Genomic DNA, 447,965 nt, shown 5'->3' with positions numbered 1-447,965 from the left:
ACAGATGTGCTTAACGTTTTATAATCATTAGACAAATGACTTATGGGTATTAGTGGCTAAATCCCAGCAAAGACGATTTGCTTGAAGGCGGCCATGTTTTTTAACCAATCTTGCTCAAATTTGACACGCATGTGCTGGTCAGCCCCTTAAAGGTGTGTACCAAATTCTGTGGTCACTCGGCTGAGCACCCTGAAGTTACAGTGGGTTCTTTTGTACACTTTTAGCACTTTAGGCCTTGTGAGAAATGTCAAGTCAATCAAAAGTGGTTGGTTAGAAAAATAATATCACAGGCAACACAGTCAGGGCGCATGTTTTGACAAATAATGCAGAGCGGTTCAGGCGCAGAAGAGTTCTTTTATACCTGGTAGCTATCGGTAGCTCGCCACCTGATTTTCAGTAGCTTACCAAACCGTCCAAAAATATGTGCATATTTGGTTTTAGAACTGTTCAATTCAGATGTTATGCATCTTTTTTAATGACAAATCACCACAAAATAGCTTAAAAAGACAATGACCATGAGTGGATAGCTGCTCTACAAATAAAGTACAATAAAATATTTCCATGTTGGCCACACAGTCAGGAGATCGGGAAGATCTGGGTTTGAATCTCTGTTGGTCATGTCTGTGTGGAGTTTGCATGTTCTTCCTGTGCGTGCTTGGGTTTTCTCGGGGTACTCCGGTTTCCTCCCACATTCCAAAAACATGCGTGTTAGGTTAAATTGTCCATCGGTATGAATGTGAGCATGAATGGTTATTTGTCTATATGTGCCCTGCGATTGGCTGGTGACCAGTCCACAACCCTAGTGAGGATAAGTGGCATAGAAAAAGGATGGATGGGTGTAAATAAAACCCAAGTATCTCAGCTCCCCTTCCATTTGGCCAAAGTAGCTCTAATAGAGTGGTTCAAAGCTGCTTAAGTGGTGTTCATGAATGTGGAGGCTCATTGTAGCGCAATTCGGCGTGGCAATCCGCGTCATTTAGATGGAAAGGCTGAAGACTAGTTGATGCACTGTTGCCGCACTTGGGACGCAATTCATGACTGAAAATGGTGCGCACTGACACAAAACGCCACCCTCCCACACCACTTATTTACACCTAAGTCAAGCACTGTTTGCATCTAGTGTATGACATGAGTGTATGAGTGTATGTGTATGTGTGACATCTCATTGTTCCTGCATGGGTATACGTTGTCACCACCACTTCCCGCATCCGTGAAACAGTCGTGGAATTATTTGGTCCAGCTTTGTCCAGCGTAATGCCATGCTACAGCAGGCGTTTTTGTGGTTATGACTTTGTAAATACGTTTTTTTACCATTGTTAGAACCCTGCAGACATGAAATAACACCCCTATATTCACCTCTATACACCTGTTATTCATTGTTTACAACACATTGCGCAACACTAATGCGCAAGCTACGGGATCACTGGAGAGACGGCCGCTGCCTTAGGCATTAGCATGCTACTGAGCTAACAAGTTAGCGGCCCATTTATTTATTGTAAACCTAAGAAAGGGTTTCAAACGGAGTGGGGAAGAAGAACAAAATAAGAAGCCAAAAACGTACCACCTTCACTTTGAATGGGAGGAGAACTTGCATTGACTATGTCATGTCGGACATGCCATGCTGACTCCATGCAGTGTTAAGGTAATGTAATGTAAGGTAATGTCTCATCAATGTAACATTACTGACCAGAATACTTCGTCTGACTTGTATTTAAAGATTTTTTGACTAATAATAGACCATAGTCCACCAAGAAGCAGTGATCATTTATTATTTAATTCAGGTTTGAAACCCGCAATAAAGCAAGGTAGTGATGTTTAAACCGCAAAGTCATGAGGGACGACAATTCGGGGAAAGTTGGAGACGCCTGACATACACAAACGTAGAAAAAAATAGGACATTTTATCTGAGCACAAATGCACACCTTTTTTTTTTTTTTTTGACAAGCATGTTTGCCAAATTGCCGCCAAATATTAGCATATGTCTCTTGAATAGAATTTGCTGTTGCTGCTTCTTTCTGCGTAAGTAGCATTACTATTGGAGACTTGACTAACAGATACCGACAAAACGCTTATATGGATTAAAGTGTAGATTTGGACCTACAGTGCAAGGACTCCACTTGTCCCTGCCTGTGCTGTGCATTTAGAGCAACTCCATGTGCCGAGCCGCAGCACAGACATCTTGGAGGAAGTTCTGCTCGGCTGCTCACACAGAGCCAAAGATCCAGGCTGTGAGATGAGCAGACAGACAGCAGCTGTAATGTAGAGCGAGGTCGACAGATGGGTGAAAAATACTCCAGTGTTGAAAATGGTAATTCTCCTATGAGAGTACTCATTAATCAAGTGCAATTTAGCACATGCTACTGGCTGAAGACAGTAAAAGACACAAGCCCAGACTCTACAGATGGGATTGTAAAATCAATATCAAACCCCAGTGCGCTGCAATTTGCACCGTGAGAGTAGGATCCAGCTCTGCACATGCTTCCCTTATCGACATCCTCTTTGGACATCAGCTTCAAGGCTATATTCAAAAATCAGCGTTAACTTCGGCATCCTTGGAAGAAAACCATCGAATCAGCCTCGATCTACACATGAAAGTATCCATGAAGTTCCTCTCTCTGAAATGGGCTTTACTGATGTTCCCCTTCAAATCTTTTCTCTGTTCTGGAGACGGGAATGATTTTAAGAGGAAACAGGTTGCTTGTATTACGTAGCCCACTAGGGGTCAGTGTTGCTTTTGGTCTCAGCCTGGAAGCCTTGCGTTTTCTCAAAAATGACGTGGGCTGACCTTCAATACAAGAACTGCATCATGAATTCTGTTTTAGCAAAATAGTAATTCTTGGTTTTGATTCAAACTTTCAGTGAGGTGCTCATTTAACATTTATTATTATTCAACATCATTTTTTTGCTGTTTGCGTTGGTGTAGAACTGCACCGTACCTCTTCATCACGGTGCCCTGTGTGGACACAAGTATTGGGACACATTTCTTAATTTCTGGATTGTGCATGAACCTTCAATCTTCACTTTTTTGTGCAAAGCAAAGTCCAGAAATGAAAGCATGGTTAGCTGCATTTTTTGTACAGAAGAACCTGATAGCAAACCCTGACATAACAGCTTTGGGACGAAACGGTCCTCCCTCAGGTCCAACATAAGTCACCTCTGACCTCACAAAAGTTCTTTTTGATTAATGGACACTCTGACATCTTGTAAAAAGGCTTTAGAAAAGAATGGAAGCTGTTATAGTTCCAAAGAGGAAATTAAGTCCATATTGTTTCACTTCCTGGAGGTGTAATGGCCCCATGTCCAGTGCTTTAGCTTGTTCCTAATTACCCCCCTCTTCATGAGTGTGTGTTCTTGGACAGTTAGATACATGCTGCTGTGTGACTTAAGCTGTCTTCCAAGGCACATGCGTTTGATGCTCTGAAGCAGCAATATGGGGAGGGCGGCAGGTGGAAGTGGTAATGACACCCCAAGAGGAGCCATTTGGGCAGGGAGATTTAGGCCGGGAGGGTAGATCGAGGAGTGTGGTATTATAGTATAGCACCTTCTCGCTCACACACAGACACCAATCACAGTGAGGCCCTAGCATGTGGCTAAAAGCAAAAGGGCACCTTGTAAAGATATACAGTACATGTTTCACAGTATTAGGTCTATAACTGCACAATTCTGCCTTTACAAAAATCAGCGTATCCACGGGGTCTTAAAGTTGTATAAATCTCAAATTCAATATTGTGAATTTAAGGCCTTAAACTATCTAAAATGCTCATGAAATCTCCAAAATGTCTTAAATACAATTTTGAAATGTTGTTAGAAATATATTAACGTTATTTGTATTTAAAACAAATGCATAAACTTCAGTCTCATTTTAAAATGTTTCATTTTTTGAGGATGCTATGACTAGTGCTGTCAAGAGATTGTAAAAATGGAGAGATTAATTGACCACCTGTCCTACTCCCCGCTTCTCACCTTGCCTTCCCAACTACAGTGGGAGCGTAACCGCTTATGCTAAACAAGCCCAAACAGACAGCCAATCAGTGTTCACTTCAGGGTGTGACTGACCATTGTTTTCCGCCCCCGACAACGCATAAAAACAGATTTTATAAAAAGGCATACTGAAACTGAAAAGTTAGACATTCAAAATTCGATTGATGCAATAAAAAAAACAAGAACTACTAAATATGACTGTAATTCATTAGAGCGAAGAAAAGGTAACACATCACTTGTAGAAGCTGTTTTGCATGATTTAGTGAGGTTACACGGCGTGTATTACAGTGTGAAAGAGCTGTGAATGAATTCATATACTTGCTAAGCAGTTCCGGGCTTTCGATTTTCCTTCATGTCTTTTGTACTTTTTTGCCAGTATGGATGAGAAGTGACTCTTGTAATTATATTTATTGTGCTCTCACAAGGTCTTTCAATTGAGAACATACAAACCCTTTATTTTTAAAATCACAGATATTAAAATTTGCAGATTTAGTACACTTTCAAACCACTAGAATAATGTATAAAGTTAATAATAACTCGTTACCCAAAAACCTAATAAAGTATTTCTCTATCAGAGAGGAGAAATATGATCTTAGAGGAAAATTAAACCTAAAACATTTATATGCGAGAACAACGGTGAAAATCCACAGCATTTCCATGTGTGGAATTAAATTATGGAACGGATTGAGTAAAGAACTCAAACAATGTACAGAGATGAGCAAATTCAAAAAACAATACAAGCAGTTGATGTTTGCTAAATACAAGGCAGAAGAGTCCTGATTGTTCTGTCAGGTTTGTTATTTTTTGTTTTTTTTTTTGTTTATAAAAAAAAGCTTTGTTCTTTATTTATTTATTTAGTATTGTCATTATTATTATTATTATTATTATTATTAATGTATGTGTGTATATATATATTTTTTGGGGGGGGGGGGGGGGGGCTATCTTACCGTTATCTATTATGTGTTATCCTGACTATCACTGAAAACATGACATGGAATGCAGGAAGTGAACTACATGTACTGTACTAGATGTAGAATGGATGGGGGGTAGGATTAAATAATCTTTGCTTCTTCCTACTCCTTTTGGACATGAGGAACTGTGAAATAATGATAATGATTCATGAGATGTATTCCATTGTAACCTTCATGTTCAAATAAACCAAACCAAACCAAACCAATTTTACTTGTCGAAACCCGCAGAGACCCCTCGAAAATAATAATTCTACAAAATACAACCACCATAGTAAACGTGCTGTATTGCTAGACTGTTAGCTCTCAGACAGCGTCAGTGAAATAATCATGAGGATTGTTGATACAGCTTTGGTATCACATCTGATTAGATTGATACCTAATATTGTGCTCGATTAGTGTATTTCATATGTGCAAATACCCTGTTGTGTTTTTTTCTTTGTTTTGAATAATCTAACACAGGTGTTCAAACAAATATGGACGTACAGTTTAATTCCACACACACATACACACCCTTATCAGGAATCAAATTTGGACAGTACTGGCTCTGCAGGGGATGTTCATGTCTCCATGTTCTGGACACTCATGTGAGACAGTACTTCACAGAGCAGAAAGCAGCTACAAATGGATCGAAGTTCTGCATATTTTGAGGCCAGACTAAAAGGAAACACCTTCAGGACCCTGGAAAAGCAAAATTATTATTGATAAAAAAATGCCCAAATGAAAGAGTCTAAATAAAAGTGAATGCATCAATAGCAATCATAGGGAGACTGCAAAGCAACAAAAGAAAGGGAATAAACTCCCGCATGCAGAAGAAGGGGACAATGGGAAACGGAGGGAATGGAAGACTGAAAGAGAACCACGGGAGGGATTCAGATGCAGAGCGAAGGGCGTTGGGAGCACTGCAGTTTATTCAGGCAAAATCGTGGGAGAGCTGCCAGGATGCAAAAACAAAGGAGGGGAAAATGGGGGGAGGAGAATGAGAGAAAGATGAGAGAAGGTCAAGCTGACTGTGCAGCAAACAAGACACATGGACACAGTCTGTGAAAGCATGTGATTTACTGCAAACTTTGAAAAATGTCCTTTTTTCCACTTGGGATTTTCATAATTGGTAATTATGGCGTGCGCTACTTCTCTGCAACCAGGAGGGGCGCTGTGATTCAGTCTCAACCAATTTGCAGTCCAAAGAAGAGCATTGACTATGACAAGTTGAGCTACATCCATTTTGACAACTCATCCTCCTCAATATTACCACTGGCGTCAAAACAGGAGTTCAGAACATTCACTTAGAGATTCCATCATTCCATTTGAGATCATTTTAATTTAGTCAAATACACATTCCTATTTTTAAGCGTGATGGTAGAGAAAGCTTTACGGTAATACAGCAATGAGGATGTTGGCCAGAATATGAAGGTAATGCGACAGGTGAGAGAGGGGGACATTGTGAAGAAACTCAAATAAAGGAAGCGTGACAGAAGGTCTAGCCTGACTGTGAGGGTGGCAGAGTTGGAGCGTGGTAGTGAGATGGGGATCCTGGTGAGTGAGAGAGAGAAAGAGGGGTTCAGTGGTGTCTGAGAGGGGGTGAGCAAGAGAGGACATTTTATGAGCTCTGAAGGGGTGTCGGTGCTCAGCGTCTGCCAGTCGGAATGCAGAGACAGAGGACAGGAGACACTCTTGTGACTAAGACACAATAGACCGTAAAAAAAAAAAAAATGACAAGGAAAATGCAACAAAAACATCCCTGTTTCTCATGCATTTTTCATGATTTTTCTATTAATATGCCAAGCCACGCTCACCAGCCAAACTTTAGGTACATTGCCACTCTCATGTGGCTGAATAACCAAAAGCATTAGAAACAGCTGCTAGTATGATGCAGTGCAGCTCGACTGTAGAACTTCTTCACCACTATAGTGCTATTTGGATAATCAAGTCAAGACAAAACTGACAATATATTGTGTTCCAGACTGTAGGATATACACACGCTGGTACCATTACGCCAAAGAAGGAAAAATACACAAGATAGATATCGCTTTATAATGGTATCGTTTTTTGGTATCGCGAGTGATGACGTGCTCCACATGGCAACAAGTTTGCTAGCTCAGTATGTCCGCGGTCCGGAATTATTTCCAAATTTTGCCTTCGGATTCTAAATACAGGATATATATATGAATTTGCGCAATATGTTAATAAATATTCAATGTTAATAAATGGAATAATTTCATTTTTAGAGCATAGAAAACCTGTTTGACTTTCTAAATAAGGCTTTAAGGTAAAAAGGTAATTTAACGAGAAAAAGCCGTAATTTTACAAGAATAGCGTAACATTATGTAAATAAAGTCATAATTATGAGAAGAAAGCTGAGAAAAAACAAACTGCTGTACTTTTATGAGAATAAAGTTAAAATATGAAGACAAAACAGTCCAAGTCTAATGAGAAAAAAGTCCCAATTTTATGAGAATAAACTTGATGTTATTTTAGCAGAATAGAGTTGAAGTATTCAATATTGTTTTTACATTTTTTTTTTAAGTTATAGCATTATGAGAAACAAACAAAAAATGTATTTGTCATTATTGGAATTGAATACTATTATGAGAGGAAAATTGAGAAGAAAATTTACAAATATTACTTTTGAAGAAAGTTAAAATATTTGGAAAATGTAAAAAAACAAAAAAGAAGAAAGAGCAAAGTACATAATAATAAAAATAATGTTGTTTTTCACCCACAAAGCTGAGATTCAGTATTTTCTTGCAATATATATGACTTCTTAGCACAGCTACATGTGTTGCTTTGCAAAACATCAATGTGGCCCTTGCTTCCTTTCATTTCTCACTATGTGGCCCTCACTGGAAAACGTTTGGACACCGTTGCCTTCATCTAATATTTTGTTGCACAACCTTTTGAAGCTATTACTGCTTCCCGTAGCTCTCGATGAGACTCCCGCACCTGTCGACAGGTATTTTGGCCCGCTCCTTGTGAGCAAACTGCAGCAGCTCTCTCAGGTTTGCTGGTTGTCTTGTCCGCACTCCTTGTTTCAGCTCTTTCCACAGATGTTCAGTTGCATTTAGAAGAGTACTCATCAAATGTCTTCAAGCTTGGCTGGTCTGAGCTACACATCAGCAGTGTAATTGTGTAGTAAAACATAAAAACAATAAAACAGTCTACATTTCAATGAAGAATGACTAAGGTGAACGTCACTCATTGACATTCTTAATTGTAACAGTTGTACAAAGCAGAGGGGTCATTACAGCAATGGTTTTGGCTTAGTTTTAATGCCTTCCTGATGCAACTCTGGCCAGGAGTAAAACCCCTCCCTCTGCCATGAAAGGCAGAAGTGTGTACCATTACACCACCAGGAATAGTAGTTTTAGATAAAAAGCAGTTCAACACATTTCACTGTCAAACATAAAAGCCACAAAAAGTATGCGAGTAGTTATTCATTGGCTGCTCTGTGAACTAAGGTCATTCCACTTCACAGATTCCGCTGCACCTAAATTTGTGCGTTTGCAGTCTTGATTATAGGTTGAATCTGATATGTTTAGTTCATTTTTCAATCCAGCACATTAGTTGCAAAGTATTTGTTCGACTAAGTGAGTGCCTGCCAAGTGTTGGGAATTTGTTGGATGTGTTTCAGATCAGATGTAGTCCCACCGTGGCCAGATGTGGCCCATGCCTTTTTAAATATCTTTCATTATATTTCGTTGAATTAAGATGCTCAAGTAGAAGTTGACCTTCGTAGACTTGGAAAAATGTCGCCATCAACTATGTTAACGCATCACTTGGAAACTAATTTGAGGCAACCCAGGCTCAGGTGGAAGTGTGGCCATCTAGTAATTGGAAGGGGCTTCATTCCTCGCTGGCGTGTCTTTCAGCAAAATAGTGAAGCTGCGTCATCATCATGTACATATTCATGTACAAGATGAAACTGGTTGCAGTTTTACGTAAAGCAAAAGGCTAAAATCAAACCAATACACTTGTTTAGTGGCTTATGAAATTACGAAACAAAACAAGGACATCAAGTTAGGAAGGGAGCCAGCAAATGTCTAAAACAATACTTTATGCATACACAAGTAAAAGCACAGTGTGCATGCCGCCCTGCTATCAGCAGAGTGAGTTGAACACCAGGAAAAGACAGTTTATTTCAAATGAATATTTAATATAGGTTCACCTATATTTGCCTAAGGAGAGAAGAAGAGATGGCAATCAAAAATACATTCAATATTATATATATTATATTATATTATATTTGCAAATGGCTAAAGGGTGGAAATTAAAGAGCAGCAAAGTCTTTGCACACTCTGAGCCATCTGAGAATGTAGATTATAAAAAAAGAGAAATATATATAAAGAAACAATTTTAATTCAAAGGAGAAGATGAAGGGGGTACAAGTAATGGCAGAAAGCTGCCGGGAAGCAAGATGTGGCTCGTACAAGGGGGCGAGGGGTGATTGGAAGAAAGATATAAAAGCTAAAGCAATGGGATTATAATGAAGAAACTGCTGGTCGAGCGAGCGTGCGTGCGTGCGTGCATGTGCGTGTGTGCGTGCATTTGTGAGAGCGAGAGAGGAGAGAAAAAGAGAAAAGACAATGGCAGAGTGTCAGATAAAGCAAAGATCAAGAGGTACAGAAAGCATGTGTCTGAGGGGACCAGGTTGATTTGGGCCTGTCTGTCATTAGGTTTGAACTGCTCCTGAGCTGAGATGACTCTCACACACACACACACACACACACACACACCTTTGCAGAACATTAGTACTCTAATATGTGCCACACACACACACATTGAACATGGGGTGTGTGCACGTGTATATTATGATGACATCATGGTAGAAGTATCAGTCAAGCAGCAGGGGCACTGGGCACACAGAGACAGAGATGGACGATGTGCTATTATCTCTTATTAAGAGTGGCAGCTCCCAACAGGCTACATAATGGGCCACACATACACAGTCAGACCTGTGTAACCATAACAACTAGATGTTTTGTAATCCTGCCCTTCTTTGTGTCATATTTTGGCCCCACACGAAGCACGTCGGACCCCACAAATTATGCTAAATGCGGTTAACACATTCAAACCACAATTGGAATGATAGTCAATGATTGTCAATCATGCTAAGCTTTGACTTTCCATTATTAAAAAAAAGCATATATATTGTATTGGTATATTGTCTGGCATGAGCAAAGACGAACTCTAGAGATAGTATATACTTTATACACGGAATGTCTCTGAGGTTGTACACTTCAGAGTTAAAACAAATGTTTGGGGAAGCAAATGGCTCTTAAAGTGGCACAAAAACCTGCCCCTCGTATGACTTCATGTAAGACATTCAGCTCAGTGAACATCCACGGCACGGTTTCCAGAACACTCATTTCTGTCCTGGCTGCTCAGTACAATGTGGTTAAGTCAACAACAATACAAGAAGAAAAACCTGATGTATGTCACAAAGTTAGCAAGGCTAGGTCTGATTGTGCAGTAGTGCTGTCATCGTGCTGTCATAGTGTCCCGATACAGGTTTTTCACTTCCGATCCAGTACCGATATTGCTTCATTGAATATCGGCTGGTACTGATATCAATCTCGTTTAGTATCAGCACAAATCCTGCATACTTTTCTTACTTATTTTCTAGTGTGGAATGAAAAGGCTTCATGAAGTGACATACTCCTGAATTTAAATTTTAACACCAACTGAAAAATTGCAAGAATTTACATTTTGCACTGTTTGATCTTAAGGAGGTTCTAAGTAGAGCTTCACAATGCAAGGTGTGAATACCTGACAGTAAAAGACTTTCAATCCACATTTTTGCCAAGATTTTAGCTTTTGAAGGCTGTGGTCTTAAACTTTTGATCAGCTGATGAACAGCCTATTTCACTTTAATAAATTGCTTGCTGAAAAAATGTTTCGTCTCACTCCCATTTCTTCTTTTTGCATTTTGAAGCTGTACTCAGAACCTCCTTAATATCCGACAGTGCAAAATGTACATTCTTGCATTTTTTCAACTGGTCTTAACATTTGGATCAGGAGGAGATTACTCAAAGAGAGAAATAGTCAGCAACACTAAGTATGTGGAAAACTCACTTTCTCACACTTTTTGATGGCATTGGTTGTGTGTGTGTGTGTGTGTGTGGTGGGGGGGGGCTGTTGTTTTTGGTCTTGCGAAGATCCTCATGCTGTCATGTTGTGCAGTGTGGTTGGTTGTGTTCAGTGCCACCGCAGGTTTTATGTTTGTCTGCGATGGCTTTTTTGGACTTTCACGTTACTCCTGCTCCTTTGTTAGCATGTTAGCACATGCTGTTGTGCATGTTGTGGCTCTATCCGGGTCCTGCTGGATAGAAGTGCTGGAGCGGAGTCTGGAATGGACTGTTTGTATCGGTTGATTGTAGATACAGGCCGATATAATCTGATTTAGAATCAGATTTTTTTTGCTGAAATTGACATTTCAGCGGTCAACCAGCGTCCTGTAGCGGGTTGTTTTCGACACATATTTTGTCAAAGACGACATGTTGCTAATTTCTCCTCATACCTGTATGTTGTGTAGCTACACATTAACTGTAGTTTCATCCACTTTTCTAGTGCAATGTGCAGGAAAAACTAGATGGGGCGATACATTGTGGCTGTCTACGACCATTGAACTACTTGATAATTATCTTGTATTGTGAATTTCTCTTGGAGATCAATAACGTGTCTATCTATTGGGTCAATAGAAGTGAATGTATTATGTTTGCTGCTGAGTGCATATTTCCTTAACACTTTCTATTTCGACTGGCATTGAATTCAAGGAGCAAAAAATAGGCCTCCTGTGGGTCAGCGGTATGTAAGAAAACTAAAAGCTGATGTGCACATACTCTATAGACTGTATATAAGAACTAACAGTCTGTGAAGGTGAACAAATGCACCACACTTGAACGGCCTTTGTGGGTTTTAGAATTGCCCATTTGTTCATTGGAGTGTTGGATTTTATGGCACATGGATATATCCTGGAACATAGCCCATCATCATTCTTTCTAGTCTTCCCTGCCCTGTGTTTATATGGCGGGAACATGAAATCCAAATGTGTTTCATGATGGTATGAAGAGTTGGAAGACATAATCATTTGATTAAAAAGATAATTGGGATAAAATACCATCAAGGCCCGGCAATTACCCTTTGTGTTTAATATGTCACATTTCAAAGTGAGAGAGAATTGAGTGTTGTAAGGAGAGGCTGCAGATAACAGATGAGACGTTATTTCAAAGGCGAAAAGGCTCAAAATAACAGGCTTTCAAGGCAAAGTCCATCAAAATCACCTTGCTCAGCTGTCCTCATGTGTGATGGGAATAGTGAGGGAGCTTTTTTGATATCTGGAAAGTATATCACAGCAGCACCGAGATAAAAACAAGACCACTGTTGTTGACTGGGAGTGCTTTTAATATACATTTGCCTTATGTCACTACAATATGTAGCACCTGCACCCAACCTGCCGCTTTGGTTCCAAAATAGACTTTTCACTGCCATGTTTGGAATGTGTCACTGTCGGGATTTGTGCCTGTGCATACAGATTCTGCAGGCGCCCATGTTGGACGTAGTCTAGTTTGAAGCTCATATATTGCTTTACTCTTTCTACAAAGCACATGTTGCATGATAATACAGCTGGACAACAGTTAGAGATCATGTATTGCAGGCGTGTCCAAAATCGGGCTCGGGGGCCATTTTCGCCCTGCAGCTTTTTTTATATTAGCATTATTTAATTCAATTTCGTTTATTTGTATAGCGCCAAATCAGACCAAGTTATCCCATGGCACTTTACACACTCATAAATTAAAAAAAAAAAAAGAGAGAACCAACTGAAACTAGCATTTGGTGATGGAAGCAAGGAAAAAACACCTCTGGGGAAGAAACCTTAAACAGAACCCTGGCTCTGTGGGACGGCTGTCTGTCTCAAGCGGTTGGATTGAGATAGAAAAATAGAGCAGAGGGATAGACGGTAGATCAAGTCTTTCTCAGTCCAAGGAACATTGAGGACTGTCTCTGATACACGTCAGCGTAGCAGGGGTCATTTCTAACCATATCTTTTATCAAAAAGGTCAGGTTTGAGTTTACTTTTAAACAGAGAGAGGCTGTCTGCCCCCCGGATTGAGTTAGGGAGATGGTTCCATTACGGAGGAGCCTGATAACTGAATGCTCTACCTGCCATTCTACTTCTAAAATTTCTAGGAGTGGCAAGTGTAAATTCTGGGAGTGCAGTGTTCTACTGGACTGAAAAGGCACTAGAAGCTCTCTAAGATATATTGGTGCCTGACTGTGTAGTGTTTTATATGTTAGAAGGAGAATTTTAAACTTGATTCAAAATTTTACAGGCAATCAGTGCAGTGAGGCTAGCACGGGTGAAATATGATCTCTTCTTCTGGTTCCGGTTAAGACTCGTGCTGCAGTGTTTTGGACCAACTGAAGGGTCTTTAAAGATTTCTTAGGGCAACCTATTAACAAGAGATTTACAATAATCCAACCTGGAGGTCACAAAGCATGAACAAGTTTTTCAGTGCCAGGAAATTTCAGATTTTTGAAAATGGAGAAATGCTTACACTTGTCGTGCTTGTGACACCAAGGTTTCTGACTGTGCTGTGGGGTGTGAGTGCAAGACCATCTAGGGCAGTAATATCAGATTGTTTATTACTACTGGATACAAACTGCCGGCTGACAAATAGGACTGAAACCATTTTAATTGTAGAGGCTAGTTCAGAATAGCTGATGGAACAAAAACTGTTTAAGTGTGTGTCTGTCATCACCATTTCCTCTGGTCACTGTGTTGGAGGGATGTGTAAGATCAGTAAATGGGGGGAGGTGGTTTATTCGGTGTTTAATAGTGGTCATTTTATGGTCAAAAATGACATGAAGTCATCACTTCTAAGAGTGGTAGGGATGGATGGGTTGATGTTCCTATGACATAGTTCCCCAGATGTTTACTGTACTGTCAGGAAGTAGTGAATTTCTGAAGTGGATGCTAATATCACGTTTTGAAGTCTAATGCGGCGATCATGTTTTGATCTGACAAATCTGAAGTTTGATCAAGTGTAGAATTATTACAGCTTCTACTTGGACTGCAAAAAAAGCATCTCACGTCTCATCACCGGAGCTAAAGAGTGATGCTGGGAACATCGAATGTGGGTAGGATTTCAAGGTCTTCCTGTGTAAATATCCCTTTTTACAACGTGGACACCTATGGAGTTAAAATCATGCCAAAATACTCACAAACACACAAAACACGTTTGACTAATACCTGACAAATGCAAAACATAATTCACAAAGTAATGCTTTGTGTTTTGCATTAAGAAATGCATTAAGAACCTATCAAACAAATACATCCTGCTTCCGAAACAAATAAGCATGTTTTACACATACAAAAGGAACATATTTCTTATAGAAAAAAATACCCTTCAAGTACAAAAAACAATTCTACTACACATCTATTCTAACTATGAAAACTTCCATGTGACTTTTGTCACATTCTTACCACTGTCATGTGACTTTTGGCTGTAATCTTCCACCTTGCAGTTCCACACATAAATACACTCTGATTTACAAACATATCCCAGTAAACTTTCGGAGAAATTGCCTGTGATTTGCACACCACGACAGCAGGTGGCACTGTTGATGTTTTCCACTCTAATTCTTATTCGGCAAGCCATGTGAACCTTCAGTTCTTCACAATAAATACTCCTAGATATAAACAGCATTCTGACAAAGCCACACAAGTTAATCTAGGAGGGAATATGGGACGTCCATGTCAACTAGTTCCTGGGAAGCTACTTAGCTTGATTGTATGGCATTATTTATCACCCAAATGAATGTTCATAGGCGACACTCTATGATACGTAGTGGAAGCGTATTCGGGGGCAAGAGTCACTAATGCGGGTAGAATGAGCAGAATTTACCAAATGAGTCCGGAATTTATGGTATAAGAAAGTCAAAGAGTGCGTGTGCCTTGCTCCCTTCCAACTTGAAGAGACTTTCCCTCCACATGTCTCCACCTTGTTCTCTGTGTGCCAGTAAAAGTGTCTCTTTGAACAGAGGCAATTTGGAAGATACCCACATTGCCTCCAGACCGTGCAGCCTTTACCTCTACAAGCCTCAGGCGATCCAACCTGACGCGGCCTCTTCCCCACTGAGCCTTCCTCAGTCATCTCCAAGCCATTCTTGCCCGACTATATAAAGACACACATCAATGTTAATGTTGTTTAGTACAGACTGACTTAGTCATTGTGTGCGCCAATACAACATGCAATGCAATGCAATGTGTTGCAATTTAACTCCATGAACAATTATATCCATCCAATATCTCTCGCCTTGTAACCTGGTCATCTAGTGTCTCTCTCTAAATCTAAATAGTTATGAAAAAAGTCCAACATCCCTTAAATTCAATGAGTATGAAAAAGCAGCACCTCATTTTTCACTCAAAAAGTTTAGAGATATAAAGGCTCGATTTTAGTCCCCTTCAGGAACTTTCACCTTGGATTGATAAAGGTGGAGCGACAGTAAAACACCTTTGGGAGAGTTTTGAATGCATTGATCCAATACTTAGAAAGTTTGAAGCAAGGTGATGGAGACCTTTTAAACTATAGCTGTCCAGGTCATGCATGGATAGATGAGGTTCAGTGTTGAATCCCATGCATCCTCAGTTTTTCCCGCAGCCCCGAAACAATAAATGAAGAAGGGGTAAGGGGAAATTGAAATGAATGAACTTTACCAACCACCCAACCATGATGTTGTTGAAAATTGTTGTATTTGGCAAGAAAAGGAAACTCATCAAAATGTAAAAACACTGTTAGCACAGTTAGAAAAGAACATTGGATAAGATTGTTCGTTCCACTTCAATTTGTCTCTCATTGCAGGGTGGAGGAAAGTTTTAAGACTCTCTTCTGGTCCATCTTTGGGCTGTCAGAAGTGATCTCAGTGGTGCTGAAGTATGATCACAAGTTCATCGAGAACATTGGCTACGTGCTGTATGGGGTCTACAACGTCACCATGGTGGTGGTCCTTCTCAACATGCTCATCGCCATGATCAACAGCTCGTACCAGGAAATTGAGGTGCAATTATATCATACATTAATTAGTTCCAGACCTCATAGTGATAAGTGAATTTGATTTATTATTTATGTTTTATTTATTTATGATTATTTATTTATCTTTTTAATGTTATCTATGGGCCACACAGTGGTGGAGTGGTTAGCATGTTGGCCACACAGTCAGGAGATCAGGAAGACCTGGGTTTGAATCTCTGCTTGGGCATCTCTGTGTGGAGTTTTCTTCGGTTACTCAGGTTTCCTCCCACATTCCAAAAACATGCATTTCAGGTTAATTGACTTCTTCATCACGCAGTAATCCAGCCTTTCAAAGCCCATTGGTGAAAGTGGATTTTTTGACACACTGTAAAGAAAAACACACTATGAACCTTGCCACCCTACCTCCACCCCATGTACCCAGCATCATTCGTTGGCGCCAATGATGACACCTGAGACACTTTTTTTTTTTACATCGAAATTCAACATCTGCCACAGTGCAAACAGAGGCTGTAGTAGTTCTACACTTGATCAGACTTACTTAAGATTTGTCAGATCAAAACACGATCACTGCATAAGACTTAACGTGATATTAGTGTCCACTTCACTCGTCCAATTCACTACTTCCTGAAGCTGCACTCTAAGCATCATGGGAACTGTAGCTCGTTTAGCCATGAATTAGCCGCATTACATTTTTGTCTCCAAAAAACAGGTCTTGAAAAAGAGTGAGTTGTCAGTTGTATTCGTGCTGATAGCAGTATTTGCTCTTTCCATTATGAAACTGACAAATAATGACCGCTTTTCTTGCCACTTGATCTGAAATCCTCTCAATTTAGGGGGACTTACATCTACAAGTTTGGTACGAACACGCTGATTAATGTTGGGTCAAGTAAAGAGCCAGTCTTCTTCGTGATCGCACTGCTCTTTGCTTAAATGCAAAAATGCTAACATTATCGTGAAAATTGTCAACAAGGAATATATTCTTATTTGAAGGTTGCTTCTTAGTTTGTCTTTGCAAATTGTGTACATATTTTTATGGTAAAGGACAGCATATATAGTCAACTAACCTCAGATTATCCAAATTTACGACTTAAATTCAATGTAACGATATCCAGTATTGTTTTGGAGTTTTTGGTGTTTTTTAAAATATGTTTTTTTAATTTTTCTGAGGCTCAGCAAGCACAGATTTAATGACGAGGAACATAGCATGGACACCGACAGATGTAGTTTGATGGCAACTCATTAGCATGGAGCCATTGCTCGTTTGCATGTCCTGGTTCAGGCATGTGATTAGGATTCCATCTGGTGATCATGCTTGGGAATGAGTTCTGCTCATGTCATACCACATTGGAAGGAGAGCAAGAGAGGGAGTGCTGCTGGGAGGAGGGTCACCTGAGTTATGGTACTCTGCTTCCTGTACGACCTGATTCCTGATCCGCAGCACAAATGGATAGCTGGGTGGAAGTGTTAAAATGGTCTTGAAAGCCCATTGCATTTTAAATACAGACAAGTTGGAAAAGCACCACATCTGCTTAACATGCTCTGGTTACCTTTTCTATCCTGAGCATGCTAGCATGTCATTGTGAGCGTATAGAACTTCTCTGTGCATTCACCTTGAAGCGCTTATGTCACACTTTGTGCCTGCAGGAGGACGCTGATGTGGAGTGGAAGTTTGCTCGGGCCAAGCTGTGGCTCTCCTACTTCGACGAGGGCCGTACGTTACCCGCCCCCTTCAACCTGGTCCCCAGCCCAAAGTCCTTCTACTACCTGGTCCTGCGTTTCAAGTCCTGCCTTATAGGAATGTGCAAGGTGGGCAGACATCAGCACAATAATGAGCTGGAGCTGGGGATGCTCAACTCTCAGGCCAAGGTAAGTGTCTCTGGACATATGCAATAAAATACGCAACAACACACACTGTCTCATGTAATTTAATCATTTGTAGCGCCCCCTTTGGGTTGTGCTAGCATACATATAATACAGTTAACCTCGAAGTTTTATAATCCTTAGACTGATGGTCAATGGATTATAAGCAAGTGCTCACCATTTTTGGCTTCCGTGCGGCTTTTTGGCTTCATGATCTGGACTGTTTTTTCCTTCAATGGAACAATGGAGCTATTGTCTTAATCTTTTGATCAGCTGATGAACAGCCTATTTCACTTGTTTGAAATGAATTGTTTACTCAATTTTTGTTTTTGTCTCACTCCCATTTCGTCTTTTTGCATTTTGAAGATCTAATTAGAACCTGCTTAAGATCCAACAGTGCAAAATGTAAATGCTGCTCTTGAAATTTTGATCAGGAGTGTACTTGTAACAATTTTGTGCACTTTTTTCCATATTTTTCCTGTGAGAGAATGTGTTTTACAACTTGGAAGCCATGGACCAGATTGTGTTCCACCCTAAATGGCTGCGGGTCTGCTGATCTTGAATGAATTATTGTTTGTTTATGTAGCTTACATTATCATCGTTATTGTTGGCCGTTAGGGCAGATGTTGTTTTGGAGGTTTATTTCAAGCGACAGTATGTCCTAGTGGGACTTGAGTTCAATTATGTTCAGTTGAAAATGCTCATGGCGGCTACGGGCTCATTAAATTAAACAATGGCTGTGACCTACTTTTTTGAGGTATTCTCGCACCCATTTCTGCATTCTGATCACGTGTAATACAAAAGTATTAGGCCACTATTTCATTCACTAACTGATGCAAATAGAATAATAAATGCCCTACAACACTCGTCTTGCTGTCAGGGGTCGCCCCTCGTAAAATAAAACCATAAAGAAGAAATATTACAGGCTGTTGAACAGCGAATCAATGCATGCGACGTTTCCTGGACAAGAATGTGTCTGAGCCCAGTGCCTCAGCTTAGCTATTGGCTCAGCTGTTAGACCTCCCTGTGTGTGCTCCTAAGGTATGCTCACCTATTGGATTGGGACAAGATGGGTTCCACCCTGCTGCCTCTCTGAGCTCTGTGCTCCTTCTCGGCAGCGCTGACCGTTTCAGTCTAAAGCCAAGCAGGTGCAGCAGGCAATCAATACATAAAATCGCAATCTTTTCCTCTCGTGCATTTGGAGTTCCTCAAATGGAACCTTATCAATCAGTTGAGAATGGATACACCAAGACTGAAGGTAATCATTCCAGATAGGCCACTACACTTCGAAACCACTGATTAAATGTCTAAAAAAAAGTGCTGTAAAATTGATTTATATAGCACCTTTAACTCAATACGAGCCACAAACATGAGAAGAACTGTACAGCAACCCCTGGTTTATCACGGTTCATTGCTTCCAGACCCGACCGTGATAAGTGAATATCCGCAAAGTAGGATTCCTTATTTAGAAATGGAATATTTTCGTAGTTAGAGCATAGAAAACCTGTTTAATAATGTAAGTAGACATGAAATAACACCCCTATAGTCACCTTTACACTCGTATTACACAATATAACACATAATAACAGGAAATAATACATATTAGACATCAATACGACATAACATAGACTCATATGTTGGCATTTGGAGAGTTCCTTGTTGTTTCTTTCTGGACAGCGTACTTACGTTATGTAGTGTAATATCTGCTATTTGTTGTGTGTGTCTTTTAAGCAGAAGGAGGAGAAATGGTGTGAGTGACGTTGGCTAGCTAGGGTTGACTGTGTTTATCTGAGTGTTAGCAGTATGGAGAGTGTGAGTGACTGGCATGAGTTGCGGCCGACAGCAGCTCCTGTGTGAATGTTCACTGCATATGTGTTTTCTGCTGGTTAATAAAGCCATTGAAGTCCATTGTTTGTCTCTCCTTAACCACTCGGTGTCCGTAACGTTACATTGATGAGACAATAGCCACCGCTGGAAGTATGCTGTCTATGCTAACGAGTTTATGTTATGTCTTATTTATGTCTAATGTCATATTTTATATTAATATGTCTACTACTGTATTTTGGGTGATACGGGTATTAAAGTGACTATGGGGTGTTATTTCATGTCTTGGGGGCTGTAATCATGCTAAAACTATTTAAAAGGTCGTAAACAGGTTTTCTATGCTCTAACTACAATAATATTTAATGTATAAATAAGGAATCCTACTTCGCGAAAATTCCCTTATCACCGTTGGGTCTGGAACCAATCAAATGTGATCAACGGGGGGTTGCTGCATTTTATTTTTTCTTCATTTAGGCATTTTTATGCTTGAAAATTTTTATTTTAGGCCAAGAATACATAAAATTTTACTAAATATGCGTATTTTTTTTCCCTAACAATAGGCCGTAGTCAACCACCAAACAGTGATCAATTATTGTACCATTTCAAGCTATTCCTTGGACTTGAACGACTTGAATTTCAATACACAACTGGAAAAATTGGGGCGTTTTAAAACTTTAATTCTTAACATAAAAGCTGTTTGACTGTTAAATAGAAGAGACTTTGCGCAGCTGTTCTACATCGAGTTTCTCCCGGATGACAGCGCTTCTCACCTTCTTTCTAACGGAGAGCCCAGGCACCCTACGGAGAAAACTAATTTTGAAGGCTTGTACCCGCAATTTTTATGTATTGACTTTAAAAAAATAATTTAAACAATAGTAATAATACATTTATTGCACTTACTCTTTTCATTTTATTATTATTTGTAGTATGTATTACCCTTGCAGAATCTGACAAGATCAAATAAAGACGGAGATTAAGATTTTCATTGCATTTTCATTGCAACTGCTGTTTTACCATGCACATGACAATAAAACTTTCTTGAATCTTCTTGAATCTTGAGATTTACTTTTGATTGACGCTGTCAGAGAGGCCTTAATGAGATGTCTTTTAATTTGAAATTCCCTCTCAAGGAAACTGGCATCATAGAAACAGCTCCCAGTATGATGCGGTGCTGTTCCACATGGCTGCACATTGCAATCATACTCGTAAACATATTGTTACATGAATGCCACTGTCAATGTCAATCAAAATTGAGCTTTATTATCTTTGTAAAGGCAGAATATGCAATACATTTTAGACTGTGGATGAAAGAATTGACATTTGCTCTTTGGTAATGTTGTGTGCTTCTTTATTGTTGAAATTTCCTTTGCTGTGTGTGAGGTGGTAGTTTATTGCATGAGACTACAGCTGGTTTTAGTGCTAAAATGCCACCTAAGTTCACGGTCATAGGAAGTGGTTAATGGAGCTTCATTTGGGGTCAAGAGGAGATGACATTTTCCTATTTCAAATGTCACAAATGTTAACATTGGACTATTTTCTGCATCAGGGTGAGCACTTCAGGTCTTATCCGCCTCCCAGGGAAGAGTTCCAGAACTTATCGAGAAATTCTAGAAAACATCCAACCAGATACCAAGTGAGTTGACCACCTCTGACAATTTTTGGTTGTTTTGGGTGTTTGGATCGACTATTTCATTTTGTTATATCGCATAGCTGATGGCTGCAGGAGTGAAATGAGGTTTGCTAGATGAACACAAGATGTGCAATATGCATCAAAACAAAATGACAGGGGTGCAGAAATGTGGGCACTGCACCCCTGTCATTTTGTTGATTTGAATACCTCTATCTACCGAGCACGGGTTAACTGGAACACTAGATGGGTTTGGTGAGCTCATTAAGCCTTGGGTTTCATAGAGAGGTGCATCCAATCATCTAATTAAAGCTATTTAAGGTGGTCAGTTGCAAGTTGTTTTTCTATTAGAATCTTCTGTGAAGACGGGCAACAAAGCTGTCAGCGAAGGATGGTCAAAAGAACGGTCAAAGATAGATAGATAGATAGATAGATAGATAGATAGATAGATACTTTATTGATCTCCAATGCTGTGCATTGGATGATGCTGGTTGTCCATGATGGAAAGGTGCCTCCTCAGTGTCCTTTGCTCTGCCACAGATGTCAGGCTGTCCAGCTCAGTCCCAAAGACAGAGAGCCTGCCTTCCTCACCAGTTTGTCCAGGCGTCCTTCTTCTTGAGGCTGCTCCCCCAGCACACTGCTGCATACAGCCACTGCACTGCACTAGCTACTACAGTCTGGTAGAACATCTGTAGCAGATTCTTGCATACGTTGAAGGACACAAGCCTTCTGAGAAAGTACAGACACTTTCCCTTTCCTGCACAGAGCATCTATGTTGCCAGTCCAGTCTAGTCCAGTCCAGTTTATCATCCAGATGCACTCCCAGGTATTGGTATGTGTGAACCACCTCCACACGGCCACCTTTAATGAGAACAGGTTGTGAGTAGAACACCCACAGACCACTTCAAAGAACAACAACAGCAACTTGCTGCAGATGTGTCACTGTGCATCCTTCAACCATCCAGCGCACTTTTCACAAGAAGAAGTTGTACGAGAGAGTGCACACACGCCACTAACAGAGTTATGCAAAAGAACATTTGGACAAGGCAGCTTCATTTTGGAATGAAGTGCTGTGGACTGATGGGACAAAGATCTAGTTATTTGGTCATAACAAGAGGCGGTATGCATGGCGGCGAACGATCACAGCATTCCAAGAACAACACCTGCTACCCACAGTCAAATTTGGTGGAGAGTCCGTCATGCTGTGGGGCCGTGTGGCCAGTGCTGATACTGGGATTCTTGTGAAAGTTGAGGGTTGCATGGCTTCTCATCGATATCAGTGGATTCCTACATCAGTCACAAAGTTGAAGTTACACCAGGGCTGGCTATTTCAACAAGAACATTGCTCAAAACCTACCCTGGCATTCATGCAGAGGAGCAAGTACAACGTTCCGGGACGGCCATCCCATTCCCCACACCTCACTATCAACGAAAATCTGTGAGGTAATCAAAAGCGGCTTGTCCATGCTCACCAACCATCAAACCCCACTGAAATGGAGATGTTTTGCTAGGAGGAATGGTCTGAAATACCTTATTAGAGGCTATAGGAAGCGTCTAGAGGCTGTTAGTTTTGCAAGAGGATGCACTACTAAATGTTAATATTCATTTTTCTGTTGGGGTGGCCACATTTTTGCACCTGTCTAAATTTGATTGGATGCATATTGCACATCTGTTCATCCAATAAACCTCATTTCACTCCCGGAATATTACTCTGTCCATCAGTTATTTGATACAGTGGAACCTTGGTTAGCATCATCAATATGTTCCAGAAGGTCCGACTCCAACCGAAATGGATGCTAATCCAATCACATTTTGTCATAAGAAATAATGTAAATCCAATTAAGCTGTTCCAGAAAGTCTAAAATGTTAACGCAGAACACGTTTTCTCAGTTACACAATTATGGTTTGACATGCAGAAAACTGTTCAAAACGCATCTAAATTAGGGGTGTCACGATACACGAGATCGGGTCTACAAGAACGAGACAAGACAAGATTTGAACATTACTTTTAAGAAAACTGCAATGAAAAAATATTTAAAAAAAACATGACAATATATTGCAGTCTACTAATTACATTTCTACGACGTGGCACTCTGCTGCACTCTTTGTGTACGCTAGCGCCTCCACCCAACCAGACAAAGAGACTGTAGGACTGACAACAGAGCTCACTTCCTTTATGCCGTTGTTCTATGGAACAAACACAGCAAGGTGCTGAAAGCAATGCAGAGTTAACATGAGTTAATCCTCTTCCTGCCTGTTTGGAGGAAAACAGACACGCATGCACATAGAAATACATGGAGGCTGGAAAACTTATCCAATTAATTTTCATTTATTGTGTGATTGATTCATTCATTATCGTCCCAGTCGTGACATTATCGTGCCAATGTGACACCCCTAATATAAATACATAGTAAAAATGATGAATGAAAGGGATAAATGAACATTTAAGTTCGCTTTCATTGAGGATGCGATTCTTGACGACGATGCGGCAGCGAGATCAACCACCACCGTCCTGTTTTGACATGAGTTGTTTCTTGAATTTTCCTTTGATAAAGGTGAGAAACGCGATTGATTTCAAGAAATAACTCATGACAAAACAGGAAGAAGGTGTCCATGTGGTGTCTGGCTGCCGCATTGTGTCTTTGGGAACTGTCACATCTTCAGTGAAGGTGCAAGTAACCTTAAATGTTCATTTAGCCCTTTCGTTCATCAGCCATCCATCTATGCCCCGGGTATGCTGGAGCCTATCCCAGCTGACTTTGGGCGAGAGGCGGGGTACACCCTGGACTGGTCACCAGCCAACGGCAGGGCACATATAGACAAACAACCATTCACTCTCACATTTATACCTATGGACAATTTAGAGTCGGCAATGAACCTAACATGCATGTTTTTGGAATGTGGGAGGAAACCGGACTACTTGGAGAAAACCCACAAAAGGCACGGGGAGAACATGCACACTCCACCCAGAAATGCCCAACGGAGATTCGAACCCAGATCTTCCAGATCTCCTGACTGTGTGGCCAACATGCTAACCACTAGGCCCCCTTTCATTCATCATCTATATGTATTTAGAATTAATTTATGCATGTAAAACTAGAAAGAGTGTTTTGTGTTAACATTGTTGCGAGTCAACGGCTGATGACATAATAGACGGGTGACGTAAGCTGATTGGTGTATAGAGGTGCAAAGGAGATAAGAATATAATTGGAAAGAAAGCACTTTAAGAGTCCTGTAATGAAAGGCAGTGACAGGAGTGAAGAGAGAGGTGAAGTGACACAGAAAAGAAGGGAAGACATAATGAGGATGAAACGCCCCTAATGAGCTCTGTGAGGTGGACACTAAATGCTTGCGTTTGGCAAACGAGCACTCAAGAGGCACAAGATCCTCTCCTCTTCTGTGCGCCCTTCACCTCCGTCCTGAGAGATCTTAGTCAGGAAAAATAGGTACCTCACCCGTCCACTACTGTTATTTTAAGTCGTCCAGTTTGCGAGCATAAAAGGAGACATGAGCGGTTAAATATTGACTTTGCTGTGCCGACATGAAGGCATTGACTGGTTGCAGGATCGGACATCAATCCTGCAATGGGAGCTTCTGTGTGTGTTAAAGTTTAATTAGACACGTGTTTACTGGCTAGATACATCACTCTTGTTGGATCACCTTACACCCCCTCGTTTTGTTGCTTTCTTCTCCCTTGTAGAAGATCATGAAGCGACTCATTAAGCGTTATGTCCTCAAGGCCCAGGTGGACAGAGAGAGTGATGAGGTCAATGAAGGTAATGTCCTCTTTTCCTTCACCTTTCTTTTATACCAGAAGTTGTTTTTTATAATTCCTTCAGTTGTGTGCTCATGTTTCGACATGTGCACAGTCATGCAACGCAATAGTGGATATTTGTGTTTAAACTGATGTACAATGAGGACCGTTTATCTGTATCATGTGCAAATGATGTTGTTTATGTTGTGTTGTTCCCCCAATACTCTGTTACTAATAGTAATTCTAGCAATTTCACTATATTATGCTATTATATAATATAAAACATTTAAGTTACAATTTTTTTTAAACAATTCATTATTTTGTATATTTTTTATTCAGGCTGTTTTTTTTTAACATTATAACAATATTATTATACTGTTATTATTATAAAATATAAAAAAATAGAACTTTCTCAATGTTGTCTTGTCTCCTTCTCGTCGACCCAATCTCAGGACTCGTGACACCCCTAATTTATATGCATTTGGAATAGTTTTACTTTAGTCTAGTTTTAGTTACCAAACTTTTTATGGAATTTAGAAAAATATACATTTTGAAAAACTACTGACTATAAAAGTGGATAACTGTATTTTCAAAATATGATTCTTTATTTGAGAAAACATCTTCTGTAGAAGCAGCGTGTATCGCAAACAAGCAAATATATTTAGGTGGACTTCCAGTATAAGCTAGTGCATGTGCGCTGTATGCCATGTACTGTGCGGCCGTCCCTCGCCACATTGCGCTTCGAATTTCACAGCTTCACTCTATCACAGTTTTCAAAATATACTCATTAATAAATCATCGTTGTCTTGTGATTGAATACGGCCTCTTGTTGGGAAGGAAAAAAAAGTATGTTCAAGCAAATTTTACGTATTTTAACTAAACTGGTCACTAGGTGTCAGTAATGTTACATTAAGCACCCCAAGAAGTCCCGGAAGTAAAAAAAGAAAAAAGAAACAACAACAACAAGCAACTCACCAAATGCACAATGTGTGAGTCTTATTTTCTCTTACTAGGTTTACTATATTGCAGAATAGGAGTGTAAAGGTGACTCTAGGGGTGTTATTTCATGTCCAGAGGGCTCTAATAATGTTAAAAGCCGTATTTAGAAGGTCATATACAGGTTTTTTTCTATGCTCTAACTACAAATATATTCCATTTATAAATAAGGAATCTTACTTCATGGAAATTCACTTATCACAGTCGGGTCTGGAACCAATTAACCGCGATAGATGTGGGAATACTGTGTGTGAGAATATGTGTATTTGTGCCGCCATTGCCCTGTGCTCACATGTACTTATTGCTGTTTACTCGCAGGCGAGCTGAAGGAGATCAAGCAGGACATTTCCAGCCTGCGCTATGAGCTCCTGGAGGAAAAGTCGCAGGCTGCTGGGGAGCTGGCTCTGCTTATTCAGCAACTTGGTGACAAATTTGGCAAGAACACCATGAGGCACTGACGCTACGGGAGAAAGACGGGTGACAAAACTGGGGCCTTGATTACGGAAAACGGTGGAGATGGGAAGCAGGATGTTTGAGGAACAAAACCTTATTTGGGTTATAGTAACATTTCCTGTCTTCAGGCAAAACCCTCAAGATAATGTTTGCATTGCTTATTAGTGTGAGGCCCAGAAAACCCAAGCTTGTGTTGACAGTTTTCATTAAAATAGAAGAGAGTAGCTTGTAGACTAGGGAAAAAAAAGGAGGAGGCAACTCTCTCCCCCCACCATGAGATGTGATGAAGATGCACATGCACTGCCAAAAGTTATCAGCACATCTCCATAAAGTGGAAGAAAAAGAGGAATTTGTTCAAGAAAGAAAAGGCTGGTTTTCTTTTTGTGTCATGACAAGCATGTCAAGACATCGCGCATCCCTTTACCCAACAGGCAGTCTAATTAATGCATTCCCGTCCCGATTGTACAACGTGTCTGTCAGGGAGAAAAAAGAGATTATCTGAGGGGAAATGTCTGATTGATGGACTCACTTGAGTGTCAAAACATTTGATAGTATGAAAGACCAGTACCTTCTCATGTTGGCACAACACCAGCTCAACATGCAGTGGGTTTAAAACCGTTCAGTTGTTTAAAAAATGAAATTATTCCCTGTAAAAGCTTTTTTTTTTATCTAAAGTGTCAGGAAGTGTAGTCTCATTTTGGACACCCTGGACTGATGAGCAGTCAGTGACACCTATGGGCAATTTAAAGTCTCCAATTAACCTAACAGGCTTGCTTTTGGACTGTGGGAGGAACATGAACATATAGAAAAACCCATAATTGAACACAAGACCTCCTAGCTGTACTCACCACTGTGCCACTGTGCTGCCCTCTCACACAGTACACTTACAGGTATACAGTACTCATATGCTGTACAGTACTTCACGCAGGTGAGCACGCCCCTCATGCTTGCTATTACACTACATCTTCTCAAGGGACAATACTACAGAAGTGAAAGTTGGATATAACACAGTGTGTCCAAATTGTGTCCTCGGTGTGAATATTTCGTGGAAGTACCATTGTTATCGGGCACTGCCTTAATCCTCTTGGGCATGGAATTCACTAGAGCTGCACAGATTGTTACCGGAATCCGCTTCCACTCTTCCATGACGACATCACTGGTGGAGCTGGTGGATGTGAGACACCTCGCTCTCGCTGGAGACATGCTCGGCCACTCCATCACCCTCCTCTCCAGCTTCATCAGCAAGGCACGAGTCATCTTGGAGGTGCGTTTGTGCTCCTTACTATGTTGGCAACCAGTCTCCCCGGGGGGGAATCGTGCTCTGCGCCACAGTGGCACAGAACATGTTGGAATACACTCCAGATCAACATTTTAAGACCGGTTAAAAATGACAACAATTTACATTTTGCATTATTGCATCTTGGGCTTCTAAGTAGTGCATCAAAATGCAAAAAGAGCAAATGGAAGTGGGACCATTTCTTTTGAGGAAGCAATTTATCGCAAACGAGCATTAAGGTGAAATCGGCCGATCAAACGCTGTAATCTTCTGTGTTGTTCAGGATTGGACTATTAGATAGTGGCCCGATACACGCTTTTCACTTCCGATCCAATACCGATATTGCTTCCTTGAATATTGGCTGATACTGATATCAATCCAGTTCAATATCAGCACAAATCCTGCATACTTTTATTACTTATTTATGACTTAAACCAGTTGAAAAACTGTAAGAATGTACAGTTTGTTCTGTTTGATCTTAAGGAGGTTCTAAGTAGAGCTCCACACTGCAAAAAGAAATGGGAGTGAAACGAAACATGTTTTGAGTTCGCAAATTTATTGCAAACAATCATTAAAGTGAAATAGGCTGTTCATCAGCTGATCAAAAGTTTAAGAACTCCCCAAAATAGAAATAAAATGTTCAAAAAAGGAATGAGTAGCTGCACCATTCTTGTTCATCACCTCAAAATGTGGTTTGATGCTTGATGCCAGTGTTTCCAGGAGGCTAGTGGGAATGTTGCTCCAACTGACTCTCTGGAATTTTTGTAAACTTCCCTTGCCATCTGTCCCCAAATGTTCTCAGTTGGATGTAGATCAGGGGAACACGCAGGATGTGAGAGAGCGTGAGCTTATTCCTCTGGAAGAAGTCCTTTGTCAGGCAGGCGTTGTGAAGTGCAGCGTTGTCCTGTTGAAAAAGCCAGTCATTACCACACAGACGAGGGCCTTCAGTCATGAGGGATACGCCCTGCAACAGCTTCATGTAGCCAGCTGCCGTTTGACACCCCTGCACAACCTGAAGCTCCATTGTTCCACTGAAGGAAAAAGCAACCAGTGCCATGCGATGAGGTTTTTTTGTTCTTAAAACGCTGCTCTTGCAGATGTGGTCTGATGGTAATTGGACTGCACTCGGCACCAGTAGCAACCTTCATTTGGGCCGAGGACCGTCCCATGCCTTGACTGACAGCCAATTGGATCCTCCGTTTCAGAGTTTGTGACATTTTTTTGTGTCTACCACTTGACTTTTTTGTTCCATAATCTTCAGGATTTGAAGAAGTTTCAAATGACTGTCTTACTGCGTCCAACATCAGCTGCGATGGTGCGCTGTGAGACGCCTTGCTTATGCAGCTCAGCAATCCCACCGCGTTCAAAGAGAGAAAGCTTTGTTGCCTTTGCCATCGAGAGATCATGACGGTGTGAATGCCTGACAGAACATGACTGAGTCCACATTTTTGCCAAGATTTTGGCTTTTAAAGCCTGTGGTCTTAAACTTTTGATCAGCTGATGAACAGCCTATTTCACTTTCATGCTTGTTTGCAATAAATCGCTTACTCTAAACATTTTTTGTCTCACTCCCATTTCTTCTTTTTGCATTTTTTTAAGTGCAAAATGTACATTCTTGCAATTTTTCAACTTGTCTTAAAATTTTGATTAGGCCTGTATACTGTATGTTTCCCTCAATGAACCGCGGCTCTCCAGTGCCAGCAGCACTCAAGCAAACCCCAGACCATGACGCTACATCATGCTTTGTGCTCTCTTGTGTTGATACTCATTTTCAGTGCAGAGCAGAAGTGCGAGCAAGTCAGTGTTTTGCAAGTCTCGAGTCAAGTCTGAGTGCTGACACAGCATTCAGGATTTAGTCAGCGCACAGAAATCCAAACGTGTTGTCTTAAACCTGATTGGACGTTAATAGATGCATTCAATGAGGCAGACTTTGAATGGGGGAACATTTTACTGAAAATGCTCAAGTATTTTCAAGTCATCAACCTGAAGTCGTGGATGTCAAAGTCCAAGTCGACTTGCAGCGCTTTGATGATATTGTCAAGTGGAGCCCGAAGTCATCAAAATTGTGACTTCAGTGCGACTCGAGTCCAAGTCGCGTGATTCGAGTCCACAGCTCTGGTGCATAGTAAGTCTATGCTGCCATACAAGCTGTACACTGGCTACTCTTGAGCATATCCAAGTTTTGTTACTGCAGTATTGTCCCTTGAGAAGATGTACTGTGATAAGAATGTGAGGGGTGTACTGACTTTGGTGAGATGCTGCATGTGCCACATCTAAACCATCTATACGGTAAACGTGTGTGCCAGGTTCAGGGCATCGTTCCTAACAGATCCCCTAAACAGAGGAGCTTAGAATCAGTACAGCCTCAGCTGCACACGTGACATTTATTACATTTTAGGGCCTAATTTTAAAATGCCAACTGCTCCTGGCTCCATTAAAATGTATGAAAATGTCCAATAATTTTGTGTTTCATTTAGTTTTTGCAGACGGAAGTGGCCATGTGCAACTTAATATGTCCTTCTGTTGTTTAATGTTGTTGTTTTTGAGAGCCCGCAGATGCTTGCGAGAATCATATGGAGGCAGCAAAACTTTTTGGTTTCTGATAGCGTCAGGGCAAACAGATGTTTGTTACGATCCAGGCGGGAGATATTAAAATATATTCATGAAGAGACTCATTAAACTGTGGCACACAAGCGGTGCAGTTTTATTTCCACAGTCGTGCACTTCTATCAGCTCCACTTGTATGCTGTAGCTATGTTTGCTTCACTGTTCATTTATCCTGACATGATTCTTACATTTGTAAACACAACATACTTGAATTTAGGTGCATTTGTTTTCGTTATTTATTTACGATATGTGCATTATTAGTAGTACAATAAAATAAAAAATAAATGAAATCATTACCTAATGATTTATTATCATTAATGTTATACAAATTACCTGTTAAAATAGAGTATAATATGGATCAGAAATCAAAAGATCACCCTTTGGATGTCCAACTTTTCATTTTTGTTGCACATTTCATGTTCACACTGCTTATTTCGCATACATGTGGTGTAATGCACTATGTTGTCATTAAAGCAGCGTTCCATGTTTCCTATTTGAATACCACTTCCAGGATGAGATGCGTGTGAACCGAAGCTGACAAGAAGATTCTGGAGACACGCGTTGTTTACATTCAGGTTTTCATTCAAAGTGTTAAAAAAGGCAACAGGACCATAGCCATCGATTGGCATAGTTTTAAGAGGAAATACTGTATTTTTCAATGCCCACAAAAAGCTTCTGGAACTTAAACCTTACTGTATATTGTCATATTTTTAGTCCTTGAAATAAATAGTAAGCTCTACACTGTCTCAGTCTAAAATTCATTGCAACGCTAGCATAGTGTAGCTCATTTTAAAACGCAGAAACAACAATGCATCCTGTCTGGCTTGCCTTGTCAAAACCAAAAAAAAACAGACGTGGCGCTGTCACAGTAATAGTCAAGTGTATTTTATTAAGCAAATGATGTGATGCCTTGTACCTGCAGTACGAACAGAATCATTAGTCCTACCTACTGATCGTAGTTGTCTGATGTATTATACATCTCATCTACATCTATTATTCATTTGATGATGCAGTTGTTCTGCATTTGTAAGGGTTTGAAGAAAAAGGGAGCTTAGAAATGACTGCATGCATCTTCGAATAGCAGCCTCTGCTCTGATAGACGCCATGCTTCAGTTACTCTCCTGGTTACGAGTGAGAGCTCTTCTTAAATACACGCATCTTGGTTAAAATATGTGGCGTTATATTATGTTTATTTATAAGGTACACATCAACATGGTGTTAACCATGGAACCAAGACATAAAAGGCATTTGTCCAAATAAACGCCTCCTGTCAAATGGGCGCCTTACTTCAAATAAACACCTTCGCTCGAGCAGGTAACTATTTCAGGAAATTTACAGTAGTGGAACCTCGGTTGGTGTCCGCCCCGAGTTTTTTGGTTAGCGACGAAAATTAATGCCAATTTGCCCTAATTTCTATGCATTTGGAATTGTTTTCGGCTTTCTGGAACAGATGAATCGGATTTACATTATCTCCTGTCGTAAAAATTGATCGGTTAACGTCTGTTTTGGTTAGAGTCGGACCTTCTGGAAGGAATTCATGGCGCTAAGCAAGGTTCCAGTGTAATTTCTATTTGTGCTTTACTAGTCAACTGATATTTGATTGAACACGAGAGTCAAAAAACCCCAAATGAGGTAACAGAGCCTCTTTATGCTGCACACAAAGTGCCTGAGCAGTAAGTGCACAAACAAAAGGCCTGACTGGACTATCACCATAGCAACCACCAAGTCATTCCAAGAGTGATGTTCTTCTGGAAGTTGATAGGAGAGGCTATTATCTGATTTCCTTCAGCGCTCTCTTGTCAGACTTTCTGATACGAGTCTCAGCCTTAAGGGCATTACTTAATAACACACTCTGTCAATGCTGATGTGTGTTTGTTTCTATCACATCAACATTTGACTTTATCAGCTCAAGCTTGCTTGCCTACAGTATGCATGTGTGCGTGTGTGTGTGTGTGTGTGAAAACTAACTGACATCCTCCTCACTGGTGTAATTTGTCCCAGAGGCCCAAGGCGAGCAGGTCTTTCCAACTCCCCTCACTCCCCCTTTCTCCTCCACCTCTTCATCCGCCGTCTTCCTTCTCCATCTGCCTCCTATCTCTGAGCAATGTGACCTCCTGCCTCCTGAGAGTCGAGGAGGATTCCAAGGATTTAGAAGCTTTCTTTGCAACGCTCCTCATCCCAGCAGCCTGGAAGCCCCCTCAGGAGGGAAGTGGAGTATGTAGGGTGTGTAGATATATACTTACATATCGTACATACATAAAGTGCATGCTGCATGTTTGCAGATATGTCCTTCTGCTAAGGGGGATGTTCACATATTCTACACATCACACATGCTGATAAGCTGGCATTGAGATGTCTTAACGTTAAATAGCTGGACACATGTCGTGGTATGCTTTGGATCGTGAGCTGTTCCTTTCCTTCTCCGCTCATTCTAATCCAAGCAGACGTGGGTTTATTCTGTCCATAGAATATACATTTAGATCCATCCCTTGATTGCAGAGTATTTTTCACATCTCTCCTGCTATTCCTACTATTGACTGTTTTATTATGTCGAAAGGTCTGCTGTTTAAAAAAAACAAAAAGGATCATTAAAACAACAAAGCCAGAAAAGCCATCAGTTTCTCATCTCGGCATCTCATTAGACCACAACAGCCTCCAGACCGAACCTCATCAGCCAAACTGATGCCATCGTAAAGCTTTTATTATGACACATGACACCTAATGTTATTATATATTATTTTTTAAAATATATATATATATATATATATACATATATATATTTTCATGACAGTCAAAGCTTGCTTCTGTGAAATGATTCGATTCTGAGACTGTTCCGTGAGTTCACATGATTGGTGAAATGTCAAAATCTCATTTGCGAAGCAGGCCCCCATCGCTGATAAAGTTGTTTAAGAAGGTGCTGCACCAGGCTGCCGTCAGGAGGAATCAAAGAGATGTCAAGTCATTTCACAAGTGTTTTACCAATTGTGCTGGAATGAGCGTGTACCTTCGGGATGGATGGAGGACAGGAGAGGATAGGTCCTCCAGGCCACTTGCTTGGTCCTTGAGGCGTGTGAGTGTATAGCAATGATATACAGTATATATGCAGCCACACACACACACACACACAAGATAAATATATAATATATTGTAGGTGCACTTTTCATATCACGTCATCATCCAGCCATCAAAAATATATGCAATGACTAGCTAGAACTCCCTGTATAACTTTTTTTTTCATGAATTATGTATTATAGAGCTGCTTTGCATTTGGGCACTAACAGTGTTTACTGTTGAAAGACCAAATAACAAACTGAACATTTTAAAAATATAATATATATATATCGTTTAAATATTTTCCAATATACACCACTATGTACTGAACATAGTGTGTACATTCATAGTCACAAATGTTTTCTAAGTTCCTGAAAGTGGATTAAAATCAACAGAAATACAAATAAAACGCCACACTGTCGGACCGCTTTCCTTGTTGCTTCCTGGATACCGCTGATTGGCCAATAATTGCCAGTGGTCATGCAATCAAAGATCCTATTGGATATTCGTTTGCTTTCTTGCTTCCGGGTAAGGTGGCGTTTTGAGTCACGTAAAACAGGTAAGGTGATCCGTCTCATAAAAGGCTACATTTTCACTGGTTGTTATTGATCATATTTTCACACAATATATAAAACACATATAAGAGAGATACGTCTATTTATTATTTTCATCTATAAATATTATTTGTCTCTTGTGGTCTCGTCATTCGGATTATGTGTGCTAATAGTTTGCATTATTTTGCCATATTCTCCATAAAGTCTCCACAGTCGTGAGTAATGCAAGGAAATGCTTTTTTAATGAGTGTAAACACAATGATTGGGTTTTTGTAGTAGTAAAGCTGTTGCTCATAATGTACAGCTCCAATGTGCTTTTAGTGTATTTATGTTGCAACAGCATAGCTTTCCTTTTATGGGCGAGACATAGCTGCCATTCATCTTCTGACTCACTTTGCCTTTCTGGCCGCTTTGTTCTGTTTTGTCTTGGTTCTGTGTATCCTTTGCTCTTGCATGTATACTCTATTGAGTCTGTGTCAGTGTTTATGTGGAAAAACAGTGGTGGGGCATCAAACACTTTGGTCTGCTACACACTAGGAAAACTAAAGGACTATGCATATGAATTCTCTCACAACCGGATCACTTTGAATTAAATATACAATGAAAAAAAAAAGCACCATCTGGTGTTCCGCCTGCGTTTAATACAGGGTTACCACTGGTCGCCATGCCTTTTATTTTTCTCCCATTTGGCTTGACTTTTCTTGTTAATCATTTATAATTTGGCCACATTGCCGAGCTGCGTACAGAGTGTAAAGGCAGCATGAGACCTGTTTTCGCGCTGCAGTGCTAAAATGACGCGCAAGTTCCAAAGTAACGTCTTGGCCATAGAAGGTGAATAATAGAGTTTCATTTGGTTAAAAGGGAAAAAGTACTTTTGCCGTATGGTCCTATAGTGGAAGATCAGACCGCAGTGGAACAGGGTCATTCAAGGTGTGTTATCATTTGTGGAGGCAGAATTTTTATATGGGATCAGCAGGTTTACCAAATGTTGTGTGTAGGTTCCATTAAATGACAGCGTTGATCTTGTCCATCAGTATACATGTTTTCCTTGACAAGATGGTTAAATGGCCTAGTCATGTTCACCCGTGGCCATTCTCTAGGGTTGTAGCAATACGTTCATTTTTGATACGGTAAGGGAGTAAAGTGCAAAACATGAAGCTGCTTTGCTTTTGTGTTTAATGATTTTTAAAATGAAACCTAATCCGCTGGCAGCTAAGACTCCAATAACTTCAATTCTCAAAAAAAATGTAGAAGCAGAACTTCAAAAAGCAAAAAGAAGAAATGGGAATGAAATGAAAAAATGGAGTGAATGATGTGCAAAATTACTTAAACTGACGCACACAGAGCAAAACCTGTTCCCAAGTTTTCAAAAGTCTAAACACTCTTTTTGCTTTATGCGCATTTTGCAATTCAAGATGGCACTTTGGAAATGTACTGAACACGGTTGTCTGCATAAAGACACAACAATCTGGCAAAGTCACACGTTTGCCATTTCAAAACACTCCCATTGAAAATGACACGACATGCGCTAAGTGGACAATTACCACTTCGGTCAGGAAGTAACACCTTTTGTTTGTTTTACAACAACAAAGGGTAGCGGTAAAGCCAAAGAAGACAACAACTTTCTAATCAGCCGTGGGCTGACTGCACGAGCTTGGCCAGAGACGACAACCCATCTTGAGCCCTTTTACTGCCGCCCGTGTCATCCGGACATTCAGACTGGAGGACAGACGCGTATGTAACTAACATTTCTTTCACGCTATTATGGACCCCCCGTCATAGTGCAGTTGTTCCCAAACTTTTCACAGTCCTGTCCCCCTTCAGACATTTGACCCGTGTACCCCATACTCCGACATAAACCACAATGAGCACACAATAAAACATCTTCCAGTACTCTGAATTATTTCTTACCTGTTTGACATATTGGATTCATCATTTTATAATTATATAATAGATTTTTTTAAAGGAAATATTTGCAGAAGAGCATCTCCTCTTTAAATGTCCCTTCATGAATGAATTCACACACAGTACATCAGGACATGTGCCAGGCTGGCTATATCTGCGTACAATTCACAGGCTCCTACGCGCTGTAGTGGGATTTTTCTTCCGCCATATCGTTAGTGTGGCGACAAACAGTGTTTGATGAAGGCATGATCTGTATTGTTTTTCTGGCCTTAGTCGTGGCTCAAAACAGTCCAGTTTCTTATTTTTCAACTGCACATATCCTAGTCAGTGCATCCCGTCAGGAAACAAATTACAGGCTCATGCAGCTCAGAAAATACACTAATTAGTCGCAGCACCACGTAGGAAGAGCAGCTCTCATTTAGCACGCAATATCAATTAGATCGTCATGATGAAATACTTTTCATGCACAACACAATCACAAACTTATTTGTTCATGTAGTACACACAACAATGAACTTCCTGCTCTGTCTACTTTCTTCTGCACTGTGCAGGCACTGTTGGCATGATGTGGCGTTCAAGTGCACTGTGCGCTGTTTTCATTTTTATTCACACCCTCTATGACAAGGGTGCCCAAACTTTTTCCAGCGACGGCCACGTTGTGAAAAATGAAAAGATGCAACTTTTCCACTTTGAGGGTTTGTAACGCAGCACATGTAGAGATGCTAAGAAGGTGTCTATCTATACTGTAGTTCAAGAAAAAAAGCTGCATCTCAGCTTTGTGAAACATATTATTAGTATCAACTTCAGTCTTTGCTCTCTCTTTTGCCATTTTTGCTGTTGGTTAATTAGTTGTCTAAATATATTGACTATCTTCTTAAATTACCTTTGGAAATGTACTTCTCGTATTAGCATGACTTTATCCCCATAATATTTTGACCTTATTCCCACAATATTCTAACTTTTCCCCCAACCTAATTTTTCAAAAATGACAACTTTATTTGTTTTGTATGTTTGTCATAATATTACCACATTTTTTTCTTTAATATTTCTTCTCTGTTATCAAAATATTATTTTTTCTAAGTTTATTCTCATAATATTGGGACTTTTTTTTCTTATTCAAATACAACTTTTTTGCTCTTCATATTTTGACTTTATTCTTGTAAAATGCAGCTGGTTTCCATTTCTACTGTTTTTTTTCCAACAATTTCAACTTTGTTTTTGTAAATGTTTCTCACGATATTACGACTTATACAAATAATGTCTTTTTTCTTTAATATTTCCACCTTATGCTGCTAAAATGATGTTATTTTTCCTCCTAATTGTAGAAAGTGTTTGTCTCGTAAAATTACAACCTTTTCTTGTTAGAATACAACTTTTTCTTTTAATATTTTGACTTTAGTCTTGTGAAAATTACTACCCAAAATGGCCCGCAGGGTGCACTTTGGACACCCCTGCCCTATGACAATGTGCATACCCCGCTTTTGGAGCCTAGTCACAGTATATCAGGTGGGTGACACCAGACACATGAACTATCTGCACACAGTTCATGTACAGTGTACTCTCCCATTAGGGAAATGTCTTTAGGCTGCGTTGTATACTTTATTTTTGTTTTTCTAAAGGACTGAAACACGCAACCATGGTGGAAGAAGTGGCCAAATGTTCACAGCTGCCATTGGTAGTAGTTTAGAAAAATATTGAAATCAAATGAGGAGAATTGCACAGCCTCATCATCGTATTCAGTTTCTCCGTGTACCGGGTAACACCATATTGACTCATTTTTGTTCTTTGTTTTCAGGGAGTACTGGAAATGGATGCTCATGCAATCCACCTAGCAAAGACCAGAAGAAGGGGAAGAGACGTCATTGGCCACACAGCCGTTGAAGATGTTCCTGGCCAACCTGGTGGGAATATCACCGTCTCCAATATGCAAGGCATCGCAGACTCCGCAACACTCTCCAACCGGCAGAGCGTATGAATGATGCAGGCCATCAAAGAAACCGGTAGGTTGTGGTATGGGACGACGTGCGCTTTCATCGTGCAGCTGCGGTCCCTAACTGTTGTGCTGACAACGCATCATTTCTCGTGCAATACCTCCTCACCATGCTCTCCATTTCTGAACCCCGTAGAAGAGTTTTTAGTTTATTTCTCGGCATGGCAGTGGACGGTATGCGACGGGCAGTCCTTTGTGTGCATTCCTCTTGTTCAGGCTGTGGAAGAGGCATGTGATGAGATTGATGTGGGTGCGATTCAGGGACGGATAAGGCACTCAAGGCGCTTCTTCCTTCCATGTCTGGCAAGGGAAGATACTGCCTGCGATCCGGACGAGGTGTTGTAATTCTTCAGAATGTAATTCAAAGTCAACTTGGCGAGAAAATTTGACTGGAACCGACCAAAGTAATCATGGAAAACTTACCTACCGCTTGCAGTTCACGCAAGACGCGTTTTTATTGACAGCTCCTCCACACGGAAAGTTGTGTGCTGCAGTGAATGAGCTAATGTTCTGCACCACAGAGCCACGTTTGTCAAAATTTGTCCCCCAGCCGTGCGGTGGCCACCGGGGTGGCCGGAGAGTGACCAAGGGTGGCCACTGCCACCCGGTAGCTCCGCCACTGTGGAAAAGCATGCTGAAGATGAGAGTGCGTTTCATCAGGCTCAACAGTTTGTACGAGGTCTGCTACTATGATTGTGTGTGCAATTTGGTGCAAAAGTTGGAGTTTGATTATTCTCTACTGTATGTAGTTTTGGTCGCAGTCCTTCGTTTTACTGGATATATGAGGTTTCCCAAAGACACGATGTAGCAGCGGAACTCCACACGAACACCACCTTCCAGTCTTGCCATGAGTTATTTCTTGAATTCAATAGTGTTTCTCACCTCAGTAACCCAAAATAGAGCTAAAAAAAAATCAAATGCTGGCATTTTGTTAAAGAAGGTGAAAAACACAATTGAATTGAATTGAATTGAATTGAATACAAGAAATAGCTCATAACAAAACAGGAAGATGGTGTTTGTGTTGTGTCTTGCTGATACATTGTGTTTTTGGGAACACTCACGTCAAGAATCACGTCTTCAATGAAGGTAAAAGTAACTTTAAATGTTTATTTATAGCTTTCATTCATCATTTATAAGCATTTAGATTTGCCTTCATGCATGTAAAACTATGAAAACATGACTTCTGGTTCCGGTGGCCATTTAGTTAGCAAGCTAGCATCTTTGTTAGAAGCTAAGGATGTTATGTGATAAAAGAAACCAAATCATACGAAAACTGAAGCAATTTTTCCCATAGGAAACAATGTAAACCCAGGCACCCAACAATGCTAACACAAAACACGTTTTAATGTGCAGAACAAGGATTAGTTTTACATGCAGAAAACATTCAAAGTGCATATAAATGACAAATTAAAGGGAAAAATACAAATTTGACATTTTCTGTCGTCAGTTCCGATCCTGATACCTGAATTTGAATATCTGCCGATACCACTAACATTCTGATACCGGAGCTAATATCATCAAATGTAGCTTGAAGAATATCAGCAAATGTAGCTGTCGCCACACATGCAGCGCCTCACACACACACACACACGCACACATATGTCACATACGTATATCCTCATTTAATGTCACTTTTTCCTTGATTGAATCTTCTTGTTGACAAAGAGGGCAATGAGGTAGGAGGGGAGGGGCGATGCACACGGATGACACCTTCCTACTTTCTTACGAGTTATTTGCCAAATTCAGTCGTGTTTCTTGCCTTCCTTATCAAAGTGCTGGCACTTGCAACTTTCTTTGGCCCCATGGTGGGTCATTGTGCAGCCCTGATCAGTAAAAATGTCAAAAATAATTGAAACACGGTAATAACATCAAAACACGCTGCTTTGTCAACAAGTCATGATGCTTGTTTGTTTAACGCAGGGGTGCTCTGTGGAGGTCCCAATCACATATCAGACGTGTGTCGGCCTACATGACACCTGCTACATTACCAATTAGCCACTTTCACAGTGCAGGAAACTTAAGCGGCGCTATTTTTAATGGCGTGCACAGCATTTGGTGTTGTGGTGAGATAATCAAGCGACTAACTGTAGAGCGTCTGAGGTGTGCCAGTGGGGGCGTTTGCTGCATGTGCAGGAAGAAAATAGTCTTTAAAGCTGGCTGATTTTTTCCGCGGAGGAGGAGATAGTTACAGGGAAGTGAACGCAATTAGGGGAAATGAGAGGAAGGCATTTAGATTTTGGTGCAATTAATGTTTAAGAAGTCAGACTAAATATTACAGTATGTTACATAGAAGATATACATGTACTCATGTACTTCAGTTGTACCTGTTTTTCTTGGAGAATAAATGGTTTATTTATCTGCTGATTGAGAAGTAGCGCCTTTTACCTTTGACTGCAATCTATCTGCGGTGTTGGGGAGCAGATAGTGGTATCAATCTAATTTGCATAATTGGCCACGTACACACAAATATGGATATTTTGAAAATTCATATTTTATATGCATTTTGTAGCTTGCTATGCTAGCAGCGGCCGTCTCTTATGTCCCTGCAGTGATCCCGTAGCCTGCACAATGTGATGTAAACAAAGAATAATAGGAGTGTAAAAGTGACTATTGGGTTGTACAACACATTGCTCACCTGTAATGGACAGATCACTGCAGGGACACGAGAGACAGCCACCACTTGAAACATAGCATGCTACCAAGCTAACTAGTTAGCCTTAAGAAAGGGTTTAAAATCATGTGGGGAAGGACAAAGTAAGAAGCCAAAAACTTACCACTTCTGCACGGAATGGGAGGATAACTTTTTTTCACTGTCATGTTGGACATGCCAGGGCTGGCTCCATGCAGTGTGAAGATAATCCAACCCAATGTAATGTCTCATCAGTGTAACACTACTGACACCTAGTGACCAGAAGACTACGTATAACTTGTCTTTCAAGATTTTTGACATACAGTATAATAGTCCACAGTCAACCACGGAACAGTGCTCTTTTATTCATTCATTTTCATAAAAACATGATAGAGTGAGGAAGTGGTGTTTGAACTGCGATTTAGCGAGGGACGACTGTAAAGGTAAAAAGTAGTTGTCGTCGTCGGCTCTCCCAAAGTCTGCCCTGATGAGTGGTAGCAAACACTCTTCCTGTGCCGCTGTTGTTGACGGAAGTAGCGTTCCTTTCTGTGTTGCCAGGTGAAATCAATGCGCCCGGGAAGGAAGGGCCGGTCATGCTTAAAACAACCAAAATACTGCAGTATTCCATGTTATCATGTTATCAGGACTGCGCCTGTTACTACATGGTCACAGCATGTGTATAAAACAATAAAGCATTGTTGGAGACTTTTTAGGACGCACAGAAAAGAAAAGACGTGTTCACGTCTCACATAAGGATTGTGGTTGATGGGCAAAAGCCCCCCCAAAATGTGCAATTTTCCCTCAGAAGCAGCCGAGGAAGGCAAGGATGCGATTAAAAGCTTTTTGTTTGTTCTTCACTCTCACTCAGCGCTTCGTAATTTGATTTTAGTGAGACAATGTCTTTGAGGGGTTCTATTAATATTGATCACTTTCCTCCTGGAAGTATTGTAAATAGAGCAAGGCCAAATTCTGAATATGCTAGAGTGTGCGGCGGGATGTGCATCACACTTTTCCCCCCAGTGTTTGTGTGTGTGTGTGTGTGTGTGTGTTGTGTGTGGGCAACACGCACATAATCCCTGTTGACTTTCAAGGGATACCATTTGGAACTAAGGAGATTCTGTTAACTACTTCCTCTCTCTTTCTTCTCCTTAAAGTCCGAGGAAGAATTGAAGCTGTCTTGTTTATCTCTATTTTGTTTATCTCCATTTTGAAGCTCTCGGTGCTTGCATGGATGAGTTGTCTTTTCCCCTCCCTTACCATTTTTTTGTCATGGATTAAGTGGATTAAGAATCAGTAAGAGAGGGAATGACAGGCTTGGAAGGAGGCAGAAGGAAACGAAGAGATAATGTAAGAAACATGGAGGACAGGAAATTGAAACATGTTGACGTGGACAAAAAATGCCCTATTCCATCTTTGTGTGCACGTGTGTGTGAGGGGAACACGTGCACACGCTCATTATAAATATGTTACCTCTGATGAGTTACAGCCCTTAATGGAGGCTGCACATCTGCAGAATTCCAATTGACCTTTTTTCTGGTGGCTTATTGCGCAGGCGCTAAACCTGGTAGCTGCTTCAGTTGAAGTCACACAGCACCGGCCACAGCATTAGGTACACCTGCACCGTGTCATCAAAACAAATGAATACAATGAGTCGGGGTGTCTTATAATAGTCGACGATTCGATTCGGAGGAGTTTGAGTCGACTATCAATCTCACCGTCGAATCATAAAAATGTCATGTGATCAAGATTGTACCATTCTGATTTACATGGGGGGTGGCCATGGCTCTACCTGCAATGCCTTTGCTTTGGTATAAATGAAGGGTGTCCCGATACAGCCTTTTCACTTCACTACTGATATTGCTGCCTTGAATGTCGGCTGACACCGATATTGATCCGATATCAACACAAATGATACTTTTAGGATTTATGTTGTGGTGTGAAATGTTGGAAAAGGACACATCATGCATACTTCTATGGCTTATTTTGTAGTGTGGAATGTTAGAAAAGGCTGGATCAAGTGTCAAGTGATTTTACTCAAACATTATCGCCTTAAAAAACTGCCTCCGTGATGTAAAAACCTGGCTGTTAATCAATTTGTCTCAATTTAAGTGAAAATAAAACTGAGGTTGTGATTCTTGGGGACACAGTCCTCACTCAGGACTCATGTCAGCAGTGCCGTAGGCCCCCTTTCGTCTTATTGCCGCCCCTGTGGTAAAAACCGTGGTGTTTTTATTGACAGCGTTTTTAATCTCGACAACCACATCAGCTCAGTGATCAAAGCAAGTATTTTTCAGCTCAGGATTCTTGCAAAGGTGAAGCCATACTTCCCATAAAGCAACTTGAAAGGGTCTTACCTATGCTCATTTCCTCACGTCTGGACTATTGTAACTCCCTTTACTTTGGCCTTGACCAGTCTAAGTCTTCCTTTTGCAGACTTCAACTGGTCCAAAATGCATCTGCTTGTCTGCTCACAGGGATAAAACATTATGAGCACATGACACCTGTGCTTGGTTCACTCCACTGCCTGCCTGTTCATTTTAAGATTTTACTGCTTTTTGTTAAATGCCTAAATGGTCTAGTCCCCTCTCATTTAAGTGATTTGCTGACTTTGCACACTCCTGCTAGAGCACTGAGGCCTTGCAGCCATGCAGTAGTCTCTTTCACACTGTCCCAGGACGAGACTAAAAACAAGAGGAGACAGAGCTTTTGCAGTCGCAGGCCCTAAGCTATGGAACTCAAAACTGCTCCTTCTGTGGAGTGTGTTGTCCAATTGAATTTTAATGTCTAATTTAGACATTTTAATCTGTTTATTTATTTATTTTATTGTGTGAAATGTTTTCATTGTTCTGCTTGTTCCTATTGCTTTTATTTTATTTTTAAACTTGTTACGTTTCCTACTTTAGCTTTTTTTTTTTAAAATTGTTATTTTCTTGGTCTGCACAGCACTTTGGGGCAGCGTGAACTGTTTGCTTTAAATGTGCTTTATAAATAAATCTTGACCTTGACCAGAGAACAATAGTCCGCAACAGAAGGTATGAGAAAAACTCACCCATTCACTTCTTTATGCATGTGGGTATAGTTGTATCCACAGTAATGTGGCAGCCAGGCATGATATGAGTGAGGTTTGAGTGCTCAATGAAGCGTTTCATATGTTCAATATGTCGGGATCGCCATTAGCTCTACTTTAAAAAAAATAATCAAGTGTTAGTTAACTATGAAGAAAATTGAATGAATTAGATTCAACTATGAAAATCCTTCGTTGAAGACAACCCTAAAATGCGATAATGTCTGCAACAACTCAAAACAATTTTCAAGTCATGTTTATTAAGAGGGATGTGCGATATTTTTTTATACCGAGGACTGATAACTTTTTATATCTCATTGGAGCTTTCGGTTATCGGGGCTATTTTCTAATGTTGCATTTATTGGTATGACGTCATAATTCAGATTATTACCTTGCACCCCTATTTATGAAGTCAATGCGCAACATTTCAACAAGACTGCTCACTCTGTGCGATCCTCACAACAGAGGAAAAAGTTCAAGTGATTTACAGGGATGTGCATTTTTTATAGACTCAACACGGCAACATTCAAAACTTGGACACTTAACAGTTTCATCAACTTATTTTTCAGAACGTTATATGACTTTCTACCATTTGTTTTTTGGGTGCCAAATTTGCAGCAATATTGCTTATATTATTAAAATAATTATTCAATCGTTTATATCCAATAGTCATACGCGACATGTTTTACTTCTGTACGTTTAGTTTTCAAAGTAAAGGTTCTGAAACTGGAGTCTTTCCCGAGAAAGCCGTTATGTGTCAGCTGAGCTAGCAAGTTGAGGCCAAATGTTAGCAGGAGCAGAATAACTCTAATAGTGGAAGTCCCCCCCTGCCCCTCGCGCCCCACTGACACCCCTGGGGATTGTTTGAGATGCACTGAAGTAACCCAAATATTTGGAACAACTCTCAATATGATGCATTACAGTTGTGCATCACTGCAAACTCCAAACACAAGATGCTGTTTGATCAATTCCTCAATCAAAAGTGAGCATTATTTTCCTCATTTTTAATGAAATAGTGTATTAAATTGTGTACCTAATACTGTGCTCTCAAAGTTGAGCTTCTTAATATTGAAAGCACTGGAGGCCATTTTCATTAATTTTTTTTCTTTTTTTTCCAGTCCCCCCCCCCCTTTTTGTATTTTGGGATTAGTGTTGTACTTACTTGATGTTGCTGATGATGTCGCAAGCCTGCAGCTATGCAGGGAATGTGTGCCCCCATTTTAGCAATAATAAACCACAATTACTGCTGCATCCTCCACATGTGTAAACAAGGCTTTGGGCTGTAATTAAATTTCCCCTGTGAGAACCTAACCCCCCCCAAAATTGTAATTCCTCTTTATATGTGCATGCAAAGTTCATGTGGGACACCAAAGAGGAGAGCTCTGTTGTCTGAAGCATAAGAGTTTCTAATTTGGGAACAATCAGCATTTTGTTTTGCTGCAATATGCATCTATCTGTGTGTGCATGTGCGTGTGTGTGTGTGTCCTTGCAGAGTGCCTGCTTGCCCTTCTGTTGTGACAGCACAGGTGCAAATGAATATGAAGCAGACCCACTGAGCTTTCAGGGTCGGGCCCCTTTGTGTTCATGCTCATGTCCGAAGCATCATAGAAGACGACTGCGCCTGGCTGCTTTATAGTGTCAAGTCCACACGAAATGCCAGACTGTCCCGGCTGCTCAGTACAATTTGGCTAAAATGACATCATTAACAATAGCATACAAACTAGGGTCAGCGTGTGTGGGTTTTCTCCAGGTACTCCGGTTTCCTCCAACATTCCAAAAATATGCATGTTAGCTTCATTGGCGACTCTAAATTGTCCGTGAATGTGAGAGTGAATGATTGCTTGTCTATATGTGCCCAGTGATTGACTGGAAACCCGTCCAGGGTGTACCCCAGCTCTCGGCCGAAGTCAGCTGGGATAGGCTCCAGCATACCCCTGCGACCCTAGTGACTATAAGCGGCATAGAAAATGTTGGATGGATATTTCAACTTCATGCTAATCTTTCTCTTAATATTCTGACTTTATTCTCATAGTATTTTGACTTTATTATCGTAATATTCTAGCTTTTCCCCATCCTAATTTTCCAAATATTGCAACTTTATTCATTGTAACTAGAAACTCCCACTGGGCGGCAGAAAGTCATTGGCTGGAAGAGAAAATAGCCAGGCCGTCTGTTTGAGGAATATGACTTGATCAAGCCTTTTCTAACAGTCCACATTACTAAACGAGTAAAAAAATGGACATATGATCTGTGCTGATATCTGTTCGGATCGGATCGATATTGGCGATAGTCCAGGCTGCAATATCGGAATCAGATCAGAAGTGAAAAGGTTGTATCGAGACACGCCGATTTATTTATGTCTTAAATGGCTTATTTTCTTATTTTCTTATTTCTTTTCTTATCGTACAATTCTTGGGGCAAATGTAAGTATTTGATAAACCAGTTGCTATTGCATGTATTCACCAGAAGAGTGAGTCATGTTAATGAACACAGCATAATCTGTCATCCGCTGTTTAGTTGTGTTCATTTAGAAAAGTTCTCAAAAGCCATTTTAATTAAGGTGCTTTTACTCACTTTTTGTCTCTCCCTTGAGGTTATGCTTTTTTCCCATTTTACAACATTTTCTGCAAAAGATATGCAAAGTAGGCCATGGCGCCATGTAGCGACTTCTAGGACAGCCAAATTGCTACTTTTCTTATGGAAACTTGGCAACAGTGCTTCCTGTACATGACGCCAACTGCCGTCAACAAGACTTCCTGAAATGTGACTTCTCTGTCAGCCGCCATCAACTGGTGAGTAGTTTTATTATACACTGCTTAACTTCTTTTTACACTTGCACGGCAGCTAAGAATGCTACCTGAACATTTGTCTGCAGTCAATAAAAGTTGGGTTCTAGCTTGGATAGGATTATTTCCGTTTCCAATGCAGCCTGTGGGGAAAAAATGGCTTCCAAATTGGAAGGTCAACAAGCGTTCCACAGTCCCAAACACAAAATGTGATTCTCTCAATTCCAATTTCTGTCTTGGATTGCCTGATGCCCCCTTCACCCCCCACCCCGTTCCATTTTTTTTTGGTAAGATGTAATAAGATCTCCATTATCACTCCCAGCCTTCCGATATGTCCTCCTCCTCATCACCACAGTGCGAGGCACTCCCCACAGTGACCCCCCACAAATAGCTCTGACTCAACACCTCTCATTACTTTAGAGGGAAAGGAAGATTTATGTCGACTTTGTGACTTTACTGTAGCACATCCCTGTCAGGTGACACGCCTCCTTCTCTCTCTCACACGCGCACACACACACACACACACACACACACACACACATGCACATGCACATTGGTCTGCCCTCTTTCTCTCTCTTGTGACATAGACATATGCAGCAAAGGGCGACGATGGGAGCAGCCGACCTGCTGCTCGCTGCATCATTTTGAGCTCCATTAAACTCATCTTTGGCCTCATTGTAACCTCACCGGAGCGTTAATCCCAGCCAAATTGTTGTGGTTCTACCACCGGCACCGGAGGAAGCGGCGGGCTCGGAGAGAGGCGAGATCCGGCGTGCCCTTCCTCTGCGCCCCGAATGCTGCATGAGCGCACAAGCGCACGCTGACTTGTTTTGATGCGCACTACGACGCACAAGAAGAAATGCGCGTGATCGAGATCGTGAGTACAGGTTTTTGGATTTGGACATAATATCACACCCGGTGGCGGGATTACTTAGAAATAGAGTGGTTGTTCCAGACCAACAACTGGCTTTTACTCCCAATTCGGTGCGCGTGTGCACGGTTTTTTAAAAGCCGGAACCAACCACATATGGACTGTGCGCAGAGTGGAAGAGAACGGCTCCTTTTCTACGCGGCGTCCTTAGAGGGGCTGGACCGGACCGAACCGTGCACTGACAGGAATATGGAGCCGGTATTTGTCTTACCCACTATCACCTGTGACACTCTCAGCAGTGCGCACTCATGTAAGTCATTCCTATACTACATTGTTATTGATATATACTGTGCATATATGGATATACTGTATACAAGCGAACGTATGTCATATTGATTGATTGTAATTAGATCACTTTCAGGCAAGACTGTGTACACTTTAATGAGTGACACGTACTGACCTTGAAATACACTGGTGCTTGGCACACACAGTTTATATAAAGTGATTTCCATAAGGTAATAATTACACGAACAATCAATAGTCATCTTCACATGACAACTGTTAACTCCTTGTTTTTCAATGAACTGTGGCACCCCCACATGGGGCAGTAGAGTCAAATTACTTCTTCTAGCCAATCAGCAAAGGCAAAGATAATTATTTTTGCTGTATCCAGTAAAATACATGTAGTAGAAGAAGCTTATTATGTACTACAATAGAATTAACAATTAAGTTATATGGATCATTTTTTATCTGTGCTTTAAAGATTAGCCAAGTTGTGGTATCAATCAAGTGCTTGATTCGTCACTAATTGATTCCTCTAGTTCACTAAATTGAATTTTGGACAAAAAATTATGTGGTGCAAAGAACAATATAGTGGTACCTCAAAGTTATGCACCCCTTAAGTCAGGATTCAGCCAAAAAGCATTTGCAGTGATCCCTCGTTTATTGCGGTTAATTGGTTCCGCAAAGTAGCATTCCTTCTTTGTAAATGGGATATTTTCGTACTTGCAGCGTAGAAAACTCTTTTTACGACCTTCTAAAAATGTTTAACATAATTAGAGCCTTCCAGACATGAAATAACACCCCTGTAGTCACCTTTACATTGGTACTACCCAATATAGTGGCTATAATATAAAATAAGCCATTTAAGACATAATTAAAACTCATACCCATGTGTGTTGCAGTAAATGTGTTTCAGACATGTGGACATTAAGTGATGGCGGGGGTTCCAAGTTGAGTTTTATCTTAATGTTATGATTGTTATGTTTTTATTATTGTGCCTGTTGTGAGATAACTCAAACCTGCAATAAATGCTTGTTGTTCTGGCGGTCAGGTCTGGCGATTGTATGTTTCGCCTCCTGACACCTAGTGACCAGTGCACAACACTGCATATCATAATCTGAACGCGCCTCCTTAATGTCTCATATTTGTATTTTATTTTATTTTGCCATTTTTATGCTTGAAAATGCAGCAAAATAGGCAAAATGTATGTACGTTTTTTAAAATGTGCATATTTTTGACTAATAGGCCGTATTCAACCACGAAGCAATGATTTCTTAATGTATTTTTGAAAAACCATGATAGAGTGAAGCTGTGAAATTTGAGCGGCGATGTGGTGAGGGACGGCTGTAGTTTGCACCATACGCATACGCATACGAATACGTATGATATAGCTTAACTTCTCATAGCTGTGCTTCTTTACACAGAAACAGTTGAGACTGCATCAACAGCACCTCTGCTGGCTGCAGCCAAGTAGTGCACTTTGCCTCATTTACTTCATGACAAGATTAATAAACAATTCATTCTTAGGGAAAACCTATAAAGAGGCTGTGACCATAATATACACTCCTGATCAAAATGTTAAGACCAGTTGAAAAATTGCAAGAATTTGCATGGACATTTTGCACTGCTGAATGAAAATGCAAAAAGAAGAAATGAAACAACGGCGGTCCTTTGAAACTTCTTCAAAGATCCTGAGGGTTATGGGACAAAAAGTCAAGTGGTAGACCCCCCAAAAAAATGTCACTGGCCCCGAGCCAGAGGATCCGATTTGCTGTCCGTCAAAACACGGGACCGTCCTCGGCCCAAATGAAGCTTGTTGCTGGTGCCGAGCGCAGTCCAATAACCATCAGACGGCATCTGCGAGAGAAGGCTTTTGAGAAGAAAGAACCTCTGCAAAAGCCTCATCTCATCTTTGCATGGGAGCACCGAACATGGGACATTGAAAGGTGGAAGAAAGTTTTATTCTCTGATGAGAAAAAATTAACCTTGACGGTCCTGATGGCTTTGGCAAGGAGATCCTACCTGAGATGATCTGGAGGGCTTTTTCCTTCAATGGAACAATGGAGATTCAGGTTTGCAGGGGCGCTAAATGGCAGCTGGCTATGTGGGGATGCTGCAAGGGGCATCCCCAAGCATGCCCACACCAATTTTTGAGGTGATGAACAAGAATGGCCCAGCTACTCATTACTGACTCCTTTTTTTAATATTGGATTACTATTTTAGGGGGTTTCAGTTTTGTTCAGCTATGATGTTAAACTTTTGATCAGCTGATGAAGAGCCTATTTCGCTTTAATGGTTTGATTTTATTTGAACATGCATGCAGGTTACAATGGAATACTTCTCATGAATCATTTCACAGTTCCACATGTCCAAAAGGAGTAAGAAGAAGCAATGTTTATTCAACCCTACCCCCCATCCGTTCCACATCGAGTGCAGCAAATATTATTCTGATTGTTGGCAATAAATTGCTTACTCAAAATATTTTTTGTCTCACTACCATTTCTTTTTTTTTTTTAGCATATTTAGAACCTCCTTATGATCCAACAGTGCAAAATGTAAATTCTTGCCATTTTTCAACTGGTCTTAACATTTTGAGCAGGGGTGTATGTCAACATAATTAATTAGGAACACTTAATTAAATAGGAACAACCTAACAATAAATTATTGTATCCATACCTACTTATTCATCTGCTGATTTGTCTTTGTCTGTTACTTCCAATGGGAAAAATGTTTTGAAACAAGCAAATCAGAAGTCAACTGTAGTGTTTAACCTGAAAGTTTCTACTGTGTTTATGTTGAGGTCTGTTGGAAATTGTCCTGCTAATTAAATGTCACCGTCTATAGCATCCATAATCAAGCATGCTGGATCACTGACAATTACATGTTTTCTTTCCAGTCTGAACCCACATAGGTCATGCTGAGACAAGTCCTCCTCAACTCCACCCATACGCCCCACCTGGACCTGGTGCTTATGGCCCAGTCCTCTACGAGCGCTCCCTCCTCCGTCAATGTCTCCCACGGCAGCTTGGTGAGTGTGGCTGCGCTGCTGAGGCCCACCGCAGGCCGAGGCGGCGCAGGAGGAGGAGGCGGTGGGCTCAGAGATGGCGAACTCCACAAACCAGACCTCCTCACCTACATTGTCATGTGCCTCCTGCTGTTCCTGCTGGTGCTGCTCATTGTGTTCTTCATTAACTGCCAGCTGAGGAACTCTTTCTTCGCGTCCATGCCATACGACAGGTCACTGAGAGAGGCCCGGACATCCTACAAGTAGGCTGCTGACGCGCTGGAACTTTACTTGGGGGGTTCAGTAACTTTACATGAAATTGATGCCTTTCTCGTTTCTTGTGGACACACTGGATTGTCTGGATAGGAATCCCAAATATGAAAACACACATGCTGGTCAGGATTACATCAACAAATGCAAACAGACTATGGAATGCAATGATAAAAGTGAGTATGGGCCTACTGCAGGTTAGGGGGACAGCAAACTTGTATATTGGACCATTCTTTGGAACAGACCTTGATTTTATTTTTTTTCCTTTTGACACATTAACTAGATAGTGTTCTATGCTGCATTCAAGACTCCTGAGAAGTTGGAAGTGTCCTACAAAAAGCATGGATGGTGACCTTGATACGCAAGTTTTGCTTTAGTTTTGTCTGTCTATTCATAAACAATATTTCTTTCGCAAGCCATGGCCAGTATTTTTAGCTTCTTAACTTAGATGGGCCCTATGGGCCCTGACGTTCACACTGATGTACAGTATATGTTTGGTTTGTGTTTTGAAGGTTTAATTTTTACGCCACTTACAAATCTCGTGAACAGTCAGGTACGAGAACTCCACGACATTCCCAGAAGATTGTGTCTTGATTTTATCACGTCAGACTTTCCATGCATGGCAACGTGCCAGGTGTCCAGAAACAATCGGTGACCGCTGTTCAGTACCGTTGTCAGAAAGTCTGTTTTCAGTTATAAGAATTGTGTATCTTAACCGGAGTAAAGCAGCAATATTTGTTTCCAGGGAGCCAAAGACCTAGCTCACGGTCACTGCTCCGCTGCTCTCATCACTTCACAGACAGCAGTTTTGTGAACAAAGCACAGTTGGTCATCAGATTCTCCAGTATTCTGCGAATTACATCCAATATTCACTTCTTTAGTTTTCTGGTAACCCTTAGCATGTAAACCAGACAGGGGCTGATGGGGGCGTGTCTCTGCAGCTCGGGGAGGAGGCTGCGGAATCTGAGCATGTCGGCCAAGAGGAGAAGAATGCAGCTTTACCCTGTACACAACTTGAGATTTATGGAATATTTGATTAAAATAAACTTACACTAATGTCCCACGGGGATCCAACATCATTTTAAAAGCTCCTGAAATGATCAGAATGGGGCCCTTTAATCTACATCTCAATGTCCAGGTAGACCCTGCTGGGTTCAATGCCAATAACTAACCAATTAACACGTGTAAATATCGTTCATATAGGGTTTTTTTCCCCAATGCCATTGCTGTGTGATTTTGCTACATCTTGCTGAAGTTGGGGTACATTTTTTTGCACCAAGTAAGAACTTTTGTCAACCTTTTCCCACTTGGCAGTTGTCTTGAAGGCAGCATTGATCATGGGTTTTGCCTTGAAACCTTTGCCATGGCAGCTCATATTTCCAGTATAAAGGATGTTATACTTAATGTTTGTCTTGTGCAAAGATACAACCAAAACACATTCCCCATCACTGTATAATAAAATGGTGATTACATGGCAGTCTGCAAGCTTTATCCATGACATAAAGATATTGAAAAACTTTCTAAGGTGAAGTATTTGTGTCATCTGATGAATAAATGCTGATGTTTCTGTTGCCGAGGTCATTGCTGTGATTTAATACACTCTCAAGGGGCATCTTTACAAAGGCCATCTGGCTGCCATAGCATATTTCACCTTTAATTAACCTTTTCCCCATAAATCATACAGTGTCATGATCCTGAAGAAGTAAGACTTGAAGCTGAAGGATACAACCACTTGTGTGCAATAAAGCAAACACACTTGTCAGCTTGATTGCCACCAGTGATGCACAAAATCCTCCCCAGCCGTGTTGTTGGAAACATCTCTCACATACCGCGACGGATAAATGAGCCTATCACTGTAATCCTCTGCCTGTTGATGTGTGTGTCTTTGTGTATGTTTGTGGAGGTACAGTAAATCACATGTTTATTGGACTCTGGGGATTACATCGAAACGGGGGTAATATGGTCACTGGAGTCACTTCATTCAGTCTGAGACGTACAAGTCCACTGAAATGAAGTAAACACAGTGTTGTTGTTTATAGTATCTAATTATAGCTTTTATTGGATTTCAGAAGGGTATAATTAGGCGAAGGAGCAGAACCACCAAATGTTGTTTAGGAAACAAACTTGTGCTAAAGGGGAGGGGGGGGGTCCGTATACTGCAAAGTGAGTTTAGTGGGTTAGCGAGGTGTGTTGAGTGTAAAGCCAGGCTTGCATGTTCAACGAAGTTAGCTCTCTTAAAGCAGCTTTATCACCATGGTAACTTGAGCTAAACTCATAACCTGTCCAGACTTTTCATCTTAAAATTGGCTATGAAAGCGCCACTGTTTCACTGTGTAACTCATTCAGAGATGGCATCACCATTTATTGAAAACCCAGTTAGACGTAGAAGCAAAAATAATTTGAGCAGCACTACGACACTGATCCGCTAGCATTCCCTGATGAAATTCTCTATAAGAGATAAAGATTTTCAGCCCATACACTACATTTGCTCACTTTTTGAGTTGTGCATCAGGAATAAAATACAATATGAAATATTGACTCAGCCAGTGCTAGCAGATGTATATGTCACAGCAGTCCTTGCATGAGTACTCAGCCTGTTAGTCTACTTACAATATTTGCTGGAGGAATAAGCACTCTGAGGCAACAAAACACTCTGTTCTCAACAAAAGGAAAAAATTGTCACAAAGGCAAAAAGATCGCGACACACACGTCAACACTGCTACCTCGTGGTCACAACGAGGTGCAGCATTTTATAATTTGGAGCAGTAAAATATGACAATACAGACATATAAACAAACATGTATTAAGTTTAACATTTTACTCATCCATTGCTATTTTCTAATATGGGAATAAGATATTAATATATCTATTTCTAGAAAACCACACTTGCACGACCATATAACCCTTAACCTTAAAATAGAGACGAGTGATGGAGCTGACTTCTGGTTTCCATGTATTAGCAAGATGCTAACAAGGGCGCTTTGTGATAAAAATCCATTAAGAACAGCGTTGCCCTCACACAGAGTATTAATATCATGACAAGATGTGGGCTATATTCTATGCAAACCAAGGCAAAATGTCGGTGTGAATTTTCAACGTTAACCGAAAAATCACTGAGGTTCCACTGTATGTTTACCTACTGTGCCTCCAGTTTATTATTGAAAGAAAAAACTAAAATCTTTTCCCTAACACATATTTCAATGTGCATTTATTTATGACAGCAACATTGATTTCCATGTGCTATTTTTTCTACAGTGTCAGATTTTTTAAAAAGTCAGCTTTCCAGAAACTGAAGTAAAAATGTATATCATTTCCCCCCTATTTTTTCATTTTATAAAAAATACTTCTGATATTTAAAAAAAATAATAAATTATTTTTACATATAGACAATTCCAAAGGTGCATAGACACACACGTGTATCATTTAGCAAGGTGGTAAGAGAAATGTTCCTGCATGCTTTGACTGGGGAAAAAGTACTGCCATCTGGTGGACAATTGTAAAACTTAAAAAAAATTAAAATCTTATCAAGGATTGTGTTTATGTTTACATAAATGCAGCTTCAAAAATTGCGTTTTCAGTGGTTTTCAAATTAAAATTTGTAGTCATTAAAAACAAATGTGTCTCTTTAGGCAAATTTAAGGAACGGATGTTGTAAAATGTTTTTAAAATGTCAATTTAAAAAATTTTACCTACTGTATATTCATTTAACAAAATAAGAATGACCTGAAAATCATTTTAAGAGGAATGACCCCAGGATCTCTTTAGGGTGAATAATTTTGTTATTTTTTTATTGTAACTGTATAAATGGCTTGTGCAGTGTACGAGCCATTTGGGTGCCAGGGTGAAGCTCGTCCACGATGCTCGTTCACGCCGCAGACGAGGAAGCAGATCTGAGTTCAGGTGTAGTTGTCTCGTGCTGACTCCGCCCCCCCTCCCCGCCGCTCTGGGCTTGACTGTCATCACAGGCGAAGGACAGGAAGACTGTCGGCTGCTAAGGCTGTGTCTTTATTGCTGTCATGTCGGAGTTTAAAAGTTGACTAACCCCGTAGCAGACATGGAAGCTCAAGTGGAAGCCTCAGTGGTGGCAGGGCAACTTTAAGGAAGCCCCTTCGTCGTGTGAAACAAAGTGTGGCGGTGCCCGAGAGGACATTTTACAAAGTAGACAAAGTAGCTTTAGCTAAAGCTAATGCTAGCTGTGTTTGTGGGTTAAAATTTATTTCGTAACTAAAGTTTGTTTTTCATGTGGAAACGCATTCAGCGAGTTTCTATTTTCTAAGTAGTTGAAAGAGCATTTTTCTGTTTGTTCCCTGACGTCGACCCAGTCCGCTTTGAATTTCCCTCCTTCTGGAAGACAGACAGGCGGCTTAGAGACGAGTCCACTCGGCGAGGTTGGCTCTCTACCAGATCATTAGCAACTCGGTGCTAATTGTGGCTAGTTAGCCTGGGTTACCAGCACAGGCCCCTCTGGGTCAATATTATTATTAATAGTTGACCTTTATTGAGTCCGTTACTTTCTTTGAGGATTTTTTTTTGTCTTCATCCACGCTAAGTCTGTTTTGACTCCCGGTTGAAGGAAACGGATTAACTTTGCAACTATGGATCCTCACCCGGGATATGCCGCCTCGGCTCCTGGTACCAAAAAGGACAAGAAGTCAAAGAAGGGTTATGAAGATGGAGACAGCAAAAAGAAATTTGTGAGTATCCACTTATTGTTTTGGGTTCCCGGTCTGCTCTCCAGCGTTGCTTATTGCTTTAAATTCTTGTCGCGTTTCAAGTTCTTGCTACAAAGCAACAAAGCGTTAAACCTACGATTACTTTCATGTGTAAAAGTTACCACCAGCTGTATGTGTACACTGTGTGTACACTGTGTTGTCACCATATTTCTTTCTAGTATCTCACTTGAGGAAGTGTCAAACTAAAGGGAAGTACCTGCCCCTCTTGCACCCAAAGTGCCTCAACGCATACAAAATTCATATATGGACAGTTTTCGACACTACAAGGGATGCTGTTGTCCCTCCACTTGAGAGATAAGATTGAAAACCTTTAATTACGGCATAATCAGTGGCCTGTATAAGCAAAAGTTTTGTTTGAGGCGGACCAAAGGACTTGAGTGGAGGCACAGCAGCTTGAGAAAAATCAAGAAAAGCATCCTTTCAGACTTGCAGAGCAAACTTTAGTTATTTCAGTAGCAAAATGAGTCTGTGTGCCACACTTTGAAAACCCCCACTTCTAAATGGTAAGGTGTGGCATTATCCCCATTGATTTTTTTTTTTTTTTTTTGCTCAGAATGAGCATTACGCCATGTGGAGTCAGCGTGTGATTCACTGGAGGAATTTATACTGTAGAAACATGGCAGCTCTGATGGCGATCAGCAGCCAAGGCTCACTTCTGTTGCATAACTCCTTAGTCATGACTAGCAACAGGTGAAAAGTGATAGCACGCACAAACACACACACACACACACACACACTGATAATCAGTAACCATGGAGGAGCCACAGAGGACACATGGTCACCAAGTAGTACACATGTTTCACTTAGGGAATAGTTTAATAATTTTAGCTATATATATGGAAGTCCTCAGGCATAAAACTCAAAACCATTCATTCATTCTGTAGCGACCGCTGACGGGGACGAGCCAAAAGAAAATGACAAATATTTTAAAAAATGCCAATACTTGCATGCTTTCGACAGAAGTATGAGTAAATATGAGTCACAGACAGGAAGCAGTTGTGCTGCGATAACATTGAGTACACTGGTCTGCATGGGTACAGCGCTCTCCATAGATTTGAGGTTTGTCTTTGACGCCAGTAGACTGCTAACTCCGACATTTGAACCTGTTTTGGTCATTCTTTTTGAAATATGCAACACGCAGACAAACATCAAAGTTCAGACAGCGATTAAGGGATGTAGACTAGGACTGGGAAGGTCAGGGTACCTCACGATACGATGCGATTTGCAATACGGTTACAATCTCAATCCGGTGATAGGGTGAAACAAAAACAAAAAGATACATTTCATAAGTTATAATTTGCAGCATAATTTAAGCAGAGTGCAAACAGCTGTTATGCAAAAGCAAAGGCACTGTTTCAGTGCAACATGAATGTAAACAGCATCAAATCCATTAAGTAGAAACAAAATTTAAACAGATATGCCTGAACATTTGTTAAAACATGTGAATAAAAATATCAGCTGCTCCTTTTTGTAACATTTATTTCCATAGCTTATTTCAACCAAATCAAACGTAATGATCTTGTTTTGCCAGAACATTCACACAGGGGGTATACAGCAAAGCGAGTTTACTGGGTTAGCCAGGTGTGTTGAGTGGAAAGCCAGGCTTGCCTGTTCCTCGAAGGTTGCTCTCTTTTAAACTCCAGCTTTCATCTTAAAGGGATAGTTTGGATTTTTGGACATGGAGTTATGTGACATCCCCATAAGCAGTGTAGTGCATCAACTGACTTACCGCCCACTTGGTCCTGTGAGCCCAGTTCTGGTCGGATTTCGGTGATAAACGTAGTTCCGGTTAGTTATTTGGGCTACTTAAGTAAAGAGTTCGGCTTTGTCAAAACAATATGCGCTTGAAAGAGTAATACATTTGCATGACTGAAATGCAAATGTAATAAAACATCAGACCTCACAAATCGGTCGGCTTTACTTTTTCTTCCGCTGATCATTGTTGTGTATGTGATTAAGATGGCTGTGACGCTCGCATCGGATGCATCTTCATACACAGCCACCTTCCACCAGTACGAGCATGGAGTTTGTTTTTCAGAGAGAAAATTGTGCGTCACTGTTTGTGTGTGCTAACATGAATTAACTTGAGGTTGTGGACTGAACCAATATACACATTAGCACTCAATAACATCATCAAATCTTACATTTATGCATGCCCACATTATCAGCATGTGGGACCAAATATGAGGAAAAAGGAAAGAAAAACAGTACAGTCTGTCTGTGCAGCGTGGCAGAAAGTTAGATGTTGCGTTCAAGGACCATCCCAAAAGTGGGACAGATCGCCGCTCGCAGCAAACAGCATAAACATGCAATAACTGTGGAATTTTCAACTATATTGTTTTTTGAATAAAAAAAAGGCCCATATTTACAAAATTGGTATCCTTTTACGTAAAATTTAACGTAGTTGTTTATAAATGATTATTTTAATAAAAAATATTGCTCCTGAAAGTTTCCCGCGGCCCGGTGCCAGGGGACCCCACTTTAAGAGCACGCTTGGGGATATGATGTGCTCTTTTATGCATTTGAAAATACTGTAAGAATGCCACTTTTATACAGTTGGCCTCTTCATTTTATAATGTAAGATTAATGTCTACATCCAAAAATGTACGTATTGAAATGTATCGTTTATACACTGTATCAAATTGTATCGAATCGTTCTGTTTTTAAAATATATCATTTTTGTAAGCCGTGTATTTAGATGCATTTGTTTGAATTTGAGTCATTCCGATTCTTCGATTCTGGTTCCTTACGATTCTTGATTCCGATTCTTTTCAGGGTTAGGGTCATAAAAGTTTGCATGGTTTAAGTGATTGTGGGAGAATCGGGATGTTTGTCCCGGTTCCCACTGATGCCCAGCCCTATTTACATCCCTAGTAGTTTTCTTAGAAGTAATGTTAAACTATCGCCCCGTCTTGTTCTTGTGAACCCAATATCTTGTGTCGTGATTGTAACACTCCTATTAAGAACACAGCTGCACTCACGTCGTGTAATAATATGAAAAGACGCATGTCAAATTGTACGCTAACTGGAAACTGAGGCGTACATTTTCAGCGTTAACAGAAAAACACGCTAGCCAGGGCGTATGCGAACTGAGGTTCCACTGTATTTTGTGTCGTGTAGTGTTGGTGACGTAATCGCTGGGAAGAGACCCGAGAGTGATCTCTTGATTGAACAACAAAAGCAATTGAATAGAAAAATGAACATTTCTCTTTCTATGCAGTTTTCATGTACGTGATAGAAGAGCTTCCTGGGAGTCATTCATTCATTAAATCCAAAGGTCCAAACTTGTGTTAATGTGCTGACATTTGAGGTAATTAACTTAATTAAATTAAATTAGCTAGAATCAAGCAGCAGGAGTATGTGCTATTAATGATTTATATTTTTCAGTTGCATTGGAGTCATTCATATAATCAAATCGTGAAAGTTGGTGAGTGAGTTAAGAGTTAACACAACCTGTAAACACGGGTGTGCAGCTGTGATGGTCTTTATGAGCTTACAGACACTTAGAAGTCAAACACGGTACATGTTGGTGTATTTGACTGGTCAAGTTACTTCCGAATATTGCCATTCTCTGCACCGATTTTCTCCGCCTATGTGTTCTCTGTCAATAAATGATCATTCCATGTGATTGATGACTGTACAAACCTAAAAAGCAGACTTTGCTTGAACCCAAACATGACCTCTTCTTCACATTATCAAGTGTCTTGTGTCCTCAGTGATAGACTTTACACTAAACAGTCAGCTGTGATTTGTTTTTTTTCCTTGCTTGAGAGACGCTGTCTTGACACAGTATGTTTACATTCTCAACAGTCCTGAATGCCACATGTCAGACTGACGGGGTTCCTTGCAGCAATCATTTGTACATAATATACTGCATATGTTACATATGTGTTTCTTGAATATTGAATATATATATGTATATATATATATATAGGTGTGGGCAATAAACGGAAAATTTACCGTTACCAAAATTTACCACAATAACCGACGTCATTTTGTCCATGTCGGTAAAAGTATTTTTTGTCTGTTTTGACTGTATGTGCTGGTATGCTATGTTCATTCCCTTTTAAGACGAGCGTGTGTAGTCACTCCACCCATCCAGCCTGAACAAGAAGGGGAACAGACGATGAGGGAATGGCTGATGGTTCAAATGAAGAAGCGGCTGTACGGTGCTAGCATTTCACTCGCATATGCGCCTAGAAATAGACTGTGCGAGTAGAAAAAACAAAAAGGGAGCACACGTGCGATTACGTTTTTCAGCCCTTTCATTCGCATTTTGCTCCTGAAATAAGTCCATACAAAGTGAATCAAAGTAGAGTAACATTTTGGCGCATCTGTATATATATCTCCAAGTCTCCTACAACTTTTCTTGGTTCACGTCGGCAACTTGCGTTGACACGTGATGACACCTCAGCCATACAAACTGCACTCATTGACGGAGCTAACTCGCTATGTTATCAGTTGGATACTGTAACACTGCAGGAAAGATGACTGCTCTCTGTGACGTGCTATACTGCTTTCCCACTCATGTGCTAAAACTTTATCAGTTTGTATACATTGTAACGCCGCTCCGAATGATACTAAAAGCTAATAACACAAATTGATTTTAAATGTATGGCTTTTTAAGCCGTTTAAAAAAACAAAAAACATGTACATCATGTGCAATTATGCAATCTTGACAATTCACAAAAAACACAAACGAAAATAAAAACATTATAAAAGCGTCTCTATAGGAAACCATGTTTAGTTTGCAGTTGGTAGCAGTTTTGAAGGATTCCAAGCTCTATAGATGGTCACATGGCTACAAGAACATGTGAAATTCTCTTTTCATTGTGTAAATGATCATTTTGATGATGGTTATCTATCCAGTTTCTAAAGCCAACATGACACACACATATAGGCAAATAACATGAGAATGGAATGTCTGGAATTGAAGAGAATTGTTAGACGAAAAGCAGTTAATTTGCACTTCCTGCAATTATTTTCAGATGGCAAACATATATATCGTGATGGGGGATTTATCGTGCATTTATCGTTGTCAAGGTAAAACCGCCCAAGTTATGGTGATATTGACTTGAGCTCATATTGCCCAGCCCTTTTTATGTATTTAATTGAAGGAACTTTACCATTTACAATGTTTCTATACCAAAGGTGCATTAGTATTAGAGAACAACCAAAAATGCTGTATATACTATGTGTACAAGTACCTGCTATGTTGTGTTGTGGTTAGTTTCAACAATAAGTGCACCCGCTATCAAGCATAAAATCGTGCCTTTTGTGCAACAGTGCATCCACTTCCTGGGGGAATCACCTCAGCAAAGGCCTAATTTAACATAATGACTCAACAAGTCTGAGTGAGGTAGAGTTGTACTTTCTACAAATACCACAGCGCACACACACCTTTCTTGTGTCTCAGTCAAGTGTACCCTGATATGAACAGTTATTTTACTGAGCCCAGAATTGAGAGGCTTGGGCAAGCTGAAAGTGCTCCTGTGTTAGCAGCTTAACAATACAAGCACCCCAAAACATACTTAGTGTCTAATTTCTACTCCCTCTTATGACTTTATTACCTGCAGAATAGGGTACATATCATGCATCATCATTAGTGTGAGTTATTAGCCTGTCAAGGATGCAGCATCATCTACAGTATGTGTACTCTTTATAGAACAGATACACGTTGAACAGCCTTTTATGTTTTAATTAGGCTTGGCTTGTTCCTGCATTTTTCTTCAACAAAGATGCTATGGAGTATGCATGTGTTGAGATGCAAAATGCTTGTGTCTACAAGAGCCTATGTCTTTCTGGTTGTCCTTGCTCTCTTGTTATGATTATTATACTTATGGCTTGCCATCAAAACACTAGATGTGTGACTAATAGGCGTGTAACAATACGTGTATCTGTATAGAACCGTTTAATACACTTGCGTACCGAACCGTGACCCCGTGTTGAAAAGTATGCATTTTTATATTTATTATATCAATTTCTGATGGTGCTCTGTGCTGAAAGCACATTTGGGCCGCAGGTCTTGAGTTTGACAAGTGCTGTAGTGTGTACCTGTTGGTGTTTTGTTTAAGGGGTATTGAGTTTGACACGTGATGTAGTGTGTACCTGTTGGTGTTTTGTTTAAGGAGTATTGAGTTTGACACGTGCTGTAGTGTGTACCTGTTGGTGTTTTGTTTAAGGAGTATTGAGTTTGACACGTGCTGTAGTGTGTACCTGTTGGTGTTTTGTTTAAGGGGTAAAAGTCACAACGTGGTAGATGTGATCTTAAGATTTGTACATCTTGCAACTAGCTGTAAACTCAACACACTTGTTGGGTCCCTATGGATGCATATGGAAATAAATGTTCAGTGCTTCTATTTTAATGTAGACTTTGGCTAACAACCATTTGGTTTGCTCCAGTGCCTGTTGTGACTGAGCTGAGTTGTGTAATGAATGTGCTGTGCTAGTGGCCAGTTTGTTGAGGCAGGTACACAGAGGAATGCAGAGTCACTACAAAAGTCAAATATCACGCACAGATTGGACTCGCCCCGTTTATCCTTTCAGTCACTTACATAATATCCTGTTTTATCTTCTTCTGTAAATGTAGATTAAAACCTCCTTTTGAATCCTGAGTTTAGCAAGTCCACATAAATGTGGAGGCTCTACCACCATACCTGTTGTAAAGAACCCTCCCCCACCTCTCAACAGCTTCCAGTTTTCATCCATTTAGTTCATTTTTTGTTGGTAGCATACGCAAATGAAATATTTGAGATGTGTTTTTATTTTTCTCTTCAGCTAAAGCTCCTTAGAAACTTGCAAATACACATTTTAAATTGTCGTTTTATCTCAGATTATTGATAATTGCGTTCTCATTTGTTTATACTCAAGGACTTACAACTCAGTTTTGAACAACATGAAATATGCACTGCTCAAAAAAATAAAGGGAACACTAAAATAACACATCCTAGATCTGAAATATTCTTATTAAATACTTTGTTCTTCACATAGTTGAATGTGCTGACAACAAAATCACACAACATGGAAATTATTATTATTATTATTATTATTATTATTATTGGGAGTGTCTTGCTGTCCACCTGTTGTCAATGTCATTTGCACAACAGCATGTGAAATTGATTGTCAGTCTGTGTTGCTTCCCAAGTGGACAGTTTGATTTCACAGCAGTGTGATTGACATTGTGATTGATGAAGTAATCCCTTTATTTTAGCAGCATATTAGGTTGCAATCTAGATTTGGAGCTTTGAGGGTGGATGGGGCACTTTTGCAGAACATCGACACAAACGTGCATGTGTGCAGCGTAGCCAAGTGAGAGAATGACTAATGCGATCTTTCCTTGCCTGTTATTTACAATAACACAAATCACAATGTATAACATAAATCAATAGACTCCAAAATAATCCAAAAAGTAATATTCATGGCACACTCATTAAAAAAAAAGCTATCACAGTCATATAATCAGACAAGAAGTCATATAATCAATACGGTTGCATGTCATGCATGACGCATAGAGCAGAGGAGAATTGTAAATGTAGATAGAATCGGGCTATTTAGCTTGTTTAATGAAAGCACAAGGTGTTCTCTACCCTGTTCTGCTGTTGTGCTCTGTAACTACAGTATATAGAAAATACAATTAACATGACCTGGCGCACCGCAGATATTATGGTAGGGAAACACTGTCATGTATAGCACACATTCGGCGTATGAAGCATTGTTAAAGTTTGACATTTGACAGTGCATGTTGGAGAGAGGCCAGTAGACTGTTAGCGCCGTGAACACTTGGCATGGATGAATGTTTTTGATACTCGTATGCACACCTTGAATCGAGAATTCCCCTAACTAGACGTTGAAGAGTTCCGTTGCTGATTTGTTTACTTTTGTTTGAGGAATAATCAAAGCACATACTATACATTCACATATTTTTTGTGAAGGCTTAAATATACTACTTGTTTATGCTCGTAGTGTTGGAGAATACTTAAGGGCATACTCTTATGTGGACAAGTCGACACACACACAAGCACACTCCCCCACACAGTATGTTTTTGAGCGCTGTGTCAGGAAGTTGAGCAAAAATAGCGAACAGGATACATTCATATTCTTCCTCATTATTGCATATGCTTATCTCCCCCTCCTGCCCATCCACTGTGCAAGGCGGCGCTGGCAGCTGGCTAGTAAATATGCTTACAGCCTCTCTCAAGACTTTGGAGGTCAAAATTCTTCTGGATGACGAGGTCTGGATAATGTTGAAAACGTAGTACAAAGTTTTATCACTTGACCCAGGACATTCCAGCGTGAAGAGGGATCACACTGCTTAACAGTATTACCTTGAGTCAGCAATTGCTGCTGTTTTGTTCCCTCCCACTGCGTGAGGTTATGTTTTCACACATAAACCTTGTCTCGTGTTATTTTTGTATGTTGGGACCTGGTTTCAGAAATTGTGGGCCGTCCTTGAGTTGTGTGGTAGTCAATTAGTTTGTAGTGGTGGCTTTGGCGGAGCGCTGCGTTCTTCTGAGTGCTCATAGCACAAAATCAATGTCAATGCTGACTATAAGGTATTCATCATTCAACAACTACACCAGCTTTGGGGGCGGGACAGACTCACACAAACACACACACGCAGATTCAAAATCAAGACATGACATTTAATCACTGTGATCGCTCGTTTGCACACAGATGGAAAATTGTAAACTCTTGTCAGGCAGAAATGACATGCTGTTGTGTAAATAGCACGAATAAGATAAGGCTAAAGCACATTGTAAATACCTGTTCTATGTGAAAGGTAGCCTTAAATTACTGTTACTCTGATCTGGCTCTAAAGTACATAGCAAAATAAATAATTTGACCTTCTTGAGGTATGGGGGGTGTTGATGGGGAGACGCCCAGGGTGTTATCCCTCCTTGACTCCAAATTACACTTTTCTTCACCTATAAAATACGACACCACCACCACCGGCTCACGTGTGGTACCAGTAGTGATTTCAGAGAACATATTGTATAAAAAATGCCTAGGTATTCTTTACAATTACGAGTTCAGTTGAATGAGATTTGATCGAAACAGGTACATGCACAGTCTGAGAATCTATTAACAATCAGCAGTCATAGCTGAGTAGGAAAAGGGCGGGATATACCGTAGTACGTTGGAACGCTAGCGCCCCTATTGCAATACCTAACCATGACAGCACCTTTTAATATAATGATTATACAGTATATATGATTATATATGATGATATAATGAATTAAAAAATGTACATTCTCTTACTAGGCAGACTTTTCCTGGGGAGGGTGGTGGCGAACGAGGTGGCTGTGCTTGTCTGTCCTGCCGCCCGTGTGTTCTGTTTTTGTGCCTGTTATATACTGCAAAGTCCTTATGCAGCCAAGGAGAGCCCACACTTTTAGTTGTAACCATGCTGGAGCATCTTTCCATTTAACTTGACTGCTGAAGTCCGCCATGGTGCTGTTGTTTGCGTTTTCTTCTTCTGTGACTTCCGCCCAATTTTCTGCCACTATTGCGACATAAAAAAATAGTAACTCGATTTACTGAGGATGAATATATTTTAATAATAATTTAAAAAAAACCCTTCCAGAGAGTATTGATAATCCAAGAAAAGGTTAAATATTGTGATATTTCGGTACATGAATATTTTGTCACACCCCTAATGCCTTACTATTCATGCACACATTCAACTGGATTGATTGATCCTACTCATATAAAACGCTCTTCACTGTCTGACACCCATGTCGTGTATGGGGAGAGATCTTATATCGGATTATAGCTCGGTCATTCTCTGTGATTGTCCTCAGTCGTCCCATGACAGATTACAGCTAATCTGTAGTATGTAGCAACACCAAGCCTTTCAGGCATTGTCCCACTTGCTATGAACGGATCACAACTTCAAAGAATCATTCAACCCCCTTTTCTCTGCTCACTCCCTGTTACTGTTTTGATGTCATTGATTCCCAGTGTGTAACAATAAGAAAAGTAAATGAACACTAAGAGAAAGTCTTTTAACTAGAGTTTTGGCAATAAAGATGTTTATACAATCATGTCGCTGAGACTGGTTGTGTGTTGCGACAGTGTGTCAAAGGCAGTCATCTAGGACTGTTGTCATCAGGCTTGCAAGCAAAGCCCCCCTTTTAATAGTTACAGAATCACCAGTGAGTATACTGAAATACACTTGGAGCCAGCAAAGCAGCTTTCAGAGGAAATACAAGCCATTACTTGATTTGTTGTACATCACTTTGCGTGCATCAACAGTCAGATTTCAGGATCTGAATCTAAATATATGGATATATAGGTGTAATCAAAGTGTTTCATCAAATTTTGAGGTAAAACATTCCCATGAAAATGGAATTAAAACAGCCTTTTAGATGTCATTTCCTGCTGTTGAGTTTAGCTTGGGTGTGCCTGCCCAAACACAGTTTCCCTCCATGTGATGCAATTCACCTCACTATGTAACCATGGCAACATTGTAAGCAAAAAAAGATCACAGTCGCCTATAGTTACACTCAAAATGATTCAACTGTCATCGTAGATTGTGTTTATTTTCAAAATGTACAAGCTTTCAATAGATAGCCAGTTTGTAATATTAGATGTGTTGAATGTTAATGTTTTGTTAGTTAATGGCAACTTTATAATCTTCTAAACTAGAATGCTTATAATAAAATAATTAGGAGTGTATTCCACGTCATAGTTTGTGGCATAGTTTGTGGTCAGCATCTCCTTTTAAGCAGTTCTTGAGACAGTTGGGTGGGTGGGGTGCGCGCTAATTTAACTTTAAACAAAGCCCTGCTCGGGAATAAATTCTTCAGTGTGAATAAAAGGTTTTCTTTCTGTCATAATAGTCATCCACTGCCTTACACAACTTTTCAAAAATTAGTGCGTCGTCTTTGTTTGACTTTTAGGGTCCTTTCCAATCATAGTCAAATTGTATTAAATATAAAATGCCTTTGGTCCACATAGTTTTTTTGTAAAGGTTTAACTGCCAAGTCCCTGTTTGTAGCACATTTGGAGGCCAGTTACTGACAACAAAAGCAAAAAATACGGGCATATTTGATATCTAAGCTGTTAAGGATCTAGTGAGATGTATTGTGCTTACAGTTTGAAGGCAGTGCTGACGTCAGTGGGTCTATTGGTGAACGCTTGTGCGTGTAGCCTGGCACCTCGTGGCCAAAATATGCAATTACACCAAGTGTAGCTGGCCCCGCCTTTACTTTATAGCACATTTCTAAGTCATACGCAATATTTTTAGGTTCCCAACACCGACGCGCGAGTCCCTCCTAAAACTGCTGTTTATTATTTTTTTATTATATAAATATTTCACAATTATTTTATATTCTATATATTTCACAACTTTCTTGAGTTTTTGAGGACTTTAACATGCATGACAGCTCACCAAAATTTGCAAGCACGTCAGGTTTGTGATATTTCAGGAGTCCCGAACACGAACTCCCAAAACTCACTCAGTAGTGTCCTCTTTAAAAATTAGATCCAACCATTAATTTCACAGAACGTCACAAAATCTGGTGGCGACGTTCTTACCATTTCTGTCCTTGTCATCACTGATTTCTGATCTAATTGAGACTTTGTCTTTTCCTTCTCTGCACACCTTTTTTGCCACCATGGCCACTTCCTGCCTAATTTTTCTTATTCTTAATGCCAATCTTGTCCCCCTTTTACCCATTTTTCCTCTGTAGACACTGAAACGTCTGATTCCAGATGAGGTAGGTTTTGTTACTGCTTGACAATGTAACCTGTGCTTGCCTCTTGTTGTCTGTGATTAAACAAACTCACATTTTTGTAGCACCCTGTGTGTACGTGTACGTGTTGTAGTACCCTAGCCACTGTTTGTTACAAATCTAATCCACCCTAACTACAGTTCTGCACTTGTTTTGCATGTTTTTGTAGATGTTTGCACCAAAGGAAAGACTCACGGTTCCCCCAGTGTGCTTCAGGGCTATACAACAATTTTATTTTTCCATTTGGTAATCAGCGATATAAACACTCACCGGAGCACCGGAGGGAAATTAGCTGCTCCGTTGTTAAATAATGATTTCTCTGCACTTGCATGTCTTATCAACACATGTTGCCTTTGTTTGGCCGTTTGTTGTGACAAATGTTTGAATCCCTAATCAGTCTTTTTAAAAAATGTTCTATTGTTGTAGAAAATTTGCTAAAAAAAGTATATTTCTATCTTATTTCTAAATATTAATTGATCAGTGACCTCATTATTGGTTGTCTGACTACAAGTTGATTAGGGATTGCCAGCTGCCTCTTTTGTGGTCTTATCCTTAGCATACATATTGGCATGTTTTCGTTCTAATGAACTTGCCATGTTGCCTGCACATCCAGCTGGAGCGATTAACCAGCATAAGGATAAAAAAGGACAAGGATAAGCAGAGCCATGTCCCAAGTCAGCGTCATTCGGCCGCCGCCAGTTATGAAGTCAACGCTGCTAGTGCCACTCTACACGACCATACGGACGAATACATCCTCGAACTCTTCGAACAGATGATGGTGAGCATGTCTTGAGATGATGTTGAAGTGTATGAAAGCAGTATTTTGGGTTGGACCAATTCAGATCATTAATGAAAGACCCTAGTGTGTTTCAGTGCCTTCCTTATTTCCAGTGTAAAATGACCCACCAGACTGTTGTGATGCAATTATAGAGGTTTTTTTTCATCACTAAACGTCTAAATGCTGTCAATCCTGTTTGCATTCAGGTGGACATGAACCTGAATGAGGAGAAGCAGCAGCCTCTCAGAGAAAAAGACATTGCAATTAAGCGTGAAATGGTCTCCCAGTACCTCCACACTTCAAAAGCGGTCAGTATCAAAATGAATTTTTATGGAATGAAGTGAAACAGGACTCTTTTAAGGTTTACACTTTGACAATGAACTTAGAGCCTATGTCTAACAATCACAAATGTGATACCACCTTTTACAGTTCAGCAACCATTTTTTCATTGCAGTACATCTACTAAATGGCACTACTACAGAGATGATTGTTTGATAGACTTTAGAGTAGTGAGTGTACAGCTTGTATAGCAGTACAGCTTTATTATCCACAGACAATGTTTCACCACACATCCATGAATGCATTTTCTTTCATTGTCCAAATAGCTGGCAACGCAAGTGAGCACTGGAGGTGTGCGGATACAACTTTTTCACTTCCGACCTGTTACCGATACCGATATTGCAGCCATGAATATTATCCGATACCAATATCAATCCAATATCATCATGAATCATACATACCTTTATTACTTATTTTGTTGTGTGGAATATTAGAAAAGGCTTGAAAAGTGATATTACTCAGAGAACAACAATCAGCAACAGTAGGTATGAGCATGTGTGGTATAGTTTTATCCACAATGTAGTGGTGGCTAGGCATAATATAGCAAGGTTTGAGGTGCTCAGTTAAGCTTGTACTTGGAAACTTGTGCATGGCAAGTGTTGCACTCAGCTGCAACGTCGTTTTCGGACTTTTAACTAACAATGCATACGGCCGACATAACTCCTACTCCATGCTTAACACGTTAGCACACGGTGTTGTTGGGATCACGTGGGCTCTATCCGGCCACTGCTTGATAGACGTGCTGGGGTGGAGTCTGGAATCGACTTCTTGTATTGACGTGCCAATGTCAGAGATTTTAGATGCAAGCCGATATAAACCGATTTTATAAACCGTTTTTTTTTTTTGTTGTTGATATCAGCCCGATATCTATATTGGATCGGGACACCCCTAGTGATTACCAAGATAACTGTGCCCTGGAAGATGATTCCAGTAACAACCTGTGCATGTCCAAGAGGATTAAGGCAGTGCCAGATAACAATGGTGCTCTGACTTTGGACACAGTTTGGGCATGTTCACTGTGAGGTGTACAGACTTGGATTGCCAGCTATTTAGACAATAACGGCTGTGTGTTAAGTTCCATGGATAGTAAATGTACACTGTCTACTTGAAGCTTTATCTAAGTTTCATTTCTCTAGTGTTGTCCTTGGAGTCAGGTCAGGTCACACCCGTAGCATTTCTGCCGTTGGGGCACTGAGATGTCCTTCTCCAGGTTTCCTTATCCTGCGCCATTCTCATGCATATTTCCACCGGCTTCTCCACCCATATAGATTTGAGTCTGTCCCCCCTCCCTCCCCTACCAACTCACCACTCTTCACCCCCACAACCCCATCCCAGCCATCCTCTACCCCCCTCTCCATAACTGATGATCAGGTGAGAAGTCAGCTGAAAAAGATCAAGGCAAGGAAGGCCCCGGGACCAGACGGCATCAGCCCTAGAATCCTCAAGGACTGTGCTGACCAGCTCTGTGGAGTTCTCAGGCACTTGTTCAATCTCAGCCTGAGCCTGGAGAAAGTCCCGGCCCTGTGGAAGACCTCCTGTGTTGTCCTGTGATACCAAAGACACCGCGTCCCAAGGAGCCTAACCACTTCAGGCCTGTTGCCTTGACCTCTCACCTGATGAAGACCATGGAGAGGATTATCCTGCAGCACCTGCGACCCCTGGTGGGAACTCAGCTGGACTCCCTGCAGTTTGCTTACCGGCCTTGGATCGGAGTGGACGACGCAGTGATCTACCTGCTGCACAGATCACTGCTACACCTGGAGGACAGCGGGAGCGCTGTGAGAGTCCTGTTTTTTGACTTCTCCAGTGCCTTAACACCATCCAGCTGTCACTACTCAGAGTGAAGATGGAGAGTGTGGGAGTGGACCAACAACTGACTGCATGGGTTATAGACTACCTCACCAATAGACCACAGTATGTGAGGCTCCGTCACTGTGTATCTGACATGGTACTCTGCAGCACAGGTGCCCCTCAGGGTACGGTGCTCTCCCCTTTCCTCTTCACCCTCTACACTCTGGACTTCACACACAACTCCACACAGTGTCACATCCAGAAGTTCTCCGATGACACAGCCATTGTGGGTTGTGTTTCAGAGGGGAATGATCTGGAATACAGGACGGTCATCAGGGACTTTGTCAGCTGGAGTGAGCTTAACCAGCTGCAACTCAACACCAGCAAGACAAAGGAGATGATCATTAACTTCCAGAGGAAAACATCCCATTTCACACCGGTGAACATCCAGGGAGCGGACATAGAGTTGGTTGACAGCTACAAATTCCTGGGTGTTCACCTTAACAACAAACTGGACTGGTCCGTCAACACCCACGCCCTCTACAAGAAGGGCCAGAGTCGCCTCCACCTGCTGAGGAGACTGAGGTCCTTTGGTGTGTGCAGGACTCTTTTACGGACCTTTTATGACTCTGTGGTGGCCTCAGCCATCTTCTATGCTGTGGGCTGCTGGAGAGGGGGCAGCACGGACAGGGACAGGAGCAGGATCAATAGGCTGATCAGGAGAGCGAGCTCTGTCCTGGACGGTCCTCTGGACTCCGTGGAGGAAGTGGGGGACAGAAGGATGTTGGCTAAGCTGACATCCATCATGGACAACACCAATCACCCGCTACATGATACTGTTGTTTCCCTGGGCAGCTCCTTCAGCAGCAGACTGTTACACCCACGGTGTAAGAAGGAGAGGTTCCGCAGGTCCTTCATACCGACCGCTGTCAGACTCTATAACACCTGCACCACCTGAACCATGTTATAGTCAATATGCATTTCTTTACACTGTACTCTTTACTTGCGTATCTTGCTTGCTGCTGTAACAAGTAAATTTCCCCGCTGTGGGATAAATAAAGTACATATACAATACAATACAAATACATATCCTCACATCATCCACCCAATTCCTCCTTGGTCTTCCTTGAGCTCACCGCCCATCCACTCGACCATGCATTACCGTGTGCGCTAGTGTGCCTGGCCGTCGAGTGACATGTCCCAACCACTGCAGCTTCCTTCTCTTCATTGTGTCCAGCATAATACAGATTATGAACCACTGCTGGTCCTTTGAGTAGATATTCTAAAATAGTTGCTGAAATGTGAGGGCTGAGCCCAAGTTTTGTGAAATACTCTCTGTGTTATTTACAAGGTGACAATCGATAGCAATAGCACAATGACTGTTACCTTGAAGCAGACGCTGCTCACCACCTGTGTTTGTTGTATTTATTCATCAGGGTCAAGACCAGAAGGAGAGCTCGAAGTCGGCCGTGATGTATATCCAGGAGTTGAGATCAGACTACCGGGACTCACAGCTTCTGAGCTGCCTGGAATCTCTACGGGTCTCACTCAGTAACAACCCAGTCAGGTGATGCATCTAGATGTCTTTTATACTGTAATGATAATAATTGGGTAAATACTGTACACACCAACAATAACACATAAAATAAAATCAGTTGGTCTTTTATTTTCTAGCTGGGTGCAGAATTTTGGGGACGAAGGCCTGGCCCTGTTGCTCAATCTGCTAAGAAGACTGCAAGAGGAGAAAGACGATTACTCGTAAGGCCCTCAAATCACTTATTATTCACAATTTCTTATTTAAGCAATGCATTTATTCTTAATATTGATCACCGTCCTTCTAGAATGATGGGAGTTAAATGTCAACATGAGATCATTCGCTGTCTAAAATCCTTCATGAACAACAAGGTAAGAAGACCATGTTATCAAAAGCATTTTTTTTTTATCCTAGTTGTTGTGTAGTAATTCGGCCGCTAGAGGGAGTGATTCATCTGTTCAACAAATGAACAAAAGGATATTGATTTTCCTCAGTAAATATTGACTATTAATCTGCTACCCTGTGACTGTGATCAGTGAGTATAACATTGTAAAGTTTTCCCTGCTTTTACATAACTTTGTCATTCCCTTTTTTCCTCCTTCTGCTGTCCCTTTAGTGTGGTTTAAAGTCCATGCTGGAGTCGGACGAGGGTATTCCTTTGCTGGTCAGAGCCATCAACCCGAGAGTGCCTCATATGATGGTGGATGCTGTCAAGATACTTTCTGCCATCTCCATATTGGAGCACCCAGAGAATCTGTAAGCAGTTTGCGTCAGTGGAGACTGATGGAATGAAGCCATCCTATTCCAACACATTCCCTTCAGATATTCAGTTTAGGGTCTTAGTATGCAAAGTGTATGAATGTAAGACAACACTTACGATGCATGTTTATTTTTCTGCAGTCATGAGCGTGTTCTAGAAGCCATCACAGAAGAGGCAGAGAAGCGGGACATTGAGAGGTTCCAACCTCTTCTGGCTGGCATGAAAAATCACAACATTGCCCTTAAGGTACACGCTAGATCAACGCGGTGTCCAAACTTTTTCCACCGATTGAGTCACATGCTGAAAAATAAAAGAATGCAAGGGCCACTTTGATATTTTGTCAACCAACACATAGAAGTTATATATATATTTCAAGAAAAAACTGCTCAGCTTTGAAAAACTCTAGGTCTATAGCATAACTTTCTCTGCAACTTTTTTTTCCCAAAATTACAACATTATTCAGAAATAACATCCTTTTTTCTTGAATAATTCAGCATTACAATACCAAAATGACGTTATTTCTCCTCAAATTACATTATTCGCGTAAAATCATAATTTGGCATTTTCTTAACACTTTATCTCACTGTATTATTTTTTTTAGGGTGGTTGCATGCAGCTAATCAATGCATTGATCAGTCGCGGAGAGGAGTTGGACTTCAGGATCCATATTCGCTCTGAGCTTCTAAGATTAGGACTCAGAGACTGCCTAAAGGTACAGAAAATACTCTATCACGGTGACTCATATTTTCCTGACCACACTCAACCTTGATGCATTTATTTGTTTTGTCGGCCAAAGTGTTTGTATGCGTTGAAAACAACATATATATAAAAACAGCACGTTTTGATTTGCACAGTTCTGCTAATCTGTGTCTTTGCAGGAGGTGCGGACAATCGAAAATGAGGAGCTGAGGGTGCAGCTCTTGGTTTTTGATGAGCAGACTGAGGATGACTCAGAGGACCTTAAAGCGCGCCTCGATGACATACGCATTGAGATGGAATATCCTTCAAGTGGACATGGTGTCCTTGTGTAGAAAATGCTCAGGCCTGCTGTTGACTTTCGTTACACTAGGAAGATCATTCATTAGCTGCATTCAAAGAGTTCTTTTTAAATCACCTTGACTGTTCTCTTCATGGACAGATGCTTGATTATAAGGCTCATACTTGCAGCTTTAGGGAATTGGTGGGCAGTTTTACATTCGAACATGAGTCACGGGCATTTGGCATCCCACAGCCATGTGTTAGTCATGTGGCAATGCAAGCATTGTCATTGCCTCATTATAAGTCTAAACTGTACTGCTCCACCTTGCTTTGACCTAAAAACTCACTGACATGTTCTAACTAGTACAATATGCTAATACTTAGAACTGTAGAGGTCATTACCTTGACCCATGAATCATTTCAAAAGGATTGTGTCCTTAAGACTGCAAATGATGTTGTATCACACATTTGCAACAAAAACATCATGCTTTATGGACATTTTTCTGGGACTGTGTTTGATAGAAGGGATTTTACGTTTTCTGAAAACATTTTACTAGCTCCTTTTTAAGTAACTTTTGATCCTGACTTGCAGTTACAAATTTCAACACCAGGTGTCTCAGTGGTGCAATATTGTATCTGACCGATGGGTCGCTAATATTATCAAAAGTACCGTATGAAGTTGTATTTCACTCTACACATTCAGTTGTGTTGTGTCCCTTAACTGTATTTGCTTTACTGATGTGAGGGAAGTGTTTGATATTTTAGTCAACATTGTGAAGGACTCCAAAGCTGAAAGCCACTTCCTGTCCCTGATGCAACACCTCCTGCTGATCCGCAATGATTATGTGGCCAGGTAGTGCACGCACTTATCTCACCCTTGTCTCACTCATCAGTCACAAGCACATTGGATGACATGTTTACATGTCACCGTACTACTGTGCATATTGTGTTCTATTTAGCAGGGTAGTTTTCACTTAAAGCCAGATGGGTGTCAGGTGGTCTGACACACAACTCGGGAGCAGTGTCTTGTGTGGTATTGACCTCGGTGATTGCTGTGAAATAAAAAAGGAACATCACAGCAGGACTGACAGTTCATATAACTGCAGCATCTCCTAGCCACCTGCGGCCACACATTTCTGTTTTTTTTTTTTTTTTTTTTTTTTTTTTTTTTTTTTTTACACTGCTATTCTGTCACTGTTTTGTTCAAATATTGTTCAAAATGCCAAACCCAGAAAGCTGTTCATTTATTATTACCAAGTCAAGTGACTTGGGGAAATTTGGGGAAATTCAAATATAAATATTTATTTCCTGACTTCTAATAATCCCTATAAGGAAATGTACTTCAAATGTACATCAAATTCAAGAATCAGGCAACAAGGAGGAGGCAGGGCGAGAACATATTTTATGCAACATTTTTAGACTTTTATAGTTGTCCCTCGTTACATCGCGGTTCAAAACATAATACATGATTGTTGTTTTGTGGTTGACTATGGCCTGTTATTAGTAAAAAAAAAACAAAAAAAAAACAATTTTTTCGACAAGTCACGTTTAATATTCTGGTCAAAAGGTGTCAGTAATGTTACATTACCTCACATTACATTACCTTAAGTTGCAGTCTGACAAGACAGAGTGAAAACAAGTTCTCCTCCCATTCTGTGTGGAAGTGGTACCTTTTTGGCTTCTTTCTTTGCCCTTCTCCCCCACTCAGTTTCAAACCCTTTTCTTAAGGTTAGAATAAATCAATTGGAGGCTAAGTAGTTAGCTCGGTAGATTGCTATGGTTAAAGCGGCACCCAGTGTCCAGTGTCACTTCAGAGATCCCGGAGCCTGCGCATAAGTGGTCCGCTAGGGGGGTGTAAACAAAGCTAGCCGTAGCGAGCATAGATGATATGCGATCAACCCGAGATACTACAACAACAATAATTAACTTTCCCAATGCTAACCTGAGTCTTATTGTTGCTTGTCATGACTGCTATATTAGGTAATACAAGTATAAAGGTGACTATAGGGCTGTTATTTCATGTATACAGTGCTTTAATAATGTAAAAAAATGTTTTTAGAAGGTCAAACAGTTTTTTATGCTGTAAGTACAAAAATATTCAATTTATTAATATTCACAGAAATTCACTTATCACGGTTGGCTCTAGAACTAATTACCTGTGATAAATGAGCCTCGCCACCTCGCACTTGGAATTTTGCGGCTTCAGTCTTATCATGCTTTTTCCAAGAAATATGAATTGGCTGAATACGGCCTATTATGACTATAAAAAAAAAAAAAACGCATAGTGAAGCAAACTTTTACAGAATTTTTTGCCTAAATTGACCATTTTCAATAATATAAATGGCCGAATGAAGTAAAGTACAAATATTAGAAGATGCACTTGAAGGTGCTGTGAATGATATGTAGTATTCTGCAATGATCACTAAGTGTCAGTGAAAGAGACACTCAAGCGCTAGATTTGATCGCTGGAGAAACAGGCTTTTATTGCAGGTTGGATTCATAACAAGCACAATAATTCCTATTAAAAACATGGGCTGCCAAAATCTATGCTAAAACTCAACTCTGAACCCCTCAGTCCCTGTCCGCCTGCTACTCTGCACTCCTAAAGCACCTGTAGCAACACACGAGCACAAGTATTGTTTGTGTCTTATTTTCTGTCATTACGTCTACGATATTGACTAATACGACTGTAAAGGTGACTATCAGGGTGTTTCGTGTATAGAGGGCTCTAATGTTCAAAACCATCTTTAGAAGGTCTTTAACAGGTTTTCACTGCTCTAACTACGAACATATTTCAGCTATAAATTAGTGAAATAAAGGCGGGATTACTGTCTACTCTACCTTCGGTCATCACAACCAATAAAATATATGAAAAGTAATAATATAATAAACACATAGCGCCAAAAATGTGTTGTATTATTCCTAATGGCTATTCATATGTTTGTATTGTAGTGCTTAACCACCTTTTAATGAGGACTTCACAGTCACTCAGTACATATTACACATGCAAATATTTACACAAGTGCATTGGGAAATAATGAATGCATAGCCACAGACTCAAATGAAAATACAGAGTGACAGTTTTGTTTTGCTAGTCAGTGATGACAATGCTTTTAAAAAAATTGAGAAAAAGAAATAACAAAACATTGCCCACACCTCTTAATATGCTTCTCTCTGTCTTTCCGCTCGTTCCTTCCATCAATTTGATGTTTGTTTTCTCAGGCCTCATTCCAAATGTATGAAATTACATGCCAGCTCCGTTTTAATAGGAATGAGTGCCATCAGCTCTTATCTGCCGCAAAATGCTAATGCCGCTCCACTGTTTCTTTCAAAGCATTTTCTGTGAAAACAGAAGGGAAGCGGGGGTGGATTGGCGGGAGCAAGAGATAATTATTGAATGACACGACAGGTGGAGAATTATATGGACTTGTCTTGCGCATCTGTGAACATATGTTGCCTTTTTAATCGTGGCTCCAAAAAAGTGTTTGTTTACACAAAAAAACATCATATTTTGCAGGCAGGCATGCTTTTGTTTTAACTTTGTTGTTGTGCTTGTTCTGGGGGTAGTAGAGGATTAGAGCTGTATGTGTTCATTCCCATCAATTACAGTGTCATGTAAATCTCTCTATCCTGGTAGAGTGCATCACTTGTGGACTTTGACATGCTTGTCAAAGATAGGGATTACATTTTAGAGAGGCTAATTTGCAGCTTTTTAATTACACTAGTGAAAAGAGAGCCTAGATGGAGAGCTAGGTAGACACGGAGGGAAGGATGTTGAAACAGATATCTCCAACTCCAAACTCCAACTGCAGTTTTTAAAAAATTACACCAGGTGTCTCTCTCGCTCCACGGATAAATCTTCAGCCGTGCAGAAAAAAACTCCCAAAGCTCTCACACATCACAGTGTAAGCAGTGTAGGGGTTGGAGTAGAGAATGTGTTGGGCAAAGGGAGGGTGACTAAGAGAGATGGCAAGGTAGGCAGACAGAATAAATAACATATGGCAGCTTGTAATGGGGTCAAGGGATAAGACCCCTCCAAAATGGAGTGTTTGTGAAACTGACTTGATGAGACACCTCAGTATGGCACTTATGTACCAATACACGCACTGCCAAACTGTAGACTCAACAAAGTGCAACTGTCATTGCGACGCACACGTCAGACAAAAACAAAATGTCAACGCTTGCTCCTTTTTTCACTATAGGCCATGGTTCCAAGCTGGGCTTGTGAAAACAATAAATTGTCGTAATTGTCACGAGAGATCCCAGAATCGTGTGCAAAACCTCCTCCATTGGCACCCTGTCTTTCTGCCTTTCCCCCTTCAGTCATCCCATGTTTTTCCTGATCCATTTCTTTGTCAATTTGTCTCCTTTTCCCTCAGGCCTCAGTACTACAAGTTAATAGATGAGTGTATCGCTCAGATCGTGCTTCATCGGAACGGAGCAGACCCTGACTTTAAGTGCCGCAACCTCAGGGTCAACATTGAAAGCTTAATAGGTGAGGAAAAAAACACAAATCACTTCAATTCCTCCACAGTACGTATATTTCGGTGTGATTTTGATTGTGAGTTGTAACCTGATGAGTTGATAGACATTTTGAGCATCTGTTGCTTGTGAGGTGTAAAAAAAAAAAAAAGAAAAGTGTAATGTCCAGACAACAAAAGTTGTGCATTTAAGGGTGATTTGCACCATCCTACATTTTCTTTCTGCAACTGAGTAAACTTGTGAAGCAGCTCAAATACACCACTGGGTGGTGCCAGAGTGTACTTGTGTGTACTCCGTTATATACCTTTTATAAAGGAAAATGTCAGTGGTTCATTTTATACAAAGCAAACAAAATGGCACATGGAACACTATATTATTATAATTGACACACGTTGATAGATTCACTCAGATCAGGGGTGTCCAAAACTTTTTCCACCGAGCACCGAGGGCTGCATACTGAAAAATCCAAGGATTACATTTGTTAATCCAGCCCATTTTAAAATATATTTAAAGAATACTCTGCATCTCGACTTTTGTGTTATTAGTGACAAATCATATTATAGGTATGAATGAACCTTTTCTCCTTATATTGCACTTATTTGCTGTTGTTTTGGTTTTTTTTTTTACAAATATGCTAACTTGGTTCTCATACATTTTTTCCCTTAATATTATGTCGCTTGTAATATTTTGACGTTATTATTGTAATATAGGTTTTTGCAAATGTATTCTTTTTCTCGTGTTATGTTTTTAGTCTTTAATATTTCAGCTCTATACTATTTTTCTCTTAATGTTATGACATTATTTTCTTAATATTTTACATTTATTCTCATAAAATTATTGCTCTTTTTTTTCAATTTTTGCTGTAGTGTTTTTAGTATTCCTGTTTAATTGTACAATTAGTCGGGGTCCAATAATAATAAAGGCGTGGGCCATGAATGGACCCCGGGCCGCACTTTGAACACCCCCGCATTAGAGCATTGATTCTCAAACTCCGAGATGAGTACCACTGGTGGTACGTAAGCTCCATTTAGTGTCATTTGTTTGCCACAAAACTGCGAGTACAAGTCACATATTCAAAGCAAAGTATAATGTAAAATTAGTGATGCTTTTTTTGGAAGAATTCCAGTAGAATTGTCTATTTGTATGTGTAGCTGATATTGTCTTCATAGTTTTCTGCTCCACCTCTTTGACATCGTCATGGTATCCCTGTTAAAAATAGTTAGGGGCACTGCCAAGCTTAATTAGTGTTTTGTCACTTTTCCTTCGCCCACGAATCCCAATCAAGAAGAAGGTGGGATATCCAAAATAGCCATTGCAACATGTAATTACCGTTATTAAATTGAAATGCAGATGGTGCGCCGTATTTCTAATTAGATTTAATTAACAATGAAGGAATGTGGGATTGGCATGTTTTTTTTTTTTTTAGAATTGTAATCTAGTAGCAATGAGCTTTTGAGCTATTCCTTCGAGGTTGTGAATGCTTCAGGTGGGAAAAATTGCACCTTTTGACCCAGGTCCTTGAAGTGTGGACAAGAAAAGACCTGTCATAGTCGAGGCAACGACTGCAGTGGAGGGGCAGGCAGTGTCTCCAGAGTTCAATAGTCCTTATGAGCAGGTCTCCGTTGTTCACTGGAGGAGGCTCTAATTGCACTGCTTCTAAATGCGTACACACACACACACACACACAGCCTGTCTGGCCTCCTTTAAGGCTGCCAGAGTTATTATCAGTGGAAAGCAGCCCAATTCTGCCCTGCATGCATTATTTAGTGTTTTTCTTTGAACTCTGAAACTCAGCACAGTCCCCCCTCCCCAAACGTTCTATCTCCCTTAGTGCTCTCTATTCGAAGTTTGTCCCATTTAGCCCTGCCACCGTGACAGAAGAATCCCTCCTCTATTATATATCCAATAACCGTGTAAGCGGAAACAAATACACACACTGTGTGTGGGTCGCATACTATATTTTGATATTTTGACAAAATACTGTAGGTTTCCCATTCTGCTCTGCCTTACTTGGTATGGATTAAAGTTGCTGTATGTCACTGGTTCAAGACTACATTTTGTTCAACCAAAAAGACCACCACTGGCGAGCATATCAGGCTGTATTACCAATACAGGTGGTCCTCTGTTTACGGTGTTCCGTTTTACCGTCATTTGGTGGTTATGTACACGCTCCAATAAATTAATTCAAAACTTAACTTTGGTCCGCAAACACGAGACTTGCTCGAGAACTAGTTACGGCGCGGTGCGCCACGGATGAGCACACCATGTGCAGCTCACGTGCAGCCACACTACTCGCAACACTGGACTGTTGTGACCATAACTAGGGATAAAGATGGTATTGTAACGTCTACCCAGAACAATGTCTTTATTGCAAAAACAAAACAGGCTATTGTCGGCCGAACCATGCCAAAACAACATCAGCAAATTCAACTGTCTTCTGACGGTCAGAAACGACATAACTCTTAACGAAACTGCCAGGTTACTGATCCTCTGAAAGTGACAGTAATAACAAAGCGGTGTTATTGGAGTGACCTAGGAGTTCATTTAGGTGGAAGATCCGGCTGACACCAAAACTTGACTTACATCACAGTCCAGGAACTCGTACGTAACCCGAGGACCACCTGTTGGGGTTTAAGAGAAGAGATTTAACAAACAAATGTCTATATATGTAACAAAGTAGAAGTTAAAGTGCTCATGACACCAAAAAAGTTTGGAAAAAAGCAATAACAAAATGAAAGTCCTCCCTTAATTAAATATTTTTTTTCATACTCCTGTCACAGATAAATAACTATGAAGTAGTGAAATTAAGTGGTGATTTTTACACCCTGCTTAGCCGTAAGGCTGCATACTATGGAGCATATTACTGTAGCAGGAGAAATTTGGATTGACCACCTTGGCATGCTTTTCCACAGTCTAATGTCTTATGAACGTCTTATGTCCATCTGCGGGGCAGTGTGGAAACACTTTTCCCCCGGAGTTTCACGAGGTGAATGGAGTCTTTTGGAAATTTGAACAAGCTTACTCTGTCTCCTGGACTGTTCCAGCAAAAAAAAACGTTTTCAAAACAACAAGCGGGTATAATATAAAAAGAAAATATATATATAATCAAACAACAGAAATTGACCGAGAACCGGAGCATAAGAGGGAATGCACTGTAGTGAACAGCAACTTCTGGGTGAGCCTGTCCGGTGCTCCGCGTCCTCCAGACCTGCAAAAAGTAACGAAAATTTGTAAAAAAAAATAAAATAAAATAAATAAATAATAATAAAAAAAAAAAGTCAACATTCGAGCACACTTCTAACACAGGAAATATGCATTTCAATGTTTTTCACAGCGGAAATAACAAAATTAGCATGTGTTTGGGTGTCATGAGCGCTTCAAATCTTGTAAATATTTTATGCAAAAACTGGGGGTTCTCTTAACTGTGTTATTTTTTGAATAACAGAATAGCCCTTATTGCCAAATTCATATGTAGCTGTTTCCAAAATTATTATTTTAAGTGGGGTTTTTTATCATTGCACCTGAAAGTTTTCTTCCTGGTTCAGCCCCACCCACAGAGTGGTACCAGTTGGGGACGCCTGCTCTAAGCGGCTGTTTCTTTTCACCCGGTAGCCATGCTGTCATTGTAAAGGGCTTTACTCCCCTCTGAAAGCATTGCTTTCATTGCATTTATATAATTTTCCTCTCTATTTGAAGTCTTTACAGCCCGCCTGTCATTACTATCTGTTTCATCCAGCTGTCTTTGATCCAGCTACTTTGGGGCATTCATCTTCATGTTAATTAGCTCTTTTACTGCACATGCTCAACAAGCCCTTGAGCACTGAACCACCTGTAGACCCTGCAATTATACTGTTAGAGCATCCTGCTGGTCAGCTCGTCCTTCTCACCTTGTTCTCAGTGATATTCACTTCATCAAGTATACCTGCTAATTCACATGTCTTGCATTAGGCATCAAATAAATGGTTGTGACCAACACTTTACTATATGAGAAGCTTCCACAATAAGTTTGCACATCTTCACTTTAGTCCTTCATAGACAGTGTTAAACATGTGGATGTATTTTGCCTGTTTCCCTACCATCTAACCTTGTTTGCCCTTCTGCCCATTCATTTGGTTTGTTTACAGACAACATGGTAGACCAAACTAAGGTGGAAACCAGTGAGGCCAAGGCTACTGAGCTTGAGAAGAAGGTGAACCACATACAAATGAATGAATTTATTTATTCACATTTTATACAAGCCTTTATAATCATAAAGGCTCAGAAGAAAATGGATTCTCCTCTAGTATTATGCAGCCGGATTTAATAACATTTTGTGAGGTTAGTGTCTGACTGACATGGTATGACAAATGAGAAAGGAAAAAAAGGAGGAATAGAGGGCGATGAAAAGAATGAGCGTGCACACACACACACACACACACACACACACGTTTGACAGCTATCGGACACAAAAATACTCCTAAAGACCAGCATCACATATACTCGCACTCGCATAAGGGCGTAAATGCCTTAATTACGGTGTGCTGCTACTCTAATGTTTCTGCCCTAGTGACGGGATAATTACAGAGAGCTGAAACTAGCCTTCATTCAGACACACACAGGATCATATCCATTGTACAAAGTCACACACACAAGCACACATTGTTTGTCATGGGCCTCCCACACATATTAGCGCTAGTCGTTTGTGATGGGGTGATTGTAGACTTTGTCTTTGGCAGGAATTAGGGATGAGGCTGTCAGGAAGCTGACAACCAGCGTAAAGGATCTGCTCCCTCCAAAGTGAACAACGATGTATTCATGTATTTCTCCATTCCTATTTGGCGAGTGTACAAGAAGAAGTGGAAAAAAAACAGAGCCTTCCATACTGAAAATTCAAACCATGGGCAATATATAATATGAAAATGAAATTAGGAGTAGTAATAGATGCTTCCAAGTCTAAGCTATCGAAACCAATGGCAGCCTCAGACGTTGATGTGCACACTGATTATCAAGTGTTGAATTGATGTTATCTTAATGCCTTCATGTTCCAACGGTGGGTTTTACTCCACCCCTATTTGCGCACCAAGGCATGTTAGACATCATTTGAAAGCTTATCTCGCGGAGATTCAACTGATATACACTTGTACCTCGGTTTTCATACGCCCCGGTTTTGTAGGATTTGGTTTTCAACTAAAAAGATTTTGTATACTATCTGAGTTGTCATATGGTCAAGCATTGCACCGAACAATCGAGTGCCCCAAGGAATCCTTTGCGTTGGTGACTCAGTGTTGTGTTATTAATACACTGTGTGAGTCCAACTGTGTTCATAAAGTGTCTTTATTACAAAACGTGCATATTAGCTAGACTCAACTTCCACCTGGAAGTCATTCTTCCCCAGCTCCGGCACCCCTCTCTGACAGCATCACTGGTTGATTTTGTAGTTGTCTACTTTTTGTATTGAGTATGGCTGCAAAAAAAACAAAACAAAAAACATTGTGGGGCCAAAGAAACTTGTGACAGAACTTTGATAAGGGAGGTGAGAAAAACTTTTGAATTCAAGAAAAAAGTCGTCGCAACACACGAATGTGGTGTCCATTTGGCTCTCTCTTCCCTCCCTTGCCGCTCATCACCGTCTATGCCAACAGGAGACTTTAATAAAAGTAAAATGGATGTTAAAAGTTGGCTTATCTATTCCATTCGTCATTTATATGTATGTTGCGTTGTTTTCTGCATGTAAAACAGGTACCACTGTGCATCATTCCGGGTGCAAATTCTAAATGCAGGCACGGCAAACACTACTGTTAGACCAATCTAAGTACCACTTACCATTGAAGCCTCACAGTATTCTAACTGCTAATAAATGGTCCTGCTACATGGCAAAGATCCAGTAAATTTACTTGAGCAAAACAGTTAGTCCACACTAAGCCTTATGTTTATAAAGATATACAGTCGTCCCTCGTTTATCACGGCAAATTGGTTCCAGACTCGATTGCGATAAGTGAATTTCCATGAAGAAGGATGCAATATAGAATATTTTCATAGTTAGAGCATAGAAAACCAGTTCATTCAAGATTCAAGAGTTTTATTGTCATATGCATAGTAAAACAGGCAGTTATACGCTGCAATGAAATTCTTATTCTGTTCATTCTCCCAAGAAGAGAAAGAACACACAAGAAAAAGAATAAGAACATAAGAAACATATGTACCAATAAATTAAGCAACAACAACATGACTTTCTAAATCCAATTTGACCATTATTAGAGCCCTATAGACATGAAATGACACCCCTATAGTCACCTCTACTCTCCTATTATTCTTTGTTTACAACACATTGCTCAGCTGTAACGCGCAGGCGACTGGATCACTGCAGGGACAGAAGAGATGGCCGCAAGCTACCAAGCTAACTAGTTAGCCTCTCCAATTCACTTCTTCTAAACTTAGTGTTTCAAACGGAGTGAGGAAGAAGGACAAAGTAAGAAGCCAAAACCTTGCCACTTCCACACAGAATGGGAGGAGAACTGGGAGAACTATGTCGGTCATGCCTTGGCTGACTACAAATGAAGGTAATCTAAACTATTTTTAAGATCAACCAATTTTTGTTTATTTTCCGGTGTAATCTCATCTTCCTCAATGTCATTACCACTCAAATAAAAAAAAAAATCACCTTATCTTCCAAAAGGGCCCCAAACCATACCTCCACTCCAAACTGTTTAAACTTCACATTTTGTTTGTGTGTGACTTCTTCGGCATTTTAACACAATAAAATCCCGAAATGCTAGGGGGTTAGCGTTCTCGTATTCTAGCATTCTTAACACTTGCTGCCTTATCTATATATTATTGTAAATAAACACACTGTGAAGCTACTGCAGTAATGAAAGTGCATTTCTTTATGCCAATGCATAATGACTCAAGTGTCCCTTTTCTTACATTAGTTGGACGCAGAGTTGACCGCGCGCCACGAGTTGCAGGTGGAGCTGAAGAAACTTGAGGGTGACTATGAGCAGAAGCTGCACGACCTGAGCCAAGAGAAGGAGCAACTGGCCTGCTCCAAGCAGGAACGAGAAAATGAGAACCAGGGTCTGCAGCAACAGCTCAGCACTCTGCAACAACAGGTACATGCAGTACATATACACCTGTCTTTTTTATTTTATTACACAGTGGCAAAGTCAGAATTTGCTATACCTACAAATGTACATGCTTGGAAATCACTTATAGTCTGTAACAAAGGATTTTCTGTGATATTATTATGCACAATGAAGTCCACAGACAGACTTAAAATAGTCTCTTTTTGGCCTTGAATATGCATAGAGCACCGACCATGGGTGTACAACTGCAAGAAGTGAAACTTCTTGGTGTTGTGTTTGCAGACGTGTAGCTGCCAAATATCTTTACACAACCACCTAAACAAAGTGAGACCCTGCGGTATGAAGTGATTTGCTCAAGTGTAACTAGAATGGCTTGAAAAGCGTGGATATAACTGAAAGGATATGGTGAAGCAAGCTAAATCCATCCGAGATTAAGAAGCTCATTGAAACACGGAAAAGTGGGAAATTGGGAGTGCAACGGATGACTGGAAGGACAAGAAAGGAACATGATGGATGTGGGACAAAAATACTCTTATATATCTGTCTGAAATCCCATTTAATTGTCCATCATGGTGAATTATGAGGAAGTATGAGGCTTTATGTCGCATTCTGTTGACAGTAATTTGCAGGCACCCGGGGTAGAGACAGAGGGCTATAGCTGTAAGACTGCAAGAAAATGTGTCACCTGCACAGGTTATGAAATGTAATAAGCACACCAGATATTCTTCTGTAGCTGTTATGACTCAGGAGTAGCTGTTTTTCTACAAAATGGCATCACACATTTTTCTAGATAATTCTTGGTGGCTCACATAAAAATGTGTCCTAGTGTGAACATTTTCTTTTCCTTTTTTGTGTCAGTCAGTGCCCTGCTGCTTCACCAGCTGGACTCTGCTGCACTGTGACACCCAAACTTGAACTTGCTAACATTCCAAGTGACCCAGAACAATCTGCTCCCATGCCCATTTGTGCGTGCGCCTGCGTGCATGTGACCACATGAAGATGTTCCCATGTGTCATCAATGTCTCCCACCTGTCGCCAATTCATTTAGACTACAGTTTCCAAAATGAGATTCATCCAAGTTTCGAGTGCCGGCAAAATTAATCTTCTTTCCATTCAAAAGCCTGAACACGCATACTCACAGAGTTGTCCAAAGCATCGACATCAAACAGGCTTCTCAAGCTAAGATGGCCTCCCCTTCTTTCTGTTTGAGACACTGCCCATCCAAGATTTCTTGTCATGCAGAGATCCCTCTGTTTGATGCGACGCCCAACACTTCATCTGCTGCTTCATTAAGGAAGCTTGCCTCAGAGGCCCTTAAAGTCTGTCACTGTCATTTTTCAAAGTCTGATGAAACAACACAGGGGTTTCAAGCTGCATATTAAACACATTCTGTTATGTGAATGTGGAAAAAACATATACACACCTTTGCACATGTGTTCTTAACTTGCGTAGAAGGCATCTGTGTTATCTTGCTCAAGATCATTTTCCAAATGTTTGTAAGACGTTGAGAATGCAACATCGGTGAACATAGCGTAATGTTTGTAGACAGAATATCTTTCTATTATTATACCATCAAATGGGTTTTTACCTCTTCTTCTTCCTTCATCTTTTTCATACTTTTAACTTTTTCTTTTTGAGTTCCTTTGAGGAATTAATCCCACGCTATGTTTGCTATATGCCTTGTCCTCCATTCTCCTCTCATCTCCCCCAACACTCAGTCCTGCCCAGACTTTAATCCCTCTCTATGTCACTCTGTCTCCTTCTTTGGTTCCGCCTAATCTAATCACTTTCTTGGCATGCCTATCACTTAGACATGGCGGAATTTGCCAAGAAGTAATGTGATTTAATGGAATATAAAGCAGACAATGGATCATTAAACAGTACAATATATGTCTTGACAATAATGTTAATTATGTCACTTATTTCCTTTGCTTCAGATTGACAAGCTTTCTAAAGATCTGGAAGAGGCCAAGACTAAAGTGGTCACAGTAACGGTTCCTGTGCCAACACCTGGTTTGCCACCTCCACCACCTGCCCCTCCTCTCCCCAGCCAAACTGGGGGTATGCCCCCACCACCGCCACCCCCACCCGTACCAGGATGTGCAACCCTGCAGCCACCACCACCACCTCCTTTGCCTGGTCAGGTCGGCATGCCTCCTCCACCACCACCGCCTCCCTTACCAGGCATGCCAGGTCCTCCACCACCCCCACCTTTGCCTGGCATGGCAGGACCACCAGGACCGCCACCTCCGCCACCCTTACCAGGGATGGGACCTCCTCCGCCTCCGCCACCACCTGGCGGTCCTGGTATTCCTCCTCCTCCGCCAGGTCCTGGCATGCCTCCACCGCCGCCGTTTGGCATGGGTGGCTGGGGTGCCCCTGTACCACCTCCATTGCCTTTTGGCCTCCAGCCTAAGAAGGAGTACAAGCCTGAGGTGCAGCTGAAGAGAGCCAACTGGAGCAAGGTCATATATTAGTTCCATATATTCAAACATTTTATCAGGCAAACTTGCTAACTTACTTACGAAAATCAATGTATGTAATCGTTTTTTAAGTACAGTAAGGTACTTCTATTGCTAATGTTGCCAAACAAATTCTTATGCCACAATAAGCATGTCCGGTTCTATGATTATCATAACACTTCCATGCACGGTCATGGTTTAAACCAGTGGTTCTCAACTGACTTGGCTGCGGGACCACCATGACCCTCCAATGACTAGCGGCAACCCAAATTGTGAACATTTTTGAATGCAAAGTTATTCAATATCATAATTACATTTATTGATTATTTAGAGGGATTGTTTGCAGCGGTTACGCAGCTGACGAGTGGGTGCTTATTTTTTAACGTGTTGCAAGCATTATATCCCGCCCTCTTCTGCTTCAAGCTGTAATCTACGCCCCATGTAACACACACGTGTAGGAACCTTTGCTAAGCGCTGTCGGTGTCATTTTGAGCCAGCTGCAAACAGTCCCTTTAATGAAAAGACATTAAAGTGCAGTTAGAATTTGAGGTACTGCAAAATAGCACAGTGTGCCAGCACAAAACAAGTTTCACGATCAGTTCAGTATTAACGTTTTTATCCACAAATCAAAAAACTATATGAACAAAAAGTGTGTAAAGGTTTTCAGTGCATGTTATATCCGGGGAGTTGAATCAGAGCATTTGCACATGGACCTGGATGAGAAGTGAAACAAGACGTGAAAAATCAAGCGAATCCAGTTGCTCTGGTTCAACACTCAGTAGCTAAGCGTCTGTGTAGGCTCTCAGTCGTACAGGAGTTGTCCATCGAGGAAAAGGCTTCTTGAGACGTCATCTGTATTTCTGTGTAGAAGGTGTCGGACGTTTCGCTCCTCATCCGAAGAGCTTCGTCAGCAAACTAATAAGTGCTGGTAGTTTAGGCCTTAAATACAGTAAGAGTGGGCGGAATTGGTGTGCCAACACCCTCCTCCTATTGGTTCGTTACACTAAGCCTGGGCGGAGCAGTGGTATAATCCTATCCTGTTATTCACACCTACGATAAAAGGGAAGTGTCGCTCCCTGAATTGGGTATGAACGACTCTGATACTGGCTTGTTAGCATCTATTGTTCTGGCTCGGCCCTGCCTTCACCTCATTTGCAAGACTAAGAGCTGTGGGTTTTGGTCTCAGTAACCTGCTGAACACAGGGTCCAAATTAAACCTCAAACCACCATTCCGATTCAATGATGGGTTCTGTTGTTTGACAAAAATAGCTTCCTTTACTCCTCTTTCAAACCATCTGTTTTCTTTGGCCAAAATCTTTACCTCGCTGTCCTGAAAAGAGTGATTGGTAGCTTTCAGGTGTAGATGTACTGCTGATTGAGGACCACTTTTATCGTAGGTGTGAATAACAGGATAGGATTATACCACTGCTCCGCCCAGGCTTAGTGTAACGAACCAATAGGAGGAGGGTGTTGGCACACCAATTCCGCCCACTCTTACTGTATTTAAGGCCTAAGCTACCAGCACTTATTAGTTTGCTGACGAAGCTCTTCGGATGAGGAGCGAAACGTCCGACACCTTCTACACAGAAGTACAGATGACGTCTCAAGAAGCCTTTTCCTCGATACTCAGTAGCTAAGTTTAATAGGATAATAATAGGACATTTCTTCCATAGACCAACCCTCTGCCTGGGTCAGTTGTTTGAATTGGGCATGAAAAGCCTCCCAATACAATCATACTGTACTTGGTAGTCTTCATTGTGGGTGGAATTTGCGCTCGTAACACAACGTGAGCTTTCACTTTATGCCGCACTGTTCTCCAGTCGATATGTAGCTATCTAGCTGTGTGTCGGACGGACGGCACGTTAAGTTAAGTCCTAGATGTCTTTCCCCTTATGCTCGAGGTTGACCAAGTAGCCCATAAACATGGCACGCTCCTCGTGCTGGTGTAGCAAGCCAATAGCATCGACACGAGGTGCATCCAGGGACATTGGGAAATAACTTTTTTGCAAAGCCCGGCGGCAACACAGCAGTTCACTCACACAATCACCGGTTTAAACCACAGGTTTTGTTTGACTTTTGAGACATATTTTCCAGAATATTTTGGTTAAACCCCAAATTGTGCCACTTTTGAAGCGTTTTTGAAGCTTTGGAGGTTATATTATCATTGTATTTCATATTTTCAGTGTTATTTCGAGGTGTTAATTTTGACGGTGGGGTTTTTAGATTGCCCAGCGTGTGGTGTGTGTAGATGCATGAGTGAGTCAGAGCTTTAACAGTGAGGTTGAAGAGCGAATTGCCTTGCATACTTGTATCTTATGACTATCCTTCATGCTGTGCTCCTCCCTCTCATCTGTGATGGTTAAAACATCAAAATGGCCCTCTGTCTTCCTTTAGCCCCGAGCTACTGTTTAATGGCTCCAGCAGACTTCATCAATGTTTAGCGCTCTCTCTCTGTCTCTGTCTCTCGTTTGCTCGGTCTGGCGAATGTTTGACGAGGATGTCACAGAAATTGCTTTTTAATAAGCCTTCTTCTTGTAACAGCACCACTGAAAGATAATTAAATTGCAGCTAGAAAGGACCGTATTCTTTTTGTAATTTAAATTAACTTTTTTTCCAACTTGGACTCAACCTCCTTTTTGTGAGCCCTCTCCCTTTTTTTTTTTTTTTTTGCAAGATCCTTAGCTCGTCCTTGTATCACTTTCTCTCCCCCCACGCTGTGTTCTCCATGCTACTACACCCCTGTCCCTGAGGCTTTGTCCAAAATGAAATGCCTGATATCTGTAAATGTACTACCAGTGATTTCACTCTTTCCTTTGCCTAATGAGAACACTCAGAAAGTGATGGAACCACATACAAAGTTAATTGTAACTTGTGACCAGAACAGAAAGGGGGGAGGTAATAGAGAACCCAAGAAGCCTAGGTCACTATCGGATGTACGATTTTTTTGACCTGTGCGACTTGTGGAGTTCCCCAAATTGATGCAATTTTTAAAATTTTGTTTGTGAAGATCATAGTTATGGTGACCATGGAGGAGTGAGATCACAGCGCACACAACATAGAACCTGTTAGACGAACGTGCGTACCACGCACAAAATCTGAGGCTGCTCAGATGTACGGCTGACGCTTCATTCGTACAGCCAACGCACGGAGGTTGGAAGACCAACGTCAGTCAAACTTGCAATAAACATACTGACTTTGCACTCCATGCGGGCTGTGGGCATTCCTGCAGTTTTATATACCCGAGTATTTTGTGCGATTGATGCAATCTTGCCATATGGGAAACACACAACCGACTTACGTGACACGCATGGAGGATGTATGAAATATCTGAACGTCCACTAATTACACTAACTATTTACGTTTATGGGGTGCACGTGTGGCGTGCAACACACATACGTCTGCAAGTGCGACGTATGAAAACAATGACATTTTGGCCAAAACTGACACCAGCAAAATGTATGAAAGACACACATTGTCCATAAGGGCGCATGAAGATGTACAAGTGCGTAAGTTTGTCTTTCAACCTGAAAAAAATGCAAGGGCCCGTAGAGTTGACATGACATAGAACCTCTGCGGCCAGTCTGCGACTAGTCTATAGCTCGAAAAATCAGCACGTTACACATGAGGGGGTGGAGAAAAGTACAAGAGTCTTTATTTCATTAGACTTCCGTGTGAAGGTCTGAAGCTAAAGCTGCTTTGTGGTGTGCAGATTAGTGAAAATGATTTCTTGTTTCCTCTCTTCTTCCTCCTTTCAGCCATCATTCCTCCCTTCCTCTTTATCCGCGTCCCCTCCCTGTACTACAATGCCCTTGCCTCTTTGTATTACAGCCTCACTGTTTCCAGCACAATTTGGCAGGTGCATACATAAACACTATTGTGGAGTGATGATTAGTTTCTGAAACGGAGGATGAATCTCTGTTCTCTATTACCCTATCGCTGTCTCACTGGTGTCACTTTCTCTTTTAGATTGGACCCGAAGACCTCTCTGAGAGTAGTTTCTGGACTTCGGCCAAAGAGGAGAAATTCGAAAACAATGAGCTCTTTGCCAAACTCACCTTGGCCTTCTCCTCGCAGACTAAGAGTGAGTGTGCAGCTGCTTTACATATACTTGCTATCATCATTTATGTGCAGTCATCTAAGGAAATGTTTTTCCCTGCTTTTCACTTGTCCCGCATTATGCCCTCCCTCTCTCTGTCTCTATCTCTCGCTCTCCTTCCCTGATCCATGTATCCATTTAAATCCTCCATCCCGCTCTGCCTCCATCAGCTACTAAAGGTAAGAATAGCCGGTATCAGACGTTCATTCCATTTTTTTTCCCCTCCTTCTCCTCTGCTTAGAGGACAAGCTGCACATTTACATTACTCCTGAACACCCTGTCAAAATAATATCCCCGTATTAGTTCATGTATGAGTCACCACACATTGCCTGTGTATGGGATCATCCTCTCAATGACTTGTGCAGAGTGCTGGATCAGATAAATTTGCACTTTGGGGGATGGATGGGGAACGATGGACTCCGGGCTGAAGGTGGAAGGAGAGATAAGGAGAAGGTCGCTGATGCCCTTCGACGTGCCACCTGCTGTCCTGGCACAAAGTGCTGACACAGGGCCCTCCGCTCGCACGAGCACACCTGTCCAATCCCATCACCTTGTCCCAGTGTCACCCAGCCTTCTGCTCTAACTCCTCCATATTCATATCATAATGAGAACAGGAACAATGCAGACACTCTGTGTGAGTGTGTGAGCGAGCGAGCAAGTGCGTGTGTGTCCATGTGACCTTCGTATACAGTCACGCACACACTTGCGAACGTGTCATGAATAAACAAATGGCACCTGTACTCATAGCCAATTCTGGCTGTTGATGTCAGTTAAAATGTCACCGTTGGCAGCTGTCCCATCTATACTCACCTGTATGGCAGTTGTAACGTTCCCCACTCACACCTTAATTTGACAACCTCCCCCTCCCCTTCCTTTCCCATGACCCATATACTGCCACTTTCATTTTTTTATAGGGAAAGACTGCTGCCTATTCCAGATGATGTCTAATAACCTTTTCTGAGAGCTGACTATAAAGACACTGTGGCCTTTTCATAGGCTCACACCTGTCTGTTTGCCTGCCTGTGAGGATGTAATTTATTAGTGTGTGTGTGTGTGTGTGTGTGTGTGTGTGTGTGTGTGTGTGTGTGTGTGTGTGTGTGTATGTACGTGTTTGGCATCTGAAGTCTGTATCTGTGGGGTCATAAATATTGAAGTCTTTATACATGGACGAATTAGACCTTGTTGGAACCACGCTTTCTAAATTGGTGAGGTTTCATTGAAGATCTTGTGTAAGCGTGCTTTATGTGCTTTCAGTGCTAGTGTGCTTCAGCACACACTTTCTCTCTTTGTATACATGTCCATGTGGCCGTGACTGTGCATGCATACACCTTGTAAGCAGAGAGCTGCTATATGCAGAGTGACCTATCACCCTTTGTCTATTCTATTCGTACTTAAACGTACCTCTCAAGGCCTAATGCATTCGTTCCGACATTCCTATCTTCCTCCTTATCCCTCACCTTTGGGAGGTTGTCTTCATTCTTCTAATCCTTGTGGTGCTCTTTCTCCTGCTTTCATGCTTCCCTTTCCTCATTACGCCACAAAGGAAGACAGGCACTGCACGGCATCACTCACCCCTCCTGACCCTTTGTTCTTTCCATCAACTGCCAAGCAGTGTGCACACCCACACAAACATGCATGCTGGGGGATACAGTGCTCAGTGCAGGGTCTGGCTTATGACCTTTTGCACTTCGAAGCAGGGCAGCGATGGTATCGTGGCAGTCACATCTACTGGCTGAAGGACATCCTACATTATGGCGCGTCTATTTGCTTGTTATCCACCTGACTCAATACTCAACACATCTGCAGTTAAGAAATATTACATTTTATCATCATGGAAAAAAGGAGAACATACTATACAGTATATTATAGATTTCTCTGCCAATTTATTAAAATTATTCATGGATAGTTTTCCCCAAAGAACAAGAGCAAGTCCTGTTGACAACCTCTTAGGTCTGGTTTGCACCACTTAAACAACTCGGCGGCACAGAGCATTCATTATTTGGTGTTTGTGTGTAATTATTCTCTTAGCGTCTAGAGAGAATCCATCATCACGCATTTCCTAAACGTTGGGCAAATTGTGTGCGGTATTATGTTGGTTTAATTCTTCATTTAAATTCTATTAATATGTCTGATCTCATTAAGCCGCCGCTGTTGACTTAACACGCATACACACTCACAGATCATCTCCCGGTGTGTTCCACTCATTCAAAGACGGAGCGCACGCATTATTAGCAATATGTGTTTTGTTCTGTCATTAAACCGAGTGAGGTTTGGGAAATTAAAAATGCATACAGCTATGCGTTTCATCGGGTGGTCTAGAACATTCTTAGGCTTAATTGCCGGCTTCCTGCAGGCTGCTTCTCTCTGCAACATTGTATAACTTTGTGTGACTTTGGTAAACAATATTTTCATGTGTGCTTTGTGGGTGTAAAGGCCTGTAATCAGTCGCCTGCTGTGACCATATGTAATAATAAACAGCCCAGTTCACATCAGCACATGTGGCTACAAGGCTTTGAGTGCTGTGCTTGATGTTGCAGACGCCAAGCTGATCCCTGCATTTTTCATTAAGTTCCTGGATCCTAATTCCTCTCTCTTTAGGGTTTTTGTCTGGTTTTGTATGTCGGTCTTCTCTGCATCATTCAGCGTAGCGATTATCACTTTTGATAGGAGAAGAAATATCTACCAGCATATGATTCTCCATTTGCTATTCTTGTGTGAGTGTTTCATTGTCTGAACCTCAGATAGCGCAGTTACCAAAAGGCCAAGTGAGAGAAAGAAGGAGGTGGGGAGGAAAATGGCAAACAAGGGAAGGCTGGGCTGGAGGAACTTTGGTGATTAATTTGACTCGGGAGAGAAAAGAAGAGAAAAGGGCCAGGAGCATATAAGATTATTAATCCTCATAATGGGAGGATCATTTTCATATCCCAATTCTCCAGCCTGTACGCTTTTTTTTCTTCCTCCTTGTCTCTGTCTTAATTACTACATTTCTATAGTCCAATGTAGTAAGGTGACCTAATTTTTCTTCACTGGTGGAATACCGCAACTACTGTATACTGTGTTGTTTTACATGCAATAACTCCATCTGGTAATGTAATATATTATGTATCCATGCAACCCGAAGTGGTTTATTAGACATGGCTGCAATGGTTAACATAGTAATATTGGTGTTCTTTCCTTGACAGGGTAGGCGGCTCAGCTTTGCTACATTTGCAAAACAATTCTAATAAGGCTTTTCTCCCCGTGTTCTCCCTACATGTACTTGTTTTTCCTTTTAGGTCTACTCCATTCATTTTTCACCTTAATGAGGCGGTAATTGATAAATAAGGGCCCTTGTGTGATTGCAGGTGCACATGCTTGCCTGAGGCTTCTCAAGGGGCTTGGACCAATCAGTTAAAGGAATGAGAGATGCAGAATATTAACGACCCAGGCGGCATAAAGAATTACGGGCCGTTGTTGTTGATTAGATCATTACAGGACCTACTTAAAATACTTAGTAACATTTGTTAACTCTTACAGTTAACGGGCTGAAGGGCATGGTCGGTCAAAGAAAATGTTCCCTGGCTAATGAAAAACATTAAGGCCGAGCGCCAATCCCTCTTGATATTCCTTCTTTTTTTTTTTTTTTTTTAAGTGCTACAAATTTAATGTGGGATTTATACTGAAATGTCACCCAAGAGATTATGTGAAATAATGTCATTGTATGTTTCTCATTTGGCCACTTTGAATGTCACATAATATTTTTTATTTCCTCTAATTTCTGTCTTCAGCTTCATTTCATATATTTTATATGCATAAGACTGCAGCCAGCTAGCCCAGCCATGACTGCGATGCTCTGTTTTTCCACCGTTGATTCTTCTTTAGGTCACAGCCAAAAAAAGACTGTGTGTGTTTGTGCATGGTGTTCTTACTTTTGTGTGTGTGTGTGTGTGTGTGTGTGTGTGTAGCTGTTATAATTAGGCAGAAAACAGTTTATGGAACATGTGGACACACTCCCAGAATGGGAAGTATCAGCTAATTTAGCATCGCAATGAGTAAATGGGGAATGGGCACACGTTATTAACCCCAAGTTGAGGGAGTGGAGATTTATTGCGAACATGTTTATATATTTACAAGCACAATAAAAATACAGAATACACTTCGTACATATCACAATTTTGCACCAACATAATTCAACATATCCGAAAAGGAGTTGGAAGAAGCAGAGCTTGTCTAATCCTACCCCTGTCCCATCAGTCACTGATATTGTGTATACAGTCGTCCCTTGTTATCGTGGTTAATTGGTTCCAGACCTGATTACCATAAGTGAATTTTTTAGTAGTATTCAATATTAATAAATGGAATATTTTTGTAGTTACAGCATAGAAAACCTGTTTATGACTTTGTAAATATAGGGTTTAACATTATTAGAGCACTGTAGACATGAAATAACACCACAATAGTCACTTTTGCACTTGTTCTTTGTTTACATCACATTGCGCAGGCTATGAGATCACTGCAGGGACATAACAGACAGCCGTCACTAACGTAGCAAGCTACTGAGCTAACCAGTTAGCTTCTCCAATTTACTTATTTTTATAACTTAAAGTGTTTCAAACAATGTGGGGAAGATGAACAGAGAACCCAAAAACTTACCACTTCCACACGGAAGGAGAGGAGAACCTTTTTTCATTCAATCTCAGCCATGGCACGTCAGCTCAGCTGTGCTGGCTCAGTAGCCAGTCTCCATGCAGTGTGAAAGGTGATGTATTCTAACGTCATGTCTCATAACATTGCTGATGCCTAGTGACCACAATACTACATATAACTTGTCTTTCAATATTTTTTGACTAATAATAGGCCGTAGTCAACCACGAAACAACGATCATTTAGTAATTAGGTCATTATTTTTTGAAAAAACGCGATGCAGTAAGGGAGCGATATTCGAACCACATATATAGCGAGGGACGATTGTATATGATTCACTTCCAGTGTTGAACATATACCAGGTTACCAATTTCCAATAGTAAGAGAAGGATAAAGATGTACAGTAAATTCATTGAGTTTGTAGATGGTTAATTTAGTAATAGAAATGTTTGGGTACAATAGATAATGATGCCGTCTGATACAGTAAGTGACTGATAATGATGATATCAGCCGTTCTTGGTTATACTTGCTTACTATGCTTAAACCGTTTCTTAAACTGTTTCATATTAGTACATTGTTTGATTTCTTTACTTAGTTCGTTTGATTCTAATTAATAATAATAATAATAATAATAATAATAATAATAATAATAATAATAATAATTTAATTCCACATACAATACTAAACAATTTTGGTTTTGTTTGTGTGTACAAATGCTTGTAGCCTCTTGTTGTTTTGGTGGTTTGGAAAAGTACCAGATTTGGCTAAAGGGATTAGTTTTTTGTTAGTTTTCTCTCTACAACCAGCATTATTGGTCCAGAATGTGATTGCCCTTATTCACTATTGAGGTATTTCTTGCCACGTTATGTTGTATATACGTAATATGTGATTTTACAAGTCATCTATTATGACTTGTAAAAATTGTTTTTCTTATACCATGTCAGTGTCTACACTGTCTATTTGTATTTGTGTTTGTGTTTATTTAACTTTTTCTTAATAGCATTGTTTTGGTGTTACTGAGATTCAAGGATGGTCTGTTTTTGTCAAACCATCTTCGTAATTAGTTTATTTCTACCGCAGTAAAGTTGTCTCCGTGTGTGATTGTGTAATTGTTCTTAATTAGTACAGTGGAACAACTCGCACACAAAACTGGCCGTCCACTCTGCTGGTGTGTGCCCCGACAATTAGAGAAAGCAGTTTGATATTTCATGTAAATTAGCCATGAACATATCTCTGTCCAACATGGCTAAGTTTACAATAATAACACGAGAAGAATGGAATGTACACACCAAAGTAAGCTCTCCCTCCACATTTGTCACTTGTGATCTAAGAGTACACAGTATTAGTACTGTAGTTAGTATTTTTAAGAGTTAATAGTTAACAAAGGTTTTATGTTGGCAAATCACAGATCTAATGGCAGGGGTGTCCAAACTTCTTCCACTGAGGGCCGCATATAGTAAAATGAAAGGATGAGGGGAGCCATTTTGATGTTTTTGATATATTTTTCATTTTATAAAAATGCTGAAAACAACCCCAAAACATTTAAAGTCATTCCTCGTTTGTTGTGGTTAATTGGTTCCAGACTCGACCGTGATAAGTGAATTCCCACAAAGTAGGATTAAATATTAATAAATAGAATATTTTCGTAGTTACAGCATCGAAAACCTATTTAGGACCTTCTAAATATATTTTTTAATATCATTAGAGCCCTGTAGACATGAAAAAACACCGCTATAGTTTCATTTACACTTATTAGTTAATATAGTAGACATGGTAAGTGACAATAACACATAACACACGTTAGCATTGGGGAAGTTCCTTCATGTTGTAGTATCTGGAACACAATGTAGGTCTTTGTTTACACCACATTGCTCAACTCTTATGTGCAGGCTACGGGATCACTGCAGGGAAATAAGAGACAGCTGCCGCGTTAAGTTTACTACTTTACTACTGTACAAGATGTGGAATGGATGGGGGGTAGGATTAAATAAGCTTTGCTTCTTCCTACTTTTGAACATGTGGAACTGTTGGATCTTAATAAAGTTCTAAGTAAAGCTTCAAAATGCAAAAAGAAGAAATGGGAGTGAGACAAAAAATGAGTAAGCAATTTATTGCAAACAAGCATTAAAGTGAAATAGGCTATTCATCAGCTGATCAAAAGTTTAAGACCACAGCCTTTTAAAAGACAAAATCTTGGCAAAAATGTGGATTCAATGTCATTTTCTGTCAGGCATTCACACTGTCATGATCTCTCCACGTGAAGGGGAGCCAAAGAGAGCAATGAAGGGTTGAGAAATGAGGTTGAGAAACACTGTAGCGATTGTGTCAAAAATTTTGTGCCAGACCAAAACATGTGCTTGTGACTGCTTGCACCTTTTGCAACTATCATTGGTGTTGGGGGCGTTTTTAGCCAGCCGAGAATTTGTAAGGTGCACTCAGAAGTGGACCTTACATTGTAAATATCTTTGACAAATGGAAGAGGAGTATGTTTAGCTTGAGAATTTCATCGAAGTGGTTGTCTGATATCGGCACACCCATCTCCTCCCATTTCCGTCTCAAACGGGTAAGCTGGTCAGGGTTAAGGCATCCGATGGTGTTGCAGATAATGGATATGGAGTGTCTTTGGGCCATCGTTTTTGAATTGCGTCCAAATTTTCAATGAGCCGACAACAACAAGGTTCTGCGATACATTGTGGATTTTGAGGGGGAGTCGTGCAGTCAAGAGGGATTGTAGAGAAAACGATGATGACCGTACAGTAGTTCTATTTGAGCCCAGGATGGGCACGTGCCACTTCTGTCGAGCCAGTGTTGCATGCCCAATAGTTACCGCTGCCAAGCGCAGCACAAAGTGCAAGTGCAGCTCGGAGGTTAAATTTGTGCCTGCGTTTATCTGTTAGTTTGTGTTCAAAATAACTTATAAAGTTCAGAATGTGTTTGGATGACATTTTCAGGAATTGTCGGAAATGGGATATGGAAGAACTGATTACACTTTGGGGTGATCCAGGTCACTGTCTGGATGCAGGAATTTTTTTAAAGGATTCTTTTAACATTGCGCGAGAGGACGATTTTCGGCTATTGTACATATAACGTAACACATATAACATATAACAAAAAATGGTCAGAGCACTTGGGGAAAAAAATACAGGACAAGTTTCCAACAGGTTCTACAAAATATCAAAGACTGAGCCAAGAAGTGCGTTGAGCTGCCGAAAAATAATTTCATAGAAATTGGAATATGTTGGAACAAGTGAAGGAAATTAGGGAAAACCACGATCTTTACCAAATTAGCCCTACAAGTCGACAGAATGTAGAATTGTAGGATTTGGTGGTAAAGCTCAGTCCTGTGCACCTCATTATTAAACATTAATTTAGCAAATCTATTTTGGTATTTCTTTTCTTTGAAATTAATTGGTATTTTCTACCACATTTCCTCTCACGCAAGATCTTTGATGATTGGTAGCACATACAATTCCATAATCATTATCTTTTTATTGTGTTCTAGACTGGATTTTCAATTGCAGGTTTGTTGTTTATAGGACGGCAAGCTGTGGGTTTGTGTGTCCATTCAGGTGTTTGTAGGCTGTAGCGCTTAAGTTGAAATCCCAAGTATACCTCTTAAGCCCAGGATCAGTAGTGGTGCATTAGATTGGCTTTGCTCAATCACTAAGCCTCGGTGTGTATTCTTGGTGTTGCAATCACGAGCTTTTCCTCATTCACCATCTCTTTATGGTTAAGGAATAACCACAAAGCGCCGCACATTCATCAGGCCTTATCAGGTTGAAACACATCTGCCCACATTGACACTCGCTCACGTACACGTGCATACACATGTAAACACACACAGGCACATGCATACCCACACATACAAACGTATGCGTTTGTCTCGCTGATTCTCTTCGATCCCTCATTACGTCTCTCGCTCTCTCGCTCTTCTCTGTTTTGCATGCAAATAAGCTAAGTTTACTCCTGCTGGAGCATCACCGCTCTGTGTGCCTAATCCCCTTGCTTCCTTTTCTTTTTCTTGGAGATTATCCCGTTTTTGAATTGGAATAAGCCCACTTCGCTTCACTCGGCCTCCTCTTCCAGACAGCCCGTTGGTCAGCCAACCAGTTTTCCAATCTGCCATCACAACTCCCATTAGCATTTAAATGTGTCCAATGATACAATGGCTTAGCAGCTTTTAAGAGCGTGTGTGTGTGTGTGTGTGTGTGTGTGTGTGTGTGTATGTGTGTGTATTTTGTAACCTGCGTGTATGCCTTAAATGCAGGAAATGTCTGATAAGCACAAAAGCTTGTTACAGATGCTAAATATATGCATTATTTGTCATTTTCCCAAGGGGAAAAATTCATGAAAAATGATGTGAGGGTATGGAGAGCTTGATATTGTATACATACATACCTTCCTTCCACCCACTGCTCTTTTACGTTGTTCTCCTTTTGGTCACAGTAACGTTCTTATTCCTCCCACTGAGTTGTTATTATGTGTGTTGTTGGTGCATATGTGTGCTTGGCGGCATCTGTGTTTGTCAAGGTAAAGGTGTTTTCATTTTGATATTGATGGGGTATCATAGGCAAGAAAGTCAAAGCGAATGATGTGTCTCACCGATCATTTTCTCAAAACACTAACAACCGTTACATCCTTCTTTCTGCACATTTTATAAAATTTCTGAGACCATAACAGCGCTTTGCTGCTGTGTTCCAATGTCACTGTGGCAATGTCCCTCCGCCTGGTATCGCAAACACCCGCCGCCCCCTGAGGAGGCAGAAAGTGCCGTACGCGTGCACACCCAAGATTATTGAGCATGACCTTGTACTCTATCCACATATGCCACACGTATCAGATGCAGGGCGCGGAGCAGCGGAACCCTCACGCTCCCTCTTCAAACCCCTCCCATGGGGAAGGAGATTCCAGAGTCTTAAGTGTAGGACACAGGAACCAAACATATCCCGAGGCTGTTTGATACTTGAACTCTTGACGCACCAGCACTCAAAGTAGCAGAGCAATCCCAAACTAGCGACCACGTTAAAAACATTTCTAGATTGCAGTTACATTGCAGCCAGAAGTCGTTGCATTATGTATGTTTATGCAAAATGTTCCCCTTGCAAAGATACTAATGCTTGGCTTTGACTATCACAGAGTATTAAGTTATCATTTTCTAGTAAGTATTGTGGTATTTAAGTTGAATGAAAGAAACATGAAGCAGTCAAAGTATGTACAGTTATGACTGTTCCATTTGCTGTATGTAGTGTTGCAAGGGTGTCTACCTTATTGTATTTCTGAGGGCTGTGATACACACACAAATATGCGTGTGACACTTTGAAGTTACTGATAAATACGTAAAAAAAGGAGCATTAAACAGCAACAACTTCAAAGATAAGGTTGACAAGATAGGAGCATTAACCTCCCATTTCCTTTACTCCTTTTCATACATCTCAAGATTTAGTCGTCCCTCTTATCTCAATGTTTTGTAGATTTTTATGGGGAATGCAGAGGAATAGATGGGGGGGGGCAAAGCAAGCTGTACTTTGAGAAAGGAAAGATGGAATCTGCAGAAGCATTTTATAGTGTCTTTTAAAGTCCAATCTTTTTATCTCAAATTGTTTAAGGGTAGCCCTCAGCTGCTCCTAATGTGATGTTAGCTGGCTAGCAAACTAGAGATTATCTTCTTCACTATGCAAAATTAGGACACCACATGTTAGCGCTGTTATTCAACAACATCCCACCACTCGTGGCTCCGACATCCACCTACACGCTCGTCGGAACAGACATTGCAGTCCTCCACGAGCTACCATAGCCAAAATTCTTGCCCTCTTTTTTGTTAATCTTTTACACTGAATCATTTGGCTAAGAAAATATGGACTCCCGTTGCACAAAATCCTTGAAATTGCCACAGACGCGGCAAGGAGAGCACACACTACAGCAATATTTACTTCCGTAAACACACAATGCGTGTGACGTTGTGCTTATGTGTATGCACGTCGCTTCCTGGATGCTTTGTGTTCACGTTGACGACGACCATATAAAAAAAAATTACTGTAACCGAAAAATCCGAATTGGGCATCATACACTGCAGTGTGAACATAGCCTAATTGCCCATAAGTCATTGAGCATATAGCTAATGATTGTAAAACTTCAATGATACAGTATGTGTATTTCATGTATGCTAGCATGTCTTCCAAAGCATTTTAAACACATGTGAAAAAGTAAAACATCATGGGGTGTCCTAATTTTGTTCCCCACAACTTTTCGCTCTTCCCATCTCCACATCTTTTTAATTCCATATTTGTGCTCTTGAGAAGCATTTGCTTTACCAGTGGAGACAGTGGAGATTGCCCTATAGTCTGTAGCTTTGTCGGCGCTGTGTTTATATGAGTAACCCAGTGGCATTTACACCAGGCCATGATCCACTTTCTGCCCTTAATCTGCTACATTTTACCTACAGGCATTTTACCCTCGGGTTTGCCTTCTTGTGTCATGCATCTAGGCACTTGATTTACTTGAATACACATTTTATGAGTGCAATTTTTGCTGTGTCTGTGAGAACATGTTTCGGCCTGTTGGGGATGTGTGTGTATTTGGATACAGAAGCCTTGTTCTATTATGCGGTATCTGCATATGTCGTGTTCTGCGAGATGAAGGTTTTGCTTTGCCCAGAAGGCACCTTAATTTTTCACCATGCTGTGTGCTCCACTGCACCGCTCTGTGTGGATGTGTACTTCGACACCCCCTCCCTATTCATCACCTTCCCCTGTCATCATCACACTCCCTCTCCGCAATCACCATCCACCCCTTGCCACACACGTACATGTCTAATCAAAGCAGGGTGCTCTGTGGATTAATACTTCAGAAAACTCCCTACAGACATTCCTGTATTTTGACCAGTTTCAGGTACCGTCTCTCTCTCTCTCTCTCTCTCTCTCTCTCTCTCTCTCTCTCTCTCTCTCTCTCTCTCTCTCTCTGCGTACGCCTCCACCTCCTCCTTCCCAGCTTTGAATTTTTAACCTCCCCTCTGAATAAGAGATGTGGCTGCCCTCATGGGGAAAGGAGGGGAGGGCACGTAATGAAGGAAGGCGGTAGGTGAGGAGGCTGAAGGGAAAAGGTTGTCCCTAAACACGCTTTCACATTTATCCCCCCTAAAACTTCACTCTGTATCTTCAATAATGCATGGCCACCTCTCACTCGCCCACCCAGAAACCCTCCCCCGTTTTACTCATTCTGCCGTTCCTTCGTCTTCATCTTCATCTCGTCAGTTCCCCAAGTGCTCATCACCCCACCTTGCAGATTAAATGTAGGGTGAAAGTGAGACTGGCAAGACAGGGTGATGGTTGCAGGGCATCAGGGACCACCAATGGAAGACAGAGAACGCTGATGACTAATTTGTCATCCCAGGAAAGAGTTATAAGTTTGGAAGTAAGGGAGTTGGCTTTGGAGTTGTAGCAGTTCAGGCGCGCGATAAAGCTTCACTGAGCTTGAAAATTACAGTGAACTTGAGCAAAGGATTTTTTTGCTGAAATGTTTTGAACTTTATGTTCGGTGGAGAATTGTTACATCCATGTTAGAATGAAAACTGTGTGACTGCCTGACATTGGCCAGTTACTTTTAGTTCATATTAATAATGCAGTGCAGTTGAGTGCATCACATATGATAGACATACCTGCCTCAACACTAATTTACATCTAATCATGTTTGTACTTGCGGCACAGCTGTAACACCATGCTGGCATGTGCTTGTCAGACTGTATGTTTTCCTCTTATGTTTTTTCAACCCGATTGTGTTGCATTCACTGGTGAGTTTGGGGCTGTCCGGCTCTTCTATTATCACGCTATTTACTGAGCTCATGCAGACAGCGATAGCAGGTTTTAGAGAACTGAACTTGTAGCTCTTGGTGGAAATGTGGCAATAGTAAAGTTAATTACTGCTACCTAGTGGCACCATCTGTTATTTTAACCCTGACTGGGGAAAATGAGTCGTTTATTTATTTGGAGTTGTAGAGCGGATGGTGCAAACGATGGATTGAGGCACAGTGAGTACATTTACATGCAGTCAAATAACCCTATCATAACCGGAATATTAGCAATAACCCGGTTGCGCACGGCCAACTAGGCAGTCATTTTAAAATGCTCTACACAGCGGTACACAGCGCAGCACAGTGCTTGTTTATGGTTTGTTATGGATGTGGCATTGTGTCAAATACTGAGTGTGCCGTCAACTTTAGAAGAAAAAGGAAGCTTTTCATGACTTGTTTTGCATGCGGATGGCATCAACACAGCCGCTGTCTGTCTGGGTGAATGGAGAGCTACACCTGACAGACTTCTAAAGATCTTTCCAATACTGTTTTTTATGTCTTTTGTGAAATGTTTTTGAGGAACTCAGAATTTATGCTTTTCGAGATTTGTGTTGAATTTTGAACATTTCCCATGTTTTGCTGCTGTTGTTTTTAGCGCTGCAACGTTGCAAGAATGACAATGGTGCTGGTAACACTAGCTTTAGCTAGTTTATTCAGGAGAAATGTATTACTTTTCTCTATCACACTAACTCAATTCTGCTCAGTGAAAATGTTTTATTGCATATGCGGGGGGAAAACAGTTCAGTACATTTGTGGACTTGTGCACAAGGCACAAGACAAGGATAGCATAAACTCAGACCAGGATTCTCTTCAACTAAATTTGAATAATGCACGTCTGCGTATTTGTTTGAGGTCTGTTGTGGCTCAGTTGGAATGAAAACATGCTGCTTTCACTCCACCTATTTGGTTAATTCTGCACATTTGTGAATTTATGAGAGAAAAGCATGTTGGCCCTTGGGGTAATTGGTTAAATCAACAACAGTGAAAGCTTGCTGCCATTGTAGGTAGCTGGCTGATTAAGGAATGAAAAAACAAAATTATTGGTATTCTAACTATATATTAGATGGGAAATGGACACAACACTATTGCTTTTATACTATATAGGGCACAGCAGTTGGGTGGACAAATGCATTTTCCTGCCATTACATCTTTCTCTCTTTTCCTTTATGGCTTTTTTTGTTCCCTGTGTGCTTTTATTGTCTAAGAGGTTGACGACGAAACAGAGAGCACCACCATTATTCTTGTTGCTCTGTTGTTTGGCACTCAACTCAGTCTCTTCGCCCCCCTCACCTCCTTCTCCGAATAGGTTATTTAGGTCTTGGTACTTAACTGTACAGAGTTAATGGTCAGTCTGCACACAAACACACACACAGTCTGCCAATGGGACTCCTCAGAGATTGGCTGCTTAATACTTCATGGCACTTAAAGGCATCAACCAGCCCTGTGGTGCTCCACCGAGGCGTGGCGTGCATGAAAGCATGTTAATTTTCCCAAAGTCATTCCATCTAGCCCTTTGTGGCACCCCCCTTGCACCAAAACATGCATCACATTGTGCTCTCTTTTTGCTACCCAATAGTATCAGGACTTCTATGCATGTATGAAAAAGTACTGTATGAAATTAGATTTTATAAGTTTCTAGGCCTGGAAAAGTATGAAAAATGGCAACTCAAGTATGGTAGGGCAGCTAAGACGTTTGTGTGAGAGCACACAGTGGGCGCATGCCAGGAAACATTTGGGAAGATTTACAAGTTGAATGGCCATGCCTCTGCTCTTATCCTCCTCAAAGCCTTTGTATGAGCTACATTGCCTAGCTATAATCCCCTGGAAATTATATGGTGACATAATGGCTTGCATATTCAGAATAATGAAAACAAATGATTAATTAGTTATCTCGTGGCACTTTACACATGGCGGTCACATTCAGAAATGAACAACAGAGAACCAACTGAAACCCCACACGAGCAAGCACTTGGCGACAGAGGCAAGGAAAAACTCCCTCTAGGGCTGCAACTAATGATTATTTTCTTCGTTGATTAATCTGAAGCTTGTTTTGATTAATCAAGTAATCTGTTTGGCCCAAACGGACCAAATCAATATGAACCAAACACAGTTTGCGGTTTGGTCCGCAACATATCAGAAAAGAAGCAAACATGTTGATCACTGTTTTTCAAAGTCAAAGCTGATGTATGAATATTTTGTTCTGCTTAAAACACAAAGATAATATGCCTGTGAATATTCTCATTCATCCAGTTCATTGTATTGTCAGGGCATTGAATCGATCGCAACTGGACTGCTCAGGTTGTCTTAGAAGATGTTTATCTCATGCGAGCAGGCTTCATCAGTTCATGCTCTATGACTGGGTGGGATATATACTAGTCTGACTAGGTAGGACAACCCCAATTTGACACTAGTACAGTATAATAGGTCTGCTTCCATTGATGACCAGGGAATTTTTAAAAAATCATATTTGATAGGCTGATATCAGAGGATATTTACATTTTTAAATCAAAAAACGATTACTCGAAAAATAGTAGTAAAATAGTTAATCGGATAAATTAGATTCAATGAATAATCTATTAATCATTGATTAATTTGTTTATTGTTGCAGCTCAAATGGTACACATTTGTTTACTGAGTCTGCAAAAAGTATGGAATTTTGAAATGTCAAATCTCTTGCGTGTTAACTACATTGAATACTAGTGTATTAACTTTTGGACTTTTCCTTTTCCCAAAACATCAACTATTACTACTATACTTCTTCTTACTACTGTACTCTTCCTACACCGACAACGACTCTACGCACTATTTACACCAGGTACAGTTGGTCCTTGCATATTCGCGATTCCGCATTTGCAACCACTCTAATTTACGGAAAACATTCGTTTGTTTTTTTTTGTGGGGAAAACCCGCCATGTTGTGCTAATAATCTCCATAATTGGACTGTTGATTGATTGAAAACACAGCTCATTTGGCCTACAATGGTAAAGCTTGAGTTGCATGGAAAGTAGTTAGAGGCAGTTTTCAACTTGCTTGTGAGGACGTTCTTTATGTGCAGTGAATCAGATTGATATTTACATCCTTACTCCAAACCGCGCCACAAACCAACAAGTGCTTAGCAACCCAAATACCCACCTCACTCACAGTGCAACAAAACACAACGTACACATGTGAAATACACAATGTACTGTAACTATACCACACGGATCATGTGGGTATCGAAATAGATGCTTGCACACTAATATACATGCAAAGCAATACTATTTTATACAAATCTATAACTGTCGAGGTGTACTGGAAAGCAAACGTGCACATTTCCCCAGCAGGATGTTACACAGGATGTTGCGTTTTGTTATTGGAACCCTGCCAGAGTTTGTTTTAACTGGAACAAAAATGAGAAGTGTTCTTTTTTTCGCCCACCTGGCATGAAATAGCTGCTAAATATGGTGTTTGGTTGTTACAAAAGGGTAAAATTAACTTCAGAGAATCATATTTATGTCTGTTTTGGATTTTATCTCAGGTGCCAAAAACTACCAGAATTTGCAAGTGTAAAAGTTGACTTTACCCACAGAGTGAACATCTGTCCATACAACCATAGTGGACAGAAATGGATAGTGATGGTTGCCTGATATGAATTCAGTTTTGTTGTTGTGTGTGAAGAAGAAAGAACACGGGGGGGGGGGTGTATCTGCGGATCCTATACGTATAGTGTGAGTAACCATATAGTCCCTCAGAATCTTCAAATTCATCATCTAATGTAAAGACAAAACCTATGAGGGACTAGCTGTGTGTGAGGGGAGGCAGAGGGTGTTGGTGAACAAGTGATTTTGTGTCATTAGAGCTCTCAGACTCTGTCAGCTTTAATTTTCCCAAATCATATTAGTGAGGACAGACGAGCCTTATGAGACCCAGAGCTAAAAAACAGACACGCACACGCAGAGTCATCAGGGTGAATCCTGGCCTTGTCATGCTGTGCACCATAATCCATTTTAGAAGGATTAATTAGGAATTAAGGAGTGTAATGTCATTGGTGCGTGATCTGTTCACGTGCGTGTGTGCTTGCGTGCATGTGTGTATATGGGAAAAACTTTATTCACTAAGAATGAAAAGTAATTTCCTGGATTTGTCTGACTTTTTTTTTTGCTTTGTAATTCAACTTCCCCCCTGTTCCTTTTATTGTACTTTAACCCGGGCCTGTGCAACTAATCGAAATAAGATCATATTATTGATTTGCCTCTGTGCAAGCGGACACTTCACTTTCTATTACATTTTGGGGAATTGGAGGAAGTTGCCGCAATCCAATTCCAGCGAGTGCAGTGGCAGATTGGGTGGTGATTGCATAGGTGGCTCCTAAACTTATATGCCTTAGTACAACATGCCATGCTATGTTGTTAACAAGAAGTTGTGATGACCAAACGTCTGTTTATTTGTTCAGATTGTAAAATAATTTTTCCTTAAACTGGAGATGGAATCAGTCTGTCTGCTATAACGTTACATTTAAACATTCTTAGCTGTCGTCCAAGTATAAACATAAGTAAACTGTAATGTTAGGACGTTAAACAATAGAATATTGTTTAAAGACTCTCTTCAATGTTGAAATGCTTTATGTTTCTTTAGTTCATTGATCCATTTTAATGCCTGGTACAACTAAAGGCACATTTGTTTGGACAAATATAATGATGATAACAAATATAGCTATCGCAAATATAGTTTAATTAATATCGAGTTTCATTTAAGAGCTGATACCTAGCAACTTCCATAGCTCTTATGTGCTATTTTTGTTGTTCAAACAAAGGTACCTTTAGTTGTATCAGGCATTTGTCCAAACAAAGGTACCTTTAGTTGTATCAGGCATTAAAATGAACAAGAAACTGAAGAAAAAACGGTGGTCTAATCATTTTTCCATGACTGTATATCACAAAGCTCTGAGATGCAGTTTTTTCTTGAAATACTGTATATATAACTTCTTACGCTTACCTTAGTTTAGAAAATATCAAAGGGGCCCTTGCATCCTTTCATTTTTCATTATGTGGCCCTCGGTGGAAAAGGTTTGGACACCCTTACTATATCCTTACTATATATAACATTATTTCTGAGCCTTTTACTCACTATTATTTATCCCTATTTTCCAAAATCAAGTGTGGGTTGTCCCTGCCAGCTGTTTTTTTTACAAAGGGAAAATGGGAGAGATTTCAAAAGCTCCTGCCTCTTTCAAGCAGAAGTTCTATGGTGCGCCTCTCTGCTTGTCCATTTTGTTTCAAAGTCAGTGCAAGCAGAACCGCTTGAAACAGGTTGAAAACCCTTTTGCTGTATGAAGCAGAACAAACAGAGTGCCTTCCCTTTTGTCCTTGAGACGATGCTTTCAAGTCTTGCTTTTTTCCACTCTTCATTTAGATGCTCATTTGTGCTCTTCTGTGCCCTTATTCCTGATACAGTCGTTCTGAATGGAATGGGGTTTGAGGGGGGAAAAAAGAGTTATATTTGCATGTGATTTCCTCGAGCTGAAATGTTTTTTGTGTACCAGTCTGCCAGACTCGGTGAGGGATGTTGATATTTGATACTGTTTTTATTCATGGCTGATTACATTTTCAGTATGTGGCTCATGGAGCACTCAGTGGTTTATAACACTGCGCCTCTTTTAGTCATCAGCCCTCTAAACACGCAAATATACAAGGCTGCCTCTCAACTCTCTCCTCCATTTTCTCCCGTAATGAGCTACGAACAACAAGCAATATATTGTGAGCTTCCTATTTTGGCTTTTGGCTCCACAACACGCACGCAAATATATTTGCAATCCATTCAACTCTAGTTCATTGTGTTTTCTGGACTTCTTTTTTTAGTCGTATTTTGGCCCCCGTTTTCCTCTTTTCTTATTCCTTCCCTTGCTGCCCTCACTCACTCTTTCTGTTCCCTCTGGCGCTATTGGCAGCACTCTCTGTCAGGTATGTGTGAGATAGCCTTCACACTGATTTTTCAGAGAGTATGTTCAGCCCTTATTTTTTTGCTTTCAACTCTTAAGATTATTGGTCGTCCTAACTTTAGATTGAAGACAGTGAGACATACGGGTATTTAAGTACAGTATTACTCCCGGGGCTGCATTCTAACTGGCGAGGGGAGGACAAAATGAAGTCATTGTCTAATTTGCATAATTTGTATGTATTCCAAATGCTATTTACAGGTGGTCCTCACGTTCCCAGACTGTAATGTACGTCGGGTTTTGGTGGAAGTCGGATCTTAACACATAATTCTACTTAAATTCCTAAGTCTTCCTCAGTCACTGACACTGTAAACAGGACACATGATGGACATACAATTACAGTAATAAAGGGTGTCACTTGATCTCACAACATTAAAATGTGGTGAGATTTGTCATTTGGAGGAAAGCTGTCTAGGGCAGCCAGAAGCCAGACTGAACTATGTCATGAATGATAATAAATGTAATATGGAAGTGGCAGTGTGCAAGGCATTATTGGAACCGCACATTAAGTGCTTTACACAGACTTAAAACCCTGCAATCCAACCTACCTTGGTGTTTATAGCGTCAGCGAGTGACGTGTGGATGTTTTTCCCTTCGTTTCATCGGAGTTGAACAGCTGCGGCGCGTGTTAATATAAGAAGCTGAGTAATTTTACATTTGACAAGTTACTTAAGATTATCAGATCAAAACACGTAGATGTTCAGACTTGTCTGCGCCCATAATCAGCTTTTGCCATTAATCAGCATCAACATTAGTAATGGCAGCACAGCGTCTGCTCGGAGCAGGTGTCCGACTACAGTGCACCATGGCAGCCACACCAGGTGGGCCCCTCCACTCTATACTCTGGTGCTCCTGACCTCCGAGGCGGCACCGGGCTGCTCGGAGCGTGTGTCTGACACGAGGGCATACTGTGACAAACAGAACTCCGCTTCCTATCTTACCTCATACGTACAGAAGAGCCAAATTGACAATTTAGACAGGAAGTGTTTCTTGTGTCATGCATCTATTCAGTAATTAAATACAAGCAGTCAACAAAAGTGACTGCCGTGCCGTGCAGGATCTTCACCTCTCTGCAGCAAAAGTGGACAAACAGAGCAAAAAAGCTTGATGTAACTAGAAAAAGCTAAAATGTTGATACTAAAAACTGATACAAACACAAAATGAAAATGTTTTTTGATTATGAATATCAAAGGAGAGCTGGATGGCCCTAATGTAAATAGACAAAAACAAGTAAATAAGAGAAAAACTGAGCTGGCATTGTTCAGCTACAAGCTGGAACTATCAATGCTGACACCTCTATTGAAAAGCCAGCAATTCAAGAAATGCTGCAAACGTTCGACACAGTACCAATTGCCTGTGAAAATATACATGTGACAAACGTCATTTCACAGCTTTACAGACTGAAAATTGACATATTAAAGGAAATATTGCAATATTAAGATAGATTATTGTTTATTATATATTATCGTAACAATGGTTTATTTGGTCTCAAAAATCCATCCATCCATTTTCTATACCGCTTCTTCCTCATTAGGGTCGCGGGGGCATGCTGGAGCCTATCCCAGCTGACTTCGGGCGACAGGCGGGGTACACCCTGGACTGCTCGCCAGCCAATCGCAGTGCACATATAGACAAACTGGTCTCAAAAATGTTGACAATAATATTGTTTAACGTCAATTTGTGGGACAATGAACATTTCAAAATGCACCTGCACGGTTAAATAACTGTTAAATAAAAAATCGGTCTGAATGCATATTGTTAGTATTTCCCAACACAACTTTGTTTTTTGTTTTTTGTTTTTTTTACTTCAGTATGCCATTATAATCTAAAGTTGAAAATGAGTATTTCACAAAGTTGTATGTGTTAAAATGTATGACAGTTTGTATGTTGTTTTGTATGTTGGGGGAAAGAGGAAAAAAAAGAATGAGTAACAAGGCCAATTCTTCCTTCAGGCTGTTTGGCCTTGAACACTCACCAGCCTGCTGGTGCTGAAACAGAGAACCTTCTGCCCCCCTTTGTAACACACACACACACACACACACACACACGCACACACACAGTGAAACACTAGAGGCACGTGCATGCTTTCATCAGACACACACACACACACACACACACAATCAAAGTTTCAGTAAATCATGCTCCCTATCTCTCAACACCATCCATACTTTTTATCACTGCATCCCATCTTCCTTTATCCATCTCCCCAATCTGTCTGCGCCTGCACCCGACACTTTCTATTCCCATATCTTGCCTCGGAGACAAGCTCCCCTTTTTCTTACGTCTCCTCTCCCTTCATCCTTATCTTGTTTCCTTGCACTCTCACACATCCAGCAGCTTTAGGTTACTTTGAGGATGTTCCCCCCCCCCCCATCTCTTTTACATTTCTCGCTCTGTGTCTTTATCCACGCACACCCTCATGTTTCTCCTCTGTGCTCTGTGGCTCCCTCTCTACCCAGCTTTGGTTTTAATGCATTATGAAAATGGACTGGGGCTATGAAAGCGAAACAGGACAAGTTGGCTGTTTAATGTGACTCCTTTCACTCCTCATCTTGCTCATTGGCAGCCTGCGTGTGTGTGTGTGTGTGTGTTCCCATGTTGTGCATTTTGCATGGTTGTTGCAGCACATGCACCAACACCCTTTGCTTTGGCTGGAGAGCACAGTGTGAGCGTGTGGCCGACAATGTGTTCGTCAGTGTGTCTTCACACGTGTTGTGACACATTGCCGCTCTTCAGCATGAAGCCAACCCACCCCCAAACACCCACATGCACACTCTGGCCAAGCATTAAACGGCATGAATAATACAATAGACAGGAACAGAGTGTGGAACACATGTTACTCCAAGATGCGTGTTAATGGAAAAGAATGTTAAGCCATGGGTGAAGGATAAAGGAAGGAGTGTTTATGCACGCAGAGTAAGTTGTACCCTACAGGGTGCTTTGACCTGCATCACAGTCTCTTCTGTTCTGTCGCTCTTTGCCATAATAGCTCAAGTCTCCTCTGGTGTCTTTTCACTCCCTGATGAATTCATTTGTGTGAAGTTATGTCTTAATCTCCGGAGAGAGGGAGCTCATACTGTGAAGAGACCACTAGCTACTCGTGTAGATGAGCTGATGAGATACATACAGTAGGTAGAAGGACACTATCAGACTCCCACCCATTCTAATTTCTATCGTTAATGAATTAATTGTACATATGCAGTATTTCCTACAGGAATGCACTCTTATTTGTGGCAGTGGTGATGATGCATTTGCAAAAAGTGAGTAAAAAAATGGAGGAAAAAAAAGCAAAACTATAGTAATGTGTTTAAAACGACAAATGAGCTTTCTTCTGTCGCTTTTTGGCAGTTTTTTTTTTCCCCGTGTCACAAACAAAACAGAGCCGCCTGTTGGTGCTTTTAGAAGAGCAGGGGCCCATGACAGTACTTGCTGTTCGTTGAGAAGAGCGATGCATGCTTTCTTATCAGAGTTTCCCAAAGTCTCTTCACAAAATTTGTCGCTAGTCGCTTTTTGAAGAAATAGTACCACTACGGGTCAAGGCATAGCAGGTTTATTTCGAGCACAATGCGTACACATGGTAAATCAAAGTGCTTCACAGAAAAGACGGGTAAAATCACTTCATAAAATCATTCCATAAAACATGAACTCATTCTAAAATCATTACAGAAAATTCCATAAATCATTCCATAAAACAAAAAAATTAAAATGAATTTAAATTGAAGAGTGCAAATGAAATACTTTCAGTTGTCATGTGCACAAATGGACAGAAGCGTGCTCGGTCTTATTCTCTGGTAGACCAGGTGCGTTATGTCTTAATGAGAGATGGCAAACATGTAGCACTAAATGTATTTTATGGCAGGCCACCACAAAACCACAAAATGAATGGATGGAAAACAATGGTATTGGTCGTTCTCGCCCTCCAGCTCAGTGGAAGCTCAAAGTTTGATTGACAGTCGATGTGAAAATAGAGTGCACTACTTGGCTACAACCAGCAGAGGTGTTTTTTCAGTCCCAACTAGTTTAGTTTAGTAGAACAACAACATGATGTCAGCTCCTCTGTACAGTATTATTGTCATTGCTGGGTTGCAATCACATGACCCAGAGGCATTCCACGTCACTTCATTACATCACATTACCGTCACACTGCATGAATTCAGCCATGGCAAGGTCGGTATGAAAAAGTTCTTTTCCCATTCTGTGTGGAAGTGGTACGTTTTTGGCTTCTTACTCTGTCCTTCTTCCGCCCTCCGTTTGAAACACTTTCTTAACTTTAGAGCAAATAAAATGTATTAACGAGTCAGCTCGTTAGCATGCTATGCTTAAAGGCGGGGCTGTCTCTTGTGTCCCTGCAGTGATCCCGTAGCCTGCGCCTTAGCAATGTGGTGTAAACAAAGAATAATAGGAGTGTAAAGGTGAATATAGGGGTGTTATTTCATGTATACAGGGCTCTAATAATGGTTTTTAAAAAAAGCTTATTTAGAAGGTTAGAAACGGGTTTTCTATGCTCTAGCTACGAAAATAGTCCGTTTATTAATATTGAATCCTACTTTGTGGAAATTACCTTATCGCGGTTGGGTCTGGACCCGATTAACCACGATGAACGAGGGATGACTGTATTTGTAACAGGTGAAGGTGTGGGTTCTTCTAGTCTCGTGTTAATGATGACCATTGTGGGTGTAACTTATTATTTTGCGTTACGGTTTAATTACGGCTGTTGCTGGTCCTCTTTTATACTTTTCCATCTTATGCAACAGAGCAGCCTTTGTAGTATCGTTGGTATATTTATGGTGTTTATTAAATAATTGAGCACTTATACAGTTGGAGCATTTAGATCAGGAGTCTCAAACACAATTGGGGGGGGGGGGGGGGGGGGGGGCTGGAGGTAAATTCTGAGTGAGGCTGGGCCGCATCAAGTATTTGGAGTAGGGACTTTTAACGGACTTTTAACGAAAAACACATAACTCCTACTCTTTGCTAAACACGCAGGCACACGCTGTTGTGATCACGTGGGTTCCACATGCTGAATAGAAGGGCTACCGCTGGATAAAGGTATGCGTTGGACTGCTTGTATCAGAGTTCCAGTATCGGACATTTTAGATGCAGGCTGATATAATCCTAATGCTGTTTTTTTTTTTGGCTGATATCAGACAGATATCAATATCCCTACTGCAAACTGGAGCCATGTTCATACTCTGCTCCACTTGATGAGAGTGACAGGTTCAGCAGCCACATTTCCCAGTGGTTTTTTTGGGTTGTTTATGGACCTTTATCCCTTTATGATGGACTATCTTAGTAATAACCTTTCCTGAAATCACTCTTTGAACGATTTCCTCGTGAGATCAGCCCATGTAAGCAGCATTTTTGCAATGACTTCATTTGACGTCTCGCTACGAGTACACTTGTTTGAGCCAGTGACAACTGCAACCAGATGTGACGTCACATGCAGCCCATCAATAGGTAACCATTACAGGGTACATTTAGATTGGTAATCCACTTCTTTGCTAAATGTCAACAGTGCTTCCCCCCCCCCAGTTTTTTTAATGCTGATTGTGAGCTACAGGTTTAGTGGTTTTGATAGAACAGAAATGGATTTATAATAGCTTCTGTTGTTATTCCCCCGTTTCATCTTTTTCCTTTCTGCCTCTGCCACCTCCACTCCATCTGACGTAGTACAGTAAGTTAGCTTCTGGCAGGTGGTGTATATGTGTGCGCGCACGCATCAGGGCGTAATTGCGGTGTGCATAGAAACAAGTGTAATTAGCCGAGACTCCCTTCCCCGCTGCCCGTCTAACAACCAGCATCCCTTCTGTGGCTGCTCTTTCTGTTTTTTTGCCTTTCTTCTTTGTACCCCACCACCACCGCCTACCCTCTCTCCCTCCCCACTCTCTCTTGCCTCGTGCCTGTTGCCACAACGACAAGCCCCACTCTGCCATTGTTCCCTGCTGTTCACCAAGAACAAAGGAGGAGGCTATTAGCTCCCTGTGAGAGCAGCGGTGGAAATGGAGAGGGGCAAACTAGTAGAAAGAAAGGATTGCTGTGAGGGTGGCCTGATGAGTACGAGAGAGAGAGGGAGCACATCATTGCAGATGTGAGGGATGGGAAGTGACAAAGATATGGAGGAAGTAAATGAGTTGAGGAGATTTAAAGCAGAAAGTCTTAGAAAGTAAATGCTATTCAGTGGAAGAGAAAGAAATAATTCTTAGTTTTGGCTTTTTAAAATAAAAGCTAGTTTACTTGTGCTTTTTACACAACGACATGTAGTGTGTCCTTTCTCTGATTACACATGTGTTTGCGCTGTGGTGTGTAAGGCTGGCCTTCTGAATGTTAACTGCTTGCAACGCAATACACAAAGTGAATTTGGTTTCCCGAGTAAAATGGAGCAAATTACACTTTTATAGCTCTCTGCCACTATCCTTTGCTCTCGCCATTTCTCACTGTGTGTGTGTATGTGTAGAGATGGAGAGGGAGGCAGAGAGACGAGCGAAGGGAGAGAACAAGTGATTGGTGAAGATGTCCTTAGCGAGGAACATGGTGGAGGTGTGGTGGTAAAACCTGTTTATGAGAAAATGCAGCTGCCGCTTTTTAAGTAGAAGGATAACCTCTGTCTTTCTTTGACCTTCTTAAAAAAAGATGATGCTCAGGATGAATGCCGTTATCATCCCTGAAGATGTTTGTCAAGATTTCCCTCTGTGTTTGCACTTACTGATGATTACATCTGCACATGCACTTCATTGTTATGAGATATAGGATTTCCAGGTGCTCCTTCTATTTACACTGCATGACTTCAAATGAAATGCATACACGGGAGGTGTGGGTCTTATAGATTTCTATAGATTTCAGATTTTAGTTCATATTGGATAATGCAATATGAATCATTCATTGTAGCGTGTATTGTAAATATCACTACAGTGCAGCATGGACATAGTTGGATGTGTACAGTATGTCACCTTTATGCATCACAATTTTTAACATTCTCAACTGGAACACAACTTAAAAAGAAGTTAACACCATAGTGTCCACCGGTCATCACATAGAGATGAAAAAAAGATCAATACTCAGTAAATTTGTTGATTGCACGCAATATCATTAATGAAATCTAACTATGTTAAAGGTTGAGTAAATGTGAATCAAGGGCTGCAACTTACGATTATTTTGTTAGTTGGTTAATCTGAAGGTTGTTTTTTAGCTCAGTCGAGGAATTAATTATGCCCTAAGCGGACCAAATCAATACGAACCGCAACATATCAGAAAAAAGGCGAAAATGTTGATCGCTGTTTCCAAAGTCAAAGCTGATGTGTGTGTGAATGTCTTGTTACACAACGATAATAGGGATGCTTTCATGGATGGCTCAGGAAATTAAATATTCACATTTGAGAGACTGAAATGGTATTTACATGTTTGAATTAAAAAAAAAAGATTAATTGAATACCAAAATAGTTGTAGATTAATTTGATAATGAATCAATAATCAATTGTCGATTGTTGAAAATCAGACCCTTAAGAATGACCTGTTTAAATTAGGTAGATTCAAATAAAGCACATAAATGAAATGTCTCAATGAGTAAAAGGTACTGATCTAAATAATGTAATTCAATAAATAAATTATATAGAATTGTGTATTAATAATCATTGTATTCTGTGCATTTTTCCCCCTAATAAAATTAATTAAAATATAAATATTGACCAACATTTTAGTGTAAAATGTACCTGTATATGACCTACATATTAGTGTGAGATTAGAATTTGGTCAACCAGAAAATACATAATAAATATTTCTAAAGTAACATACAATGACATTTGATGCTGAAAGTAACATTTTTAATCAGATTTCATTAAAGGTACAGCATTTCAACTTAGCAAGAGCTCATATTATTTTGCCTGCTTTCTTACCTTAGTAACACAAAGAATCTTATCAGTTTTAATCTTAAAGAACATTGAAGCATTTTGGACCTCAAACTGATCACAACAATTTGATTTTGGTCATTAGCAGTAACAAATGTGGCACATTCAAATGTGTTCCTAAGCTCTGTGGAGGCTGAATGTTGAGTCACACAGAAGTGTCAAGTTAAAAAAATAAAACTGTGTGACATGACATTGTGCCTGAGGTTTAGGAAACATCCTCTAGCAGTGCTAGTACCATAACATGAAACAAAAAAGTGCACTGGTTTGCTATTTCAATAATGTTTGTGGTTTAGAGTCCAGATCAGTACAAACCATTCTCAGGCTATGCAGGAGCTGACGTTGTGTGGCACAACAGCGTGCGCTGTGGACCCAGCCTTATTTCAAGACAGATGTTTACTCTTGGAGGACTGGACATTCTTTGTCAGCTTTGATGCATCCAGTTAATAAAAATGTTTTGAAATACCTCCAAGATGTGTAAGGTTAAGAGGAAGACAGCAAGCTATGGCAATGTCTCCAAGTCCTGTGATAACTTCCGTGCCTTCAATGACGACTCCAGTTTCCTTTGAGTTGTCACTTGTGGAATGTCCAGGCTTTGTGATCAGTGATTGCCACAACAAATTACTCCAGTTTGTCCAAGTCTTCTGTGTCCTGCAACATGAAATTGTAATCAGTGTTGTGGTCTTAAACTTACTATCAAACCATTGGAAGACAATTACAAAACTTTATCATAAAGATTATTGATACAGGTTTTAAATGCCAGCTATGTCATTGTTAAGGTAGATGTTCGTTAAACTATTAACAAAGCCCTTGTCACTGTCATCCAAGAACAGACCACCACGACATCAGGACTAAAATGTGTCATTGTAACCTTAGCTGCTGAATGAGGAAAAATAGCTTGCCATGTTGAACGTGAGCGATTCATCACAGCATTTTCACAATTTACAGTATTTGCAGCTTTAAAACTTGTTAAACTGTTTTTATATACGGACTCGATGTTTATGATCAGTTATCAACAAAGAGAATGGGTTACACAAGGGATAGGCAACCTGCGGTTGCGGAGCTTCGCATGTGCCTCTTCAGCCTCTTTGTTGTGGCTTCCTTGTCCTTTTTCCATAACAGAACAAAACAAAAACAGAAAAAGCAAACCACACTTGTGGAGATAACCCTTCATAGGGTTCCTACGCAAGTATGGAATTAGATTTTATAAATCTAAGTGTGTTGAAAAATGTTCATTGTTACCACTGATCTGTTTTCTAAATGATCAAATTATGAATGACAAAAAAATAAATAAATGGATGGTTTTGTTTTTCTAAGGTGCTTGCTTGGGCAGCTCAGATGCTTGTGTGAGAGCGCACAGTGGGCGACGCATCCCAGCAAACATTTGGGAAGATTGATAAATTGAGTGGCCAACCTCCAACCCTTTTTATGAGCTACATTACCTAGCTATAATCCCCTGGAAATTATATGGGGACATATGGCGTACATGTTCAGAATAATGAAAACAAACAACGAATTCCATCATTTATTTGCATGATACTAGGGCTCCAACTAACTATTTTCTTAGCCAGTGAAACTGAAGCTTGTTGTTTCGATTAATCGAGTAATCGGTTTAGGCCTTAGATGGACCAAATCAATATGAAACTGGTGGAAAATTCCTGTTAGCACCGGCAGAGAAAGAACTACTCAATTTGAAACAAGCAATGAGTGTTGGAACAAACCCATACCAATCTGCCGCAAGTGCAAGTTATGGGCACGCCACACAAGGGAGGTGACAAACGGCTGCGATTGGCGAAACTCATCACCAACGCGTAGCAAACCATGCACACGGGACACGACGAGCGGCTATGACAAGATAATTGTACGAGTCTCCCAACGGTTTTGATTGGCTGTCAGATGTGGACGGAATTTGTGGGTATCAAATTAGTTCAGATGAGGAAAAGCGGCCAGTGTTGACTGAGCACTCTTGACTCTAAATAGTTCCGAGAAATCTGACACGACAAGGATGGAGTACTGATGAGCATACTGTCCGCTCATTGGTTGATCAATGAAACTCCCGCTGATTGGTCCTCATCTGGGTGACAGCAATGAAAAGTTGAACATTTTTCGACTTTCTGGGATTGTGTCGCATGACACGCACAAGCACAAACTTTCACACGCACATATTTTGCGTGTCGCTTGGCTGGACGGTGACACGCGATATTCGCCGTCTCGCGCAGGTACCATTGAAAATGAATGGAGTAGAGACGATGTTGCCTCCTGTGTGTGTCGTCCATTAGACGTTATCAGGACTTTTTCAGGTGCAAGGACATACTCTGGTTTAATCAGAAGCTGTTGACGTGGAAATGCCATCGGAGAAACTTGTTTTTGGAGAGAGGAGGTCTCTAACCTCGAGCAAATAGTCATAACAAACCGTAGTTTGGTGTGTTTTGGATCATTGCCCTGCTGCAGAACCTAAGTTGGTTTCCACTCAAGGTCACCAACATATGGCTGGACATTCTCCTTCAGGGTTTTTTGGTAGTAGTAGAATTAGAGTAGAATCCATGGTTCCATTTATCACAAGTCTTCCATGTCCTGAAGCAGCAAAACAGCCCCAGACCATCATACTACCACAACCATATTTTACTGTTGGCATGATGTTCTTTTTCTGAAATGTGGTATTACTTTTACACCAGATGTAATGGGACACACACCGTCCAAAAGTTGAAATTTTTTCTCGTCAGACCACAGAGTATTTTCCTAAAGGTCTTGGGGATAATCAAGATGTTTTCTGGCAACATTGAGACGAGCGCTTAATGTTCTTTTTTTGTTCAGCAGTGGTTTTCATCTTGGAACTCTGCCACACAGGCTTTTGCCCAGTGTCTTTCTTATTGGTGGAGTCGTGAACACTGACCTTAAGTGAGGCCTGCAGTTCTTTGGATGTTGTTGTGGGGCCTTTTGTGACCTCTTAGATGAGTTGTCGCTGCGCTCTTGGGGTCATTTTGGTTGGTCAGCCACTTTTGGGAAGGTTCACCACTGTTCCATGTTTTTGCCATTTGTGGATAATTGCTCTCACTGTGGTTGGCCGGAGTCCCAAAGCTTTAGAAATGGCTTTTTAACCTTTTCCAGACTGATAGATCTCAATTAATCTCCGTTAAGTTATGTTTTTAAACGGGCGGCAATCACTTTTTCACACAGGGCCATGTAAGTTTGGATTTTTTTTTCTCCCTTAATAATAAAAAGTTTCATTTAAAAAATGGTACAACCGGAACAGGAGCCTGGTTCGCATGGCCAGCAGAAAGTGAAGCCTGTTTCCGGTGAATGTTGGCCTCCGCCAAGGCTGCCCTTTGTCCCATATTCTGTTCATGATTTTCATAGACAGAATTTCTAGGTGCAGCCAAGGCGTCGAGGGAGTCCAGTTTGGTGGCCTTAGGATCTCATCTCTGCTATTTGCAGACGATGTGGTCCTGATGGCCTCATCGGCCTGTGACCTTCAGTGGTTACTGAGGCGGTTTGCAGTTTGAAGTGTGAGTGAGAAGCTTCTGGGATGAGACTCGGCACCTCCAAATCCGAGGCCATGGTTCTCCATTGGAAAAGGGTGGATTGCTCCCTCCAGGTTGGGAATATGTTCTTGCATCTTGGGGTCTTGTTCACGACTGAGAGAAGGTTGGAGCGTGAGGGCGAAAGGCGGATCGACGCAGCGTCTGCAGTAATGCGGTCGGTGCACCGGACCGTCGTGGTGAAGAGAGAGCTGAGCCGGAAGGCAAAGCTCTCAATTTACCTGTGGCTCTATGTCCCCTCCCTCACCTATGGTCATGCTTTGAGTCGTGACCAAAACAACCAGATCACGGATACAAGCGGCTGAGAGAGGCTAAGAGATAGTGAGAGGAGCGCAGTCATCCAGGAGGAGCTCAGAGTAGAGCCACTGCTCCTTCACATCGAGAGGAGCCAGTTGAGGTGGCTCGGGCATCTAGTCCGGATGCCTCCTGGACGCCTCCCTGCTGCCCCCGCGACCTGGACCCGGATAAGCGGAGGAAAATGGTTGGATGGATGAAGGGCTGTACAAACTGCATTTTGTGTGAAGTTGTGTTGTCATTGACGAATATTTAAATTAGTTTGATCTGAAACATTTAAGTATGTCAAACAAAAATACGAAATCAGGAAGGGGGCAAACACTTTTTCACACCACTGTACTTAGGAAATCACAGTAGCTGAAACGTAAGTTCCAACGTTTTGTATTATTTCTTACACACTTTTGCATGTCACAAAACGGGCTGAAATTGATTGCGTTTTATACACAACAGACACAAAGTAATGTATTCTAAACTGTTTTCCCTGTTTGTTCAGTGTTTTCGCAATATAATTTAACATTGCTACAGCTTCAAATCACTGTTGTCTGTGCATTTTGACCCTCGAAGAGACAGCACCGTAGCTGGTACACCTTTCAGGAGAATCACCCATGTACATTAACTCTAAATGCTAAAAATTCCTTTTTTCATCTCACACCCAAAAGAGTTACGCGTTTCTGTATTGTTGATACAACTCTTTAAGAAGTCACATAATTCAAATGTTAGGTGAGGCTTCTGACCTTTCAGAATTTCCATTGAAGCATGATGGTCGCCAGTTCTATTTGCATTCAGATGTGATACACAGCCTTTCCATGGATTTCAAAGAGCTCCCAGTATTCTAAAGGTGACTATACTATATAGTCAAAAGCAAGAATATAGAGACTGCAGTCTCGGCTACATGTGCAGTACAAAAACAGTGCAAGATTTATTGTTACCTTTGCAAATGTCAGCCGGGGATGGAAAAACACTGGCTGACACTGGCTGTAATCATAACACTTTGAGAAACTCAGCAGGGCACCTCAATATAAAAACATGAAGAAAACACAATGACTGCTAGAATTTCAATGATTCAAGGATCCAAAAAACAGTGTCACTTTAAATTCATCACTGCCTGTTGCTGATGTGCTTCCAGCAATTGCAGTTTGCTAGTCACAAAAATAATATATGCTGGACAGGAAGGAGCATCTAAGCTGTGGCTGACACAACAAGCTATAGCCTTTGGTAATAAAGCAGGGGAGTCCACTGTATGGCTTGGGGGCCATTTGTGGACCGTGGCTGTTTTTTTGTTGTTTTTTTTAAATGGGTCCGTGGTACAAAATCCAAAAAATATAATTTATCAAGAACACTAAAAAAAAACAGAAACAGCAAAAATTTTATTCTAACGAGATTATTACAAGAATAAACTCAAACTCGAAACTAATGTCATTTTAGTAGTAGAGTTGAAGTATTAAAGAAAACTTAGTCGTAATACAGACCTGATCAAAATCTTAAGACCAGTTGAAAAATTGCTAGAATTTGCATTTTGCACAATTGGATCTTAATGAGGTTTTAAGTAGAGCTACAATATGCAAAAGTCATTCACACTGTCATACTCTGATGGCTAAAGCTAAGAAGCTTTCTCTATTTGAATGTGGTCGGATTGTGGAGCTGCATAAGCAAGGCCTCTTGCAGCGTGCCATTGCTGCTGAGGTTGGGCGCAGTAAGACAGTCATTCTACATTTTTTGAAAGCTCCTGAGCATTATGGAACAAAAAGTCAAGTGGTACACCCAAAAAAATAACACCTGTGCTGAGCCGAAGGATCTGATTGGCTGTCCATCAAGACACAGGGCGGTCTTGAACCGAAATTAAGGTACTTACTGGGGCTGACTGCAGCGCAATAACCATCAGACGGCATCTGCGGGAAAAGGGTTTAAAAAACAAAAAAGGAATTCAAAGACCTCGCCACAAAACTGCCCGTTTAGACTTTGCCAGGGAGCATCAACATGGGACTTTGAAAGGTGGAAAAAAGTTTTATTCTATGATGAGGAAAAATGTAACCCTGACGGCCCAGATGGCTTCCAACGTTACTGGCATGACAAGGAGATCCCACCTGAGAAGTTTTCTACCTGGCACAGTGGAGGGGGGTCCATCATGATCTGGGGTGCTTTTTCATTCAGTGGAACACTGGAGCTTCAGGTGGTGTGGGGTCGTCAAACGTGCAGATGTTGCAGCGGGCATCCCTCATGACTGAGGGCCCTCGTCTGTGTGGTAACAGCTGGGTTTTTCAACAGGACAACGCTGCAGGTCACAATGCTCGCTTGACGAAGGACTACCTCAGGGAGAAAAACATCAGTCTTTTGGACCATCCTGCATGTTACCCTCATTTAAATCCCATAGAGAACATTTGGGGATGGTTGGCAAGGGAAGTTTATGATAAATCAATTCCAGACAGTTGATGCCCTTCGTGAAGTCATCTTCACCACTTGCAGCAATGTTCCCACTAGCCTCCTGGAAACGCTTGCACCAAGCGTGCCCAAACCAATTTTTGAAGTGATTAACAAAAACGGTGGAGCTACTCATGACTGAGTCCTACTGAGATTTTTTGTTTTGGTTTGGAGAGTTTTTTGTTATTTTTTTGAGCGATGGTCTTAAACTTTTGATCAGGTGATAACCTATTTCACTTTTGTTTTGTTTTTGTTTAAATTACAAGTTCCAAATATTTTTGTCTCACTCCCCCTTCTTGCTTTTGCATATTGTAGCTCTACTTAAAACCTCATTAAGATCCAAATGCGCAAAATGCAAATTCTAGCAATTTGCAACTTTTTCACAAATATCGCAAAGCTGAGATGTATTTTTTTCTTGAAATATATATAACTTATAAGCATATCTCAAAGTCCTCGCATCCTTTCATTTGCAGTTTGTGGCCCTCGGTGGAAACATTTTGGACACCCCTGTAATAAAGGGAGAGAATTATGCTAATTAAATTTAGTCTAAAGGCATACTCACACTGTGCCTGGACCCACTTAACTAACGGCACCAACAGGAATTCTGAAAAAATACTACTTTGGGCCCCCCTCCCTGCAGCTGTTGTCACCACATCTCTATTTTTTGGAGCCCCTGCCAGTCAAAGGCTCTTTGAATTGTCCTAATTTCCCCCACTATACGGCACCCCCTGCACTTAACACCTAAAGCACGGCATGTATGACTACTGGGAGCGCACTGACTGGCGCCCAGGTGTGGGCCACTTCCCCTCTTTTGGAACCATTGGAATGAATAGGCTGGGACTGGCACGATTCCACGCACATGCTCACACATAACGTAGGCGAGTCATAAAATGACTGTAACATGATTGCGGCTCGTAGGTTATTGACAACAGACACAATTCCAATTAAAAATAAAATGCTCGCTCACTTATGACTACATTTACTGTAAATGCGTCATAAAGACATGTCATTTAATTCATGCGATATCTCCTCTTGCAAGTCATTAACGCCAGCTGCCTGTTTCCAAAGTATAATTAGAATGGCTTGAATTAAGACTAAATAATCCACTCTGTTAAAAAAACAGTGTTGAAGTGATGGGACAAGCACCCAGGTCGGGGCTTCAATGCGCAATGTGCGCACAGCCCAGCGGGAGCCAGGAGAGGGAGGAGTAATTGTACCCAAGTTTAGCATGGTACGAATGGACTAGCGTGGGTGTACGCCTTGTGTCTAATCAGTTAGGTCCGATTAGTTCTGTAACTTGTGCCTTTGAATAACAATGACCACCTCATTAACCTTAGCTTGACTTGAAAAATACTTTATTCATTAAAGTTTGATTTCCTAGTTAAGATTCATGCCCCCCATCCTCGCCTAACTTAATGCATATAACACCTAATTAATTAGTAGGTTTGGCTTGGCCTTTTCACACTGGGGAATGTTTAAAATGTTTAAAAGACAAAGGTCACAGGTCAGTCACCCAATAGAACTTTTCATGACATCTGGACATTTGAGGTTTCATTTCATCCTTTTTAGTTGTAAATTGTGAACTGTAAAAACATATTAAACTGGGCAATTTAATTTATATTTCCCCTTTTACAATGATAACAATAATCAAAGTGACTTTAATTTGGGATTAAACAAAACAGCATGCTGTTTAGAATGCCGTTGGCGTAATTAGTTGTGATGGGAAAGAAAGACTTCCTCCTCTGTTGTTGTTTTTTTCTGTTAAAACTCTAAAAGTGCACGTCACGTTCCAGGCACCTTATAAGCGGAGACCTCTGACACCCCCATGGACTCACAATGAAGTTAAATTTCAGTGACAATAAGAGGTGTCACTTAGTTTTAGGAAGCACAGCTGCGCTTTGAGTGAAATGCCAGTCAAGGTTGGCTCAAGGGCAACATTTCTCAGACATGAATGTTTTGGTACACATACACACTATTTCTGCTCACAGGTATACATCCTCATATGAGGATTCATCCCCCTGACACGAGGTTACTATTTCCCTCCGGTGGGATCGAGGGAATATTTTTTTCCAGGTGGTGTGTTGATTCTGTGCATCAGAAATATTGTCTTCCATGGTCCTGGTGTGTGGTGTCCGCTCTCTCTCCTTCTGTTTCCTTTCTCCCCTCCTCCTCTCACCTCCCTCCCTTCCCCCCTCTGCCATGCGCCTCTCTCTTCTTCTGCTTCCCCTCCCTGAGCTGACATTTGCTGTCAGTTTGCCTTATTATTTCCTTCTTCAGAGTTCTGATTAAGATTCTCTTGCTTTCTGTCTATGTAGGTCGTGTCTTTCTTCCTATCTCTTGGCCTCTCCCCCATGGCTCTCCCCCATGAAGAAGTCCTTCCAATAAGTCCTCTTCCATGTTTTCCTTGTTTTAGTTTTTGTGCTCTGTCTTTGCCGCATTCTCTTCAGCGTAATCTAATTGAGTCTAGTAATTCCTCGTTTTTTGCAGTTAATTGGTTCCAGACCTGAAGTGGAAGTAAGTAGTGTAAGTAGTGAAGTAAGTGAATTTCCGCGAAGTAGGATTCAGGATTAATAAATGGAATATTTTTGTCGTTAGAGCATAGAAAACCTGTTTGTGACTTTCAAAGTGCATTTTTTTTACCATGATTAGAGCCATGTAGACATGACATAACACCCTTATAGTCACCTCTACACTCCTGTTAGGCTTTGTTTACACCACAGTGCTCATGCGCAGGCTACGAGATCACTGCAGGAACACAAGAGACCATCATGGCTGCATAGCATGCTAGCGAGCTAACTAGTTAGCCTCCAGTTTATATGTTCAAAACTGAAGAAAGGGTTTCAAACAGAGTGGTGAATAAAGACAATGTAAGAAAACAAAAACTTACCTCTTCCACACGAAATGGGAGGAGAACTTCTTTTCACCGTTACCATGCCGGACAGGCCATGGCTGACTACATGCAGTGTGGTAATGTAACGTACCGGTAATGTCATGTCATGTCTCATCAATGTTTTGTGTCGGTACTGATGCCCAGTGGCCAGAATACTATAAATAGAGCCGTCCCTCGTTTATAGTGGTTAATTTGTTCCAGACCCGGCCGCAATATAGCATTCAATGTTGATAATGGAATATTTTCATAGAAGAGCATAGAAAATCTGTTTATGACTTTCTAAATGCGTTTTTTCAACATTATAGAGACCTGTAGACATGAAATAACACGCCTATAGTCACCTTTTCACTCCTATTATTTATTGTTTACATCACATGGCGCAAATCTTATGCTGCAGGCACTCGAGACGGCGGTTAGCTAGTGAGCTAACCAGTTAGCCTCGAATTTATTTATTCTAAACTTAAGAAGCCAAAAACACAAGAGGCGCAAGAGACAGCTGCATAGTATCCTAGTGAGCGAACTAGTTAACCTCCAGTTTATTTATTCTAAAGTGAAGAAAGGGTTTCAAACAGAGTGGGGAAGAAAGACGAAGTAAGAAGCCAAAAACTTACCACTTCCACACATAATGGGAGGAGACCTTTTTTTTCACTCTATCATGTTGGACATGCAGCGAAAGACTGCAGTCCTTCCCAAACATTGACTACCTAAATTTGTAAATAGGCATATGCCCTCATGAGTCGAGCAATCAGCACATTCCTGATTACGATAATCACTTTATAATTCAAGTTTGCTGCAACTTTTGGCTGTCGCACGTATATTTTGTAGACTTTGTCCTTTCACTCAAGCAGCAGAGTTCATCAAGCAACTGGACTGCAAAGGAGACAGGAGAGGCGTTGTCAAGGTGATAATAATACCTTAAGGGACTACACTTTCTACTTGAACCCCATTTGCTTTCTCTATAAGTCTCCATCATGTCATCCTGTATTTCCCTGTTCTTCTCCTCCTCATTGCATCTTTCTTTGTCTTTTCTCTCCCAATCTTCACCTGCCAGTCACACCCTGCTCATTTGTTTGTCTGTCTCCACTCTCCATCTTTTTCACCTTGTCTCTTCCTCATAATGTCTCCTTTTGTCTTCCTCTTTCATGCTCTCTCACTCCTCTCTTCCGTCCCTGTGGTCGTCACCTCTTGTCCAGCCGTCGAGGGAGACAAGGAAGGAAAGGAATGCTAATTTTATCACCACAGCAACAGAGTGTGGGAGGGGAACAAGAGAGAGAGAAGAGAAGGGTAAAAAAAAAAAAAAAAAGAGGCAAAATGTCACTCGTCTGAGCTCCTCCACAGACAAGATCAAGGTGACAGTCCGAGTGACATGTAGTTTTATTTTTACTCCATGTTGCCCCGCTTCCCTGTGGAGTCAATCATATGCATATAGTATATAAGTGCATGTATGTATATGTAAGTAGGTTTTTCCCCTTTATAGTATATAAGTGCATGTATGTATATGTAAGTATGTGAGGTTTTGTTCTCCTATCTCGCACAAAAACCTCTATGCTCTTCAAGTCAATCATTTGCAACACTTTTTCCCTCTCATTCCTCTTTCCTTCGTTTCACCTTTCACTCATGTCAGGAATGTAATCACGTTCAGGACTTTGGCAAGGGGGTGAGGAGGGGTGAGATGGGAGGAAAAAGCATGGGGTGGGTGGCAAGAGAGTTTGACGTGAACATGAACATGGGGTGGGAGGTGGTAAGGAAGAAAAAAGCATTCGTATGTGTTCCCAATTACCACTCAAGCCAGCCCAAAGTCACCTTCATGGAGAATGTACACATGCACGCACTCTAGAAATAGCTACTTACTTCCCGCCTCTTTCTGTGTGTGTGCTGATCCTGTCGTGATGGGGGTAAATTCAGTAATATAATGCCTTCTACTCTGTCAGAGCAGGTCTTATTTTCAGTGTGTAATTTTAGCTCTGTGTTTCTTGTGCCTGATTGCTGATTGGGTATAAGTCCCGCTGATTTCAACCCAGCCTCAGCTTCTGATTAGGTGTAGAATTGAAGTTTGAAGCCTTGAGGACCTTAAAAGAGCATCTGCACATGCTGATTATTTTGGTTTGGTCAAGAGATGAAATTAAGGGGAATTGGCTCCATGTTATAATTGGGTTGCAGTTAATATTTGAAGTACGTAGCAAGGTTCAGGTTGGGTTGATGAACATGAGCGAAGGAAAGTTCGGCTAGCTAGGGTTCCTTACAAATGCAAAACAATGCAAATGTGTGTGTGTCCTTGTTAACTGGCCTTATTTCCTCTTGCTTCTTAATTAAGAACCTGTAGCCCCCCGCCTCAAGCGCCGCCTGCTTTCCCACACTCCATCGGGCATGAAAATGACAGGAACAGCAGGAGAGTGATGCAGACAGGCAGAGCGCGAGGACACAGAGAAATGAAAAAGTAACGTGTCAAAAAATATTCAAGAGAAAGGAGGATGGCTTTAGAAAGGAAAGCAGAAGAGAGATTGCTTGTGGAGAAGTGAGAAGCAGAATCTGATGGGTTCTAGTTATTGAAATTGTGGCTTTGGAACGGAGGTGTTGGGGAGAGTTGGCTGATGTGACGTGCGGCCCATTCACATTACCCATTTCCGCTAGTAAATTGATGTAACTCATTTCCATAGCCGTCCATGCATCAGGTGTGTGCGGCTTTCCGAGCGGTAATCTGTTCCATCTTGTTCTTTACTTTTCATCTGTATAGGATCTTTCGCTCCGTCGCTCCCCATCTCTCACTATCACATCTGACTGACTCAGAGGGAATCAGTTGGTTTGTGCGGTCGTGTGTGTGCGGTCGCATACATGCTAGTATATCCTTGTACGGCTGCCTGCTCCGTCCCTGCCATCCCCCCGCCCCTGTCTCGCTACCTTTCTTTTTGACAGTGAGTGGAGAGATAGTGGGTTAAATTTTAATGGTACTGCCATCTCTCACTAGCTGCTGAACGAGGGCCAATGCAGGCTGACACACTCAGTGAGCCATGAGAAGAGACAAGACAGCTAGCAGAGCGATAGCCAGCTTGACATACACACACATGCTTGCTCACAAGTGCCAAGCACACACAACAGGTGGGATAAAGAATTTATTCATCCAGTCTAGCACTGTGAATTTCCTTAGGGGACAATTACTTATAACCCCAAAGGGAAATTTAGTTGTAGTTTTTCATCATTTTGTTGTATTTTCACGCTATGGGTACCATTACAATCCTGCTGAACCAAAAACATGTCTTAACAGGTCACATTTGAACAACAGTTTATTACAGTATTACTTCTTTAGGTTCAATACTACAGAAATTAAACTTGGATATACTTTAGAGCAGTCAGTGTACATCTTGTATGCAGTATAGATTTACTGAAAATAAGTCAACACACAGCCATTGTTGTCTAAGTAGCTAGCGATACAAGTAAGTTAATGTCATGGTGAACATGTCCAACGTGTTCCTATTTTGTGTACTTTCATACTCTTGGAAATGGAATTTACCGGAGCTGCACAGGCTCCTACTGGAATCCTAGACTGCTCTGAAGTATATGTCAAGTTTAATTTGCGTAGTATTGTAGATTTAGAACATAGACTGTAATAAAACTGGTTGCTGAAATGAGAGGTGTGTACTCACTTTTGTGAGATAGTGTGAAACTTTGTGCTATGGCCAATTAGATTATTGAATAGACTAAAATCAAGAAATGTGTCCCTGGACTTTTCTGTAGTGTCTATGCATCATAGCACATGCTCGCTGCTGCTACTGTATGAATTCTGTACACGTTGCGTCTTAAATCTTGAAGATGCGATTGAATGAGAGGATATAAACCAGCTCATACTAAAACTTTGATTTTTCTCTGGCTGTGCCACTCCTGACATCAATCATTTTTAGTTACAGAAGACCTAAAAAGTCTCTCATCATGCGGTCCCTGTAGGAATGCATTGGGATGAGTCTGCTTGTCTAGTTGGCATTATGAATCTGTGAACTCAATCATGCACCAGCACACACACACCACTCTCAGAGCCATATTGTGTGTTCCTTGATTGTTTTCATTTGCCCAGCCTCACATAGCTGTCTGATTGGCAACACGTCCCCCGATGGCTCGCTAAGCACATGGCGGGATTAGGTGTGTATTTGTGTACATTGTGTGCTTTTGTTTGTGTCTCTGTGCGCACGGGTGTGCATCTTCTTGTCTAGCACCGACCGCAACCGATTCCTGAGAGAGGCCGGCAGACAGATGTTCTCGGAGAGGATTTGCATGTTTGTCTCTCTCTTTAAATATCTGATTCTCTTGTTTAATTTATTTTGGGGGTTTGGGGGTTTCTTCCCCCCCCCCTCTTGGGGATGGGGTAAAACTGATTTCACAACCTGGAAACCCTGCAGCACCCCAGAAAGTCTTTGATGAGAGAGACTTTTTCCCCAGGTTCCCAGGCAGAGGTGGAGGTTCTCAGATCACGGTTGTCATCCCCCCCCCTCCAGCTACTTAGTTTGGCTATGATCCAGTGTTATTGATGTAGTTCAAACACCTGCACAAGTTTCCCCTCAAGCATTTGCAAAAAGCGAGGTTCACTCATGCAAATAAGGCTTTGTTGTGTTGTGTGCGATATTGATTCTAGAATCGGAACACTTGTAGTTTTTTATTTAAAGAACTAAATAAAACACAGTCATGCAATGTAGTTCATGTAGTTCACGGAGTGTGCTTTGCATTTGTGTACTGTCTTGAAATGAGTGTCTATGTAAATCACTCTATTTCCCTTCCACTTTTCCCTCTTTATTGACCTCATCTTTCACCTTCTCTCGGATTCTTTTTGCTCCTCAATCTCAACCACAATAATGCTCCGTCTTCATCCATCCTCAAGCACCCTGTCCTCACATTTCTTGCCTTCATCTTCCTCTATTTCATTTTACTTAACATGGCCATGTTAACATGTTGCCTTGAAGCAAAACATCATGGTGAGCACCAGAAATCATCCTGATCTGTCCACCCGTGGACACATGCACTTTCCCCAAGTGTCTGTTTGTGTTTTTCCCGCAAGCAATGGCTGACATTAAGAAAGGCAAAACTACCTCCTCCTCTGCAGTCCGTCCCATGTCTCCGGGGCTCGCTCAGGGGTTAATTAGACCAAGCAAAACTGGCACTTGTCGTCATCTTTGCCACACACATCCGGGCGAGCGTGTGTGTGTGGGTGTGTCTGTGCATGCTCCCGTGTGTGTTTGTGCGTGAGTGCCAATCCTTCCACCATGCGGTCAAGTCACAATTGCTAATCAGGCCTGGAAGCCTTTGCCTGGAGAGACCAAGAGGCAGAAGAAGGAAGGAAGGAGGGAGGGAGGGGAAGAAGGAGGTAGCAAATGAGTGAGTGCTTTTCTTTGTCCTCATCACTGAAGCAGAGATAAAGACGACTAACGGGATGGATGGTTGGAGACGAGAGGACAGAAACTGAGGGATTAGCAGAGGATGAGTGTGTCCGCCTGTTCGACAACGGGCTTTTAACTGTCCTCTCTATGGCATGACACTGTGATGTCCACTTTTCTCTGTCTGCCTTTCATCAAGTTTCCTTTGCATAAATCCAAACTCCTTGCATTGGGAAATGTGGGCCATTTTTTCTCTGCAGCACTTCCATTTTCTTTTTCCTTCTCGCCCCCCAGCTCCTCTCTTGTCTGCTTTCTTTCCCTTGTGGTGATATAATGAATGTTTGAGAGCTGACAGGAGCAGAACACCTAATCCTTTTTGTTCAGGGCAAAAATGATCCTCACAGGGTGTTTGTCTTGCAGGTCATCTCACTTTTTAATTGAGATTTTCACAGAGTTTGAAGTTCGAGGAAAAGGCTTCTTGAGACGTCATCTGTACTTCTGTGTAGACTTCTCTGTAGACTGTAGACTCTGTAGACTTCTCTGTACTTCTACACAGAAGTACAGATGACGTCTCAAGAAGCCTTTTCCTCGATGGACAACTCCTGTACGACTGAGAGCCTACACAGACACAGAGTTTGAAGGTTATCACTCCTCTGCTGTGCTCATGTAAATGAGAGTGGATGAAAGATGGGTAGTTCATCTGACATCTCATCATGTCCTGTCAGTGTTCCAGAATATAACTTTAGTTTTCAACATCCAACCATCTACGTTTTCATAACCGCATCCCAGCACAAAGGTCAAATATCAGGCTAACACAGCATCCGATGAGCGTTCCATGCAATAGTAATTCACTCTCCTCCCGCTAGAGGGAGCACTCCCCTATGATGGCAAGAGCATCAAGGACAATGACTCTTTGGAAAAATAAACACTGTGTACCACAGCAACTTTCAGGGTGCCACAACGTCGCTATAAAACATGCCCCCACCTCCTCTGCCCCCACCCCAACCCTCACTCCCCATGAGTCACCGTGTTAGTCAGTCACATATTTGCAGGCAGACGAGGTTAAACTTTTTGTGTTTACTCTGCTCACGGCCTGCTGCTGAGCTGTAAATCACTCAAGGTCACTTCCTCATCATCTTTGTCCTTTTAAAAGAAGTTCTCTGTATCTGCTGCCCCCACCCTTCTCTATTTTCCTCTTCTTCCTTGATTTGATTTCCGTCTCCTCCGTGCACTCCAGCTCTCCGTCCTTTTCCTTCGTGCTCTCTATCTTCCCTCCTTGTAATTAGCTGCTGTAATTGCGGTAGTAAATCTTTTTCTGCTTTCCCAATGAGACTGGCTGATATAGGACTGATTTAATAAGGACACCCTTGCAACTCACCTCACTGTGTGTGTGTGTGTGTGTGTGTGTGTTTGTGTCTGGTTATTTGGTATGGGGATTTATGGGCTTTTTGTGTGGTTTCAGCAAGTGCGGATTCAAGTTCAAGGTGGTGCCGTATTGCTATACGTCTACTGTAGTTAACCTTATCAGCAATACAGCCTGCGTATCGTACTTTCACGCGTGCGTGCGTGTGTGCGCGCACGCGTGCGCACTTGTGTGTGTCATCAGTAATTTTGTTGTGTGCGTCATTGCTAAAGACCTTCATGGCCAGAAGAACAGGGAGAGGTCAGAATGGCCCTGGGAGAACAGAACACTCACACTATCTAATTCTGTGTCCTTTAGTCCCCCATCCCAAACATGGACGCCATATTCTCCTCTTCCTCCTTTCTTTTTTACCTCACATACACATTAGGAGCCTTTTCTTTTTTTAGATGGTAGCAGAATTTGCGAGTGAAGGTACTAAACACTGTATCCAGGTGTGGAAGAGGCAGGCAAACTCCCAGCATCTATTGGCAGTACACCAACTTGTCCACTGGAGGGCACTGTGACTCCACACATAAACAGCCATTCATTGGTTGCTCTATACTTTTTACCTCCTGTATCACTTATTTTGTACTAAAAAAAACATGTACGTTTAGTACTGTAATAAGAGGCACGGTGTAAAAATTTAACCAGAAACATTTTTACAATGAAAAGTGAACATGTTCATTACTCATTTGTTAAAATTCAGACTGCCATTTTGAATGAAAATGGGTTGCAAAACGATATACAGTAGCTTAATAAATGTAGAAATACAGTATTCAGGTATATTTATGTATGATTAATATTCATTTGTGGAACATTACTTGTTCAAAATATTAAGTAAAAATTAATGTCCAAAAGCTGAAAACATAAATATGGTTTTTAGAGTCAAGAAAAAAATATTTTGCTTTAAAAAAAAAAAAAAGTTTAGGTCTGTGAATAAAAACAACCCCCAAAAAATCACATTTTTTCATTAGCGTCAACAAGGTACGTCAGAGGGTAAAGGAAGTGAAGTTAAACTGAATGCAGACTTAGACAGACTTTATTGATGCACAAGGGAAATTGCTTGGTCACAGTCGCTCAATTGCAGAAGACAAAGAAAAGCACTAAATATAGGAAAAATATGCAGTACTGCAATGCAAAATGATTAAAATAGAATAGAATAGAAAGAATATAAGACATAAAAAATTCGCATATTTACAAACGGACAAGGATATGAATAAACTTGAAGTAAATACAAAGTAAATTGGCACTATATACAAAGAGGAGAGAGACATGAATAATACAAGATTTAACTAATGAACCTTTATTGCAAGGTAAGTATTAAGTGTATTTTTCAATTTTTTTTTAAGCAAATTAGGGATAAAAAATAAAATGTTTATAATGTCAAATATAAACTGCAGTTACATTGTACATGCACCAGGGGTGCGCAAGTGAGCACGGTCTAAGCCCCTCCCATAAACCCTCCCCCTGCACCCTGGCCCTCCCACATCCTGTCCCCCGCTCCCCCTCCTCACTGCCCCACCCTGCCATCTGGTCCTTTTCACACACGCACGCTCGCACGCACACACACACACAGACACAGACAGCCTTTTCTCCCTGTTTCCTTTCACAGAGAAAAACAGGATGAAGGGGCTCTTTCAGACCCGCAGTTACCTTGGAAACCCCCTTTTATTCTTCTGTCAAATTGTAGCACACATGCACACACTTGTATAGAGAGTGACAGCATGTTGGACATTTAAAGTTTAAAGGACCCCAGACTACAGCTGTTGGCCTGTCAAAAGATAAAGAAAGTGACGCTATTCTTATTACTTTGTAGCCCTAAAGTTAACTTATCACACAGAAGCACAAGTTTCCCTCTTTGTTTTTCGAAAAAGTTGGCAAAACATTTGTTTGTGTCTTGTTTTTGCTGAGCAGATTTTCCAAAGAATCTCTCACCACACACACACACACACACACACACACACACACAAGCCCATTTTATGTTGAAACTTAAAACCCTTTCCTCCGTCCCAGTTACGACAATCTCCAGTGCTGGAATGCTGTCAGGAAAAAAGTTATATAAGTGTTAAAGTTATGCCTTTTTTGTTTTTTTTTTAATCCCATTGTGCCTCCAGACGGCTCATGGAAAATACTGCCATACAACAGAGCACATCATCGAATGCTTTTAGCGGGTTAAAAATAAACTGTAGACAGCAGTGATGAAAGGATGGCGAGAACTCATAGAAAGGGATCGAAAAAAGGAGCAATAGAAACTTACAGTGTTTATCCAACTTTTTATTTGTTCCCATCTGACCCCCACCCCTACCCCCCTTGGTACCTTCTCTACCACATGTTTTCTCCTTTTAAGGATAGAAAAAGAATAGAAGGGGAGGGGTGAAGGACACACTCACACTGGTCTGCTGACTGACTAACAGACTCCTCTTTGTGCGCACACACACACACACACCATATTGACAGGCACCTTTGCATGCCCCTCGTGATCCTCCTGTGGACCCCCTCCACATGTCTGCTTTTTTAAAGTTCTAATAAAAGTGGGAGTCCGAAATGAAGAATTTAGTGTGTCTTCTATGGCACACACATGCGTGACCATGCACATGCCTCCCCCCTTTTCCTCCTCCTCAGTCAGTGCCAAGCAGCTGTTGTGCAGACTAAAGACGACGAGGGGGGGAGTTGTTCCAAGAAAGGATGTGCGTTTTTGTAAAAGTAGTCTTTCTAATCAGAATCTACATGTGTATTTAAAGTTCTGTGCTATCCAACTCTATAACTTAGGTAATATGCTCTTCAGTGTGTATTTGTGTGTGTGTCTCATCCCACATGTGCTCTTTCATCCTCTCCTCTCCCACCATGATAGTGCAATGTGGCGCAGTGCTCCATAGCCGCCGCTAGGGGTGCCATAGGCTCACAAATGGAAGCCGGGATATGCATGTGGAAAGCACAGGGCAGCCATTTTACAATCTGTATTACTCCAGACCCCCCATTTCATGAATCAGCCATGATGTCAGCACGTCTCACCGTGATTTCATTGGCTGGAGAGAAGATGACGCTGTGGAGCACAGGCGCGCACACACACACAGACACACGTTCCCTCATCACTTCTCACACTCTGACCTAGTGACATGATGCAAAGGTCTTGTCTCAGATTAACTGGATTGTGTGAGATTATATGGCACTTCGATTAGGCTCTCATGTGCACTGTCGTGTGTGTGTGTGTGTGTGTAGCGTTTAATACGTCATTTTAATGTGATGAATAATAATTATCATGTGCATTCCATTATGATAATGAAGTGTAATTATTTTTTAGGTCATGACCAGTCTGTGTCAAAGGCTGATTTATGGTCACTTCCTTTGTATGTGCTGCGTTTGTTTTTTCGTCCGAGATGTCCGGATATACTGTATATTTAGTGTGTGCCTACATGTCTTCCTGCTTGGGCTTCCAGCACCCGGAGGGGTGTATCACTGCATTATGGACACAATGGTATTGTTGATCCATGTAGTGATGTGTGTGTATGTATATATGTCGACCGTACTGTATGAATTAAATTTGTTTTGATTGATTGATGAGGGGAAATCTGCAGCAGATCTTCAGAGAAACAAAGACACATTGATGCCTGAGTGTGTGTGTGTGTGTGTGTGTGTGTTCTAAGTTTGTGAGTCGAGATGAGTCGAGGAACTCATTAGGAGGCCTGGACTGGCGAACAAATTATCAGCATGTTTGGCCTCCCAGGAGACAAAGCAGCATTTGACTAGACACGTGATGGGATGGCCACGTGGATGCCATATTGTGCTATAAAGGCCTGAGAAGCCTGAGTGTTTTGTGATAGGGACATGAGCATCAGGAAACATTAAGGACGCATGATGATGATTTTGATAAGGAACGGGGGTGTGGAGATTGACCTCAGTGTTTAAAACATATACAAAAAAAGTTGCATGAGTATAGAAATAGTATAAAACCATCCAATAGGATAGCATAACTAATATAGAAATGTGTCATCCTACATACTTGCAGGATCCTTGAAAACTAATAGCTGAATTTTGCTGGGGTGTCTTCAAGGTTTGAAAAGTGCTAGAACATTGTTGTGTGTGTGTGTGTGTGTGTTTTCCTTTGGTTTTGTCTTCCAAAAGCAAAAGTTCTTGACCAGACAGTTGTATAAGACAATCTCTGTTAGGGTAGCAGGGCAAAATGCTTGGAAATTGATTTAAGAGTGCATGTAAAGTGTTTAAATGTGACTTTAGATACAGTAGGATGTAGGAACCCTGCGCAGGGAGTCCTTTCTAGTCTGTCCTGTTATGGTGAAACTTAGTTGTCATGTTGGAAGTTCCCTAAAACACTTAGACCAACAGTGACAGCCACTTTCCTGCCAACCTGAAATCAAATTGACCTTGCCTCAGTACAGTGTTTTGTAATGTGGCCAAATCTGTGTGCTTGTTCATCTTTCAGCCTTAATTCTTATCCGGAGCACATTCACCACCACCCCCCTCACACACAATGACACATCCTTAAAGCCACAAATCTGACCTTGTCAGAGCGGGTTAACGCAAAAGTGTTTGTCAAGTGTGAGTGTGTCATAAAACGTACTGTATCTGCAAGCCTATTGCAAAAGTTAACATGCCTCACAGCAAACACATGTCCGAGCACATTTAGCAGGCCGCCGGGACTTCTTTCCCGACACGATCATCTCACACTACGGTCTCACACAAAAGTGTCAGTTTTCCGTGTGCAGAGCTTTTGGGAAAAGATGGGGATGTATATGCAGTGAGTATCAGATGGCTAGGTGGGCTGGATGATTTTGATGTGTAAGAATTGTGTAAGAGGCCTGACCCTAAACCCCATCAAATATCTTTGGAGTGACTGCAAACACACATAGAGAGCCAGGCTCTGTTGTCGTCATCCTCATCAACAACACTCAATCATTTCCTAATTATCCCCTTTGTAGTCTGTATAAGAAGTTTTTTCCACTGTTTTTGTGCATTCAACTGTCCACATCAAGATGTTACAAAGCATCTTTCCAACAAAGTCCTTTATATCTCTCTTCTTTGTCCTTAACACCAGCCAAAAAGGAGCTCGACGGTGGAGATGACAAGCATCTGCAAAAGAAGAAGGTCAAGGAGTTGAAGGTTATTGACTCAAAGTCCTCACAAAACCTTTGTAAGTCTGCCATTTGAAAAAAATGCATGGCTAATAAATTAACACTTCATCTCTGACCTAAAACGTTTTGTGCGTGTAGCTATTTTTCTTGGATCGTTCCGTATCCCTTATGAAGAGATCAAGAACTCCATTCTGGAAGTCAATGAGAAGATCCTCACAGAGTCCATGGTCCAGGTACAGGATTCACTTGTGACTGGATAAAATTTGTTTTACTATCTATTATTTTTATAATCACAATTTCCTAATATTTTTGAAGTCTTATGCAGCAATTGTGTTTGATCTGACAAATCTTTAGTAAGTTTGATCAAGTGTAGAATTAGACCGTGGCAGCTATTAAACTCCAATGGGGGAAAAAAAAGCAGCCCACATCTCATCACCGGAGCCAACGAGTGACACTGGTAACATCAAGTGGCGGTAGAATTGCAAGGTTTATAGAGCTGTCTTTTTGTGTAAATATCCCATCTTACAACGTGCACACCTGTGGCTTATAGACAAATGCGCCCTATGTACATATGTACAACAATTCATTGATTAATCCATGATTAATGGATTACCCAATTAATTGGTATGGTTTGGCTAACATGCTAACCACTTGGCCACCGTGCGGCCCTGCGGCCTAACCGAATACTCCATTAATTGAAACAAGCTTCAGATTAATTGACTTAGAAAATGATAATGATTGTATTTTTGTGTCCATTTATTGTTTTACTGACGCTATAGTATTGAGATTTATTATTATTTAACGTTATATTAACAGAATATTCAAGCCGCAACCTGGTGTTTGTGCACATATTTGCTCTGTCAGTTCAAATCTTCTATTTCTGAATAAAGAGGTGGAAGTTAAAAATGTTTTAAAAAATCAGATTAATCAAAAAAATAATCCATCGATTACTCAGTTATTAAAATAATCCTTAGTTGCAGCCCTAGTGTGGCGTATATTGAGGTGTGCTTAATAGTCTGGAATTTATGTGGAATTCGGTGTGCATGATAATGAATACAGAGTTGTATCAGTGTGCCTTTACTGTGATGCGAATGCTCACTTCTTCCTCACCTGCCATGTAGAACCTGATCAAACAGCTGCCCACACCGGAGCAGCTAAGTAGCCTGGGCGAGATGAAGGATGAATATGACGACATGGCTGAGGCGGAACAGTTTGGAGTTGTGGTAAGGAGGCAGACAGTTGTACACAGAAACTTGGAAACAATTAGCTTATAAGCAAGTGGTGCCAAATGAGACATAGAAAAATGGTGATATACTGTGAGCAGTTGTCAATATACTTGTCATATGAATTGTTAAGCAGGCCAAACACACAGTGCTTTGTTCAATGATGAGAGATGTATGTTATGGGGGGGGGGGGGGGGGAAATCCCCCTCTGTCATGCAAGATGACCCCCTACCTACACACAAACCCTTCATCCATGTCTTTTCCAAGATGTCCAGCGTGAAACGTCTGCAGCCACGGCTTCAGGCCATCCTCTTCAATCTCCAGTTTGAGGAACAGTTGAACAACATCAAACCGGATGTGGTGTCTGTGACGGCGGCCTGCGAGGAGCTCAGGAAAAGCAGCTCCTTCTCAATGCTGTTGCAGATCATCCTGCTCATGGGCAATTATATGAATGCAGGCTCACGCAATGGCAAGGCCTTTGGCTTTTCCATATCATACCTATGCAAGGTAAAACAAAGGTGTACAATAAGCACAACTTTAAAGGTTTTTCCCCATTGCAAAGACAGATCCTTACTTTCGCTTCAGCCCACTTTACCTTAACTAACTTCTTCCTGGGCATGTTTAGCAGGTGATCTGTGTGTCTTGTTAAAAGTGTTTTATCTTCACTGCTTCTATTTGCCTTGCAGGGTTTGTGAATATGTGTGAGTGCTTTAAAAAGAAAAAATACAACTCGATTTTGTTAAAGGAATTCTTTCGTAGTTAGAGCATGGTTGCTATGGCACCTTGAAGACAATGTTCTCACTTGTAGACCCAAGCTTATTTATCACATGTTGTATCAGTAGTTTATTTATAGATTAACTCAAATGTGAAGCACAATGGCAGCCAGTGGAGATTGTGTAGCTCTTCAATCGATTGCCTTATCAATGGGCCATTTTCAACTATTCATCCAATCAGCTACGTGACACAAAATCAGCTGACCATAAGCAGACACTGCTCCACTTTCTCGCTGACGTGTGCCTGGAGCAGTACCCTGATGTCATGAGCTTTACAGACGAGCTTATCCATGTGGAGAAGGCCAGCAGAGGTACTCAACATCAAACTGACCTGTAGTGTGTCTCAATTTATTGGTCCTTCAAAACAAAGAAATGATCATTAAGCACACAGAGGTAATACAATTTGCCCTCATACTGCTTACAGTTTCTGCAGAGACGCTTCAGAAGAATCTAGAAATGATGGGTCGCCAGATCAAGAACCTGGAGAAAGACATTGAAACCTTCCCTCCTGCACAAAATGACAAGGACATGTTTGTGGAGAAGATGTCCATATCCTCTTTACGCAATTTGAATACTTGAGCAGTAATATGTGTGTCATATACATGAACATACTTTTTCCTTAACGTGATGAGTTCACGTTTTTGTGGGCACTGCTCGTGAACAGCATGAGAAGTTGGATCTGATGCATAAGAACATGGAGAAGCAGTACAACGACCTGGGAGGTTATTTTGTCTTTGACCCCAGAAAACTTTCGGTGGAGGAATTCTTTGGGGACCTCAACACCTTTAAGAACATGTTCCAGGTGTGTTTATCTTTATAAAGTTGAAACTAAATTAAGGTTAGGTAACTGAGTTCACCATTTCCCTTCTGCAAACTTCAGAGATAAATGATAAATGTTATGGTAAACCAGCAGGCCTTAGGAACTTACTTTGCACCTGTTTCTATTGACATAATATTGAAAGAGCGTGACTCATTTATTGTCTGTTTATGCATCAACTGGGACTTGTTTGGGAGGATACCCGCAGGAGGTGACTTGTTTTGCCACCTATTGTGATTTACTGAATAGACTAGAACGGCTGTTATTGTCTTGCACCGTTCCCCTCCACAGCAGTGCACTTTATAAAAGTAGACATAATTTAAATACGTATGCTTAAAAATAAACATCTTAAAGGAAGGATGTCCTGGTATTAAAATGTTGTTTCCACACCAGTCTATCAAAATACATCTTCATCTGAACTGTTCTTTTAAAACTAATGTCAATCCTATAATTAAGTTTATTCTGTGTCTACTCTCTGCTCATTTTCCTTCCTCTTCCAACAGCAAGCAGTAAAGGATAATCAGAAGAGGAAGGAGGCAGAAGAAAAGATCAAAAGGGCCAAACTAGCCAGGGAGAAGGCCGAGAGGGAAAAAGAGGAGAAACTCAAAAGGAACCAGCTTTTGGACATCAACGCAGGTCACTGTTTTGGTCTTAAATGTGTGATTTTTGGAGGAGAATGCTCTTTTTATTTGGGTATTTCCATCATAATCCAGTTGGGGGCAGTCAGAGTCCACACTTCAGTCAGTGGAGTATCTGTGTGTGTGTGCGTGTGTGAAACTGAGACAGACAAGCATGTCAGCATTTACAGAGCAGAGATAATCTAATGTTGATGACTTGCGTTTAAAAAGTCACAAAGAATCTTTTCAGAAAAACAACCCAGAGAGGACACATGATGAAGAAATTGTTTAATCTCTGTCCACCTCTTCTGGTAAATAAGAGATTGGCTTCCATATAAAAAAAAAAGTTAGAAGAACATTTTTTATTACCAAAAATGTACTTTTATAAAACCATGTTGCCTCACAGTCATCCCTTTACACACAAAGAATCCTCCAGTCCTACTTGGCAGACATAATAATGCGCAGATACTTTTCCTCCCTGTCCAAGAGTGTGACCTAGTTTCAGCACATTCCTTCATTCTGTGGCTCCACTTTAGCATCTCCTAGGATTCCTCAATCCAAAATTGACCACAGAGCAAGCACACTGTATGAAAGTTTGTGTGCGTGTGTTAAGGCATTACTTGTGTGTTTTTTAACTTTGTTCCTGTGTGTGTGTGTGTGTGTGTGTGTGTGTGTGTGTGTGTGTGCTCCTTGTCTCTTTTGTGTACATCTTTCATAAACAGCATCTTCCTCCTAAGTACCAGCTGTCTTCTACTCTCTTTGGTTGCTATTGCTCCATCACTTTTTTCCCCCTCTGCCTTTGTCTGGCTTTCATTTAAGCCCTTTCAAAGGTACAGCAAGCACAGTGACTCCACAATAATAAGGTGCCTCTGCCTTAGACATAAGGAGCTGAGGCTTTGTTGTTGAAAGTATTACATTGAGCCTATAGAGGCATGTTTTAGGACTTTGGAGATGTGTGTGTGTGTGTGAGGGTTAGGATCATTTACATACAGGTGGCATATTTGATTGCCTGGGGTTATTCAAAACCTCTATTTAAATTCAGCCACACACCTGGTCTTTGTACTGTATTTGTTGATGCTCTCATACTCTTAAGGATACACAATGGCTGCTTTCAGTAGTGGCCCTTCTTTGTCTCCTCTTTTCCTTCCCATTGCTCACCAGCCTAATAATTGCACACTTATCTCATAAACTCACGCAATGTTCCCATTTCACACGTTATCTCTGCTTGCATGACACCCCAGTTGTTGATTAAACGGCTAGAAGGTCATGTGGAGGTTGTTGGGTTTCCCATTACAATGCCAGTCAGGCCACAGTGAAGGTCATAATAGCATGATGTTTTTGTAATGACTAATTTCATCCCTCTGTAGGTGAATATACATATATTAAAGTTGATGTAAAAATACAGTTTTAGGGTGTGAGCATTAGTACCAGAGTGAGACCACATTGTACTTGACACTTGTTCTCATCTCTGACTACTAGGGATGTTCATTATTTCTACAGCTAGGTGTCAGTAGAATCTATGGAAGATGCTCTATAGTTCCAGGGAGAAAAGAGGCGGGTATGCCTGGCTTCCACACCCACTTTGATGCTGGAATGGGAACCTCCGCTAGGAGTGCTCGTGCTCCACACAAGAGGTTGTGTGCTCAGGGTGGGGGAGGGTAAGGGTAAGGAGGAAGCAGATGCAGCAGGGCAGCAGATGCTCCCTTTGGGCGTAGACTGTTGTTGTCTCTTAATGTAGGTAACGAGGTGAGGAGAAACGAGGAGGGTGAGTGAGGAAATGGGGAGTGGTGAGGCTGGAAAGACGACACAATCACAGCACAAATTCCCTTTGCTCCGATTTCTTTTCACCAACCCCTTTTTACATGATGTGAATGTCCACTTGGTGTGCTATTGCTCCACGCAAGAGGCTGCCCTGACAATGTATGTGTGTGTGTGTGTGTGTGTGTGTGTGTGTGTGTGTGTGTGTGTGTGTGTGTGTCTGCCAGCCCGGTTGTGTTTTGTGAACAGAGCAGATCCAGAGAGACATCTTTAAGAGCTCTCGTGATTTAATGCTATTACACAAATTAATCTGTCTTAATGTTCTTAGTAACTTCAAGCTGTACCTTACAGTGTGTACTGCTGGTACACGTGTGAACATGTGATAATCTTAGATTTGACTTCGGGCATCACTTGTAGAGCACAATTAACATCATGATTGAGCATAATTGGCTCTGTTGTGCACCGCTAACAAAGCAAACAAAAGCCTCCATTCACTAAAATGTTGATGTCTTTGTCAAATACTTTTTTTCAAGGCAAATCACAGCCAAAAATAAACAACTATATTTGCCCTGCTGTGTGATGTCCTGACTTGTGGTTTGTGTCTTGTTTGCTTGCACTTGTGGTTTAAAGCAACCATGTGATGAATGTAAGCGGAACTGTGTCAAATGTGCTTCCCTCAAAAGACAAAAACATAGCCTGCATCACCGTGAGGCATCAATGGACTGCAGTTCCCGGACATCAACATTGAGGGGTGTATGTGAGCCGTGGAAGGGAAACGTGTGGGGCTTCTCTGGCATGTCAGGGGGGAAAAAGCACAGGCCATCTGCCGCATGGCTTTTTGCAGGATTAAATGCTCTGTGTGTGTGTGTGTGTGTGTGTGTGTGTGTGTGTGTGTGTGTGTGTGTGTGTGTGTGTGTGTGTGTGTGTGCGCGTGTGCGCGTGTGTCTGTGGTGGTTGGTGGGGGTGACAACATAAACCTTTAACCCCACTACCTCCTTTTCCATACCCCTCTCTTCCTATTCAGAAATAATTAAACACAGCTGCTGGACTGCTGAGCTGTGCCACTGAATCCTGACCCACACACACACTTCATCAAACAGTACAATGTACAGTAGTAAACTGCACCTATAATGACTTCCCTGCTAATACCATATTTACTGTAAACAAGTCATTAATTTCCCACGCTTTACATGGTTATATGTAACAATGGCTGTTTTATTTTGAGGTTTGTTCTACCTAACAAAAAAAAAATCCATATCAAGCCTCTGGCAGTCACAGCGGCTCAACTAGGTCAGAGCCTATCTGGGTTAATGTGGCAAAGCTTCCAACATGGCTGCCTGGCTGATAAATACCCACCCCCTGTCCACGTGTTTCTACTTACTTCACATACTCAAACGCTAAACAATATAGCAGAACTTCTCCTAACTGGAATACAGGTGTTTCTTGTGTTGTTACATAAACATTAAAGTATAATTAATGTTTCTTGATGCACTACTTATGTGATGGTTTGATGCGCTTCCAGAGGGTGATGAGACTGGCATCATGGATGGCCTCCTGGAGGCGCTGCAGTCTGGCGCTGCTTTCAGGAGAAAGAGAGGACCACGGCAAGCAGGTATGTACACTTACTGTACACAAGCCATTTTTTAAAATAATCTTTCATATCTTTTTGTGTTATGTATCCTTTTGTAAAGCACTCTACTTTTTGTCACCTTGTTGCTGTCAATTCAGAACAGATGTGTTCATTTCACCTTGCTTTTTATGTGTTCTTTTATGGTGGCAGTGGGGGAAAGCCACTAATGACATTTAGGCAGAGGGAGCATGCAGGGAGTGGGTGTATGGGTCCTACCCATACTCCCAGCACAAGCAGAAACATTAAAGCTTAAAACTTTGGTTAGTTTAGAAATATCAATAAATTTGAGTGCATTGTTTTACTCATGAGAGGCATTGTGAGCCGTCACAATCGTAGCTTTGCCAAAGTGCTTTGAAATGTGAGTTGGTCAGTATCCAGTGTTGAGAGCGAGACAGCCCAAATGTGTGTGTGTGTTTGTTTGTGTGCGTGTGTGTGTGTGTGTGTGTGTGTGTGTGTGTGTGTGTGTGTGTGTGTGTGAATATTCACACATTGGGGCAAGCGTGCAACCCTATCCCAGCACCATCAATAGAAGCCAGATGTGAAGCGGTGCTTCAGAGTCAAATAGCTCGGAGTAGGAGGGTAGACTGCATTCTTTCTGCCTTCTTGTTTTCTGTGTGTTTTGCTTCACTTGATGCTTCATGTTTCCACTTTAGATAAGCAACAACTTTATTGGATACCCCTGAGTCTGACTAAAGCGACAGAAGTCCAAAAATGGAGGGAGGAGAATGAGTGGCAATTAGGATTAATGTTTGGAGAAAGAATGGAGCCCACTCTGAGGTTTAGCCAGCCCCCCATAATACTGTTTTGCTCCCTCACACTCCTAACAGGAAATAGCAGAACATGTGTGAGAGAGTGTGCATACATAGCTGTGGCAGAGAAGGAAAATATGTCTGTGGAGATCACATTTCTTCTTGGCTCCTCCCTTTCGCCTCATTTTGACCGTAAAGTCATTTTAACCAGTGGTCAGTATTTTCCATGCATGTTGGGAGCGGTGTTATGTGTCAGCTTTGTCCAGAGTTTGTAACATCTACTTTAAAACATCCTACGAGTGCGCCTTGTCTTTTCAGATTGTGTGGAATGGGCTATTCACCCATAAAGAGCAAGCTTTCTCTTTGGTTTTGGCAATGTGTGTGTGTGAGTCAGAGTACATAATTTAGGCTCACACAGTGTTTGGTTCGATTGTTGCATATGGGACACCACTGAGGCCACAGGCTTCCTCCCATGAGCAGATGTTGCTAACCCCCTGTATGCATGGTGATTAAGATTTAGCAGTTTTGTTATTATTTACCTATAAAAAGTTGTCAACTTAGCTCCAATTTACTACATACACTATACATATACACAAAGTGTGCAACACAGGTCTATAACAAAAAAAAACCAACAAATGAAGTTGGTCTTTCTATTGCTGTTTCAACAAATCTGTAAAGGCTTTACTAGCTTGTACGTGGGTGTGGCAGGTTTAGTCTATTCAGAGGAGCTTTTATGAGATCAGGCACTGATGTAGAACAAGAGGGTCTGGATCCCAGGGCTCTAGTTCCTCCACATATCCAACAATGTCACAATGGACCTTGCATCATACACTGGAACACAGTCATGCTGCAACAGAAAATAGCTTTCCCCAAACTTCCTATAAGGTTAGTAGTATATACTGTAATTGCTGACATATTTAACCTGTTGCTTGCACAAGCATCTGTACCAACCTGCTTTAAGTCCACCACCATAGTGCCCGTACCCAAGAAGAGCAACGTGACCTGCTTGAATGACTATCGCCCTATAGCACTCACTCCTATTGTAATGAAGTGCTTTGAAAGAATAGTCATGACCCACATCAAAAAGAGCATCCCGGCGGCAACTGTGGACCCTCTACAGTTTGCATATCGCCAGAACCGGTCCACGGATGATGCAGTCAACACTGCCATCCACACAGCCCTTTCTCACCTACAGGGCCAGGACACATACGTCAGAATGCTATTTATAGACTATAGCTCTGCTTTTAATACAGTCAGCCCCCACAAACTCACAGATAAGCTCCTCACACTTGGCCTGTCACCCACACTCTGTAACTGGGTGTTTAACTTTCTCACAGGCAGGCCCCAGTCAGTCAGAGTCCACAATCGCACATCCAGCTCAAGAATTGTGAGCACTGGGACCCCACAGGGGTGTGTGCTGAGTCCGCTCCTCTACACGCTCTTCACCTACGATTGCGTGGCCTCCCAGAACAACACCAGCATCATTAAATTTGCGGATGACACTACAGTCATCGGACTGATCACTGGTGGTGTTGAAACATCATACAGAAGAGAGGTGGCGGACCTCATAGCTTGGTGTCGTGATAACAATCTCCTTCTCAATACAGATAAGACTAAAGAGATGATCATCGACCCAAGAACAAGGGAAAAGGAGCCGCATAGACCCCTGTTTATTGATGAGACTGAGGTGGAGAGGGTGAAAACCTTCAAGTTCCTTGGCACACACATCAGCGAGGACCTCACCAGGTCTCACAACACCCAACAAATTATGAAGAAGTCCCAAAGGAGACTGTACTTCCTGAGAAGACTGAGGAAATTTGGCATGTCCACCACAATCCTGAGTTGCTTCTACAGATACACTATCGAAAGTGTCCTTACCGCCTCCATCACTGTTTGGTACGGTAACTGTACAACATGTGATAGGAAGGCACTCCAGCGGGTGATCAAGACCTCACAGAACACTGTTGGGGCAGCCCTCCCCTCACTGCAAGACATTTATAAATCTAGAGTCCTACGCAGAACACACAACCTCATCAAGGACAGCACACATCCACAACACTCATTATTCACACTCCTACCGTCAGGCAGATGCTACAGGAGTTTGAAGTCCAGGACCACAAGGCTGGCAAACAGCTTTTACCCACAGGCCATCAGGCTTCTCAACGAAGCACTCACACACGCCGCACGCAACACATGCACATAGCACTTTATTTATTTATTTATTTACTTACTTATTTATTTGTATTAATGTCTCTAATTTTTGTTGTTGCTTAATTTATTGGTATGTATGTTTATGTTTCTTATGTTCTTATTCTTATTCTTTCTTGTGTTTTCTTTCTTTTCTTGGGAGAATGAACAGAATAAGATTTTCATTGCATAGTATAACTGCTGTTTTACTATGCACATGACAATAAAACTCTCTTGAATCTTGAATCTTCAAATTCAGGGGAAAAAGTCAGATGTGTAGCCTAACCCCTGACTGATTATGTGTTAAGTGATAAGGATGAGTGTTTGTAACCCACAATGTTACAACTTACCTCACTAATTATAGCATTTAATATCTTGGTACCAGTTGATTTCTTTCAATTTAAGATTCACCAATATTATGAGCTGTATTAATATTTTAACTTTTGCAAAAAATTCCGATCAGCATTGTGGCCCCAAATCAAGTTTTACCTTTCTCAGGACTTAAAGTGCTTAAATTTACTGGTTTGTCATAGGACATCATTATTGCATTTATAACTTTGGATTCAAGGATTTATTTCTGTCAACTCACTATATGTTCACCACATGCAGAGAACAGACATTATGTCTCTCTCTCTTCTCATAAAAGATAAATAACTAAACATGAATGCAAGGCAGTGAAATGACTCAGCCAGACATAGTTGATGCGGAATTTGTAATTTTTTAATAAATGTAAAATCACAGCACATGCGCCAGAATTGTCTAACATTTGTTTGTTGTGTTTTTCTTTTGCCTGAAAGTAAATTGATTTCAATAGTGAAGCAGTAATTATAAAAGTGAAAAGCGAATTTAATATAGATTCACTACATACAAAGTAGGCATGGGCCGGTATGATATCCTGACGTTATGATAACCTTAGGCAAAAGTATCACTGTTTCACGATTCGGCATTATACTTACAGCTGTAAAATGTTTTATTTTGAAAAATTGACAAAAAATGCAGCCGCTGATTTTAGCATAGCAATCTACCAAGCTAACTAGTTAGCCTCCAATTTATTTATTCAGAACTTTAAGTATAGGTTTGAAAATGGGTAGGGAAGAAGGGCAGAGTAAGTAAGAAGCCAAAACGTACCAATGCTACATGGAATGGGAGAACATTTTTCACTGTCATGTTGGACTCTTCATCCATGGCCGACTCCATGCAGGTGATGTCTCATCAATGTAACATTACTCACGCCTAGCAGTGACCAGAATACTACACATGACTTGTCTTTTAATCATTTTTGACCAATAATAGGCCATAGTTAACCATGAAACAGCGTTCATTTTTTAATTTTTTTAAAACCACGTTAGAGCGAGGGAGTGATGTTGGAACCGTGGTGTAGCGAGGGACAACTGTATTGTGAAAAGCTGATGTCTGAAAAGGCCTCCTGAGCCGTGAAATGATCTTGTGGGAAATAAATTTTTGTGTGGTATTATAATGTACCTGTATAGTGTAGTGAAACTGTATAACTCCTTTGAGGAACAGCTTGTAACAATGTCTAAATGGTGCTATTGTTCATCTTTATGGTCTTCGTGACGTCAGAAGCGTGTCCCCCTTTCCTTTCACAGTTGAGGCGACTGCCGCAAACGTCACCAACACGATGTTAAAAGACTAAGCGCCGGCCTATTCACTGTGTTGTCATGCCCATTGTGTCACACCACTGTGACTGAGTGGGAAGCCACGAGGCTACACCGCCTATATAGCCTACACCTTTGACCTGTTCCTTAGCCCACTGTGGGGGTCTGCTGGTTGTATAAAATGAGGTGGGTACCCTCAGCTGTCTGGCTTCCTCCCATCACCCCCCTGTCATACATGAGCAGACAAAACACACGCAGCAGATGTCTGCATGCCAACACAAAGACGCACATGGTGTTTGCATACCAATACATCCACACACATTGCTTTGCAGAGGACAGAGCCTTGAATTAAAAAAAAATATATATATATCAATCTTCTTCAGATTGCTACTTCAAGGTCTGTTCAAGTTGTTGGTAAAATACAGGCTTGATACCTTGGTAGTTAACACAAATATATAATCACTTTGTGGAGGAATGTGTCTAATCACTCACGGCAGACCCATCTGCTCGGTCATGACCCTCGTCCAATCACCACAGCGACCAGTTGACAAAGCACCAATCACAACAAAGCAGCACAGATGAAGAGGATGGCAACAATGGAGGCACACGCTGGCTCTGCACACCGTCTGCTCCTATGGAAAAGCCCCCTGTGCTCCTACAAATGCTAACACACAGACATGGCAGCAATTGAAATAGGAGGGGGAGGGGGGCTTCATTATTGCAGCAGGGGTGACGTCACACACACTTTAATGTTAACTTTTAAGCACAGCAAATCACACGCTGTCATTAGCATTGTTTGATGATGTCACTCTAGCATCCACACACACACACACACACATAGTGTAGCCAGAGGAGGGCGCTACATGTCCCTGCTAACATGGTCTACCCTAACATGGTCTTACTATACTCCACCATACTGTGCAACCCTGTGGCTCCTGCTTTACTATAACTGTGCAATCAGTCAAGAAAAGGCATAAACATTCCTGCTTGATAGTTGTGATCAGATAAAAGGACTTTTTCTGTATCGGGTGCAACACCTCATTTTTAGTGTGTGTTCTCTAGCACTTACCCTTACAGTCTAGCATTCTTTCCCTCTCCAGGCAGTCTGCTAACGTACTAGTATAATGGGTTACAGATGATCTCTCGCCTTCACCGCTTTGTAGCTCCTTGAGCTCCCCCTCAGCGTTCAAATGCACTCGTTCAGCGCCATGCCCACCCTTAAACGAACCTTTTGATGTGATGTGTCGGCATCTCATTTCCCACTTGCTGTGCGGCCAGGCGTCATGGCAAGCCCATGGATCATATAGTCAACATCCCTGCTACTTTGTAGTCGTGAGACATGCTGAGGACTTCCTCTTTTTGTCCTGCCATGTCTTAAAAGATTAGGGAAATAACTTAGTACAGCATTTTTCTAATAAACCATCCCATTTCTAGCCCACATACATCACACAAGCATGCTGAGTAATCCTGGCATTAAGTGAAACAGCCTAGCCTCATAAGTTACTTGATATTTGACTGAAGTTAAATTACATTGTGCAAATAAACATTTCCAATATTGGAGGAACACAATGTAAAAACTGCATAGACTAAGGCCCTGTCCACAGAGAAATCTTTTAAGGCAGTATTAATACAAAAACGCCCTAAATGTGAACACATATTACACCATACATTTTGATTGGCATGATTCCCAGTCAACATATTCTGGGACTTTTATTTTTTATACTTAATACAGTAACTTTTTGTTACTACACCACATTACTTTTGGTCTCTGACTTGCAGTTGTAGTTTCTTTGCCTGCTTGGAGTTTGCACACAGCACATGCTGTGTCTTCTTCTGTGGTAGGATGATAAGGTGCTACATACAAGCTTGCATATGTACTACATTCTTTGAGTTGTCGTGGTGTTTTCGTGTTGACTGTTGAATGTTTCCTAATTTGATCCCTAGAGGACAGATAACTTAATGTAATTTAACATTTACATTCCTGATCAAAATTAAGATCCCTAATCCTTAAGATCCAACAATGCAAAGTGTAAATTCTTGCAATTTTTTCAACTGGTCTTAACATTTTGATCAGGTGTATGTATGTTCTAACTTAACATAACAGAAAAGAAAAAGCAATTCAATTTCCGTGTGGACAAGGTCTAAGCATGGATAGCTGTTAAAGTGACTTTATTAAGAACCCCATGTCTTGTAGAATGGCAGCTTTAAATCAATGATTGCTTGTTTTCATCATTTTTGAAAGTCTGTAAAAAGGTAATAGAAGATTTCAGTCTGGAACTTTCTGGTATATGTGTTTCTATTTCATATGAAACTTGTCTATCAGGCTCTCCCACACAGTACATTACAAGAGAGAGACACTTCGGCAGGGTTCACCATGAACTTTCATTTAGCCTCTCAGACTTTGCCTTTCTTCTGCGCCGGGAGAACGCAGCAGCCTGCGGGCCTGGTGAGCTGAATACCCGGCGAGCAAAGCATCCGAGTTCGACTGCATTTGTCATGGGCACCGCTGAGGACTACAAAAAGGCCAGATATGTCCTGAGGAGGTCCATACGGGAGGCCAAAAGACAGTACAGACAGAAGCTGGAGGGCTACTATTCCACCTCAGACCCTCGGCGCATGTGGGCGGGGCTCCAGCACATCACAGACTATCGACAGCGGAGTAGCGTAGCCACGTCCAGCCAAACCACACTTCCAGATGAGCTGAATGAGTTCTACGCCCACTTTGACACCCAAACTCCTGACCAGCAGAGAGGGTGGCTGGACTTGGGGAGCACACAGGACTCACCTCTCATGGTGACATCAGCTGATGTGCGCAGGGTTCTGAACAAAACAAACCCACGAAAAGCAGCAGGCCCAGACAACATCTCAGGATGTGCACTTCGGGTTTGCTCATCAGAGCTAGCTGATGTGCTTGCTGACATATTTAACCTGTCGCTTGCACAAGCATCTGTACCGACCTGCTTTAAGTCCACCACCATAGTGCCCGTACCCAAGAAGAGCAACGTGACCTGCTTGAATGACTATCGCCCTATAGCACTCACTCCTATTGTTATGAAGTGCTTTGAAAGAATAGTCATGACCCACATCAAAAAGAGCATCCCGGCAACTGTGGACCCTCTACAGTTTGCATATCGCCAGACCCGGTCCATGGATGATGCAGTCAACACTGCCATCCACACAGCCCTTTCTCACCGACAGGGCCAGGACACATATGTCAGAATGCTATTTATAGACTATAGCTCTGCTTTTAATACAGTCAGCCCCCACAAACTCACAGATAAGCTCCTCACACTTGGCCTGTCTCCCTCCTTCTGTAACTGGGTGTTTAACTTTCTCACAGGCAGGCCCCAGTCAGTCAGAGTCCACAATCGCACATCCAGCTCAAGAATTGTGAGCACTGGGACCCCACAGGGGTGTGTGCTGAGTCCACTCCTCTACACGCTCTTCACCTACGATTGCGTGGCCTCCCAGAACAACACCAGCATCATTAAATTTGCGGATGACACTACAGTCATCGGACTGATCACTGGTGGTGTTGAAACATCATACAGAAGAGAGGTGGCGGACCTCATAGCTTGGTGTCGTGATAACAATCTCCTTCTCAATACAGATAAGACTAAAGAGATGATCATCGACCCAAGAACAAGGGAAAAGGAGCCGCATAGACCCCTGTTTATTGATGAGACTGAGGTGGAGAGGGTGAAAACCTTCAAGTTCCTTGGCACACACATCAGCGAGGACCTCACCAGGTCTCACAACACCCAACAAATTATGAAGAAGTCCCAAAGGAGACTGTACTTCCTGAGAAGACTGAGGAAATTTGGCATGTCCACCACAATCCTGAGTTGCTTCTACAGATACACTATGGAAAGTGTCCTTACCGCCTCCATCACTGTTTGGTACGGTAACTGTACAACACGTGATAGGAAGGCACTCCAGCGGGTGATCAAGACCTCACAGAACATTGTTGGGGCAGCCCTCCCCTCACTGCAAGACATTTATAAAACTAGAGTCCTACGCAAAACACACAACCTCATCAAGGACAGCACACATCCACAACACTCATTATTCACACTCCTCCCGTCAGGCAGACGCTACAGGAGTTTGAAGTCCAGGACCACAAGGCTGGCAAACAGCTTTTACCCACAGGCCATCAGGCTTCTCAACGAAGCACTCACACACACCGCACGCAACACACACACACTCATAGCACTTTTTTTTATTTATTTATTTGTATTATTTATTTGTATTAATGTCTCTTCTGTTGTTGTTGCTTAATGTATTGGTATATATGTTTCTTATGTTCTTATTCTTTCCTGTGTTTTATTTCTTTTCTTGGGAGAATGAACAGAATAAGAATTTCATTGCATAGCAGAACTACCTGTTTTACTATGCATATGAAAATAAAACTCTTGAATCTTGAATCCCCTGGCTGCTCTACTGACTTAATTCCAGTGACTGTCAACATTTGCAAACATCCTTCTGCAAGGACCCTGTCAAGAAATTCCTAACTCTTCCACACATCCGCGTAATCCTGTGTCCTATCCTCACATGTCCTATCCACACGTCTTCCAGTTCCCATCATCTTTCTTGTGGCAGAGGAAGGGAGCAGAGTGCTCTGCAGCCTTTGAAGAGCTAGATTTATTTATTTACTGTATTCATGTTGGAATGAAGTCTGCACAGAGCATGTGCACATAAAGCACCGCCCACACTGACACATACTCTCTATTTTTGGGTCGTTTCTTTTTGGTGTTTAAATGAGAAATGAAATGTGTGAATAGATCATATCTCTCACCGCAGCTGTGTGACGCATACACATTTGCAGATGTACTTTTAACATCTTAAATCCTTCCTTTTTTTGCCCCCAGACTCAATAGTGTCATTGTCACAGCTTATTCTGGAGACTTGATCGGTAACTTGTGTTTTGTCTTTTAACCCTTGTGAGAACTGTGCCTTGTTTTGCTTTTGTGTTGCCATGGTTCATTTGCATGTGTGCTTTGCATCACCACAACACTGTCTGCTGTTGTTCTGAACAAGTTCTTGCAATAAAACCGCCCGACATTAAAGAAACGTAAACAGTCCAATCTCCCCCCTGACCTATTTAATTCAAAATGGCTGCTGCTGCTGCTGCATAGCAGCCTGAAGACTGTTGGAGAGCAGGTAGGAGAAATGACAGCTTTATTTCATTGTGCACAGCTCGAACCTCCTCTCTGCTCTTGAAAGACTTTAATGCGGTCATTCATGATCACTCCACACTGCTTCTTTATCTTTTTACTCTCTCCGTCTAGCTATCTGACTGCCGTGACACGTACACAGCTGTACCACTAAGATGTGTGTCGTGGTAATGCATGTGCCAGGATGCTGCAAAGGAAGCACATCCTTTTTATCATCTAAAAGCACATGACTACACATCTGCAAATTAGGTAGACCTGCACGAACAATACAAGAGCTGTGTCACGAGTGTGTTTTAGAGTGTGTGTTTCACCACTTGTTAACCGTCTACAGACATTCTCAACACACACAGCACACTTCCGGCCTTCAAAATAAGAACGTTGAAAATAAGAGCGGTTTGTTGATGATTTTGTGTGTGCAGAAGCATTAGAAAAATCAGTCAAGCTACATTTGTTTATGAAAAACTGGGCAAAATTGGCCAATGGTGTATCAATCATCAATAGAATGTAAGGCGTCAGTAAATGTAAGGATTTTTGCATTTAATTTTTTTTACCATCACAAAAGTACACACTCGATGATGGTATGATAAGATAATATTAGTGTAAAAAGTAAAAAAGAAAAAAAAACAGAATTTAGAAAATGAAAAAGGAAAAAAGCTGGGGCCCTGGGCAGAATTTGATTTGGAGCCCCAGGACAAAATGAGTTTATTATGTCAGGTGGAGTAGAGCAGCACTGCATCACATTTCAGGGTTTTAATACGCCTCCTCTCTTACGCAGCCAATTAAAGTAACCAGAATATTTACTTTTAAAAGCAACAATGCACATGAGAGTTTGAATGTCTGTTAGCGTCATGCAGGTCAAGGTAATCCACTCAGGTTGAATCCAGGCAACTGGACTCTTCTTATTTGGTGAGACTTTTCATTAAGACTGAGCATTAAATTATATTTTGTGTAGGCAGATATACTATGAGTATACATTACTGTTGGAACAGCACAATATACAGTATATGTGTGTGTGTGTGCGTGTGTGCAGCCTTGAAGCCAATGCGTTTGTTGAATCATTTGACGTGATGAAAGTGTGTTGACGTGCTCCGCCTTCAACAATATGTCTGCTGGTGTGCGTGTATTTTCTGATGTCACAGTCTCACATTGTTTGCTGCTCTTTTTCTCAGCCAACCACAGAAGAGCTGGCCATGCAGTGACCAACATCCTGGCCAAAGAACTTATGCAGGAAGATGCACCTTCATCAAGCAAGGTGGCCATCAAGAAGGTGAAGCTGGAGGAGAAGGAAGAGACAAAGAAGGAAGACTCGTTAGAGGAGCTGCTGGAAGCTCGCTCCAATTAGGCACATTTGGGCACATTTTTGTTAGTTTTTTTTATGTACAGTTTCAGATGTATCCAGACAGATCTGCTTCTCATTGCTGGGGCCAACATGGATATAAAATATATGTCCCTCAACCACCTTTGCCACTATTAAGTGTTTTGTTACGTCACTTAATTCACCTCATGAATGAAAAGGGCATCACCTCTGTTGCGCTTATTTCCCTCATTCTTACGAGGAATGTCAGGCACATCCCACAGCTGCTTCAAACGGTTTTCTTTAGCCACTCACAATGTTTGTGTTATTTTGTGTTGTTTGATACGTTTTGCATTGCATGTCTGTAAATGCTGATCATTCCACTGTGTTGTTGGAAGACGTGCCAATGGGGAGGAGTCCAGCCTCTGTCATTCCACAGGCACAGCTTCTCACCTGGGTGAAAGATTTACTTCAGAGGCATTAACATGTACAACCTGAGTTTCGACAAGGGCGCACAAACACTTACACAATGCACCAGCATAGGCAAATAACCAGAAATGCCCTCAGGATTGTTTGCTAACAAGGGAGAGAAAGTTCTTGCACAGTCGCCACGTTTGTTTAGAATCACCCTCTCAAAAGCGGTTTACATGCCTGTGTGCTTTTAGAATGATGACGTGTATCTATTTTTAGTTCCTACTTGTGCACGCATGTTCTGTGTGTGTGTGTGTGTGTGTGTGTGTATGTGTGTTTTGCCTATAATTATGCTACCCACCACTGGAAAGCACGCTGGAAAAACTGGCCAAAAGTGCATGTGGGGGCCGGGCTGACATGCGATGTTTGAGATTCTTCGTGGAGCCAAAATGATTGAGGGACGCCAAACTTGCAGAACCCAACACACACACACACACACACGCACACGTTATGAACACATCTTCTACATGATCCATCAGTAGATATGCAATATGCATTCCTATGCAAACACACTCTAAACGTGACCTTACCATCCTTAAAGTAGCAACACAGTAACTGCCTTCACTTTCAGTATGAGCTTGCTGATTTGATCATCTCCGATTGGGATCACCTGCTGGGTTTTCTGTTCATTTGCACACGTTTACTCATAATTACACACGAGTTGTAAAAAGCACCAAAACCTGCTGTAACACGACCAGGGTGCCTCATGTGTGCCAGATAACTGTAATGTGGCTCTTTTCATCATCAGTAAGCAGAGGGACAATATTATAGCATCACTGGAATACAACCTCTAATTTGACTCATTCCTTTTTGTTTGTTTTTTTAAGAGATTTTCTATGGTCGATTTTTACAGTTGATTCTTTTTTATCTTGTTTGATTTGATGTGCTTTTGCATTTTTGTTTTCTTTTCCAGAGATTGCTCTATGTATACAGAATAATGCACATAATGTTTCTGTTTGCCATGCAGAGTTATTAAAATGTCTTAAGTAATTTAAATGTTTGTGTTTGTTTTAATGGTCCTATGAATGCACAAGTGTGGTCACATGTTCACATAGTTTGATAGAGGAATGATGTTTTCTAACCCGGAGGTGTCCAAAGTAGGCCCCAGGGGTCATTTGTAGCCTGTAATTGGCTTCCGGCACATTCTAAAAATAGAATTTAACATGAAAAGTAAAACAGCAAAAATGGAAACATCAGCAGCAATTTAATGGATTTGTTATATACAGTATAGCTTATATGTTTGTATACAGTATATTGTACTATATTGTGCATATGAATACACAGTGTCCCAAAAAGGTGTATACACACTTTAATTGTAAACTACAAGTAGGTCTTCATTATAATTTGTTCAATTGTCAAAGTCTAATACGATTTACAAACATTTTATTCACATTTTATCATTTTTAAGACAAAAAGGTTGCAATATAACAAGAAAAAGTATTTCCAAGAATAACGTAATGCGAGGAAAAGTAAAGTAAATATTAAAGAAAATCGCAATAACAAACAAAACAAATTGTAATGTTACAAAAATAAAGTGAACAAATTGGCAATAAAGTCACAATTACAAGAACAAAGTTGAAATCGTAAAATAGAAAATCACCCCCCAATAAACGGATGTATTTTACAAGAATAAAGTCAAAATATTACGAGAAAAAAGTTGTATTCTAAGAAGGAAAAAGTCGCACTTTTGCGAGAATAAACTTGTAAAGTTGAAAAACACAATTTTTTTAAAGTCGTAATATGAGAAACAAAATGAAGTTGTAATTTTTGGAAAATTATGTTGGGGGGGGGAAGTATAGGAATAAAGGCATAACATGAAAAGAACATTTGTAGAGATTATTTATGAAGAAAGTTGAAATATTGGGAAAATTTAAAACAAAAAAAACAGCAAAAATAAAAGAACATAAACGTTATACTAGCAATACGCACCTACAGTAGCTACCGTACGTCACAAAGCTGAGTTGCAGTTATTTCTTGAACTACGTACAGTATAACTTGTTCGCATATCACGGGATGCTTTACAAAATGAAGTGGCCCTTGCTTCCTTTTCATTTTTACTATGTGGCCCTCGAAAGTTTGGACACCCCTACTCTAACCAATGGCAGTTGAGCACGGAGGCATTTAAGTGAATTCCTCTTGCAGCATGATCTTTATTGCTCCATCTTCTCCTATAAACACGTGGAAATATAGCAGAGAGTCACTAGACTCTGCAAAGCCATCATTTTATTGGCAGAAGACAGCAGCAGAGGAATGTATAAACAGTGGAAACTACTTACTGACTTTCACTGATGCATTCCAGGACTTGCTCCAGCTCCAGAGATTCCAAAGATGAAATTTCCAGCATGAATTCCCAGTCTTTCTCTACTAACACGTTACATTTATCTATAAAGTGTCTGCTTTATGCCATCTTTACTGTTATTGCTGTTCTCACCTTCCTTCCACGGACTCTTATTTGGACGCAATGTGGACAAGACAACAGTCCACCAAAAGCATGCGTGATGTGGAATAAAGTGACATGAACACCATCACAGCCAAACATTCCCACAGGAACACTCCCATTTTCTTGCAGAAGGTATAAACGCGCAACAAACAATACAGTTAAACTGCCTATTTTCTCCTGGCCTTTTGTTGTGGCCAGCCTAGGGCACACCTGTGCAATAATCATGCTGTTTAGTCGGCATATGTGAGGTGGATGAAAGATGAATGCATATTCATCATTCATAGATATGTGAAGAGTATTTGAGAGAGAGAGATGCCTTTTATGTACATAGAAAAGGTTTTACATCCTTTTGAGTTAAGCTCATGAAAAATGAGTTTGTTGAGTACAGTATAGTATAAAGCAGGCGTGTGCAAACCTGTTCCACCGAAGACCACATGCTGGAAAATGAAAGGATGCAAGGGCCACTTTTATATTTTTTTATATTTAAAAATCTTGTGGAATTAAAACATGACAAGATTTTCTCATTCAGAAAGAAAGTGTGGTGGGCACGAGGCCTGGGACGCTAATTAATCAATTCATTAATTAATTACACAATCAATAAAAAGGAACAATGAAAAATTTGTCGGCCTCATTAAATTGCCGTGTGCATGCGTGCCTCTCGCCTCCAATGGTCTCAGCACCTTGGCACGTTTGTTTCATAGAACAACGGGACGAACGGAGTGAGCCCTACAGTCTCTTTGTCTCGGCAGGTGGGGGCGGGGCCAGCATACACAGATTGAAGAAAAGCGTAACGTAGTGGGAATTAAATTAATAGAGTGTAATATATTGTCTTATTTTTGTATATTTTGTCATTGTACTTTTCTTAAAAGTCATGTTTAAATCTGGTATCGTCTGTGAGGTATGCTAATACAGTATATGTCAAGAAAAAACTGCATTCCAGCTTTGTGATAAAGGTGAAAAAATTATCTTTGTAAATGTTAATTTTGTAATATTATGACTTTATTCTCATAATATTAGAACCCCAACTTAATTTTTCCAAAAATTGCGACTTTATTTTGTTTTGTTTGTCATACCATTACTTTAAAAAAATGACATATTTTTTTCTTTAATATTTCAACTCCATGCTACTAAAAGGACAACATGATTCTGTTAAAATTGTGACTCTTTCTCGTCAGAATACGACTCGTAATATTTTCATTTTATTTGCGTGAAGTTGCAGCTGTTTTTTGCATTGTACTGCTTTTTTTGGTAACATTTTCCAACTATTTCAACTTTCTTCTCGTAATGATGACTTTATTCCCATAATCATTACACTTTACAACTTTGTTCATTGTTTTGTTTGTTTCTCATAAAATTACAATTAAAAATGTCTTTTTTCTTTAATATTTCAAACATACGTAACGTAAACAACGTACTAAAATGATGTTATTTTCCCTCATATTTCGTTATTCTCATAAAATTCTGACTCACGCCTGGCTTACACCTTTTTTTCTCTTAATATTTTGACTTTACAGCAGAGTTGTCCATTTTTGCTGTTGTTGGGTTTTTTCTTAGTTTTCTTGTCAAATTAAGCCGCAGGCCCAAAAACAAACTGCATCGGGCCACAAATGCCCGTTGGGCACCGTCAGTACAAAGTGTATCACGAAAGGATGTGTCAGGTTCCATATTGTACATCCTTACTCACTTTTCTCTTCCTGTCGGCTTGGAAGCGAGTTGTCCATGTCGGGAAACACAATCATCCCACGTGGTCCAGCAACTGAGAGTCTCTTAACGCTCCTCTTTTCAGCGTAAGTAGAGCATAGGCCTGTGTTATATCATCAGTGATGTCACACAGCGTTTGAGGAAAATAATGAGTTCTGTTTTTGGAGCACCCAGAGAGTTGGCGTCCATCGCTCACCACCTCTTCTACACGGGGGGACTGCTGTCTTATGTGAGAGGCGGCTGTGGTCCATTCACCTCATTAACCACACTGTTAATTTAACTTGAATGAATTCTTTTCGGTATGAATGATGATGGAGGTACAGAAGCAGAGGTCAAAAGTCACACAGCTCTGACGGTCGTCTTTTTGATCCAGTCAGCCTTTAAGCTGCAAACATTGTTGTTGAATTGCACATAAGAAAGGACCCTATTGATTTGAATGATGTCTGACGAGACAGATGTTTTCTAGAAAAAAGAACTTTCACTGACAAACAATTGCATTGTTAAGGCAAAGCAGGCAACTTGGGGCCACAGCCCAGTTGAACTTCTACAGCAGAGGCGCTATGCAAAGGGACCCCTTGTGAATTTTTGCCTAGGGCCCCAACAGACTCTAGAATGGAATCGGGTACGGGTAGGGTGAGAGAGCGGAGTAAAATGCAGCAATGGATGGTGACAGCGTTAATTTCATCGCCTATTTGATTGGTGCTGGATGGGCCAGATAAACGTCAGGTGAAGGAACACATGTTTCCATAGCAACAATGATGATCTTTGATCTTCGCTGTAAGCAACTCCGACACCCATTACACTAATAGAAATAACGATAGTAGTACTAGTATTAGAAGTAGTAATAATAGAAGTAATATAAGAAGGAGAAGAATGATGATGACGATGATAACAGTAAGTGTCAAATAAAAGCTGTGGGATGAGTAAAGATGCACGAAAGAGCACGCATGCATGCTAGTGTGTGTGTGTGATTGAATGGAGGGCAGCAGAGGCCCTGCCCAGGCGCCCCCGGCTCCTGCGGTTGCAGGGGACCCGCGTCCACCTCGCCCCACGACCTAAAGCCATTTCCTTTACCGCTTGTCCACATTAGGGTCGCGGGTAAGATGGGCCAGAGGCGGGGTACACCTTGGACTGGTCACCAACCCATCGCAATATTTATATTATATTACAGTATATTATACTTATATTGTGTTTTTATTATTTGATTTAAATGTATTTTTATTTAATGTAACATTTCTTGATTATTTTTATAATTATTTGTTTGCTACATAAAAAAATACCGATACTTAGATAATAATAAACCAATGATAAAAAAAATACATTTAGACTAAATTAAGTAAAATAAATAAATAAAAGAGATGGAAAGCCGAATAAACAATACAAACAATGAATCAATGAATCTCATATATACAACCATCCCTCGTTTATCGTGGTTAATTGGTTCCAGACCTTGCCCTTCTTTAATCTGATCAGGATAAATCTTGCCTGGCGTTTCCATTTGATAAGTGAATTTTCGCAAAGTAGGATTCAATATTAATAAACAGAATATTTTTGTAGTGAGAGCATAGAAAACCTGTTTATGCCTTTCTGAATACGTTTTTTTTTAACACTACTAGAGCCCCATAGACATGAAATAACACCATAATATTATTCTTGCTGCTAGCATAACAAGCTTCCAAGCTAGTTAACTTCTCCAATATATTTATTGTAAACTGAAGAAAGTGTTTCAATCGGAGCGGGGAAGGACAAAGAAACCAAAAACCTACCACTTCCACACGGAATGAGAGGAGAACCTTTTTTTCCTTGTGTCTCAGCCACGGCATGTCGGCTCGGCCTTGGCTCTGCTGGCTCAGTAGCCAGTCTCCATGCAGTGGGAAAGGTAATGTAATCTAACGTCATGTCTCATAACGTTACTGATGCCTGGCGACCACAATGCTACATACTACATGACTTGTCTTGCAATACATGTTGACTAATAATAGGCCATAGTCAACCACGAAACAGCGATCATTTATTAATTAATTCTTTTTTGAAGAACGCAATACAGTGAGGGAGTGATTTTCGAACCGTCCTACAGCAAGGGATGACTGGATACTGCTTGTAAGGGTGTCATGAGACACTCACATCACGAGACGAGAAAATACACAAGACTGAGACTGGACGAGATTTCCACATGACTTTTAAGAAAAGTACAATGACAAACATAAAAAATACATGACAATACATTGAAATCTACTTATTTAATTTCTACTACGTTACACTCTTCTGCACTCTGTGTGTACGCCAGTGGCCCCGTCTCCACCCACCGAGACAAAGAGACCGTATGACTGACAAAAGGGCTCACTCCGTTCACGCCGTTGTTCTATGGAACAAACACGCCAAGGTGCTGAAACCAATGCACAGAGTGAACCCTCTTCCCGTCTGTTTGGAGGGCGGAGGCGAGGAAAAGAGACACACATACACATGGCAATATATTGAAGCCAGCAAATGATTGAGTTAATTTTCATATTGTGTGATGAATTAATGACTTAATTTTCATCCCAGGCCTAGAAATGTTGTCACGTTTTGATCTCGCGAGATCTTGTGACACCCCTGATGAGTTCTCAAACACTTATTGTAAAAAGGCGTGTTTTCTGAGAGTCTTACGGAGTAAATAAGATTAACAGCAGTTTAATCCAACAAATGTCTCCTTGCTGTGAGCTCCTGATTTCCCACAATGCTTCACTCTCTTGTTGTGTTGCCAGGAGCATATGTGAGATTTGTGTGTGTGTGTGTGTGTGTGTGAGAGGGAGAGAGAGAGAGAGAGAGAGAGCGAGACCTTATAGTCTGGAAGGGGGCGTTGCTGGCTGCAAAAGAGATCTGAACAAAGACAGAGGGCAGTATAACGTGCCAGACTGCACAATGACACGCCATTGATAGCAGAGGGAAGTGACCAATGGAGGGCCAGCGGGATGTTTTTCTGCGCCCCCGATTGGCTGGCCAGGGCAGGCTGTCGGTCTCCAGGTAGCAAAGTGAACCTCGGAGCATATCTGGAGGAAGGATGGACGGAGGGAGGGCGGCAGGGCAGGAGTGTCCTCCACTGAGGAGAAATGACAACAATAAAAACACACAAGGTTGTGTTTTATTGAAGCTGATGTGTGTGTGTTCGCTCTGTTAGTGCTGCTGGCACTCTCACATGGAAATGTCTTTCTTTTTACCTGCTAACTTGGCCGTACACTTTTGAGCTGTTCCTCCTTTTTGTGCTTTTTGGAGAAGTTGGAACCCAGCCTGTCCTCATTTGTTCACAGTGGACACTTTTCAACTTTCTAGCAGCAGGCTCAGGGAGGACTACACACGAGTGAACACAATCACACACAAAAGAGGACGACAACACTGAAACGTATGTGTTGATTTGTGAGTGTGAGTGAGTGTGAAATGACACACCTCCGCCTCCTTGGCCATCATATCTTCATGTTGTCCGCGTAATGAAATGACATGGCTGCTTGTATGACACCGTCTGTGTGTGACACGCTATTAGCAGACAATTAACACGGGCCATGAGCGCCAACCGATTGGCTATGCCATCAGGCCACTGAGTGACATGTCCATCGTGACAGTCTGCCCTCCTTTTCCGCCAGGTCCTCTCATTTATGCTGTTGCTCGTCGCTTATTTGTTTACCATCCAAATTCTATTTGCTTATGTAGAAGTGAAGCAGGCCTCACTTTGAAACAACAAAACGTTTGCATGCACGTCCTCTTGTCACATTGGACACACACTATTTGGACAAAAGGCCCTTTAAAACGTCAAAACGTTTAAAATGTGTTGATCTGGTGGACAGGTCAACAGCTAAAATTATGCATAAGGCAAAAAAAATAACCTGCTACACAAAAACACAATCCAATCAAGAGAAGAGAAATGTGATCTTAGGAACAATTTGAACTTAAAACGCCTGTACAGTGTTCCCTCGTTTATCGCAGGGGACAGGTTCCCAAAATAATCTGCGAAGTAGCCAACTTTATTTCTTTTGCAATGATTATTTATGTTTTAAGGCTGTAAAACGCCTCACCATACACTTTATACGCGTTTCTCAGGCTGCCAGTAACGTTGTTCTCACATTTTGCTCTTGTTTAAACACTGAAAGTTCAAATTTAGTTTGAATCACAAAAAAGGAATTAAGTGTCTCACGTGTATTCACTCGGCGCCGTTCGGCTGAAGCGTTTTGCATCCTTGTTGAAACCTGTTGCTCCTGCCGTTGTATTTTCCTCATCCTGGCGCTCCTCCTTGAACCGAAGATTCAGTTATTCCGCGACGGCGCCCTGAAGCCGGTTAGCTTCTTCTGTTGTTTATTGGCAGTTAGCAAGCAGCTCACACAATTAGCAAACATTGACCACAACAGGAAACGGCACGCAGGGGATTGATTGACAATGGCCTACAGCCAATCAGGACGCAGAACACAATGCGTGGCTTCTCCCTTGGCCAATAAGGATTATTGTGGCTCAGTACTTAGCCGGGTACTGTGTACTGTGGGTTCCTAATGCGCTCAGGCACATAAACACATACTGAGATGAGGTGGAGCGGCACACGTCTTCAACTCAAGTATACAACACCCTCTACTGGTAGCAGTAGTAAATACAATAACAGACACATGCAACAGAGCAGCGATACATCACTCTAATACTCCACAAGGACGCAGAACACAATGTGGGTTCATACGCTGTTAAAAAAACATGCAAAATTGCACTTCAAAAAAACGCACAACAGCGAATCCGCGAAAGCTGAACCGCGATGTAGCGAGGCAACGCTTTACCTTCAGCATGTCAGTGTGTGGAATCAAATTAAGGGACGGATTGAATAAAGAACTCAAACAATGCACTAAAATGAGCCGTTTCAAGAGTTTATGTTTGCAAAGTATAAGGAAGAAGAATCCTGAAGGATCCACAGGCGAATGCTATGCTATGCTATGCCATATGACAGCTGCACTTTATGCAGTTTACAGCAAATTTGTCCATCCTCAACTTGCTTTATCATTTTCTCGTGTTATTCAGAACTGGCAACTCTTTGATGTGAAACAAAGAGGGGGTCTGATTGAATCAGCTCTGCTTCTTCCTGCTGCTTTTGGACATGTGGAATTGTGAATTGTGACATGTGATGTGTACTGAAGTGAAAGGAAATGTTCAAATACATTAAATCAATCAATCAATCAATCAATCAAAACATGAGCACTGCATAGGCTTTGTTCCACAATTTCAACCGTTATGCTACATTCAGCTGACCCCTCCAGGCCCTCATTGCTGTCACGAAGGTCTCAGACCCGGACCCACGTCGTGATATCGTTATTATGTTACGCTGTATATCACACTATGTACATGTTCACCTTGTTCTGTTGTCATTGGTTTTTGGGTCTTTGTGTGTGCATGTGGGGCCCCTCCCTGCTGCCCCCTATCTGTCCGTCCCCTCAGACTGAGGGCTCCACTGGGCAATAAACAGTCAATTGACCTACATCATGATCAGCCTGCAGCAATCTGATTTCCACTGGGAGCACTGAACTTCTCAGATGTGTGCGTCCCAACTGAGGGGGTGGAGGGGTCATGCAAGACACTGCGCCACCGTGACATTTAGAGGTTGAAATTGCTTCTAGCAGACATCGGAAGCTCATCAAGTGTTTCTGCTTGAAAGGCATGGATTTTAATTGGCGTATGATATGCATGGGGGTAATTAGTGTCCAGGAAGTGAAGAAGACAGGAAGCATTTCTTGCGCATGCGTCAAAGTATTTGCCACCGCAGTGGAGATCCAGACATGCACCTCCACAAGCCTGGGGAGGTGCCAGGCTGCCATAGGTACCCATTGCCATAAAAAGTGAGGTGTGGAAGCATGCAAAACACTTCAACAAGCGTGCAGGAGTCATGTAGCGATCGTGCTGAGAAGACGGAACCGGGTGACACTCTTTTGTCGTTTGGTAACACTTCGCCTTCCCTGTGAAATACGTAAACCCGGGCTGTCTAAAGTGCAGCCTGGGGGCCATTTGCGAACCATGGTTATTTTTTTATTGGCCCGCGGCACATTCTAAAAATATAATTTAACAAGAAAACTACAAAAAAAATTACATCAGCAGTAATTTTACAACAATAAAGTCAAAATATGAAGAAAAAAAGTTGTAATATACAACATGAAAAAAATCATAATCTTATGGGAATAATGTCGTAAGGGCATGAGGAAGAATAACATCATTTTAGTAGTCTAAAGTTGAATATTATTTTGTAAAGACATTTTTTAAAGTCGTAACATTCTAAAAACGAATAAAACAACAAACAAAGTTGTAAATTAGCTTGGGGAAAAAGTTGTAATGGTAACAAAATAAAGTCAAAATATGGGAATAAAGTCATAATATTACCAGAATAAAATTCACAAGAACAAAGTTGAAATAGTTGGAAAATAAAAAAAAAAAACAACAACAAAAAAAGGAAAAAAAGCTGTAAGAAAAAGTCCTATTCTGACAAGAAAAACGGCACAATTCTCATAAAATAAACCCATAATAAAGCCATAATAAACCCATAATAAACCCATAATAAAGCCATAATAAAGCCATAATAAAGCCATAACATTACGAGAAAAAATACTGTAATTTCAGTGGCCTCGTGTTGAAATACTGAAGAAAAAATACATTGTTTTTTTTTAATTTTAATATTATGAAAGACAAACAAAACTAAATAAAGAAATTATGTTGGGGGTAAAGTTATAATATTATGAGAATTAAGTCAAAATATTATGGGGAGAATGTCATACTATTATGAGAAGAGAATATTTACAAAGAAATTGGGAGAATAAAAAAAGCAACTGCAAAGCAAAGAGAAAAGATGGACGTTCGTACTTTAATGTGCTGCTTCACATATTTCACGAAGCTGATATGCTGTTATTTCTGGAAATGTGAGCATATTTACTTGTCTTGGTTTATAAAATGTCCAAGTGGCCCTTGCGTCCTTTCATTTTCCAGTATGTGGCCCCCAGTAGAAAAGGTTTGGACACCCCTCCTGTAGCCTGTTTAAAAAGATCACGTGCACCCCCAATGATACAAATTATGTGAGAGTCAGGTTAGGGTTCGATTTAAGCTTAGGGGTCAGGGTTAGGGTTAGGGTTAGCCCACTACCTACCTTTACCTTTAACCTTAACCTCTAACCTTAACCTCCAATCCTAACCCTAACTACTAACCGCTAACCGCTAACCCTAACCTGAACCACGCCCCTGAAACCCAGCACCACAAATAGCTTGCAGTCCTGTGGGAAACAGGGTATATCCTCCCCTGCCTTGAAGCGGCACTGCTCGGTTAGTGAGTAACATCTTCCATTCAATGACTCATGAAAAAGAAATGAACAAATTGCCGCCTTGCTCCATTTCTTTTTCGCTCATTTGGTATCTTTTTTCATGCTTTATTTACCCAGGAGAGTCGCCATTTGCCTCCCGATGTGAGACAAAAAATGCTGAGGGTGAAGACAGAGGCGATGACGTCACTACTTTGCTGGTTACCATGGTTACACCACCATCTTTTCCCCCCCTCCCTCCCGCTCCTTCACTGCTGCTCACTTTGTTTCAGCACACCTTTTTCTTTGTTCACCCTCCTTTGTGTTGTGTCTAACCTTGCATTGGGCTCTTCCCCTGGTGGACGTGCTCAGTCAGGCATTCATCATTCATCATTCATCACTAAATGTGGTGACAGACACAAGTGAGGCTTGCAAACTTGAAATGTATTGCATGTCAGTGAGTACCCTAAAGGGTTGAGAACTAATAATTTAATGAGGTATGACACAGGAACACATTTACTTTCATTTCATTTCTGATTTCATGTTTTTAATTTGAAAAAAGTAAGATTGATGCAGTTGTTACATGCACATCATGCAGGTGTGCGTCGTAATTGAGTGCATATTGCAGATGTGTTACGTGTTACGTCTCCCAGGTTGCCGACATAAAGAAAGCTATAACGGGAGTACGATTATAGCAGGCTCGTTGGGTGGGGGTCTGCTTGTGGTAAATAGGGAGAAGCTATTGTGCAGCCGTGTCAGAGCAAGTAAGCAGCTTATGGCGCCCATGTGGGTTTGCGTAGACCACGGAGGAAGAGACCTGAGACTTTACGTCTCTTATTTTCATTCATTTCTGATGATTTTCCCTGACCTCCTGCTGCTATAGCATGTTTCCTTGTATCTATCACCAGGGAGGGGCTACTGCTGCTGCCACCAAAACTGAGTCGGGGAGGGAGGGGGAGAAAGGGATGGTGCGGGTTGCCATGGAAACAGGGAGTCTGCTGTTCCTCGGTGCAGACATCATCTCTTGTTGTGGGGCGATGAAAACACGCGTGAATATTTGATATTCATGGACACATCGGTGGCACACATAACCGCTGACCTCCTCCTGCCCCTCCTGATTGAAACACAGTATGAAGGGGTGAAGGCGGGGTTGCAAAAAGGGAGAGTGAGAGACCTCCATTTTATCTAGGACAGTCTTCTTAGCGTATGTGGGTCACATGACAAGGACCTGCAGCTCGCAACAAGAGCGTAGCGAGCAGGAAACAACGCAAGGTTGCAGACAAACACAGAAATGGCAAGAAGACACACAAAGGAGGAGGGGGGACAAGGAAGGAAGGAAGGACGGAGACAGGCTGATTTGTCATGGAAAGCAGTAAATTAGGACACTGGCGCTTGTTTTCCTTCTTCTCTCTTCCCTCCTCCCCTTTTCCTCCTCACTTGTCAGATCATTCAAGTATTTTCTCATTTGTATAATCTACCTACCCCCCCCCCATGACAGGTGTGACACAGGTGGTATGGATGGTGTACAGAGCAGTCAGCAGTCAAACATCTTCCAGTATTGCAGGGGTGTCAAACTCAAGGCTCGGGGGCCAGATTCGGCCCATCATATGTTTTTATGCGGCCCACAAAAGCCTGTAAATAATTCACAAGAAAAAGATTTTTTTTTAATTATTTTATAATTTTTACATATTTTTTCATAGATTGTTTTTAAATTAAAACGATTTGTTTTATTTGTTTATTTAATTTAAAAAAATATATGTTAAGTAGAAAATAATAATAGAAAAAAGCCCCCTTTTAAAATGAATGATACAATAGTTGTGTATTCAGATTTCTGTTTGGCACCTTGACTTCTTATTTCATTGTAAATTTGCTGGTAAAAAACACAAAATGAAAATCATACTACTCAAATCTGTAGTAATATGGGAAGGTGATACATTTATATGGTTTCACGGTGACAGGCGGCCCTCGGAGGTTAACCGTGACTGCGGTGAAAATGAGTTCGAAGCCCCTGAACTGTTGCTTCACACGACCCCACAATCCCATGTGTTCTCTGCGCTGTTATTCCCTCGTGTTCACAAATACGTGCGCATGGAAACTTCCAGTGACCAATTCACATTCTCTGCATTGCTTGCAAGCACAAATATTCTGCACAGTAAAAACCCCGAAGCCTAATTGAAAACCTAACCCTGATCCTAACCCCAATCCTAACCCTGAACACCAACACTAAACTAGAACCATAACTGAAACCCTCATTTTATGCTAAATCCAACCAAAACCTACCAAAAATCCTAATACTGACCTGAAAGTAAAATCCTAATCCCAATTTAACCCAAACTCTAACCCTGATTGAAACCCAACACCTGAACCAAATTCGTAATCCGAGCTCAAACCCAAATCCTAACCCAGACCTAACCCCAATCCTCACCTTAACTCTAACCTTAACCCTAATCCTAACCCTAAACCCCAACCAATTTAAAAAGATTACGTGCCCCCCCAATTATACAAATTATATGACAGTCGGGTTCGGGTTAGGCTAAGTTTAGGGGTCAGGGTTAGGGTTAGGTTTAGCATACTACCTACCTTAACCTCTAACCTAACCCTAACTGCTAACCGCTAAACCTAACCCTACCTCCGACCCCAATCCGAACCCTAACCGCTAACCCTAACCACACCCCTGCACCACAAATAGATTGCAGTCCTGTGGGAACATTATATTATATTATATTAGATTAGATCAGGTTAGATTATATTAGATTCAATATTATTATATTATATTATATTATATTATATTATATTATATTAGATTAGATTAGATTAGATTAGATTAGATTAGATTAGATTATATATATATATATTAGATTAGATTAGATTAGATTAGATTAGATTAGATATTCAAATATTAAAGAAAAAATATTATTTTTAGTTTTTATGATTTTTTAAAAATCGTAATATGAGAAAAAAAAAACAATCAACAAAGCTGTAATTTTTAGAAAATTAGGTGGCGAAGAAAGTTATAATTTTACAAAAAAAAAAGTGAAAATATTATGGCAATTAAGTCATAATTACACAAAGAAAGTTAAAATAGTTCAAAATGAAAAATCAAAAACAGTAAAAATGCAAAAAACAGCTGTAATTTTAGAAGAATAAAGTCCAAATGGTAGGACAAAAAAGTTGTATTCTAACAAGAAAAAAATTGCAATTTTACAAGAATAAACTTGTCATTTATGAGGAAAAGTAATGTAATTTTAGTGGCACAGATTTGAAACATTCAAGAAAAAAGTTAGAATATTGTGGGAATAAAGTCATAACATTACAAAAAGAATATTGACAAGTATTTTAAAGAAGGTTGAAATACTTGGAAAATGAACACACAAAAAAAAGATTGAAGAGCAAAGACTGAAGGTCATACTAAAATATGCTTTTCACCTCGTCACAAAGCTAAGATGCAGTTTTTTCTTCCCACATATATCGCTTCTTCGTATATCGACATGTGTTGCTTTACAAAATACCCAAGTGGCCGTTGCGTCCTTTCGTTGTTGAGTATGTGGCCCCATATAACTTGAGAGATCAACTTCATTTTAAACAGCTTTGTCGAAACGCTACTCTTAAAAGTACGGTATGTGCATTTCCGTTTGTGGGGGGACTCTGTGGACTCAATTAGAGGAGGAAGTCAAACCATGCAATAACATTACACAAGTTCAAAAGAAATCCATACAAAATATTTTTGGACGCACATAACAATGAGGTGGAAACATAAAATGTTCTGAGGGTGTAAATTATTTATTTTTCTTCAATTGGTGAAATGATGAGTTGGGTTTTTTTCTTGTGGTTGTGTGAGAATGCAATTACTGTACGTGTTATTATGTGTCTTGTAACTACATAGTGTATATTGTATATAAAATGTTCAAGCTTAGGAAAAAAGTCATCTTTTGCTTATTTTTATTTTTATTTTTATTTTTATTTTTATATTTATTTTTATTTTTTAATTTTAATTTTAATTTTTTTTATTTATTTATTTATTTTTTTACTATTTTTGATTATATAATTATATGTTATATATATTTTATTGTCTTTGAAATAAAAAAACAACAACAAAACTTAACCATTAATTGAAAATTGTAAAATAAAAAGTACAAATATTTTTAATTAATGGCCACAACATTACGCACACCTGTTTCCTCTCATGCCAACATAATTACTTCTTATAAATGAAGAATATATATTAAAATGTTAGCACTAACAAAAACAAAAGATTTTTTATTTTTATTTTTATTTTTATTTTTATTTTTATTTTTATTTTTATTTTTATTTTTATTTTTATTTTTATTTTTATTTTTATATATTTTTATTTTTATTTTTATTTATTTTTATTTTTATTTTTACTATTTTTGATTATATAATTATGTTATATATTTTATTGTCTTTGAAATAAAAAAAAAACAACAACAAAACTTAACCATTAATTGAAAATTGTAAAATAAAAAGTACAAATATTTTTAATTAATGGCCACAACATTACGCACACCTGTTTCCTCTGATGCCAACATAATTACTTCTTATAAATGAAGAATATATATTAAAATGTTAGCACTAACAAAAACAAAAGATTTTTTATTTTTATTTTTATTTTTATTTTTATTTTTATTTTTATTTTTATTTTTATTTTTATTTTTATTTTTATTTTTATTTTTATTTTTATTTTTAGTTTTAGTTTTATTTTTATTTTTAGTTTTAGTTTTAGTTTTATTTTGACTATTTTGGATTATATTATTATATATTATATATATTATTGCCTTTGAAATAAAAAAAACAAAAAAACATTAACAATTAACCTGTAACGATTAATTCAAATATGAATCCTAACAAAACCGCAAAACCAAATCCTTACGCTAACCTCAGTCCTAACCCCTACCCAATATAGCGCTTCACTCAACTCCCTGTAGGTTTAATAAGACGGTGTCCCAATACTTTGGTTGATCGTCTGTGCTTGCGCGTGGACTGAGAAGCAGAGAGAAGGTCTTGGACATGCCATCTTAGACATGCCTGTTAGCCTGAAATATCCATGCAACAGCTGCACCATTTCCGTGGCAACACCTGTCAGCATGGCACAGAGTTGTCCACATGCTTCTATCTCAGTGTCTGTATAGCACACTCGCACATTTTCAATGGGGAATTTTTTGTTTCCATGACGACCACAGCGGTGAAGGGAGCTGGATGGGATACGGAGCACAGTAATGGGGGTGTGGGGGCTGCAAGGAGAGAGCTGATTAAGTATACAGGATTTAGGGCTTGTAAAAGAGGGATTGGGGTTATGTGTGTGTGTGTGTGTGTGTGTGTGTGTGTGTGTGTGTGTGTGTGCGCAAGCAGGGTGGGGGGAAGAGGATACCCTCAAACCTCACTGCACCAGATGCACGCTCCCATTGCCCTAAAACTTTCCATCCATCCAGCTGACCGAAAGGAGTTTTATAGATCATGTGACCTTGTACACACCTGATCAAACTTGCACTTTGATGCACACACTCAAGCATTTGACACTGTGCACTCTCATAGCCTAAATTCAGTCTCCTCCCAGTCTCTCCCCCGTCTTCTTCCTTGTCTCCCTGCAGTCTCTCCCTCCCTGTCTGTTCCCCATCCTCCCAGCTGAGAAAACAGGGGTGAGAGATCTTGGCAGAGGAGATGGGGCGAGAACATGACTGCAGTAAGAGAAAGCGTAGAGTAGAGAGGACTCTTTTCACACCAAGAGAAGAAAAAGAGAGCTTTGAAAGGCAGCATTGTGTTCCTCTTCCACATTGCCTCAGCGCCATGATTCAGGCCAGTGTGCATCCAGCACATTACTGTGTCTCTTTAAATCAGGCCAAGGTTAGCCATAGCAACTTCAGCCCCCAGTGCCTCAATGGCCGCTGCCTTTCTTTCAGCTAAAAACACCCAAATTAGAGTAGTCTGTGAGAAACATGGTGAATTGTTTTTTTTTGTTTTTAGACTGTAATAACTTTAAAACCCAGGGATAGTGATGCTGAAAGTTGTTTTCAATATTTAGTTTAAATGATCTAAAAACTGTGGAAAAAAGATTTATTGACTAATGAAAATAAAGAGTGTTTATTTTTATTTTTATTTTTATTTTTATTTTTATTTTTATTTTTGTTTTTATTTTTGTTTTTGTTTTTATTTTTATTTTTATTTTTTACATCAGTATTGTTTTTTTTTCTTATTGATTACATTTGATAAATAATTTTAATTTCATGTTTTAATAATAATAATAATAATAATAACAATAATAATAATAATAATAATAATAATTGAATAAAAAAAATAATATTCTTTACTATCAATCCCCATAAAGGTAATTAACATAAAAACAATACTGATACTGACTTGTTATGTTATATGTTGTTGTGACTAATGAGATATAATGTTACATTATTGACATTTTTTTTACATGATGTATATGAAAATTGAGTGTATGTGTATTAACTAAAATAAAGATATTGTTTTTTTTCAAAAACCTAGTACCTAATATTGTGGCTACAAAGTCTATCAGTCCATAAACCCTAACCTTATAAGTGAGGCCATGTGCACAGTCACATTATTTTGGAAGAGTGAGTTCTTCTCCTTATCTATTTTTTATAAGGCACATTCATCCCAAAAAAAGGAGGAAGAGAGTCTGTCTTCCTCCTGTGAGTTTCAGGAGAAAACATTCCCAGCCACTTTGGAAGCTTCAGACGCCATCCTCACTGAAGTGTGTCATCTGGTGCTTAAGTCGATGGTGGCATTGCAAATAATATACATTCCATCATCAGTCATCCCCACATAAATCCAGATTAAGTTGGCCTTCATGCCTTGTGTGTGTCTGCTGAAAGTCAATCTCGCACATTGTCCAAGCACAGGGCAGCTCTGTGTGCTCCAACATGTGTGCAGCCAGAGACCGAGCCAGCTGACACACAGCTGCAGCAAGGGGGAGGAAGATGAGAGGAAGTTTGTAAGGGAGGGTGGTTCCTTCCTTTTCACTGGACAGGGGATGTGAGTGAGCGGGGTGACGAAAAGAAGCGCGCAGAGTCACTTCCTGTCCCGCCACAAGAACCCATGACATCACATCCTGCTCTGTCCTAACAAGAATCACATGTGACCCTCAGCGGCGGGAAGCCAGGTGTTTTTTTCAGAGGAGAGGCTACTCATTCACTGTGACGCTTACTACTTTTGCTGGTGTGCATGTGGGAGTGTTGCCTCACATTCATCATACCCTCACCAAAGTTGATTCAAGTGTACTGTTGGCTGATTTTAAAAGTCCATATTACACAAAATGGACTTTAATGTTGTTATAACAGCAATACGTGTCCCTACAGTCTGTTTATGAGCAACAAACTTGAAAAAGAACCCCATCGTCTCTATCACTTGTTAGCTCCACTTTTGAGATCGGCACTCAAACGGTTGCTTTTCATGACGTCACGAAGGAAAAATTCTGCCTGTGATCACCTCTTTTGGATGAGCCATTTTATGATCTGAAATGCTTAAATTAGGCAAAAAATGCGGAAAATTTGCTAGAATATGCATATTTTTTGGCTCACAAAAGGCCGTGTTTAACCACAAAACAGCATGATTTATTACCCCCGGCAGGCGCAGTGCAAAGGTTATGTTTTTGTTGGCGTTTATCTGTTTGTTTGTTTGTTTGTTTGTTTGTTTGTTCGTTTGTTTGTTTGTGCTCAAAATAAATTGAAAAGTTTTGAATGGATTTGGATGAATTTTCAGGAATGGTCGGAAATGAGATGTGGAAAAACTGATGAAATTTTGGGGGTGATCCAGCTCACCGAGATAGGACCATTTTCAGCATTAGTGCATGTAACTCCACAAAAAATGATCAGAGCACTTGGAAACAAAATACAGTTATATAGTTATATACTGTAGTTATATAGTTATATAGTTATATAGTTATATAGTTATATAGTTTCCAAAAACGTTTCCAACACGTTCTGCGAAATATCAAAGACTGTCATGTAGGATTATTATTTTGGTGTGAATCACAATATGGGGAGAAACTTGGTTGAGGTCTGCGCTCTCCGAGTGATTCTCTAGTTAATTCATATATTTTTTAAAAACGGTGATGGAGCGAAGCCGTGAACAATTGTATTATGTATTGAATTACAGTGTATGTGTGAAAAGCGCACACTAGCTCTTAATTGAGTGACCCACCCTGTCAGAGGCAAGCATGGACCAACACAGCTCATTAGCATTAAAGCCACAAACACAAGAACAACTGTGTCTCCAGTCTACTGTAAATTCCAGCATCAACGCTATGGGCAGCACACTTCCAATACACTACTGTGGGACCTCTGAGACTAAGAATAGGATAATAGGGGACTTTTAATGTAAAAATAAGCATTGGGTGCATTGAAGTCTTTTTAGAAACAGGAGCCTCACTCACCCTGAGGGTACCAGAAGCTCAAAACCAGCAGTTTGTCATAGCCTCAGCCTACAGCCGTGGTCACACGCTGTTGTGGGAGGGCATTCCCCTCTTCATCCAGGGTTTTTTGCAAGTCAGCCAATGTGGTTGTGTTGATCACTTCAACACAAAGATCACGTCCAAGATGATGCCACACGTGTTCATTTGGATTCAGGTCTACACCCAAATTGCGGAGCGTCTCTGAAAAACACCACTGTGTCATTTTAGAGAATCGAGTTTGGTCCCAGATTGGGGTTTTATGGGATTGCCTCAGCATTGCTGCATTGAGATTGCTTGTTTTTCCAGTGATGGAGATGCCACTTCAGAGCTTCACACAACAATGTCAGCACCTGAGGGTGCCAGCAGCTCAAAACCAGCAGTTTGTCATAGGCTCACACCACAAAGACATCGACGTTGGTGCTGTACATCAAGATATATTTTGTCTAATGTGTGACTGAATATGTATGTGTGTTGCCGGATTGTCTGCTGTGTCTAATGAGCGGGAATGTGCTTAATTAGGCGAGATAGAGTGGGGGCTGCAAGAGAACAAGGCCTCCTATTCTTACTGTGTGACCACATTCAGAGACAGTGAGGACACAGACAGTCTCTGTGAGTTATCAGCTGATGAAGTGACTAACTTTAGAGCTATACATTAGATGTGCCACAACAAAGAACCTAGTTTTTCTCTTTAAACTCCCTCCACCACCCTCGACCCTGCAGTGGTCATGTGGTATGCTACAGTTCAGCTCTAGCTTGGTAGCAATTGACTTCAGTGTTCATGTGGGGATGTACTCAAACTTGATTGGCTTGCACAACTTCAAGCCTCCAGGTGGTAAGTCAGAATGTTGAAATGTTACTTAAAACTTTGGACAGATAGAAAAGTTCAATGTTGATGACAGCTAGACCCTGGAACAGACTATTTCTATGTCCATTATAGTCTCTGGCACAGATGTCAAAGATGCGGCCTGCCACGTTGTTCTTTGTGGACCGTGAAAGCCTGGTACGACTGAGTATTGAGCATTAGGGCCACATTGAAACCCCCCCCAAGATTTTGAGAATAAAGTCATAAATGTATGAGAAAAAAAAAGTCATAGACCCCCCTTTCCATAGCTGTCTCAGGCATGAATAATGAATATTATGAGAATAAAGTCCTACAACTTTATTCTCAAAATCTCAGATTTTTTTTCTGTGGCCTTAATAATCCGTTGTAGCCTGGAAATAAAGCACACCAAAAAAAAAAGACAGAAAATGTATGAAGTGTGCAACTGGAGTTTTTTTGTTGTGGTGGTGGTTTGGATGGAATCACTCTCATTCCACCCAAAGTTGCCACTCCACTGCATCTTAACGACTGTCGTTTTGCTCCACATATGAGTGAAACCAGTCTTGGCTGGGGCACGCCTCAACTTGAGAGAATAAATAGTTGGATCTTGCACCATCCCCTCAGATTAGGACTGTCCTATCAAGTCTTTGAGCATAAACTGATGAAGCCTGCTTGGATGAGAGGCGAAACGTCTTCTAAGGCAACCACAACAGTTTAGCTACGCACACATTTAAGGCAAAGCTGCGGCCCTCAGAGGGCAACCATAACTGGGATGTGGCCCACGGTCACGCCCCTGGTCTATCGGAAAAAATCTGAACAGAGTGCTTTACTGTGTTTGACTCATCTGTCTGTGTGTGTGCGTGCATGTGCGCGTGCACGTGTGTGTGAGAGCAATCAGTGTGCAAGCTGCCATGTTTCCTGCCATTCTGACTAATGGTTCAATGTGTTTGTCTTCCTGCAGCTCAGTCGGGAAGCAGGACCCTGCCAACATGGCCGCTGCATAGATTTGTGCATGCTCACTGGGGCTGACAGTTGCCACAGTAACCACATAATACAATGACAGCGAGGCGGGGAGAGGGGATTCAGCCATTTTGGGTATGCAAATGAGATGTTTCTGTGCTGCTGGATCTAATTGATCTGTAGTATATATTTCTCTCCCTACCTATCTATGTGGTTGTGATGTTTCAGGATGTGTGCCGACACGTTAAAAAGCTGCATCAGCTGCCATGTGAGAAGACGCTCATGCCCTCCCTCCGTCACCCTCAGCTTCCATCCCCCAACATCCAACATCTGCAGGATGAAGCCTCGCTCCTTTTGCTTCTGCTCACTGACATCCCAGGAGGCTATTTATAGTCGCCCCGTGTTATTGTGTTTGAGATGGCGCTAGGAAGGCATTTATGTCCCCCTGCGGTGGTCCCTGAATACACTTATATACACAGGCTTTCTTTAAGGAATAATCATACATCACTTAGACACATCATTAATGGTGTATTAGGCCAATTAAAGACATTGGTTTGTGCTATGAATTAAGAATAATTAAATAATCCAGTTATATATTAAACATATACGGTAATTTTATATGATCATAAGGAATTGTAATGATATACATATGCCATCAATAAAGGCAGCTAATTGTATAACAATGCAACCCATTGTATTACTGCCCATACTTGTGTCCTATTATTTCATTAATTTAGTCATGATTCTGCCATGATGGTCGTATGGTGGTCGGGTGGTTAGCATGTTGGCCACGCAGTCAGGAGACTGGGAAGACGTGGGTTCAAATCTCCGCTTGGACATCTCTGTGTGGAGTTTGGATGTTCTCTCCGTGCGTGCGTGGCTTTTCTCCGGGTACTCCGCTTTCTCACATTCCAAAAACATGCATGTTAGGTTAATTGGGTATGAACGTGAGTGTGAACGGTTGTCTATATGTGCCCTGCGATTGGCTGCCTCTCGCCCAAAGTCAGCTGGGATAGGCTCCAGCATACAATGCCTGCATTAAAATAGGTTAAAAATCAAAGCCTAAAAGCCACCAAGTCAATCTCAAATGCCAGAAGTTAGGAACCGGTAGCAGGCCCATTTAAATGTCTGTGGGTTATTATCATCATCATTGTTACTGTAATTGGTTTTTTTTTACCTTTATTTTCTCTTATTTCTTCATATGGGCCATGAGCATCATATTAATGATAATATTAATAATATTTAACGGTACATATAGAATAATAATATCTAATAATAGTGTATATAATTCTTGTTTTGTATTACTTTGATTTTGCACTTTCTATGCTCTCGTCTCCTTTTTGTACGCTGCTTTTGCTGCTGTAAACCTGGAATTTCCCCTTGTGGGACTAATAAAGGCATATCTTATTTTATCTTGTATATTTTCCCATGTTTTATAATGATAAATTACTGCAATTTATCAGACTGGGAACACAGCAAAGCTTTGTGGGATGTAGTAGGCAGTTAATTGTTTTTAATATGCGCGCTGAAATGCGTTTATTAGGTGCACTGAATAAATGAATAGCATCATCAAGATTAACTCAATGTTGACATTCTGTTCCAAGCTGTTAGGCAGAGAAAATGAGACAAAAAAATGAATGAATTCAGAATCTTTTTATTTGAAATGTCAGTGTTCAAGAGAAAATAAAACAGCAATATAAATATTAGCATAAAAATAAGAGTAACACAGGGGTAAAGCGTGGGGTGGGGTTGGGGGTGGGAGTAGGGTGTAAGCATTTGATAAGAAAGATAATACAGCAGGATAGAATAGTATTAATTCAGCAGCGGACGGACGTACACATATATAATATTTATAGTCATTTGCTCATATGGACAGAAAGAGAATGAAAGGCATTCTTTCACAAATGCACAAGATCAAACCACCGCAAAATGAACATTAAGAGGTTACAGAAGGATAGAAACAAGTCATCTTTTTTTGTTTCTTTCGAGGGTGATAAAAGATAGAGAAAATGAACACAAAAATATGCGCAACACAAATCACAAGTTAACTAGTCTACATGTGTCACCTTATCTAAAGTTATCTTTTTTTATTTACACTTTGACGAGTTAGTTGGCTTCCATGGTGCTTAGTTACTACATTGCAACACAAACAGATTTTTATTCATAATAGGTTTTTTTTTTTCATCTGTGTTTTTTTTTCTTCATTTTCTTGTAAAACAAAATGCAACACATTCCAGTAGTGAGCCACGCTTTGTGGAGAGGGACTTTTATTTTGAAATAAGTTGGATGCCGGTCCCTAAGACACAAACACCTGGCCCATACCATCAACAGGACTTGTGTTTATTTACAGGTGAGGGAGGCGGGGCTGAGGAGCGGGTGGGGGGCAGGCGGGGACTGGGTCAAGGGGGGCGGCCAAGTGGTGAAGGATCACCTCACCGAGGACCCCAACCTGGATCAGTGCATTTTTAAATGAGTGGTGGTTGCTCTGTACATTCAGCGGGTGGAGCCACGGTTGGTTCCCCACCCCTGTCAGGTAACAATTTTAGGGTACGGCCCACCAGAACCCCCATCCGCTCCCACTCACCATTTATGAAGACTTCATAAGAAAACAAATTACGTCACCATGACAAATACTTCATCCAAGTGTGGCTAATACCCCAACATCAGTGCATTTCTCCAGGTTTGCCTCTCAATGCGGGGCAGTGAGGGGGTGGGCTCGGGTTCAGGGGGCAGCTGGACTGGATGGAGTCCATCTGGAGAGGGTTGTACAGCAAGTCTGCTGCCACACCACCTGCTGCCCCTCTATGTGGGTGCATGCTCAGGTCATTACTTAACCATGGTTACAAAATGATTTTTTTTCCTCTTGGGTAAATGCTACATGTGCATTCTTTTGACCAGCGATTTGACAGGGGGCATGGGTGGCGGGGACGGGGGGTCCTCTTTTGCTTTTGCAATGCATAGTTTGCAACTCTAAACTAGTATACTGTAATGTGGTTTGAACCTTTAAAGAGCATGCAGACGAGTTTGTAATAGCGGTAAAACAAACAGCCTTATTAGCATTAATCTATGCACAGAAGTATGCTTGAAGGTCCTGCAAAGGCTGAGCCTACATGGAAATATGGCAACTAAGCATACTTACAACTTCCCACTGGAGGGAACGAGCACAAGAAATCCAACATGAAAGACAGTAACATTTCTCAGAATACATCACTTGCTTATGATAACCTTGTCAACCCTGCAAGGTTTCTTGTCCTAGCCAAAGAAAAAGCAAAAAAAATAATCACAATAACCCCCCACACCCAGCCAAACAATATCTACCGATTACAAGCAATACAAGCAAAAGCATTCTGCGTGTTCATACTCCTCTAGGCACCTCAAGACACTTCCAAAGAACCATCAGAACCGTCCATGTGGTCCACTTAGACCTCAGCTAGATAAGATACCTCATGGTGGGGTGTGGGGGGTTGCATTTCTCATCAGATCGGATTAAGCATTCCTCCACCTTCTTTTCTACTTCTTCTCCTTCTTGGTGGACTTCTTCTTGGAGGCCGGAGTCTGGGCGGCCTTCGGGGGCTCCGGCTGGCCTGACTGGGGCGGTGGCAGCGCCTGCTGGCTGGCCTGCTGGGCCATGGCCTGCTGCTGCTGCTGCTGGGGGTTGGAGGTGAGGGTGGCCGTGCTGCCGGGGATGTAGACGTTCTGGCGGTAGTCGGGCACGTGCTGCAGGGTGAACTGGGGGCTGTAGCGGGTGCTCAGGCCCATGGTGCCCGGTCCCAGTGTGCCGGTCGCCTCACCCACTTGTGGGTGAAATGGGGAGAGAGTGGGGGTAATTTGGGTGTGAGAGGAGAGGGAGTGGAGAAGAAGGGATAAATCTTTTTAGAAAACCACATGAAACAAAAGCATGTTTTTCCTGCAGTATGTATTTTTGTTGAAAAGGCTGCCCAAATGGAAACTTTTCGGAACTAACAAAAAAAAAAAAAGTAAAGCATAAATGTAGATAACCTTGAAGTTGTAGAATCATTAGACAAACGGTCAATGACTTCCCTGCAAAAATATTTTTGCTTATGGCGCCAATGTTCTTTGACCAATCTTGCTCAAATTTTACACACATGTGCTTGTCAGTCCCCTAAAGGTGTGTACCAAATTTGGTGGCCATTCAGCTAAACGCCCTAGAGTTGCAGTGGGTGTCATTGAGCTGTACCATCCAATTTATGAGGTCAAACGTTGGGGCTTAATAACAGCGCCACCATGTGGTGTATTTGTCCTCAAACACAATAGCACAGGCAACACAGTAGTGATGCATGCTTTACCAAATTTTCACTCTTTTGTGTGCAGCCGTTCAGGAGTAGAAGTGTTAGTTTACACCAGGGGTGTCCAATGCACAGCTCAGGGTGCCATTTTCGGCTCATGGCTGTTTTTATTTTTGGCCCGCGGCACATTCTGAAAGTATAATTTAACAAGACATTTAAAAAAAAATGCATAAATATAAGAATCAGCAAAAAACGCACAAGAATAGAGTCAAAATATTTAGAGAAAAAAAGCTGTCGTAATGTCATGAGGAAAAATAACAATATTTTAGTTAGCTAATGTTCTAGAATAATGTATAAAGTTAATAATAACTCGTTACCCAAAAATCTAATCAAGTATTTCTCAATCAGAGAGGAGAAATATGATCTTAGAGGAAAATTAAACCTAAAACATTTATATGCGAGAACAACGCTGAAAACCCATAGCATTTCCGTGTGTGGAATTAAATTATGGAACGGATTGAGTAAAGAACTCAAACAATGTACAGAGATGAGCAAATTCAAAAAACAATACAAGCAGTTGATGTTTGCCAAATACAAGGCAGAAGAGTCCTGATTGTTCTGTCAGGTTTGTTATTTTATTTTATTTATTTATTTTTTTATTTTCTATTTTATTTTATTTTTTATTTATTTAATTAAATTTTATTTGTTATTTATTTATTTCTATTTATTTATTTATTTATTTTTTATAATTTTCTTTGTTGTGTTTAAAAAAAAAAAAAAAAAGCTTTGTTCTTATTTATTTATTTATTTATTTAGTATTGTCATCATATTATCATTATTATGAATGTTCTCTCTTTTTTTGGGGGGACGGTTATCTCACCGTTATCTATTATGTGTTATCCTGACTATCACTGAAAACATGACATGGAATCCAGGAAGTGAACTACATGTACTGTACTAGATGTAGAATGGATGGGGGGTAGGATTAAATAAGCTTTGCTTCTTCCTACTCCTTTTGGACATGTGGAACTGTCAAAAAATGATTCACGAGATGTATTCCATTGTAACCTTCATGTTCAAATAAACTAAACCAAACCAAACCAAACCAAACCAATGTTCAATTGTTGAAATGTTAAAAATAATAATAATAATTAAATTCCTAATATTGGAGAAACAAACAAAACAAAATAAAGTAGGTATACTGTTACTAGAATGAAGTCAAAATATTATGGGAATAAAGCCAAAATATTATGAAAGAAAATTTACAGTAAGAAAGTTTAAATAGTTGTAAAATAAAAATAAAAAATAAAAAAAATTGAAAAAAGGTTGCAATTTTCTGAAAATGAAATTGTAATATTAGGAGAAAAAATTTGGTCGTTTTAGTAGCATAGAGTTGAAGTATAGAAAGATAGCAAGTATAGAAGTATAGAAAGATAGTAAGAAAAAATACATTTTTTAAAATAATGTATAAAATGATGAGAAACAAATAAAACAAAATAAAGTTGTACTATTGGAAAATTAGGTTGGGTAAAAAGTTATAATATGAGAATAAAGCCATAATGTTCCAAAAAGAAAATTGATGAAGATTATTTATGAAGAAAGTTGAAATATATATTTTTTAAAAACAGCTGCAAAAACGGGAAATTTAGAGCAAAGGGTGAAGTTCATATTAATAGTATGATGCCGTTTTTTTCTTGAAATATGTAACTTCTTAGCATATCTACGTGTTGCTTCACAGTATATCAAAGTGGCCCTTGCATCCTTTCATTTTTCACAATGTGGCCATCGCTGGAAAAAGTTTGGACACCCCTGGTCAAATACACACCGTCATTTGTTTTTCGCTGCTGTCATGTGATAGATGACATATTTGGAGCAAAGCAGATATTGTATTAATTCAATGTGTTATAAAAGGCTTGCGTTGTCCTCTTGCTTGTAATGCATCACTGCTTTGCTCATATTTCTTCCTCAGCCTCTGCAATGCAGAGACACTCTCTCCTCCTCCCAGCTCCAGAGTAACTCCTCTATGTCACTCTGTGTAAACATGCAAAGAAACTACCTTGCCTCCAATGTTGAATAACATGCTTTGCACTCTGCACACCATACCTCTTCCTCCTATTGTTACGTCAGGGATGACCTTTATTTATCATCACACGTACTGACTGTTCTTTCCTTCCTGATGACACGAAAAGGCTCATTTTGTGCTGACAGGGAAAAAATTTCCATCATATGTGGAAGGATGGAAATAAGCGGAAACTCGACTGCAAGATGGTCCATGCACCATTTTTAGGTATTTGAAATGAAAACTTTGGTGCTCCACATGCATTATGCTTCTTTTTCCAAGTGATTACACAGTCATCCACAGAAATGAGTCACCAGCATGTGTGCAGGAGAGAGAGAGAGGACATGTGCAGAAACAGGAACATTTAACCTGCCTATGATGCAACACTGAGCATGTGTGCACTGCAAACAAAACGTGCGCCACATGATTGAATTCAACACATAATCATGTTTATTTCTATGCAACTGCAGGGCTTGGCCATGACGACGACGAGGTATCTGACTCACCGTTGGCTGCGGCCATCAGGGCTTGGAGCTGCTCAGCTTCAGTTGGGGGTTGGGGCCAGGGGCCGGTTCCCATGGCAACCTCAGGTCCTCCGGCAGCCCTGTGTGTGTTGGAAGGGAGGGGAAAGGAGGGTAAGACCGACTGGAAATAACGAGTACTTTTGAATTGTTTTTGCATTGCGTTGGCAGCAAAGCAGCTGACAAAGAGCACCAAATACACACTTTGGTTAATGTGTCATATAGTAGCAAGCGTGGTTACACACAGTTGTTTTTGCATTTTTGACATTCAACTTTCTCGTTGAATATGTATATATATATATTAAAAAAAATGATTTTAAAAAAAGCAGGGCGTCGTCTACATAAATTCACCTTACGGGCTTGTTTATTGAAATGTGCATGTGTAGAGAACAACCTGCAAACTCCTGTCTATTTTGCTGTCCTCATTCTCACACTGCATGAACACAAGCTGTGCACCTAAAAACTGGGTCATGCTGATTTTAATCCGGGTTGTACGAGTGCTACACAACAAACAAGCCTCTGGAATAAATTACAATAAGTCGGGGGCGGGCCGTAAACACAGCAACCAGCTCGCAAAGTGGTTTTCATTTGAGCCGTCCGCCATCTTCCTCTCATCACACTTAAGATAAAAAGGGAGCGCTTCATTTACGCTAAACCAGCCTCTCACTTATCGCTTCTTGTGGTCAGTGTTATCACTTCCTGTGGTCAGTGTTATCACTTCCTGTGCGCAAGACTGGGAGCTGCGGTCGAGGGGGAGGACGCTTGGCCCAGACAAGGGTGTAGTTTATCTCCTCCAGTCGTGTTTTATTGCCTCGCCAGCGGGACATTTAAGGAAGATCCAAGCCTGCATCAGGAGATAACCACCTCATCTACATGTTGACCTCAAGAGCTCAACACAGTCTTGTTGACTTTTTGGCAGCCCTCTAGATAAATTAGATGAAAAAGCCACGTGTGATGATGGTGGGCTACACACAAACAAGAAGGCAGAGGCACAAAAATATACATAAACTCCATTTCTTTTGCACACATATATGACATAGCACTTCTACACAACACTGCACGCAAAAATAGTGCCACAGTCCTTTCTACGCCACAGCAGGCATTGTGGCCTATAAATGCACACCCCATCAAACTTTGAGGGAGACTAGAACAGAAGCTCTATGAGTTTAGTACAGCTACACACAGCACAGCCTTGGTGGACTATATCACACGTAGCTCTCTGCCATTATTAACCAATCAGGTCCTGGTTGTGGTCACCGTGGAGACGCTGATCAGCTACGAAGGGCAGAGAGACACTTTCTACGGCTAAATGAGTACCTTGTCCCACTCTTCGGCGTCCATCGTATGTGTGTACCGTATGGCATGTGGGGACTAAGAACACAACATGTTATACAATCTGAAAGACCTGTTGACTTTTTCTCAAACTCTGGGATTAGGTGGTACTATCCAGAACCCTTCATGTACTTGAACAATCTAGAAATCCATATGTGCAGTCCTTATATTTTCAGCTTGGTAAATCAGGAAATCACATTAGAAACAGCTCTCAGGAGTATGTAGTGTGGTTCTCCACAATCCTTCACTACAAACACAATAACAGACGTACTACTAATTATGATTATTGAATGATTCTCAAGTGATTCACTATCCTTAACAAATGGGGTCGTGTTGGTGTTTTAGCACAATGGAACTTTGGGTTGTGCAGGGGCGTAAAACGGCAGGTGGCTGTGTGGAGATGTGGCAGTATGACTGAAGGCCCTCGTCTGTGTGGTAATGACTGTCTTTTTCAACAGGACAATGCTGCACTTCACAATGCCTGCCCGCTAGAGGAATAACCTCACTCTTTTGGACCATCCTGCGTGTTCCCCTGATCTAAATCCGGTTGAGAACATTTGGAAATGGATGGCAAGGGAAGTTTACAAAAATGGACATCAGTTCCAGACAGTGGATACCCTCCGTGAAGCCATCTTCACCACCTGGAGAAACTCTTGCATTGTTGTACGACTATCATAACAGAAGCAGAAGTTGGTATTTTGCAATTATTTTTCATAGTTTTAATAGAAGCAGAATTGTGCTTTCATTAGATTGTGCAGGTGTCCCTAACCGAGAAAATGTCCATGCTCCCTGCAGTATTTACGTGTGGAACAGCTTGGTGACCAGATTTATTCCCCCCAGCTGCTGCATGATGACATGGAGCAACATAACATCATGTGTTCCCGTAGTTAGCCCTCAAACATTATCACTCACTGACCAAAACACTAAGTACAACGTGTCATCAATTAAATTAAAACAAACAAAAAAAAAACACCCTTCAGATGGCAGAAAAGGAGGTGAGAACAAGCACATCCTTTTCCCCTCCCCCACCAGCAGCTCTGGCCACCATCACTCATCTGCAGTACTGAGCCAGCAAAGGGGAGGAGAGGAACACAAGGGGGAGGGGGGTAGTGGAGGCTGCGGCAGCCATTTTAAAAAGCAGGGATGCCTCACTCAAAAGTATGTGGGAGGGGAAACAATCCCTCAGATTTGGTGTATTAAAACGCAACCAGAAGATCAAGCAACCTGAGCCTGATTGCACCGTACTCTCCGCCCTGGTCACTATTTGTCATTCTCATCAGTCCCTCCATCATGAGTGTGAGGCAGAGGAGTTTACTCACCCACTGGGTCCGGGTCTCTGTCCCTGGTTAAAGCGCCAGTCATTGTTGGGTGGCTTTTGCTGCAAAAAGAGAAGAGTCGCAAAATGAAATACACATTCAAGAGCAACAAACAGCACTTCTCACGGGACATTGTCATGTTGCTTAGTGGCTGACACATCTGTGTGTGTGTGTGTGTGTGTGTGTGTGTGTGTGTGCGTGCGTGCGTACAGTCTTGCAGCAAGACTAAAAAACGCAGTCAGCATGCGTCCATGTTGTTCCAAGAGCTGTGGAGCAGGAAATGTAAAAAGAGCAGCAGGAAAAAGGTGCATGATGCAGCAAACCAGAGATGTTCTCTCAGTGGACGACCACTGACATCTGTCCAAAACACTAAATGGAACTGATGAAAGAAATATGCATAAATAGGTCAGCAGCTATAAAACGTTGTATTTCTTTCTCTTCTTCCATTCCTCTCTGTACAGCCACAGTATGTTTAACACTTCAGGATGATGGAAATCACACAAAAAGTGAATAAAATGAGACGCAATGTACTGTATATTGGACATACTGCGCTTAAAATGCTATTTATCGTCATCACGCCACCTTTTATCCAATTTTGATGCAATTTAGGAGTTACGTAGTCAGGGATGCAGGGTCATCCACTGCTCATAAGTACTTATAAGTACACATAAGATTTTAGTATATATTACATTCGATAAGCAAACTGGTTTAACATGGTAAGACAAAAAGATCTTAGTCAAAAATAATTATTAGTAAAAATAATTTAAACCTAGATTTCAGGTATTTAATCTTTCTTAGATATCAGTTTTTGCAGTACAGACAATATGTACAAAAAATCTGATACACACTGTATACTTGCTAAAAGCTTAATTTTACTTGCTTTAAGGGTTTTTTTCTTGCTGTATTGGGAAATTATTTTGGTTATTTTAGGAAGTATATTCCAGATTTTAGTACATACCACTTAAGGTACCGAGTCTAAGAAAACATCTTAATTACCGGTAGTGAGCTTTAGCTTAATTTCTGATATTTATATTGCTTATATTTCAGTTTTTGCCATATATGCAAACATGGCTGACATACTGTGCTTTAAACTGTGCTGCATTTTGTCACAAAACCTCTATTTTGAATCATTCGGGGATTAGGGTAGTGAGCAAACCAGGGATATCACTGATGTAGTGGTTCACATAGCTGCCAACACCCCATTCACAATTGCCCGACACTCGACTGATCACCATTCACACAAAGTCAGCTGGGATGGGCTTCAGCGTCACACTGCCGAAATAAATACAGAATATGTTTTCATAAATATGTTTTCCACTGACAACACATTACTTTATGTACAAAACCCAACTAAATCGCCGTGAGAACAACCTTCATCCATCTCAAATCTTTCCACCTCTTTCCCACTCTCTTGTTGTGCACTGATGCAGTGGAAGGAAGCTGGCTGAGATCCACATTGTGCCTCCTAATAGACACAAGAGCTCCCTGGAGCGAGGAGCCGGGCCAGGATGTTGCGCTCTATTATTAAAAGAGTTGTTGCACCACACACAGGGGAATGATTGAGCAAGGGGGAAGATGGCGAAGAGAGGCATCTGATGGAGTAAAGCATCTATTGTAATACACGTTTATGAGGTGAGAGGTTACTTCTGCTCTATTACCACTGGCCAGGTCATCAGGTACACCTGCACATCAACTCCTCCACCACTGCAAGTTACACTAATAAACACATTAAATTAACACATCTTGGACAATGTCAATGAAAACAGAGCATCATGATGTTTATAAAGGCAGACTTTTGTGATACAGGACCACAGGTGTACCTAATGATTTGGTCAGTGAATGTACGGGCAAATAATTAATCAATAAAACAAAATGTTTAAATAAACGGCTAAATTAGCATTAAAACAATCCAACATGTAAACACAGTGGAAGTGAATGAGAAGGGGATGGTTGATATGAACGTGGCTCCTCCCACACATCTTTGCCGATCGATTCTCAGAAACTAAAAATGGACAATGTCAGTCTGACAGAAAGCGATCTATAGCCGTGAGTGGAGGCAAACATTCAGAGAGAGGCCCTGCATTCCAGCTGCGTGACTCGCTATTCGCACACAAACAATGCCAAGGTTGGAATACACTTGAATAATACAAACCATGACACAGTGCTGGGATAAAAGGCCGCATGACATGACCATTCTGCTTATGACATGTAGCAGTGTTAAGCATTTAAACACACAGAGTTGACCAAGATTTTGTGCGAATTTAACCTCATGCAAATCATAGCACTTTCGCGCCAGCTTCAAGCACTTTCTCCAGTCTGCATCTGTCACATGTTTCAGTTAAGCAAACAAGAATTACAACCTGCCTGGGTCTAGACTGCACCAATCAGCACACAGGAGCATCTGGCTAACATCTGTCATGTTAAAATAAGAAATTGTGAGCTATTCAACTAGTATGACTATAATTTTGTTGCAAGCACACACAAAATATGCTTTCTTGACTCCATCTGGTGCTTTATTTGGAAGAATTTGGCCTTCAAGCACGCAGATGATAAACTGTATGATGGTTAACCCTGACAAGACCCTACGGACATTTTGTGCTATTCAGTATTTTATTTTCAAGACAATTTGGCTGTGTGGAATGAAAATGATATGCCAGATATTCATTTTTTAAATATTTTACTATGGTCATCTCTGTTCCTTTCATTAGCACAAACACAACAAATCCAACATTTATTCTTCATGACAAAAAAGTCCCATGAAAACACATTTTTTAAAATTACATTGATCCGAACATAAACTAATGCAATCCAATTTGTTAATATTTCAATTTGGACTACCGGCCTCATGTGTTTTGTTTTTTATTTAAAAAAAAACAGTGAAGCTACGTAAACATACTGGCCTTTAAAAGGTTGGTATATTTCAGGCAGAAGTTGATTGAAAAGATGCACTAGTTTAACGTGTAAAAAACATGACTATATGATATTTTTACAGCAGTTTAGGGAAGCTGACATTTTTTGTCATTAGTGTGTGATTGAATTTTAAGGGATTACAAAAAAATAGTTTAGCTGGACTGCACCAGGTACTCTAACGGAAAGGAGGGTGTCTTTTTTGTTTTTGTTTTGTTGGTTTGGCTTGAGACTGTAAAATTGTCCGTAGGTATGAATCCAAGTGTGAATGGTTGTTTGTCTTCATGTGCCCTGCGATTGGCTGGCGACCAGTCCAGGGTGTACCCCGCCTCTCACCTGCAGACAGCTGGGATAGGCTCCAGCATACCCGCGACCCTAGTGAGGACAGGCGGCATAGGAAATGGACGGATGGATGGTCTGGTGTGTCTCTTCCACAGACAAACACACACCAATGTCCTTTAAGCAAGTGCTATGTGTGTTGTTACAAAAGCAAGCATGAGGATGTAGAATTTCCTGTCTGAGTTCAATGAGGAAACACAAAGCGTGTTTGATTAGAAAATTTGTTTGCCTGACACAAACACCAGGAGTTAACTGACAAAACCCTGGAGACAATTACACAAAACTGCATGAGCCAGTCTGTTTAATGTCCATAAAAGTGTATATTATTTGCACAACAACCTGAGTAGCCTGTACAGCTCTCAGACCAACTAACAAGACCATGCTGGTTATTACTAAGATGGGAATGGAGCCTTCAAAGCAGAACATGTACACTACTAAAGTATGTTAAATGAATCTCAGTGTTCCAAAGCAGCACTCCTGGAACACTGGAACACAAAAGAATAGCTGTGGAAGTGAAGGCGCATTAGTCATCAACAAGGCTCACGGCTCATTTCTAAAATTACCCACTACTGCTACCGGGGCTCTTTTGTGTGTCACACTTAATGCTCACAACCTCACGCACATGCACACCAGCATGATGGCCGCCACACTAAAAGCATTACAGGAAGCACCGTCTGTTGCTGTGTAAAGCCATGCCATCCTTTTTTTGCCCCCCCCACACTCCCTTTATCTGCTCCTCTTCCTCACTAGTTGTGTTGGCCTGGTTGCAGCACACATGTCACGTGGAAGCAGAGCAACAGATGGCACTGTGCTGACCTCAGGGGCTGAGCTAATTCAGTGCAGAGGAAGTGTGTTCAAAGCTTCGTGATGGATAAAACAGTGATAGAGTTGGACTTCCCATTATTAATGTTGAAGACATTTGACTTATATAAACAGGGCACATAATGTTCACCAAGGGTCGATAACTAATCATCAGTGGACAACAGGAAGTGAGGGTTCACACCAATGACCCTGTGACTTCCTCTTTGAGACTTAAACTGCTTTTTTTCTTTAGCCCCGCCCCTCCTTCATTCCTTATACGCTCTTCTTTCCTGAGCTGTGCTGTGCTTTCCTGTGCTTCACATCCCATCTCTCTGTTCTGCTCTTCCTCGCCAGTCACAAAGCAAACACTTGCTTTCATCTAATGGTCTCCATCTGCTAGAAGCACACATGGTTCCTCCATTTTCCCATTCATTCAAAGAATAAAATACAGCAAATGCATCCTGTTTAGTGGGGCAACTGGGTATTTGTATGTCTTTACAAGCATTATCAAGCTAGCCTCTTTATTAGATAGACTTGCACCATCTGAAGCTGCATTTGACAAAATAAGACAATAACGCTCAGTTTTAAATGGTATGAGTAGAAAAAATGTTTTATACTAAGGTTGTAGTTAGCAGTGGGAAAAAATGCATTATTTTGATCAATAAATCAACATATTGTGAATCAATACCTCAGTGAGCATTATTGTCTTGGAAAGGCAGCTTTTTAAGTGTACCTAATGTTGTGGCCAGAGAGTATGAAGCATTCCCTTCATTCCCAAAGCTCACATTCATCATCCTCACCTCAGGCGTAAGGTGCTTCCTGCTGAGAGTGGTGTTGAGCGTGTTGCTGTGACTCAGCATGGGTGTCTTCATAAACACAAAGTCACTCCTGCTAGATATGGTGGAGTAGCAGGGTCTATAAGTACGCGTGTGCGGCTCCTGGGGTCCTCCCACCACCTCCATGTAACGAATGGGCCCGTCCGTGTTGAGCTGCAAGTGCAGGTCCTTGCTGGGCCTCTGGTGGTAGCGGCTGGAGCGCTGGTTGCCGTAGCAACAGTAGCAGCAGTCTGAGTCGCCTACTCCGGAGCCGCGGTGCCTCAAGCAGCGCACCATTAGGACGGCAAAGGTGATAAAAGACACACCTGATACACAGGCAAGGGAGATGATGAGGTACAAGGTGATGTCCGACATCCCTGTGTGGGGGGCGAAGGGTTTGTGGTGGGGTCTTGCTGGAGCATCATTGGCAGCGGCGTTCTCTGCCACTGTCACTGTGATGTTCACCCAGCTGGACTTTGGGGGCTCACCATTGTCCTGGATAATGACCACTATGTCATAAGTGGAGCCCTCTTCCTCCTCGGCCCACTTGCGGGCTGTGCGGAGGTCACCAGTATGTGCCCCGATTCGGAACATGCCAGCATGCGGGCCGGGGGCGATGGAGTAAAACAACCAGGCATTGTGCCCACTGTCAGCATCCACCCCCACAAGTTTATTTAAGAGGTACCCCGGCCCAGCAGAAGGGGGCACAGTGAGCTGCAGCCCTTTCTCTTTTGCAAAGGCGGGGTGTACAATCCAGGGTGCGTTGTCGTTCACGTCCACCACAAATACATGCACAGTCACGTTGGAAGTCCTGGGGGGCGCCCCTGCATCCTGGGCTTGGACTTCTATGCGGAAAGCCTTAAGCTGTTCATGATCCAGGGAGCGCATGCTGTAGATGTGGCCGCTCTCTGGGTTGATGTAGACATAAGAGGAAATAGGTGAGCCCTGCACCATGCTGGGCAAGATGGAGTAGGTGATGCGGGCATTGTCGCCAAGGTCTGGGTCAGTGGCAGAGACAGCAGTGAAAGGCGAACTCGGGGCGTTGTTCTCAGGGATGTCCACCGAGTATGAGGTTTGGGAGAAGGTGGGGGCGTTGTCGTTGACATCCGAGAGCTTCACTACAAAGGTGGTTTGCGACGCCAAGCGGGGAGAGCCGCCGTCAGTGGCCTTGATGACCACCGTGTACTCAGACACTGTCTCACGGTCCAGGGGGCCTGCTGTGGTCAGGCTGTAGTGCATTCCAAAAGCTGAGTTGAGTTTGAAAGGCAGGCCAGGTGGGATGGTCAAACTAACTTCCCCATTCTTGCCAGAGTCCAGGTCCCGAGCACTGATGAGGGCTATCACCGTCTCAGGGGCGGAGTCTTCTCTGATGGAACTCGTCAGTGATGTCAGCGTGACCTCTGGCATATTGTCATTGACATCTGTGACGTCCACGATGACGTTACACGAGCCCTCCATGGCTGGGGAGCCCCCATCTCTGGCTTGCACTGTGATGTGATATGCAGTGGCTTTCTCATAGTCCACCTCACCATTAACCCGAATCTCCCCACTCTTAGCATCCACTGTGAAAAGTTTAAGGACACGCTCAGGTGTGTATTTACTAAACATGAATGATATTTCCCCGTTGCGACCTGAATCGGCATCTGTAGCGTTCAGTTTTGTCACTAAAGTGCCCAGTGCCACATTCTCAAATAGGTTGACTTTCTTGACAGGCTCATCAAAGATGGGTGCGTTGTCATTCACATCCAAAACTTTAATAAGCAGGAGAGTGGAGCCTGATTTCTCTGGCTGCCCTCCATCCACAGCAGTGAGCAGCAGCTCAAAGGAGGCCTGTGCCTCCCTGTCGAGAGGTTTGTCCACTATAAGCTCTGGAAACTTGCTGCCGTCACTTTTAGTCTCTACATTCAATATAAAAAAGTCATTAGCAGCGAGGTGATACGTGCGTAATGAGTTGGTCCCCACGTCCGGGTCGTGCGCGCTCTCCAAACGGAATCTTGTCCCCTGTGCGGCGGCCTCGGACACCTCCAAAGAGACGCTGCTGGTTGAAAAGTGTGGAGCGTTGTCGTTCACGTCCACAATGTCCACCACGACGCGCTGGATCTCCAAAGGATCCGAGAGAAGTATCTGAAGGTGGAGCGAGCAGGACGAGCTCAACTCGCACATCTGCTCTCTGTCAATTTGTTGCTTAATCACCAAATCTCCGCTCGACTGCCTCACCTCAAAATACTGTGTGCCGGATTCAGACACCACCCGTAGCCCCCTTTGGACAATCCTCTGTGTGCTCAGGCCCAGATCTTTCGCGATGTTCCCTACGATGGATCCCGGACTGAGCTCCTCCGACACAGAGTAACTGAGCTGGGCGGAGGCGGAGGAGAGGAAGGCCACGAAGAAGCAGAGCCTCGACAGCTGGCTCCCTCCTCCGGAGCGCTTCCTCTGTCTGCAGTCCATTGTCCGGGAAACTTAGCAACTTCTCCCCTTACCGTTTAGTGTCCATTGTTAGTTTGTTAAGACGAGTCCGTCCTATTCGGTAGGGAGTTTGTCCGCTTGAAAAGAAAAGCGCCGGGCAGTTTTGACGCGATCATGACCACCAACTTTGACGAAAAAAACGAGGCCGAAAAACTAAACTACTTTCCCCGCTCTCTACCCTGCTCTGACTCCCCCTCTCCCGCCTCACTAGACTCGTGGGCGGGGAGAGACCACAGAGGCCTTCCCCCTCTTTGGAAGACAGCTCTGACACACACACATACACACACAATCCCCACTGCACACACAGTGGAGACTTTTTCCATTGTCTACCCTTTCACTGAACTTTTTTTTCACTTAAAAAGTTTGTGAAACATTTGAATTAGTCAAGCGGCATGATAAGGACTGAAACATGTAAAACTAGGACTTTCGTGATGAAATAAAGCTTGAAAAAAAAACATAACAGTGTGTCTTTTCGGAATGTCATTTAAGTGTTCAGTAAGTGTTCTTGGTGTTGCTGTTATTATCCGCAAGGGAGCGCAATTTACAAAGAAGTTCCTTTGTCAGTCAATGCAGAAAAGCATAGCAGACGTTCGTAGAAACATCTAACATAAAAATAACCTGACCATTTCTACCTGAATTTGAGTCAAAGAAAACAAATACAGGATTTAATGACTTTTGCCTAAAGTTATGAGGAAAATAGGTAAATTAAAAAATGAACCTTGTGGGAATATGACCTATAAAATTTACTATAAAACTTGTTATGACGTCATAAAACAAAACATCACGTCCACACCATCTTAACCAGATTTAATTGACCCATACTAATCTCTGTCAGCAATATCACAAATACAGTAGATGTACATCACATGATGTGATCATTCTCTGCTCACCTGCTGGCTCTCAAAGGTCCAGGTGCTGTCAGGTAAAGAGGCGTCCAGGACGCTGATGACCTCCTTAAAGTCAGTGGTGCTGCTGGGCTTCACCAAAGTGAAATCACTGTACTCTGACATTGGAGACATGCACGACCTGAAGGAGTGACTCTGAGACATGACGTCTCCTCCCAGAACCTCCACGTACTTGATAGGTCCATCAGTGTTGAGCTGAATGTGCAGATTTCTGTTGGGTTTCTTGTCCTCATCACAGTGTGTCCGTCTCGTGCAGCAACTAGCGCTGCTTCTGCTGCTCCTCATGCATTTCACCGCTAAGATGAGCAAAGTCACCAGAGACAGCACGGACACCGAGGCCAGAGACACAATCAAATAAAGTGTGATTCTGCCGCTTGTCTTGCTGGGTTCAGACGCCTTGTGTCTCAGCTCCAACATGGGCTCGCTCACACCGTCCTCCAGAAGGATGGACAGCGTGACGGTGGCCGACTGGACAGGTTCCCCGTCATCCTGGACCTCCAGAATCAGCCTCTGAGAGGAGTCGTCGTGCTCAGACACAGCACGTTTAGTCCTCACCTCCCCTGTGTACACACTGACCATGAAGAGAGAGGCGTCTGTGGCCTCAGACACTTTGTACGAGATCCACGCGTTGTGGCCTGAGTCCGCGTCCACGGCCGTCACCTTTGTGACCAGATGGCCGGCTTTTGCTGTACGGGGCACCCTCAAGTGGGAGGCTGCGTGGGGGGAAGGGTAAATGACAGCGGGGGCATTGTCGTTCTGGTCCAGGATAAAAACATGGACGGTGGCGTTGGTGCTGAGAGATGGAGAGCCCTGGTCCTTTGCCTGAACCTGGATGTGAAACACTTTGACTTTCTCATAGTCAAACGAGTGCATGCTGTAGATGCTGCCGTTCTCTGAGTTCATGTAAACATAAGACGACACGGACACGTCGTGCACTTTAGAGTCCACGATAGAGTAAGACACTTTGGCGTTTTCACCAGCATCCAGGTCACATGCAGACACCGAGTACAGTATAGAGCCTGCTACTCCGTTCTCTTTTAAATAAACATTATAAGAGCTCTGAGAGAATACAGGAGGGTTGTCATTGACATCAGTGATGCTGACAGCTATCATTTTCTTACTGGAGAGAGGAGGAGATCCTGAATCAGTGGCTGTTATCTCTATCTTATACTCAGACACTCTCTCTCTGTCTAAAGCACCACTGGTGACCAGTGCATAATTGTTAGAAAAAGAACTTTTCAGGTCAAATGGAGTACCTTTTTTCAGGTGTAATGTCACATTTCCATTATTACCAGAGTCAAGATCACGGGCGCTAATCAGGGCCATGACAGTCCCACTTGGGGCGTCCTCGCGTACAGGTTTAGGCTGAGAGGTGAGGACAATTTCAGGAGGGTTATCATTAAAGTCCATCACGTCAACCTGCACTCGACAGTGTCCCTCCATCTCAGGGCTGCCTTTATCTTTAGCAGTGATATCAATGTCAAAGGACTTTACTGTCTCATAGTCTAACTCGCCTTTTAACGTTATCTCACCACTAACAGGATTCATATTAAATACTGAGAAGACAGAATCTGGAGTCCTAGAGCCAAATGAATATTCAATTTCACCATTCGAACCTTCATCTGCATCTGTGGCTTTCAGCTTAATAATAACAGTCCCTTTTGGGCTTTTTTCACATACTGTTACTTTGTATAGGGCTTTCTCAAACACAGGGAAATTATCATTATTGTCAAGTACATGTATGGTAATCTGTGACGTCCCGGATCTAGCAGGACTGCCCGCGTCTAATGCAGTTAATAATATTTTGTGCACGGCCTTCTTCTCTCTATCCAGAGGCTTTTCTAAAACGAGCTCAGGGACAGTTTTGCCGCCCTCCATTTCTTTTATTCGGAGAGAACAGCAGTCATTTTTACTGAGAGTGTATGATTTAATTGAATTGCTTCCCACGTCAGGGTCGGCCGCGCTCTCCAAAGGAAAACGCGCGGCAACGGCTGCAGATTCTGCTAACTTCAAAGATAACTCATTAGAAATAAAACTCGGAGAGTTATCATTAATGTCTCGTATTTCAACCTCGATTCGATGCAACTGCAAGGGGTCCTCGATGACGACCTGCAGAGGGAGCACACAGCTGGCGCTTTGTCCGCATAAAGCCTCTCTGTCTATTCTGTCATTGACCAGCAGCTCTCCCTTCCCCGCATCCACGCTGAAATACTGCTTACCAGCCTCAGAGGCGACACGCAGCTTGCGCTCAAATATCTCAGACAGTCCCAAAGACAGATCTTTGGCAAGATTTCCCACCACAGAACCTTGTTTGAGCTCCTCTGGGATGCTGTAACGAGTCTGTGCATCCACTGTAGTCCACAAGAGGAAGACATGATGCCACAAAAGAGCCTGCCATCTCCAGTCTCGGAGTCCTATTGTCTTTGTCATCCTTGCTCCTCTAAAATGCATCAGTTCCAATCCAAAGAAAGACAGACCACAGTGACCAAATCCATATTCCTACCACGTGACATGGTGAGTGGAAACAATATCCGTTTATAGTCAAAAATATGAATGAAAATAAATCAAATATTAGCAGTACATGAGTGATGTACCTTCTCGCCTTTACACTGAGCATTGTGGTTGTGTTGCTACGTAATGGGGGAGGGAGACGATCTCTTTGTACAGTTCAGACTCCTACTGGTGCACAGCATCCGTCACTATCAGCCAATCAGAGGCTCCCTGTGCAGCACTGTTTCTCTCTCTCTCGCTCTCTCTCTCTCTCTCTCTCTCTCTCTCTCTCTCTCTCTCTCTCTCTCTCTCTCTCTCTCACACACACACACACACACACACGCACACACACTGCTGTTTTGCACTCAGTGACCGAGCAAGTCAAGATTCAAATAGGAAACATTAATTGACACATGACGTTTTGATAATATAACAATAAATAAACACGCTGAGATTAATTCCCACATAGGCTCTTCTGCCTTCATAAAACGCTCAGGGCCAGTTATGTGTATAATTATGGCTGTTGCAGTGATATAAAACTGCACTGCATCAGCTGTTTCTAAGATTTTGGATACCTCTTATAGCTACATAAAAGGACAGCATGAGAAGTATCTTTCAGTGCACTTGGTATCCACTGCAAACGAAATCCAATTTTGTAATATTTGTTAATAATTCAACATGATTTACAGTGTAAAGACAGGCTTGTTTTAAACAGGCCCGGATGTTCGAGTGTACTGTACCTAATATTATGGCCAGTGAGTATATAGCATAAAATATATCATTGCAAATATCTACTATACATTATAGAATACATCTTGTTTATGCAGTATTTTTAAAATATACATCAGCAGTGTTAGTGTATAATATAAAAATGTCCATTGACATCCACTTAATATTGAGTAACGGTCACTACACAAGACCATTGGTCAAAGTCGCTGTCCACCAACGTGGTGCTGAAACTGCATAGGAATAGCCCTGAAATCAACCAGCGTAGCACACAACACAAAACCTGCCGACTGCTATTTCACAAAAGGTTACATTTACACACACAAGAACATGACGTGCATTCAATTAAAATGTCATAATACTGTGGAAATGAACGAACTGTCATTTTTACATAATTTTTTTTTTATTGTTTTGAAAAACAGGCCGGGTGTCTCTTTTCTGGGGTTGAAACTTGTAGTCAAAAATATGTAATTTCTTCTAGTATTTGCTGCTCACCTGCTGGCTCTCAAAGGTCCAGGTGCTGTCAGGTAAAGAGGCGTCCAGGACGCTGATGACCTCCTTAAAGTCAGTGGTGCTGCTGGGCTTCACCAAAGTGAAATCACTGTACTCTGACATTGGAGACATGCACGACCTGAAGGAGTGGCTCTGAGACATGACGTCTCCTCCCAGAACCTCCACGTACTTGATAGGTCCATCAGTGTTGAGCTGAATGTGCAGCTTTCTGTTGGGTTTCTTGTCCTCATCACAGTGTGTCCGTCTCGTGCAGCAACTAGCGCTGCTTCTGCTGCTCCTCATGCATTTCACCGCTAAGATGAGCAAAGTCACCAGAGACAGCACGGACACCGAGGCCAGAGACACAATCAAATAAAGTGTGATTCTGCCGCTTGTCTTACTGGGTTCAGACGCCTTGTGTCTCAACTCCAACATGGGCTCGCTCACACCGTCCTCCAGAAGGATGGACAGCGTGACGGTGGCCGACTGGACCGGTTCCCCATCATCCTGGACTTCTACAATCAGCCTCTGAGAGGAGTCGTCGTGCTCGGACACAGCACGTTTAGTCCTCACCTCCCCTGTGTACACACTGACCATGAAGAGAGAGACGTCTGTGGCCTCAGACACTTTGTACGAGATCCACGCATTGTGGCCTGAGTCTGCGTCCACGGCCGTCACCTTGGAGACCAGTTGGCCCGCTTTGGCCGTGCGGGGCACCCTCAGGTGGGAGGCTGCGTGGGGGGAAGGGTAAATGACAGCGGGGGCGTTGTCGTTCTGGTCCAGGATAAAAACATGGACGGTGGCGTTGGTGCTGAGAGATGGAGAGCCCTGGTCTTTTGCCTGAACCTGGATGTGAAACACTTTGACTTTCTCATAGTCAAACGAGTGCATGCTGTAGATGCTGCCGTTCTCTGAGTTCATGTAAACATAAGACGACACGGACACGTCGTGCACTTTAGAGTCCACGATAGAGTAAGACACTTTGGCGTTTTCACCAGCATCCAGGTCACATGCAGACACCGAGTACAGTATAGAGCCTGCTACTCCGTTCTCTTTTAAATAAACATTATAAGAGCTCTGAGAGAATACAGGAGGGTTGTCATTGACATCAGTGATGCTGACAGCTATCATTTTCTTACTGGAGAGAGGAGGAGATCCTGAATCAGTGGCTCTTATCTCTATCTTATACTCAGACACTCTCTCTCTGTCTAAAGCACCACTGGTGACCAGCGCATAATTGTTCGAAAAAGATGGTTTAAGAGTAAAAGGGAAGCCCTTTGGTATCTGCAAATTTACTTTGCTATTATTACCAGAGTCAGTGTCTTTAACACTAATCAAAGCCACCACTGTGCCATATGGAGCATCTTCTCGTACAGGACTGGGTTTAGAGGTCAGAATAATTTCAGGAGCATTATCGTTTATGTCTTCAATATTGAGCTGCAGGCGACAGTGACCCTCCATTTCAGGTACACCTTTGTCTTTGGCAGTAATGTCAAGCAGATAAGATGGGAATGTTTCATAGTCTAATTCTCCTTTTAAAATAACTTGTCCTGTTACTTCATTCATTTCAAATGTTGATAAAACAGCCTCTGGAGTGCGGGGACCAAAAAAGTACTTAATCTCAGCATTAATGCCTTCATCTGCATCTTTAGCTGTTACTCTTTTTACAAATGTTCCTTTGGTGCTATTTTCTTTTAGAGAAACCTTGTACTCGTTTTCATCAAAAATAGGAAAATTGTCGTTAATATCAAGCACATCGATGATAATTTTACATGTTCCAGATTTAACAGGGTTTCCTCCATCCAGTGCTGTTAATAGCAGCTGATGAATGGGCATGTTTTCTCTGTCCAATGATTTTTCTAACACTAATTCTGGGGCTGTTAGACCATTTTTTTCATTTTTAAATTTTAAAGAAAAATAATCATTTTTACTTAATGTATATGTTTTCAAAGAATTTCCTCCAACATCAGGATCCTCTGCACTCTCCAAAGGGAAACGTTTACCAAGCGCAACAGATTCCGGTATTTTAAGGTTAATTTCCCCTGTCGGAAAACGAGGTGAGTTGTCGTTAATGTCTTTAATTTCTACTTCAAATCGATGCAAATTTAGGGGATTTTCTACAACGACCTGCAGAGGGAGCACACAGCTGGCGCTTTGTCCGCATAAAACCTCTCTGTCTATTCTGTCATTGACCAGCAGCTCTCCCTTCCCCGCATCCACGCTGAAATACTGCTTACCAGCCTCAGAGGCGACACGCAGCTTGCGCTCAAATATCTCAGACAGTCCCAAAGACAAATCTTTGGCCAGATTTCCCACTACAGAACCTTGTTTGAGCTCCTCAGGGATGCTGTAACGAGTCTGTGCATCCACTGTAGTCCACAAGAGGAAGACATGATGCCACAAAAGAGCCTGCCATCTCCAGTCTCGGTATCCTATTGTCTCTGTCATCCTTGCTCGTTACAACGCAAACATCCACATCAACATCCTCTTCACAACAATTGTTACGTCCAGAAAAACGGGGGATAATTCCAGAATAAACGAGCCACGCCGTCTGATCATAACTACTGAATTAAATTGGTTTTGATGTTAGAAAATAGAAGCTTGTTCTTTCCTCTCTGTGCTGCAGCTCAGTGCATTCTACGTGATAGTGTGATGAAGCTGCGTGGGGGCAGGGACTAGATTGCTTTGTACAGTCTTCGATTCTATTGGTCCGCTGGTTGTACTTCCACCAGCCAATGAGGAGGAAGCGGAGCTCCATACGCTCTTAAAGTCACAACACTTTTTCCTCCTTGCGGGCGTTACTATACCTTTTTAATGATAATTATCAGCAGACTGCATGATTTTTTGAAGACGTAAATCCACTAAACATGTCAGATACAATTAAAAGCACAAAATAAATTATTTTAAATTAAAGATAAAGTGGACAATGAAAAATATAGGAAAAAATGAATGAAATTAGGATTATTGTAATTCAAGCACTGCTGTTGATTCGTTTCAAATTCGCTGTCTATGAAATGGTGGTGATCGTTTTCATTGTGAAAAGTTTGACACATTTTCATCTGTTCTTTGTATTAAGAAGTGTTCTAATTAACCAGAGGGAGGACTACTGATGATAATTTTAAAATGTATTAACACACGCTGTCAGTTAGGAGTCCTCATAGTTTGGAAAGATGATTAAATCCTACTTCAAATCTATTTATAAGATAAGATAACATGTGTTAGGCAAGATCAATGCTTATAGGAAGAAAAGAAAGATACAATTATTAACATTGTATTGTTGATGCAGTTTGTGTTGAATGTAAAGAGTAGGGGGCATCTGCTAATTTTCTACAATAAAAGGAGAACAATTTCGATGAATGCATAATTTAAAAAACAAGAAGAATATAATCAGAAGGAAAGGCCAATAAACAAACAAGATGGTTTGTGTAGCAGATGGGCAGATGGAGCAGCAGAGAACCGACAGATAAAGACACAAGTTTCACTGCAATTAAATGTTTTCAATAAAAAACATAGTTTACCCTGTTGGGGCATATGTGAGGCTTCATGTGTGGATTAAATGTATCCAGTTTTCTGCATCCAAGCCACAATATGTGATGACAAGAAGGACTAAACATAGGAATGTAAATCAACCAACATGCTGCCATTGTAGATGCAATAATAAATCACTAGTTGAACACAAACAATGCCAAAGCGTGCTTGACAAGGAGTCAAAGTACTGCAAGTTGTCCTTCATTGCAAACAAAAGTAGTGCTCACCTGCTGGCTCTCAAAGGTCCAGGTGCTGTCAGGTAAAGAGGCGTCCAGGACGCTGATGACCTCCTTAAAGTCAGTGGTGCTGCTGGGCTTCACCAAAGTGAAATCACTGTACTCTGACATTGGAGACATGCACGACCTGAAGGAGTGGCTCTGAGACATGACGTCTCCTCCCAGAACCTCCACGTACTTGATAGGTCCATCAGTGTTGAGCTGAATGTGCAGATTTCTGTTGGGTTTCTTGTCCTCATCACAGTGTGTCCGTCTCGTGCAGCAACTAGCGCTGCTTCTGCTGCTCCTCATGCATTTCACCGCTAAGATGAGGAAAGTCACCAGAGACAGCACGGACACCGAGGCCAGAGACACAATCAAATAAAGTGTGATTCTGCCGCTTGTCTTACTGGGCTCGGACGCCTTGTGTCTCAGCTCCAACATTGGCTCACTCACACCGTCCTCCAGAAGGATGGACAGCGTGACGGTGGCCAACTGGACCGGTTCCCCATCATCCTGGACTTCAATAATCAGCCTCTGAGAGGAGTCGTCGTGCTCGGACACAGCACGTTTAGTCCTCACCTCCCCTGTGTACACACTGACCATGAAGAGAGAGGCGTCTGTGGCCTCAGACACTTTGTACGAGATCCACGCATTGTGGCCTGAGTCCGCGTCCACCGCTGTCACCTTGGTGACCAGTTGGCCCGCTTTGGCCGTGCGGGGCACCCTCAGGTGGGAGGCTGCGTGGGGGGAAGGGTAAATGACAGCGGGGGCGTTGTCGTTCTGGTCCAGGATAAAAACATGGACGGTGGCGTTGGTGCTGAGAGATGGAGAGCCCTGGTCCTTTGCCTGAACCTGGATGTGAAACACTTTGACTTTCTCATAGTCAAACGAGTGCATGCTGTAGATGCTGCCGTTCTCTGAGTTCATGTAAACATAAGACGACACGGACACGTCGTGCACTTTAGAGTCCACGATAGAGTAAGACACTTTGGCGTTTTCACCAGCATCCAGGTCACATGCAGACACCGAGTACAGTATAGAGCCTGCTACTCCGTTCTCTTTTAAATAAACATTATAAGAGCTCTGAGAGAATACAGGAGGGTTGTCATTGACATCAGTGATGCTGACAGCTATCATTTTCTTACTGGAGAGAGGAGGAGATCCTGAATCAGTGGCAGTTATCTCTATCTTATACTCAGACACTCTCTCTCTGTCTAAAGCACCACTGGTGACCAGTTCATAATTTTGGGAGAAAGATGGTTTCAGGGAGAAAGGGGAACCTTTGGGAAGCTGGAGCGTCACGTTTCCATTATTACCAGAGTCAATATCTTTAACACTAATCAAAGCCACCACTGTGCCATATGGAGCATCTTCTCGTACAGGACTGGGTTTAGAGGTCAGAATAATTTCAGGAGCATTATCATTTATGTCTTCAATATTGAGCTGCAGGCGACAGTGACCCTCCATTTCAGGTACACCTTTGTCTTTGGCAGTAATGTCAATCAGATAAGATGGGAATGTTTCATAGTCTAATTCTCCTTTTAAAACAATTTCTCCTGTCAGTTCGTTAATTTCAAATGTTGATAAAACAGCCGCTGGAGTGCGAGACCCTAAAGAATATTTAATTTCACTGTTGACGCCATGATCAATATCTGTAGCTTTAACTTTCATGACAAATGTTCCTTTTGTGCTATTTTCCTTTAAAGATAATTTGTACTCTTTTTCATCAAATATCGGAACATTGTCGTTAATATCAAGCACATTTATGATAATTTGACATGTTCCAGATTTAACAGGGTTTCCTCCATCCAGTGCTGTTAATAGCAGCTGATGAATGGGCATGTTTTCCCTGTCCAATGATTTGTCCAATACTAACTCTGGTGAAGTTAGACCATTTTTTTCGTTTTTAAATTTTAAAGAAAAATAATCATTTTTAATTAATGTGTAACTTTTCAAAGAATTTCCTCCAACATCAGGATCATCTGCACTCTCCAAAGGAAAACGTGTCCCAACCGCAACAGATTCTGGTATTTTAAGGTTAATTTCCGCTGTCGGAAAACGAGGTGAATTGTCGTTAATGTCTTTAATTTCTACCTCAATTCGATGCGACCTTAAAGGATTTTCTACAACGACCTGCAGAGGGAGCACACAGCTGGCGCTTTGTCCGCATAAAGCCTCTCTGTCTATTCTGTCATTGACCAGCAGCTCTCCCTTCCCCGCATCCACGCTGAAATACTGCTTACCAGCCTCAGAGGCGACACGCAGCTTGCGCTCAAATATCTCAGACAGTCCCAAAGACAGATCTTTGGCCAGATTTCCAACCACAGAACCTTGTTTGAGCTCTTCTGGGATGCTGTAACGAGTCTGTGCATCCACTGTAGTCCACAAGAGGAAGACATGATGCCACAAAAGAGCCTGCCATCTCCAGTCTCGGTATCCTATTGTCTTTGTCATCCTTGCTCGCTACCACGCAAACATCCACATCAACATCCTCTTCACAACAATTGTTACGTCCAGAAAAACGGGGGATAATTCCAGAACAAACGAGCCACGCCGTCTGATCATAACTACTGAATTAAATTGGTTTTGATGTTAGAAAATAGGAGCTTGTTCTTTCCTCTCTGCGCTGCAGCTCAGTGCATTCTACGTGATAGTGTGATGAAGCTGCGTGGGGGCAGGGACTCGATTGCTTTGTACAGTCTTCGATTCTATTGGTCCGCTGGTTGTACTTCCACCAGCCAATGAGGAAGAAGCAGAGCTCCATACGCTCTTAAAGTCCCAACACTTTTTCCTCTTTGCAAACAGTTTGAATGACAATTTTCAAGAGTGCATGTTTTTTTTTTTTAAAAAAGGAAATCTACCAAATATATCAACAAACATTAAAACTAATATTTAACAGTTTTTATAATTATTTTAACTGCATATATACCATATATATACTATATAGTGTGCAATGATAAATAAAATGAAAGAAAACCTATGACAAAAACTATTAGTTATGATTTTAACACTGTTGTTGCTTCATTTCAGAGTCGCTGTCCACTCTGTGGTGCTGAATCATTTTAACGTGACGAGTTTGACAAATTATCTGTTTAGTGTATTTAAAAGTGATTTAATTAAATGAAGTACTGAGAACAACTTAAAAATATTAACACATACAAATAATGTTAAAAATGGTATGGATCCTAATAGTTTGGAAGAAATATTAAAACTCCATTCATATGTATTTAAGAGGGTTGTGTGTTACGCAACATCGGTGTGTATAGGAGGAAATTAAGAAGCTATTAGTAACACTTTAATGATGCATTTTAAAGTCATTTGTCAGTCTCACTGTGTGGTATTGTATAAGGAGCAGGAGGCATGTACCGGTACCTAATTTTCTGCATTAAAAGTAACAATTTTCATCATTGTGTGAAAAATATATATTTTGATAAATTATATAAAAAAAGAGGAAATTAGGTCAATAAACCCCAACAGGGTGGTTTATGTTTCAGACGACAGAATGATTTGATAATATCTGATGGAGCAGCGGAGAATTGACATTGCAGATAAAGAGACAAGTTACACTGCAAGTAAATATTGTAAATAGAATGTGAATGAACCATCATACTTCCATTGTAGATAAGATTAATCATTAGTTAAAGACACACAATGACCACATGTGCATGACAAGGAGTCGAAGTGCTCCAATTCCTGATTTGCAAACAAAAGTAGTGCTCACCTGCTGGCTCTCAAAGGTCCAGGTGCTGTCAGGTAAAGAGGCGTCCAGGACGCTGATGACCTCCTTAAAGTCAGTGGTGCTGCTGGGCTTCACCAAAGTGAAATCACTGTACTCTGACATTGGAGACATGCACGACCTGAAGGAGTGACTCTGAGACATGACGTCTCCTCCCAGAACCTCCACGTACTTGATAGGTCCATCAGTGTTGAGCTGAATGTGCAGATTTCTGTTGGGTTTCTTGTCCTCATCACAGTGTGTCCGTCTCGTGCAGCAACTAGCGCTGCTTCTGCTGCTCCTCATGCATTTCACCGCTAAGATGAGCAAAGTCACCAGAGACAGCACGGACACCGAGGCCAGAGACACAATCAAATAAAGTGTGATTCTGCCGCTTGTCTTACTGGGTTCAGACGCCTTGTGTCTCAGCTCCAACATTGGCTCACTCACACCGTCCTCCAGCAGGATGGACAGCGTGACGGTGGCTGATTGGACCGGTTCCCCATCATCCTGGACTTCTACAATCAACCTCTGAGAGGAGTCGTCGTGCTCAGACACAGCACGTTTAGTCCTCACCTCCCCTGTGTACACACTGACCATGAAGAGAGAGGCGTCTGTGGCCTCAGACACTTTGTACGAGATCCACGCGTTGTGGCCTGAGTCCGCGTCCACGGCCGTCACCTTGGTGACTAAGTGGCCTGCTTTGGCTGTGCGGGGCACCCTCAAGTGGGAGGATGCGTGGGGGGAAGGGTAAATGACAGCGGGGGCGTTGTCGTTCTGGTCCAGGATAAAAACATGGACGGTGGCATTTGTGCTGAGAGATGGAGAGCCCTGGTCCTTTGCCTGAACCTGGATGTGAAACACTTTGACTTTCTCATAGTCAAACGAGTGCATGCTGTAGATGCTGCCGTTCTCTGAGTTCATGTAAACATAAGACGACACGGACACGTCCTGCACTTTAGAGTCCACGATAGAGTAAGACACTTTGGCGTTTTCACCAGCATCCAGGTCACATGCAGACACCGAGTACAGTATAGAGCCTGCTACTCCGTTCTCTTTTAAATAAACATTATAAGAGCTCTGAGAGAATACAGGAGGGTTGTCATTGACATCAGTGATGCTGACAGCTATCATTTTCTTACTGGAGAGAGGAGGAGATCCTGAATCAGTGGCTGTTATCTCTATCTTATACTCAGACACACTCTCTCTGTCTAAAGCACCACTGGTGACCAGCGCATAATTGTTCGAAAAAGATGGTTTAAGACTAAAAGGAGAGCCTTGAGGAAGCTGCAGTGTTACTTTGCTATTATTACCAGAGTCTGCATCACGTGATGTAAGCAGAGCCACAACTGATCCACTTGGTGCATCCTCACGGACCGGCTGCGGTTCTGAAGTGAGGATAATTTCTGGAGCATTATCATTAACATCAATAACATCAATCTGCACACGACAGTGACTCTCCATTACAGGTACTCCTTTGTCCTTTGCAATCACTTCAATTTTGTAAGATGATGCTTTTTCATAATCTAATTCTCCTCTTAAAATGATTTCACCCGTTTTTGAATTTAATTCAAATACAGATAAGACAGAATCTGGTGTGCGTGGACCAAAAAAATATTCAACTTCTCCGTTTGGTCCCTCATCTGCATCAGTCGCTGTAATTTTAAGTGCAAATATGTTCTTTGCCACATTCTCTTGTAAGGACGTTTTATATAAATTTTTGTCAAAAACTGGGAAATTATCATTGATATCAAGCACTATAACATTAATTTGTGCAGTGCCAGACATGACTGGATTCCCTCCGTCTAAAGCAGTCAATAGGAGCTGATGGGATGATGTCTTCTCTCTGTCCAAAGGCTTTTCTAACACTAACTCAGGCACTAATTTGCCATCCTCAACCTCCTTCATTTTCAACGTGAAGCAGTCGTTTTTAGCCAGCGTGTAGGACTTGACCGAATTACTTCCAACGTCATAATCCTCCGCACCTTCCAATAGGAAACGAGTCCCTACTGCGGCCGATTCAGCAATATTTAAATATAGTTCTTTTGTATGAAATTGTGGTGAATTGTCGTTAATGTCTTTAATTTCTACCTCAATTCGATGCAAATTTAGGGGATTTTCTACAACGACCTGCAGAGGGAGCACACAGCTGGCGCTTTGTCCGCATAAAGCCTCTCTGTCTATTCTGTCATTGACCAGCAGCTCTCCCTTCCCCGCATCCACGCTGAAATACTGCTTACCAGCCTCAGAGGCGACACGCAGCTTGCGCTCAAATATCTCAGACGGTCCCAAAGACAGATCTTTGGCCAGATTTCCCACCACAGAACCTTGTTTGAGCTCCTCTGGGATGCTGTAACGAGTCTGTGCATCCACTGTAGTCCACAAGAGGAAGACATGATGCCACAAAAGAGCCTGCCATCTCCAGTCTCGGTATCCTATTGTCTTTGTCATCCTTGCTCGCTACCACGCAAACATCCACATCAACATCCTCTTTACAACAATTGTTACGTCCAGAAAAACGGGGGATAATTCCAGAACAAACGAGCCACGCCGTCTGATCATAACTACTGAATTAAACTGGTTTTTATGTTAGAAAATAGGAGCTCATGCTTTCCTCTCTGTGCTGCAGCTCAGTGCATTCTACGTGTTAGTGTGATGAAGCTGAGTGGGGGCAGGGACTAGATTGCTTTGTACAGTCTTCAATTCTATTGGTTCACGGCTTGTCCTTCCACCAACCAATGAGGAGGAAGCAGAGCTCCATACGCTCTGAAAGTCACAACACTTTTTTCCTCTTTGCAAGCACTCTCCGTTAAAATGACAATTATCAAGGGTGCATGATTTAAAAAAAAAAAAAGAAATCCACCAAATACATCAAAACACATTAAAACCAACATGAAAAAGTATTTAAAATTAAATTAAATGTATATATATATATATCATATAAAGTGTACAATAATACATTTAAGAAAAAAATTAAACAATATTGGTTATAATTTTAACACTGCTTGCTTTATTTCAAAGTCGCTGTCCCATCAATGGTGCTGAAATGTATAAATGTGGCTAGTTTGACCAATTATCCGTTTAGTATATTTAGAAGTGCTCTATTTAAGGGATGTACTGAGCATAACTTGAAAATATTAAACACATACAAATAATGTTAAAAATTGTATGGATCGTGTCTAAGCAAGATCAACGTGTATGGGAAGAAATTAAACAAACTATGAGTTACCCTGTAATGATGCATTTTAAAGTCACTAGTCAGTCTCATTTTATGGGAGTCTATAGGAGCAGGAGGTATGTACCTAATTTTCTGCATAAAAAGAATAACAATTTCCATCGATGTATAAAAAAAATATACATTTTTATAAATTCTTGATTAAAAAAGAGGAAATTAGGTTAATAAACCAACAAGGTGGTTTATGTTGCAGACAACAGAATGATCTGATAATATCTGAGCAGATGGAGCAGCAGAGATTCTACACTGCAGATAGAGAGACAAGTTGCACTGCAAATAAATATTCCAAATTAAAAAGCTTTGTTCCTGTTGAGGAATATTTGAGGCTTCATGTGTGGGTTCAATGCATCCAGTTTGATGCATCCATCCCGCAATATGTAATTACAACAATAAAGGAGTAAACAAGAGAATGTAAATGAACCAATATACTGCCATTATGGATGAGAAGATTGGTCACGAGTTGAACACAAACATTGCCAAAGTGTGCATGACAAGGAGTCAAAGTACTGCAAGTTGTCCTTCATTGCAAACCAAAGTAGTGCTCACCTGCTGGCTCTCAAAGGTCCAGGTGCTGTCAGGTAAAGAGGCGTCCAGGACGCTGATGACCTCCTTAAAGTCAGTGGTACTGCTGGGCTTCACCAAAGTGAAATCACTGTACTCCGACATTGGAGACATGCACGACCTGAAGGAGTGGCTCTGAGACATGACGTCTCCTCCCAGAACCTCCACGTACTTGATAGGTCCATCAGTGTTGAGCTGAATGTGCAGATTTCTGTTGGGTTTCTTGTCCTCATCACAGTGTGTCCGTCTCGTGCAGCAACTAGCGCTGCTTCTGCTGCTCCTCATGCATTTCACCGCTAAGATGAGCAAAGTCACCAGAGACAGCACGGACACCGACGCCAGAGACACAATCAAATAAAGTGTGATTCTGCCGCTTGTCTTACTGGGTTCAGACGCCTTGTGTCTCAACTCCAACATGGGCTCGCTCACACCGTCCTCCAGAAGGATGGACAGCGTGACGGTGGCCGACTGGACCGGTTCCCCATCATCCTGGACCTCCACAATCAGCCTCTGAGAGGAGTCGTCGTGCTCGGACACAGCACGTTTAGTCCTCACCTCCCCTGTGTACACACTGACCATGAAGAGAGAGGCGTCTGTGGCCTCAGACACTTTGTACGAGATCCACGCATTGTGGCCTGAGTCCGCGTCCACGGCCGTCACCTTGGTGACCAGGTGGCCTGCCTTTGCCATGCGGGGCACCCTCAGGTGGGAGGCAGCATGAGGAGAAGGGTAAATGACAGTGGGGGCGTTGTCGTTCTGGTCCAGGATAAAAACATGGACGGTGGCGTTGGTGCTGAGAGATGGAGAGCCCTGGTCCTTTGCCTGAACCTGGATGTGAAACACTTTGACTTTCTCATAGTCAAACGAGTGCATGCTGTAGATGCTGCCGTTCTCTGAGTTCATGTAAACATAAGACGACACGGACACGTCGTGCACTTTAGAGTCCACGATAGAGTAAGACACTTTGGCGTTTTCACCAGCATCCAGGTCACATGCAGACACCGAGTACAGTATAGAGCCTGCTACTCCGTTCTCTTTTAAATAAACATTATAAGAGCTCTGAGAGAATACAGGAGGGTTGTCATTGACATCAGTGATGCTGACAGCTATCATTTTCTTACTGGAGAGAGGAGGAGATCCTGAATCAGTGGCTCTTATCTCTATCTTATACTCAGACACACTCTCTCTGTCTAAAGCACCACTGGTGACCAGCGCATAATTGTTAGAAAAAGATGGTTTAAGAGTAAAAGGAGAGCCTTTGGGAAGATCTAAAGTCACTTTACTGTTTTCACCAGAGTCAAGATCACGTACACTCAGCAAGGCTACAACTGTTCCCGTACCAGAGTCTTCCGGTACAGAACTGGGTTTAGAAGTCAGTACAATTTCAGGAGCATTATCATTTATATCTAATACATCAACTTGAACACTGCAATGGCCTTCCATTTTTGGCAAGCCTTTATCTTTTGCACTAATGTCAATTCGATAAGAGGACTGATGTTCATGGTCCAAATTATTTTTTAAAAATATATCTCCACTAACAGGGTCTATATAAAATAATGCTTGCACTGATGGTGGTGTATGTATGCCTAGAGAGTACTCTATTTCACCGTTTGGACCGTCGTCTATGTCAGTTGCCTTTGTTGTAACAACAAAAGTGCCATTTGGGCTGTTTTCTTGAATATATACTTTATATAATTTATTATCAAACGCAGGGACATTGTCGTTAATATCAAGAACATGTATTGTTATTTTGGAAGTTCCAGATTTAACCGGATTGCCACCATCCATAGCTGTAAGAATTAAATGATGAACGGCTCTTTTCTCACGATCTAATGACTTATTTAACACCAATTCAGGCATTTTTCTTCCATTTTCAATTTCTCTTACTTTTAATGTAAAACATTCGTCTTTGCTGAGTGTGTATGTCTTCACTGTGTTACTTCCTACATCAGGATCCTCGGCACTCTCCAGGGGAAAATGCACACCTACAACGGTGGACTCGGCTATTTCCATCACATTTTCATTTTTTAGAAAACTTGGAGCATTGTCATTGACGTCTTTTATTTCCACTTCAATTCGATGTAACTGTAACGGATTTTCTACAACGACCTGCAGAGGGAGCACACAGCTGGCGCTTTGTCCGCATAAAGCCTCTCTGTCTATTCTGTCATTGACCAGCAGCTCGCCCTTCCCCGCATCCACGCTGAAATACTGCTTACCAGCCTCAGAGGCGACACGCAGCTTGCGCTCAAATATCTCAGACAGTCCCAAAGACAGATCTTTGGCCAGATTTCCCACCACTGAACCTTGTTTGAGCTCCTCCGGGATGCTGTAACGAGTCTGTGCATCCACTGTAGTCCACAAGAGGAAGACATGATGCCACAAAAGAGCCTGCCATCTCCAGTCTCGGTATCCCATTGTCTTTGTCATCCTTGCTCGTTACAACGCAAACATCCACATCAACATCCTCTTCACAACAATTGTTACGTCCAGAAAAACGGGGGATAATTCCAGAACAAACGAGCCACGCCGTCTGATCATAACTACTGAATTAAATTGGTTTTGATGTTAGAAAATAGAAGCTTGTTCTTTCCTCTCTGTGCTGCAGCTCAGTGCATTCTACGTGATAGTGTGATGAAGCTGCGTGGGGGCAGGGACTAGATTGCTTTGTACAGTCTTCAATTCTATTGGTTCACTGCTTCTACTTCCACCAGCCAATGACAAGAAAGCTTATCTCCATACGCTCTTAAAGTGACAGCACTTTTTCCGCTCAGGAAATATTAATATACTGATTTAATGACAAATATCAGTGGAGTACATGATTTTCAGAAAACAAAATCCACTAAATATAGATTTAAAAAAAACATTAAAACCAACATGTAAAAGTATTTAAAATTAAATTAAAGAGATAAAGTGTACAAAGATAAATATAAGCAAAAAGTGAACGAAAAAGTTATTAGTTATGATTATAGTTAACACTGTGTTGTGACTTCATTTCCATGTCGCTGTCCACTCAATGGTGCTGAATATTTTCGGTGTCAATCGTTTGACAAAACTTAATCAGTTTAGTGTATGTAGAAGTACGGAGCATAATAAAAAAATATTAATACATATAAATAATGTTAAAAATGGTATGGATCCTAATAGTTTGTAAGAAGTATTAAATATTTTGTTAAAGAGCCAAGAAAAGTTGGTTGCATGTTAGGCAAGATTAATGTGTATGGGAGGAAATTAAAGAAAGTATTCTTAACACTGTATAGTTGATGCATTTTAAAGTCACTGGTCAGTCTTATTGTGTTGTATTGTTAGAAGAGCAGGAGGCATGTACCTAATTTTCTGCATTAGATGGACAACAATTTCCATCAATGTATGCAAAAATATATGATAAATTATATAGAAAAAGAGGAGGCTAATAACCAATAGGATGGTTTGTTTTGCAGATAAATAACTATCTGATAATATTTAAGCAGATGGAGCAGTGGAAAATACACAAGGCAGATAATGAGGCAAGTAACACTGCTATTAAATATCATGAATAAAATAGCTTTGGCCCCGTTAGGGAATATGTGAGGCTTCATGTGTGGGTTAAATGTATCCAGTTTTCTGCATCCAAGCCACAATATGTGATTACAACAAGAAGGACAAAACATAATGAAAATCAACCAACATGCTGCCATTGTAGATGCAAAGATAAATCACGAGTTGAACACAAACAATGGCAAAGCGTGCACGACAAGGAGTCAAAGTGCTGCAAGTGTCCTTCATTGCAAACAAAAGTAGTCCTCACCTGCTGGCTCTCAAAGGTCCAGGTGCTGTCAGGTAAAGAGGCGTCCAGGACGCTGATGACCTCCTTAAAGTCAGTGGTGCTGCTGGGCTTCACCAAAGTGAAATCACTGTACTCTGACATTGGAGACATGCACGACCTGAAGGAGTGACTCTGAGACATGACGTCTCCTCCCAGAACCTCCACGTACTTGATAGGTCCATCAGTGTTGAGCTGAATGTGCAGATTTCTGTTGGGTTTCTTGTCCTCATCACAGTGTGTCCGTCTCGTGCAGCAACTAGCGCTGCTTCTGCTGCTCCTCATGCATTTCACCGCTAAGATGAGCAAAGTCACCAGAGACAGCACGGACACCGAGGCCAGAGACACAATCAAATAAAGTGTGATTCTGCCACTTGTCTTGCTGGGCTCAGACGCCTTGTGTCTCAGCTCCAACATTGGTTCACTCACACCGTCCTCCAGCAGGATGGACAGCGTGACGGTGGTTGATTGGACCGGTTCCCCATCATCCTGGACTTCTACAATCAACCTCTGAGAGGAGTCGTCGTGCTCGGACACAGCACGTTTAGTCCTCACCTCCCCTGTGTACACACTGACCATGAAGAGAGAGGCGTCTGTGGCCTCAGACACTTTGTACGAGATCCACGCGTTGTGGCCTGAGTCCGCATCCACGGCCGTCACCTTGGTAACTAGGTGGCCCGCTTTGGCCGTGCGGGGCACCCTCAAGTGGGAGGATGCGTGGGGGGAAGGGTAAATGACAGCGGGGGCGTTGTCGTTCTGGTCCAGGATAAAAACATGGACGGTGGCATTTGTGCTGAGAGATGGAGAGCCCTGGTCTTTTGCCTGAACCTGGATGTGAAACACTTTGACTTTCTCATAGTCAAACGAGTGCATGCTGTAGATGCTGCCGTTCTCTGAGTTCATGTAAACATAAGACGACACGGACACGTCGTGCACTTTAGAGTCCACGATAGAGTAAGACACTTTGGCGTTTTCACCAGCATCCAGGTCACATGCAGACACCGAGTACAGTATAGAGCCTGCTACTCCGTTCTCTTTTAAATAAACATTATAAGAGCTCTGAGAGAATACAGGAGGGTTGTCATTGACATCAGTGATGCTGACAGCTATCATTTTGTTACTGGAGAGAGGAGGAGATCCTGAATCAGTGGCAGTTATCTCTATCTTATACTCAGACGTTCTCTCTCTGTCTAAAGCACCACTGGTGACCAGTTCATAATTATTAGAAAAAGATGGTTTAAGACTAAAAGGAGAGCCTTGAGGTAGCTGCAGTGTTACTTTGCTATTATTAGCAGAGTCTGCATCACGTGATGTAAGCAGAGCCACAACTGATCCACTTGGTGCATCCTCCCTGACCGGCTGTGGTTCTGAAGTGAGGATAATTTCTGGAGCATTATCATTAACATCAATAACATCAATCTGCACACGACAGTGACTCTCCATTACAGGTACTCCTTTGTCCTTTGCAATCACTTCAACTTTGTAAGATGTTGCTTTTTCATAATCTAATTCTCCTGTTAAAATTATTTCACCCGTTTCTGAATTTAATTCAAATACAGATAAGACAGAATCTGGTGTGCGTGGACCAAAAAAATATTCAACCTCTCCGTTTGGTCCCTCATCTGCATCAGTCGCTGTAATTTTAAGTGCAAATGTGTCTTTGTCCACATTCTCTTTTAAGGAAGTTTTGTACACATTTTTATCAAAAATTGGGAAATTATCATTATTATCAAGCACTATAACATTAATTTGTGCAGTGCCAGACATGACTGGATTCCCTCCGTCTAAAGCAGTCAATAGGAGCTGATGGGATGATGTCTTCTCTCTGTCCAAAGGCTTTTCTAACACTAACTCAGGCACTAATTTGCCATCCTCAACCTCCTTCATTTTCAACGTGAAGCAGTCGTTTTTAGCCAGCGTGTAGGACTTGACCGAATTACTTCCAACGTCATAATCCTCCGCACCTTCCAATAGGAAACGAGTCCCTACTGCGGCCGATTCAGCAATATTTAAATATAGTTCTTTTGTATGAAATTGTGGTGAATTGTCGTTAATGTCCTTAATGTCTATCTCAATTCGATGGGATCTCAAAGGATTTTCAACAACGACCTGCAGAGGGAGCACACAGCTGGCGCTTTGTCCGCATAAAGCCTCTCTGTCTATTCTGTCATTGACCAGCAGCTCTCCCTTCCCCGCATCCACGCTGAAATACTGCTTACCAGCCTCAGAGGCGACACGCAGCTTGCGCTCAAATATTTCAGACGGTCCCAAAGACAGATCTTTGGCCAGATTTCCCACCACAGAACCTTGTTTGAGCTCCTCTGGGATGCTGTAACGAGTCTGTGCATCCACTGTAGTCCACAAGAGGAAGACATGATGCCACAAAAGAGCCTGCCATCTCCAGTCTCGGTATCCCATTGTCTTTGTCATCCTTGCTCGCTACCACGCAAACATCCACATCAACATCCTCTTCACAACAATTGTTACGTCCAGAAAAACGGGGGATAATTCCAGAACAAACGAGCCACGCCGTCTGAGCATAACTACTGAATTAAATTGGTTTTGATGTGAGAAAATAGGAGCTCGTTCTTTTTCTCTCTGGGTTGCAGCTCAGTGCATTCTACGTGTTAGTGTGATGAAGCTGCGTGGGGGCAGGGACTAGATTGCTTTGTACAGTCTTCATTTCTATTGGTTCACTGCTTCTACTTCCACCAACCAATGAGGAGGAAGCAGAGCTCCATGCGCTCTTAAAGTCACAGCACTTTTTAGTCTTGGCAAGCATTACTATAACGTTGTAAAGACAAATATCAGCAAAGTACATTCGTTTTTTTTAAGTAAATCCAGTAAATGTCAAATAAAATTAGAACCGACATGTGAAAGTATTTTAAATTAAATTAAATGTATAAATACAACATAAAGTGTACTTCATATTTGAGACAAAAATAATGACCAAGTTGTGATTCAACTACTGTGCTGTTGATTTTTGTCAAAGTCGCTGTCCATTCAACGGTGCTGATTTGTGTTCATCTTGAGAAGTTTGATATATCTTCATCTGTTTAGTGTATTGAGAAGTACTACAAGAGATGCTCAGCATAATTTAAAAAATAACACATTGTCAGTGATGGGTCCTAACATTCAAAGAAATATTAAATCCTAATTCATATTTATTTAAGTGCCAAGACAGCAAAATGTGTTCGGCTAGATCAATGTGTATGAGAGGAAAATCAAAAAAACTTGCTGTAATACTGTGCTGTTGATGCATTTTACAGTCTTAAATTATTATCCTTGTGTTGTATGTACGGAATCAGTTGCAACTACCTAATCTGCTGCTTTAAAAAAAGAAAAACGGACAACAACTGATCAGATGGAGCAGCAAATAATTTAAATTTCAGATAAAGTGGCAAATTACGCTGCAGTTAAGTATTGTAAATAAAATAGCTTTTTATCATATGAAGAATATTTTAGGCTTCCTGTGTGGGTTAAATGCACCAAGGTTTCTGCATTCAACCCACAATTTGTGATTACAACAAGAACGACTAAACAAAAGAAAGTAAATCAACCAATATACTATCATTGTAGATACAAATATAAATCACTAGTTGAACACAAACAATGCCAAAGTGTGCATGACAAGGAGTCAAAACACTGCAACTTGTCCTTCATTGCAAACAAAAGTAGTGCTCACCTGCTGGCTCTCAAAGGTCCAGGTGCTGTCAGGTAAAGAGGCGTCCAGGACGCTGATGACCTCCTTAAAGTCAGTGGTGCTGCTGGGCTTCACCAAAGTGAAATCACTGTACTCTGACATTGGAGACATGCACGACCTGAAGGAGTGACTCTGAGACATGACGTCTCCTCCCAGAACCTCCACGTACTTGATAGGTCCATCAGTGTTGAGCTGAATGTGCAGCTTTCTGTTGGGTTTCTTGTCCTCATCACAGTGTGTCCGTCTCGTGCAGCAACTAGCTCTGCTTCTGCTGCTCCTCATGCATTTCACCGCTAAGATGAGCAAAGTCACCAGAGACAGCACGGACACCGAGGCCAGAGACACAATCAAATAAAGTGTGATTCTGCCACTTGTCTTACTGGGCTCGGACGCCTTGTGTCTCAGCTCCAACATGGGCTCACTCACACCATCCTCCAGCAGGATGGACAGCGTGACAGTGGCCGACTGGACCGGTTCCCCATCGTCCTGGACCTCAACAATCAACCTCTGAGAGGAGTCGTCGTGCTCGGACACAGCACGTTTAGTCCTCACCTCCCCTGTGTACACACTGACCATGAAGAGAGAGGCGTCTGTGGCCTCAGACACTTTGTACGAGATCCACGCATTGTGGCCTGAGTCCGCGTCCACTGCCGTCACCTTGGTGACTAGTTGGCCCGCTTTGGCCGTGCGGGGCACCCTCAGGTGGGAGGCTGCGTGGGGGGAAGGGTAAATGACAGCGGGGGCGTTGTCGTTCTGGTCCAGGATAAAAACATGGACGGTGGCGTTGGTGCTGAGAGATGGAGAGCCCTGGTCCTTTGCCTGAACCTGGATGTGAAACACTTTGACTTTCTCATAGTCAAACGAGTGCATGCTGTAGATGCTGCCGTTCTCTGAGTTCATGTAAACATAAGACGACACGGACACGTCGTGCACTTTAGAGTCCACGATAGAGTAAGACACTTTGGCGTTTTCACCAGCATCCAGGTCACATGCAGACACCGAGTACAGTATAGAGCCTGCTACTCCGTTCTCTTTTAAATAAACATTATAAGAGCTCTGAGAGAATACAGGAGGGTTGTCATTGACATCAGTGATGCTGACAGCTATCATTTTCTTACTGGAGAGAGGAGGAGATCCTGAATCAGTGGCTGTTATCTCTATCTTATACTCAGACACTCTCTCTCTGTCTAAAGCACCACTGGTGACCAGTTCATAATTTTTAGAGAAAGACTGTTTCAGGGATAAAGGTGAACTTTTGGGAAGCTGCAGCGTCACGTTTCCATTATTACCAGAGTCAATATCTTTAACAGTAATCAAAGCAACCACTGTGCCATATGGAGCATCTTCTCTTACAGGACTGGGTTTAGAGGTCAGAATAATTTCTGGAGCATTATCATTTATGTCCTCTACATCTAACTGTAACTGACAGTGACTCTCCATTTCAGGTACACCTTTGTCTTTGGCAGTAATGTCAATCAGATAAGATGGGAATGTTTCATAGTCCAATTCTCCTTTTAAAATAATTTTTCCAGTGACTTCATTAATTTCAAATGTTGATAAAACAGCCTCTGGAGTGCGAGTACCAAAACAGTATTTAATCTCAGCATTAATGCCTTCATCTGCATCTTTAGCTGTTACTCTCTTCACAAATGTTCCTTTGGTACTATTTTCTTTTAGAGAAACCTTGTAGTCGTTTTCGTCAAAAATAGGAAAATTGTCATTAATATCAAGCACATTTATGATAATTTTACATGTTCCAGATTTAACAGGATTTCCTCCATCCAGTGCTGCTAAGACCAGCTGATGAATGGGCATGTTTTCCCGATCCACTGATTTTTCTAACACTAATTCAGGCACAGATTTTCCATTTTTTGTCTCTTTAAATTTTAAAGAAAAATAATCATTTTTATTGAGAGTGTAGGCTTTCACAGAATTTTCTCTCACATCAGGGTCCTCTGCAATCTCCAAAGGAAAACGTCTGCCCACAGAAACTGATTCTGGTATTTTAAGGTTAATTTCCGCTGTCGGAAAACGAGGTGAATTGTCGTTAATGTCTTTAATTTCTACCTCAATTCGATGCGACCTTAAAGGATTTTCTACAACGACCTGCAGAGGGAGCACACAGCTGGCGCTTTGTCCGCATAAAGCCTCTCTGTCTATTCTGTCATTGACCAGCAGCTCTCCCTTCCCCGCATCCACGCTGAAATACTGCTTACCAGCCTCAGAGGCGACACGCAGCTTGCGCTCAAATATCTCAGACAGTCCCAAAGACAGATCTTTGGCAAGATTTCCAACCACAGAACCTTGTTTGAGCTCTTCTGGGATGCTGTAACGAGTCTGTGCATCCACTGTAGTCCACAAGAGGAAGACATGATGCCACAAAAGAGCCTGCCATCTCCAGTCTCGGTATCCTATTGTCTTTGTCATCCTGGCTCGCTACCACGCAAACATCCACATCAACATCCTCTTCACAGCAAATGTTACGTCCAGAAAAACGGGGGATAATTCCAGAATAAACAAGCCACGCCGTCTGAGCATAACTACATTATTATATTTGTTCTGATGTCAGAAAATAGGAGCTCATTCTTTCCTGTCTGTGCTGCAGCTCAGTGCATTCTACGTGATAGTGTGATGAAGCTGAGTGGGGGCAGGGACTCGATTGCTTTGTACAGTCTTCAATTCTATTGGTCCACTGCTTGTACTTCCACCAGCCAATGAGGAGGAAGCGCATCTTGATAGGCTCTTTAAAGTCACAGCACTTTTTCCTCTTTACAAGACGTTTGAAGTGCACAGTTTTTAAACCAATAAATCGACAAAATTGTTAAATAAAATTATAGCCATATACATGTATTTAAAATTAAATGTATATATACAGGACAAGAAGAACAATGATACATACACGAAGCAAAAATGAATGAAAAAGTTTTCTTGACCTTCACTGTGAAGATGCTTTATTTCAGAGTCGCTGTTCACTCAGTGGTCCTGAATTGTCTCTATGTGAGGAGTATGACGAATTTTCATCTATTTAGTTTCTTTAGAATTACAAGAGGTATTGATCATGAATTGAAAATCTTAACACAAAGAGCCTGTTAGATGATAGATCTTTAATATAGAAAGTATTAAATGTTAAATCAAATCGATAATTGCCCAGTTAAGCAACAATGCAAAATCGAAATAAATGTAACTGATATGAGGAAATTAGTGGATCTATTACCTTTATATCAACCACTGTTTTTGATATTTTTAAAGTTTTTTTCCCTCCTCATTGTGTTGCATGTGAGGAGTATACTACCTGATTTTCATGCACCAATTTCCAATAATATTTGTTTAAAAAATGTAATAGAAGAATATAACTGCGGGTAAGGAAGGTCAATAAACCTAACCAAAATGTGTGTTTATGTTGAAGAAAATAGGATTGAATCATAATATCTGAACAGATAGAGCAGTAGAGTATTTACATGAGATAAAAAGTCAACTTACACAATAAGACAAATAGTATATAAAACGCTTTGGGACTTCAAGGTCATGTTCAATATTTGAGGCTTTATGTGGGGCTTAAGTTCATCCTGTTTGCTGCATTCAACCTACAACAACAAGGACAAAATTGCTAAAAGACAATGTAACTCAACCAACATACTGCCATTGTTGATGAGAAGATGAATCACTAGTTGAACACAAACAATGCCAAAGTGTGCTTGACAAGGAGTCAAAACGCTGCAAGTTGTCCTTCATTGCAAACAAAAGTAGTGCTCACCTGCTGGCTCTCAAAGGTCCAGGTGCTGTCAGGTAAAGAGGCGTCCAAGACGCTGATGACCTCCTTAAAGTCAGTGGTGCTGCTGGGCTTCACCAAAGTGAAATCACTGTACTCTGACATTGGAGACATGCACGACCTGAAGGAGTGACTCTGAGACATGACGTCTCCTCCCAGAACCTCCACGTACTTGATAGGTCCATCAGTGTTGAGCTGAATGTGCAGATTTCTGTTGGGTTTCTTGTCCTCATCACAGTGTGTCCGTCTCGTGCAGCAACTAGCGCTGCTTCTGCTGCTCCTCATGCATTTCACCGCTAAGATGAGCAAAGTCACCAGAGACAGCACGGACACCGAGGCCAGAGACACAATCAAATAAAGTGTGATTCTGCCGCTTGTCTTGCTGGGCTCAGATGCCTTGTGTCTCAACTCCAACATGGGCTCACTCACACCGTCCTCCAGCAGGATGAACAGCGTGACGGTGGCTGACTGGACAGGTTCCCCATCATCCTGAACTTCTAGAATCAACCTCTGAGAGGAGTCGTCGTGCTCGGACACAGCACGTTTAGTCCTCACCTCCCCTGTGTACACACTGACCATGAAGAGAGAGGCGTCTGTGGCCTCAGACACTTTGTACGAGATCCACGCGTTGTGGCCCGAGTCTGCGTCCACGGCCGTCACCTTTGTGACCAGGTGGCCGGCCTTTGCCATGCGGGGCACCCTCAGGTGGGAGGCTGCGTGGGGGGAAGGGTAAATGACAGCGGGGGCGTTGTCGTTCTGGTCCAGGATAAAAACATGGACGGTGGCGTTGGTGCTGAGAGATGGAGAGCCCTGGTCCTTCGCCTGAACCTGGATGTGAAACACTTTGACTTTCTCATAGTCAAACGAGTGCATGCTGTAGATGCTGCCGTTCTCTGAGTTCATGTAAACATAAGACGACACGGACACGTCCTGCACTTTAGAGTCCACGATAGAGTAAGACACTTTGGCGTTTTCACCGCCATCCAGATCACATGCAGACACCGAGTACAGTATAGAGCCTGCTACTCCGTTCTCTTTTAAATAAACATTATAAGAGCTCTGAGAGAATACAGGAGGGTTGTCATTGACATCAGTGATGCTGACAGCTATCATTTTCTTACTGGAGAGAGGAGGAGATCCTGAATCAGTGGCAGTTATCTCTATCTTATACTCAGACACTCTCTCTCTGTCTAAAGCACCACTGGTGACCAGCGCATAATTGTTAGAAAAGGATGGTTTTAGGACAAATGGATATTTCGTGGGGAGATGTAATGTAACTTTACCATTACTGCCAGTGTCATCATCTCTAACACTGAGCAAAGCTACCACAGTGCCATTAGGAGAGTCCTCACGGACAGGCTTTGCATTGGAGGTGAGTATTATTTCTGGGGCATTGTCATTTACATCTAGAACTTCAACATGGACAGTACAATGACCCTCCATTCTAGGAAGGCCTTTATCTTTAGCAGTTATGTCTAGTTCATAATTTGAGATGGACTCGAAATCTAAAATGTGTTTTAAAAATATCGTGCCTGTCATATTATCAATAGTAAATGTAGAGAGGACGCTTTCAGGTGTGTGAGCACCAAAAAAATATTCTATTTCTCCATTTGGGCCATCGTCCATGTCGGTGGCTTTTGTCTGCACAATGGTTGCACCTCTTTCAAGGTTTTCAGCCACAGACATTTTATACAATGTTTTCTCAAAGGCTGGAACATTGTCATTATTGTCAAGAATTTTTATTATAATTTGTGATGTCCCCGATTTTACAGGGTTGCCTCCATCCAGAGCTGTAAGCAAAAGCTGATGAACAGACTTCTTCTCTCTGTCTAAAGGTTTTACTAAAACGAGCTCAGGTACTTTTCTCCCTCCTGCAACCTCTTTGAGTCTTATATTAAAACACTCGTCTTTACTGAGAGTGTACGTCTTGAGCGAATTCGGGCCCACGTCTGGATCAACGGCGCTTTCTACTGGAAAACGGACCCCAAGGACCGTAATTTCTGAAATCTCCAGTGTGACGTCATTCGAGGGGAAGCGGGGCGCGTTATCATTAATGTCCTGTATTTCTACCTCCACACGGAAAAGCTGCAACGGGTCCTCAATGACGACCTGCAGAGGGAGCACACAGCTGGCGCTTTGTCCGCATAAAGCCTCTCTGTCTATTCTGTCATTGACCAGCAGCTCTCCCTTCCCCGCATCCACGCTGAAATACTGCTTACCAGCCTCAGAGGCGACACGCAGCTTGCGCTCAAATATCTCAGACAGTCCCAAAGACAGATCTTTGGCAAGATTTCCCACCACTGAACCTTGTTTGAGCTCCTCCGGGATGCTGTAACGAGTCTGTGCATCCACTGTAGTCCACAAGAGGAAGACATGATGCCACAAAAGAGCCTGCCATCTCCAGTCTCGGTATCCTATTGTCTTTGTCATCCTTGCGCCGTCACGATGCAAACATCCCCGTCGATTTGACCATAAAAATCAAAATGAAATTCACCGCTGCGGATGTGAATCCGTGAAAAAATAGTCCCCATTTACAGCGCATGAGTCTTTAATTTATATGAATGTAAAAATGACGAAAAAAAACGAGCACACTGCACATACACACGGACACGCTCTCCCTCTCTCCTCTGGCTGTTTGGATACTCAGATGAAGCTGCATGGGGGCGGGGAATAGATTGCTTTGTACAGTTCTGAATCTTATTGGACCACAACACTAGAGCCTATCCACCAATGAGAGCTAAGCCGATGCTCACACGGAAGGCTGCAGCGTCTCTCCTACACTTCCAACACAAACAGGGTAGATTCGGATAATATTGATACTAATATATACTAATAATACACATCTAAATATTGAGGTTTTTTAATGTACTCAGAGCAGTGGATAAAAGGTTCCCTGAATAATTTGTTTCCTAAAAACAGCAAAACAACTCAAATGATTACTTAGAGTAAATATCGACAATGGATAGATTCTACGGTCTATACCCATACGTAGCAAGTGAGTGACATTTAACAGATATGAGTCTAAAAAAATAATCACTATAAAATATAGATTTTGATACATTAGATTTTGATCAATTGCTTTATTGAAATTAACAAATGGATTCTAGTCAACATGTCACCTAAATAAAATATACTAATTACATACGCACATGTACACACACACGCCTGTTACACTTTCAGTCATGGTCTCTGACTATGATCAGTTCTATTATATTATTATTAAGTTCTGGCCCAGGAACAAACCAGTAAAATAGCACATGAACAGTCACTGTCCACTTTTATGGTGTTGAAGCATTCAAGTGGATTTATGGCACCACGTGCATAGGCAAAATTAATTTCTAGAAAAATGCATTAATCACTTCAAGTTGTCCTTCATTGCAAACCAAAGTAGTGCTCACCTGCTGGCTCTCAAAGGTCCAGGTGCTGTCAGGTAAAGAGGCGTCCAGGACGCTGATGACCTCCTTAAAGTCAGTGGTGCTGCTGGGCTTCACCAAAGTGAAATCACTGTACTCTGACATTGGAGACATGCACGACCTGAAGGAGTGGCTCTGAGACATGACGTCTCCTCCCAGAACCTCCACGTACTTGATAGGTCCATCAGTGTTGAGCTGAATGTGTAGCTTTCTGTTGGGTTTCTTGTCCTCATCACAGTGTGTCCGTCTCGTGCAGCAACTAGCTCTGCTTCTGCTGCTCCTCATGCATTTCACCGCTAAGATGAGCAAAGTCACCAGAGACAGCACGGACACCGAGGCCAGAGACACAATCAAATAAAGTGTGATTCTGCCGCTTGTCTTACTGGGCTCGGACGCCTTGTGTCTCAGCTCCAACATTGGCTCACTCACACCATCCTCCAGCAGGATGGACAGCGTGACAGTGGCCGACTGGACCGGTTCCCCATCGTCCTGGACCTCAACAATCAACCTCTGAGAGGAGTCGTCGTGCTCGGACACAGCACGTTTAGTCCTCACCTCCCCTGTGTACACACTGACCATGAAGAGAGAGGCGTCTGTGGCCTCAGACACTTTGTACGAGATCCACGCATTGTGGCCTGAGTCCGCGTCCACTGCCGTCACCTTGGTGACTAGTTGGCCCGCTTTGGCCGTGCGGGGCACCCTCAGGTGGGAGGCTGCGTGGGGGGAAGGGTAAATGACAGCGGGGGCGTTGTCGTTCTGGTCCAGGATAAAAACATGGACGGTGGCGTTGGTGCTGAGAGATGGAGAGCCCTGGTCCTTTGCCTGAACCTGGATGTGAAACACTTTGACTTTCTCATAGTCAAACGAGTGCATGCTGTAGATGCTGCCGTTCTCTGAGTTCATGTAAACATAAGACGACACGGACACGTCGTGCACTTTAGAGTCCACGATAGAGTAAGATACTTTGGCGTTTTCGCCAGCATCCAGGTCACATGCAGACACTGAACATAAAATATGACCTGGAGCGCTATTTTCATTTACATAAACAGTATAATAAGGCTGCGAGAAAACTGGTGGGTTATCATTTACATCTAATAGATCTACATCAATTATTTTTTCACTTGATAGTGGAGGGCTCCCAGAGTCAGTAGCACGAATCTTAACTCTATATTGAGCATTTTTTTCACGATCAAGCTGTCCGTTTGTCACTAATGAGTAGTGGTTAGAGACTGATGGATTTAACTTAAAGGGGGACTCAGAGGGCAACGTCAACGTAACCTTGCCATTATCTTTTGAGTCAGGGTCTCTTGCACTAATCAGAGCAATCACTGTCCCTGTGGCAGAGTCCTCTGGCACCGGGGTGGTTAGTGACGTCACAATGATTTCAGGAGCATTGTCATTAATGTCTATTATTTTAATTTCAACACCACAATGACCCTCCATTTTTGGATTACCTTTGTCTTTTGCTGTTATGTCAAATCTGTGAAAAGAACTCGTTTCATGGTCTAACAGTCCTTTGACGACGACAGCTCCAGTAGAAGTGTCTATGTCAAATAATGCTAAAATCACATCTGACGTCTGCTCCGCAAATGCATATTCAATTTCGCCGTTTAACCCTTCATCTGCATCTGTGGCTTTAACTTGTAATATCTGACTTCCTGGTGTTGCCTTTTCGCTGACATTAGTCTCATATAGCTGCCTTTCAAATTGGGGTGCGTTGTCGTTATTATCAAGGACTGTTATTGTAATTTCTGACGTCCCTGAACGCACCGGGTCGCCACCATCCAGCGCAGTGAGGATGAGATGGTGGACGGGCAGCTTTTCACGATCGAGAGCTTTTTCAAGCACCAGTTCAGGGATTTTCCTTCCATCCTTGTGAGTTTTTACTTCTATTTTAAAATTGTCATTTTTGCTGATAAGATAGGATCGTACAGAATTAGGGCCGACATCAAGATCCTGAGCGCTTTCTAAAGGAAACCGTGCGCCGGGATTAACGAGCTCTGCTATTTTTAATATTTTTTCTTTAGAGAGAAAACTAGGAGCATTGTCGTTAGTGTCCAATATTTCAATTTCAACCCTATGCAGTTGTAAGGGATTGTCTATAACCAGCTCCAGCGGCAGCAGACATGTCGCTCTTTGTGCACACAGCTCCTCCCTGTCGATTCGATCCGTCACCAGCAAGTCTCCCTTCCCGAGGTCTACACTGAAATACTGCTTACCAGCCTCCGAGGTTATCCGCAGTTTACGTCGGTGCAGTTCTGATACAACCAAACCCAAATCTTTGGCGAGATTCCCCACCAGCGAGCCTCGTTTCAGCTCCTCCGGGATGCTGTAGCGGGTCTGTGCGTCTATTGCACTCCACAATAGGGAGAAACGATGGCACCACCACAGCAACTGCCATGCCGGCAATTTCTTCCACATTATTCCACCTTCAGCAAAATACAATAAATCCAATCAACGTAGTCCGACGCGCAAACAGGAGGTAGGTAATCCAGCGCAGAAAAATATGTCCTGACATGTAATAATAAAAGAGCTAGTCATGCTTTGTGCGCATGTAGCCCTCCCCCCTGAGCACTACATTGTGGAGGCAGGCTGAGATGAAGCTACGAGGCGACTAGATCTCTTTGTACAGCTCTCACTGTCATTGGTGAACAGTCAGTACACGTTACAGCCTATCAGTCATGCTCCTTCATGGCAGTGACGTCACAACGTACACCCTCATTATTATCACCATTGAAGTAGAACATTGACAATACCAATGCAACATGCTTCATCGTGCATTTAATTGAGTATTCAAAAGGCATACTTATACAATAAATATCAAAGAAATAATACTTATTCAATAAATATCAAATAAAAAATACTTTTATTTGCAGCACTGGGTATTATACATTATCCAATTAACAATGCAAGTATAATATACAAAATAAAATACCATTCAATAGACAAATATTTTAGTAGGCCTACTTGTACATTTCCTTAATTTATTCAACAATATGACTCAGTGATATCATCAATCTTTATTCTTAATATTATTAGGATTATTAAAGCACTTAGACAGTTCCTATTTAGACTCATCATGCTTTATAGCTATCCATCTATCTATAATGCTCCTATGTTCATGCACTTGTAGCACACACATACACTCACACACACGTACACACACACACACAACCTCTGCGGATCACAAGGCTCTTCATTGCCTTCCTGTGGCTAACTAGAGCAAGTGCAGCCTATGTCGACGTCATCACGTCATCGCTGCATGATCCAAAGACAAATAATCCTACGTAACATACCCGGATGGAGGTCTGTAGAACAACCCAAAGGGGAGGGGTAGGTGATTACTTCTTTGTATATTATTTTATTTTTACTGTGCTCCCACTCACTCTTTCTACATATAGATATCCCTTTGTGTCTTTTTGTATCTCTTTGACAGGGAAGTAACGTTACCACAATGTAAATGGTAAATAGATCATGACTATGGGGATAAAATTCACTACCATCACGGTTAAAAAAGAAGCAATATATTAAATATATATCTTTATAAGGTACACACATCATCTAAGCATCGGTTTTGTATAGGCGATCTGCTGTGCAGGGCTGTGTGCGACAGAGGGAGATGTGGACAGGCAGTCGGGGAGCAGGGAGGAAAGAGGCAGGGAGAGAGGGCCAGGGAGATGCTTTCAGCACCACGCGAGTGGACAGCGCCACACAGGCGGCCGACTGCTGCATCTGCAACCCACACTAGTTGTACACGTTTAGGACACGATCACACACTACGACTGTTTTATGTTACTGCTGCTATGATACAAATGAGTGATATGCACTGACAGGTCAGGAGATCAATATACTGTAACATTTTATAATGAAGACTATAGATGTAAGTAAATGCACTGTACTTCAGACTTTTTCATGTTTTGTTAACATCAACCAACACATGCATACATCAAATAGATGTGTACAATATATACAAACAGCCACTTACCTGCAACATTACATCGGTGCAATTTAAGGGCAGGATCTGTATTTATGTATAAATAATGCACCGTTATGATTGTCAATTAACAGGTGTCTATTATTGTGGTTTAAGTTTGCAGTGGACTGCGCTGCATGGGCGATGTTTACAATATTTTGCATCTCTCATGTAATGAAACGTTAATATTACAAACAGATCTTAATATGATGCAGAGTCCATTCCAAAGGTTTTTTTTTGTAGCAAATAATAGTCTCTTCTCTTTATTTATTGCATTGTAGGCTGGAGGCTGTACCACTACAGATGGGATTAAAATTATGTGTATTATCTTAGAAATAGCTTTCTAGCACTTTTAAACCAATACTAGCGTTCATACAGCAGTAATTACATGATTATATATGTATATATGTATGTGTGTGTGTGTGTGTGTGTGTGTGTGTGTGTGTGTGTGTGTGTGTTCTTAGCTCAGCATGGTTCAAAGTCTGCATCATTTTAGAGGGAGACAGGATGGCCAAAAATTCATCAGCTAAGGATAGTAATTATTGAATATTACCTGTGTACTGAACAATTATTGAATATTACGTATGTGCTGAACAATAAAAACAAAGCAAAAAAACTGTTGTTAGCTGCTTTTACTACATTGTATGACTTCATTCAAATAAGTGTTATTTGACAGCCAGGACTCTGAGACCACAGTACAAACTCCAGTTCTGCACAGTTACTTTTTCTCTGATGCCTTCAAACTGTGAGGAGAGCTAGATGTAATATTTGACTACCTTTAAAGTGACCAACGTAAAACACAACAAATAACTATTTAGGACAAATGATATATATAGTAAATGTATGTTTGATCATGTATTATAGTCTAAGTTAAATTACATGACAGTTTGGGCAGTAAGACAACAAACAATGTAAAAATGTGTGTTTTTAGTGTAGTGCAACATGTGAACAGATGTGTCAGCCAAAGTGGAAAATGTGAACAAATAATTGCAAATTTGGTGAACAAGTGTCTATAATATATGTTAAATGATCAAAGTGCTGTTTCTGTACTGGTTTATGTGAGAAGTATAGAGAAACACTTTCTTACCTTAAATGGAAAGAGTCATGGTTGAGGAGTGAGGCATCCAGGAAGAGGCAGCAGGTGACCAGAGAAGACATGAAAGAGAAAAGAAAGAAGGGAGCCTGGTCAGACTGTGATCGGAATGCCAACCCTGCATTTGAGAAGCTGGGCAACCAACATACTTACCATGTAACCAAACTGTTTGTTTGACATGTCAGTTTTGTATTTTGTCAGGTTGTTCTCATGATTGTGTTGTCAATAGTTTACTATATCTGTGCTAATTGACACCAGTGTGTTTTCACATGTATTTATGTGTTCCATCTTTGAATCGACATCACACAAAACATTGTAAGCACAGCGAGTATTATAACATAATGTAGGTATTATGGCTTTTATGTATGTATGTACATGTATGCATTTTCTGTTAACATAGGGTTCGAGGAAAGGTTTAAACCATTGGCTACTAATATATCAATCCCTTTTAAAATAATATCTATTAGCATTTTGTTAGTTATGCTGTATATTCGGCAATTAGTAGCACAGAAGTAAGGTACAGCATAAAAATATTAAAATATTGAAAAATGTTGAAACTGTTTAAGACTGAAATACCGCCGTATGCAGAATGTGTGATTGAATCATATGCTGCATTATTAGTGCAGCTCCAAGTCAGTAACCTTAAACCGACAGCAGGGGGCCTCGAGGCGATGGTCAGCGGCAATAATGCTTTATTCATGAGACTCATGGCTCAGATGTCAATGTTCACTGTCTTTGTGTACGGGAAAACACCCTTATCCAAGCACAGAAATGTAATTAAACAAACATCCCGCTGTATAAATAATAAGACATACTGCTTGTGAACACAAAAGAGTGGCTTCAAAATAAAACAAAAAGAAAAAAGAAAGAGGTAAAACAAATTATATTTTATAGCATAAACAAATAAAAGGTGTAAGAATACATTTTTACTGATATACTATAAATATCACAAAGCTTTGCTGTAACTAGGACAAACAACTCAAATAAGGCAGGATAAATCACAACAAATCTAAAAGGAGCCATGATCACCCTCCCCCCTTCATCATCATCATCGCTATCAGTCACCCCCTATGGTGTGAGGATGCTGCACCTCCCTGGCTAAATCAGGGGTGTCTGCTGTCCTCTTTATCGCCTCCAAACACAGGAAACCAACACACACCACTCCTGCTCACCCCCATCACTCAAAAATGGTCCAGCCCTGCCTGTGAGTCAGCTTGTTGCCATGGTAACACATGCAACCTCTCGCATCCCACCCTGTTTCCTACAAGCTGCCGACCATGACCGAGACAAAAAAAACACCTGTAAAAACAACACAGAGTAGAAGGAAACCTAAAAATTATCAGATCTGATTCTCTGCTGGGTCAGACACATGGCACAATGATAAATACAAGCAGGGCATTAAATAAATAAAAAATTAAAGAGACTTAATTAAATTCACATGGTAATCTACATTGACATGAAAATGAAAATGAAACGACGCCATAGTGTTGGGTGGCTTTTTACAGTCAGAACAAAACGTCCCACATAGAGAAATCTTTCTCTCAGCCTCTCTCTGCTGCAGAGTGGTGCAGCTGGAGTGGGGGAGGGGTGATATGCAGAAAAGCAGAGCAGAAGAAAGGAAGACTTTGGAAAACAAGAAAGGCGACAGCATACTGGCCATTATTTCCATGAGGAAATTGTGTCAAACACAATCAGCACGATGAGACAATATGCTGTGTTATTCCAAATGATCAATAGTAATAACATAATGTGTTATGTCATATTGAAATCACAGGGTTTCAGTGACTAGATGACATGGCTAACTCGTAACACACAGACGCACACACACATTACGGATGATTATAGAGATATGTAACACATACATAACATACTTTACAAAAAGACCTTTGTTCCTATAACAACAGAGGCGACTCAAAGGCAACTGCAGTTGACTTAAATAGATTTTTTGTTTGTATACATCTGCTTGAGTCTTAGTCTTCTTACCACGACTTTGCTACTGTCCCACATTGCTACAGTGTCCTGGCTAATCCTGAGTGTAATCCTGGGCAGAGATTCAGCCAGTTCAGAAGACAACACAAGCACACTTTCATAAAAGCTTGAAGATGTATATCAGAGTCAGATCAGCTCACGTGACACATACAGTATCTGCACTGAACCTCCTCCCTTTTACAACAGACATTGTTAAACTAATGCAGGCATATCATGTACATGCACAGTCTACAAGCACGCAAGCAATATGGTAATGAGTCTCTTGTCACACAGCAGTTTAACACGCAACTCAGGCAGTGAGGAGCATCAGATAAGAGCAAGGGACTGGAATTTTCTGCACATAATTTCTATAGCTTTGTGGTCAATACTGATTAATGTAGGGCTTCAGGAACAAGCCCAGTGAGGAAATAAAATGGGTCATAATATAGAAAATTATTTTAAGTTAAATGTAAAGATGTGGGTTGACAAGAATGATGCTTGCAACAAATAATGACCAAAGCAATGTATGATCAAGTCACGCAGTCTTGTACAACAAATAAAAAAGAGCAACAAGCCATGTGAAAGAAGGCCTGCTGTAGTAACAATATAACTGTTTTTTCACAAAATGAATGATTTTAAGCAGCAAAATACATACACCACACATTAGGTGGCCTGTGACATTACCACAACACTTTCAGTATCATGTCTTACAGGCATTTATAATATGTTTTCAAACTATCATTCTCCTGACCAACTCCTCATTAGCAGGACAGACAGTATGTGATGCTGCTGCATATTTGAATACTGATAGCTGTCATTAAATGATTAGTTAGCCCACTTGCATCCATTGTGAAACACATGCAGCCTCTGTCCTAGTTTATGCATCCCCTCATCTTTTGTTACATAACCTCTCTCATCACATCCCTTTGTCTTTCATTCCACCACTTGAAATGTCTCACCCAGTTTCTGCCAGTCACTGTACAGGACATTGTTTAGAGCCTAATATCACCATTGGCATACATGTTTTCCCACTTCAGGACACAAAGACGGCTACATTCAGGGTAAAATGGCGGCCGCGCATCACAAACAAGTGCTGCGCTGGGATGATGATTGTGCAGGGGACCACACGCCTCCTCCCCTCCCCCGCTGCCTGCCTCTGTCCTCCTCTCCCATCATGATGCTTTTGCCCTCTCCACCATGAAAGCACCAGCCGTTTCTATCTTCTCCATTCAACCACATGTTAAACAACATTAAGGTGTAAAACTTGGCATTGTAAACTTCCATTGGTTGCATCTATTCCTGTGCTTTTGTCCCCCATGTGTAGCGGCACCAAGCTATAGGGAAGTAGGTCACTGGAAAAATAGTGCACTGCATGCTTGTGTGTTTCTGTGTGGGAGCAATCAGTGGCAATGTTTAGCAGTAATGAAGCCCCTATTTGTCATAGCAGCTTTTGTATTCATCTCTAATGCAATGGTGATATACTCTCAGATAGGTACAATCAGTTAATATTACATTACACATTTAGTGCAACCTTAAATGATCAATTGCACTTAAAATGAATTGAATTAAAATGAAGGTAGAAAGGTACTATAAAGAATAAAACAAACAGATACCATGACCTAATTGATACAAATACTTTAATGCTATATGCAGAGCTCACTTTATGAGCAAAGCAGATATTTTACCACTGTGAAATAAACAACAAAATACATTAAAGGGAATCACTACATTGTTTAGGAAATAGTATAATATATGTTGGCAAGTAAATCAAATAGATGCATTTTGAAAGCTTTGTGACAACAAAAGCTGAGCACTGAAAGGGGAGTAAGGATTAAAATAAATTAAGTCAAATGGATAAAATGAAGTGCAAAATACACAGCAGAGAAATATAACATGAAATAGTCAAAGGTGGGAAGGAGATATTCTTATAAACTGTGTAGAAACAAACAGATTCTCAGATTCTCAGCTGCATTAACAAAATAGTAACGAGCAGCGAAATAGTAACTGAGATGACTAGATAGACAGAGACACATAGGTCAAATATACGCTTATGAAGCAATATTTTTACTATGAGTGCTGGAAGCAAAACGAACAGCAATAGCAGATCGGTATTGTATCGAGGTAAAGACAAATGACTATTTTCAGATGGGCTGCGTCATAAAGGGGAAAGCGCATGATAGGATCACAAAAGAAAAGACTGAGAATGCCCTCCAGAAATATTGGAACAGTGAGGTCAATTTCTTTATTTTTGCTGTAGACTGAAAACACACCTGGATCAGATGCGCAACTTAGAAGATGGTAACTTTTGTCCAAACCCACACATTTTTCACAACAAAACATAACAATATAAAAACAATAGAAGTGTCCATGGGTGAAAAACAAGTAATTGTGAGTCTGAGAAAAGATGGAAAATCAATCAGAACCAGTAGAACCAGTACAACCACTTGGAATGTCCTCAAGAAGAAAAAAACCACTGGTGTACTAAGTAATAGACGTCAAACAGGTAGACAAAGGAAAACATCATCAGGTGATAACAAAAACACTGAGAGCTGCAAAGAAAGACCCAAAAACAACTGTTAGTGACATCAGCAACAACCTGCAGGCAGCAGGCGCAAATGAAGGTGTCACCTTACTGTATAAGAGTGTCACAAGACCTCAAGTGACAAGATTTATAGTTCAGAAAAAAAATGTCTCGTGGTCACTAGGCCTTGGATGATAATAAATTAATCAATCATACAATAAATGAAAATAAACTCAATCGTTTTGGAGAACTTAAATATATTGTCATGCGCATGCGTGTCTGTTTTCCTCGGCTCTCGCTTCCAAACAGGCAGGAACAGAGTTCACTCTGTGCATTGGTTTCAACACCGTAGCACGTTTGTTCCACAGAACAACGGCCTGGACGAAGTGAGCCCTTTTGTCAGTCATACAGCCTCTGTGTCTCGGAGGGAGCAGAGGGGGCTGCTAGCATACACACAGAGTGCAGACAGTGCAACATAGCAGAAATTAAATGAGTAAATTGCAATATATTTATTAGATTTTTTTCCTTGTACTTTTCTTAAAAGTAAAGTTAAAATCTCGTCTCGTCCTCGTAGACTAATCACGTGTATCGTCTCGTCTTGTGAACTGTCTCGTGACACCCCTAATGAACAGAGATGAGTTTCAAAAAATTCATTAGAATTTTTTATACTCATCTTTCTACTTTTTGGCAAATTCAAGCCTGCCATTCCTATTATTCTTGCTAATGAGTGGTTTACATCTTCTGGTGTAGCCATTGTACTTTTGTTCATAAAAGTCTTCTATGAACAATAGATACTCATACCTTTGTTCCTGCCCTTTGCAGGTTGTTGCTGATGTCACAGACAGTTGTTTTAGGGCATTTCTTTACAGCTCTCACAAAGTGCCTGTTACCACCTGCTGATGTTTTTCTTAGTCTACCTGTTTGACGTCTGTTACTTACATACATTACTTACACTTACATACTTACATTCCAAATGATTGTACTGGTTATGACCAATGTAATGGTTTTGATTGATTTGTCATCTTCTCTCAGATTCACAATTACTTGTTTTTCACCCATAGAAACTGCTCCGGTTTTCATGCTGTTTTCACCTCTAAATGCAGTATACACAGGCAAAATCTATCCTATACCCAATCTGAAACTGAGTGTAGACATTCAGTGCTATTTGTTGATTGAATAAGCAATGTATTAGGACACACATGGACAACAAAAAAGGGTGGTTTCAAACAAAAGGTGCTATCTTACAAGTTGTGCATCCGATCCAGATGTAAATACCTGGATTTGATGTCAAATCCCAAAATTTTCCATCTACATAAAAAATAATACTCTAGAGGGCACTGTATGTTGTAAATAAGTAGTAAATAAGGAAATAAATACCACAAGAGTTACCCCACTCTGCCTGGCAACCAGGGGTACCATATGGGGGGGGGGGAAGTTACCAAAATACCAAATACCAAAAACTAGACATTGGATGACAAGTTGCCCAGGAGGATTTCCCTGATTCCAAATGCCGTGGTAGCAGTGTAAAACAGAATTATAAATCAGAGAAATATAACGTCATCGAGGATATAAATGAATTGATCTCACCTCTGCCAGCAAATTATCCAAATCAGTTTTTGGCCTGGGTACCGTCCTAGTGCAGTCACCACTCAGGGTGTTTTGACTGATTTGGCGGGAAAACTTCAGATCGCTTTTCCGGGAATCAGTAGTTCCGCATACGTCATAACTGAAAGCCTGCTTCAATGTACCAGAGCCGTCGACGTCAGCATAGAGGGGCGGGTAATACGGAATAACCGGCAGTGCCCCATTAGATTTGAAAAATAGGCGCTCCTGTCTCCACCTGTACACTTTGACTGATATGATAAGCAGCAAGCAGGTGATGAAGAGGAAGGAGACCACAGCCAAAGCCAAGACTAAGTAAAAAGTCAGCTTGTCATTGTACTCCTTGTCATGCATGCTAAAGTCAGTGAACTCTGACAGCACTTCAGGGAAGCTGTCTGCCACCGCCACGTTAACAATGACTGTAGCTGAACGAGAGGGCTGCCCGTTGTCCTCCACTAGAACAGTCAGTCTTTGCTTGACAGCATCTTTATCAGTGACTTGGCGGACAGTTCTTATTTCTCCATTGTGTAGGCCCACTTCAAACAGCGCCCTGTCTGTGGCTTTGTGCACTTTATAGGAGAGCCAGGCATTCTGTCCAGAGTCCACATCAACAGCCACCACTTTAGTCACCAGATAGCCCACATCTGCTGAACGAGGCACCATTTCAGCCAGCACCGAGCCACCCGTCTGGACCGGGTACAGGACCTGGGGGGCGTTGTCGTTCTGGTCCTGGATAAGCACGTGAATGCTCACGTTGCTGCTGAGAGTAGGAGAGCCTCCATCTTGCGCTTTGACGTGGATAACAAAGTCTTTAGTTTGCTCGTAGTCAAAAGAACGCACGGCCATGATCTCCCCACTCTCTGCATTGACAGTAAAAAAGGCTGAAGCTGACATTCCTTTAAGTGGGTTGTCTTCAAGAAAATAAGAAAGGCGCGCGTTGTTTCCTGAATCTTCATCACTGGCTTTGACGGCTAGAAAGGGAACACCAGGATTGTTGTTCTCAGTGATGGACGCTGAATAAAATGTACGTGGAAACACAGGGGCGTGGTCATTTACATCTGATAGCTTAAGATGAATAGTCTTATTAGCAGAGCGAGGCGGAGTGCCCTCATCTATTGCTGTTATTGTTATGTTATATTCCGGCACTGTCTCTCGGTCCAAAATGTCATTAGATACCAAACTATAAAAATTAAGCGACGAGGGTTTTATTTTGAAGGGCAAATCATGGCTAATGAAACACTTCACTTGACCATTCATTCCAGAGTCTAAATCTTTAATGTTAAGCATGGCTATTGTTGTTTCTAAAGGGGAATCTTCTGGGATTGGATTGGAGAGTGAAATGATGCTTATGACAGGAGCATTGTCATTTAAATCTACCAGCTCAATCAGCACCTTACACGTGTCTCTCAGGCCTCCTTTATCAGTAGCTTCCACGTCTATTTCATACTGTTTGACTTTCTCATAATTAAGTGCACCCACGACGTGGATTTCTCCTGTATTTGCTTGGATATTAAACACAGATGAAGCCACATCACTGTTTTGAGAGAATGAATACACAACCTCCCCGTTCACTCCCTTATCTGCGTCAGTGGCGCTTACTTGCGTGATATGTGTGCCCCTGGGGGAGTTTTCAGGTACAGTTACTTTGTAACGAGACTGGCTGAAAACTGGTGCATTGTCATTTGCATCCAATACAATGACGTTTATTCTAACAGAGCTTGATTTAGGAGGGTCGCCGCCATCATACGCAGTTAGAGTCAGCTTGTGCTGCTCGTGCATTTCTCTGTCTAATAAAGCATCCAGTATCATTTCAGCATATTTGGTACCGTCAGGGCGAGAGAGTATACTTAATTTAAAATGATCTGTAGGGCTGAGCTTATACGTACGTAAAGAATTCGAGCCTACGTCTGGATCTTTGGCACTGTCGAGTGGAAAACGAGCCCCCTTTACAGCCGATTCACTAATATCAAAATTCATTTCCCTTTTTGTAAATACAGGAGCGTTGTCATTTATATCAAGAATCTCCACATCGACGTGATGGAGCTCCATGGGGTTATTTAGGATGATTTGGAAATGCAAAGAGCAAGGAGACACTTGGCCGCACCTCTCCTCTCTGTCTATTCTCTGCTTAATTTCAAGTGTTCCTTTGTCCAGATTCAGAGCGATGTACTCACTGCTGTCCTCTGTAAATATTCTGGCACGCCCGGATTTCAGCCTTTGAACATCCAAACCGACATCCTGAAAGATATTCCCAACAATGGAGCCCATCGCCATCTCCTCTGGTATGGAGTAACGGACATGAGCGGCAGCCACGTCTGCGACAATCATGCAGAAAAACAACATCCTCCAAAAAAACAGTAAAAGACGCCACATCCTGATCCAATCCTTCCACAAATTAAGTGGACCGAGTGGATGTGGGGCACAGGAGCTTTTCCGTCGACGTGTTGCACGACATTAAATGAGACTGGCAAAGAGCAGCACACACTGAAATTAGTAATATTCTCCTCACATTGACCGACAGCGGCACTTAGAGACTAAAATGAGAATTGCAATTCATTGACAACAATACAATACATGGCAGTGCATAAATGTGATACTTCAGAGAAGAATATGAGCAAATATTGTATGCTGTAACATGCTAACCTCTAGGGGAGAGTCAAGTTCATCCAGGATGTTCTTTTCACTGTGTATCTTCTGCATGGTTCCTGTAGAACTGGGGTCCATTACCAGCACGTTGTGACTAGCAGCTCTGTCCAACTTAAAGTCACTTTTTCTGGAGTCAGTGGTCCTGCACACCTCGTAATTGTACACGTGTGGGAGAGTCCCTGTCCCCAAAGTGTCTGAGTAACGTGGTGGATAATATGGAATGACAGGGAGGTTGGAGTGGTACAGGATGCGAGACTGTCTCCACCTGTACACTTTGACCGATATGATAAGCAGCAAGCAGGTGATGAAGAGGAAGGAGACCACAGCCAAAGCCAAGACTAAGTAAAAAGTCAGCTTGTCATTGTACTCCTTGTCATGCATGCTAAAGTCAGTGAACTCTGACAGCACTTCAGGGAAGCTGTCTGCCACCGCCACGTTAACAATGACTGTAGCTGAACGAGAGGGCTGCCCGTTGTCCTCCACTAGAACAGTCAGTCTTTGCTTGACAGCATCTTTATCAGTGACTTGGCGGACAGTTCTTATTTCTCCATTGTGTAGGCCCACTTCAAACAGCGCCCTGTCTGTGGCTTTGTGCACTTTATAGGAGAGCCAGGCGTTCTGTCCAGAGTCCACATCAACAGCCACCACTTTAGTCACCAGATAGCCCACATCTGCTGAACGAGGCACCATTTCAGCCAGCACTGAGCCACCCGTCTGGACCGGGTACAGGACCTGAGGCGCGTTGTCGTTCTGGTCCTGGATCAGGATGCGAATGCTCACGTTGCTGTTGAGAGGAGGAGAGCCTCCATCCTGAGCTCTGACACGGAAGTGGAACTCTTTCAGGTGCTCGTAGTCAAAAGAGCGCACCGCATGGATGACTCCACTATCAGCACTAACAGACACATATGAGGAGATTGGCACTCCATTAACAGAGGAGTCCTCCAGGATGTAAGAGACACGAGCATTCTGGTTCCAGTCAGCATCTCTGGCTTTCACTGTGAATATAGAAAGACCTGGTGTGTTGTTTTCTACAATGGAGGCCTCATATGAGCTCCTCTCAAAGACAGGCGCGTTGTCATTCACATCTGAGATGTGTAAGGTGAGAGTGACACTGCTGGAGAGGGAGGGTACTCCCTCATCAGAGCATGTCACTGTGATATTATACTCACTTGACCTCTCTCTGTCTAATTCACTGTCTGTCACTAAACTATAGAAATGATTCGACGTGGACTTCATCACAAAAGGAATATTATGATCCATACTACAATGCACCTTTCCGTTGTCACCAGAGTCTGCATCCTGAATATTTATCATTGTAACTACAGTACCTGGTTGAGCATCTTCTGATATCACGTTGGATTTAGACATTATATGGATATCAGGTTTATTATCATTAATGTCGACGACGTCAATAATCACTTTACATGAGTCAACTAGTCCCCCATCATCACTTGCACGCATGTTAAGCTGAAATGTTTTAGCTTTTTCATAGTCAAACTTTCCTTTCAGCTGAACCTCTCCACTATTTTCATTTACTCCAAACAAACCGCGATTGTGATCCGATATACTTGAAATAGAATATGTTATTTTACCATTCGAGCCATGGTCAGCATCATTGGCAGTAACTGCCACAACAACTGTTCCAACTGCTGCATTTTCTTCCACAGAAGCTTTATAAATACGTTGCGTAAAAACAGGTGCATTGTCATTCACGTCTAAAACTGTAATTAAAATGTGCATTGTGCCGGTCATTTGCGGCTCTCCTCCGTCCAGTGCAGTGAGAATGAGAGACAAGTGCTCGTTTTTTTCTCTGTCGAGAGGCTTCTCTAAGACCATCTCCACATTCTTTGTTCCATCAGCCTGATCAAGTAATTTCACAACAAAATGTTCAGTGGGTTCGAGTTTATATGACTGCAGTCCATTTAATCCCACATCCTCATCAATTGCACGGTCTAATATGAATTTAGCGCCGTTTACTGCGGATTCACTGATTTTAAATTGCACATTGTTCTTTTCAAACGACGGAGGGTTATCGTTAATGTCTGTGATCTCTACAGTGACGCTGTAGAATTCCATGGGGTTCTCTAAAATGATCTGAAAATGCAAAGCGCAAGGCGTCGTCTCACCGCACAGCTCCTCTCTGTCTATCCTGTCTTTGATGAGGAGGACCCCTCTGTCGTGATTTAACTCCACATACTGGTGACTGTCTGTGGTAAATATGCGAGCTTTGCCTGTTTTAAGCCTTTTCACATCCAGACCAAAATCTTTCGCTATGTTGCCAACGAGGGAGCCTTTAGGCTGCTCCTCTGGAATGGAGTAACTGACCTGCCCGAACACCAAGCTGGAAGAAAGGAGAGAGAGAAACAACACTACTTGCCCCCTCATTGTTCCGTCAGATGCGCCGCAAAGCCAAGACAAACATTGTCCTCCACGATTTAAAAGTAAAAACAAATATGTGCAATGAATATTCCAAATGGGAGAGACAAATCACGGTGATTTCTTTCTGAGAGAGGGACAGAGTTCGGCCAGTGTGCTTCGATCGAATGTCTTTATCTAAAATGAAGACAGGATGGGCAAGAGCAGGGAGTCTGCGCAAAATCTAACACACACACGCTAGCCAACAGCGGCGCTGTGAGTTCACATAGCAACACTGCACTGTGTGCAAAGTGCTATTTAAACTGCTCAACTGAAACAACAAGAACAGAAAGGAGCAATACTTAGGCAATTATACTGTACATTTTTTTTACACTTCAGCCCAAAAAACTTCCAAAAAAGTACATCAATTTGTAAAATTTACACTGCCATAAAATGCTGAAATGCACATACGCTGTATACATCATATAAATAAAAATACCCACGGAGGCATGTAAAACTCAAGAGGAGCGACAACAGAGCAAAAGGGCAAAGCGTATCACTCTCCATGGTGCTGAAATGAAAGGCTCTGCAAAAACACGGTATTTTGGCAGTGACAGGCTTTGCATGATTTTGCACTCATACACGATCATTATAGATTAGACGTAAGTAAAACATATGTGATTGAAGGTGCAGCTTTAATTTGAAAGGTTGGACGAAAACATGGCATCTGTCATTTAACATGTATAGCAATTTAATGCAGAGTAACTCTTTTTGGTGGCTCAAACACATTTACAACTGACAAAAAAGATTAATTGGCCAGTTGTGGTTCAACCGCTTGTTACGTCAAAACATATGAAAGCATAATGAAGCCTGGAATTTATATTTACTTGGCTATTGAATTGTCATTTAGAAGAAGTTAGAGAGGAGCTACCAACATGAAGTCATAGGAGATGCACAGTTCATGTAAAGGCAGCTGAAAAAACCCCCCCAAAAAACAAGATAGGCAAAAACCTCAAGTGTGGCGAGTTTAACAGCATCAAAATATCTGGACGATCGCAGAAGACAAAGTGGATCATCAAAGAACATTTTTCGTGGAGAAGGAAAAAAAAAACAACCTTCCACCACAACATCAACAAAAGTCCAAAATACTTTGGAGGGGTTACACATGTATCATCGCCAAAATTGAGACACCTTCATGAATGTAAGTGCAGGCGATTTACAACAACGTGTAGACCATGGAACTTTGCCAGAATACATGTAAAAAAATTATGGGAAGAGAAAAATATGTTCAATGAAATTAACAGCTCATGATCCAAAGCATACCACATCATGCGTTAAACAAAGAAAAGACAGTGTCATGGCATGTACGTGAATACATGCTGAAGCAACTGACTCAAATGTGTTTTTAGTATACTTCAGCCAAGTGCGCAAAGAGCTATTGTTTGACAATGACAATGGGGTGAGTTTGTCATTTAGTTTGTAAGAATTAGACAAAAACTACAGCAGACTCAAATAAAAATCCGTCGACAGTTTGCACTTGAAGTTATTTGCACTCTTAATTTTGAGCGTGGGAAAATGAAAGCACTTTGCACAAAATGGATTGCATGCCATTTCTTAATGATAAATGCTATATTTTTGTCAAATGCCATCATAACAACTCAAGGCCTAACTGTATATTGGTAAGGTAGCATGGACAAAGTCTAACCTCTAGAGGAGAGTCAGGTTCATCCAGGATGTTCTTTTCACTGTGCCTCTTCTGCATGGTTCCTGTAGAACTGGGGTCCATTACCAGCATGTTGTGACTAGCAGCTCTGTCCAACTTAAAGTCACTTTTTCTGGAGTCAGTGGTCCTGCACACCTCGTAATTGTACACGTGTGGGAGAGTCCCTGTCCCCAAAGTGTCTGAGTAACGTGGTGGATAATATGGAATGACTGGGAGGTTGGAGTGATACAGGATGCGAGACTGTCTCCACCTGTACACTTTGACTGATATGATAAGCAGCAAGCAGGTGATGAAGAGGAAGGAGACCACAGCCAAAGCCAAGACTAAGTAAAAAGTCAGCTTGTCATTGTACTCCTTGTCATGCATGCTAAAGTCAGTGAACTCTGACAGTACTTCAGGGAAGCTGTCTGCCACCGCCACGTTAACAATGACTGTAGCTGAACGAGAGGGCTGCCCGTTGTCCTCCACTAGAACAGTCAGTCTTTGCTTGACAGCATCTTTATCAGTCACTTGGCGGACAGTTCTTATTTCTCCATTGTGTAGGCCCACTTCAAACAGCGCCCTGTCTGTGGCTTTGTACACTTTATAGGAGAGCCAGGCGTTCTGTCCAGAGTCCACATCAACAGCCACCACTTTAGTCACCAGATAGCCCACATCTGCTGAACGAGGCACCATTTCAGCCAGCACCGAGCCACCCGTCTGGACCGGGTACAGGACCTGAGGGGCGTTGTCGTTCTGGTCCTGGATCAGGATGCGAACGCTCACATTGCTGCTGAGAGGAGGGGAGCCCCCATCCTGAGCTCTGACGCGGAAGTGGAACTCTTTCAGGTGCTCGTAGTCAAAAGAGCGCACTGCATGGATGACTCCACTATCAGCACTAACGGACACATATGAGGAGACTGGCACTCCGTTAACAGAGGAGTCTTCCAGGATGTAAGAAAGACGAGCATTCTGGTTCCAGTCAGCATCTCTGGCTTTCACTGTGAATATAGAGAGACCTGGTGTGTTGTTTTCTACAATGGAGGCCTCATATGAGCTCCTCTCAAAGACAGGTGCGTTGTCATTCACATCTGAGATGTGTAAGGTGAGAGTGACACTGCTGGAGAGGGAGGGTACTCCCTCATCAGAGCATGTCACTGTGATATTATACTCACTTGACCTCTCTCTGTCTAATTCACCGTCCGCTACAATACTGTAAAAACTACTTGTAGATATAACTTGGAAAGGTATATTTTCATTAATAGCACAACTTACCCTGCCATTTTCTTCAGAATCTGGATCATTTACACTCATCACTGCTATCACTGTCCTGGCAGGCAAATCCTCTTCCACTGACGTGGATGATGAAATCATTTTAATGACAGGAGTATTGTCATTTATATCGCCCACATCAATAATCACCTTGCTGGAATCAGACAGGCCTCCTCGATCAACTGCTTCAACATCAATCTCATATTTTTGGGCTTTCTCATAATCTATCGTCCCTTTCAAAACAAAACTCCCATCTTCAGTAATGTGAAATAACTTAGAAACGCTCATCATGCTGTTTCCAATCATATAGCTCACTTCTCCATTCGAGCCTTTGTCTGCATCAGAAGCACTCACTTTAGTAATGAGTGTTCCAGAAGGGGAGTTTTCCTTTATGCTCGCTTTATAAATATTTTGTGTAAAAACAGGAGCATTATCATTAGCGTCTAGCACTTTAATTTGAATCTGCATTGTCCCTGACCTCTGCGGCTCTCCTCCGTCTTGCGCAGTTAACAGCAGTGTTAAAAACTCATCCCTTTCTCTGTCTAAAGGCTTCTGTAAAATCATTTCCACTTTTTTACCACTGTCAGATTGCCTGTGCAGTTTAAGCACAAAATTATCATTAGGCTGTAGTGTGTAGCTCTGAAGCCCATTCAAACCTATATCAGGGTCTATTGCTTTCTCCAACATAAATTTTGAGCCCACAACAGCTGATTCGCTGATCTCTAACACCCTCCCTTCCTTCTCAAACACTGGATCGTTGTCATTAATATCTGTGATCTCAACAGTAACAGGAAAAATTTCAATCGGTTGTTCTAATGCTATCTGGAAATGCAGAGCACAAGGCGTGGTCTGGCCACAAATAGCTTCTCGATCGAGCCTCTCTTTGATAACCAGCACGCCTTTTCCCTTGTCGAGCTGGACATAATCAGCGCTGTCTCCCGTGTGAATGCGAGCTCTCCCCACTTGTAAACGTTTGACATCCAAACCTAAATCCTTAGCTATGTTACCGATGAAGGATCCTTTGGTCATCTCCTCTGGAATGGAGTAGCTGACATGTCCGAGCACCGAAACGAGGCAGAGCACGAAAAAAAAGAGCAGCACTTGAAGTCTCATTGTTCAACAATGCGCATCCGCCGAAGCTACAATTGCAGTATCTCCTCCCGTTTGCACCGCAAGCAGTAATACAACAAATCAAAGCGCGGATGGAATCAAATTGGTGACGAATATATTCCAGTGTAATATTCCAAAAGTGTTCTTTCATCTAGCGTCGACCGTGTGCTACGGATCGATGTCCTTTTGGGACTGAGAGCTTCGAGAGGATGAATTTGTATAAATGTACAATCTACATTTAAGACACGGGGTAACAGCGGCCCGTAGAGTTCACATCGTGCAACTGCACGTAGTAAAAACAAAAACATAACCACAATATTGAGTGACAAAGCTGTTGACAAAAATGAAAATCATTATATTATCCCAGGACAAAGTGTTAGTTTCAGTCATGGCAGAAAATTAAGTAAAACGTGATGAAAAAAAGTAATAATTTATATAATTTATATTATAAATTTATAAATTATAACACTTTAGAAAAAGAACCATGAATCTACAGCCTATTTCATAAAATTTTAAAAACACACTTTCTGGGTGTTGAGTGAAGAAAAAGTGTGTTGTCTCTGTCCAGAGTGCTGAAAGAGCTGTAGTCTGCAGTTGGTTCTCAACGAAACAGAAAATACAAATACAGTTTGAAACATGCTAACCTCAAGAGGAGAGTCAGGTTCATCCAGGATGCTCTTTTCACTGTGTATCTTCTGCATGGTTCCTGTAGAACTGGGGTCCATTACCAGCACGTTGTGACTAGCAGCTCTGTCCAACTTAAAGTCACTTTTTCTGGAGTCAGTGGTCCTGCACACCTCGTAATTGTACACGTGTGGGAGAGTCCCTGTCCCCAATGTGTCTGAGTAACGTGGTGGATAATATGGAATGACAGGGAGGTTGGAGTGGTACAGGATGCGAGACTGTCTCCACCTGTACACTTTGACCGATATGATAAGCAGCAAGCAGGTGATGAAGAGGAAGGAGACCACAGCCAAAGCCAAGACTAAGTAAAAAGTCAGCTTGTCATTGTACTCCTTGTCATGCATGCTAAAGTCAGTGAACTCTGACAGTACTTCAGGGAAGCTGTCTGCCACCGCCACGTTAACAATGACTGTAGCTGAACGAGAGGGCTGCCCGTTGTCCTCCACTAGAACAGTCAGTCTTTGCTTGACAGCATCTTTATCAGTGACTTGGCGGACAGTTCTTATTTCTCCATTGTGTAGGCCCACTTCAAACAGCGCCCTGTCTGTGGCTTTGTGCACTTTATAGGAGAGCCAGGCGTTCTGTCCAGAGTCCACATCAACAGCCACCACTTTAGTCACCAGATAGCCCACATCTGCTGAACGAGGCACCATTTCAGCCAGCACCGAGCCACCTGTCTGGACCGGATACAGGACCTGAGGCGCGTTGTCGTTCTGGTCCTGGATCAGGATGCGAATGGTCACGTTGCTGCTTAGAGGAGGGGAGCCTCCATCCTGAGCTCTGACGCGGAAGTGGAACTCTTTCAGGTGCTCGTAGTCAAAAGAGCGCACTGCATGGATGACTCCGCTATCAGCACTAACGGACACATATGAGGAGACTGGCACTCCGTTAACAGAGGAGTCCTCCAGGATGTAAGACAGACGAGCGTTCTGATTCCAGTCTGCGTCTCTGGCTTTCACTGTGAATATAGAGAGACCCGGTGTGTTGTTTTCTACAATGGAGGCCTCATATGAGCTCCTCTCAAAGACAGGTGCGTTGTCATTCACATCTGAGATGTGTAAGGTGAGAGTGACACTGCTGGAGAGGGAGGGTACTCCCTCATCAGAGCATGTCACTGTGATATTATACTCACTTGACCTCTCTCTGTCTAATTCACTGTCTGTCACTAAACTATAGAAATTATTAGACGTAGACTTTAATGTAAAATATAAATGATCACTTATGGAACAATACACTTTGCCATTCTCTGCAGAATCTGCATCATTAACGTTTATCATTGTGACAACGGTGCTAATATCAGCATCCTCCGAAATCACATTTGATTTGGACATGATGTGAATTACAGGTTTGTTGTCATTTGTGTCCAATACATCTACTTTTACTTTACACGAGCCACTTAGTCCTCCACCATCACTTGCTCGAATATCAATTTCAACATTTGCTGCCTTTTCATAATCCAGTTTTCCAACAAGAGTTACGTCGCCAGTGTTCCTGTTCACATCAAACAAGCCACGGGCGTGATCGAGGGAACTTGAAATGGAATATATTATTCTTCCATTTGTGCCGTGGTCAGCATCTGTAGCTCTTACTGTCACTACTGTTGTCCCTATGGGTTCGTTTTCTTTAACAGAAGCTTTATAAATACGCTGCGTGAAAACCGGAGCATTGTCATTAGCGTCTAACACCGTGACGTGGATCTGCATTGTCCCTGACAACTGCGGCTCTCCTCCATCTACTGCCGTGAGAACGAGGGACATATGATCATTTTTTTCTCTGTCCAGCGGCGTGTGCAACACCATCTCCACGTTTTTACTGGTATCGAGCTGGCTGTCTTTTAGTGAAAATGCGCTCGTTGGCGTCAAAAAATAGCTTTTTAAGCCATTTTCTCCAACGTCAAAATCAATAGCTTTATCTAAAATAAATGTTGCACCACTCGCCGTAAATTCGCTAATGTTGAAGTGGAGCTCACTTGTTTCAAATGTGGGATGATTATCATTTACGTCTCGTATTTCAATATTAATGCTATAAAATTCCATGGGGTTCTCTAAAATAATCTGACAATGCAAAGCACAAGGCGTCGTTTGCCCACAAAGAGCCTCTCTGTCTATCTTCTCTTTTATAATGAGGGCTCCTTGTTCTCGGTTTAAAGCGATGTATTCTGCACCATCTCTCGTAAAAACACGAGCCTTGCCCGATTTAAGCCTTTTCACATCCAAACCTAAATCTTGAGCTATGTTACCAACGAAGGAGCCTGGCGCCATTTCCTCAGGAATGGAATAGCTGACCTGGCCGTGCACAAAGCTGAGGGACAGAAGCGACATAAACAACAGTACTTGCCGTCTCATTGTGTCCGTTTTGCTGAGAATAACGACTCCTTGTGGTGTCCCCTCCAAAAATATATATAATCACAAATCCACAATTAATCCAGCGAGATTGAAAATAGAGTCCAATACCACCACATACTGTATGTAGACCGTGCAACGTCGACTGTGTCCGCTTTCTTTTTTTGTTGAAATGCACGGAGATGGGAGGCACAGTATTGTCCACTGCAGAACAGACACACAAAAGCCAAGAGCGTCCCTCAGAGTCCAAAGTTAAAATTACACCAACTATACGCATAGTCCACCACAAATATAAACCATAAGTAAAAGGAAGGATTTTACTTACATATCTTGTTATCAATGCTCAAACAGCAATCGGAGAACGCCAAATCAAATTAAAACTATATCCTTTCCGGGCTCACAGCTGTCTCTGTCCTTGGTACTGATGCACTAGATTCATAGAGATTTTTGTCTACTGATAACTGGTTTAAAGTTGAACCACATTCAAATTTTGAGTTTGTAACAGTACTATAGATCTCAACACAAAGCAAAACTATAACGTTTCAGCTTTAATTAAGGCGTAAGGCATTTATTGCATGTATTGCCAATGAAAAAGCAATGACATCTGAGCTAGCAACATTGTAAGAGTTAAAATAGTCAACACAGCTCTCAGTATGAGATGAACCACTGCACACTCCACCCACAACAAAAGACTAAACACGTACACTGTTAAAATGATACCTCTCTGACAGTGTCTATCAAAAGCGAGCACTGCGATCACTGTGAAGACAGAATTTTTGATGCAGCTCTTAGACTGGATTTTTGGTTTGTCAGCATCTGTTCATGCATGTTAATGCTGTGTAATAAGTCTTTTGTAAAATACTGTATTGTAAGTGTCTGGATTGGGACGATGTACGCATATAGTATTGTAAACAACTGCAGGATACCTGGTGGGATACGCTGTGGTCATCTACAACTATTAATGTCTAGTTACCACAGTCAAATGGGAACATTGACCGAAAAACACAAATAAAATGTAAGTGACAAACCTCTAGAGGAGAGTCAGGTTCATCCAGGATGTTCTTTTCACTGTGTATCTTCTGCATGGTTCCTGTATAACTGGGGTCCATTACCAGCACGTTGTGACTAGCAGCTCTGTCCAACTTAAAGTCACTTTTTCTGGAGTCAGTGGTCCTGCACACCTCGTAATTGTACACATGTGGTAGAGTCCCTGTCCCCAAAGTGTCTGAGTAACGTGGTGGATAATATGGAATGACTGGGAGGTTGGAGTGATACAGGATGCGAGACTGTCTCCACCTGTACACTTTGACTGATATGATAAGCAGCAAGCAGGTGATGAAGAGGAAGGAGACCACAGCCAAAGCCAAGACTAAGTAAAAAGTCAGCTTGTCATTGTACTCCTTGTCATGCATGCTAAAGTCAGTGAACTCTGACAGCACTTCAGGGAAGCTGTCTGCCACCGCCACGTTAACAATGACTGTAGCTGAACGAGAGGGCTGCCCGTTGTCCTCCACTAGAACAGTCAGTCTTTGCTTGACAGCATCTTTATCAGTCACTTGGCGGACAGTTCTTATTTCTCCATTGTGTAGGCCCACTTCAAACAGCGCCCTGTCTGTGGCTTTGTGCACTTTATAGGAGAGCCAGGAGTTCTGTCCAGAGTCCACATCAACAGCCACCACCTTAGTCACCAGATACCCCACATCTGCTGAACGAGGCACCATTTCAGCCAGCACTGAGCCACCCGTTTGGACCGGGTACAGGACCTGGGGGGCGTTGTCGTTCTGGTCTTGGATCAGGATGCGAATGCTCACGTTGCTGCCGAGAGGAGGGGAGCCTCCATCCTGAGCTCTTACGCGGAAGTGGAACTCTTTCAAGTGCTCGTAGTCAAAAGAGCGCACTGCATGGATGACTCCGCTATCAGCACTAACAGACACATATGAGGAGACTGGCACTCCGTTAACAGAGGAGTCCTCCAGGATGTAAGAGAGTCGCGCGTTCTGATTCCAATCTGTGTCTCTGGCTTTCACTGTGAATATAGAGAAACCTGGTGTGTTGTTTTCTACAATGGAGGCCTCATATGAGCTCCTCTCAAAGACAGGTGCGTTGTCATTCACATCTGAGATGTGTAAGGTGAGAGTGACACTGCTGGAGAGGGAGGGTACTCCCTCATCAGAGCATGTCACTGTGATATTATACTCACTTGACCTCTCTCTGTCTAATTCACTGTCTGTCACTAACCTATAGAAATTAGTATCTGTCGATTTAAGTATGAAGGGGATATTTTGATTTATTGCACACTCTACCTTTCCATTCTCACCGTCATCTTGGTCTTGAATGTTAATAATTGTTACAACTGTTTCACTTGGGACGTCCTCAGATATGACATTTGTCTTAGACATGACGTTGATCAACGGGCTGTTATCATTCACGTCGACAATGTCCACTATTACTTTGCAGCTGTCTGTCAATCCGCCATCGTCACTGGCGCGCACATTAATTTGATAGTTGCGTGCTTTTTCGTAGTCTACATTTCCAATCAGCGCGACCTCACCACTTAGCTCATTTATGTTGAACAAATGTCTCACATCGTCCATCGTGTTTCTGATTGAATATGTTATTTTACTATTGGCTCCATGATCGGCATCTGACGCGCTAACCACAGTCACGACGGTGCCTTTAGGAGTATTTTCTGCAACAGTAGCTTTGTAAACAGGCTTTGTGAACACGGGTGCGTTATCATTAACATCTAACACGGTTATGAGAATCTGCATTGTGCCAGACATCCGCGGCTCCCCTCCATCTACAGCCGTCAGCACAAGACGTAAATGCTCTTTTTTTTCTCTATCGAGAGCTTGCTTCAAAACCATCTCAACGCTTCTGGAGCCGTCTGCTTGATTATGTAACTTTAATGCAAAATTATCAGACGGTTCTAGCAGGTACGTTTGGAGATCATTAATGCCAACATCGAGATCCACAGCTCTCTCCAAATCAAATTTTGATCCTATCACTGCAGATTCGCTGATTTTGAATTTAATGTCACCCTTCTCAAAGGCTGGGGGGTTGTCGTTGATGTCGACAAGCTCCACTATTATTTTATAAAACTCGATGGGGTTCTCTAAAATAATCTGAAAGTGCAGCGCACAAGGCATCGACTGTGCGCAAAGGGCCTCTCTATCTATTCTTTCTTTGATGAGGAGAACGCCCCTGTCTTTATTCAGCTCGATGTATTGTTTACTGTCACCAAAATAAACCCGAGCATTGCGTGATTTTAGCCTCCCTACACCAATACCCAAATCCTCAGCTATATTTCCCACTAAGGAGCCTATTTGCATTTCCTCATGAATAGAATAGTTGATCTGTCCGAATGTAGCGCTGATGAACAGCAGAAGGGGGAAAAACACAACTTGCCGTTTCATTGTTCTCCTTGCATCACTTTCGAGACAGAAACACACCACTGTGCTGCCTAAAACGAATCCAAAAGACCATAAATCCCGACAAGAGCGATATGTTGTTATTATTCCTCAAAAATGTCACAAAATAGTCCTAGAGAGATATATGCTGCAGACCAAAGTATCTCTTCCTGTGGTTTGCCCTTTTTCTCTGTTGGCTGTCGTATTAAGAAGGGAGGCACGGCTGCTGTATCAGGGACATCACGGACTATAGCGTCCCTAAGAGTACAAAATGCGAAACTGCAGGACAAATAACAGAATACTCTGGCTTCATAACAAACGCAAAATATCATGCTCGGTAACTTAAGAGGCTGTTCAAAACGGTCTACAAACGCATCACTATGAGGTAACAGAAGTGTATGACTTCTCCCTTTACCTATGGCTTACTTTTTTAAAAATCTCTGTGCAATGGAGAAAATAACTACAGCAGTGGGGAGCAGTTCTTAGCTTAGTTGCTGAATGCATTCACATTGAAATTAATAAAGGCATATACTGTAGACTAAGACTATGGGTAAAAAAGGAACATGATAATTTAGGGTTTAGTAAATTGTCAAAGTGAAATTCAATATGCAGAAGTTATAAAACACAAAAGCACTGCGACACAATGGCGGAAAAGACATTCCTTAACATAAAAACAAACCAAAAAAAACCCCAAAATGTTACAACTCAGTCTCATATGACTAACCTCAAGATATAATAATGTTCATCCAAGGTGTTCTCTTTTTGGTAAGTAGCTAATGTATTTTTTTTTTTAGGATTAACTTCATTGAATGAAAAGATGCATACATACAGTACACCACATCACACCATTTTTTCCCCACTTTTAAAATGGCCACTTCACACACAGTCCATGTAAAAATGTTCCATCCATGAAACTAACCTCACTGGTGAAACAAAGCTGGCATAGGTCAGCAACAATATGCATTTACAGTGTCATAAGAACAGCAGTTGCCTGGTGGGATACATTGTAGTCATCTACAATCCTACTTGTAAGTAATAAAGGCAAATAGAAACATTTACTGCAGAACTCAAACATAACGCAAGTGACCAACCTCTAGAGGAGAGTCAGGTTCATCCAGGATGTTCTTTTCACTGTGTATCTTCTGCATGGTTCCTGTAGAACTGGGGTCCATTACCAGCACGTTGTGACTAGCAGCTCTGTCCAACTTAAAGTCACTTTTTCTGGAGTCAGTGGTCCTGCACACCTCGTAATTGTACACGTGTGGGAGAGTCCCTGTCCCCAAAGTGTCTGAGTAACGTGGTGGATAATATGGAATGACTGGGAGGCTGGAGTGGTACAGGATGCGAGACTGTCTCCACCTGTACACTTTGACTGATATGATAAGCAGCAAGCAGGTGATGAAGAGGAAGGAGACCACAGCCAAAGCCAAGACTAAGTAAAAAGTCAGCTTGTCATTGTACTCCTTGTCATGCATGCTAAAGTCAGTGAACTCTGACAGCACTTCAGGGAAGCTGTCTGCCACCGCCACGTTAACAATGACTGTAGCTGAACGAGAGGGCTGCCCGTTGTCCTCCACTAGAACAGTCAGTCTTTGCTTGACAGCATCTTTATCAGTCACTTGGCGGACAGTTCTTATTTCTCCATTGTGTAGGCCCACTTCAAACAGCGCCCTGTCTGTGGCTTTGTGCACTTTATAGGAGAGCCAGGAGTTCTGTCCTGAGTCCACATCAACAGCCACCACTTTAGTCACCAGATAGCCCACATCTGCTGAACGAGGCACCATTTCAGCCAACACTGAGCCACTCGTCTGGACTGGGTACAGGACCTGAGGAGCATTGTCGTTCTGGTCCTGGATCAGGATGCAAACGCTCACATTGCTGCTGAGAGGAGGGGAGCCTCCATCCTGAGCTCTGACACGGAAGTGGAACTCTTTCAGGTGCTCGTAGTCAAAAGAGCGCACTGCATGGATGACTCCACTATCCGCACTAACGGACACATATGAGGAGACTGGCACTCCGTTAACAGAGGAGTCCTCTAGGATGTAAGAGAGACGAGCGTTCTGGTTCCAGTCCGCATCTCTGGCTTTCACTGTGAATATAGAAAGACCTGGTGTGTTGTTTTCTACAATGGAGGCCTCATATGAGCTCCTCTCAAAGACAGGCGCATTGTCATTCACATCTGAGATGTGTAAGGTGAGAGTGACACTGCTGGAGAGGGAGGGTACTCCCTCATCAGAGCATGTCACTGTGATATTATACTGAGATGCTGATTCTCTATCCAAAGCTACCTCTGTCACTAAGCTGTAAAATCCATTCACAGTGTTTTCTATTTTAAATGGAATATCTTCATTAATTTTACACTTGACCTCTCCATTGCTACCAGAGTCAGGGTCATTAACACTTAACATAGTAACAACAGTGTTCTCTGCAGAGTCTTCAGAAATGGAATCTGATTTAGAGAGTATTTTCATTTGAGGACTGTTGTCATTAACATCAATGATGTCAATCAGGATCTTACTTGAATCAGACAGTCCTCCATTGTCTACTGCTTCTATATCTATTTGTAACACTTTAGCTCGCTCATAGTCAATGTCACCAGTTAAAATAACCTCTCCAGTTGCACTATTGATCTGAAATAGGTCTGATAATCTTAGCTTGTTTTTTGATATGACATATAATATTTGCCCATTAGAGCCACTGTCTTTATCAGATGCACTAACAGTTATTACACTTGTTCCTTTGGGTGAGTTTTCCCCAATAGTTGTCTTATATAAAGATTTAGTAAACACGGGAGCGTTATCATTTGCATCTAACACATGCACATTAATCTGCATTGTTCCTGACCTGCGTGGTTGTCCGCCATCAAAGGCTGTTAGTAACAATGAAATCTGCTCCTGCTGCTCTCTATCCAGAGGCTTCTGTAGTATCATCTCCACATTTTTACTTCCATCTGCTTGATTTGCTAATTTAAGATGAAAATGATCAGTTGGGCTGAGCGAGTAGCTCTGCAGACCATTTGCACCACTATCAGCGTCGATGGCTTTCTCCAGCACAAATTTAGAGCCGATGAATGCCGACTCGCTGATTTCAAAGCGTTTGCTGCTAGATTCGAAGCTGGGGGCATTGTCGTTTATGTCTGTAATTTCGATAGTAATACGAAACAATTCCATGGGATTTTCCAAAATCATCTGCAAATGCAAAGCACAGAGCGTCGTCTCACCGCACAGCGTCTCTCTGTCTATCCTCTCCTTCACAAGGAGGAGCCCCCTTTCTTTCTCCAGCTCGATGTATTCCGCACTGTCTCCAGAATGAATACGAGCTCGACCTGATTTGAGCCTTTTCAGGTCCAAACCTAAATCCTGAGCCACGTTAGACACCAAAGATCCTTTCTCCATTTCCTCCGGGATCGAATAGCTGACTTGGCCGAGCACGGAAGGGCTCGACATGAGCAAGATGAAGGGCAGCACTTGACGCGTCATCGTCTTAAAATCCATATTTCACCGAGTTTCCAGTTGTAATACTGTTCATATAAATCCCACTCAAATTATCAGGAGCGACCACAGTCGTCCATGTCCGTGCTTTGCGAAGAGAGGCTCGAAATGACTGCTTTATTGTGTAAAACGTCATTCTGTAAAGGGAGGGACTGACTGAAGCCCTGTCGAAGACTGCCACACTCTGGCCAATAGCGGCCCTCTCTGCTCTGCATATGAAATCCAAGGCCCATACAGTAAGCCACAGGTGAAAAACCCATTCAATTAATTATGTAAACATCACAACATGTCATTAAAAAATGACAAATTCTGTATATACAATTACGAATTAATAAATTTATAGGGAAAGGGTTCAGGTAGTCATGGGTTCAAATGCATAAACCTGCGTGGAGAAAATGTCATTAAAATATATGTATTTTATTTTATTTTTTAAAAAGCATAACAGATGTGTATTTACAGATACATCAATAATTGAGGACTATACTTAATGTCACGAGTAATATAACCTGAATAAATAAGCCAACACTGACAATCAAGAACAAATATGCAAAAGAAAGTGGAATGCATGAAAACGTGTTTTAAGTGTACAATAGCTATTTCTGGATGTTTCCATTTGGATTTTTTGCTTTGTGAAAGCAGGGTTTAACCAAACGAAATTAAAGTTATTTAAAAAAACCCTATACTATTATTATTATTATTATTATTATTATTATTATTATTATTATTATTATTATATTATTAATATTTGTATTATCAGAGAGTAGTCTTGTCACGATACCATAATTTCAGTTGTCGATACGAATACCTGTGAAATTCTACACTTCTCAATACTTAATTCAATACCACAATGCAAATAAAAATAAAACCCATGTATTTTTAAATTCACTATTTTATTGAAAACTCTTCTAAATTGTCAAGTATTTAATATCACTGTCCTTCAACATCCTTTGTACATAATTTAAATTGCAGGACTTGCTGCCAAGTGGACAGCAGTTGCACCTTCCAGTGGCCTATATATAAAAACAAACAATACTGTGCTTATAAATGGTCATAAATAACAACAGTCCACTGCTTTAATTACAAAAAAAGAACAGCAGTACTTTATAGAATTCTATATAACTGAAGACTAAACACTACTGCTGTTCTTTATTTTTCCTTTTCCATTTTTGGGTTGGCACCGTGTTCATTTCACTGAGTGACAAGCTAACTGCAAGTTCAGCTGGTTATTGCCAGCTGAATTAAAGAGCCGCTTCCCCTAGGCAAGCTAAAGTGCCTCCCCCCATTTCCCCATGGGGGCATGGGCCACGCATACTTGATGTCAAGTAGGATGCCACAAAATAGGGGAAGGAGGTATGCAGGCCCGCAGGCCGCAAGTTTGAGGTCCCTTTACTATGCACATGACAATAAAACTCTCTTGATCTTGATCTTGATCTTGATCTTCTTTACAGTGTAAAAGAAAAGTATGTTTTCGTTCAAATAGACTGTCAGAGAGCATCTCATAATTTCACATATGACGGTATTGTTCGATTATTAGTTAACCATCTCTGTTCACTTGAGGGAGCAAGCAAGTATTAGAAACCTGCGCCTACAAGCACAGTAAGCTGGTTCTCAAGCCCAAAATAACAGATTTATATTTGGGTCATGTATAATGTGACACAAGTGGAACTGAAACTTACTCAATCATGAATTCTTTAAACAAGTTAGGGTGCCTGTCTTTGAGATGTTTCACCTGCTTCAAAGTGTTTGCTCTTTTGGTTGGAAAACTTCGGAGGCAATGTTTGCACGTCGGTTTTTATGACTTTATAATTGGTTCTCCTCGAATGTAAAGTATCTCCACAGGTGACTCCTACTAACTGAACAATAAAATGTTTTCATTCTGACCTGCTCAATCCATATTTTTAAAACAGCAGGTGTTCTTCTGCACTGATTTCACATGTCTAGAGCAGGCCTCAGTTCTGCCAAAAATAGACATGCTCGCTGAGGTAATAGTTGTATATTCGGGACAGATTGTACCAAAAAAAAGCAAACATTGGTGCAGCATTGGTGCATTTTTAACACATTTGCGTGTTGGCATTGACTTAGTACCAAAGTATGGGTTCTTAGGACAACCAAATTTAGAAAGTATTTTAGAGTTTTCTGTGACCCCAAAAATATGGTCATTTTAGGTTTAGGAAGCAAAGAGTAAGCAAGTGCTGATTCAACGGATATGAAAAGACACAAACATTTCCTTTGCTACAAAACACTGGGGAGGACAAACAAACAAACCAGTGTGAAAGTTTCATAAAAGAAAATTATCTCAAGTGACCAACCTCAAGAGGAGAGTCCGGTTCATCCAGGATGTTCTTTTCACTGTGTATCTTCTGCATGGTCCCTGTAGAACTGGGGTCCATTACCAGCACGTTGTGACTAGCAGCTCTGTCCATCTTAAAGTCACTTTTTCTGGAGTCAGTAGTCCTGCACACCTCGTAATTGTACACGTGTGGGAGAGTCCCTGTCCCCAAAGTGTCTGAGTAACGTGGTGGATAATATGGAATGACTGGGAGGTTGGAGTGGTACAGGATGCGAGACTGTCTCCACCTGTACACTTTGACTGATATGATAAGCAGCAAGCAGCTGATGAAGAGGAAGGAGACCACAGCCAAAGCCAAGACTAAGTAAAAAGTCAGCTTGTCATTGTACTCCTTGTCCTGCATGCTAAAGTCAGTGAACTCTGACAGCACTTCAGGGAAGCTGTCTGCCACCGCCACGTTAACAATGACTGTAGCTGAACGAGAGGGCTGCCCGTTGTCCTCCACTAGAACAGTCAGTCTTTGCTTGACAGCATCTTTATCAGTGACTTGGCGGACAGTTCTTATTTCTCCATTGTGTAGGCCCACTTCAAACAGCGCCCTGTCTGTGGCTTTGTGCACTTTATAGGAGAGCCAGGCGTTCTGTCCAGAGTCCACATCAACAGCCACCACTTTAGTCACCAGATAGCCCACATCTGCTGAACGAGGCACCATTTCAGCCAGCACCGAAGCGCCTGTCTGGACCGGATACAGGACCTGAGGTGCGTTGTCGTTCTGGTCCTGGATCAGGATGCGAACGCTCACGTTGCTGCTGAGAGGAGGGGAGCCTCCATCCTGAGCTCTCACGTGCAAGTGGAACTCTTTCAGGTGCTCGTAGTCAAAAGAGCGCACTGCATGGATGACTCCACTATCAGCACTAACGGACACATATGAGGAGACTGGCACTCCGTTAACAGAGGAGTCCTCCAGGATGTAAGAGAGATGAGCATTCTGGTTCCAGTCAGCATCTCTGGCTTTCACTGTGAATATAGAGAGACCTGGTGTGTTGTTTTCTACAATGGAGGCCTCATATGAGCTCCTCTCAAAGACAGGTGCATTGTCATTCACATCTGAGATGTGTAAGGTGAGGGTGACACTGCTGGAAAGGGAGGGTACTCCCTCATCAGAACATGTCACTGTGATATTATACTCACTTGACCTCTCTCTGTCTAATTCACTGTCTGTCACTAAACTATAGAAATTATTTGATGTGGTTTTGATTGCAAATGGTATATTTTCACCTATCACACAGTTGACTTGACCATTAGCATCAGAATCAGGGTCACTAACACTCATTAAAGCTATGACAGTTTTGACGGGGGCGTCTTCTGGCACAGAGCCAGATGATGAAATCATATTTACAATGGGGCTGTTGTCATTTACATCAATGACATCAATAACAATTTTACTGGAATCAGACAACCCCCCTTGATCAATAGCTTCTATGTCAATGTGATGTGATTTCTCTTTTTCATAATCTACTGCGCCCTTCAGGATGACGTCACCCTCATCATTAATATGGAATAACTTGGACACAGTGTCCATGCTGCTCCCTATCACATACACCACTTCTCCGTTTGTTCCCTTATCTGCATCTGAAGCGCTCACTTTAGTAATGAGTGTTCCTATGGCGGAGTTCTCCGTGATGCTTGCCTTGTACACAGCCTTGCTGAATACTGGCGCATTGTCATTCGCATCAAGAACAGTGATTTGGATCTGCATGGTTCCAGTCAGCTGTGGTTCTCCGCCATCCTCGGCCGTCAAAACTAAAGACACGTGCTCCTGTTTCTCTCTATCTAGCGGCTTTTGTAATACCATGTCCACCTTTTTACTGCCATCTGACTGACTGTGTAGTTTAAGCACAAAGCAATCACTGGGCTTCAGTGTGTACCGCTGAAGACCATTCAGTCCTATATCAGGGTCAAACGCTTTCTCCAGCATGAATTTAGAGCCCACCACGGCAGATTCGCTGATTTCAAACCTCCTCTCGTCTTTTTGGAAGAGTGGTGCATTGTCGTTAATGTCCGTAATTTCCACAGTAATGGGGAATAATTCTAGTGGATTTTCAAGTGTAATTTGAAAATGTAAAGCGCAGGGCGTCGTCTGCCTGCACAAAAATTCTCGGTCTATTTTTTCTTTGACGAGGAGGACTCCTCGTTCTCTGTTCAGCTCGATATACTGAGCGCTGTCTCCCGTGTAAATGCGAGCTTTGCCCGCCCTCAGCCTCTTGACGTCTAAGCCCAAATCTCGGGCTATGTTGCCGATTAAAGATCCTTTTGCCATTTCCTCCGGAATGGAGTAGGTGACCTGCCCTATTACGGAGCTGAGGCAGAAGATGGAGATTAACAATACTTGCCGTCTCATTGTCCTGGCTGATTCCACTGCTGCACAGCTGATACGGCCTTTCATCCCCTTTACGTAACCGAATCCACCAACTATAAAGAAATTACAAGGCAGCAGTGCTATTTCATCCAAAGATGAGTGTAAAATTTAGATCCAGAGTGGGAAATATCCATGCACAATGCGTTCCTTCTTCGACTGACACCGTGTTTCATCAACCGTATTGGGAAGGACTGTGACAAAAGCACCAAATAAAAAGGCAACCTGCAAAGCACGAGCCAACAGCGTCCCGAAGAGTTCAATCTGTGCAAGTGCAGCCAAAAAAAATAATAATTTAAAAGCCACACAAATTGAAATGCACCCAGAGACAGACTTAAAATAATAAAACAAACCCTTCCACTCTTACAAATGTAATATAGTTACTAAAATACGAGCTAACATACGCTATAAATTGCAGATTTAGCTAGGTAATGCTAAAATTTGGATACAGGACTCAAAAGCAGTAGCAAACAATGACAAAAAAGTTAAAGGCAAAGAGTGAATTCCAACTGTGGACCAGTGACGACAATGTCGCTATCCGTGGTGCTGAATCACTTTGTCACATCAACAACAAGCCTCAATCTTACACAAAGAGCTGCTCTGTGCTGTCACACACATATTATGCCAAATAACTAACCTCTAAATAAGACTACTTGCACGTAAAATACGACTGTTATACTATAAAAAAATGAAATTACTTGGTCTAAATATACTGTAAATTTGCAGGAAGATTAAAGCAAGAAGACAACAACAGATTAAAAGGATGAAGTATGTTACTCTTCATGGTGCTGACACAAGATCTTATATAATGTATTAACAACGTGATAACAGCAAAGAGCTACCTCAAAAACCTTAACACGCCGCACAGACATTATACTGAAGTCAAGAGCCAAGCACCGAAAACATAAATAATGTTTTGAGGTAATTAATCATTGACAGTAAAGGTATATTAAGATTAATACATTCATGCCAAACTCAGGTGGGTCCATTAAACTATGAATTATGCCGATTACAATGTAGCTTTTAGCTTTTTGGTGTATAATGTTGATACCTACAGATGAGACAAATAACAAGAGAGCCTAACAGGACTTTGTGGATCGTAAGTATCCATTGATCATCAGATGCCATGACAGCATGTACATAGAGGCCTATGGCCTTGTTTGGAAAAGAATATCTGTAGAGAAATTTACATTTCTGGTGCTATATTGACAATAATGTAATATTTTTCATGACAGATTGCTGTAAGTATTCAGAAAGCAATGCTATGCATGTACAGTTTTGTAAGAGAACTGGATGATGCCCAGTGGGATATGTGGTGGTCGTCTACAACAATGCAATATGGGCAAATAGACGCATTTCCTGCAGTAATCAAATAAAGTGCAAGTGACCAACCTCTAGAGGAGAGTCAGGTTCATCAAGGATGTTCTTTTCACTGTGTATCTTCTGCATGGTTCCTGTAGAACTGGGGTCCATTACCAGCACGTTGTGACTAACAGCTCTGTCCAACTTAAAGTCACTTTTTCTGGAGTCAGTGGTCCTGCACACCTCGTAATTGTACACGTGTGGGAGAGTCCCTGTCCCCAAAGTGTCTGAGTAACGTGGTGGATAATATGGAATGACTGGGAGGCTGGAGTGGTACAGGATGCGAGACTGTCTCCACCTGTACACTTTGACTGATATGATAAGCAGCAAGCAGGTGATGAAGAGGAAGGAGACCACAGCCAAAGCCAAGACTAAGTAAAAAGTCAGCTTGTCATTGTACTCCTTGTCATGCATGCTAAAGTCAGTGAACTCTGACAGCACTTCAGGGAAGCTGTCTGCCACCGCCACGTTAACAATGACTGTAGCTGAACGAGAGGGCTGCCCGTTGTCCTCCACTAGAACAGTCAGTCTTTGCTTGACAGCATCTTTATCAGTCACTTGGCGGACAGTTCTTATTTCTCCATTGTGTAGGCCCACTTCAAACAGCGCCCTGTCTGTGGCTTTGTGCACTTTATAGGAGAGCCAGGCGTTCTGTCCAGAGTCCACATCAACAGCCACCACTTTAGTCACCAGATAGCCCACATCTGCTGAACGAGGCACCATTTCAGCCAGCACCGAAGCGCCTGTCTGGACCGGATACAGGACCTGAGGTGCATTGTCGTTCTGGTCCTGGATCAGGATGCGAACGCTCACGTTGCTGTTGAGAGGAGGAGAGCCTCCATCCTGAGCTCTGACACGGAAGTGGAACTCTTTCAGGTGCTCATAGTCAAAAGAGCGCACTGCATGGATGACTCCACTATCAGCACTAACAGACACATATGAGGAGACTGGCACTCCGTTAACAGAGGAGTCCTCCAGGATGTAAGAGAGACGAGCGTTCTGGTTCCAGTCCGCATCTCTGGCTTTCACTGTGAATATAGAGAGACCTGGTGTGTTGTTTTCTACAATGGAGGCCTCATATGAGCTCCTCTCAAAGACAGGCGTGTTGTCATTCACATCTGAGATGTGTAAGGTGAGAGTGACACTGCTGGAGAGGGAGGGTACTCCCTCATCAGAGCATGTCACTGTGATATTATACTGAGATGCTGATTCTCTATCCAAAGCTACCTCTGTCACTAAGCTGTAAAATCCATTCACAGTGTTTTCTATTTTAAATGGAATATCTTCATTAATTTTACACTTGACCTCTCCATTGCTACCAGAGTCAGGGTCATTAACACTTAACATAGTAACAACAGTGTTCTCTGCAGAGTCTTCAGAAATGGAATCTGATTTAGAGAGTATTTTCATTTGAGGACTGTTGTCATTAACATCAATGATGTCAATCAGGATCTTACTTGAATCAGACAGTCCTCCATTGTCTACTGCTTCTATATCTATTTGTAACACTTTAGCTCGCTCATAGTCAATGTCACCAGTTAAAATAACCTCTCCAGTTGCACTATTGATCTGAAATACATCGGGTAATCTGAGCGTATTTTGAGATATTAAATAAGATATTTGCCCATTAGAACCACTGTCTTTGTCAGATGCAGTTACAGTTATTACACTTGTTCCTTTGGGTGAACTTTCACTAATAGTTGCCTTATATGAAGCCTTGCTAAACACGGGAGCGTTATCATTTACATCTAACACATGCACATTAATCTGCATTGTTCCTGACCTGCGTGGTTGTCCGCCATCAAAGGCTGTTAACAACAATGAAATCTGCTCCTGCTGCTCTCTATCTAGAGGCTTCTGCAGTATCATCTCCACTTTTTTACTCCCATCTGCTTGATTTGCTAATTTAAGATTAAAATTATCTGTCGGACTGAGCGAGTAGCTCTGCAGAGCATTTGCACCACTATCAGCGTCGATGGCTTTCTCCAGCACAAATTTAGAGCCGATGATGGCCGACTCGCTGATTTCAAAGCGTTTGCTGCTGGACGCAAAAGTGGGGGCATTGTCGTTTATGTCTGTAATTTCGATAGTAATACGAAACAATTCCATGGGATTTTCCAAAATCATCTGCAAATGCAAAGCACAGAGCGTCGTCTCACCGCACAGCGTCTCTCTGTCTATCCTCTCCTTCACAAGGAGGAGCCCCCTTTCTTTCTCCAGCTCGATGTATTCCGCACTGTCTCCAGAATGAATACGAGCTCGACCTGATTTGAGCCTTTTCAGGTCCAAACCTAAATCCTGAGCCACGTTAGACACCAAAGATCCTTTCTCCATTTCCTCCGGGATCGAATAGGTGACTTGGCCGAGCACGGAACGGGTCGACATGAGCAAGATGAACGGCAGCACTTGACGCATCATAGTTTTAAAATCCATATTTCACCGATTTTCCAGTTGAAATAATATTCAAATAAATCCCACCAAGAGACAACGGCCGTCCATGTCCATGGTTAGCGAAGAAATGACTGCTCTATGGTGTAAAACGCCGTTGTGTAAGAGGGAGGGACTGACTGAAGCCCTGTCGAAGACTGCCACACTCTGGCCAATAGCGGCCCTTTCTGCTCGCACATAACAGTCAAGGCCCCAGTAGGCCTATCCGTGGAAACGTCACAATACGTCTAAAGAAAAATTAAAAACATATATAATAATTAATAGATTTTATGAGGGGCGAAGTTCAGGTATTTATGGTTTCATATAGTCTACATAATTTGAATAGAGAAAATAAAATTCAACTATGTATTTAAAAAAAAATAGCAGATCACACCTGGATAATATGGGATTATATTTAAAATCGCGAGCTACATATTTTGAATAAATAGGACCAACACTGTCAATCAAGAAAAACATTACAAAACGAATAAAATAGGTGTTGTAAATATGCAATAGCTATTAGACTTTTCTAGATGTTGATGTTTGTATTTTATTTACTTTGTGAAAGTACAATTAAATCTAACGAAATTGAACATACACTTTTTAAAAACACAAATGTTTATATTATTATGTTGTTGTTATTAGTAGTAGTCCAACGAGTATGAGTATTTTTGTATTTTTACACTAGCATTTTAAAAATATAATCACCATATATTTTTTTCTCAACATTTTGTATTTTGGTAATTATATTTGGTCATCTCCAATTCTAGATAAAACAAATATGCAATTTATTATGAATTGCTTAATTTATAATATTACCTTATAATAACAATACAAATACAAGTTGTTAATAATAATAATTGCTTTACCATTACAATTATTATATCTACAAGATTTGTATATTTATTATTTGCATATTATATTTTAATTATATTTATGTAATAGTTATAACAATTGATTATTATTATTATTTTATTGGAAAGTACATTTTTACATTTTCTTTGTAAAAAAAATATAATTTTAGGTTTAATAAGCAAAGAGGAAGCTAATGCTGGTACAACAAATGCTTAAAGACACAAAAATACAATTCTGAGATACAGCATATTGCACAGGACCTTGTTCCTTGACCAAAAAAAAAACAAAAAACGTGAAAGCTTTGGAACAGAAAAATCTTTCAAATGACTAACCTCTAGAGGAGAGTCAAGTTCATCCAGGATGTTCTTTTCACTGTGTATCTTCTGCATGGTTCCTGTAGAACTGGGGTCCATTACCAGCACGTTGTGACTAGCAGCTCTGTCCACCTTGAAGTTACTTTTTCTGGAGTCAGTAGTCCTGCACACCTCGTAATTGTACACATGTGGGAGAGTCCCTGTTCCCAAAGTGTCTGAGTAACGTGGTGGATAATATGGAATGACAGGGAGGCTGGAGTGGTACAGGATGCGAGACTGTCTCCACCTGTACACTTTGACTGATATGATAAGCAGCAAGCAGGTGATGAAGAGGAAGGAGACCACAGCCAAAGCCAAGACTAAGTAAAAAGTCAGCTTGTCATTGTACTCCTTGTCATGCATGCTAAAGTCAGTGAACTCTGACAGCACTTCAGGGAAGCTGTCTGCCACCGCCACGTTAACAATGACTGTAGCTGAACGAGAGGGCTGCCCGTTGTCCTCCACTAGAACAGTCAGTCTTTGCTTGACAGCATCTTTATCAGTGACTTGGCGGACAGTTCTTATTTCTCCATTGTGTAGGCCCACTTCAAACAGCGCCCTGTCTGTGGCTTTGTGCACTTTATAGGAGAGCCAGGCGTTCTGTCCAGAGTCCACATCAACAGCCACCACTTTAGTCACCAGATAGCCCACATCTGCTGAACGAGGCACCATTTCAGCCAGCACCGAGCCACCTGTCTGGACCGGATACAGGACCTGAGGTGCATTGTCGTTCTGGTCTTGGATCAGGATGCGGACACTCACGTTGCTGCTGAGAGGAGGGGAGCCTCCATCCTGAGCTCTGATATGAAAGTGGAAGTCTTTCAGGTGCTCGTAGTCAAAAGAGCGCACTGCATGGATGACTCCGCTATCAGCACTAACAGACACATATGAGGAGACTGGCACTCCGTTATAAGAGGAGTCCTCCAGGATGTAAGAGAGTCGAGCGTTCTGGTTCCAATCTGCGTCTCTGGCTTTTACTGTGAATATAGAGAGACCTGGTGTGTTGTTTTCTACAATGGAGGCCTCATATGAGCTCCTCTCAAAGACAGGCGCGTTGTCATTCACATCTGAAATGCGTAAGGTGAGAGTGTCGCTGCTGGAGAGGGAGGGTACTCCTTCATCAGAGCATGTCACTGTGATATTATACTCACTTGACCTCTCTCTGTCTAAATCTACCTCTGTGACCAAAGTATAAAATCCATTTAATGACGACTCTATTTTAAAGGGAGTGTTATCATCTATGACACACTCTACTTTCCCGTTATTTTCCGAGTCCGGATCGCTCACACTTAACATTGCTAGAACAGTGTTAGGGGGCGAGTCCTCTAATATGGTGTCAGATTTAGAAACGATATTTATGTGAGGGCTGTTATCGTTCATATCGATGACGTCAACCACAACTTTGGTAGAATCAGAGAGACCTCCCGTGTCGACCACCTCTACGTCCATTTGATAGGATGTCGCCTTTTCATAATCAATGCCACCTATCAGGGTGATTACCCCCGTTTGGGCGTTAATGTTAAAAATATCGGCTAAAAAGCGTTTGCTGGGAGATATCAAATATGACACATTTCCATTTGCGCCGATGTCTTTATCAGATGCTCTCACAGTCGTTACGCTGGTGCCCTTGGCGGCATTTTCAAGTATTTTTGCTGTATAAATACGTTTTTCAAACGTAGGTGCGTTATCATTGGCGTCAAGCACATTAATTAATATATGCACGGTGCCTGAGAGCTGCGGCTCGCCTCCATCTGTAGCAGTTAATAAAAGCCTTATGTAACTCTGCTTTTCTCTATCGAGAGGCATCTGCAGCACCATTTCTACTTTCTTACTTCCGTCGGCCTCATTTTCTAATTTTAAGGCAAAGTTGTCAGCCGGGGTGAGTGTGTATTGCTGTAAGCCATTCATGCCTATGTCCAAATCGATCGCTTTCTCTAATATAAATTTGGATCCTACTATGGCGGACTCGCTTATTTCAAACCGCTTTTCAGCGTTGGTAAAACTGGGCGTGTTGTCGTTTATGTCCGTGATCTCCACCGTAACGCGAAAAAGCTCCATTGGATTCTCCAGAATGACCTGGAAATGCATAGCACACGGAGTGCTCTCTCCACACAAAGCTTCCCTGTCTATCCTCTCTTGGACAACGAGGACTCCTCTCTCTTTATTCAGGCCGATGTGCGCCACACTGCGGCCGGTATATACGCGAGCCTTACCGGATGTCAGCCTCTTGAGATCTACACCTAAATCATGCACTATGTTACCAACAACAGAGCCTTTGGACATTTCTTCAGGGATGGAATAGCTGACCTGGCCGAGCACACGGCGAAGGCACAGAGCCGAGAGGAACAACAATACTTGCCGTCTCATTGTTCAGTCCGAGGGTCGTTTTTTTTCCTTCAGCAATTAAAATCCAACAATCCCTATGCAATTAATGCACATATGCGTTGAAAAAAAGACAGCGCTGCAAAATATATTCAATAAAATCCAATCAGTCCTCACTGTTCGCCTCACGAGCAACTACTGTTCAATGGCCAACGCAGGACAGCACAAAGAACAGAAAAAAACATCCCCCATTTAAACGTCATCAGATATACCAACAGCGACGCTGTGAGATGAAAAATAGAAACTACAACAGGAAGCCAAAAAAAACGCACCCATAAATCAGCATGTTATTGTATACATAAATATATGTTATGGTATACATAATAAAGCAGAACTGAGGTTAAAAGTATGAATATTTATAAGAAATAAAACAATAAAATGTATAGACATAATTCTAAACTTATTCTGTGACAAATACATGAATTGCAGCCATCAAAGTGTTACAACTTTAAGCTTAAAAGGTAAAACAGTACACACACGGACACTTCAACTACACTGTCCATGGTGCTGAATCGTCAATTTATGGTAAACTGTTGCAAAGACATAACATGACATCGAATATGTTGTTTTTTAACTTCTAAGGATATTGTGCTCCATCTGGTATATCCACCCATCCATTTTCTATACTGCTTATCCTCACTAGGGTCGAGAATGCTGGGGCCTACCCCAGCTGACTTTGGGCGAGAGACAGTGCTGGTCGCCAGCTAATCACAGGGCACATATAGACAAACAATCATTCATACTCACATTCATACCTATGGACCATTTAGAGTCTCCAATGAACCTAACATGCATGTTTTTGGAATGTGGGAGGAAGCCGGAGAAAACCCACGCACAGGGGGAATAAAGTATTACAAACACTCGGAGGATGCCTGGTGCAGTGTGTTGTGCTTATCTACAATCATAACTTTCTAAGTAATAAAAGGCAAATATAAATATTGACAGAAAAGCTCAAATAGAGAACAAATGGCCAACCTCTAGAGGAGAGTCAGGCTCATCCAGGATGTTCTTTTCATTGTGTATCTTCTGCATGGTTCCTGTAGAACTGGGGTCCATTACCAGCACATTGTGACTAGCAGCTCTGTCCATCTTAAAGTCACTTTTTCTGGAGTCAGTGGTCCTGCACACCTCGTAATTGTACACGTGTGGGAGAGTCCCTGTCCCCAAAGTGTCTGAGTAACGTGGTGGATAATATGGAATGACAGGGAGGTTGGAGTGGTACAGGATGCGAGACTGTCTCCACCTGTACACTTTGACTGATATGATAAGCAGCAAGCAGGTGATGAAGAGGAAGGAGACCACAGCCAAAGCCAAGACTAAGTAAAAAGTCAGCTTGTCATTGTACTCCTTGTCATGCATGCTAAAGTCAGTGAACTCTGACAGCACTTCAGGGAAGCTGTCTGCCACCGCCACGTTAACAATGACTGTAGCTGAACGAGAGGGCTGCCCGTTGTCCTCCACTAGAACAGTCAGTCTTTGCTTGACAGCATCTTTATCAGTGACTTGGCGGACAGTTCTTATTTCTCCATTGTGTAGGCCCACTTCAAACAGCGCCCTGTCTGTGGCTTTGTGCACTTTATAGGAGAGCCAGGCGTTCTGTCCAGAGTCCACATCAACAGCCACCACTTTAGTCACCAGATAGCCCACATCTGCTGAACGAGGCACCATTTCAGCCAGCACCGAGCCACCTGTCTGGACCGGGTACAGTACCTGAGGAGCATTGTCGTTCTGGTCCTGGATCAGGATGCGAATGCTCACGTTGCTGCTGAGAGGAGGAGAGCCTCCATCCTGAGCTCTGATGCGGAAGTGGAACTCTTTCAGGTGCTCGTAATCAAAAGAGCGCACTGCATGGATGACTCCACTATCAGCACTAACGGACACATATGAGGAGACTGGCACTCCGTTAACAGAGGAGTCCTCCAGGATGTAAGAGAGACGAGCGTTCTGGTTCCAGTCTGCGTCTCTGGCTTTCAATGTGAATATAGAGAGACCTGGTGTGTTGTTTTCTACAATGGAGGCCTCATATGAGCTCCTCTCAAAGACAGGTGCGTTGTCATTCACATCTGAGATGTGTAAGGTGAGAGTGACACTGCTGGAGAGGGAGGGTACTCCCTCATCAGAACATGTCACTGTGATATTATACTCACTTGACCTCTCTCTGTCTAATTCACCGTCGGTCACTAAACTAAAGAACTTTTTGGAAGTACTTTTCATTAGAAAAGGCATGTTTTCTTCTATGTAACATGCAACATTGCCATTTTCGACAGAGTCAGGATCCTGGACATTAAATATGGTGACCACAGTCCCTGGCGTAGAATTCTCTGATATAGAACTGGTTTTAGACATGATATTTATAGATGGAGGGTTATCATTTGTGTCAGTCACCTCCACAATAATCTTACAGGAATCTGTCAGCCCTCCTTCATCACTAGCTTGCACAAATATTTCATAGTAATGCACTTTTTCATAATCTAGGCTTCCAGTTAAAGACACCACACCAGTTTCTTCAGCAATTTCAAAAATAACCTGATCCAACGTGTTTGTTATTGAATAAGACACTTTCCCATTAGATCCTTCATCTGCATCTACAGCACTCACGGTGCTCAAAATGGTGCCTTTTGGAGTATTTTCCACTACGGTGACTTTATATGTCTCTTGTGTAAATACAGGTGCGTTGTCGTTTGCATCTAGCACAGCAATTTCTATACGCATTGTTCCTGTTAGCTGAGGATCACCGCCATCAGCCGCAGTGAGAATTAATGACAGCTGTTCTTTAGTCTCTCGATCTAGAGCTTTCTTCAAAACCATCTCCACCTTCTTGCTTCCATCTTGCTGATTTTGTATTTTCAGATGAAAATGCTCTGTCGGCTTTAAAGAGTATCCCTGCAATCCGTTCACACCAACGTCTAGATCCACGGCTCTCTCCAGCACGAATTTTGCTCCAATCGCAGCCGTCTCACTTATCTTAAATGTCATCTCATCCTTTTTAAAAGAGGGGGCATTGTCGTTAATGTCGCTAATTTCGACGGCCACCGTGTAGAATTCGATGGGATCCTCGAGCGTGATCTGCAGATGCAACGCGCAAGGTGTTGTCTGTCCGCACAGCGCCTCTCTGTCCATCCTCTCTTTCACGACGAGCACTCCTCTGTCTCTATTCAGCTCCATGTAATCTGCTTTGTCTTCGGAGTAGATGCGTGCCTTACCGGACTTCAGTCTTTTCACCGGCACGCCTAAATCCTGCGCTATGTGTCCAACCAAAGAACCTTTGATCATTTCCTCCGGGATGGAGTAGGTGACCTGCCCTAACACCGAGCCGCCAAAACACGCTGTGAAGAACAATAGTAGGTATACTTGCCGCTTCATTGTTCCATCCAACATGCAAGGTCCAAATTAGAGACAAAAAATGTAAAATCCCTCTTATCCAAATAGTGCATCAAAAAGAAAGAATATGCCCGTGTTGATTGAAAGATAAAATAGCAGAGCTGATGTGTCTGCGTTCCCTCCTCTGTTAAAGTGAATGTGTGGATCTTTGTGTACTGGATATAGGAAGACGATGGGAAGAATTTCATTACTAGTCAATAGCGTCCCTGAGAGTCCAAACACATGTACTGCAGAATACTGCACACTTTACAAACTGAGGTTCACTGTAGAGCATTTAAAATCGCTTCCAAAGTGAATCTTCTACATACACAGGAACAAAATAATACATTCTATTTGTTAATGAATTAACTTGCTATTCGTTTGTTAACTATGAATTTATTTAGGGCTGGAATAACAGACACATGGTCATAATCAATTAAATGCTAAACAATCGCATACGCGGGATAAATTCTAAGTCCAAAATCATACATAAATAATAACAGTTGTGCGATGGCTAATACAGAAATACAAAAATTGCATAATTTACCATTTATTATTCTATTTTTTTCATTTTAATGTATAAAGAGTTATCGAACAACATCGTTGCATCACAAGAGGTCAATAAAAACTGAAAATATATCAACTAAAACATGTATTAAGATGCACTGATGGAGCACAAGATGGCCCCTTGACCTTATGTACCTCATTTACACTCATTTGATATTGCTTGCATTTTGTAGCATTTCAGAAAATAATTTCATCAATTTAATAGACTCATCTTGAAGCAGTAATCATTTTACACTAAAAATATGTCCAAGAATTGACTGCTTTGAAATGATTGCTGATGGTACTACAGCAGCTCTGTGGCAAAATATAGCATTTTTAGCATCTATGTTTAGAGAGTGTGTAGTGCCAGGAAGTTACTTTTTACATTTATTTTTGTTGTTTTTCGGGAGTGTGCTGCAATAAAAAAAAACATGCCGGAGCAAATCAACAACTTTTCATTACATTTTCCAACCACAAAATCAACGAGGAAATTCATGTTAACAATAATTTATAGTCATTTGATAAGAATATTGCATCTTGAAACAAATGAACAGGACAGGACACTAGAGGGGGAAAGGGCAACTGTTGTGCACTATTTGAATAAAATATCACATGCTGAGAATGAAGGTGAAGTCTTTGTTGAAGATTAATTTCTACCTCTTATGTGCTGACAAGAAGGTTACTTTTGGAGTCCTTTAACACTGAGGTGATTAAACATTATTTGGCGAGTGATGTCTTGCAAAACCCTGTTGGTCTAAACCAATTCTCTCCAAAAGGATCATCAATTACACATTACAATGTTTTGCTTCCAGAAGTACAAGACTTGTAATTTGTGGTAAGCATAGGGTTAGGTATACAAGTCAAACTGAATAAATTATGAATTAAAATGAAAACATCAATAATAAAAAAATAATAACAAAATCAACAACCACCTTCTGTGAGCAGCATGCCAACTTAGTGACCTTAGTTAACCATACGGCAATGACATAAACAAATATTGTGAAACAACCTAAAAAGCACCAACCAATGTGTATCTATGACACAAACTTCAACAGGTGTGGGGAACATAAGTAGTTGTCATCAGACTGAAGAAATGCGCTGAAAAAAAATGGGCGATGCCCTTAGGGATATGTTGTGGTTATCTACAACCACAGGCTTTACAGTTAAATCTAAACATTCATTGCACAACTCAAAAAAACGCAAGTGACCAACCTCTAGAGGAGAATCTGGTTCATCCAGGATGCTCTTTTCATTGTGTATCTTCTGCATGGTTCCTGTAGAACTGGGATCCATTACAAGCATGTTGTGACTAGCAGCTCTGTCCAACTTAAAGTCACTTTTTCTGGAGTCAGTGGTCCTGCACACCTCGTAATTGTACACGTGTGGGAGAGTCCCTGTCCCCAAAGTGTCTGAGTAACGTGGTGGATAATATGGAATGACAGGGAGGTTGGAGTGGTACAGGATGCGAGACTGTCTCCACCTGTACACTTTGACTGATACGATAAGCAGCAAGCAGGTGATGAAGAGGAAGGAGACCACAGCCAAAGCCAAGACTAAGTAAAAAGTCAGCTTGTCATTGTACTCCTTGTCATGCATGCTAAAGTCAGTGAACTCTGACAGCACTTCAGGGAAGCTGTCTGCCACCGCCACGTTAACAATGACTGTAGCTGAACGAGAGGGCTGCCCGTTGTCCTCCACTAGAACAGTCAGTCTTTGCTTGACAGCATCTTTATCAGTGACTTGGCGGACAGTTCTTATTTCTCCATTGTGTAGGCCCACTTCAAACAGCGCCCTGCCTGTGGCTTTGTGCACTTTATAGGAGAGCCAGGCGTTCTGTCCAGAGTCCACATCAACAGCCACCACTTTAGTCACCAGGTAGCCCACATCTGCTGAACGAGGCACCATTTCAGCCAGCACCGAGCCACCTGTCTGGACCGGATACAGGACCTGGGGGATGTTGTCGTTCTGGTCCTGGATCAGGATGCGAACGCTCACGTTGCTGTTGAGAGGAGGAGAGCCTCCATCCTGAGCTCTGACACGGAAGTGGAACTCTTTCAGGTGCTCGTAGTCAAAAGAGTGCACTGCATGGATGACTCCACTATCAGCACTAACAGACACATATGAGGAGACTGGCACTCCGTTAACAGAGGAGTCCTCCAGGATGTAAGAAACACGAGCATTCTGGTTCCAGTCAGCATCACTGGCTTTCACTGTGAATATAGAGAGACCTGGTGTGTTGTTTTCTACAGTGGAGGCCTCATATGAGCTCCTCTCAAAGACAGGTGCGTTGTCATTCACATCTGAGATGTGTAAGGTGAGAGTGACACTGCTGGAGAGGGAGGGTACTCCCTCATCAGAGCATGTCACTGTGATATTATACTCACTTGACCTCTCTCTGTCTAATTCATTGTCTGTCACTAGACTGTACAAATTATTCTCCGACATTTTTAGTGTAAATGGAATATTTTCACTGATAAAGCATTTTACAATTCCATTGTCCCCTGAATCCAAATCTTCAATGTTAATAACAGTAACGACAGTATTTATTTCTGAATCCTCCGATATCACGTTTGATTTGGACATAATGTTAATTTCTGGTTTGTTGTCATTTATATCTTGTACATCTATAATCAACTTGGAAGAATCTGTGAGTCCCCCATCATCGCTTGCTAGTAAATTAATTTGAAAATGTTTGGATTTTTCAAAATCAATGTTACCAATTAACGAAACCTGACCATTTTCTTTATTTACATGAAATATATTTCTAACATTGTCTAGGGTGTTTGTAATTGAATAAGATATTTTACAGTTCAGGTCTCCATCGGCATCAGAGGCAGTGACAGCAGCCACAAGTGTTCCTACAGGTGAATTCTCAGTAACAGTAGCTTTGTATGTGTGCTGTGTAAAAACGGGGGCATTATCATTAACGTCTAACACGGTAATAAGAATCAACATGGTTCCTGACATGCGTGGTTCTCCTCCATCTACAGCCGTTAACACGAGAGACATCTGCTCCTCCCTCTCCCTGTCTAAAGGCTTCTGTAAAACCATCTCCACGTTTTTATTTCCATCCGCGTTATTTTGTAATTTAAGAGCAAAATGATCTGATGGTTTTAATTCGTATTTATTAATGCCGTTAATGCCAACGTCAAAGTCCACGGCCCTTTCTAGAACGAATTTTGCTCCGGTGGTTGCCGACTCACTTATTTTAAATTTCATCTCGTTTTTTTCAAAGCTTGGCGCATTATCATTGACGTCTGTAATCTGGATAGAGACGCTGTAAAACTCGATAGGATTTTCCAAAATGATCCTAAAATGCAGCGCACAGAGGGCGGTGTGTGCGCACAGCGCCTCTCTGTCGATCCTCTCTTTGACGAGGAGGACGCCTTTCTCTCTGTTCAGCTCGATGTATTCTTCATTGTTCCTAGAATAGATCTTTGCTTTGCCAGAAATCAGACGTCCTATTTCTAAACCTAAATCTTGTGCTATGTTGCCCACGAAAGATCCTCTGGCCATTTCCTCTGGAATAGAGAAACTGGCCTGGCCGAGCACTGCGTCGAGGGCGCAAAGACACACAAACAACAGTACTTGCCCATTCATTGTTCTGTCCAATTCTCCCCAGCGGAGATCCACTTTGCTTGTATTCCACAAAAAAAGACAATCCTCTCAGTCAAATGTTGAATCTAATCCACTTTTAGTTGAAACAAATTGTTTTTAGGTCCAATATGTTTCTATTTACAAGCACAAAAAGCTCCGTTCTTCTCCCGTCGTCTTCTGTATGTTTTGTGGACGCTACATGGAATGGACTGCTTAAATCCTGCTCCAACTCATCGACGCTCTGGTCTGCAGCGTCCCTAAGAGTCCACAGTGCAACACTGCAGCGTGGAATAACATCTTTAACTCTTTCACCACCACACACCACACAAGCTAGGAATCCACTCACAATGCACATGAAATATCCTGCACTGCCTCAACTATGACACATAAACGTGAATGACATGTGACACTCATTGTTTGAAATATTTATAAATGCATACAATACGAAACAAAACAGTACGATTATTTATTTCTACTGCACAATTTGCAACTACGTCAGCCATACAGATTTCATTTACTAGAAGTGACGAATGTCAACAATTTTTTTAGGTATATTTTCGCAGTATTTGTTTCCCAACATCTGACCAATAATTCTGTGCTTTTCTTTAGTGTTATCTGAGATGACGGCAGAGGCACGCGAGGTGTCATATTTTAAGCAGCACCGAAGTAAACATTCTGTTCACAACTTTTAGGCAGTAATAACATATGACTTAAAAGAACTACACATTTCAAAAATGATCTCATTGAAGATGGCCAAGTAGGCAAATGTCAGAGGTCATACTGGTCGTACTGTACATCTACATCATTAATGGTCTGTTGCTATCAAAATTCCAATCTGCAAACCTTCGAAGGCCAGATGATATTGTTCTATCTAAGCAAAACCAGAAGAAATTTAGATTGAGAACAAGTCACAAGATAATTTAGGAAGCTATGGTCAAAGTTCAAGTCAGCACCTATTTGCCAGTACTCTACAGAACAAAATATAGGTCTACATAAATTTTACTCACTGATTACTATATCAATACTTCACATAAACTACATGTTGTCTTACTTAACAGTTATGGAATCTTCCAAGTCTGATAGTCACCATGTCCATGAAGATATACATTGAATGCAAAAATGTTAACTATATCCAAAATGGTAATTATTGCTTACTATTTACGAAATGTATTTTGTTTACAGCCAATACAGTAGAATAGATAGATGGTACTGGAGACTGCATGGAAATGAACATTCAATTATTAAAGTCATAAAAGAAGATATCTTAGTAAAGGTAGAAAGATTAATACAGCAAAATTCATCAGTTAAAACATGTAAAAATATGAGTAGAAATGAGTATAGCTGCCCATGGTACAGAAAACTGTACTTCAACCGTATGCATGTTTCTCAGTGAGCAAACTGAAAAGACATGTAAACAAAACCACTCGCCTGAACAGTTTTGTGCTTGACAGAGATTATAAAATGACAGCAGACATTAAAAACAGGGATAACAATAAAGTCAATTACCAAAAAAAGACAAAACTTTCCACATTAAAATTCTGTTAAACAAACCTCTAGAGGAGAGTCAGGTTCATCCAGGATGTTCTTTTCACTGTGCATCTTCTGCATGGTTCCTGTAGAACTGGGGTCCATTACCAGCACATTGTGACTAGCAGCTCTGTCCAATTTAAAGTCACTTTTTCTGGAGTCAGTGGTCCTGCACACCTCGTAATTGTACACGTGTGGGAGAGTCCCTGTCCCCAAAGTGTCTGAGTAACGTGGTGGATAATATGGAATGACTGGGAGGTTGGAGTGGTACAGGATGCGAGACTGTCTCCACCTGTACACTTTGACCGATATGATAAGCAGCAAGCAGGTGATGAAGAGGAAGGAGACCACAGCCAAAGCCAAGACTAAGTAAAAAGTCAGCTTGTCATTGTACTCCTTGTCATGCATGCTAAAGTCAGTGAACTCTGACAGCACTTCAGGGAAGCTGTCTGCCACCGCCACGTTAACAATGACTGCAGCTGAACGAGAGGGCTGCCCGTTGTCCTCCACTAGAACAGTCAGTCTTTGCTTGACAGCATCTTTATCAGTGACTTGGCGGACAGTTCTTATTTCTCCATTGTGTAGGCCCACTTCAAACAGCGCCCTGTCTGTGGCTTTGTGCACTTTATAGGAGAGCCAGGCGTTCTGTCCAGAGTCCACATCAACAGCCACCACTTTAGTCACCAGATAGCCCACATCTGCTGAACGAGGCACCATTTCAGCCAGCACAGAGCCACCCGTCTGGACCGGGTACAGGACCTGAGGTGCGTTGTCGTTCTGGTCCTGGATCAGGATGCGAACGCTCACGTTGCTGTTGAGAGGAGGAGAGCCTCCATCCTGAGCTCTGACACGGAAGTGGAACTCTTTCAGGTGCTCGTAGTCAAAAGAGCGCACTGCATGGATGACTCCACTATCAGCACTAACGGACACATATGAGGAGACTGGCACTCCGTTAACAGAGGAGTCTTCCAGGATGTAAGAGACACGAGCATTCTGGTTCCAGTCAGCATCACTGGCTTTTACTGTGAATATAGAAAGACCTGGTGTGTTGTTTTCTACAATGGAGGCCTCATATGAGCTCCTCTCAAAGACAGGTGCGTTGTCATTCACATCTGAGATGTGTAAGGTGAGAGTGACACTGCTGGAGAGGGAGGGTACTCCCTCATCAGAGCATGTCACTGTGATATTATACTCACTTGACCTCTCTCTGTCTAATTCACTGTCTGTCACTAAACTATAGAAATTATTTTTTGAGTTTTTTAGAATGAATGGAATGTTTTCGTTGATAAAACAATTTATGTTTCCATTTTCTGCAGAATCTAAATCTTGCGCATTGATCATAGTAACGACAGTATTGATTTCTGCATCCTCTGATATCACATTTGATTTGGACATAATGCTAATTTCTGGTTTGTTGTCGTTTACATCTTGTACATTTATAATCAACTTTGAAGAATCTGTGAGTCCTCCATCATCACTTGCAAGTAAATTAATTTGAAAATGTCTCGACTTTTCAAAGTCAATATTTCCAATCAATGATACCTGTCCACTTTCCTTATTTATCTTAAATATATTCCTTACGTTGTCTAGTGTGTTAGTAATTGAGTAAGATATTTTTGAGTTCAACTCTCCATCGGCATCAGAGGCAGTGACAGTAGCCACATTCGTTCCTACAGGTGAATTCTCAGTTACAGCAGCTTTGTATGTGTGCTGTGTAAAAACGGGGGCATTATCATTAGCGTCTAACACGGTAATAAGAATCAACATGGTTCCTGACATGCGAGGCTCTCCTCCATCTCCAGCATTTAACACCAGAGACATCTGCTCCTCTTGCTCTCTGTCTAAAGACTTCTGTAAAATCATTTCCACATTTTTATTTCCATCTGCATTATTTTGTAATTTAAGAGCAAAATGATGTGATGGTTTTAATTCATAATTTTGGAGGCCGTTAATTCCAACATCAAGATCAACGGCCATATCTAGAACGAATTTTGCTCCGATGGTTGCTGACTCACTTATTTTAAACTTCATCTCGTTTTTTTCAAAGCTTGGTGCATTATCATTTATGTCTGTAATCTGCACCATAACACTATAAAATTCCATCGGATCCTCCAGAATAATTTCAAAATGCAGCGCACAGAGGGCGGTGTGTGCGCACAGCGCCTCTCTGTCGATTCTCTCTTTGACGAGGAGGACGCCTTTCTCTCGGCTCAGCTCGATGTATTCTTCATTGTTCCTAGAATAGATCTTTGCTTTGCCAGAAATCAGACGTCCTATTTCTAAACCTAAATCTTGTGCTATGTTGCCCACTAAAGATCCTCTGGCCATTTCCTCTGGAATAGAGTAACTGGCCTGGCCGAGCACTGCGTCGAGGGCGCAAAGACACACAAACAACAGTACTTGCCCATTCATTGTTCTGTCCAATTCTCCCCAGCGAAGATCCACTTTGCTTGTATTCCACCAAAACAGACAATCCTCACAGCCAAAAGTCAAATATAATCCACTTTTAGTAGAAACAAATGGCTTTCAGGTCCAATATATTTCTATTTACAAGCACAAAAATCTCCGTTCTTCTCCCGTCGTGGTCTGTGTGTGTTTTGTGGACGCTACAAGGGATGGACTGCTCAAATTCTGTTCTAAGTCATCGACGCTCTGGTCTACAGCGTCCCTAAGAGTCCACAGTGCAAAACTGCAGCGCGGAATAAAATGTTTAACTATTTCACTACCAGACAACACACAAGCTAGAAATACAAACAAATTGCACATGGAATATTTTGCACTGCCTCAAACATTGACACATAAATATGGATGACATGTGACATGTGACAAATTCACATTTTATTTATATTTATAAATGCATATACTGTAAATAACTACAAATACTAAACAAAAGCACAATTATTTGTTTTGACTGCACATTGCAACCCCACCATGCAGCCATTCAGATTTAATTTACTAGAAGTGATACATTTTAACAAAACTTTTAGGTATCTTTTTCCAATATCAGACCAAAAATTCTGCACATTTTGAGTATTATCTGATATGGTGGAGGAGGCTCAGAGGGGTTATATTTTAAGCAGTAAACATTTTTTTTTAACAATTCTTAATGCTTTTGGGCAGTGATCAGTGAATTAAAAGGACTACTGATTTTAAAGATGATCTCATTGGAGATGGCCAAGCAAGCTAGGGTCAGAGGTCATACTGGTCTTACATATACATCACTAATGGTCTTTTGCTGCCAATATTATACCAATCTGCTACGAACCATTGGACATTGGACAGCTGCTCTTGTCCTATGTAAGCAAAAAACGAGGCATTTTAAGTTGTAAACAAGACACAAAATGACTGAGGAAACCAATGTTGAAGTCCAAGTCACCGCCTGATTGTCAGTGTTCTACACAACAAAGTGTATAGAAAATTTACTCAGTGATTACAAATCAGTAGTCACATCAACTACATGTTGTCATGCTTAACAATGTTGTAGTTATGAAAACTTCCAAGTCTGAGCATGTCCATCACAATGAACGCACAAACGTCACCAAATATATTCAAGGCAGTAATTTTTACTAACTCCTTACGATATATAGGTCAATTAAAGTCAGTTATAGATGGTACGAAAAACTGTATGAATATGAAGATTAAAGTATTAATGTGATAAATGAAGATTTCATAGGAAAGGTAAAATAATAAACAGCTCAGCTGTTAAGAAATAAAGGAGTATAGCTGTCCATGGTTCTGAATGTGAACTGTACTTCAACTGTATGTGTGTTTCTCAGTCAGAAAACTGAAAAGACATGGAAACAATACCACTCGCCTTCACATTTGCGTGCACGAGGAAGGTTAGAAGATGACAGCATGAACACTAAAGTCAATTACAAACAGAAGACAGAACATTTCACATTAAAATTATGTTAAACTAACCTCTATAGGAGAGTCAGGTTCATCAAGGATGCTCTTTTCACTGTTTATCTTCTGCATGGTAAGTGTAGAACTGGGGTCCATCACCAGCACATTATGACTTGCAGCTCTGTCCAACGTAAAGTCACTTTTTCTGGAATCAGTGGTCCTGCACACCTCGTAATTGTACACATGTGGGAGAGTCCCTGTCCCCAAAGTGTCTGAGTAACGTGGTGGATAATATGGAATGACTGGGAGGTTGGAGTGGTACAGGATGCGAGACTGTCTCCACCTGTACACTTTGACTGATATGATAAGCAGCAAGCAGGTGATGAAGAGGAAGGAGACCACAGCCAAAGCCAAGACTAAGTAAAAAGTCAGCTTGTCATTGTACTCCTTGTCATGCATGCTAAAGTCAGTGAACTCTGACAGCACTTCAGGGAAGCTGTCTGCCACTGCCACGTTAACAATGACTGTAGCTGAACGAGAGGGCTGCCCGTTGTCCTCCACTAGAACAGTCAGTCTTTGCTTGACAGCATCTTTATCAGTGACTTGGCGGACAGTTCTTATTTCTCCATTGTGTAGGCCCACTTCAAACAGCGCCCTGTCTGTGGCTTTGTGCACTTTATAGGAGAGCCAGGCGTTCTGTCCAGAGTCCACATCAACAGCCACCACTTTAGTCACCAGGTAGCCCACATCTGCTGAACGAGGCACCATTTCAGCCAGCACCGAGCCACCTGTCTGGACCGGGTACAGTACCTGTGGGCCGTTGTCATTCTGGTCCTGGATCAGGATGTGAATGCTCACGTTGCTGCTGAGAGGAGGGGAGCCTCCATCCTGAGCTCTGATGCGGAAGTGGAATTCTTTAAGGTGCTCGTAGTCAAAAGAGCGCACCGCATGAATGACTCCACTATCAGCACTAACGGACACATATGAGGAGACTGGCACTCCGTTAACAGAGGAGTCTTCCAGGATGTAAGAAACACGAGCATTCTGGTTCCAGTCAGCGTCTCTGGCTTTCACTGTGAATATAGAAAGACCTGGTGTGTTGTTTTCTACAATGGAGGCCTCATAGGAGCTCCTCTCAAAGACAGGTGCGTTGTCATTCACATCTGAGATGTGTAAGGTGAGAGTGACACTGCTGGAGAGGGAGGGTACTCCCTCATCAGAGCATGTCACTGTGATATTATACTCACTTGACCTCTCTCTGTCTAATTCACTGTCTGTCACTAAACTGTAAAAGTTATTTGTTGAAGTTTTTAAAACAAATGGTATGTTTTCATTTATAAAGCAAATAACATTTCCATTTTCTCCAAAGTCTTTGTCTTCTATGTTTATCATCGTAACAACGGTATTGAGTTCTGCAGCTTCTGAAATAATATTTGACTTTGACATTATGCTGATTTCGGGCTTATTGTCATTGATGTCTTGCACTTCAACAATTATTTTACATGAATCAGTGAGGCCTCCTTCATCACTTGTTAGTATATTAATTTGATAGTTTCGGGACTGCTCATAATCAATATTTCCAATCAACTTTACTTCTCCAGTTTCCTTGTCAACCTCAAACATTTTCCTGATGTCATCTAGCGCATTCGTTATAGAATATGATATTTTTGCATTGGAGCCTTGGTCTGCATCAGAGGCAGTGACAGCAGCCACAAGTGTTCCAACAGGTGAATTTTCAGTAACAGTAGCTTTGTATGTGTGCTGTGTAAAAACGGGGGCATTATCATTAGCGTCTAACACGGTAATAAGAATCAACATGGTTCCTGACATGCGCGGTTCTCCTCCATCTACAGCCGTTAACACCAGAGACATCTGCTCCTCCCTCTCCCTGTCCAAAGGCTTCTGTAAAACCATCTCCACGTTTTTATTTCCATCCGCGTTATTTTGTAATTTAAGAGCAAAATGATCTGACGGTTTTAATTCGTATTTATTAATGCCGTTAATGCCAACGTCAAAGTCCACGGCCCTTTCTAGTACAAATTTTGCTCCGGTCGTCGCAGACTCGCTTATTTTAAATTTCATTTCGCCCCTGTCGAACGTTGGTGCGTTATCATTGATGTCTGTAATTTGAACCGCAATGCTGTAAAATTGCATGGGGTTCTCTAGAATAATTTGGAAATGTATAGCGCACAGCGTCGACTGTCTGCACAAGGCCTCTCTGTCGATCCTTTCTTTCAGCAGGAGGACTCCTCTCTCTCTATTCAGTTCCATGTAATCGTCGCCATCTCGGCTATAAATGCGAGCTTTTCCTGACAAAAGACGTTTGGTCTGCAAACCTAAATCATGAGCGATGTTTCCAACGAGAGATCCTTTGGGCATTTCCTCGGGGATGGAGTAGCTGACCTGCCCGAATATGGAGGGGACGGAGAGGAAACAAATAAAGAGTAGCACTTGCCTTGTCATTGTTCTATCCCCGCAAAATTTCAGAGCGTTTTTACTCCATTAAATCAACCCTCACACGATGCCAGGAGTTAAATAGAAATGTTTGATGTCCAGTGAGGAAATGCAAAAATCCTGATGGTGAAATTCCGCTTTTCCAAGTGCGTGATTGCGCCAGTGCTGTGTTCTTTGTCGTCTTCTTTCTTTAATATGAGCAAACAACATGGGAGTTGCTGCATAAAACCAGCTCGCAGTCAGACTGCGACGCAATGGATCAACAGCGGCCCTAAGAGTCCACTCAGCCAAACTGCATATACACCCAGCATGTGCTGAAATATACATTGGGCAATTCCTATCATGCATCCCGTTACATTTACAACTTAGAGCAGCAGTTTACTTGGGAAAAATGCTTCCCTGAAGTTCCAATAATGTATTTGCTCAGATGAAGACAATGTATCCCCGGGAAATACCACATCGACACACATATCTTCGTGCAGCTACACAAGTGCAATCTACAGCAAAGTAACATCCAATCATTTCACCAGAATGAAAAAAAAATAATATGACAATTTATTATAACTACATGTGCATCATCTGCTTGCTTTGGTAACATAAATTGCTGTCAGGGTCAGAAGACTCTCTGAGAGCTATAAAAAAACACAAGCGCAGACCACAACTATTTAACTGGGATTATACACTTGAATTTGTTCTATGTATGTATGGCTTTATAAAATACATTATTTACTCCTTCGTATAGCAAGCCTTCACATGCAACCAGTCAAATGTTATAATACAAGAAAGCAGGTCTTATATCCCTAAAAAGTGACTATATAACTGACTGTCAAAAAAAGGATGATAGAGGTTAATCACCCACAGAAGAAATATTCACTGAGTATTCTATTTTCATATACAGTGTCAGTCAAATGTTTGGGCACACCTTCTTATTAAAGTATATGTAAGGACACAGAAAACCAATACTCAAATTAATGCTATGTCAAAGGTTCCTAAATCCACACATCTTCACGTAAACGTCAGCCATACTTAGTATATATTTCAAGAAGTGACTAATTGATGTTATTGACTCCCATGAATAAAGTTGAAGTAAAAAAAATAATAATAAATTGCATACTGGTTACATTGTGTTTAAACTAAAAGACTCCTGACAATGAAAATGTAAGTTCTCTTTTCACTTTACTTCACTTTGATACTTCAGTGAGATCACAAACAATCATGGCAGCTGAAGTGGGTGGAAAAATGGGAGGAAAAGGCTTTTAGAAGATGTACACAATGTCCATGGCGCTGAAGCAGTGCAAACAGTGCATCGCCACAGGTCAATCGTTCTATACAGTATATTGTATGCATGTACATATGTGGCCAAAAAAAGACAAAACATATCTGAATAGAAAAATTAAGATATTTTCTACAGTATGTCAAAAGATGAGCAACACAGCAAAGCTCAAATCAGTGCACAAGTCTTGTGAGCTACCTACCAGTAGCACTTATATGGTCCTCAAATTTTCACTGATTGTTGTTCCATGCCAAGCGAGAACAATCATATATTTGAATCTCAATGCTTGCAGGAAATTAAGGTTAGAGTTCAGGTCAGTACGTGCTCATTTTTCAGTGTTCTACAGGTTGCAAAATTCACAAAAACAACTGACCATTAATGTGTTTATGAGGCTTTGCAGGGACTAAAGGATAAAAAACTAAAAGGCCTGTCTATAAAATTACTCTTTCAAAAATGTAAACATTATGTGAAATTTTTTTTTGCATGTCTTTGGGACAATTGTGGACTTTGATTGTTGTGTTGTTCTGACAAACATGCTAAATAGACAGCAGACAAACAGATTACAACTACGAAAATCAAAAGCATCTGTATACACTACTGCATAACATGTAACTAAAGATATATTTACACTGAAAAGTCATTGGGATTACAAATCTTACTGGTGAAGGGGAAGGATATAGAGACCTAAATATTGGTCACGATGCAGGACCAGAATGTGCACAAATGCATGTATACATTTCTCAGCAGGCCAATTTATGGTGGTTAAAATGATATCAAGGGTACTATAATTTGGAAAAACAAATACTGTAAATGCAACCACAAAGGCATAAACGTCTCTGCAATTATATTTCTGTTAAACTAACCTCTAGAGGAGTGTCAGGTTCATCCAGGATGTTCTTTTCACTGTACATCCTCTGCATGGTCCCTGTAGAACTGGAGTCCATTACCAGCACGTTGTGACTAGCAGCTCTGTCCAACTTAAAGTCACTTTTTCTGGAGTCAGTGGTCCTGCACACCTCGTAATTGTACACATGTGGGAGAGTCCCTGTCCCCAAAGTGTCTGAGTAACGTGGTGGATAATATGGAATGACAGGGAGGTTGGAGTGGTACAGGATGCGAGACTGTCTCCACCTGTACACTTTGACTGATATGATAAGCAGCAAGCAGGTGATGAAGAGGAAGGAGACCACAGCCAAAGCCAAGACTAAGTAAAAAGTCAGCTTGTCATTGTACTCCTTGTCATGCATGCTAAAGTCAGTGAACTCTGACAGCACTTCAGGGAAGCTGTCTGCCACCGCCACGTTAACAATGACTGTAGCTGAACGAGAGGGCTGCCCGTTGTCCTCCACTAGAACAGTCAGTCTTTGCTTGACAGCATCTTTATCAGTGACTTGGCGGACAGTTCTTATTTCTCCATTGTGTAGGCCCACTTCAAACAGCGCCCTGTCTGTGGCTTTGTGCACTTTATAGGAGAGCCAGGCGTTCTGTCCAGAGTCCACATCAACAGCCACCACTTTAGTCACCAGATAGCCCACATCTGCTGAACGAGGCACCATTTCAGCCAGCACCGAGCCACCCGTCTGGACCGGGTACAAGACCTGGGGGGCGTTGTCGTTTTGGTCCTGGATCAGGATGCGAACGCTCACGTTGCTGCTGAGAGGAGGGGAGCCTCCATCCTGAGCTCTTACAATAAATATGACTTCTTTGATTTGTTCATAGTCGTATGAACGAACTGCACTAATGACTCCACTTTCTGCATTAACAGACACAAATTCAGTAACTGGAGTTCCTCCAATTTCACGTTCCTCCAACATGTAAGAGACACGAGCGTTCTGGTTTTCATCTGCATCTTTAGCAGTAACTCTGAGCAGAGAAACACTAGGAGAGTTGTTTTCGGCAATGGTCGCAGTATAAAAGCTGACCGGGAACACAGGGGAATTATCATTCACGTCTGAAACTTTCAAATTAAATGTCCTTTTACTAGAGAGAGGAGGTGAGCCAGCATCTGAAGCAACAACGGTGATGTTATATTCTGCCACACTTTCACGATCCAAGTCAGCATCAGTCATCAATGCAAAATAATTTCTCACATTGGATTTTATCCTAAATGCAACGCAGCCTTCAATCACACATCTCACGTGACCGTTTTCACCAGAATCTATGTCTTTAACATTAATGATACCAATAGTGGTACCGGCGGGGGAATCTTCTGACACAGGACTAGTGAAGGACATGACATTTATGACGGGAACATTATCATTTAAATCTATTACTTCTATTTCCACTTTAGCAGAGTCAGTCAGTCCACCCTGATCCTTAGCTTCAACCATGAACTCTATTGTTTTTTCTTTTTCATAATCTATTTGTTTTGCCACAGAAATACATCCTGTGTCCTCGTCTATGTGTAAAAAAATTGCTATTGCTGCTTTTGATTTTGAAAATGAGTATGTCACTTTTCCATTTGATCCGCTATCTGCGTCAGTGGCATTTACAGTTATAACGTGAGTGCCTTTTGCTGCATTTTCAACCACTTTAGCTTTATAAATTGTTTGATTAAAGACAGGAGCATTATCATTTGCATCTAGAATGTTAATATTTATGTTTACTGTACCTGATCGCTGTGGATTTCCACCATCTACGGCCAATAATTTTAAAGAGAGTCGCGGCTGTTCTTCTCTGTCTAATCCTTTCTGAAGCACCATTTCTGCATATTTACTGCCTCCTGGACTGACGTGTTCCTTTAAAACAAAATTATCGCTCGGAGTCAAAATGTAGCTCTGCAGACCGTTTGCACCCACATCAGCATCGTGTGCACTCTCCAAAACAAAACGAGAGCCAAGAGCAGAAGACTCGCTTATTTCAAAATGCAAATGACTATTTTCAAAGGTGGGAGCGTTGTCGTTGACGTCCAACACTTCGATGGTCACAGGATGCAATTCCATGGGGTTTTCCAGTAAGATCTCAAAGGTGAAGCTGCACGGCGTCACGTCTGCACACAGCTGCTCTCGGTCTATCCTCTCATGGACGACCAGAAGCCCTTTGTCCGCCTTCAGCTCGGTGTACTGGCCGTTATCTCCGGTCACGATGCGGGCACGCCCCGAACGGAGTCTTTTCAGATCCAAACCGAGATCTTGGGCCACATTACCGACGAGCGACCCTTTTTTCATCTCCTCTGGAATTGCATAGCGGATTTGTGCCTCCGTTCCATTTAGGAAAATAAATAAAAAGACAAAGAGGCAGGCCGCCCGTCGCCAAAACCACCGCCATCTTCCTCCTGCATTGCAATGATCTTCTTTAGACTCCATGTTTAAAAAATATATAACAAAAAGACCCAATAAAAATAAATACTTGTACTCATAGGAGCCAGAAGCATTCAGTTGAGCATTATTTTAGCTCAGTGGTTATGTGTCGTTCACAGAAGCTCTTCTGCTAAATGGCAGTGACAGGAGGGAGCTGCACTGCATCACACAACACTAACACATTCATTTGCCATGCAATAGCGTCCCTTAGAGGCTGATATGTGAAATTGGTCCAGCTACACTAAAATGATCACAAAAATTCATGCCTCAAAATACACTCCATGTCCTCTTTAATAATAGTATAAAAATATACATACACACGACTTTGTGTTGTTGTTTGAAGTTGTCATTTTTACAAATCTTAACCCAATCACACAACTGTGTGATTGCTGGGTAGAAATAGCAAACAATAAGTCTAAAAGCACTACAAAAAGTAAAGAATAAATAATGTTTTTAAAGGTTGTCAAGTCTATTCTAAACTGCACTTCAGCACCACGGACAGGGACACAGAAACAATATTATTCACGTTGTACCAAGCAATATAGGCTAAGTGAATGCAGCATGTTGTTGCGTGCTATTTTAAAACCATTTTTAATGAAAAGTATATGCCTATAGCTGATCAATTTTATAGAGCTGTAGCAGCAAAATTCTGCAGTGAAAAAATATTGCACATACACTTTGACTGAAAAGTTGTTCGAAGCACATTTGGACACTCACTCAACATCTTAGACTCATTCATTGACATTTGGTAATAACCATTAATACACTGTTAAAGGTGGTGCTGAATCTAACTGAAAATTGACTCAAGTACACGACAAAGACAGTGAAATATACATAAAAAAGATCATACAAGCTGATGCACTGAACTAATCTCAAGAGGAAAGAAAAATCATCTAGAATGTTCCAAATCAGGTTAGGTTAGACCTAACGCTGTTAAAATAAACATACTATGAAATTACTTATTTTTCAACTGCATGTGTCCTTTAACCTATACATACTGTAATGTTTAAACAATAAGATGGTTAGCTGGTCTGAGTTATTTTAAGCACCATGTACAGCCTGAGTGAATATGTGCCTAATGTTCACCTTAAAACTTTCAAAGTTATCAGACAAAAAAAGGGGAAAGAATGGTGAAAGGTTTGACTCACCAAAGTTGACATCTGTGAACAGTTTCCTGACAGCTGCTTGGTCACATGCAAGGTATCAGCATCAGCTCCATCCACACTCATTAAGCTTTTACTCATGGCTTCCATATTCTTCATGTCACTTTTTCTGGAGTCAGTGGTCCTGCACACCTCGTAATTGTACACATGTGGGAGAGTCCCTGTCCCCAAAGTGTCTGAGTAACGTGGTGGATAATATGGAATGACAGGGAGGTTGGAGTGGTACAGGATCCGAGACTGTCTCCACCTGTACACTTTGACTGATATGATAAGCAGCAAGCAGGTGATGAAGAGGAAGGAGACCACAGCCAAAGCCAAGACTAAGTAAAAAGTCAGCTTGTCATTGTACTCCTTGTCATGCATGCTAAAGTCAGTGAACTCTGACAGCACTTCAGGGAAGCTGTCTGCCACCGCCACGTTAACAATGACTGTAGCTGAACGAGAGGGCTGCCCGTTGTCCTCCACTAGAACAGTCAGTCTTTGCTTGACAGCATCTTTATCAGTGACTTGGCGGACAGTTCTTATTTCTCCATTGTGTAGGCCCACTTCAAACAGCGCCCTGTCTGTGGCTTTGTGCACTTTATAGGAGAGCCAGGCGTTCTGTCCAGAGTCCACATCAACAGCCACCACTTTAGTCACCAGATAGCCCACATCTGCTGAACGAGGAACCATTTCAGCCAGCACTGAGCCACCCGTCTGGACCGGGTACAGGACCTGGGGGCCATTGTCGTTTAGGTCCTGGATAAAAATGTGAACTGTGGCCACAGAACTCAGAGGAGGGGATCCACTGTCTCGGGCATTAACATTAAAGTCAAAGGACTTGATTTGTTCGTAATCAAAGGATCGGACTGCGTGGATGACACCACTCTCTGAATTGACTGAGACAAAAGAAGACACAGCTACTCCATTAATCTCTTTCTCCTCCAGGAAGTAAGACACTCGAGCATTCTGGCCCCAGTCTGCATCACTAGCACTGACAGTAAACACTGAAAAACCAGGAGAGTTGTTCTCTGGTACAGTCTTACTGTATTCTGACTGATGGAATTTGGGTGGACTGTCATTCACATCAGATATTTTAACGTTGATGTTTTTACTAGTAGATAGAGGAGGAGAGCCTTGGTCAGACACTGTTATGGTAACATTATATTCAGGAACACTTTCTCTGTCTAAGAAGTTGTCTGTCACTATGGTGTAATAACCTGTTAATGAAGACTCAATTTTGAAAGGGACGTCAGAGTTAATGGAGCACTTGACAACACCGTTGCCATCAGAGTCTTCATCATTTACGTTAAAAACAGCTACAGTTGTACCTGGGGGAGAATCCTCAGGTATGGACTGAGAAAATGACATCAGTTCTATTTTAGGAACATTGTCATTCTCATCAATTACGTTAACAATAACTTTACATGTATCTGTATATCCTCCATGATCACTAGCCTGAATCTTCAAGTCATGTGACCTAGACTTTTCAAAATCTAACTTGCCTTTGATTTTAATCTCTCCTGTTTTAAAATTTACATCAAAAAGCTGTTTTGCTTCCTTGGTAATATGAGGACTAGAGTAAGTGACGTCACCATTGAGGCCTGCATCAGCGTCGTTTGCACTAACAGTAGTGATCAAAGTTCCTTCAGGTGAATTTTCACGAACATCTACCTTATAAACAGGCTGGCTGCACACTGGTGCGTTATCGTTTATATCCAGCACAGTGATTTGAATTCTCGCCGTCCCTGATCTATGTGGCTCACCTCCATCTGAAGCAATCAACATGAGAGTGTGAGTCTCCTCGTTCTCTCTGTCAAAAGGCTTCTGCAAAACCATTTCTATTACCTTTCTTCCGTTTGGTTCGTTCTGTACCTCTAATTTAAAATTATCTGAAGGCTTAAGAGTGTATTTCTGAATATCATTAATACCAACATCGGGGTCGTCGGCACTTGCAACAGAGAAACGAGTCCCCACTACAGCATTTTCCGCAATTTTTAAATTAATTTCATTTTGTGGGAAGGAGGGACTGTTGTCATTAATGTCTGTGACCTCCACTGTTACACGATAAAGCTGGATAGGATTTTCTAAAATGATGTCGAAACTGAAGCTGCAGGGCGTCGTCTTTCCACAAAGCTCTTCTCGGTCGATGCGCTCTTTAATAACAAGTGTGCCTTTGTCTCGTTTTAAATCAACATACTGTCGGCCTCCTTTCGTGATAATACGAGCTTTACCTGCTACTAGTCTGGCCACATCCAAGCCCAAATCTCTCGCAATGTTTCCAACAGAAGAGCCTTCTGCTTGCTCCTCCGGTATGGAATAGCGAGCCTGTCCAGTCACTGAGCTCAGCTCACAGAGACAAAGAATGACAAACAGTGTGCGCCATCGGCCTCTCACAGCGCTTATCCACATACAATCCATCTTCATGCCAAAAATACAACAAATACGCCGTGGATATTCCTTCCAAATAAAAGCAGACGTTCCTGAAAAAATAAATCCGAAAAAGCAGGAAAATCCACAAGAAAGATTTCTCTTCAAACGGCGAGCAGACCGTCGCCTTTATCAGCAGTGAAGCTCTAAAAGGAGTACAAGCGGAGGAACACTGCATTCAATATTTTCACTGCTATTCAGTGACGTACCAACAGCGGCCCTCAGTGCATTTTCACAGTAATACACCTTCATAGTTATTAATAGTCAAAAATATCATCCAGACGTTAAAGCTATTACCATACATACAATGTAAGAATACAAATAGTTAATTGGGGGAAAAAAATCATTAATTAAATGCACATCAGACTTAAAAGTTGTCACATGATCATATTTCAACTTTTACTTTGAAATGATAAATTACGCGTTGGTAAAAAAAAAGTTTAGCTCCTCAAAGAATAACATTAATGTTCTCAATAAATCGGAAGTAATCTATATGCATATATATATATATATATATATATATATATATATATATATATATATATAAAATAATGTCAGACTGATTTCTGACTTGAATACAATATCAGATGAGTGATTTTAGTTATTGCATTTTTTAATATTAGAAGTAAAATCTCAGGAAGATGCCATTTATTATTGGTAAACATAATTGAATTTTGCGGTCTTATTCGATCCCAAATTTAGTATCATCGAATTAATATTTTTTTTTTTATTTTGGTGTTTAAATTATTTATTTATAACTTTTAGATTTATTTATATTATTGTAGATTTGCTACTAACAGGTTTGAGCTGAGTTTCTTCCAGTCATCAACAATTCCGTGCCATTGGACAGTAGTACTACTACTAGTAGTAGTAGTAGTAGTAGTAGTAGTAGTAATACTAATTGGCACAGCACTAACCCACTGAAAGCTGTGAAAGTTGTGAGACAACGATGAAACACACACACACACACACACACACGCACACAAGAAATTGGTATGATACAGTTAAATGTGACATCATTAAACAAAAACAATGATTAGGCTGGACTACAACTACATTGTAAGGCTGCCCAACAATTGTGTTCCTCTTGAGCATAAGTGTTTTTGCTGTATTTCGTTAAATTCAACAGGGCAATAAAACAAATATTATCGGATTAACAATTAGTCACAAGGCGCTTTAGACCAAGGGGTCTTAACCTGGGGTGCATTGACCCCATACTTTCGAGGGGTTTGTGAGGACCATATAAAATAAATTAATGATTCTATCATGAGTGGCTCTACATGTTTACATACAATGGAGTTGCTGTTTTTTTTTTTTTTTTTTAAGTTGTTGGCTTCAACGTTTACAAAAAATGATTTATGTCACATGTTTGGGACATTAAAATATTGATAAAGTGCATTATGCATATCGAATGTAAAGTTGTAAATTGTGTTCTGGGGAAAAGAGTTCCATAACTCTCAGCAGATTCTTACAGGGGTCTGTTATTCAAAAGATATAATGAAACAGTTTAAGACAATTTCTTAAATTTAAACTTTTTATGATAATAAAAAAAAAACATAATAGGATGGGCTGCTCTGCACTGCAGGTATGCCCATAAAAAGGTTGTCATATTTGTATATTGACACTGAAGAATGGAGAGGAGCTGTTCTATGAAAACAATGTCACACCAGATGCTGTCTATGGTGCTGAAACCAGTTGCTTTGTGGAGTGAACTTTGGAGGTCGCAATGGCAGAAAAGAAATGTAGCTACAACAAAATAAAATAACAAAGCTACTGCTAATTATATTTAGAATTCATGTGTACCATCCTGAATACATAAATTATCCTAGACTGCTTCAACAACGGCACACAAATATTATTTTTTTTTACATTTTTTTAAATTGTACAGCCACATTAAGACTTTAGTATCTAGCTACCCAGTAGTATCTACGACAGAGCAATGCACAACATGTCCTACACCAAAAGCAAGGCACTGATTATACTGTATACATTTTGATGAGAAATGATGCAGTGTTCCCAAGTCAAAGTGTAAATCAGTATACAAGAGTTGCAACCATAAACCAATTAATTTCCATTTGATTCTCACACTACACCATGTCAAGCAAAAACGAACTAGATTTTATAAAGCTAAAGAGAAAGATAGACATTTCTGACGGTCTTTTAAAAGTGAGCAAACTTACAAAATCAACAGCGGCTCAAATAGGCATTAAAAGCTATTGCACTTTATACACAATATGATCAAAGTAAAATTACTTCAAAATGTCAACCTTCCAGGACCGTTGAGAGTAGGACAATAGCAGGAGAATAAAGAAAACAATACAATGTCCAATACAACAGGGGGAGCCCAATAAGGTCATAGAGTGACCGGGCAAGTGCGCAGACCATAATGCTATTAAATATCTGTACAGGAAGTAGAGGCCTCAAATTGCAAAGTGACAATCTTATAACTACATTAATTTGGAGAATATCTGTTAAGTGGATCAAAATTCCTACTGACGTCTTTGCATACCTGGTAAACAACTACAATAAACATTCGACTTGTGTACTTGAAAAGAAGCGTTTCTCCAAGCCATTTACTAAGTCATGTTTTGCTAAAACAAATTATTCAGACGTAAGTTACAACAAATTGTAAAACTTCTAGCACCATAAGAATGAGTGGTAGAATCCCCGCTGACAGCTGTGTAAGTTGTTGGACACAAAAAGAGAGAAGGAATGGTGAAGAATGTGACTCACCAAGGTCGACATCTGTGAACAGTTGCCTGACAGCTGCTTGGTCACATGCGGTGTATCAGCATCAGCTCCATCCACACTCACTAAACTTTGACTCAAGGCTTGCATGTTCTTCGTGTCACTTTTTCTGGAGTCAGTGGTCCTGCACACCTCGTAATTGTACACATGTTGGAGAGTCCCTGTCCCCAAAGTGTCTGAGTAACGTGGTGGATAATATGGAATGACAGGGAGGTTGGAATGGTACAGGATGCGAGACTGTCTCCACCTGTACACTTTGACTGATATGATAAGCAGCAAGCAGGTGATGAAGAGGAAGGACACCACAGCCAAAGCCAAGACTAAGTAAAAAGTCAGCTTGTCATTGTACTCCTTGTCCTGCATGCTAAAGTCAGTGAACTCTGACAGCACTTCAGGGAAGCTGTCTGCCACCGCCACGTTAACAATGACTGTAGCTGAACGAGAGGGCTGCCCGTTGTCCTCCACTAGAACAGTCAGTCTTTGCTTGACAGCATCTTTATCAGTGACTTGGCGGACAGTTCTTATTTCTCCATTGTGTAGGCCCACTTCAAACAGCGCCCTGTCTGTGGCTTTGTGCACTTTATAGGAGAGCCAGGCGTTCTGTCCAGAGTCCACATCAACAGCCACCACTTTAGTCACCAGATAGCCCACATCTGCTGAACGAGGCACCATTTCAGCCAGCACTGAGGTGCTCGTCTGGACCGGGTACAAGACCTGGGGGGCGTTGTCATTCTGGTCCTGGATCAGGACGCATACGCTCACGTTGCTGCTGAGAGGAGGAGAGCCTCCATCCTGAGCTCTGACAGTGAATCTGAGCTGTTTGATTTGTTCATAATCAAAAGAGCGAACTGCGTGTATCACTCCACTTTCTGCATTTATAGAAACATAGTCAGACACCGGAGATCCATTAACAGCAGCATCTTCTAAAAGATAAGAAATACGTGCGTTTTGGTTGTCATCACGATCTTCAGCATTAAGTGTCATAATAGAAACACCTGGAGAGTTATTTTCTGTGATGAAAGCACTGTACACTGCGTGTGGAAATACTGGAGCATTGTCGTTCACATCAGACACTTTTAGATTAAAAGTTCTTCTTGTTGACAAAGTAGGAAGTCCTGCATCAGTGGCAACAACGGTGATGTTATATTCTGACACACTTTCACGGTCTAAAGACGCATCCGTTAACAAGGTGTAATAATTTCGCAAGTTAGATTTGACTTTGAAGGGAGAGTTTTGCTCAATTCTACACGTCACTTGTCCATTTTCAGCAGAGTCAATGTCTTTAACATTAATGATGCCAACAGTTGTGCCAGGAGGGGAGTCCTCTGACACAGGACTCGTGAAGGACATGACGCTCATCATGGGGGCGTTGTCATTCACATCAGTGACGTCAACTACCACTTTGCATGAATCCGTCAAACCTCCCTGGTCCTTTGCGTCAATTCTCAGCTCATATTTTTTATCCTTCTCAAAATCAATAGAGCCCTTCACAGAAATAACACCGCTTTTTTCGTCAACTGCAAAGACATCACTGAGACCACTGTCGATGTCTGAAAAATGATACGTCACGAGGCTATTGGAGCCGAAGTCTGCGTCAGTGGCATTGACAGTTAAAACGTAAGCATCTCTAGCAGCGTTTTCCATTACGGCGGCTTTGTACACTGATTGGTTGAATACAGGCGCATTGTCGTTCGCATCAAGTACAGCAATATTAATATTTACTGTGCCAGACCTTTGTGGGCTTCCACCGTCCACTGCTATTAATTTTAAAGACAGATTCGGCAGTGTCTCCCTGTCTAATGGCTTCTGAAGCACCATCTCTGCGTATTTCTTTCCCTCTGCGTTCGAGTGTTGTTTTAGCACAAAATTAACATTCTCGGTCAAAAAATACTCCCTGAGCCCGTTGACACCTACGTCAGGGTCCTCCGCGCTTGCCAGAGAAAATCGAGATCCAATATTTGCTATTTCGCTGATTTCAAAACGAATTTCGTTTCTTTTGAACACAGGCGAGTGGTCATTAATGTCTGTAATTTCCACAGTAACTTGATGGAGCTCCATGGGGTTTTCTAAAATCACCTCAAAGCTGAAACTGCACGGCGTCACGTCTCCACAAAGCTGCTCTCGGTCGATCCTCTCATTCACAATCAGAGTCCCTTTGTCTGCCACCAGCTTGGTGTACTGCTCGCTCTCTCCCGTCACGATGCGGGCCCGCCCGGATAACAGCCTCTTTACATTTAAACCGAGGTCTTGTGCTACGTTACCGATCAACGAGCCTTTTTTCATCTCCTCTGGGATCGAGTATCTTATATGTCCGTTTACCCCTGGGCTGAGATAAAAAAGAAACAGCAGGATCCAGCAGGCGACGCGCTTTTTTCTGCACAGAGTGATGCGAGGTGCTCCGTTTTCCATCGTGCAAAAAAACATCAAAATACGTTCCAAAATGATCCAATAGCGATGCGTATTCAGTTCAAAACGCCGTGCCAATGAAGGTGATACGTCTGTTGTAGACACAACAAGAGAGGAGAGAGTCTTTCCCTCAAATTCAGTCCAAATAATGCACACCACCTCCCTTTAAATGGCAGTGAGGAGATAAAAAGAGGACTAATACGCATTCACTGTTGTATTGACCTACAGCGTCCCTTGCAGTTCAAAATGAGTAATGCAAGCAAGAGAGCTCAATTGATTTTCTTTTATCAATAAACGGTTGAGTTTTATGTACATAATTTTATATGTCATTCATGCTTCATTTACAAAATAAGCACAGATAGCAAAGCAAATAATTTAATATGCATTTGTGGCCAAATGTTTTGAGAATGACTTAAATTTGTTATTCCAATAACTCAGCTGCCTCAGTGTTTTTAGGAAAACATTTTATGTTCCTGTTATGTACTGATAAACAAGCAATTTTTGTGGAGATCACAAAAATGAAAAGTGAAACAGCAAAATACTGAAGCATCAAATTGAAGCCACTCACAACAATTTGGACATAAGTTATCAATTAGTCCAGGTCTCATAATTACAAGTAAAAAGATAAAGGCTGACTACAATACATGGTATGAGAGCAGCAAAATTGTAAACAAAAAGCCTTGTTTGCTGCTGTCTGTGGTTTTGAAGAAGTGGCCTTGTGGAATTAACATTGTATGGCTCAGTGACATGAAGACAAACCAACCAAGCTAAGTATCAGCACATCACTAAAACTAAATGTATTTATAATTAACATGAACACCCTGGACTGCATCAAGGACACTTAATCAGTTACATTTTGGATGAGAAAAGATTACCTACGTACCCAAATGAGGAAATGTTTGGACACAGTTTTTATCTGGTCTTCAAAAATATAAACAATTGTTTCATGTCAAGCATGCAGACAACATAACTTAAAACAAAGGTCAGTTTATTTTTCAGTGTTCTACCAGTTTCAAAAGCCAACATGTTTCAACACCTCATCGTTAATTTGTGACGAGGCTTTTCAAAAATAAAAGAAAACCAAACCAAAAGCCGACTGCACAACTGTTCTTTAAAAAATGAAACAGCGTTGTAGAAGCTTTTTCTGAACATGTGACATTTTTGCACTTGCATTGACAGTGCGATAAACGTGGTAAGGTATAAGCTATCAACAGTGTTGTTTTGTTATTCCACTATATTTACAAAAAGAAGTGTAAAACATTGAAGATGACATGACCATTTACAACTACATGCAATTTGAAAGTGGGCAAGGTGTGTGCAAGAAAACCTAAAAACGCTATCAGATACAAAAGAAAAACAATGGTGAAAATTTTAACTACAAATTGTAAAACTTCTAGCACCGTAAGATTGAGTGGTACAATCCCCGCTGACAGCTGTGTAAGTTGTATGACACAAAAAGAGAAAGGATGGTGAAAAATGTGACTCACCAAGGTCGACATCTGTGAACAGTTTCCTGACAGCTGCTTTGTCACATGCGGTGTATCAGCATCAGCTCCATCCACACTCACTAAACTTTGACTCATGGCTTGCATGTTCTTCATATCACTTTTTCTGGAGTCAGTGGTCCTGCACACCTCGTAATTGTACACGTGTGGGAGAGTCCCTGTCCCCAAAGTGTCTGAGTAACGTGGTGGATAATATGGAATGACAGGGAGGTTGGAGTGGTACAGGATGCGAGACTGTCTCCACCTGTACACTTTGACTGATATGATAAGCAGCAAGCAGGTGATGAAGAGGAAGGAGACCACAGCCAAAGCCAAGACTAAGTAAAAAGTCAGCTTGTCATTGTACTCCTTGTCATGCATGCTAAAGTCAGTGAACTCTGACAGCACTTCAGGGAAGCTGTCTGCCACCGCCACGTTAACAATGACTGTAGCTGAACGAGAGGGCTGCCCGTTGTCCTCCACTAGAACAGTCAGTCTTTGCTTGACAGCATCTTTATCAGTGACTTGGCGGACAGTTCTTATTTCTCCATTGTGTAGGCCCACTTCAAACAGCGCCCTGTCTGTGGCTTTGTGCACTTTATAGGAGAGCCAGGCGTTCTGTCCAGAGTCCACATCAACAGCCACCACTTTAGTCACCAGATAGCCCACATCTGCTGAACGAGGCACCATTTCAGCCAGCACAGAACCACCTGTCTGGACCGGGTACAGGATCTGTGGAACATTGTCGTTCTGATCCTGGATCAGGATGTGAACCGTGGCCACAGAACTCAGAGGAGGGGATCCGGCATCGCGGGCAGTAACGTTAAAATCAAAGGACTTGATTTGTTCGTAATCAAAGGATCGGACTGCGTGGATGACACCGTTCTCTGAATTGACTGAGACAAAAGTAGACACAGCTACTCCATTAATCTCTTTCTCCTCCAGGAAGTAAGACACTCGAGCATTCTGGCCCCAGTCTGCATCACTAGCACTGACAGTAAACACTGAAAAACCAGGAGAGTTGTTCTCTGGTACAGTCTTACTGTATTCTGACTGATGGAATTTGGGTGGACTGTCATTCACGTCAGATATTTTAATGTTGATGTTTTTACTAGTAGATAGAGGAGGAGAGCCTTGGTCAGACACGGTTATGGTAACATTATATTCAGGAACACTTTCTCTGTCTAAGTAGTTGTCTGTCACTATGGTGTAATAACCTGTTAATGAAGACTCAATTTTGAAAGGGACGTCAGAGTTAATGGAGCACTTGACAACACCGTTGCCATCAGAGTCTTTATCATTCACGTTAAAAACAGCTACAGTTGTACCTGGGGGAGAATCCTCAGGTATGGACTGAGAAAATGACATAAGTTCTATTGTGGGGACATTGTCATTCTCATCAATTATGTTAACAATTACTTTACATGTATCTGAATATCCTCCATGATCACTAGCCTGAATCTTCAAGTCATGTGACCTAGACTTTTCAAAATCCAATTGACCTTTTATTTTAATCTCTCCTGTTTTAAAATTAACATCAAAAAGTTGTTTTGCTTCCTTGCTGACATGAGGAGTGGAGTAAGTGACGTCACCATTGAGGCCTGCATCCGCGTCGTTTGCACTAACAGTAGTGATCAACGTTCCTGCAGGTGAATTTTCTCGAACATCTACTTTATAAACAGGCTGGCTGCACACTGGTGCGTTATCGTTTGCATCCAGCACAGTGATATGAATTCTGACCGTCCCTGATCTATGTGGCTCACCGCCATCTGAAGCAATCAACATGAGAGTGTGAGTCTCCTCGTTCTCTCTGTCTAACGATTTTTGTAAAACCATTTCAATAACTTTTCTTCCGCTTGGCTCACTCTGTACCTCTAATTTAAAATTATCAGAAGGTTTAAGAGTGTATTTTTGAATATCATTTATACCAACATCGGGGTCGTCAGCACTTGCAAGAGAGAAACGAGTCCCCACTGCAGCAGTTTCAACAATTTTTAAATTAATTTCAGCCAGCTGGAAGGAGGGACTGTTGTCATTAATGTCTGTGACCTCCACTGTTACGCGATAAAGCTGGATTGGATTTTCTAAAATGATGTCGAAACTGAAGCTGCAGGGCGTCGTCTTTCCACAAAGCTCTTCTCGGTCGATGCGCTCTTTAATAACAAGTGTGCCTTTGTCTCGTTTTAAATCAACATACTGTCGATCTTCTTTGGTAATAACACGAGCTTTACCTGCTACTAGTCTGGCCACATCCAAACCCAAATCTCTCGCAATGTTTCCAACAAAAGAGCCTTCTGCCTGCTCCTCTGGTATGGAATAGCGAGCCTGTGCAGTCACTGAGCTCAGCTCACAGAGACAAAGAATGACAAACAGTGTCCGCCATCGGCCTCTCACAGCGCTTATCCACATACAATCCATCTTCATGCCAAAAATACAACAAATACGCCGTGGATATTCCTTCCAAATAAAAGCAGACGTTCCTGAAAAAATAAATCCGAAAAAGCAGGAAAATCCACAAGAAAGATTTCTCTTCAAACGGCGAGCAGACCGTCGCCTTTATCAGCAGTGAAGCTCTAAAAGGAGTACAAGCGGAGGAACACTGCGTTCAATATTTTCACTGCTATTCAGTGACGTACCAACAGCGGCCCTCAGAGCATTTTCACAGTAGTACACCTTCATATTTTTGACAGCCAAAAATACATTATTCAGACGTTAAATCGGTTACTGATACAGATGTTGGTGAATGTGAATGCTGCAAATATTTAATAGAACGAAATAATGAATAAATACCTGCACATCAGATTTATAAATTGTCATGTTATCATGTTTTAACTTTTATTTTGAAATAAGAAATGACGTATTGAAAAGAAGGTCCAGCTCCGCCAATACAATTACAAAAGCTAAACTTTGTCGAGCCTCAAACAATAACGTTTCAAATGAATCAGGAATAATATGTATATATTTATAATATCTGGGTGATTTTCTGACAATGACACAATTTTTGATGAGTGAAATTAGCGATTGCAATTTTTAAATATGATAATTAACATCTCAAGAAGATGGCATTTAAAATTTGTAAGCATAATTTAATTTGGTGGAATAATTCATTCCCAAATTCATCATTTTGTATATTCCCTCTTATTAATATTTTTATTTTTGTGTTTGGTTATTTATGTATTTATACATTCATACCAGTTGTAGATTTGCTACTATCTACTATTAGCTTTGTGTTAAGTTACTTCCAGTCATCAGGAATTCAGCACCACGGACAGCAATACTAGTTGAGACAGAAATGACCCATTTAAAGTTGTTGAAGTTGTGAGAGAAGGGTGAAACAAAACCCACGCAGAAAAATCATATGATGCAGTTAAATGTGACATTATTAAACAAATAAAAGTATTGGGGGCGTTCCCCAAATACATAACTAGGCTGCATGACAATTGTGTTTCTTTAAAGAATGCACAGTTTTGCCGCATTTGGTTTATCGTGTGTGTTTTTAAAAATAATTAACAGATTAATAATTAGTCACAAGGTGTTTTAGACCGAGGTGTCTTCTTATGTGGTGCATGGACCTCATGGTTTTCAGGGGGGTTGTGAGAAACAGATCAACATGAATAAATTCATGATTATCATGAGCGACCTCACATATTTGCATACAATGGAGTTGTGTCTGGTGTTTTTTTTTAAAGTTATTTACTCTAAAGTTTATTCACATTTGTGTATATCACATGTTTACAACATGGAACTATTGACAAAGTGCACTCTACACATCAGATGTAAAATAATAAATTGATGTCAGTAGTTCTGGGGAAGGGGTCCATAGATTTGATCAGCTTGTTAAAGGGGTCTGTGAGGTAATGGACCACTGTTTAACAATATTTCTTCAAATACAACTTTTAATAATAAAAAAAAGGTTTTCATATTAAGACTATTTCTTCAATTAGAACATTTAATAATTAAAAAAATGTTTTAATATTTGTATATTTAATGACAATGTGAAAAACAGAGAAGAGCTATTCACTGGACGCTTGACGTCAACTGAGATGCTGTCTATGGTGCTAAAATTAGCTGCTTTGTTAAATTAATTTTGTATGACTCAATGCCAGAAAAGAAATGCCACTACACCATCAAAACTAAATAACTAAAGTATTTACAGATTATATTTACCATTCACGTGTAACATCACTGACTGCTTCAACAACTGCACACAAAAAATTCTGAATATTTTACAACCACGTTAAGACTTTAGGATCTAATATAGTTACCCAATAGTATCTACTACGAAACAATACATGGTTTGATTCACGCTGCATCCAAAATGATCCGGCATGGACACATGTCTAATGTCCTACATCAAGGCACTAATTGTTGTTGTACGTTTTGAGAAGAAATGATGACCAACATTCCACAGGTGAAAGTTCAAATCACTGCACGGGTTGCGATCATAAACCACATTGCCATTTGATTTTCAAACTACACCATGTCAAGAAAAAAAAATAGATTTTACAGAGCTGAAGAGAAAGATGTACATTTTCATTTGAAAGAGGGCAAACTTACAAAATCCACAATATCCACAAAATCCTCAAATATTTTATAGGTATAGGTATCAAACAACAATGTACCTTATACACTAAGGTCAGAGTTAAGTAACTTCAAAAAGTCAACCTTCAAGTCCATTGAGAGCAGGAGTGACTATGCATGAAAGCTGATGAAGTTATCACACACAAAAACAGAGAAAGAATAGAGAACATGTGACAAGAAAGGAACAATTATGAAAACAAAGCACTCTTCATTGCTGAAAGTGATGGAAAGTGGAATGACGTGATGAATGATGGACATATAACTGCAGTGCATGATAAAGACAGTAAAATATAGGTACAAAAATATTACCAAAATGAAAAAAAATGAACTGTATTCTCTTGTTCTCTTGTGCATTAAAGATGATGATGGCAGGTGAGGAATTAACTCATATTTACAGGAGGAGCTTGGATTAAATGGGTCACGTACTATAAAACACTGACGCCACAAGAAAAAGCCAGCCATAACACTGGAAACTCCAACAATGATAAAAAAAAATGTGCAATACAACAGGGGAGGCCAATAAGGTCATGGATTGACCTGACAAGTCTGCAGACCTTAATGTTATTAAACATCTGTGGAGGATGTTGCAAAGTGACAATCTTATACTGTAAGCACATAATTTGGGGAATATCTGCAAAGTCGATCAAAATCACTCCTTTGCAAACCTGGTAAACAACTACAATAAACATCTGACTGGTCCAGTTATTAAGACGGGGTTCTCCAAGCCATTTATTAAGTCATGTTTTGCTAAAATATATTATTTCAACAATGTATTTACAATTGATACCCATTGCACATTTACAGTATATCATTAAGAGGTCAGTTACTTCAAACTGGCAAAATTCTATAGCACCATAAGAATGAGTGGTACAACACTACCTGTAACTGTGTAAGTTGGAAGACACAAAAACGAACAAAAGCAAGAATGGTGAAACATGTGACTCACCAATGTTGACATCTGTGAACAGTTTCCTGACAGCTGCTTGGTCACGTGCAATGCATCAGCATCAGCTCCATCCACACTCACTAAACTTTGACTCATGGCTTCCATATTCTTCATGTCACTTTTTCTGGAGTCAGTGGTCCTGCACACCTCGTAATTGTACACGTGTGGGAGAGTCCCTGTCCCCAAAGTGTCTGAGTAACGTGGTGGATAATATGGAATGACTGGGAGGTTGGAGTGGTACAGGATGCGAGACTGTCTCCACCTGTACACTTTGACTGATATGATAAGCAGCAAGCAGGTGATGAAGAGGAAGGACACCACAGCCAAAGCCAAGACTAAGTAAAAAGTCAGCTTGTCATTGTACTCCTTGTCATGCATGCTAAAGTCAGTGAACTCTGACAGCACTTCAGGGAAGCTGTCTGCCACCGCCACGTTAACAATGACTGTAGCTGAACGAGAGGGCTGCCCGTTGTCCTCCACTAGAACAGTCAGTCTTTGCTTAACAGCATCTTTATCAGTGACTTGGCGGACAGTTCTTATTTCTCCATTGTGTAGGCCCACTTCAAACAGCGCCCTGTCTGTGGCTTTGTGCACTTTATAGGAGAGCCAGGCGTTCTGTCCAGAGTCCACATCAACAGCCACCACTTTAGTCACCAGATAGCCCACATCTGCTGAACGAGGAACCATTTCAGCCAGCACTGAGCCACCTGTCTGGACCGGGTACAGGACCTGGGGGGCGTTGTCATTCTGGTCTTGGATCAAAATGTGAACTGTGGCCACAGAACTCAGAGGAGGAGATCCGGAGTCGCGGGCAGTAACGTTAAAGTCAAAGGACTTGATTTGTTCGTAATCAAAGGATCGGACTGCGTGGATGACACCGTTCTCTGAACTGACCGAGACAAAAGATGACACAGCTACTCCATTAATCTCTTTCTCCTCCAGGAAGTAAGACACTCGAGCATTCTGGCCCCAGTCTGCATCACTAGCACTGACAGTAAACACTGAAAAACCAGGAGAGTTGTTCTCTGGTACAGTCTTACTGTATTCTGACTGGTGGAATTTGGGTGGGTTGTCATTTACGTCAGATATTTTAAAGTTGACATTTTTGCTACTAGACAAAGAAGGAGAGCCTTGGTCAGACACTGTTATGGTAACATTATATTCAGGAACACTTTCTCTGTCTAAGATGTTGTCTGTCACTATGGTGTAATAACCTGTTAATGAAGACTCAATTTTGAAAGGGACGTCAGAGTTAATGGAGCACTTGACAACACCGTTGCCATCAGAGTCTTCATCATTCACGTTAAAAACAGCTACAGTTGTACCTGGGGGAGAATCCTCAGGTATGGACTGAGAAAATGACATAAGTTCTATTGTAGGGACATTGTCATTCTCATCAATTATGTTAACAATTACTTTACATGTATCTGAATATCCTCCATGATCACTTGCTTGAACATTTAATTGATAATTCTTTGATTTCTCAAAATCTAGTTTACCGGTGAGTTTAACTTCTCCTGTTTTAACATTTACATGAAACATCTTCTCTGCCTCACCGGTGGCACGAGTGGAATATATGACGTCACCATTTAGGTCTGCATCAGCGTCATTTGCACTAACAGTAGCGATCAATTTTCCTTCAGGTGAATTTTCTCGAACATCTACTTTATAAACAGGCTGGTTGCACACTGGTGCGTTATCGTTTATATCCAGCACAGTGATATGAATTCTGACCGTCCCTGATCTATGTGGCTCACCGCCATCTGAAGCAATCAACATGAGAGTGTGTGTCTCCTCTTTCTCTCTGTCTAAAGTTTTCTGTAAAACTATTTCTATAAATTTCGTTCCATCTGATTGGCTCTGTACCTCTAACTTAAAATTATCTGAAGGTTTAAGTGCGTATTTCTGAATATCATTAATACCAACATCACGGTCGTTTGCATTGTCGAGTGAGAAACGGGTGTCCACTGCAGCATTTTCAACAATTTTCAAATTAATTTCACTCTGTGGGAAGGAGGGACTATTGTCATTTATGTCCGTGACCTCCACTGTTACACGATAAAGCTGGATTGGATTTTCTAAAATGATGTCGAAACTGAAGCTGCAGGGCGTCGTCTTTCCACAAAGCTCTTCTCGGTCGATGCGCTCTTTAATAACAAGTGTGCCTTTGTCTCGTTTTAAATCAACATACTGCCGCCCTCCTTTCGTGATAATACGAGCTTTACCTGCTACTAGTCTGGCCACATCCAAGCCCAAATCTCTCGCAATGTGTCCAACAAATGAGCCTTCTGCCTGCTCCTCCGGTATGGAATAGCGAGCTTGTGCAGTCACTGAGCTCAGCTCACAGAGACAAAGAATGACAAACAGTGTCCGCCATCGGCCTCTCACAGCGCTTATCCACATACAATCCATCCTCAAGGCAAAAATACAATAAATACGCCGTGGAGATTCTTCACAAATAAAAGCAGGCGTTCCTCAAACAATAAATCCGAAAAGTACAAGAGGATCCACAAGAAAGATCTCTCTTCAAATGGCGAGCAGACCGTCGTCTTTCTCAGCAATGAAGGTCTAAAAAGAGTTGAAGAGGAGGAACACTACACTATTTTCACTGATATTCAATGACGTACCGAGAGCGGCCCTCAGTGCTTTGTTACAGTAGTGCATCTTTATCCAGCATCAGCATTCAGCCTTTTAAAAATGTAAAAATGCTATAAGTAATTACCAGCCCAAATGCATGAAAGGACAAAATAGTTCACGAATAATTGATGTATTTGTTTATAGGCTGTTGATCAAATTTCTGAAAGTAGAATATATTAATAAAGTAAAAATCCTTTCCAAACAGTCCAGAACAAAAGCAAAGATCATCAGATGATATCACAAATAACACTAAAATGTAAATAACACAAGTTGGATTTTTAAACAATAAATTCAGCAAAGTTATGTTTTTTTTTTCGTTTATTTTTTTGTTGGACACATACCTAATACTGTTCTTAGTTTGTTATTTTTTTTTTTCATAAACAAAACTTGACATGACAGAGGTTTTAAAACACCATCAGGAAGACTGTGTTTTGATAGATATGCCGGTCATAATAGTAAGTACACTCAAGAGGTGGTAAATGCCAATGTGTAATAATGTTGGGACTGTCAGATTCTATTTAATTTTTACTTCTTAACGTAGTCAACGACATCTGCATGGACAGAAACATGGATCATGACTCCCTAAAAGGAAGCATCTTTGAGCACATCTTTTGTACCTGACACAAAACCATCCATTATACGGTGCCATACTGTATGGAATTATCAAATATTGTCATTATATCATGACTGTCCATGAATTGTAATGTGTTGAACTACTTTTGCTTTACTTTTGAGGTACGTTCAACGGAAATCTGAAGTACAACCTGACATTTTAAAGTATTTAACTTTAATACACTGATGGCCTTCAACAAGACAACAATGCCAAACCAAAAATTAGAAGTGATACTTATTCCTCTGAATCTTTCTACCTACTCACCAAACAAAAACAAAGTAATTGTCTTTTACAATACAATAAAAAAAATACATGAAATGCTGGATGATTTGAGAAATCCAGCAAGAGAAATGAGTACTTCTGCCTGAGAATATGAGCTCATCTGGTTAAAATTCCAATTAAATTTATATTATTTATGTCTAAATAATGCCTTACATTACAGTTTTACATTTTTAAAAAAGTGTATTTAAACTGTCATGCGTTACTCCTAGAAAGGTTCAATAGTTGCTTACAAATTTTAAACTAAATTCATACTACCTCAATTTAAAACATTTTGTTCACTTTAAATGATTTGTTGATGAAAATTAAAGACAGAAAAAATGTATTGTCACATTCTGAAAAAAAATACATAAATACTGACCTTTTTCAGGGTATTATAAGTTTCAATAAAGCCTGTAAATGATCAACTAATACACAGCAAAAACAGACAAAGGTAGAAAATGAGACTCACCAAAGTTGACGTCAATGAGCAGTTTTCTGACAGCTTGGTCACATGTGACGTATCAGCATCAGCTCCATCCACACTCACTAAACTTTGACTCATGGCTTGCATATTCTTCACGTCACTTTTTCTGGAGTCAGTAGTCCTGCACACCTCGTAATTGTACACGTGTGGGAGAGTCCCTGTCCCCAAAGTGTCTGAGTAACGTGGTGGATAATATGGAATGACAGGGAGGTTGGAGTGGTACAGGATGCGAGACTGTCTCCACCTGTACACTTTGACTGATATGATAAGCAGCAAGCAGGTGATGAAGAGGAAGGAGACCACAGCCAAAGCCAAGACTAAGTAAAAAGTCAGCTTGTCATTGTACTCCTTGTCATGCATGCTAAAGTCAGTGAACTCTGACAGCACTTCAGGGAAGCTGTCTGCCACCGCCACGTTAACAATGACTGTAGCTGAACGAGAGGGCTGCCCGTTGTCCTCCACTAGAACAGTCAGTCTTTGCTTGACAGCATCTTTATCAGTGACTTGGCGGACAGTTCTTATTTCTCCATTGTGTAGGCCCACTTCAAACAGCGCCCTGTCTGTGGCTTTGTGCACTTTATAGGAGAGCCAGGCGTTCTGTCCAGAGTCCACATCAACAGCCACCACTTTAGTCACCAGATAGCCCACATCTGCTGAACGAGGCACCATTTCAGCCAGCACCGAGCCACCCGTCTGGACCGGGTACAGGACCTGAGGGGCGTTGTCGTTTTGGTCTTGGATAAGGATGCAAACCGTGGCCACAGAACTCAGAGGAGGGGATCCAGCATCACGGGCAGTAACGTTAAAGTCAAAGGACTTGATTTGTTCGTAATCAAAGGATCGGACTGCGTGGATGACACCGTTCTCTGAATTGACTGAGACAAAAGAAGACACAGCTACTCCATTAATCTCTTTCTCCTCCAGGAAGTAAGACACTCGAGCATTCTGGCCCCAGTCTGCATCACTAGCACTGACAGTAAACACTGAAAAACCAGGAGAGTTGTTCTCTGGTACAGTCTTACTGTATTCTGACTGATGGAATTTGGGTGGGTTGTCATTCACGTCAGATATTTTAACGTTAATGTTTTTACTAGTAGACAGAGGAGGAGAGCCTTGGTCAGACACTGTTATGGTAACATTATATTCAGGAACACTTTCTCTGTCTAAGAAGTTGTCTGTCACTATGGTGTAATAACCTGTTAATGAAGACTCAATTTTGAAAGGGACGTCAGAGTTAATGGAGCACTTGACAACACCGTTGCCATCAGAGTCTTCATCATTCACGTTAAAAACAGCTACAGTTGTACCTGGGGGAGAATCCTCAGGCATAGAATGAGAAAATGACATTAATTTAATTATAGGGACATTGTCATTCTCATCAATTATGTTAATAATTACTTTACATGTATCTGAATAACCTCCATGATCACTAGCCTGGACATTTAAGTTGTAGTTCTTTGATTTCTCAAAATCAATTTTACCTGAAACTTTAATCTCTCCTGTTTTAACATTTATACTGAACATCTGATTTGCTGCCTCACCGATTTGAGGAATAAAATAAGTGACGTCACCATAGAGCCCTGCATCAGCGTCCGTTGCTCTAACAGTAGTGATCAGTTTTCCTTCAGGTGTATTTTCTCGAACATCTACTTTATAAACAGGCTGGCTGCACACTGGTGCGTTATCGTTTGCATCCAGCACAGTGATCTGAATTCTCACCGTCCCTGATCTATGTGGCTCACCGCCATCTGAAGCAATCAACATGAGAGTGTGAGTCTCCTCTTTCTCTCTGTCCAAAGGCTTCTGTAAAACCATTTCTATGAATTTTGCCCCACCCGGCTGACTTTGTATTTCCAATTTAAAATTATCTGAAGGTTTTAGAGAATATTTCTGGATATCATTAATACCAACATCAGGGTCGTTTGCGCTAAGCAATGAAAATTTAGTCCCCGCTGCTACACTCTCAACAATATTCATCGCTACCTCGTGCTGCGGAAAGGAGGGACTGTTGTCATTAATGTCTGTAACCTCCACTGTTACACGATAAAGCTGGATTGGATTTTCTAAAATGATGTCGAAACTGAAGCTGCAGGGCGTCGTCTTTCCACAAAGCTCTTCTCGGTCGATGCGCTCTTTAATAACAAGTGTGCCTTTGTCTCGTTTTAAATCAACATACTGCCGATCTTCTTTCGTGATAATACGAGCTTTACCTGCTACTAGTCTGGCCACATCCAAGCCCAAATCTCTCGCAATGTTTCCAACAAAAGAGCCTTCTGCCTTCTCCTCCGGTATGGAATAGCGAGCCTGTCCCGTCACTGAGCTCAGCTCACAGAGACAAAGAATGACAAACAGTGTGCGCCATCGGCCTCTCATAGCGCTTATCCACATACAATCCATCCTCAAGGCAAAAAATACGTCGAAAAGTTTCCTTCAGAATAAAAACAAACGCTCCTAAAACAATACATCCGAAAAAATCCACAAGATCCACAAAAAAATATCTCTCTTCAGATGGCGAACAGACCGCCGTCTTTCTCAGCAGTGAAGCTCTAAAAGGAGTTGAAGAGGAGGACCACTGCGCTGACTATTTTCATCCTTTTCAGTGACGTATCAACAGCGGCCCTGAGAGCATTTTCACAGTAGTACACTTCCGTATTTATTAAGTCAAAAATATATTATCTGGACTTTAAAACCATTAGTGATAAAAAAATATTCTGGTCAATATGAATAATACAAATGTTTAATAGAGGGAAGTAATCATTATACAGAGCATATTAAGACTTATCCGTTGGCAAAAGATCATTATTTGCACTTTTATTTTGAAATTATGAACGCTCCAAATTGTAGTATAGGTTAGAAATAAAGAAGAAAGATTATGTCTAATGATTTCAGGGTTTATTTATTTATATTTATTTTACATGGACACAATTTTGATGAGTGCTGTTAGCTAATGTATTTTTTTGAAGGAATTAACATCTCAGTAGGATGACATTCGTAATTGCTAGGTATAATTTAATTAGGTGCAAAATATTCAGCCTCAAATTCCATTTTATAACTATTTTATTTTGGTGTTTGAGTGAATCATTTCTTTATGCATACTGTTGTAGATTTGCCACTATAAAAAGTGGGCTGTGTTTGTTGCAAAAAACAGCATTTCAGCACCATGACCAGTAATTGTTTAGTAGTGCAATAACTCTCTATGCCAAGGAAATTATTATAAAAGAGAGCGTTGAAACATGAACACAAAACAAAGAAAGAATGTCATGCATAAACTTAGTCAATGATTAAGCCGCATTAGAAATATATAAAAAGGCATCCCAATTGTGTTATTGATGTTGAGTGTCAATATTTGGGTTGCATAAGGGAAGAGGGAACATTTTCTGGATCAATTTACAAAGACAACGTTCTTTTTAAATAAATATCAGATCATGCGGTAATCCGTTTAGACAGTAAAGTGAATTCTAATTAACATCACATTTTAATTAAAATATGGTATTTGGATATTGACATTGTGATAAACACAGAGGAGGTGTTCACTAAGTACAACGAGGTCAAGTATGTCACTGTCCTCGGTGCTGACGCAAACTTGCCTTGTTTAACTTTGTATGACTCAAAGATATAATAATACAGATACATAAAGATATAATGATAAAAAGACATAATTGTATGACTCAACGATAAAAATGTGAACATAGTAATTAAAATTAAAGATGTAGCCAGGGCTTAATTGTGCCAGTCGAGGCTACTGTGGTTTGTGCACATCACTTTCTGTTGTGCTGGTCCCTCTTAATTTTACTTACTGTTCCATTTTTTTCTGTGAAGGTTAGCAGCATAAGTACCATTTCTGTCAAGTGTCATTGGTTTTGCCCCACCCAAGTGTCTATGCGCTGTGCCGCATAATGTTTGGTTGCTATTCAGTATTGTGTGGTGACTATTTATCCTTGGTCATCTCCATACATCACAACAATTCAAAACGCAGAGCCACATAGGAGCACCGACCACACTGTCGAGCATAAGGCTTGCATATACAAGTTCTACTACATCTATTCTCAATTCACGTGTGACTTCATTGACTGCTTCAGGACACAAAATCAACTGACAAATGACAAATGTCACAGCCCTGTTAACAAACAATCTTATACTTCAGGATATACTATAACATATACTTAGTGTAAATGTATATATACACAGGTCACAAATGGTTACTGTCTGACATCAAGGCACAAATTATATGAATTTAGATGAAAACATATAACCAGCGTTCCTAAGCACTAAGTTCAAATCAGTACACAAGGTAAGCAATCATTTTTGACCATTTTTATTTGATATTCAAACTATACCAATTGTTGTTCCATGTCAAGCAAAAACAAAGGTTTTACAAAGCTTAAGGGGAAGATAAACATTATAGACCAGGGGAGGTCAAACTCATGTTAGGGGCCACATGCAGCATGTCAAGTGGGCAGGACCAGTAAAGTCAAGGCAAAAACAACAATCCATGTTTTTACCTTTGTTTTAGTGGAAAGAAGTATACAAGTACATTGCGAAAATGTTTCTATTTTTTATAAATTATCATGAACTATAATAAACTATGTTTCAACGGGTGACCCTATCTGCCAATATATTTCAAAAATCATCTCTGCTATTGTATTTGTCGTCGGGCTAATGTTGGCAAAATGTTGTCACTTCTCAAGACACAGAGTTCTGCAGCCATCATCATGCAAGATTTTGTGAACTTACTGTCAGAATTTATGCTAATGCTACTTTGCTAGCAATTAATTAAAATTGACTGCTGTTTCATCAAACCAACCAGCAATTCATTTACCTTCTCTTTGTCCGTATTTTTCACCATGATGAGTGTCATAGTGCCAACAAATAATATTACTGGCACACGGAAACTTAATACATGAAAAGCTCATAGGTTTCTCATTCAATGTGAACAAAAAGGAAGTGGTACATTTTTATGAGAACACTCTACACCAGGGATGTCAAATTAGATTTTTATTAAAGGTCACATCCCAGTTATGGCTGCCCTCAGATGGCAACTTCTAACTGTCAATATATATGAATGTAACCTCATGATTTATTACATGGTTTCCCTTGGATTTGAGGGTTATATTTTTGCGAACAACCTGATGGGTAACTTGCTTTGAAATGAGAAGTGAAGTGAGATTATCAATGTGTCAAGCTGACAATCATGTATTTACATGTGGTAACAAATTCTTGGAATTGCTTGTTGCATGATCAGATAATATTAAAGTTGACAAGAATTGCACGCAGTACAATTTTTCTGTCAAAATAAAAGAATAAATACATTTAGAAAGAAAAAGGTTGAAGTGCATGATTGACATACATTATTCTCAGGCTTTCGCAGGCCACATAAAATGACGTGGCAGGTCACATCTGGTCCAGTGAGTTTGACATTTATGTGCTACAGTCTATACTTTATCCACTTATATCCTTTTTCAGAAATACATTTTGGCTAATGAGAGTGTGGGGCTACTACAACACCGTAATAGCAAACAGCAGATGACGTATTGCTACAATGTTCAGTCTGAGTTCAAAAGTTGTGCTGCCTCTTATAAAATGACAAAAAGAGTGTGCTCCCACAAATAAGAATTTTTATTACAACAGAATTAAAACATTTATGTCTTTTATGCATTTTTTTTAAAATTTTCAAATTCATCCGACAGGGTTCATTTGAAAGTGGCAAACTTATATAATCAACAGTGGATCAAATATTAAGTTATTGTTTTGTACATTATACACTGATCAGTTCCACGACTTCAAAATGTTTAGCCTTCCAGGAATAACATCCATCCTGAGGTTTTGGCAGAACTAGGAAACAAGTACAACAGACATCTGACCTTTGCACTTGCCTAAATGGGTTTGTACAAGTTACGTTTTTTTGTAATTAATCAATTATTATTTCAACACTTTATTTCTGAAATAATCTATATCCACTGTGTATTAAATTATTTCAAACTGTCAATCTTCCATCACCAAAGGAAGGTGTGGTAAAGTTCCCACAGAAAAATGTAAATGTTGAAAGACTCAAAAACAGAGAAAGAATGGGGAAACGTGACTCACCAAAGTTGACATCTGTGAACAGTTTCCTGACAGCTGCTTTGTCACATGCGATGTATCGGCATCAGCTCCATCCACACTCACTAAACTTTGACTCAAGGCTTGCATATTCTTCATGTCACTTTTTCTGGAGTCAGTGGTCCTGCACACCTCGTAATTGTACACATGTGGGAGAGTCCCTGTCCCCAAAGTGTTTGAGTAACGTGGTGGATAATATGGAATGACTGGGAGGCTGGAGTGGTACAGGATGCGAGACTGTCTCCACCTGTACACTTTGACTGATATGATAAGCAGCAAGCAGGTGATGAAGAGGAAGGAGACCACAGCCAAAGCCAAGACTAAGTAAAAAGTCAGCTTGTCATTGTACTCCTTGTCATGCATGCTAAAGTCAGTGAACTCTGACAGCACTTCAGGGAAGCTGTCTGCCACCGCCACGTTAACAATGACTGTAGCTGAACGAGAGGGCTGCCCGTTGTCCTCCACTAGAACAGTCAGTCTTTGCTTGACAGCATCTTTATCAGTGACTTGGCGGACAGTTCTTATTTCTCCATTGTGTAGGCCCACTTCAAACAGCGCCCTGTCTGTGGCTTTGTGCACTTTATAGGAGAGCCAGGCGTTCTGTCCAGAGTCCACATCAACAGCCACCACTTTAGTCACCAGATAGCCCACATCTGCTGAACGAGGCACCATTTCAGCCAGCATTGAACCACCCGTCTGGACCGGGTACAGGACCTGGGGGGCGTTGTCGTTCTGGTCTTGGATCAGGATGCGGACACTCACGTTGCTGCTGAGAGGAGGGGAGCCTCCATCCTGAGCTCTGATCACCAAGTCTACATGTTTAATTTGCTCGTAATCAAATGATCGAACTGCACTGAGAACACCAGTTTCTGAATTTAAGGAAACATAAGTAGAAACTGGACTGCCACTTATCTGTGTGTCCTCTAAAAGATAAGATATTCTCGCATTTTGATTCCAATCAGCATCTCTAGCAGTGACAGCATATATGGAAATACCAGGAGAATTATTCTCTGAGACATAAGCAGAATAACTGTTTTTATCAAATAATGGTGCATTGTCATTTATGTCTGAGATTCTAAGATGCAACTTTGTTGAACTAGAAAGAGGAGGTGTTCCGAGATCAGTGGCTGTAATTGTTATGTTATATTCCGAGACAGACTCTCGATCAAAGTATTGATCAGAAATCAAATTGTAATATTTTGTAAGAGATGGCTCAATTTTAAAGGGAAGTTTTCCATCTATTCTACATGTTATTTGTCCATTTCTGTCAGAATCTGCATCTTTTATATTTAGAATTGCAATTGTTGTGCCAGGGGGTGAATCTTCAGGCAAAGGATTTGAAAATGACTTTACATTAATTACTGGAGCATTGTCATTTACGTCAATTACATCAAATATAATTTTACTGGTCCCAGTCAGCCCACCTTGATCCTTTGCTTCTACCCTCACTTCAAACTTTTTGTCCTTTTCATAGTCTATTTGACCAGACACATAAATTGTACCTGTGTTTTCATCAATATTAAATAGATCTGCTGCACTTCCTTTCATTTTAGACAAACTGTAAGTGATGAGTCCATTAGAACCACTGTCAGCATCTGTAGCATTTACAGTAATTATACTAGTTCCTTTCATTGTGTTTTCCATAACAGTAGCCTTATACGTTGATTGGTTAAATTTGGGTTCGTTGTCATTTACATCTAGCACATTTATTTCTATGTTCACTGTACCAGATCTCTGTGGTGTTCCTCCATCCACTGCAATTAATTTTAAAGACAAACGGGGATGTCGCTCTCTGTCTAAAGGCTTCTGGAGCACCATTTCAACATATTTACTGCCATCTGGATTTGCATGCTGATTCAGTATAAAATTGTCATTTGGTGACAAAATGTAATTCTGCAATGCGTTTTGCCCCACATCTTGATCCTCTGCACTCTGCAGGGGAAAGCGCACTCCAACGACAGCAGACTCGCTTATTTGAAATATGAGAGTTTTATCTCTACTTGCAAATACGGGAGCATGATCATTTATATCTAAAACCTCAACAATGATTCTGTGCAGTTCTAACGGGTTTTCTAAAATGACCTCAAAGCTGAAGCTACATGGCGTCACATCTCCACAAAGCTGCTCTCGGTCTATTCTCTCATTGACAGCTAGAACCCCTTTGTCTGTTTTCAGCTCGGTGTACTGGATGTTGTCTTCTGTCAAAATACGGGCCCGCCCAGAAATGAGTCTTTTCACTTCCAAACCAAGATCTTGTGCCACATTACCAATAATCGAGCCTTTCTTCATCTCCTCGGGGATAGAATAACGAATCTGACCACCTACCGTGGTAACCAAATGAAGCAGGAACATGAACATTGTCATTTGCCGTCGCCATCCATTTAACAACCTCGATGTTGCGCATGAAAAAGGGCAAAGTCCGTGAGAATCCATGGCGGCAAAAATTAAAGGAGAGCGACTTTGTCTTCTGGTAAATAACCCGTTTCCTCCTTACACCAACTACTTAAATATTTACTTGCAAATGTGAAGCACAGACGGTTATTCTGTCATTTGTCCACCGCCTACAAAAGAGAGAAAGCCCCCTTCAGTGCCTCGTCATTTGTAGGGAGGACTACGCATGACGACAACGCGAGCAAAATCATGTGTAAGCCAATAGCGTCCCTTAGAGTCGAACAAGTAGAAGGACGAGCGAGACAGAACAGACTAAAGTGACTAATAAAAGTAAGGTGAATAGTCCATCCACTTTATGCAACGACTAAGAGGGCAATAATAATGTATACACAAGATTTCAAAGTCAAAATAAAAAAATATAGTAAACCATGAGCCAACAATGAACAACTAAGAAGTAACAACAACAACAACAAAATCTGTACTGAAACGTCTGAAAAATCCCGCTGATAGGTTTAAATGCAATTTAAAATGTACAGGCACAAACGTGTTTGCAAGGGCAATCTAACACTTGCCATGTAGACAGTAAAATACACAAATATGAAATCATTAGTTAATTCACAAAATGACGATTATGACGAATAGAAATGAGTAATGTTAAGATTAAAATGTTAAAATTATGTAGTTATGATGTTTGCTGTCTTTTTATTTAACTCAAGCCAAATGACAACATAAAGCCATGCATCACAACAAGACATCACCAATATTAATAGTATAATGTGATACAATTTGCGTCAAAACTGGAGTCATAATTCATCAATAACAACAAAATTTGCTCAACATTAATTCTAAAAAAGTTATTGTCATTATGTATTGAAGAGTGGTATTGTGACAATGATGTACTGAAATAATGTTCATTATATTGAGTTCTTATTTTAGGGTGGGAATTAAGCCATATTTAGAGAACAGTGGATGCATTGACGTTAATGAATCTATTATTATATTATGCTTGTTGTATAAAAAGGTATATATCTACACTAATCTAAATTCAAATAAAGGTGGAAGAAACATCGACCAGTACGGGATGTACCCCACCTCTCGCCCAAGTCAGCTTGGATAGGCTCCAGCTTACTTGTGACTCTAATGAGGACAAGCAGTATCAAAAATAGATGGATAGATGGATGGATGGAACATTTTAGGTTACACGTAGTCCAGAAAACACATTTTTGAATTCTTGAAACCAAAATAACACTGACGTTTTCCATAATGTTCTACTTATATACTGTAGATGCACCATGGAAATGGAAAGCTACTAATCCCACAAAACAAAACAAAAAACATGAAGAATGGTCAAAAATATGACTCACCAAAGTTGACATCTGTGAACAGTTTCCTGACAGCTGGTTGGTCGCATGCGGCGTATCAGCATCAGCTCCATCCACACTCACTAAACTTTGACTCATGTCTTGCATATTCTTCATGTCACCTTTTCTGGAGTCAGTGGTCCTGCACACCTCGTAATTGTACACGTGCTGGAGAGTCCCTGTCCCCAAAGTGTCTGAGTAACGTGGTGGATAATATGGAATGACAGGGAGGTTGGAGTGGTACAGGATGCGAGACTGTCTCCACCTGTACACTTTGACTGATATGATAAGCAGCAAGCAGGTGATGAAGAGGAAGGACACCACAGCCAAAGCCAAGACTAAGTAAAAAGTCAGCTTGTCATTGTACTCCTTGTCATGCATGCTAAAGTCAGTGAACTCTGACAGCACTTCAGGGAAGCTGTCTGCCACCGCCACGTTAACAATGACTGTAGCTGAACGAGAGGGCTGCCCGTTGTCCTCCACTAGAACAGTCAGTCTTTGCTTGACAGCATCTTTATCAGTGACTTGGCGGACAGTTCTTATTTCTCCATTGTGTAGGCCCACTTCAAACAGCGCCCTGTCTGTGGCTTTGTGCACTTTATAGGAGAGCCAGGCGTTCTGTCCAGAGTCCACATCAACAGCCACCACTTTAGTCACCAGATAGCCCACATCTGCTGAGCGAGGAACCATTTCAGCCAGCACAGAACCACCTGTCTGGACCGGGTACAGCACCTGAGGAGCGTTGTCGTTCTGGTCCTGGATCAAGACGCAAACCGTGGCCACAGAACTCAGAGGAGGAGATCCAGCATCGCGGGCAGTAACATTAAAGACAAAGGACTTGATTTGTTCATAATCAAAGGATCGGACTGCGTGGATGACACCATTTTCTGAATTGACTGAGACAAAGGAAGACACAGCTACTCCATTAATCTCTTTCTCCTCCAGGAAGTAAGACACTCGAGCATTCTGGCCCCAGTCTGCATCACTAGCACTGACAGTAAACACTGAAAAACCAGGAGAGTTGTTCTCTGGTACAGTCTTACTGTATTCTGACTGATGGAATTTGGGTGGGCTGTCATTCACGTCAGATATTTTAATGTTGATGTTTTTACTAGTAGACAGAGGAGGAGAGCCTTGGTCAGACACTGTTATGGTAACATTATATTCAGGAACACTTTCTCTGTCTAAGTAGTTGTCTGTCACTATGGTGTAATAACCTGTTAATGAAGACTCAATTTTGAAAGGGACGTCAGAGTTAATGGAGCACATGACAACACCGTTGCCATCAGAGTCTTCATCATTCACATTAAAAACAGCTACAGTTGTACCTGGGGGAGAATCCTCTAATATGGATTGAGAAAATGACATAAGTTCTATTGTAGGGACATTGTCATTCTCATCAATTATATTAACAATGACTTTACATGTATCTGAATAACCTCCATGATCACTTGCATGGACGTTTAACTCATAAATCTTTGATTTTTCAAAATCTAATTTACCTTTTATTTTAATATCTCCTGTTTTAACATTGACATCAAAAAGCTGATCTGCCTTTCTGGTGGCACGAGTGGAGTAGGTGACGTCACCGTAGAGGCCTGCATCAGCGTCGTTTGCACTAACAGTAGTGATCAACGTTCCTGCAGGTGAATTTTCTCGAACATCTACCTTATAAACAGGCTGGCTGCACACTGGTGCGTTATCGTTTGCATCCAGCACAGTGATTTGAATTCTCACCGTCCCTGATCTATGTGGCTCACCGCCATCTGAAGCAATCAGCATGAGAGTGTGAGTCTCCTCTTTCTCTCTGTCTAAAGGCTTCTGCAAAATCATTTCTATGACATTTTTTCCAGGTAATACGTTCTGTACTTCTAATTTAAAATTATCTGAAGGTTTAATAGTATATTTCTGAATTTCATTAATGCCAACATCCGGGTCATCTGCATTCTCGAGAGAAAAACGAGTTCCAACTGCGACACTTTCAGCAATTTTCAAATTAATTTCATGTTGTGGGAAAGAGGGGCTGTTGTCATTAATGTCTGTGACCTCCACTGTTACACGATAAAGCTGGATTGGATTTTCTAAAATGATGTCGAAACTGAAGCTGCAGGGCGTCGTCTTTCCACAAAGCTCTTCTCGGTCGATGCGCTCTTTAATAACAAGTGTGCCTTTGTCCCGCTTTAAATCAACATACTGACGGCCTCCTTTCGTGATAATACGAGCTTTACCTGCTACTAGTCTGGCCACATCCAAGCCCAAATCTCTCGCAATGTTTCCAACAAAAGAGCCTTCTGCTTGCTCCTCCGGTATGGAATAGCGAGCCTGTCCAGTCACTGGGCTCAGCTCACAGAAACAAAGAATGACAAACAGTGTGCGCCATCGGCCTCTCACAGCGCTTATCCACATACAAGCCATCCTCAAGGCAAAACATATGTCGAAAATGTTCCTTCAGAATAAAAACAAACGCTCATAAAACAATACATCCGAAAAAAAGGAGAATCCACAAGAAATATGTATCTTCCGATGGCAAGCAGACTGTCGTCTGTCTCAACAGTGAAGCTCTAAAAGGAGTTCAAGAGGAGGACCACTGCGCTGATTATTTTCGCTGCTATTCAATGACGTATCAACAGCGGCCCTCAGAGCATTTACACAGTAGTACACTTCCATCTTTATTAACAGTAGAATATAACATTGTCTGGACGTTAAGACTTTTAGTGGTGCATATGTTATGGTCAATATGAATAAAATATTAGGACTAATCAATTGTCAAATTATCGCATTTGGACTTTTATTTTGAAATTGCGAATGGTCTGATGGACAAAAACGTCCAGGTCGGCAAATAACATTACAAAATTCCTCCACATTGTCGTTAAGGTAAGAAATAAAGCACAAACAATACGCCTAATGATTTAAATGTTTATTTGTTTATTTTACATGGACACAATTTCGATGAGTTCTGTTAGCTTATGCAGTTAGAAAAAATAGGATTTAAAATCTCAGTAGGATGATTCATAATTGGTATAGTTATAATTTAGTTAGGCGCAAAGCATTCAGCCTCAAATTATGTATATTGTATATACCATCTTTGAGTGGATTATTTCTTTATGCATACTGTTGTAGATTTGCCCCTATGAAAAGTGGGTTGACTCTTTTGCAAAAAACAGCATTTGAGCACCAGAAACAGTAATTGTTTAGTGCTGCAATAACCCACTATGCAATGGAATTTATTATAAAAGAGATAAACATAAACACAAAATAAAGAATATGACCCATTAACAAGCGTCATAGATAAACTTATTCAATGATTAAGCCGCATTATAAATATTTAGTAAGGCGACCTAATTGTGTTATTCTTGTTGAGCATCAATATTTGCGTTGCATAAGGAAAGAGGAAAACTTTTCCAGATAAATTTCGAAAGAAAATGTTCTTTTAAATAATTACCAGATTAATAATTAACCGGTAATCCATTTAGACAGTAAAATGAATTCTGACTAATACAACGTTTTAAAATAGGGTATTTGGATATTGACATTGTGACAAACACAGAGGTGTTCACGAAATACAATGATGTCAGGTGCGATGCTGTCCATGGTGCTGAAACTGTGGTCTTATGGAATTACCTTTGTATGACTCACATATATATTAATAAATATATATCAAGATATAATAATGATACATATATAATTGTATGGCTCAAAGATAAACATGTAAACATAGTAAATGAAATTAAAAATGTAGCCAGGGTCTCTAATTGTGCCAGCAGAGGTCACTGTGGTTTGTTCACATCACTTTCTGTTGTGCTGATGATCCCTTACTTTCTGTTGGGTGTTTCCTGTTTTCGACGATCTAGCATTCCGTTTTTTTTCTGTGAAGGTTAGCAGCATAAGTACCATTTCTGCTCAGTGAATCTACACCCATTCTACATTATACAATATATGATTGAAAAGTATGTGATTTCAAATTGTCAACCTTCCATCACCATTGGAAGGTGTGGTACAATCCCCACTGAAAGATTTCAAAGTTGAAAGACACAAAAACAGAGATAGAAGAGTGAAACGTGACTCACCAAAGTTGACATCTGTGAACAGTTTCCTGACAGCTGCTTTGTCACATGCGATGTATCAGCATCAGCTCCATCCACACTCACTAAACTTTGACTCAAGGCTTGCATATTCTTCATGTCACTTTTTCTGGAGTCAGTGGTCCTGCACACCTCGTAATTGTACACGTGTTGGAGAGTCCCTGTCCCCAAAGTGTCTGAGTAACGTGGTGGATAATATGGAATGACTGGGAGGTTGGAGTGGTACAGGATCCGAGACTGTCTCCACCTGTACACTTTGACTGATATGATAAGCAGCAAGCAGGTGATGAAGAGGAAGGACACCACAGCCAAAGCCAAGACTAAGTAAAAAGTCAGCTTGTCATTGTACTCCTTGTCATGCATGCTAAAGTCAGTGAACTCTGACAGCACTTCAGGGAAGCTGTCTGCCACCGCCACGTTAACAATGACTGTAGCTGAACGAGAGGGCTGCCCGTTGTCCTCCACTAGAACAGTCAGTCTTTGCTTGACAGCATCTTTATCAGTGACTTGGCGGACAGTTCTTATTTCTCCATTGTGTAGGCCCACTTCAAACAGCGCCCTGTCTGTGGCTTTGTGCACTTTATAGGAGAGCCAGGCGTTCTGTCCAGAGTCCACATCAACAGCCACCACTTTAGTCACCAGATAGCCCACATCTGCTGAACGAGGCACCATTTCAGCCAGCACCGAGCCACCTGTCTGGACCGGGTACAGGACCTGGGGGGTGTTGTCATTCTGGTCTTGGATCAGGATGCGAACACTAACGTTGCTGCTGAGAGGAGGGGAGCCTCCATCCTGAGCTCTGATCACCAAGTCTACATGTTTAATTTGCTCATAATCAAATGATCGAACTGCACTGAGAACACCAGTTTCTGAATTTAAGGAAACATAAGTAGAAACTGGACTGCCACTTATCTGTGTGTCCTCTAAAAGATAAGATATTCTCGCGTTTTGATTCCAATCAGCATCTCTAGCAGTGACAGCAAATATGGAAATACCAGGAGAATTATTCTCTGAGACATAAGCAGAATAACTGTTTTTATCAAATAATGGTGCATTGTCATTTATGTCTGAGATTCTAAGATGCAACTTGGTAGAACTAGAAAGAGGAGGTGTTCCGAGATCAGTGGCTGTAATTGTTATGTTATATTCCGAGACAGATTCTCGATCAAAGTTTTGATCAGAAATCAAATTGTAATATTTTGTAAGAGATGGCTCAATTTTGAAGGGAAGTTTTCCATCTATTCTACATGTTATTTGTCCATTTCTGTCAGAATCTGCATCTTTTATATTTAGAATTGCAATTGTTGTGCCAGGAGGTGAATCCTCAGAGAGAGGGCTGGAAAACGATTTTACATTAATTACTGGAGCATTGTCATTTACGTCAATTACATCAAATATAATTTTACTGGTCCCAGTCAGCCCACCTTGATCCTTTGCTTCTACCCTCACTTCATACTTTCGATCCTTTTCGTAGTCTATTTGACCAGACACATAAATTGTACCTGTGTTTTCATCAATGTTAAATAGATCTGCTGCACTTCCTTTCATTTTAGACAAACTGTAAGTGATGTGTCCATATGAACCACTGTCAGCATCTGTAGCATTTACAGTAATTATACTAGTTCCCTTCATTGTGTTTTCCATAACAGTAGCCTTATACGTTGATTGGTTAAATATGGGTTCGTTGTCATTTGCATCTAGCACATTTATTTCTATGTTCACTGTACCAGATCTCTGTGGTGTTCCTCCATCCACTGCAATTAATTTTAAAGACAAACGGGGATGTCGCTCTCTGTCTAAAGGCTTCTGGAGCACCATTTCAACATATTTACTGCCATCTGGATTTGCATGCTGATTCAGTATAAAATTGTCATTTGGTGACAAAATGTAATTCTGCAATGCGTTTTGCCCCACATCTTGATCCTCTGCACTCTGCAGGGGGAAACGTATTCCTACTGCAGCAGACTCACTTATTTCAAATATGAGAGTTTTATCTTTATTTGCAAATACGGGAGCATGATCATTTATATCTAAAACCTCAACAATGATTCTGTGCAGTTCTAATGGGTTTTCTAAAATGACCTCAAAGCTGAAGCTACATGGCGTCACATCTCCACAAAGCTGCTCTCGGTCTATTCTCTCATTGACAGCTAGAACCCCTTTGTCTGTTTTCAGCTCGGTGTACTGGATGTTGTCTTCTGTCAAAATACGGGCCCGCCCAGAAATGAGTCTTTTCACTTCCAAACCAAGATCTTGTGCCACATTACCAATAATCGAGCCTTTCTTCATCTCCTCGGGGATAGAATAACGAATCTGACCACCTACCGTGGTAACCAAATGAAGCAGGAACATGAACATTGTCATTTGCCGTCGCCATCCATTTAACAACCTCGATGTTGCGCATGAAAAAGGGCAAAGTCCGTGAGAATCCATGGCGGCAAAAATTAAAGGAGAGCGACTTTGTCTTCTGGTAAATAACCCGTTTCCTCCTTACACCAACTACTTAAATATTTACTTGCAAATGTGAAGCACAGACGGTTATTCTGTCATTTGTCCACCGCCTACAAAAGAGAGAAAGCCCCCTTCAGTGCCTCGTCATTTGTAGGGAGGACTACGCATGACGACAACGCGAGCAAAATCATGTGTAAGCCAATAGCGTCCCTTAGAGTCGAACAAGTAGAAGGACGAGCGAGACAGAACAGACTAAAGTGACTAATAAAAGTAAGGTGAATAGTCCATCCACATTGTGCAACGACTAAGAGGACAATAATAATGTATACACAAGATTTCAAAGTCAAAATAAAAAAAAAAAATATAGTAAACCATGAGCCAACAATGAACAACTAAGAAGGAACAACAACAACAAAATCTATACTGAAACGTCTGAAAAATCCCGCTGATAGGTTTAAATGCAATTTAAAATGTACAGGCACAAACGTGTTTGCAAGGTGATCTAACACTTGCCATGTAGACAGTAAAATACACAAATATGAAATCATTAGTTAATTCACAAAATGACGATTATGACGAATAGAAATGAGTAATGTTAAGATTAAAATGTAAAAATTATGTAATTATGATGTTTGCTGTCTTTTTATTTAACTCAAGCCAAATGACAACATAAAGCCATGCATCACAACAAGACATCACCAATATTAATAGTATAATGTGATACAATTTGCGTCAAAACTGGAGTCATAATTCATCAATAAGAAGAACATTTGCTCAACATTAATTCTAAAAAAGTTATTGTCATTATGTATTGAAGAGTGGTATTGTGACAATGATGTACTGAAATAATGTTCATTATATTGAGTTCTTATTTTAGGATGGGAATTAAGCCATATTTAGAGAACAGTGGATGCATTGACGTTAATGAATCTATTATTATATTATGCTTGTTGTATAAAAAGGTATATATCTACACTAATCTAAATTCAAATAAAGGTGGAAGAAACATCAACCAGTACGGGATGTACCCCACCTCTCGCCCAAGTCAGCTTGGATAGGCTCCAGCTTACTTGTGACTCTAATGAGGACAAGCAGTATCAAAAATAGATGGATAGATGGATGGACGGAACATTTTAGGTACACGTAGTCCAGAAAACACAATTTTGTATTCTTGAAACCGAAATAACACTGACGTTTTCCATAATGTTCTACTTATATACTGTAGATGCACCATGGAAATGGAACGCTACTAATCCTACAAAACAAAACAAAAAACATGAAGAATGGTCAAAAATATGACTCACCAAAGTTGACATCTGTGAACAGTTTCCTGACAGCTGCTTGGCCACATGCGGCGTATCAGCATCAGCTCCATCCACACTCACTAAACTTTGACTCATGTCTTGCATGTTCTTCATGTCACTTTTTCTGGAGTCAGTGGTCCTGCACACCTCGTAATTGTACACGTGTGGGAGAGTCCCTGTCCCCAAAGTGTCTGAGTAACGTGGTGGATAATATGGAATGACAGGGAGGTTGGAGTGGTACAGGATGCGAGACTGTCTCCACCTGTACACTTTGACTGATATGATAAGCAGCAAGCAGGTGATAAAGAGGAAGGACACCACAGCCAAAGCCAAGACTAAGTAAAAAGTCAGCTTGTCATTGTACTCCTTGTCATGCATGCTAAAGTCAGTGAACTCTGACAGCACTTCAGGGAAGCTGTCTGCCACCGCCACGTTAACAATGACTGTAGCTGAACGAGAGGGCTGCCCGTTGTCCTCCACTAGAACAGTCAGTCTTTGCTTGACAGCATCTTTATCAGTGACTTGGCGGACAGTTCTTATTTCTCCATTGTGTAGGCCCACTTCAAACAGCGCCCTGTCTGTGGCTTTGTGCACTTTATAGGAAAGCCAAGCGTTCTGTCCAGAGTCCACATCAACAGCCACCACTTTAGTCACCAGATAGCCCACATCTGCTGAACGAGGCACCATTTCAGCCAGCACAGAACCACCTGTCTGGACCGGGTACAGCACCTGAGGGGCGTTGTCGTTCTGGTCCTGGATCAAGATGCTAACTGTGGCCACAGAACTCAGAGGAGGAGATCCAGCATCACGGGCAGTAACGTTAAAGACAAAGGACTTGATTTGTTCGTAATCAAAGGAGCGGACTGCGTGGATGACACCGTTCTCTGAATTGACTGAGACAAAGGAAGACACAGCTACTCCATTAATCTCTTTCTCCTCCAGGAAGTAAGACACTCGAGCATTCTGGCCCCAGTCTGCATCACTAGCACTGACAGTAAACACTGAAAAACCAGGAGAGTTGTTCTCTGGTACAGTCTTACTGTATTCTGACTGATGGAATTTGGGTGGGCTGTCATTCACGTCAGATATTTTAATGTTGATGTTTTTACTAGTAGACAGAGGAGGAGAGCCTTGGTCAGACACTGTTATGGTAACATTATATTCAGGAACACTTTCTCTGTCTAAGTAGTTGTCTGTCACTATGGTGTAATAACCTGTTAATGAAGACTCAATTTTGAAAGGGACGTCAGAGTTAATGGAGCACTTGACAACACTGTTGCCATCAGAGTCCTCATCATTCACATTAAAAACAGCTACAGTTGTACCTGGGGGAGAATCCTCAGGTATGGACTGAGAAAATGACATCAGTTCTATTTTAGGGACATTGTCATTCACATCAATTATGTTAACAATAACTTTACATGTATCTGTAAATCCTCCATGATCACTTGCATGGACGTTTAACTCATACATCTTTGATTTTTCAAAATCTAAGTTTCCTTTAATTTGAATTTCTCCCGTTTTAACATTTATATCAAACATTTGCTTTTCTTCCTTGGTAATATGAGGAGTGGAATACGTGACGTCACCATTGAGGCCTGCATCAGCGTCATTTGCGCTAACAGTAGTGATCAACGTTCCTGCAGGTGAATTTTCTCTAACATCTACCTTATAAACAGGCTGGCTGCACACTGGTGCGTTATCGTTTGCATCCAGCACAGTGATTTGAATTCTCGCCGTCCCTGATCTATGTGGCTCACCGCCATCTGAAGCAATCAACATGAGAGTGTGAGTCTCCTCTTTCTCTCTGTCTAAGGGCTTCTGTAAAACCATTTCGAGCACCTTTCTTCCATTTGGTTGATTTTGTATTTCCAATTTAAAATTATCAGAAGGTTTCAGAGTGTATTTCTGAACGTCATTAACACCAACATCAGTATCAGCTGCATTCGCAAGAGAGAAACGGGTGCTCACTGCAGCATTTTCCGCAATTTTCAAATTAAGTTCATGTTGTGGGAAGGAGGGACTGTTGTCATTAATGTCTATGACCTCCACTGTTACACGATAAAGCTGGATTGGATTTTCTAAAATGATGTCGAAACTGAAGCTGCAGGGCGTCGTCTTTCCACAAAGCTCTTCTCGGTCGATGCGCTCTTTAATAACAAGTGTGCCTTTGTCTCGTTTTAAATCAACATACTGCCGTCCTCCTTTCGTGATAATACGAGCTTTACCTGCTACTAGTCTGGCCACATCCAAACCCAAATCTCTCGCAATGTGTCCAACAAAAGAGCCTTCCGCTTGCTCCTCCGGTATGGAATAGCGAGCCTGTCCAGTCACTGAGCTCAGCTCACAGAGACAAAGAATGACAAACAGTGTGCGCCATCGGCCTCTCACAGTGCTTATTATCCTCATACAATTCATCGTGATGACAAAAACACAAAAAATACTCCGAGAAGGTTCCTTCAGAATAAAAGCAAGAGCTCCTCAAACAATAAATCCGAAATGAACAGGAGGATCCACGGGAAATATTTCTATTTAAATTGTGAGCAGACCGTCGTCTTTCTCGCCAGTGAAGGTCTAAAGGAGTTGAAGAGGAGGAACACTGGCACTCACCATTTTCACTGCAATTCAATGACGTACCAAGAGCGGCCCTTAGAGCATTTTCACAGTAGTGCACCTTCAAATTTATTAACAGTCAAAAATATATCATCCTGACTTTAAAACTATTGCTGATGGATATGCTGGTGAACATAAATTATAAATATGCATAACAGAACGAAATATTAATTAAATCTATATTTGTCGTTGTTCTTTTTTGCCACATATTCATATTAGAACTTTTATTTTGAAATGATGAATAATTTCTTGAAAAAAAAATTCAGACGCGTAAGGAACATGACAAAAAGGTAAACCGTTGTTGACGCTTAAACATTAATGTACAGGAAAAAAAGCAGAAATATTCATGATCTCCGTTTTTTAATATTCTCGGGTTTGTTCTCTTATGGACACCGTTAGGTGACCTTAGCTATTATATTTCTCAAATAAGAATTAAACTCTCATTAAGATACCGTTTATAATTGGTAAAGTAAAGTTAACTTAGTGAAAATACCAAATCCCAAATTCTGCATACAGTATTGCATATTCAATTCATGGCCATTTAATTTTGTAGTTTGAGTAAATTATTTATTTATACATTTGTACGACTTGTAGGTTTGCCACAACACGTTTGAGTCGAATTTCTACCAAAAATCACAATTTCAGCTCCAAGGACAGCAGTAATGTTTTGGCACTGCAAGAACTAATGAAAAGCTATTAAATTAATTAGAGAAAAAATATGTGAAACAAAACACAATAAAGAAAATAGAATATGACCTATTAACAGGGATCACAAATAAACAAATAATAATATTGGACATGAATATTAATTATCAAAAAGATTCAGCTGGACTAAAAATACATAGCAAAGCGGGGCTACAATTGTATTATTTTTGGAAGCAGATGCATTTTCGTTGCAAGAGGCAAATGTTTTAATTCATTTTAACAAGATACTGCTGAAAATAATTATAAGATGAACAGGGAGCTGTTCACTGAGTAAAACGATGGAGATATGCTGTACTTGGTGGTGAAACTAGTGGGTTTTGAAATGAACTTTGTATTCAACATTCAGGAGTTTTATTGTCATTCGCATAGTAAAACAGGTAGTTATACTATGCAATGAAATTCTTATTATGTTCATTCTCCCAAGAAAAGAAAGAAAACACAAGAAAAAGAATAAGAACATAAGAAACATAAATACCAATAAATTAAGCAACAACAACAGAAGAGACATTAATACAGATAAATAATACAAATAAATAAATAAAAGTGCTATGTGTGTGTGTGTGTGTGTGTTACCTGCGGCATGTGTGAGTGCTTCGTTAAGAAGCCTCATGGCCTGTGGGTAAAAGCTGTTTGCCAGCCTTGTGGTCCTGGACTTCAAACTCCTGTAGCGTCTGCCTGACGGTAGGAGTGTGAATAATGAGTGTTGTGGATGTGTGCTGTCCTTGATGAGGTTGTTTGTTCTTCGTAGGACTCTAGTTTTATAAATGTCTTGCAGTGAGGGGAGGGCTGCCCCAACAATGTTCTGTGAGGTCTTGATCACCCGCTGGAGTGCCTTCCTATCACGTGTTGTACAGTTACCGTACCAAACAGTGATGGAGGCGGAAAGGACACGTTCCATAGTGCATCTGTTGAAGCAACTCAGGATTTTGGTGGACATGCCAAATTTCCTCAGTCTTCTCAGGAAGTACAGTCTCCTTTGGGACGTCTTCATAATTTGTTGGGTGTTGTGAGACCAGGTGAGGTCCTCGCTGATGTGTGTGCCAAGGAACTTGAAGGTTTTCACCCTCTCCACCTCAGTCTTATCAATAAACAGGGGTCTATGCAGCTCCTTTTCCCTTGTTCTTGGGTCGATGATCATCTCTTTAGTCTTATCTGTATTGAGAAGGAGATTGTTATCACGACACCAACCTATGAGGTCCGCCACCTCTCTTCTGTATGATGTTTCAACACCTCCAGTGATCAGGCCGATGACTGTAGTGTTATCTGCAAATTTAATGATGCTGGTGTTGTTCTGGGAGGCTACGCAATCATAGGTGAAGAGCGTGTAGAGGAGCGGACTCAGCACACCCCCCTGTGGGGTCCCAGTGCTCACAATTCTTGAGCTGGATGTGCGATTGTGGACTCTGACTGACTGGGGCCTGCCTGTGAGAAAGTTAAACACCCAGTTACAGAGTGTGGGTGACAGGCCAAGTGTGAGGAGCTTACTTGCGAGTTTGTGGGGGCTGACTGTATTAAAAGCAGAGCTATAGTCTATAAATAGCATTCTGACATATGTGTCCTGGCCCTGCAGGTGAGAAAGGGCTGTGTGGATGGCAGTGTTGACTGCATCATCCATGGACTGGTTCTGGCGATATGCAAACTGTAGAGGGTCCACAGTTGCCGGGATGCTCTGATGTTGATGATGATGTTTGAACCCAGTCCAGATTGTATGACCCAATGACAGAAAAGAAATGCAGACACACAAGCAAAACTAAATAATGTAACCAAATCTACAACTCACATGCAACATACAGGACTGCTTAAAATATTGAAAACGAATATGACTAAGTCTTAAGCATCACAAACACGTGAATACTCATTATAAAACTATTAATATACCAATTACAACAGTAGTCTTCAATAAACTACAAGACAACGCAGGTGAATAGATTCCAAACCAATTTGCATCATTTTGATCCAGTGATGTTTGTTGTCAACAAATAAGGAATTAATATACAACAATGACATTAAAAAAGCATCTCATCGAACCCAGTCCCGTTTCTTTCTTCTTTTTTTTTTAAAGCACTCAACTTGTCATTAGTGTAAAAACAACAACAAAAAAACAAACAAAGAACATCGAGGGCAATATTTCTGACCACCACTGAGCTGAAATGGTCTATACAACCTTAAACAAGAGATGTGGTGAAATAAAAACAGCTCTCTGTGCTATCACTTGAAAAAAAATAAAATGAAACAGAGTTGGTCTGTAGCTTCATGTAAAAGTTAATCTGAGATAAGAATTATCATGTGAAAGGTGAGGGATCAGCTCAGAACTACACAAGAGGAACTTGGGTGATGATCAAGTACTGTATAATACAATGGACCAAAGAACCACCTTAGAACATTGCAGATAGGTTTTCTAACATGACAACGCCCCAAAATATATGGCCAGGGAGTTACTAAAACAAGATGTACAGTACATATACTGTATAATATCATTATATTTATATAAATGTAATTATTATGCCTCTCTTGTAGTGTATTATGGTAATTACAGAACTGTGAATTTGTAAATAGGCAAACTTAAAATAATAAGAAGTGGATATGTTTTTCTTGTTTACACTAAATAATCAAACTTTAGTTAATGGAATGCAAACCCCTAAAAATGTGAAAGTCACCGAACACAAAAACAAACAAAGCAAGGTGGAACATATGACTCACCAAAGTGGACATCTGTGAACAGTTTTCTGACAGCTGCTTGGTCACATGCGACGTATCAGCATCAGGTCCGTCTACACTCACTAAACTCTGACTCATGACTTGCATATTCTTCAGGTCACTTTTTCTGGAGTCAGTGGTCCTGCACACCTCGTAATTGTACACGTGTGGGAGAGTCCCTGTCCCCAAAGTGTCTGAGTAACGTGGTGGATAATATGGAATGACTGGGAGGTTGGAGTGGTACAGGATGCGAGACTGTCTCCACCTGTACACTTTGACTGATATGATAAGCAGCAAGCAGGTGATGAAGAGGAAGGACACCACAGCCAAAGCCAAGACTAAGTAAAAAGTCAGCTTGTCATTGTACTCCTTGTCATGCATGCTAAAGTCAGTGAACTCTGACAGCACTTCAGGGAAGCTGTCTGCCACCGCCACGTTAACAATGACTGTAGCTGAACGAGAGGGCTGCCCGTTGTCCTCCACTAGAACAGTCAGTCTTTGCTTGACAGCATCTTTATCAGTGACTTGGCGGACAGTTCTTATTTCTCCATTGTGTAGGCCCACTTCAAACAGCGCCCTGTCTGTGGCTTTGTGCACTTTATAGGAGAGCCAGGCGTTCTGTCCAGAGTCCACATCAACAGCCACCACTTTAGTCACCAGATAGCCCACATCTGCTGATCGAGGCACCATTTCAGCCAGCACTGAGCCGCCCGTCTGGACCGGGTACAGGACCTGGGGGGCGTTGTCGTTCTGATCCTGGATAAGGATGTGAACTGTGGCCACAGAACTCAGAGGAGGGGATCCGGCATCGCGGGCAGTAACGAGACAAAGGAAGACACAGCTACTCCATTAATCTCTTTCTCCTCCAGGAAGTAAGACACTCGAGCATTCTGGCCCCAGTCTGCATCACTAGCACTGACAGTAAACACTGAAAAACCAGGAGAGTTGTTCTCTGGTACAGTCTTACTGTATTCTGACTGATGGAATTTGGGTGGGCTGTCATTCACGTCAGATATTTTAATGTTGATGTTTTTACTAGTAGATAAAGGAGGAGAGCCTTGGTCAGACACTGTTATGGTAACATTATATTCAGGTACACTTTCTCTGTCTAAGAAGTTGTCTGTCACTATGGTGTAATAACCTGTTAATGAAGACTCAATTTTGAAAGGGACGTCAGAGTTAATGGAGCACTTGACAACACCGTTGCCATCAGAGTCTTCATCATCTACGTTAAAAACAGCTACAGTTGTACCTGGAGGAGAATCCTCAGGTATGGACTGAGAAAATGACATAAATTGTATTGTCGGGACATTGTCATTCTCATCAATTATGTTAACAATTACTTTACAAGTATCTGTAAATCCTCCATGATCACTAGCCTGGACGTTAAACTGATAGCTTTTAGACTTTTCAAAATCCAATTTACCAGTAGTTTTAATTTCTCCTGTTTTAACATTTACATCAAAAATCTGCTCCGCCTCTTTGTTAATATGAGGAGTGGAATAGGTGACGTCACCGTAGAGGCCTGCATCAGCGTCATTTGCACTAACAGTAGTGATCAACGTTCCTGCAGGTGAATTTTCTCGAACATCTACCTTATAAACAGGCTGGCTGCACACTGGTGCGTTATCGTTTGCATCCAGCACAGTGATATGAATTCTGACCGTCCCTGATCTATGTGGCTCACCGCCATCTGAAGCAATCAACATGAGAGTGTGAGTCTCCTCTTTCTCTCTGTCTAAAGGCTTCTGTAAAACCATTTCTATTAAACGTCCTCCATCTGCTTGGTTCTGTATTTCTAATTTAAAATTATCTGAAGGTTTCAGTGCGTATTTCTGAATATCATTAATGCCAACATCGGGGTCGGCTGCATTTGCGAGAGCAAAACGAGTCCCCACTGCAGCATTTTCAACAATTTTCAAATTAATTTCAGGCTTTGGGAAGGAGGGACTGTTGTCATTAATGTCTGTGACCTCCACTGTTACACGATAAAGATGGATTGGATTTTCTAAAATGACGTCGAAACTGAAGCTGCAGGGCGTCGTCTTTCCACAAAGCTCTTCTCGGTCGATGCGCTTCTTAATAACAAGTGTGCCTTTGTCTCGTTTTAAATCAACATACTGCCGCCCTCCTTTCGTAATTATACGAGCTTTACCTGCGACTAGTCTGGCCACATCCAAACCCAAATCCCTCGCAATGTTTCCGACAAATGAGCCTTCTGCCTGCTCCTCCGGTATGGAATACCGAGCCTGTCCAGTCACTGAGCTCAGCTCACAGAAACAAAGAATGACAAACAGTGTGCGCCATCGGCCCCTGACAGCGCTTATCCACATACAATCCATCCTGATGACAAACATACAAAAAATACGCCAAGAAGATTCCTTCAGAATAAAAGCAAGAGCTCCTCAAACAATAAATCCGAATTAAAAAGGAGAATCCACAAGAAAGATTTATCTTTAAATGGCGAGCAGACCGTTGTCTTTCTCGACAGTGAAGCTCTAAAAGGAGTAGAAGAGGAGGAACACTGCACTCACCATTTTCACTGCAATTCAACGATGTAGCAAGAGCGGCCCTCAGAGCATTTTCACAGTAGTACACTTTTATATTTATGAACAGTCAAAAAACAATCATCCAGACTCTGAAACCATTACTTATGGATATGCTGGTTAATATAAATTATAAAAATACCGAATTTAACGAAATGACCTTTAAATCAATGCACATCACGCTTATCACTTGTCACATGATCATATTTTAACTTTTATTTTGAAATGATGAATGGCATACGAAAACAGGTTCGGATCTGCACGAAAAATTCCAAAACGTCAGGACGTTCTCAAAATGCAAACATTGAGGTGAGAAATAGAGCACGGTGAATAATTTGTTTTTCAGTTTTTCAACGTGGTATTATGTTTATTTCTATGAATTAAAAGCTAAGGAAGATGACTTTTATCAGTGGTAAACAATCTCGTTTGATGCAACAAATTTAGTATATGGTTTTACTCTCTTTTTTACAATTATAGATTTTAGAGTATTTTATGTTTAATTGAGTAATTTCTTAAGAAACTACCAATTTTACATTTGTTGCTACAAGATGTTATTTCCAAACATAAAAATATTAGCCACTTGGGATACTGACATTGTGAAGAACACATGCATCTGTTAACACTGGATAGAATGATGCAAAGGTGCTGTCTATGGTGCTGAAACCAGTGGCTTTGTGAAATGAACTTTGTACGGCACACCAACAAAACTACGTAAAATCACAATAAGTAAATTCCATGTAGTCTATTTTCTGTTTTACTGTCTGTTGTGTCTGGGACTGGTCTCCAGTCTCATGTTTTTAACTTGGCGTGTCTGTCTTGTTGTAACTATGTATTTCACCGCCTCTTTAACGTCATGGCCAGGGGTCAACAGATAAGAAAAGAGACTCTTGGCTATTTCTGGCTTTTTAAACTCCTGTATTAACATGTGTTTTGTGAAATTGCATTGTACCCTGTAAATAAAGACACTTGATTATTTGCACGTGACATTACTACCGGGGAGAATTTTCACCTAAACTTCACTGACAGTGAGCTGGGATTACAAATATTGATAAGCTGGTCCTTGTAGAAGGGGGCGTCATTATTTAACTGAGATTAGCAGTTCTCTGATTTATTTGGTTATACTTGATCCATCAGCTACAATAGCCTTCTCAAGTACACATGAGTGCACATGAGGTCCACAGATTAGTCCCATCACTTAAAAAAAATAAGAGTAAATACAATATACAGTATCCATACAAAGCTTATATTGAGGATAATGACAGGTAAGGGATCAGCTCAGAAATACACAAAAGGAACTTTGATGTCAGGGGTCATGGACTGTAAAATATTGCATGAGAACCTCCGCTACACTAAAGACGGGTCTTTCAGCATGTCAATGACCAAAAACATATGATGAAGAAGTGACTTAAGAAGAAGCACATTCAATCATGACTTCTTCATGTCATGACTTCTTTATTTATGTTTATATTCCCAACAGACACACACACAAACAAAATGAAATTTTGTAAATATTTGTAAGTGCATGGGCAAATTAATAAAATGAGTAGTGGATCAAATAATAAGTTATCGGTATTGTACCTGTACACTAAATGATCACAGTGAAGTTACATCAAAACATCAAGCTTCCACCACCATGTAGAAAAGTACTGAGTCGTCATGACAGGTGAGCATGTTACACAAAAACAGACAAAAACATTTGGAACATGTGACTCACCAAAGTTGACATCTGTGAAAAGTTTCCTGACAGCTGCTTGGTCAGATGCGATGTATCAGCATCGGCTCCATCTACACTCACTAAACTTTGACTCATGTCTTGCATATTCTTCATGTCACTTTTTCTGGAGTCAGAGGTCCTGCACACCTCGTAATTGTACACATGTGGGAGAGTCCCTGTCCCCAAAGTGTCTGAGTAACGTGGTGGATAATATGGAATGACTGGGAGGTTGGAGTGGTACAGGATGCGAGACTGTCTCCACCTGTACACTTTGACTGATATGATAAGCAGCAAGCAGGTGATGAAGAGGAAGGACACCACAGCCAAAGCCAAGACTAAGTAAAAAGTCAGCTTGTCATTGTACTCCTTGTCATGCATGCTAAAGTCAGTGAACTCTGACAGCACTTCAGGGAAGCTGTCTGCCACCGCCACGTTAACAATGACTGTAGCTGAACGAGAGGGCTGCCCATTGTCCTCCACTAGAACAGTCAGTCTTTGCTTAACAGCATCTTTATCAGTGACTTGGCGGACAGTTCTTATTTCTCCATTGTGTAGGCCCACTTCAAACAGCGCCCTGTCTGTGGCTTTGTGCACTTTATAGGAGAGCCAGGCGTTCTGTCCAGAGTCCACATCAACAGCCACCACTTTAGTCACCAGATAGCCCACATCTGCTGAACGAGGCACCATTTCGGCCAGCACTGAACCACCTGTCTGGACCGGATACAGGACCTGGGGGGCGTTGTCGTTCTTGTCCTGGATCAGGATGCAAACCATGGCGACAGAACTCAGAGGAGGGGATCCGCCGTCACGGGCAGTAACGTTAAAGTCAAAGGACTTGATTTGTTCGTAATCAAAGGATCGGACTGCGTGGATGACACCACTCTCTGAATTGACTGAGACAAAAGAAGACACAGCTACTCCATTAATCTCTTTCTCCTCCAGGAAGTAAGACACTCGAGCATTCTGGCCCCAGTCTGCATCACTAGCACTGACAGTAAACACTGAAAAACCAGGAGAGTTGTTCTCTGGTACAGTCTTACTATATTCTGACTGATGGAATCTGGGCGTGTTGTCATTCACGTCAGATATTTTAACATTGATGTTTTTACTAGTAGATAAAGGAGGAGAGCCTTGATCAGACACTGTTATGGTAACATTATATTCAGGAACACTTTCTCTGTCTAAGAAGTTGTCTGTCACTATGGTGTAATAACCTGTTAATGAAGACTCAATTTTGAAAGGGACGTCAGAGTTAATGGAGCACTTGACAACACCGTTGCCATCAGAGTCTTCATCATTTACGTTAAAAACAGCTACAGTTGTACCTGGGGGAGAATCCTCAGGTATAGAATGAGTAAATGACATTAATTTAATTGTAGGGACATTGTCATTCTCATCAATTATACTAACAATAACTTTACATGTATCTGTAAATCCTCCATGATCACTAGCCTGGACATTTAACTCATACGTTTTTGATTTCTCAAAATCTAATTTCCCTTTTATTTTAATTTCTCCTGTTTTAACATTTACATCAAAAAGCTCCTCTGCTTCCTTGGTAATATGAGGACTGGAGTAAGTGACGTCACCATTGAGGCCTGCATCCGCGTCGTTTGCACTAACAGTAGTGATCAACGTTCCTTCAGGTGAATTTTCTCTAACATCTACCTTATAAACAGGCTGGCTGCACACTGGTGCGTTATCGTTTGCATCCAGCACAGTGATTTGAATTCTCGCCGTCCCTGATCTATGTGGCTCACCGCCATCTGAAGCAATTAACATGAGAGTGTGAGTCTCCTCTTTCTCTCTGTCTAAAGGCTTTTGTAAAACCATTTCTATAAACTTTCTTCCATTAGGGTCGCTATTTACTTCCAATTTAAAATTGTCAGAAGGTTTCAAAGAATATCTTTGAATATCATTAATACCAACATCAGGGTCAGCTGCGTTCGCTAGAGAGAAACGAGTCGCAGCTGCAGCATTTTCTGCAATTTTCAAATTAATTTCAGGCTTTGGGAATGACGGACTGTTGTCATTAATGTCTGTGATCTCCACTGTTACACGATAAATCTGGATTGGATTTTCTAAAATGATGTCGAAACTGAAGCTGCAGGGCGTCGTCTTTCCACAAAGCTCTTCTCGGTCGATGCGCTCTTTAATAACAAGTGTGCCTTTGTCTCGTTTTAAATCAACATACTGCCGATCTTCTTTTGTGATAATACGAGCTTTACCTGCGACTAGTCTAGCAACATCCAAGCCCAAATCTCTCGCAATGTTTCCGACAAATGAGCCTTCTGCTTGCTCCTCCGGTATGGAATAGCGAGCCTGTGCAGTCACTGAGCTCAGCTCACAGAAACAAAGAATGACAAACAGTGTGCGCCATCGGCCCCTGACAGCGCTTATCCACATACAATCCATCCTGATGACAAAAATACAAAAAATACGCCGAGAAGATTCCTTCAGAATAAAAGCAAGAGCTCCTCAAACAATAAATCCGAATTAAAAAGGAGAATCCACAAGAAAGATTTCTCTTTAAATGGCGAGCAGACCGTTGTCTTTCTCGACAGTGAAGCTCTAAAAGGAGTAGAAGAGGAGGAACACTGCACTCACCATTTTCACTGCAATTCAACGATGTAGCAAGAGCGGCCCTCAGAGCATTTTCACAGTAGTACACTTTTATATTTATGAACAGTCAAAAAACAATCATCCAGACTCTGAAACTATTACTGATGGATATGCTGGTGAATATAAATTATAAAAATACCGAATTTTACGAAATGACCTTTAAATCAATGCACATCACGCTTATCATTTGTCACAGGATCATATTTTAACTTTTATTTTGAAATGATGAATGGCATACGAAAACAGGTTCGGATTTGCACGAAAAATTCCAAAACGTCAGGACGTTCTCAAAATGCAAACATTGAGGTGAGAAATAGAGCACGATGAATAATTTGTTTTTCAGTTTTTCAACGTGGTATTATGTTTATTTCTATGAATTAAAAGCTAAGGAAGATGACTTTTATCAGTGGTAAACAATCTCGTTTGATGCAACAAATTTAGTATATGGTTTTACTCTCTTTTTTACAATTATAGATTTTAGAGTATTTTATGTTTAATTGAGTGATTTCTTTCGAAACTACCAATTTTACATTTGTTGCTACAAGATGTTATTTCCAAACATAGAAATATTAGCATCTTGGGATACTGACATTGTGAAGAACACATGCATCTGTTAACACTGGATAGAATGATGCAAAGGTGCTGTCTATGGTGCTGAAACCAGTGGTTTTGCGAAATGAACTTTGTACGGCACACCAACAAAACTACGTAAAATCACAATAAGTAAATTCCATATAGTCTATTTTCTGTTTTACTGTCTGTTGTGTTTGGGACTGGTCTCCAGTCTCATGTTTTTAACTTGGCGTGTCTGTCTTGTTGTAATTATGTATGTCACCGCCTCTTTAACATCATGGATAAAAAACAGACTCTTGGCTATTTCTGGCTTTTTAAACTCCTGTATGAGCATGTGTTTTGTGAAATTGCATTGTACCATGTAAATAAATTAATTCAATCTAATCTCATCCAATACAGGATGTGTATATTCTAGACAGATATTATAATCCACATGTCTAGGCAAGACAATTGATTATTTGCACGTGACATTACTACCGGGGAAAATTTTCACCTAAACTTCACTGACAGTAAACTGGGATTACAAATATTGATAAAATGGTCCTTGTAGAAGGGGGCTTCATTATTTAACTGAGATTAGCAGTTCTCTGACTTATTTGGTTATACTTGATCCATCAGCCATCAGCTACAATAGCCTTCTCAAGTACACATGAGTGCACATGAGGTCCACAGATTAGTCCCATCACTTTAAAAAAATAAGAGTAAATACAATATACAGTATCCATACAAAGCTTATATTGAGGATAATGACAGGTAAGGGATCAGCTCAGAAATACACAAAAGGAACTTTGATGTCAGGGGTCATGGACTGTAAAATATTGCATGAGAACCTCCGCTACACTAAAGACGGGTCTTTCAGCATGTCAATGACCAAAAACATATGATGAAGAAGTGACTTAAGAAGAAGCATATTCAATCATGACTTCTTCATGTCATGACTTCTTTATTTATGTTTATATTCCCAAAGGACACACACACAAAATGAAATTTTGTAAATATTTGTAAGTGCATGGGCAAATTTATAAAAGGAGTAGTGGATCAAATAATAAGTTATTGGCACTAAATGATCACAGTGAAGTTACATCAAAACATCAAGCTTCCACCACCATGTAGAGAAGTACTGAGTCGTCATGACAGGTGAGCATGTTACACAAAAACAAACAAAAACATTTGGAACATGTGACTCACCAAAGTTGACATCTGTGAGCAGTTTCCTGACAGCTGCTTGGTCACATGCGGTGTATCAGCATCAGCTCCATCCACACTCACTAAACTTTGACTCATGGCTTCCATATTCTTCATGTCACTTTTTCTGGAGTCAGTGGTCCTGCACACCTCGTAATTGTACACATGTGGGAGAGTCCCTGTCCCCAAAGTGTCTGAGTAACGTGGTGGATAATATGGAATGACTGGGAGGTTGGAGTGGTACAGGATGCGAGACTGTCTCCACCTGTACACTTTGACTGATATGATAAGCAGCAAGCAGGTGATGAAGAGGAAGGAGACCACAGCCAAAGCCAAGACTAAGTAAAAAGTCAGCTTGTCATTGTACTCCTTGTCATGCATGCTAAAGTCAGTGAACTCTGACAGCACTTCAGGGAAGCTGTCTGCCACCGCCACGTTAACAATGACTGTAGCTGAACGAGAGGGCTGCCCGTTGTCCTCCACTAGAACAGTCAGTCTTTGCTTGACAGCATCTTTATCAGTGACTTGGCGGACAGTTCTTATTTCTCCATTGTGTAGGCCCACTTCAAACAACGCCCTGTCTGTGGCTTTGTGCACTTTATAGGAGAGCCAGGCGTTCTGTCCAGAGTCCACATCAACAGCCACCACTTTAGTCACCAGATAGCCCACATCTGCTGAACGAGGCACCATTTCAGCCAACACCGAGCCACCCGTCTGGACCGGGTACAGGACCTGGGGGGCGTTGTCGTTCTGGTCCTGGATCAAGATGCAAACCATGGCCACAGAACTCAGAGGAGGGGATCCGCCGTCACGGGCAGTAACGTTAAAGTCAAAGGACTTGATTTGTTCGTAATCAAAGGAGCGGACTGCCTGGATGACACCGTTCTCTGAATTGACTGAGACAAAAGAAGACACAGCTACTCCATTAATCTCTTTCTCCTCCAGGAAGTAAGACACTCGAGCATTCTGGCCCCAGTCTGCATCACTAGCACTGACAGTAAACACTGAAAAACCAGGAGAGTTGTTCTCTGGTACAGTCTTACTGTATTCTGACTGATGGAATTTGGGTGGGCTGTCATTCACATCAGATATTTTAACGTTGATGTTTTTACTAGTAGACAGAGGAGGAGAGCCTTGGTCAGACACTGTTATGGTAACATTATATTCAGGAACACTTTCTCTGTCTAAGTAGTTGTCTGTCACTATGGTGTAATAACCTGTTAATGAAGACTCAATTTTGAAAGGGACGTCAGAGTTAATGGAGCACTTGACAACACCGTTGCCATCAGAGTCTTCATCATTCACATTAAAAACAGCTACAGTTGTACCTGGGGCAGAATCCTCAGGCATAGAATGAGAAAATGACATTAATTTAATTGTAGGGACATTGTCATTCTCATCAATTATGTTAATAATTACTTTACATGTATCTGTAAATCCTCCATGATCACTTGCATGGACGTTTAACTCGTACGTTTTTGACTTCTCAAAATCTAATTGACCTTTTATTTTAATTTCTCCTGTTTTAACATTTATATCAAAAAGCTGATCCGCCCCTCTGGTGGTACGAGTGGAGTACGTGACGTCACCATTGAGCCCTCCATCAGCGTCATTTGCACTAACAGTAGTGATCAACGTTCCTGCAGGTGAATTTTCTCTAATGTCTACTTTATAAACAGGCTGGCTGCACACTGGTGCGTTATCGTTTGCATCCAGCACAGTGATTTCAATTCTCACCGTCCCTGATCTATGTGGCTCACCGCCATCTGAAGCAATTAACATGAGAGTGTGAGTCTCCTCTTTCTCTCTGTCTAACGGTTTTTGTAAAACCATTTCTATAACCTTTCTTCCATTAGGTTGGTTTTGTATTTCCAACTTTAAATTATCTGAAGGTTTAAGAGTGTATTTCTGAATATCATTAACACCAACATCAGGGTCGTCTGCATTGTCGAGTGAGAAACGGGTGCCCACTGCAGCATTTTCAGCAATTTTCAAATTAATTTCTCTTTGTGGGAAGGAGGGATTATTGTCATTAATGTCTATGACCTCCACTGTTACACGATAAAGCTGGATTGGATTTTCTAAAATGATATCGAAACTGAAGCTGCAGGGCGTCGTCTTTCCACAAAGCTCTTCTCGGTCGATGCGCTCTTTAATAACAAGTGTGCCTTTGTCTCGTTTTAAAGCAACATACTGCCGATCTTCTTTGGTAATAATACGAGCTTTACCTGCTACTAGTCTGGCCACATCCAAACCCAAATCTCTCGCAATGTTCCCAACAAAAGAGCCTTCCGCTTGCTCCTCCGGTATGGAATAGCGAGCCTGTCCAGTCACTGAGCTCAGCTCACAGAAACAAAGAATGACAAACAGTGTGCGCCATGGGCCTCTGATCGGGTTTATCCAAAAACAATCCATACTGATTGGAAAAATACAAAAAAATACACCGTGGAGAGTCCTTCACAATAAAAGCAAACGCTCCTCAAACAATAAATCCGAAAAAACAGGAGGATCCACCACAAAGATATCTCTTCAAACGGCGAGCAGGCCGTCTTTCTCAGCAGTGAAGCTCTAAAAGGAGTTGAAGAGGAGGAACACTGCTCTTACTATTTTCACTGCTATTCAATGACGTATCAACAGCGGCCCTCAGAGCATTTTCACAGTAATACACTTTCATTCAGCATCATCAAAATGATATAATATAAAATGCTAATTAGTTCAATATGAGTCCACTAATTGTCAGTACTAAGTGGATGAATGAACAAATTAGTTCATGAATAATGTTTACATTAAAGTATAATCATGAAGTAATATTTTCAAAAATACTACATGAATAAAAGCACAGATCATCAGACATCACAAATAAAGTTAAAATAATTAATTAACAGAAGATTGTTTTTTTTTACCCAAGCAAAGTAATGTTTCTTTTCATAATGAATACCTATTTTGTTATTTGTTGTTAGCAGAAAAGGCATATATATTTGCTTGTTTATTTCCAACTATGAAACAAGATTTCGATGATATATGTCTTAAGCACTATCTCAAGAAGACTTCAATAATAACTGTTGATATTATTATAATTATATTATATATTTTTTCTCAATACGCCAAAGAGGTGGTAAACGTACCCCATCTTGAAACAAATGTGGTACTGTAATTTTCGTTAACTTAAGTTTTACTTTTTTTACGACAACTTTTTAATTTTGGCAGGTAAGGGCACCAGAACCATGGACAGCAACATGGATCGTGACGCTCTGTACAAGGAGAAATCTTTGAGTTTTGTTCAATTTACTGACATAATATATTCAAGTACATATATTGCGATTCACGACATGTATGTAATAAAATAGAAATATCATTGCCCCTAATTTATTTATATATATATATATATTTTTTTTTTTTTTTTTTTTTTTTACCAATGTTGCTTCATGCTTCAGGCGCTTTCAGCAGAAACAGGAAGTACGATTTGACCTTCTGGAGAACTTTAATACACGGATGGCCTTCAACAAGACACTGGTGTATGAATGTAATTGTAAATCAATGTTTGGTGCTGGTCGGAGAGGCCGTCTAGGAATTGGCAGCCAAAGGCGCTATTATTATTTTACATATTATTCTATTATTAAGACAACACTGCTAAAATAACGAATCGCAAATGAGACAAATTTTTACGCCTACTTTCCGTTTCAACATTCGACCTATTCGCAAAGCACAACCCGAACTGTGTATACTTTTTCCATTTCCAGATTTAAAAAAAACAAACAAACATGGGGACAGCTGAGATAATGGAATCCTGGATGACTTTAAAATAATGCTTTTTGTAGGCTCAGAAAAAGAAATGTCTGAGAAAATGGGGACGTCTGGATAAAATTCTGAATATAACTTGCATTACTCAGATTGTAAAATAAAATGCCCTATATGAATTACTGTTACATAAATAAGAGTGATAATTCCAAGACGTATTATTGCTGCATGGGAAGGTTAGAAAGTTTTTATCATTGATAAAAAAAAGTTGCTTATTTGTTTTAGACAAAGAGGATGTTAACAAGAAGGTTTTAAGCATTTTAAGCAATTGATAAGTATGCTTGTTTATGAAAACTAAATGCACAATAATAAAAAAAATGTAATGCCACTTTCAGAAATGATTGCCATGAATATAGACCCTTTACAATACATTAGATGCATATTTTAGATGCATACTTTAAACTGCAAAGTAATAATCAGACGACTAAACCATAATGGTGAAAGAATGGTAAAATATTTGACTCACCAAAGTTGACATCTGTGAACAGTTTCCTGACAGCTGCTTTGTCACATGCGGTGTATCAGCATCAGCTCCATCCACACTCACTAAACTTTGACTCATGGCTTGCATGTTCTTCATATCACTTTTTCTGGAGTCAGTGGTCCTGCACACCTCGTAATTGTACACATGTTGGAGAGTCCCTGTCCCCAAAGTGTCTGAGTAACGTGGTGGATAATATGGAATGACTGGGAGGTTGGAGTGGTACAGGATGCGAGACTGTCTCCACCTGTACACTTTGACTGATATGATAAGCAGCAAGCAGGTGATGAAGAGGAAGGAGACCACAGCCAAAGCCAAGACTAAGTAAAAAGTCAGCTTGTCATTGTACTCCTTGTCATGCATGCTAAAGTCAGTGAACTCTGACAGCACTTCAGGGAAGCTGTCTGCCACCGCCACGTTAACAATGACTGTAGCTGAACGAGAGGGCTGCCCGTTGTCCTCCACTAGAACAGTCAGTCTTTGCTTGACAGCATCTTTATCAGTGACTTGGCGGACAGTTCTTATTTCTCCATTGTGTAGGCCCACTTCAAACAGCGCCCTGTCTGTGGCTTTGTGCACTTTATAGGAGAGCCAGGCGTTCTGTCCAGAGTCCACATCAACAGCCACCACTTTAGTCACCAGATAGCCCACATCTGCTGAACGAGGCACCATTTCAGCCAGCACCGAGCCACCCGTCTGGACCGGGTACAAGACCTGGGGGGCGTTGTCGTTTTGGTCCTGGATCAGGATGCGGACACTTGCGTTGCTGCTAAGAGGAGGAGAGCCTCCATCTTGCGTTTTGACCATGAATATGAGTTCTTTGATTTGTTCATAGTCGTATGAACGAACTGCACTAATGGCTCCACTCTCTGCATTAACAGACACAAATTCAGAAACTGGCGTTCCTCCAATTTCGCTCTCTTCCAACATGTAAGAGACATGAGCGTTCTGGTTTTCATCTGCGTCTTTAGCAGTGACTCTAAGCACAGAAGCACCTGGAGAGTTGTTTTCGGCAATGGTCGCAGAATAAAAGTTGACCGGAAACGCAGGAGCATTATCATTCACGTCCGAAATCTTCAAATTAAAAGTCCTTTTACTAGAGAGGGGAGGTGAGCCAGCATCTGAAGCAACAACGGTGATGTTATATTCTGGCACACTTTCACGATCCAAATCAGCATCAGTCATCAATGCAAAATAATTTCTCACATTGGATTTGATACTAAATGGAACACGGCCCTCAATCTCGCACTTGACATGACCATTTTCACCAGAATCTAGGTCTTTAACATTAATGATACCAATAGTGGTACCGGCGGGGGAATCTTCTGACACAGGACTAGTGAAGGACATGACATTTATGACTGGAACATTATCATTTAAATCTATTACTTCTATTTCCACTTTAGCAGAGTCAGCAAGTCCACCTTGATCTTTAGCTTCAACCATGAATTCGATTGTTTTTTCTTTTTCATAATCTATTTGTTTTGCCACAGATATACACCCTGTTTCTTCGTCTATATGAAATAAATCTGCTATTCCTGCATTTGATTTTGAAAACGAGTATGTTACTTTTCCATTTGATCCGCTATCTGCGTCAGTGGCATTTACAGTTATAACGTGAGTGCCTTTTGCTGCATTTTCAACCACTTTAGCTTTATAAATTGTTCGATTAAAGGCAGGAGCATTATCATTAATATCTAGGATGTTAATATTTATATTCACTGTACCTGATCTTTGTGGATTTCCACCATCTACGGCCACTAATTTTAAAGAGAGTCGCGGCAGTTCTTCTCTGTCTAATCCTTTCTGAAGCACCATTTCAGCATATTTACCGCCTCCAGGACTGACGTGTTCCTTTAAAACAAAATTATCACTCGGAGTCAAAATGTAGCTCTGCAGACCGTTTGCACCCACATCAGCGTCGTGTGCACTCTCCAAAACAAAACGAGATCCAAGAGCAGCAGACTCACTTATTTCAAACTTCAAATGACTATTTTTAAAAGTGGGAGCGTTGTCGTTGACGTCCAACACTTCGATGGTCACAGGATGCAATTCCATGGGGTTTTCCAGCAAAATCTCAAAGGTGAAGCTGCACGGCGTCACGTCTCCACACAGCTGCTCTCGATCTATCCTCTCATGGACGACCAGAAGCCCTTTGTCCGCCTTCAGCTCGGCGTACTGGACGTTCTCACCGGTCACGATGCGGGCCCGCCCGGAACGGAGTCTTTTCAGATCCAAACCGAGATCTTGGGCCACATTGCCGACGAGCGAACCTTTTTTCAGCTCCTCTGGGATTGAATAGCGGATTTGTGCCTCCGTTCCATGTTGGAAAAAACATAAAAAGACAAAGAGGCAGGCCGCCCTTGGCCAAAACCATCGCCATTTTCTCCCTGCACTGCAATGGCCATCTTTAAACTCCATGCGAAAAAGAAATCTAATAAACGACCCTATGAAATAAATACTTTGGAGACACAGTCATTCAGAGGAGCGTTATTTTAGCTCAGTGGTTATACGTTGTTGACAGAAGAAGCTCCTCTGCTAAATGACAGTGACGGAAGAGGGAGCTGCACTGCATCACACAATACTAACACATTCATTTGCCATGCAATAGCGTCCCTTAGAGGTTGATATGTGAAATTGGTCCAGCTATGCAAAAAATGATTATGACAACAAATGTCTCTGAACATCACAAGTCCTCTTTATTACAGTAATAGTAATAATGTTTTTTAAAATGAAGTATACAAATACAGCACTATGTGTTGTTTTACAAATTGTAATTTACACAAATCTTTACCCAAACTGTGCAACTCTGTGATAGAAGTAGGAAAAATAGCAAATTACACTTATGGAAGAACGTAAAATAGATAGTGCTATTTGAACTGTACTTCAGCACCATGGACAGAGATAGAACAATCACTGTTCACCATCAGACCCCAGGGCAGACCGAGAAAACGCTGGAGGGATTATGTCTTACAGCTGGCCTGGGAACGCCTTGGTGTTCTCCCGGTGGAACTGGGAGAGGTGGCTGGAGACCGGGAAGTCTGGACTTCCCTACTGAGACTGCTGCCCCCGCCACCCGGACCAGATAAAAATGGATGGATGGATGTTCACTGTCAGTAAAAGTAGCCTGATAGTTCTGTGTTGTAATGAAATCTTTCCATTTCTAATTATAGTACATAGACACGTGATACATATCTGTTCACTTTTATCAAGACTTTTCAGCAGATTCCTACATGGACACAGCATTGACACGGACACTTTTTAAGTGGCCCTGATTACTTTGAACTCTTGGAGACTCACTCAACCTCTTGAAGACATGAACTGACACTTGATGATAACAAGTAGGCCTACAATACTCACCGTTAAATGGTGGCTGCTTAAACTGATAAAATTATAGAGGCCTACTGGACTCCAATACTGTACTACACATACAGGGACATAGCTACAAAAGCAATAACAAAACTGAAGCAGTGAACCAACATCAATTGAAGAGTCAAATGTATTTAGGGTGCTCTAAATTAGATGCAATTATTTGAATATGGAGTCCATCTGAGGATCCAAGCAAGATTTCATCTCGTGGGGTATTTGAATGAAACGAAATACAACTACAACAGAATAACTTGAAAGCATGGGGCAAACAACTGTAAAACATATAGACAAGAACCTCCTCAGAACATGAGGATGGGTATTTCAGAACGACATTAACCAATCAAATACATCCAAGTAAATTTTGGAGGGGCTATATCCCAAAAATTCTTTGTGTAATTGTTGATATTCAACCCATCTGTTAAAATAACAACAAAAAACAATGAATCACACAGTTATTTTACAACAGTATTTCTTCAGAAACCGACACTTACAGTATATACAGTATAGAATAAAATGCTCAGTATGTTCAAGTTACTTCAAGCAAAATGTAGAGCTACAAAGCATTTGCCCCCTTACTGTTTTTTTTTTTTGCTTTGATTTAACACAACTACCAAGAAGGGGCCATGGTAGGGGCCATGGTAGTTCTAGTGTTAATTGATTAAAGAAAACAAATTATACAAACCTATATCACACTATGTGAAAAAGTAATTATCCCCCTTGTTAAATCATGAGGTACCTGTGGTAAATCTCATTTTTTAGAGATCAGAGTTTAATTTTACTGACCACACCCAGATTTAATGCCTGACATTTCAAATCAAGAGGTCACTGACGTAGAACTGCAGACCTGCAAAAATGACCCAAAGAGTGCGGCAACGACTCATCCAGGAAGTCCCAAAAGAACCCACAACAAAATTTAGCAAAATGTTGTGTGTACTTGGATTATTTGTGTGGCCTAATATTTAAGTCTGAAACATTTAACTGTGCCAAACAAAAAAATACAAAATCATGAAGAGGGCCAATACTATTTCAGATTACACACAGCTGGAGTTAATATGTCTGCACATATTTCCTTAAAACTGTGAACATTATCAGACACAAAAAACAGAAAGTGTGGGAAAATATTTGACTCACCAAAGTTGACATCTGTGAACAGCTTCCTGACGACTGTTTAGTCACATGCAATGTGTCAGCATCAGCTCCATCCACACTTACTAAACTTTGACTCATGGCTTCCATATTCTTCATGTCACTTTTTCTGGAGTCAGTGGTCCTGCACACCTCGTAATTGTACACATGTTGGAGAGTCCCTGTCCCCAAAGTGTCTGAGTAACGTGGTGGATAATATGGAATGACTGGGAGGTTGGAGTGGTACAGGATGCGAGACTGTCTCCACCTGTACACTTTGACTGATATGATAAGCAGCAAGCAGGTGATGAAGAGGAAGGAGACCACAGCCAAAGCCAAGACTGAGTAAAAAGTCAGCTTGTCATTGTACTCCTTGTCATGCATGCTAAAGTCAGTGAACTCTGACAGCACTTCAGGGAAGCTGTCTGCCACCGCCACGTTAACAATGACTGTAGCTGAACGAGAGGGCTGCCCGTTGTCCTCCACTAGAACAGTCAGTCTTTGCTTGACAGCATCTTTATCAGTGACTTGGCGGACAGTTCTTATTTCTCCATTGTGTAGGCCCACTTCAAACAGCGCCCTGTCTGTGGCTTTGTGCACTTTATAGGAGAGCCAGGCGTTCTGTCCAGAGTCCACATCAACAGCCACCACTTTAGTCACCAGATAGCCCACATCTGCTGAACGAGGCACCATTTCAGCCAGCACTGAGCCACCTGTCTGGACCGGGTACAGGACCTGGGGGGTGTTGTCATTCTGGTCCTGGATTATGATGCGAACGCTCACGTTGCTGCTGAAAGGAGGGGCGCCACCATCTTGCGCTTTGACCATGAATATGAGTTCTTTGATTTGTTCATAGTCGTATGAACGAACTGCACTAATGACTCCACTCTCTGCATTAACAGACACAAATTCAGTCACGGGAGTTCCTCCAATTTTCTGCTCCGCCAACATGTAAGAGACATGAGCGTGCTGGTTTTCATCTGCGTCTTTAGCAGTGACTCTAAGCACAGAAGCACCTGGAGAGTTGTTTTCTGCAATGGTCGCAGTATAAAAGCTGACCGGAAACACGGGAGGATTATCATTCACGTCTGAAACCTTCAAAATAAAAGTCCTTTTACTAGACAGAGGAGGTGAGCCAGCATCTGACGCAACAACTGTAATGTTGTATTCTGGCACACTTTCACAATCCAAGTCAGCATCAGTCATCAATGCAAAATAATTTCTCACGTCGGATTTTATCCTAAATGGAACACGGCCCTCAATCTCGCACTTGACATGACCATTTTCACCAGAATCTAGGTCTTTAACATTAATGATACCAATAGTGGTACCAGTGGGGGAATCTTCTGACACAGCACTAGTAAAGGACATTACATTTATGACGGGAACATTATCATTTAAATCTATTACTTCTATTTCCACTTTAGCAGAGTCAGCCAGCGTACCTTGATCTTTAGCTTCAACCATAAACTGTATTGTTTTTTCTTTTTCATAATCTATTTGTTTTGCTACAGATATACATCCTGTTTCCTCGTCTATCCGAAATAAATCTGCTATTGCTGCTTTTGATTTTGAAAACGAGTATGTTACTTTTCCATTTGATCCGCTATCTGCGTCAGTGGCATTTACAGTTAGAACGTGAGTGCCTTTTGCTGCATTTTCAGCCACTTTAGCTTTATAGATTGTTTGATTAAAGACGGGAGCATTGTCATTCGCATCTTGAATGTTAATATTTATATTTATTGTACCTGATCTTTGTGGATTTCCACCATCTACGGCCACTAATTTTAAAGAGAGTCGCGGCAGTTCTTCTCTGTCTAATCCTTTCTGAAGCACCATTTCAGCATATTTACCGCCTCCAGGACTGACGTGTTCCTTTAAAACAAAATGATCGCTTGGAGTTAAAATGTAGCTCTGCAGACCGTTTGCACCCACATCAGCATCGTGTGCACTCTCCAAAACAAAACGAGAGCCAAGAGCAACGGCTTCGCTTATTTCAAATTGTAAATTACTATTTTCAAAGGTGGGAGCGTTGTCGTTGACGTCCAACACTTCGATGGTCATAGGATGCAATTCCATGGGGTTTTCCAGTAAGATCTCAAAGGTAAAGCTGCACGGCGTCACGTCTCCACACAGCTGCTCTCGATCTATCCTCTCATGGACGACCAGAAGCCCTTTGTCCGCCTTCAGCTCGGCGTACTGGACGTTCTCCCCGGTCACGATGCGGGCCCGCCCGGAACGGAGTCTTTTCAGATCCAAACCGAGATCTTGGGCCACATTGCCGACGAGCGACCCTTTTTTCATCTCTTCTGGGATTGAATAGCGAATTTGTCCCTCCGTTCCATGTAGGAAAAAACACAAAAAGACAAAGAGGCAGGCCGTCCTTGGCCAAAACCATCGCCATCTTCCTCCTCCACTTGGATTATTTTTCGACTCCATATGGAAAACAATCTATTCATAGAGGACGAGCCTATCAAATAATACTTTGAATCATAGCGTCAGAAGCAATCAGATGATCGGTATTTGAGCTCCTCCGTTACATGTTGTTCACATGAAGCTCTGTTCTTCTCAATGGAGGTGACAGAGAAGCGCACTGCACTGCATCACACAACACTAGCATTCATTTGCCATGCAACAGCGTCCCTTAGAGGTTGATATGTAAAGTTCCTCCAGTTAGACCGAAATAATCAAGACAACAAATGTCTCTCCATGCACTGCCACTATAATAATTACATTACAATCATAAAAAAATGGATTAAAAAAATGAATAAACAACGTATTTAATTTATTTGTCATTTTCAATCACACAGTCAATACAATTATTTACTGGGAGTAGTAGAAATTGTAAATACTGATTGTCAAAGAACTGCAAAAAGTAAATAATGCTATGAATTTTATACTGTTCAATTCCCAAGTCAACAAGCAAGCTGTGCTTCAGGACCATGGACAGAGGAAGAGCAACACAAAGACCTAACTTTTCATTGTGCCACACATACAGTAACAGTAACATTACAGATGCATGGTATTCTAATATTGTTACATGATTCATTGCTGGCTGCTGTCTCTAGTTCCTGCAGATTTCGAAATGCAACTTAGTTGATATGTATAAAGCAGTGACACATGCATTATGCCACACTAGTAACTTAGGCCAAATAGTATGTAATGTAATGGCAAGTGGTCCTGAACATGTTATAATTCTGAACATGTTATTGTCATTCAACCCTTCTGAGTCATGATTTACAATAAAAAAAACAAAAAAACAAAGCACTTGTAATTGTTTAAAGTGATGCAAAGTGAGAGTATGTTGACGTGGAAAAATAATGGACCTGTATGATGAATTTGATTATACAACAAATATCCATCCATCCATCCATATTTTATGCCGCTTATCATCACTAGTGTCGTGGGTATGCTGGAGCCTATCCCAACTGGCTTACAACGACAATGAAATATAGGCAGAAAAATAATTCCAGAACTGAAATATGCTCCACTCCTCTCACCTTGCAAGATAGTTATGTCAGGTGAGGGATCAGCTCATGTTTACAGGAGAAACGTGAATAAAATGGGTTATATACTGCAAAACACTGAAGCCAAAGCAAAAAGCCAACGATAATATTAAACATGGGACTTCCAACAATGACAAAAAGACTGTGCAAAGCAAAAGAAGGAGCTCATTAGGGCCATGGAGTAGCCCAGCTGCAGTTCCCAGAACTTAATGCAATTTAAATCCTGTGGTATCAAGCTTTGAGCTGCAAAGTAGACAATCACGTAACATCAGTCATGTGCAGAAGATGTTGACCAACACCCTCTTGAGAGTTTTGCAAAGCTGGTGAACAACTACAATAAAACATCAACAAAGGCGTCTCCATACCATTTACAAAGACATGTTTTGCTAGGGGATGAAATTATTATTTCAACACTGTATTTCTTGAAGGATTTATACTCTTTGTACATTTTAAAATGTACACATCAGAGGTAGGCTACTTCATAATGTCAACCTTCTAGCACCATAGGAATGAATGGTACAAGCCCCCCGACAGCTGTGTAAGTTGTCAGATACAAAACAAAATAAATAGAAATACATGTGACTCACCAAAGTTGACATCTGTGAACGGTTTCCTGACAGCTGCTTGGTCACATGTGACGTATCAGCATCAGCTCCATCCACACTCACTAAACTTTGACTCATGTCTTTCATATTCTTCATGTCACTCATGTCACTTTTTCTGGAGTCAGTGGTCCTGCACACCTCGTAATTGTACACGTGTGGGAGAGTCCCTGTCCCCAAAGTGTCTGAGTAACGTGGTGGATAATATGGAATGACTGGGAGGTTGGAGTGGTACAGGATGCGAGACTGTCTCCACCTGTACACTTTGACTGATATGATAAGCAGCAAGCAGGTGATGAAGAGGAAGGAGACCACAGCCAAAGCCAAGACTAAGTAAAAAGTCAGCTTGTCATTGTACTCCTTGTCATGCATGCTAAAGTCAGTGAACTCTGACAGCACTTCAGGGAAGCTGTCTGCCACCGCCACGTTAACAATGACTGTAGCTGAGCGAGAGGGCTGCCCGTTGTCCTCCACTAGAACAGTCAGTCTTTGCTTGACAGCATCTTTATCAGTGACTTGGCGGACAGTTCTTATTTCTCCATTGTGTAGGCCCACTTCAAACAGCGCCCTGTCTGTGGCTTTGTGCACTTTATAGGAGAGCCAGGCGTTCTGTCCAGAGTCCACATCAACAGCCACCACTTTAGTCACCAGATAGCCCACATCTGCTGAACGAGGCACCATTTCAGCCAGCACCGAGCCACCTGTCTGGACCGGGTAGAGGACCTGGGGGGCGTTGTCGTTCTGATCCTGGATCAGGATGTGAAATGTGGCCACAGAATTCAAAGGAGGGGATCCGCCGTCACAAGCAGTAACATTAAAGTCAAAGGACTTGATTTGTTCGTAATCAAAGGATCGGACTGCGTGGATGACACCGTTCTCTGAATTGACTGAGACAAAGGAAGACACAGCTACTCCATTAATCTCTTTCTCCTCCAGGAAGTAAGACACTCGAGCATTCTGGCCCCAGTCTGCATCACTAGCACTGACAGTAAACACTGAAAAACCAGGAGAGTTGTTCTCTGGTACAGTCTTACTGTATTCTGACTGATGGAATTTGGGTGGGCTGTCATTCACGTCAGATATTTTAATGTTGATGTTTTTACTAGTAGATAAAGGAGGAGAGCCTTGGTCAGACACTGTTATGGTAACATTATATTCAGGAACACTTTCTCTGTCTAAGAAGTTGTCTGTCACTATGGTGTAATAACCTGTTAATGAAGACTCAATTTTGAAAGGGACGTCAGAGTTAATGGAGCACTTGACAACACCGTTGCCATCAGAGTCTTCATCATTCACGTTAAAAACAGCTACAGTTGTACCTGGGGGAGAATCCTCAGGTATGGACTGAGAAAAGGACAAAAGTTCTATTGTAGGGACATTGTCATTCTCATCAATTATGTTAACAATTACTTTACATGTATCTGTATATCCTCCATGATCACTAGCCTGGACATTAAACTCATAAATCTTTATTTTCTCAAAATCAATTCTACCAGAAATTTTAATCTCTCCTGTTTTAACATTTACGTGAAACATCTGCTCCGCCTCTTTGGTAATATGGGCACTGGAGTAAGTGACGTCACCATTGAGGCCTGCATCAGCGTCATTTGCACTAACAGAAGTGATCAACGTTCCTTCAGGTGAATTTTCACGAACATCTACTTTATAAACAGGCTGGCTGCACACTGGTGCGTTATCGTTTGCATCCAGCACAGTGATATGAATTCTCACCGTCCCTGATCTATGTGGCTCACCACCATCTGAAGCAATCAGCATGAGAATGTGAGTCTCCTCTTTCTCTCGGTCTAAAGGTTTCTGTAAAACCATTTCTATAACATTTTTTCCGTTTGACTGGCTTTGTATAACTAATTGAAAAATATCTGAAGGTTTCAGAGTATATTTCTGAATATCATTAATGCCAACATCGGGGTCGGCTGCATTTACTAGAGAAAAACGAGTTCCTGGTGCGACACTTTCAGCTATTTTTAAATTAATTTCAGTCTTTAGGAAGGAGGGACTGTTGTCATTTATGTCCGTGACCTCCACTGTTACGCGATAAAGCTGGATTGGATTTTCTAAAATGATGTCGAAACTGAAGCTGCAGGGCGTCGTCTTTCCACAAAGCTCTTCTCGGTCGATGCGCTCTTTAATAACAAGTATGCCTTTGTCCCGCTTTAAATCAACATACTGCCGTCCTCCTTTCGTGATAATACGAGCTTTACCTGCTACTAGTGTGGTCACATCCAAACCCAAATCTCTCGCAATGTTTCCAACAAAAGAGCCTTCTGCTTGCTCCTCCGGTATGGAATAGCGAGCCTGTCCAGTCACTGGGCTCAGCTCACACAAACAAAGAACGATAAACAGTGTAAGCCATCGGCGTCTGAGAGCGCTTATCCACATACGAGCCATCTTCAAAACAAAAATTAGGCGGAGAAGGTTCCTTCAGAATAAAAGCCAGCGCTCCTCAAACAATAAATCCGAAATAAACAGGATGAGCCACAAGAAAGAACTCTCTTCAAATGAGGAGCAGATCGACCGTCGTCTTTCTCAGCAGTGAAGCTCTTAAAAGAGGAGGACCACTGCACTTGAATATTTTCGCCATTATTCAATAACGTATCAACAGCGGCCCTCAGAGCAATTTCACAGTAGTACACTTGCTTTTACTGTATAGACGCAAAAATATTACTGATGCAACTCGTAAATATCAATATTAAATAGCTAAAATAACGAAATATTTCTTAAAGTATTAAACATAATAATCTATCAATTTACAAAGCGATAATATTTCATATCATATTTGAACATTTATTTTGAAATTATGTTGACATGTACAGTATGTTGAAAAAAAGGTAATGGAATGGTTTAAATTTAATTCGGCATGCACACTAGGTTACATTTGAGTACTTCACGTTTACAATTCACAATTCAATATGCCCGAAAAGAAGTATAGGAAAAAGCAACGCCTTTATACCCTTTGCCCTTTCACAGCAATTAATACATTTGTATGACTTCCTGTATTTAACATGCACCCTTTACCAATTGTTTTAATCTTAAAAGAAAATGATACGGATGTTTAATAATGTGTAAAAGAAGAGTTAATGGTTTATAGATTGTTATTACAGCTATCAAAATACGGTATACAGCATAGACATTCATAAATAAAAAATATAATATAATAAAATACATAAACAAGTAAATAACACATATTATAGTTAACAGAAACATTGTTCGATGATGAGTGAATCCAGAATATTTAAATACTTTCAGTAATCATATTTGAAGAATAAGTACAGTAAGCACAAGTAATATTATATGTATCCTGTGGTTCAGGATTCTTCTTCCTGTTTGTCAACATCAACTTCTTGTACTGATTCTTGAAATAATTCATGTTTGTACATTGTTTAGGTTCTTTGTTCAATCTCTTCCATAATTTATTTCCACATACAGAACATATTTGATGCTGAAGGTTTTTTTGTGTTATAGACGCGTGTTTTAAGTTTCATTTTTGTTGACAAAAATAGTTGTACATTATTGCATTGCAGGGTATTGTTCGCTTTGTGCATACTTTTAGGTGTTTGAAAATATACCAGACACATACATTTTAATAATTGTTATTTCAGGAATAAAGGGTTTGTGTGTTCTTTATAACCAGTTTTGTGGAATACAATTAGTGACTGGAGTGCACACTTGGTCGTTATTTCTCCAAATCCCCGTACAATAGTTTATATGGTGACACGAGAGAACAACAGACTCTATGGAGTGATTGAGGGGCCAGAACAAATTTTGCTTTGTTGAGAACCGAAGTGTTTCTTGACAATTTTTAAGTGTTTCTTGACAATTTATGTTGTATATTTTTTAATATGACATTTTGACGTCTCTTATATCACCTAGAAATAGAAACTGGCAAATTTGTAGGCACTAAACGATAAGGCTAGGGGGAAAAAAGGAGAAATTAGTGAGACAGATTTCTGGCCATTTTCAGTATGTTTATTGATTTTGCGTCCGGTTCACATTCTACATGAACACCGTTTTTGAGATATTGCAGTTATTCTAATTATTTTTGGATTGGTCTGAAAATGTCAGGAATATAAAGTTTATAGTTTGTGAACAAAGGCCTTGAAAAGTGCTATCAAAGTCCAAGTTATTGTTAATAATAAAATATGTAATTTATTATTTGTTGAACAATATGATTTTATAATGGAATTTGTTATTCGCTGAACAATATGGTTTTACATATCCAATCGTTCAAAACTAATACATTTAGGTTGAGTTACTTCTATATGTATTTCGATTGTCTTTAAAGTACAGTAACTGACAACTTCAGCGTTTCAGCACCATGGAAAGCAGCAACATTTCTCCATCAAAGCAATCAGTTGTCAGATACAAAAACAGAAAGAACAGTGACACATTTAACTCACCAAAGTTGACATCTGTGAACAGTCTCCTGATAGCTGCTTGGTCGCATGCGGCATATCAGCATCAGCGCCGTCCACACTCACTAAACTTTGACTCATGGCTTGCATATTCTTCATGTCGCTTTTTCTGGAGTCAGTGGTCCTGCACACCTCGTAATTGTACACGTGTGGGAGAGTCCCTGTCCCCAAAGTGTCTGAGTAACGTGGTGGATAATATGGAATGACTGGGAGGCTGGAGTGGTACAGGATGCGAGACTGTCTCCACCTGTACACTTTGACTGATATGATAAGCAGCAAGCAGGTGATGAAGAGGAAGGAGACCACAGCCAAAGCCAAGACTAAGTAAAAAGTCAGCTTGTCATTGTACTCCTTGTCATGCATGCTAAAGTCAGTGAACTCTGACAGCACTTCAGGGAAGCTGTCTGCCACCGCCACGTTAACAATGACTGTAGCTGAACGAGAGGGCTGCCCGTTGTCCTCCACTAGAACAGTCAGTCTTTGCTTGACAGCATCTTTATCAGTGACTTGGCGGACAGTTCTTATTTCTCCATTGTGTAGGCCCACTTCAAACAGCGCCCTGTCTGTGGCTTTGTGCACTTTATAGGAGAGCCAGGCGTTCTGTCCAGAGTCCACATCAACAGCCACCACTTTAGTCACCAGATAGCCCACATCTGCTGAACGAGGCACCATTTCAGCCAGCATTGAACCACCCGTCTGGACCGGGTACAGGACCTGGGGGGCGTTGTCGTTCTGGTCTTGGATCAGGATGCGAACACTCACGTTGCTGCTGAGAGGAGGGGAGCCTCCATCCTGAGCTTTGATCACCAAGTCTACATGTTTAATTTGCTCATAATCAAATGATCGAACTGCACTGAGAACACCAGTTTCCGAATTTAAGGAAACATAAGTAGAAACAGGACTGCCACTTATCTGTGTGTCCTCTAAAAGATAAGATATTCTCGCATTTTGATTCCAATCAGCATCTCTAGCAGTGACAGCAAATATGGAAATACCAGGAGAATTATTCTCTGAGACATAAGCAGAATAAATGTTTTTATCAAATAATGGTGCATTGTCATTTATGTCTGAGATTCTAAGATGCAACTTGGTTGAACTAGAAAGAGGAGGTGTTCCGAAATCAGTGGCTGTAATTGTTATGTTATATTCCGAGACAGACTCTCGATCAAAATACTGATCTGAGATCAAATTATAATAATTTGTTAAAGACGTCTCCAATTTAAAAGGCATTTTACGATCTATGGAACATTTTATTTGTCCATTTCTGTCAGAATCTGCATCTTTTATGTTTAGAATTGCAATTGTTGTCCCAAGAGGTGAATCTTCAGACAGAGGACTAGAAAATGACATTATATTTACAATTGGAGCATTGTCATTTACGTCAATTACATCAAATATAACTTTACTGGTCCCAGTCAGCCCACCTTGATCCTTGGCTTCTACCCTCACTTCAAACTTTCTGTCCTTTTCATAGTCTATTTCGCCAGACACATAAATTGTGCCTGTGTTTTCATCAATATGAAATAGATTTGCTGCACTTCCTTTCATTTTAGACAAACTGTAAGTGATGAGTCCATATGAACCACTGTCAGCATCTGTAGCATTTACAGTAATTATACTAGTTCCTTTCATCGCGTTTTCCGTGACAGAGGCTTTGTATTCTGATTGGTTAAATACTGGTCTGTTGTCATTTGCATCTAGCACGTTTATTTCTATATTTACAGTACCAGACCTCTGTGGTGTTCCTCCATCCACTGCAATTAATTTTAAAGACAAACGGGGATGTCGCTCTCTGTCTAAAGGCTTCTGGAGCACCATTTCAACATATTTACTGCCATCTGGATTTGCATGCTGATTCAGTATAAAATTGTCATTTGGTGACAAAATGTAATTCTGCAATGCGTTTTGCCCCACATCTTGATCCTCTGCGCCCTGAAGGGGAAACTGCACTCCAATTGCAGTAGATTCACTTATTTCAAATATAAGAGATTTATCTTTCTGTGCAAAGACAGGAGCGTGATCGTTTATATCGAAAACCTCAACAATGATTCTGTGCAGTTCTAACGGGTTTTCTAAAATGACCTCAAAGCTGAAGCTACATGGCGTCACATCTCCACAAAGCTGCTCTCGGTCTATTCTCTCATTGACGACGAGAAGCCCTTTGTCTGTCCTCAGCTCGGTGTACTGGATGTTTTCTCCCGTCACGATGCGGGCCCGCCCCGAACGCAACCTTTTCATATCCAAACCAAGATCTTGCGCCACATTACCAATCACTGAGCCTTTCTTCATCTCCTCTGGGATAGAATAACGAATCTGACCACCTACCGTGGAAACCAAATAAAAGATGCACATAAGCAGTCCCAGTTGCTGTTGTGGCGCATGAAACGATGGCCATCTCCATCGTGCGTCAGCAACGCTTCCTCTTGCTGGCATTTTGCAAAAGAACAACTCCGCAATGTATCCAGTAAATAAAACGACACCTCCACGTTTAATTATCCGTTTCCTGTAGTTCCAAAACGACTTAAACAAAAACGTTTGGCTCTTGCTGTTCACTCGCATGCGTCCTAAACCTGAAATGAACACAGCTAGGCTGCTTTACTTCAATCAATCATGGACCGAATGGAAGGAAATCCTTATGCTGGACAAGAGCGTCCCTTAGAGTCGATACGGTGAATTTCACTTCTGTTTTTATACCACTGCACAATAATATTACCCAACATTTCACATTAAATAAATTGTCAGTCTTAAACAATGTTATTTGTGTATTATGATAAATGCTAAATTAAGAGTTCACAACATAAAAAGGTTTGACAAAAAAACAATTGTTAAAAACAAGACAAGAAAGTATAAATACTTGTAGTCTCAAAAGGCAAGGCAAGTTTATTTATAGAGCAAAATTCGTACACAAGGTAATTCAAAGTGTTTTAAGAAAAGAAGGGTAAAATCACTTCATAAAAGCATTCCATAAAACTTAAAATCATTGTAAAATCATTCCATAAATCTCCATAAAATAATTGAAGAGTGTACAGTATATAAAATACTTTCAGTTGTCATATGCACTGTTGGATAGAAGCGTTTTCAGGCTGGATTTGAACGTTGCCAAAGTTGAAGATTGTCACACATCTTCTGGGAGACTGTTCCAGATTCAATTACTGTATAATTGCATTGCTATGTATGGCCCAGACTTCATATATTGTTTTTCTATTTTCAGGTTTAGTTTGTTTTCTGCACCCTTTGAAAATAATGTTACTGTAAAAATGGTTGAACTTTCATTTGCAAGTAGGCAAAATGCAAAGTCAGCATGGAATAAAATGATTATTTTGTCTTGTAATTCTACAAGCTGTAGTTTAAGATTGTTCATAATGTCAATTCAATTGGCAGCAGCAATGAGCAGAAAAACAACTCTCCTTAAATGCCTAAAAGTGGTCAGATAAAAACAAAGAATGAATGGTGAAACACGCCACTCACTAACGTTGACATCTGTGAACGGTTTCTTGCCAGCTGCTTGGTCACATGCAACATATCAGGATCAGCTCCATCCACGCTCAATAAACTTTGACTCACAGCTTGTACAGTTTTCCTGTACACTTTGACTGATATGATCAGCAGCAAGCCAGTGATGAAGAGGAAGGAGACAGCAGCCAAAACCAAGTTCTGTTCAAAGTCCACATCAACAGCCACCACTTCAGTCACCAGCTAGTCCACATCTGCTGAACGAGGCACCATTTCAGCCATTATGGTGGTGATACTTGATCGAAGTGGCGCACCTCCATTCTGAGCTTTTACGCCTATTTTGTACTCTTTGACTTGCTCTTATGTCGAATGACTGCATCGTCTGAATTACTCCACTCGCTGCATTCATGGTGAAATGCATGGAGAGTAGACTTCCATTTGCTTCACAGTCAATAAGGAAATATGATGAACATGCATTTTGACTTTGACCTGGGTCACTGGCTTGCACCGCAAGAAAAACACAGAGTGTTGTAAAGACTTAAACCAAAAGATGGTGTTTTTTCATTAGTATCAGTTACTTATAGAAATATTATTTTCGACTTGACAAGGCAGGCACGTTTTCATCTGTGCCAATGAGACATTGAGAACCTTTTTTTCTGGTCAAGCCTTTGCTCTGTCTTTTGGAAGGCCTTTGAAGGTTTATCTCATAACTCGGAGATGCCTCATTGTTGATGTCACTGGTGAATTTAACCTCTCTCGCGGAGGAGTTTATATGGAAAGAACAAGAGGTGTCCTTATGTGACATTACCGTTGGTCCGCATTGAGGGCACTCATCCTGGCAACAACCTTCCCTCACACAGCGTTTTCCAACACTTTGTATAAAGGCTGAGTCAAATTTGGAGCATTGTTGTTCGTGTCCAGAAAGGAGATGTGACTTTCCTACACCTCAGTGACTCTCCACTCTCTGTTGCTGTGAATGTGAGCATGTGCTTATTCTGTTTTTTCCAGTTCAAACTGTTCTGCAGTAGCATCTCTCTGTATTTCTCCCCCCATCACCTTCATTGTTTTATTTCAGAACAAAATGATGGTTGATATTTAAGGAGTACCTTTTGAGGGAATTTATTCCAACATTGGGATCTATAGCACACAAGCAAAAACACTGTCAATGTCACTCATCTCCAAATGAATGTGTTTTTCGGGGAAAAGGGAGAATGGTTAACATGTTCTCTCTCGATGATAGAAAATAATTCAAGTGGATTTTCCAGGACAATTTCCATAGTAAAGGTACTCTTAGCACATATTTTCTCTCTGTCAATTCTCTCATTGAAAACGATGTGTCCTTTGTTCTGGTTCAGAGCAATTTGGCTGTCCTCATCTATAACAAGCCAAACTTGGCCAGAAACCAAACGTTTCACATCCAAGTCCAAGTCTTGATGCATTGAGGCAATGTTTCCAACAAAGAGCCCCTTCCTCATCTCCTCTGGGATGGAGTAACACATTTGTCCACTGACCACAGCCATAACACAGAAAAGCAAAATTGAGATTCTCAAATGCGGCACAGCAAGTGTTCCTTTTCTCTTAACAGTATCCATTGTTGCAGCTTTGTAATAATAAACCAAAAATACCCAAATATCCGTGGCCGGTCCTTTTATTTTGTCTGCAATAAATGCTCAAATGTCATTGGCACAATCTGATGTTTAATAAGCTACAACAAGTCACATCATGTCACTATTTTGTGTCCTGTAAATGTTGGACGCTGACTTTGTTCTCAGTGACAAGCCAGCATCAAGACAGTTCCAATGCTGAAGCAACATCACCACCCACTGATACAAAACAGAACCACAAGTGGAGAACTCTGTGCTCTACAAAAGAGTGAATTAAAAAGAGGCAGACAGACAAAAGACAGCAAGAGAAGGCCTGCGAGATAGATATAGTAAAGGCACTAAAATACTTTCAATTTGAATATACAGTATAACATATATGACCTTCACTACAGGCATAACATTGTGTCATGCGTTGGAACTAGAGTACAGTGATAATGGGTATAGTAGACTGACTAAGAATATTTTGTAACTACAAATATTAAGTGTGCAGACAGGCAGACACAGACTGTCAATTAAAATATAACAGCAATTTAATAAATATAGGGCTGTTGTGTGTGTGCGTGTGTATACACATCATCATGCACAGAGGTTAAAATGTTACAATAGGTTACAATTGGAGTTCAGGGTTGTATCTACAAAGACTGCATTACTGTATCGCCTTGCTAATTTTACTTCATTGTGTGCATTACAAAGTTGATCAGTACGCAGTAAAAAATACATTTGTTTCATTGACAGAAGAATATTGTACAATAATAATATGCAGGGAATTTTGTTTATGCAGTCCTTGAACATCTCAGCAAGTGTTCTTGAGCATTTCTTTAGCAGGTGTCAATTTACATTAACAGCCAATCAGAGCCAAGTGAGTTGATCATAATTAACCATTTAGGTTCCTAATAGGGTGGGTTCAAGACGAAGAAGAGTTTGATACTCGAAGAGTCAGTATTCAGTATAGGTCAGTTTTCTAAATATTTAACTGCTTTGATAGCAGGGCCATAAAAACAATGAAAAAAATAAATAAAGTAGTAAATGAGGAATAGTAAAATGGGCTGCTGCGTTTTGCCAGCAGGCCCGTAACTATAAATATGCAGAGGAAAAATAGACAGACAACTATTTATATAGAGTGACCTACATTGAGAGGAATGAACATTCAGTATAAAATAAATGTAATATAAGCGATGAATGTATTCTGACTAATCTCATGTCAGTATATTTGCAACACATTAAGCCTGTACAGGCAGTCGTCATGATGTTGTCTCACTGCCTCATGTGCATCTGTGTTCCATTTCAGTATACATAGCACTGCAGAGCACAGCCGTGTGCACATCATGATGGTGCATTATTCAGGCCATGCCCGCACAGCAACAGCAGGCAGAGTTATTAATATTCATGTAGCTTACACTAGCAGCACACTTATATGATCAGTTTAGCTGCATTGGTTACAAGACTGCAAAAAGCAACTTAACATTTAAAACAATTTGGATGTATATATTCTGGTCATGACTGATAAACATACCTGTTTTGGTGCACTGTGTGCTGTGTAAAAGAGGGTAGTGCAAATAGACAGTATATGTAGATGGAAACACATTCTGGGTCAACTGTGTGCCATATTGATTGTGTGAGCTGATTGGTGCTCCTCTTGTGACTAATACTGGTGTGAAGTTGTAATAGATTGGAGTTGCATATATGTGAGGCAAAAGAGAAATAAATATCAGCTTACCTGATCACATTGGGAGTTTCATTCAAGTGCATGAGGAGGAGAGAGAGAGAAAAAAAAACATAGAAAAGAGTTAGTATAAATGACATTGTGAAAAGTCAACTGTCACGTGAAGTGACAAAGACAGAGACTGACAAATTAAAGGTAAACAGGATTAAGGTAAACTGAATTAATTTTGGACACTGCATTTTGTGCAATAAATTGTTCATAGTGTTCTGTTGGGAATCTAATGGGAAATCCAGAAGCACCTCACTGGACCCTTGCAATTAGAAATGGACACAAAAATATTGAATAGAGGTGTAACCCTCTTTTATTAAAGTCAAATAGCGAATAAGCCGAAAGCATTCTTCAGTAGAGATCGAGAACAAAAGAGCTGGTCCTATAAATGCTGCACTTCAGCTAATAAGGAACCTTTATTGAATAAAAATAAAAATAATGATTCACATTGTTCAAACTCTTACTGTTTGCGCTTTCACTTTCCCAAAAAGAAAGGCTGTGAACCAGGGGTGTCCAAAGTGCAGCCCAGAGACCATTTCTGTCCGTGTTTTTTTGGGCCGTGGCTTATTCTAAAGATACAATTTGTTATTAATGATATATATTATTTCATACACCAATTTGCAGTCACCTGTAACACAAAGCTTAAATATCTTATACTACAGTATATTGACCTACATTGGATTGTTTTTAACATTGTTAATGCACAAAATGTATCAAAATGGTCCCCCACGTCCTTTTCTTTTTTCTGGATGTTATATATATTTTATTTTTTATTTGAGAAATTAATTTATTGGAAAATTAACTGCTATGAGATTGCCATTTTTTTCATGCTTGATTTAAAAATATACATATGAAACACAAAAGCTAAGCAGTTTTAAGTTTAGTATTTTGTTGTACATACTGAACTGGGATTATGATGTACCGTTACACCCCTAATATTTAGTAATTGCAATGCATTTACTTGTGTGTGAAATAATGCACATTCCTGGTGACAATGGACTGCCTCAACAGGTTGCTCTTCCATTGTTCACCTTTTATTTTTTTCCATCATCTTGTTTGTAATACATTATGATCGTGATCCAGAGAGTAGAGGAATATTGTTGGTAATGTTTGTTGTTGTTTGTCCAACCATGGCTTAAATTGAGAGCACATGTGCAAGCACGACATGAATGCACATGAGAACAAATCTATAGTCACTTGACTACACTGGCTGCAGCACAGAATACATGCAGGGTCTCTCACACGCATGCACACACGCACACACACACAGCCTAACTAATCCACTGTATTATTCTTGAACCACTGCCCTGATTGTGGTTTGCGAACATTAATCGACAATGTTTATTATTAGTAGAAGTCATATCATTGTTGTAACATGCCAGTGAATTGTGTTTTTTCCTACTGCAGCTCACTGAAAAAGTCAGAGACATAGATAAATTGTGTTCTTTAAAAAAATCAACGTTTATTTCATAATTTATTCAATAATTAAACCATTCTATTGCAATAAATAGATAGGGTATTAAAGCATCAAATCACAAAGATCAATGATACATGAAATATTGATGCCCACTGATTAAAAGGCAGCATCTTTGTCAGGGTGTTAAAAATACAAGGCCAAAGAAAAAGAAAGCTGGGACATGCTATGAACTATAGCAAATTGCTACAACATGAACAGGAAAAAAATGACAACAGTCTGCAAGTAATGTTATGTTTTGCCTGTTAAAAAAAGGACAGAGCAGGATGTGCTGGTGATGTGATGTTTACTCACAGGGATTTTAAAACTAAGCAATATTATGTTTCACTTGACAAGTGAAGTCTGGAAGTCACTATGCACAAATCCACTAAGCTATTTGGTCATAATAAAAGAGAGAACATCATAAATAGCAAAGTAAGTAATTATTGAAAAAAATACTGAAGCAGAAACTACCTCTTCTTGGCTAACAGCAATGGAATAACAATAAAGTTTGGCTAATGTGAAAACAATAATGCCAAGTAGTCTTATTGAACAAAAACACAAAACCTTTGTTATCACACTTATATGACACTATACTGAAATCTGCACATGACATTGATTATCTGAATAGTTATTTTTGAGGTGAAGTCATCAGTATGAGGTCAAGATTGCAACATTACGCTATGGAGTTGTAAAGACAACAATTTCATGCATAGAAACAGAACAGCAAGTCACATGTTGTTCATATTTTTAAAGAAATTATGTCATTTCATAATTTTTTACAGTTTGTGATCACAACATGCACTCATCGGCCACAACACATGACAATCTCGTGAGTAAACTCAAGAGCTGTACGAAAACAATATCTGTAACTTAAGAATGCAATTTTAATAAATACGGTTACAAAATAAGCATAAGCATAACATAAAATAGAGATGTCTAATACCAGAAGGTAAGTTTACCCAGTGAAAGGTCCAGTGTGTGTATTTGACAAGACAACACTTTTTTTTTCATGTGCAGGACTTCAAGTGACCACATAACAAGGATGTTGGGGACCTGCCCGAATCTTTAAAGTAGATCTATCTGCACTGGTCCGCCTAAGTGTGTTCTTTTGATAAGCTGCACTCCTTTTCTTCAACGTGTCAGTGTCCGTGTTTGAACCGAAACGAAAGTCGCCTCTCCATGAGCCGGTGGTCAGAAAGGGATCGTACCTGTCATCTTTTAGCAATGTCCCACAGTGGCTAAAATCTGTAAAACTAGGTGGGTAGTACGTCGTGGGGAAAACGGGGAGATTGGCGGTGGTCGAACGGTAGACATAACCACGTCGACAAAGCTTGAAATAAAACACTCCAATGATTAAAAGAATTAACAGAGAAGAAACGGTTAACAGGGCGATGACCAAATACAGCCTCAAAGAATCACTGCCCTGAGATTCGTCTGGCAGGTCAAATAGTTCTTGGACAACGGGCAACCCCTCACCGATGGCGATGCTAACTGTAGCTGTGGCTGAGAGGGGATCGTGTCCATTATCTGTTACCACAATAACAATTGTTTGTTTCGGGTCATCATTTTCCATAAAGGCTCGCATGGTTCTGATTTCACCTGTGTGTAAACCCACCATAAAGAGACTGGGTTGAGTTTCTTTGATTATTCTGTAGGACAGCCATGCATTATGGCCCGAGTCAGCATCCACAGCCACTACCTTGGTCACTAAGTAACCTCTTGGTGCTTCAAGAGGCACCATGTCTTCAACAATGAAGGCTTGGACAGGATATAGAATAATTGGAGCGTTATCATTTTGGTCCTTAATAAAAACATTAACAGTGCAGGTTGCAGTGAGTTGAGGGTTTCCCCCATCTTGCGCCTCTACCTTGATTTGGAAGTAAACTGACTGCTCGTAATCGAAGAGCCTCGATGTGAAAAGCTCCCCTGTTTCTATGTTAATGGTGAGGAAGGAGGAAACGTCAGAGTTCGTATCCTTCGATATTTGATACAGTAATTTAGCATTAGATGCAGCGTCCATGTCTTGGGCTGTTACTTTCATAACAAACGTGCCAATGGGTTGGTTTTCCAAGAGATTGGCAGTGTACTCGTTCTGCGTAAAAGCCGGGGCGTTGTCATTTATGTCATTAACTACGATAGTTAAAACTTTACTGCTCTCAAGTGAGGGTGAGCCCGAGTCAGTGGCAGTAACAGTGATGTTATACTCTGACTGAACCTCCCTGTCTAGTGTCCCGTCTGTCACTAACATGTAGTAGTTTTTCACTTCCGATACTATTTGAAATGGGACGTTGTCAGGAATGGAACATGTGACGTGTCCACTATTTCCAGTGTCCATGTCATAAATATTGATCAGGGCCACCATCATTCCGGGTTTTGAGTCTTCGGCAACATTAGCAGATGCTGACTTTATTTCAATCACAGGTTTGTTGTCATTTAAATCAGTGACATCAATTATAAGTTTACAATGAGAGGTCTGACCGCCCCCATCTTTAGCTTGGACGTCCAACTCGTGCGTACTCGCCTCCTCATAGTCAATGACACCTGCCACCCGAACTTCCCCACTCAGAGGATCAATGTGAACAACGCCTCTGGTCTTGTCTGACAGGTGACTGAAAGAGTATGTTATCTCCCCATACAAACCATCATCCAAGTCTGTTGCATTAAGTTGCACTATTAAAGTCCCTGTGACAGAGTTCTCTGGTACCACTGCTCTGTAAACCCGCTGGTTAAAAACTGGGACATTATCATTGGCGTCCAAAACTCGGATACGGATAAAAGCAGTCCCAGTTCTGGCTGGTTTTCCCCCGTCAATGCCATTGATTTTCAGTACATGTTCAGATTGTGTCTCTCGATCCAATGCCTTTTTAAGAACAAGTTCGGGATATGCATTGCCATTTATTTGAGTGCCTATTTCCAGACCGAAATGGTCATTTGGGCTCAGTGTGTATTGACTGACAGAGTTTGTCCCCAAATCAGGGTCATGTGCGCTTTCCAGTGGAAAACGTCTCCCCAGGACTGTGGACTCGACTAAATCAAGGCTGATCTCTCCTGCAGCAAATACTGGAGTATTGTCATTAATGTCTGCAATGTCTAAAAGCAGACTGAATGCTTGCAGGGGGTCCTCCAGTAAAATCTGATGTTGGATGGTGCACCCACTGCCTTGAGCGCTGCAGAGCTCCTCTCTGTCAATCCGTTGGCTTATCAAAAGATTGCCTGATGCCAGGTCCAGTTCACAAAGCTGACTAGTTCCGTCTGCAACAACACGGGCACGACGATCACGGAGCTCTTTCAGTTCCAAACGCAGATCCTGTGCAACGTTCCCAATTATAGAACCTGTCTGCATCTCCTCTGGAAGAACATAACGGACCTCTCCAAACGCCACAGCAAAGAGCAGGCAAAAAAGAACTAAATGCATCCAATGTCTGAAGTTAATTCGCTGGTCCATTCTGAAAGATCCTCTCTGATACCAATGAACAGCCACAAACCGTGCTAAATCCTAACCATGCACATGAAAATGACGAACTGAAAATTCTGCTGCAATACAACGGTTCCCTGCTTCTCTAGCCGAGTTACTCATGCTCTATTAGGGAAGCTGTCAGCTTGGATTCCTCTATTCTCATTTCATCTCTCTCTCTCTTGCTCCCTCTCTCTCTCTCTCCACACAAACACCCACACACACATTTTTTTTTTTCTCTGCCTCAAATCACACACACACACAACATGTTTCTGTGCCTGCATTACACAAAGAGGCACACACAGACACAGACACACACATCCACACAGCCTTCAGCTCTTACCCAATGCTCTAGTTTCACTGACACAGATACGGCGGGACACGCCATCCACGAGTCAAATATTATAAGAGCGTCACCACGAGGCTCAATGGACAATTACAGGATAAAGACACAGCGCAAACGCAACACAAATCCTCACTTCTATTTCCACATTCTACCTTTTTATGAAACTTTCTACAACAACATAAGAAAATGTTTTCACACTGCGGTCAAATTTAATCTAAACTAAATCAAAGTAAACCATCACTATATTTAAGGATTTGTCAGGACATGTCAGTGTGTGTATGTGCGTGTGTTTGAGAGAGCGACAGAAAAGTCAGAAAGAAAGAAGACAGGATTTGAGGATAAAAACATGACTGAATCATTTTGATGAAGACACAACTATAAAGTCAGGTGATGGCCACGCCTGGGGTGACTTTCAAATCACTTATACTGAACCCCCAAAGCAATGTGAACTAAACCAAACTCAGTTTAACAATTCAGCACCAAGGACAGAGATTTTCTCTCCACAGGCCGACAGCAAGACAGATAGATGTGTGTGAGTGAGTGTGTGTTTGCATGCGTGTGCGTGAGTGAGAGGAACAGATGGAGATGAAAAAATGTTGATGGTTGAATATATGCGTGTGGGTATGGTAGCTACTCTGTAGTATCAAATCAGGTGCTTAAAAAACAATATATTCATACAATACTACTAAAATACTGTACGTAAAATCTGCTTATCATAATGCATCAGTGAAGTCCACTAACAGCATGTACAACTGAATGACATCGGGAGACATCAGTGTGGTGTCTAGACATTAGCATTTCGTGTATGTTTCTTGTACCCAATACATTTAAAATTAGCCTAACAAATAACAGTTTATATTAAGTTTTGTTTGTCTTAAAAGGGCTGTTTAATAAAATGGTTTTTTTTTTATTTGCCACCACATAAAGCGACAAATACTTGCACTCATACAAAAAATAACATTCATATTGAAAATTGTACACACAACAGAATAAAACAGGAATAATTTCACAAAACTGGCTTCACTGAAGAGAAGCATCCAGAGGTTGTTTCAAAGTACAGTGAAGTATATTTGGAAGTACCTCATTACATAGTAACCTCTCCTAAAAAGTTACATGAAACACAAGCCAAATAAAACAAGTGCTTGTGATGATGTGCGGGTGGTTAATGTGTAGCACAAATATTAAAAAGCTGTTAACAACGCAGGCATTATTTTGCCTAAAGAGTGAACCACTGAGCATTTAAACAAAATTATAGTCCAATCTGATTGCAGTAGTGTTCTCCCATTGTTTAACAACATTTTTTTAAACAACTCAACATTACTTAACAACAGAATGACAATGTGATTATAGACATTTAATTAAAGACATCGTCAAAGGAAGACATGTTTGTGGAAAGTTGGAAACACAGTGAAGATGAATCTGAGCATTTGTATATTTACTGCAGATGAAGGGAACTCTTGAACTGGATTAATATGTTATGTTATTTCAACAAAGCTAATCAATAACCAGAAACAAACAAATGCATATATTAACTGCCTTTATCTTTCCGGATTGGCTGTATATGAAACAGGAATAAATATGGACTGAGCTAGTCACTCCAAAAAAACAACATGCTATCTATCTTCTCTGCAAATTATTGAAAGCAAAGATATCCACAGTATAAATGGACCATCAGGCAACGTGAGCAAAAGAGAAATTTACAATTAAAACATGGTTATTTTACAAATTTGCTTCATCTAAATATCTGAAGGAAAGTGCATGATAAACTAATTACAAGGAAATCAAAACATTATGGTCATAATGTTTGCCATATTTGGGGACATTTTACGGCTTGCGGATAAAAACTAATTTTGAGTGTTAACTCTGGTTTGCAGTGTCCTGTATCGTCTGCCTGAGGGAAAGTGGGGAGAAGAGGAGATGTCCTGGATATGAGGGGTCAAAATACATAATTAAGTTCAAGTGTAACTGCTTGCACAGCTTGTGATGACCAAAAGTCACAAAAAAATTCATGACAAAACGTAAGCGTCAAAATCTCACTGTACCAGAGCAAATACATTCATATGTGTGGAGAAATGCTCATAATCGCCACACTAAATGAAAAATGTGCACTTGCATCTGCAGTAAGCCAGAGTATAATGTACGTTATACAGTATATCCGTTAAAGCAACTTAAAAACAACCAATGAACTGAAGGACATGGTAAAACAAGAGCTTTAAAACACAAAACTAAATTTTGTGAGGGAATTATATGTGTGAATAGAGGAACAACAGAATGGGGAAAAACAGCAAATGTAAACTAAAGTTAAACTAATGGAAAGTTTGTTAAACAAGACAACAGTTATACCCATGTAGACTGGTACAACACCCAGTATATCCAAATGCCTAAACAAACACCAACAGCGTTGTTAAATGAATTACTTTGCAATATACAAAGATAGGTAGTTGTTCATACCTCAGGGGAGCTTTCTGCATCTCCAAACATCTCATCAAAGTCAGTTGGACTTTTCCTCAGAGTCTGGTCAGCAGGCAGCGTGTTGTCATTGTAAGAAGACACAAACTTAAAGTCACTGGTTCTAGAACCTGTTGTCAAGTAGGCGTCATAGTTGTAGGTGCTGCGTAAAGTTCCTGTGCCGTCAACATCTGCGTAATTAGGAGGAAGATACGCGCTAGGGATGGCAACTGCTCCATCAAACAACAGTCTGGGCTTTCTCCTGCGACAAAACCTCACACCGACGACGATGATGATGAAGGTCAGAAAGAAGGTGGACACAGACACCAGCGCAATGATCAGATAAGACGTCAGCTTGGAATTCTTCTCATCATAAGAAATGTCCTTCAGTTCTGGCACCTCAGCCAAGTTATCAGAAATAAGTAAATACATGGAGCAGGTGGCAGAGAGAGGGGGCTGTCCGTTATCTTTCACTGCCACAATCAGGTTCTGTTTCATGCTGTCAGATTCAGAAATGTCCCGCTGGGTCCTGATCTCTCCACTGTGGAGACCAATGGTAAAAAGTCCGGGATCAGTGGACTTGACTATATGATAAGACAGCCAGGCATTCTGTCCAGAGTCTGCATCCACCGCTATCACTTTGGACACCACAGAGCCTCCATGTGCAGCTTTGGGGACCAGCTCGGTCATGAAGGAGTTGCCTTCCAGGGAAGGGTACAGTATTTGAGGAGAGTTGTCATTCTTATCAGATATGAACACACTGACGCTCACATTGCTGCTCAGAGGAGGAGAACCGTTGTCTCTGGCCATGATGTAGACTTTAAAACTTCTCAGGTGTTCATAATCAAAAGACCTGACAGCATGGATCACTCCAGTGTCCCCGTTAACAGACACATAGGAGGACACCGGGGCACCGTTCACCTCAGAGGTTAGGAGAGAATAAATCACGGTACCATTTTGCCTCCAATCAAGGTCTTGAGCACTAACGGAACATAAAGTGGAGCCAGCTTTGTTATTTTCACTCACATATGCACTGTACGACTGTTCCTCAAACACAGGTGGGTTGTCGTTGATGTCTGCTACAGATAAGTGAATACTTTTAGAGGAGAACAGAGGAGGAGAGCCCTCATCAGTGGCACTGATTGTAATGTTGTAATCAGACACTAGTTCACGGTCCAGTTGTCCAGTAGTCACAAGAGAATAATAGTTTTTAATAGAAGGAACTAACTTAAAGGGGACATTTTGTTGAATGGAGCAGCGAACGTGTCCATTCTTCTCAGAGTCTCTGTCCTGTACATTAATGATGCCCACCTCAGTACCAGGTGATACATTCTCTGGTACTGAATTAGACAGTGACTTTAAGTTGATTACAGGAGCATTATCATTGACATCAGTGATAAAAATAATCACATTAGCATAAGAGGACAGCCCTAGTCCATCTTTGGCTTTCACACGTATTTCATATGATGTTGTTGATTCATAATCAACTATTCCAATTACTCGAATTGCGCCCACTTTACGATCAATACTGAAGATTTTCTTCACATCTTCTGTAACATGACCAAAGTCATAACTTACTTCTCCATTGACTCCTTCATCAGCATCATTAGCACTAACATTAATCACAAATGTATCTGGAGGACAGTTTTCAGGTAGAGTGGCTTTATAAACAGTCTGGCTGAACACTGGGGTGTTATCATTAGCATCCAGCACAGTGACGTGTATGACTACTGTACCTGATCTCTGAGGAGAGCCACCATCTAAAGCTGTGAGAAGTAAATTCATCTCACTTTGTTTTTCACGGTCAAGCTCTTTGTCAAGAACAAGCTCTATTGTGTTATCACTGACAGCTAGAACGAAATTATCATTTTTTTTAAGGATATACTGCTGAACTGAATTTTGTCCAACATCCGCATCGTGCCCCTCTTCTATCGCAAAACGAGCTCCTTTAACTTCCAGCTCATGAATCTCCAAATTAATCAAGTCGTCGTTAAACATTGGTGCGTTATCATTGACATCTTGAATGTGCAGATTAATTCGATGAAGCTCCAAAGGATTCTCCAGCACGACCTCATGTTTTAGGACACACGAAGCCTTGTGCCCACAAAGCCCTTCTCTGTCAATCCTGTCGGCGACAATCAGCTCTCCGCTTTTCACGTTTAGATCACAATAACGTTTGCCGCTCCCCTCGGCGTCAATGCGGGCTTTCCTGGCGGACAGCGCGTTAGCCTCCAGTCCGAGATCTTTGGCTAAATTCCCAATAACGTATCCTCGTTTCATCTCCTCGGGAAAGGAAAAGCTCAAGTCTCCATATGCGGAATGTAACAAAAGGAGGAGATAATAAAAGGTGCGCGAGTGAAACCAGGATGTGTTACAATCCATCATGGACGCCCGCGTAACACGCTGTAGAATGATACAATGTGGTCTACAAAATCACTAACATCAGAACTGAACGTCAGTCCAACGTAAAAGAAAAAAAGGGCATTCATTAATTTGAAAATTGGTCTATTGCGCCACCATGAGTATGGTTTGAAATAAACACCGACACCGACACATCAGTTTAAATCGACGTTATGCAGACAAAACGTTTATTGCACTCAACATATTTAAAATAAGCCCAACAAATATCAGCCTATTTTTTGTTCAGTATCTGTCTTAAAGAGGCTATAATAATGTGAATGCATTTATGATGTACCCTACCTGAAATGACAAATGTTTTTTGCTTCCACAATAACATACAAATACTTGAGTTCATAAAATAAATAAAAAAACCTCATAATGAAATTGTGCACAAAACATATAAGGAATATGTTTATGAAGACTGGCTTTGTTCATCGAATAGCAGCATGACGTTTCAAAAACATATGCCTTAAAGTACAGTATGTTTGTATAGGCCTATTTTATTTTATTCACCTTGTCTGAAAAGTTACACGAATCACAAGGCAAATAAAACAATTGGTTATTATGGTGTGCTGGTGGTTACTGTATAGCAAAAAACATTTAAAAAGCTGCTAATAATACAAGCATTATAATTATTTTGCCTAAAGAATGAACCACCGTTACTTAAAAAAAACAAATATAGTATTTCTTCAACAAGTCAACATTGCTTAACAACACAGAGACCAAAATTGTTACTTTACTGGCTTGTAATTCGGATGTGTTTACAAATATCGAATGAATGGCAACGACAAGAGAAGACACATTTAAATTGTAATTTATAAACGCATTTAAGGTTGGAAACACGAGTGAAGATGAATGTGATCAGCCTTGCAATGCAAGCAAATGAAAGGAACTTTCTAAGCATCTAACAACACACTGGGTTGATTTTTAAAGATCAGCACTGTAACAGTTGATACTTTGAATTTTACATGATGAAATTATGTATTCATACTCCCTAGATTAAAACTTTGCTATTACGAAAATTAAACCACATTTTTACCACAGTAACCACACACAATGATTTGCAACAATTGTAATCAATAACCCGAAAAAAAAAAACAAATCACTTAACTTTCTTTACCTTTCTGAATTGACTGTATGAAAAAAAAAAAATGGACTGAACAAGTCACTAAATAAAACAACATTCTTCTTAAGATTAGTAATGTTTAAACTTAATATTTCACTATTCAGTCTTGGTAATTTTGTTTCAGAGTTTAAGTTGATCCAGAAAACAGTATCCAGAATTAGTTTTTCTGATGTTTATAATATATAATCAATGCCAAACTGAGCAGTTTGTAACTGGAGAGAAATAGACAGGAAACACGTCTCAATAATGGTCAAGCTGCATTACAAGAAAGCTTGATAACCACAAGTCTGCACCAAAACCTTTCATGAAAAATTCATGACCAAAAGGTAAGCATCAAGAACAACTGGACAAGAACAATTCAATTCAGTGTGTAGACATCATCATAATTGCCTCTCAACCAAAATGGAAAGTGTGCACTTGCATCTAAGCCAAACTATATGATACACAATAACCATGGTGGGGTCAAACCATGCACTCATATTACTGTAATATGTTTGTGAGGAATCAATGAATGGTTATTAAGACATTAATATTGTTCCTGTAAAACAACATTATTTGTGAGAGAAATAAAATCTCATGAGATAACTTGTAACGGCTAATATGGTACTTCATAATTACGGTTCAGTACATGCCGCCATTTTAAGGTGATGGTGCTGTTCATTTTGGGTACAGTAAGAGAACAAAATGCAACCATAAAAGTGCTTCACTTTTACGTTTGATTTCTTTTTTAATGAACCATGAAAAGGTTCTCAAATCAAAAAAATCAAATATGGATATAGCATACAGATAAATGTAAGGATGTGTTGTGGGGGGGGGTGTAGTGGAGGGGGGGGGGGTATACATTTTTTGCATTAAAGATGCTAAACTCAATCTAATGTGGTTCAGTATACTGTATCATAAGTTATATAAGCTTTGTGTTATAGGTCACAAAGCAAATTAGTGTCATATATGATGATATATCTCATTAAAAATGCATGTTATATTGAGAATAAACTGCCAACCAGTAAAAAAAACAAGCTGTGTGCCGAAAATGGTCCCCAGGCTGCACTTTGGAAACCCCTGGTTTACAGTGTTTTAGGAAGTTTTAGTAAAGTTTTTAGGCAAGTGCAAGATCAAAGTGCAAGTGCAAAGTGCAAGCGCAACAGTCAGAGTTTACGAGTGAGTGTAAATTATTTCATATTTTGTACATGAAATTCCTTATTGGCTGAAGTGCAGCATTAATCAGCTTGGAGAACAGTTGCCGATTTTTAATGAGCAATGGTGACACACTGCTTTCTCTTAGCCACTTGTATTTGTACATCGATGTATTTCACCAGGTGCTGATGTGTTCAAAATCAGGACACTAATGATGGAAGAGGGTTTTCAAGCTCTGGCTTCTCCTTGGCACTATAGTCAAATGCTGGGCTGCAATTTTTGTCCACCTAGATCTCCGCTTCCACACTGAATGCCTTGCCTTTCCGTTCACTTTTAGGTACACCACCCGGGCTTCTGGAGGTGCATTTGAAGGCCAAAAGTACACTTCCTGTCTCTCATTTGAAATCTGTACTCTGAGAGAAATCCATATATAGCTGTACCAAACAGATGTCTCCATACCAAAAAATCAGAATATGAATACATGTACTGATACATCCCTAATATGAAACCATCTATGAGGAACTGTTGATCACAACAATGGTATATAAAGAGCTTTAAGTGACGACAGTAAATATAGTGAGAATATTACATGTTGGAAAAGTGCAACAACAAAATGAGGCAAAACAGCAAATAAACAACAGTTAAACTAATGGGAAGTGTGTTAAGACCAAGCATAAACACTCATACTCATGTACACTTGTACAATACCCAGTTTATCCATATGCTTGTAAACAAAAACCAGCATCAGAATTCATGAGTGAATACATGTTCAACAAAGTTAAAAAAGGCAATTGTTCATACCTCCGGGGAGCTTTGACCATCTCCAAACATCTCATCAAAGTCAGTAGGACTTTTCCTCAGAGTCTGGTCAGCAGGCAGTGTGTTGTCATTGTAAGAAGACACAAACTTAAAGTCACTGGTTCTAGAACCTGTTGTCAAGTAGGCGTCATAGTTGTAGGCACTACGTAAAGTTCCTGTGCCATCAACATCTGCATAATTAGGAGGGAGATATGCGCTAGGGATGGCAACTGCTCCGTCAAACATGAGTCTGGGCTTTCTCCTGCGACAAAACCTTACACCCAGGACGATGATGATGAAGGTCAGAAAGAAGGTGGTCACAGACACCAGCGCGATTATCAGATAAGACGTCAGCTTGGAATTCTTCTCATCATAAGAAATGTCCTTCAGTTCTGGCACCTCAGCCAAGTTATCAGAAATAAGTAAATACATGGAGCAGGTGGCAGAGAGAGGGGGCTGTCCGTTATCTTTCACTGCCACAATCAGGTTCTGTTTCATGCTGTCAGATTCAGAAATGTCCCGCTGGGTCCTGATCTCTCCACTGTGGAGACCAATGGTGAAAAGTCCTGGATCAGTGGACTTGACTATATGATAGGACAGCCAGGCGTTCTGTCCGGAGTCTGCATCCACCGCTATCACTTTGGACACCACAGAGCCTCCGTGTGCAGCTTTGGGGACCAGCTCGGTCATGAAGGAGTTGCCTTCCAAGGAGGGGTACAGTATCTGAGGAGAGTTGTCATTCATATCAGATATAAACACACTGATGCTCACGTTGCTGCTCAGAGGAGGAGAACCGTTGTCTCTGGCCATGACGTGGACTTTAAAGCTCCTCAAGTGTTCATAATCAAAAGACCTGACAGCATGGATGACCCCCGTGTCTCCATTAACAGACACATAGGAAGACACCGGGGCACCGTTCACCTCAGCAGCTAACAGAGAATAAATCACGGTACCATTCTGTCTAAAGTCAAGGTCTTGAGCACTAACGGAACATAAAATGGAGCCAGCTTTGTTATTTTCACTCACATATGCACTGTACGACTGTTCCTCAAACACAGGTGGGTTGTCATTGATGTCTGCTACAGATAAGTGAAGACTTCTAGAAGAGGACAGAGGAGGAGAGCCCTCGTCAGTGGCACTGATTGTAATGTTGTAATCAGACACTACTTCACGGTCCAGTTGTCCAGTAGTCACAACAGAATAATAGTTTTTAATAGAAGGAACTAGCTTAAACGGCATTTTTTGTTGAATGGAGCAGCGGACCTGTCCATTCTTCTCTGAGTCTCTGTCCTGCACATTAATGATGCCCACCTCTGTACCAGGTGATACATTCTCTGGTACTGGATTAGACAGTGACTTTAAGTTGATCACAGGAGCATTGTCATTTACGTCAGTGACAGAAATAATTACTTTTGCATATGAGGACAGCCCTAATCCATCTTTGGCTTTGACACGTATTTCATATGATGTTCTAGATTCATAGTCAACAGTGCCAGTTACTCTTATTGCACCCACTTTACGATCAATACTGAATGTCTTCCTCACATCTTCAGTGACATGACTAAAGTCATATGTCACTTCTCCATTCAGTCCTTCATCAGCATCAGTAGCACTAACATTAATCACCATTGTATTTTGAGGGGAGTTTTCAGGCAGACTGGCTTTATAAACAGCCTGACTGAACACTGGGGCGTTATCATTAGCATCCAGCACAGTGACGTGTATGACTACTGTACCTGATCTCTGAGGAGAGCCGCCATCTAAAGCTGTGAGAAGTAAATTAATGTCCTGTTTATGTTCACGGTCAAGCTCTTTGTCAAGAACAAGCTCTATTGTGCTGCCACTAACAGCCAGAACGAAATTATCATTCTTCTTAAGGATATACTGTTGAACTGAATTTTGTGCTACATCCTCATCTTGCGCCCCTTCTATCACAAAACGAGCTCCTCTAACGGCCGACTCTTGTATCTCCAAATCAATCAAGTCATCGTTAAATACTGGTGCGTTGTCATTAACATCTTGAATGTGCAGATTAATCTGATGAAGCTCCAAAGGATTCTCCAGCACGACCTCATGTTTTAGAACACACGAAGCCTTGTCTCCACAAAGCCCCTCTCGGTCAATCCTGTCGGCGACAATCAGCTCTCCGCTTTTCACGTTTAGATCACAATAACGTTTGCCGCTCCCTTCGGCGTCAATGCGGGCTTTCCTGGCAGACAGCGCGCTCGCCTCCAGTCCGAGATCCTTGGCTAAATTCCCAATAACAGATCCTCGTTTCATCTCCTCAGGAAAGGAAAAGCTCACGTCTCCATATGCGAAATTCAATAAAAAGAGGAGATAATAAAAGGTGCGCAAGTGAAAGAAAGATGTTTTAGAATCCATCGTGGACGCCCTCCTAACAAGCTGTAGAATGATACAATGTGGTCTACGAAATCACTAACATCAGAACTGCACGTCAGTCCAATGTAAAAGAAAAAGGGCGTTTATTAATTTGAAGACTGGTCTATTGCGCCACCGTGAGTATGTTTTCATACCATCACCGACACGCTAACAATTGTCATTATTCAAAAGACAAATTCGAAATGAGTCATATACAAAAACCTTTATTGCACAAAATATGTGTAAAATTCGTTCAACGAATAAGAACTTTTTTTTTTTTATTTTAGTTCAATTGTCTTAAGTAGGTTGTAATAACATGGATGCATTAATGCTTAGCCAAACACGACATGAAAATAATGATTACGGTATCTACCTCCACATTAAGCTAAACTTGAACACACGAAAGAAAAAAGTAGTATTGGAAATTGTGCACAAACCATATAAGGAGGAATGATTTTCAGAAGACTGGCTGAACAACAGCATCCACAGGTTGTTTCAAAAAATGTGCCTTAAAGTACTAATTTTGTAAGTATAGCCTTATACCATTATATCGTCCTACTGTATATGTGAGCAGCCTTACATTGCTTGTAAACGAAATACATTCTATGAGCATCTAATCACACACTAGATTGATTTATTTAATATCAGCAATGCAAAAGCTGGTACTTTCAATTTCACATGATGAAATGAAATATTGATAGTCTTTGCAAACTTTGCAATAAAGAAGATCAAACGATACATTTTTCCACGGCAAATACACAAACATCAATTCATCAATAGTAATCAATAACCAGAAACAAACAACATCACGTCACTTTTTTATCTTTCTGGATTGGCTGCACATTGTAAAAGATGTTTTAGTCCGCTTAACTAACAAATGTAAGTTCACCTGCTGCCTTAAAATTGCAATTGAACTCAACTTAAATGATGTCCTTACTTTGACTAACAAACTCAAGATTAGAAAGGTGAGTAAAATGCAATGATGTCGTTATCTCAACATTCTTTTACAAGATCTCAAAGTTGATTGAACTTCCATTTGTTTTGAGGTTCAACTCATTAAAGTGAGTTAAACTAAAGACATATTAAGAAAGAAATAAAAACTACCAAACTTAGTATAAGAAATATTCCTTTACATTATTATAAAATTAGTTTCAAGTTAATAAAATTATTTTATGTTGAACAGCTGGTCCTATCAAGTTAAGAACATTTGAATTCCATATTTGTTTTAACTTGATTGTCTATCTCATCTTGAACGATATTGTGATGCAATAATCGCAATGGACTCACTCAGTCATTTATTTAAACCACGTTTACCTTAAACAACTGTTGACAAAACCACCTAGAGTGTCCAAGTATGTGAAGCCTTAAAAAGTATGGCTTGCTCAAGTTACCTCAAAAAACAGCATTCTACTTAATGTTCAGTGTTACTCAGTGTTTCACTAGTCAACCTCAGTAAATTGGTAACCAAGTTTATGTTGATCTGGGTCACAATATCCATAATTAATTTTACAGACTTGTGACGCTCAGAATACATAATCAATGGCAAGCTTGGCCGTTTGTAACTGGAGAGAAAAAACAAACATGTCTAAATAATGGTCAAGTTGAATTAAAAATCAAAACCTGTTACAAAAAATTCATGACAAAAAAGGTAAGCATCGGAACTGGACCCTTGCATCAAAGCCAAACTAAACTGTATGTTACGATGGTGTTGTCGCTCTGCTGCCGCTTGTGTGCTTCTGTCTGCAGTGCATCCTCAGACGGCGTGGGTGGAGTCTCCAGCACACACCTGCAGCTAATTCCACCGGGTGCCTTTATAGACCCAGCGGCAGCAGGAACTGGTCGCCAGATTGTACTCTTTGCTACGTGCACCGCTTTGTCCGGCTCCCTAACCAGATCCCTGGCTTTCTGGCTCACCCTTGTTGTTATCTGCTACAGTGGTACTCTCAGCTACACTGACATTGTTCCTGCTCAGGTTTGCCTGCAGTGTCTTTAGTTTAGTTCTAGTTATTTCCCTGTCAGCCTTCTGCTGTCCAAAAGATGATAACAAAGGTGTTTAATAACAAAAGGTGTCTCAGGAGGAGAAAAAGTACAACACAAGTCAAAAGGTACTAGGAAGAAGGCACAAACAGAAAACGCTGTCAGCAGAAAGCTGACAGGGAAATAACAAGAACTAAACTAAAGACACTGCAGGCAAACCTGAGCAGGAACAATGTCAGTGTAGCTGAGAGTACCACTGTAGCAGATAACAACAAGGGTGAGCCAGAAAGCCAGGGATCTGGTTAGGGAGCCGGACAAAGCGGTGCATGTAGCAAAGAGTACAATCTGGCGACCAGTTCCTGCTGCCGCTGGATCTATAAAGGCACCCGGTGGAATTAGCTGCAGGTGTGTGCTGGAGACTCCACCCACGCCGTCTGAGGATGCACTGCAGACAGAAGCACACAAGCGGCAGCAGAGCGACAACACCATCGTAACACTGTACCCTGATACAAAATAAGTATGCTTGGCTCAAGTAATGCAGTCATAAATATGTTTGTGAGGAAACAATGAATATTTGTTATCAAGACATTCATATTTTCTGTTCGTGTAAAACAGTATTATCCGTTAGAGCGATCAAATGTAATTAGATAACCTATGACAACTAATAGGCCTACGGTGCGCCATAATTGCAGTTCATTACAAACCTCGATTTCAAGGTCACGGTTCTGTTCATTTTGGCCACAGTAAAAGAACAAAATACAAAACAACTACTTTTCTTGTAATGATTCTTAAAATGAAGCATGAAAAATTCAATCTGCTGGCAAGTAATTCTCCAATAAGTACAATTCTCAAAAAAAAACAAACAAAAAAATAGCTATTGCATGCAGAAAAATTGGAGGATGTGGGGGGTGCTTTGATACATTTTGTGCATTAAAGATTCTAAAACACAATCCAGTGTCGATCAGCATATTGCATTATAAGCTATATAAGCTTTATGTTACAGGTGACAAAGCTAATTAGAGTAACATCTAATATCTCATTAATGTCCATCCATTTTCTATACCGCTTGTCCTCACTAGGGTGATGGGTGTGCTGGAGCCTATCCTAGGTGTTTTCAGGCAAGAGGCGGGGTACACCATGGAGCCAATTGCAGGGCACATATCGACATCATTCAGACTCACATTCACACCTATGGACAATTTAGACTCTCCAATTAACCTAACATGTACACTTTTGGAATGTAGGAGGATGCCACAGTACCCTAGGAAAACACATGGGGAGAACATACAAAGTCCACACAGAGATGTTCCAACATATGAACCCAGGATATCCTGACTGTGAGGCACCCACATGCTAACCACTAGGCCACCGTGCAGCCCTATCTCAGTGATAATTATTAAGAATAAATTCTTATGAAAAACAAGGTGTGGGCCGAAAATTACACTCGGGCCGCACTTTGGCCACCCCAGGTTTACGGCATTTCTTTTGAGGAAATTGCATGTGCAACAGTAAGAGTTTAAACAGTGTGAATTATTATTTTATTTTTACTACATAAAAGTTCCTTGCATGTTGGCTGAAGTGCAGCATTAATCGTTTCAGACTGTATAGCACTGTCTCAATTTCTACTGAGCAATGCCGACATACTGCTTTCGTCATATACACTTTTATTTGTCCGTTGACAGAAGAGGCTTTTCAGGCTCTGTTTTTTCCTTGGCACTATTGCTAGCCATGACTCCCACTATAGTCAAAGGCTGGGCTGCCCTTTTTTTATTCACATAGATCTCCATTTCCACTTGTAGGCATACCAGGGCTTATGGAGGTGTATTACAAGGTCAAATGCAGATTTCCTGTGCCTCACTTGAAATCAGTACAGTGTGGGAAATCAGTATATTGCAGCTGTACCAAACCAAAGTCACCATACCAAAACACCCGAATATGAATACACAGGTACCGTTACACCTGCATTATAAAACAATCTGTGGTGAACTGTAAACGGCAAGAAATGGTAGAGCACAAGCTTTAAGTGAAAACACTGAATTTAGGAACTAAAGTCTATGTTTGAATAGTGGAACAACAGAATGAAGAAAAATTGTAAATACACAAGAGTTAATCTAATGGGAAGTTTGTTAATCAAGACCAAGAATATACAATTACACTAGTAAACTCGTACAACACCCCGTTTATCCAAATACCGACACAAAGACCAGCAACAGCATTGATAAGTGAATGATTTTGCAAAAAAAAGTAAAACAAAGCAATTGCTCATACCTCAAGGGAACTTTCAGCATCTCCAAACATCTCATCAAAGTCAGTTGGACTTTTCCTCAGAGTCTGGTCAGCTGGCAGTGTGTTGTCATTGTAAGAAGACACAAACTTAAAGTCACTGGTTCTAGAACCTGTTGTCAGGTAGGCGTCATAGTTGTAGGTGCTGCGTAAAGTTCCTGTGCCATCAACATCTGCGTAATTAGGAGGGAGGTATGCACTGGGGATGGCAACTGCTCCATCAAACAACAGTCTGGGCTTTCTCCTGCGACAAAACCTCACACTCAGGACAATGATGATGAAGGTCAGAAAGAAGGTGGACACAGACACCAGTGCGATGATCAGATAAGACGTCAGTTTGGAATTCTTCTCATCATAAGAAATGTCCTTCAGTTCTGGCACCTCAGCCAAGTTATCAGAAATAAGTAAATACATGGAGCAGGTGGCAGAGAGAGGGGGCTGTCCGTTATCTTTCACTGCCACAATCAGGTTCTGTTTCATGCTGTCAGATTCAGAAATGTCCCGCTGGGTCCTGATCTCTCCACTGTGGAGACCAATGGTAAAAAGTCCGGGATCAGTGCACTTGACTATATGATAGGACAGCCAGGCGTTCTGTCCGGAGTCCGCGTCCACCGCTATCACTTTGGACACCACAGAGCCTCCATGTGCAGCTTTGGGGACCAGCTCAGTCATGAAGGAGTTGCCCTCTGGGGAGGGGTACAGTATCTGAGGAGAGTTGTCATTCACATCTGATATGAACACACTGACACTCACGTTGCTGCTCAGAGGAGGAGAACCGTTGTCTCTGGCCATGACGTGGATTTTAAAACTTCTCAGGTGTTCATAATCAAAAGACCTGACAGCATGGATCACTCCAGTGTCCCCGTTAACAGATACATAGGAAGACATCGGGGCACCGTTCACCTCAGAGGCTAGCAGAGAATAAATCACGGTACCATTCTGCCTCCAGTCAGGGTCTCGAGCACTAACAGAACATAAAGTGGAGCCAGCTTTGTTATTTTCACTCACATATGCACTGTAGGACTGTTCCTCAAACACAGGTGGGTTGTCATTGATGTCTGCTACCGATAAGTGAATACTTTTAGAGGAAGACAGAGGAGCTGAGCCCTCATCAGTGGCACTGATTTTAAAGTTGTAATCAGATACTAGCTCACGGTCCAGTTGTCCAGTAGTCACCAGAGAATAATAGTTTTTAATAGAAGGAACTAACTTAAAGGGGACATTTTGTTGAATGGAGCAGTCGATTTGTCCGTTCTTCTCTGAGTCTCTGTCCTGCACATTAATGATGCCCACCTCTGTACCAGGTGACAAATTCTCAGGTACTGGATTGGACAGTGACTTTAAGTTGATTACAGGAGCATTGTCATTTACATCAGTGACAGAAATAATCACTTTTGCATATGAGGACAGTCCCAGTCCATCTTTGGCTTTGACACGTATTTCATATGATGTTCTAGATTCATAGTCAACAGTGCCAGTTACTCTTATTGCACCCAGTTTACGATCAATACTGAATGTCTTCCTCACATCTTCAGTAACATGACTAAAGTCATATGTCACTTCTCCATTCAGTCCTTCATCAGCATCAGTAGCACTAACATTAATCACTATTGTATTTTGAGGGGAGTTTTCAGGTAGACTGGCTTTATAAACAGCCTGACTGAACACTGGGGCGTTATCATTAGCATCCAGCACAGTGACGTGTATGACTACTGTACCTGATCTCTGAGGAGAGCCGCCATCTAAAGCTGTGAGAAGTAAATTAATGTCCTGTTCATGTTCACGGTCAAGCTCTTTGTCAAGAACAAGCTCTATTGTGCTGCCACTAACAGCCAGAACGAAATTATCATTCTTCTTAAGGATATACTGTTGTACTGAATTTTGTGCTACATCCTCATCATGCGCCCCTTCTATCACAAAACGAGCTCCTCTAACGGCCGACTCGCGTATCTCCAAATCAATCAAGTCATCGTTAAATACTGGTGCGTTATCATTAACATCTTGAATGTGCAGATTAATTCGATGAAGCTCCAAAGGATTCTCCAGCACGACCTCATGTTTTAGGACACACGAAGCCTTGTCGCCACAAAGCCCCTCTCGGTCAATCCTGTCGGCGACAATCAGCTCTCCGCTTTTCACGTTTAGATCACAATAACGTTTGCCGCTCCCCTCGGCGTCGATGCGGGCTTTCCTGGCGGACAGCGCGCTCGCCTCCAGTCCGAGATCCTTGGCTAAATTCCCAATAACAGATCCTCGTTTCATCTCTTCTGGAAAGGAAAAGCTCACGTCTCCATATGCGCAATTGAACAAAAAGAGGAGGAAATAAAGCGTGTGCGAGTGAAGTAAAGATGCTTTACAATCCATCATGGCTCCCAACACACTGTAGAATGATGCAATGTGGTCTACAAAATCATTAACATCAGAACTGAATGCCAGTCCGCTGTAAAAGACAAAAGGGCGTGCAATAATTTGAAGACTGGTCTATTGCGCCACCGTGAGTATGTGTGATGTATATTAAAAATGTTTGTATTTACCAACCACACGTCTAGCAACACAAACCCTTTTTCGCACCGAATATGTAGAAATCACATCATAATTAACTAACTTTAACCACGTCTATTATAAGTTTTAATGTAGAGCTAAAATATTGCAGGCCTTTTTACGGGTAGATCGATGTCATAGTGCTTTCATTAAACTGAATAAAAACATGCATATTTTAATCTACAATATGCCACGTTATAACCTTATGTACAATCATGTTGAGGTCATAAACTAAATAGTCATTGAAATGATGTGGACTTGAATCTGCATTAAATCAAAAATATATGCAGTACAAAAATGATACACAACTAACTAACTGGACTAAATAGACATTATTAGCCCAGCCGAGCACAGTTCCAATACAGTAGCAGAATAATTAATAAAAACGTAAATCCTTCACTAGTCACCCAATATAATTAAGTGTAATCACATTAAAGTTAAAGTCCTTCATGAATATTAATAAAATAATAAAATATTAACTTTGAACAACTGGGGGAAAAACACTCTCCATGACAATGACACTCTTGAATTAATCAGCATATATTTAAACTTTCTATGGAAACTCCAGATGTTCAAATTCTGGTTATGTTACTGTGATTTTACATAAAATGTAATTGATATAGGACAGACACTAAAAATAGCATCTTTGCACAAAACTTTTTAAGTCGCTAAAAAGGTACACTCACACGGGAATCTCACAACAAAAGTGAATCTGAACATTTTAGCTTTTCAAGTTTGACAATCTAGAAGAAGATATTTTTAAAGCATTTTTACTATGGCACTTACTTGAAACCAAGAATGATGTCAAGATGAACGCCATTGGTTAAATGCTTTTCTATTGGTTAAGTGCTTTTCTATTCCAAAATACTAATAACTTCTCATGAAGAAAAACAATCATCAATTTAATTTCAGTCAACATTTTGGATTGTCTGCGTGACCCACAAGTAAATGTAAACGGACCAAATTTCTACATGAAACAACAGCTTATACCTTCTCACCTGTCAGTAAATTGTCTTATCTTAAATCACCATCCAACATCTATGAAGACCAGAAGACGAAGGTTTTGCTTTGAACATCTTGATGAATTAGCAATGTCAAGGTAACTAACTGTAGGAAGATGTCATATTACCGCCTGATGATAACTGCATGACACCATAACCCAATTTTATGCCTAGATTTGTTGTATAATAAGTGCATTCAAATGGTAATGGTACAATCAGACTGCAACCACTGCACTTGTCAACAAATGAAATATAATCCTACAATTGAACACTGAAAGAAAATTGTCATTTAAACAACAACGCTAAAGGAGCTACAGAGCTACAAATGCAGTGCTATTCACTCCCTTTGGATATAAAAATAACACTTCAAGCAACTCAGAGAAGAGATCATTGAAAAGTTTAGGGCAGTATTCCATCCATAAGTATTCCATCCCACAGAGTACAGATCAGTTCATAATTAAAAAATGGAAGGACATCGCACTTTTCTAAATCTGCTGAGAGCTAGCCGTTCTCACAAACTGATGTGATCGCGCAAGAAATGTCTGGTGAGGGAGGGCACCAAGATGCCTACGACCACTCTGAAGGAGTGTTGCGCTGGCTCTTCACCAGTTGTAGCTGCATGAGTGAGTGGCAAAGAGAAAGCTACAGTTTAAACAAACTCACATGAAATATTGCCTGGAATTAGCCCAAAGGAGGAAGAAGGTTCTTTGGTCTGATGAGACAAAATGAGCTTTTCAGCCATCAGACTAGACCTATGTTTGGCGAACACCAAACATTACACATCATCACAAACACACAATATCCACTGTGAAGCAAGGTGGTGGCAACACCATTTTGTGTGGATGCTTCTCAGCAGCAGGCCCTGAAAGGCTTGGAAAAATGTACATGAACATGAATGCACAAAAATATCAGCAGATGCCAGAGGATAATTTCTTTCAATCTACAAGAGAGCTACGTCGTAGGAGAACATTTATTGTCCAGCAAAACCAGGAACTCCGGCCATACAACAAAAGCTACACAGACATAGTTCAAAGACAAGGTGAATGTTCTACGATCCCCGAGCAACCCATCTTGAGACTGAGCTTGTGCAAGGAGGAATGAAGAAAAATTGAATTGAAGAGATGTGCAAGCCTGACAGAGACATATCCACTCAGACCCAATGCTGTGATCGCAACCAAAGGTACATGTACTTAATACTGATCTGAAGGGGGCGAATACTTATGCAGTCATTTTTTATTTAATGCTATATCTTTATAATTAATTGACACCAATTTCACGTGAAAGGAACGTCTTTTTTTTCATGGCAAATTTTTGTCAAAAAAAGCCAAATTGCATTGACCATGATTTCATTTATAAAAACAACAAAATGCTGAAACCATCCGAGGGAGGTGAATACTTTCAAAAGACAATGGAAATTGGAAATGCAGACCATGAAAAGTGTCACCAGGACTGAACAATAACATGATGTCCAAGATTCTATTGATCAACGTTATACTGTATTTATATTGCAGACTGTTCCTGAGACATCCGAGACACAATTTATTTTAGCCAACGTAAATGTAACCAAGAAAGGTATTTTGCAACAACGGCGGGCTACACAAAAAAGCATTTCTCTATGAGCTGAAGATGATTCAAAATCATGACAAACAACACTATAATAATTAGTTTGCAACCAATTCACAATTTTAAAAAGTCATAATTTTCTCAAAGACAGACACCACTAATTGTATTCATAACGGTGTGGATGAAAACATGATTTTCCCTACCCTAAAAGCAAATTGTGCATTTGCACGTACAGTAAGTCAGAACTGACACACTATAGGTACGAGTTAGACAATCCAGTCATAATAAACAATATGTTTATGTGAAGAAATTGAATTGATCATTGTTCCTTTATATTGTTAATGTGTGATAACAAAATTATCTCTGAGAACAGAAAATTGAATAAAAGCAGTCTGAATATAGTGGCAAAACTGGATAATGGAGCAAAAACATTGAAGTTAAACTAATGGCATGGTTGCTAAAGGCCAATGGTATACAGTTATGCTCCTGTACATGAACTACACCCAGTTTATCCAGATGTCTCAACAAAAACCCAAACAGCATGGAAGAATGCATGCATGTGGAAAACAATTAATTTGATGAAGTAAAATGGGATTCTAATTCATACCTCCGGGGAACCTTGAGTATCTCCAAACATCTCATCAAAGTCAGTTGGACTTTTCCTCAGAGTCTGGTCAGCTGGCAGTGTGTTGTCGTTGTAAGAAGACACAAACTTAAAGTCACTGGTTCTAGAACCTGTTGTCAGGTAGGCGTCATAGTTGTAGGTGCTGCGTAAAGTTCCTGTGCCGTCAACATCTGCATAATTAGGAGGGAGATAAGCGCTGGGGATGGCAACTGCTCCATCAAACAACAGTCTGGGCTTTCTCCTGCGACAAAACCGCACACCCAGGACGATGATGATGAAGGTCAGAAAGAATGTGGACACAGACACCAGTGCGATGATCAGATAAGACGTCAGTTTGGAATTCTTCTCATCATAAGAAATGTCCTTCAGTTCTGGCACCTCAGCCAAGTTATCAGAAATAAGTAAATACATGGAGCAGGTGGCAGAGAGAGGGGGCTGTCCGTTATCTTTCACTGCCACAATCAGGTTCTGTTTCATGCTGTCAGATTCAGAAATGTCCCGCTGGGTCCTGATCTCTCCGCTATGGAGACCAATGGTGAAAAGTCCCGGATCAGTGGACTTGACTATATGATAGGACAGCCAGGCGTTCTGTCCAGAGTCTGAATCCACTGCGATCACTTTGGACACCACAGAGCCTCCATGTGCAGCTTTGGGGACCAGCTCGGTCATGAAGGAGTTGCCCTCTGGGGAGGGGTACAGTATCTGAGGAGAGTTGTCATTCACATCTGATATGAACACACTGACGCTCACGTTGCTGCTCAGAGGAGGAGAACCGTTGTCTCTGGCCATGACGTGGACTTTAAAACTTCTCAGGTGTTCATAATCAAATGATCTGACAGCATGGATCACTCCAGTGTCTCCATTAACAGATACATAGGAGGTCACCGGTGCACCGTTCACCTCAGCGGCGTACAGAGAATAAATCACGGTACCGTTCTGTCTAAAGTCAAGGTCTTGAGCACTAACGGAACATAAAATGGAGCCAGCTTTGTTATTTTCACTCACATATGCACTGTACGACTGTTCCTCAAACACAGGTGGGTTGTCATTGATGTCTGCTACGGAGAAGTGAATAATTTTAGAGGAGGACAGAGGAGGAGAGCCCTCATCAGTGGCACTGATTGTAATGTTGTAATCAGACACTAGTTCACGGTCCAGTTGTCCAGTAGTCACCAGAGAATAATAGTTTTTAATAGAAGGAACTAACTTAAAGGGGACATTTTGTTGAATGGAGCAGCGGACCTGGCCATTTTTGTCAGAGTCTCTGTCCTGCACATTAATGATGCCCACCTCTGTACCAGGTGACACATTCTCTGGTACTGAATTAGACAGTGACTTTAAGTTGATTACAGGAGCATTGTCATTTACATCGGTGATAGAAATAATGACTTTTGCATAACAGGACAGTCCCAGTCCATCTTTGGCTTTCACACGTATTTCATATGATGTTCTAGATTCATAGTCAACATTGCCAGTTACTCTTATTGCACCCACTTTACGATCAATAGTGAATAATTTCTCCACATCTTCTGTTACGTGTCCAAAATCATAACTGACTTCTCCATTGACTCCTTCATCAGCATCAGTCGCACTAACATTAATCACTATTGTATTTGGAGGAGAGTTTTCAGGCAGTCTGGCTTTATAAACAGCCTGACTGAACACTGGGGCGTTATCATTAGCATCCAGCACAGTGACGTGTATGACTACTGTACCTGATCTCTGAGGAGAGCCGCCATCTAAAGCTGTGAGAAGTAAATTAATTTCCTGTTGATATTCACGGTCAAGCTCTTTATCAAGAACAAGCTCTATTGTGTTACTACTGACAGTCAGAATGAAATTATCATTCTTTCTAAGGATATACTGCTTTACTGAATTTTGTCCTATGTCTGCATCGTGCCCCTCTTCTATGCCAAAACGAGCTCCTTTGAAGGCTGACTCACGTATCTCCAAATTAATCACGTTGTCTTTAAACATTGGCGCGTTGTCATTAACATCTTGAATGTGTAGATTTATTCGATGAAGCTCCAAAGGATTCTCCAGCACGACCTCATGTTTTAGAACACACGAAGCCTTGTCTCCACAAAGCCCCTCTCGGTCAATCCTGTCGGCGACAATCAGCTCTCCGCTTTTCATGTTTAGATCACAGTAACGTCTACCGCTCCCTTCGGCGTCGATGCGGGCTTTCCTGGCGGACAGCGCGCTCGCCTCCAGTCCGAGATCCTTGGCTAAATTCCCAATAACAGATCCTCGTTTCATCTCCTCGGGAAAGGAAAAGCTCACGTCTCCATTTGCACAATTCAACAAAAAGAGGAATAAAAGAAAGGTGCGCGAGTGAAAGAAAGATGTTTTAGAATCCATCATGAGCGCCCTCCTGACACGCTGTAGAATGATACAATGTGGTCTACAAAATCACTAACATCACAACTGAACGTCAGTCCACTGCAAAAGACAAAAGGGCGTTCAACGATTTGAAGGTTGGTCTATTGCGCCACCGTGAGCATGTTGTGATGTATATTACAATTGTTGTATTTACTAAACACACTCTATAGGAACACTATAAATACAAAAAAAATTCCACACCGATATGTTTTAAATTATTGCAATAAAATACAGCTTAAGTAATTAATTTTAACAACATCTATTATAAAGGTAAGGCCTAATGTAAAGATAAAAGACGACATTTTAATGGGTGTACCCATGAATCACGATTTCAATTAGCTGAAAACCTGCGCATTTTCATCAACATCATGCCACATCCTACATTGATATACAATACCTTTGATGTCATGAACTGGCCATTGAATAGATGTGGACTTGAATTTGCATTTAATCAAAAATGTGTGCAGTACAAAAATGAAAACATTAAGTTTTGTAAGGTTTATGAACAAAATAGGTATTGTAAGCCAAACACAATTCCGATAATAGATTCATCATTTGAATTAACTATAAAGCCTTCACTATTCGCACAGTAAAATTAAGTATAGTCATTAATGTTAAGAAAATAATAAAATATTAATTTTTAGCAAAACAAAAACAAAAACACTTCACATGACGACTACAATTTGAATTAAACAGCTAATATTTACACTTTCAATGGAAACTCCCGATGTTCAAATCCTGGTTGTGTTATTGCGATTATCTCACATATAAATGTAATCAATATAAGACAGCTGTTAAAATAAGAGTGTCTTTGCACAAAACTATTTCAGTGGCTAAAAGGCGGATTCATAAGCATATGGGAATCTTCCAGCACGGGTGAAGATGAATCTGAACATCCTTTTATGCCTTTTGAAGTTTGAAAATCTATAGAAGAAAAATTAAACAGTATGAAACGTATTCTGCATGCCTTATTTACTATATAGGCTATTTCAGGCATGCAGCGTACGGCAGTGCAACAAGCAAGTACAGTACTTTGAAGCTAACATGATTAAATGACTTATTTGAAAGAGTACAGAAGAACCACCTATGATGCCAAAATGAACCCCACTGGTTAAATACCCTCTAAGACTGAAAATAATGTTAAGCTTATACCACAGTGACTATGCTCTATTACTTTAAAAACACTAATAACTTCCCATAAAGAAAAACAATCACCTTTTTAATTCTCATCAACTTGAATGCACACTGACCAAATTTCTACATAAAACATCACATACCACACGTCCTCTCAGTAAATTGTCTGATATCACCATCCAATATAAAGATGAGAATAACAATGTTTTACTTTGAACATCTTAATTACTTGGCAAAGTCAAGGAAACTAACACTAGATGAGGCACCGCATTACCATCTGATAAGCACTGCAGCATAACATAACGTATGACTATATTTGTTATGTGTGCATTCAAATGACCTTTCGACAAATTAATAATCCTACAATAGAACATTGGAAGACAATTATTATTTAAACAGTAAAGTTCAAGGAAAAAAAGAGGTACAAATGTACAGTGCCTTGCAAAAGTATTCACCTCCTTGGATGTTTCAGGATTTTACAGTATTGCTTGTATAAATGAAATCATGGTCAGTGTAATTTGTTTGCTTCCATGTCCTACAGGGAATATAGCAAATAGCTGTAAATTTATAAATAGCTGTAAAAAAAAAAAAAAAAATCACAACTGTGAAGGTACAGTAAATCACTGTAAAAGTAATGCACTTATTAGCCAGAAATTTGCTGTGAATTTACAGTGGACAATTTTTACAACGTTGCACATCACCACAAATACACCATCTCCACTGTAAAGCTTGGTGGTGGCAACATCATGTTGTGGAAAAGCTTCTCAGCAGCAGGCCCCAGAAGGTTTGTAAATATAGAGGTGAACATTAATGCACAAAACTAACAGCAAATCTTGGAGGATAATATTTTTCAATCTGCAAGAGAAGTATTCCTTAGGAGAAGATTTATTTTCCAGCAAGACAGCGACTCTAAGCATACAGCAGAAGCTACACAGAGCTAGATCAAAGACAACACGGTACATGTTTTAGAGTGGCCAAATCCAAGACAAGATCTCAATCCAACTGAGAATTTGTGGCTGGACTTGAAAAGATATGGTCACACCTGATCTCCAAGCAACCTGACAGGGTTTGAGCAAGGAGGAATGGCAAAAAATTGTAGTGTCGAGATGTGCCAGCCTGATTGAGGTATACACATACTGTATACACACACAGACTCAGTGCTATGATTGCAGCCAAGATTGCATCTACTAAAGACTGATCTTAGGAGGTGAATACTTATGCCTTCATTTACTTTAACTTATATATGTTTAATTGACTGACAACAATTTGTACAAATCTGTTTTTACTTTGACACAGAACACGTTTTTTTTTTCAAATTCTTGACAAAAAAGCCAAATTACACTGATCATGATTTCATTTATAAAAGCAATAAAATGATGAAAATCCTATGGGGTGAATAGTTTTGCAAGCCACATATGTCACCACAACTCAACAGTCCAAGATGTCCAAGATTCTGTTGATCAACGTTATACTGTAGTCATATTGCAGACTGTTCATGTGACATCCAAAACACAATTTACTGTAGCCAACGTAAGTGGCACCCAGAAAGGCATTTTTCAACAAGAACAGGCTAAAAAGAATAGGCTATACAAAAACCATTTCTTGATTAGCTGAATATGATCACAGATCATGACAAACGACACCTTGTCATCATCATAAGTTTGCTTGAAGACCTTTTGCAACCAATTCAAAACAAAAAAGTAACATGATAATGTTCTCAAAAACAGACACTACCATTTAAATAAGGACGTGGACTTAACCATGATTTTCCGTACACTAAAATTAAATTGTACATTTGCATGTACAGTAAGTCAGAACTGCTACACAATAGGTGGATGTTAGAAAATCCAGTCATAATAAGTTATGCTTGTGTGATCCACTGGATGATTCATTGATTAAGGCATTGGTATTGCCTTTGTGTGACAACATTGTCTTTGAGAACAGTAAATGTATATAGTGTTTTTATGTCTGAATATGGGACAGCTGAGTGAACGCAGCAAAAACTGAAGTTATACTACTGGCATACTTGCTAGGCCAAGAATATGAAGTTATTCTCATGTAACATGAACAATAATATATCCATTATGTCTCAACAAAGACCCCAAATAGCATATCTGAGTGCAAGTAAAATACTGTAGGACTCTTATTCATACCTCCAGGGAGTCTTGAGCTTCTCCAAACATCTCATCAAAGTCAGAAGGACTTTTCCTCAGAGTCTGGTCAGCAGGCAGTGTGTTGTCATTGTAAGAAGACACAAACTTAAAGTCACTGGTTCTAGAACCTGTTGTCAAGTAGGCGTCATAGTTGTAGGTGCTGCGTAAAGTTCCTGTGCCATCAACATCTGCGTAATTAGGAGGGAGATACGCACTGGGGATGGCAACTGCTCCATCAAACAACAGTCTGGGCTTTCTCCTGCGACAAAACCGCACACCCAGGACGATGATGATGAAGGTCAGAAAGAAGGTGGACACAGACACCAGCGCGATGATCAGATAAGACGTCAGTTTGGAATTCTTCTCATCATAAGAAATGTCCTTCAGTTCTGGCACCTCAGCCAAGTTATCAGAAATAAGTAAATACATGGAGCAGGTGGCAGAGAGAGGGGGCTGTCCGTTATCTTTCACTGCCACAATCAGGTTCTGTTTCATGCTGTCAGATTCAGAAATGTCCCGCTGGGTCCTGATCTCTCCACTGTGGAGACCAATGGTGAAAAGTCCCGGATCAGTGGACTTGACTATATGGTAGGACAGCCAGGCGTTCTGTCCAGAGTCCGCATCCACCGCTATCACTTTGGACACCACAGAGCCTCCATGTGCAGCTTTGGGGACCAGCTCAGTCATGAAGGAGTTGCCCTCTGGGGAGGGGTACAGTATCTGAGGAGAGTTGTCATTCACATCTGATATGAACACACTGACACTCACGTTGCTGCTCAGAGGAGGAGAACCGTTGTCTCTGGCCATGACGTGGATTTTAAAACTTCTCAAGTGTTCATAATCAAACGACCTGACAGCATGGATCACTCCAGTGTCCCCATTAACAGATACATAGGAAGACACCGGGGCACCGTTAATCTCAGCAGCTAGCAGAGAGTAAATCACGGTACCATTCTGTCTCCAGTCAGGGTCTCCAGCACTAACGGTACATAAAGTGGAACCGGCTTTGTTATTTTCACTCAAATATGCACTGTAGGACTGTTCTTCAAACACAGGTGGGTTGTCGTTGATGTCTGCTACAGATAAGTGAATACTTTTAGAGGAGGACTGAGGAGGAGAGCCCTCATCAGTAGCACTGATTGTAATGTTGTAATCAGACACTAGTTCACGGTCCAGTTGTCCAGTAGTCACCAGAGAATAATAGTTTTTAATAGAAGGAACTAACTTAAAGGGGACATTTTGTTGAACGGAGCAGCGGACTTGTCCATTCTTCTCAGAGTCTCTGTCCTGCACATTAATGATGCCCACCTCTGTACCAGGTGATACATTCTCTGGTACTAGATTAGACAGTGATTCTAATTGAATCATTGGAGCATTGTCGTTTCCATCAGTGATAGAAATGATCACTTTGGCATAAGAGGACAGCCCTAATCCATCTTTGGCTTTCACACGGATTTCATAGGATGTGCTCGATTCATAGTCAACTGTGCCAGTCACTCTTATTTCACCCACTTTACGATCAATACTGAATATTTTCTCCACATCTTCTGTAACATGACCAAAGTCGTACGTCACTTCTCCATTCAGTCCTTCATCAGCATCAGTAGCACTAACATTAATCACTATTGTATCAGGAGGAGAATTTTCAGGCAGACTGGCTTTATAAACAGCCTGACTGAACACTGGGGCGTTATCATTAGCATCCAGCACAGTGACGTGTATGGCTACTGTACCTGATCTCTGAGGAGAACCGCCATCTAAAGCTGTGAGAAGTAAATTCATCTCACTTTGCTTTTCACGGTCAAGCTCTTTGTCAAGAACCAGCTGTATTGTGTTGCCACTGACAGACAAAACAAAATTATCATTCTTTTTCAGGTTGTATTGTTGAACTGAATTTTGTCCTATGTCCGTGTCGTGTGCCTCTTCTATGCCAAAACGAGCTCCTTTGGTGGCTGACTCACGTATCTCCAAATTAATCACGTTGTCTTTAAACATTGGCACGTTATCATTCACGTCTTGAATGTGCAGACTGATTCGATGAAGCTCCAAGGGATTCTGCAGTACAAGCTCATGTTTTAGGACACACGAAGCCTTGTCGCCACAAAGCCCCTCTCGGTCAATCCTGTCGGCGACAACCAGCTCTCCGCTTTTCATGTTTAGATCACAATAACGTTTACCGCTCCCCTCGGCGTTAATGCGGGCTTTTCTGCTGGACAGCGCGCTGGCTCCCAGACCGAGATCCTTGGCTAAATTCCCAATAACCGATCCTCGCTTCATCTCCTCAGGAAAGGAAAAGCTCACGTCTCCATATGTGGAATGCAGCAAAAAGAGGAGATAATAAAAGGTGCGCACTACAAACCGTGTGCGGCTTGAATCCATCATCATGTGTCAAGATGATGGAAAAAAAAGAGATTCAGCTCTCAGTTAAAATATATGATTATCCTCTGAAAGCAATTCGCTGTGGTCCTTCTTAGAACCAGACTATATGTGCTAAAACGCCCTACCACAAAGGGCTGAGGAAAACAGACATTTTAAGACAGTTATATAGCGACACCTAGAGTAAGATTTAAATATCACACTAACAATAAAAACTGTTATCACACACATAATATTTTTAAATATGAATTGTTGGTCTTAATGTGGATCATAAACTTGAACTGTGGCATTAGAAGCGGGTGTATACAACATCAAACTTATCAAATTATCAATAAGTACATTGGCCCATACCTGCCTTTCATTTCTGTCGCTATGAAGGAAAACCACAGATTTTAAAAAGAATGTAGTCATGCAATAGAAACAGTCTGAAAAAGTGTATCGAGGTCATTTCATGAGCACAATTTCAGAAGATATCCTCAGCGAACAGTGTAGCACACGAAAATGCACTCTCAAGCAAGAAATATTACATACAGTACAGTATGTGCTCTGGACAGTTAATTATACAACCATTCATCATTTTACAGTATATACAGTAGGCTCAGTTACACATCATCTAGTATAATAAGGCAGTCTCTCGGACAACAAAAGAACACCTCCTCGACTTTAACAAGAAAGAGAACCATTTGGGATGAGACAAATTAAATTAGGTAAACAATGTTTGCTGCCAAATGATCACATAATAGATTCTATTTTACAGTAGTTTACACATTTCCTCGTTGTCTGAACTCTCTATTATGTTGTCATTTAGTGATTATAGCCTATTGTGTCTGTCAAGATGTCATTCTAGTTGTGGTTGAAAATGTTCTTCGAGAACATGATTTCATAATAACAAGATGCAAACTAATCATTCTGGAACTACGCCAATGTGACTACAACTGACCTCCAAATAACACCAACATGCCACAGCACAAATACTTTATAAACTACACCAAGCCAGTAATGTGTGGTATTTTTGAATTAAATATAAGGTAAATATGACTGGATTTCAGTATGCAAACAGTATATAAAAGAGAAACTATAACAAAATACTTTTATAAAAGGAGCGACAATGCAACACAATGGTGAGATTTCAATAAAGGAAAATTATCTTTGTATGAACATAAAATAATATCCTAATAAAAAATATTATCAGCAATAATTCACAAAGTAGGTAATTAAATATGACAGAAGATAAAATATGAAATGACAATTTGAAAACATCTAAAAAGTAAACCAAGGCTGAAGAAGTGTTTCTAATCCTTCCATACCAAAAAATGTTTCAAAAACTTAAAGGATAATGATTAATCATAAACTCCAAAGATTCATGTGGCTTGCCAACATCTCAGTTTCGTTCTGTAACAAGAATGAATTAGATAGGAAGCCTATTAATACTACTACTACTAATATACTTGGCGGACGCATCCGAGATTGAGTACACATTGCCTTGCCAAATGTCCCTGTCCATAAACAGTGTTTGCACGTCGGCTAATCCATGCCGTATTAACTCATGCAATACAATCAATATAGTTCAGAGGTTGTCTTCCTCTCTTTAGGCAGGGTAGTCTCAAGGAAATTACATGAGATATTATTTGTTCCTTGGCACAGAAACAGTGACAAGCAAATGGTGTTGGACGACAGACTACAAAAGAAGAAATGGGTGGAATATCTCCATAGATAGGAATGCTTGTATGTTTTAGTACTGACTCAGTACTTTAGTAACAGCAGTAAAACAGCAAAAAATGTATGGTACCTATTGTTTGCTAATCAAGACAAATACAGCAACTCTGAAGTGTAGTTGATCCAAAGTCTCAGCAAAGACCATCATATAGAGTATATTAGACCGCATGCCTTTGTGAAACAATAAATTCAATTAAATATGTCTCTTGTTCATACCTCAGGGGAGCCTTGAGTATCTCCAAACATCTCATCAAAGTCAGTTGGACTTTTCCTCAGAGTCTGGTCAGCAGGCAGTGTGTTGTCATTGTAAGAAGACACAAACTTAAAGTCACTGGTTCTAGAACCTGTTGTCAAGTAGGCGTCATAGTTGTAGGTGCTGCGTAAAGTTCCTGTGCCATCAACATCTGCGTAATTAGGAGGGACATAAGCGCTGGGAATGGCAACTGCTCCATCAAACAACAGTCTGGGCTTTCTCCTGCGGCAAAACCTCACACCCAAGACGATGATGATGAAAGTCAGAAAGAAGGTGGACACAGACACCAGCGCAATGATCAGATAAGACGTCAGTTTGGAATTCTTCTCATCATAAGAAATGTCCTTCAGTTCTGGCACCTCAGCCAAGTTATCAGAAATAAGTAAATACATGGAGCAGGTGGCAGAGAGAGGGGGCTGTCCGTTATCTTTCACTGCCACAATCAGGTTCTGTTTCATGCTGTCAGATTCAGAAATGTCCCGCTGGGTCCTGATCTCTCCACTGTGGAGACCAATGGTGAAAAGTCCCGGATCAGTGGACTTGACTATATGGTAGGACAGCCAGGCGTTCTGTCCTGAGTCTGCATCCACCGCTATCACTTTGGACACCACAGAGCCTCCGTGTGCAGCTTTGGGGACCAGCTCGGTCATGAAGGAGTTGCCCTCTGGGGAGGGGTACAGTATCTGAGGAGAGTTGTCATTCACATCCGATATGAACACACTGACACTCACGTTGCTGCTCAGTGGAGGAGAACCGTTGTCTCTGGCCATGACATGGATTTTAAAACTCCTCAAGTGTTCATAATCAAAAGACCTGACAGCATGGATCACTCCAGTGTCTCCATTAACAGATACATAGGAGGACACCGGGGCACCGTTCACCTCAGCGGCAAGCAGAGAATAAATCACGGTACCATTCTGTCGCCAATCGGGGTCTCGAGCACGAACGGAACATAAAGTGGAGCCAGCTTTGTTATTTTCACTCACATATGCACTGTACGACTGTTCCTCAAACACAGGTGGGTTGTCATTGATGTCTGCTACGGAGAAGTGAATAATTTTAGAGGAGGACAGAGGAGGAGAGCCCTCATCCGTGGCACTGATTGTAATGTTGTAATCAGACACTAGTTCACGGTCCAGTTGTCCAGTAGTCACCAGAGAATAATAGTTTTTAATAGAAGGAAGTAGTTTAAAGGGGACATTTTGTTGAATGGAGCAGCGGACCTGTCCATTTTGCTCAGAGTCTCTGTCCTGCACATTAATTATGCCCACCTCAGTATCAGGTGACAGGTTCTCTGGTACTGGATTAGACAGCGACTTTAGTAGTATAACAGGAGTGTTATCATTTACATCAGTAAGATCAATGATTAATGTTGAATAAGACACTAATCCAAGACCATCTTTTGCACTTATTTGCATTTCATATGATGTCACTTTCTCATAATCAACAACACCAGCAACTCTCACATCTCCAGTTTTTGGGTGCAATGTAAATTCATTACTATTGTCATCAGAAACATGGTCAAATGCATATGTAATTTCACTATTTAAGCCTTCATCTGCATCACTGGCACTCACTGTGATCACCAAGATATCAAGAGGAGAGTTTTCAGGCAGACTGGCTTTATAAACAGTCTGAGTAAACACTGGTACATTATCATTAGCATCCAGCACAGTGACGTGTATGACTACTGTACCTGATCTTTGAGGAGTGCCGCCATCATATGCCGTCAGCGAGAGCATGATGTCTTTTTTATCTTCTCTATCTAATTCTTTATCTAAGACTAGTTCACAGTACTTCCGTCTACCTTTAGTGTTTACATTTAATTTGAAATTATCATTTTGCTGTAAAGTGTAGCTTTGAACAGCATTTTCTCCAATGTCTCCATCGTGTGCTTCCCCGAGAAGAAAATGAGCACCCCTGACCGCGGATTCTCGGATTTCAAATTTGAGCGCATCTTCTTTAAACTGTGGTGAATTATCGTTAATATCTAAAACACGAATATTAATACGGTGTAGCTCTAATGGGGTTTCCAGCACAAGTTCTTGTTTAAGAACACATGAAGCCTTTTTGCCACAAAGCCCTTCTCTGTCAATTCTCTCCTGAACAACCAAATCACCAGTGTTGAGGTTGATGCCGCAGTGCTGAATGTTGTTATCCTCAGGATCAATGCGGGCTTTACGAGCAGATAACTGGCCCAAATCAAGTCCCAAATCCTTGGCAATATTCCCAATCACAGACCCACGTTTCATCTCCTCTGAGATAGAGTAGCTCACGTCTCCGTTGATGGTGTGGAAGAAAAGGAAAAGAAACGCGAGGCCATAGCTGTCAGACGCCAATCTTTTGTTCTCCATTGTAATAAAAATCTTAAGAAAAAAATGTCTAAATGTAAAAAATATGGTAATGATCTCCGCGTATATATACAGCTTTTTACACGGCCGTCATGTTATCAAGCGTCTCGACAGCAGCAACACAATGCCAAAATCTGGTACGTGTGTTAATATAAATGGGTGGGAAATCAAGGAAATTCTGTTCATAAGTGCATACTGACCCCTAGAGTATATTTTTCAACATAACAACTCGTAGTGTGGCGAGAAGAATAACTGCAGATTGTTACAACCAACATTAGTGAGACGTAAATTTTGCATGACTTTTCATTTAGAAAAGGGGTTTGTTTTTAAGCATTTCTGAGCATAATAAAATAACACAGTAATACCTTATATAAGTTAAAAATAATAAAGAATACCCCAGCACAAATGTAAAGTCACGAGAATTTAAAATGTGCTTTACAAAAAAGAAGCTGGGTGAAAAGAACAAACGAATCAGCAGACAAAAGGGACTATGAGTTCAGCACCATGGACAGAGGTATGTGTCAGAATGTGTTCAAAACGAGGTAAGCAGGTAAAAAAAAAAAGACACACTTCCTGCACTTGGTAGTTGGGCACCTCGAACAGGCACATTTTAGTATAATATATTACATATGAAATGGTCTAACGTTTTTCTCCCTCAGGTTGTATTATTTGCACCAATATTTTTCTAAGCATTTCCAAAGTGTTTTTACGATACAGCCCATGGACACAAACTGATATGAATAAAAATCAAGGATTGTGGCTTTTCATTTGCTCAAATGAGATGTGTGGTGTCTCAAGGATTCAAAAATGACTGATTGTTTGTCTATATGTGCCATGTGACTGGATGATAATCAGTCCAGGGTGTACCCCACCTCTTTCTCGCTGCAAGTTAGCCAGAGCAGGCTCCAGCTCACCCCTGACCTTAATGGGCACAAGCGGTATCGAAAATGTATGGATGGTTGATTGGATATTCTACGTTGTCCAGAGGTGTGAATGTGAGCATTAATGGTTGTGTGTACGTGCCCTGCAATTGTCTGACAACCAGTCGAGAGTATATCCCACCTCTCTCTTGCCCAAAATTAAATGGGATAGGCTTCCAGCTCACCCATGACTCTAGTGGCGAGCACTATAGAAAATAGATTGACTGAGGCCCTGTACTGTTCCAGCATGATTGGGAGCCAGCACATTGTCTTTCAGATCCAACAGCATATATAACCTCACAAATATTTTGAATGAAACAAAAGTTCCCACATACACATTCCAACATTAAAAAAAAATCTTCACAGAAGAGTGAAAGCTGTTATATATTTTTTTCCAATTCTTAAGGATGTAAGGACCAAAATGTTTGAATAATGTTATTGATAGAAAAACAGCACCAACCTTTATGAATGTAACTACATCCTGCACATAATAAGCTAATGAAGGAGTCTTACAGCCAGGAAGGTAATCACTTTCTCATAATTTAAAAAAAAAACAGGTGTGAGTTGAAGGTTGATGCAAATTAAAATATTCAACAACAGCAGTCAATGAGTCTGTATTTCCTCTCAAATGAATGTCCATGCACAAAACCATTCTGACAAATACAACATTCAAAAGCACTGAGCTTCTCTCTAATCAAAACAGGGATGTGCAAGAAAATCTGATTAAGGACTTCAAGTAGTTTGTTGACATGGATCAATAAGAAAGCACATCTCAAGAATCAAAAACATTGTCAGCAAAAAAAACGGCGATCTCAAAATTGACGTGTGTCTTGAGAGATTATTTGTACATGGCACAACAAATGATTACAGAAATATTTGTGTTTGTAAAATGGCAGGTTTCAACTTGTTCTGCACACTCTAGCTTATATGAGTAAAGGTGCCTACCTCCAAAGGGTCAAAAGAATCTTGAAGCTCATCAACAAAGTCAGAAGGACTTTTCCTCAGAGTCTGGTCAGCAGGCAGTGTGTTGTCATTGTAAGAAGACACAAACTTAAAGTCACTGGTTCTTGAACCTGTTGTCAAGTAGGCGTCATAGTTGTAGGTGCTGCGTAAAGTTCCTGTGCCGTCAACATCTGCGTAATTAGGAGGAAGATAAGCACTGGGAATGGCAACTGCTCCATCAAACAACAGTCTGGGCTTTCTCCTGCGACAAAACCGCACACCCAGGACGATGATGATGAAGGTCAGAAAGAAGGTGGACACAGACACCAGCGCGATGATCAGATAAGACGTCAGTTTGGAATTCTTCTCGTCATAAGAAATGTCCTTCAGTTCTGGCACCTCAGCCAAGTTATCAGAAATAAGTAAATACATGGAGCAGGTGGCAGAGAGAGGGGGCTGTCCGTTATCTTTCACTGCCACAATCAGGTTCTGTTTCATGCTGTCAGATTCAGAAATGTCCCGCTGGGTCCTGATCTCTCCACTGTGGAGACCAATGGTGAAAAGTCCCGGATCAGTGGACTTGACTATATGATAGGACAGCCAGGCGTTCTGTCCGGAGTCTGCATCCACCGCTATCACTTTGGACACCACAGAGCCTCCGTGTGCAGCTTTGGGGACCAGCTCGGTCATGAAGGAGTTGCCCTCTGGGGCAGGGTACAGTATCCGTGGAGAATTGTCATTCACATCCGATATGAAAACACTGACACTAACGTTGCTGCTCAGTGGAGGAGAACCGTTGTCTCTGGCCATGACATGGACTTTAAAGCTCCTCAGGTGTTCATAATCAAGGGACCTGACAGCATGGATCACTCCAGTGTCCCCATTAACAGATACATATGAGGACACCGGGGCACCGTTCACCTCAGCGGCTAACAGAGAATAAATAACGGTACCGTTCTGTCTCCAGTCGGGGTCTCGAGCACTAACAGAACATAAAGTGGAGCCAGCTTTGTTATTTTCACTCACATATGCACTGTATGACTGTTCCTCAAACACAGGTGGGTTGTCATTGATGTCTGCTACAGATAAGTGAATACTTTTAGAGGACGACAGAGGAGGAGAGCCCTCATCAGTGGCACTGATTGTAATGTTGTAATCAGATACTAGTTCACGGTCCAGTTGTCCAGTAGTCACCAAAGAATAATAGTTTTTAATAGAAGGAAGTAGTTTAAAGGGGACATTTTGCTGAATGGAGCAGTGGACCTGTCCATTCTGCTCAGAGTCTCTGTCCTGCACATTAATGATGCCCACCTCAGTGCCAGGTGACACATTCTCCGGTACTGGATTAGACAGTGATTTCAGTTGTATACCTGGTCTGTTGTCATTTGTGTCAGTAACTTCAATAATTAACGAACAATATGAAATCAATCCCAGACCATCTATTGCACTTATTTGCATTTCATATGATGACATTTTCTCATAATCAACAACACCAGACACTCTTACATCTCCAGTCTTCGGGTGCAATGTAAATACCTTACTATTGTCATCAGAAACATGGTCAAATGCATATGTAATTTCACTATTTAAGCCTTCATCTGCATCACTTGCACTCACTGTGATCACCAATGTATCAGGAGGAGAATTTTCAGGCACACTGGCTTTATAAACAGTCTGACTAAACACTGGTACATTATCATTAGCATCCAGCACAGTGACGTGTATGACTACTGTACCTGATCTCTGAGGAGTGCCGCCATCATATGCGGTCAGCGAGAGCATGATGTCTTTTTTATCTTCTCTATCTAATTCTTTGTCTAAGATCAATTCACAGTACTTCCGTCCACCCGGTTTAGTGTTTACATTTAATTTGAAATGTTCATTCTGCTGTAAAGTGTAGCTTTGAACAGCGTTTTCTCCGATGTCTGCATCATATGCTTCTCTAAGAGGAAAACGAGCACCCCTGACTGCTATTTCCAGAATTTCAAATTTTAGGAATTCCTCGTTAAACTGTGGTAAATTATCATTTATATCTGAAACACGGATGTTGATACGGTGCAGTTCTAATGGGTTTTCCAGCACAAGTTCTTGTTTAAGGAAACACGAAGCCTTTTTCCCACAAAGCCCTTCTCTGTCAATCCTCTCCTGAACAACCAAGTCACCAGTGTTAAGGTTGATGTCGCAGTGCTGAACGTTATCCTCAGGATCAATGCGTGCTTTACGGGCAGATAACTGGCCCAAATCAAGTCCCAAATCCTTGGCGATATTCCCAATTACGGATCCACGTTTCATCTCCTCCGGGATAGAGTAGCTCACGTCTCCGTTGATGGTGTGGAGGAATAGAAAAAGAAACGCGAGGCCGTAGGTACCAGACGCAAATCTTTTGTTCTCCATTGTAATAAAAATGTTAAGAAAAAAATGTGTAACTGCAAAACAATATGGTTATGGTCTCCCAGATATTCACAGCTCTTTACACGGCCGTCATGAAATCAAATGTCTCGACCGAAGCGAGGAAAAATTCTGGTACGTGTGTTGACGTGTAAATGGGTGGGAAATTGAGGATATTCTGTTTATGAGTGCATACTGACCCCTAGAGTACATTTGTCGACAAAGCAACTAGTGAAACAGACTGGTTGTTACCAACCTACATCACTAGGATGTACAGTATGTTTTTCATGGTCGTTCATTTGTAAAAGTGTGCTGTTAGAAAGCAATTCTGAGCATAATAAAAAAAAAAAACAATAATAGCTAATACATGTAAAAAAAAAAATAAATAAATGATACCCCAACATCGGTGTAAAGTCATAAGGATTTTAAACGTGTTTTCCAAAACAAGAAGTTGTGTGACAAGACTCAATAATCACCAAAGCAAAACGTGACAATCCCTTCAGCACCATGGACAGGGATACAGACATGCAGTGGCCCTACAACTGTCAGAAAGTGTTCAAAGCGAGGCAAGTACATAAAATCAATCGCTGCCCATGACAATTGAGACACTCTAACAGGCACATTTCAGCATAGTGTATCATACAAGAAATGGTCTGAAGTTGACCTCAATCAGAAGGCAATAACCACCACCTACGGGTATATTTCCAGCAAAATTTCTCAATATATACGCAGTTTACTATCGAACTGATGGGCAAATTAATATTGGAAAGTATAGCATGAACCTTCATGGCTTTTCGTTTCCTCGAGGGAGATTTTTAATTCAACAAATATTTTGCATATCCTCAACACTGAAATAAAAATTGCAACACAACCAGGAACACATTCATTAAGAGGTTTATGTTTAAGCCTGAGTTTGAATTGGACCCCATGTTTATTGTATATCTTATTTTTTTTATCTTACCTTTTAACTTAAGAAATATGAAAATGCTTTTAACATTAATAGTAATTAACTGGGGAAGGCCCTGTAGTGTTCTAGTGCTCAAAGCGTAGACCATAAAGGAATTATTGGATGAGTTTGGTGAAGAAGTACTGAAAAGCACTGACCTGAAGTCAACAAAAGAGGTTGTAGGCCAGCACATCATATTTCAAGTCCAATATCAGTGACCTCTAACCTCACATACTGTATCTTCTGCATTAAACAAATTAAACACACTCCAACGTCTTCCTCACAGAGTAGAAGCTGTTATGACTTCAAAGTGGGCTTTTAAAAAAATCTTCTCATTTCCTTGAGACGCAATGACTAGAATACGTTTATCACAGCAACAACTTTGTGGATAAAACTAAACCTGCTCACACAAAGCTAATAAAGAAATATGACTCCCCTCCAATGAATATCCGCGCACACAAACAGCTGGATAAATGCAACCATCAAAAGTATTGAGGTTGATCAAAACAGCGATGTGCAAAAAAAAATCTGATTGCATGTGGACCAAAACGTAGTTGTTGACATGGATCAATAGGAACTTATTAAGAATCAAAAAGATCTTCAGCAAAATACTACAATCTCAAAATTAACATTGGTGTTGAGAGATTATTTGACTCAATTACTTTTGTTTGTGAAATGCAGGTTGTAGCTTGTCCGTCACAATCTGGATATTATTTGCAAAAGTGCCTACCTCCAAAGGGTCGAAAGAATCGTGAAGCTCATCAACAAAGTCAGTGGGGCTTTTCTTCAGAGTCTGGTCAGCAGACAGCGTGTTGTCATTGTAAGAAGACACAAACTTAAAGTCACTGGTTCTAGAACCTGTTGTCAAGTAGGCATCATAGTTGTAGGTGCTGCGTAAAGTTCCCGTGCCATCAACATCTGCGTAATTAGGAGGGAGATAAGCACTAGGGATGGCAACTGCTCCATCAAACAACAGTCTGGGCTTTCTCCTGCGACAAAACCTCACAGCGAGGACGATGATGATGAAGGTCAGAAAGAAGGTAGACACAGACACCAGTGCGATGATCAGATAAGACGTCAGTTTGGAATTCTTCTCATCATAAGAAATGTCCTTCAGTTCTGGCACCTCAGCCAAGTTATCAGAAATAAGTAAATACATGGAGCAGGTGGCAGAGAGAGGGGGCTGACCGTTATCTTTCACTGCCACAATCAGGTTCTGTTTCATGCTGTCAGATTCAGAAATGTCCCGCTGGGTCCTGATCTCTCCACTGTGGAGACCAATGGTGAAAAGTCCCGGATCAGTGGATTTGACAATATAGTAGGAAAGCCAGGCATTCTGTCCAGAATCTGCATCTACTGCTATCACTTTGGACACTACAGAGCCTCCATGTGCAGCTTTAGGGACCAGCTCGGTCATGAAGGAGTTGCCCTCTGGGGAGGGGTACAGTATCTGAGGAGAGTTGTCATTCACATCCGATATGAACACACCGACACTCACGTTGCTGCTTAGTGGAGGAGAACCGTTGTCTCTGGCCATGACGTAGATTTTAAAACTCTTCAAGTGTTCATAATCAAACTGCCTGACAGCGTGGATGACCCCCGTGTCTCCATTAACAGATACATAGGAGGACATCGGTGCACCGTTCACCTCAGAAGCTAGCAGAGAATAAATCACGGTACCGTTCTGTCTCCAGTCAGGGTCTCGAGCACTAACAGAACATAAAGTGGAGCCAACATTGTTATTTTCACTCAAATATGCACTGTATGACTGTTCCTCAAACACAGGTGGGTTGTCATTGATGTCTGCTACAGATAAGTAAATACTTTTAGAAGAGGACAGAGGAGGAGAGCCCTCATCAGTGGCACTGATTGTAATGTTGTAATCAGACACTAGTTCACGGTCCAGTTGTCCAGTAGTCACCAGAGAATAATAGTTTTTAATAGAAGGAATTAATTTAAAAGGGACGTTTTGTTGAATGGAGCAGCGGACCTGTCCATTCTGCTCAGAGTCTCTGTCTTGCACATTAATGATGCCCACCTCAGTACCAGGTGACACATTCTCTGGTACTGGATTGGATAGCGATTTCAGTTGTATAACTGGGGTGTTGTCATTTGTGTCAATTACGTCAATAATCAAAGAACAATATGAAATCAATCCTAAACCATCTATCGCGCTTATTTGCATTTCATATAATGACATTTCCTCATAATCAACAACACCAGCCACTCGTACATCTCCAGTCTTTGGGTGCAATGTAAATACATTACTGTTGTCATCAGAAACATGGTCAAATGCATATGTAATTTCACTATTTAAGCCTTCATCTGCATCACTTGCACTCACTGTGATCACCAAGGTATCAAGAGGAGAATTTTCAGGGATACTGGCTTTATAAACAGTCTGACTAAACACTGGTACATTATCATTAGCATCCAGCACAGTGACGTGTATGACTACTGTACCGGATCTCTGAGGAGTGCCGCCATCATATGCGGTCAGTGAGAGCATGATGTTTTTTTTATCTTCTCTATCTAATTCTTTGTCTAATACCAACTCACAGTGCTTGCGACCACCTGGTTTAGAAATTACATTTAATTTGAAATGATCGTTCTGCTGCAAAGTATAGCTTTGTACAGCATTTTCTCCAATGTCTCCGTCATGTGCTTCTCTTAGAGGAAAACGCTCACCTTTGTCTGCCGATTCCCGAATTTCTATTTTTAGTAAGTCTTCATGAAACTGCGGTGAATTATCATTAACATCTAAAACACGAATATTAATACGGTGCAGCTCTAATGGGTTTTCCATTACAAGTTCTTGTTTTAGCATACATGAAGCCTTTTTCACACAAAGCTTTTCTCTGTCAATCCTCTCCTGAACAACCAAGTCACCAGTGTTGAGGTTGATGCCGCAGTGCTGAACGTTGTTATCCTCAGGATCAATGCGTGCTTTACGGGCAGATAACTGGCCCAAATCAAGTCCCAAATCCTTGGCGATATTCCCAATTACTGATCCACGTTTCATCTCCTCTGGGATAGAGTAGCTCAAGTCTCCATTGACGGTGTGGAGGAAAAGGAAAAGAAACGCGAGGCCACAGCTGCCAGAAGCAAATCTTTTGCTCTCCATTGCAAGAAAATGTTAAGAAAAAAAATGTGTAAGTGTAAAATAATATGGTTATGATCTCCCCGGATATCCACTGCGTTTTACACGGCCGGCTTGTATTTAAGCGTCTCGACCGAAGCGACACAAGAGGAACTATAATCTGGTACGTATGTTGATACAAAATGGGTGGGAAATGAAGGGTCTTCTGTTCATGAGTGCATACTGACCCCTAGAGTACATTTGTCGACATAGCAACGAGTGAAAAAGAGTAACTGAAATTGTTACCAACCTACATCACTGGGATGTATGTTTTGTATGGCCGTTCATTCGTAAAGTGAGCTGTTAGAAAGCAATTCTGGGCATAATAAAATAATACTACAAAAGATAATACAGTATATGTTTTAAATAATAAAGGATACTCCAACATAAATGTAAAGTGATACGAATTTTAAATGTATTTTCCAATACAAGAAGTTGGGTGACAAGACTCAAGTATCAGCAAAGAAAAACGTGACAATCAATTCAGCACCATGGACAGGGACATACGCATGCAGTGGCTCCGAAAACTGTCAGAAAGTATTCAAAGCGAGGCAAGTAGATCAAATCAACATGCAGATGCTCCCTGCTCATAACAATTGAGCCACTCTAACAAGCATAATTTCAGCATAATGTATCACACAAGAAATAGTGTGAAGTTTCCCTCAATCAGAAGGTAATAACCACCACCTATCAGCATATCGCTAGAAAAATTTCTCAATACATTCAAGCGGTTTTACTATCGAACTGAGAATCAAATTAACATCAGAACGTATAGCATGAAGCTCCAGGACTTTTAGTTTCCTCATGGTGACATTAATTAAGAGGTGCATTCTTGAGTCTGAGTTTGCACTGTACCCTATATTTATCTTATATCTTATTTTTCTTTATCTTAGAACTTGAGAAATAAGAAAATGCTTTCAACTTTAATAGTAATTAACTGGGGAAGGCCATATAGTGTTCCATCATGAGTTTGCTCCAATGCCAAAAGCATGGCCAATAAAGGCATTCTTGGATGGGTTTGATGGCAAGATACTGAAAAGCGCTAACCTGACATGAACAAAAGAGATCGTAGCCCAGAACATCATCTTTCAAGTCCAATATCAGGGACCTTTAAGCTCACAAATCTTCTGAATGAAACAAAATTCCCACAGACACACTCCGACATTTTGCATAAAGTCTTCCACAAAAGAGTAGAAGCTGTTATAGCTGCAAAGTGGGCGACTTTTCTATTCCTTTAGATGTAATGACCAGAATACTTTTATCACAGCACCAACCTTTGTGGATTAAACCAAACCTACTCACACAAAGTTAATAAAGAAATATAACTCCTTTCAAATTAATATTCATGCACAAAAACAGCTGGATAAATGCAACTATCAAAAGCATTGAGGTTTTCTGTAATCAAACCAAGGATGCGCAAGAAACCGGCTGCGGACCTCTAAGTAGTTGTTGATATGGATCAATCAGAACTCATATATTAAGAATCAAAAAGATCATCAAATACAGCAATCTCAAAAGTAACATTGGTTTTGAGAGATCATTTGACTGTATTATTTTTGTTTCTGAAATGCAAGTCCTAGCTTGTCCATCACAAATTGGATATTAGTGTCACAAGTGCCTACCTCCAAGGGGTCGAAGGAATCATGAAGCTCATCAACAAAATCAGTTGGGCTTTTCCTCAGAGTCTGGTCAGCTGGCAGTGTGTTGTCATTGTAAGAAGACACAAACTTAAAGTCACTGGTTCTAGAACCTGTTGTCAAGTAGGCGTCATAGTTGTAGGTGCTGCGTAAAGTTCCTGTGCCATCAACATCTGCATAATTAGGAGGGAGATATGCACTGGGGATGGCAACTGCTCCATCAAACAACAGTCTGGGCTTTCTCCTGTGACAAAACTTCACACCCAAGACGATGATGATGAAGGTCAGAAAGAAGGTGGACACAGACACCAGCGCGATGATCAGATAAGACGTCAGCTTGGAATTCTTCTCATCATAAGAAATGTCCTTCAGTTCTGGCACCTCAGCCAAGTTATCAGAAATAAGTAAATACATGGAGCAGGTGGCAGAGAGAGGGGGCTGTCCGTTATCTTTCACTGCCACAATCAGGTTCTGTTTCATGCTGTCAGATTCAGAAATGTCCCGCTGGGTCCTGATCTCTCCACTGTGGAGACCAATGGTGAAAAGTCCTGGATCAGTGGACTTGACTATATGGTAGGACAGCCAGGCGTTCTGTCCAGAGTCTGCATCCACCGCTATCACTTTGGACACCACAGAGCCTCCGTGCGCAGCTTTGGGGACCAGCTCAGTCATGAAGGAGTTGCCTTCTGGGGAGGGGTACAGTATCTGAGGAGAGTTGTCATTCACATCCGATATGAAAACACTGACACTCACGTTGCTGCTCAGTGGAGGAGAACCGTTGTCTCTGGCCATGACGTGGACTTTAAAACTCCTCAAGTGTTCATAATCAAACTGCTTGGCAGCGTGGATGACCCCCGTGTCTCCATTAACAGACACATAGGACGACACCGGGAACCCGTTCACCTCAGCAGCTAGCAGAGAATAAATCACGGTACCATTCTGTCTCCAGTCAGGGTCTCGAGCACTAACGGAACATAAAGTGGAGCCAGCTTTGTTATTTTCACTCACATATGCACTGTACGACTCTTCCTCAAACACAGGTGGGTTGTCATTGATGTCTGCTACAGATAAGTGAATACTCTTAGAGGAGGACAGAGGAGGAGAGCCCTCGTCTGTGGCACTGATTGTAATGTTGTAATCAGACATAAGTTCACGGTCCAGTTGTCCAGTAGTCACCAGAGAATAATAGTTTTTAATAGAAGGAACTAACTTAAATGGGACATTTTGCTGAATGGAGCAGTGGACCTGTCCATTCTTCTCAGAGTCTCTGTCCTGTACATTAATGATGCCCACCTCTGTACCAGGTGACACATTCTCCGGTACTGGATTAGACAGTGATTTCAGTTGTATAACTGGGGTGTTGTCATTTGTGTCAGTAACTTCAATAATTAAAGAACAATATGAAATTAATCCTAAACCATCTATCGCGCTTATTTGCATTTCATATGATGACATTTCCTCATAATCAACAACACCAGCCACTCTTACATCTCCACTTTTGGGATGCAATGTAAATACATTACTATTGTCATCAGAAACATGGTCAAATGCATATGTAATTTCACTATTTAAGCCTTCATCTGCATCACTTGCACTCACTGTGATCACCAATGAATCAAGAGGAGAGTTTTCAGGCACACTGGCTTTATAAACAGCCTGACTAAACACTGGTACATTATCATTAGCATCCAGCACAGTGACGTGTATGACTACTGTACCTGATCTCTGAGGAGTGCCGCCATCATATGCCGTCAGCAAGAGCATGATGTCTTTTTTATCTTCTCTATCTAATTCTTTGTCTAAGACCAATTCACAATACTTCCTTCCACCTGGTTTAGTGTTTAAATGTAATTTGAAATGATTGTTCTGCTGCAAAGTATAGCTTTGTACAGTGTTTTCACCGATGTCTCCATCGTGTGCTTCTCTGAGAAGAAAACGAGCACCCTTCACCGCTGATTCCCGGATTTCAAATTTAAGCGAATCCTCATTGAACTGCGGTGAATTATCATTAACATCTAAAACACGAATATTAACACGGTGCAGCTCTAACGGGTTTTCCAGTACAAGTTCTTGTTTAAGAACACACGCAGCCTTTTTCACACAAAGCTTTTCTCTGTCAATCCTCTCCTGAACAACCAAATCACCAGTGTTGAGGTTGATGCCGCAGTGCTGAACGTTGTTATCCTCAGGATCAATGCGTGCTTTACGGGCAGATAACTGGCCCAAATCAAGTCCCAAGTCCTTGGCGATATTCCCAATTACTGATCCACGTTTCATCTCCTCTGGGATAGAGTAGCTCAAGTCTCCATTGACGGTGTGGAGGAAAAGGAAAAGAAACGCGAGGCCACAGCTGCCAGAAGCAAATCTTTTGCTCTCCATTGCAAGAAAATGTTAAGAAAAAAAAATGTGTAAGTGTAAAATAATATGGTTATGATCTCCCCGGATATCCACTGCGTTTTACACGGCCGGCTTGTATTTAAGCGTCTCGACCGAAGCGACACAAGAGGAACTATAATCTGGTACGTGTGTTGATATAAATGGGTGGGAAATGAAGGGTCTTCTGTTCATGAGTGCATACTGACCCCTAGAGTACATTTGTCGACATAGCAACGAGTGAAAAAAAGTAACTGAGATTGTTACCAACCTACATCACTGGGATGTATGTTTTGTATGGCCGTTCATTCGTAAAGTGAGCTGTTAGAAAGCAATTCTGGGCATAATAAAATAATACTACAAAAGATAATACAGTATATGTTTTAAATAATAAAGGATACTCCAACATAAATGTAAAGTGATACGAATTTTAAATGTATTTTCCAATACAAGAAGTTGGGTGACAAGACTCAAGTATCAGCAAAGAAAAACGTGACAATCAATTCAGCACCATGGACAGGGACATACGCATGCAGTGGCTCCGAAAACTGTCAGAAAGTATTCAAAGCGAGGCAAGTAGATCAAATCAACATGCAGATGCTCCCTGCTCATAACAATTGAGCCACTCTAACAAGCATAATTTCAGCATAATGTATCACACAAGAAATAGTGTGAAGTTTACCTCAGTCAGAAGGTAATAACCACCACATATCAGCATATCGCTAGCAAAATTTCTCAATACATTCAAGCGGTTTTACTATCGAACAGAGAAACAAATTAACATCAGAACTTATAGCATGAAGCTCCAGGGCTTTTAGTTTCCTCATGGTGACATTAATTAAGAGGTGCATTATTGAGTCTGAGTTTGAACTGTACCCTATATTTATCTTATATCTTATTTTTCTTTATCTTATTTTTTAACTTGAGAAATAAGAAAATGTTTTTAACTTTGATAGTAATTAACTGGGGAAGACCTTGTAGTGTTCCATCATGAGTTTGCTCCAATGCCAAAAGCATGGCCAATAAAGGCATTCTTGGATGGGTTTGGCGGCGAGATACTGAAAAGCGCTAACCTGACATGAACAAAAGAGATCGTAGCCCAGAACATCATCTTTCAAGTCCAATATCATGGAGCTTTAACCTCACACATCTTCTGAATGAACCAAAATTCCCACAGACACACTCCAACATTTTGCATAAAGTCTTCCGCAAAGAGCAGAAGCATTTACAGCTGCAAAGTGGGTGATTTTTCTATTCTCACTTCCTTTAGATGTAATGACCAGAATACTTTTATCACAGCGCCAACCTTTATGGATTAAACCAAACCTACTCACACAAAGTTAATAAAGAAATATGTCTCTGTTCAAATTAATATTCATGCACAAATACAGCTGGATAAAGCAATCTCAAAAGTAACATTGGTTTTGAGAGATCATTTGACTGTATTATTTTTGTCTGTGAAATGCAAGTCCTAGCTTGTCCATCACAAATTGGATATTAGTGTCACAAGTGCCTACCTCCAAGGGGTCGAAGGAATCATGAAGCTCATCAACAAAGTCAGTTGGACTTTTCCTCAGAGTCTGGTCAGCAGGCAGCGTGTTGTCATTGTAAGAAGACACAAACTTAAAGTCACTGGTTCTAGAACCTGTTGTCAAGTAGGCGTCATAGTTGTAGGTGCTGCGTAAAGTTCCTGTGCCATCAACATCTGCATAATTAGGAGGGAGATATGCACTGGGGATGGCAACTGCTCCATCAAACAACAGTCTGGGCTTTCTCCTGTGACAAAACTTCACACCCAAGACAATGATGATGAAGGTCAGAAAGAAGGTGGACACAGACACCAGCGCGATGATCAGATAAGACGTCAGCTTGGAATTCTTCTCATCATAAGAAATGTCCTTCAGTTCTGGCACCTCAGCCAAGTTATCAGAAATAAGTAAATACATGGAGCAGGTGGCAGAGAGAGGGGGCTGTCCGTTATCTTTCACTGCCACAATCAGGTTCTGTTTCATGCTGTCAGATTCAGAAATGTCCCGCTGGGTCCTGATCTCTCCACTGTGGAGACCAATGGTGAAAAGTCCTGGATCAGTGGACTTGACTATATGATAGGACAGCCAGGCGTTCTGTCCAGAGTCTGCATCCACCGCTATCACTTTGGACACCACAGAGCCTCCGTGCGCAGCTTTGGGGACCAGCTCAGTCATGAAGGAGTTGCCTTCTGGGGAGGGGTACAGTATCTGAGGAGAGTTGTCATTCACATCTGATATGAACACACTGACACTCACGTTGCTGCTCAATGGAGGTGAACCGTTGTCTCTGGCCATGACGTGGACTTTAAAACTCCTCAAGTGTTCATAATCAAACTGCCTGACGGCGTGGATGACCCCCGTGTCTCCATTAACAGATACATAGGACGACACCGGGGACCCGTTCACCTCAGCGGCTAACAGAGAATAAATCACGGTACCATTCTGTCTCCAGTCGGGGTCTCCAGCACTAACGGAACATAAAGTGGAGCCAGCTTTGTTATTTTCACTCACATATGCACTGTACGACTGTTCCTCAAACACAGGTGGGTTGTCATTGATGTCCGCTACAGATAAGTGAATACTTTTAGAGGAAGACAGGGGAGGCGAACCCTCGTCTGTGGCACTGATTGTAATGTTGTAATCAGATACTAGTTCACGGTCCAGTTGTCCAGTAGTCACCAGAGAATAATAGTTTTTAATAGAAGGAACTAACTTAAAGGGGACATTTTGCTGAATGGAGCAGTGGACCTGTCCACTCTTCTCAGAGTCTCTGTCCTGCACATTAATGATGCCCACTTCAGTACCAGGTGACATGTTCTCTGGTACTGGGTCATTCAGTGATTTCAGGTAAATAATTGGGACATTGTCATTTGTGTCAATAATTTCAATAATTAACGTAGTATAAGAGGCCAATCCCAGACCATCTTTGGCACTTATTTGCAGCTCGTATGATGATTCTTTTTCATAATCTAGAAAACCTGCTACTTTGACCTCTCCTGTTTTAGGACTGACAGAGAAAACTTGATGTTCATCAACATTGTCAAATCCATAAAAAACATCTCCATTTACTCCATCATCAGGGTCAGTAGCAGTCACTGTGATCACCAGTGTATCAAGAGGAGAGTTTTCAGGTAGACTGGCTTCATAAACAGCCTGACTGAACACTGGGGCGTTATCATTAGCGTCCAGCACAGTGACGTGTATGACTACTGTACCTGATCTCTGAGGAGAGCCACCATCATATGCCGTCAGCAGAAATACTATTTCATTTTGAGTCTCTCTGTCTAATTCTTTGTCTAGAACTAATTCACTATATTTGCGTCCAGTTCCCTTTGTTTTGACATTTAATGAGAAATGTTCATTCTTCTGAAGGGAGTAGCCTTGAACAGCATTTTCACCAATATCTGCATCATGGGCCTCATCCAATAGAAAATGTGCACCCTTGTCAGCAGATTCACGGATTTCCAATTTCAGCGAATCTTCTTTAAACTGTGGTGAATTATCATTGATATCCTGAACGCGAATGTTAATGCGATGCAATTCAAGCGGGTTTTCCAAAAAAAGGTCCTGTTTCAGCACACACGACGGCTTCTTCGCACAAAGCCCCTCTCTGTCGATCCTTTCTTGTACAACCAAGTCTCCAGTAGTGAGATTAATTCCGCAGCATTTCACGTTGCTATTCTCCGTGTCTATGCGGGCTTTGCGAGCAGCGAGCCTGCCCGAGTCGAGCCCCAAATCCTTAGCAATGTTCCCGATTACAGATCCACGTTTCATCTCCTCCGGAAGAGAATAGCTCACATCTCCGTGGACGGAATAGAGGACAAAAAACCCGAATGCAAGAACCACACGTAGCTCCATTATGTTGCGTCTCATTGGTCGAATATTTAAATCCAGTTGATCACAATGTTAAAAAAAGAATATCGGCTTCTTAAGTAAAACAACAACCACAGAAGCCATAGAAAAACGGTTGTGGACAACAACAGCACAAAACCAGAGTGAGCCAATAAATGAAGTCACACAAAGAAGGTGCAGCGAAAATATTCTCCGTCTGTTGGTGCATACTGACATCACGAGTATTTCTGAGGTATAACAAGGAAGCCTCTGGTTTTCATACGTGGTTTAAAAATGCTGAAATAATTGTAGAACTTTACGAAACCTTTGTTTGTCCTGACACAATGATAATAAAAAATAACAATAGTTGATAAAAGGAGGTTGTAAGGATATGGTGTCCTATGTTACATCGGCCCCGTACTTCCGTATGCTGCATTTTAAACAGGACAAAACGCCATGAAATCAGAAGTCAAGTCAACATTTGACTGTTATTTTGGAAGCAAACTAAGATAATGTTGGGTAGAAAAGCTTCTCGTACACGGAAATACACAGCCTAAAGATCGGATGAACGAAATCAAATCTTTAGGGGTCAAAATGGATCAAATGAATATCACATACAAAGTGGCAATAAATCGGGAAATAACTACAAAAGTGCACTTCATTAACTAAAACTAAACTCATCCACACAGCAAACAACAACCTGCTACCCAGCAATGTACAAACATTTCTCTCAAATACAATAAGGGAACAATCACAGCGCAAATTTGTGTAGCTTATACGCACGCACATATCTGTATGTGGAATTACATTATGGAATGGATTGAATAAAGAACTCAAACATACTATTATGAGTCATCTAAAGAAACAGTAGAAGAAAACTATGTTTACAAATACTAGGGATTAGGAAGCAAACGCTGAACCACCATGTCTGATGTCATTGCAAACTCTTCCTGATTATTGTATTAATAAAAAGACAGGAATCATTCTTCTGAATTTGTATGTTTTTGTTTTCTATTTTCATTTTGTTTTAATTGTACTTATTTATTTCAATATTTATTGTATTATTAGCCTATTATATGTATTTTATTTGTTTTTTATTGCCTTATCAATTGGTAATGCATGAATCACCTGTTAAGACGCAACTGTTCATTTTATTTCTTTTTTTGTCAATCTGACCGGGAAGATTGCGTTTCTGTTTTCACTCATTACACAATTTTAACTCTGACTTATAATTGTATTTATTTATTATTTTTTGTTTAAGTAAGTTTTATCTGGACTATACTCTGTAACACACATGCTTTATACAATGCTAAGTCACTTTTACTTCTGTTTTCCTATTTACTCTCATTCTCTTATAAGGCATTTTTTCATCATACAACATTATTTATTTTCTCATCCCTATATTTTATTAAGTTATTATTATAGAAATACGTTTCATCTATTTGGATAACTGAAAAAACTATCTACGAGCTCGAACTGTCGCTTACTATCAAACATCTTCATACTTTTCATATACGATTAAAAAATGACTAACTGGTACATGCTTCTTAACACGGGAAGTGAACAACCATCAGTAATAGCTGAAAACAACTATCAGTAATTGTTGAGACATGGAGAAAGGGGTGGAATTAAATTAGCTGCTTCGTCATACTCATTTTCGGACACGCTGAATTGTGCAAGTGTAAACACGCACGTTCGAAATAAACTAAACCATTACCATATTGCATAGCGGAAAAACAATTGCTCATTTAGAAATATCAAAATATTATACACAATATATTTACTAAATTTGGAATATTTTTATGATAAGCTGCATATTAATATATATTTAAAGTTAACAGAATACACCGTGTGATGCACGATTTATTTAAAAACGCTTACATAAACAATGGTAGATTTTAGCTCTACACAACTCAGTAATAGTCAAGGCACATGAGTGAAAGTTTTTCGTCCTAATTAAATCTGATTTGATCTGAGTCAATCTGATTTGGTTACAACCTTTTTTCACTTCAGTATTTGGACACATCTTAAGGCCTAGGATCTAAACATTGATGCACTGCAAACATTGTTATTTCCACCGATTGACGTCCACATTGCCGTGATATTAATCAAACAGCAATGTCACCGAAACGCGAGCCTCTGAAACAGCTACACCTTCTGAATTGATGCAATTTCATATGTAAATGATTCATTAATTGCAATAATCAAAACGAACTCATTGGGAAAATATGCTCCAACAAAACACATGCGAGGAAGTCACTTTTGGCAAGAGATTAATAGACTTTATTTAACCGTCCATCGCCTTGAGCATGTTAATTGATTTGATTACAATTTGACTATCTTCGTGTGTCGAAGCGTCACGTGGGGAAAGTGTCTTCCCCTGGAAAATGTTGTGCGACAGTCATACACTGTGGTACAGCAGCGGCATTTCACATTGAGACAGGTGTTAGATGCAGGGAAGTAGCTAAACATTTGAGGGACCTGAGATAATCAACATTATGATATTTATGGGGGGTGAATTTAGATTTAATTTCTAGTTAGCTGTGTTATCCTTTTTAGACTTATGCGTGCGAATACATGATACATGAAAGTTGAAGAAGGGGGGCAACTTGGAGCAAGACTCAAAGGAAGGGACACAAACGTAAGCAACCGTGTCTTGAGTCACGATAATAACATAACACCTATGGATTACAGTGCCCTCCAGAAGTATTGGAACAGTGAGGACATTTCCCAAAAGCAGTGGAACAGTGAGGGCAATTGTTTTATTTTTGCTGTAGACTGAAAACAATTGGGTTTGAAATGAAAATATGAATATGAAACCATCGGGCAACATAGCAGCTTTCATTTCCAGGTATTTACATCTGGATCAGACACACAACTTACATGATAGCACCTTTTGTTTGAACCCAGCTATTTTTCATGTTGAGCAAATTATTGGAACATGTGTATTTGTTTGCCCAGGTGTGTCCTATTACATTGCTTATTCAAACAATAAATAGCACAGGAATGTCTACACTCATTTTCAGATTGGGTGTGATAAGTTTTGCCTGTTCATGCTGCATTTGGAAGTGAAAACAACATGAAAACCAGAGAGCTGTCGATGGGTGAAAAACAAGCAATCCTGCCATCTACAGGCTGCTGCTGCTGTCACTAACAATTGTTTTGGGGGCAGGGACCTCAAATGTTCGGCTGGCGGGCCATTTGCGGTCCACAGGAACATATTTTGTGGTCCCCTCACTGGAAATCAAAGATTAGTGCAAGTGCAGCACACAAAGTCTGGGCAATTTCAGAGGCACTTGCAGGCACAAGCACAAGCCACCACTGAACTCACAAAGCACTTGTCACACCGTGAAATGAACAGGGGGGACAGGAGAGAGAAGACAACTGAAAATCATGGTGCCAACACAAAAATGACAGCACAACAGGTAAGTAAACACATAGGGCAACTACAGTACTATAACGGGGGAATAATAAACAAGAACCATGTGAACTCTAACACGAGAAGTCCCATGGTTTTCTTACTCCTGCTCCTATGCCCAGAGGACAGACGAAATGCTGTGCGGTTTAAAATTAATATCTCAATAACCTACAATTACCCACCTTTGTAAACGCAGCCATTACCTGCCAGATTAGCGGTTCACACATGACAGATTCTCTGAATATATTACAATATTAATTCAAAACTAATCTACCCACTTGTTGTCCTTTGGGCATGAAAGTTAGAAAAGCCAGCGGGACGGTGGGACTTCAAGTGCTAAACAACAGGTAACTTGAGCAATTGTTTTTACAAAACAAGTACCACGAACCATGCTGGTAGCCAGCATCACTCCTAGTGTTTGATGCAGCCCAGCCTCACCAAGACTCTACCTCCAGCGGCCCCCAGGTAAATTGCATTTGAAACCCCTGTTTTAGGGCATTTTTTACATCTTTCACAATGTTTCTGTTATCAACTGTTGATGTTATCCTTGGTATACTTCTTTTTTGTTTGACATTTGTCACATCTCAGATTCACAATTATTGTTTTTTACCGACACCTCTCTGGTTTTCTTGTTGTTTTCACCTCTAAATGCAGTCTGCACCTGAGCATAGAAATTAAGTGCTATTTATTGATTCAATAAGAAATTAAAAAGGACACAACTTTAGGCAAAAAACACACCTCCAGTCACACGTTCCAATACTTTTACGCACATGAAAAATGGAGGGGTTCCAACAAAAGGTGCTAATAAGTTGTGCATCCAATCCAGCTGTAAATACATGGAAATAAAAGATGAAATGTTGCTAGGAAAAATAAAGGAATTTACCTCATTGTTCCAATACTTCTGGAGGACACTGTATACTATATGTCTTTGGGGTTTATGCAATACAGGACCACAGCCATGTGGTGATTATAAGTTGAAACCATTGCAGAAATAAGAAGAAACTGAAAAAAAAGAAGAGATTAATCTACCTCAAGAGGATCAAAGGAATCCTGAAGCTCATCAGCAAAGTCAGAAGGACTTTTCCTCAGAGTCTGGTCAGCTGGCAGCGTGTTGTCATTGTAAGAAGACACAAACTTAAAGTCACTGGTTCTAGAACCTGTTGTCAAGTAGGCGTCGTAGTTGTAGGTGCTGCGTAAAGTTCCTGTGCCATCAACATCTGCGTAATTAGGAGGAAGATACGCGCTAGGGATGGCAACTGCTCCATCAAACAACAGTCTGGGCTTTCTCCTGCGGCAAAACCTCACACCCAGGACGATGATGATGAAGGTCAGAAAGAAGGTGGACACAGACACCAGTGCGATGATCAGATAAGACGTCAGTTTGGAATTCTTCTCATCATAAGAAATGTCCTTCAGTTCTGGCACCTCAGCCAAGTTATCAGAAATAAGTAAATACATGGGGCAGGTGGCAGAGAGAGGGGGCTGTCCGTTATCTTTCACTGCCACAATCAGGTTCTGTTTCATGCTGTCAGATTCAGAAATGTCCCGCTGGGTCCTGATCTCTCCACTGTGGAGACCAATGGTGAAAAGTCCTGGATCAGTGGACTTGACTATATGATAGGACAGCCAGGCGTTCTGTCCAGAGTCTGAATCCACCGCGATCACTTTGGACACCACAGAGCCTCCGTGTGCAGCTTTGGGGACCAGCTCGGTCATGAAGGAGTTGCCCTCTGGGGAGGGGTACAGTATCTGAGGAGAGTTGTCATTCACATCCGATATGAACACACTGACACTCACATTGCTGCTCAGTGGTGGAGATCCGTTGTCCCTGGCCATGACGTGGACTTTGAAATTCCTCAAGTGCTCATAATCAAATGACCTGACAGCATGGATCACCCCCGTGTCTCCGTTAACAGACACATAGGAGGACACCGGGGAACTGTTAATGTCAGCGGGTAGCAGAGAATAAATCACGGTACCATTCTGCCTCCAGTCGGGGTCTCGAGCACTAACGGAACATAAAGTGAAGCCAGCTTTGTTATTTTCACTCACATATGCACTGTACGACTGTTCCTCAAACACTGGTGCGTTATCATTGATGTCTGCTACAGATAAGTAAATACTTTTAGAGGATGACAGAGGCGGACTGCCCTCGTCAGTGGCACTGATTGTAATGTTGTAATCAGAAACTACTTCACGGTCCAGTTGTCCAGTAGTCACCAAAGAATAATAGTTTTTAATAGAAGGAACTAACTTAAAGGGTATGTTTTGTTGAATTGAGCAGCGGACCTGTCCATTTTGCTCAGAGTCTCTGTCCTGCACATTAATGATGCCCACCTCTGTATCAGGTGACACATCCTCCGGTACTGGATTAGACAGTGACTTCAGTAGTATAACAGGAGTGTTATCATTTACATCAGTAAGATCAATGATCAATGTTGAATAAGACACTAATCCAAGACCATCTTTTGCACTTATTTGCATTTCATATGATGACATTTTCTCATAATCAACAATACCAGACACTCTCACATCTCCAGTCTTCGGGTGCAATGTAAATACATTACTATTGTCATCAGAAATGTGGCCAAATGCATATGTAATTTCACTATTTAAGCCTTCATCTGCATCACTTGCACTCACTGTGATCACCAATGTATCAGGAGGAGAGTTTTCAGGCACACTGGCTTTATAAACAGTCTGACTAAACACTGGTACATTATCATTAGCATCCAGCACAGTGACGTGTATGACTACTGTACCTCTTCTCTGAGGAGTGCCGCCATCATATGCCGTCAGCGAGAGCATGATGTCTTTTTTATCTTCTCTATCTAATTCTTTGTCTAAGACCAATTCACAGTACTTCCGTCCACCCGGTTTAGTGTTTACATTTAATTTGAAATGATCATTCTGTTGTAAAGTGTAGCTTTGAACAGCGTTTTCACCGATATCGCCATCATGTGCATCCCCAAGAAGAAAATGAGCACCCTTGGCCACTGATTCGTGAATTTCTAATTTTAGCAACTCTTCATTAAATTGTGGTGAATTATCATTAACATCTAAAACACGAATATTAACACGGTGTAGCTCTAATGGGTTTTCTAGCACAAGTTCTTGTTTAAGAACACACGAAGCCTTTTTCCCACAAAGCCCTTCTCTGTCAATCCTCTCCTTAACCACCAAGTCGCCAGTGTTGAGGTTGATGCCGCAGTGCTGAACGTTGTTATCCTCAGGATCAATGCGTGCTTTACGGGAAGATAACTGGCCCAAATCAAGTCCCAAATCCTTGGCGATATTCCCAATCACAGATCCATGTTTCATCTCCTCTGGGATAGAGTAGCTCACGTCTCCACTGACGGTGTGGAGGAAGACAAAAAGAGACACGAGGCTGTAGCCGTAAGACGCAAATCTTTTGTTCTTCATTGCATCCAAAAAATAAAAATGCATTACTTCAAATTCGGCAGCAGACAAACAAAAAGATGGATTTAATCTTCACTGACATCCACAGCTTCTATCAGGCGCAGAGACCAGAGACTTACAACGCGTACATTTGGATTTGTGTCTCGACAGAAATGGGTATGGGTGGGAAGTTGAGGAGCTCTAGTTCATGATCACACACCGACCCCTAGAGTGACTTTGTTGACATGACACGCAGTTTCTGTTTAAATATTAAAAGTTTAGCAAAAACCTCAAATATGAAAACGGTAATAGATAGATGCTCTTATAAAATGCCATCTTTACGGGGTTGTTGCAGACATGATACGTGATAAACAGGAAATTACAGTATATGCCAGAACAAAGTTAATTACAAATGAATTCTACAGTCTACTTTTTTTAATCTCACATACAAAAACAGAAAGCACAGAAAATGCTGGACATATCAAAGAGAGAAGAAGGTATACATACTTAAGCACCATGGACAGAGATGAAAGCTACGGCATTGGTAGTGTAAAATAGTTCTTTTTGAATGGTATACCAGCAGATGTCGTGAAGACTAATTCAGCCTTGTCAAAAGGTCAAATACTTACGTTGTCTATCAACAGTTGTTAAGCATCTATCGAGCACAATCTTGTTAGCTTCAGCTTATGATTGTAATCGTACAGAAATGTAATATTGAGACATGAAGCTCAAAGTGGATAAGTGTAAAAAAGTATACTAATAAGGCCTAACAATGGATAAGAATATGAAGAGATGCATGTCCACGTTTCAGAAGATATGAATTTAGTTGGTAAAAACTGTTTTGACTTAAGTAAATGTAATTTTACAATGTAATATGTAATATTCAGTTGTCTGATTTTGTTTCAAATTCTCAGCCACTGTAGTCTTCAGAGGAAAATGCAAAAAATAACGAATTGTGTCTACCATCAAGTTACTGTACAACACAGTCACAAGGTTGCTGCTGAAAAAAATACATTAAAGCATTTTACACATCCAAGATAAGGAAAGTATTTAATTCGCAAAACAAGAAAAATAAGTCATTGCAAGTCAGACCAAACTATATTAATGTGTCCATAGACATCACTCAAGGTGATATCTCAGGCAAAACCACACTGATGAAAATTGAAATGTTAAAAATGATGAATATGCACAAAAGCATAACATAAGTATTGCCTTCTTATAAAGCCCAGCAATTTTTCCTACAGCACCCAAGTCAAAATCTAATAAGCAAAAAAGCAGAACTATACTTTAAATTTCAGATGTTTAGTCAGGTTGTTTCAAATGCAAAATCAAATGCATTAAACATTTGCTAAAGAAACTGTGATGAAAATGTATTATATTACTAATGCTTTCTCTGCACAATGACATACATCTTACAATTGTAAAAGGTGCCTACCTCCAAGGGGTCAAACGAATCATGAAGCTCATCAACAAAATCACTTGGACTTTTCCTCAGAGTCTGGTCAGCAGGCAGTGTGTTGTCATTGTAAGAAGAAACAAACTTAAAGTCACTGGTTCTAGAACCTGTTGTCAAGTAGGCATCATAGTTGTAGGTGCTGCGTAAAGTTCCTGTGCCATCAACATCTGCGTAATTTGGAGGCAGATATGCGCTGGGGATAGCAACTGCTCCATCAAACAACAGTCTGGGCTTTCTTCTGCGACAAAACCTCACACCCAAGACGATGATGATGAAGGTCAGAAAGAAGGTGGACACAGACACCAGCGCGATGATCAGATAAGACGTCAGTTTGGAATTCTTCTCATCATAAGAAATGTCCTTCAGTTCTGGCACCTCAGCCAAGTTATCAGAAATAAGTAAATACATGGAGCAGGTGGCAGAGAGAGGGGGCTGTCCGTTATCTTTCACTGCCACAATCAGGTTCTGTTTCATGCTGTCAGATTCAGAAACGTCCCGCTGGGTCCTGATCTCTCCACTGTGGAGACCAATGGTGAAAAGTCCCGGATCAGTGGACTTGACTATATGATAGGACAGCCAGGCGTTCTGTCCGGAGTCTGCATCCACCGCTATCACTTTGGACACCACAGAGCCTCCGTGTGCAGCTTTGGGGACCAGCTCAGTCATGAAGGAGTTGCCCTCTGGGGAGGGGTACAGTATCTGAGGAGAGTTGTCATTCACATCCGATATGAACACACTGACGCTCACGTTGCTGCTCAGTGGAGGAGAACCGTTGTCTCTGGCCATGACGTAGATTTTAAAAGTTCTCAAGTGTTCATAATCAAACGATCTGACAGCATGGATCACTCCAGTGTCCCCATTGACAGATACATAGGAAGAAACCGGGGAACCGTTCACCTCAGCAGCTAACAGAGAATAAATAACGGTACCGTTCTGTCTCCAGTCGGGGTCTCGAGCACTAACGGAACATAAAGTGGAGCCAGCTTTGTTATTTTCACCCAAATATGCACTGTATGACTTTTCCTCAAACACAGGTGGGTTGTCATTGATGTCTGCTACAGATAAGTGAATACTTTTAGAGGAGGACAGAGGAGGAGAGCCCTCATCAGTGGCACTGATTGTAATGTTGTAATCAGACACTAGTTCACGGTCCAGTTGTCCAGTCGTCACCAGAGAATAATAGTTTTTAATAGAAGGAACTAACTTAAAGGGGACATTTTGTTGAATGGAGCAATGAACCTGTCCATTCTTCTCAGAGTCTCTGTCCTGCACATGAATGATGCCAACCTCAGTGCCAGGTGATACATTCTCTGGTACTGAATTAGACAGTGACTTTAGTTGTATAACAGGAGCATTATCATTGACATCATTTATATTAATTACAACTTTTGCCTCAGAAGAGAGACCATAACCGTCTTTGGCTTCAACAAACACTTCATGTTTTGTTCCATCTTCATAATCTATCTCACCTATGACAACAATTTCTCCAGTTTTCTGATTCAGAGAAAACATGTTTCGTGATTTATCAGACAGCCTGCTAAACTCATATGTAACTTCTCCATTTACACCTTCGTCTGCATCTGATGCACTCACAGTAATAACTGGTGTTTTAAGTGCCACATCTTCTTTGACAGATGATGTATAAATGGCTTGAGTAAAAATTGGGGCGTTGTCATTAGCATCAAGCACAATGACATGTATGAGTACAGTACCAGATCTCCTCGGAGAACCACCATCCACTGCCGTGAGCAGCAATTTGATATCTTGCTGCTCTTCCCTGTCTAATTCCTTATCCAGAATCAGCTCACCGTATTTACTGCCAGAATTGGTCGTCTGAATATGAAAAACAAAATTAGAATTTTGTTGCAAAATGTAGCTTTGAACGGAATTTGTGCCAATATCTGCATCATGTGCAGCATTAATGCGAAACTTGGCTCCTTTCATCGCAGACTCGCTAATATCCAGCTTCACAACATCTTTAGGGAAAATCGGCGCATTGTCATTCACGTCTTGCACTTGCAGGGACAAACGGTGCAGCTCCAGTGGATTTTCTAACAGCAGGTCGAATTTAAGAACACACGAAGGCTTTTCCCCGCAATGCTCCTCTCGGTCGATCCTGTCAGCAACCATTAAATCCCCTGTCCGGAGGTTTATTCCGCAATATTGTTTGTCATTTCTTTCCATGTCAACACGGGCCTTGCGAGCAGACAGTTTGCCCACCTCCAATCCGAGATCCTTGGCAATATTGCCAATAACAGATCCGCGTTTCAGCTCCTCTTGAACAGAATAGCTCAGGTCTCCGTGTGCATATTCGGCCAGAACAAAGAAAAAGACAAAGCTGCAGCTTTGAACGATGCGCCGTGTGTGCGCCATCCTCTGACAATAAAGCACAAAATACAGCAGCGCAATACTTAAAAGCTCATTCGACCACTATAGGCCTTTCTTTGCCATTGTCCTCCGCCTTTAACGCTATCAAGAACATTAGAATCTAATATTGGGTGGTATGCAACAGACACAACCCTATGAATCTACTGCTGGTCTACAGTGACTCCAAGTGTACTGTTAGAAAATTGCGCTTGTCATATGCTGTACTGCAGGCCTATTCACATCAACGGTCACAAGTTAATTTGCCTTGCTGTCGAGCTTTCATCAGATATAATTAGTTATCACAATTTCAGTAGGTGTCTTTTCTGTTATTTGATTTATTTTTATTCAAATGAGTGAGATTTATATAATTGCGGTTTTAAATTTAAAAAAGCTGACAATCTTACTAAATGACCTCCTAAAAATATTAAGACATTACAGTATAACCTCGCCGTCATATCATTTTACAACAAGGGCCGACTCCAGATTCACCGAGAAACTCCCACTAGTTTGCTGCTAATGAGTTCATTTTATTGCATGATCTGATAAAACAGTGTGCTTTACGATTAAGGTACACGTGTTTTTCAATCTAATAACATATGTTCTACAAGAAGGACACAAAACCACAATCCACGTTACACGTGTACGATACACGGTCAAAAAACTGTGAGACTCCACGCCACTGTGCTCAACAAACCAATTTACTTCTTTAAGCATCAGTGCAGCAGCGAAACTAAAACATCTTAAAGTGACAGGCACCTATATTGAACTCCAAGCATCACTCTTCTACAAGTAAACAAAACATGCGGCAGTAAAATACCCATAATATGCAAATAATAATAATGTTCATAATAGTCCAAAACAAACATTCCACAGGATAACTGAATCAAAATACACAGCAAAGGCTTTACTGTATGGCACTACACAACCTAAATGTAAAAAAAAAATCCACAATTTTAGTTGTTTGATTAGGCACAGATAAGGAAATAACACCAGTTGACAGTCAAGCGACTTATTTCTGAGGTTGTCCACACATTGTTTTGATTTTTATATCCTACTGAAATTGGTCAGGGTCAAAAATCATTTACCCCAGCTGACTATAGGCGAGAGATGGGGTACACCTTGGACATAACACCTACCAATCACGTGTTACACTGAGACGCATCGACAATGAAAACAGAGGCAACTGAGTCTTTGATTTATTATATGTATTTTTCGGCTGTTTTTCAGGACTTTTGCTTGCTATCCATGAACCACCCAGAACTATTCTCAGTCAGTTGAGAAGTGCACGAAGAACTTGCAAACTTAAAGGCCCAAACTAACAATAAAATTTCCAACATCTCCTTAAAAGCCAATTGAAGAGTAAAACGATGCAATAAAAAATGTAATTGAGCATTAATGTGCCGATGGAGCCACATTTACATTCACCAAGATGGGCAAAAAAGTGCATAAAAAGTGTATTGAGCACACATTCGTTTTGAACAGACAGAGCAAACTTGATGAACACAGTCACGAGAACCCTGAGGTGTCACACACTTGAAACAAGCCAACTTTGAAAAAAGGAATGAGGGAATATTTTCAGAATGTTGACAGAAAGGTCAAAGTGCAGTAATGTTATTCTCAGTTGCCAAAGTGTATAGGACTTCTTACATCTTAACAGACCACAAATTCACACTGAAGCTGATCATAAGGTAGTAATTGGAAAGTGGTCAAGTTGGGGTAAATATCTTATAGAGAAAACTTTAGGGTTGATCTGGTGAAGTAAACCACAAACTAATTATAGAAATGGTTCATGTTGAAAGAACAACATTTTCACATTCAAATTTGGAAGATGTTGCCTACCTCAAAAGGGTCAAACGAATCATGAAGCTCATCAGCAAAGTCAGAAGAACTTTTCCTCAGAGTCTGGTCAGCAGGCAGCGTGTTGTCATTGTAAGAAGACACAAACTTAAAGTCACTGGTTCTAGAACCTGTTGTCAAGTAGGCGTCATAGTTGTAGGTGCTGCGTAAAGTTCCTGTGCCATCAACATCTGCGTAATTAGGAGGAAGATATGCGCTAGGAATGGCAACTGCTCCATCAAACAACAGTCTGGGCTTTCTCCTGCGGCAAAACCTCACACCCAGGACGATGATGATGAAGGTCAGAAAGAAGGTGGACACAGACACCAGCGCAATTATCAGATAAGACGTCAGTTTGGAATTCTTCTCATCATAAGAAATGTCCTTCAGTTCTGGCACCTCAGCCAAGTTATCAGAAATAAGTAAATACATGGAGCAGGTGGCAGAGAGAGGGGGCTGTCCGTTATCTTTCACTGCCACAATCAGGTTCTGTTTCATGCTGTCAGATTCAGAAATGTCCCGCTGGGTCCTGATCTCTCCACTGTGGAGACCAATGGTGAAAAGTCCCGGATCAGTGGACTTGACTATATGATAGGACAGCCAGGCGTTCTGTCCGGAGTCTGCATCCACCGCTATCACTTTGGACACCACAGAGCCTCCGTGTGCAGCTTTGGGGACCAGCTCGGTCATGAAGGAGTTGCCTTCCAAGGAGGGGTACAGTATCTGAGGAGAGTTGTCGTTCACATCCGAAATGAACACACTGACACTCACGTTGCTGTTCAGAGGAGGAGAACCGTTGTCTCTGGCCATGACGTGGACTTTAAAACTTCTCAGGTGTTCATAATCAAACTGCCTGACAGCGTGGATCACCCCCGTATCTCCATTAACAGATACATAGGAGGAAACCGAGGACCCGTTCACCTCAGCGGCAAGCAGAGAATAAATCACGGTACCATTTTGTCTCCAGTCGGGGTCTCGAGCACTAACGGAACATAAAGTGGAGCCAGCTTTGTTATTTTCACTCACATATGCACTGTACGACTGTTCCTCAAACACAGGTGGGTTGTCGTTGATGTCTGCTACAGATAAGTGAATACTTTGAGAGGAAGACAGAGGAGGAGAGCCCTCATCAGTGGCACTGATTGTAATGTTGTAATCAGACACCAGTTCACGGTCCAGTTGTCCAGTCGTCACCAAAGAATAATAGTTTTTGATAGAAGGAACTAACTTAAAGGGTATGTTTTGTTGAATCGAGCAGCGGACCTGTCCATTTTGCTCAGAGTCTCTGTCCTGCACATTAATGATGCCCACCTCAGTACCAGGTGAAACATTCTCTGGTACTGAATTAGACAGCGACTTTAGTAGTATAACAGGAGCATTGTCATTTACATCAGTAAGATCAATGATTAATGTTGAATAAGACACTAATCCAAGACCATCTTTCGCGCTTATTTGCATTTCATATGAAGACATTTTCTCATAATCAACAACACCAGCCACTCTCACATCTCCACTTTTGGGATGCAATGTAAATACATTAATATTGTCATCAGAAACATGGTCAAATGCATATGTAATTTCACTATTTAAGCCTTCATCTGCATCACTTGCACTCACTGTGATCACCAAGGTATCAAGAGGAGAGTTTTCAGGCACACTGGCTTTATAAACAGTCTGACTAAACACTGGTACATTATCATTAGCATCCAGCACAGTGACGTGTATGACTACTGTACCTGATCTCTGAGGAGTGCCGCCATCATATGCCGTCAGCGAGAGCATGATGTCTTTTTTATCTTCTCTATCTAATTCTTTGTCTAAGACTAATTCACAGTACTTCCTTCCACCTGGTTTAGTGTTTACATTTAATTTGAAATGATCATTCTGCTGTAAAGTGTAGCTTTGAACAGCATTTTCTCCGATATCTCCATCATGCGCTTCCCCGAGAAGAAAACGTTCACCCTTGTCTGCCGATTCTCGAATTTCTAATTTTAGTAACTCTTCATTAAATTGTGGTGAATTATCATTAACATCTAAAACACGAATATTAACACGGTGTAGCTCTAATGGGTTTTCCAGCACAAGTTCCTGTTTAAGAACACACGCAGCCTTTTTGCCACAAAGCCCTTCTCTGTCAATCCTCTCCTGAACAACCAAGTCACCAGTGATGAGGTTGATGCCGCAGTGCTGAACGTTGTTATCCTCAGGATCAATACGTGCTTTACGGGAAGATAACTGGCCCAAATCCATTCCCAAATCCTTGGCGATATTCCCAATTACAGATCCACGTTTCGTCTCCTCTGGGACAGAGTAGCTCACGTCTCCATTAATGGTGTGGAGGAGAGAAAAAAGAAACGCGAGGCCGTAGCCGTAAGATGCAAATCTTTTGTTTTCCATTGTGTCAAAAAAACTAAAAATCCATCACTTCAAATTCGGCATCAGACGAGATGAATTTGATCTTCACTGATAGGACAACGTCTTACACAGCATTCATTTTATCAGACGTGGAGACCAGAGACAACACGAAAATTTGGATTTTGTACATCCACATAAATGGGTTTGGGCGGGTGGCTGACAAGCTCCTGTTCATGATCACACACTGACCCCTAGAGTGACTTTATTGACATGACACCCAGTTGTTAAAACATGAGAAGATAATCCAATATTTAAGTACGGTTAGTATGCTCATATAAAAATGCCAACTATATGGGTTGTTGCAAACATGATATGTGCTTAACAGAAATTAATTTTCCAGAGCAAAGATAATAAATTAACTACTATGATGTATTACCTTTTCCTAAAATACAGAGAGCAGAGAAAATGCTGGAGATACAGAAGAGATAAGTTGCACATACTTCAGCACCATGGACAGGGAGGAAGGCTATGGCACCTGTACTACAAAATAAGTCATTTTTAACCCTTTACCAGCAGATATCGTATGCTTGAAGTCCAAACAAAGCTGCACACAGACTTGTAAAAATGTCAATATACTTTAGTTTTCTCTTATGACAGCGGGTAGCCATCTATCAAGCATATATTTGTTAGCTTCAGCTGTTGATTGCAATGGTGCAAATAAAAATTGGCCATTGACAAACAAAGGCCGCCGTGCGGCCTAGCTGTCTGATTTTGGTCCAAATTCAGCCACCGTAATCTTCAGAGGAAAGTGAACAAAATAACTAATCGTGTTTGTCACCAAATTATTGCACATCACAGTCCCAAGTGAGCTACTGAAAAAAACAGAAGCATTTTACACAAAATTAGAAAAATTGTTATATTGCAAAACAATTTAAATAAACCATTGCAACTACTTCAGTCACACCAAACTATTGAGGTCAAAGTTCAGTCATGTATCCCTCAAGTCAGAATCTAATACGCCACAACAGCAACCACATGAGAAAAAATCTCTAAAGTTATGAACGTGTCACTTTAGTCTTCATCTCAGAAGAATTATTGTTTGAAACAAAAGTGAAAAGATCATTGGAGTGGGATATGGAAAATAAAACCATGATAATACTTTTGCTGAAGAAACTGCCATTAACATTAATTATATGAGTAAGGCTCTTTCTGAACAATGAGTGAATTTATCTGGGCATATATCTTAAAATCTCAAAGGGTGCCTACCTCCAAGGGGTCGAATGACTCAGGAAGTTCATCAACAAAGTCAGTAGGACTTTTCCTCAGAGTCTGGTCAGCGGGCAGGGTGGTATCATTGTAAGAAGACACAAACTTAAAGTCACTGGTTCTAGAACCTGTTGTCAAATAGGCATCATAGTTGTAGGTGCTGCGTAAAGTTCCTGTGCCATCAACATCTGCGTAATTAGGAGGGAGATAAGCGCTGGGGATGGCAACTGCTCCATCAAACAACAGTCTGGGCTTTCTCCTGCGACAAAACCTCACACCCAGGACGATGATGATGAAGGTCAGAAAGAAGGTGGACACAGACACCAGCGCAATGATCAGATAAGACGTCAGTTTGGAATTCTTCTCATCATAAGAAATGTCCTTCAGTTCTGGCACCTCAGCCAAGTTATCAGAAATAAGTAAATACATGGAGCAGGTGGCAGAGAGAGGGGGCTGTCCGTTATCTTTCACTGCCACAATCAGGTTCTGTTTCATGCTGTCAGATTCAGAAATGTCCCGCTGGGTCCTGATCTCTCCACTGTGGAGACCAATGCTGAAAAGTCCTGGATCAGTGGACTTGACTATATGATAGGACAGCCAGGCGTTCTGTCCGGAGTCTGCGTCCACTGCTATCACTTTGGACACCACAGAGCCTCCATGTGCAGCTTTGGGGACCAGCTCGGTCATGAAGGAGTTGCCCTCTGGGGAAGGGTACAGTATCTGAGGAGAGTTGTCATTCACATCCGATATGAACACACTGACACTCACGTTGCTGCTCAGTGGAGGAGAACCGTTGTCTCTGGCCATGACGTGGACTTTAAAACTTCTCAAGTGTTCATAATCAAACGATCTGACAGCATGGATCACTCCCGTGTCTCCGTTAACAGATACATAGGAGGACACCGGAGCACCGTTCACCTCAGAGGCTAACAGAGAATAAATCACGGTACCGTTCTGTCTCCAGTCAGAGTCCTCAGCACTAACAGAACATAAAGTGGAGCCAGCTTTATTATTTTCACTCACATATGCACTGTACAACTGTTCCTCAAACACAGGTGGGTTGTCATTGATGTCTGCTACAGATAAGTGAATACCTTTAGAGGAGGACAGAGGAGGAGAGCCCTCATCAGTAGCACTGATTGTAATGTTGTAATCAGACACTAGTTCACGGTCCAGTTGGCCAGTAGTCACCAGAGAATAATAGTTTTTAATAGAAGGAACTAACTTAAAGGGGACATTTTGTTGAATGGAGCAATGAACCTGTCCATTCTTCTCAGTGTCTCTGTCCTGCACATGAATGATGCCAACTTCAGTGCCAGGTGATACATTCTCTGGTACTGGATTAGACAGTGACTTTAGTTGTATAAATGGAGCATTATCATTGACATCATTTATATTAATTACAACTTTTGCCTCAGAAGAGAGACCATAACCATCTTTGGCTTCAACAAACACTTCATGTTTTGTTCCATCTTCATAATCTATCTCACCTATGACAACAATTTCTCCAGTTTCCTGATTGAGAGAAAACATGTTTCGTGATTTATCAGACAGCCTGCTAAACTCATATGTAACTTCTCCATTTACACCTTCGTCTGCATCTGATGCACTCACAGTAATAACTGGTGTTTTAAGTGCCGCATCTTCTTTGACAGATGATGTATAAATGGCTTGAGTAAAAATTGGGGCGTTGTCATTAGCATCAAGCACAATGACATGTATGAGTACAGTACCAGATCTCGTCGGAGAACCACCATCCACTGCCGTAAGCAGCAATTTGATATCCTGCTGCTCTTCCCTGTCTAATTCCTTATCCAGAATCAGCTCACCGTATTTACTGCCAGAATTGGTCGTCTGAATATGAAAAACAAAATTAGCATTTTGTTGCAAAATGTAGCTTTGAACGGAATTTGTGCCAATATCTGCATCATGTGCAGCATTAACGCGATACTTGGCTCCTTTGTCAGCGGATTCTCTAATTTCCAGCTTCACAACATCTTTAGGGAAAATCGGCGCATTGTCATTCACGTCTTGCACTTGCAGGGACAAACGGTGCAGCTCCAGTGGATTCTCTAACAGCAGGTCGAATTTAAGAACACACGAAGGCTTTTCCCCGCAATGCTCCTCTCGGTCGATCCTGTCAGCAACCATTAAATCCCCTGTCCGGAGGTTTATTCCGCAATATTGTTTGTCATTTCTTTCCATGTCAACACGGGCCTTGCGAGAAGACAGTTTGCCCACCTCCAATCCGAGATCCTTGGCAATATTTCCAATAACAGATCCGCGTTTTAGCTCCTCTTGAACAGAATAGCTCAGGTCTCCGTGTGCATATTCGGCCAGAACAAAGAAAAAGACAAAGCTGCAGCTTTGAAAGATGCGCCGTGTGTGCGCCATCCCGTGATAATAAAGCACAAAATACAGCACCGTTTCAATCCTTAAAAGCTCATTCCACCACTATAAGCCTCCCGTTACCATTGTCCTCCGCCTTTAACGCTATGAAGAACATTAGAACCTAATATTAGGTGGCGTGTAACAAAAACGCTATGAATCTACTGTTGGTCTACAGTGACGCCACGTGTATTGTTAGAAAATTGCGCTAGTCATATGCTGTACTGCAGGCCTATTCACATCAACGGTCATGAATTAATTTACCTTGTTGTGGAGATATCATCAGGTATAATAAGTTATTACAATGTGAGTGGGTGTCTTTCCTGTTATTTGAGTCCTCAAATGAGTGAAATATATAAAATTGCATTTTATAATTCAAAAGGTGACAAAGCACTGACAGTCTTATTAAATCACCTCCTAAAAACATTAAGACACGATACAATCCCAGTCTTATCATTTTACACAAAGAGCCAACTCCAGATTCACAGAGGAAGTCCCATTAATTTGCTGTTAATCATTTCATTTTATTGCATGATCTGATGAAACGTCGGTGTATTTTACAATCGAAGGACAATCTAATAATAACATAACAAAAAAAGGGTGGGGGGGCGTTTCATCAAGTCATTGTTAAATCCTAACACTGTCCTCAAACTCTTACAGGCTGAAGCTGAATTGAAGCTGCTCTTCTCTCTAAAATGCTGAGTCAAAAAAATATAGGCCTACAAATCAGGCCAAAGTTTTTTTTGTTGTTGTTGTTTTTTTTACATACACTCGTCTCCGTGTTAAAATGTTATGGCGAGGAACCGATGAAATAGTTGTAGAAAAAGCAAGGAATCTATCGAATAATTAGTGTAGAAAAAAGCAAGATAAAAGGGCAACTGATAATACAAAAAGAACCACAGCGAGTTTCAGCAGCAAGGCCAAAGGCGCGAATGATATTGTCCTACGTTATCTAAATGTACTCAAAGAAGCAAACAACAGCCTCAGTTTTCACATGAAAACAGAAAACAGCCGAAAAAATCCGATCTATTAGCTAATTAGGAGACAGTTGGCTGACTCGTGTTCTTGTTCAATGAAAGTTAAGTTCCAAAAGTTCTTGCTAACGACAAAAAAATAATTGCAAAAATCCATATTGTACTTTCCTTTGACCAGCAGTTCTGCACAAAACATTTCCATCCACGGTACACGCTCCACAGTTTTTGTTCTACAGGTAGTACACAATCCACGTTCACAATACACAGTCAGAAAACCACTCCACACCACTGTGCTCAACAAGCCAATTTACCTCATTCAGCATCAGTGCCGCAGCGAAACCAAACCATCTTAAAGTGACAGGCACCTATACTGAAATCAAAACATTTCTCTTCTTCAAGTAAACAAAATGCGGTAGTGAATTACCGATAATATACAAATTACAATAATATTCATTTCATCCATAACAAACATTCAACAGGATAACTCTAAATCAATATACATGGCTAAGACTATACTGTATGGCGCCTACCTAATGTACACAACGATGTTAATTGCTTGATGAGGCGCAAGATAAGCAAGTAAGACCAGTTGACAGTCAAGCTGCTTATGAGATTGTCCATCCATTCTTCCAATTTTCATATCCTGCTCAAACTGTTCAGGGTCAAGAACGAGTTTATCCCAGCTGACTTTAGGCGAGAGATGCAGTACACCCGGGACATAAGATCTATCAATCAGACGTGTCACACTGAGACGAACTGCGATCACAACAGAGGCAATTTACTCTTCAGTAAACATGCATGTTTTTTACTGTATAAATTATAAAAACTTCACATTTTAAAAAGATCATATTTGACTAGGCGTTTAAGCGTTTTATCCTGATATGACAATTCGTATTTAAATTAGCCTGGGCCATGTGAACAATTCGCTAGCTTGCCAATAAAAAAACTGACCTTTTTGGGGTAAAGACGCCAGCATGTTTCCGGTGCTTGTCTTTCAAAATAATTTTTTTTCAAAATAAAGTCTTACTTAGTTTTTACATTTTAAGTCATTGTGTGTATTATTTTTGTTTTTGTTTTTTTCAGGACTTTTACTCGCTGTCCACAATCTACGCAGAACTATTCTCAATCAGTTGAGAAGTGCATGAAGAACTTGGACACTAAAAGGCCCAAAAAACCCCAAAGATCCAACTTCTCCTTAAATGCCCACTGAATAGGAAAACTATGCAACAAAACATTCAAATGGAGCCACATCTATATTCACCAATATATGCAAAAAAAGTGAACAAAAAGTGCATATAGCTCAAAATTGTTTTTTTGACAAAGTAAACTTAATGAACACAACCATAACAACCCTGATGTGTCACACACCTGTAACAAGCCAACTTGGAAAAAGGGAATGAGGGAATATTTTCAGAATGTTGACAGTAAGATCAACGTTCAGTAATGTCATCCTCAGTTCCCAAAGGGTGTAGAACTTCTTACAAGAACAGGACCAACATTTCACACTGAAGCTGATGATTAGGTAATTACAAAATGGTAAATTTAAGGGTGCATATTTTATAGAGGAAATATTAGGATTGATATGGTGAGGTAATCCAACAAGTAATGATAGAAAAGGTTCAGAAAGAACAAAATATTCACATTCAAATTTGAAAGCTGTTGCTTACCTCTAAAGGGTCAAATGAATCATGAAGTTCATCAGCAAAGTCAGAAGGACTTTTCCTCAGAGTCTGGTCAGCTGGCAGCGTGTTGTCATTGTAAGAAGAAACAAACTTAAAGTCACTGGTTCTAGAACCTGTTGTCAAGTAGGCGTCATAGTTGTAGGTGCTGCATAAAGTTCCTGTTCCATCAACATCTGCGTAATTAGGAGGAAGATAAGCACTGGGGATGGCAACTGCTCCATCAAACAACAGTCTGGGCTTTCTCCTGCGACAAAACCTCACACCGAGGACGATGATGATGAAGGTCAGAAAGAAGGTGGACACAGACACCAGTGCGATGATCAGATAAGACGTCAGTTTGGAATTCTTCTCATCATAAGAAATGTCCTTCAGTTCTGGCACCTCAGCCAAGTTATCAGAAATAAGTAAATACATGGAGCAGGTGGCAGAGAGAGGGGGCTGTCCGTTATCTTTCACTGCCACAATCAGGTTCTGTTTCATGCTGTCAGATTCAGAAATGTCTCGCTGGGTCCTGATCTCTCCACTGTGGAGACCAATGGTGAAAAGTCCTGGATCAGTGGACTTGACTATATGATAGGACAGCCAGGCGTTCTGTCCGGAGTCTGCATCCACCGCTATCACTTTGGACACCACAGAGCCTCCATGTGCAGCTTTGGGGACCAGCTCGGTCATGAAGGAGTTGCCTTCTGGGGAGGGGTACAGTATCTGAGGAGAGTTGTCATTCACATCCGATATGAACACACTGACACTTACGTTGCTACTCAGTGGTGGAGATCCGTTGTCTCTGGCCATGACGTGGACTTTAAAACTCCTCAAGTGCTCATAATCAAATGATCTGACAGCATGGATCACTCCAGTGTCTCCATTAATAGATACATAGGAAGACACCGGGGACCGGTTCACCTCAGAAGCTAGCAGAGAATAAATCACGGTACCATTCTGTCTCCAGTCAGGGTCTCGAGCACTAACGGAACATAAAGTGGAGCCAGCTTTGTTATTTTCACTCACATATGCACTGTACGACTGTTCCTCAAACACAGGTGGGTTGTCATTGATGTCTGCTACAGATAAGTGAATACTTTTAGAGGATGACAGAGGCGGGCTGCCCTCGTCAGTGGCAATGATTGTAATGTTGTAATCAGACACTAGTTCACGGTCCAGTTGTCCAGTCGTCACCAAAGAATAATAGTTTTTGATAGAAGGAACTAACTTAAAGGGTATGTTTTGTTGAATCGAGCAGTGGACCTGTCCATTTTGCTCAGAGTCTCTGTCCTGCACATTAATGATGCCCACCTCAGTACCAGGTGAAACATTCTCTGGGACTGGATTAGACAGCGACTTTAGTAGTATAACAGGAGAATTGTCATTTACATCAGTAAGATCAATGATCAATGTTGAATAAGACACTAATCCAAGACCATCTTTCGCACTTATTTGCATTTCATATGATGACATTTTCTCATAATCAACAACACCAGCCACTCTCACATCTCCACTTTTGGGATGCAATGTAAATACATTAATATTGTCATCAGAAACATGGTCAAATGCATATGTAATTTCACTATTTAAGCCTTCATCTGCATCACTTGCACTCACTGTGATCACCAAGGTATCAAGAGGAGAGTTTTCAGGCACACTGGCTTTATAAACAGTCTGACTAAACACTGGTACATTATCATTAGCATCCAGCACAGTGACGTGTATGACTACTGTACCTGATCTCTGAGGAGTGCCGCCATCATATGCCGTCAGCGAAAGCATGATGTCTTTTTTATCTTCTCTATCTAATTCTTTGTCTAAGACCAGTTCACAGTACTTTCGTCCACCAGGTTTAGTGTTTACATTTAATTTGAAATGTTCATTCTGCTGTAGAGTATAGCTTTGAACAGCGTTTTCACTGATGTCTCCATCATGTGCTTCCCCGAGAAGAAAACGTTCACCCTTGTCTGCCGATTCCTGGATTTCTAATTTTAGCAAGTCTTCATTAAACTGCGGCGAATTATCATTAACATCTAAAACACGAATATTAACACGGTGTAGCTCTAATGGGTTTTCTAGCACAAGTTCTTGTTTAAGAACACACGAAGCCTTTTTGCCACAAAGCCCTTCTCTGTCAATCCTCTCCTGAACAACCAAGTCACCAGTGTTAAGGTTGATGTCGCAGTGCTGAACGTTGTTATCCTCAAGATCAATGCGTGCTTTACGAGAAGATAACTGGCCCAAACCAAGTCCCAAATCCTTGGCGATATTCCCAATCACAGATCCACGTTTCATTTCCTCTGGGACAGAGTAGATCACGTCTCCGCTGATGGTGTGGAGGAAAAGAAAAAGAAACGCGAGGCCGTAGCCGTAAGACGCAAATCTGTTGTTCTTCATTGTATCCAAAAAATACATCGCTTCAAATTCGGGGTAAGACGAACAAAAATATGAATTTGATCTTCACTAATATCCACAGCTTCTTACGCCGTAGTCATATTATCAGACGTGTATACCAGAGACGCACAACACAAACATTTGGATGTGTATAGGCATAAATGGGTATGGGTGGGAGGTTGACGAGCGCTTGTTAATGATCACACACTGACCCCTAGAGTGACTTTATCGACATGACACCCAGCTTCTGTTAAAATATTAAAATATAATTTAAAAAAAAACAACAACAACAACAGTTCACATTTAATTACGGTTATTGGCAGCTATAAAAAAAAGCCAACTTCATGGGTTGTTACAGACATGATACGTGATTATCAGGAACGTATTTTCCACAGTAAACTCAACTACAAATGAACTACTGTGATGTACTTGATTTTTTCTAAAACAAAAACCAGAAAGCAGAGAAAATGCTGGAGATACAGCAGAGACTAGAGGGTACACATACTTCAGCACCATGGACAGTGAGTGATGCTTTTGCAGTATAAAATAGTTATTTTTGAACAGATATGCTTAAAGTCTAAACAAAGGTCACATTCAGCCTTTTCAAAAGGTCAAATAGGCCTATACTTAATTATCCTCTTATAACAGCTGTTTGGCAGCTATAGACCGCAATCTTGTGAGCTACAGTTGATTGCAATTGTGCAATTAAAAACTGGTAACTGACACATAAAGCTCAATGTGTACAAAATTCATATTTTAAAAAAGTATAATTTAAAGGACTAACAAACAGTGAATAACACTATGGAGAGACACCTGTTAGCATACCACGTTTGTTTGATGCGTATACAAAATTATACTACATTAGATCATTTGTTAACCTTTTGTCAAAAACAATGTGGTGGCCTGCAACCAGAAAAAAACTGAACACTAAGGGGCTATCCACACAAACACGTCTTCAGGTCAAAACTCATCTGCACGGAAACGGCATTCTGGGTGCCCTGAAATGATATATTTTTTTAAACGGCTTCCAGAGTGGGAAAATCTGAAAACGTCGTCTCATCATTTCCATAAGGACTAGCAATCTGCTGCTTATTAAAAACGGTAACGTCAGCAACCCACCGCCGTCACGTAACCAGAAGTGAGCTTTGATGACAATCCAACATAATATCTGAATATATCGAGTGTCATGACTCATTGCAGTAGACATTCTCCTGGTATTTTCAAAAACCTAAAACCTAAAAACATTTTACACATACAAATGAGGAAAACACTTAATTTGCAAAACAACTCAATAAGTGATTGCAACTATTTCTGTTACACCAAATTATCAAGGTCAAAGGTTAGTAATGTGTCCATAAACATCACTCAAGCTTATGTCTGTAGAAACACTATTCAATAATGAAAACTGAAATGGTGAAAATTATGGACACGTGGATGGACAAAACATAACATACGTGAAGCCTAATTGTAAAAGCAAGCAATGTGTCACCAGTTCCTACAGCAGTCAAGTCAGAATCAAGTCAGAATTGCCTACCTCCAAGGGGTCGAACGAATCATGTAGCTCATCATTGAAGTCAGAAGGACTTTTCCTCAGAGTCTGGTCAGCAGGCAGTGTGTTGTCATTGTAAGAAGACACAAACTTAAAGTCACTGGTTCTAGAACCTGTTGTCAAGTAGGCGTCATAGTTGTAGGTGCTACGTAAAGTTCCTGTGCCATCAACATCTGCATAATTAGGAGGAAGATAAGCGCTGGGAATGGCAACTGCTCCATCAAACAACAGTCTGGGCTTTCTCCTGCGGCAAAACCTCACACTCAGGACGATGATGATGAAGGTCAGAAAGAAGGTGGACACAGACACCAGTGCGATGATCAGATAAGACGTCAGTTTGGAATTCTTCTCATCATAAGAAATGTCCTTCAGTTCTGGCACCTCAGCCAAGTTATCAGAAATAAGTAAATACATGGAGCAGGTGGCAGAGAGAGGGGGCTGTCCGTTATCTTTCACTGCCACAATCAGGTTCTGTTTCATGCTGTCAGATTCAGAAATGTCCCGCTGGGTCCTGATCTCTCCACTGTGGAGACCAATGCTGAAAAGTCCCGGATCAGTGGACTTGACTATATGGTAGGACAGCCAGGCATTCTGTCCGGAGTCTGCGTCCACCGCTATCACTTTGGACACCACAGAGCCTCCATGTGCAGCTTTGGGGACCAGCTCGGTCATGAAGGAGTTGCCCTCCAGGGAGGGGTACAGTATCTGAGGAGCATTATCATTCACGTCCGATATGAACACACTGACACTCACGTTGCTGCTCAGTGGAGGAGAACCGTTGTCTCTGGCCATGACGTAGATTTTAAAACTTCTCAAGTGTTCATAATCAAACGATCTGACAGCATGGATCACTCCTGTGTCTCCATTAACAGACACATAGGAGGAAACCGGGACACTGTTCACTTCAGCAGCTAACAGAGAATAAATCACGGTTCCATTTTGTCTCCAGTCGGGGTCTCGAGCACTAACGGAACATAAAGTAAAGCCAGCTTTGTTATTTTCACTCACATATGCACTGTACGACTGTTCCTCAAACACAGGTGGGTTGTCATTGATGTCTGCTACAGATAAGTGAATACTTTTAGAGGAAGACAGAGGAGGAGAGCCCTCATCAGTGGCACTGATTGTAATGTTGTAATCAGACACTAGTTCACGGTCTAGTTGTCCAGTAGTCACCACAGAATAATAGTTTTTAATAGAAGGAACTAACTTAAAGGGGACATTTTGTTGAATGGAGCAATGAACCTGTCCATTCTTCTCAGAGTCTCTGTCCTGTACATGAATGATGCCAACCTCAGTGCCAGGTGGTACATTCTCTGGTACTGGATTAGACAGTGACTTTAGTTGTATAACAGGAGCATTATCATTGACATCATTGATATTAATTACAACTTTTGCCTCAGAAGAGAGACCATAACCATCTTTGGCTTCAACAAATACTTCATGTTTTGATCCCTCTTCATAATCTAATTCACCTATTACGAGTATTTCTCCAGTTTTCTGATTGAGAGAAAACACGTTTCGTGATTTATCAGACAGCCTGCTAAACTCATATGTAACTTCTCCATTTACACCTTCGTCTGCATCTGATGCACTCACAGTAATAACTGGTGTTTTAAGTGCCGCATCTTCTTTGACAGATGATGTATAAATGGCTTGAGTAAAAATTGGGGCGTTGTCATTAGCATCAAGCACAATGACATGTATGAGTACAGTACCAGATCTCGTCGGAGAACCACCATCCACTGCCGTCAGCAGCAATTTGATATCTTGCTGCTCTTCCCTGTCTAATTCCTTATCCAGAATCAGCTCACCGTATTTACTGCCAGAATTTGTCGTTTGAATATGAAAAACAAAATTTGAATTTTGTTGCAAAATGTAGCTTTGAACGGAATTTGTGCCAATATCTGCATCATGTGCAGCATTAACGCGATACTTGGCTCCTTTGATGGCAGACTCGCGAATATCCAGCTTCACAACATCTTTAGGGAAAATCGGCGCATTGTCATTCACGTCTTGCACTTGCAGGGACAAACGGTGCAGCTCCAGTGGATTTTCTAACAGCAGGTCGAATTTAAGAACACACGAAGGCTTTTCCCCGCAATGCTCCTCTCGGTCGATCCTGTCAGCAACCATTAAATCCCCTGTCCGGAGGTTTATTCCGCAATATTGTTTGTCATTTCTTTCCATGTCAACACGGGCCTTGCGAGAAGACAGTTTGCCCACCTCCAATCCGAGATCCTTGGCAATATTTCCAATAACAGATCCGCGTTTCAGCTCTTCTTGAACAGAATAGCTCAGGTCTCCGTGTGCATATTCGGCCAGAACAAAGAAAAAGACAAAGCAGCTTGGAACGATGCGCCGTGTGTGCGCCATCCTGTGACAATATCAAACAAAATACAGTACCACAATTTCAATATTTAAAATCTCATTCGACCACTAAAGCCTTCCTTTGCCGTTGTCCTCCGCTGTTAAGGTTATGAAGAACATTAGAATCCAATATTGAGTGGTGTGCAACACAAGACACAACTCGATTAATCCACTGCTGGTCTACAGTGACGCCACGTGTACTGTTCGAAAATTGCTGTTGTCATATGCTGTACTGTGGGCCTATTTCTATCAACGTTCATAAATTAATTTAACTTGCACAGCTGTCATTAGTTTTAGTGGTTACAGTATCTTTCCTGCTATTTTACTTATTTTCTTGAAATGAGTGAGATGTAATTGCGTTTTTTAAATTCAAAAAGCTGACAAAGGACCGACATCCTAACTAAATTACATCCTAAAATCATTAATACATTATAAAATCGCCGTCTTATCTTATCATTTCATTGCATGAGCCCATGGATTTACCGAGAAACTCCCATTACTTTGTTACTTCAAATAATATACAGATTATATACAGATAATAATATACAGATTATAGGGCCAAATTTGTTTTTTTTTTAAAACACACACTCGTCTCTCTGTTAAAATGTCACGAGGAGGAACCTATGGAATAATTAGTGTAGAAAAAAAGCAAGATAAAAGGGGAACTGATAATACAAAAATAACCACAGCGAGTTTCAGCACCAAGGCCAAAAGCGTGAGTTATATTGAACTTCTACTTGATCTAAAATGTACTTAATAGGAAGCAAGCTACAGGCTCAGTTTTCACATGGAAAAAGAAAACAACATGGCGGCTTTTCCAATAAAAACAGATCGAGTTTCTATTTAGGAGTCTGTTGGCTGACACGTGTTCTTGACCAATGAAGTTAAGTTCCAAAAAAGTTGTTGCTGTACATTTATTTTAACAACAGCCAAAAAAAATAATAATTACAGAAATCCATATTGTGCTTTGCCTTGGTCAACAGTCTTGCACAAAACATTCCATCCACGGTACCTCTTCCACAGTATATGTTCTACAAGCAGTACACAATCCACAGTACACGTTCGTAGTACACAGGCAAGTACTGCACATGTACACGAGACACGAAAAATGCGAGATTCTACAACACTGTGCTCAACAAGACAATTTGCCTCATTCAAAATCCGTGCGGCAACGAAACCAAAACATCTTAAAGTGGCAGGCATGCATACTTAACAAAAACACCACTGTTCTAAAAGTTAGCAAAAATAAGCGGTAGTAAAATACTCATACTGTGCATGTAATAAAAATGTCCATAATAATCCAAAACAAACAATCCACAGATTAACTCTGAATCCAAATGAATGGTAAAGGCGTTTTACATCCTGCTGAAACTGTTCAGGGTCAAAAATGAGTTTATCCCAGCTGACTTTAGGCGAGAAATGCAGTACACCCTGGGCATAACATCTATCAATGTGTCACATTGAGATGAAGTGCGTTCACAATAGAGGCAATTTAGTTTTAAATAAACATACATTACTGTATAAAATATAAAAACTACTAATTAAAAAATGACCACATTTGACTAAAATATATGAAAATGCGTATTTAAAATTTGCCTGGATCATGTTTACGATTCGCTAGCTTGTCAAAGACAAAAAAATTGACAACGTTTGAGTAAAGACGTCAGACCACTAAATGTTTCCGGTGCTTGTGTTTCAAAATAAAATGATTTTCAAACTAAAGTAAAACCTTGTATGTTTTTTTTTGTTTGTATTTGTTTTTTCAGGGCTTATGCTTCCTGTCCATGATCCACCCAGAACTCCTCAACATTTGAGGTGTGCACAAAGAACATGCAAGCTGACAGTCCTAAATAAATAACCTACGATCCAACATTTCCTTAAAAGCTCATTGAAGAGGGAAACTATGCAATAAAACATACAATTCAACATAAACATGCCGATGGAGCCACATTT

At 41.0% G+C, this 447,965-nt stretch overlaps 32 protein-coding genes and 1 long non-coding RNA gene across 36 annotated transcripts in view; 4 read left to right on the top strand and 29 right to left on the bottom strand.

Moving 5' to 3' along the window:
• LOC129190340 (short transient receptor potential channel 7-like) overlaps nt 1-31,037 on the top strand; it is a 52,593-nt gene extending 21,556 nt beyond the window's left edge. For all 3 annotated transcript variants that reach the window (XM_054792939.1, XM_054792937.1, XM_054792940.1), the window contains 5 exons: nt 15,812-16,007; nt 17,627-17,848; nt 21,213-21,299; nt 24,994-25,069; nt 26,362-31,037. In XM_054792939.1, coding sequence (XP_054648914.1) covers nt 15,812-16,007; nt 17,627-17,848; nt 21,213-21,299; nt 24,994-25,069; nt 26,362-26,501 — 721 coding nt within the window. In that variant the 3' untranslated portion in view covers nt 26,502-31,037. The remainder of the gene's footprint in view (nt 1-15,811; nt 16,008-17,626; nt 17,849-21,212; nt 21,300-24,993; nt 25,070-26,361) is intronic.
• Nucleotides 31,038-33,963: 2,926 nt separating this feature from the next.
• On the top strand, nt 33,964-37,889 carry LOC129190346 (uncharacterized). Its single transcript, XR_008572982.1, has 3 exons — nt 33,964-33,989; nt 35,577-35,718; nt 37,685-37,889. It is a non-coding gene; the product is annotated as an uncharacterized LOC129190346 (long non-coding RNA).
• An 8,484-nt stretch (nt 37,890-46,373) lies between these two features.
• Nucleotides 46,374-52,445, top strand: LOC129190345 (small integral membrane protein 32-like). Its single transcript, XM_054792948.1, has 4 exons — nt 46,374-47,539; nt 50,408-50,778; nt 50,882-50,961; nt 51,069-52,445. Exons 2-4 carry the CDS (start codon nt 50,426-50,428, stop codon nt 51,098-51,100), a joined length of 465 nt encoding a protein of 154 aa, XP_054648923.1. The 5' UTR covers nt 46,374-47,539; nt 50,408-50,425; the 3' UTR covers nt 51,101-52,445.
• A 2,243-nt stretch (nt 52,446-54,688) lies between these two features.
• Nucleotides 54,689-158,161, top strand: LOC129189430 (protein diaphanous homolog 1-like). Of its 2 annotated transcripts, XM_054791034.1 has the most exons (27): nt 54,689-55,479; nt 67,212-67,238; nt 67,867-68,031; nt 68,238-68,339; nt 71,598-71,728; nt 71,836-71,919; nt 72,003-72,066; nt 72,312-72,451; nt 72,596-72,701; nt 73,057-73,167; nt 73,334-73,452; nt 74,170-74,286; nt 77,813-77,928; nt 82,040-82,104; nt 84,824-85,003; nt 86,914-87,441; nt 91,405-91,519; nt 138,826-138,921; nt 139,001-139,095; nt 139,984-140,085; nt 140,353-140,592; nt 141,040-141,169; nt 141,283-141,407; nt 141,496-141,660; nt 142,179-142,311; nt 145,573-145,662; nt 156,576-158,161. In XM_054791034.1, the coding sequence occupies exons 1-27, from the start codon at nt 55,381-55,383 to the stop codon at nt 156,746-156,748; spliced, it is 3,618 nt and encodes a 1,205-aa protein (XP_054647009.1). In that variant the 5' UTR covers nt 54,689-55,380; the 3' UTR covers nt 156,749-158,161. The 2 variants fall into 2 exon arrangements, with proteins under 2 accessions (XP_054647009.1, XP_054647011.1); XM_054791036.1 differs by lacking the exon at nt 67,212-67,238.
• A 22,279-nt stretch (nt 158,162-180,440) lies between these two features.
• On the bottom strand, nt 180,441-225,399 carry LOC129189593 (uncharacterized). Its single transcript, XM_054791416.1, has 16 exons — nt 222,735-225,399; nt 220,925-221,416; nt 218,963-220,243; nt 215,139-217,716; nt 211,461-213,910; nt 207,611-210,139; nt 203,935-206,427; nt 202,860-202,876; nt 200,210-202,667; nt 196,496-199,009; nt 195,768-195,900; nt 193,125-195,598; nt 188,281-188,339; nt 186,947-187,000; nt 185,615-185,712; nt 180,441-182,596 (listed from the first exon to the last, which is right to left on the bottom strand). The coding sequence occupies exons 1-16, from the start codon at nt 225,177-225,179 to the stop codon at nt 182,313-182,315; spliced, it is 22,359 nt and encodes a 7,452-aa protein (XP_054647391.1). The 5' UTR covers nt 225,180-225,399; the 3' UTR covers nt 180,441-182,312.
• Nucleotides 217,711-222,724, bottom strand: LOC129189682 (protocadherin gamma-C5-like). Its single transcript, XM_054791639.1, has one exon. The coding sequence runs from the start codon at nt 221,405-221,407 to the stop codon at nt 218,915-218,917; it is 2,493 nt and encodes an 830-aa protein (XP_054647614.1). The 5' UTR covers nt 221,408-222,724; the 3' UTR covers nt 217,711-218,914.
• A 435-nt stretch (nt 225,400-225,834) lies between the features above and the next one.
• Nucleotides 225,835-228,747, bottom strand: LOC129189681 (protocadherin gamma-C5-like). Its single transcript, XM_054791638.1, has one exon. It carries the CDS (start codon nt 228,581-228,583, stop codon nt 226,088-226,090), a length of 2,496 nt encoding a protein of 831 aa, XP_054647613.1. The 5' UTR covers nt 228,584-228,747; the 3' UTR covers nt 225,835-226,087.
• Nucleotides 228,748-230,799: 2,052 nt separating this feature from the next.
• Nucleotides 230,800-239,956, bottom strand: LOC129189684 (protocadherin beta-15-like). The gene is made up of 2 exons (XM_054791641.1): nt 237,305-239,956; nt 230,800-230,878 (listed from the first exon to the last, which is right to left on the bottom strand). The coding sequence occupies exons 1-2, from the start codon at nt 239,690-239,692 to the stop codon at nt 230,801-230,803; spliced, it is 2,466 nt and encodes an 821-aa protein (XP_054647616.1). The 5' UTR covers nt 239,693-239,956; the 3' UTR covers nt 230,800.
• On the bottom strand, nt 230,800-321,958 carry LOC129189689 (protocadherin beta-16-like). Its single transcript, XM_054791645.1, has 2 exons — nt 317,905-321,958; nt 230,800-231,222 (listed from the first exon to the last, which is right to left on the bottom strand). The coding sequence occupies exons 1-2, from the start codon at nt 320,314-320,316 to the stop codon at nt 231,190-231,192; spliced, it is 2,445 nt and encodes an 814-aa protein (XP_054647620.1). The 5' UTR covers nt 320,317-321,958; the 3' UTR covers nt 230,800-231,189.
• Nucleotides 258,608-261,067, bottom strand: LOC129189688 (protocadherin beta-16-like). Its single transcript, XM_054791644.1, has one exon. It carries the CDS (start codon nt 261,065-261,067, stop codon nt 258,623-258,625), a length of 2,445 nt encoding a protein of 814 aa, XP_054647619.1. The 3' UTR covers nt 258,608-258,622.
• Nucleotides 261,066-265,401, bottom strand: LOC129189691 (protocadherin beta-16-like). The gene is made up of 2 exons (XM_054791648.1): nt 262,430-265,401; nt 261,066-261,093 (listed from the first exon to the last, which is right to left on the bottom strand). The coding sequence occupies exons 1-2, from the start codon at nt 264,830-264,832 to the stop codon at nt 261,073-261,075; spliced, it is 2,424 nt and encodes an 807-aa protein (XP_054647623.1). The 5' UTR covers nt 264,833-265,401; the 3' UTR covers nt 261,066-261,072.
• Nucleotides 263,287-269,385, bottom strand: LOC129189696 (protocadherin beta-16-like). Its single transcript, XM_054791653.1, has 2 exons — nt 266,014-269,385; nt 263,287-263,427 (listed from the first exon to the last, which is right to left on the bottom strand). The coding sequence occupies exons 1-2, from the start codon at nt 268,399-268,401 to the stop codon at nt 263,425-263,427; spliced, it is 2,391 nt and encodes a 796-aa protein (XP_054647628.1). The 5' UTR covers nt 268,402-269,385; the 3' UTR covers nt 263,287-263,424.
• On the bottom strand, nt 281,353-283,787 carry LOC129189703 (protocadherin gamma-A5-like). Its single transcript, XM_054791660.1, has one exon. The coding sequence runs from the start codon at nt 283,753-283,755 to the stop codon at nt 281,353-281,355; it is 2,403 nt and encodes an 800-aa protein (XP_054647635.1). The 5' UTR covers nt 283,756-283,787.
• Nucleotides 306,498-310,468, bottom strand: LOC129189685 (protocadherin beta-16-like). Its single transcript, XM_054791642.1, has one exon. It carries the CDS (start codon nt 310,445-310,447, stop codon nt 307,988-307,990), a length of 2,460 nt encoding a protein of 819 aa, XP_054647617.1. The 5' UTR covers nt 310,448-310,468; the 3' UTR covers nt 306,498-307,987.
• LOC129189743 (protocadherin gamma-A12-like) lies at nt 314,099-316,507 on the bottom strand. The gene has a single exon (XM_054791742.1). It carries the CDS (start codon nt 316,505-316,507, stop codon nt 314,099-314,101), a length of 2,409 nt encoding a protein of 802 aa, XP_054647717.1.
• Nucleotides 321,878-327,571, bottom strand: LOC129189592 (protocadherin beta-11-like). Its single transcript, XM_054791415.1, has 6 exons — nt 327,499-327,571; nt 325,759-326,952; nt 324,083-324,304; nt 323,408-323,458; nt 321,969-322,852; nt 321,878-321,907 (listed from the first exon to the last, which is right to left on the bottom strand). The coding sequence occupies exons 1-6, from the start codon at nt 327,569-327,571 to the stop codon at nt 321,878-321,880; spliced, it is 2,454 nt and encodes an 817-aa protein (XP_054647390.1).
• Nucleotides 327,572-328,189: 618 nt separating this feature from the next.
• Nucleotides 328,190-425,554, bottom strand: LOC129189690 (protocadherin beta-16-like). The gene is made up of 2 exons (XM_054791647.1): nt 423,024-425,554; nt 328,190-330,208 (listed from the first exon to the last, which is right to left on the bottom strand). The coding sequence occupies exons 1-2, from the start codon at nt 425,439-425,441 to the stop codon at nt 330,191-330,193; spliced, it is 2,436 nt and encodes an 811-aa protein (XP_054647622.1). The 5' UTR covers nt 425,442-425,554; the 3' UTR covers nt 328,190-330,190.
• LOC129189704 (protocadherin gamma-A12-like) lies at nt 332,442-334,110 on the bottom strand. Its single transcript, XM_054791661.1, has one exon. It carries the CDS (start codon nt 334,108-334,110, stop codon nt 332,542-332,544), a length of 1,569 nt encoding a protein of 522 aa, XP_054647636.1. The 3' UTR covers nt 332,442-332,541.
• On the bottom strand, nt 335,959-340,370 carry LOC129189687 (protocadherin beta-16-like). The gene has a single exon (XM_054791643.1). It carries the CDS (start codon nt 338,426-338,428, stop codon nt 335,972-335,974), a length of 2,457 nt encoding a protein of 818 aa, XP_054647618.1. The 5' UTR covers nt 338,429-340,370; the 3' UTR covers nt 335,959-335,971.
• Nucleotides 342,806-349,161, bottom strand: LOC129189683 (protocadherin beta-16-like). The gene has a single exon (XM_054791640.1). The coding sequence runs from the start codon at nt 347,091-347,093 to the stop codon at nt 344,616-344,618; it is 2,478 nt and encodes an 825-aa protein (XP_054647615.1). The 5' UTR covers nt 347,094-349,161; the 3' UTR covers nt 342,806-344,615.
• Nucleotides 357,684-364,467, bottom strand: LOC129189679 (protocadherin beta-16-like). Its single transcript, XM_054791636.1, has one exon. The coding sequence runs from the start codon at nt 360,264-360,266 to the stop codon at nt 357,684-357,686; it is 2,583 nt and encodes an 860-aa protein (XP_054647611.1). The 5' UTR covers nt 360,267-364,467.
• LOC129189692 (protocadherin beta-7) lies at nt 365,913-370,041 on the bottom strand. Its single transcript, XM_054791649.1, has one exon. It carries the CDS (start codon nt 369,374-369,376, stop codon nt 366,953-366,955), a length of 2,424 nt encoding a protein of 807 aa, XP_054647624.1. The 5' UTR covers nt 369,377-370,041; the 3' UTR covers nt 365,913-366,952.
• LOC129189699 (protocadherin gamma-A11-like) lies at nt 372,177-377,611 on the bottom strand. The gene has a single exon (XM_054791655.1). It carries the CDS (start codon nt 374,562-374,564, stop codon nt 372,177-372,179), a length of 2,388 nt encoding a protein of 795 aa, XP_054647630.1. The 5' UTR covers nt 374,565-377,611.
• Nucleotides 377,635-381,622, bottom strand: LOC129189702 (protocadherin gamma-A11-like). The gene has a single exon (XM_054791659.1). The coding sequence runs from the start codon at nt 380,017-380,019 to the stop codon at nt 377,635-377,637; it is 2,385 nt and encodes a 794-aa protein (XP_054647634.1). The 5' UTR covers nt 380,020-381,622.
• LOC129189701 (protocadherin gamma-A11-like) lies at nt 384,256-388,552 on the bottom strand. The gene has a single exon (XM_054791658.1). It carries the CDS (start codon nt 386,641-386,643, stop codon nt 384,256-384,258), a length of 2,388 nt encoding a protein of 795 aa, XP_054647633.1. The 5' UTR covers nt 386,644-388,552.
• LOC129189700 (protocadherin gamma-A11-like) lies at nt 389,983-395,649 on the bottom strand. The gene has a single exon (XM_054791656.1). It carries the CDS (start codon nt 392,368-392,370, stop codon nt 389,983-389,985), a length of 2,388 nt encoding a protein of 795 aa, XP_054647631.1. The 5' UTR covers nt 392,371-395,649.
• On the bottom strand, nt 395,670-398,507 carry LOC129189698 (protocadherin gamma-A11-like). The gene has a single exon (XM_054791654.1). The coding sequence runs from the start codon at nt 398,058-398,060 to the stop codon at nt 395,670-395,672; it is 2,391 nt and encodes a 796-aa protein (XP_054647629.1). The 5' UTR covers nt 398,061-398,507.
• Nucleotides 399,978-403,284, bottom strand: LOC129189695 (protocadherin beta-16-like). Its single transcript, XM_054791652.1, has one exon. It carries the CDS (start codon nt 402,372-402,374, stop codon nt 399,978-399,980), a length of 2,397 nt encoding a protein of 798 aa, XP_054647627.1. The 5' UTR covers nt 402,375-403,284.
• Nucleotides 425,555-426,774: 1,220 nt separating the features above from the next.
• On the bottom strand, nt 426,775-429,222 carry LOC129189591 (protocadherin gamma-A4-like). The gene has a single exon (XM_054791414.1). The coding sequence runs from the start codon at nt 429,220-429,222 to the stop codon at nt 426,775-426,777; it is 2,448 nt and encodes an 815-aa protein (XP_054647389.1).
• Nucleotides 429,223-430,260: 1,038 nt separating this feature from the next.
• On the bottom strand, nt 430,261-434,342 carry LOC129189693 (protocadherin beta-15-like). The gene has a single exon (XM_054791650.1). It carries the CDS (start codon nt 433,447-433,449, stop codon nt 431,032-431,034), a length of 2,418 nt encoding a protein of 805 aa, XP_054647625.1. The 5' UTR covers nt 433,450-434,342; the 3' UTR covers nt 430,261-431,031.
• A 316-nt stretch (nt 434,343-434,658) lies between these two features.
• LOC129189694 (protocadherin gamma-A4-like) lies at nt 434,659-437,296 on the bottom strand. The gene has a single exon (XM_054791651.1). The coding sequence runs from the start codon at nt 437,065-437,067 to the stop codon at nt 434,659-434,661; it is 2,409 nt and encodes an 802-aa protein (XP_054647626.1). The 5' UTR covers nt 437,068-437,296.
• A 2,382-nt stretch (nt 437,297-439,678) lies between these two features.
• Nucleotides 439,679-442,096, bottom strand: LOC129189589 (protocadherin gamma-A12-like). Its single transcript, XM_054791413.1, has 2 exons — nt 441,317-442,096; nt 439,679-441,055 (listed from the first exon to the last, which is right to left on the bottom strand). Exons 1-2 carry the CDS (start codon nt 442,094-442,096, stop codon nt 439,679-439,681), a joined length of 2,157 nt encoding a protein of 718 aa, XP_054647388.1.
• Nucleotides 442,097-443,597: 1,501 nt separating this feature from the next.
• LOC129189588 (protocadherin gamma-A12-like) lies at nt 443,598-446,018 on the bottom strand. The gene has a single exon (XM_054791412.1). It carries the CDS (start codon nt 446,016-446,018, stop codon nt 443,598-443,600), a length of 2,421 nt encoding a protein of 806 aa, XP_054647387.1.
• Between the last annotated feature and the right edge of the window lie 1,947 nt (nt 446,019-447,965).

The sequence above is a fragment of the Dunckerocampus dactyliophorus genome, chromosome 11 (assembly GCF_027744805.1).
Source record: "Dunckerocampus dactyliophorus isolate RoL2022-P2 chromosome 11, RoL_Ddac_1.1, whole genome shotgun sequence".
NCBI lineage: Eukaryota > Metazoa > Chordata > Actinopteri > Syngnathiformes > Syngnathidae > Dunckerocampus > Dunckerocampus dactyliophorus.
The sequence above is the reverse complement of the archived record's forward strand: the minus strand, read 5'-3'. Positions and strand labels throughout refer to the sequence as shown.

Coding starts and splice junctions, on each gene's coding strand:
- LOC129189689 (XM_054791645.1), bottom strand. CDS start 320,316: ATGGCTTGTATGTGGATAAGCGCTGTGAGAGGCCGATGGCGCACACTG. Junction 231,223..317,904: donor GTTCACAGATGTCAACTTTG/GTGAGTCATATT, acceptor TTTCCATTTAAG/GTAAGAAAGTGTTTCTCTAT.
- LOC129189679 (XM_054791636.1), bottom strand. CDS start 360,266: ATGCGAGTGAACAGCAAGAGCCAAACGTTTTTGTTTAAGTCGTTTTGG.
- LOC129189693 (XM_054791650.1), bottom strand. CDS start 433,449: ATGGAAAACAAAAGATTTGCATCTTACGGCTACGGCCTCGCGTTTCTT.
- LOC129189700 (XM_054791656.1), bottom strand. CDS start 392,370: ATGATGGATTCTAAAACATCTTTCTTTCACTCGCGCACCTTTCTTTTA.
- LOC129189685 (XM_054791642.1), bottom strand. CDS start 310,447: ATGGATTGTATGTGGATAAGCGCTATGAGAGGCCGATGGCGCACACTG.
- LOC129189702 (XM_054791659.1), bottom strand. CDS start 380,019: ATGGATTCTAAAACATCTTTCTTTCACTTGCGCACCTTTTATTATCTC.
- LOC129189687 (XM_054791643.1), bottom strand. CDS start 338,428: ATGGATTGTATGTGGATAAGCGCTGTCAGGGGCCGATGGCGCACACTG.
- LOC129189695 (XM_054791652.1), bottom strand. CDS start 402,374: ATGGAGAACAAAAGATTGGCGTCTGACAGCTATGGCCTCGCGTTTCTT.
- LOC129189593 (XM_054791416.1), bottom strand. CDS start 225,179: ATGACAAAGACAATAGGATACCGAGACTGGAGATGGCAGGCTCTTTTG. Junction 220,244..220,924: donor AGATTGCAGAGGACCCTGAT/GTGAGAGAAAAT, acceptor GTGACGCTGCAG/CTTCCCAAAAGTTCACCTTT. Junction 185,713..186,946: donor ACGCCGAAGAGTGGGACAAG/GTACTCATTTAG, acceptor CAACACACACAG/GGCTGCCGGAGGACCTGAGG.
- LOC129189684 (XM_054791641.1), bottom strand. CDS start 239,692: ATGTGGCGTCTTTTACTGTTTTTTTGGAGGATGTTGTTTTTCTGCATG. Junction 230,879..237,304: donor TGGATAATTTGCTGGCAGAG/GTGAGATCAATT, acceptor CTCTCCTCACAG/TTTGAAGGCATCAGAGAAAA.
- LOC129189683 (XM_054791640.1), bottom strand. CDS start 347,093: ATGGAGTTTAAAGATGGCCATTGCAGTGCAGGGAGAAAATGGCGATGG.
- LOC129189692 (XM_054791649.1), bottom strand. CDS start 369,376: ATGGACCAGCGAATTAACTTCAGACATTGGATGCATTTAGTTCTTTTT.
- LOC129189699 (XM_054791655.1), bottom strand. CDS start 374,564: ATGATGGATTGTAACACATCCTGGTTTCACTCGCGCACCTTTTATTAT.
- LOC129189592 (XM_054791415.1), bottom strand. CDS start 327,571: ATGGTTTTACAGAAGCCCTTAGACAGAGAGAAAGAGGAGACTCACACT. Junction 326,953..327,498: donor GTTGATTGCTTCAGATGGCG/GTGAGCCACATA, acceptor CTTCATTAACAG/GTTATTACACCATAGTGACA. Junction 324,305..325,758: donor CAAGCAGCTGTCAGGAAACT/GTTCACAGATGT, acceptor TTACCACGGTAG/GTGGTCAGATTCGTTATTCT.
- LOC129189588 (XM_054791412.1), bottom strand. CDS start 446,018: ATGGCGCACACACGGCGCATCGTTCCAAGCTGCTTTGTCTTTTTCTTT.
- LOC129189688 (XM_054791644.1), bottom strand. CDS start 261,067: ATGAAAGGCCGTATCAGCTGTGCAGCAGTGGAATCAGCCAGGACAATG.
- LOC129189701 (XM_054791658.1), bottom strand. CDS start 386,643: ATGATGGATTGTAAAGCATCTTTACTTCACTCGCACACGCTTTATTTC.
- LOC129189591 (XM_054791414.1), bottom strand. CDS start 429,222: ATGGCGCACACACGGCGCATCGTTCAAAGCTGCAGCTTTGTCTTTTTC.
- LOC129189690 (XM_054791647.1), bottom strand. CDS start 425,441: ATGCATTTTTATTTTTTGGATGCAATGAAGAACAAAAGATTTGCGTCT.
- LOC129189703 (XM_054791660.1), bottom strand. CDS start 283,755: ATGACAAGGCAAGTGCTACTCTTTATTTGTTTCCTCTCCGTCCCCTCC.
- LOC129189704 (XM_054791661.1), bottom strand. CDS start 334,110: ATGTTTGTCATCAGGATGGATTGTATGTGGATAAGCGCTGTCAGGGGC.
- LOC129189696 (XM_054791653.1), bottom strand. CDS start 268,401: ATGAGACGGCAAGTATTGTTGTTCCTCTCGGCTCTGTGCCTTCGCCGT.
- LOC129189589 (XM_054791413.1), bottom strand. CDS start 442,096: ATGAAGAACAACAGATTTGCGTCTTACGGCTACGGCCTCGCGTTTCTT. Junction 441,056..441,316: donor TTGATACCTTGGTGATCACA/GTGAGTGCAAGT, acceptor ATACTACTAAAG/TCGCTGTCTAATCCAGTCCC.
- LOC129189691 (XM_054791648.1), bottom strand. CDS start 264,832: ATGGATTTTAAAACTATGATGCGTCAAGTGCTGCCGTTCATCTTGCTC. Junction 261,094..262,429: donor AACCTGACTCTCCTCTAGAG/GTTGGTCACTTG, acceptor ATTTCTTTATAG/TTGGTGGATTCGGTTACGTA.
- LOC129189430 (XM_054791034.1), top strand. CDS start 55,381: ATGGATCCTCACCCGGGATATGCCGCCTCGGCTCCTGGTACCAAAAAG. Junction 71,920..72,002: donor GAGGAGAAAGACGATTACTC/GTAAGGCCCTCA, acceptor CCGTCCTTCTAG/AATGATGGGAGTTAAATGTC. Junction 141,170..141,282: donor TGTGGAGAAGGCCAGCAGAG/GTACTCAACATC, acceptor TACTGCTTACAG/TTTCTGCAGAGACGCTTCAG.
- LOC129189682 (XM_054791639.1), bottom strand. CDS start 221,407: ATGACAAAGACAATAGGATACCGAGACTGGAGATGGCAGGCTCTTTTG.
- LOC129189694 (XM_054791651.1), bottom strand. CDS start 437,067: ATGGCGCACACACGGCGCATCTTTCAAAGCTGCAGCTTTGTCTTTTTC.
- LOC129190345 (XM_054792948.1), top strand. CDS start 50,426: ATGCTGAGACAAGTCCTCCTCAACTCCACCCATACGCCCCACCTGGAC. Junction 50,779..50,881: donor GAGGCCCGGACATCCTACAA/GTAGGCTGCTGA, acceptor TTGTCTGGATAG/GAATCCCAAATATGAAAACA. Junction 50,962..51,068: donor TATGGAATGCAATGATAAAA/GTGAGTATGGGC, acceptor CACATTAACTAG/ATAGTGTTCTATGCTGCATT.
- LOC129189698 (XM_054791654.1), bottom strand. CDS start 398,060: ATGATGATGGATTCAAGCCGCACACGGTTTGTAGTGCGCACCTTTTAT.
- LOC129189743 (XM_054791742.1), bottom strand. CDS start 316,507: ATGTTCATGTTCCTGCTTCATTTGGTTACCACGGTAGGTGGTCAGATT.
- LOC129189681 (XM_054791638.1), bottom strand. CDS start 228,583: ATGTGGAAGAAATTGCCGGCATGGCAGTTGCTGTGGTGGTGCCATCGT.